At 47.8% G+C, this 538,711-nt stretch overlaps 1 protein-coding gene across 1 annotated transcript; it reads left to right on the top strand.

The window, feature by feature from the left end:
* Positions 1 to 107,603: 107,603 nt before the first annotated feature.
* LOC138452731 (zinc finger protein 208-like) lies at positions 107,604 to 399,638 on the top strand. Its single transcript, XM_069605079.1, has 6 exons — positions 107,604 to 107,702; positions 110,009 to 110,120; positions 234,916 to 237,847; positions 273,001 to 273,741; positions 397,058 to 397,117; positions 397,740 to 399,638. The coding sequence occupies exons 3-6, from the start codon at positions 235,598 to 235,600 to the stop codon at positions 399,627 to 399,629; spliced, it is 4,941 nt and encodes a 1,646-aa protein (XP_069461180.1). The 5' UTR covers positions 107,604 to 107,702; positions 110,009 to 110,120; positions 234,916 to 235,597; the 3' UTR covers positions 399,630 to 399,638.
* The last annotated feature ends 139,073 nt before the right edge of the window (positions 399,639 to 538,711 follow it).

Here is a 538,711-nt window from a genome sequence, read left to right as displayed (position 1 = left end):
TTGCAGAGGCACCATCGCCGGTGAATGAGACTAGGTTGTTTTTAATTAACTGTTGTGGGTAATACTTTAGGAGGCAAGACTGTATTTCTCTTGTGATAGCTTCTGCATTTGTTTTTTCCAATTAAAGCAACTCCCAAAAAATGTATGTGGGCTCACCTCCAAATGCTGTCCTGATACAAACTGATAGCACTGAGAGGTGACTTCGGCACATTTCAGGTCTTCTTCGACAATGTACTTGGTAAGTTTCATTTTCATTTCTTTACCAATAAAGTCACATATATCTGCACACCTTTTCCTGCTATGCAAAACCCTGCCCATTGATAACCCATTTGCAATCTGCAAATCCACAAGAACGGGCAAATCTGTGAATGGCCGATCTTGTTTGCTTACCATATATGCAGTCTGGAAAATGCGATTGGTTACTTCCTCTTGGCATGCATTTTGTTTCTCTATGTTTTTTTCAAAGTCTCCATCTTTTGCTCGCAGAACAATCTTTTCTGCTTCCTGGTGGCTATGGCCATCTTTGTGCTTGTATATCTTTCGAAGGGCAGTTGGCTGGTCCTTTTTTGTTGTGGAGGTCGTGCAAACAAGCAACTGAATCGATTCGATTGAATACTTTTATTACTCCAGTGTGTAATAAACTATGGTGGCTAACTTTAGCACACACAGTGCATCCCAACTTCCCCTTCTTAATTACAAGTCACTGATGCTGTGCCTTAAAATATGCAGCTTGCTCTTCTGTCTAGCCAATTGGTAGCTCAGATTCAAGTTCAGTGTTACAGCTGGAAATGGTACCATCACTGCCTCTGGAGGAATCATCCTCCCCACCATAGGTGAGGACAGTGACAATGTTTTCTTCACTGTCTGCAAATACTTTTGGATCCGTCAGGAGCTTGACGGGCGGCAGCTAGGCCAAGACAGAATTTCATGTTGGATGCCGATTCTGAAGCTGCATTTTCTGATGCACAATTTGACTCTTCGCGTTTCCGTTTAGGGAAAAATGCAAAGAGAGATGGTTGCTTTTGCATCCCTCCAGGGTACTTAGTACGGCTTTCCAGGCTCTAAGGATGCTCCACGCAAATGTATGGTTCAGGCCACCTGACTGCACTGTCTAGACGTCACAGAACTGTTGGACCTGATGAACGGGACAAAGTATAGAAATATTTTACTATATGTACTGTAGTACTTCATGTTTCACTTGTGGAAGACAGGAGAGGGCATTTGCCCAAAATGTATGCTTATCAACAGTGAAGGCCAGGCACCATTTCATGTCTGTCCTGCCATGACTCTGTGGGTCAGCCATGCATGCCAACATAGTCCAAAATTTCAGGGAGGCGGGGGGTGGCCCCGGGCCATTCTGGAAGTTAGGGCCTGAGGACCAACTGATACCTGCCTTTAGGAGGTAAACCCGCAGGACTCACAAGGTCTCCTTTGAACCATGTCTCAAACATGTAACCGTAATGGCCAACTGCTGACAATTTACTCATTTGGCTAACATGAGCCCCAAAATGTTACTTGAAAAGCTATTAAATCGCTTTTTGACATCAAGATGCTAATGCACACAAACGTTGTGAAAAGGTAACAAGGTGATACGAATGTTGCTGGATACAACAAGAGGTCTGAGGGAGGTGATGGCCTGAGGGCGCTAGCAAAGGCAGCCTGTAATCTGCCCTCTGCAAAGCACACATTTTATGTCCTGACTTCAAGTTGCTGTTTCATAAGACGGCCAACATGGCGCAGCTGCTCGGGGGCCCACTGAGCCTCGCAAACCCTTTCAACTAAAAGAATTAAAAGGGCCTGCCATACCTGTGTGAAGGCTAGCCATAGACACCACCTACCTTCACCCACTGATGCCATGTCCCGGGCTATTGGAAAAATTGGCGCCAGGCAAAAAAGTACAAGCAACAGTTAGGGAGTTTACATACCGTGATGGTGTATGGACCAAGTAGACACTGTTGCATGGGGAAAGTCTGCCCTGCATGCGCCTGTGAGGAAGCCCTGTGAGAAAGGGCTGTTCTGTGGCTGTTTCCCTAAAGAAAATTTGGAAGGACTTATTACAGTGTTTTTGTTGGAAATCTTTTCTAAGTCCAGCTACTCTGCCCATATTTCCCACAAACCTACTTTACCATCAGTGCTCGTGCCTCTGCGTGCGCGCCTGTGAGGAAGCCCTGTGAGAAAGGGCTGTTCTGTGGCTGTTTCTCTAAAGAACATTTTGAAGGCCTTACTACAGTGTTTTTGTTGGACATTTTTTCTAAGTCCAGCTACTCCTCCCATATTTCCCACAATCCTACTTTACCATCAGTGCTCGCGCCTCTGCACGCACGCGCCTGTGAGGAAGCCCTGTGAGAAAGGGCTGTTCTGTGGCTGTTCAGTGCTGAGCTGGTGAATAAGATCTTATCCCATTGTGCTGAAGTATTAGCCCTAGGCCAGTATCTGAGTGATTCTATATCCTGTCATAAGATGTCTTCATCTATCCGGACTTACAAGTCACGGAAGTCGTTTCTGTTGCTAACACGCTTCACAAGTCACCCAGTGTCTCGTACGTAATAACAGAGCTCAGTGAAACTCACACCGCCTCTATAAATCATCAAAGTGCTTCCTCCCTCTTACCTGTAATCCCTCCCATAGCCGGCCAAGATTCTTTTGCTACCACAGCTGAATGCTTTGCATTCTGATGTCGGAACGTCTGGTGAGAATGTTGAAGATTTAATTCAACATGTATCGCTCTCCCAATCTCCAATAATGTTTGCAACTGTTCCCTCCGATTCGTCACCACTTTCAATAGTATTTTCGGATCGGTGCTCGCAAGGTGAAGCTGTTACTAATAGATCACACCTGACGCCCCAGCAATCCCTTCTCCAGCCTACATTGACGTCAATGATTCTGGACATTACATCACTGCTTAAACTTTATGGGCCTCATTACACGGTAGGCGGTGAGCCATGGTGCTATTAGCGCCATGGCTCATGCCGGTAAAATACCGGCACCGCCTTGGCGGAAAGGGGATTTACCGCCCCATTCCAAGGTTGGAGGGGCGGTAAATCCCCCTTCCGCCATTGCCCTTCCCCATTCCCATTTCTGCCCCATAGGGCTCTATGGAAATGGGGAAGGCGCTAATTACGCCACCGCAATTTTGCGGTGCCGTAATTAGCTCCGAGGTCCCTTAGCGGGTTGGATTTTAACGCCTGCAAGAAGCAGGCGTTAAATCCTCCAACCCGCAAAGGGACCTCGTAGTACGGCGGTAAGGGTTAACGGTCACCGTTGCCATTAACGGTGACCGTTAACCCTTACCGCCGTCCGTGTAATGAGGCCCAATGAGTCTATTGATCATAGGCAGAACATACACTTTGATCTTTTAAATAAAATGATGTCCCGAGAAACTGAAACCCATCACTTTCTGCTTCATGTGGAGTCTACACAAGCAAATACACAGCTACAGCTGTCGATTCCTCTCCTCGAGACAAGTGCTCACAAGGCTCATTTACCCTCTCCACCAAAGCTCACCACGCCTATTCCACCATCTGCTGTCTTAACTGCTGCTATTTCCGATACAGCTCGTTTTTGCGCAATTGCGCAGCCTAATGTGCAGACTACAAGCTCACATGAGGTAATTGAGATTCTTGATTCCCAACTTGGTACAGCTGATAACATACCACCTGATGGTGGTGCTAAATCCATTGCTAACATCTGCGTGGATTTGCAAGGCACTAAAATACAAAATGCTTATTGCTCTGAGACTCGAGCAAAATGTTATATTTTTACAAAGCCAACTACTACGTTATTAATAAAGGTGAAACTTGCACCCCAAATGAAAAAATCTAAAAATATCAAAGCAGTCCCTACTTCATCAAGTTCTGCCTCTAAGCACTTTATAAAGAATTTGCCTAAATTAAATAAGCAGCCTTTAGCTGCCAGTGAGGCAATTGCTCTTCTTAAGTATCGCAAAATCACCAAACAAAAAAAGGTGAGAGAGGGAACATCACATGAACCGCTTGATGACATAATTGCTGAAATTGAACCTCATGAACCTCATACAGATAAGCCGAATGATGCAGTTGTGCTACAGGAAGATCAAATTAAGCCATTCAATCAAACACGTTCTGCACTTTCAGATGCAGATGTTTCCTTGATACTAAATCAAAGGCTCACAGATATTGAAAAACAAATTCAACGTTTTATACCTACTAAGCCTAGCGGGGACTCTGTTCAGCTGCTACAGTCTATTGACAAGGAGCCTCAGAGCCACCTCCCTCCAATATTGGCACCAGAAATTCAAAGCAATAATGATCTACCATCAAAAACCCCATTGCATCGCAAGGGTTTTAAAACCACACATTTTCGCACAGTCTTAATCCGATGTCGGTCGGATCGACCAGATAAGTATGATTTGAACCGCTCTTCTGTACTTAACATGTTTGGAGAAATGTCTGCCTTAGAAGACATAACATCCCCAGACATAGATTTGGTTGAATTTCTAAGTGATATTGACTTAACATCGTCCTGTGTATGGATTCGGTTGGGTGTTATCTTGAACCTTATATGGCAAGCAAGAACCACAATTTATGATCTGGGTTTCACTCTTAATTATGAATCTCTCGAGCAGCATAAATCTTCTTTGGCTATCATTCCTGCTCCCCAATGGTGCACTCAGTTTGCTAGTGCTCCTGCAATTCTTGGGTCCCAGAAATTACCTTTGACAAAATCTACATCTGTAATAGATTACAGTCGTGCTTGCTTTCAAGCATGACGTACACCCTTCTTAAAACCATTAAAATCCTCTCAAAATTCAACTTTAACTCTTATATCCTGGAACCCCCAAGGCCATTCCCACCTCTTTAATAAGCAATGTACTAATTTATCTGACTTTGATATTGTACTTGTGCAGGAAACAAGGTTATCTTTGACTCCTATTTGGGATGGTCACACCATATCTATGATCCCTGCTATTACACAGGCCCGTGTGAGACCAATGTCGGGCCTTTTGGTAGCCATCAAAAACTCCAGTGGACTAACCTTAACTGATTGGGTAAGCCCAAATAAATACATCCAGCTTGTGAAAATACAAATGTCTCAACATTGCATTGCTTTGGTCAATTTATATTGGAATCACTTAGCAATTTCTGCTAACGATTTTTTGAGTGCCATGGGAGACGTGCTAGATTTGGCAGTTGCCGATCAAGCAGATACTTCTATTATTATAGCAGGTGATTTGTCAGCATAGTCTTTTTGGCAGCAAGCTATCTCACCCATCCAGTGCGGAAAGGTGGAACTCTCTCATGGCTAATCGGCAAATGCTAATGTTGAATGGCGCAGTTGAAGGCGATCTTCCAGCCAAGCCCACTTGGCATCGCGACTCCCAACAAGCTGTTATAGATTATATCTATAGAGACCGCAATTTATTTTCACAGATCTCAACTTTTTTCGATCGTTAAGCACGATCAAAGTGATCATGACCAACTTACTGTCTCTTGGTAATGGCCAGTTCAAGAAACACACACAACCTCGGAATTCCATGAAGTTCAGTTGAATGTGAGTAATGGTCGGGACCGTTTACTATTGACCCCAGAGCGATTAACCAAATTGCATGACTGGATGGGAGCTGGTTGTGCTGCTGTTTACTGTGGATCTGACTACACGTCAATTTTACACCTATTCTTGGAGGTGAGGAACCCATCTAATAAACCTACCTTCAAGCATAAGCACTGTTTTGATTATGAGCTAAAAAAAAAAAAAAATCTCAGGAGGGACATTCGTCAACTATCTGTCGATGATAATCAAAGAGCTACTGCGATTAAAACTCTCAAATCCAAATATAGGAATTGGGTGACATCCAGGGGAGCTATTTTGTATCAGCATGATGGGGAAAAAATGCTCAGAGCATTGGCCTCGTAAAATTCAGGGACTAAATGGCATCTACTGAATCAGAATACTTTAACCTCACAAGCTTCTTTGCAGATTAATGCTGTTACTGAACAAAACTGGATGAGTCCCTTTACAGATCTCCATTCCAGTGTTGATGGTGCTGCTTGTTCCTATGTCATCCCCGAATTCCTTCGTCCGGGCCTTCTGTTTGATCTTGATGACATTGAGATGTACATTAACAAACTGAGTCACACAAGAGCGCCCGGCCCCGACGGGCTATACAACTGTGATTCCAAAGACAATCCTAAAATGTGGGCAGTAATACTGTATAAGATCTTTCAAGCTGTATTGACAGCCAAGCAGATTCCTGCAAGCTGGCGCAAGGCTATAGTTATCCCAATTTTTAAAAAAGGGAATCATCAACTTCCAATGAGCTATCGCCCAATAGCATTGCTTGATGCTCCAGGCAAAGTATTCTGCAGGCTAATTCTACGCGATTTATCCACCTGGATCATTGACAACAAACTTTTTGATCCACACCAGACTGGCTTTGTACCGGGCATGGGTATGTCCATAAATCTCTTGACGATAACTGCCATGCAACAAGAGATTATGAAGCCCAAACAATCACTTTACATGGCATATGTCGATTTTAAATCGGCATTTGACTCGGTTAGCACACCCCTCTTGTTTCAAAAGCTATCAGCAGCAGGTTGTCCTAACACCATCTTAAATTTGATTATCCAGCTACATACGTATACATCCATGCGCGTTAGGCTCTCGACAGATGGAAATCTATCTGCGCCTATCATAACTGCCCGTGGGCTGAAACAAGGCTGTTTCCTTGCAGTAATGATTTTTAATTTCTTCATCGCTGACATGGGTCGCCTTTTCTCATCTATAAAATATGACCCACCACGATTGGGTTCCCATTCGGTGGCCTCGCTTTTCTATGCTGATGATTTGCTGTTGCTGTCCAAAACACCGAACGGCCTGCAAAAACTACTGTCAACTTTGGAGGGGTATGTCAACAGCAATTATTTGACAATCAATATTGGAAAAAACAAAGATCCTGATTAATATTCTCATCAGGCGAGCCCATTTATGTAATTATAAACTGAGACTCGGTGGAAAGGTACTGGACAATGTTCAGCACTACAAATACCTTGGAATCAATGTTAGAAACTGATGTTTCTAATCTTGCCGATTTAGAAGTCAAAATACAAATCGCCATCTCACAAGCTCTGATCCCTAAATACAAATTTGCAAAGTTTTCATACGCTTCACTTATTACCATTTACTCTCAGAAAGTTACGGTCATACTTTTATATGGCTCCGAAACAAAGCCCCTTCAAACTCAGTAGTTTTGGACAAAACTGAAGGGCAAATTTTGGAGGAGAGTTTTAGTAATTCCTTAGAGCACCCCAGTCTGTATGGTGAGATATGTATTGTTGGAAGGTCTTGAGTCTCTACAGGAAGCTAATTATGGCCCCTCGATCTGATCTACTTATTGATGATCTTGCTATGTGTATGCTTAACTCTGAACATACGTTGCCTTTTTTTTTTTTTAAATTATTTATTTTAAATAAACAGGATAAGGTGATACAAACTTAATCAGTCATGACATATGGTACAAAAGCGATACAGTTGATTGCACTTCCCTCCCCTCCCCTTGGTCTTTAATGTTCCTCTACCTGTCCCAGCTGCGAATTCTCATCCCGTAAGGTTCTCCTGGCTAATTGGGGCTTGTATGTCAGGGCTGGATAATTCCGATCAAAGTCCAGGATCGGGCCCCAGATGTTCTCGAAGCGATGTAGACGGCCTGCCCCAGCAGCCGTCACCTTCTCCGCGATTAAGATGTCCCAAATTTTAATCCACCAAAAAGGCATTAGTGGTCCTTCTGTGGTTTTCCAAGTACGAGCTATTACATTTCTGCCTGCCAGTAGACATTGGGACAGTAGTTTGGCCATAGGACCAGATCTAGGGTAGATCCCGGGGACCGGGGCTCCCAGGAGGATGGGCTCGGGCTCCAGGGAAAGTCGTATCTGGGTGATGTCTGCGATTGTTGCTAGGCATTGTTTCCAGAAGGTCTGGGCCCTCGGGCAGGACCACCACATATGAAAGAAAGACCCTACTTGGCCGCATTGCCTCCAGCAGCCCGGGTTAAGCGTGGGGTTCATATGGTGTAGCCTCAGGGGAGGATAATACCAGCGAAGAAGGATTTTGTATGCGCCCTCTCTGTTCGTAATGCAAGATGAGGAAGTGTGCGCCCGCGACCAAATGTCAACTCATAGCTGGTCCTCGATTGGGTGGCCTAGGTCCGCTTCCCATTGGGCCATGTATCGGGTTTTAGAGGTTAGGAAGTCATTTTGGAGGCGTTTGTATAGAGTGGAAATTCTCCCCCTGGTTGGGAGGTCATTTAGTGTCAGTTCAATGGCTGTGGGAGGGCGGGTGGCAGCTTGGCGGGTCTGAGGATGGGAGCACCAGTGGCGCAGCTGAATGTATGTAAATCTATCCTGTTCCTGAAGTTGGAAGAGTTCTTTACAACGCCCAAAGGTGCAGGGTTGTCCCCCTTCGAAAAGTTGCCCCAGGGTCTCCAGGCCTCCCGCAATCCAGGCTCTGAAGTTCCGGGTGGACCAGCCAGGGGAGAAAGCTGGGTTCAGGAACACCGGGGAGAAAGGGCCAAGTCCCACTGGGGTTTTCTTTTGTTTCAGCGCTTTATCCCAGACAGCAATAGTGTGTTTGGTGGTCCTCAGGAGGTTCTGCCACAGTCGGCGCTCGGAGGGATTGATGTGCGGGACAAAACGTAGCGGGAGCGGTAGTTGCGCCTGTTCGAGGTCCACCCATCTCGGGCGGTTGGTAAGTATCTGCCAGGATCGGATGCCGGCGAGTTGGGCCGCCATCTGGTATTTTTGTAGATCTGGGACTCCGAGGCCACCCAGTCTAGCATTGCCCAGCATCGTGGACCTAGGGATTCTGGGCTTCTTCCCTTTCCAGATAAACCGTGACATTTTCTTTTGTAGATTCTGAAGAGCAGGTGCCGGGATTGGTACTGGAAGCGAAGAGCAGGCATATAGGAGCCTTGGTAGCAAGTTCATTTTACAGGCCGTGATGCGGCCCATCAGTGAAATCTCCTGTGCCGCCCACCGCTTTAAGTCTGCCTCGAGGTCCGTGAATAATGGGGGAAAGTTTGCTCGATAGACTTCCCCCGGGTCAGCTGGGATCTGGACACCCAAATAACTGATGCTCTTAGTCGTCCATTGTATCGGACATAGTGGGGCCAGAGCCTCCCGGATCTCTCGGGACAGACCCACCCCCATGGCAGCCGACTTCTGGAAGTTGACAGCAAAGCCTGTGACCTTTCCATAGCTCTCTATCTCAGCTAGGGCCTGAGGGAGGGAAGTACGAGGTTCCGTGATAGTTAGTAGGACGTCATCTGCGTAGAGAGCCAGTTTGTGGTGTGTTGTATTCGATTGGAAGCCCTTAATCGCCGGGTTTCGCCTGATCCGTTGGGCGAATGGTTCCATAATTAGTGTGAAAAGCAGTGGCGATAACGGGCATCCCTGTCTGGTTCCACTGGTCAGGTCGATAGGGGGGGAGAGGATGCCATTGACTCTGAGAAGGGTCTTGGGCGCTGTATAATTAGCCAATGTCATGGCGCAGAACTCTGGACCAAAGCCAAAGGCCTCGAGGGTAAGCCTCATGAAGTTCCAGTCCACCTGTCAAAGGCCTTAACTGCATCCAAGGCCAGAAGCACCAGCTCTCGGGAGTCTCGGGAGGCAAGTTCCACCAGGTTCAGAGCTCTACGGATGTTATCAGCGGTAGAGCGGTGTGTGATGAAGCCACTCTGGTCGGCGTCGATTATCTCTGGCAAAATCCGGGACAGGCGGGTTGCTAAAATCTTGGAGTATATGTTAGCATCTATATTGAGCAAGGCAATCGGTCTGTAGGACGCAGGATTCTTCGGGTCACCGCCAGGTTTGGGCAGCAAAACTGTGATTGATTCTTGCATCGACGGGGTTATGGTACCTGTGTCCCTGAATGAATTAAACAGCTGTACCAGAGGTGGCACTAGTTGGGGTTTGAAGACTTTATAAAACTTCGTCGTATAGCCGTCTGGGCCTGGGGCTCGGGATTTAAGGGATTTTATCGCCTCATCGACTTCCTCATTAGTGATTGGGGCTTCCAACGAGTCCCGAGCTGTGTTTTCCAGTCGGGGGAGCGCCGCCCTTTGCAAGTACTCCCTCTGTTCCATACGTTGCCTTTTAAGTGGCGTCTCCTTGCAATTGATGTAATGGATGAGGCGGGGATATCAGCAGAAGCTCTCAAATGTAACCCTGTGAAAGCCAAAAATTAATTGTGGCGTATTTACTGGATTTGGACTTTGAACAAATGTAAAATGCATAAGAGCTATAAGGAAATTGATTAAATAGGGAAGAAATTCCGTACAACAGAATCATACTTATTAAAATTTCCTTCCCCTCGTCACTGCCAGACATATCTAAGATATCGTTTGGATCTAGTAAAAACAAAGCAAATATTACAACAACATGGTCAAATTAAAAATGAAGAGAACTGCTGTCGTTTCTGCCTTATTCCAACGTGCATTAGGGACCCTACAACATCTGCTCACTGAATGTTCTAGCCTTCTATCTAAACGAATTTTGCTATTTAAGGTTAATTTTGATTATTTGAATAATCTCACTTCAAAAGATCTATGGAATAGGCTCTTTCATTCGCACTCCATGGCAACTCAGAGAGCTATAGCCAAATGTATTATTCAGTTACAAATAGAGCCTTGGTCCTATTGAAATTCGCTTTTTGGGTAGTGCTGATTCCATTTAATATACTATATGAATCAGACCTTGTTATAATATGCATTATCAAATTCATGACATTCTTTTACCTGTTGATTTCTTTTATCCGTCAATTTAGTATTTGCCTTTTTATATTTTGAAATAAGTTGACTGTTGCTAAGAGTCTTGTATTTGAATTTGTACTTTTTGTTGTTTTCATTGCTTTTATTCTTTACTTTTTTTCCTCTTTTTCCCAAATGTTTTAAATGTTCTAATTTATTCTAATTGAAAAGTTGATTGTCAACTAAATCAATAAAAAATAAAAGTCTGCCCTGTCCCTGGACAATCCTAAGGGGCTGAGAGAAGGATCACTGGGGACAAACACAAGGAACCCCACTGTTGGCAATTGCTTCCCTGCACTGGTAAGAAAAGTGGCCTGTTCCCACTAACTCCAGTGGAGCCAGTGCCAAGGAGTGAACAGGAGACAATCATAAGGTGGAATACAACACTCATCCTGCCTGCAATGACAGAAGCTTTTTTTTATTATTTGTGTCCTGTTTGGCTAACATTGGTATTGGCAGAACTTAAAACACCCAGCAATCAGTGGTCAAAGTGTACGAAAATAAGTAGTGGAACAATGTTCACTGCTGGCCTGCACCACTCCCCACAAACCCCACTGCACCCCCCAACCCCTCCCGCGCACAATACAAACCCCAAAACACATGTGCCTGTTGTTTAGGGAAACATTTTCTATTGATGCCCCAAAGTCCCGAAAAACATAATTCTCCACATTTAAATCGGGCTAAAGAAAATCTCCATAGTTAGAATAGCTGCTGGTGTGGCGCAGGTCACTTTTGCCAGCGTTAGTTCTTTTAGACTGCCCTGTGCGAGCACACTGCACATAGAGCAGATTACCTTTGCTTTGTGCACAGTGCTCGCAGAGGGCAGAGACTGTGTAAACTTTGCTTTTAATGTAACATTCAGGTAGTTTAAAGATAGTTAAAGATATTCAACTTTATATTAGTACCATGAGAGTACTGAGGTAAACTTGAATATCTTTAAACTACCCTGAATTTTGCATTGAAAGCAATGTCTACACAGTCTCTGACCTGTGCAAGCAGCCGAGCACTGTGCACAAAGCTAACCTGCTCTATGTGCAGTGTGCTCGCACAGGGCAGATTGGATCTGCCGGGCCCACGAAGGTGGAGGCTGGGCTGCTCGGAGCAGACTGCCCTGAGGAGCCCAGCCCCCACCTTCGCGCGCTCGGCTGTGTACTCTGCAATGCGTGCCTGCGGCCTGGATGAGGCAAGCAAAACTTACCAGTGTGATGGTGACGTGTCGACAAAGTCGGGCTCCAGAATCCGGTGAAGGCAGCTCCAGCAGCAGGATCCGGGACAATGGCAGCTACAGCAACAAGATCCGGGACGATGGCAGCAACAGGCTCTGCAGAATGCTTACAATAGGCGTAGCAAAACAGCACAAAGCTTTCTTTTGGTTGCATGAGTTGTTTGTGCATACAGTTAGCGAGCAATAAGCACCCGGTCATAATGGGTAATGGTTCAAACGAAAAGCATGGCCTTAATCGCTTTGCGGAAGGCTAGGTGCACTGTCCCCTGAGGTGAGGTGGTAACGAGTTGCAGTGGGAGGCTGCAATGAAGGTGAAGCTGGAGCCTCCGGCGCGTGTTCTCAGGACCTTAGGTATTGTGATATGGTTGGTGTAAGGGGTTCTGGTGGGTTTGGTCATGTGTGGTCTTGAGATTCTTTGAGAGCGATATAAAGGGGCTGTGTTGTGTAGGCATTTCTGTGTAATGGCCAATGTTTTGAAGATGACCCTTTCTTTCCTAGGGAGCCAGCAGGCTTGTTTCCTAGCCGCTTTAATGTGGTCTCTTTTGGGGATGCCCATGGTGGCTCTGAGCACGTTGTTTTAGACAACCTGGAGTTTTTCAATGTTTTTGGCAGAAGTGCCGGCAAGGAGGGCGTTGCAATAATCAAGGCGGGATCCAATTATGGCTCTGGCTATGGTTAGGCAGTTTTGCTCATCGAGGAAGGGTCTTGGCTGCAGTTAGTAGTTTGGAGTGGTAGGCCGCTGCGGATGCTATGATGTTGACCTGTCTTGACATGAATAGGTTGGAGTCCAAGTAGACTTCAAGTGTTTTGACGGCTTGGGAGACACAGATTTGGACATTGTCAATGGTGAAGGCGTTGTATTGGTCGAGTTTCTTTAGGATTTCAGGGGAGCCAATTAGAAGAAGTTCAGCTTTGTCCCTATTGTGGTGTAACCAAGCTGGGCACAGTCACATGGGCAAGGCGAGACCCATGCCACGTGACATGGGGGGAAATAAAGATTGCACCGGAATAACGTCATTCTGGCACAAGCAGCAAAGTAAGTGAGTCACGCGTGATTTGTGCTCTGACTGAGAAAAAAAAGATAACGACGAAAACTGCAACGTTATCACACGCGATAACGAGAGAAAAAAAAGAAAGCTGCAAAGGTTTACACATCGCTCTGCTGCCTGCCCATCACTCTGCAACTTGCATGGCAGGAAGGCCCAGAATGGCCCAGGAAACTACGTCAACGGTGCACGCCGTTCTGCTTTGCATGCCCGAAACACTTCTCACACGCTGCTCGGCCGCCCGCCCAGCAGTCCACAATGCACGTGCCAGAAAGGCCTAGAACAGTCCCAGAACGTCTCGCACTGCCCTTCCACCTGCCTAACATTTTTCTGCCCAGTCATAAAGGAACCCAGGGGAGGCTCAGCAACCGCCTCCTCCACAGTTAACAGGCCACCATAAAGGAATCCACCAATAGGCCATGTGGATACACGTGCTGAAACGTGCAAAACAAGTGCAAGACAACACGTGCAGCAGGAAAACAGCAGGCCCACGCCACGCTAACACAGTGAAGTGAACCAACATGACAAGCCCACACACCAGCTCCCCCAGAGCAGGCAGTGGCAGCACTGTGAGAAGAGAAAGCATTTTCAGACAGGAGAGCCAGGAGTCCACGCAGACCACCCTCATGAGACCAATGATCCCTATACCACGGGAGCAGCCCTCAAGTGGGGCATATGACTCCAGCAATTTGAGCTCCACCTGCAGGCCAGAGACATTACTGAGGGAAAAAGAAAACACACGCTCCTGCTGCTAATCATTGGTGCTGCGGCACTACGCCTGTTCAACACACTGCCTAACAGAGGGACAGTTGACGAATACAACCTAGCCAAAGCAGCGCTCACCAACAAATTCAAGCCCAAACTGAACCCAGACTACGAAAGATTCAATTTCTGCATTATTCGCCAGTGGGAGAAAGAGACAATCAACGATTTTCATGCCCGGCTAAGAGAACAAGCGATCGGATGTGAGTTCCCCAACGAGGAGTTTGCAATCCGCCTGCAGATCATCAATGGACTATCCTCCAAGAAACTACGACAGGCAATACTGTCGGAGAAGAGCATCCCGCTGGATCGCATACTGGCAATGGGAAGACTCCCAGAGGGAACAGATGACCAAGTAGCAGTCATGGAGGCCGCAATGCAACGCCTGCCCCTGGACAACCAAGAAAAGGTGGAAGAAGTAGCAACAGTCTGAGGCCGACAAGATGCGGAGGAACAAGATGGAAACCGCCCCAATAACATGAGACCTGGATGCGCACAAGGGCATAACGAGACCTGCAAGTGGTGTGGTGGCCCATGGCACAGATGCAACAGTGCCCAGCATGGGGAGTAACTTCCTGGAAGTGCAAACGACTGAACCATTTTGCAGCCATATGCCTGAACACCACGACCCCAAAGGATGCCAGGCAACAACACACCTCTAACCAGCAACAAAAGCGGAGAGGAAAAGCCAGGGCGATCGACACTACCCAGAGGTCGCCCATCTGCAGCAGGACAGAAGAGTCCTCTGGTGAAAGTGCGTCCCCTGATAGAGAAGGAGTGAAAGGTGGAAGAAAACAAGAGGAAAAGAACACGGAGTACACATGATCGCTGCCATAAAACCAAACAGAACAAAACCCGGTCGAAAGAAGAAACAACACAAGCGGCCATCATGCACCATTCTATCGGACGGGAACCCCACCAAAGTGGTCATTGACACAGGAGCGACGGTGAATGTCATGCCCATCCACACGTACAGCAACCTAGATCCGAAGCCGACGCTCCAGAACAAGCAAGTGAAACTGTTTGCATACAGCTGCAAAAAGCCCCTACCAGTGAGTGGATCATTCCGATCAAACCTAGCCTAAAATGGAGCCTTGTGCAGAACAAGGATATACGTAGTGGATGCAGGCCTAGAAATGCTGCTGAGTTGTCGCACCGCAGAGAATTTGCAAAACACTGCAAAGTATTTCTGGGGATAGGGTGCCTCTGAGGAAGAACGATCAAACTACAAATCGATTCGACGATAGAGGCAAAGGCCGTAGTCCCCTTCCATATGGGGGAAGCAGTCGAAAAGAAAATGGAGAAACTGGAAAACAGGGGATAATTGAGAAAACGTCCAGCCCACCCCATGGGTGTCACCGATGGTCGTCACACAAAAACCGTGACAACCAAATGCAGTGATAATATGAATTGACATGTGGCTACCCAATGTGACCATTGGTCGAGAACGCCATGTCACCTCCACCATCGATGAACTGATCGTAGACCTAAAGGGAGCCAATGACGTCAGCAAGCTAGACCTAAGGTCAGGCTATCACCAGCTACGCCTCACCAAGGAGTCCAGGTACATAACGACATTTTCATCCTACCTGGGCCGCCGAAGATACAAACGGCTGAATTTTGGCATATCCTCAGTGGCGGAGGTGTTCCAGAATGAGATCAGGAGAGTGCTCCATGGCCTTGATGGTACCAACAACTTCAGCAATGACACCCAGGTCTACGGCACCACAACAAGCGAACATCACGAGCGACTAGCGGCAGTCCTCAAAAGGCTGGAGGAAGCGGGCCTCACCCTACATGCAGAAAAATGCGAATTTAACAAAAGTAAACTGAACTTTGTCTATATATTCATCTCTGACGGAGGGTCGCCGGACCCAGCCAAGGTGAATGACATAAAGGGCACCAAAGCCCCCACATCCCCATCGAGGTGAGGAGTTTCATGGGTATGGCTACTTATTGTGCAAGATTCATACCCGACCTGGCCACCCTTGCAGCGCCGTTGAGGGAGCTTATGATAAAAAACATACCATGGGAATGGACAGAGCAGCACCAACAAGCGTTCCAACGCATAAAAGATTTGCTGTCAAGCACCACAAAAATAGCGTTTTTCAATACAGACCGGGATACAGAACTCCTGGTAGACACCAGCCTCGTAGGGCTTGGGGCAGTAATCGCTTAAGTGGACAAAGACGGCAGCATATACCCAGTTGCGTTTGCCAGCAGGGCGCTAACAAAGACGGAACAAAACTACGCACACATTGAGAGAGAAGGAGGCATTGGCGAACCTCTGGGGCTGCTGCCACTTCAGAGTGTATCTACTAGGACAACCGGCAAAAGTATTCACAGATCACAAACCGCTGATACCAATATTCAAGGGGTCTGCACCGCACCACCCAGCGCGGCTAGAGAAGTGGATGCTCCAACTGCAGCCGTTCGACATTGATGTCACATACAGAGCCGGAGCAGACAATCCAGCGGATTACCTGTGCCACCACTTCAGGCCTGCCACAAAACGTGAGGAACAACACGCAGTTGAAACGGAGGAACACGTATGCCATGTAATCGCCTGCTCAGTTCCACAAGCCCTTACACTGCAGGAAATAGCAGACAAAACAAAGAGTGACGCCTGCCTACAACGAACCATCCAATCCATCCAATCAGGCAACTGGAGGAACTACCTAGCCGCTGTAGCACAATATACCACGACAGCCCAAGAAAAACTACAGGCGCTGTTCCACCATGAGCTCACATCTTCGGAAGAGGGCATTGTGCTAAAGGGACACAGAATTGTCCTACCTGAATCATTGGAAGCAAGAGCTCTGCAACTAGCGCACAGAGGTCATCAGGGCATAGTGAAGACCAAAGCGCACCTGAAATCAAGGATGTGGATTCTGCGGATGCAACACCGTGTGACTGAAGTGGTAGAGACCTGGGCAACATGTCAATCAGCTAGGAGACTAATAAGGCCAGAACGATGCCTGAACCCATCATCAGTGCACCCAGGAGCCACACAAGGTGAGCATGGATTTTTGTACTGTCGCCGGAGAGGGGTACCTCCTTGTCCTGGTCGATGAGTTTAGTAGATACCCGCAGGTGGAGCACGTCAAATCCACGAATGCGGAGTCAGTCATCACAGCCCTTGAGAAGGTATTCGCGGTACACGGGATACCCAGGAAACTGAAGAGCAACAATGGCCCACCGTTTACCTGCCAAGAACTCAAGCAATTTCTCACCAACTTGAGTGTCAAACACAGAAAGATCACCCCTTGCTGGCTGCAAGCAATCGGGGACGCAGAACGTTTCATGGGGTCCCTTAATAAGACCATACGAATCACAAAAGACCATAACCAGCCGTGGCTGCCGGCAGTGTACAGATTCCTGCAAGCACATCGACAAACCCAGCACACATCCACCGGTGTGAGCCAGGCAATGCTGATGTTTGGAACCCCTATACAATCCGAACTGCCATTACACCCAAGCTGGGTGAACCCTGACCCGGACATACCCTTCATAGAGGAGAGACGAGCCAGACGGAATAAAAAGGAAAGCCTAAGCCACCATGCGCAGCACAGGGAGCTACAGCAAGGGGACAATGTATTGGTGAAAAACAGAGCACCCCAAAAGAAAAAGACACTAACATACAAATCACACCCCTGGACAGTTCAGGATGCAAACCATAGCATGGTGACGGCTGCCCGGGAGACAGAAGTGGTGATGCGGAACGTATCTCACTTCCGAAACGTTCCAGCGATAATGTGGAGGGAGCAACCAGGAGCAGAAACTGGGTGCGGGATTCCCCCTGCCAGTCCTGAGGCGCCAGCGTGAGCAGACAAATGCACATCCCTGCAAACTGATCCTGATCCTGCGTTAGGCCAGAGACAATACCTTACAGCCGCAAGCCCCCTGAGGCCGAGCCACCTGAGAGGGCACACCCATGATACCAGTTTCGAGAGAGGCCAAGGCCATCATCCTGATTACACGGATATGTGCTTCAAGGGATCTACCACCGAAGAGCCAAGACGGAGGAGAACCCGTAAGAGAAACTGTTATGTTAATTTAGCATTCTAAGTTTGGGAGGAATGTGGTGTAACCAAGCTGGGCCCAGTCACGTGGGCGAGGGGAGACCCACGCCACGTGACATGGTTGGAAATAAAGATCGCACCAGAATAACGTAATTACGGCACGAGCAGCGAAGCAAGTGAGTCATGCGTGATTTGTGCTCTGGATGTGTGAGGCCCAAGTAGGCATATGAATGTACCCTGACCTCCTGCAGAGTACCGGAGGTCAGAATAAGCAACACAACACCTATTTAGACAAAGCCCGTTTTCTGCCATCCATGTTTGGATGGTGGAGTAGATTGAGTAAAGGGTTTTTGTGTTGAGTTCATAGTCGCCTGAGAGTGGGATGAGGACTTGCGTGTCATCAGGGTAATTTGTGCATCAAGGAGGAGGAATAATGGCCTGGTGAATATGTTGTACAGGGTGAGGAGATGCAGGAACCCTGTGGGACACCGCATTTGATGATGTTGGGGTGAGCGCATGCTTGGTCAGAGAAGACCCTTATGGCTCTATTTTTGAGGAATGATGTGATCCATGCTGTGACATTAGGGGAAAAGTTGGCAGCAGATGATAGGTGCTGGCAGAGGGTGTTGTGGTCAACGAGGTCGAACGCTGATGACAAATCTAGGAGGAGGAGAAGGGCTGGTTACCCCGAATCTCTAATGTCGTCCATTTGATTCTTGAGGCTGTTTCGGTCCTGTGGCCTGGGTGGTAGCCAGACTGGCGGAGACTGAGAAGGTTAGTGGCTTCTAGGAACTTTTGTACTTGGAGATAAGCTGCTTTGTCCAAGATCTTTAGTAGAAATGGAACTGTGGTGATGGGCCTGTAGTTCCTTGGGTTAGTTGGGTCTAGCAATGGTTTCTTTAGGAGTGGGCGCACCAGGCTTCCTTAAGACAGGTTGGAACATGCCCTGTGGTGAATGAGGCGTTGATGAATGCGGTGAGGACGGGTGCAAGCGTAGAGGTGCATTCTTTGATGAGATGGGCGGGCCAGATGTCCCCTTTGCAGTTGGATGGTTTGATGGAATTAAGAAGATCAATTACTTCTTTTTCCGTGACGTCCTGAAAGGAGAAGAGGGGAGATTCGCTCCCATTGATGTTTGTGGGGTTCTGTCGCTGGTGGTTCAGAGATTGTTGGTGAGCTAGGATTTTGTTCTGAAGGGTGGGAAGTTTGCCCAGCATGGCTGATTGGATGCTGTTGCACCAGGCTTCATCTTTAGTGAATGATTGAGGGGGGCAGAGGGGGCTTCTAACTCTGTGAATATAGATAACATTTCTTTGGTATCCAACTTGGTGTTGGCTATTCTAGTGTTAAAGGAGGTGGCTTTGGCTTTGATGATGGCCAATTTGTATTCTTTGGCTATTTTATTGAACTCTAGTTCTGTGGAGTCGCTCGGTTTGGCTTTCCAGATAGAGAGAGCTTACCTTTTCCTGGTGCGTAGAGCCAGGAGGTCAGGGGTGTACCAGGCATTGGTGTGTTTAGTACGTTTAGCTTTCCTAGCAGTGAGAGGGGTGATGGAGTCTACTGCTTGGGTGATGATGTTGTTGAATGAGTGGGCTAGTGCTTCAGGGTCATTCGAGAAGGAGGGCTTGAGGGCAGGCACTGATAGGTGGGGAAGGAGGCTTTCTTTGTTAAGCAGGCGGGAGCTCCTTCTGAGTGCCGGGGGGAGGCAAGTCTCTGGCTGGGGGGTAGTCATGGTAGTGATCAGATCAAAGAAAATGATGTGGTGGTCTGTCCAAGGAAGGCGGGAGTTAGAGTTGATTGTGAGGTGGCAGTTGTGGTGTGCTATCCAGTCGAGGGTGCAACCTTTAATTTGGGTGGGACTTGCGATGGCTTGTTTGAACTCTAGAGTTGCTGAAGCCTTATCTAGGGATTTGGCTGAGGAGTCATTCGCGTTATTTAGGCCAAGATTGAGGTCTCCTAAGAGGATGGCTTTAGTGGTTCTTTTTAAGTTGTTAGATAGGAGGTGCAGTAGTGAGGCATGAAAGTCAGTGGTGGGTCCTGGGGGGCGGTAGAAAATGTGGAAGGAGATGGTACAGTTGGGGGATGGGCTTAGCTTGAGGAGCAGGTGGTCACTGTTGTTGCCTACGTCACTGTACACCATCCTGATTGGGATGGATTCTCTAGCTATGAGTGCCACCCCACCTCCTTTAAGGTATGGGCGGTCTTGCATGAATATTGTGTAGCCAGGGGGAATTGCTGATTATGAGGAGGTCTAGATTATGGCTGGTAATGAGATCATGTATGTCCAAGGCTTGGGCTGGTAGCGACCAGCATTAATGAAGGTGCAGCTGAGTGGAGCGGTTTGTGCTGTGCTAGGTTTGGTCAGTTGTGGCGTGGTGGAGGAGGAGGCCTTAGAGGAGTTGTTTCTAGTGGTCTTGTGTTGAGATGGCAGCTTGTTGGAGAGCCTGTGCTTTAGTGTTTGGGGGCCTTAAGGTGACATGGGTCATTCCATTTTGTGTGGGAGACACATCACTGTGTTTCGTGTTTGGACCAGGGGAAAAGGGGGAGCCTTGTCAGTATTAGATGCAGACGGTGTGGCATAGTAGTCGGCAAGAGTAGGGGTGAGGGGATTGGCGACATACATAGTAGTTTCTCCTATGGAGAGTGAAGTGAGTGCCTCAGAGAGGTTCCGTGGCTTACTGGTGGGTACATTGGGATCAGAATGCCTTGAAGTATCATCGGGTACATGGGGACTGGCAGAGTGTATTGATATTCCAGTATCATCATGGTCATTAGGACGAGCTGGTAGTGATGCAGCTGGATCATCAGGCCTGTAAGGCGTTGGCTAGTTGTAGTGACGTTCAGAGGTGGACCTGTCCATGGAGAGCAAAGGCGAAAAGGGAGGCCAGTTAGGTAGGAAGTTAGTTGGGGGAACACTGAGTGGGTTGGGCAGTATAGTAGCCATTTGTAGTTTTTGTTGATAGTGGTAGGCAGGGCTCCCTAACTGGGTTGTGGACATCTTCAACAGATGTGCTTCGTGTTGGGTCAGGGAGATCTATCATGCATGAATCAATAAAAATGTATCTGTGTGTAGAGCGGCAGGGGCACCTTATTAGGTGCACGGTGCAGCAGTCCGTGTTTAGTGCGGGAAATCAGGCAGGGACCTGAAATCAAGATTAGGTGCAGGTAAACAGCAGGGTGCGACAATCACTGTTTGGTGCAAATGAGCAGCAGGGTGCAAAATCAATATTGGTGCAAATGGACATCAAGGTGCAACAATCAGGCAGGGGCCTAAAATCTAAATTGGGTGCAAGTAAACAGCAGGGTGCAGCAATCAGTATTGGTGCAAATGGATATCAGGGTGCAGCAATCATTATTGGTGCAAGTGGACATCAGGGTGCAGTAATCAATATTTGGTTGTACAAATGGACATCAGGGTGCAACAATCAATATTGGTGCAAGTGGACATCAGGGTGCAACAATCAATATTGGTGCAAATGGACATCAGGGTGCAACAATCAGGCAGGGGTCTAAAATCAAAGTTTGGTGCAGGTAAATAGCAGGGTGCAGCAATAAATATTAGAGCATGAGAGCAGCAAAGGTGCAACAATCGGGCATGGGCCTGGGATAATGGTGCATGATAGTGGTGTATACATACGCCCCAGCTGCTTTACATTAGCAGCAGAAGAACGGTTACCCTGAACGGTTTTTAAAAAAAAAGAGAACAACAGCATTTCCGACGGCGATCCCGCTGACGATAAGCAGTTGCTGCTGACAACGTGTGCACCTATTAATAGTATTTTCCCCAAGGCACAATCAATCCCACGGCCCACCGGCAGACACCAGCAGTGAAGTCACAGCCAGAGGCATTTATTTTGTTGTTCCTTCACAGCAGGAACTGTGCACTGCGCCCCACCCTCTAACCTCGGAGGGAAATACCGGCAGAGTGAAACCTGCAACCCGGCATCCTGATTACTGGAGGTACGTCACATATATACAAGGCCCACAACCAACCAAGCACAGAGGCAATCGGGCATAGGCCTCTACTCAGACTACCACTTACCATCCTACCACCATGAGCAGCCCAGGCTCCCCTACCTGCCCAGGGACACTAACGCCCTCACCCACTCCCACCTCCAAGGCGGTACTGCTGTGCAAACCACTCCCTTTCACCCTGATGCCCCAGTGCGACAAAGGCCCGAGATGGATTGAGTGGGTGGAGGACTTCAATCACTTTGTGAAAGCAGCAGGTGAAGAGAAAACCCCCAATTTAAGTGACATGTTCATCAACTTGGTGGGCAGCGAAAAATAAAGACCATTCTCAAAACCATTGCCCCAGAAGACAAAACAGACTTTGCCTCATTGATCACCGTCCTCAACCGAAAACTCATTATTGAACCTCACAGGGACTATACAAGATACATATTTAACCAATGCACACAAAAACCTGAGGAGACCATCGACGAGTTTATCACTCGCTTCCTGCTGAAGAGCGCCCATTGCCAGTTCCATCTGTTCTCCACTGACAAAGCGATCAGACTAATAGAAATAAGGATACATCCAACACTACGCATCCCTCACCGACCCACTGAGAAGATTACTGCAGAAGGACTCTTCCTTCATTCGAGTGGTGAAAGGACTGCCAAACCGCATTCTATGACATCAAGACAGCTTTGGCCAAAGCACGCAGGCTTACATACTTTGACCCCACATGGCACACAGAGATAACAGTCGACGCCAGCCCAGTAGGACTGGGTCCCATCCTTGCACAAACAAGCGGGGCTGACATACACCCCAGACACATTGTCGCCTAGGCTAGCAGGGCCCTGTCAGCCACGGAGTCGGCGCACTCGCAAGCCGAGTAAGAAAGCTTGGCAGCAGTCTGGGCATGCAAACATTTTCACAATTTTGTCATTAGAAAGAAATGCACACTGGTCACGATCACCAGGCCCTACTCTCACTATTTGGGAACCCTTGCACAAAAATGCCACCCAGAATAGAACAAAGGGGCATCAGGTTGCAAGAATACAACTATACCATTGTCCACAGGCCAGGAGGCAATCAGAATCCGGTTGATTATATCTCACGCCACCCGTCAGGGGCACCGACTACGTGAAAAGGAGACGCTGAATACATCAACTATGTGGCTGCCAACCCCCTGCCACCCGCACTGTCCCTGGAGACTATTGTATCCTCATCCGACCCATCCATGGTGCTAGCCAGCAGCCTCAGCCATCCAGAGCCACGTGGGGACGAGCAAGGAAGAACTAGAGAGACTAGCAAGAGTGCATAATGAGTTAGCGGTCAAAGACCACTCTATTCTCAGAGCCGAGGTCATCAAGAAAGCATACAAAGGCCATCGCAGGCTGACAATACAATTCGTGGAGGGACTACTTGGTCCCATACAGAGGTGGGTCAGGCAACACCACCATCTGTCTTTATGAGAAGCAATAGACGTGGCTACAGCCTACCAAAAAGCAGGTGTGCCCAGAACCTTCATGGTACCACCAGTACGTCAGGGTAATGAGGCTACAGCCGTTTGCAACGGGCCATACAGAGCAACCCCTTCGGAACCCAGGGTAAGGCCAGAGAATAGGGTGACCATAGGAAGCGGTCTACCAAAAGCACAGTCCCCACAATGTTTCGAGTGTGGAGAATGGGGACACAATGCAAGGTTCTGCACTCGGAAACCAAGACCGGAAACCATGGATATAGGAACAATTCAGTCCCAAGAATATAGAAGGAAACGCCGACCTTATGTAATTGAAGTTACCATAGACGGACATCCGGCACAGGCCAGGATGGACAGAGGCAGCCGCCAGACAGCGATCCAGCCACACGTGAGTGACCAAGAAAACAGCAAGGTGAGGAATATAGCAGTGAAATGTGTGCATGGGGATATTAAGCAGTAGCCTTCACGGGACATCACATTGGGCTTAAAAGGTGACAAGTTGTTATGCTTGATCTAAAATGGCGCGGGTGCGCAATGCATTCTGGGAGCGCTCGGAGCCATGATGGATATTTACTTCATACCGCAGTGAAACGCTGCACACATTTTGCTGAGTGTTAGATTCACAGTGCTGAGACAAACATGCTTTTTCAAACCTGGTATGCGGTCAAGGCCATTTCTGCTGGGAAAGCTAACATTGTTATGGCTTGCTACTGTTCTCCGTGGAGCGTGTTTTTAGAGAAGGCACTGCGCTTCTTGGGGGGAAGCTCTCGATTGACCCAGCTGGCAACCGACGGCTGTTCCTCAACTGCGCAAGTGCAATTTCCAGAATGTTTGAGAATTAACTCCCCTTTGTGGAGTGTGTATATATGCGGAAGCCCGGAGGTGGTCAGGTGAGACTTCAGCCGGAGAAAGGACGCTTACGTCCGGCCCTCCTGTGAGCTGTGGTGCTCTCTGCCTGGCTGTTCCGGGGTCTTCCAGCCGCTTCTGGACGAGATGAGGAATCCTGTTACGCTCACAGTGATGTATTTATTTTTGACTTCTTTACTTCTTCTGTGATCTATGTCCTTATTATTTTTGTGAGTTATTTCTATGTACTTGTAATCTTTGAATAAATAGCCGTAAAGAGCTGATTATCTTCTAAGAGTGCGTGGCTGTGAGTTATTGTGTCTGTCTGTCTATGGTTCAAAGTATTTGCTCTACAATTGCATTGGTGATTTATGGTTGTTCCGTACACTTTTTGAGGGAGAGCAATACACAAGGTTCCCATAAGGGCGGCAGTTATTCCATCGCTCCCGGCACCAGTGTTAATAAGTACTGATCGCCCAGGGTTTGAAAAATGGTTACAAGAAGTGCCCTATTTAGGAGCAGAACTAGAAAGCACTCATACCAGAGCTCACTTATCACGGGCCCAGAAAAGAAAAACAAATGAAGTTTGGAGGGGCAAATACCAGGACATAGCCTTAGTGGACTGGAGAGTTGAAGACCATATACCTTCTTTCCACAAAGAAACTGGGTTGGATGACACTCTTAAACGGGCCAGAGAACAAGCACAGGAATCAACTAATATGCTCACAACCCCCTATTTTAAGGAAAAACAAGGTCTACTCTACAGGGTAACTAGAAGTACAGACAATACAGAAAAAGAACAATTGTTGGTTCCCCAATCATGCAGAAAGAACTTGGTTCAGTTTGCTCATGACCACAACACAGGGGTTACTTTGGCTGAAAACAATTACAGAGTTTTTACTGAGGTGACTAAATATTGTGAAGAATATGCAACTTGTCAAAAAATGAGTACATATCTTACTCCCAGGGCACCATTGCAGAGAATGCCCATAATTAGAGAACCATTATAAAGAATAGGGATGGACATTGTCAGCCCACTAGAACCTAGCTGCAGAGGATACAAGTACCTCTTGGTAGTAGTTGACTATGCTACAAGATATCCGGAAGTGTTTCCATTAAGGGGGTCATCCACCAGGCAAGTTTGCGACATAATGCTACCATACTTCGCCAGAGTGGGGATACCACAAGAAATCATTTCAGACCAAGGAAGCAACTTCATGTCAGTAGTAATGAAGGAGGTGTGCAAAACCTTATGAATCACACACCTAAAAACATTAGTGTACCACCCCCAGATGGGCTCATGGAGCGATATAATCAAACGATAAAACATATGATATGAGGGACCATGAGTCCCACAGGGTTGGGATGGGACAGAATCCTCCTTTGGGGTTTGATGATACTATGAGACACTCCCCAGTCTTCTACGGGATATTCACCATTTGAATTGTTATTTGTGAGACAACCGAAATCAATATTGAGAGTGTTAAAGAAAACACGGGAGGAGCAAGAAGAGACCACCCTAACTGATTATGTAAGCGACTTACAGGAATACCTCGGACGCCTTTGGGACTATGCCCAAGAAGAGCTCGGGCAAGCCCAAATAAAACAAGAAAAGTATCATGATCAGGGGGCCCGACTTCATGCCCTCAAGGTTGGTGACAAAATATTGGTCTTACTTCCCACAAGTACAAATAAGATGCTAGCCCAATGGAAGGGTCCATATCAGATAACTAAGGTATTAGGACCCGTGAACTATGAAGTGCAACAACCGGATCGACAGGTGAAGCTTCAGAATTACCACATCAACCTGCTCAAACTATGGAAAGAAGATACAACTACAGTGTTATGTGCAACCCTATCGGAGATGTCGGTACCTGAACAATGACACCCAACCTTCCGAGCACATTACAGGATGTAATGTTGGGGGACAAGCTAAGCAAAAACCAAATAACCGAGTTGTTCACTCATCTGGAACCAGTATCTAAGGTCTGTTCAGGGCTGCTCGGTCGAACCAACTTGGTGTCACACTCTATTAAAACAGAGCCAGGCAAAATAGTTTGCTTTAGACCTTATCGAATGCCAGAAGCCAAACGAGAAGACATAGCACGAGAAATAAATGAAATGCTGAGACTCGGTACCATAGTTCCATCTAAGAGAGCATGGTGCTCACCAGTGGTACTAGTGCCCAAACTGGATGGTACCACGTGATTCTGCATGAATTTCAGGTAACTGAATGCAATATCTCACTATGAAGCCTACGCCATGCCTAGGATTGATGAGTTGATTGAAAAATTGGGCTCTGCTACCTACTTAAGCACACTGGATCTAACTAAGGGCTACTGGCAAATACCCCTTAACCCAGAAGATCAAGAGAAGACGGCTTTTGCCACAAGTCAGGGGCTATTCCAATTTACAGTCTTACCCTTCGGACTACACGGGGCACCGCCCACATTTCAAGCCTTAATGGACCAGATACTAAAAACCCACGAAACATGTGCGGCAGCTTATCTGGATGACATAGTTATCTTCAGCACAACGTGGGAGTAGCACCTGACCCATCTATGAAATGTAATCATCTCCCTGCAGAAAGCAGGCCTGCACATTAACCCCAAAAAGACCAGACTGGCAGCAGGAACGACTAAGTATCTGGAGTATTCAGTTGGTGGTGATGTAATCAATCCATTACTAGATAAAGTGCAGACCCTCCAGAAACTACGAATTCCAGAGACCCGGAAGGGAATTTCACGTTTTTTTAGGCTTTGTGGTATACTACAGAAGGTTCCTGCCTCACTTCTCAACAATAGCCACAGCCCTGACTGATGCCCTCAAAACCAACCGACCTCTGGTAATCACGGAGGAAGTCGTACAGGCCTTCTAGTCCTTATTCAACATGATTTTCCAAACAGCCAGTTCTGCACTGCCCTGATTTTTCCAAGCATTTTTATTTACAAGCTGACGCATCACGTTGCGGTTTAGGGGCGGTCTTATCACAAGGAACCGAAAACAACCTGTGCCCCATCACCTTTATTAGCAGAAAACGACTTCCACACCGACTTGTGTATTCCACCTTGGAGAAAGAATGCCTGGCTATCAAGTGGGCGGTGGAATCCCTTCGGTACTACCTGCTGGGTAGCAAATGTACTATTTTCGCTGATCATGCCCCGCTACGTAGGTTGGCAACACAGAAGGACTCGAATCATCGGGTACTGTTGCCCTCTTAGAAGGGCCAGTAAGGAGGACGCGCACACGGAGTGGATGTAACAACTTCTTTATTCATCTACTCTCTAATCGGAACTGGCGCCTTCGCGCCTTACCCAGAACTCCCCGTTCTTCCTTCCCGCTCCCCAATACAATAACTCCGCCTCCCCAACGGCGGGGGCTGCACTCGTTAACTCTCGAGTGCCTGGCAACACCACCCCCGAACAATATGTCCAAACATCAGAGTCAACACTCTTCAACTAGTCTCACCGGCTTCTTGGCGACTCTCCGAGGCCTCTCGTCAAGGGCGCTTGGTCCCGGGGTTTCCGGGGCACCTTCTTCCTGACTCAGCCCATCCGGGTCTCTTCCCGGGGGAATCCACGGATCATCCCGCGGCTCTCGAGGTTCTGGAGAGACAGACCTTTGGGGCACTCCTAATCCCTCTCGCCTGTTGTAGTGTTTGAAATGTTGACAGTTCCTGGTGACAGCTCGATGTTGGTCCTCCGCTGTCACCATAGTGCCATTGACTGCGTTAACCCTCATGGGGCTTGGGGCAAACCGCGGATCTGTCTTCCTGAGGGTTGGTTGTTGTACGAGCACTTCGTCCTCTATGTGGAAATCTGGCAACGTCGCATGGCGGCGTGCGTCAGTGTCCCATCTCGCTTTTTCTTTTGCCTCTGCATCCTTTTGGAGCACCTCCATGTCAAGCGGTTCTTCAGGTGACAAATTGTGGGGTATGCGGGTTCTCACCTTGTATCGAAGCATTAGTTCAGCAGGTGTCTTGTTCGTGGCTTCGTGTGGGGTGTTTCTATAATCCCTTAGGAGTCGGCACAACGCCTGGTGAGGATCGACTGCCTCCAGCATGGCTCTTTGTCGTGTTTTTTTGATGGATGCCATGAAGCGTTCGGCCATGCCATTTGCTTGTGGGTGGCGAGGGGTCACCTTCATGTGTTTAAACCCTAGGTGTTCTGCTAGTGTCCTGAATTCGTGGCCACAGAATGGCGGTCCATTGTCAGATTTGACCATCTTCGGGATCCCCCACTCGCTGAATGCCTCTTCTATCACCGCCGCTACCTGTGGGAATGCAGTGGTGGTGACGCATTTGACTATCGGGAACCTTGAGTGCTCGTCTATGAGAAGCAGGAGGTAATCGCCAACTTCCGTCGGCCCGTAAAAATCCATTGCCACGCGCTCCCACGGGCGTTCTGGAATCTGTGTATATTGTAGCGGGGGAGGGTGTTCTGGAGGGGCAGTGCACTGACATGCATGGCAGTTTCTCACCCATTCTTCTACTGCCGTGTCCAGGAAGGGGAACCAGACATGGCACCTCAGCTGTTTCTTTGTGTTGTCCGCGCCCCTGTGGCCCTCGTGTGCTATGTGCACGACCTCGTTCCGTAGCGTGGCGGGGATGACGATCTTGCACCCTCTGAGGAGGATGTCGTTGTCCTTCACAGCCAGCTCCCTGTGTATCCTGGCCAGCCGCTCAATTTCCTGTTTGCACACCCCCGGGTGCGCCAGCATCGCTCTGCGGTGGTCGTGCCACTTGTTGGCGGAGGTGAGGCTGATGCCGAGGGCCATGGTCGGGTCGGCCGCCGATGCGGCTGCAACTCTCTCGAGGGACATCGCGGGTGGCAGTGAGTTGGTGGAGATGAACTGTACGTAGGCGACATCACCCTCCCGGGTCACTGGCGCCCCGACAGGGTGTCGTGATAAGTAGTCAGCGGGGTTGAGGTCGCCCCCGGGGCGGTGTACTATGTCATAGTTGTATTCTTGCAGGCGGATGGCCCACCTCTCGATCCTGGGGGGCATCTTGGTGTGAGGGTTTCCAAACAGGGACAACAGGGCCTGATGATCAGTGATGAGCGTAAACTTTTTGCCAATGACAAAATTGTGGAAATGTTCGCAGGCCCAGACAGCTGCCAAACTCTCCTTTTCCGCCTGGGAGTAGGCAAGTTCCGGGGCGGACAGCGCCCTGCTCGCATAGGCGATCACGTGTCGTGGGTGAATGTCCTCCCCGCTGGTCTGGGCCAGGATGGCGCCGAGGCCCACCGGGCTAGCATCCACGACAATTTCGGTGTGCCATGACGGGTTGAAGTACGCCAATCGGTGTGCCTCCGCCAGGGCACGCTTGATGTCAGAGAATGCCGCACGACACGCGGGGGTCCACTCGAAGGCTGCTTCCTTTTGCAGGAGTTTGCGTAGTGGGTCCGTGAGGGACGCGTAGTGGGGTATGTATCTGGCACAATACCCCGCCATGCCGAGGAACGACCGGACTTCGGCTACTTGCCGCGGCTCGCTCAGGTTGGTAATGGTGTCGACCTTGTCAGGGTCCGGGAGCATCCCTTCGCGGGAGAAGATGTGACCGAAGAATTTCAGCTTTGATCTACTGAATCTGCATTTGGAGATGTTGAGGGTGAGACCCGTGTCTTGGAGTGCCGTGCACGTGGCAAGGAGGGCTCGGTCATGGGCCTCTTTCGTCGATCCGAACACGAGGATATCGTCGCTGTAGTTTAGGGTTCCTTTGATGGGTCTGATTACCTGCCGGATGGCCTCCTGAAAAATTTCCGCGGCGGACGAGATCCCAAAGTTCAGTCGCCGGTATCTGTAAAGGCCATCGTGGGTGGCGAATGTGGTGATGGGTCTGGACTCCGGATGCAGCTCCAGCTGATGGTAACCTTGATTGAGGTCGAGCTTGGAGAACATCTGGGCGTTGTTTAGTTGGACGATCATGTCCTCAATGCACGGTCCTGGATGTCTCTCCCGTTGGATGGCGGTGTTTGCCACCCTCATGTCAACGCACAGACGTATCTTGCCCCCTTCCTTGGGCACGATCACAAGTGGTGACACCCACGGCGTCGGCCCAGTGGCTGGTTCGATGATGCCGTCGGAGAGCAGTTGGTGAAGTGTCTCCGACACTGCCGTCTGTAGGTGAAATCCAACTCTCCGAGGGTGTTGCGGGACGGGGGTCACCGAAGGGTCGATGTGTAGCCGGATGGGGGGGGCCTTGAGCTTGCCCAGGCCTTTGCACAGCTTCGGGAAACCACTCGCAACGTCGGCCTGTGTGATCACATTTTGCGGTTGATGGCACGTGACAGTGCCGACTGAGTCTCTCGGGTTTAGGCTGTCCGAGGTTGCGGCAATGACGTCTCCCGCTCTCACATGGATTTCGATTAGTCCCAGGCGAGATGCCGTGTGGTAACTGAGGAGGCATCGACTTTTGGTGAGCGACCGGATGACGTGGATAGTCGTGTCGATTCGCCGGCCATTCAGGAGGAAGCGTTGTGTAAAACATCCCACAGCCTGTAGGGGCGTTGCGGCACCCCACTGGAAAATTCTGGAACGGGGGCCTCTAGTGCTGGTGGGTTCAGAATTTTGGCGTAGTCCTGTTCACCCATGATGTTGACGGTGGCGCCTGAGTCGATCATGAAAAGGAACTGTTGATTGCCCATCTTGACAGGGATTTTGGGGGCCTCTCTGGCCTCTTCAGTGTCCTGTATCAGGTTGACGAATTCGTCTTGGTCATACATGTCGTATGGCGGATCGTATGCCGCCTCTTGCACGTCATGGTAGGCAGTCCCATATCTGAAGTCTATCGGGGGGTGGTCATATTCGTCGGTGAGAGCCTGTGGCTGATCCGGTAGTTCAGGCTGCATCGGGTAACCTTGGGTTTGATACTCGTCGATGGCTCTGATGTAACTCCTTTGTCCTCCTCCTGGTTGGCCGAATCTGGGCTGGTGGTATTGTGGGAACGGCGGACGGAAAGGCATCCTGGCCTGTGTGAGGGATCTCACCGGCGGGAATGGTATGCCCTCACGGCATACGGACTGGAAATGGCCCTCCCTCCCGCAATTCGAGCATCGTTGTGACAGCGCTGGACACGCTCCGGCATGGGGGAACGACATCCCACATCGATAGCACTGCCGCTGTAGACGAGGAGGTTGCGTGGGCTGCGTCCTGTATGGGTGTGAGCCTCTATCTCCCGGGCGGGATGGCTGCAACGCCGCAACGGTTTCAGCAGTGTCCAATTTGGGGTGGGCCGGATTGCACATGGACGTGGCCTGGGCATCCACCCTCTCGTGAATGCGGGCTAGTTCACTCACCTCTTGGATGGTGAGAGGTTTCTTCAGGAGCTGTTTCTTGAGGGCCTGAGACAGGCATCCTTCGATGACCCTCAGTCTTATGGCTTCTTCCAGTGAATACGCGTCAAATTGACAGTTCGCTCCTTTTACCCGAAGGCGGGTGATGAACTCATCAACCGTCTCTTGCGGCATTTGGGTGCACTTGTTGAATAGGTAGCGTTCATAGTCACGGTTCACTTCAATTATGAGGAGCTTGTCTAGCGCCTTAATCAAGTTCTTGAAAGTGTTTTGTTCTGCAGCGGGAATCGTTTTCACAACGGTTTTAATCTCTCCCCCCACCAGATTGAGGAAGATGTCCCTGATGTTGGGCGATTCGCCATCGCCGGACCCCCGTACGTAATGTTGAAAATCCTCCATCCAGTCAGTCCATCGCGGCCCCTTCGTGGACTGCGGGGTCATGGTGAAAGGTGGGGGTAGGCGTAGTTGAATCGGTTGCGTCGCATGGGGCAGTTGAGGTGAACTGGGCCCGGACCCCGAGGTGGAGCCCCTTCTGCTCATGGCGATGTGCGATGGTAGCTCGTCGGGAGGAGATTAGTCAGGCCGTGGCGTACTTCAGTTGCCGGAGGGCACGTGGTAAAGTCCCCGATGTAGCGGAAAGAGGAAGGTGGCGGCACGTGTGCGGCCACCGAAGGAGCAGGAGGAGGTGCCTGCGGCGGAGGAGCCGGTAGGCCTGCCGAGCACGAGTGTGGCGGATTGCCAAGGAGGAGGAGGACTCCGCGGTGCGCACTGGAAGACCTCGTCGCCAGTGTTGCCCTCTTAGAAGGGCCAGTAAGGAGGACGCGCACACGGAGTGGATGTAACAACTTCTTTATTCATCTACTCTCTAATCGGAACTGGCGCCTTCGCGCCTTACCCAGAACTCCCCGTTCTTCCTTCCCGCTCCCCAATACAATAACTCCGCCTCCCCAACGGCGGGGGCTGCACTCGTTAACTCTCGAGTGCCTGGCAACAGGTACTTGGGTGGTTCCTCACTCTGCAGCCTTATGACATTGTGACCCTTCATAAGCCGGGGAAATACCAAGTGGTGGCCGACTACCAGTCATACTTGCCAACCCTACCGATTTAGGCGGTAGGATACCGCTTTTCAAGCAGTCCTACCGCCTACCGACTTCTGTGGCTGCACTACGGCCTTTTCAGGCCTCTGTCTGAGGCCCCAGAGCACTGGGGGCGTGACGGCCCCATTTCAGATTTTGATTGATGACAGAGGCGCTGGCGTCCGCCTGGCCAGGTGCACGCCTCTGTCATCAATCAAAATCTGAGATGGGCGGCCGTCACGTGACTCCGGCTCTGCCCTGCTGCGCACCAAGCAAGGCTTGGTTGTGTGTCACTATGTCTGCATTAGTGGCAGTGCCTGCAGCGCCGTCAGTGCCATCCTTCGGGCAGTGCTGGTCTCACTTTGCTGAGAACCAACGCAGCCTCTTGTTCGTCGTATCGTCCACCCTCTATCTTGCGGAGTCTCAGCTGGCTGAAACGAATACGGCCTGGAGAAGGAGGCGTGTGAAAGGTATTTATTTTTCAAAAGAAAAAAGTCATGGCATTAAAGACATAAGGAGCTTAGAAACCCATACTGGAACACTAGCAATGCTCCTGGCAGTTAGTTTGCGGCACGCCTACTATTTCATTGTGTAATGGGGAGACTCAACTATGTAGACTAGTGTAAAGCACGTGACGGGGTTAGATGTTTTCCAAAAAATCTGCTCACGAATAAAAGTAGACATTCCGGTGGGCGATGCCATTTGGGTACAGCAAGAGCCGTGCTAGTCCCTGACAGTGTGGCGCCCCCGAGCAGGTGGGCAAAGACAAGTACAAAGGTGAAACAGTGCTGCGTTTCCACTTTTATTTTCTATGCATCTTGCACAATTAATCAGCCACCTTGAATGGATCGTTAGGCATTGAAAATAAACATACACCTAGAAAGTTCGAAAATAACAGCAGGTAAGCAGGTTACAAATGAACTCTTCCATTAACCAGCACGAGGATTTCAACATCTCATATCAAGGTATTTCCTGCGCACCTCAAGGGCAGTGCAAAGCATCTCTCTCACGTTAGCTGTGATCTCTGACCTGCCAACTAGATTACAGCACGATCCTAGTGCACAGCCTGTAGCCTGCACGCACTGTCTCTACTTCATGCTGAGGAACAACGAGGAGGTGGCAATTAAGGGATTTAGGGCCTCATTACACGGATGGCGGAGAACCATGGTGCTATTAGCGCCATGGTTCATGCCGGTAAAATACCGGCACCGCCTTGGCGGAAAGGGGAATTACCGCCCCATTCCAAGGTTGGCGGGGCGGTAATTCCCCCTTCCCCCATTGCCCTTCCCCATTACCATTTTTGCCCCATAGGGCTTAATGGGAATGGGGAAGGCGCTAATTACGGTACCGCAAATTGCGGTACCGTAATTAGCTCCCTGGGTCCCTTTGCGGGTTCGTTTTTAATGCCTGCAAAAAGCAGGCGTTAAATCCCCCAACCCGCAAAGGGACCTCGTAGTAAGGCGGTAAGGATTTACCGGTACCGGTATTTTACCGGTACCGGTAAACCCTTACCGCCATCCGTGTAATGAGGCCCTTAGTTTCAATTGTGCCTCGCTGTGCCACCAAAGCACTATACAAAAGAAAGGGGGGCGCCCAATACAAGCTGTAATGTGTTTTTAATGGGTCTGCGTTCATTAGCAGGGGCCTAGCATGCCAAGGTGGGATGGGAGGGAGAGGGGCTGCAAGGAGGTTAAGGCCATATCTCTCAACTCTCACGCTTTTGGCGGGTGTCACCCGCCTTGTAAAAGGCTGACTCACCCGCCAAGCCTCCACACTCCCATTAATTTCAATGGGCGTCTCACCCGCCAAAAACAAAATCGGGTGATTTCACCCGCCTTTGCAACACAAATGGTTGAGAGCTATGTAAGGCAGGGGAGTGGGAGGAAGGGGTAGGCCACGGGTCCCAAGGAAATTACTACATGGTATGGTTCCTACCGCAAGCCCACGTGTTTGTGTTGCCTGAGATGAGCTTCTAGAGTTTTTTTTTTGGTTTCCACGCTTCCCCCGGCTTGGTGGGTTTGCCTCAGTGCCCCAAATGTCAGTGTAAAAATGGCCAGCAACCGTGGCCTTGTGGAGGATTCTGCCCGGAATATATTAAGACACCAGCAGGGGTGGACTGGGAACTAAAAGAGACCCTGGAAATAATTACTGGGGACCAAAAGAGGCCCTGGAAATAAAGGTCAAAGGTGCCTCATATGACACATTTTCAGCAAGCCCAATGCTTTTCCTATGAGACAATTTGGAACTACCACACAAAAGATGCCCAGGGTGCAGAGGCCCACCGGGAAATCTCCAGAGTTCCCTATAAGCCAGTCCACCCCTGGACACCAGATGTCTTAATACATCCGGACAGAATCCTCCACACGATTGCTGGCCATTTTTTTAACAGAGCCGTAAGTGGGAGGAGGAGGTTGAAGAAGAATGCGAAAAGGTTTAGAGTGCGGCATCGGAAGGCAACATGAATGTCCCGGCCTTTGAAATGATTTACGCATGGTTGTTGATGTGCTGCAAGTCTTAAACCAGCTTGGAGATTAACTAAGAACAAAATTGAGGGAAACAACAAAATACGAGCAAACGGCACTTGATAAGCAGAATGTTCGAGCTGGTTTAATCATGTGTTGTGTTTCATCTACCTACGTTTTCTGCCAAGTATGCGGCTTTCATCTTCAGAAACCAAATGCAACAGGGGATGTAAATCGTTTTTCAATAAATAATCTACATTAAGTGAGCAGAACGGGTGGCAGCAAATGCCAAAACCTAAACAAATAAATAAATAAGTGGAGCCTGGTTGACAATAATACCATGTTTTCGTAGCCACCGCTTGTTTCAGATGAGAGGGAGACATCATGTATGTGTGTACTTCATTAGAACGTGCCACATGTATATACATTGCTCCATAGCCTCGCAGACACAATCGGTGTGGTCGTGGTAAGGGAGTCTGGAAAATAGCGGCGTAGAAGAGACAGGCTGACAGGCTTACATACACACTCGCCCAAACAACGCATCATCCCAGCACTGAAAGAGCTGAGCTCGTACTGTGGGGTTGTTGCCGAGCCAGTGCTATGTTAGGGTTTTTTCCCTGTTCCCACTGTGCGATGCTCCCTACCGCGTCTCACGTGCAGGGATACCTACCGGCTTCTCCCCTGCTCACGCTCCAGAGTCCACCCGCCGCCGCCCCTCCCAGGGTCAGCGCAGGCATGACGCTCTTGTGCATCGGTCTTCACCCTGGTACACGCCAGACCCAAAATGATATAAATTAGTTGTAAGTGTGTAGAGGTCTGTCAGAGTTTTATGATGTATGCACAAAGCGACAGGCCCAATATTACACTCAGGCAATTGCAAGCAGCGGAAGGCACCAAGTTGGCCCTAAAAACTTGACTTCTGGCCTTAAAGTAAGGTGGGTAGCAAAATGGCATTTTTCTTGGGGCAGCATACATCTTTATGCCAGTCCGACAAAGCAACATTCTCAAAAGAACGGCAAAGCAACATTCTCAAAAGTACAAAAAAACTGATTGCATAAAAAGCTGGTCACACCTTGTATTTCAGATCTTTAAATATAAAAGGCTCAGCTTGTGTCCCTATTTCTTTTAAGGGCGCAAGGCAAACTACACCTCTAAAGGCAGGGGCCCTACTAGGGATTGTGTCGAACAGTTCTGGTTTGGCCCAATCTATTTAATGTGTGTGACCGTGCAGTTAGGGCTGTACTGCCCCTTTTGTGGAGGGATCACGCCTGATTTTAACATGACCTTTCACTTTCTGTAATGGCATGGCAGTCTGAAAAAGGATGGTCTGGAGGGTTGCCCAAAGCAACACCAGAGATTATGCCTCATTGAAAACCATTCAGTCATCTGTTCAGTTTTGCACTGGTCCGAGAGGAAACCGGCCCGATTTCAGGCAATAGCATAGCATTTTTGGGTATGGATGAACAGTGAACACCTGCCTATGCAGACCTAGCCTGTGTTCTTCTCCGAATATATATTTGAGCCGAGAGATATGACTAATTCAAATCTGGACACGTCTTTAATCAGGCGTGAGTAAACTTGTGCCCATTATGGAAGAATGTTGCACTCTGAGCTGAATAAATCTTTGATTGGGTCTGAGCGAAACGACACCCTCGCCCCCAACCTCACCCCTTTCGATCCTTTTTGGTAAGATAGCTCAGCGGGTTGAGCGCTCGCTGATGAGATCTGAGCGTGATCTGCAGGTCGCAGGTGTTCGAATCCCGGCAAGGCCAACTCAGCCTTTCATCCTTCTGAGGTCAATAAATGAGTACATATTTCGGTTGGGCGATATTGTATGTAAATATGTGCTCTGTAAAGCGCTTTGGATTAAGGTGCTATATAAATAACACACCATTATCATTACTCTAAACCTTGCTTGCCTCTCGAGAAAGGCTAATATTGCATCTTTCTGGAAATTGACAGAATGTACTGGGGGACACCACCACCCTCCCTTCCCGGGTGGAGGAAGGTGAATTGCCAGTGGTGGGGGTGCGATTGAGGGGGCTGAGCTAGGCGTCATATAATGTCCATAGCCTGAATATAGGATGCTGGCGGCTTTGCTTAAAAACAGCGTATTTTGACAACTAAAACATGACCAATTCATCAATCAAATTGTGCATTCCTTCTGAGCCTGCTCATTTCATGTCAGAACAGTCACCATGACAGTAAAATGTATGCAAAGCATAAGGAATGGGACTCACACATCTCATTGCTCGTGGTTCAGTCAGCAAGGGCTTGGTCAGTGCTATGTACTCACCTCATTGTCTTTTCACACCGGTTCCCCCACAGCAGGCCCTTGCTGACATAGAAGGATTTATAGCTGTTAAGTGGATATTTCGTGTTTCAGCTCCCTGCTGTGTGGGCATCTCAACATAATCTTTGTCAATTAACCCCCCGCTTTATTTCTTTGTCTCCCTTGTAATGTATGCACCTGACAGATGCCTCTGACTGTTTTCCACTCAAGGGGGGGTACCCGACCATTATGTTGATGTGGATGCCACACATCCTCAGCTGGGCCTGGGCAAGGGCAGTGAGTCTTTGTGGCAAACTGAAAGTTGCCTGTGTGTTTGTTTTTTGTGAGAAATAAAAATTCTGGCCAGTTAATAGCCTGGTGTTAACTCCATACAAGAATATAATTTAAACAGTTAATATCTGGACATCACACGGGCCATTGGTTGCATTTGAATGCTTTAGTGGCACTTAGTTAACCTGAGTGAAAAGAGATACAGAGTTTGTTAGAATACCTAAGGTTGAGGGATAAAGTCAACATATTTTAGACCATGAGACCAGAGAAATCTGAATAAGCCTTGAACGACCTTCAAGGGGCACACAGAGACCCGTGTCCCTACAAAGGCCTGCACTCAATTCATGTCTGCTCTTGTGAGAGTACTCAGTGTATATATAATGTAAAAATATCATTACGTCCATGTCCTTCTTCATCACAGTACTTCTTGAAGGTGGTCTGTCTGACTTCTAACAGAACCCTGTCACAATTTATTTTCACAATTCCCTCTCCCCCTACCTCCTGCGCTGTGAGGGGCTATGACTATGAAAATGTGGGTAAGGGTCCTATTGAAAGGCAGGTCACTTTCAATAAGTACTCTGACAAGGAAGAGTTGGGCTATGAGTAATGAAGATTAACCATTCGTAATCAGAGCATTAGAGCAGGATTTGCAATAAAAGACCCGGTTGCTAGACATTAAAAAGGAATTTTGGGCAAACTCTTGCATATCTTGGCATTTGTACTTTGCTAAATGGTTTCAAGATGTATACTTTTAACCCAGTTTACCCAGGCCTGTCAAAGATCTTTGTGTGACAACAGTCAAGACCTTTCACAGGCCCCCAGTAGTGTATCTTTATCGTGTGATATCTGACTGACTGTCTAAGAAAGTGAGTGATATGTTATGTTAGACTCTAATGGACCTTTCACAGGGCGGGCCCAGTGATAAATTGTCAGTGTGCGATGTCTCTACTTTCCCGCTGTTGCTCACCACATCTCCTTAGCCGGTGGGTTTCTTCCAGTTTAAGGCACAGTAGGTTCTTTCATGGTTTCGCTGTCTCGCTAACTTGTGAGAAGTAAATGTAAAATCTTCTGTCTTGCACTTTATTTTGCACCCTAATAGAAGCTTTCATGATGTTGCACCTCTTGACATCCTTTGTCTTGGTACCCATTATTATAAAGTATTATTGTAGCTTTTATATCCCTCAGAACTGGACTCAGGAGCCCTGCATGAAAGCAGATTGTGACAGAGGAAGAAACCAGGCAAGATAGTTCAGAAATTATTATTGACCATGTCAAAGCCAGCTCGGTGGGACAATGTATACAAGACATCATGGGAAGAGACATATCCATTTCTAAAGCCTTCAAGACTGGGCACAAAGGAGGCTCTCTGCACAATATGTAGGTGTGATTTCTCCATAAGACACAGTGGCATGGCAGATTTGAAGAAACATATTGCCACTTCAAAACACAAGTCACGTGCCTCTGCAGTTAGTGGAACAAGTAGTATAATAGCTTCTATGCAAACATCATCACAACTCTCTCACAAAGTCATAAAAGCAGAAGTTTTTTTTCAAGGGCTAATTGTCAAGCGTAATTTGCCAATTAGTGTAAATGATGAATGTTCCAAGATGGCTGCTGTCATGTTTCCAGACAGCAAAATTGCTCAGTCATACTCATGTGGCCGAACCAAAGGAAGCCGTATCATCAGTGCAATTGCTGCTGATGCCATGCAGGATTTAAAGGGGTTCCTTGCTGTCAATAAAAAGTGGTATTCTCTTGCAACCGATGGAAGTTCAGATGATGAGGATAAGTTTTCTCCAGTGGTTATAAGTCATGAAGACCAAACATCTGGGCTAGTTGTACATTCTTTTCTGGACATGCCAGCTGTTAATGAAGCGACAGGTGAAAATATTTACATTGCTGTAAAGAGATCATTGGAAGAGAAAAATCTTAGGGCCTCATTACAAGCCAGGCGTTAAGGGTTTAATGGCGCCGTCGGCACCTTTAACCCTTAACGCCTGTTTACCATTTTAACGCCTGCTTTTAGCAGACGTTAAAATGCAAGGCGCTAACCCGCCTTGGTGCTAATTACGGCACCGTAATTTACGGTGCCGTAATTAGCGCCTTCCCCACTCCCATTATGCCCTATGGGGCAAACATGGGAATGGGGAAGGGTAAATGGGGAATGGGGATTTACCGCCCCACTCACCTTGGAATGGGGCGGTAAATCCGCCATCCACCATGGTGTAAACAAAGTTTACACCATGGTGGTAAAGTAGGGAACTTACCGCCTGGGTTGTAATGAGGCCCTTAGTCTTGCACAGTGTGCCTCATTGTCTTGTGACAATGCTTCTGTTATGACTGGGAAAGGCAAGGGAGTTCTTGGGCATCTGAAAAAAGATAGGGCAGCTATGTATATGATGGGGTGCCCATGCCACCTTTCTCATCTAGCTGCACAAAAATGGAGCGAAAGCTCTCATTCGCTTCAATCCAGAAGAATTTGCTATTGACTTATTTTACCACTTTGAAAAAAGTGCAAAAAGAAAATCTAAATTGAGGGAATCCCTACTTTTTTGTGATCAGGAAATTCGTAAGGTGCTCAAACATGAAAGTACAGGATGGCTGAGCCTCAGTAAATGTCTTGAAAGAGCTCTAAAATTGTGGGATGGTTTGAAATCTTACTTTCTTACAAACTACGAGGATGATGAGCCAAGTGAGGAGCCAGCAAGAAAACGGCAAAAAAATCTAAAAGGTGGAGACGGAGAACAACGACTCGTGACGGTTTTCAAAGCGCCTATACTGAAGTGCTGTGTTCTGTTTCTCCGTGCTATCATGCCCAAGACAGAGGCTCCTATGATACATGTGCTGCACCAGTCACAGATCAAACTATGTGTCAATTCTGTCATGCCTGGTAAAGCCAGAGATCATTGAGCAGCATAAGGATGACATTTTAGAAGTTGCTTTTAATGACCCGCGCAATCATCAAAGTGATTCTGATATGTTCATTGGCTATGGGGCACGACAGGCGATAAGGCATTCTGATATCGAGGGGACACCTACAGTTGGAGCTGTCATGAACCGTCGGACGCGTCCCTTTTGGACTTCCTGGTCCCTGACACATCAAGGCTTGCACTCTGCAGTACTACCAACATGGCCGGTAAAACACGGAACGTTGTTTACCAGCTTCCGCATCGGATGTAGCATGCTCCATAAAGAAGCCACGCCCCCACGGCCCCGCGTGTCTCAACGCTACCGCTTGCAGTGGCTAGACGTGTGTTGCCGTAGTTCGCTCTCGCTGACTACTTGATTCCCGGTTCTTGGTCCTTTTGTCCCTTCCTCATTCTATCCCTTCCTTTCATTACCTCCTGTATCCTGGACCTCTGTGTACCCATCTATGAGTACACTTCATCATTTCCTGGATTTCCCGGACATACTGAATGTTCCGGGAGTCGAAACGCCGAACGCACGCTGGAACCCGAAGATGTCCACACGGGACTATACAAGACCCGGACTGTGCGCAAGAAGACTCCGTCAAAGAGCTCCAGTAAACAACAGCGACCGGTGAGAAGGGGGAAACCTGTGACAGATTGAGACGCCAACGAACTGAAATAGATACGGACATGGAGGCGGCACTTCAAGATCTTATGCATGGCATGCAGGAGTTAACAACTGAAGTGCAGAATCTTAAAGCTGAGAATGCCGCGTTAAAACAATTAGTCTTGTCCCGGGGTTCCGCGACCAAGGAAAGCGTATTGTTGGGCGGAGTAGTTGATAAATACGACGGTTCTTCAAAAACCCTTCGCAAATTCCTTGACTCGTGTTTAGTCCACTTCACCTTCAAGCCCTACTATTTCTCTACCCCCAGGGCAAAGGTGGGCTTTATGATTTCGCATCTCTCTGTGAATGCATTGACTTGGACCACGCCCTTAGTTGATTCTGGAGATGCCCTCCTGGATGACTACGATGGATTCGTACAGGCTCTAAAGACCATGTTTGACCTCCCAGAACAGGTCTATAGTGCCCAGTAACGCCTACTGAATTTCCAACAAGGTTCCCAAGACATGCTGACATATGTGACACGCTTCAAGCAATTGGCCAAAGAAGCAGATTGGTCCTCAGAAGCCTGCTTTACCCTTTTTCGAAGAGGACGAAATGAAGAAATACACACTCCGTGGACCCATATCCCCGCAAGAAAGAATGCGACGGATTCACACCGGGCTTTGTATGTATTGTGCCTCAGATAAACATTTAGCGAGAAAGTGTCCTTTAGCTCCTCCACGGCGTTCGGGAAACGCCAGCTCCCAATCCTAGATGGAGCGCAGCTTCGGGAGAAAGATGTTTGCTCCACGTCTATTCCATCCTTGAACTCTCCTGGACAAAACAATCTTGTGATTTTAGGGGCCTTTCTATCACCATCCAAGAACGAAACCTACCCCATTTTGGCATTGGTGGATTGTGGAGCCATGGGGATATTTATAGATCAAGATTGGGTCACTACCCACCACATTCCATATGAAACTCGAGGCATCACGCAACCTGTAGAGGCTATTGGTGGAAGACCCCTCTCTTCAGGACCCATAACTCTACAAACCCAGGAGTTGCAGCTCTCGATAAATCACCATCGAGAGGTGATCAAATTTTACATCATAAAGTCTGCTCACTACCCAATGGTGCTGGGTATGCCCTGGTTACAAAAACACAACCCATACATCAACTGGGCAGCAGGTTCTTTGTACCTGGGTTCAGAGCATTGTATGTCTCATTGTCTATTCCTGGATTCCTCGCTGACATCTTCTGGAGGTACACCGTCAGACCAGCAAGGCCCATTCACGGTCTCAAATATCATCCAGGTTCCTAGGGCCTATCAGGATTATAACAATGTGTTTTCAACTGCTATAGTTCAGGCCCTATCACCTCACAGTCCTGAAGACTGTGCTATTGACACTGAACCCTCACTCATGATTCCCTTTGGAAGAATGTTCATTTTGTCTGAACCGGAAAAAAGGGCCCTCCGTGAATACTTGGATACCAACCTTGAAAATGGCACTATACGACCATCCAAATCACCAGCAGGAGCTTTGTTGTTTTTTGTTCCTAAAAAAGACACCAAAGAGCTTAGGCCTTGTCTTGATTATCGTGATTTAAATCAGTGCACCCTGAAGGACCGCTATCCATTGCCCTTAATCTCAGACATCCTGGAAGCAGTGAGAGGAGGTGTAGTCTTCACAAAATTGGATCTCAGAGGTGCCTACCATCTGATCCGTATTAGGGAAGGTGACGAATGGAAAACGGCCTTTAGAACGCATTTTGGTCACTTTGAATACCTGGTCATGCCCTTCGGGCTCGCCAATGCTCCAGCGGTCTTCCAACGTTTCATGGATCGGGTGTTCTCTGATATGCTGTTCCTCTTCATCATAGTATACCTGGACGATATCCTAATATTTTCTAAGGACCATCTTCAGCATGAAGAGCATGTTAAGGCAGTGTTACAGCGGCTACGTGAACACAAGCTCCTGGCTAAACCCGAGAAATGCCTCCACTGTTCACTATCTAGGATTCGTCCTTAGCCCGGAAGGAATCGGAATGGACGTATCAAAAGTAAAGGCAATACTATCCTGGCCCATTCCAACTACTGTGAAACAGATTCAATCCTTCCTGGGGGTTGCCAACTTCTACCGGAAATTCATACCCTCCTTTTCTGAGATAGTTCAGCCGATCATTACATTGTTTCTCTGGACTACATCCCAAGAGGAGGCATTCCAACGGTTAAAGACAGAGTTTACACAAGCCCCCATCCTGGCTCAACCTGACATCAATCGACCATTCCTAGTGGAAACGGATGCCTCTAACTACGCCATTGGAGCAGTTCTAAAGCAGGAACTCGAGGATAAATTAGAACATCCCATTGCTTATCTTTCATGAACTCTAACTCCCAGCGAAACCCATTATTCCGTTTTGGAAAAGGAATTGTTTGCCATCCGTCAAGCCTTCACAGAGTGGTGTCATCTACTTCTGGGAGCAAAACATCCTGTACAAGTCCGCACGGACCATCGGAACCTTCAAGTTTTACAATCCCTGGAATGTAGAAATAGCCGCCAGGCCCGCTGGGCCTTCTTCTTTGCCCAGTACCAGTTCCAGATCCACCATGTCCCTGGAACACAGAACATAATTGCTGACGCCTTATCCCGGTGTCCCGACTATGAAACTCTTGAGGATCGGTCCTTCCCAAAGATGTTTCCCAACACAATTTTTGTAACCCAAGCAATCAGCCTCCTGGAAGATGTTCGGATACAAACCCAGTCCTCTGACCTCGGAAGGAATTTACAGGGAAGAATCGCTGGAGTCTAAGAACAAAGGACGGGTATCTATTCAAGGACAACGGCCTGGTCATTCCCACACAGAAACTACAACAAAGGATCATAAATCTCTGTCACGATACCCTTCACTCAATTTTGGTGGCCAAGAATGAAGACTGATGTTCAGCTGTATATCCAAGCCTGTGCAGTCTGCAATCAAAATAAACATGATAATAAGAAGCCGGCGGGTCTCCTACTTCAACCTACGTTACCAACAAGACCCTGGGAAGTCATTGCTACGGATTTCATTGTAGAATTACCCCCTTCCAGGGGATACACGACCATCATGGTCACCGTTGATTTATTCACTCATATGGCTCATTTTACTCCACTGTATAAACTACCACCTTCATCAGAACTTGCTGGAATCTTCCTGGAACACATATTCCGACTTCATGGACTCCCTTCCAAGATTATATTAGACAGAGGGCCCCAGTACATTTCTCAGTTTTGGAAACACTTATGCCGAATACTAGGGATCCAACGCACCCTCTCCTCAGGTTATCATCCACAGACCAACGGAGCTACGGAACGTGTGAACCAAACCCTAGAGCAGTATCTCCGTTGCTTCACTAATAAGGTACAGGATGATTGGTCACTCCTAATACCCCTGGCTGAATTCGCCTACAACAATTTGGACCACTCGGCTTTCAAGACCAGCCCTTTTTTCTGCAGCCAAGGATTCCACCCTTCAGTCCTACCTTCCATTCTCCCACATCCTACACCAGTACCCACACTCGAAACCTGGATCGAAACTCTCATCAACGTACACAAGGAAGCCAAGGAACACCTAGAAAGGGCCCAAACTCACACCAAGCATTATGCGGATTCCAAAAGAAGACCAGGACCATCCTACGCAGTGGGTGATAAGGTCTGGCTATCCTCAAAACTACTGCCTCGACATCTACGACCGAATAAGCTGGCTCCCCGGTACTATGGCCCTTTTCCCATAAAGGAAATCATTAATCCAGTGGCCTTCTGGCTCAAACTACCAGACTCTTGGAAGAAGATCCTCCCAGTGTTTCAAAAGTCCCTAATGAAGCCATACATCCAGTCCTCCCGGACTGCACCCAGGCCTAACCCTGTAATTATCAATGACCAGCTGGAATACGAAGTGTCCAGAATATGTGTCATGATCACTGCTTCCAAGGAGTCAGGACCAGCCCAACGTCCTTGGAAGCAGGCCCCTAACCCTGATCCTAGGCACCAGCCGGTCCCCACAGGGACCTTTTGGACCTTGTCCTGGCGCCGGTGGCACCAGGCTCATCAGAAGCATAGGTCCCGGCACTGGAAGCGCCGGGCTCATCATTGGTGTGAAGGTGCTTGGGTGGACTTACCTGCGGCAGACCATGCTGCTTACTTACCAGACTCTTAGAAGTCCTCGGTGAACTGGGACTCCTTTCTTACCTGGGTGGGGCAGCTCCACTCCCTGGATACAGCACTGGAACTCTTCTGGAAGCAGGAACGCTTTTCTTACCTAGGCGGGGCCGTGGAAGGAGACGCCTCATCACTCCTAGGCTATTTAAACCACACCCGATTGATGAAACGTGCTTCGCGTTATTCTGCATCTGCAGCAGAACGCTCACCGAGTCTGTTCCAGCCTTTCTTCTTTGGATCCTGAACCTGCAAGAATTATACTTACCATTCCTGTACCCGATCAACATCAGCACCTGCAAAAGACCAGAAACAACAGGTTAGCAGAACGAACTTTAACACGCAGTGCTTACTTACCTGATCCATCGGCAGCGGCCGTGTCTCACGCTGCACCTTCGCCGGCAAAGATAAACAGCATTTCCATACTCACTGGCACGCTGTGCATTCCGGCTTCTTCACGCTGCATCTTCACCTGCAAAGATAAACAGCATTATCATACTTACTGGCACGCTGTGCATTCCGGCTTCTTCACGCTGCATCTTCACCTGCAAAGATAAACAGCATTATTCTACTTACCGGCACGCTGTGCATTCCGGATTCTTCACGCTGCATCTTCATAGACAACAGCAGTGTTACACTTACCGGCACGCGGCGAATTCCGGATTTCTTCATTCTGCATCGTCACCTGCAAAGACAAAGAAAGAGACAGTAAGAGCGCTTGCCATACTTACGCAATTCCAGGCGCTTCACCGCCACGCATAAAAAGACTATAAAGACTAAAGGTGTCCAGAAACTTACCGGTCGTGCAGACAACGACGGTACCCATCCTCTGAAGTCAAGAGGCCAACGTTTCACCAGTGAAGGAACTGGCAACGGCACCCTGCACTAGACGCAGATGGAGAGCCCAGCATTCACCTATCTAAGGTGAGCACGTTGACCTGGGAGAGGGGCTCAACAGTCAGGCTGGGAGGAGAGAGATAGGGACATTCACAACCCAGACCTTTAACCCCCATATTATTTCACCTGCAGAAACCTCACCCTACGAGTCCGACACACAGTGCGGAGAGGTTCGACCCCAGAAGCCAACCGAATCCTGCACATCACGTTTCGTGTTACAGACACCTTCCTGCCAAGACCCGCGACTCCGTGGGAATGAGGTGAGCGTTACAGAACGCGAAGCCACCCACAAAACTCCTACCCAGGCGCAATGGAAACCTCAGATACTGATCAACTAGCCCAGTTGCTTGGGGAATTAAGAGCAGAAGTACATGCAGCTCGCCAGGAAACGGGCTCTCTAAGAAGAGAACTGATAATTTCTAAGGAGCGAACAGAGGACCTTGCTAGGCAGTTGTTACAAACGCAGGCAGGACAGACACCTTTGCCCGTTCCAGGAGGGAGTTATCCTTCTGCATCAGCTTCAAATCCAGTGCAAATCAATCTGCCCGGTAATGTGCCCTTGGCTCCGCCCGAACGCTTTGCTGGTGATCCAAAGAAATTCGCAGTGTTCATCAAGCAGTGCCGCCTGCACTTCTTATGTCGACCAGCTGCATTCCCAACAGACCAGGCCAAGGTGGCTTTCGTGCTTTCTTATCTCAGTGGCAGCGCTGCAGATTGGTCGATCCCTTTAGTCACCCAGGATGATCCGGTTTTACATGATTTTCAAGCCTTCCAGTCCAGCATGGAGAAACTGTTCGCAAGACATGCACAAGGGCAGGCCTTGGACAATGAACTTCTCTCATTACGACAGGGTAACCAAGACCTCTTGACTTATATAGCCTCTTTCAATAGACTCATAGTGGAAACACAATGGCCCGAGGACAAGAGAATAACGCTTTTCTACAGAGGCCTGCATGGAGAGCTCAAGGATGTGCTAGCGCAAGTTGTGAATCCTCCACAAGAATGTTCGGACTATATTGACTTAGTTGTCCAACTGGACCATAGACTACAGAACAGGAAGGCAGATCGTTCCAGATTTGATACCCGAGTGTTTTCTAAACCACAGACCTCGAATAAGGGAGCTGACACTGTGGAACCCATGCAAATAGGGGGCATGAGAGGACCTTTGACCCAGAAAGAGCGGGAAAGAAGAAGGCAGCTGCAATTATGCCTCTATTGCGGTAATTCAGGACACTTTCTTCGGGACTGTCCCGTGAAACCAGCTAAGAAGACTGTAGGAGCCGCGGATACCTGTACCACAAATTCTGAGCAGGGAAACGACCTCGCCCGACAAGAGTAGAGGTCCTCTTGCCAAGCGTTAAGATCTGTCCCGTGACCTCGCATTTCGTGATACCCATGGTCCCCATTAGTCCTGAACGTCCGGATCGTTTGCATGCAATTGAAGCTTACATTGACAGCGGAGCAATCGGTAACTATGTTGACCGTGAAATGGTATCAAGGATGAATCTACCCCTTGTCCCTAAGGCAGTAAAAGACGTCATCACTACTGTGGATGGCACGGAGATAGCCTCCGGACCAGTAACGCATGCCACCCAAGAAGTGACGTTGTTGAGTCACAATGGACACCGGGAGAGAATAGTGTTCGATGTAATCAAGGCCCCTCAGTTCCAGATCATTCTGGGAATCCCTTGGTTAGAGAAGCACAATCCTCAGATTGATTGGCGAGCAAAGACGGTTCAGTTTCCAGAGTGTTCTACCACTTGTTATCCTCGACCTGATGTTTCACTAGCGGCGATCTCTTCTGAGGAGATTCTCAAATTACCTCCCGAATACCAGGAGTTCCAAGACGTCTTCCAGAAGGATCAAGCTAACACCCTACCTCCTCATAGGTCTTACGACTGTCAAATAGATCTGATACCTGGAACAACTCCTCCTTGCAGCAGGATCTATGCCCTCACCGAGCCAGAGAACCTTCACCTCAGACAGTACCTGGACCAATACCTAGCTAACGGGTTTATCCGTCCTTCAAAATCCCCAGCTTCATCGGCTTTGGTCTTCGTTCCGAAAAAGGAAGGAGACCTTAGGACTTGCATAGATTACCGCGCCCTGAATCAGATCACTGTTAAAAACAGATACCCGTCACCTTTGATCCCTGAACTCCTGGACCAAGTCAAAGATGCATGTATATACACAAAGCTGGATCTCAGAGGAGCCTACCACTTGGTACGGATCAAAGAGGGCGATGAATGGAAAACGGCCTTCCGCACCAAGTACGGGCTATTCGAATATCAAGTGATGCCCTTTCGACTGTGTAATGCTCCTGCTGCTTTCCAATATTTTATGAACGATGTCCTTAAAGAGCTCATTGACGTGTGTGTAGTTGTCTACATTGACGACATCCTTGTATATTCATCATCTGAAGAAGAACATCAGAGACACGTTAAAAAGGTTCTCGAGAGATTGCGTCAACATAGTCTTTTTGCTAAGCTTGAGAAATGCGTTTTCAACGCAACGGAAGTCGAGTTCCTGGGATTCATATTGTCACCTAACGGAGTCCATATGGATTCAAAGAAAGTTGATGCAATTATCAAGTGGCCATCACCAACCTCTGTAAAAGGAGTTCAAAGCATGTTAGGATTCGCTAACTTTTACCGCAGATTCATTCCTGAATTTTCCCGGATAGTCCAGCCCATCACCGCTCTGTTGAAAAAGAACAAACGTTTTGAGTGGTCTTCTGAAGCGGAACAAGCTTTTCAAGACTTAAAAGCTAAATTCATTTCTGCACCTGTTTTAAAACATCCTCGCCCAGACTTTCCTTACATCATGGAAACGGATGCTTCTAGTCTTGCTATGGGAGCAGTGTTATCACAAAGAGATTCGGTCACAAACCAACTACATCCGGTTGCCTTTTGGTCCCGCAAGTTTTCGCCTCCTGAGATCAACTATTCAATTACAGACAAGGAACTTTTGGCCATCAGATCGGCCTTTAAAGCCTGGCGGCATTATCTTCTTGGAGCCAGACACACAGTCACCGTAATGACTGACCACCGCAATTTACAATATCTAAAGACAGCCAAAGCTCAGTCTTCCAGACAGCTTCGCTGGGCTCTGTTCCTAGCAGAATTTGACTTTATAATTACTTATCGACCAGGTAGTAAGAACGGAAAGGCGGATGCCCTCTCCCAGATGGGAGTAGATGAACATTTGATCAATCCAGATCCAATACCCATAATCCCAGAACAAAGGATTTTGGGTTTGGTCAGCACTCAATCTTTTGAAGACATCAAGACCACGGTGAAATCGCTCCTAACTCCGACCGATTTGCAGGACTGGCAATTAAAGGGAAAAGAATTCTCAGTAGATCAAGACCTACCATATTTCAGAGGACGATTGCACTTGCCCTGTGAGAAACTACAAAAACAAGTAATCTCCGGTTATCATGATTCTCTAATGGAGGGGCACCCTGGCATTACCAAAACCATGGAAAAGATTAAAAGACATTTCTGGTGGCCATCGAGGAAAAGGGATATTAGAGACTTTGTAATCTCCTGCGGTGTGTGTGCCCAGAATAAAAGTCAAAAGCAAAAACCAGCCGGCCTATTACAGCCACTTGACATTCCTCCCTGTCCATGGCATACCCTGTCCATGGATTTTATCACGGACTTACCTCCATGCTTGGGATATACTACCATCTTAGTAGTCGTGGATCTATTCTCGAAAATGGCTCACTTCATACCCTTGAAGGGTCTGCCTTCAGCCTCAGTATTGGCCCGGGAATTCTTGGCAAACATCGTTCGCTTACACGGTTTTCCTTCGGTTTTAGTCTCCGATAGGGGAAGTCAATTCATCTCCCACTTCTGGCGCAGTTGCTGTCGTCTAGCCCAAGTTGATGTAAGACTTTCGACCAGTCACCATCCCCAAACTGACGGACAAACCGAAAGGACAAACCAGACATTAGAACAATATCTACGCTGCATGCTCCAACAAACAGAAAAACCCTGGAAGGACATTCTTTGGATCGCTGAATACACTTACAACAATTCGACTCATTCTGGAACCGGGAAGACTCCTTTTTTCCTATTATATGAACACCATCCTAGAACCTCCAACCTGGATCCTCCCCAAGAAATTGAAGCACCTGCTGTGCATCACTTGCATTCGGAGATCACCTGTGCCTTTAAGGAAGCCACTGCCCATCTGCAAAGAGCTAAAGCTCAATTCAAAAAGGCAGCCGATCGGCACCGTAAAGAGGCCCCTCACTACGCTGTAGGAGATCAAGTCTGGTTATCCACTAAGCACCTGCCTTTAAAAGGACCCCGCACTTTCATCCCGAGATACCTTGGGCCCTACCTCATATCTGCCATAATTAATCCGGTGGCTGCCAAATTGGAATTACCTACGCATATGAAAATACATCCAGTATTCCATGTCTCCTTATTAACACCAGTACAAACAGAAACCCGATTGACTGAACTCCCAGAACCCGTTTTGGTAGACGGAGAACTCGAATTCGAAGTGAAGAACATCCTAGACTCCAAAATTTCCAGGTCTAAATTATACTATCTGGTTGATTGGAAAGGATACGGTCCCCAGGAAAGGTCTTGGGAACCCTCAGAACATGTCCACGCACCTCGTCTGGTCAAGAGATTCCATCTGAATCACCCCAACAAGCCAAAGCCCCCGGGAAAGACACACTTAGGAGGGGCCTTGAGGGGGGATACTGTCATGATCACTGCTTCCAAGGAGTCAGGACCAGCCCAACGTCCTTGGAAGCAGGCCCCTAACCCTGATTCTAGGCACCAGCCGGTCCCCACAGGGACCTTTTGGACCTTGTCCTGGCGCCGGTGGCACCAGGCTCATCAGAAGCATAGGTCCCGGCACTGGAAGCGCCGGGCTCATCATTGGTGTGAAGGTGCTTGGGTGGACTTACCTGCGGCAGACCATGCTGCTTACTTACCAGACTCTTAGAAGTCCTCGGTGAACTGGGTCTCCTTTCTTACCTGGGTGGGGCAGCTCCACTCCCTGGATACAGCACTGGAACTCTTCTGGAAGCAGGGAACTCTTTTCTTACCTAGGCGGGGCCGTGGAAGGAGACGCCTCATCACTCCTAGGCTATTTAAACCACACCCGATTGATGAAACGTGCTTCGCGTTATTCTGCATCTGCAGCAGAACGCTCACCGAGTCTGTTCCAGCCTTTCTTCTTTGGATCCTGAACCTGCAAGAATTATACTTACCATTCCTGTACCCGATCAACATCAGCACCTGCAAAAGACCAGAAACAACAGGTTAGCAGAACGAACTTTAACACGCAGTGCTTACTTACCTGATCCATCGGCAGCGGCCGTGTCTCATGCTGCACCTTCGCCGGCAAAGATAAACAGCATTTCCATACTCACTGGCACGCTGTGCATTCCGGCTTCTTCACGCTGCATCTTCACCTGCAAAGATAAACAGCATTATTCTACTTACCGGCACGCTGTGCATTCCGGATTCTTCACGCTGCATCTTCATAGACAACAGCAGTGTTACACTTACCGGCACGCGGCGAATTCCGGATTTCTTCATTCTGCATCGTCGCCTGCAAAGACAAAGAAAGAGACAGTAAGAGCGCTTGCCATACTTATGCAATTCCAGGTGCTTCACCGCCACGCATAAAAGACTATAAAGACTAAAGGTGTCCAGAAACTTACCGGTCGTGCAGACAACGACGGTACCCATCCTCTGAAGTCAAGAGGCCAACGTTTCACCAGTGAAGGAACTGGCAACGGCAGCCTGCACTAGACGCAGATGGAGAGCCCAGCATTCACCTATCTAAGGTGAGCACGTTGACCTGGGAGGGGGGCTCAACAGTCAGGCTGGGAGGAGAGAGATAGGGACATTCACAACCCAGACCTTTAACCCCCATATTATTTCACCTGCAGAAACCTCACCCTACGAGTCCGACACACAGTGCGGAGAGGTTCGACCCCAGAAGCCAACCGAATCCTGCACATCACGTTTCGTGTTACAGACACCTTCCTGCCAAGACCCGCGCCTCCGTGGGAATCAGGTGAGCGTTACAATATGTGACTCCAGGTACAAACGTGGTCAGCTACAATACCTGGTTGAGTGGAAAAGGTACTCTCCTAGTGAACGCACCTGGGAACCAATCTCAAATCTAAATGCTCCCAGATTACTCAGTAGGTATCATCTCATACACCTGTGCAAACCCGGAACGACAGGTCTTCGGAGGAGACATGCTGTCAGGAACCGTCAGACGCCCCCCTTTTGGACTTCCTGGTCCCTGACACATCGAGGCTTGCACTCTGCAGTACTACCAACATGGTTGTCAAACACAGAACTTTGTTTACCAGCTTCCGCGTCGGACGTAGCACGCTCTATAAAGAAGCCACGCCTCCGCGGCCCCACACGTCTCAACGCTACCGCTTGCAGTGGCTAGACATGTGTTGCTGTAGTTCGCTCTCGCTGACTACTTGATTCCCGATTCCTGGTCCTTTTGTCCCTTCCTTTCATTACCTCCTGTATCCTGGACCTCTGTGTACCCGTCTCCGAGTACACTTCATCATTTCCTGGATTTCCCAGACATACTGAACGTTCCAGGAGTCGAAACGCCGAACGCACGCTGGAACCCGAAGACGTCCACACGGGACTATACAAGACTGTGCGCAAGAAGACTCCTTCAAAGAGCTCCAGTAAGCAACAGCGACAGGTGAGAAGGGGGGATACCTGTGACAGGAGCATTTAGGAAACAAGTGAGAGAATTTTATATTAAGGTGCTAACATACATCAAAACTAAGTTTCCCCTCTATGATCCAGTGGTAAGGAATGCCACATTTTTGTCTCCAAACATGCAGATGACCTTGTCATATACAAGTATGGAGGAGTTGTGTAACGTTTTCCCTGATGTTGTTCCTGAAGAAGATATGCAGCCACTTTCTCGAGAATTCTTAGACTATCAGTCTACTACACTTCTGCCAACCTGGCAAGATGGAATTACAAAAATTGATCAGTTCTGGGAAGATCTTTCCAAATTGAGGGATCCTGCAGATAATTCTCTTCGCTTCAAGGTGCTGTGTGTTCTGTCAAAGTACATTATGTTAATACCTCACAGCAATGCATTCTGTGAAACTCTGTTCAATATGGTACGGAAAGTGACAACTGATGTGAGGAGTAAGCTGGGACGGAGTCAAGAAGGCCATGCTTCTGACAGTGTGTTTGCAGCCCATACAGGTATTAGGAATACACTCTGCGGCATTTTATCAGCAAAGGTCAATGTGTTTAGCAATACTGACCCTCACAAGTGGAAACCATCTGACAAGTTAATCAAGAAAGCAAAATCGTCTACATACCAAACATTATTGGCTAGGAGCAAGAGCAGTGGCCCTACAGCAAGCACAAGTTCAGGACCATCAGTCTAATTGTTAGAGAGACATTCAAGAAAAGGGTCCCAAAAGGAGAAGAAATATGTCACACGTTATAAGAAAGTAAATAGTGTACTAAATATGCTAGAACAAATGGGTTTCAACATGTTTACAATTCCCACTTTGTACGGTCAGGATGTGCTCTGCTCTAATACACAATAAGTATTATGTGTTGTTTTATCTTATTTTGGGCCTAATTCTCTGATGCTTATTTATTTAACTATAAAGTTAGGTTTTCTAACACCACTTCTACTCATCTTTTGTTAAAAATGTCGGCTTTGTTAGGCCTCTGGAAAAGATAATCTCATGGAACCCATGGTACAGTTTGTTGTTTATAAAGGTATTGAATTTAGCTACTGACTGAGAACATATCACTTTATTTATTTTGCTTGTTTTTACTTAACAGAGATGTTGTTCGTTTTAAGAAAAACTATTAAAATGTTTTATTCCTAAAGAAGTAGTACATGTCCTAATCTAATAAAATGTTAACCAGGTTTCATTAACTTCTAAAAATCCCAAATGAATGGAGAATGTATCCATCATTGTTATGGGTCTGTTTGAAGGGGAAAACCTGTGTTAATGAGGAAGAAGCTGGTCACAGTGTGCACAGCTCACTTATTTGGTACATTTTTTTCTAATGATGGGTCAGAGGATCTGGATAGGCCACACCAGGCAGTCGTTTCCTGTGAGCTCTTCAAAGCCATGTCACTTAAGGTCATTTTCTGTGAGGTCAAAAGGTCAAAGTTCACGTCACATTTCCTGTGATGTCATGTCCTATCATTTCATTGGGTCAAATTGATGTGACATCATTTCCTGTGATGTCATCATTATGCTTATTGCTATTTTTGAACCTTTAAGATTCCTACTGATTTTTGGTCACAGAATGTTGGCATGTATGCCATTTTGGATACCTCTCTTACACCAACGTTTATGACGTCTGATTCTGGGAGCATTTCTCTTGGGGCTGAGCAGCCTTTTCCACTCTATGTGGACAACAAAAACCTGTTCCGCCTTTCATTTGACTGGCGTGCTTGGCACTGCTGCCTCATACAGTCTTGCTCCCTCCTGCTTCCGCACCACTGATCTATGTGGATCCGGCCGGTGGTGGGCCCTCCTGGTAACCATCCTCCTTGCGTTCATGAGGGTCTGCCCCTCACGATCGGCCTCTGCCTGATCCACAGCCAAAACCTTCGGCTGAGAATGAGTTATTTTGGGAAGTTTCAGATGCTCATGCATTCTGACCCAGTGTTAGGGAGAATTCTCTTATAAAGCTAATTTCCCAAACCTAGTGAGTCCCCCCGCAGCTTTTCTGGATTTTTGTTTTTTTTAATTTTCTCCTGCTAAGAGTGAGACTCTTTTACTCCCACTCTTAGGTATGATTTGAGGTATGTCTTTGACGTATGTGCTTATGGGCTATGGGGTTTCTTTTACTCCATAGGGTGTCATCTGTTTTTGGTATATGTGTTACACAGCACCCTCAGTGCAGTAACACAGGGTGTCATAGTGACCCCCATACATAGACTCCATACCCTGGGACTGACTACTGTCTCCCAGGGCATGTTAAGTCACCATTGCCTTTACTAGTCCTAAATTATGAACAGAACCAGTACAAACCATCATATTGTGGAAGTACTGGGAAGGGGTAATTCGATTGCCCCTGGGTCTGTTTTCAAGGGGGCACTGTCCAGTCCCCCCTTGTCGAGTTTCTGGCTGGTGGCAGTGGTTACCACACGAAATATTCCTTTGGAATATTCTCTATGGGATTTTCCCATTGATTTTAAACAAACCACTTTTTGGTGCAATGTTAAAGATACCGCCGGTTTATTTATTTAATATTGAATCACCGGTTGGGTCTTTTTGCCAGAACTCGGTTCTAAAATGGCGTTCGTGTACGTCTCTGTAACTCTGACCAAGGTCGAGCCCTTTGTTCCACTTTTTGGCGGGCTTCTCCACAGAAGCCCTCCAACTGGTGCCACTCTGTCTGGGTTCCACAGGATGGGTGGGGAGGGGACTTGGCACCCTTGACTGCATTGCCTTAGCATCACAAGTCGCACTCTGTCTTGATTGGCTCAGTGGTGAGCCGCCCAACTCACCACTTGGCATGTTTGAGTGACAGCTAGGCTGCTTGAATGGGGGTTTTCTGCATAAAAGCAGGGCCTTTGGGACTGGAACTTCAGAAGTCACCACAGGACCTAAGAATCCGAAGAGGGAAGAAGCTGAGCCAATTGCAATGACGACACCACCGGTGGAGCCCTGCTGCAACGAACTCACCACTTTCCCAACGACAAGAGATCTTCTGCTGGACGAGTCTTCTTCCTCTGAGCTGGTGGGATAAACCAGTTCGCCCCTTTTGCCTTCCAAAGACGTCTCTTGGTCAAATCGCCCGTGCCAAGCACCCCGGCGGCCGGATAGCCAAGCTTCACCACTTTGACCGCGAATAAAAGGAACGCATCTTTTAACCGGAGAACTCCGCGGCTGGTTTCATCCCTGTGCAGTGCATCGACTCCAAGTTTCCTCCTCGACGAGATCATCTCTTTCCCTGGTCGGAACAACGAACTGCAACCACTGCCAGGAACAACTGCCACCGCTGGAGCTTCCTTTCTCTTTAAGGTACTGTGTTCCACCTGGCCTCCCTTTCTTCAGATTGCTAAAGGTGACCCTTAAATCCTTGGCTTTCCAACTGGGTTGGCCCCAGACCTTCTAACTTTATCTTTCTGAACCACCCCAACCTCTTTTGAACATTCTACAAAGACTTTTTAGTGCATTTGAAACTGTGATCTTGGGCACATTTAGCCTTGCTCCATTCAAAGTGGCAATAAATCTAATGGTGGACCAACAGAACAGGGAATAGCTATTCATAACATTTGTTTATTTATCAATACCAATAAATGTTCCATTTGTTAATTTCTAAAAATTTTATTCACATATCAAAATTTCGTAAAGTATAAAATCAAACATTTTCACAAAAACAAATATCTGCATCACGCATTCACACTGATTCACTCCTACCACTCTCAACTTTTTGCTTTGTTATCACAGCATATGAGTCTTATTGTTTCCTGGCCTCCTTTACGGACGGCCTCCAATTGTTTGTTTACACAGTAATCAAAAAAGTCCTCTATCAAATACTGTGATGGTACTGTCTGCGTGTTCCCAATCACACAGACTTATGTCTACACGTGTTTTGGTTGTCTTTTCGGTACATCCACATTTGTAGCCCCTTTAGTCTTGCAACCTTCTTCATGACAGAAAATCGGGAGTTGCCTTATTCCCGTAAGCATCAAGTAGGGTGAGTGTCACCACCTAAAATACAATACAGAATATCAACACACCTCGCTAAAATAATACTTCATCATTCATATATTCTATTTCATTAACAAAAGCTATTCCCTCTTTTTTGTATCACAATAGATGTGTAGAAAAAACGATTCTGATCATTAATCATTATATCAATTTTTATTAGTGATACGCTTGTTGACACCCATTTAATTGATTATCGGATTAATCCTATCTGCACCTCTGCATAATGGCCACTTTACTCTGTCCACATCCAAGATGCAAATAAACCCACATTTTGACATGATTTTGTTCATGGACTTACTCGGATTAGTTATGTTGCTGAATTCAAAAATCAGTTGTATTCAAGAATTAGTATAATTTCTATGGACTCATTCAAGAGGGGTTCTTCATGATTGGATCAGGGAATAGGATTGAAAATGGCTCCTATAGGGAAGAGAAACGGTGGGGAATTGATAATATTCACCATTTCTACATGAAGGAGTGGTGGAGCTATTAGGTACTGGTGAATAATCAGGATACTTACACCTGTTATAGCATATAGTATGCACGGGAATGTTTTTCTCTGTAGCCACAGGATGCCGCTCTAATAATGATCCTACAGCGGGACCAGAAAAACAAAGGATGAAAAAATGGATTGTTTACAAACTTTCATCACCAAATTAGACCTTTCAATTACAGCCTGTCACATCCCTTCCATGTTTTTGTTCACTGCTAACTCTCATTTCTATAAGAGCCCTCGTTTGCACTCATGGTTTCAATTTTAAAATGCCAAAACCTTATCTTTAAAGTTCTCCGATATCGAACACACTCCTTCTATTAACTATCCCACTCCTTTCTTCCCAGACTATCATTCAGCCTCTCCTACTTACCTTTTTCCTTTTACTTCAAGAGCCCGTCTGAATGCTGTGTCGCATCTGTCCACCAGTGCCAGTTCACTGTATCTCTCGCGCGTTTATTTATGCTCGCAAAATCGTCGAGCACGAAAGAGGACTGTCTCTCCTCTTCCGTGTGTAAACACTAGAAAGGGACTCTTTTTCATTTGTAATGGTCAACGACGGTGGGGAAAAACACTCACCTCGGACCCTTTAACATAGAACAGAGACTTCTTGCTTGTTTATGATTTGATTAGCAAGCCTGGCTCTTGCAACATTCAATTTTGGAGGCGTTATAAATATTAAACTATTAGCCTAGCCCCAAAACAAAAGGGACAGCCGGATGGCGCCATTAATTGTATAATGGACCAGTGCTTGCCCTGTAGTAAATACTCATACAAAGGACTCTAATCGATGTCTCCTACATGCAGTGGAACCACCGGACCATCTAGATCCACATTCCTATTAGTCACGGAATTTTTGCTGTGGCTCCATTCATCCATCACATTTTAGCAAAGTGTACACTATAGAACATTTCTTTTTTAGATTTTACCTATGTTAAAAAATGAGCCCAATTATAGCAGGTCACACGTTAGTGTGTGAGTGCTCCCCATTCATTCAACTGAAAATTTGAGGCTATTCCTTACTGTATCTAAACGATATATCCATCGTTGTTCCAATTTATGAAGCTTGCTGGACATATCTCCTCCTCTCTTTTGAATTTTTATGGTTTGTAACACAAACCATCTTAGGTCAGTATCTTTATGTTGTTTGAGGCTGAAGTGGTCAACCAGGGGTTTATCAGCTATCTTATTTCGAATACAGCTGCGGTGTTCTCCTATGCGCTGCCTAATCTCTCTTATAGTTTTACCCACATAGAGGAGATTGCAAGGGCATCTAATAATATAGATTGCATTCTTTGTGCGGCAGTTCGTATGTGTGTTCATTTTCCATTTTATCACCCCATGGTTGAACTCTTCTCTTGTCTCTGATAATGGACAGGACACACAGTTCCCACATTTATGGTGGCCTCTAACTGGGGGGAGACCCCATTGGTTCAATACAGTTTGTTCCACATTCAAGTCCCTGTATGTATGTAGCAAACGCTGTCTCAAGTTTTGGTTCTTTTTGAAAGCGAAGATAGGTTTCTTTGAAAGACTTCCTGGTTGTTTGATTATATCCCAGTTCCGATTCACAATTCTTTTGATCTCATTACTTACTGGATTAAACGTTGTGACACAGACTAATCTCCCCTGTTTCTTTTTCTCTTTAGGTACCAGACATTCATCTCTATTCCTATTCAGTGCTCTTTTCAGATTATCCTTGACTAGTTTTTTTGGATATCCTCTATTCGGTAACCACTCTTTGAGATCTTCTGCATGTTCTTTATAATCGTTCTTTTCAGTACAGTTTCGCCGTATCCTTAGAAACTGCCCGTAGGATAAATTCTGGCGAAGACCAGCCGCGTGAAAACTAGAATAGTGTAACAACGTATTCTTATCAGTAATTTTCCGGAAAAGAGTGGTCACCAACCGTGGGCCTGGCCTATGAACTTTGGCTCTACAATGTATACTGCCTTTATTCCCTTGCTCTGAACTCTTAAAAGTGTTGGGAACTGTTTTATTCTATGCTCTGTCTTTTCTCTCTCCCTTTAAACTTAACTATTGGAGTGCCATCTAGGTTACGCGCTCACATCTGTCTTAACAAATAGTAGTGCTTTAACCCTGACTTGTCTGATAGTTATCAAGGGAGGTGTTTATACTTTACCTGACTGTGTTTTAACTTACTATTCATTGAGAGTGCTAGTGTATTACCTAAAGTGTGTTTTAAATAAATAACTCTATATTTTTGATACAAAGCTCTGGTCAGTGTTTGTTTGCTGTACTGTTTTTTGGCCCTATTGTGTATACTCTGCATACTGCCCTACTCTTCTTGAGAGAAGTCTGACTGCTCAGCCACAGCTACCAGGTAAATCTGGGTGCTACAGACTGCTACCAATTGGGTTTACTGCTTACTCCTGTCGTCTTACTCTTTTTGCATGTTCCTTAAGGGAACTGCACAGGATTCTGCCTAACACCCAATGAAGGCATATTTCAAACGTATTTTCAGGGAAATGTACCCTGAACCTCCTGTGCCACCTTCTGCCCCGGCTGGTTCTACGCAGGTCCCAGTGGTGCCACCTCCTCCACTGCTTCCTATTGGACCTCCTCCACCCCTCCCTCCTCTGCGCCTGCTGTCTCCTATTGAGGAGACACCGGCAGAGCGGGACAACACTTTAAAACCTGAGGCGGTACGCATGGTGCACCAGTCTTCTGTTCCCGCTTTGTTGGATGAGCCTCAAGCGCATCAGGATAGCGATGAGCAGAACCGCTCTGTTAGAGCATTCCATGAACGGGTCCTGGATATGATGACCCTCCTTGATATTCCAGTACCTGAGGCCCCCACTCCACAGGAGAGGGTGCTTTCTGGAGCCTTTACCATGTAACCTTAGGAGCACACCGACCTGTTCCTCCAGGAGGACATCTTGGTTTATTTATTTATTTATTTCCATTTATAAAGCGCACAAACAGCCCTCGGGCAACGTGGCGCTATTACAAGAATATTTGCTTAGGTGCTGTTTACATGGGAGCAAGTTTTGGTATAAGGTTAGGCATAACGTGTATCTATAACATATATGCAATTTACATGTTAAGTACTTGTTGGTTAGCATACATGTTATACAGTAAAGTAGTGAGGTTACAGTCATAACAGCGGAGAGAGTATGGTCTACTTAAAGAGCATGGTTATCAAAGCTTTTCTGAAGGCCATGAGGGAGGTTTCTTTCCTAAAACTGAGCGGGAGTGTGTTCCAAGATTTTGGTGCTAGCACTTCAAAACTTGAGCCTCCTGCTTTGACTCTGTTAAAGGCGGGGATTTTGAGTTGGTGTGAGTATAAGTCACGTTTGGGTCTCATGGTAGGTGCTTGGTGAATTTGTTCGGAGAGATAAGGGGGTGCAGATTGTGATAGGCATTTGTGAGTGATTGTGAGAGCCTTGAAAAGAATGCACTCTTTAATGGGGAGCCAATGGGCGTCTTGTCTGGCCTGAGAGATATGTTCTCTCTTAGGGATGCTGAGAGCGGCTCTGAGAGCGTTGTTTTGGGTTATTTGTAGTCTGTTGATGTTTTTGGATGAGGTACCTAGAAGGAGGGCATTACAGTAATCTAATTTTGCGCCTATGGTGGCTCTTGCAATATTGAGGCAGTTTTTGGATGAGAGATGAGGTTTGATGGCATTAATGATTTTAGTTGTGAATGCTGCTGAAGACGCGATATAGCTGACTTGTTTATCCATGGAAAGGGTAGAGTCCAGGAAGACTCCTAATGTTTTCACCGCGGTTGAAGCCGGGATTATAGTACTTTCAATTTGGAAGTTTCAGTATTTAGTGTCTAGTTTTTTTAATATCTCCTTGGGGCCTACAAGTAGGATTTCAACCAGGCCTGGATGGCAGCTAACGGCCTTTGTCTCAATGGGGACAAAGGCCGTTAGCTGCCATCCAGGCCTGGTTGATAGCGTAGATATGCTGTAGGGTTTTAAGGTCTTCCTCATAGTCACCGGATAGTGGGAGAAGAATTTGTGTGTCATTGGCATAATTGGTGAATGTTATGCCGAATTCTTCTAAGTCCTTGAATAGTGGTAGTGTGAAGAGGTTGTAGAGGGTAGGAGAGGTGCATGAGCCTTGTGGCACTCCACACCCAATAGGGGATGGGTTGGCTGAGGCCTGGTCGGAGAAAACCCTCATGGCCCAGCTCTCCAGAAAGGATGTTATCCAGATGGTGGCTTCTTGGGCGAAGTGAGCAGAGTGTATAAGGTGTCTTGTTAGGATCTCGTGGTCGACTAGGTCAAAGGCTGCAGAGAGGTCGAGGAGTAGGAGAAGTGCAGCCTTGCCTTTGTCCATGTTTTCTAGAAGCCGATTTTGTAGGTTTAGCAGAGCTGAATCTGTACCGTGCCGGGGGCGAAAGCCAGATTGTCTTTTTCCCAGGATGTTATGCATTTCCAGGTAAGACTGGATCTGTAGGTATGCGGCCTTGTCCAGGATCTTCAACAGGAAAGGTACCGTGGTGATCGGCCTATGGTTATTTGGGGAGTCTGGGTCTAGTGTAGGCTTTTTCAGAAGAGGCCGGACCCAGGCTTCCTTAAGGGAGGTGGGTACAATGCCAGAGGTGAAGGAATCATTAATAAAGTCTGTGATGAAGGGGGCTAGTGTTGCTGCACAGTCTTTGATTACGCTTGCTGGGCAGATGTCACCTTTGCATAGCGATGGTTTTATACGTTTCATGGTTAGAAGGAACTCAGGTATGGTTACTTTCCTGAAAGTAAAAGGCGTTGGATGTTTCGAGTCTAGATGGGTAGGTAAGACTGGTTTTGGGTCGTTAAGTATTGGGGGCGTAGCCATGGGCAGGTTGTTGAAGTTAGCTTTGATTTTATCTTGCAATAGGTCAATTTCGTTAAGCAGTGCATGTTGGATGTGTACCATTTCTCATCTTTTACAGTTTGCTGTGTTGATGAGGGAGGGACGCTCCGTTCCTTGTAGATGGCAAATAATTCCTTAGATTGGGATTTTGCATTGTCAATACGGATACTATAGGCGGCAGCTTTGGCAGTGGCAATGGATATTTTGTATTGTTTAGCTATTGTAAGGTAGGCATCGCGTGTGGGGCCAGAGGGGCTAGATTGCCATTTTTTCAGGGCTTGCTTTTTAGTGACTTTCAAATTAAGAAGGTCTTGATTGTACCAGGAGTTGGTATGTTTGATACTTTTAGCTCTTTTCTTTTCTAATGGGGCGATGGCGTCTACAGATTCTCTAAAAGTTGTGTTATAGAGCTAAATTAGTTCAATCGGGTTGTTAGGGAGTGGGAGTGCTAGCGCTGATGCTTCGAGGAGGGGGAGAATTCTGCCCTTAGTGAGCAGTTTTCTAGATCTGGCCATAGCGGCTGGCATGGGAGGAATTTGTTGAGTTTCTACTTTAGATGGTATGTGAAAGTGGAGGAGGTGATGGTCAGTCCAAGGGCGAGGAGTGACGGAACTGATGTCAACGCCAGAGCTGTGATCCACTATCCAGTCAAGTATGCGTCCTTTGATATGAGTTGGTGAATCTACTTTTTGAATGAAACCTAGTTCGAGGAGAGACTTAGCAAAGGTTTTTCCTTGTTTGTCTTTTGAGTCGTTAAATCCCAGGTTAAAATCCCCTAAGAGAATGGCTCTAGTACTGGTTTCAAGGTTATTACCTAAGCGATGTAAGACATTGGGCCTCATTCCGAGTATGGCGGTAAGGGATAGCGGCCACCGGTAACGAGACCGGTGATCCCTTACCGCCATACTCCGAGTTCCCTTTGCGCCCTCGCCCTTAACGCCTGCTTTGAGCAGGTGTTAAAGTCGAGGGCGTAAAGGGGCCTCCAAGCCAATAACGGTGACCGTAATGAACGGTCACCGTTATTTGCATCTTCCCCATTCCCATTGAGCCCTATGGGGACTCATTTGGGAATGGGGAAGAGCCTTGGTGAATGGGGAATTACCGCCCCGCCAACCTTGGAATGGGGCGGTAATTCCGCCATCCACCAAGGCGCTGCCGGTCCGGGTATGGCGTCAACCAAGGCGTTAATAGCGCCATTGGTTAGCGCCGTACTCGGAATGAGGCCCATTAGGTTGGAAGTCTAGTAGAGGGCCTGGTGGACGATAAACTAGGTGAAGTGTCGTTGGGTGAGAAGGATATTTTTACTGAGAGAGCGTCAATGTTGTTTGACGTGGCTGACTGGATTTGTCTGTCCTTGAGAGATTATTTAACTATGAATGCAACCCCTCCACCTTTGTGGGTGGATCTGTCCTGGCGGAGGATAGTGTATCCTGGTGGGAGGGATTGGCATATGGCTGGACCGGAGGCTTCGTGTAGCCAGGTCTCAGTAATGGCTAGTGCATCAAGCTCTAGGTCTGTGATCAAATCATGGATTTCTGTGGCGTGGGCTTGCATAGATCTAGCATTAATGAGTGCAAGTTGGATTAGTGTGGTGTTGTTGTCATTTACTATAGGTGTGGTTGTGATGTTTGAGGGCAAGGTGCTTGGTTTCAAGACTCTAGGCGTAGCTGTGGTAGTAGGAGAGGGCATATATGGTGTTTTTTCTAGGCGCTTTTACACAGTGGAGGAGGTTCTGATGGAGCGAGATCCTGGTTTTTGGTTCCTTAGGTGTAGAGGTATTGGTGCTGTGGGGGTTTGCATTCCTAGTGTCGGTGTGGGTGAACGCTTGTCTGAGTTTTGTGCGGAGGTTAATTTGCTGAGTGCAGGGCAGGGTTCACCAATAGTGAGAGGGGGGGAGGAATGGTGTGGGAGGAATCCATTGTGTGGCAGGAGAGGTGAAATGTGGTATAAGGCCATTATGCCAGTAGGTTTCAGGGTGCAGGAGGGTATGGTGAGCTTGTGTACAGTGTAAGTGAGCGTAGCATAGGCTAGAAAGGATGTAGGCACCAGTTAAGGTGAGCGGAGGGATCAATTTGTTTGCAGGTTAGTGCCGGTAGGCAGTATGGAGTAACAATGGAAACGCAATGCCTGCGCAGATGCGGGCGCTATGGTGGGCAAGCTGATAGCATTTAGTCATAGCACAAGGGATGCATGATAGAAACAGCAGCATATAGAGGCACAATGCGATGGGGGCACAATGGAAGCACAATGCCTGCGCAGATGCGGGCGCTACAGTGGGCAAGCTGATAGCATTTAGTCATAGCACAAGGGATGCATGGTAGAAACAGCAGCATATAGAGGCACAATGCGATGGGGGCACAGTGGAAGCACAATGCCTGCGCAAATGCGGGCGCTACGGTGGGCAAGCTGATAGCATTCAGTCATAGCACAAAGGAGGCATTATAGGGCAGTGATAAGTAGGGGTACAGTGCATGGATGGGGGCAGGCGCGCTGCAGCGGTTGGGCTGGCTTCCTTACGTTGCGGGCCACAAGGAGTGCAATAGGCAAAGTAGCAAAATGCAAACTTATGAAGTCAGAGGCGAGCAGTATAGTGAACCGACAGACAATTGATCACTGGGGATGGTATAATAGTACGGGTAATGCAGGGCGGCAAGCGACATGCACAATGCTATACAGAGAGTGTTAGCTATTATACTAGTCTTACTGTCCAAGCCGAATGGTGGATGGCTGCTCTGACGAGTGTTGAGGCAGAGTGGTCAAGTTGTTGGTAGTGATGTCTGCAGGCCACGCACAGACAGGCCTGTGCCTTTCCCGGGTGCCTTTGCAGGAAGGGCCAGCTAGCGCCTTCTGGCGCTCCTGGGTGCTGGTTGCAGGCGAGACGGCCCAATCACAGGCGATGCTGTGTTGCTGCTAGGCAAACAAAATAAACATCAGGGTGATCCGTCATTTTGGGGAGGCTTCCTCGTGTCGGCTCGGCGGTGTGTTAAGGCGAAATGCCGCTGAAACAACTGAATCCAGGTGGTATGGAGGTGGGGGTGATGTGGATGGGCTGCAGGGGAGGTGGGATGGATATGAGGAGTGCTTGCAATGCACTGCTCGATCGATCACCTGATCAGAGTCCTGCAGTCTGGTCGTGTTTTTCTTTCCTTCCAAGAACGTTGCCGGCTAGGCTCCTGCCCACCTGGAGTAGCTGGGAGGTGTGGAGCACAGACAGGCCTGTGCCTTTCCCGGGTGCCATCGCAGGAAGGGCCGGCTAGCGCCTTCCGGCGCTCCTGGGTGCTGGTTACAGGCAAGACGGACCAATCACAGGCGAGGCTGTGTTGCTGCTAGGCAACCAAAATAAACATCAGGGTGATCCACCATTTTGGGGAGGCCCATAAGGTCTTCGATAAACCCCATTCCGGGCTACACTTCAACAAGAGGATTGACGCTCGATAAAAGGTTCACGCCTCTGAGGAGATAGCCTTATCGGCGTGTCTGCTCCATTCCTCAACGGTGGTGGCAGCAGCCACCCTCCAGTCCAAGCCAGCCTCTGCATCTTCCATGGCAGCGGCCCAAATCCTTTCCAGAGAGGATAAGCTCCTGGAGGCCTTGGGCAAGAATGGCTTTGTCAATTTCGTGCTCTAACTTCGTCAAGCTTACACCAAGCTCATCCTGGTAGCAGCAAATCTGAGGCTGTGGAAAGAGCTTGCAGATTTCCAGGAGTGTATTCCTGCAGATAGGCTAACTACTTTAAAGCCGGTTTGTTTGTACAGGATCTACTGTAAGCTGCAGTACACCATGTAGATAGCTCTGCTCGAGGCCTAATGGCTGGGGTTGACCTCTCCCACCAGGCGTGGCTCCACGCGATGAAGTTCTCAAAGGAAGTGCAAGATTAAGTACTGGACCTTCCTTTTGATGGCAAGGAATTGTTCCATTCTTCTACAGACGAGGAACTTACAAAGACGAAAGCGAGTAACCAAACTGCCAAATATTTATCGGTCCTGGCTTCAGCTTCAGCTAAGGCCCGTTAAAAACAGAGGTCAGGGTCTCAGACTCAGTCCTTCTCTGGATTCAGGGGGTTTCTGGATCGCCCTGCGTGCTGTACTGAAGCTCTGGTTGGCGGGCCCCATCGAAAGCAACGACACAGTGGTCGGTTTTTCTCTTGCCCATCAGCCTCCTCTCCAGGGACAGATAGTCTCCCTGCTGACAAGTCATCTAAATGATATATCTGGTCGGTCGCACAAGCCTCCGGTGGGAGGACGAATCTCGTCTCCTCTGGAGGAGTGGCAGACCATCACCGAAGACCGTGGGTTTTGTCCATCGCTCGGGTGGGCTTTCGCTTGCCCCTACCCCGTACCCCACCTTTCAACCCTCCCTTCCAGTAGATCAGGTCGCCCTCCTTCAGAGCCGAGGTACAGAAACTTCTAGACCTCAGAGCGGTGGAGCTGTTTCCCTTGGGGACCAAGGAGAGGGCTTCTACTCCTGTCTGTTCACAGTGCCCAAATTCAACTGGGCTGGCCTGCGCACTATCCTCGATCTTTCCCAGTTCAACCTTTCTCTTCCCCAAGAGAAATTCAAGGTGATTACACCTTGCCAAATAAAGTCCTCTCTTCGTAAGGGCGACTGGCTCAGTGTAGTGGACTTTCAGGGCGCATACATGCACATCCTGATATGAACGCTGCATCGGAAATATCTGCGGTTCTCCCTCTGAGGGGAACATTTCCAGTTCCGTGTGCCCCCTTTTGGTCTCAGCTCACCATTGCATGTCTTTATGAAGATGCCGGTCATCACAGCTTTCCACAGGCTGTAGGGCGTTCATGTATACCCATATTTGGACTATCAGCTCCTATGCACTCCTTGCCACAGACGCCATTGATCAATCTCCAGTCTCTCCTCCAGCTCCTGTTCCACCTTGGGCTGTCGGTGAACTGACGGAAATCTTCCATCTCTTAAGACCCGATTTTCCTGGGTTTCTGTTGGAATATGGTCAGTACCAAGGTGTTCCTAACGGCGGACAGGATTGCGGACCCATCAGCCACATGTCAGCTCTTCCTCCAGTCTTCGCACAGGACTGCTTGGTGATTCCAGAGACTTCTGGGCCTCATGGCCTCTTGAGTGCTAGCCCTTCCTCTTGCACGTCTGAAGATGAGGTGTACTCAGCTTGCTCTTCAGTGCTCTTGGTCTCAGGCTTCGGACCTGGATTCCAAGATAATCCCAGTTCTATCCTGAATGACGGCGGATCTACAATGGTTGTCTTCTACCAACACCCTTTCAGTGAGGGCCTCCTTCCAGGAGCCCTGCCCACAAGTGACGGTTACCACAGACTCCTCCCTTCTGTGGTGGGGCGAAACGATGTGTCACCTCGAAGTATTCGACCTTTGGACACTTCATGACAGGCAGTTTCATATCAATTATCTGGAACTCCTGGCTGTTTTTCTGGTGCTCAAAGCCTTTCAACCGTCCATCATGAACAAGGTAGTCAGTGTTTGCACAGACAATTCAGTGGTGAGGTTTTACATCAACAAGCAAGGTGGCACCAAGTCACCTCTCCTTGTGGACCTAGCCATACAGATTTGGGAATGGGCCATCCAGCACAAGGTTTGGCACTTGGCTGTACACATTCCGGGTCACATCAATGTAACTGCATGCTCACTCAGCCACCAGTCAGCAGCCAGTTACGAGTGGAAATTGAACACAGATGTTCTCTCTGCCATTTTCCCCCAATGGTGCACTCCAGAAGTGGACCTCTTTGCGACTTCTACAAACAGGAAGCTTCCTCTGTGTGCATCCAGAGACGGTCTCGGGGTGTCCACCCTGGGAGACGCTCTTGAGATTCCATGGCACAACATGAAGGCTTATGCCGCTGCCTCTGATTCATCGGTCACTCTGCAAGCTTAGGAATGCATTGAATTGCACTCTCCTTCTCATAGCTCCTTGATGACCAGCCAGATTCTGGTTTTCGGAACTTCAGCATCTGTCGATTCTTCCTCCGATCAGATTGCTGTGGATTCCCAACCTGCTTAACCAGTGCGATCACCAGATGTGGCACCCCTCCCCAAAATCGTTCAGCCAGAAAACCTTCTATGAGGGCTCAATATAGGAGTGAATGGCTCTGTTTTTGCCACTAGTGCTTAGTTAAGCAACTTGATCCCAGGCACGCTACGGTGGACACTGTTCTATCGTTCGTGTCTCACCTCGCATCTTCGGGCATTCATGTCTTGTCTTGCAGGACTTACTTATCTGCCATTGCAGCCTACCTGTCCACTGACAGCTGTTCCTTTTCTATGATTAATCCGGTAATTAAAAGGCATTTTGCGGGTCTTCTGCATCTTTTCCCGCCGGTGCGCACTCCTCATCACAAATGGGATTTGAATGTGGTCCTCACCACGTTATGCCATAAACCATTTGAACCCATGGCCACTACCGATCTCAAATACCTTTCTTGGAAGGTCGCCTTTTTGATTCCAGTGGCATCGGCGAGGCGAGTAAGCAAGCTCTAAGCTCTTTCTGTAGAACATCCGTTCCTCACCTTCCATAAGGATAAGGTTGTGCTCTGCACTCATCCTTCTTTCCTGCCTAAGGTGGTTACCAATTTTCATTTGACCCAATCGATCTCCTTACCTATCTTTTTTCTAGAGAGTCTTACACAACTTGGACATCAGGCGAGCCCTGAAGTTTTACCTCAACAGAACGAGTGAACTCAGGGGCTCCTCACAACTCTTTCTTACATTTGGAGAGGATTGGAGCCGAGGCAGCAGGAAGCCGGGTGCCGGGCACGAAAGGATGGAGGAGGGAGACATGAAACACAGGATGTACTCTCCAATGGGATGGAATGTTCAAACGGACAGCAACTGGGTTGAGACAATGTAGGATTTTGTAAGGGCCTATATAACAGGGTAACAGTTTTCATTTTCCTGCAATGGCCAAACAACCGTACCACATGATCAAAGAACAGGGTTGCCAACAAGGAAGCTGTCGGTACGCCAGGACATGGTATGAACCGTGCCATTTTAGTGAACACATCAACTACCACAAGTATGGCCGACATGCCCTTGACCAAGGGAAGTTCCACCATGAAGTCAAGGGCGACCGTATGCCAAGGGTGCAGAGGCAAAAGCATGTTCATCAAAAGGCCCACGGGTTTCCCTGGTTGTCTCTTACACTGTGTACAGACAGCACACATAGAGACGTACTAGTCAGTATCTTTCTTCATTCCGGGCCACGAACACCATCGGTGCAACAGATCCTATGTTTTGGCTTGACCCTGATGTGCTGCCAAACGAGAGTCGCGCGACCATTCGAGAGCCTTTCTCCTGGTCACATTGTCTGGAAAGTATAACAGCCCATGGATGTAGGGAAGACCCAAAACAAGGCTGGCACCCAAACTGTCAAGAGACGAGGCATGATCCCTGGCCCATTGTCGCACCTTATCTAAGAGAGAAGAAGAAACAGAACAGACACACACCACCGAGCAAGAGGGTAAAATCAGTGTTGTTGGTTTCTGGGTGTCGTGATCAGTACCAATGTGGGATAAAGCATCAGCCTTTCCATGTAGAGGGCCAGAGTGGTTGTTAGGGAGAATTCTCATTCCATGGCTAATTTCACTTACCTATAGAGTCCCCCAGCAGCTTTGCTGGATTTGAAGGTTTTTTTTTCTCCTGCTAAGAGTGAGACTCATTTTCCCACTCTTAGGCATTTTGCTATGTGTGTTCTAGGCTATTTTTGTGTTTAATGTCTATGGGGTTTTTTTCACCTCCAAATGAACCATCTTTATTCACATGTGTTACACAGTACACTCCGTGCAGTGACACAGGGGTGTCGTAGCGACCCCCAAACCTAGACTCCATATCCTGGGACTGACTACAGTCTCCCAAGGCATGTAAAGTCTAAATTGACTTTACTAGTCAATTTTTATGAACTAAACCAGTACAACCCATCTTACTATGGAGGTACTGGAAAGGGTTAATAGTTTTTCCCTTACGTTCATTTTCGAGAGGGTACCGTACAGTCCCACTCTCAAATGTTTCTGGCTGGTGGCAGTGGTTACTAGCGTAAATATTTGACCGCAAATTTCCCATTGTTCGAGGCTACCACATTTTCTGACAGCCTCTAACATACCACCAGTGTATTTTTATATTAACTTTACTCCGGTAGGTTTTATTTCCCAGAACTTTAATATAACTTCTTTCACATGTCTTTCTCTAAACTCCTAACCCAAGTCGGGGATCCTTTGTTCGTCCTTTTGGCGGGCTTCTGCCAAGAAGCCCTCCTTTCGGCGCCACTGAGTCTGCGGTGGGTCCATTGTGTGGGAGGGGGAGTAGGATCCCTGGACAGAGTTGCTTCAGCAACTCATGTCGAACTCTATCCTGATAGGCTGGAGGGTCTCCCGCCAAGATGACCACTCCACTGTGTGAGTGACAGCTAGGCTGTATGAATGGGGATCTTTTTGCATAAAAGCAGGGTCCTGAGGACTGGAAGGGCAGGACGTCACCACTGAAACTAAGAAGCTGAAGAGGAGCGAAGCCAAAGACATCTGCACGACTGAACCACTGGTGGAGCCCTGATGCAGCGTCTCACCACTTTTCTCCACACGACGAGAGGAGATCTTCATCTGAAAGAGCCTTCTTCCCTTGAGCTGGTGGGGCCAACCAGTTTGCCAATCGCCTTCCCGGACCTGCCTTCGTCGAATCGCCAGTACCCTGTACTCGGAGGCCGGATAGCCAGGTACCAGTCCACCCGGACCGCGATTTAAAGGAGCGTACCTTTTATTCGTTGGGCAGCACCGCGGCTGGTTTCATCCCTGGGTAGTGCAGTAACTCGAACCTTCCTCCACGACGAGAGCCTCTCTGTTACGCTCACCTGGCTCCCACAGAGGCGTCGATCTGGACTAGACTGCTGCGGTCTCCACCAATGTGATGCGTAGGGCCGAGATGACAGACTGGACTGGCCCACCTAGCTTCGTTTGCTTGGCCCGTAGGAATATTCTGCAAGTGGAGAAAAGGAATTAACCACCCGTGGAGTTGAGCATAAATCCCCCCACCCCGCTGTTCTCCCCACTGATCACCTTGGATGTTCCCTCTTATAGTCTCACCTGATGATTTGAAAAGATGAGCTCTCCATCCTGCATTGAGCGCAGGGGTGCGTAGATAACCAGGTGCTTCACTGGCTCGAAGGAATTGGTGAGTTCCAGGACTCCGATATTCCCGGCAAGATGCCGTAAGTACGTAGTTCGTAAGAGTTCAAATGTCTGACTTTCACTCTTGTCCGATTCCTTGCAGGTTGCAGCTTGACCCTACTGAAGAGTTCCTCGTGGCAACCAGTAATGTTCTGGTAAGGATTTGTATTATCCAACACAGTTCGATAAAATAATGTCCATATGTAACTTGTTGCTTTCTCCCTTATTCAGGCACTGAGAGAAAATATGAAGTCTCAGGGAATAATGGCTCCGGCGGTAAAATCAGGTAAGTCTTTTGTGGTGAGGAGGGTTCCCCTTGTTAGTCCCTTGTTTCACCTTGCTGTCCTTTTGTTTCCCCTTAGGGGGCGGGGTTCGGCTAGGATGCAGTGGAAGCTGCGCCGACCCGTGAAGAAGAGTAGTACCCCCGGTGGTAAAATCAGGTAAGTCTATGGGGGGGTATTCCTCTGTGTATTCCCTTGGCTCACCTTGCTGTTTACGTCTTCTCCTTAGGTGCCGGAGTGCGGCGGTAACATGCAGGAGGATGCGGTGAAATGTGAAGATGCTGCGAAGGCCGGTGAGTTCAGCGCGGCGCTGCAGCAGGCGAGGCAAAGCGCATAAAACAACTTCTTTCTTCCAGCTAGAAGGCACGATGGATCGGGAATTCAGGTAAGAATCAAAGGTATTGCTCTTGTTCTAACCTTTTCTTCTTCTTTCTCCCTTTTTCTAGGAGCTCCAAACTCGAGGCGGGCGTGGCAGAAGACTGGATGCAGACTTGCAGGCACGGTGAGCGTTACGCTGCTGGATGCAGAATAACGCGAAGCATGTGCTGCTCTTCGGACGTGGTTTAAATAGCCTCCAAAGTAGTCCCAGGTAAGTATACCTCCCAAGCCCCACCCGAGTAAAAAAATAGTCCCTAGGTAAAATAGTCCCTTCCAAGCCTCGTTTGGCTTGGAGCTCTTGCAGCATGGTCTGCATCAGGTAAGTTTGCAGCATGGTCTGCATCAGGTAGGTTTTAATCTATGAGTCTGGCACCTATGGCACCAGGACTGACTGTCCATATGAGCCTGGCGCCATAGGCGCCAGGACTGCACCCAAATAACCCCTAGCGGGGGCTGTTGGGCTTGTTTGGGGTAACTTGATGCCTGCTTCCGGGGTTGCTGGACTTGGTCTGGGTCCCCGGGGGTAGGCATCATGACAGCACTCCCCCCCAATGCCCCTCCTAAAGTCATTCTTCCCTGTGGTTTCGGTTTGTCTGGGAAATTTCGGTGGAATTTTTTCACCAATCGGAGTGCATGAACCTGGCCACTAGGTTCCCATGACCTTTCCTGTGGTCCGTAACATTTCCAATCGATTAAATAAAAAAGTTTTGACTTTATCAGCTTGGAGTCCAGGATGTTCTTAACTTCAAATTCGGGTTCTCTGTCTACAAGGATGGGGTCTGGTGGCTTGGTTAGTCTTGTCCCTGGTTGTACTGGCTTCAAAAGTGACACATGAAAGACGAGATGAATTCGCATATTAGCAGGTAAGTCCAACTTGATAGCCACCGGGTTGATAATGGCCTTAATAGAGTAAGGTCCCAAATATCTGGGGTTAAAGGTCCGTGTTCCCTTTAGAGCTATATGTTTTGTGGCTAACTATACTTGGTCCCCTATTTGGTATTGTGGAGAATCACTTCTATGCTGATCAGCATCTTTCTTGTATTTTTCTTTCACCTGTTTTAAATGTGCAGTTGCTTCCTTAAAGGATTGTGTAATCGTAGCGCGCAGATGGCCCACTGCGGGCATTTCTAAGTGTTGGGGTGAGTCAAGGTCTGAGGTTCGAGGATGGTGCCCATATAAGGTATAAAAGGGGCTTTGTCCAGTTCCAGAATGTACCGAATTATTGTATGCATATTCGGCGATCCAAAGAATGTCTTTCCAATTACTCTCCGTCTGATGTAACATACAACGCAGGTATTGTTCGAGAGTCTGGTTGGTCCTCTCCGTTTGACCATCGGTCTGGGGGTGGTGACTGGTCGATAACCTCACATCGATTTGCGCCAATTGACAACATTTCTTCCAAAAATGTGAAATGAATTGACTACCCCGGTCAGAGACCAACACGGACGGAAATCCATGTATGCGAACAATGTTTTCGAGGAATTCTTTGGCCAGGATTGAGGCTGAAGGTAGACCTCTTAAAGGAATAAAGTGGGCCATCTTGGAAAAAAGATCCACAATAACAGGAATGGTGTTAAACCCATTACAAGGAAGTAGATCGGTAATAAAGTCTAACGATAAGGTGTGCCATGGTGTAGGCGGAATGTCTAAAGGTTGTAAGAGTCCAGCTGTTTTTTTCTTTTGACTTTTGTTTTGGGCGCAAATGCCACAATACATCACAAATGATTTAATATCCTTTCGCCAAGTGGGCCACCAGAATTGTCTTTTAATTTTAGCTTCATTTTTTGCAATACCTGGGTGCCCCTCCATTAGGGTATCATGATAACGGGAAATGACTAGCTCTTGAAGTTCCTTGTGTGGCAGAAATAGCCGCCCTTGGTAATAAGGAAGATCATTGGTGACAGAGTAGTCTGGGCCTTTCTTTACCCAGTCCTGCAGGGCTGTAGGATCAAAGAGTTGCTGGATCTTTACCTGAATGTCCTCTAGTGTCTCTAGAGTAGTCATGCCAAGAATCCTTTGTTCAGAAATTATAGGCACTGGTTCTGGGTTCACTTCTGCCTCTCCCATCCCTATTCGGGATAAGGCGTCTGCTTTACCATTCTTACAACCTGGTCGATAGGTATCACGAAATCGAACTCGGCAAAGAACAATGCCCATCGGAGTTGACGTGACGATTGGGCCTTGGCTGTTTTTAAATACTGTAAGTTCCGGTGATCGGTGATCACAGTAATGGTATGCCTGGCACCGAGAAGATAGTGCCGCCAAGCCTTGAAGGCGGATTTAATGGCTAATAACTCCTTGTCGGTAACCGCATAGTTTAACTCAGGTACCGAGAACTTTCTGGACCAAAATGCTACTGGGTGTAGCTGGCCAGTTTCAGGGTCCTTTTGAGACAGGAAAGCTCCCATGGCTAGACTGGATGCATCAGTTTCCACTATGTATGGAAGTTCAGGGCGTGGGTGCTTTAACAGGTGCAGATGTGAATTTCGCTTTCAGCTCTTGGAAGGCATTTTCAGCTTCTTCAGTCCACATAAAGCATTTATTTTTTCCCAAGAGTGCTGTGATGGGATGTACGACATGTGAAAAATCTGGGATGAATCTGCGGTAGAAATTGGCAAAGCCGAGCATGCTTTGTACTCCTTTACCTGAACTTGGTGATAGCCACTTAAGGATTGTATCCACCTGCCGTGAGTCCATTCGGACTCCCTTTGGGGTCAGGGTAAACCCAAGGAATTCAACTTCTGTGGCATGAAAAACGCATTTTTCTAGTTTTGCATATAGTTTGTGCTGGCGCAATTTCTCAAGGACTGCTCGGACGTGCTTCACATGGTCAGATATTGAAGAGGAGTATACTAGAATATCATCGATATACAGGACAACACAAACGTCAATGAGTTCACGAAGGACATCGTTCATGAAGTATTGGAAGGCTGCTGGTGCATTGCACAACGCGAAAGGCATCACCTGGTATTCGAATAACCCATACTTAGTGCAGAAAGCAGTCTTCCATTCGTCGCCCTCTTTTACACGTACCAGATGGTATGCCCCCCGGAGATCTAATTTAGTGTATATACAAGCGTCCTTCACTTGGTCTAGTAGTTCAGGGATCAGAGGCAAATGGTAGCGGTTCTTAACAGTTATCTGGTTCAATGCGCGGTAGTCTATGCACGTTCTGAGGTCACCTTTCTTTTTGGGTACGAAGAACAAAGCTGAAGATGCAGGGGGCTTGGATTGGCGAATAAAGCTGTTGGCAAGGTACTGGTCTAAGTATTGTCGTAGGTGAAGGTTCTCAGGTTCCGTGAGGGCATAGATCCTGCTACAAGGGGGTTGTGCACCGGGTATGAGATCGATTTGACAATCGTACGATCTGTGAGGAGGTAAAGTGTTTGCCTGTTCCTTTTGGAAGACATCCTGGAATTCTTGGTATTCTGGAGGTAGTTGCATGACTGCTGTGGTTACTGTGGCTAGGCCTGTGTTCTGATTTTTCTTTGGGTAACAGGTTTGTGCACAATCCGGGAAGGTTATTCACTTCTCTCGCCAATCAATACAAGGATTATGTGTTTCCAACCAAGGTATCCCCAGTATTATTTGGAACTGTGGGGCTTTGATTAGATCAAACACAATAGTCTCTTGATGCCCATCCTGACCCAATAGTGTCATCTCTGCGGTGGAGTGAGTTACAGGCCCAGAGGCAATTTCAGTTCCATTGACTGTGGTGATGATATCTGAGGTGGTTTTTCGGCAGAGAGGTAGATTCATCCTGGAAGCCAATTCATAGTCCACATAGTTTCCTATGGCCCCGCTATCAATGTATGCCCTTACTGCGTGCATACACGATGGCTGCCCTGGATCTACGAGGACCATTGGTATGATGAAATGCAAGGTCTGAGTATCCTTCTTCAAGCTCGGCAAGCGGACCTCTACGCTTGTCGGACGTGGTCGTTTCTCGAGTCTGACTCCATATGGCTTTTATCAGCAGCTCCTACCACCTTCTTGGGTGGTTTTACAGGGCAATCCCGTAGAAAATGTCCAGATGTTCCACAATATAGACACAATTGCATTTGTCGTCTCCTTTCTCTTTCCTTCTGGGCTAAGGGTCCTTTAACCCCTCCGATTTGCATGGGTTCTGAAGCATCTGCTCCTTTGGGGTTAGCGTGGATTTTGACCAACATCCGATTCTCAAACTTGGCTCGATCAGCCTTTCTGTTCTGAAGTCTGTGATCTAACTGGACCACTAAGTCTATATATTCAGCGCAGTCTTGAGGGGGGTTCACGACTTGAGCCAAGACATCCTTGAGTTCTCCTCGAAGCCCTCGATGAAATAACGTGATTCGTTTTACCTCAGGCCATCCAGTTTCCACTATTAACCTATTAAAGGTTGCGATGTAGGATAAAAGGTCCTGTGTACCCTGTCGTAGGGACAAAAGTTTGTTATCCAGGGCCTGTCCTTGGGAGTGCCGGGTAAATAGTCTTTCCATGCTAGTTTGAAAGCCCTGAAAATCCCAAAGAATTGGGTCATCCTGAGTAACTAGTGGAATTGACCAATCAGCTGCACTGCTGCTGAGATATGACAATACAAAGGCTACCTTGGCTTGATCGTTTGGGAAGGCTCCAGGTCTGCATAAAAAGTGCAAGCGGCATTGGTTCATAAACACGGCAAACCTTTTGGGATCTCCGGCAAAACGTTCGGGTGGGGTTAATGCAATATGTCCTGGTAGGTTTATTTGCACAGGGTTACTCGATAACACAGGAGCTGGATTTCCCCCGGAACCAGGTAGGGGTGCTTGTCCAGCCTGGCTTTGCAATAGTTGCCGAGCAAGATCATTAGTTCGCTCCTTTGACAAAATCAGTTCTGTCCTAAGAGCATTGGTTTCTTGACGGGCGGAATGCACTTCAGCCCTCAATTCCCCTAGTAATTGGGCCAATTGGTCAGTCTATGAGGCATCCATAACGCCCGGGTGGGAACTTGTGGGTAGGCTTCGCGTTCTGTTACGCTCACCTGGCTCCCACAGAGGCGTCGATCTGGACTGGACTGCTGCGGTCTCCACCAATGTGATGTGTAGGGCCGAGATGACGGACTGGACTGGCCCACCTAGCTTCGTTTGCTTGGCCCGTAGGAATATTCTTCTGCAAGTGGAGAAAGGGAATTAACCACCCGTGGAGTTGAGCATAAATCCCCCCACCCCGCTGTTCTCCCCACTGATCACCTTGGATGTTCCCTCTTATAGTCTCACCTGATGATTTGAAAAGATGAGCTCTCCATCCTGCATTGAGCGCAGGGGCGTGTAGATAACCAGGTGCTTCACTGGCTCGAAGGAATTGGTGAGTTCCAGGACAATATTGACTCCGATATTCCCGGCAAGACGCCGTAAGTATGTAGTTCATAAGAGTTCAAATGCCTGACTTTCACTCTTGTCCGATTCCTTGCAGGTTGCAGCTTGACCATACTGAAGAGTTCCTCGTGGCAACCGGTAATGTTCTGGTAAGGATTTGTATTATCCAACACAGTTCGATAAAATAATGTCCATATGTAACTTGTTGCTTTATCCCTTATTCAGGCGCTGAGAGAAAGAGTGAAGTCTCAGAGAATAATGCCTCTGGCAGTAAAATCAGGTAAGTCTTTTGTGGTGAGGAGGGATCCCCTTGTTAGTCCCTTGTTTCACCTTGCTGTCCTTTTGTTTCCCCTTAGGGGGCTGGTTTCGGCTAGGATGCAGTGGAAGCTGCGCCGACACGTGAAGAAGAGTAGTACCCCCAGTGGTAAAATCAGGTAAGTCTATGGGGGGTATTCCTCTGTGTATTCCCTTGGCTCACCTTGCTGTTTTTGTCTTCTCCTTAGGTGCCGGAGTGCAGCGGTAACATGGAGGAGGATGCGGTGAAATGTGAAGATGCTGCGAAGGCCGGTGAGTTCAGCGCAGCGCTGCAGCAGGCGAGGCGACGCGCATAAAACAACTTCTTTCTTCCAGCTCGAAGGCACGATGGATCGGGAATTCAGGTAAGAATCAAAGGTATTGCTCTTGTTATAACCTTTTCTCCTTCTTTCTTCCTTTTTCTAGGAGCTCCAAACTCGAGGCGGGCGGGCGGGGCAGAAGACTGGATGCAGACTTGCAGGCACGGTGAGCGTTACGCTGCTGGATGCAGAATAACGCGAAGCGTGTGCTGCTCTTTGGGCGTGGTTTAATTAGCCTAAAAAAATAGTCCCAGGTAAGTATTCCTCCCCAGCCCCACCTGAGTAAAAAAATAGTCCCTAGGTAAAATAGTCCCTGCCAAGCCTCGTTTGGCTTGGAGCTCTTGCAGCATGGTCTGCATCAGGTAAGTTTGCAGCATGGTCTGCATCAGGTAGGTTTTAATCTATGAGCCTGACGCCTATGGCGCCAGGACTGACTCTCCATATGAGCCTGGCACCATAGGCGCCAGGACTGCACCCAAATAGCCCCTAGCGGGGACTGTTGGGCTTGTTTGGGGTAACTTGATGCCTGCTTCCGGGGTTGCTGGACTTGGTCTGGGTCCCCGGGGGTAGGCATCATGACACTCTCTTCCTCTGCTGGATCCCTCGAACTGCAGGAACAACCGCCACCGGAGGAGCCAATTTTTCATTTTAAAGGTACATTGATCTGCCAGGCTGCCCTTTCTGCGCGGTAGAGCTTAGGTGTTTTAAATCCTTTACCTACCTGTTGGGTTGTCCGCCCCTCTCTCTTAACATTGTCTTTCACCTTTTGTATCTACCTTTTCAAAATCTTTAACCAAAGACTTGACTGCAGCTACAAGAACATTTTGCTCTTGGGCCCTTGCCCTGTACCACTGACTCTGGCATAGGCCTACTGACTCTGGCTAAATTTGTTAGAACTGCCTTCTCTAGATTGCTTCTCAACTAGAACTGTGTTGTGCACCTACTTCTTCTAATCACCCTTTCCTCCCCGCTTTAAACCTTGTGAAGTGCCATTTTGCTCAGTTTTCATTTAAGTATTTTCCATACTGATGTACTGCCTTGCTTAAACTGGTTCACAAACTTATGAGAAGTTTTGCTAGGGTGTGTAAGAAGATATTTCTGTATAACTTGTGCTTTCCCTCCCTCGTGAGAAATTGCTAGAGTGCCATTTGTGTTTGGTTTTCACTGTGCCGTTTTGCTCAGTTTTCACTCTTGCTCAAACTTGTCTACAATTTAACTAGGGAGTTGTATATACTTTCTTTGACCGAATTAAACTTGCTTAAAAACTGTGATAGATGTGTTTAACTAGAAGTGTATAAAATAAATATATATATATTCTTTTTACTACAAAGCTTTGGTCAGTGTTTCCTTGTTCCATAGTACTGAGGGCCTATTGTGTAAACCCTGAATACTGCTCATCTCCCTCTTCAGATAAATCTGACTGCTCAGCTACAGCTACCAACTAAATCTTTGTGGTACAGACTGGTAGGGGATTTATTGCTCTCACCTGTAGTCCTAATCTTCTGTAGTGCTCCCTAAGGGAACTGCACCGGATTCTGCCTAACAGCGGTAGATAACCGTGAAGTTAAATAAGGTGAAGAACAGATGCCAACGTATTTGTCGGGCGTTGGTGCATTTTGCATGGGACAGGGCTTGGAGGTTCTAGTGATCAGTGTACACCGTTACTGGGTTTCTCGCCCCCAAAAGATGATGTCTCCAATCTTTACATGCCACTCTGATAGCTAGGAGTTCCCTTTCCGTGATAGTGTAATGGCGCTCGGCAGGCGACAATTTACGTGTCATGATTTGCTGTTTCCGCCCTTTCTGGACTTCATGGTCCATCAAGCACCGCAACATTATACCCGCTATTCTACCAACATGGCTGACACCATTGAGAAGCCGCTGTCTAGTGTTTCCGCAAGACCTGCCACTTCCTAGAAAATAGGCACGCCCCCGCGTCTTTGCGCGTCTCAACGCTACCTTTCTGAGTATCCGGCAAGTGCGTATCTAACTTTCCTCTACTCCCGTGCTACTCCCCTTCTAGTTACTGGTTCCCAAATATCCTTCCTGGTTTCTAATTGTGCTGCTCCTCGCGCTCCCGCCTAAGGGTCTGCTCGTTCCTCTTCCTTCCCGGGCCTTTGTTCCTGTTCCTTACATGCCCGCATTCTGCCTTCTGCACTGTGCGAGTACCTCGACTCCTCCCTGGTTCCTAGACCCATCCCGGACTTTAGACTATTACTCACCTGATCTTCCAGGAATATTGAACGCTTACCCTCTCTCTGAGGCTGGTGTCCGGTCTACACGCTGGAGGCTGAAGATACCCGTCCGTACCTGTACAAGTCCCGAATGTCCAGAAAAAAAGAAAGACCTCCGAGAAAGAAAACTTTAAAGGACAAACAGGTCAGACAAGAGGCAGAGTGTGGCATTACGGGAATAATAGGCCACTGGATGTAGTCGCTGTATAGAAGGACAGATCTGCGAAAGGATAGCCCCTACTGCAATAGCAGAGGCATCGGCTTCCACTATAAAAGGGAGAGATGGGTTGGGATGCTGCAGAACAGGAGCGGTAGTAAAAGCTTCTTTCAGGGCTTGGAAGGCTGACTGCGCTTCGGGATCCCAACGGAATGGAACATTGGGACTGGTAAGACGGATAAGTGGAGCCACAATCTTGGAAAATGAGGCTATGAAACGCCTATAAAAGTTTGAGAAGCCCAAGAAAGACTGCAGTGCTTTTACTGAGGTCGGGACAGGCCAATCCAAAAATGCCTGGACCTTGGAAGCACACATATGCACCCCTTTCCCAGATATTTGGAATCCCAGGAACTCAACCGAAGATGCGTGAAAGACACATTTTTCCAGTTTTGCATTCAAATGTTCACGGAGGCGTTGCAGGACAGAACAGACACGTTGAACGTGCTGTTGGTGTGAATCCGGGAATATCAGGATGTCATCCAGATATATCACCACATAACAATCCAACATGTCTCTGAAAATGTCATTGACAAAATGTTGAAAAGTGGCTGGGGCATTACATAGCCCAAAGGGCATGAGGCAATACTCATAGAGTCCAAATTTTGTCTTGAATGTGGTTTTCCACTGTTAGGGAGAATTCTCATTTCATGGCTAATTTCCCTTACCTATTGAGTCCCTCGGCAGCTTTGCTGGATCTCTGGAGCTATTTCTTTCCACTTGGTAAGAGTGTGAGCTTTTCCCCCACTCTTACCCATGTTTTGCTATGTGTCTTTTATATGTTTGTATGATTGTGGGCTCTGGAGTACCCCACTTCAGTGGCCCCCTTTTGTGTGTTACACAGCACCTTCAGTGCAGTGACACAGGGATGTTGTTCAGACTTCCCACCGACTCCATTTCTGAGGATCACTACTGTCCTCCAGAAAAAGGTAAAGTTGGCATTAACTTTATTTAGTCAAATTAACCACAGATCCAGTACACCCCATCTTACATGGAGTACTGGAAGGGTTAACTCTTAGCCCTTTGTATCTGCACCTCCTAGAGCATTGTTTCGCTCTTTTAACATTTAGAATTGGCTGGTGGCAGTGGTATCTACCCTAAACCTTTCTACCGCGGTTATCTTATATAAACGTGGTAGTATTGTAGGCTATTGTATTAGAACCTGGTTGACCAAATACTTTTTCTTTTGGCTCCGGTGCGGTTTATTCGCCATTTCTTTTTGTTAAACTCCTTGTGTTTTACTTTGCGCGGCAAACCAGGTTTGCCTTCTTTGTTCACTGTCTTTTGGTGGGCTTCTGCCAAGAAGCCTCCTCTAGGCGCCTGGGTGTCTAGGTGGGCTGAATGTGAGTGAGGGGTGTAGTCACCCCCTGCACAGGGTATCCTAGGAAACCCAAGTCGCACTTTTTCATGATTGGCTGAGGTGGTTGTCCGGGCTGGACATCCCCCCTGCTGTGTGATTGACAGCCAGGCTGTGTGAATGGGGTTTTTTCGCATAAAAGGCAGGTCTCTTGGGCTGGAAGTCAGAGAGTCGCCACTGGAACTACAAGGAACCGAAAAGAAGCAGAGGAGAGGTCGACTGCTGCAACTATCCCGTACCGGTGAGGCCCTGCTGCAGTCCTGAGCAATCTACCCTTCAACGACTAAGAGAAGATCCAGTCCGGAGTCTTCTTCCCTTGAGCCTGGTGGGGATAACCAGCTCGTCTTCTTCAGTCAGAGGAATCCCTTCGTGGTCGAAATCGCTGCACACTGCTGTAATGGTCCAGATAGCCACCTGAAGAGCCTCTCCTGTTTTTAAAGGAGCAATCCTTTTATTCATTGTCGCTGCTGCCGGCCTCATCCCTGTGTGGTGCAGACCCCCTCATCGTCCTTCTTCGTACCAAAGCTCCAGGAATCGTGGGTCTGCAGGAAACTACCAGGAACAACTACCGTGGCACCATCTTCGTTCTTTGAAAAAGGTACTGTGTCCTGCTTGAGGAATTTGGGTGAATCCCTATTTCTCTTCTTCAAGGCTAACTTTTCCCTCCTTCTTATAACTTTTGCTTCTGAACATTGACAATATCAAAGTACTCTTGGCTACGTTGAATCGTGAACTGTCCGACTGTGTGATCCTCGACAACAGGCACCCGGTGTCACTTGACTTTGGCTTCGGCCCTTTGACTCTTAAATTCCTGTCTATGAGTGTTCTTCGATTCTGTCTGCCTAACTAATATATTGCCTATGATTTTTGCCCCCAACTCCCTCTGGGTATCTCAGGTGCCAAGTGTGTTTTTGCCCCGGTGTTAAGACGGATTTCTGAACTCTGTCCTGGTGGCGCAGAAGTTCAGAAGGCCAACCTAATTACTTGGAATAGGGTAACCTCTGGACGAGCCAGACCAATCAAGGTAGCGATCGCGGCAGTCAAGACTAGGTCTCAAGAGGGGTGAGGGTGACTGAAAGCCCACAATGAGCACACAAAGCAAGAACACTTACAAACTACTCCAAACAGTTGTTATATTAAAAATATATACACATTTATTTCAAGGCCTTTAAAACAATGACCGTAGCGAGAAAATCACAATATAACGATAGTAAACCAACGCATACCATATCAACACAATATATATACAAATACAACAAGTCTCAAGCGTTATATGCACGAAATGTGTAGTCCACCTAAAAGGGAGGGAAAACAGGCAGTGCGCAATAATGCTTAGACCCAGTTCGCCTTCAGAGGCACCTAACTAGATGGAAGTCCGAGCCCTGCGAAGAGTGGAGCCTTGTGCTCAAAAGTACCTGCACGCGCTGGTGCCAACGGGCAAAAGGAGAAGCTCTTCGAGGGAAATCAGGCAGTTCAGTTTAGTGCACAAAAGAAGAAGAACAAGTTCCGCGACTCAAGTGCCGCCTCCACAGTGGGCAGAAGCAGAGCGCAAGTACGGAAAAGGGTGCTGTTTTGACACAGCGGGGAAAAGCAATGGCCTCCTGCAGGAGGGCGACCAGATCCTAGCTATGCTACTCACCGGTCCCCGATGCAAGCAGACCCAGCCGTCAGTTTCAGCAGCTGGCAGGTTCAGAAGAGCAGGGAACGCCTCGTCGTCGTGTTGAGTAAAAAGACGTCCCAATCGAAGAAACCCGCACAGTTTGTTACCACAGCAGGGCAACGGAGCGGCTGTGTGTATCTGAGCCAAATGTACACTACTCACTTCAGACCTGGGAACGCCAAGTGTACGAAGCGTGTGAGAGTGACAAGGACTCGAAATACTACACAACCTGGCGGCGGTTACAGAGCAAGAGTAAGCTGGACAGTCAGCTGGATGGCCCAGAGACGCTTCCGAAGGCTTACTGGCAGGAGATGGTGAAGATGCCGAGAATAGCTGTTCCCGCTATTCCAAGGGTCGAAGTACCAGTACAGGCCTTCTGGTTCGATCAAAGGTGAAAAGGGTTTCACAAGGCGACAGCAGTGCAGAGGAGAAGTCCTTCAGCGGGTCACCAGCGATTCCTCGGTCCAGCCTCGTGGTTGCAGGATACGTGGCTCCTGTATTCCTTCGTTCGTGAGAACTCAGGAGATCGACATGGTAGTGGTGTTTCCAGCCCCCTCTTATCCACGGTTCCCTTCGCGCCAAAACAGAGGGGACCCAATGGGAGATCCGCTCATCAACACTCACACCATTCGTGGACCAATCACGGACCACGGTGGTCCCAGGCATTCACACCACCCTAGACTCTCTGGCACCCAGGATGTGTATTGGGACCAGACATCCCAGCCCACATCCTGGAGGCACACACAAGACATGTAGAAGCCCGCGAAAGCATCCGTGTTTCGCGGGAAAATACATGCCCAAATAAGGAAGGCCCCGGGTCGGCTCGACCTGGGGAAGGTGAAGGGAGCAAGACGGTCAGCGGACAGGACAAAGAAGCCTCGTGGTCTGGCCATATTGGGAGCCAGGCCACCATTTTGGGTTAAGCGCGAGAAACGCGCTTACAACGCCAAAAGGAGCTCAAAACACAAGAAACGATCGCTGCCACCATTCCCGTCCCTGAATCACTTGCACCGATCAGATACAATCCTAAACGAGTATCTAGGGCCTGCAGAAGGCTAGAGACCCAAGAGAGCTGTAACTTAGCTTACAGTACCCTCTTGTGTCATGTTGCACGAAAGCCGCAACATGATAAAAGAAACTACGGGAAACAGCGTTCCCCGGTACTGACTGTCTTAAGGGCATGTCAGTTTCCCCGTAAGAAAGGAGCGAAAGCCCAGAGGAGTGCGGCAGAAGGCTGCACTTCTCTGGAAAAGTCAAGAACAAGGTGAAAAACAACAGCAAAAAGTTTAGGGGTTGCCACATGGAAGGAAAATTACCTACAATTACGAAATCTTTCCTAACACCCGGTAACATTTCTTGCCGCGGATATGCGTTTATTTAGTAGACCGAACTGTCAAAAAGTGATCGCAATCATATTCACGGTAACGTGTCTTGTTTCATAATACCGGTCCGCTTAAACACAGGGTACTTACCTTGATTTATACCGTAAATTGGTTAGTTGTAGTGTATTTTACGTGTGGTTTTGAATTCAATAGAAGTGTTGTGTTTATAACAAATGGTTTAAAAATAAATGTACTTATATTTTTTTACCTGAAACCTTGAGTCAGTGTTTGCTTGAGTCACAGTAATTGTGGTCCCTTTGTGTAATCTCTGCTACTGCTCATATACTCTTGAGATAAGCCTGGCTGCTCCGTTACAGCTACCACTTTAACATAGTAGTACAGGCTTGTACCAAAGGTCAAACCTGTATTGCCACCTGTAGTCTTAATTGTGTGTAGTGGTCCCTAAGGGCATTGCACAGGATTCTGCCTAACATCCACTCGTCCCCACTTCGCACTCTCACAAGATTATAAGCCCCCTTTAAATCGAGCTTAGTGAAGATGATGGATGAAGTCAACTTGTCAAGCAGTTCCGATATGAGAGGCAGTGGGTACTGGTTTTTAACTGTGATTTTATTACGGGCTCCATAATCCACACAAGGACGTAAGTCCCCCTCTTCCTTTGGCACAAAGAACATCGGAGAGGCTGCCGGGGATCGAGATGGCCGTATGTGTCAGAAACGCAATGCATTATCCACATATTCTCATAAATGGGCCTCCTCCTTTTGTTTCAAGGAGTAGATACGACCATGTGGAATGATTGCCCCGGGCAACAGATCAATGTGGCAATCATAACTCTGATGTGGAGGGAGTTTTTCTGAAAGTCACTGTGAAGCTGGAAATGCATCGGAGGGACAGGGCCTCCGTATCCTTGTCCTTTACTGCTTTTTATCGTGTGTTCTGTCGTGTTTTCCACGCAGGAGTTAATGTGGGACTCCTGGCGGTGCAGCTCTCTCTTTTGGTTTGGAGAACAGACCCATGGGATACCCTTATGGCAACCATGGGTAGGGGTGCAACCCTGTGCCCCTAGTGTATGTTTTTGGGCACCTGTGTGTGACCCACAGAGCAGGGTACGGGCTGGTGGCAGCTCCGTGCTGAAATGACTGGTGCCCTGAGCGTCCTCCATTTTGGGATGCCCAGGCCCTGTCATTGGAATCGGTAGATTCCTGATGGAGACAAAATGGCCCCCATGGCCTCTTGCCTTCAATCACCTGTTACCTTGATCTTCCCGATGTCCTGGGAAGCCCTGCCTCTGTCCCTTCCCCCTGACTGGCTGTTGGGTGGAAGTTCCATAAATGGTAGTGTGGGGGAAGTGCCGACCAGACTGGCTAGAGCCTTCTCAACGACCGTATGTTGTGGGTACGCCTGTGGGTGGGACCTGGGTGAATGGAGTGTGTGACGAATACGCATTCTATGTTGTGGGTGTCTAGTATCTGGTGTTTGGCACAATGACTGGGACAGCCCTGCCCAAAACCGGTATGAATGCAGTATGGTGTGTTGAATGGCTCGGTACTTGTCCCAATACACAACTTGTTGTGAGTTTCTGGAGAGAAGTGAATGGCCTGAATGCACTGTGTGCCCGATTGGCTGTCTGCCTGCATGAATGCCCTTACTCGTAATTGGATGCTTGAGTGTGACCCAGCGGAATGAATGGGAGATCCACAGTATATCTGGGGACCTCTCACTGCTAGGAATCGTGTTCAGAAGCTGAAGTCCACTACGACGAGTAACTGGAGTAACTGAAGCTTGACCTTGAAGCCCTGCTGGACGAGAAGAATTGCTGTGGCTCTCCTTCACAATCTGAAAGCCGCTGTGCCTCCAAGGACTGACCCAGAGAGGACCTGGTAAGGTGCCCTCTTCCCGAGCTACGAGGGACCATCGTGCACCAGCTGATCTTTGCCAAAGCTCCCTGGTAGACAGACCTTCAACAGGCTGCCGACCCGAGATGGGAACTGCTGCGGAACTCCAAGGAGAAGCGCCTGGACTGTTGTTTGCCGCTGTGGATGACCGCCGTCCGAAGCCGCCGTGCTCACGTTTGCCTAAGAACTTCATCTGATCCAAGGACGCTCTCATCTGCATCGTCACTGCTGTATCCTGCTGGAGAAGGCCTGATCGTTGACGCGCCGAGGAGCATCCGCCGGTGGGTTTCCCGCCACCAAAAGACCACAGAGACGCTGACGCCTCGACGCCCTTGCTGAGCCACAGTTCTTCAAACTCTTTACGGTCCAGAACTATTGACCTCGAGGTGCCCCGCACGCCTCTTCCTTGCAGGACGTTTATGCTTCCTCGTCAACGAGCACCGCTAGGAACGACGCGGCCACTTCATCGTCGTAGCTCGACCTGTTCTCCATTGGACGTTCGACGACCTGCAACTCCCACCTGAAAGGGAGGACAATCAAGAAGGGCCGTCGATTCCCCGACGCAGAACACTACAATGCCAGGTACTTTGGGGTTGCAGAACTATTGGAAAGTCTAGTGGGAACAATATATGGACTGGGCTTGTATCTTTCTTCTACGGGTTGCCCAGGTGGGGGGATCGCCACACAGAACTGTGTTTAACGGTAGAGGCCAGTATTATGCCAATTGTTCAACCATCTTGCTTTCCTTCCTCTCTCTAGTGCTGGTTTCCTCTTTATTTGATCTGTGTGTCATTCTGACCGTATGCACTTAAATGAGATCTGATAACGTTAGTGGTACCACTTTAGAACTGTATATATGTACCATTGTTGATTTTCGGAGTACAAAGTGAGTTATTGTGATAGTGTACATGACCTTGAATATTAATTATATAAATACTGTGTTTTAACCGAAACAGTGTGTGGACTTTCCTTTGTGGGTGCTTGGGGACTACACAGTACTTAAGAACTAGCCTGCATCACCTCCTGAGACGCTAGGCCTTGATTGCTGGACCACGACACCAATAATAGAGAATCCTGGCAGGGGTTCTCTGTGCCTCTCCTCTACCATATAGAGAGCAGGAGTACAGACTACCCCCCTCCAGTGCGATCCTTTACACTCTTGTCGAAAACATCAGAATACTCCTTGTATATCGAAAGAAGCTCTGGGGTAGGATTTCACAGTGTTGCGCTAATAAAGGGAAAGCTATGCACCATTGCTAGACAAGGCGACAGAACAGCTACGTCCCGGGTCTGAAGACACTGCTGACTACAATAAGCAGAGGACAACCGCACCGTCTGCTGGACCCAGTCAATGACAGGGTTATGGGCCTGTAACCAAGATAGACCGAGTATAATCCCAAACTGGAGAGCAGAAATAAGGTCAAACACAATTTGTTCAGAATGGCCTTCCAGAATAGACATCCGAAGTGGTCCTGTCTGCTCTGTTACCCATCCCGATATTAGACGAGAGCTATCTAACGCATGTACTTCTTCTGGTTTATCCTTGGGAAACATAAGTAGCCCATGGCCTGTGGTTAATTGTATGTCCATATAATTACCACTGGCGCCGGAATCAATCATGACTGGGCTAAAGAAGGATATAGAACCTGGGGCTGTGAAGCTCATGGAAAGATAGATATGAGAGAAGGAGTGCCCACCCAGGCCGTCCGTTAACTGACTCATCCTACAGGCCCGGGTTAATTAAGAGTCTTGGCATTTCCCGACGCCTTGACTGGTCTCTTGGGGCATACTCGAATGTAATGCCCTGACTGGCCACAATACAGGCACAGATTATTGGACATGCGTCTGTCTCATTCTGCCTTCGTTAACAGACCTCTGGTTGCCCCTATATGCATAGGTTCAACCTCTCCTGACGAGGCAGGAGTACTTGTATCTGACTTGGATGAGATGCGAATATCGAGGACCCGACGTTCGCCAAGTCTTTGCCGAAGCCTGGCATCCACCTGTAACACCAGGTCCAGCAACTCAGGGAAACCAGCTGGTACAGATGGTACCATGGACAGAGCATCTTTTAATTCATCAGCGAGCCCCTTGTAAAAGAAGGCAGCTTTCTTTTGTTCAGGTTACGTGGCCTCGGCCGCTAACTGGTTAAATCGAGCGAGATAGGTTAAAAGGTCTGCCTGGCCCTGAGTTATGCCAAGAAACTCAAGGTCAGAAGCCTGCGCCTTGTGTCGCATATCAAAAACAGCATTCATGGCCTGGATCAGAGCATCAAAGTCATACAGGGCCGGATCATTTGCTTCTAGCAGAGGGTTAGCCCATGCCGCTGCAGTTCCACCCAAATGGGACAGAACGAATGCCGCTTTAGTAGTGGCATCCGGAAATGCTAAAGGGCGACAAAGGAAATGCAGCCGACATTGGTTCACAAAAGTCTGGTAAGCTTTGGGATCTCCTGTAAAGCTTTCCGGGGGAGCCAAAGGAAAAGGCCCAGGCAAAACAACTGGTGTCGGAGCAGGTGATTGAGCTTGGGGTGCTGGAGGGGGGGCGGCGACCGCGGCATCACCAAATTCCTCATCATGAGGCAAAGGCTGCACAAAACTCTGTAGAACGTCCATGCGTTGATGCAAAGTTGCATGGGCAGACGCCATGTTGGTACGCAAAGCAGAGAAAGCCTGCATAAGAGCAGCCATTGGATCAGCCCCTGGATCCATACTGGACAGGCGTTAATAGGCTCCTTAACCTGTCACAAATTTGAGTGGTCAATAGAACAACATACCCTCAAAAGGACACTTCACTCAAAAAGTCTTGGAATCGACGTATATAAGACTTTCTCCACAAGAGCGCGGCCTGCAGGATAGTAAATCACCTGACAGACCGGGGCTTGAGTGAAAAGGCAGGAGCAGCAACAACAGAGCTAAGGAAATAAAGAACAATACAACAGTTCAGAATAATTACTAATCAGCAGAGCGTCCACAAATATTCAGCAGAGCGTCCCAAGGATAATCCGTAAGAAAAAAAAAGAAATCCACAAAAAGTGACCAGTGGTGAAACCAGGAGAGCGTCCAGGAGGTCATCTGCTGTCTAGGGGAAAGGTCCTTGTAGAAGCAACAAGATGTCCGTGAAAGGGAGTAAGCAACAAGAAATAAAAATAAATCCTTATTGAAAAGTGGTAGGGCGTGAAGCACAAGGGTATGTTCAAGGCAGTTTTATTTGTTTATGCACGGGAAAGCAATGCTATCTACATGGATGTCAAGCGCTAAATAAAAGAAGCGTTGACACACGGAATGGAACCAAGAAGCCTAAGAACGTAATAACAATAGGGCTGAGGGGAGCATGGCTACGAGAGCCATGTAAAAGGACGCGTTCTGGATGAGCTCCCGAGATCCTGCAACGATCCGGGCAAATAAGTGCGTTAATACGGACCGCCGACCACTGACAAAACGCATGCCGGTGTGTGAATGATTGGGCTACGCATGGTGAACTTCTGGATGGCGCAGGAGTGACGGCGGCGGAGATCGGTGCGGATGAGATAAAGAACACCGGAGACGGAGGATGACACAAAATGGCGGACCAGGGTCCGGAACAAAGGAAGAAGTTAGCCGCACGGTGACCCAGCGGAGGCGGCGCACTGCACGCACATTTGTCACTTGAGCACACTACAGATTCCCTGGGTCATGTCGAATAGGACGGTGAGGCCGAAGGCGAAACAGCCCACCCTGGACGACTTCACTAAGAGGTCCCCGGGTCAGGACATCACCAAGAGCAGGGACAAGCTGGCTGCGAGCGGCACGATGACTTCGGGCGCCAACCAAGAAATCCTGGCGGCGATTGCGGACCTAAGGGCGGCCTGGGAATCTAAGCTCGAACTAATCGTCACCGAACTAAAAACGGCGCTGGACCTCAAGGTCGGAGAGGTTCAAAAGGACGTTAACCTACTCCGACAGGATGTCAGGGCCTTGGCGGAGCGCACGGAGTCCCTTGAGAAGGAAGTCGGCCCGAACACTGCGGATTGCACCTCCCATAAAGCCGAATTGCACGCTCTGATACAAAGAGTGGGCAACCTGGAGAGCAGAGCGGAGGAGGCGGAAGGACGAGCCCGTCGCAATAACATCCGCATCGTGGGCCTGCCGGAGGGGATGGAGGGCCGTGATCCCACGGAATTCATTGAATCCATGTTATTACAAGAGATACCCGGAGGAGCCCTATCCCAAGGATTTGCAGTAGAAAGGGCACACAGAGCCCTAACGAGGAGGCCGCCGCCGGGGAACCCGCCCAGGCCTATGATCGCCAAAATTCTCAATTACCGCGACTGGGAGAGGATACTGGAACACTTTCGTAAGGGAGGAACGATCACACGAGGAGCGGCAAACATCACGGCTTACCCGGATTATACCCTGACTGTGCAGCGTAGCCGCATGAATTTTGGGTCAGTAAAGCGGAGATTGAGGGAGGCGGGCCACAAATATATGCTACTTTATCCCGCAAAATTGAGTCATTCATGCACATAAAACTCTGTTTTTTGAGACCCCGGAGGATGCCATGGGATGGCTCGATGCACAAGGATGCCCCCAGGAGTCAGAAGTTCGGACGAGAAAGAGCTCGGAAGAGATACGCGAGGCATGAAGATGGCGCCGCGAGATGGCGTGGCACGTGGGACTTGAATATAGTTGTTTGCGCAGCCTTCGGTAGAGAAGGTCGGATGATTGCACTATATGTCATAAGCACTGTGGTTAATGTTTACTTAACGGGAGCCTTACGGAACGATTCTCTTTACCCCACGATAGCTTTAGTTAGGTGGCCATTAGGGCGACCTCACCCTACTGAGCTCTGTGCATCGGGCGGTGCTTGCAGGGCTAGATGTGGGGGTGCCTGAGCTCCGAGGCTGGAGCTGGGCAGCAGTTGGGGTGTGTGATGTTGGGGAAGGGACGGGGTAGGGGAGGGGGGGAAGTTGGGGTTTTGCTGTGTACATAGTTAAATGGGGTTTGAGCTGGCACGAGAAGCTACTAGAACGAGATGCTATCTGCATCACGTGGGCAAAGGGGAGTCGCTACATGGGAAGCAAGAAGATACTCATGAGCCATGGGAGACCTTAAGATGGTAACATGGAATGTCAGGGGACTTAACAGCTATTTAAAAAGGAACAAGGTCATGATGTACCTTAAAAGACAGAGGATTGATATTGCGCTGCTGCAGGAAACACACCTGACCCAACAAAAATTGGAACTGGTGGGGAGAAAGTGGAGAGGCACAGTAGTGGGCTCTCCGTACTCTGCCTATGCTAGGGGAGTGCTGATCTGGGTGGCACCGCATGTTCCGCTCTGACTCATACAGGAGGAGGTGGACACAGAGGGCAGGCTGGTCATGCTAAGGGCTTTGGTAGAGAATAGGAAGGTGTGCATTATAAATACATATGCCCCCAACCAAAATACTGCCACGTATTTCAGAACCCTATATACTCGCCTGGGCGCGTGTGTGGGGGGAGTGGTTATTTGGGGAGGGGACTTTAACTGCGTGCTCGACCCAAAGGCAGACATGTCTGATGAGAAGATTGATCGGCCCACCCCAGCGGCCAGGGTATTACAGGCATTGCTAGAGGACTTTGGGCTGGCGGATGTTTGGAGACTGAAACACCCTAATGACACGCAGTACTCTCACTACTCTGCTCCGCAGCACTTACATACGAGGTTGGATTATTTTTTTGCTACGCCAGATGTGGTGATAGAGACCACCCAAATAGAATATAGAGCAAGGGTCCTGTCGGACCACTCGCCCCTGGTGCTGACCTGGCAGTACTGTCGCCGTAGGGCGCGGATACCGACGTGGCGCCTCCGCGCGGAGGCGCTTAGAGACTCAGTCTTCAGGGAAGACATCAGGGATGCGATCTTGCAGTACTTTGAGGTGAACACGGGCAGTGTGGATTCAGCGAGTACACTCTGGGAGGCTTTTAAGGTTGTGTTGTGGGGTACTGCCATTTCTAAGTCAAAAGGCCTGCAGGGTGGGGTCCTAATGGAACTGGAGGAGGCGGAGAAGCAACTGGAGCGTGAAAGTGACAGGGCAGGAGGGGACGCGGAACTTGTACTCGAGTTGCAGCAGAGGTGTGCGGAGCTTTGGGAAAGGCTCTGCAACCTTAACTACAAAAAATATGTCGAGAGACAACACGCAGGTGGGGACAAAACTGGCCGCTTGTTGGCGTGGTTATATAAGAGCGAAACCCCCAGGCCCCCGATTAGGACAATAACTAGAGAGGACGGAAGTCCCTGACACCCAGGAAGGAGTCAATGGGGCATTTTTTGACTATTATAGAATACTATATGAGGACAGAGGAAGGGAAAATCAGGAGGAGATTAGAGAAACATTGAAGGACATGGAACTGCCCAAGATTAGTGATGAGGAAAGGGAGGAACTAGACGCACCTATTACCCTGGATGAATTAGAGGAGGTGGTGAAACAGCTGCCCACCTGCAAGACCCCGGGCACGGACGGATTCCCTGGCGAGTTTTATAAAGTATATAGGGCAGAGGTACTCCCCCATATGCTAGAGATGTTTAATGAGTCTTTTGAGAAGGGTCGTCTACCGGATACACTTAGAGAAGCACTAATCGTACCGCTCCCCTAGCCCAACAAGCCAGGGCATTGCTGCGGCTCGTATAGGCCGCTGTCAATGTTGAACCAGGATAGCAAGATCCTGACGGCAGTCCTGGCTAATAGGCTACGAAGGGTCATCAGTAAACTGATACACCCGGATCAGACAGGCTATGTCCCCAATAGAAATATAACTCATAACCACAGGCGACTCCACCGGGTGCTTGAGGAGGGGAACAGAAGCGATGAGGAAATGGTGGTGGTGTCCCTAGATGCAGTCAAGGCTTTTGATTCGTTGAGGTGGCCATGGTTGCTGGTGGCCCTGGAAGAATACGGGATGGGGCCGGGTTATGTTAGGTGGGCGGAATTGTTGTACAGCGAACCACTGGTCAGAGTACGCACGGGATCAGTGATATCCAAGAGGTGGCAACTCAGTAGGGGCACTAGACAAGGGTGCCCCTGGTCCCCGATGCTATATATTCTAGCCCTGGAGCCCTTAGCAGTGTACCTCAGACAACAATATGACTTGGTTGGCATTGAAGTGGGGGGAGAGAGAAACACCTAATATCCCTATATGCTGACGATTTGTTACTGTATTTGAAATATCCGGAGGAAAATCTTCAGTATATTTTAGAGGTCATGGAAAAGTATGCAGAACTGTCCGGCATAGCGGTAAACCCCCAAAAATCGAGCATGTTTCCATTGGGGAGCTAAACAGGAGTCCCTCTGGAACGATTGCCAGTGTTGTCCGTGCCTTGGGCAGCTGACTCTTTCCGCTACCTCGGAATAGATGTATATCATACTGTGGAAGGGGAACACTTGCACAATACCGAGGTGGCTGTGAAGAAAATCCGCATGAATATGAAGTTTTGGGAGAAGCTGCCGCTGGTGATGATGGGGCGGGGGGCGATGCTCAAGATGGTGGTCCTGCCTAGGTTGTTGCATTTCTTCAGTAATATACCACACCTGATACCCAAGAAGTTCTTTGCCAAACTAAACAGCATGTGTAGGGAATTCCTGTGGCACGGCACCCGCCATAGAGTGGCGCTATGGAAGCTACAGAACTTCCATGATAGAGGGGGCATCAAGCTGCCAAACTTTGAGGCCTATTATGTAGCCAGTCAGTTGCAATATGTAACCAAATGGCTTTCTGATGAAGAAACTCCTGAATCTAGGCTGTTTGGGCAGGATTGCGCCCCGTTTTACCTAAAAGAGATCATCTGCGTTCCTAGACTTGAAATGAAAGAACGCCCGAGTATGCTGTTGCTTGGGTGGAAGATGTGGCATAGAGCATGCCAATTGATGGAGAGCCCGTGCCCATGTTCCCCACAGATGCCACTAGTCGCCTTAACTAAGGGAGACAGCCAGTTTAGGATGATAATCAGGACCTATTGGGAATCTGTTGGGCTGGCCACATTGGGAGACATATGGCAAGAGGGGGCTATTAAAGAATTCGAAGACCTGGGAGAAGAGACAGGGTTGCATGGGGGCCAATATGTTACGTATCTTAGGCTAGTGCAGACCATCCGTAAAACCTGGCCGGAGACTGTGCTGGCGGAAGAACCAGACGCTCTAATTGGAACGATATATGACATATCGGAGGGAGGGCACGAGATCTCTAGGTTATACGAGGTGGTGATGACCCAGGTGGGGAAGGATTTGATGGAATTGAGGCTTGACTGGGTAGGGGAGGTGGGGGCGCAGTTGACCGATGGGATGTGGGAACGGGCCATGGGATACCATAAGAAAGTGTCAAGAAATGCTAGATTGCAGCAAATACAGCTATATATAACGCATAGAGCCTATATGACCCCGAAAAGAAGATCTAAGTTTGCGAACGCAGGAAGACAAGCATGTCCGAAATGCGATGAGGAAGATGCGGATATGGCACACATGTTCTGGTCTTGCCCAGTGATTGAAGCTTTTTGGGGGGAAGTGGCAAGGAAACTAGCAGACAAAGGGGTCCCGCTACACATAGATACGGCCTGGGCCTGCCTGCTGGGAGGGTTCCCCAGACCACGGAACACTAAACACCTTGGGAAACTGAGGGACTTGGCATATGTGCTTGCTAAAAGAAGGATAGCCATGAGCTGGAAGCAATGCCACAAGCCACGGATAGAGGTATGATGGCGGTACTTGCAAAAATGGGCGGAGGCTGAAACGGTGGTATGGCAGGAGGCATGTAGCAATTGTAGGTAACCTGACGGCTTGGAGGATGTTAATTACAGGACTGTTTGGCACAGTAGTGGACCCTGCAGCTTCGGAAGGAAGCGATACCCAGCCACACGCAGTGGATACAGAACCGAAATGTTGATAAGCTCTTGAGCGGGGGGGGGGGGAATTGGGGCGCAGTAACGAGTGTTAATTGATGTTTACGAGTCTATTGTAACTAATGCTGCAAGTTTGGTTTGTGTTGTTTATTTTTAAAATACATTTAAAAAAAAAAAAAAAAAACAATAGGGCTGAGCAGGATGAATGCCGTGGATATAATAGCTAGCATCCGGTAACCAGGGGAACCAGCGTAGGGGACCAAGCATCGGAGATCACAGGGAAATAACAGAATGCAGAATCTGTATGAGCGAACAGGGTCAGAAGCCAGAATCACAACGAGGAAACAGAATTACGAGCACTCGGGAACTAAGCAGGAAACTCAGTTAAGGAGCACCCGAGCCGCAGCTTGAAAAGCATTATATGGTAAAACCACATAGGGACGTGGAAACACATTACGTGCGCGTCACATGACCACTATGGTCGAAGGTTGCTGGGAATTGTGGTCTGATTAGAACCGCAGATCGTGTGACGCATAGCGAGACACCAGGGCAGCCTCCAGTAGCTGTGAGGGGTGCTCAGATGCCGCCACACAGGTACCCGAGGCGTGACACTCATTCAACCTATTTCGTTCACACTGGCCTTATCCTCAGGCCCATCCCCATTTGCACCACTCACACACACTGGCCCCCTCCACAAGCCTGTCTTGTTAATTTTTGTTGATACACAAATGGCCCTATCCACAGGTCCACCACCTTAACAATGATGCCCTATGTTAGTGGGCCTAGAGCTTGATTGCTCCTTCCTCCGTTCAACCAAGCCCCGTGCACGTGCTACGCAGCTCCTCCAATATTTACATATTAATTTAGCTCTGTCCCTTCCGTGTTTACTGCAGCCACAACGAACATGAAAGACGTATTACTTCACTTTATCACAACAGACTTCTGCCTCTACATTAAACACTAATAAATATATATTTTCTCTTTCTCTACACTATTTCAGTACTTCTCAACCCATTAATAAAAAAATGACGCAACTACTTTTCACACGCATCGATAGGTCTACCTGACGGCTATTGAGGCAGAGTGTCAGCCCTTACTGGTCGAAAAGGTACTTCACCCTGAAGATTTTCCTTGTTTTCTACGTACGTGTAGTTGAACCACAGTAAATCACTTATACTTACAGTCACTTTTTGACTATTCCTGATAGGTACATTTTAGAATATCGTTATGTGACTTTAAGGGATTAGAATCTCCATACTACAATGGCCATTGTAGTTTGAAGGACAAACTCTGCTGCACAGACATCCAGAATGCCCTATTGAATAAAATGTCTCTCCTCCAAAGCAAGATTGCTAGCAAAAAAGCTAACCTACCTAACGCAGGCAAGCATAGCACAGCCACAGCTCAGTCCAACAAACCACAACATTATTTCAGCTTCTCTCAAGCATCCACCTATGAGGTAGAAAAAATCCTCTCCTCCCTCAAACCATCAAGGTGTCAAGGAGACAGCTGCCCGGCACAGATGACTAAGGATGCCGCTAGCGAGCTGGCCCCATTTATAACTAAATTATTTAACTCCTCATTCACTTCAGGCTCTGTCCCTAGTAACTTAAAGGAGTCCTGGGTCTTACCCCTCTTGAAAAAACAATCACTGTCCCTTCAATTCCTACTATCTATAGGCCAATTACTACCGTACCTTTTTTACTCAAGATCCTTGACAATGTGGCTCACATCCAAATACAGAAGTACCTAGAGAATAACCACCTCCTTGGTGCCCGCCAGTCTGGCTTTAGACCACGTCACGGTACAGAGACAGTTTTAATAGACCTAAAAATGCAAATCGATATACTCCAGGATCAAGGCAAAACAGCACTGCTGCTACTCCTCAATCTCTCGGCCGCCTTCGATCTGGTGGATCACCAAGTTCTCTGTAAACACCTTGCCTCAGCGGCGTATTTCTCACATGATGCTATCACCTGGATTAAATCTTTTCTGAACAACAGGACTATGAGAGTCTTCTCTCCACTAGCAGCTGCTGACCCTATCCCGATAACTTGTGGTGTGCCACAAGGTTCTTGTGTATCTCCTACAATGTATAATATATTCACAAAGCCATAGTTCGATGACCTAGACCATCTGGGTGTCACCTGCACTAACTATGCAGATGACACCCAGATCCTCATACCTCTCACAGGAGAGTATGACAAGGACCTGTCCTTGGTGAATAAACTGGTTCCATGTCATTTAATCGGGATGTTTTTTTGCTGGGTTTTTTACTGCGATTTTTTTTGGGGGTTTTTTAATGAAAAAATCCATCGAATTTCTTTTATATTATTTTTGTGGGGTGTTCCTCCCAATCCCCCCAGTACATTTAATTGGTTATTTATTCACAAACACCCACACCCCATATATATAATTGTCTAAACCCCCTAAAAAATTGGCTTTTTTCGTTAAAAAATTCCGGTTAAAAAAACCTGCGAAAAAACATCCCGCGATTAAAGGACGTCGTGCCGAAAAAAATATACATTATCATTCAGGCCTGGATGGTCACACACGACTATGCTTGAATGATAAGACCGAGCTCTTAATACTCAGAACCACAGCCAACCTCAACACATTGAGCGCAAACTCTACCGCCTTCAATATCGACACTTACACCTGCAAGTTGATTAGGGCCTGCAAACCATTCTTACCCAAAGAAAGCTGTACAATCCTAGCTAGAGCACTTATCCTCTCCAAGCTGGATTACTGTAACTCTTTGTACTGGAGGAGAGTAAATACATCACCAATAAAATCCAAATTCTGAAAAACAATGCTCTTAGAGCAGCTCATGGCATACCAAGGAGAGAACATATCTCGCATCTGAGGAGACTGATCAAATGGCTCTCTACTAAGGACAAAATTATGCTTAAAACGTTATCATTAACGCATAAATGCCTCAATCAAGCAGCCCCTACCTACCTCACAGAGAGAAACATTAAAAATCCACTTCACGACCAACAAGGACAGCTAATTCATCCTGTCTGGTCGTGCCCAGATTTAAACTAAAAAAAAGCAGGAGGAGGTAGCTTCCCTGTTATGGCAGCATTAGCCTGGAACACCTTACCTCCCTCATTGAGAGCCAACCAACCCTTCTTCATGTTTAGGCGCAATACCATAAAGAGGCTGGTTACCAATGACACAAATGGATAGTTCTAGTCTTGTACAGATGATAATATCCGCGTTCTTGACTCTGCTAAGTAACCTCTCCCTGACTACCCATTTATTCTCTTCTGCACCGGTACTTTATGAATATATTCCTTCACCTATCCTGTATAATTCACTGCACCTGTTGTATATTTGCTGATTTGTTGTATAGTTGCTTAATGTGTATAATTTACTTTATCTGGTGTATATAAGCTGTCTTTTTGCATCCACTGTAACTAAGTTGAAAGTATATCTGCAACCTCTGTGTGAAAGGCACCCAGATACCGTTGGGTTGGTTGCGCCAAACAAATAAAGAAACAAATACACAAAACTATTCCTGCTAACCAGGTGATTAAAAAGGGAAATAATCTTTAATGAGTGCGATAAACAGATATTGTGCAAACACAACAAATAAATTGCTTCTTGTAAGTTATTACACATTGGGTCTGATCACGATTTGGGCCGAAGCCCTTAAATGCGGCGGTAACTGTGTTACCCCTGGAATTTAAGGGTCCTCCCAATCTTGAGTCTGGCATGTTAACCCCAGCTCTGATCTGTGGGTAAACACGCTGGAAAATGCACCAAAAATTCCCCATTGGGTCCAGTGGACCCAATGGAGAATGGCGGGTGACAGTTAACACCCAAACCGTGATCCGGCAGTAATACTGCCAGATGGGTAGGCGCTAATGCTAATAAAGTTGGGCAGTATGCCAGACAAGATACCGCCCAACTCGTGATCAGACCCATAGAGTGAAGAAATACATTTCGCAAGATATAATTTCTCCTGAGTAAGGGCCTAGCCCGAAACGTGTCGAGCTCCTAATTTTAACTACTTGTTTGTTGATTAAATAATCTACAAATGAAATATGGAAGATGATGTTTTCTTCATAATTGAATATTGTTGAGAACTAGCCAATTGCAGGATCTCTTGGAATATGTAAAATTACATACTTATAATGACCTTACTAAACATGTGACTGTTTTCAGTTAGGAAGGTGCGCAGGGAACGGGAGTGTCCATTACCTTAGGACACTGGGATTGTTCATGTTATTGTAACGGCTTTCAGCGCCAGAGCTGTGTTTTTCTCCCCTGCATCCGAACATCAATGATATTTATTGTTTTTAATTTTTGGACTTACTCATTAATTTGGTGTGCAGATCACTATTGACCTTGGATGTAACTATACCAATTGCCTGCACCACGCGCAACTCTCGTCTAACGAAGTCTGCCACTTGCTGCGCAACCCTCTGTGCTAACGCAGACGTGCTGCCGCCCACTCACTCCCTTTTGGGTAAATGGACCTAAAATCTATGACTACTGTGGCAAATCGCCCTCCACTGCTTGAGGGTGTGTTCTATGAACCATAAAAATAATCCCTCCCCCCAGCGCATTCATGCACAGGTACACTCATGTATCCAGGCAGACCCTCGCGATCTCTGCGTCTGCACGTCCTCCTCAGTGTTGAGCTCTTAGGACTGGTCTATAAACGCCACATCATAGTGCCCAAACATTGAGACATCTGCTGCCGGTCATCTTCATCCATTTCTCATGCGATAAACTGGTCTATAAACGCCACATCATAGTGCCCAAACATTGAGACATCTGCTGCCGGTCATCTTCATCCATATCTCATGCGATAAACTGGTCTATAAACGCCACATCATAGTGCCCAAATATTGAGACATCTGCTGCCGGTCCTCTTCATCCATTTCTTATGCGATAAACTGATCATGGCACTGAAGAAGCCTTGAACCATTGACAAGTTACCGTTTTAATGTTGCATCTTAAGAACTTGAGTCCTAGAGATTAAGACCAAGTCGTCGGCATACATGAGTGATTGTATTTGATGGTTATTCAGTTTGGGGGAATCTGAGATGACCTTTGACAGAGGCTATTTAACATCATGTATATAATAGTTGAAGACTGCAGAGGTCAACGAGCACCCTTGCTTTAGTCCCCGAAATGTGGGAATTTTTTCTGACAGAAGTCCATCCAGGGTAATTTGGATTCTGACAGATGTTGCATAGTGTAATGAATGAATAATGTCTTGCAGAGCAGTCGGACAATTGTCTCTTTTTAACTTATTGATTAGTAGAAGGCAGCTGACTGAATGGAAAGCTGCGTTTAGAACAATAAACGCGAAGAAGACCTGTTGCTTAATCTCCTGACATTGGGCTTTAATGGCATTGAGGGCCTTTTTTAAATATAGGAATGATTATGGAGGACTTCCATGAGAAAGGGATGATGCGTGTATGTAATATGTCTTTAAATATTGTTGGCAATATATGGGCCCATATCTTTGGAAATGTTTTGAACATTTGATTAGATAACCCATCTGGACCTTCTGCCCTCGACGAACTGATCTTTTGTATGATGTTGTAAATTGTTTCGTAGGAAGCTTCCACCTGCCAGGTTGATGTGGATACTGGTTCATAGATGCATTCAGCATACTTTGGGTCAGCATATAGAGTTGAAAAATGTTTAACCCACGCTTGCTCCGACATTCCATTAAGTTGAGCATCTGCCTGCTGATGGCAAGTGTGATTATTTAACAAATACCACATTCCAGAGGAGTTTTTGTTATGCAGTGCGTGAGCCATGGCTTCGCTGACTTGCTGAAATAGAATTGACTTTCGGCCACGCAACCAATTTTTATATTTGCATTTAGCAGATTTTAATTCCACCCATTTGAATGCTGACGTTGACGTTAGAATTTGCTTTTTGATCATCCTAAATTCAGCTCTTTTTTTGAGATATTAGTCAAAGGCATGCGGATGTCTGATGATGTTACACTGGGGAATTGTGACTGTTTGAGCAAAGGAGTGTAACAAGTCTGTATACTCATCATCAGTAACCAGATGCTCAAACTGGTTCAATGTACTCAGGTTCCATCTGAGTCGTGGGCGTGAACTATTGACTCCCAGATTACCATTATAATATGCATCGCTTCGTTTTGGCATCGAAACCAAATTAAGCTGAAGGTTCAACAAGCTATGATCACTCTTTGGGTGATCTTCGATGGTTAATAATTCAATCCTTTCAAATAGTTTAAAGTCGACATAAATGTAGTCGATTATACTGGTAGATGAACTGCGATGCCATGTGTAATGGGCTGGGACATCACCCTGAACTGAACCGTTCACCATGTAATAATTTCGCTCATGCATGAGTGCCATCCACTTAGACACTGCTTGGCTTTGTGGCCTATGCTTCCAACAATCTAGATTTAGATCTCCCAGTAAAATCGTATGTATAATCGAGTTGTCTAATACAATAAGCTGGAACATGTCGCGAAGGCCAGCAAAAAAAAATTGTCAGGCATGCTAACAACATTTCTGTTTATATTAATTACGGCAAAGACTTTCTCACCATGGATAATCTTAACTAGCTGCATATGTATTCCCACGCAATTGACTTTGGGTTTAGGTTTGCACTGGTATTAGAGGTTGGTAGTGAGGACTGGTTGGTTACTCCCGCTGTCTTGGATTGCTCTGGTTCACCAGGGGCCGTAGCAGTAGATTGATGTGCTACAGGCAGAGTTGTTGACTTGCCAAGTGCTTTAAAAAAGGTGTTGAGAGTACTTTTGGAGTTTTTCGTTCCAATCATCTTTTTTGCTTTTTGATCGGGATGGCGGATTTTTTTTTCTTATTGTTGAGTTTGGGATTTCTGGTTTTCAGTTCTTGTAGATGACTTTGCCCATCGGTCACAATGGGTTGCAAATTTGGTGTCTCCACAAGTCGAGGGGGAGCTTCGTCACACAAGATTGGAATTGATAACAGAGAAGTAGTTTTCTCCACATGAGATGCCACAGGCATATTATGCCCGAGATTGGCAGAAGATGGCAGGGAGCCAAAACAACGGGAGTCGCCACCAGTGGAATTTGGGTCGGTATTTGTGCATTGGACAGGTTTTTATTACAGGCATCCGAGTGTCTGGAGATAAAGATAACAGACTCATCGGGGGAATCATTGCTTTGGAAGGCTTTAGACAACTGTTGTGAAGACAGCCATTTCATCAATTCTTCAAATTGGAGAGCTTGACGAGTGACTTTAGAGTCTAAAGATTCAAAATGTTTACACAAACTATACACAGCGGTATTAATTGCTGTGAGAGCTGGTGGAATCAATAATATGATTTGCGCCGAATTGTCAGTTGGATAAGGGTTGTTAGGACGTGGAGTTGGCAGTGCAAAAGACTTCAGCATAGGCAATTCATTCACATGAGGAGAGTCACAAGTTGCAGAGGTAACACTAGATATGCATTCAACCCCTCTAGGGGAGAGGTCAGACTCACGTGTGCTGGCATGGATTGAAAGTGCAACTGAATCTGATAATAGTTGGAGAAATACAATTGGAGAAATAGACAACTTCGAAGTATGCACAATATGACAATTTTTAGTAGATTCCATCATGGTCATATCTGAAATCGGTTGAGTGTTAACTCGCCTCATGGGCGTGCATTGGGATGCATTAACTTTCCCGATTGTCAGAGGGGAAGGCATGTGTACCTCGCATGATGAAATAGTAACAGGAGACAGAGGCAACGTGCCAGATCTGCTACTTTGAAGATTGAATGGAAATCTTGTTTGCTTATTAGCAGACCGTGGGGTGACAGACGTGGCAGAAAAGAAAGTTTAAGGTAACAAGGCAGAGTCTAGTGATGATGAGTGTGTTAATAGGTTGGATTGAGTTGCTAGCGACAACGGCACAATGTGAGGCATGTTAGTTGTTAGCTATAAGCGGTCATTAGTGAAAGATAAAGTTACAAAAACAGGATAATGCTCAACCAGAAACAAACAATAACAAAAGCTTGTACAAGAGACCAAAGCAAATATATATTTTGCGGCCTGTCTCACCTGAAAAGAAAATGTAATTTTAGTGCATATTCACAGTAATCCAAATGTTAAATGAGTTAAGCTCTACCGTGGCTCTGTGGCTGCGCGGCTAAGCGGCAAGCGGTACTTAACTCGGTACTTGCCCGAGATGCACGCGCGCGATGCGCATGCGTTGGATTCAAATACACAAGTCTAATGGGGGAAAGCAAGAAAACCGGCCAATCCTTGTGCGACAAAGGCGGGCCAATTGTCTCTGTCAATCAGCGTGGTGTTACTGCATTAGCTTCACTGCTGACAGGAAAAGACAAATCCTCAGCAATGGTAAGTAGCAGCAGCAGAATCGAACGGAATCGAGCAGCAACAAACACCCCGGCCAAGCGGTACTTAACTCGGTACTTGCCCGAGATGAGATGCGCAAAAAGAGTTTCTTCATCATCATCCAAAATGCTTTATTTCTGGAACAAGACCAATTAAGTGAAAATAACAATCACATCCTCAACAAGATTCAAATCGCATTTCATTAAACATTTTTGGGTAAATGGAGGATTATATCTCATTTAAATACATTAAACAGTTATATAATTAAAAAATAAAAACCTCATAAAATGATGGCTAAAATGTACAACTAAAGAAGATGTGATATTCAGTGAATCACACGCATGCTGCTGCGGGCGAGAGATTCCCCGGGTGGGAATTTAAAGGGAAAAGGGCATTTGAATGGCAGGCCAAGGTCAGTTCACTCTTTGTTTGGCCATTTCAAGTCATTTTGAAATCTTAGCGCCATCCAGAGTTGTATTTGGCTCAATCTTATGTTTTTATCTTTGCTTTCTGCGACTTTAAGTCATGGATTTATCACATGCATGCCAAACCTTCCGATTTAGGCAGGAGACTCCAGAGATTTCTACAAATTTGCAATTTTTTACTTTCTCCCTCCTAAAATAATCCTATGGAAAATAGTTATTTCCCCGCGTTCTGAGACAAATGTTCCCTCGCAGGTGATGAAAAATGTGTGCATTTATGTTTTACTGAGACAAGGAAAACTGCAAGTCACAGAATGGAAAGAAAAAAGGACTGGATGAGCACTCGCCTTTGACGAGACATGATGCACGTCAATTCTGCACCCATAATATTCATGGAGCAGCATTCACTTTAAATAGGGTCAGAACTTCTAATATGGCATGGCACGACCACCGAGGGTGAGATAGTTACAAATGGCCAGAGAAATTCATATATGTGCTTTGTCAAAAGTAGAAACACTGGTTATTTATGGGCAGAGGCAGGGTCGGGCTGGGACAAGAAATAGGCCTGGTCACCCAAAAAAAAGTGTCCCACCCCTTGCCTCACGACCCTTGACCTCTGATGACATCACCAGAAGTGATGTCATTTGACCCCACTCCAAAGTGACATCCCGTGAATCGATGAAACACGACCTTTCAACCCTTGACAAAACAGGAAGTGGCATCAAATAGCATTGTTCCTGAGTACACTAAGGCCCTGATTCATGGAATTATGTGCGTGTAAAACAGGGGTTTGCGTGCCATTCTGCCTGCGAATCCCCATTCCTTAAACAGGGATTTGCATGCAGAATAGCACGCAGATCCCAGTTTTACACGCAACTAATTCCATGAATCAGGGCCTAAATTACTGTGAACCCAAGCAGACGTCAAAGGCCAAATGATATGTTATTGTATAGCACTTACGCTTAAGCTCTTTTTTATAGAACAAATATGCATACAATATCACCCAACCTCTGTTGGTACTCATTTATCAACCTAAGAAGGATAAATGGCTTTTGGAAAAAAAAAAAAAAAAAATGTGAAAAAAAACTTTTTTTTCTAATTTTTTTTCCCCAAACCGGCCCAGGCATGGTCAGAAAGCGGCCCCACTCCCCAGGGACGATTTCGGCCGGCCACGGGCCTGGAAGGCTGAGGGTCCAATCCGACCCTGGGCAGAGGTCAAAGTGGGTGGGAACTACTGGTACTACGTTCCCTTATTTTTTGAGGTAAAACCGACATCGTGCGCTGACTTTATTTGACCCAGAGCACTATTTCACTGCTGCAGACAGTGTCTATACAGGTAAAGTTGAGGTGGCTATAGTCCTGGGCATGTCCCTTAAGAGGTGTGAATGCTGTGTGATTGGAAGGGGAGGCTGGAGACAGTGTCTATACAGGTAAAGTTGAGGTGGCTATAGTCCTGGGCATGTCCCTTAAAAGGTGTGAATGCTGTGTGATTGGAAGGGGAGGCTGCAGACAGTGTCTATACAGGTAAAGGTGAGGTGGCTATAGTCCTGGGCATGTCCCTTAAGAGGTGTGAATGCTGTGTGATTGGAAGGTGGGTGCTGCTTAAAACTGCATGATGTGCAATGACAGACTCATGGTAGTCACTTAGATGCATTTTCTTTCATTGTGTTTTTATCAGTCTTGATTGAACTGTTGTAAAACACAGAGGTGTGAGGTGGAGTGGAGGAAAAGGAGGACCCAGTGATGGGGGTTTGAATTGGGGAGGGTGGTGAGTACGGGTGGTGGGGGCACAGGGAGGACCTGGTGATGGGGGTTTGAACTGGGGAGGGTGGTGAGTAAGGGTCGGGAGGGGCACAGGGAGGACCGAGGTATGGGGGTTTGAATTGGGGAGGGTGGTGCGCATGGGTCGGTGGGGCACAGGGAGGACCCAGTAATGGGAGTTGAATTGGGGAGGGTGGTGAGTACGGGTCGGTGGGGCACATGGAGGACCCAGTGATGGGGATTTGAATTGGGGAGGGTGGTGAGTACGGGTCAGGGGGGCACAGGGAGGACCCAGTGACAGGGGGTTTGTATTGGGCAGGGTGGTGAGTAGGGGTGGGGGGTGCACATGGTTGTAGGGTGGCCAACTCTTTGATAGACTTTCGCGGCACACTTGCCCACAAGGCTGTGATGACGTCACAATGTCATTCACATTTGGCCCGCCCCTTTTTTTCATTTACATTTTTTTAATGGCTCTTAATTCCTGGCTTAATTGAAATGCAAATGGTTTGTCCTTGGGAGGTGATGGTCATGTTTTTTAACTGCAAACATGGCCATCACGACACTAGTTCCGGGAGGATAGCTCAGCGGCAGCGTGCGCGAAGACGACACAAAGCAACAACAGGTTCGATCCCCGGGTCCGCGCTTAGAAACCTCTGGGTGTTTAAGCGCATTATAAATACGTAACTAAGACAAAAAAACAAAAAAAAACACAATTATGCAACTAAGAAAAACAAATAATTCCTGTAACAGCGCCTCGATGCTTGCGGGCTGTGTGAGCGCTTTATAAATGTTAAATAAATTAAAAAAAATAGGAACAAAGCATTAGCATTTGAATGAAGCCAGGTGTCAGAGCGTTACAGCTTGAACTGCAGGCTCAAAGGGAGCCAGAGCTGCAAAGCTGCCCAGAGAAAGAAAGCAGCAGGCGGCAGCGCCGTGCTGTGTGCATGGCCACTTCAGTTTGCAGAGTGGCTGTGCTGTAGCGTCAGGACAACCTGCGTCCCGCACAGCCACCCTGCAAACTGTGGACAGAGTCTCTAATCGCAGGACAATCCCGTGAAATCCGGGACTGAGGAGAAGAGGGGAAAACAGGTCCCTTTTTATTTATTTTTTAACACTTCGTTTTTTTACACATGGTTATAAAAAGAGTGACACGTGGCAAATAACCTTTTTGGAAAATGGGTAAAAAAAATCTTTTAGAGACACTATGAAAGTGCGTGGTAATGGCGGGTCTGCACATGCGCCAAGGATGCGTGGAATATTCAGAACTAAACCGGAAAAAGAGATGTGCGCATGCTTAGTAGCAAAGCCACTTGATAGATAAGATGCCGGAAGCGGCTATCTGCGCATGTTCTATAGTTTATCCTCTTTACAGAAATGATTCCGGAAGTCAAGATCTGAGCATGCTCGAAAGCATGGTCACTTGATAGATAAGATGCGAGATGCGACTATCTGCGCAAGCTCCATAGTAAAGGCACTTTACGGATACGATCAGAAGCGACGTTCTGCGCATGCTTGATAGTAAAACCACTTGACAGATATGGTGCCGGAAGCGAAGATCTGCGCATGCTCGATAGTAAAGCCACGTGACGGGTATGGTACGGGAAGCGAAGATCTGCGCATGCTCAGAAGTAAAGGCCCCCTTCGTAGCAGGACTTACTCTCGAGTTGGCCGCTCTTGTGCGCTTTGCTCTCCAGGCTGGTAAACGTTAGTTGCAGATGGCATTTTAAAGAACAAAAAAATAAAACCAGCAGCATTCCACATGCAGGGAAGTGACGTAGTTCTGCTCTGTCCAGGGCCTATGAGGCAAGGTGCATGCAAGCCTCCTACCTTGCATGTGCATTGACACCCACAGGGGTGACTGCACAACTAGCACCATTCCACATGCAGGGAAGTGACCTAGCCGAGCTCTGTCCAGTGCCTATGGGGCAAAGTGCATGCAAGCCTCCTAACTTGCATGTGCATTGACACCAACAGGGGTGACTCTGCAGAACTAGCCCCATTACATATGCAGGGAAGTGACCTAGCCGAGCTCTGTCCAGGGCCTATGTGGCAAAGTGCATGCAAGCCTCCTAACTTGCATGTGCATTGACACCCACATGGGTGACTCTGCCAACTAGCCCCATTACACATGTAGGGAGGTGACCTAGTCCTGCTCTGTCCAGGGCCTATGGGGCAAAGTGCATGCAAGCCTCCTAACTTGCATGTGCATTGACACCCACAGGGGTGACTCTGCACAACTAGCCCCATTCCACATGCAGGGAAGTCACCTACCCGAGCTCTGTCCAGGGCCTATGGGGCAAAGTGCATGTAAGCCTCCTAACTTGCATGTGCATTGACACCCACAGGGGTGACTCTGCACAACTAGCACCATTCCACATGCAGGGAAGTGACCTAGCCGAGCTCTGTCCAGGGCCTATGGGGCAAAGTGCATGCAAGCCTTCTACCTTGCATGTGCATTGACACCCACAGGGGTGACTCTGCAGAACTAGCCCCATTCCACATGCAGAGAAGTGACCTAGCCGAGCTCTGTCCAGGGCCTATGGGGCAAAGTGCATGCAAGCCTCCTAACTTGCATGTGCATTGACACCCACAGGGGTGACTCCGCACAACTAGCCCCATTCCACATGCAGGGAAGTCACCTAGTCGAGCTCTGTCCAGGCCCTATGGGGCAAAGTACATGCAAGCCTCCTAACTTGCATGTGCATTGACACCCACAGGGGTGACTCTGCATAACTAGCCCTATTCCACATGCAGGGAAGTGACCTAGCCGAGCTCTGTCCAGGGCCTATGGGGCAAAGTGCATGCAAGCCTCCTAACTTGCATGTGCATTGACACCCACAGGGGTGACTCTGCACAACTAGCACCATTACACATGCAGGGAAGTCACCTAGCCGAGCTCTGTCCAAGGAAAAGAGAATGAATGGTAAGAATGGGGAAGGGGGGCTTTTAGTGGTGTCAGAGGGGGATTTAAAGGTGAATGGATTCTTTGAGGGAGATTATCGTCCTGAACAGGCTCCTGGGATTTATCTGAAAAAAGGTGGATGGTGGCTCTGAAAACTGACGAGAAGGGTTTGGTGGCCTGTGGCCTAAGGGGAGTTTCATGAGGGTCCCTAGCATTCAGTCCTGACACTTTTTAAAAAAGCCCTTAGTATGCTTGGATTTTTCAAAATGTTTTGCAAGGAACCTGGGGTTGGTCACCCTAAGTTACCTGGGGGAACTCAGACCTGGAACCCCTGCTCACTGTGCTTAGCGAGGCACAGCTCCACCTCACTGATGAGGACCAACAAGGCTGAAACACGTGTATGCGGTTGCTGTTGGTACTCTTGTTCAGAAGGGATTTGCCTGAGCATTTCTGTGCTGGACTGCCCATGTGGGCGGGACAAAGACTAATATGCAAATGAATATTTCCCATCTGTGGAAGGTACAGTGAGCAAAAAGCGATGGCTGCGGACTCTCAAAGTGGGGGAAAAAACCACAGAACAGGTTATCATGCCATGTTCTTTCTGGAGAAGGGCGTCTGCTACCTTTTTTGGAAAATCTTAGAAACTACTCACGGAAACCGTTCCAAGGTTACAGGAAGGGGCTGTGAGGTGGGGCATTTCAGGAATGAGGATTGGCTATTGAAAGCAGGTGGTCAGGAGATTATGCTGAGGAAAGCAGGATGGGTCTCTGGGGCGTGGAGGTGACTGAGTAGTGGAATAACAATTCACTAGATATTACAGGCTGAGTGGGAGTGTTTCGTTCCTAGACTGAGTACAGTGAAGACCGGTTCAGCTGAGTGGAGTGGCCATGTTAGGATTGGTAATGCTGAGGAGAGTGGTAGTGGGTTCGGAGTTTGGTGCAGTATAGTCTGCATTGCGGGCTACATCACTGTGTGCTGAAGCTTGCTGTATGTACAATACCTGTCTTTTCACCAAACGTGAGAGCAATTGTGCTTCAAATGGTTCTTCAGTAAGGCCTCACTAGGTGGCTGTTTCATTAAACTTATTGAACATTGTCATTTCTAACAGAATCAATGCACCTGTGAAACATCACTGATGGCCGAGGTAATCCTTGAATAGGTGCTGTGACAGGCCCAGTTCAGCTGTACAAAGAAAATACAAATAAGGGAAATGCATCCAGGTATGTCAACGTAACTTCTCTGCTAATATGTTCCCTATTGGTTATTGTTTGTGTTTCATAAGAAAGCTGTTCGGTGGGCAGCTGCTGCACTATAAAACATGTTCGGGGGGAAATGCGTCTTGCTAAACTGTGTGTGACTTTTAAAACTATTGGGTGCTGAAAAAAAAGGCAGTTAACAAAGGTACTCTTTAAAATGTGTATTGTCTTGAATTGTCCTTTTGATTCTCAGCACGGTGGATTGTTGCAGCACACACACAACACGTTCTGTGCAGTGCTGCTGGGTTGTCCTTTGGGGTCCCTTTTCTATTTTCTCTGTATTACCTTGTGTGAACAACTGTTCCCAAGGGTAGGAAGGATATTTATATCCTCTACATTATATTTTGTGAGACCAGCATGACTCACCTTATGTGGAGTGCTCAGGGAGATGGTGTATCCCATTTCTCACTACTCCTGTGACACTTCTGTTACAGTGACAAGCTTAACCTAAATGGCTGGTGGCAGAGAACCTTTACTACCGATTCTGTTCAACTTATTCGCAGGCTGTTTTCACAGCTACGGTAAGGCACCCTTGGGTGACCATTTTCCCAAAATGACCCCTATCTTCTTTTTTTGCCATTTTTCGTTTGCTTGTCCTTTCCAGGTCCTTCCCCTACCCTTCAGGGTGGGAAATGCCTTTGTGTGATTTTTGTCTTCGGCGGGAGACCTTGGGCAAGCCCGCCCAGGCTCCAGAGTGTCTGAGAAGTCAAGAAGCGGGGGAGGAGTCCAAAACTCTGCAGCCCTTTGTCTTCCAGCCTGCCTGCTTTGAACCAGTTCCAACTGGGAGGTTGGCTGTTCTGAAAGGACTGCCACACACTCAGGTTTGAATGTTGCACACCTGTTGATTGGCTAGGTTCCTGTATAAAGTTCAGATCCCAGAAGCTGAGGAAGTAGTCGACCACTGAACCAAATCCAAAGATCAAGAAAAACAGGCCGAGACAATTTCCAGCGAGGAACACATCCTAGTGTTATAAAAGAGATGTTAGTTACAATTAATGAGAGTCTGTAAGAAATCTCTTCTCCAATTGGAGCCACTCGCGACGATTCGCAGCACAATTTTACATCCCACCTTATTTATTTACAAAAATAGCATCTTGATGTCACGCTGCACGTGACATCATTACGTTACAGAGTTATCGCTTCTAACGCTAATCAAGCCCAAAACTCACCGGACGCAAAAATAATTCAATGTTATAATTGGAAATTTCACAATAATAGTGAATCTTTGTCTATAGATAAGTCACCAATGTCTGGGAAAATATATGAACTAGGGGCCCCAGAAATATATTATACTCTAAGTATTCTCGACACATACAAGAGAGAAAGAGTGCACTTGCCAAAGTAAATATTCCAAAATGTTATGAAACGCGCAAACTTATCTTTCCCTTCATAACCACACCTTACATGAGTGGTGAGGGAACAGGAAGGCTACATTGAGAAAAGATTATAGTTAATACGAGCCCTTAGAACCGCTCATATTTCACATCATCAAGCCACTAACCGTGGTCTAACTGGCAACTCTGTTAACTCGCCAAGTCCTGCTCAGCTACACCCCATAAGATGCGAGTTATGTTTTCATGCCCAATTCACTATTATTAAGGGTACTGGAGAACTAATACATTTCTTAAGTAGATATTCAACAAAGGTTTTAAACTTCCTATGACTATTGATTCCCAAAACTGCGCAGAACAGCCATTGTCAAAATCCTGTGCCTATATGTTCAAATCCAAAGGCACAGTCTTGTTGGTGGACCCATGGGCATCCAAACCAATACTTTCAACTCTGTGCATCCAATTAGTATTTCTATCATTCTGCCACCATTGTTACACTATGCTCCCCTTTAGCATGATGGCCCTCGCACCTCACATTCATCTCCCAGTAGTACATCATCTGGTTATTACAACATCTACAACTAAGCAAATCTGCTATCATTAGCATTCAAATGTTGGCATGAACAATGTAACCATACAAACACAGTATCCTCATCCAAAACAAGTCATCAGACCCTATCTTATACAGGAGACCCAATTTAAAGAAATGAGCTCATCTCATGTTCCGTGGTCAGACCCATGAACAGTTTTATATCTGAAGATTGCCCTGGATTCCGCCCTCCTTAGAGCCATTTCTGTCACCCCCTTTGAGCTTCTTTGGTATTGTTAAAAATCAGTAAATGTAATATCTGCCTTGCAGTCCATTTGATGGCACTCTTGCTAATGAACAGACAAAGGGAGTTTCGGATCATCTTTGTTCCATGTATTTAAGTGCTTGCCAATCTGAATCTTTAACTCTCGGATCGTGCTGACAATATAATGAAGTCCGAACCGACGCATAATAGAATAGACAACGAATTTGGTCCTACAGTTAATGAAACTTGTGATGTTCAAACTTATAACGTTCATTTCTTCTTGGATGTTAATCTTAATGGATTTATGTTTTTTGGTGTACTCACACATTTTACTCATTCTACCAGTTATACCATGGCTTAGCTAGGTTTTGGGTCCCTGCAATGGTTTAAAAAAAGAAGGGCTCAATTCCCTTTTAAGCGTCGGGGTTGTGTAAATACAAAAGTGGGTCAATCCATCAGATATGGCTGCAAGTCAGAATCAAGCAACCGAATATTCCCGTGTTTCAGTAGTATCTTGTGCAGTTTGGTGTTCTCAACTGAATATTGTGTCACCATTCTTACAGTCTGCATGTCCTTTGTTTTGGACTGTTTGGGTTTAAGAAAATCACATTTATACAAAGTAAGACTTTTCTTTTTTGAATTCATCACAATATCTTTGTTTCCTCTAGCACCAAACCTTTGTCAAGAATATTAAATTTGTTCTCAAATACTGGCAGCTCTCTACAGTTTCGGCGTGCTCTTATATATTCTCCCATTGGAATGTTCCGATTCGCACTAAGTTTGTGACAACTACTCGCTATTAGTATCGAATTTACCTCTGTAGTTTTCCTAAAGGTTTGAGACATAATGACATTGCCTGAGACATATAAATGAACATCCAAGAAATCAAACTCAGTCGGATGTGAATTGTATACCAAAGGTGTTGTTATTCAAAAACCGAACAAATTCAAATAAATGTCTTTCTATACCCTGCCAAATCATAAATATGTCCTCTATATATCTGACCCACAACTTTATTCTTGGTGTATAATCAGTCTCAGAATATATTATTTAATTTAATGTATTAATGTGTTAGAGCTTAACATAAGCTTTTCACATAACATAAGTCATTACAAATTACAAAAGTACATATTATTATAATTTCAACAGAAAAGAAAAGGTGAAAATAACAAATCATATTCTTTAAATTATGTCAAAAATGTCAAGTACAAAATCAAATTAGAATAAAATTCCATCGTAAATATGTTTGTGCAATACGTACACGTTGGCTTTGTGCTTTGTTTGTCTGTGTACAGTATTTTTTGTGACACATTCAGATTCTAAAAATAAGGGATTCTCAAGGTCTGATTTGTACAGAAATACTTGATAGATCCAAAATGAAGTCTTTGGTATGAGCAACAGGATAGAAGGAAAAGCTAGCATCTATATAGTTATATTCAGCTGTTTCTCTACTGTCAGCCACACATTATACATTGCAATGTGGAGTTTCATCCTAGTTGCGTTAAGCGCCCTTAACCAAAAGTCGTTGCTGCTGATATGATCCATTCTATGAACAAAGTCCCCATAATATGTAGTATAGGTTTTTGTCATGGTAGGACACCTAGTAAGAACATGTTTACCAGTTTCAGTGATGGATCTATTCATGCAGAGTCGACAAAAGCGTTCTGATTTTGCGAGATTGTTCATAATACCGCTGATAGCCAATACCGGTAGTTGGTCAATCCTCAGCAGAAGGATAAACCGTCTCAATCGAGGCGAAGGGCATAGAGATAGATTTGATGATGGCTTCTTAAAGGTGTATCCCATATGCTGTACAAATTTATACCGTTTCAGGTCTTCCAAGTGTGCAAAGTTGTCGATCCAGTCGTCTAACTCAGATTATTTTCACAGAGCACGCAATACACTGGCTTCATCCCCGTAAGGCTTAGTAATCCAGCTGATCTTTCCCAGGTAATCAGTCAGTTGTTTTTTCATGAAAAGGAGTGAAGAAGATTTGTTGATTTCACTATACATAATATTCAGCAAAGGGTTCTCTGATTGAGGTGACATTTTTTTACGTAAAGTTCAGCCCTTCTTCTAAGTACTCGAGCTTTCCATGAAATGAGACCCAGTTTGAATCTAAGAATGGACATGGGTATACAATTCGGAAGTCCAAGTATTTTCTTCCAAAATTTCCCCACAAGTATTTGGAGCCATCCCAGATCGATCACCTGTAGAGCTTCTAGTCCATAGATAATCATGGGAGTTAGTACCTGCTGATATAATTGTCGTGCAGCCCAGACAGTATAACCGCCATGAGAAGAAGAAAAGCGATGAATCAGGGCAGTAATTTGGGCTGCTCGTGTAATTCGGGCTTGCTTACACATAGTGTATTGCCCTTTAGGCTCAATACCCAGGTATCTGTAATGGGGTGTATATAGTATTGCAGTCCCATGTATATTAACATTCACACGTGCGATCTTCTTGCTGCTAAAGATCATCATCTGGGTTTTATCCAGGTTGATTATTAAGCCGTTTCTTTGGGCATAGGTCCATAGTGTCTCTGCAGTATTTCGAAGACCACTAACTGTATGGTCCATAATAACCAAGTCATCTGCATAGGCAAGCACCGAGCAGTGAGCTGGGCCTATCTTGGGGGGACAATTGTGTTCTGCTGACAATACTTGCGGGATATCGTGGACAAACAGGTTGTATAGGATCGGAGCTGTAACACAACCTTGCTTTATGCCACGAGTTTGATTAATCTTGTTGGTCATATTCCCCTTTGAATCTAATTTCAAGAAGCTGTAGTGTTGCAGTGTAGTAGCTTAAGATAGTAAAGTATTCCTTTCGGGCAGCCCAAGGTCTCAAGTTTAGCCCACAGCAGATCTCTAGGGACTAGATCGAAGGCCGCCCTGAAATCAATGTATAATACATACAATGGAGGATTGCCGGAGGTTCTGGCTCTGTTACGTAGCATATCCATTACAATTAGATTATTCGTTGTAGAGTATCCACTCCTGAAGCCGCATTGGAATCTATCCAGGATCTTCTCCTTATCTACCCATATTTGAAGTTCATGGAGTAAGCACGTCGCAAATAATTTGCCCGTACAATCAAGCATAGAGAGAAGACGATACTTAGAAGGATCTGTCCGGTCTCCCCTCTTATAAATCGGGACCAGGATCACTGTCTGCCAGGATTCCGGGATGAGCCCATCTTGTAAAATCTTTTCAAATAATATTTTCAGGACCTCTGCCCAGTACTCCGGATTACTTTTTAGTATGGCATTCGCCAGACCATTAGGCCCAGGTGCTCTTGATGCTTTGAGGGTTTTTATCATGATAATCAATGATTCCGCCGTCACCCTGAAAGGGGGAGAAGGTCGGTCCCAAGTTATCATTTCCTGGGAGAGATCCATAGTGTTATGATTGCGATTTCTCAGGAATTCCTCCCATTGGCTCATCCCAATCGGGTTATTAAGGGAGCTACCTCTTGCCTGTCTCAATAGGTCCCATATAGAGCAGGTATTCACGGCACAGAGTATCTGGACTGTTTTTTGCCATTTAGCTAATTTAGCTGCATAGCGTTTCTGTCTGAGCCATGATCTAAAGGCATTTTTACGCTTCTTGCTTGAGATCTGGTAGCTCTCCCATGTGATGGAGGTTTTCCATAGCTTCCTGAGCTCTGCTCTTAAAGATCTTTTAGCGTCTCTGATTTCAATGTCGAAAGAATTAATTGGTTTAGCATCTGGGGCTAACATGTTAATATTGGCTGTCGCATAATTGCATGAGAAAGTGGTAATCCATTCTTCGATGTCATTACAGGACATAGGTATGAGGACTTCATATCCCCTGTTTGTCATATCTATTATAGCTTCAGCTGCTTTCAAGATGTTTTTGTCAGACAAACGGATGTTTGAGGAGGTATGATTCGTTCTCAGATCACCAATAGGTCTTGGATAAGCCTGCTGTAGCAAAAAATCAAATGATAATGTTAGTGAGGCATGATCACTCCAGTCGTTTTTATTGGCTCTCGTATCGTTGACCCTTTTAGCCATTGTGGGACTTACACAGATAAAATAAGAGTACTTCTGGATTTACCATTGCTCCATGTAGGTTGCCCTGGATAGTCACTGCTAGTTCGACCATTTAAAATTTCAAGGTCCCATATATTAAGAAAGTTTAGCCATAGTAGTCCCTCGGGGTTCGCCTCCTGGTGCCACAGCATACCTATCCTCTTTATAGAAGGATTATCGCTTCTGCTCACAGATCCCACAATATGGCAGTTAAAATCACCTGCAATTATTACAAGATTCTTTTCTGGGTCAATCATCCAGTCGATCAGCAGGTCGTGGCAAGCTTCCTGTATGAGGTCTCTATTAGAGGACTCTGGTGGATTGTAGAGGTTGATCAATAACATTTTATCCACTTTATCCTTGCTGGGGAGTTCTAATTCGACCGCTAGCACAAATTCATCCATGTTAGAATGGATCCGAGTTGACTTTAATGGATGTGAAATTCCAATAAGGAGACCCCTAGATGGTCTTCCCCGGGGTCCCTTTTTGGCTAATTCCTGATGGATAGTGTAGCCATTAAAAACGGCCCGAGTGGTAAGCCACGTCTCCTGAAGACAAATGCAGGTGTGACCAGCTAACATAGGAGTTGAGCCGTCCGCTGAAAATAAATGGCTGATTCCCCGGCAGTTCCATGAAACTAAACTTTGATCTCATTGGGATAGTGACAGTGCCGGAAGAGACTCTGCTAGCCATTTAAGAACGTTCTGGACATCTGCTAGCTGTACTGAGTTGCCTTTTGGTAACTGCAGCACCTTGCTTTCTTTGGTTTTGGTGCTTGGCACTTGCATTGGCCATTGTGGATTGATTATATTAGGGTCAGCGTCAACTTCAATATCCACTTCCCATAGACTGGCCTTAGAGTTGCGCAGCAGATTAGCTGTTGCAAATAATTTACAGTGAATTGCTGATATATTGGAGTTCCTTGCTTTCAGTGGTTCAACAAATTCAAAGTCCTCCGATCTCAACACTCTCAGTTGCGGAATAGAGTGTAATCTGGTCATCAGCGCTGATCTGGAAATCCAGTCATGGTCACTGTTCTGATACAAGTTCTTAATAATGCAAGTCCTTCCGCCTTTGCCCAATATCGCATTAGCTTTGTCCTCCTCTGGCAGTGCGGTTATTATTGTGGATGAGATGTCAATCTGAGTAAGATTGATTGGGTCAGTATTTGTAGCATTCGGCGCTGGATGCGCCCCCTGCTCATTTGCACAGAATGAGGGCTCAATATCCATCTCATCAGCTGGATTTGAGACGTTATTCTTATTTAAGTCCTCCTCTTCCATTGGATATGCGGTGGTACTCTTATCAAGGTCAATTTACCCTCCTTGCCCATAGTACCTTCGCACACCCTGGTCACTTTCCGTTTTACTTTTCTCCGTATCTTTTTGGGGGTACTACCTTCCGTGGGTATAGATATTTCTTCTTCCGGCTCTGCTGAATCAGGTAGTATTATGGTGGCCAATTGGCGCTTTTTCCTCGTGATCGCTCTTCTAGCCAATCGTCGCTGTTTGCGTGAAAAAAATACATCAACATTAGTGGTAGTATTTAGATCATGATCAGCTGTTTCCGGGCATGCTGGCAAAGAGATGTTCCCTTCCTTCTGTGCAGACTCTGGGTTACTGTTATCAGCTATGTTTCCTGCTGGAAGGGTAAGGGTAACTTCTAATATCCTCCCACACATCTTCAGCAGGATATTTAAAGCAAATTGCAGAGATGCGACCGAGGATTGCAGGTCCCCCAAGGTCATTTGGCTTTCCCCATGTTCTCTGCTGCTATCTGCTTCAGATAATTCTAATTGTACATCCAGATTGGGAGAGGCGGATAGTCTGTTAGATGTTTCTCTTTGTGAATCCGTAGACAAATGTTGATAGCTGTTGTTCTGATTGCTAGGTATGCTTCCTAGTAAAGGGGTCATAGATCTCTGCATAGATAAGCAGAGTTCTAGTAATGAGTTGTTATCAATATCGCTTTCTCCTAGTACATCTACTGCATCTGTAGTGTTATTCAAGCTTTGGCTGCCAGGCACTATTTCTGTGTGTGGTGGAGAGCTTATTGTATTTGGGGTACCAGGAGGTGGAAAGAAGTCGGTGATTGCACCTCATTCCACAGGTGTAGCTTTAGATCCTTTACATCCATTCATATTAGATGTGGGAGTCTTGCTCCTCTGGTTGCGTAAATTATATCTCGTAGCTGAGCACTTCTTGACTGTAAGCATTGTTCAGCTTGCAACTCTGCTTATATTGATGGTCACTCACAGATGTGTAGTGTAGTTACTAAAAAGGACCTAAGTAGCCACACCACCTTGAAAGCCGTATATTTGTGTGCCTCTTGCTCAATAGGCTAAACAGCGCCAGGCGGTATTGGTAATGTGGATCTGTACCCTATTGACAGAGAGTATATTGCTGTAAGGTGATTTAGTGCTCCTAGGACCCCCATCAGGGGTTCAGGGTAATTTCTGCAGTCTGTCAAATAGGAGATTCAAATGCTTGTTGATGTAATTATTGGTACCTTGGATATAGCTCCAAGGTCAAGCAGTGTTGCCCACTGTCTCCTAGGACAGGCAATCAGATGGCGCCAATCTCTATCACAAATATTGGGCCAGGAGAAAACAAATGTGCAGAAAGAGGAGGAAAATGTGTCTGGGGAGTTCCCTCCAAGTCTTCATCAATAGGAGGTCTCCACTTGGAATACTGTGGAACTGCTATAGCCCCTGGGGGAAGGGAATGCTAGTCACACAAATGAGCGTTAAAGGCATGCAGTGACTATGGCCGCTTCTGACAATCTCTCCTCTAAGAGGCTTTCAAAGCTGGCCCAGTGAACAGCAATACAATATTGGTCCAAGGGAAGGAGGACGGGTGAAGGAAGGAGCTGGTGGGGGGGGGGGCTCAGCTAGGAAAATGACACAGCCTGCTGGGCGATATAGCCAGTAATAAACAGTACAGCTCGCCCCTGCATTACACAACTCTTACCGCTCATGTCCTTCTTTCACTGCACTTCGTAATAGCAGCTCTATCAGTGATGGTGGAAACGGCCCCCCCACGGCTCACCGCGGCTTCCGCGGCTCACCCTCCAGCAATGACCGCACTTCGCAAGTCCGTGGGTCCGTGGGTGCTGGTACTGGTGTTGGCAGGCGAACGCCGGTGGGAGCAGTGGGTGCTGCGGTTGCAAATGCTGGTACGGGCGCAGGCTCGTTTCCGGAGTGCACAGCCTCGAGTATTCGAGGAAGGGACCTCAACTACGTGAGATTGCGAGAGATCGCACACACTAACTGACTCAAGCCGCACCTCTCAGAGTCAGCAAGACAAACAGAGGCCGCTTCCGAGTCAAACAGAGGCCTCAGAATATATAAAGATGTTTAAAAAAATAAAACATGAAGCGGTTGGCCAGAGATGCAATATAATTGGCCCCCATGGCCACCCCCCTCGTTTGCTTGTACAAGGTATTATCAAATAGAAAAATATTGTTCTGTCAGGTAAATTCCAATAGTTCCTTTAACATGGTAATATGTACGAAACAGATCTACTAGCATAGATATGATCGAGGGTCTTGAGTGCCAAAACATGTTCAATAGAAGTATATAAAGCTTTCACATCTAAGGTGACAAGGCAATAATATTCCGTCCATGAAAAACTTTACAACAGTTGTAATAAATGCATCGTATATTTGTATTTTATTAAGTGCCTTAAACCAAAGTGCTGTACATAGGATACAGAACAGTACAATATAAATGTATAAACAATACAACCCAGAAAGGAATCACTCAAGAATGTTGAAGTAGGCAAGATTTCAGGGGACCACGGAACAGAGAATAGACACAGATAAAGCAAAGAGAAAGTGGAAGAGCGTTCCAGTGAAGAGGAGCAAGGAGTTCAAAGGAACAAAAACGAGACTGTGAACAGGGGGGACGAGGAACCAAAAGTAGGGATTGAGAGGAAGAGCAAAGAGAACGTTATGGGATATAGAAAGATATTAGAGCAGTAAGATAGTTAGAAGCAAGACCATACAGAAATTTAAAAACAAAACCGAAAAAATTAAATTTAATTTGAGAATGAAAGGCTAGCCAACCAAAGTAGCCAATGAAGTGTTACAAGAGAAGAGGATATAGAGTCCTGCGACGAGAGAAGACACAGAAGACGAATAGAAGAATTGAACACTGATTTAAGAGGTGCAAGAGGAGAGTTGGGGAGCCCAAGCAGGGCTGATGAACAGTAGAAAAATCGAGAGAAAATTAAAGAAGAAATTAGAAGTTTAGATGCTTGAAAGGTAAGAATGGATGAGCCTTGCAAATATTATAGAGATGAACGACAGGAACAGGAAGTTAATGAGATGTGATAGAGAAAAGAAATATTTGTGTCAAAGTAAAGACCTAGATTATGAGTGAATGGTGAGATAGAGAGTGGAGACGGAGGAAAGGATATAAAAGAGGATGCAAGATGAGGAGAAAGAGTGTTGGCGGGAAAGAACAATACCTCAGTATTCCCGGCATTGAGGGTGAGATAATGGGAGGGCATCCAAGATTTAATTGCAACCAAGCAAGCAGAAAGATTGTGATGAATTTCAGCAGAGAAAGAGGAGAAGGAAATAAATAATTGGGTGTCTTCCGCATAGAAATGGCGAGATAGCCCAAAGGAAGAAATAACAGCTGCAAGATAGGATGTATAGAGCGAAAATAAAGGACTCAAACCCGACCCTTGAAGCACTCCATGGGCAAGCGAGAATGACTCGGAGGACTTGCCTGCCCAAGTGACCAAAAATGTTCTATTAGAGAGATGAGAGAAACCAAGAAAGGAGCGAACCTGAAAGACCAAGTGAAGCCAAAAGTAAGGAGTGATCAACAGTGTCGAAAGCAGCCGATGGATCAAGAAGAATGAGAACGGATGAGTGCTTAGATTATCGTACAGAAAGAAGAGAGTTCAGCTCCGAGAGAAGAGCAGTTTCTGTAGTTTGAAAGGGGCAGAAACCAGATTGAAATTGGGGAAGAATAGTAGAATTAGAAACAAACGTGGAAATCTGAGCATAAACAAGCCATTTCAGAAGTTTAGAAAGATAAGGAAGCGGTGGAAATTGGACGAAAGTGGATCAGCAGTGGGTTTCTTTAAAATAGGAATAATGGTTGCGTGCTTAAATGATAAAAGGAAAAGTGGAGGTGGAAAGACAGATATTGAAAAAGGAGACTAGGTAGGGTACAAGAAAAGGATAAACCTTCATAATTAACGCAGAGGGAATAAAGTCAGTAGTGGAAGCAGTAGGCTGGGCTTTAGCTAGAAAAACAGAAACAGGAGCAAAGTGAGTAATAGAGGCAGAAGGAATAGGAACTGGAGAGGGAGAGGCCCCTTGGGTGACTTAGATGCTTCGATGTCCTGACGAAGAGACAGAACTTTTGAGGAAAAGAAGTGAGCAAAATCAGAGGTAGAAAGAAAAGAATTAGCAGAATGATCAATAGTAGGAGAGAGAAGACGTGCAAGAGTTTGATTAAGAAAAATAAAGACGCTTAGCAGTAAGTAAACAGTCATAAAGAGAAATAAGAGGAGCAATCAGGTGTGGATTTAGTCTTGAGCCAACGCCTTTCAAAGCAGCGAAGACGACGACGCATGGAACGCAAGTGGGGAGAGAGCCAAGGTTGAGAAGGTTCATGAGTAGGACCGAAAGGTAATAGGTATCATAGAAAGGTATCTCTTAAGTATGCAGGCAACTTGCCAACTTCCTTAGATATGATGTATCTCGAGTACTTTTCTGTTAGCCAACCTATCCCTCTTACAATGGGCCGACCCCCTGGTATAGTATCAAATGCTTTGTGAATTTTGAGGAAAAAGTAAATCCTAAGTATTCTAGGATTTGCTGTTGATACATATCTCTTATCATGGTATGGTATTGTTTATTTATATAGCGCCTATACACAGGCAAGTGTTTTCAAAGCGCTCAAGGCGGGTGGGAACATGGGGAAAAAACAGTCGCTCAGAGCCCTTGAAATTCGGAGATGATAATAGTCTGCACAGACAGAGTAAGTACGTACAAAATACATTTAACAATTTGGGATTCAGCAAATAGGCCTGACAGCGATTCTGCAGTTTTTAAAGTGCAATTACGGGGTGAAGACAAGGGAGAACAGACATGTGATCTTCAGGCGAGGTGCGTAAGGAACGAGCAAGTGCACAGAGGGTCAAAGGGCGTGGGAGCATCAAGTGCACCCGGTCATTTGAGACTGGGGTAAGTGCAGAAAGAGCCACGCTCTAGGGTTAATGTCTCAAGTGCATTGAGTGTGGGTGGGGTGTAAGGTCCTGGGGCAAGTACGAGGGATGACTGGCGGGCTGCCAGGGATCAATGAGACACGGCAGCCAGTCAGCATGCTGTAAGGAAGAGGAGGGAGAGAGGGAAAAACAGAGAACTAGGTTAGCAGGATAGAGTGAGAGAGAGAAGGAAGAGGAGAAGAGGAAAGTCTTGAGGAGTTTCCGGAATTTAAGGAGATCCGGCTCAAGACGTAGGGCGGCAGGGAAGTTGTTCCAGAGGGAGGCACCAGCTGAGGATAAGTTTCTCCCTCCAAATCTCTAGTTGGAGAACCGGCTCACTCGCAGAAGGTTGGAGATAGATGAGCGGAGGGCTTGTGAGGGACAGTATTTAGGTAGGTGGCGTTGCAGGTAGGTAGGTCCCAGGCCCCAGAAAGCCTTGTGAACATTGCAAAGGGTCTTGAATTTGATCCTTGCAGCCATGGGAGCCAGTGAAGGGATTTCCAGGCTGGAGAGATGCGGTTCCTTGCTTGATGCCAAGGATAAGTCTCGCGATTCTGTTCTGGATGAGTTGCCGAGGGCACAGGGCAGAAGAAGGGAGGTTGAGGAAGAGGCTGTTAAAATAGTCCAGCCTCGAGAGAACCAGGGCTCCGGAGAAAATGAGCCTCTGGGGAAAGTAAGAAAAGGTAGAATACCTCTGAGGAGGTGTAGATGATAGTTAGATTTTTTAGAGATGTCTGAAATGTGAGAGGAGAAGGAGAGAGTGGAGTCAAAGATGGCCCCAAAGTCTCTTGCTTCGCAGGTGGGTGCGGGCGCAGGGCCAAGGGAAGCTGGCCAGAGTGAGAGTGGGAAAGAGGGAGCCAGGGTCCCAGTGCGAACGATCACAGTCTTAGTGGCGTTGAGGTAGAGGTCGTTTGCAGCACACCATGACTGAATAGCGGACAGACAATCGTATATAAGCGAGGAGGAGGAGGCGGCTGAGGGTAGCCTGAAAGATAGTTGCGTGTCAGCTGCGTAGCACTGGAAGTTAGAGGTGAAAGTGGCAATCGCACGTGCCAGGGCAGCCATATAGACGTTGAAGAACCAAGGGATAGGTTAGATCCCTGGGGAACGCCAAAGGTTGAGAGAGTGATAGTCGAGTGAAAGTCTCTGAGTTCCACCTGGGATGGGCGGTCGGAGAGGATGGAGGTTCACCACGCCAGAGCCTGATCTGTGATTCCCAGGGTGTCACAGACGTGAAATCAGGATGTTGTGGTTAACTGTGTCGAAGGCAGAGGAGAGGTCGAGGAGAATGAGGATAGAGGGGGTGTTATTGTCAAGATTTGAGAGCAGTTCTTCACAGGTGTTCAGAAGAGCAGTGCCTCTGGATGCTCTAAAGCCAGATTGATGGTTGTGGAAGGAACCAATGGATTCAGTGTGGAGGGTCAGCTGAGAGATAGCCAGTTTCTCCAGGAGTTTGCCCAGGAAAGGAGTGATGTAGATCGGGGGATAGTTAGCCGGGCATGAGTGGTAGCGAGCGTTCCTCCCTGACTTTGTTATCAGTGTAGGAGGGATCTGTGCACCATTAACACCTGGTAGACCACACGCTGGCTGTTGTTCCCGGCCTTGTAATTCCTTTCTTGGAGGCTTCGTGGGTCTGAGTCGATAAGGACAAGGGCACTTCCCTCCTGGACATCCTTTCGTTTCTTGCTGCCTTTCTCCTCCTCTTGAATTGCTGTGCCCGAACAGCTGCCTCGTCGTCAGGTGTGTATAATTTTTGGCAATTGCCTTACTCTACCTGACCCTTGTTTTGGGACATGTCAGGTAAACAGCTTTGTTATTAGTCTGTTGTCTGTCACGGTGTAAGAAAGTGTTCATGTCGGAAAATGGGGAGGTCGATTTTCTAAGTATCCTATGGGGTAGGATGGGGGAAAGGTGTCATAAGGAATGGGGTGGTTGGTTAACTTAGAAAGGTGAGCTTTGTAGGGTTTGTGAATTGAATAGGGGAGATCATGTGAAGGGTAGTGTTTTGTGACAACAGATTGAGAGTTCGAGAAATAGAGGGACGTGGGGGAGAATGATTGGGAGTTTTCGGGTACACAACTGTAGAACAGGGATTCTGGGAGATGTAGTGTCCTAGTGCAGAGGGTTTTGAGTTTCTATTGGATTTACCAGATATGGAGGGGTCGTTCGATTTGGGTAAGGGAGATTCTTTGGGTGGAAGGGAGATAGATGTGGAATAACCTAAAAAGGCTTCAGGGACTTTGTCCTCCTTGCCTTCGTCCCTGGTATAATACTGGGCCTCATTACGACCCAGGCGGTAAGGGGTTAACGGCAGCGTTAACAGCGCCGACCCTTACCGCCTGATTACGAGGTCCCTTAGCGCCATGGAGGTTTTAACACCCGCTTTTAGCGGGTGTTAAAATCCATGGCGCTAAGGGACCATGGAGTTAATTACGCCACCGTAATTTACGGTGGCGTAATTAACGCCTTCCTCACTCCCATTATGCCCTATGGGGCAAAAATGGGAATGGGGAAGGGTAAATGGGGATTGGGGACTTACCGCCCCGCCAAGGTCGGAATGGGGCGGTAAGTCCGCCAACCACCATGGCGTAAACGTAGTTTACGCCATGGTGGTAAAGTCACGGCCCAGGCGGTAACTTACCGCCTGGGTCGTAATGAGGCCCACTGTGTCAGATTGTCCGGTGTGGCCGCATTGATTGTGAGAAGAGAATTGGATTTTGCCCAAAGTCACGGGAAACCGCTACTGCAAACAACGAACTACGTGGAGTCTGCGCTCAGCCAGCAGACAAAGGAGTCTGCTTTCACTTTCTGCCAGCACTGACGCTCCACCTCCCTACGCCCGCTTGCTTTAAAAAAGCGGAAGCTAAGCGGAGCGTAGTGGAGTGTGTCAGAGTGTCCGGTGTCAGGTGGCGGGCGGTGAGCGGAGTGCCAGACACCATTGTTACCAAAGTACTTCAGAAGAGAAAAGAAGGTAATACTTATCGGCAAGGGTCATCCTGACCAACAAAAGTGGTACAAAGAAAAGATGCTCCTAGGGAGAGATCACGAACAGAATAGAGGGGAGGAGGGAACTGAAGGGGACACGGATTTAACCTGCTCTACGCCCTCCTGGGCAGCGGAGGCAGAGTTACAGACGGTGGCCCAGGACCCACAAGTCAACCAAAGTCTGTGCCCTTTTAATATACAAGTAAAAATTGTAGCAAGCACAGCTCAATATATAGACAACCGGCTGGAGGCACAGAACACAGGGGAAATACCCAGAGACATGGAACCAGCCATGGATGAAATAGAAATTGTAGCAGGCAGTCTACAGACAGATGTACAGCACCTGCCAAAACAGGCACAGCAAACAATTGCACACAAGAAAACGGAAGACCGAACACAAAACCTGGTTAGCTCACCGAACCCAATAGCGATGGACGCTCCAACTATTGAGCATTGGGAAAGCCCAAAGGAGGTGAGGACAGGTAACAATGAAAGTCAAGTGACGGAACCTAGTAGGGCAGACAAACTGACGCCGTTAACAAACGGGGAGCTCTACAAATCGAACGTCCTGAAAAGAAAAAATTCTAATTCCATGGCAGAGGATGAAGGGCTGTGGAAGGAGCCGGTAAAGACTCAAGGTCGCGAAGGGGCAAAACTAAGGACTCAGACTAGCCCCCCAGCTAGATACACAGTCAAAAGGACCAAATATCCGAACAACCAAAAGGAGGGAGCTGTCAGTACCGTCACATGGAGACCTTTTACGGCAGGACCAGTGCCAGTAAATCCAATCACTGGGGGCCCTAAAACTCCAAACCCATATATGGAGGAAAACCATTATCTTCAACAAATGCTTGGCCGACATCAAGCTTCAGTTTTGGCTGTGGAAGCCCGGGCAGTTCCTATCAAACAAAGAGAACGACGGGAGTCGAAATATCAGACGCAGTATTGCTGGAGACGTCAATGGACAGAGGGAACGCCATTAGAGGAAAGACCATAGGAACTATACATCCCAATAAGGAGAGAGGAGCGACTGGCAAAGTCGCTAACCAAGATCAAACGACGCAGACCTCGCCGTCAAACCAAGTGAAAAGCGACTACCCGGCGAAACCAGGTAGAACAGCGGAAGAAAACTTCCTAATGGTCTCGACATTGTCAGGAATCCTAGCCCCTTTTATGAAACTGTATGAGGACATTGCGGACAGCTTAAGAGATCACTCTACAATACTTGCAATGGTTCACAGCAAAACAATATTTGTGGAAGGTTTCATCTCAGCAATCCAAAATAATTTGGACAACAGTACAGCAAACGTTACCCAACTACTGCATGATATAATTGAACCCATATTAAAAGAGAGAAAACTAGGGAGGTCAAACCAAAGAGGAAAAGATTCCACAAGCAAAGAACCTGGTACGGTGACTGCACAAGGTGTAACTGCAGTAGTAGAAAAGCAAAATAATGCTGGAATAAGTGAGCAAGAAAATAAAGGAGAGAAGCCACCGGAAACATTGGCAAGACCAGAAGAAAATAGAGAAACCCAAATTGAGACCGTAATGAAATCCTGAGCAGCTCACAGTGAAGAACTGGTGGAGGTAAAACAAAATGAAGACAGAACCCTACCAATTGAGGAAACTACCAGCAAGGGTTTTCTGGGAGAAGAACTAAATAGCCAATCTACCGTCTTAGGACCAGCAAAAGAGCCAGTGAAACCATCAGTGATTGGGGTAGGAGAAACACCCCGAAACGGAACCGCCAGCGAAGGGCAAAACAACACAAGACAGACGCAGGAGACAACAACCAGACAAAGAACTACAACAGGTTTAGAGGACCCCAACAACACGGATAAGTGTCTGGAGAAAGAAAAGAAAAAAGGGAAGGTCGTGAGATTTTCAAAATAAGAGACACAAACACAGGAGACAAAAAAACAAGAAAGCCAAACAAAAATGAAGAAAAACGGGACAGCAGAAAACAAACCAGGTGGGCATCAAAAGAACAGTGTCACTACCAAAAAACAAAAAAACAACTTCCATCAAAAACTCCAAGCAGCAGCAAATGCCGGGCATTTATCAAAAACTTGACAATACCAAAAGAACAACCGAGTATAACAGATCAGTTAATAAATAACAAGAAAAAGGTTAGATTAGAACAGAAAATCGAAGAACAAAAGATTCCAGAAACCGGAGATGATGAATGTTCCGAAGACGATCTTCTGGACCTCTCGACATACACGGTATCAGATGATGAAGAGAAACAGGGAACAAAAGCCCATGACGAAGCAAATATAGAGGCTGACGAGTCCACGAGTGAGCAGAACACAGGCTACAGCGAGAGTGATAGCTCAACAATAATGACAACACAGACCGGAAAGGATAAACGCAGAGAAAATGGAAGAGCAACAAACACTCACATACAAAAAGAACAAATGAGGAAAACTACGGACAAAAGAGAAAAGGTTCAGAAAAGTGAACGTCAAGTTTAAGAAAGGAACGTGGGGTTGTCTGAGAATCTAAAGTCTGGAAACTGCTGGGACAGAGAAATGAGAAACAGTATTAACCGATCAGAGATGGAGGAAAGAAGAGAACAACTGAATACAAAAGAGGTGGAAAGAGAACCTCATTACCGATCAGCACGTAAAACAAGTGCCGTTGACATCTACAAGCCACCAGGGCTCGTCCTGGAACGTATTCTCCATTACGAGGACGGATTAACCCTCAACAGAACCAATGTAATAAGACTTCTACACCATATTCCGGCACTAAGATTAATCACCACGGACGATCTGGCGATTGTGGAATTTGTTGACGAAGATCGTACCGACAAGGTAATTTTGCACACAAGATCAAACCTGGTGAGACAACTACTCCTGGAAGAAGCTCCGCAGCTGAGACCAATGGGTTTTGACCTGCAAGAAAGTGACGAAGTTCTAAAAACACAAGAGAGAGTAAAGAAACACTCAGTGAGACAGACCAACAGAAAAGACAAAGACGCCAGCAGCCCCAAGACAAACAGAATAACATCAGAGAGAAGTGGCAACCAGAATACTCAAAGCTCAAATAATAGAACTCAACAACAAGGAGAAGAAAATGAAGCAGCAAGGTGGAAATGGTTGAAAAACATGATCGATGACAAAACCAGACGAACCCAGCCAACACCCTACACGAAAACGTACCAGATGAAATAGCAGAACTAATTGACGAACAGAGAGAGAAGTGGATTGATCCAATGTACATATTAGTTGGTGATTTAAACTGTACCTGCCTGAACAAGGACAATCAACCAGAGCATGACACAATAACAGCAACAGTGAAGGAAAAAAGAGGAACAATGTGGAACTGTATGTTTCAATCAAGAGATTGTGTCATACTACATGGAAAGGTGAAGGGGGATCTCCCAGCGAAACTAACTTGGAAGGGAACACAATCAGCAGAGATCCTGGATTATATTTGTATCTCAAGCAATCTGTCAGATAACATCCAGACTTTGGAAGTAATAACAACAACAGAAAGTGACCATAACTTGATGAAACTGACATGCAAAAAAATCAGCAACAATAAGATCAGTACTTACAACCAGGATTTAGTCTCAGACCAAAGAGGAATTAAACTAAGGATCAGACCAGAGAAAATCAAAGAACTAAATCATAAATGAAAACAAATGATCTCGACGCTTGAAAACGAACAAGACCAACAAAGGATTGATTATACACCACTCTTCAGAGCATTTGTTACGGAAGGGAAGCCTGGAAGTAACCATCTAACTACGAATCACCAACATCAGTATGATAGTCAAATACGAGAAAAGAAAAAAGTATTAAGGAGAGACATCAGACGACTAAAAAAGATCAAATTCGACAATCCTATTAAAGAGATAAACAAGCTAAAACAGAGGTACCGAAACTGGCTCCACTTACATAAGAAGACCTTGCTAAATCGTGACGCAGAAAGAATGTTAGAAAAAATAAGAACTAAAAACACTGCAGAAATTTGGACAATCATTAACGACGTGGAGAAGCCTCAAGACATAAGCCAAATGAACCCAATAAGTGCCTCAACATGGGTTGAACCCTACACACAGTTGCAAGGGGAAACTTACATCGAACCCAAGCGGAAAACATTGGCAAACAAAAAAGATGCAATAATAGACATTAGTACTGAGGCAATTGAAAACATCCTAAAAAAACTGAAAGACACGAGAGCCCCGGGGCCTGATGGGCTGACGAACGTAACATTAAAAAGCAATATATGTGAGTGGGCAAAGTTTCTACATCATCTGTTTAAATACATATTACAAACAGAAAAAATTTCGGACTCCTGGAGAAAAGCAGTAGTGGTGCCAATCTTTAAAAAGGGTCTCAGAACATCAGCAGACAACTACAGACCGATTGCACTACTGGATGTGGTGGGGAAGGTCTTTGCATCTACACTACTGAAAGAGTTGGACCTCTGGGCACAGTAAAGTGGATGGCGTGATCCCTGGCAGTCGGGTTTTGTGAGAGGGAGAGGCACGGCACTTAACATCTTTCTGATTAACCTAATGAAAGCAAGAACACAAAGGAACAAAAACCAAGAAATCTACATAGCCTTTGTCGATTTCTCAAAAGCTTTTGACACAATAAAAAGAGCTAAGCTATGGGAGAAATTGGAGAACTGGGAATGTCCGCAGTCACTGGTGGAGAACATCAAAGACTTGTACACAGACACAAGCATCAGAGTCAGACTGGACACAGCGGGAACGCTGACAGACAAAATTCAGATAAGAATGGGCCTAAAACAGGGATGCCCGCTGGCGCCGGAACTCTACAACCTGTTTACATCAGACATCGATGAATCCTTTGAGTTCACTCCCTGCTTCCCACCAAAAATAGCAGGAATGCCGATAGGGAGACTGCTATATGCAGACGATATTGTCCTGATGGACCAAACCCAAATCGTTTGCAAAGACAGCTCACAACATTACAATTGTATGTGGATGCAAACGACCTGGTAATAAACCCAGAAAAATCAAGAATTCTGAAGCTATGCCCAGGAGGTATAAAAAACAGACCTAAAAAACCAGGATGGTCACAGAAAAACAAAAAAATCTTGGAAGTGGAGGCGTTCACATACTTGGGAGCCTGCATAGACAACACGAAAAACAACGTGCCAAGAATAGCGGGGCTAAAAAGAAAAGTAAATAACCTAGCCGTCCAAGGGAAAATACAGCTTAAAAGATACTGCAGATTTACCTTATTACCTCTGGTAACCTTTTACAGGATGAAAGTTGTGCCCATATTAACATACAGTGTTGAATCACCAACGCCCTTATCGCCTCAAACATGGTCAACTCTGGAAGGCCTGTTTTGGCGGAAAGTATTACAGTTGCCCAAATCGGTTCCAACACAGCAAATAAGGAGAGAGCTGGCACTAACTTCACTCAAAACCATAGCGGTATGGAAAATGCTAAGCTTCTACCGAAAATGTCTCGAGGAAAACACAACCGGAGGATTTAGTGTGCTGAACAAAGCCTTAAAAGAACAATCCGACACAATCTTAACAGAGTGGCAAAAGACGTGCTGAGCGATCCTAGTGAACCTTAACGAGTGAGAGGACGACTTATGGACTAATCCAGACAAAACCAAAAAAAAACTATATATGGCAGACTGGATAGAAACCCAAGAAAACAACTGCAAATATAAAGGCTATGAAGATTTTTTGGCACAACCACGAAAACTGAACCGGATCCCGATGTCATGACTGCAGCCTCCAAGGAGTCAGGTTTAGCCCAACTGCCTCGGAAGCTGGGTCACAACTTCATTTCCAGGCACCCATCGGCTCCCATAGGGGCCTTATGGACCTTGTCCTGGCGCCAGTGGCGCCAGGCTCATAAGGGGACCCAGTCCCGGCACAGGACGTGCCGGGCTCATGATGTAAGGAATGGTGCTTGGGTGGACCTACCTGCTGCAGACCATGCTGCTCACTCACCTGCAGGATGAAATCCTCATCCATCCGTGGCTGGAACTACTTTACCTTCTGGGTGTGGCCAGCACCACTCCCTGGGACTGGATACTGGAACTATTCTGGAAGCTGGGACTTCTTACCTGGGCGAGGCTGCTGTGGAAGGAGACACCTAAGCACTCCAGAAAGCTATTTAAACCACGCCCGATCAGAGCAACGTGCTTCGCGTTATTCTGCAATAGCAGCAGGACGCTCACCGTGTCAGCTCCAGAGAATCTTCAACTTCTGCATCTGGGGAAGAGAAATCCGCAATCTTACCTTCTGAAATACCATCTTCGTCTTCAGCAGCATCTGAAAAAGGAAAAGAACACCAGGTTAGCACGAGATAAAAACCAGCGCAGCACTTACCCAGTCCATCGGTGCATCTCGAGCCACGGGCTGCAGCTTTCCATTTTCCGGCAACCTGTGGAAGCAAAGACATTGGTTAGTAAACCTCCGTGAAACTTTCCTTACCTGCGCTGCATTTTTCTCGCCTCCGCCGACGCTGCTACTCGCATCTGCAAAACAAAAGGACATCATTAAGAAATACAAAACTCCATCTATACGCACGTGTTTTGGGGCAGCTCTCATCTTTCTCACTCATCGGCGCATTCCTCGACATCTATTTTTCTACCCAGCTGCTTCTGCGACCTGAAAAAGGAAAAGAGACATTAAGAAGTGCTTTTAACTTCGAATTGACATTTTCTACTTACTTGCCTGCAATACCTTCGCCATTCCATCGCTCTCCGGACCTCCATATTCAAGCAACCGCCGTTCGTGCTGCTAACAACGGCCTTGCTCCAAATCTTCGTCCTCTGAAATCAAGAGGCTGGACAATTAACCAGTGAAGTAACTGGCTTCGGCGCCCCTGCACAGACGCAGGATGGAGAGCTCCGCTTTCACCTACATAAGGTGAGCACATTTAGCCTACGAACTACTTGGGGAGTACCAGGAAGGGGAGGCAGCTTGCCCAGTCAGGCTTATATATCCATATTAACCCCTTGCTCTCATAATTGCAGACACCTCACCCTTCAGATCAAGATCTCAGTGAGGAAAGGGCCTTTCCAGGGTGGCATTCGAGGCCTGCGCGTGACTCTAGAAGACTCCGAGAACCCCCAGCCCAGACCTGCGCCTCCGAGGGATTCAGGTGAGCGTTACAGAACGCGAAGCCTACCGCAATTTTCCCACCCAGGCGCAATGGAATCCTCGGACACAGATCAACTGGCTCAATTGCTTGGGGAACTAAGGGCAGAAGTACACGCATCTCGCCAAGAAACAAACGCTTTACGAAGGGAGTTGATCATTGCCAAGGAACGGACGGATGATCTGGCCAGACAGTTGCTACAGGCTCAAGCGGGACAGACGCCACTGCCTCCCTATGGAGGGGGCTGCACTCCTACAACCTCAAGTAATCCGGTGAAAATTAATCTGCCTGGGAATGTGCCTTTGGCCCCGCCCGAACGTTTTTCCGGTGATCCAAAGCGATATGCAGTATTCATCAATCAATGCCGCTTGCACTTTCTGTGTAGACCCGCCGCTTTCCCAACGGACCAAGCCAAGGTAGCGTTTGTACTTTCCTATCTTAGCGGTAGTGTTGCAGATTGGTCCATTCCTCTCGTGACACAGGATGACCCGCTCCTCTATAACTTTCAAGACTTTCAGACCAGTATGGAAAAATTGTTCGCAAGACATTCACAGGGGCAGGCCTTGGACAATGAACTCCTGTCACTCAGACAAGGTAATCAGGATCTCCTGGCTTACATGGCGTCCTTTAATAGACTGGTGGTTGAGACCAGGTGGCCTGAAGATAAGAGAATCTCGCTCTTCTACAGAGGTCTACGTGGGGAACTTAAAGACGTTTTAGCACAGGTGGTTAATCCGCCGCAAGACTGTTCAGATTATATCGACCTAGTAGTCCAATTAGATCATCGGCTACAGAACAGGAAGACCGATCGATCCAGATTTGAAACCCGGGTACTTTCAAGACCTCAGAGCTCCGCTAAAGGGAATGACTCCGTGGAACCAATGCAAATAGGAGTAGTAAAAGGACCATTAACTCAGAAAGAACGGGAAAGAAGAAGGCAATTACAGCTGTGCCTATACTGTGGGAATTCTGGACATTTCCTTCGTGATTGCTCAGTGAAACCGGTCAAGAAGACCGTAGGGGCTTCTGATAAAAATGCTGAGAAACTGGAATCGGGAAACGACCTCGCCCGACAAGCGTAGAGGTCCGCTTGCCGAGCGTTAAAACCAGTTCCTTGACCTCGCATTTGGTAATGCCTATGGTCCTCATAAGTCCCAATAGACCAGATCGCATGCATGCTATCAAAGCATACATTGATAGCGGAGCAATCGGTAATTATGTGGACCAAGACTTGGCTACCAGGATGGATCTTCCCCTACGTTCCAAGATGGTAAAGGATGTAATCACTACAGTGGATGGTACTGAAATAGCTTCCGGACCAGTTTCTCATACCACCATGGAGGTAACGTTGTTATGTCAAGACGGACATCGGGAGAAGATCGTGTTTGATGTAATCAAGGCCCCGCAGTTTCAGGTGATTCTGGGAATGCCTTGGTTGGAAAAGCACAATCCTCAGATAGACTGGCGAGCCAAGGTAATTCGGTTACCAGAATGCGCTTCAACCTGTTATACTCAGCCCGAAATCAAACTAGCAGCCATCACTTCCGAGGACCCCCGATTACCTCCGGAATACCAAGAGTTCAGCAACGTCTTTCAGAAAGATCAAGCCAACACCCTGCCTCCGCATCGGTCATACGACAGCCAGATAGACCTAATACCTGGGTCCACCCCTCCATGCAGTAGAATATATGCCCTCACTGAACCAGAAAACCTCCATCTCAGGCAATACTTGGACCAGTACTTGGCTAACGGATTCATCCGCCCCTCGAAATCCCCGGCTTCCTCAGCTTTGTTCTTCGTCCCGAAAAAGGAAGGTGACCTAAGAACTTGTATCGATTATCGCGCCCTGAACCAGATTACAGTCAAAAACCGATACCCGTTGCCCTTGATTTCTGAATTATTGGACCAGGTAAAAGGCGCCTGCATATACACAAAGTTAGACCTCAGAGGAGCTTACCATTTGGTACGCATTAAGGAGGGCGACGAATGGAAGACGGCCTTTCGCACTAAATATGGATTATTTGAGTATCAAGTAATGCCCTTCGGACTATGTAACGCACCGGCCGCTTTCCAGTTTTTCATGAATGATGTCCTCAGAGAACTTATTGATGTGTGCGTAGTCGTTTATATTGACGACATCCTGGTATACTCAGCCTCAGAAACTGATCATGGTAGACACGTCACATCGGTTTTACAGAGACTTCGCCAACACCGCTTGTTTGCTAAACTGGAGAAGTGCACCTTTCACGCAAAGGAAGTGGAATTTTTAGGGTTCATCTTATCACCCAACGGAGTTCACATGGACTTGAGAAAAGTGGATGCTATCACCAAATGGCCTTCCCCAACTTCCGTGAAAGGTGTACAGAGCATGCTGGGCTTCGCTAATTTTTACCGAAGGTTCATTCCTGAATTCTCTCGGGTAGTCCAACCTATCACGGCTCTTCTGAAAAAGAATAAAAAATTCGAGTGGACTCCAGAAGCCGAACAAGCCTTCCAAGAATTAAAAGCCAAATTTATCTCTGCTCCAGTCTTAAGGCATCCCCGTCCAGAACTTCCCTACATCGTCGAGACAGACGCTTCCAGTCTTGCAATGGGGGCGGTGCTGTCACAAAGAGACCCCGAAACGCACCAGTTACACCCTGTAGCCTTTTGGTCTCGCAAATTTTCGGCCCCTGAGATCAACTACACAATTACGGACAAAGAACTCTTGGCAATTAAGTCCGCCTTTAAGGCCTGGCGGCATTATCTCTTGGGAGCCCGGCACACAGTAACTGTAATCACGGATCACCGTAACCTCCAGTACCTGAAGTCAGCTAAGGCTCAATCTTCGAGGCAACTACGCTGGGCTTTATTCTTCGCAGAATTCGATTTTGTAATCACATATCGACCAGGCGTTAGGAACGGAAAAGCAGACGCCCTTTCCCGGATAGGGGTAGATGAACTTACAGCTAATCCAGAGCCGGTGCCAATAATTCCTGAACAAAAGATACTAAGAGCAATCAACACACTATCCCTCGAAGAGATTAAAGCAAGGGTCAATCAACTAATAACTCCCGAAGACTCATCGAATTGGCAATTGAAAGGAAAGGATTTTACAATAGATCAGAACCTATTGTATTTCCAAGGAAGACTATTCTTACCCTGCGCTGACTTACAAAAACAGGTTATCACCTGCTACCATGATTCTCTAATGGAAGGACATCCTGGAGTTGCCAAAACCTCAGAGAAAATTAAAAGGCATTTTTGGTGGTCATCTTGGAGGAAAGATGTTAAAGAGTTTGTGGCTTCTTGTGGTATCTGCGCACAAAACAAGAGTCAGAAGGAAAAACCAGCAGGATTACTACGTCCAATAGACATTCCACCAGGCCCTTGGCACACGCTCTCGATGGATTTTATCACGTATTTACCCCTTGCTCCGGATACAACACAATTCTAGTGATCGTGGACCTTTTTTCAAAAATGGCTAATTTTATCCCACTGAAGGGTTTACCTACAGCTTCCATTCTAGCCCGAGAATTTCTTGAAAACATTGTCCGGTTGCACGGTTTCCCTTCAGTACTAATCTCTGACCGAGGGAGCCAATTTATTTCCCATTTTTGGCGGAGTTGTTGTCGTTTAGCACAAATTGATGTACGACTTTCCACCAGCCATCACCCTCAAACCAACGGGCAGACTGAGAGAACTAACCAAACTTTAGAACAATATCTGCGCTGCATGTTGCATCAATCCGAGGGTACTTGGAAGGATGTCCTTTGGATTGCTGAATACGCTTACAATAATTCAATCCATTCTGGGACGGGAAAAACCCCTTTTTTCCTGCTGTATGGAAGTCATCCTCGAACCTCAAACCTGGACCCACCTCAAGCTCTCGGAACACCCGCTGTTGACCATCTGCATGCGACGATAACTCAAGCATTTAAAGAAGCCACAGCTCATCTTCAACGAGCTAAAGAATCATACAAAAAGGAGCAGACCAACATCGAAAAGAGGCTCCTCAATATCAAAAAGGAGATCAAGTCTGGCTGTCCACTAAACATCTTTAAAAGGGCCACGCACCTTCAACCCAAGATATTTAGGACCCTACTCGATCACGGCCGTGATTAACCCAGTGGCTGTCAAACTAGAATTACCTACTCGAATGAAGATACATCCTGTCTTCCATGTTTCTCTCCTGAAACCTGTGCAACCCGGAACCCGTTTGACTAAACCTCCTGAGCCAATCCAAGTTGACGGAGAATCCGAATTTGAAATTCGAGACATCTTGGACTCCAAAATTTCCAAATCAAAACTATACTACCTGATTGATTGGAAGGGATATGGACCCCAGGAGAGATCTTGGGAACCCTCAGAATATGTACATGCACCTCGTCTAGTCCGAAAATTTCATCGGGCTTTTCCCAACAAGCCAAAACCTCCGGAAAAGACAAGCTTGGGAGGGGCCTTGAGGGGGGGTGCTGTCATGACCGCAGCCTCCAAGGAGTCAGGTTTAGCCCAACTGCCTCGGAAGCTGGGTCACAACTTCATTTCCAGGCACCCATCGGCTCCCATAGGGGCCTTATGGACCTTGTCCTGGCGCCAGTGGCGCCAGGCTCATAAGGGGACCCAGTCCCGGCACAGGATGTGCCGGGCTCATGATGTAAGGAATGGTGCTTGGGTGGACCTACCTGCTGCAGACCATGCTGCTCACTCACCTGCAGGATGAAATCCTCATCCATCCGTGGCTGGAACTACTTTACCTTCTGGGTGTGGCCAGCACCACTCCCTGGGACTGGATACTGGAACTATTCTGGAAGCTGGGACTTCTTACCTGGGCGAGGCTGCTGTGGAAGGAGACACCTAAGCACTCCAGAAAGCTATTTAAACCACGCCCGATCAGAGCAACGTGCTTCGCGTTATTCTGCAATAGCAGCAGGACGCTCACCGTGTCAGCTCCAGAGAATCTTCAACTTCTGCATCTGGGGAAGAGAAATCCGCAATCTTACCTTCTGAAATACCATCTTCGTCTTCAGCAGCATCTGAAAAAGGAAAAGAACACCAGGTTAGCACGAGATAAAAACCAGCGCAGCACTTACCCAGTCCATCGGTGCATCTCGAGCCACGGGCTGCAGCTTTCCATTTTCCGGCAACCTGTGGAAGCAAAGACATTGGTTAGTAAACCTCCGTGAAACTTTCCTTACCTGCGCTGCATTTTTCTCGCCTCCGCCGACGCTGCTACTCGCATCTGCAAAACAAAAGGACATCATTAAGAAATACAAAACTCCATCTATACGCACGTGTTTTGGGGCAGCTCTCATCTTTCTCACTCATCGGCGCATTCCTCGACATCTATTTTTCTACCCAGCTGCTTCTGCGACCTGAAAAAGGAAAAGAGACATTAAGAAGTGCTTTTAACTTCGAATTGACATTTTCTACTTACTTGCCTGCAATACCTTCGCCATTCCATCGCTCTCCGGACCTCCATATTCAAGCAACCGCCGTTCGTGCTGCTAACAACGGCCTTGCTCCAAATCTTCGTCCTCTGAAATCAAGAGGCTGGACAATTAACCAGTGAAGTAACTGGCTTCGGCGCCCCTGCACAGACGCAGGATGGAGAGCTCCGCTTTCACCTACATAAGGTGAGCACATTTAGCCTACGAACTACTTGGGGAGTACCAGGAAGGGGAGGCAGCTTGCCCAGTCAGGCTTATATATCCATATTAACCCCTTGCTCTCATAATTGCAGACACCTCACCCTTCAGATCAAGATCTCAGTGAGGAAAGGGCCTTTCCAGGGTGGCATTCGAGGCCTGCGCGTGACTCTAGAAGACTCCGAGAACCCCCAGCCCAGACCTGCACCTCCGAGGGATTCAGGTGAGCGTTACACCCGAGTTATCTGACCTTATTCCCGAACTGGTACTTCCGAGACCTTTTTCTGAGATTCAGATTGAACATTTTACCGACGGGTGAAATACTGCAAAGGAGAAAAAGGTTGGACATTCATGAAAGCTGTAGAATGTGTAAGATAAAAGGAGAGAAAGAATCTCTGAAACATCTTACACTACAGTGCATCGGACTAAGGGAAGAGTGTGAGCAGTGCTTGGGGGATTTCCTTAGAAGCTTCATGACAAGGAACGTTGAAGAGTGGTGGAGGACTCTAGTTGAAGGAGAAAAAACGAAAATGACCTTAGCGCTCATAAGACTAGTGATTTTAATACTTAAGAAACTAGAGGGGTCCAAAAGCGCGATACATGCCTAGTAAGGCTACACCAAGCACGGCAAATCGGACAGCGCACACTAATCTGGAGACAAACTACAGAAAACAGGACATGATCAAGTTAAAGGTATCAAATATGGAAACCATACAATCTGTATAAATAAAAAAAATAATACTGTGTCTCACCTGGGGGATTTCCCCAAGCATAACCCCGGACTCATCTACCCAGGTGATCCTCCCTCCCTTGCTCGTCTGCTCCGAGGGCTGGGATCTGAGAGCACCAGCCCTTCCCTGACCACCTGAATAAGGGATTCTCAAGGTCTACTTGCGAAAATACCCTCAGGTTTCTTACAGATGGTACAGGACATATGGATTTCTTTTTCTAATATGGTGGTAATGTATAATATGCAACAATTCTTGGTGTAATAACTTATGCGTTTGGTGAATTATATAATTTGAATCAGATGCACATGATTTTAGTCCTGAAGAAGACCTGATGGTAAAGGTCGAAACATGTGTTGGCAGCAGTCCATTAAAGAGAAACGACTTGGCAATAACTTTGGAACATTGCTTCTGTTTTGTATTTAATTGATTTATAATTGTAGAATATAGTGCATATGGTCACTTTTTTCTATTTTACATATACATTCATGATTTAGGGCTAGTGTCAGGTTGGTTGAACAGTGCACTGTTCTCCTATCCCTTGAACTGTATGAACCGTTTTTTGATTTGTATGAAAAGTCTATTTTCTATAATTAGGTATTAGCTCGTTGAGGTAGTAGCCCATTCACACTCATTATTATTCTAAAAGTAGTTGTAGGTTCATACTGTTCCATGAATTTGTGCTCCACTATTAAGAAAAGTATACTTGTAGCTTGGTTTACTATGTGATTTCTACAACTGAGTGTCACTGAATAACTGAAAATGTCTACTACCCTTGCATTACAAAAAGTAATCTAACAGTAACATGGTTTGACTCCCCTTGAATAGATGTGTTCTATTCTAAATGTGGTTAATTGGGTTGAATTTACCTCGAATTTCGGTTAGTATTCTGAATAAGGTCTCTGCTTTGGTCTGTGTACCGTAAGCATTGTGTTGTGTTTTTATAGTGTGTTTATGATTCTATGACAAAGTGCTTACTCCCCCTGGCCCCCCAAGATTTAGCTTGGCCTACTTGTATTTAAAATAAACCTTCATTTTTATATAATACTTCTGGGTCGAAGTGTTTCTTTTGAACCATTTGTATGCTACAGGTTCTTTGTACTTTCCTACAGCCCTCTCTCCCTTCTAAGATAAGCCTGGCTGCTTTGTCTACGATACCAAATACTCAGGGGGTACAGCCTTATACTAAGAGCAGAGTTGTCTACTGCCTGAGTGAACAGTTTTGTGAAGCCCTTAATGGACTTTAGGAAACAGCCCCTAACATGTTCTATCCAAGCAGTTATCAAAGAAGTGTTAGACCAAGCTGAATTGAACAAACTAATTTCAACTAAAATGTAACATTTTTTGACAGCAAACTATCCTCTTACTCCCAGATTCAATAGTCTTTAATCAATCCCTGCTGGGTGTCCGATTGTGGCAGCGACAGGCAGCATACTTGAACCAGTAAGTGGAGCAATGCAGGGCGCAGGTGCCTGGGACGTGCATCATTGCTACTGTTCAGAGGGCGCCCTGTCCCCGGGAAGTGCAGGGCTGCTCCCCTCCTGTTGCTGTGCTTAGTTTTCCCTTGCCTCTTGTCTCCGTTTTGACTAGGACCAGCCTCATCGGGCAAGTGTTGGGCATTTTATACTGACATCTTGGCTCCAAATTGGTCATCTTAACTGCAAGATGGGTAATAGTAGTTGTATGCGAATGATGCACCTTTTTGGAGTGAATTTGCCCCCGCTAAACATCCAAAGGATGAACCATGCGTGCACTGGCCCACCCTTGCTTATTGCTGGTGCTTCCACATCACTGTCGGGGTAAAAAACATGTGGTTCAAACCATCATGGCCACACTGCAAATGATATACTGAGCTAAATGTAACTGAAGCATACTTGGTGCCTGACACTATTCAAAATCCAGATGTTAAAACCCAAATGTAGTAAAAATAAGAATTTGGTTTCTGGTTTGCATGCTACAAAGGTCCTTTATAACCTACTTTGAAGCAAGGGGGCCTTGCACCCGCATAGAGTCCACTTTGAACAAATGCTTGACTTCACAGTCGGAGAGAATACGCACGAAAAGGGGGCACGTTTAATTGCCCTAGACGCACCACTTTTTCAATGTCCGATTTGTATAACCTACTCCTCCTAACAAATGTCTCTCGTGTGTAAACCCAGCGTCATGGAAGGTGCGTATGAATCTAGCAAATTGTGCGGAGCTGCAGGACACTGCTCCGTCATCTGAAGGCAGTTTAGTAAATACTGCAGTACCAGTGTCCCACCTAAATTCACAATCATAGCAAATGACTCCCACAGCTCCTCTTCCATTGGACATCTGTTGTTTATGTGGTATTTGAAAAGCATAAGGTCTGCCATGTGACTGGGCTTTTGAGGTCTGCAGGCTGTCTGGGTGAACTAGACCATGGTTCATACAACTTGTGTTTGCTTAGTTGAGCCTTGCCCACCCCCCCTCGATTCGTATCTTAACTTTTGCTAGTGTGTCTCCCATCCCCCAAAGCAATAAGTGCGTTCCAATTCCTCCAGGGTTCGGCGGGATTTTTCATCTTTCCGATGGCACCTTATCGGGAATTTGCTGTTGTTGACCTGTCACACATCCATGACACTGGAGAATTATCCGTCCGTTGTCCTTGGAGTGGGGGGGGGTAACGTGTAAGGCAGCTGGAGGAAGTCCCTGATGATGGGGCAGGGGTAAAGTGGCTGTCTGCAGTATTGTGCACTGTGTGAATGATGTACAGAGGTAAGTTGTGTATTTTGCATGGTGTACCTTACTCCCACCCCCAGTGATTGCAAAAGACGGTGTATGCTCCTTTGTCATTGACCCATGTTCTGCAGTGAAAAGAATAATGTAGGCCTGTTGAGAAGGATAAGTGGGTAAGCAGAATATGCCAGCTTACAATTCAGGGCGTCATAGGGTATGGGTGGACCCAGTGATAAAGGTACATTGTAGATCACTTACTGCTCCGTTGCAATGTGTTCCTCAGTCGTGGTGACTGCGTACAGTCCCTTTTGATTTCATTAGGTGAGGTTTTGGTAGTAGTGTGTGGTGGGTTCAATGATGTATTGTTAATGGGCTGATTCAAACCTGAATGCTAGAAAGTGGGCTGCTACTAAATAATGATCAAACTGAATTTATGGTAATCAGCGCACTTCACTCTGACTATGACTCGCACCATGATACCTGTCTTGAAACAAGTAAAAACTTTAGGAGTTTACTTGGATGCTAATTTGTCCATGAATAAACACATTAGTAGCCTTTCATCAACCACATCCTACACAGCAAAACAAATCGCTTTAAGTAGACAATTTCTCACCCCTGCTAATTGCGTCACTCTGGCCAGAGCCCTAATACTGTCACGACTTGACTATTGTAATGTTTTACTATTAGGCACCTCTAAAGCCAATCTAAAAAAACGACAGCTCATACAAAATAAAGCCCTCAGAGCAGCTCTCGTCAAAAGGAAATCAGACCATGGGCCTCATTACGAGTTCGGCCGGTAGCCATGCCGCTATTGGCGGCATGGCTGCCGCCGAAATCGCATCCGTGTCCTCGGAATGAGGACTTACCGGGCCATTCCGAGTTCGGATGGCCCGGTAATTCCTCCCTTAAGGACCCGGACACGGTCCTTCCCCATTCCCATTTCAGCCCCCATAGGGCTGAATGGGAATGGGAGAGGGAGTAAACAACGGGCCATTACGAGATGGCCCGTTGTTTGCTCCCCCTTCCCCTCGTGGGACCCGGTAAGCATGCCTGGTTTTCCCAGGCATGCTGACCGTGTCCCACGAGGCGACCTCGTAATGTGGCGGAACGGATTGAACGGCGCCGTCACCTTTTACGGCGCCGTTTAATCTGTTCCGCTAGGGTCGTAATGAGGCCCCATATCTCTAAGATTAGAAGAGATCACCACTGGCTTCCAGTTGCAGACAGGATCATCTTCAAAACCCTGTGCATATCCTCCAAATGCCAACAGGGCTCAGCTCCCAAATGCCTTAACAAAGTACTGCAAAAAAAAAAATCCTAAGAGCACTGAGATCCTACAACCAGCAGCTACTTGAGATTCCTCGCTACAAGAATAGCAAAGTGGGTGGCAGTAGCTTCAAATACTTAGCCCCCAAACATTGGAATTCCCTTCCCAATAGCATCAAAGAAGAGGGATCCTTTGCAGGTTTAAAAAAATCACTCAAAACATTGCTTTTCAAATAATATGAAGGGCAATAACCCTGAGAGTCTGTAAATATAACTATATCATTTTTCTCCTCATGCATAAAGTTGTAACTATCCTTTGATTGCCATATTGCTTGATTGACTGCCAACTGAAGCAATTCGATCCCACTGTGTAACTATGTTAACATTGCTCTTGCAACCTCGCCGTGATACCTGAGGGTCTCGGCCTTTGCTCTTGCAACCTCGCCGTGATACCTGAGGGTCTCGGCCTTTGCTCTTGCAACCTCGCCGTGATACCTGAGGGTCTCGGCCTTTGCTCTTGCAACCTCGCCGTGATACCTGAGGGTCTCGGCCTTTGCTCTTGCAACCTCGCTGTGATACCTGAGGGTCTCGGCCTTTGCTCTTGCAACCTCGCCGTGATACCTGAGGGTCTCGGCCTGTGACAAATGTAATAAATAAATAAAATAAACAAGTGCAAAATTGGGACTTCCGTAACTCGCACTTTCTAATAGCAGACTGCAAAATTGCCACCAAACACAATGTCAAAACGTTGGGTGTATATTTGGACCAACATCTTAACATGGGCCTCATTACAAATCGCCCGGTATGGAAACAACGGTGGCGGTAAACCCGCCGCCACCGTTGTTTCCATGCCGGGCGATCACAACTCCTGCAGGTGGGAGGTGATGTTCCCGCCAGGTCTGACCTGGCGGGTTTAACACCGCCCGCCTGTAGGCGGACGAGGAAACACCGGCAGCATTAGGAGATGCTGCTGGTGTTTCCATGATCCCCATTCCCATCGAGTCCAGATTGACTATTGCAGTAGTCTCCTGGTGGGTCTTGGAAATGGTGACTGTGCTAGACTTCAAGTCATCCAGAACAGTGCTGTCAGGGCAATAGCAGGATGGAACACACATAAACCCATATCAGAGGCAAGAAAACAATGACATTGGCTTCCTATCGATGCCAGGATAGAATTTCGTCTGCTGACCACCCATGAATGTCTGAATGGATTCAATCCACAATATCTTGCCGTAACTATAAAGAGGAAACCTGTGCTTAAAACTCTCAGATAAAACAACCCCAATCTCTTGGCGGTGCTGAGGGCTAAGCTTATCCAGGTCAGCAATGAGCTTATTTCATAGCCGCACCAAGAACCTGTAACTGCATCCCTCCTGATTTGAGAGAAACAAAATCACTTGATTCTTAAAATGTTCTTATTTAGATAACTGCAGGCATTGTGGAAAGGGTGGTCAATAAGTGTCTCCCTGAGCATTTAGGTGTTTTCTTTGTAACATCAGACAGTGCCCGTATGGCTCCGGCCCATTGGTGCAGAGTAGACATTTAAAAATGTAAATGGGTTGACTGGCCATTGGGCTGTTGCGCTTCCTTGGAGGGTGGTCTTGGCCCTAGGGAGTGGGCTTATTGACTTGTTTTGCAGACTGAGAACCCTGCGATGTTTAAAGAGGACGTGTGTCAACCCCTAGGCAAGTGAACTGCGCTTAGCCAACGGTGGCCTTGGGCATGAGGATCAAAGCAGAGGCAAATGGGGGTTGAAGTGCTCGGGAGCAAACCCTTCTGTCCAGAGAGGGTCAGTGGGGGATGACTCATGGTCTGCTTTTCCAGTCAAGTGGGAAAAACATATATTCACTATTTAGATGTTGCTTTTTTGGGTTGCAGTAATTTGATGAGCACTTATGCAATAATCTGGTGAGGGGGGTGTTGGCTGTCACACGTGGGGTTTGGGGGATGAAGCGAGGATGGCTAGGAGGGGTTGCGGTTGCAAGGGAGCTAGTGCTTACATATTGGGCCTTGAGGGTTAGACAGGGGGGCCTAGTTCCAATTCCCTGCACTGCAGGAGTATTAGCAGGAGAAGTATACACTTATGGTTTGCATCCAACATCGTTAATATGAGAGCGCTTTACATGCTACGTTTATCATTTTCCGTTGTGGGAGCTTAAGAGTACTTATGTAGGTCCTTGCTCTACGATGCTATACCCGTTTAGCGGGACTTAAGAACTGCTCTTACACTGTTATTTGGGGTTTTAGATATGACTTTTACATGTGCCTTAGTACTCTATGTTAGACTCTCTGCATTTGTTAGGGCTCGTGGTTGCGGTGTTTTCTAGACTGACCTTCATGTCTGCTGTGTTTCTAGATAGACATGTTGTCTGGGTTTCGACTGTTTTGACTGGGGGCTATAACAGATACCTGTGGTAACCCCACATTATATTTCCAACTAGGATCATTGGGAGACTTAACCTAAAACAAAAAGAAGATCCTCCGAATTAATTCACATGTGCTTTGTATGCATAGCTTAGTTCATCGATCGGGACATGCAATTACAGTGCATCATTTTCTTTTGGCATCTAATCGTTATTGTATCCAAGCTGATTGTTTCCTCTCGTGACTGCATAAACATACAAAAAATAGAAAAGTATATAACAAATCTCCACGTGAGGAGACTTGTATGCGTGTCTCCATTGACATATTGCAGAGACACAAGTGGTGCAGACATACGAAGCGCCTAAAAACATACGTTCACCAACTGTCGTGTACAAATACACACAAGGATGGTTTATGTGTCGGTGTAAACCAGACGCTCCTACAACGTTCTAAAAATGTGTCACTATAAATGTAACACAACAGGGAGTATTCGTGAGCATATCGAAGACTCCGAATTATTTAATCAACTGCCAGTTTGTAAAGTTGTCTGCCAACTAAGTTTCGGCTGTAAGGGCGTCCCAATTTTTATGCCAAGCATTCCTCTGAGAGATTCTTATTTTGTCGGAGGAGAACGTTCATGACCTATCTGCTCGGCGGTGCTTTTGGTGGTGGCCGTTTTGGAGTAATGGAAAGGTTGTGAACCCTGGGAGACACCATGGACTTGTTGGGGCCGTCAATTGTTTGGTGTAGGTGGTTCCCACCTGCTTTCAAATCTATGGCTTGTATTCAAGCGGAGCCCAAGCGCTCCCTGTGCTTAGTGTTCATACTAGACCCGAACACTCCATCTCTTGGGTGGGAACCTTCTTCTTCATTAGCCCCTGATATTGTACAAGAATCTGTTTGGCTTGACATTAACAGCTAGCAGGAGCTACGCTTAGCACATTGGGCCAACTAGCGCCATGCAAACACATCTACGTGACACTAACTGTGTGTATGTGTATAAGGTATTCTTACAATACATACAGAAAACACTTAAAAACCTAATAGATCATACGTCCCATCCCCTCCTGAAAAACCCTCTGCAGACCTATCTTGTCCAGCCAATTACTGCCTCATATCTATCACCCAGTATCTGGCACTCCTCGCCCACTGCATCGCCGCTCTCTGCCCATGCTATGCGGACGATACCCAGCTCATTTTCAGGCTACCCTTGGTCTCCTCCTCTCCTTCCCTCATCTCTGACTGTCTGTCTGCTATCCAGGAATGGTGTGCCGGCAATGACCTCTGCCGTAATGCCAGTAAGACTGAGATCCTACTCATCAGCACACCCACTCCCTCCTTCCCTGAAGCTCTCTGGCCACCCTCCCTTGGCCCCCTTCCTGCTCCTACCTGCAAGGCAAAAAACCTCGGGGTCATCTTCTCCACACTCTCCTTCTCTCCTCATATATCTGATGTCTCTAAGAAGTCACACTACCAGCTGCACCTCCTCAGAGGTATCCTTCCCTTCCTCTCCTTCCCCCAGAAGCTCACTGTCTCCAGAGCCCTGGTTCTCTCGAAGCTGGACTACTGTAACAGCCTCTATCTTAATCTGCCTGCCTCCACTCTCTGCCCTCTGCAACTCATCCAGAACAGAACTGCGAGACTTGTCCTTGGCCTTAAGCACAGGGACCGTATCTCTCCAGGACTGAAGTCTCTACACTGGCTCCCAGTGGCTGCGAGGATAAAGTTCAAAACCCTCTGCATTGTCCACAAGGCCTTCTAGGCCTGGGGCCTAAATACCTTCAACTCTCTCTTCCTAAATATCTTCCTTCCCGAGACCTTCGCTCATCCGTCTCCAACTCCCTCAGGGTCAGCCACTTCTCGAAGCAACGAGCTAGGGGTAGATCTCTCTCCGCGGCAGGGGCCTCCCTCTGGAACAGCCTTCCTGCCTCCCTGAAACTTGAGGAGAACCATCTCCGGTTCCGGAAGCACCTCAAAACCTTCCTCTTTGCTTCTGCTTTCTCTCTCCCTCTCCCCTGCTAAATTCTTCACTGAAACTGCCCTGAATCTGCAACTGGCCCACTCTCAGCGACCTCGGTACTGGGCCCAGCCACTCTCCACTTGCACTGCCTCCCTGGCAACCCCTGCACTGCGGGACTGTCTCTGTATCCCTACAGCCCCCCCCTTCCCAGCACTTGTCTGCACTTACCTTGCACTTGCCACCAGCTGGCCCTATTTATTTATTTTTATTCTACTTACTTTGTACTGCACTTCCCCCCTCCCCTTCCCCTTGCACTTCTTCCCTTCCCCCTACCCCTGCACTTGCGCGATCTGAATGACACCTGGCCTAGTAGGATTGTTGTCTGTCTTCCCCTTGTTCCCCCCTCCCTGCCTCGTCGCGCCTTGAAACACTTGTGTATAGGCACGTTACAAATGCCATATCATATCATACCCCCTTCATATGGGGAAACACTTGGAAAAATTGGTCCTCTCTCCACCCCCAACTGACCCAGCACACTGAACTTGTTAGTTGTCTACACGACCATCCATCTGAATTCCGAGCATCCAGAGGCACAGAAACTGCTCTTCTGAAGACACGTGAGGAACTGCTCGCTTCTCTTGAATCCAACTCTGCTTGATCTCTCCTCTGCATTCTGTATGGTCAACCACTCCATCCTCTTAAAACGGCTGCAGGATATGCTAGGTATCTCAGAGCAGGCACTGGACTGGCTGACCTCCTTCCTCAACGGCCATCCATCCCAGGTTATCCTGGATTCTTCCTCCTCCCCCACCTCTATCTCCACCTGTGTTGTCCCCCATGGCTCCAACCTTTCTCCCTGGCTCTTTAACACATATCTTGCCCCACTTGCACACCTCATTTCCACCATCTCCCCCAACTTCCAGTTTGCTGCAGATGACACAACTTTTCTTCAAACATCCGTCTGATCCGCTCCTTACTTCCTCCTTTATCCCCGGCTGCCTATCTTCCATGCAGTCCTGGTGTACTTCCAATGATCTCTGCCTCAACGCCAGCAAGACTGAGATCCTTCCTAATGGGACTCCTGCTTCCGCTTTCTTCTTTTCGATCTGTCCATCGTCTATGGGCTGTCTCCCTTATCCTTCATCTGACGCCAAAAACCTTGGAGTCATCTTTGACTCCTCCCTCACATTTAGGACCTTGCCAAGAAGGCCCACTTTCAACTCCACCTCCTCCAAGGAATTACCTTCCTCACTTCCCCCAGAAGCTTGATGTTTCTAGAGGTCTTGTTTTCTCTAGGCTTGACTACTGCAATAGCCTCTTCCTCAATGTGACAAATCAACTTCCCGGGCACCAGTGGTCCAGATATCAATATCTGTTTCTAAACCGTCAATCAACCCCACACCTCTAGTACACCAGAAGGGATCTGAACAGATTGGAATACAAGTAAATAATAAGACCTCCTTGTCCAATTTTGGTAGCATGGACGGAACAGCAGGCTTATCTCTGCAAGGTTGTGGATCGTTGGTTAGTTGCAACACAGCGAAAATACAATTACCCAATGATAAAAGGGACTGTCCATTCAAGATTGTATACAAATATCTACTTTATTATTACTACCACAGACAGTTCTAGCACACTACAATTACAACCCACACTGTAAAGAGGCACAGAGGACAGCCGGTTTCACAAAGGAAAGGGATGCACTCTGCATATTGACAGGGGGCTAGTAGGTAAAGGAATCAGTCTTATAGTTCAAGATTATTTGGTTTCAACACAAAGGGCAAAGGGTAGTAACTGTCCCTAGGGGCCTTCGGAGTAGGACCCGGAGGGCAGGGCCACAATGTACCTGGTGCTGAAGAAGTTCTTGGTGCTGGACAGCGGCAAGGTGGTTCCAGGGTGCTTTGCAGGCAGTTCGGCAAGCGAGGCTGGATGGCCGTCTGCAGGCTGTCCAGCTTGGGGCAAAGAATCGTTGTCTCTGTGCTGGTTAGCAGATTTGGAATGCTGGTCAAGGCGTCTTGGACAGCTCTGGGGACTGTGGCGTGACAACAGTCAGCGGGTGCAGCCGGATGTGGTTCGAGAACTCGACTGTCTCGAAATTGGCCTTAAAAAGATGGATGCTGGATGATGCTTGTATGGCACTCCTCCTAGCCTCTTCGCAGAGCCTGTGTGTTTTCAAGGTGGACGGCCCAAAGCTCAGGAGCTTCATTGCAGGCAACAGTCTTGTCCTTTGTCCACAGACGCTCTGGCACTTCCCACCTAGGAAGCTTGCTGTCGTAACCTAGCATGGCATGTTGTGTGCTGGCTGGGTACCGGTTCTGGAGCTGCTGGACGGGTCCTCTTTAGTCTGGTATCTCCCTCTGTTCCCTGGGAGATGTTCACGGGAGGGATCTTGCTTCCCTCTTGGAACTCCTGGCCTGCATTCACTGGCGGAAGATGTAAGGTAGACTGTACCTTCAGCTCTGGTCCAAATGCGTCCTCCTTCTCACTCATTGTGAATTCTTTAGATGATCTGATCAGTGAGAGTCTCAGCCCTCTTTTAAAGCCAAACAGGCCCCAGTAATTGGTGCAGGCTAAACCCACCTTAATGAACCAATCCTGTGTCCCCCACCAACAATCTTCTGTGATGCGTCCGGTCAGAATCGGAGCGCTTGGCAACAGACAGGGGAAGGATGACCAAATATACTTTTAAGTCCCACACATTTCCTGTCTGCTGTACATCAGTGTCTCCCTAATTAACTGAGCCCTATGCGGTGCTTGGTCACAGCATGGTCCTCCTTTGAAGTAGGGGGTTGCAGGCAGACTTTCGTCTCCTGCAATTTGTATACTTCCCTGCTCTAAAAGGAGTGGTTCCTGACAGAATATTTACTGCTCTTTCATACCAAGGAGGGGTGTAAGTACCAAGTTGACACATTGCATTACAAAGAGGTGTTGGTCTCAGGTCTCCATTGTCACCTCTTGCACCAAGGCCTCCCAGAGGCCTGCTAATTAACTTTCTTCAGTATTGGCCACCACCAGAAGGTGTAACAATGGAGATGTAAATCCATGGGGCCTTGGGATGCTGATCAGGCTGCCCACGGCCAGACGCTTTTGATGTACCCACAGCTGTCAGGTGTCAGGTACACATTACAGGGGAGGGCGGCGCTGGTAAACTGTGTCCTCCCAGAGTACATGACTATTTTTCTGCTCTGCTGTGCGGTGGGCGTGGAAAATATGTGCATGAATAGCCCTTCATATTTTCGGAGGATAATCTCCCATCATTATTTCTTTTAAAAAATCCAAAAAGCCCAGGCTAGCGCACTCTCCCTGTGCAGATGGTCTAATTCCTCACACTCCATCTACCCTCCTCTTCTCTACGACCCTGCCAGCTAATCCAGAATAGGGCTGCAAGACTTCTCCTTGGTCTTAAGCCCAGGGACTGCATCTCTCCAGCCCTAACATCTCTCCACTGGCTCCCTGTTGCTGTAAGGATCAAATTCAAATCCCTCTGCATCATCTATAAGGCTGTCTCTGGCTGGGGACCACGCTTTCTACAACTGGCTCTCTCCCTCCAGATCTTTGTGGTCCTGCGGCACCAACTCTGTGTGTCAAGCGCTTTGCTAAACAGCGAGCTCGTGGACGATCTCTTTCCTCGGCTGGCTCCCTCCTTTTGAACAGCCTCCCCCTCCTCTTAGTCTTCAGCCGGATCTCCTCAAATTACAGAAGCTCCTCAAGACCTTCTTTTCACCTCCTCTGCTAAACCACAAAGTTGCTGAGATTGGTGACCAGGGCCCTTATGTGTCGTCCTGGGTCCTGGCCTCACACACCCAATCACCTTCACCCTCTGCCCGTTTCCAGCACTTGTCGCTCCCAGCACCTGCCTTGGCACCACTGGCCTATGCCACCATTGGAGAAATCGTTAAACGAGCACAAAAATATCAAATGGCCTCTTCTTTGTTAGGGGCTCGTTGGGGGAGGACTGTGTAACATGTCAAAAAGGAAGGAGTGTCCACAGCGAGCTACCTACTTATGTCGCACTGGGTTGAAGATTAGGCTTCACATGAGGTGAAAAATAATTATCATCTTTACAAGCAAATATCAAAGAAGATAGGGTCGGAATTTACAAAAATATATTAGATTTTATTATAATAAAATGGACAGCGCGGGTCCCATTCATAAAAAACACAAAAACAAATGTTACAACAAGACAGAAGCTGGTTCTCTGCCACAATGTTAAGTCAGGAGAATTTCCTAGACCAAGTAACCAGAATCCTGACTTCAAGATTTTGAACTCGTCGTGTAGAAGACGAATTCTTTTTGTCAATGTACCAAAAAGAGAGGAATAAAAAACTCTCTGACCAGTCAATTAACCAAAAGATGGTTTTGAGATGGGAGGACGTCACAGGAACCAGTCAACCTGCAAAGGAACAATGCATTAGTGACACAAGACAAATACAATAGCTAGGCTCAACCAACCAACCAGACTGCAAGTACCTGAGAATAGATTTAGTTGACTGACTGGCAATTCATAATGGGAATATGACGTCAGAATTCTGAGGAGAACAAAGAAATAATCCGTAACTAACCAGGAACTTCACAAGGAGCAAAAACAGGATAGAAGAATTAAAGGAACAGTCTTACCGGATGATAGTTTCCAAGGAAGTCATGAATGGAAGATCCACCTACTCACCGACGGCACGCGGACGCCTAGTTACTTTTCCAGTTCCCAGTGAAAACAAGGAGGTCCGTAGAAAAGTTCCAGTAGCAGTAGAACGAAGGACGTAGATGAGAAGAAAAATCCAAGAGCAGTTCCAATAGTCAAAAACCAAGCGGGTCAAATCCGAGCAGACGTCCGTAATCCGTAACAGTTCCAATAAGCAGTTCTGAGGGTCGAGGCACTGACAAGAGGGACAAAACAACAGGAATCCAGTAGGCAGTCCGGGTCATAATACACTAAACTCAGCAGAAGCAAGGTTAGAAACTTAGCAGCAAGAGAAATGACAATTTCAGAAGCAGCGAGTATCGGGGTAGGCGGGACATAAGACGAAAACCAAAAGTCACGTGATATTCTAACCATGCGTGAAGACACGTGACTTCAAGTACGCAGAGTGAGAGCGTTTCCATGGCAAAGACCAATGCTTCCTAAAGCACACGGAACGAAGTGGCTGAGCAAACTTCCGTGTTCTGAAATAACGTCTTCGTGACAAAAGTGAAGGAACCACACGTGAAGAAACCAAGCGAGTCGGGAAAGAAAGATCGCGCATTTGCCTCCTTGACTTACGGATCCTGACACACAACAATGCTCATTTTAGACCAAATAATGTGATGTTATTAATTTATGGGTGACTGAATACAAATATCTTTTCTGAAGGAGTCCCCATTCAGATTGTGTCGACAGAAATTAGTCTGTTTCCAGCCTTAGAGTATTGGCCCATGTATGGATGATGTCAAACAATAGATGGTCAGGTGTATCTTTTTCCAACTAAGGCTTTCACCAGGACACATATAATCCAGATTGAAGGATTTTTAATGTCATATTGGCGGTTTTATAGCATTCGCTACCAGCGTTTCTACAATAAACCATACAGGAGTTTTTTTACCGACCAGATTACATAGATTGTCATTTTCATTTATCGCATAATGTGAAGATACAAATTCTATCAACCAAAGAGCATATTTTAGTGCACATCAAGAAATTTCATTGTACATATAAAAAACAGCATTAGGGCTCCATTTATACCCTAGTGACGGCAATAATTTGTCACATTAATTTATTCCATTGTTAACAGTTTTTTGGGACACCAATGTCCAGTGATTGAAACAGTGCCTAAAGAAGGGGAGGGAAAGGCACGAGGGAGGGAGGGAAGGGGTAGCGAAGAAAAGAATGGGTTTAGTGACTTGATATTTGTATCACTAGCTCCAGACAGCATATCTATTCAAATAGAGCAAAGGAACACGACAGATATGTACCTCCAAATGTTTTCACAGTGATTAATACTGGATCTTCTAATTCAAAAGCCTCGTCCAGTGGCAACAAGAAAACTTCTACGCGTTTAACTGCAGGATTAAATCAAGAAACGCGACTGTCAATTGTAGGAACCATATGTTGCTGGTCAGATGCCGCTCTGCATCATAATGGTTCTTTGCTTGCCTACCTGAGTGCGCACGTTGTATGCGTAGGCCTCATTCAGGTGCGCGGTCCGAGACTTTTTTTCGGAAACTGAATTACTTAAGCGGAATGGGACTTCTTACGGGAGAAAGCATCAAACCCTGTTCAAGCGAAAACAGCGTCTCGATTGTCGCGAGTTGTCTATATAAAAAAGTATAAAGACGGAGCTGTGTTAGCACAAGTACATGTGTGACCACAATCTTGATGTAAAAGAAAGGATGGCTTGCCGTCTATCAATCCGGGCAAAGGAAACTTACTTTAGTAATCGAGAACACGGCGTGGACATCTCTTCTGTCCGCTCTTTGGAAAACAGCTTTCACTTGCCCTGATCACGTGATCTGGCTATGAAGGGCCGGATTGCGTGACCACGTTTTGGAAGACTAGAACGTCCAAGTGTTTGAGTACTGCCGTCATGTTATGACGGCCGTTTTACATTTCTATTGTCAAGTCCGTCTCCTGGCTTCTATTTAAAATATGGTTAAGTGTGAATCGGAAAGACTTGTGTGTCTTAGTGCTAATACAGACACTTGAAAAATGGAAAGTAAACGACTGGGCGGCAGGTGCCAGGTGTCTTTGCACAGTGCTGAACAAAGTGCCTTTCTCATGGCAACACTGTCTAAGATGACAGAGGCACGTGCTTGTCCAAAGGGTATGATCCCTGTTCTAGCAGAGCCGTCATGGTAAGTGTGTTACTATCCGGAGGCAAAGCGGAAATAGATAATTCTAACCCCGACTAAAAAGCTGTCGGGGCTTGGAATCACTAGATTATCTCAAAACCATTTCTAGTGGATGTAAGATGGGGAATTGGGCGCATTTCGGTGGTTTGGGTCCAAAATCCATAGACACTGGTGTCCACGAAAAGGCCAGTAGGATGCACCAATTTAGGCATTTGTGCGTGAATAGGGTCCACAGAGCAATGCTGTTCATCTATAGTGCTGACAAAATATTCAATTATTTGTGAAGAAATAGGTTCCATTTTATGTAGAGATTCAGTCCCTGTTTGACAGAGTCAAGATTATAAATCCACTTCTCCTCCAATCTACCGAGCTTTAAATCTCTGTCGCCTCCACGGGGGTGTGGGCTCAGGGTTTGCAGGACACACCAGAACAATTCATCATGAGTGTGTTTCATTTTTTTATAGTGTTCCACCAGTGGTTTATCTGCTATACCATTTTTTATACAGGAGCGATGTTCTCCAATTCTTATTCGAATGGCTCTTTTAGTTTTTCCAATGTACCAAAGGCCACAAGGGCAAATGATACAGTAAATCACCCATTTTGTGGCACAATTGGTGAAAGATTTTAACTGCCAGATCTTTCCCTTTAGGTCAATGGATTTTAGATTTTTGGTAAAATTGCACATTAGGCACTTCCCGCATTTAAAATGCCCTATGACCGGTGGAAGGTGCCAAAGTGTGGATTGTGTGGCGGTGTTACCATGTTTTTGAGGATATGTATGGACCAACTTGTCCCCAAGATTTTGTAATCTCTTGAAAGCAAAACGCGGGGGAGGGATGTTGAAAGACTCAGTTTTAATCATCTTCCAATTCTTCAGTATTGACTTTCTAAGGTCATTACTGTTAGGAGTGAATGACGAAACACATGTGATTTTGTCTAATACAGTTTTCGTTTGTTTTTCAAGACATTCTATTCTCTGCACATTTGTTGCCTTTTTATAGGATCTGCCTCTATCTTCATTGGTGCATTTGCTTCTTTCCCATGTTGTCTCCCTGTTGTCCTGCGGGAGCTTTGTATAAGTGCCTTACAAATGCACAATAAATGAAAAATTTGATTTATTGTTTTGAAAAGCATATGGAAGTTGGAACACAGGGTGCCTTAACTTTGTCTCCTCCCACCCAAACAGAAGTAGGTGCTTAGTGGGTGACACTTGATACCAAGGAGCTGCTTTTGGTTCCTGTTCTCCTTTGTTTTTCTTCTTTCCCTGTAGAGTTTGCCATATGCATTTGATGCACTGAAACAATGGAACAAATCCCTGTTCTTTCCAAATCCAGGGTAGATGGCTGCAAGACCCCAGCTTTAAATCCCCCGTGCCAAGCCCAATCATCCCAACACACGCATCCATCCACTCCCACCCGAAACCCACCAACTTTTCTGCCCGCCCATTCTTCCCATCGACCACCAACCAACCTACCCCTCTCGCTCTCCAGTTTCCACCCTCTCCCGCCCCACCCCCCATCTCTGCAACTCCGACATCAACCTCATCTACCGAAGTGAACTGCATCCTATTTAATGCCCGTTCCGTAGCGAAAAACAGACACAGCATTTTTGACGTCCTCGCCTCTGACAAACCAGACCTGGTCTTCATCACCGAAACCTGGTTCTCTGACGACTTCGACCCTATCGCCAATGAAGCCTTCCCCCCCGACTACTCCCTCATCCCATTGAACCGTCCCTCTAGACGAGGAACAATAGCATTTGCCTTCAAGTCTCACTTCCACGCCTCAATCATCGACAACCAACCTTCCATCCCGTCCTGCGAATCACCCCTCGTTAAACTATCCCTTCCCCCTTCACTCTCCCACAGCTTCCTAATAATCTACAGACCCCCTGGCTACAACCGTTTTGAATGCGTCGGGAAAAATTCCTGAGGAAAGGGAGTCATTTATGATGGTTCTTGCGTGTTCTCCTGCTCAGGTAGAAGCGGAAATTTCTTTGAGGGTTGTGGCCGGGCAAGGGTCTAGCGGAGAGCCGGATGGTTTGCGGGCAGAGAGAAGTTTGAGAAATTGGTCGGCTGATATTGGACTAAAGGAGTCGAACGTTGGTTAGGTAGTGGTCGCAGGCGGACTCTAGCGCCAAGTCAACAAGCTCAAAATCCTGCCACTACCACCTTAAAACTCTTAGGCGCATTTTTCCATACCTCTCCTTTCCCAACAGACTCTCCGCGGTCCAATCAATTGTTATATCGAGACTGGACTACGCTAACCCCCTCTACCTCGGAGTCCACGCTTAACAACTGACTAAACTACAAAGCGCTCAAAACGCAGCAGCCAAATTGCTACTAGCGCTTGGCCCGAGAGATCACATCTCCCCAGCCCTCAAAACTCTGCACTGGCTACCGGTCAACCCGAAGGGTGACCTTCAAAACCTTATGCATTTCTCACCGAGCACTGCATAAAACCTGACCTCAATATCTTCAAGACAAACTGAAACCCTATCACCCTGCGCATACTCTAAGATCAAGCTAAGCCGGCCTCCTAGTCATACCAAAAACATACTCAGTCAGATTAGGCGGATCATCATTCTCAGCCTTGGCCCCCCCCTGTGGAACGCACTCCCACCCCGCATCCGACTCACTGAAGACCTCATGTCCTTCCGCAAATTACTGAAAACTTGGCTCTTCCCCTAAAAGAACCCGAACTCAATCTAACTCAAACTGGATAACAGCATCTCAATGACTTTGCCAAATGCTAGATCATAAATAGCAATGCAGCATCATGATCCGAGCAAGAAATCAAAAACTAATAGCCTCTATTGATTAGCTAAAAATGACAAACTAAATAGAATGAGTAAAAAGGATCAATCCTGCGAAGTAGATAAAAAGAATAAGCTGTACGAGGGCCGTAAAGTGGCTGAAACTAATGAAATGGACAAAATAAATGTAATGGATATCATGGATAACAAATAACAATACAACATCAAGATCCAAGTGAGAAATCGAAAACGAATAACCTCCTAATGTAAACTAAAAAGGACAGACAGAATAGAATGTGTATAGTAGATCAAAGCAGTGAAGCGGATAAAAAGAATAAATTGTATGAAAGCAGTAAAGCGGTTGAAATTAATGAATTGATTGCAATGGACGAAAGGAACAAAATGGACGAAAGGAATAAAGTGAAGAGGATGGAAAGATGAATACAGGAGACGGATGAGCGCACAGACAGGCGGCATGGATTGTATGAGTGCATGGCATAAATGGAAAGTATAGAATAGATAATTTGAGTACCTGAGACGGGTGTAGTGCATGGGACAGATGGAGAGCATGGAACGGATTGAGTGCGTGCGACAAGTGACATGGGCTGAACCGATAATGTAGGATTAATGAACAAAGTGAGTGGAGCAGAAGAAGTGGGTGGAATGGATGAAGCCCGTAGAGCGGATGAGTGCGTTGAACGGATGAGTGCATTGAGCGGATGAGTGTGTAGAGCGGATGAGTGTGTAGAGCGGATGAGTATGTAGAGCGGATGAGTGCGTAGAACAGATGAGTGCATAGAGCGGAAGAGTGCATAGAGCGGATGAGTGCGTAGAGCGGATGAGTGCGTAGTGCGGATGAGTGTATAGAGCAGATGAGAGCGCAGAATGAATGAGAGCATGGAGCGGATGAGAGTGCGGAGCAGATAAGAGCGTGGTGCGGATGTAGGTCGTGGTGCGGATGTAGGGTGTGAGTGGATAATAGAGTGGAGCGGATGTAGGGTGTTGAGCAGATTTAGGGTGTTGAGTAGATGTAGGGTGCGGTGGTGTTGAGCCAATGTAGGGTGTTGAGTGGATGCAGGATAAGGTGCGGGTGCGGAGCGGGTGTAGAGTGCGGAGCGGGTGTAGAGTGCGGAGCAAACGGCTGATGTATGTGGATGGAACGGGTGAAGTGGTTGGAAGGAACGGGTGAAGTGGTTGGAAGAAACGGGTGAAGTGGTTGGAATAAACGGATGTAGTAAGGGGAAGAAACGGGTGAAGTGGTTGGAAGAAACGGTGTAGTAAGGGGAAGAAACGGGTGAAGTTGGGTGGTAGGAACGGAGAATGGATCTGGAAGAACGGGTTATGCATATGGACGAGTTGGGTAAAGTATGAGGAAGGAACAGATGAAGTATGCGGACAAAATGGATCAAATTTATTGAATAGAATGATTGAAGTATGTGAATGGAACGGGTGAAGTGGATGGATCAATTGAAAATGTGGTTGGAACGGAGGAAGTATGGGGTTGGAACGGGTGAAGCATATGAGTGGAACGGATGAACTGGGTGGAATGGATGAACTGGGTGGAATGGATGAACTGGGTAGAACAGATGATCAGGGTGGAATGGGTGAACAGGGTGGAACAGGTGATATATGTGGATGGTACGGGTGAAGTATGTGTAGGGTACGGGTGAAGTATGTGGATGGTACGGGTGAAGTATGTGGATGGAATGGGTGAAGTATGTGGATGGAACTGATGAACGAGTGTAGAATGGGTGAAGTGGGTGGAACGGGTGAAATGGTAGAATGGATGAAGTAGGTGGATGAACAAGTGTTGTGTTTTGGAACCGGTGAATTGGGTGGAACCGATGAAGTGGGTGGAACGGGTGAAGTGGATGGAACGTGTGAAATGGGTGGACCCAGTGAAGTGGATGGAACGTGTGAAGATGTCGTATGTGGATGGATGATGCATGGAGAAAGGAAAGCGTGGGTAGAACGAATGAAAAGAGCAGTGCATAAAATGGTTGGAGTGCATAAAATGGCTTGGAATACATGGAACGGATTGGAGTGCATGGAACGGATTGGAGTGCATGGAACAGATTGGAGTGCATGGAACGGATTGAGTGCGTGAAATGGATTGGAGTGCGTGGAACGGACTGAAGTGCGTGGATCGGATTGGAGTGCGTGAATCGGATTGGATTGCATAGAATGGCGTGACCTACATGGAATGGTTTGGAGTGCATGGTCCGTTTGGAAAGAGCATTGAAACGAACGGTCTTCAGTGCTTGAAACGGTCGTAATGCGTAGAACAGTCGGAGTACATGGAACAGATGGAGTACATGGAACTATTGGAGTGGGCTTGATCTCAAGCACCTAAGGTAAACCACCATATCACATCTCCACGCGTATTCTCCTCTTTACACCACCACTCAACTAGAACACAGCAATACTATGACACCATTCGGTATAGCTGTTCCCATACCATAATTTGCCTCATACTCCCCATCACCCTAACTAAACACTGCTGGTTTCACACCCTCCAGCCTAGGCGTTCTCCTCAGGCCTAACGCAACCAGAATCGGTCTGGATAACAACCTGCCAGAACGAACCCATACTCTTGATCTCTCAACCACCACACCTTCCGCTAAGAAGCAGCTATCACATGAATTCCACACCAGCTGCACACATATCCGGTGCTCACACGCACCTTTTTAACTCTCTCTATTTCTCTCTACTGACTTGAACTTCGGTTCCCGAGGGCGTTCAACTTACCAGTGCCTTGAGACCATACCAATGGTACATAAGGCACTATATAAATGCAAAGTAACATAACACAACACAACATAACTTTCCAAATATATAGACCAGATCATACAACCACTGATTACATCTACCCCCACTTTCCTGAAGAACACAGGAGATTTCTTGAGGCAATTGTATTCTCTGGCACCAACGTACACTAACATATTGTTGTTTGCGAGTGATGTGACCAGCCAATACTCGCCAATACCACACGAAGTGGGGTTGAGCGCCATGGAGAGGTTCATCCTCCAACGCGACAATATAGGAGCTGACAAAACTTTGTACTTGCACTACTCGAATTGGTCTTCGATAGTTTTTTTCTGCTTTTAGAATAGTCTTATCTGAAAACTGGTACTTCCATGGGGGCGAGTGTGGCCCAGGTTATGCCAGTGTATTTGTGCATTACTTCTAGCAGCATCTGATATTAACAGAGAGGGCACAATCTCACATGCTCTTCTTTAGACGTTATATTAATGATCTCATTGGCGTCTGGCAGGGTACCAAGACGGAGTACATTTTCTAGATGACTGCATTAAATTCACTTTTGCACAGACCAGACAGCAATAGACTTCCTAAACACATATGTGCAATTCAGTGAGGGAAAATGTACTTCACTATATACCAAGCCAACTGATAGGGTATGTCCTACATGAAAAAAGTGTTGATCCTCTGAATACTATGAAAGGGTTACTCTTTAGGAAACTTTGGATAATTTCTGACCCAATGAAAAATGAGAAACAATGTAAACCAGATGCTGGAGCGCTTTAGAGCAAGGTGCTGTGATGACTTATCAGTTGCTAAAACCAAAGCCGATCCCTTGCCACGAGATACTCTACTACAAGAAAGACTTTGACTTGATTTGGCTAATGTGGTTTACTACACCTACTTACGTCAAAGTAATCGAGTAAAGCAAATCATCTCTAAACATTGGAATATTTTGCAGCATGATGATATCGCTGCTAATCTCTTCCCTGGTGAACCATTTTTAGGGTGTAGTGGACACTGAGCTAGGATATAGGGTAGGTGCAGTGAATAATAGGGGTGGTTTGGTTCGGCTGGGTTCATGGTCTAGCCTTAAGCCGTAGGCAATTGAACAATGATTTGCATCCCCAGTATGCACTGCTGATAACGACAGACATAAGGATGTGTTGCAAAAATTATTTTTTTAAAGGAGGGTTATAGTTCGTTTGGTGAAGGATTCGTCCAGGGGGGGAAAAGTTATAGGGGGGGGTCCCAAAACTTTTTTTTCCCCATAGACTGAATGGGAAAAACTTTGTGCACGGCTACAGCCCGAACCGCTGGACGGATTTACACCAAATTTGCGGCAGGAGCGGCGGCCTGGTCCCGAAAGCGTGCTTTTGTAAATTTGGTGTAAATCCGTCCAGTAGTTTTTTAAAAAATGACCAAAATGTAAGGCAAAGAAATTAGTGATATCTGTGTTCGCTTCGCGGACAGACTTCCCTGTTCGCTCCGCGGACAGCACCTCGATTGGCCCAGCGGCTTGCGTCATGTCCGCGGACATGCGACGTGTTCGCTGATTGGGCGGCGTGGTGCGTGAGGCGCGTCAGATTTTCTGTCGCGCCCGCCATCTTGCATTTGAGGACGTCCGCAGACAGCGCGGTGAAAGTTTGTTCAAAATGTGTATTTAGTAGCGTGTGTTGGTGTGTAGAAGTCTTTGGGGAGGATGGGGGAGTATGAGATAGGTTCAAAGTTGTATTTTATTTATGTGCTAGACGCTTTTGTTGTGTTCGATTTGTCTGCGGACAACACGGCTGTTCTGGAATGTTCGTAAATAAACAGAATGGATTCGGTGTCAACTTGAAAGTGTTCTAAGAACACTCGTGGGGTCTTGGAATGTTTGCAGGGGGTGTCCTGGAGACGTTGTCTGTATTGTTCGTTGGCAAGGTGAAAATGTTTTAAGAACAATCACGGTGTCCTGAAATGTTCGTACATAAAGAAAATGGGGGTGTCCTGAGGACGCTGTTTGTATTGTCCTCTGGCAGGTTGAATGTGTCCTAGGACCTTCCCCCTGTCCGCGGACATAAAAATGGTTGCAATGCTTGAATCTATGGGTGTGATATGCTGCGGTGGTTGTGGCCAGGGTATAGAATGTTGGGGGCATGGCCATTTGGCCATGCACCCAAGAGTGTATGCCCTGGCCACAACCACCGCAGCATATCACACCCATAGTGGCTTTTAACTTTGGGTCAAAAACTAATTTATAAGGAACAATGTTATAAGCTTGTATGGGTGTGATATGCTGCGATGGTTGTATTTATCTTGTTATACGTACTATTTGGTTTAGTAACGGGAGTCCATGTTTTTCTTGTTCATTTCTGTAATAAAAGAAAATAGCATGTTAGTATTAGTATTTTATAATGACTTATTACATTGTACAATCAACATTTTCTTCTTTTTATTGACCCTCATATTTAGTAGATTACAAACCAGAGTACTGTGCAATTTGCAAAGTTTCTGTTTTTGTTGCTAAAATGATTGGGTCTGTGGGAGAAAAGAAATCCAGGTTGGATTAAAAAAAAAAAGCCCTTTTTCTGTTATGCTACAGTTTATTTATTTGTTTGTTTTCTGCGTTTACTTGTTTTTTCTGCCTAATGCTTTATGCATTGGATTGTTTCAGTTTTTGTGAGCAGAAAGATATTAGGTATTTGTTTGGATATTGTAAAATTTTGGCCCAGTTAGATACCAGTAGGCGTATTCTAACTGTTTATGTTTTGATATAATTTCGTGGTATTGATTTATCTGTTTGCATATTTGTAAATTTTGGGACAGTTAGATACCAATTGGCGTATTCTGTCTATTTTTCGCGCTATTTGAGTGGTATTAATTTATCTGATTAGTTGTTGTAGAATCTTTGGGCAGTTAGATAGGTTTTGAAATATTGTGACAGTTTATATTTTTTTACTACAAGTGTACTTAAGGTTTAAGTACAGTTCAGTTATCAAATTTTGGTTTTAAGAACATTAAATACGCGTTTGTAAGACTAGCTGGTAATCTCTGCTTTAGAGTAACGGTACTATCATTACATTCAAACCATCCACATTTTTTTTTATATATGCAGTGTAGTGCCCTGAGTTGGTTGTGGCTCCTGCGTGGTAGATTATACCTATTGTTGTGAAGGTTTTCCTACCAAGTGATATGTGACCAAGTGTGAATCCACTCAGCTTGCAGTTGTTTTTCGTACCATCTGCATTGTAACGTAGAAGCATTAGTATTACGTGTTTACTATGTGTTTGTATTAGTAATGTGGAGCGATTATCCGAATTGCAGGTAGAACATAATCTACCGTGGTTTGCATTTTGTACAAGTTGCTGAAATGGAACGGATTCACAATTAGGTATTGATATATACACAAAGCGCTCATTGGGGATTTGTTCTTGTGTCACATTGTTGCAGAGAGTTCATGTATGTTTCCACATGTATGAAATCTGGAAGATTTCATTTATAGGTATATTTTTGTTTTCCAGTACTAAAAGTAAGTACATTAGAAATTCTTGTGGATCTTCCTGTGAGTTTATAGTGAGTTTCACCATTCCAGCACAGTAGTCCAATTCTTGTCTTATTCCATGAACAGTATACGGGGTGTCAGGATTGTTTTTTGCGTTTCTATGAAGTACTGACATTTGCATACACAATGGGTCTCTAAAGTGTAAGTAAATGTTGTCAACAATTGCTGGTATTTGAAATAGAATATTGATTGCTACATTTGCGTAGCAACTTACACCTATTTCATTTATAAGTTTAAATGGACCAGGTAGTTCTGTATCTGAGTGATTTTTTTTTAGTTTGTCTTCCTTCTTTGACGAAGTACTTGGTTTACTTTCCCTAATTGGTTCTTTTTTGATTGTGGTACTTGATGAAGTTTTAGTTTCTTTTAGTCGCTTTGGAGGATTTGCAGTGACATCCTGTTGCATTTCTGTTTGATTTAGTTTTCTTTTAGAACATTTTCCTTTTTATGGGACAGGATATGTTTGTAGATGGGGGGTGTATAGTGAACGAAGTCTATTGTATTCTAAAATGCAAGGAATATCAGCGTTTACTTTACTTGCATCAAAGTTTATTAGAAATAGACCGTCAATTGTACATAGGCGTGACAGTGCTACGTAGCTCATGTCTTCTTTAAAGACTGTGTTACCAATGTCTATCATTGCTTTGTCTAGAGTAAGACCTTGTGATTTATGAATGGTGACTGCGTATGCAAAAGTTAGAGAAAATTGTTCTCTGCATACATACATGTCTTTGAAGAGAAGGAATCGAGCTGTTGAGCGTCCTATTCTTTTTACTTCTGAAAGTTTGTCAAAGAGAATATTGACAAACTGAATTTTGTTGTCACGTGGTTGTTTGAAAGCCAACAACTGTACCCAGTGCTCCATTAACTAGTCCTTGGTCCACGTCAAGGTTACGTTTAAGCATTACTCTGCAATTTAAGGATAATTATAATATCTTTTCCAAGCCTGCTGTGTTTGAGATTGATTTTTCTAAACTATTTAGTCTTGTTGTGGCTTGGTCACACATGGGTAGTGTCATTCCATGTACATCTAGTTTGTCTGTGGCGCTAATTTCCATTTTTGGTTGTATTTCTTTACTTAACATGATTTCATTGAATTTGAAACAGCTTGCAAGAGTTGGCATTAAGGCCATACAATTGACTTTGTTGTGGGCTAATTGTTCCATAACATCTGTAGCACATGCATTATCACCATAAAGTGCATGAATGTGCCGGGTTTTCAATTTTGCTTCTGCTTCTCTCGAAAATATACCAACTCTGATATTTTTTAAGATGTTGGCATAAGTGAGATCTGCAGATTGGCGCATGTTTTCTGTTAATTCTCTATATTGGAAATGTTGCCAAAGGTTGACATTTCCAATGCTGCCAACAGTTTTACGGCAGAGTTTGTGTCCTAATGTTTTAAAAATAGGCTCACCTTTTACAGGTGTCAATTGAAGAAGATCTCTGAAAACAATTATGTGTTTTCCTGCAAAGAGCTCTTCATAGTTTGTTTTGAGTACTTCTTGTAATCTGAGGTGAATCAAAGCCAACATTAGGTTGGAGACCATGCTCACTTCATCTATTAGTAGCATTTTCATTTGTTTCAATACTCTGCGTACTTCCATTGCAGCTTCTGCAGAAAGTTTGTAATAATCTAACTTGTTTTGGTGTTCTACTGGCAGGAGTAGTAATCGGTGTAAAGTGACACCACCTATGTTGTAGGCAGCTAAACCTGTGGGGGCAGTGACAACAGCTGACAGTTTGTTGTTTGTCAATTGTTGAAGGAACTTACTGATGATTTTGATTAGGAATGTTTTGCCAGAACCAGCTTCACCACTGACATACAATAGTATAGGTTTGTAATTTTGGCAGGTGCATTCTTTGTTTTCATGTTGCACACCATGGCCCTCATTACGACCCTGGCGGAAATTGCGGTGCAAAATGCACCATGGAGCACGGCGGAAAGCTGCCGATAGCGCCATGGGGGTTGGCGGATTCACCGCCCCATTCCGACCTTGGCGGAGCGGTGAATCCCCATTCCCCATTTTACCCTTCCCCATTCCCATTTTTGCCCCATAGGGTATAATGGGAGTGGGGAAGGCGTTAATTACGCCACCGTTAAATATGGTGGCGTAATTAACAACAAGGTCCCGTAGCGCCATGGATTTCTCCGCCCGGAAAAACCAGGCGGAAAACGCTCCATGGCGCTACGGAATCTCGTAGTAGGGCGGACGGGTCCGCCGCGAATAACGCTGGCGTAAACCCACTCCGCCAGGGTCGTAATGAGGGCCCATGTGCAATTTCTTTTGTTATTTCTTGAAAAATGCTACGTTGCTCTTTGTTTAGTTTTGATTGTAGTGTAGTTAAGTCTTCTTTATCTTCATAGTGACACATGGTGTCTTCTACTTCTATCATAGCTAATTCTGCCTCATTTGTTATTAGTGGTTCTCCCAGTGGTTCTTGGCTTCCTGTGACAGAAGGTTGACTACTGTCAGGAGTGTCCTTATCTAGTTGGGCCTGGAGTTCCTCTTCGTGTTGCTGTTCATTGTGCAACATTGTGTTGTACTGTGCAAAGTTTACATCAGTTATACTGCTTTCATTGGCTTTGAAAGCGTCTTCATATGAGTCATAGGTATCTAGTATTTCTTCTTATTTTCTCCATGGTTTGAAGAGTTGTAGCAGGGACATGTAATATATTTCTTTATGTTGAGGAGTCTTTAATGACAATTTGATATGATTAATTAAATTTGGTTTGGTGAGTTTTACTAAGCTGCCATCACAATTTGTCACTTTGTATTTACGGTTTTGCTCATCAGGTTTTATATTATTTCTGTATGTGTAGTTTTGGGCTATGTGGTATAGACACATAGTTTCCAAAGTGGTACTCCTGTTTGGGTAGTATGTGTCCAATAAATTGTTTTTTAAAATGTCTTGGCTGTTGGGATCATGTTTGGCTATTGTTTCTATATCTTCGTATGATTTTAGAACTCTTTTTCTAGATTTAGCTGGACCAAGACTTAGCCATACTATATTTGAAGATTTACCATACAATGCAGTACCAGTTAATCGATCAGCTGCTTCATAGGATCCACATTCTCTACGGGACAGCATTTTTATGCCCAAGCTGTATAATTTCTGAGACACTGTTTTATCTGATGACAGGTCATTCCAGAGGTCTTGGAGCTCTGTCTTTTCTGATTTGGTTAAGTATGCTGTGACATATCGTGCAACTGCAGTAGAATTGTCTGCAATATACTGCACATCTATGTTTGCATTTCACAAGTGGGCAATGATTGCATTGTAATCATTGATATATTTTTCTTTTTTTCTTTTTATGCAATATGTATTTTTAGGTGACTTACCTATAACACTATGTCTAACTGAAGACATGAGGTTGTTCACTTGACCTGTATTTGTAACTGGTCTAGGGAAACCATATCGGTATTTGGTGTAGTATTTCCCTTTGTTTTTGTATTTGCGACGACAATATTTGCCACATTTGTGTCTTTGGAATTGTAAGATTTTTGCATGAAGATCACTATTTGTGGATTCTGACGGAATTTCACAAGTGACATATTTTTCAATAAAATGTAAAACAGTGGCATCACTGTCTTGACCAAATTTAGGAGCATCTTTAATCCATAAACGCATGTGGACATGTGGCGCTCCTCTGGCTTGGTATTCTTTTCTCCAAAAGAAGTGTTGCACTTCTCCAAGGGGAGAACAGTTTTATTACAAATAAAATGTAGCATAGCAATGAAGCGATGGTGAAAATATCTAGAAACATTAACAAGATCCTGAGAACAAAGTTCTCCAGGTGTTAGTATATCTATGTTTGTGTTGTTTTCGTTTGATATGCGTAGGAAAGCATGTAAATCTTCCCAACTGCGCAACTTAATGTAACAAACCAAGTGGGTGGGCCAAGGTTTCTGATCATACAACGTACATCTCCATGGCGTCGAAACCAGTACTCTTTAGTACCTCCCATATTTGCTAGTAGATTTGTAAGATTTGCCTGTAAAACCTCATCTTTTTGTTGAACTTTTTGTAATAATTGTGTGGCTGTCATATTTTGAAAGTGTGATCCTGATTTTAATATGTGTGCAACTCCGTAACATAAAGTTGCTAGTTCACGTTCCACGAGTAGGTGGAATATGTATTCCACATTTTGTCGAAATCTGGGATCTTCAGAATACATTCGTAATGAGCGATATTCTGATGCTGATATTTGAACAGGTCTATCATCGTATCTTCCTCCTTTGCCAGTAGGAAAGAGTAGAGGAAAAGCACGTGCTTCTATACTTTTTTCCCATATGCTGATTGGTGATCCTTTTGTTTGACGCATTTGGTACGGTTCCAGTGCATCTTCTATGGTGTCATTAGAGTGCAATGGGTGAATTGTATAATGGTCTAAAGTGTTTGCTATTGTAGCAGGATCTAGGAGCTCAAATTGACCAGTTTCTTGTGTCTCTTGAATTATTTCAGTTGTATCTTTCAAGTTTTCATCGATTTTAATTTCTTTGTAATAATCATTATTCTCTTTGAGATATTGCAGGGCTTCTCTAACTTTATGTAAATCTACCAGTTGTTGCCAAATTTTTTTGTCTTTTGTAGGTACTCCATTTACCAAGATAATTAAAGATTGTTGCATTGGACGTTGCACTCCTAGAGTGTGCACATTTTCTTTTAAATCTAATGGTAAATACACTACTTTTCCACGAATACCTTTCACTAATTCAGAGGGAGGTAATTTTGCAGTTTTTGGTTGAAGGCGTATTATTGCTTGAAATGGATGAACTGTTTGAATTATGATGCTCTCATATAAATTAAGTTGTTGAAGGAGTTTTGGTAGTGGATGTAATTCCAAGTTATTTGAGATAGCACGTGAAGGAGTTTGGTTGTTGTCAAGTTTGGTAGTGCAGTAACTGCAAAGTATTATGGGGTCAGTTATTTCGTATTTGTTTTCTGCTATAAGGTAGAGAGCTAATTCAAACCATTTAGGGGCCGATTCATGGAACAAACGTGCGCGTGTCTTCCTCGGGATGTGCGCCAAACCCGTGCATGGCGCACACGTCACTGCAACATCCCGAAAGACGTGCGCGACGCGCACAGTGAAAGCGCACAACCTCTGCGCATACACTAGAAAGTGGGCCGAACACGGGGCGTAACGCGCGGAATGGGGAACAACTTGCGAAAACAAGGGGGTAACTGGGGATGTACTGCAGGGAAGCAGAGGGAACGCCCACACGCACCCGAACCACACGTATTCATGGAACCGAATAGGGCAAAGCCACGCACAGCGAAAGACACGCACAAGCCGATACACGTCCGCCACACGAAGGCAGGCGGTAGCGTCCCTGCGCATTACAAAAGTGGCAACATACAGCAATTGTGCGAGCGGGGCACGTGTATTTCGGGGGTCCGCGTGAACTAACTCACGCGATCGGGCCTGGGGGAGCGGGCTACGTGTATTTCAGGGGTTCACGTGAACTTTCTCACGCGATCGGGCCTGGGGGAGCGGGCTACGTGTATTTCAGGGGTTCGCGTGAACTTTTTCACGCGATCGGGCCTGGGGGAGCGGGCTACGTGTATTTCAGGGGTTCGCGTGAACTTTTTCACGCCATCGGGCCTGGGGGAGCGGGCTACGTGTATTTCGGGGGTCCGCGTGAACTTTCTCACGCGATCGGGCCTGGGGGAGCGGGCTACGTGTATTTCGGGGGTTCGCGTGAACTTTCTCACGCGATCGGGCCTGGGGGAGCGGGCTACGCGTATTTCGGGGGCGCGCGTGAACTTTTTCACGCGATCGGGCCTGGGGGAGCGGGCTACGTGTATTTCAGGGGTTCGCGTGAACTTTTTCACGCGATCGGGCCTGGGGGAGCGGGCTACGTGTATTTCAGGGGTCCGCGTGAACTTTCTCACGCGATCGGGCCTGGGGGAGCGGGCTACGTGTATTTCAGGGGTTCGCGTGAACTTTCTCACGCGATCGGGCCTGGGGGAGCGGGCTACGCGTATTTCGGGGGCGCGTGGGAAGTGACACACAATTGAGCGGGGTACGTGTATTTCGGGGGTGCGTGGGAAGTTACACACGCAATTCCATCAGGGTACGTGAATTACAGGTGTGCGCGATATCAACAGGGTACGTGTATTACAGGGGTGCGCGGGGAGCAGCACACTTGAATTGCACGTGTGGGTCCTCCCAGGTGTTCCCTCTACACCCTCCACGGCCCCTGCAGGTGGCTCACACCACAGGGGCCTACCCAGCACATGTCATGCAGGCACCCCACCCACCATGCCCATGCCCACCAGCCAACCCACATGTCAACTTGCACTACTCCCCCCCAACGCATGTCCCCCTGGACCCCCAGCCACCAGGGCAGCCTCCACCAGGCCCCCACCCATGTCTCACACCACCCCCACCCCCCAGTCACCAGGGGCACCTGCCAGCAGGCCCCCACCCATGTCCAACTCATGTTCCCCCCCCAGCACTGTGGGGCACCTGCCAGCAGGCCCCCACCCATGTCCAACTCATGTTCCCCACCACCCCCAACCCCCAGCACTGTGGGGCACCTGCCAGCAGGCCCCACCCATGTCCAACCCATGTCTCCCACCACCCCCACCCCCCAGCACTGTGGGGCACCTGCCAGCAGGCCCCCATCCATGTCCAACTCATGTCTCCCACCACCCCCACCTCCCAGCCACCAGGGGCAGCATCCACCAGGCCCACACCCATGTCTCCCACCACCCCCACCCCCCAGCCACCATGGCCAGCCCCCACCAGGCCCCCACTCATGTCCCCTATCACCCCCACGCCCCAGCCACCATGGGCAGCCTCCACCAGGTCCTCACAATCCCCAACACACATGTCATTACAACTCGCACACATGAGCCATACCACAGCCATATCGCAACTGCCACCACCATCCATACACATACAACAGCATGAGCAGCCAAAGGGGAGCCAGACATCACATGCAACACAGGAAGTGCACCACACATGTACACACACCACCACACTTGCATGCATGTGTACACCCCTGCCAAGTGTCGCACTGTTCAGACGGCCATCCATGTCACATCTGCCAATCAGGCTTCCACATACCGCTGTCACATGCATCCATGTGGCATCACTGTTGCACCCTTGTCAAATACACACACATGCACATGTACACAGTGCTGATATATGCAGCCGAAAACAACATACATGCGTTACATCACGGACATGTCTACTCACATACACATTCATCCAAACATGTGTGCCCACACAACTGCATTTGGCATGCAAGCCTACACACACAAGCACCATCCATGTCTCACACATCACAGCCCTCGCATGTGTCAGCCCCACGGCCCTGTACACCCCCACCCATACTCGACCCCATACAAACAGATGTGCAACCTGCACACTACCGAATAATCACCACACGCACTGCTCACAATCAGGATGCATGTACACTCACCGCTCGACTCCAGATGGGTCTGCTTCTATAGGACCTGGACGTGGAGCGCTGGGGATATGCGTTCCAGGACCCTCATCTGTTCTTCCGACAAGTGGCCCCGGCGCCCCTTGGCATCCGCTGCCTTCAAGAGGCGCCGGCCCTTGTTCAGAGTCCTGGACCTGAAGTCCTCCCAGCGCTTCCTGACATGTTGGAAGTCGCTGACTGCCACCCCCTCCGCGTTGATGGCAGTCACGATGTCAGTCCAGATCCAAGTCTGTCCTTCCTTGTCGGCGTGGGAAGGAGCGTGGTCTTCCGTGTGCATACGCGTAGCCAGCTTGATACGGAGTGATTTGGCACGTGAAAAATCTGCACGTCAGCGTGTAATACGAGGAAAGGGCCATGCGCGTAAGCGCGCGTGGAAACTGCACATCCGCGTGTAATACGAGGAAAGGGCCATGCGCGTAAGCGCACGCGTGGAAACTGCACGTCCGCGTGTAATACGAGGAAAGGGCCTATGCGCGTAAGTGACGCGCGCGTGCGTTTCCCTCAGCACGGGTTAAAGGTGAGCGGGCCCAGCAGTTCGCTGTACGTGCCTTTCGTGGAGACCGACGTGTGTTGCTGCTTCCTGTTGTTTCGCGCGCCATCACAACTTCACAGCTCTCAAGGACGTATCTCTTCTTTTGGCGGGGGTATTGGCTACGCGTGTTTTTCTGCATCGCGCTAGTCAGACGGTGAGTCACACATGCTCTTTTTCCCACTGCGGGTGCCCCTGTGTATCGCACCCATTTTTGATAGTCATAGTAGCCTGCGTGTCCCACGCGTACCCGTTATTCGTGTTACTGGGTGCCACCGCGTACTGCGGGAGGTTCAATCCACGCACGTAGGCTGCAGGGTTGCGTGCACGGTTTTACTGCAGTTTTGGGGTGCCTGAGCGTTGCGTGACCCGTCACCACATCACCGGGGTCACATACAGCCTTGCAGGTGCAGGGGGGCTGTTAACATCTTGCTTCCCACCCCCTTCACCCCAATTGCCCAGGTCAATTGTGGTGTACACCTCCCATTGGCACCACTCCATCTGTGCCAGCACTACTACATCTGTGCCATGGTTGGGAGGCCACCAAAGGTGAGGGGCGCCTCAGCTGGGCGTACTCCTCGTGGCGGGCGTGGTCGGGGACGTGGCCGTGGTGACCAGGGAGTAGGGGGACTCCAGGGTGTCCAGGGCAGCCACAGAGGGGGAAGAGGCAGGGGTGCGCCACTTGAGCACAATGTTGTGCCATGTGTCGGTGCAGCCATGCCACCACTCCCTGTGGTTCCGGTGGATGCAGCTCCTGCATCTGGCACTGGCACCCATATGACCCGGCAGTCCGTTCCATCGACTGCCACGGACCCAAGGGTGGTGGTAGCTGCAGGTGCAGCTGCGGACACCGCCACCCAGGCTCAGGGTCTGCCAGCGCAGGCTGCGTTGGCACTTGAAGAGCCCTTGGTAGATCTCCAACAGGCCAGGGGGGAAACCATAGGGGCACGCCGGGCTGCTCAGACCAAGACACGTGTCCCTGGGGCAGTCATGTCATCTGCTGCCCCGAACAGCCGGGTGTTGGCAAGTGCAGGGGCAGATGCACCCAACAGCACCCCGGTTGTGAGTCTGCCAACCAGGACCGTTGCGGCCAACCACCCTGCCACAGCTGATGCTGCTGCGCAGGGTCCATTAGTGGGCACCCAGCTGCCACTGACACAAGTCAGGCCTCTGGTCATCCCTCCACCTGCCACTCCCTTGGCTCAATCCACCGAACCCACTGGCCATGCTGGTCAGGGCGGCATTAGCCAGCCAGGGTCTGCGCCACAGTCCAAGAGGAGGAAGGTTGCACCTGCAGCACAGGCTGGGACCCCACACACAGCCACGACCTCCTGCACGTCGAGGAAGAAGCCTTTCTGTAAGCAGGAACTGGACTTCCTCGTGGACTACGTGCGGGGCCACAGCCGTGACATGCTAGTGGGTGCCAATAGTCAGACCACGGCTGCCCAACGTGACACCCACTGGAAGCATGTTGCGGAACATGTCAGTTCATTCGGCCATGAGGTGCGCACGGCGCAGGAGTGCAAAAAGCGTTGGAATGACATCAAGCGCAGCACTAAGGCCAAGCGTGCCTCAAATTACAACTTGACTCTGGTGACTGGCGGTGGGCCTGCACCAGAGGAGGAAGAACTCACTCCGCATGAGGCTCTTGTTGCAGAGTTCATACCACCTGAATTGGTCGAAGGAGTGGGAGAGAAGCTGGACTTTGATGCCCAGTCCAGTGAGTGTTGATGCGTGTTTGTTGAGGACGTGTGTGTTTCACTTGTGGGATGTGTTGTGCATGATTGCTGCTACATGTGACGTGTACATGGTTCTGATGTGCAAGTAATGCAATGCTACCGTCATGCATGTCTCCTCTGCCTGCATGCGGGACTCCATGTAGGCATGCTCCCTTGCCCCTCCTCCGCCACTCTGCACCCCAGTTCCACCTTTGCACTGGTCTGCTCCAATCTTGCCAATGTGTAGTTTCTTGTCCATGTGTCCTGTGTAGATGCTAACTTCCAGCGTAGAATCTGCCAGACATATGCCATGTCGTACAGCCTTAGTACTCAATGCAGGGTATCTCACTTGTACTGTGCATGGGTCAGATGTCCCACAGGGACATGAGTGCCCATTCATGCTCCATGTGCATTGCACGCATGCCCCTATGTGTCCTTGACTGGATGATCACCCGATTGTCCCGGGAGGATAGCTCAGCGGCAGCGTGCGCGTCTTGGAAGCAAGACAACACGTAGCAACAACAGGTTCGATCCCCGGGTCCGCGCTTAGAAACCTTTGGGTGTTTAAGCGCGTTATAAATACGTAACTAAGAAAAAAAAAAAACACACACAATTACGCAACTAAGAAAAACAAAAAAGACAATTCCTGTAACAGCGCCTCGATGCCTGCGGGCTGTGTGAGCGCTTTATAAATGTGAAATAAATAAATAAATAAATAAAAATCACTGTAATATCAGTCCTTGGTTACATACATTGCCTGCCATCTCATCAGCCTTCCCATGTCAACTGTGGCTCAGTCCTGCGTTGCACACATGTTTAGGCTCTGGCAATCTGTGTGGCTCACAGGCCTCAGCCTGTTCAATGGCCAATGACTCTGTCCAACTCTTGTTGTGTCTTCTTCACACGTGGGCGGCCTCCGGAGTTTCCATCATGTGTCCTGCCCACTGTCCCAGCATCATTTGCAGTGTTGTCATTTGAATCACATGAAGCTGTTGATGCCAGTCAACACTGCCTGTCAATACACAGGTGTATGGTCAGCCTTTTGATACCATGATAGGCATCCCTGCTTTGGTACTGGGGTGGAGGGGTGCTTGGCTTCTGGACATGGTACACATTGAATGCACAATGCACGTGATGTCTGATTTTGACATTGCACTGCCTTCACATTTCCTGGCACACACCATGTATTGCTTGTACATGTAGGTAGTGAGTGGCGTACACATTTTCTGCACTGCATAGACCCACTTCCATGGAAACTGCCACCTTTCAACAGGTCTGATCACAGAAGCTATTCAAAGTAGACCCAGCATGCATGCCAGGTCATATGTTGTGTGTCACATGTCTGCCTGATGCCTTTGCTGTCAGTGTGTGTGTGTGTCGTGTGCTTCTGACATGTGTATTGACCTTTTCCTCTCTATTTTTCAGGTGATGACGCAATGGAGGCAGAGGATGGTGTTGTCATGCCAGACACAGGGTTGGTAATGCCACATCAACCCGGCACTAGTGGGGGTCGTGGGGTGGTAGGCCACGAAACCCCCCAAGTGCTGCAGTCCATCTTGTCTCTGGCTGCCTATGAGTCCAGCCTTGATGACGACTCTGACGTCCATGTTGAGTTGGATGACCATCAAGTCCATGTGTCAGGGGTGAGTGATTCTGATGTGGACACTCCTCTCTCTGTGACACCTGCACTGAGGGATCAGACAGTCTTGGTTCCTCCGCCCGTGGTGGATCGGGACGCAGGGTCACCCTCCACACCAGTCACTGATGTGCCTGGGACATCACGTCGACGGGGGCATGTAGTCGTGCAGCCGCAGGCGGTGCCAACACAGCGAGGACCCCCGGTCCTTGGGTCCCGCAGGGGTCAAGCCCGGCAACGCGGTCGCCGCGCGCAACCGCTGTATACTGAGTGGGAGCAAGACATGACTGCCAATTCCGAACGGCAGGGGGCAGCAATGGAGAACATCGCTGAGAGCATGGAGCGTGTGGCCCGATCTATGCTCCCCCCTGCTAGGCAGGTGCTTCTCCAGCAGCAGGCGGCACGGTCCACGGCCCGCTTGCTCAGGCTGGGCATGGCGGCTTCAGACAGGGCACGCCAGGCTGAAATGTCGTCTCTGTGTCAAGCAATTGCTGCTCACGCAGAGGCGCACATGGATGCCTTGAGGGAGGAGTATGCTTCCCTCAGATCCACTCTGGGTGTCCTTATGATGTCCCAGAGGCAGCGGGCAGAGGAGAGGTTTGCACAGCTTGAGTGTAACATCTCGGCTGAGCTACAGGCTTGCCGGGAGGTGCAGTGGTTGTCCAGCCAGGCCTTGCAGGAGGAACTCCGTGTTACACGTGCTACCTTGCAAGAGAAAGCACGTGTATCACGGGAGGTTCTGCATCCAGACCTACGTCACATCGCCACACAGAACCAGGCTCACCCATCCGGCAGACTTGCTGCCGACGAGGGGCAAGCTGCGGCTAGGCGTGGCCAGGCTACTGTGCCACGTCCTCCTTTCCAGGATGAGCCAGACTCGGACGACCATCTATCTCCCACATAGGTCGTGCTGTGCAGGCGTTGAGCCCATGGAGGTTTTTTTTTGGCTCAGCATCATCGCATGTGGATGTTGAGCAGCACCCTGTACCTCCCCCCTCCTGGGTGCCTCCCCTCCCCCCCGGGTCGTATGTGGCCATTTTTGATTTTTCCTCTAGTTTAGTTAGTTAAGTTTCTGTTTGATAGTTAGTTTAAATAGGTAATGTAGGTTTTCCATAGTTAGTGTAATTAGTTAATAGTTGATTTAGTTTAAAATTGCTAGTCTATTGTGCTTTCATGTGACGGTGCGGTGCTTTGTGGCTTTTGAAGGCATCCACTGTCTGTTCCAGCTGGGCCCTTCATGGTTGTCTTGTGTATGTGTTTGCTGCTTGGGTTCCTTGACTCACATATGCCACTCCTGCCTCCCTTATCCATGGGCTCGCAAGGATGGTTCGGTGTTACAGCATTTTACACAAGGGCATTGGACTGTCATATCTGTGGCATGTCTGGTGCTGTGTGACTTGTGTTGACACCCCTAGTGGGGATGATTTAGGTGTCATTGTCCACTGTTCAGCTTTTGCTAGATGGGGTGTATCATGATTAATGTGGACATTGATTGCTATGCATTGTGTAGTATGTTTCATTTCTTTCCTGTACATGTGCTTGTTGCAATTCATGCTGTAGATAGTGTTCCACACTTTGTAGGTGAAAGACGGACTGATGGTGTGATTTGTGATGTGACTCTCTGACATGGTCAAGTAATGAGATGCCTGATGAGACACACACAGATGACTTTGAAGCATTAATCATGTGTTACATGCCCTTTCTGCAGGTGGATGAGCCTCCAGAGCACCATTGCCAGCAGACATGTCCCATTGGACGACGGAATTCTGGACCCGTTTGTTGGTGCCCACATGCACATGTGTGCAGAAGCAGAGGCACAGTGATTGCAGACCCACATCCTAGTACTGCTGACATGTTCCAAGGAACTCCAGGCAAGGTGAGCATCACAGGGGGGCCACGACACAGCAAAGCTTGCACCAGGCGAGTTGCACATGCAGGCTTAGTCACAGCACTGAGGGTGAGCTTAGACGAATATTGGTGTTGAAGCACACAATGCAGCTCAGATGTGTTTGTTGACTGATGGCTGCTGATAGTAGGGTTGTCTGGGACACATGCAGGGCCAGTGGCACATACCCTCCGGTACACCAAGGTCCATTGAGCCACTTGTATCAACCATGTAGCCTTCCGAGACATGGAAAGGGGCAGCTCACAGGGACATGCAGCAAGGGACATACTCGGGTGCAGTGCATGTCTTTTCCACGTACTTCATGATAAATGCACTGCCAACTTTGTTTCGGTCATGGTGGTACACAACTTGCTCTGTAGTCATGGCTTGCAATATGGGTCTGTCTGCTTACCCAGGGAACATTGCATGTTGTGTGAATTGTGACACATTGGTGTTCCATTTGCCACGCACCCAGCAGCGGCTGCCTTACTGCATTGACTGTGTATGACCCGTCACAGGGGTGATGTTATATATGGGTACGAAGCATCAACCACAGATTGTCTGTTTGTAGAGTAGTCTGTTGCTATGGGGCATGTTTGGTGTTGTGTTTTTGTGCAATTGGCACGTACAGGTTGTTGACTGTGTCTCTCTCTGCAGCATTGCAGTGCTCCTGTAACCGGACCTGAGAGTGCGCAGGCAGGAGGCCAGCACTCAAAACCAAAGCTAAGTGTCTTGTTGTTTTTCTTACAAACTGCTCTGCATAGGCTTGCTGGGGAGTGTACTGATGCATGGATGTATGTGTGCTTCAATTTGGTATGTTATTTTCTCCCTAATCACCCGTGATCCTATGCAATTTTGAAACCTGTACCCTCTACCCGGTGTTCCTGCTTCCCGTGCCTATCCAAGCAACGTTCCCTGACCCTCTTTCCCCAGTGGGGTTGCGGATGCCTGTGTAAGCCCCGAACTTGCAGGCGCCAAAACCCTAGAGGGGGTGGTTGGTTCGTACCACTCCTGAGCCTGGACTACAGAAGGCCATGACAATGATGTCCAAGTCTGTTTGGATTGTGTATGTGTTCATGCAGGTTGTACCTTTTCGTGCATTCCCTAGTTTCATGTGTCATTCCACCTCCCCTCTCCTGCCGCTCATTCCAGTCATCCAGTGTGTCAACACCTGTCCCGACTGCATATCCCTGAACCTCCTTCCCCACCAGGGTCTCAGGGGCCTGTGTGAGTTTGACCTTGCAGGCACCTGGGACATGGTGGGGGTGGTTGTTTCGTGGCACTCCCGCGCCTGTACAGGGGACCTCTGACAGTACACATCCATTCATGGTGCATCATCCTATGTCATGTACCACACATGTCTCACATCCTGTCGTGACATTGTTTTGCTGTGCTACCTTGGTTGTTGCATCATTGTGGTAGTACTTGGCCTTTGTGAGGTACTGCTACGTCAAGTCATCTACTGGAGGGTGTTTGGGTTCGTTTTTATGCCTTGGATTTTGTGTTTCGGAAATGAGTGTGTATTCTGAGGGTTCAGGCATCTTTTTACACACAAGGTGGGAGATGGTGACGAAGGGTTAAGGTGATCCTGTGGCCAGGTGGAATTGAGGTTTGGGGGCTCCGTGACCCAGGTGCAGTTGTTCAGTGGGTCATGGTCATTTGTGAGGGAGGGGGGGTTGTTGTTGATTGTTGCCTTGCCCTGCAGTGTGATGGGAACTCTGACATAGTAATGGTGGTATCCCATGTACATGTTGTGTTCTGCTGATCAGTGCCTGTTCATGTGTTGTGTTTTCCTTTCAGGTGCGAGGGGATAGTTGTGGTTTGACATGCTGGGGTGTACACATGGTGGATGTTCACATGTGATGTGCAGGGAACACTGATGGTCACTTGAGTGCACATGCATATGTGTAGTGCATGTCCTTGCAGAACCACACACTTGCACTCTGATGCACTACATGTACTCCCACCCTTGCATATACACGTGTACACTGTTTGCCTTCTGGTGCCCACTGTGTCCCGGCAGCACATGTTCTGTGACCGATCATGGATCCAGTACATGCCTGATTTGATGTTTGACGTGGTCTGTCACTTAGATGTGATGCTCAGGGTGTGCATCACACACAATGGCTGTTCACTGTGCTGTGCGCTGAGCAGTGTGATGCAGGAGTAGGACACTGCACACATGAGCTGCAGTGTTGATTTTACAATGCATGATGTGCATGTAGACAGGCATTCATTGTGATGTTACGTCCACGACTGTTGTAATGCATTTGGAAATGACTTATTTTGGGTGGGAGGTTGTTGGTCTGTCATTTCATCTGATTCCGGGTCAGGCAGCAGTGTCCGATGCCACTGTGCATTTAGGACATGGCAATGTGTACCTTATCGTTACTGCATTGGTGTATGGGTATTGCGTGCCATGACATGTTGATGTTTGGGAGGGTTTGTGTGACATGACAGTGATGGCCATGGCCTGGTTTGCAGGTGTGTGTGATGCACACCTTGCATGTCCGTGTCATCCGCTTCTCAGAGCAACTAGCTGGGGGTAGATTTCTCTCCGCAGCAGGGCCCTCCCCCTGAAACAGACTTCCGGCCTGACTTGAACTTGAGGGGAATCATCTCCAGTTCTGGAAGCACCTCAAGTCCTTCCTCTTTGCTTCTGCTTACTGTCTGCCTCTCCCTTGCAGAATTCTCCACTGGAACTGCACAGGAGCTGCAACTGGGCCACTCTCACCGATCTTGGTCCCTGGCCCAGCCACTCTCCACTTGCACTGCCTCCCTGGCAACCCCTGCACTGCAGTACTGTCTCTCTATCCCTACAGCCCTCCCTTCCCAGCACTTGTCTGCACGCACCTTTGTAGTTGCCACCAGGTGACCTATGTATTATTTTTTCGGGCTATTTCCCCTGTACTGGACTCCCCCCACCCTTCCCCTTGCACTTTTCCCATTCCCCCTACCCCTGCACTTGCACGATCCCAATGACACCTGGCCTAGTAGTACCGTTCTCTGTGTTCCCTTGTTCCCCCCTCCCTGCCTCATTGCGCCTTGGAATACTTGTGTATGGCCCATATCATGTCATATGTCATATGTGTGCCTTTTGGTCACACAGGATAGCTTGTGTTTAAGTAGCTAGGGATGCAGACGATGTGGCACTTCCATGGCAACTATCTCAGGGTGGTAAGGTTGTGACAGTTGACTGTCTCTTTGTCATCATCGATTGTCACCTGGTATGTGCCAGGCCTGTGTGCACTCCGCAGGGGTGGGAGTTTAGGTGAAAAATGTGGCCACAAGCTGGGTCCGGGCTTCCTCGCCACGTGCCCTGTCCCCTCCCATGGGCAGCGCCTGTGGTTGGGGATGTGGGGGCACCACCATGTCCACCGGGACGCCCTGCCGTGTTGCAACATTGTGCAGGACACATGCTGCCACAATGATCCTGCACACTACTGGTGGTGCATAGAGTAGTTGCCCACCAGAGCGGTCAAGGGAGCGGAAACGTGACTTGAGCACTCCGAATGTGCGCTCCACTATGCCCCTGGTTGCAATATGGGCGGCGTTGTATCTTACCTGGGGTGGTGTGGTGGGGTTCCGGATTGGCGTCGTCATGTGGTTGCTCAGAGGGTAGGCACTGTCCCCTGGGGAGATGATAATAGTTGAGATAATTAGGGTTTGGATATTTGTCTGTGTGTGACTTGCATGCATGTGCAAGGGCATTTGTACTGACCTAGGAGCCATATGTCGCCATGCTGCCCAGCTTCCAGGGCCTGGCTCAGGGCGGACATTCTGTATATGAAACTGTCATGGGTGGAGCCAGGGTAGTTTGCATAGACAGAGGTGATGATTCCCTTTGCATCACATACCACCTGTACATTGATGGAATGCCAGGGCTTGCGGTTTTGGTAGATGTGCTCAATGGCCCTAGGTGGACGTAGGGCCACATGGGTGCAATCTATGGCACCGAGCACTTTGGGGAAGTGTGCCACCCTGAAAAAATCCAGGACAACGGCCTGCCTTTCTGCGGGTGTTCTGGGCATGTATATGTGCCTGCGGACTGAGGGGCCCGCTGTCATGATTGCCAGTACCTGGTGTAGGCAGCGTGACTGCGTGGCCTGTGAGACCCCCCCCCACTATGGCAGTGGTCCGCTGAAATGACCCAGTGGCCAAAAAATGCAGGACATTGAGCACCTTCTCCAAGGGGCTCAATGCTTGGGAGCAAAGGGTGGGGGATGTGAGGTCATCTTCCACTCCCTGACCAGGTCTAGGATGATATGGGGTGGAAACCTATACCTGCCATAGACCTGGTCGTCAGGCATCCCAAAAAGGCTTGTCCGTGTTGCGAAAATGCGTGCCCTGGCTATTCTCCTCCTCCTGCGGTGTCCCACGATCAGTGCAGCGACAAATGGGGCATTCATCGTAGCTGTATATACGCGTTTGTTGTTTGCGCGCACTTTTATGCTGTGCATGGGGACGCTTCCGCCTGCCTTCGTGTGGCAGACGCGTTGACGCCTGTGCACGTCTTTTGCCGTGCGCGTGTTTCCCGTGTTCGGATACGGTCCGAGTGTCATCGCGTGTGATCGGAGGGGAGTGTGCGTACACGCAAGTGGCCTGGGTACGTGTGTTTCGGGGTGCCCGGGAAGTTCCACACGCGATTAGCCTGGGTACGTGTGTTCCGGGGTGCCGGGAACTTTCACACGCGATTTGTGGAAATCCACGTGTGTTCTGGCATCACGTGCAATGAGGGAAACACCTGCGCGCGTCACGTCACTTACGCGCATAGGCCCTTTCCTCGTATTACACGCGGACGTGCAGTTTTTCACGCGCGCTGAAATGCGCATGCACGTCTGTACGCGTCACGTCACAGGGGCGCTTGCGCTTGAGGGGCCTTCTGTCCAATGAAAATGCGTATGTGTGCAGACGCGCTTACGCGCTAAGGGCCTTTCCTCGAATTACACGCTGACGTGCAGATTTTTCACGTGCCAAATCACTCCGTATCAAGCTGGCCACGCGAAAACACACGGAAGACCACGCTCCTGCCCAGAAGGCCGAATCACTGCCCCCCAGTGCCCAGAGCAGCCTCCCACGTGCCATCTGCTGCTGCCTGCCTGCCTGCCTGTCTGCCTGCCTGCCTGCTGCCACCGTGCCCTGCCATTTGGTGCCTGCACATCAGCCATCTGCAGGGGTCCAGTTGCTGTGTCCACCCCTGCTGGTACAGAAGACTCCCGACTCGATTAACATCGCTCCACAGCCCAGCCCCAGGACCCAGTTGCCCACCCACTCCTGCCCCTGGGGTTGCCATGTCGGGCACATCCACATCTGACCCCAGTGGCAACCCCCGGCCAGAGGGGCAGAGGGGCACCAGCTTCACTGCCACCGAAGTTGGTGTCCTGGTGGAGCAAGTCCTGGGGCAGTATGGTGCCCTCTTCGGATCGTCCCGCGCCAACAGGGAAGGACGGGATAGGATCTGGGCCGACTGTGTGGTTGCCATCAACGCGGAGGGGGTGGCAACCCGCACCATCCAGAAGGTCAAGAAGCGCTGGGAGGACTTGAGGTCCAGGACCCTCATGAAGGCCCGGCGCCTCGTGGAGGGGGGCCGGGGCCGCATGAGTTCCATCCAGTTGAGGGTCCTGGAACGCGCACACCCAGCGCTCCACGCCCAGGTCCTTGAGAGGGAGACCCGTCTGGAGTTGAGCGGTAAGTGGCCAAGCATTGCTGTGTGAGACAGGGCATGTTGCAGTGTGCTGGTTGTCTGATACTTGCCTGCATGTGTGACATAGGCCATGTACGCACGTATGTGTGCAGGGACATCATGGGAATGCATGTGCGACCTGTAATGTGTGAACCGCACGGTTGTTGCATGTGTTTGAATGTGACATGGGGAGCCCTGTGCAGATTGCACACATGAGAGCATGGCAGTCTCTGTTGCTGGACATGGGTGGGGGCGAGGGATGGGTGCTGATGCCAGATACATATGTGGTATCCATGTCTGTGTGCCTGACCTGCGTGTCTGTGACTTGTGAGTGCCATGGATGCATGACACATGTCTGTGACAATGTACAGATTCACTGATGCAGCCTAGTCATCCTTGTATGCACTGTGATTGGGGTGTACGGGGCCAGATGGATGTGACTGAGGTGAAGTGTGTGCATGTGATAGGCATGACCCATGATGCATGTGAGTCCCATTACATTGTATGATTCGAGAGTCCATTGGACATGTATTGAAATGTCCATGGCACGCACCATGACTGTCACTGTGTGTGTTTTGCCTGGACTGACACATGTGTTGTGGTGTGACATGATGGAAGTGTACTTTGACAGTGGCACTCATCTGCTATTGCTTCCTGTCTAGGGGACCATTGTACAGTACCCTGATGCTTGTGTTCTATGTCTCCCTCTACGCAGCGGCTAGTGAAGGAGAGGGCGGAGACGGCGCTGTGGAGCAAGGCGGCGGGGATGCACCCACGGCTGCAGCGGAAGGGGTGGGTGAGCCCCCACAGGGGCCTGCTACGGCGGTAGACGGCGAGGAGCCATCCAGGTTGGTGGTTTCCACAGAGGAGGAGGAGGCCGCCACTGAGGCGCACATGGGGCCTGGTGGGGGCATCCCTGCTGGTGCAAGTGGTGCAGTCCAGGGGCAGGGGCAGGAGACAGCACAGGTCACCGTGGAGGGGCCTGTGCATGTCGCTGTCCCTGAACCTGTGGGTGCACCACCTTGCACCAGCAGGGATGCCCCGTCCCAGGCCCGTCCGCAGGTAGAGGGGATGTCCATGTCATCTGACTCCCCTCCACCTGCGGACGAGGGGACCCCTGGCCGTGTGGAGAAGGTCCTGATTGGGGTCGCGATGCGCACGGCTGTGATTCGTGATGCCGTGCGTGCTTTCCAGGAGGAGCACGCACGTCATCACGAAGAGCACCGTGCCGACGTGGCCCAATTGGGATCGGCCATGTTCGGGGGTTTCCTGCATGTGTCGGCCAATCTGGCGGCCCTCTCCTCCTCTGTGGAGACTATACGCCAGTCGTTCTCCTTGCCGTCTTCCGGCCCAGATGCCACCAGGGCCCCCTGTGGACCTGCCCTGACCAATGCAGCCAGCTCGGTGGGGATCCCATCCCTGCCACAGTCGGGAGTCAGAGGTCCAGCAGGGGTGGACAACACAGCAACTGGACCCCAGCAGATGGAGGATGTGACGGCATCATCGGGCAGGGCACGTGCACGACGGCGTCGGTGGTTTTCATCATCCTGGATGCCGTCGTGCTGGCAGAGGCAGTGGCGTCGGAGGCAGCAGCAGGCTCGACGTGGGAGGCATCATGGCTCGGGGCCATCAAGATCAGAGGGGCAGGCATCGGCCGGAGGGCAGGAGAACCCTGGGATGGTAGTGTCTTCCGTGTGGGAGCTGTTGGTCCAGCGGATAGGTGCAGAGCGGCAGCGGGCGGAAGAGGAGCGGCTCACCATGGTCAGGGCGGAGTTCTCCATGCGTCGGGCGTTGAGGCGGGCTGAGTGCCTCGAGGAAGCTCGCAGGGAGCTTGAGGTGAACATGGGGTTATCCCTGCGAGACCTCGGGGCCAGGACAGAGTCCCGCCTCCAGGACATCGACATGGAGTTCGATGATGCCCTGGCCGGCAACATCACAGAGTGAGCCGCAGGACTTGCCCGCTGCCATTGTATATAGTTATATAGTTAGTGGTAGGTTTCCTTTGAATTATTTTTTTTTTTATTTGGTTGCGATTGGACAATGCGCCACTTTTTTGTATATAGTTCAGTTTTTAGTTAGTTGACATAGTTAGGTTTCATTTGGTTGGGCTCATGGACCCGGGATTGTCTTGTATATAGTTCTTCTATGGATTTTTGGATTTTTTGGATTTTTTTCATGGACATTCAACTTCTTTTTGTTGTTTTGCTTTGTGGTTTTTCTTATTTCATTTCCATTCTTGTTGATTTTCAATACATTTTTATTTTCATCCTTCAATGTGTCGTATCATCTCATTACTTTCATGCATGTCATGTTGGGTGTTTTAACATTCACTTGCAGCCATTGTGTGTGACAGACATGTGTTCATTTGCATTATTTACATTGGGTGTGTAACATGTAATTGCCTTTGATATGTGGGTGGATGTGATAGTTGGTTGGGCCTTTTGGCAGGGGAGGATGGCCATTACGGACATGATTGGGGATTGTTGGGACCCAGGCGCAGGGGGGCATGGATGGGACATGGGTGGGGGCCTGCTGGCAGGTGCCCCACAGTGCTGGGGGGTGGGCGTGGTGGGGGCATGGATGGGACATGGGCGAGGGCCTGGTGGAGGGTGCCCCGCAATGCTGGGGGGTGGGGGTGGTGGGGGACATGAGTTGGACATGGGTGGGGGTCTGCTGGCAGGTGCCCCACAGTGCTGGGGGGTGGGGGTGGTGGGGGACATGAGTTGGACATGGGTGGGGGCCTGCTGGCAGGTGCCCCACAGTGCTGGGGGTGGGGGTGGTAGGGGACATGGGTGGGGGCCTGGTGGAGGCTGCCCCTGGTGACTGGGGGGGTGGGGGTGCTGGGAGACATGGGTGGGGGCCTGGTGGAGGCTGCCCCTGGTGACTGGGGGGTGGGGGTGCTGGGAGACATGGGTGGGGGCCTGGTGGTGGGTGCCCCTGTACTGCTGGGGGGTGGGGGTGGTGGGGGACATGGGTGGGGGCCTGGTGGAGGCTGCCCCTGGTGACTGGGGGGGTGGGGGTGCTGGGAGACATGGGTGGGGGCCTGGTGGAGGCTGCCCCTGGTGACTGGGGAGGTGGGGGTGCTGGGAGACATGGGTGGGGGCCTGCTGGCAGGTGCCCCGCAATGCTGGGGGTGGGGGTTCAAGGGGACATGAGTTGGTGATCATTGGTGCAAGGAGACATGTGCCTTTGCTGGGGGGCATGCCCATGTTGGGTGGGCTGCCTGCGGGACATGACCAGGAATGCAGGGTAGTCCCCTGTGGTGTGGGCTGCCTGCAGGGGCCGTGGAGGGTGTACAGGGAACACCTGGGAGGACCCACACTGGCAAATCACATGTAGGACTCCCCGGCACCCCTGAAATACACGTACCCTGCTGAAATTGCGTGTAAAACTTTGTGCGCACCCCTGTAATACCCGCACGCAGCCCAATCGCGTGTGAAACTTTGCGCGCACCCCTAATACCCGCACGCAGCCCAATCGCGTGTGGAACTTCCCGCGCACCCCTGAAATACACGCACCCAAGCAAATCGCGTGTGGAACTTCCCACGCACCCCTGAAATACACGCGGCCAGGACAATCGCGTGTGGAACTTCCCACGCACCCCTGAAATACACGCGCCCAGGACAATCGCGTGAGAAACTTCACGCGAACCCCTGAAATACACGTAGCCCGCTCCCCCAGGCCCGATCGCGTGAGAAAGTTCATGCGAACCCCTGAAATACACGTAGCACGCTCCCCCAGGCCCGATCGCGTGAGAAACTTCACGCGAACCCCTGAAATACACGTAGCACGCTCCCCCAGGCCCGATCGCGTGAAAAAGTTCACGCGAACCCCTGGAATACACGTAGCCCACTCCCCCAGGCCCAATCGCGTGAGATACTTCACGTGAACCCCTGAAATACATGTAGCCCGCTTGCCGTGCTGGTACAGGGTTAGCGCAGCCCTTTGCGCTGGATTGGGGATTTTGATGGCTTTTCCCTGCGCGGAAGGCGTTCGTGGGGGCGTAACTGGAGCTGCTGCAAGGTCGCTGCGCCACTGTGCGCCACGGCTGGTTTTGGTGGCTGGAATCCATGAATACGCTGTGCGCGGAAATGGGTTTTGGCGCACGCGGCTGGCGCAGGGATTCGCACGCGCACACTGTGCGCCAGCCGCGTGCGCCACTTGTGCGCTTAATTCTATGAATTACCCCCTTAGAATCTTCATTGTCTTCTATTTTGTATGAAAGGTCTATAGTTTTTGTGTTACTTTTATAACACGTTCTGTAGCAACATACACACACGTGGTTTGGTACTTCAGCTGAAGTGCTTTTAAATTTTAGTATTTCTTTTTTGTATGTGTGTAGTGAAAGGTTGCCATGTGCAGATTTGTTACAAAGTGGGTTGACAGCTAATTCATCTTGTAAGTGGGTTTCATTTCCAAAATATTTTTTCTGTATATACTCGATTTCTTCTAGTAGGTCTTTTGGTGTACCATGTAGATGAATGTTATTTAAATTGGCTAGTGCTAAAGCAGGACTTTTTGCATAATACAGTTTATAAACTAGATTTCTTATACTTGCATGATGTGTTGATATCCTTTTGATATCATGGAAGGTTGTTTTGCAAGTAGCTCCTGATATGCAGGCCAACGAATGTCCTTGCAGTCCTGTGTGCTTGCGTACTGGACAAGCATCCATACTTTGCAGTATTTTAATTTTGATGTTGTCTTTGCTTTTCACATATTGATTGAGGAATAGGCGTAAAGATTTGAACATTTTTTTGGGAATGTTACACATTGACGTGCATGGCCATGTGTAAATTAGATGTTCTGATTCAGTCGAATGGAGGGGTAAATCTAAGTTTTCAGGGCATATTTTTGTAAGGAGTACTTCTTGTTCCATTATGGTATTATTAACTTTTTCATAACCTCGACCACTGCTATGTATGGCAACTGTATTTGTTTGCTTTTGTTTGTACGCTTCTTCATTAAAGTATGGTTCTGTGCTTGTAGTGTGACTCCATTCACCTCCACAGATATTTAAGAAGTTATTTCTGTTCACATTTCGTTTATTGAGAAGTCTTTTTTGAAATTTAGTTATTAGTTTTGTTAGTGGTTTAATTCTGTTTAACACAACAATAAATAAGTTTCTTTTGAGAAGAATTGCACTGTCTATCAACGCTTCTAAGATTACTTTCCTACGATAGGTTTGAAGTGTTGAACCTGGTTTCTCTCCTGTTATTATCAGATTTTGAAGGACTTTGTGACGGAACATTTTGGCTAATATACTTTTCTTGGTATGCTTACTTTGTACTATATCAAGATTTATAGAAGACGTTTTATTTGTAGTGATAGTTTATTTTCTGTTAATAGTTTTTTGGGTCGTTTTACTTTGTGATAGAGGAGGCAAAGTTTTTGCACTAGAAACTTCTTCTGTTTCACAACATGACTGTATTAGCTGTTGTGTTTCAACGTTTTTTTACAAATTCTGCTATGGATGGGTGTTTATGTTGGAGACTTTTCTTTTCATTTGCTCTACTTCTGCGTCCCTTTCTACGGAGTTGCTTTTTGGTGGGCATTCTTTAGCGTCTGTTGAAAAAAATACAGAAGGTATGGGTTGGGGTTTTCTGCAATGCATGTGCGTTGTGTGCATGATTGTTTGAGTAAGATGATAAAGATGTATGTAATGGTGTGTGATTGTGAATTGGGAAGTTGAACTACTAGGGATGGGTATTCTTCAATTAATGTGTTACTAAACTGGGGTTCAGATGACAGAAAAAAGTAAGCCGGTGGTGTAGAGAAGAATAAATAATATAGGTAAAGCTATACAATTAAAACAGTTGTTTGTTCTACAACATCTACATTCTAGCGGCTGAGTTGGCTAATTTGTGTGCCGAAAAATAGGAATTTGAGGGCCATTCTGACAGGTGATCACTGTTTAAGACGGGGGGGTTTTTGGTCAGAATGGTGCAGAATCTCTATTTTTAGGCACAGAAATACCATGAATGCACCGTACAGTGCGTGTGAGTTATAAATCAAATATTATGGTAACAATCTACTTTTATTCAAAAAGGAGTAGTTTGGTTCTTAGTTGTTCTTTGTAAATCAAAATCGGCTGCTTCAATTCAGGAGAATGGGCTTCACTGCAATTGTAAAAGAAAGAAATTAGTAATTTGGTTGCTATATAGCACTGTTTTCATTTTAGACATAGATTTTTTTAAATTGAAATGCTCAGCGCCTTCCTGAAAACCATTAAAACTATATTATGACTAAGAGTAGGAAAGAAAATATCTTTACTATGGTTTGTGGAATTCATAATCTACCAACGTATACCACTATTCTTGTAACTAAGCTTTTCCACGTAATAGTGAGTCATTGGGCCTCATTACGACCCTGGCGGTAAGTTACCGCCAGGGCCGTGACTTTACCGCCATGGTGCTAACTACGTTAACGCCATGGCGGTAAGGGGATTTACCGCCCCATTCCGACCTTGGCGGGGCGGTAAATCCCCAATCCCCATTTACCCTTCCCCATTCCCATTTTTGCCCCATAGGGCATAATGGGAGTGGGGAAGGCGTTAATTACGCCACCGTAAATTACGGTGGCGTAATTAACACCAAGTTCCCTTACCGCCATGGTTTTTTACACCCGCTAAAAGCAGGTGTAAAAACCGCCATGGCGGAAAGGGAACTCGTAATTGGCGGTAAGGGGTCGGCGCAGCTAACGCTGGCGCTAACCCCTTACCGCCAGGGTCGTAATGAGGCCCATTGTCATCATAGCTCTCAACCATGTGTGTCGCAAAGGCGGGTGAAATCACCTGATTTTGTTTTTGGCGGGTGAGACGCCCATTGGAATGAATGGGCGTGCAGGAGGCTTGGCGGGTGAGTCAGTCCTTTACAAGGCGGGTGACACCCGCCAAAAGCGTGTGAGTTGAGAGCTATGTGTCATAGCCTGCTTTTGCACGTAACAGTGAGTGAATGTCATAGTCTGCTTGTCCTATATAAATGTATGTAAGTACTTATATAAACGAAAAAAATTAAAACCAATGATGTGTTTGTACAAATATTATTGTTTGAGATTTGATCATAGAGTGTGTATGTTATTTTGTGTGAGTATATGTCGTGTATATATTTTATTTCAAAAATGTTAGTTTAATAGTATTTGCATGTGTGTGTGTGTATGAAGATATAAAGGTTTGTAAGTGACAGGTCATTTTAGGACAATGAAACAATGATCGTCCATTCATTTTTCAGATTATAGAAGGTAAAAGTCGGTTAGAAAATGTGTTCATGTACTGTGTAGAAAATATGCATACCTGTACTTTCTGTTCATGTATATGGATATGACCAAGCTGCAAGTAGAAATATTGGAGATTTGTATAGTATTTCTCGTAGATCGTAGTTGTCAATGGTATGAGACTTGTACTGCGAGAGATACACCGTACATTTGTAGTGGTGCTCTATGATGATGCAGTTACATGTAGAGTTATTGGATTTGATTGGTGGATGGTCATGTGATTGCTTAGCTACATCCAATGAGGGAATGGCACAGAGAGTGAAATCGAAATGGTAGAAGGGCTGTACATGTTACGATACGTTCGCGGACATGGCGGTAGTTCTAGGACACCGCGTATTACATCTGGGGAATTTGGGGAGGGGAGGTATGGAAATGAGATTGGATGAAGCAAGGGATTGGTCAGTAAAGGTTAGTGAGTGTATTGTGCTAGGAGAGGTTTTCTCAGATATTGTTTTGCAGAGAGAAGAACAGATAGCTATGGCTGAGTGTTTCAAAACACAGATTGTATGGATTTTGGGAGATTCGTGGATTCATTGGTTGAAGGTGCATGCAGAAAGCTGTGGAGTATCTATAGATCTTGGATTCCCACATGTGGAAGTGCATTGGCATGGAGTGCGTGGAATGAAGTGGTTGGACTTGCTACCTCTCTGTGCAACTTTGAAGATAGAGGGACATCCAGACATAATTGTAATTCATTGTGGAGGGAACAGTTTAGGACATGTGTCTGGAATTTCTTTGCAATTTGCAATGAAAGAAGGACTTCAGAAGATAATGGACATGTTTCCAAACTCTAAAATAATGTTTTCACGGAGTGTGGCTTCGTTCTTTCTCATGTGGTCCACAAATGGAGAAAGCAAGGCGTAATGTTAATAAGGCTGTTTGTGCCTTCCTAAGAGATTTTAGCATGTCCTCTTTTAACAATGAAAATATTTTGTTTCGTAGTACATACATTTTTCGCAAAGATGGAGTCCATCTTACTTATGCTGGCAATCAGATTTTTCTGAGAAATGTACAAAATGCCTTGCAACCTTTTTTAGAAATACAGCATTCGTTTTGAAGTACGTCTCACGTAGTTAAAATGTTTTACATTCAAACACCTCCCAAAGGCTCTTTTCAGAGCCAACACTTCCTGTTAGAGAAAAATGCATTGGTTTCAATAGGGTAGCAATCCAATTGTTTTTCTCTTTGCGGACCGTCCGCGTACTTTCACGAAATGGAAATGGCTATGCTTTATGTATCTTCACTTCTATTTTTTAACTGTGAAAGGCGGCTCTGAAAAGAGCCTTATTTTTTTTTTGATTTTTGTTATTTTGTATTTTTTTTGTTCTTTTTTATACACGACACACTAGGAGAGGAGGGAAAGGAGGGTAAAGGGACGGGGACACCAACCAAAGGGATAAGAAAGGGCGAGCTGAGAGAGGAAGATGTAGAGTGGGTTTTATTTGGGTAGTGAGCAGGTCTTCTCGTGCTCTGAGACGATAGTCTCAAAAGCACTCCGAAGTCGCTCCCCCCTGCAGAGTACTGTGTCACAGTACACACATACAACTGTGACCCTCGAAAGGTAAGGGTCATCAGAATTCTGTATGGCCTGTGAGGCAGCTTGAGGAAGACGCTGTCCCACAGAGGTGTTCCTTGTGGTGACAGGATCAGGAACGGAGGATGAAGGTAGAGGCAATCAACCTACTAAGCTTCTCGCAAGGTACAACCTTGCGAATGGCCCCAGTGTGGAATGAGCGCAGGTGTCCCTTCATGGTAGTGGTCCCAAAGCTATACGAACCATGCTTCCCGCGACTGAGTACCATTTTGCACTCATTATAGGTTACACTGTTCGCATGAGACTTAGGAACGTTTCCATGAATGGTAAACAACCGCCACACCCAAGATTCACGCCGACGGCGGGTAGTAGGGATTTCCTCTACCTCATTCTCGTCATCCTCTTCTTCCTCCTCTGTATCCTCACTCCTGTTCCCCTCTTCAGGCCCTTGGGGAAATGGTGGTGGTGGAGGGGGTGGGGGTGGTGCTGAGGCAGATGTAGTACCATGTGGTAATAGTCGAGCCATGGATGTCATAAGCTTGGAGATGGAAATCTCAAAATCTGCAAAGTATGCAGCAAAATGCAGTGTGCTCTGTGGAATAGTCAGAAACACAATGAGAATGCGCTCTAGGGCGTGGTCTTATATCGGGGTGCTTGTGCGCGGGTCGCGGACATGCGCGCCGTCCGCAAGACAGATCGAACATCAAAAAAGGTTAAAAAAGTCACAAAAACTATGTGGAAAGTTAGGATTAGTATGTGGGACTTGTGTTATGGTGATTTTTTAATGAGAAATATTGTGGATTTCTTCGAAATGTACTTTTAAACTGGTCGGGGACACGAACAGTGTCCGCATTTAGAGCACGAGATGAGCGTGGGCGCGGTCACATGATTGTTTTCTGAGCATGTTCGCTAAGGTAGCGGTCGTCCGCAGGACACCCAATGTACGGACATTGTTTTGCGCATGCGTGTTGATGTTCTACGGACAGTGTTCGGGTCCTGAACAAATTAAAAGTGCGTCACATGTAAAACGAACAGTTACGGACAGCTGTTTGTTCTTAGCACAGTTTAATTTATTTGCTAACAATACAGACAGACATAGCGTTTCAAGCACACCTCCATTTTCGTTTATTTACGAACAATTCAGGACACCACGAGTGTTCTTAGAACAGTTTCTGCTTGCTATCGAACACTACGAATAGGCATAGTGTTCTTAAGGACACCTCCATTTCCATTTATTTACGAACATTTCAGGACACTACGAGTGTTCTTAGAACATTTTCAACTTGCATGAGAACATTACGGACAGATGTAATGTCCTCAGGACAGTTACATTTTCGTTTCTTTACGAACATTTCTGAACAACCGGTGGTGTCCGTGGACACCTAAATTGGTTTTATCACAAGGAACTGAAAGTAATTACAACACAATATAAGAAAAGTAACTTTATTTCATATATATATATATATATATACAATTATGACTGGGAAGGTGGGGCAGAAACGGAAACAAAAACAGGACAATTAGGGATTTCTAGATAACTGGGATCAGGTGAAGAAGGGAAAGAAATCTCATTGAAACGCTTTGGTCCATAGACAGGGTTTGGGGTTAACTGCGTGGGATAGGGTGAGGGGGGACAAGTGCAGGTTGGACAATGGTGTGCTGTTGGGGGTTTCACATAATTTTACAATCCATAAAATTTTGCATAAGGTCGTCCATTTTTTGATTAATCTGCTGTAGAGTGATATCCTCTGATTGTTGTTGTGAGATGCTTGGAATTTTTGTATGGTCTGTAATAAAAAAAATGTATATGTTAAATGTATACAAAATAATATTTATTAATTGGTTTATATAGTAAAGTGTGTACCATTAGGTAGACTATTTTCTAACATTTCCTCTCGTGGGAAATGCTCCTCTAGCCAGTCGAGAGTACTACACATTTCTGTGAGAAAACAAAAAAGGAATATGTTTTTTTTTCTAATATAGAAAGTTTATAAATATATGAGTAAAAAGAAGTGCACTTACTATGTCTGGTGAGATATGTAATCAGTAGTGTATACGTCTGGTCTTGCTGTTGGTTGTGGAGCGTCTGTGAGGTAATTATGGTAGGAGCCACTTTATCTTCTTTTGGTATATTCCATTTTAAAACATATTGTATTTACATGAATGGTTAGTGTGTTACATATATGGGTAACATTTTGTAAGTATTACTACATATACTTTGTATGTGTGCTGCTTTGTGAATTTGTTAAATGTTTCTATGTTATGATATAACTATTACACATACCTCCCCAGAGTTTTTAGGTGGTGGTACTGTTGTCCAAACATGTCTGCGGACCGTCAAATTCAGTAGAAAGGGTTCAGTATGTTCCATATTATATGTACATAAAGTCAAAGTTATTATTGTTAAGTTGTGCTACTAAAAAACTATGAAATTCAGTAATAAAACGTTGTTAAAGGGACGTTATGGTTAAGTTGCGCTACTAAAAACCTATGAAATTCAGTAAAAAAACTTTGTTAAAGGGACGTTATGGTTAAGTTGCGCTACTAAAAACCTATGAAATTCAGTGAAAAAACATTGTTAACGGGACGTTATGGTTCAAAGTAAAACCGAAAAACCCCTGAAATTCGGCAGTTATGGTAAGATAAGCAACCATAACTCGCGCCGCCACAGTGCACTGCTAACACTAACACCCAGAACATCAAAGATGACATCACAAATGTCATTGATGACATCACTGATGACATCACATGTCTGATTCCCCCTTTTTTCCTTTCCTGACATATCTAGGCCACATGATTTTCTTTAGTAACAGTCAGGAACTAAAAATTGTAAATTACTATATTCGTAGACTTTATCCTTCAAGTATGTTCTTAGAATAATTCCTTTATGGTCCAGTCATATCATATGAAACATATACATAGGAGAAGTCACAACCTTGAAAGACAGCAATCCTTTTTGTGCATTCAAATTATCAGTAGATTTATCAGCACTTTCTGATACTTTTGATGTTTTTTTATTACTGTACTTTCCCTGTATATGCTCATATTTTTATATGTTGTAATCACACTATTTTCCATAGGGTCCAGACACTTCATGTGAATATATATAGATAGGGTAAGTAACAGCTTTGAAACCGAGCAATCATTTCTCTCCATAAAGGTAATCAGTTAGGTTATGAACACTTTCTGCTACTATTGCTGTTTCTTTTTCCTACTTCAATTCCCTTGTATATATTCATATTTGTATGTGGTGTTGTCTCTTTGTGATTTGTGTATAATAATGCAATTATGTAGTAAGTGGGTTTTATTACCTACTTATCACAAGTTTCACTGTACGCAAAACTCTAATATGAAAACAGTTATCATTTCAATATTCAACATGGCAGGCTTATGAATATTGCACCTCCATCATGTATGATGCACACAATGCCTATGTTTCTACATGAGTACCTTGGTATACTGGATTGAAGTTAATAATAGAATGCTATTTATATCATTGCATAGCTTAATGCACTGATTAGCACTTGATATTTATTCCAATAATCTTTGACACTTTTTTTATTAACAATACACTAAGAATCCCTTGTACAAACTTTTCATGAAAGGTAAATGCACATGTGATGTCATCAGTGATGTCATCAATGACATTTGTGATGTCATCTTTGATGTCCTGAGTGTTAGTGTTAGCAGTGCCCGGTGGCGGCACGAGTTATGGTTGCTTATCTTACCATAACTGCCGAATTTCAGGGGTTTTTCGGTTTTACTTTGACCCATAACGTCCCTTTAACAACGTTTTTTCACTGAATTTCATAGGTTTTTAGTAGCGCAACTTAACCATAACGTCCCTTTAACAAAGTTTTTTTACTGAATATATATATATATATATATATATATATATATATATATATATATATATATAGGAATTATGAATAACTTATACAGTGATGTAACACCAGGGTGGAAAACTCCTCATCTAAACCCAAATCTAAGATGGGAGCAAGCTTCGACAATCAAATGAAAAATAAGGCAGTCCTTGTGGCGTTGTGTCAAAGTAAAAGGCCTATACTAATAAAAGCCTATTGCCAAATCCTTACAACTAATTACAGAAAGAGTGTGGGATAGGGTTTTCAATAAAGAAAGAAGTGTTCACAAATAGTAAGTCAGGATGTGATTTCCAGGTGTCTCCCTTCCCCACGATTTGAGCATGGGAGCCAGTGGATTTCCTGAGCACAGCACACGCTCGAGCTTTCCCAGCACGAGTCGACAGTTCCGTACCGGCTATCAGGTTCTTCGATGGTTGTCTCTTTTTTTCAATAAGAAGTCTCTTGCCTTCGCGACCTGGTGTATCTAACAAACAAACACAAAGATCAGTTCTACGTATACTTTCGGTGATGGCTTCACCTCTGGGTCCCCCTCTTCTGGGTGGCGACTCTTCACCAATCGTACTCAACAAATCAACTAAACAGTTCCTTTTCCAATGAACTTTGGGTGATAACTTCTCACCCCTGGATCTCCCTCTGCCGGGCTCGGACTCAAATGACAAGGGGGCAATTCACTTCCCCTGGTATTCTAACACTTCTTGCATTTAAAAATCTTTGTCTTTTTAAACAGTTTTTTGGGCTTTGCCCCTTTTTGGCGGCTTCTGTCTGCCGGGTTCACTCTTGCGAACTTTTATAGACAGTTCACTGTGGAAACCCCAGTCGGGTTCAATTCGATCAACACACTATTCATAGGGACTTCAGGTCTCGCCCCTTTTTGTTAGCATCCCTCTGCCGGGTTCACTCTTGCCAACCACGCCTTGTTCTTCGGGACTTCAGGCCTCTCCCCTTTTCGTTAGCATCCCTCTGCCGGATTCACTCTTGTCAACTTTTATCAAACAGTTCATGCGCTCATTTCTCCAAACAGGATTCACTTCCCTTAGCTTTGCAATCATCTGTCGGTCAAAGATTTTTGACGGTACAGAGGATTTGACAAGACCCCTGTATGACCACTTTTACCTCTTCTCGCTTCTTCCCCAGGGCTTCTGATTACGGTAGTTTCTACCATCGGGTAATCGCCCAGAGTTTCCTGCCTGAGCACCCACGTGGTGCCGGACTCCTCTGTTGCTGGGTTTCCCACTCTTTCATCAATCGTATCTTTCAGCTTCTCAAAAGTTCAAACTAGCCATTGGCTATATATCGTTCAACACAGTTTGGTTTCTTATCGACACTCCCTTCGACTCACCGGCTGGGATGAACCACTTGCTTTTTTTTTTCTTCGGAGTCAAGGTTGGTACCACAGAGACAAGCGTCCATCCCCAGCTTGGTAATCAGCGAAGGATTGTCTTGTGTACTATTGCCATCTGTTGCAACACATGCTGGCTATTGTTCGCAGACTTCTGTTTCCTTCTGCAGAGGTTTCACAGGCCTTACTACTCCTCTTGAACTGCCGTGCTGAGTTAGCTCTCACGACGTGCGATCTGCCTTGCTCGTCTTGTGCTTTTTAAATTTTTTTTTATTTTTTATTGTGTTTATTAGTTCATATTAAAACTTCTTAACACATTACATAAAATCTCAAAATAGTTAAAATATAAAACAAACCACACTATACGAAACAGAAGCAACAATATAAAAGCATCAACTTAATCATTCGTACAATGAAAGTAAAATTCCTGAGGAGAACAGGGGAAACAAAAAGGAAAAGAGAGATAGGAACATTGGGTCAACCTAGGAGTAACATTGGACTTAACATTACTTTAGCACGAGTTCTGTGAGTCCCTGTATCATTCTTACTACCTATTAGGACATACATGGGGTATTGTCCAGAGGAAGGGTGGATCAGTTAGACATATCCGTAGAGATAACTACTCATTCTACATTCACAGCCTAGAGATTTTCCAATAGTCTCACTTTGGTTTCAGATTAATGGCAATTTCTCTACAGCTTTCCATGCTTGCGTGAATGCAATCATGAGACCCCGACTTGTACCAGAGAGGCTTCTCAACCAAAAACCTTCATTGCTTCGATCTTCCAAGGTACTCACAAATTTTAGCAGGTAACATTCATATGTGGATTTTAGGTTAGCGCAATAAGTAAGTACATGTCTTGCGGTCTCAATGCAACCCTTATCCATGCAAATCCTGCATGTTCTTTTTTCCACAGGAATGCCTAAGCAGGCTCCAGTGATTTCAAAAACCTTCAAACGATTAAGCCGGATGTTCATGAATGTTTTCCTTGTATCTGGAGATGGTATTCGTCTAAAGTAAGGTTGCGGTTTTCTGATTGTAAAGTATAGCTTAGAGAAGGTCAGCAGTGATTTCTTAGTAGCTCCCTTATCGTGGTTGGCCACCCAGTTCCACTAGATTGCACATCTCTTTAGTGATAAACAGAGCACTCCTTCTCCATCTTCCCAACGTGGAGACCAGCATATTTTATCAAAGACATTTTCGCTCATTTTCTTACACTTTTGCATACTATCATTGTTGCCTTCGTGGAGTGCATTTCTCATTATTGACGGCAGGGAATGATCTTTTGCATACATAATCTTTAAATACAGAAACCCTCTCTTTATGTTAATATGGGTGGCCAAGAGGTGAGTTCAAGCTCTAACCTTATTGCCTCAATCGGAGTGTAGTTAGTGAGGCCCAAAATTCTTCGCCATACCACCCCCTCTAATTTGTCGGCCCAGTTTTCCCAATCAACATAGCAAGCTTCCAAGCCATATCGAAATGATGCCGCCAGTTTCTGTTTATAAATGTTCAGTACACCCATCAAAGAATAGCCCGCAGTTTTGTTTGCAAACGCAGTTATCGCCATCATTGTAGACAATGCTTTTACTTTCTTGTTTTCTTGCAGACAAACATTTGTTCTCTTTTCCGATGATAGATCCTGACCCAAATACTTATAATGCTCTGTTCTGTCAATAGTACCTAGCGGGGTGTTAATGCATTGTTTACGTGTGCGCTTCTGGCCAATTGCATGAATTGGGCTTTCAGCATATTTATTTGTAGCCCATTACTTTTTGCATAGCAGCACAGGGCCAGAGCACTATTGGAAATGCAGACGAAAGTGTTATCAAATATCACTATATCGTCGGCAAATCCCAACCACCCCAATTTTCTTTTCCCTATTTTAGGGAAAGCATTTTGTTTCTTCAAGAAGGTCCCATGAAAATCTGCAAAAAAGAGTTTGAAAAGAGTAGGTGCTAGCGCACAACCCTGCCTTGCTCCTTTATATATTGGGATTTGCTTGGAGAGGTGACCCTGATTACTCAACCTTACTCTGGCAAAGTTATTTTTGTATAGAATCATATATGAGTACAATAGGTGTTTTGGCATACCCATCCTATGTAATGTTTCCCATAGTAGCCTTCTGTCAATAGTGCCAAACTGAGGCGAAATCCACAAATAGGCTATACAGTGGCAACTCTTTTCTCCCGCTGGCTTCTTCTAGCGGGTATTTTATTATAAAGATATTCATACTAGTGGCGCACCCCTTCCTGAAACCCGTCTGACAGAAGTGTTAGATGTTCTCTTTAGCTATCCAATTGTTAATGCCCTTTAGTATAAATATTTTGCTAGGAACATCTGTCATAGCTGCAGAGGGTAATTATCAGGGGAGGTTCCAATACCCTTTTTGAACACAGGTATAATGTGTGTAAAGAGCTAGGAACAATACCCGTGGTTATTGTATTGTAAAGGGTCCACAATATGTCAGCCCATACCAGAGGATTATCTGTCATAATCATATTGCATACCCCATTAGGGCCAGGCGCCCTAGAGGATTTAAGTTTTTTTCAATGAAATCCGTGATGTCTTCTCAGCTAATAGTAAGATCAGGTATAGGGCTAGTCACAAACACAAAATCGGGGCCAGCACATTTCTTTACTCGGATAACTCACCCAGGTCCGCTCATCAATATTACAGAGTAGCTCATCCTTACTTCCACCTGTTACCATCTTATAGTTTGCCCACATTTTGTGATCGTCGGCCATAGTTAGTATTTTTACCATATTCTGCCAGACAACATACCTTTCAGAGCTGAAGTACCCTTTCCTCCAGTTTCTATAACCATTCCTGATAGAGCGTTTTCTCCTAAGATTTTCTTCTAGCCCTACGTTGAGCTGATCAACAGTTTTTATATCTTGCCCCATTTTCTTCTTAGTTGCCGCTATCACTTTGTCATAGGGTCTTTACCGGCCTATGCCCCCCTGCCTGCAAGTATTCTTCTCCTGGCTGCACATTTTTGCATACAGCCAGTTAACCAATCCACAATCTCTTCTGCAGACTTCATATGACTGTAACAAGTATTCCAACTGCACCACTTATTGCGCCACAAGCAAATTGGGTTAAAGGAATTTTCTGAAATAAATGGGTCTGAAGTACCAATTTGGTGGTTAACTGAAATATTTTATTAGTTGACCCTCTGTGATAACATGTGTTTCGGCACTTGACCGTGCCTTTTTCAAATCAGGGCTAGTCTATTCATGAAATAAAAAAGATTAAAGCATGGTATAACATATGCCGCTTTTTACAGGTTGATAATTTGACCTTCCAGGCTGTATTATCCAATTTGTGCATTGTCCAGGCCGCCTCGTCGACCAGCATCACTGATTCAGCTAGTTGATTGTGTATTTCAATGGGTATTGTGGCGACAGCTGGCCCCACAAAGAAATCAGTGATTTTTTATGATGAGGAGGAGTCCATATTCAAATCAGCCTCTTCCTGCAGCGGCACTAATTTATTGTGCCCCTTGTTTTAGCGTTTAATTTCTGTTTGTTTCATGATTGCCAAACAGAAAAACACCAGTAGCTCTTTCCAATTAACCAATAATACCAATAATTGCTACTTTGACTCATTCCACCAGGGGACCCACAGGATCAGGGGTGGCTCAAAGACTTAAAAGTCCACAGTCACCGCCCCTGATTACATGTATTCAAAATAGACGCATGTAGAACAAGTCTTGCCAAACCCGGACGGCAGTTATAGCAGCGATCAGCACTTACAGAGGATGGCTCAAAGACTATCTAACTGCACAGTCGCCATACTAGAATGAGAGCGGAGGTTGCTTTTAACCAGTTTAATAGGAGGAAAATACCAGGTTCAACTTTCAACATTCCAGAATGATCACCAAGTAACAATGTTACTTGTAACGTAGTTCAGAAGTACGTAGTATCAAGACATCAACCAACCTTCAGAAAACGTTTAGGCGATTGACATATATTATCAATCTTACCAATTGCCAGCAGCGCGTTGCCCACCGCCTACAGCCTGCAGACTGTCCACTTCAGGCTCCACTTCACGGCGAGGTTTTGTTGAAAATGTGGGCAGAGTTTCTCCTAGGTACGGCAGCAAATAACACATTGGAACAGCCACTAGACAGCCTTTCCTCCTCACGACCAGGTAGCCGAATCTTGTGCTATTATGCTCCACCTTTTATCCCTGTAGGGAAAGGAAAGGGTCATCAGGTGTGTGTGATTTGGGTAATTGCCTGACTATGGGCCTGATCACGACTTGGGCGTTACCGCCGGCGGTATTACCGCCAGCGGTAATAGCCCTACTGCCGAACTCCCTGGCGCTAATAGCGCCGGATCACGAGTTCGGCGGTAAAGTAATTCCCCATTCCCCATTGAGCCCATTCGGGAATGCCCCATTCCCCATTGGGTTCAATGGGGAAAATTCACGCTCTTACCGCCGGCGGATTTCCGCCAGCGGTAATAGCGCGAAGTTTCAGCGGATTTCCCCCCAGCTAAGAGCTGGGGCAAAATCCGCCGAAGTCCTGATTTGGCGGACCCTTAAATCCGGCGGTATTAGCGCTACCGCCGGATTTAAGGGTTACCGCCAAAGTCGTGATCAGGCCCTATGCCTGGCCCTTGGGTTGGACATGTCAGGTAAACAGCTTTATAATTAGTCTGTTGTCTTTTACTTTATGGGAAGGTGTTTGTATTGGAAAAGGACGGTGGTAGAGTTTCCAAATATCCTACAGGGTCGGAAGGGAAAAAGGTGTTATATGGAATTGTAGTTCTTGTCCTAGGGGTTTGAGTAATCTCGGAAGGGTGGTTTTGTAGGGCTTGTGAAATGAGTAAGAGGGTTTATGGGCACGGTAGTTGTTGGTCCGATTCGACTGGGAATTCGGAAAATTATTATCCGAAAGACGGGGTTGATAGGGTTTAGGAAGCAAACGGGATCGTAAACTGAACAGAGGGGATTGTGAGAACTGTAGTATTTTGTCTGGATAGGTTGGGTGTTCTCGAATGAATTATCAGAGGGACATGGAGAAAAATGACCGGGAGTATTCTGCGGGCAACAGAAAAACAGGATTCAGAGAGAGGTTGTTTCTTATTGTGACGAGTTTGGGCTTTTAATTGGTTTACCAGAGGTGTATGGGTGGTGGGATTCTAATAGGGGAGCGACATTGGGAGGAGGGGAGATAGCTGTGGTACAACCTACAAAGGTTTCAAAGATCTTGTTCTCCTCTCCTCCTTCCTCTGCATAACACTGCATCTCATCTGGAGCTTTTCCCTGAGCATGACCCCAGGCTCCCCTACCCAGGTGAGCCTCCCTTGCTCGTCCACACCCGGGGTTGGGATCTGAGATTGTCCGCCCTCCCCAGGCCACCTCAATAAGGGATTGCCGAGGTCTACTTGAGCGAATACCCTCAGGTTTCTCACAGATGTTACGGTGAAGATGCATCCCACCCTTGGGACTCCTCTGCTCCAGTAGTTGGCCAGTGGCGTCCCACCTTGGCATCCCTGGGTTCTCATGAGCACTTGCCCATCCATACTGCTCCATGGATTTATGGACGTCTCTCACTGCACAATGCATATTTGCATTTATAGGAGCACTGTGCAAAACCATTTTGTCTAAGTAAGGAAAATGCAGATGCACAAGATTTGTAAAAGATTAAATGTCGGTTATTGTGTGGAAGCTTCATAGGTGATAGGGTTATATGTAAATGTTTTAGAAGTGATTGGTGGGTAGATGTGTGACTGTTTGTAAGCAGACATTGAGGGAGCGTTACAAATGTAAAATATAAAAAGGTAGAAGGGCTGCCCTGTGCGATGGTGTGCACGTGCCATCCGACTCTTTTTAATGATCCATGGCCTGGAAAGGGGACTGTGGATAGTTATAAAGGTCTATCAATTATGGTTCTTATTGTATGCTAGAATAAAAGTATTGCTTTTGTCCTTTTAATATTTTTCTCTAGTATACAATTGTCCATTAGCACCCTGGGTGGGGGAGCCAGCCAATTAGGTGGCTAGGAACACGGGCTTGAACGGCCGGTACAAGCGTGTGTTCCAAGCCGCCTGACGGCCGGCTCTCCCCGCTGCCATCCTCCCCACCATCCTCCGTCCCATTTTTTTTAATCCCCCCTACTTACCTTATTTCGGCGCTGTATGATGGAAAATCCTTTTTTTATTTTATTTTATTTTTAGCACCCCAGGTTACCGCTTTGGCAACCCGGGGTGCTAATGGCCTTATTGGGGCTGGAACGGGGGTGGGGGGGTCAATGCCTAATTATTACCATTAGCATAACACAAAGTGGTAATGGAAATGTTGGAGAATCTTATTCAGTCTGGAGAATCTTATTCAGTCGGTCTACTTTACTGAGAAATCTAAAGTAGATGGAACCTTATTTTTTTTAGTTCTATTTTGTGAAAGGTGGCCTCAAATATTGTCTGCCCAATATCCAATGTAAAGTAATCAAATTAAGGAGCAGCGTTGCTGGGCTATCCATTCAACAGGGAGGATTCCCCTTTTTCCCACCACTGTTTACATCAAGAGCAACACAGGATACGATCATGTTCTTTGCACTATGAAAATGCATGCACAAGTCTCTATAACAGATAATCATTGACACATATTAGTTGCTTTCAATCCCTCCTGACGAGCCACTTGATTACAGTGGTGAAACACATGTAGAGGAATTGAGGAAAACATATTTTTTCTTTGTATCCAGTTCCAAAGAGGGAACTTTTATTTGTTTTGGTACCAAGTTTGGACACTAAAAATGCTTTGATATTAAAATTACTTTGACATTGGACAAAACGCATCAGTTAGTGGGCCTCATCACGAGTCTGGCGGTAACCCTTAAATGCGGCGGTAGCGCTATTACCGCCGCATTTAAGGGCCCGCCAGATCATGGCCTTGGTGGATTTCCCCCCAGCTCTGAGCTAATAGCGGTAATAGTGCACATTTTGGGCCTTATGGGGAATGAGGAATTTCTGAATGGGCCCAATGGGGAATGGGCACTAACCATTCAGCCAAACTAATAGCGCCGGGGGGTTTGGCAGTAGGGCTAATAGCGCCAGCGGTAATAGCGCTGGCGTTAATTCCCAACTACTGATGAGGCCCAGTGCATTTGACTTATGGAACCGTTATGGATAAAAAACAGAATCCACTAATGAATATGTGATCTATGGCAAAATAGCCAATTATTTTGATTCTAAAAACTAGCCTCGAAGGAGCATCAATCAATAAACAACTAATCTAACAAACTACCTACTTCTGAGTCTATTCAAGGAATTTGCCACAAACCAGATTGTTGCAGGTCTAAAAGGTTATTTGTCTCCAGATACGCTTGGATCTGTAGGTACGCTGCTTTGTCTAATATCTTGATTAAAAAATGTACCATTGTGATAGGCCTATAATTAGTCTGGATGGTTGGGTCCCGTGAAGCTTTTTTTTAAAGTGATAGAACTACTCCTGCTGCAAATTTGGTGAAATCCGTGCTGCCGTGCGCAAAGTTTTTGCCCTTTCATGGAAAAAAAAAATATTTGGGACCCCCCACCCCTTATAACTTTGTCCCCCATGCACAAATCCTCACCAAACTTGCAGAAATTCAGAGCGGGCCATATACTTTTTTAGCAAAAGTTTGGTGAGGATTCCTCCAGGGGGAGCGAAGTTATAAGCTGCCCAAAAAGTGGTCTTCCTATGAGTTTAGCAACTTAACCATAACTACACGCCGCTACCACGGGCTGTGTAATCTATATATGTATATTATTTTATATAGAAAAATAGTTGTTTAGCCTCTTAATTGCCATTGAAACGCTGTGTTCGCTCTTCTTATAGCAGCTTTAGTGCCTGCAGAGTGGTGGAATTGTGTTCAGAGTTCGATTTGGAACATTGTGTTATAACCCAATGCGCATGCGACGCCCGACGCTTGGCGTGTCATAAATATCACCGCTGTGTGAACGGGCCGGCTGAAATCTGTCAAGTAAGGCGCTGTAATAATACTACAGAAGGTGAAAGTGGAATGTGAAAGCAGACCGGAGCCCTGTGCAAGCAAGATCGCTCGAAGGCCGGGTCTGCTTTTGGAATAGTATGTACGCGACGCGCTCAATCGCACTGAATGAGGGATGCCGGTGAGAAACGTAAGCGTATCATCTACCTACGCATCGTACTACATGAATAATATATTCTACATTATTAGCGCGTGCAATGCTAAGCACATATTAGAAGATACTTCAAATTCTACACACTGTATTGTGAGGTCGTATAGAGTCACTTAGCTGTCGGATGCAGCAAGAAAGAAGAGGAAAGAACCTAGAACAGCAGGGTTTTGTACCTAAGGAAGAGCCCTGATGGGACAGCAGGACAGAGGTTCAGGACTACCATGCTGCAGGGACTCATGGGGATTGTAGTTTTTTAGCTATCTTTTCTCTCTGTGTTTTGTTTGTTTTTTATCATGATTGCAGTTTTCAAACTGAAAAAAAAATAAGTTGAAGGTTTTAAAAGCTGTTGGAAGCAATAATAAAGAAGTTATAGCATAATGCTCGCCTCCGGTCTTGCCGTAGAATCCAGATTAAAATGGAGAGATGTTTCCAGCCATCAAGAAATTTAGTGCTAAGAAAATGATATTTAAAAAAATTCACAGCAACTACACCACCTCTGCCCTTTTTACGATCTGATCTGATCATTTTATATCCCACAGGTGTTGCCAACAGTGCAGCATGATTAGTTTATGCATTTAGCCAAGTTTCTGTGAGACAGATCATGTCAAGATTGTGAATAGTCAATAGGTCTGTGTTATGTTTGACATAGAGCAAGCGGAGACTCAGGTGTAGTTCCAAATACCTTTATTTAAATAGGTTCTATATCAAAGGAGGAACGACCCCCAGCCAGGGGCAGCACAACCGTCCTCCTCCCTTCCACTCTCTCTCTCCATAGCCTTCAGAATCTGGAACACTGAGCCGTGACCAGCGCTCCAGGTTCCATAGTAACCTAGGATTATGAGATGCACAGTTGTTCAGGTACATACTAAAGGAAGATATACAATGTGAATAAAATATAAATAAAGTGCTTATCCTAACAACTACACATCCTAACACATCCTCTCCTTAATCATAAAAAATACAAATGATGTAGGAAGTGCAGTCCTTCACTTATATACTAAAGAAAGAATACGATATACAAAGATATACAATGTGAATACAATATAATGTGCCTATCCTAAAACATATGAATACATTCAGAACAATACTGTCTTTCACTCATTCTCTCCCACTTACACTCACACACTTCTCCTTGACTGACCTGCAAAGAGCCACCCTCTCCTTGTTCCAAATGCCACCTCCTTTAACCAACACTGAAGAACCTAGGTCCTTAACAACCTGTTTGGGCTCGGAGTATGACGAGGCCCCTTTACGCACCTTAGTGGGAAGCTTGACTTTGATCCAGTCACCCTCGTCAACCCTGAATTCTCTACAGCAATTCTTTTGATCATATTGCTCTTTAGCTTTGACCCCAGAATCAAGTATTTTCCCTCTCATATTCTCCAGGTCTACGCTGACTAGCTTGGATCTACCCATCCAGCCAGGACATATGTGAGAGTTGGGTTTTCTTCCTCTTAGCACCTCAAACGGGGATATACCTGTGACACTGTGGGGCGCTAGTCTGTACTGGGACGTTCTTTCCATCACTGTCCTTATCCAATCGCCACCAGTGGCAACAGCAATCCTAATGGCCTCCATAAGAGTTGAAGCGTTCTACACAACCATTGCTCTGGCGGTGATATAAGGACGTGTTAACCTGTTCTATCCCATGTTTGCTTAGAAAATCTCTAAATTCCTTAGACACTAGTTGGGAACCATTGTCCGATAGACATCTACTAGGAAATCCCTCTCTCCAGAATAACTGTTCCATAAATTTTACAATGCTGCTGCTGGAAATTTCTTTTAATACACAAACTTCAGGCCACTTCGACAATAAGTCCATAACCACCAACAAGTAGCTGTCTCTTCCACCTCCAATGTTAAATGGACCTAAGAGATCTAAAGCAATTTCATCCCACGGTACTCGAGGACATTCTCTCACTATCATAGGCACCTTCTGCACTCTGACTCCTTTATTCCCTTCAACACATTCCATGCAATCTTTGACCTGTTCCTCTGTATCTTTGTCAACTCCGGACCACCAAAACTCTGACCTCACCAAACCCTTTGTTCTTGCAAGACTTAAGTGTCCAACATGGGCCAAATCTATTATCAATTTTCTCCCATAGTTCTTCCTTCACTTTGGCAAAACCACACATCTCACCCCTGTAATTTATTATTTTCCCATCCATCACCAATGCCAACAGCTTTTGGTAAATCGCATCTTCACTACAAGCAGTGTCCCAATCATTCTTTTTCAGCCGGTCAAGTGGCACAGCGAGTAGAGCGCTCGCTTTGGCATCCGTGCAGAGCCTGCTAACGCAGGTTTGAATCCCGGCAGGGCCAAACTCAGCCTTTTATCCTTCCGAGGTCGATAAATGAGCACCACACACCGTGGGTAATAATAAGCAGCGCTCAGATACCTGAGGGTTCGTAGCGCTATATAAATGCCAAAGTATTATTATTATTAATGTCTCATGTACTTGAAATATCTCTACACTCTCCTCAGAACACAGATAATTCTCATTAGTTTGAACTTCTTTGTGCACCGATCTAGATAAAGCATCTGCCACCACATTGGTCTCACCACTAACATGTAGCATGGTAAATTCCAAACCTTGCAACACCGTTACCCACTTCATGATGCGCCTTGATACTCCTTCCAAACCACCTTTAGTAAAAATCCCAACCAAGGTTTTATGGTCTGTGCAAATCGTGAACTTTCTGGCTCACAGAAATCTTTTACATTTTTCAACTCCCCAGAGACATGCCAGGGCTTCCTTTCCCTTCAGTGATCTGGATGCAAATGCTACCGTATGTAAACCAACATGATCCTCCTGCATGAGTACAGCACCAATGCCATAGTCACTGGCATCCACAAAAAGCAATGTATGTTTCCCTTCTTCAAAAATTCTCAATATAGGTGCATTAACAATGGACATTTTTATCCTCTCAAATTCTCCCTTGCAGTGATCATTCCATTTAAAAGCAACTCCTTTGCGAGTGAGCATTCTCATGTTCCTTGACATTTCCGATAAACCTCTGATAAACTTTCCATAGAATTCTACTAGACCAAGAAAAGACAACAAATCCCCCTTTGACTTGGGCGCTTCCATCCTCCTTATTGCTTCTATGGCTTCCTCCTTGGGTTTAACACCCTCCCCTGTAATCTCATGGCATAAATAAACCACTTTGTTGGCTTTGAATGTACATTTCTCCAAAGCCACTGTGAGACCTGCTTCTTTCAATATATCCAAAACTGTCTTCAACCGCTCATCATGTTCAACTTCATTATATCCACACACAAGAACATCGTCTTGATAACACATCACGCCTTTCTCTCCCCCAAGCAATCTGTGCATTACACTCTGAAAAACACTTGCCGCTGAAACCAACCCAAATGGCATACAAACACATCTGAATAGCCCAATTGGTCTGATAAAAGCTCTGAGATCTCTAGAATCAGCATGTAATTCTACTTGATGGTAAGCTGATTTTAAATCTAGAATGGAAAACACTTTAGAGCCACGCACTCCCACCAAAAGATCATCTATCCTAGGTAAGGGAAATCTGTCCGCTACCACCATACTATTCAAGTGCCTGAGGTCAATGCATAATCTCAAGGATCCGTTGGTTTTCTTGACCACCACTATGGGACTAAACCACTCTGACGCTTCTATCTTTTCAATTACTCCATCTCTTTCCATCCTCTTCAATTCTTTTTCTACATCTTCTCTGAGAGCCAGAGGAATGGTACGCAATTTTGCAATCTTGGGAATGGGACCCCTTTTTAATCAAATCTTATGCACGAACCCCTTCAGACACCCCAACTTGTTAGTGGCAGTATCCAATTGTACATCAGTGGTCCCTTCACTCTTCACAGATAATACTTGCTCTGGATGGCTTGCCTCAAGCCTTATTTTCAATTCAGCTTGGTCACTCCATGAAAGTAACTCTCCCCCTCTATTGGTAACATATATAGTCCCTGTAGATTTCCTGTCTTTAAATTGTAGTTCAGCTTCAAAGCTCCCTATGATCTCTATAGGAACATCTCCATATGCATTCGCTATTGACAGAATTCTCCCACAGCGTGCAACAATCAAACTTTTCCTTCCACACTTGTACACTTATCCATGTGTAATCTGCTCCACTATCTATAAGCATCGATACTGGCACTCCTCGAACTAACACAATGGCATAAGGTTTTTTCTTTTTTATCTTGCCATCAATAGCGTTTACTGAACACATTACTTCTCTACCATTTTCACTGTAAGTTTCATCCTCAAAATCGGCACTGACCTCATGTACATGACTTGGACTAGTATCAACATTTTTACAACACCGGGCAATATGCCCTCTCATACCGCAGTCATTGCATATAATATGTATTGCAAAACGCTCTTTATCATGAGCTAAGTGTGATAAGCTTCGCATCTATAACACCTCCTTCCTGGAGGACCTCTGGAGGGTCCAGTCTCCCTAAAATGTCCCACTCAGCCCTCACACTTCTAAACCAAAACCCTGCACAATCATAAAGGTAAAACAGGGACAGTTAAGAGATATACCACCTTTGCCTTTTTTGGTAACGTGGGCCGAGGGAAGGCTGTGCTCTTAAGAGGGGTGTGAAAGTGAACCAGTAGTGATCCAAGCAACACAGTGCAATATAAAGGGAACGTCCGATCAAGGTTCTATACAAATATTTATACTTTAATTGGACACACCATCTGCAATAGAACAAATGGAAAATACTGTACAAAAACCCACCTCATAGGAAGGACAGAGAAGATGCCACAGACTGAGGAAAGTAGCACCCCGCGGGTGGTTCCCAGGAGTGGTAGGTAAGTTACTAGCCACAAAAAAGATATATTAACAGATGCGATCGTGTCCTAACCAGTTTCGAGGCCCCAAGTGGACAGAGTGACGGCAGTTTGTGGTCAGCAGTACCGGGATTTGGTTCTTGGTGGGTTAGCGAACGTTTTTGCGAGCGGATGAAGTTCATTTTGGTCATGTTCAATGATATGGACCGAAACAGCAAGCCAGCGTTGAGTAGCGGGCGAATGTGGTTGTTCTGTGGTAGGTGGCTTTCAAAGATGCAGGTCGGGTGGTCCCAGTATCTCTTTGCAGTTGGGCCAGGCTGAACCTGGCTTTAGCCGCTGGGAGCGAGTGACACTCCACTGGTTTGAGTCAGCGGGCGACAGTCGTCGATGTGGTGGTCTTATGTGCTGGTCGGTGAAGCAACCATTCAAGGGCTAGCCAGGTCGAGCCTTGGTTGTAACCCCTGGTCAGAGTATGTATGTGATTCACCAGTGATTCGGATCGGGGTCTCAGCATTGCAGTTGATCCGGCCTGAGCAGGGGACTGGCTCAGTTGGGGCACGATGCATCGCTGAGCTGGTTTTGAAGTGCATGAAAGATTTCTGGAGTGCAAAAACCAGCACCAGTGTCTTCCCTCTCGTTCAAGGTGCAGCAGAACCGTGTGCTTTGGCTGGTCTGGCCCTCCGCCTGCTGTGAGTCCCACTCCGGAGGATTAAAGGACATGATGGCTCTGTACAGGGTCTGCTATTCCATCTTAGGCGATTCCGGGGTAGAGTGACAGGTCCTGCTCTACAGCAATGTTTAGTCCCAATGTGCCCTGTGAGTGGGTAAGGAGCTGATCCTCTGCCTTGGACCGCTTCTCCTACACCTCAGGTGAGGGCTTTGGAAAGTTCAACTTTCCCAAAGTACTGAGACTTCTTCCAGAGCAAATGTTTGTGTCTTGAGAGTATCTGAACAAAAGGTGGGAGTACCCTTCTTATAAAGACGCATGTCCCCAGGTGATGGGACTAAAACTAGCCTGCCTTAGTGGTCCAATCCCTATTCGGCACACCCACTCCCTCCTTCCCTGCAGCTCTCTGGCCGGCTCTTCTTGGCCCTCTTCCTGCTCCTACCTGCAAGGCAAAAAACCTCGGGGTTATCTTCGACTCCACACTCTCCTTCTCTCCTCATATATCTGACGTCTCTAAGAAGTCACACTACCAGCTGCACCTCCTCAGAGGTATTCTTCCCTTCCTCTCCTTCCCCCAGAAGCTCACTGTCTCACAAGCCCTGGTTCTCTCAAAGCTGGACTACTGTAACAGCCTCTATCTTAATCTGCCTGCCTCCACTCTCCGCCCTCTGCAACTCATCCAGAACAGAACTGCAGGACTTGTCCTTGGCCTTAAGCCCAGGGACCGTATCTCTCCAGGACTGAAGTCTCTACACTGGCTCCCAGTGGCTGCGAGGATAAAGTTCAAAACCCTCTGCATTGTCCACAAGGCCTTCTGGGGTCTGGGGCCTAAATACCTTCAACTCTCTCTTCCTAAATATCTTCCTTCCCGAGCCCTTCGCTCATCTGTCTCCAACTCCCTCAGGGTCAGCCGCTTCTCGAAGTAACGAGCTGGGGGTAGATCTCTCTCCGCGGCAGGGGCCTCCCCCTGGAACAGCCTTCCTGCCTCCCTGAAACTTGAGGAGAACCATCCGGAAGCACCTCAAAGCCTTCCTCTTTGCCTCTGCTTTCTCTCTCCCTCTCCCCTGCTAATTCTTCGCTGAATCGGCACCGAATCTGCAACTGGGCCACTCTCACCGACCTCGGTCCTGGGCCCAGCCACTCTCCACTTGCACTGCCTCCCTGGCAACCCCTGCACTGCGGGACTGTCTCTGTATCCCTACAGCCCCCGTTCCCAGCACTTGTCAGCACTTACCTTGCACTTGCCACTAGCTGGCCCTTTATTTATTTTATTCTACTTACCTTGTACTGCACTTCCCCCCTCCCCTTCCCCATGCACTTTCTCTCTTCCCCCTACCCCTGCACTTGCGCGATCTGAATGACACCTGGCCTAGTAGGATCGTTGTCTGTCTTGCCCTTGTTCCCCCCTCCCTGCCTCGTCGCGCCTTGAAACACTTGTGTATAGGCGCGTTACAAATGCCATATCATATCATATTCTTGAACCGAGCAGACTTTGCCCTTCTGATGTCTAACCCAAAGTGCTTTGCTCCAGAGGAAGTGGAGGGGACAGGAAAGAGAGCGGCAGAGAGAAACAATATGGTGGAAGTCTCCTTCCATTGACCAGACCACCCCTGTCTACTCTAATCACGCCCCTTCCCTTCTCACTAAGAGCAAAGGCCTTTAGAGATGCAGCACCATGGAGTGAGACTACTCTGTCCACTTGCGTGTGCTCCCTTGCTGCCTGGGCCAGGACAGCTACCAGCTGTGTGGCTGTCTCTGGTGGAGGGTGTTAACTGCCCTCACAAAAGAGATGAAAGAGGCCCAGTCCTCCAGGTTCCCGTACCGCTATTTTGCAGTCTCCACCCGGCTGCCCAGAATACACATCCCCTTCCTCAGCAGAGGTGACACATGGGTCATATCAATTGGGATGTGGCGGCCATGATCATAAGTAGTGCCATAGCTTTATTTGTGAGTTTGCCCTGCCACCTGCATGGTTTACTTCTGATCATTGCAGTTTTGTTACCAGGCGGGGTGGGGATATCTTATATGCTGTTCCTGTGCTGCAGAGACTTTTCTGTTATTCCAGTTGTCCAGTGGGCATCTTGAGACCTTGGCTCTTCCTTTGCACTGTGGTTAGAGCAGCCGCTGCGGATCAGGCTACTGAGGCAGGAGGGCACAAGCACACTATGCTTTTGGCATTGAATTGAAGACCAGTGGAGTCAGGTTTGCAATTCCCCTTTTGGGGATGGAATGACCTGCAACATTTTTGTGTTAATAACCATTTTTTTTTTTTATCCAGGGCATTGCACCCTTGCCAGAGGGCAATTCCTCACAATAGCAGTTACAGTGCAACATGGGCACTTGCCACTGGCTAGCGGTAATTCCCTTTTAGCAAAATGTTGTTCATCTGTAAAGAATTGAGGTGGCGGCTGACTTTCTATGGCTGGCTAGGAGCTTGCAACATTTAGGGTGGTTTATGTGGAGTGGCCACACAATCAGGTCATGGGATGGTCAGTGTGTGATGGTTCAAGGAATAGATTGTGGACTATTGCCACCACTCCTCTCCTGCAATGAGTACTCTTGTAGGACCGGGTGGGGGAGCCAGGGTGCAGGTGTCTCAGTGCCAGGACTCAGTGTTCATAAAGCAATGTGATGCTAATTAAGACAAGTCCTGAAAGCTGGTGCACTGAGGAGTCTAAAACATAATGAGGTACACGTCCTGAATCTCAGGGGTTGAAGAGGGTGGGGTGATGATTCAAAGCATTCTTTGCCTAACAGTGATTTTGCAGTAATTGCACCTGGCTGGAGCCATTGATTGGGGTGTGGTACCTGCCTATTGATGGTTTGATTTGATTTGAGTATTTACAAGGCGCAAGTAGAGCCACTAGGAGCCATTAATGGGCTGATTGGGGCTTTCAGTGTAGAGTATGTGGGATCTCTTTCTACTTTCTCCTGGGTGCAGGATGGACACAGCGTACATATTCCTGCACTAAAATGACCCATCTTGGGCAAGAACACTGCAGCTGAAGTAATTGTTACCTCGGACCCCTCAGTGTATGGCGAGCTTTGAATCGCACACGAAAGATAGAACTTGACGTTGCACATCAGCTGTCGGAAGCTATAGACAATTGTTAAGAAACCAAAAATTACTCGCCATGCAGTTTCCTGTTATTAGTAAGGGGTCCGTTCAGGCTGCATTCACTGCTTTGTGATGCTGTACTCGTAGAATGGAAATCACAGTAGCTAGAATATGTTTATGGGTGAGAGGATATAACCCAGCATTTCTTTCCTCTGGTTCATGTAGAGAATGAGGCAAGGCATCCACTTTTCTGTTTTCAGTTCCTGGAAGAAAGGTGATCGTACTGCAGAGAACAGACACACCCACAAGGCTTGTCTACTGTTTCTGCATTGTTGAGTATGAAATATTGAAGATTGCAGTGATCTGTGCAGACTTCAACACTAAGGATTCCTACTTGAAGTTTTGTTTAGTTTTGCAACAAAATGGCACTGATGCCTTGGCCTAAGGTAGCTGTTTCCAGAACAAAGGGTAGGGCATTGTCCGGGGTGCTACGCCAAAGCCGTAATAAAGGCCTATTTGAGAGATTGGAAGGCCGCCCTTTCCATTTCAGCCCACTGGAATCTTCGTCTGGTGCTCAGAAGATGGGTCAGATCTTGTGATAGGTTTGCAGTGTCTGCTGTAAAGCCACAGTAAGAAATTGCAAAGCCGAGAAACGCTGAACAGATTTGAGATCATGGAGGGCCTTTCCAGTTTATGATGGCCTGTACCTGTAAGTCCATTTCAATGCCCTTAGGACTGAGTATGTACCCCAGGAAGTCAATAAAAGTGACATCAAACATGCATTTCTCCAGTTTGGCCTATAAATTGTTTCCTGAGGTGCTCCGGGACTTCTTGAACATGACACACGTATGACTCATAGGGACGAAAACCCAGGGATATTATCAAAGTAAACCCACATAAAGCATTGCAACTCTGCCAGAGCAGTACCAAGATCAAAGGGCATTGCCTTGTGTTCGTAATGCCCAAAAGGCATTTAGAAGACAGTTTTCCAATCGTGTCCCGGTCTAATTCAGACTAAATGATGGGCACTGCAGAGTTCAGGTGGGAATACATCTTGGCTTTCCTTGAGGACTCCAGCATGTCTTTTATCAAGGGACATGGGTATATCCCTGAGTGTCGTTGCATTGAATAACCTGGAATCAATGCAAGGCTGAAGGGTTCCCTCTTTCTTGTGCACGAAAAATAGGAGATCCCAAATGAGACTCTAAAGGAGTTATATACGCATGGTTAATATTTGTATTTTATTCTTTATAAAGCGGAGACCTACCTCGAGAGCAGTGGAGCGCTGTACAGACTGAGGGTAGCCAGTGTTTGGGCTGGTATCTTTTAACAGTAGTGTAGTACTGTGAGGTGTGGTCTGTGTGTTGGTTTGTGGAGAGCCTGCAGTTCATCCCATAGTTCTTGTTACGCTTCGTTTTGGGCTCCGTAGGATTAGTTGCGCGTCAAAATCTGTAAAGCGGCCCCTCCCCTTTGTCCCCTTTGTAAGGAAGGCATGGTATCAAAGCAAGACAGACACAAATGATCACAGTTCAAGGGTGTTTATTATACTGGAAAATGGGTGAGATAAGCAACTAATCTAAACCTAAGATGGGAGCAGGCTACGACCATCAAATAATAATAATATGGTTCTAATGGAGTCTAGTCAATAAAGAGGGCCTATACTAAAAATAAACTATTGCCAATCCTTGCCGCTACGTTGCAAAAGAGTGTGGGATAATGTTCACAAGAAAAGAAAGAAGTGTTGGCCGGGCTCTCCCTTCCCAACGTTTTTAGCACAGGACAAGGTGGGATTCTCGAGCACGGCACACTCCTGGGCTTCTCCAGCATGAGGTTACAGTTCCTTTTCCAGTATCGGGGCCTTCTGTGCGTAAGTCTCTTCTCATGCAAAGTCTCTTGCTTCAGAGGGCCTAATACGCCAAAATAACAAAAATAAAAGTTCCTTCTGGTAATCTTTACATAGGGTGAATACCGGTCACCCTTGGACCCCCCTCAGCCTGGCTCCGATCCTACTCTCAATCGTCAGCCTCCCTCAATCAGGTTCAGACCAACCACTCACTGTGGACATCCCTCAGTCGAGTTCACACTTGTCATCACAGTGTTCATAGGTGTTTTAACACTATGCAGGATTCAGTTCCCCTGTCAGGCTTTCTTTTTAGCCCCCAGTCAGACTTCACATAGTTCTATCATCGCTGTGATTTCGCAGGCATTGCTTGGTCGGGTTCACATTTGCCCCGGTATCACAGTTCCTTTGTTTAGTTTTTCTTTTCCCCTACAATAATCAAAAGACTTAATGTCTTTTTAAACAGTAGCACAATGTTCAGATTAGGCCCCCCATGTCCGGGCCCAGACCTTTCCAAAGGGCGATCACGTCTCGCCGGGTCACTGTTAGCCTAGGGCACGCACTGGTTTCCTATCCTCACAGTTTGCATGGCGTTCCCCTCAGTCGGGTGCCAACGCTAGTTCACAACAACAAATCCCCTTCTTTAGTCTGTCAAGGACTTCGATTGTACAAAGGATTTGACTTAACCCTTGTTTGACCACCTTAACACCTTATACCGGCCTTCCTTAAGTCCTATTGCCACTTGTAGTTTCCTTTACTCGCAATGTTCAACGCAGTCTGTTAGGCAGAAACCTGTGCAGCTCCCTCTGGGACCACTGCAAAAGATTTAAGACTACAGGTGTTGGCAGTAAACCCACTTGGTAGCAGTCTGCACCGCACAGATTCACTGTGGTAGCTGTGGCTGAGCAGCCAAACTTCCCTCAAGAAGAGTTAGGCAGTATACAGAGGATACACAATAGATACAGAGGCACAGTAGCACAAGCAAACACTGACCAGAGCTAGGTGTAAAAGTATGAACTTATTTATTAAAGGCACACTCATAAATTACACTAGCACATTAGAAAAGGTAAGAAAGTCAAACACAGTTACTATTACTCATATGTACATCCCTAATTATTTGTTGGACAATTCTAAGTTAACCCCACTTATTTCCAACCAGAGGTGAGCGCTTAACGTTAGATGGTACTCCAACAAGTATTACCAAAAGGGAGGGAAAAGGCAGAAATAAAGAGAGCAGTAAGGAAAAAAACACTTTTCACATAAGGTTAGCAAAGACAGTCAATGGTGGCACAAGGAGAATTGGTTCGGGCCCGCTTTAAAGGGAGCCAGGCGAAAAAATGTGCCCAAGATCACACAATGTCGCCAGTCTTTTTTTTTTTTTTTTTTTTTATTGTAAAACTTCAACCTGATATAGTATATCATGTTTATGTTACATTTCGTTAAAACAGACGAAAGAATAAAATGCTCATTTCTTTCGCACGTTTCATTTTATCATTAGACTTTGCCAATGCTATGGTTAATAATTCCACTTTATAATCAAACGATTATCCGGTTGCCTAGGTCATCTGACATGTGGGCGCTGAATTTAAAATTTCATCGAAAAAATTTATTAAATTACAGGACAACTTGATGTTGTGTCCTGCCACAGCATAGTCCCACCAGTCTTCTTCATCGTTAGTTAGTGATTTGAAATCCTTTAGATGTATTTCGCGTAGGTTGGTTAGCGAGGGACATACGACTGCTAAATGTTTTAAGGACTCGATTGCTGATGTATTACAGAAGCGGCATTTATTATCGAGTGAGTCTTTGTTCCTACGCATCCAGAGCATCTCGTTGGTATGTAGAGCATTTAGACGGAGCTTCAGAAATTGTGCCCTATGATGACGCGAAGGGCCGTGCGTAAGAAATTTTGGTTGACAATGAAGCTTGACTATGCTTCTCGAAGGGGGTAGCGTGGATTTAAGAGCAGAACGGTTATTGCAGGTTATAATCCAATCCCAAATTGCTAGTTTCTTTTTGGCATGTTGGGGACGTTGGATTAGCTCTTCCTCAGATGTGCCTACTTCAATTATGATTCGATTTAACTTGCTCCTCCATGCATTAATCAGCACATTTTCTGTCGCATCTTTGCTTGATTGAAGTATGTTATAGGCAGAAGTAGAAGTAGAGGCGCCAAGGTGTATCTTACGCAAAAGTGTTAGGGATTTCCAAACTATTGACATATAGATAGAGTTTAAAGCTAGTTCATATCTTAATGCTGATATTGAAATATAGTTTGGAAGATTCAATGCCTGTCTCCAAAACTTTCCTTCCAGTCGACTCCAAACATCATAGTTAATGTTCAGCGCAGCTTCACTCCCAAAGGTGATTGTTGGGACGACTTTTTGTAAATAAAACATTATGACCGGGATGATGGAGAATTTCCCGTAGTCGGCATTGATTTTGGCCGCTTGAAGGCTTAAGATCTTTGTTTTGGCTGTCAGGTCTTCAATCCAAGCAGTCTCTGAAAGTGAGTCATTGACCATGACGCCTAAGTAACGGATCGACTGAACGACCTCAAGTACTTTTTCATCTATGTGCCATCGGAATGCTTTGTCTTTTTTCGTCATGGATCGACCAATACACAAGATTTTTGTTTTCTCAGTATTTATAGTCAGCTCATTTGCAGATAGATACTCTTTCAGGCGAGAAAGAAGATGTTGAAGGCCAATTTGTGTCTGGTCTACCAGCACTATATCATCAGCGTACACCAGATGGTTTATGATCTGACCATTGAGTTTCGGGGGAAAGCAGTGGGCAGATTTTAACCAATCAGGAAGATCAGCAATAAAGAGTTTAAAGAGGTCTGCTGCAAGTGGGCATCCTTGCTTGACGCCTCTAAACGTTCTTATTGAGTCTGTGAGGTCCCCTTGGGAGTTGATTCTGATTTGAATTGAAGTGTTCGAGTGCAGGGCGATGATGGGTTCTAGCAGATGGTTCGGGCACTCCCACAGATGTAATTTTTCCCACAATTTAGCCCGATTGATAACGTCAAAGGCTTGACGGAGATCGATAAATGCGAAAAAGATTTTTTTTTTTGCCTCCATTGCTGACAGTTTCAGGAGCGACAGAAGTGTGGGATTTACGTCAGTTCCCACGTTTTTGGTGAAACCTGTTTGACGAAGGTCAAATTTGCCAGATGAGATAGCCCAATTTACCAGGTGTTGGCGCAGAAAGGATCCGAAGATCTTGCCAATTGTGTCCAGAAGGTCGATCGGGCGATAGTTCACCGGATCAGCCCGACAGCCCTTCTTGTAAATTGGGACCACTATGGCCTTGGTCCATGAAGAAGGGATCTTCTTACAGAGTGCAATCTGAGAAAAGAGTTCATGAATGAATATGGCCCAGTGTTTTCTGTGCTTTTTAAGCGTCAAGTTTGAGATTTGATCTGTGCCAGCAGCTCTGGAGTTATTGAGCTTAGAAATTGCGAGCTCAATCTCATCGCATGAAGGTATAATACTCCAACTGGAGATAGATGTAGTAGAAGGTATAGAGAATTCTGATACAGAGTCTACATATATTGTAGTAAAATGGTCTTGCCATTTTTTGCTTGATATTTCATTGAAAATTGATGAGTTAGATTTCGAGGGACCTTCATTTAAGATAGCCCAGATGTCACGGATATGTCTCTGAGCCAGTAGTTTTAACATGGTTTCCGCTCGTCCTTGATCGATTATTATAAGGTGTGATCTTAGCCAATTGCGGTAGACTTGCCGTCGCCTCTTTACCTCTATAACCTTGGAGGTTTGATCACATTGTGTTTTTTTAATCAACTTGACGTCTCTTCTCAGTAATTTTTTTGCCTCTGCTATTTCTGGACTATATAGATGTTTCGGGGTTGTTCCAACAACTCTTGAGTTAAGATTTATCTGGATAAAGTCTGTCATGAGTGGAGTATATTCTACTGTCTGAAGTGTATGCAAATTCAGGCTTAAGTGGCTGATCTTTGGACCACTTACTCTCAATCTATTTCCTGCAGCATTTGATTGAAGTGGAACAGGATGTTTTTCTAGAGAGTTGCCCAGGTCCTCCCACCAGGCTAGTCGCAACAAGTCGTGATCACTTAATGTCGTTGGCAGCACATTTAAGTAGTTTACTTTTTCGAGTACATCAAACGAGGCCCAGATGTAATCCAACGTGTTTTTCCGATTCATACTGTGCCATGTGGGGTTTGCAGGAGAGTCGCCCCGAATTGATCCATTTAACATGTAACAGTTACGATCTAGAAGATCTTTCGCCCATTGTTGTCCCCTCGAAATGACATCAGAATCTGGCAGCCGAACATTTAATTTGGAAGATGGATCAAATTTAAACCAGCTACAGTTTAGATCCCCACATATTATAACTGAAACATTTTCATACTTTAAAAAAGTATGATCAATTTCGTTCAGAACAGACTGAATGAAGGCTGTCGATGAAATCATAGCGGGATTCCAATATCCATTTATGATCAAAAGATTAGAGATCGTGGTTTTTAATGAGAATTTGATTAAGGTGCTTTGCACAAACGGGTTAGGGTTCGTGGATTTGACCAGCGTCCACTGATTCCCGATTTTCAGAAGAGTTATTAAACCTGCAAATGGTCTTCCTTTAGAATTCTTTTTAGCTGTGTTTATTAGAGTCACAAAGCCGTCGCAGGTAGGTGGATCACGTAGCCACGTTTCTTGTAAGCATATAATAAAGACTTTTTCCAGGGATTCCTGGAATGTGTTAAATAGATGTTTAAATCCTCTGGTATTCCATGACAGTAAGATTAGCTCCTGCTTGGTAGTTTGTTGTCGTTGTTACTTACGTGGGCCTTGTGGATATCTTTTGGAGTTGGTAGCTCTTCTTTCAAAAGACTGATGCATGGCAGCGTCTAAGATGTCAGGAGAGGAGACTAAAGACTGACGTAGGGCTGCACACGTTTTACCTCATGGGCCAACTTAGTAGCAGATGACGAAGTTGTATCCAGGGCAGATGGTTCAAGAGTGAGGTCAAAGCCGTACACCAAAAGGTCTTCATTTGCTTGAAGTAACATATTTTTTACTGCTGCAGAAGCAATGTGCAGTAGAACTTGATCAGAAGCTGTTTCAGATACATATTCCACAATTTTGATGCCATCAGATGAAATGGCACGCAATGGTGGAATACATGCAAGCAGTTTTAAAATGTTTCTTCGGTTTAAATTGACTTCGTTTCCATCTGAGTGAACATTTTGGAGACGGAGTTTCCACTTATATTTTCCGGATTCAGAGTTTCCAGGGCCTGAGCTTCGTTTAGTTGGAAGTAAGTGCAGTTTTAATTGATTTGATGTTTGTTTGGGATTTAGCCTTGCACTTAACGATTGTTGCTGGGCCTTTTTTGGAGCAGAGGTAAGATGATTAACAACTGAATTTGCTTGTAGTGACTTTGAGCATTTGTCTACCTCTTTAACTTTCCTTAAGAGGTCTTCAGATGATTTGGCAATTTGGTCTTCTTCAGAAGTGAAGATAGAATTTCCAAGATCTTCCGAGTAAGTTGATAAGTTACATAGGTCAGTTAAGGAGGCTGAGGAGCCAGTTTCAGAGGACGAAAGACTCAAGTCAATCCGCCTACGTTTTACCGCGAACTTTGGCTGGCTCAGTTTAGTACCTGATGAAGTTTGTTGATTGTTGTCACCAGTGCTTTTGGCAGGTACAGTAGAAGATGGTCTTGAAAACAGGCTTAACTTCTTTGGAGTAGTAAGATTTCTTACAAACTTATTCGTCTTTTGTTGTGATTGTTTTGATAGAGTACTTTTGATTTTATTTGGTGGCTGTACTTGTTTTCTGATTGGCTTTTTCAGTTTACTTTCTGTCGTAGTGGTAATAGTTTTTGTTGAACCCTTAAAGATGTTAAATGAGTTTACTGCGATAGCAGTCTGAGCGGAGTCTATTTTGCCTGTTGAAATTACTGGTGGTGCGATGTTATTCACATGCAGACCTGGGTCCTGAATAGTCGAAGTTGACTTTAGAGCATCATGAGTGGAAGATGGCAAGCTCGATACAGGGCCCGATTGGATAGGTTCAATTGAAGCTGTCACTGAAGCTCTGGTTGGAATAGAATAAACAGTTTCAGGTGACATGTGTCGAGTCACTGAAGGATCAGGAACTTGGGTGGGTGCAATCTTCCGCATCCACTTCACTGAATCTAAAAGGCCCTCCATTAGAGCGTCATTTTGGCAATGATGCCTAGCAGCAAGATCACTCAGCCTATCCTGCCATCTCGTGGCAGTTTCGGCATTAATTGTCATTTGGTCTTGAAGAAAACTCGAAAAGTGTTCTAGCTTGTCAATTTTAGACATGAGGTTGGATATAGCAGTACCTTGGTCGCAAATTGTTCCGATGAGGGATTCGAAGATTTTTGTGAATGGAGCTAGAGCAATGGCTGAAGCAGCCAGTACATTGTTGTGAATCTGGGTAAGGGCTTCAGATGATATCCCAGATGCTTGTGGTTCGAATTCATGAAAAGACGAAGAACAGTTTGAGTTATCAAGGTTGTATTGTGGTTTGGTTGATCCACATTTTTTCACAGGGTTCAAAGAGTGGGCTTCCTCGCAAGGGTGGATATTCGTTGAATGCGGAGTACTTACATTCTGAGTGGAATGTCCCGGTAGAGGAAGTTTGATGTAAGTGCTTTTCTTCTTTAGTTCAGCTACTCTTTGTAAGCGACTGGCACGCGCCACTGCACTCCGCTCTAAATGTGTAGATAGTGGGTTGAGAGGCGGTTCTGAAGGATGAAAGGTATTTTCAATGGTTTTTCCATGTTGTTGATCGTTAATAATTAGCGTGGAAGAAAGGCTTGCCTCCGGTGCTTGGCAGGCTAAACCACTGATGTTCTCAAAATCTGGACAATCAAGAGTGATTCCTGAAGACTGAGGATGAATTGACTTGACTTTCAGACCGCTAAGGATATTTTCCTGATGTGGAGGAGTTGTGACAGATAAATTTAAAGTTTGTGCATTTATGGGTGTTTGTGATGATTTATTGCCCACAGCATGATTTGAAAGCAAGATTTTTGTCAATGGATGTTCCAAGTCATCGGACACCAGATTTGAAAGGGATTCTTTATCATTCCAAGGGTCAGCGTCGTTCATTGATTTGCCAGACTTGAGTGATGAGAGGGTCGCCGAAACCCTTGTCGTCGGTTGAGAAGAAGGTGTAGAACTTGTGTCTGACAGAGAGGCCGGAATGGTAGATGCAGTATGAGCTGTTTGTGATTGATTAGCTTTTGTTATTTTGAATACAAAAGCGGCAGGGGTGCTAGCATGCTCACAGTCACATGAGACATCAATAGGAAGTGGATTGCCAGTGGGTTTAGAAGCATAGGAGCAGGTTAACACTTGATTAACTTGTGAGGATTGAAGGGCATCTAATTGAATATCAGACTGCCCTAACAAATTTGGCGCATCTTCAGATGTGAATGGCTCGTCAGAGCACGAAAATGTAGAAGCTAATGATGATTTACTGGCCCCAGTCATTATTGGACTTGCTAGTGTTTGTGATTTGTTTATAGCCAGTAGCACACGTCCTGTTGATTTGCTTACCTTGGTCCCAGCAGCACTTTTCATCATCGACCAGGGATTTGTCGAACGGCGTTGTAGTGTAGTTTTCTTTCGAGTTAGCGGACCTTCTGCTCGTAGAGTCATTGTTTGTGTCACTCCAACAGAAGCAGCAGTAAAGCAGCAAACAGCAGAGTTTTAGCAGTCGCTCTTTACGCAGCCGGGCTTCACGCCGCAAGGGTCGCTGGGATTCCTTTTTCAATCCTCACTTCCTGGAGTGGGCGGTACCGAAAAGTGGGCGGGGCTTCAGCCCGCGTCACAGCGTTGCAGCGGTTCTCTCACACGCTCGTAACCAGCCTCTCACCTCTCACAAGGCGGGGGGTGCGAGGGGGGAACTCACTGAGGTGGATTCAGGTCTGATGAGGTAGAAATGAAGAGTAAAGTTGCTTGACGCAGCACAGCCAAACAGCAGAGTTTTAGCAGTCGCCCTTTACGCAGCCGGGCTTCACGCCGCAAGGGTCGCTGGGATTCCTTTTTCAATCCTCACTTCCTGGAGTGGGCGGTACCGAAAAGTGGGCGGGGCTTCAGCCCGCGTCACAGCGTTGCAGCGGTTCTCTCACACGCTCGTAACCAGCCTCTCACCTCTCACAAGGCGGGGGGTGCGAGGGGGGAACTCACTGAGGTGGATTCAGGTCTGATGAGGTAGAAATGAAGAGTAAAGTTGCTTGACACAGCACAGCCAAACAGCAGGGTTTTAGCAGTCGCCCTTTACGCAGCCGGGCTTCGCCAGTCTTTGCAGGTGAGAGAAAAGGTTTTTCTACGGTTCTGAAAAGTTTAGTTAGGGTGTCCCAGACCTACACAGGTTCGAGAGCCGAGGGCTAAATCTACCCCGTACAATCGGTGGCAAGGGAGGCCGGGCGGAACACAGTACCTTTAAAAGTGGAAAGATTCCTCCAGCGGTGGTAGTCGTTCCTGGTAGTGGGTGCAAGTTGCGGCGTCGTCCCGAGGAAGAGGTGATCTCGACGTAGAGGAAAGCTGCAGGTCGTTGCACTACCAGGGATGAGGCCAGCCGTGGAGTTTTCCGGTCACAAAGGATTTTTACCCCTCTTTCGCGGTTGAGGTAAAAAGTGGTATCCCGGTTGCCGGGGTGCTTGGCACAGGCAAGGCGGCCACAAGATGCTTCGGAACGGCGAAAAGAAGGCAGCAACTGGTTGTCCCCACCAGTTAAGGGAAGAAGACTCTCCGGCGGGAGATCTCCTCTGTCGTCGGGAAAAGTGGTGAGACGGTTCTGCAGGGCTTCACCGGTGGTGTCGTCTTGGCAGATCGGCTCGGCTTCTCCCTCTTCGGCTTCTTAGGTCCTGTGGCGACTTCTGAAGAACCAGTCCCAAAAACCCTGCTTTTATGCAGCAAACCCCCATTCATACAGCCTAGCTGTCACTCAAACATGCTAAGTGATGAGCGGGGTGGCTCACCACTTGGGCCAATCACACTAGAGTGCGACATGAGTTGGCAAGGCAACTCAGTCCAGGGTGCCTAAACCCCCTCCCACACCCCCTGTGGTACCCAGACAGAATGGCACCACTTTGGAGGGCTTCTGTGCAGAAGCCCGCCAAAAGTGGAACAAAGGCTCGACTCGGGTTCAGGGTTACTGAAGTGAACCTAGACGCCATTTTGGCGGCGAGTTCCGGCAAAAAATCCCAACCGGTGAATTTATATTAAATAAATAACCCGGCGGTATCTTCAACATTGCACCAAAAAGTGGTGCATCAAAAACAATGGGAAATCCCATTGGGAAATATTCCGGTGGAATATTTCCGTGGTATCCACTGCCACCAGCCAGAACTCGGCGAGGGGGGACGGGACAGTACCCCCTCGACAACAGACCCAGGGGTAATCTAATTGCCCCTACCAGTACTCCCACAGTAAGATGGTTTGTACTGGTTAAGTTCCTAAGTTAAGACTAGTAAAGTCAATGGTAACTTTACAGACCCAGGGAGACAGTAGTCAGTCCCGGGGTGTGGAGTCTATGTTTGGGGGTCTCTATGACACCCCTGTGCTACTGCACTGAGGGTGCTGTGTAACACACATTCAAAAACCAATGATGGCCTATGGGGAAAATTACCCGCTAGCCCATAAGCACATAGCAAGTCACAGAAATCACTCTCAAGTCATGTCCAAGAGTGAGGGTAAAAGAGTCTCACTCTTGGCAGGAGAAAAAAATAAACCCCAAAAAATCCAGCAAAGCTGCTGGGGGACTCACTAGGTTAGGAAATTCAGCCTAAACAGAGAATTCTTCCTAACACTCGCCCCCCCCAGACTAAGGGACAGGAGGATTTAATCCACTCCTGGATGAACCTCATACCTCTAGTCGATGACATACATCCTAGAGAGTCCATCAGCATTTTGATGGTGACACCCTGACCTGTGCTCAATGGTGAAATCAAACCCTTGGAGGCAGATTGACCATCTCAGTAGTTTTGGATTCTCCCCTTTCATTTGCATTAACCATCTCAAGGGTTGGTGGTCAGTCTGAATGACAAAAGTAGAACCATACAAGTATGGCCTAAACTTCTTCAGTGCCCACACAATAGCAAAGCATTCTCTTTCGATTGTTGCCCACCTTGTTTCAGGATCCTTCAGTTTTCTACTGATGAAGCAAATGGGGTGTTCCCTACCCTTCTCATCCAGTTGGCTAAGAACTGCACCTATACCTACATTGGAAGCATCAGTTTGTACAATGAAAGTTTGGTGCTCTAAGTTTAGTCAGGAGCTCTAAGTACTGGAGCTTGGCAAAGAGCTTTCTTCAGGTTTTCAAAGGCCTGATTGCATTCCTCAGTCCATTTGACCTTCTTAGGGAATTTTGGAGAGGAGATCACATTCAGAGGAGAAGCTATGGTCCCATAGTTCTCAATGAAATTCCTGTAGTACCCAGTGAGGCCTAAGAAGGCTCTCACCTGGGTCTGAGTAGTAGGTGTTGTCCAATTTTGCACAGCTTCAATCTTGCTGAGCAAAGGCCTTATTTCTCCACCTCCTACCTCATGTCCAAGGTAGACCACTTTACTCTGACCAATTTGGCACTTGCTTGCCTTTATGGTCAGATTGGCTTGCTCAAAAGCCTGCAAAACATGTCCTAAGTGGGTCACATGTTCTTCCCAGGAGTGGCTGAAGACTGCAATGTCATCCAAGTATGCCATGCAGAAGTCCTCCATCCCAGCCAGAACTTGGTTCACCATCCTTTGGAATGTGGCAGGTGCATTTTTCAGTCCAAAAGGCATAACCTTGAATTGGTATAGGCCAACTGGGGTAGAAAATGCAGTTTTCTCCTTGGCATGGTCTGTCAGGGCTATTTGCCAATAGCCTGACGTAAGGTCCAGTGTGCTGAGGTACTTGGCTGCACCAAGTTTATCCACCAACTCATCTGTCCTTGGCAAAGGGTGGGCATCAGTCTTGGTGACTGCATTAAGAGCTCTATAGTCCACACAGAATCTCAACTCTTTGGATCCTGCCTTTGGTACTAACACCACTGGGCTAGACCATGGACTAGTAGAGGGCTCTATTACCCCGAGATCAAGCATCTTCTTGACCTCACCTTTGATGTGGGTTCTGACATGTTCTGACATTCTATATCCTCTGCTTTTGACTGGCAGACAGTCACCAGTGAGTATCTCATGTTGTCCCCAAGGGGTCAAGCCTGGTGAAAGTGAGAACAGGGGGGCAAACTGATTTAACATAGCTTTGCACTCCTCCTGTTGCTCAGGGGTCAGATCTGAAGAGAGATTAACTCCTTCAACCTTTTCGTCCAAAGGTAAGCCTCTCAGGAGGTCAGGTAGAGCGTCACTCTCCTCCTCCTCTTCCGATGAAGCTAGAAGCAATGCTCCTACTTCTGGTCTAGAGACATAGGCTTTGAGGCGGTTGGTGTGGAAGACTCTGGGAGCTTCCCTGGGTTTGCCCAGATCCACCAGATAGTTGACCTCTCCAGGTTTTCCCACAACCTTGAAGGGTCCCATCCATTTGTCTTGCAAGGCCCTCTGCCTTGTTGGGAGCATAACGAGAACTAGCTGGTCTTGAGTAAACTCAACCATGTTAGCCTTCTGATCATGCCAATGTTTGATCAGAGCTTGGCCAGCTTTCAAGTTGTCACTTGCTTCTGCCATCATGTGTGACATTCTCCTTCGGAGACCTATCACATAGTCAGTCACTCTGACTGGCTTGGGGGAAGGAGCACTCTCCAACCCCTCCTTAATCAGGGCCAAGGGGCCTCTGACGGGATGGCCATAGAGAAGTTCAAAGGGAGAATAACCCACTCCCTCCTGAGGGACTTCCCTATAAGCAAATAGAAGGCATGGCAGTAGAAGGTCCCACTTCTTCTTAAGGGGTTCTTCTAAGGCACCTATCATGCTCTTCATGGTTCTGTTAAATCTTTCTACCAACCCGTTTGTCTGAGGGTGGTAGGCGGTCGAGAACTTGTAGGTGACTCCGCAGGTTTTCCACATGGCTTTCATGTAGTTGGACATAAAATTTGTCCCCCTGTCAGAGATCACCTCCTTAGGAAACCCAACCCTGGTAAAGATACCAAGGAGGGCCTTAGCCACAGCCTGAGCTGTAACAGTCCTCATAGGAATTGCCTCAGGGTACCTAGTAGCATGGTCTACTACAACAAGGATAAACCTGTTGCCTGAGGAGGTTGGGGGATCAAGGGGACCAACAATGTCAATCCCTACCCTCTCAAATGGGACTCCCACGACTGGGAGAGGCACTAAAGGCGCCACATTCTTGGAACCAACCTTACCAGAAGTCTGGCAGGTATGGCAGCTCCTGCAATACCTATCTACTTCAGCCCCCATTTTTGGCCAATAGAAGTAGAGAGAGAGCCTTTCCTTGGTCTTCTTGAAACTCAAGTGACCGGCCAAAGGAATCTCGTGGGCTAGTTGCAAGAACTGTTGTCTGTTCTCTTGGGGCACTACCAGGCGTTGGTATGCTCCAGGTTCAGATTCGGTTGGTTCACTGTAGAAGAGGCCATCTTCCCAGTGTAACCTATACTTCCCAGGCTCTTGCCCATCAGCCTGAGAAGCTGCCTGCTGGCGGAGACCCTCCAGAGTTGGACATTCTCTTTGTCCCTTACGGAAAGCTGTCCTGCTGGGTCCACCTTCTGCCAGTAAAGACTGCAGCTCAGGATGGTCAGCCGGGTCCAGGTCTCCAATAAGTTCTGGGCCTCCTACTAGCTCTTCTTCAGAGTCTAGTTCAACCACACAGGGTTGTACCTCCCTCTCAGCCTCAGCTGGAGGTGGAGTTACAGGTGTAACTTTGGACAACCTCTGGGAAGTCCTTGTTGGAAGCACCGGAGTGCTTGCTGTAGTCTTTTTCCTAGGAGTCTTGGGTTGCCCCTTTGCTCCTGATCTGGTAGTTACTGCAGTAAGTTGTTCCAGTGGGAGAGGAGTGATTTCTGTCATCATCTCCTGAGATAAACCTCGCAGGGTTTTCTCTCTTGCAGATTTGGTGAGCTCCTGTAACCTTTTACTAGGAGGTCTGGGGGTATGTGACACAACTCCAAGAGCTTTCAGGTCATTTCCCAACAAGACTCTTCCTGGCACTTCACATTGTATACTGACAGGTATCTTCACAGCCATGTCATTACACTGGATGAGAACTGGTAACTGGGGACACATCTGCACAGGCCCTCCAGCTAACTTGGTGAGGCATTTGGGTGCCTTAGCAACATCCTCTGCCTTGAAAAATGATTCATCCACCACAGTTATGCTGGCCCCAGTGTCCCTGATGGCAGGAGTCTCCTGACCATTTACGTGGACACTGTCCTTATAATACTCTTTAGTATTATCTGGGATAGAATTATATACATCTAAATTCTGCTGTTCCCACAACCCCAGAGAGACTAAAGAAACACTGGCTGATACTCCAGTGGGTTCATCAGCCAGTAGTAGAAAGTTTCCACTTGCCATAGTGACTTCCTCCTCTGGAGCGAAGGCTAAGGAGACAAGTTGGACCCCTGAAGGTTTACCCTTACATCTGGGATCTCCTTTCACATGGTCAGTAGCCTTACAAACATAACAGGCCCCAAAGGCCCTTTGCAATGGAGGCTTGTTCTGACCTCCTTCTGGTTTAGCACCAGAAGGTATACTACTCTGCTGTGGTTTCCCAGGTGGCTTACCCTTATGGTTTTGTTTGGGGCCCTCTTTGGAATTAGGATTATTAGAATTCTCTTTGGAGTCTTTCTTAGGCTGTCTTCCCTCATCCTTCTTCTGAGTTACCCCAGAATCCTTGTGAGTAGCCCTGTTGACAACCCACAAGTCAGCAGCCTTAGCTAGTTTCCTAGGATCTAATTCCTGTGAATCAGCCAAGTGCTGTCTGAGCTCAGGAGAGCAGGCATCATAAATTGACTCCATCATTACAAAATTTCTCATTCCTTCATAAGTGTTCACCTTGTAACCCTTAATCCATCCCTCTAAGTTTTTCAACCCTTCACACACCCAGGTAGCCCAAGGGGTACCATCTTGCTTTTTGAGGCTCCTAAACCTCTTAAGATACTGGGAAGGGGTCTTCCCAAACCTAGCTATCAAAGCTAGTTTCACACATTCATACTCTTTCCTATCCTCCTCCCCCAACTCCATTACCACATCAGTTGCAACAGGGGGAAGCCTATAGAACAACCAGGTGAGTAACTCATTACCTGTGATGTTCTGGAGCCCATGATTATACTCAAACATAGACAACCAATCCAACACATCCAACTTAGGCTCATACATACCAATCAATTTCTTAGGCATCCGGGGTCTTTTAGGACTGGAACTTCTAGAGGAGCCAGAGAGAGAAGCATTCTCAACAGACAATTTTTTCATTTCTAGCTCATACTTGAGCTCCATTTCCCTTAGCCTTAGTTCTTTGTCAGTTTGAGCATTAAGTTTCTTGTACTCTAATTCAAGTTTCATTTTCTCTAGTTCAAAGTATTGAGGGCTAAATGTGGGACCTGGCAAAGGTCCAGTAGGCACAGCTGGTAGAGCAGACAGAGGCCTAGAAGGGACTATCTACAACAGTTTCATCCTCCTCTTCTGGTTCTGACCCAAGATCATCAATACTTTGTTCCATATCAAGATCATTGCTGCTTTCTACATTTGCTGGAGTGATAGGTTCCTCTGGACCATCCTCCAGACTTTGGTTTTCTAACAACCTTTCTGTTAGCTCTATTTTCTTTCCTTTAGTCATGAGATTCTTATGCTTACAGAGAAGTCTTAGACAATCAGCAGTTTTTGTAGCAAGGGACTCTTGACTATAACTTTCCATAGTAGACAGGTTAAAAAATGACTTTTTCTTTCTTGTGCTTAAGCTTTGTGGTTAGTTGCACTAAGGTATCTCAAAAGTACTCTAAAGTGTATACTCAATACAGATCCCACCGCTGTACACCAGTGTTAGGCAGAAACCTGTGCAGTTCCCTCTGGGACCACTGCAAAAGATTTAAGACTATAGGTGTTGGCAGTAAACCCACTTGGTAGCAGTCTGCACCGCACAGATTCACTGTGGTAGCTGTGGCTGAGCAGCCAGACTTCCCTCAAGAAGAGTTAGGCAGTATACAGAGGATACACAATAGATACAGAGGCACAGTAGCACAAGCAAACACTGACCAGAGCTAGGTGTAAAAGTATGAACTTATTTATTAAAGGCACACTCATAAATTACACTAGCACATTAGAAAAGGTAAGAAAGTCAAACACAGTTACTATTACTCATATGTACATCCCTAATTATTTGTTGGACAATTCTAAGTTAACCCCACTTATTTCCAACCAGAGGTGAGCGCTTAACGTTAGATGGTACTCCAACAAGTATTACCAAAAGGGAGGGAAAAGGCAGAAATAAAGAGAGCAGTAAGGAAAAAAACACTTTTCACATAAGGTTAGCAAAGACAGTCAATGGTGGCACAAGGAGAATTAGTTCGGGGCCCGCTTTAAAGGGAGCCAGGTGAAAAAATGTGCCCAAGATCACACAATGTCGCCAGTCTTTGCAGGTGAGAGAAAAGGTTTTTCTACGGTTCTGAAAAGTTTAGTTAGGGTGTCCCAGACCTACCCAGGTTCGAGAGCCGAGGGCTAAATCTACCCCGTACAATCGGTGGCAAGGGAGGCCGGGCGGAACACAGTACCTTTAAAAGTGGAAAGATTCCTCCAGCGGTGGTAGTCGTTCCTGGTAGTGGGTGCAAGTTGCGGCGTCGTCCCGAGGAAGAGGTGATCTCGACGTAGAGGAAAGCTGCAGGTCGTTGCACTACCAGGGATGAGGCCAGCCGTGGAGTTTTCCGGTCACAAAGGATTTTTACCCCTCTTTCGCGGTTGAGGTAAAAAGTGGTATCCCGGTTGCCGGGGTGCTTGGCACAGGCAAGACGGCCACGAGATGCTTCGGAACGGCGAAAAGAAGGCAGCAACTGGTTGTCCCCACCAGTTAAGGGAAGAAGACTCTCCGGCGGGAGATCTCCTCTGTCGTCGGGAAAAGTGGTGAGACGGTTCTGCAGGGCTTCACCGGTGGTGTCGTCTTGGCAGATCGGCTCGGCTTCTCCCTCTTCGGCTTCTTAGGTCCTGTGGCGACTTCTGAAGAACCAGTCCCAAAAACCCTGCTTTTATGCAGCAAACCCCCATTCATACAGCCTAGCTGTCACTCAAACATGCTAAGTGGTGAGCGGGGTGGCTCACCACTTGGGCCAATCAAACTAGAGTGCGACATGAGTTGGCAAGGCAACTCAGTCCAGGGTGCCTTAACCCCCTCCCACACCCCCTGTGGTACCCAGACAGAATGGCACCACTTTGGAGGGCTTCTGTGCAGAAGCCCGCCAAAAGTGGAACAAAGGCTCGACTCGGGTTCAGGGTTACTGAAGTGAACCTAGACGCCATTTTGGCGGCGAGTTCCGGCAAAAAATCCCAACCGGTGAATTTATATTAAATAAATAACCCGGCGGTATCTTCAACATTGCACCAAAAAGTGGTGCATCAAAAACAATGGGAAATCCCATTGGGAAATATTCCGGTGGAATATTTCCGTGGTATCCACTGCCACCAGCCAGAACTCGGCGAGGGGGGACGGGACAGTACCCCCTCGACAACAGACCCAGGGGCAATCTAATTGCCCCTACCAGTACTCCCACAGTAAGATGGTTTGTACTGGTTAAGTTCCTAAATTAAGACTAGTAAAGTCAATGGTAACTTTACAGACCCAGGGAGACAGTCAGTCAGTCCCGGGGTGTGGAGTCTATGTTTGGGGGTCTCTATGACACCCCTGTGCTACTGCACTGAGGGTGCTGTGTAACACACATTCAAAAACCAATGATGGCCTATGGGGAAAATTACCCCCTAGCCCATAAGCACATAGCAAGTCACAGAAAACACTCTCAAGTCATGTCCAAGAGTGAGGGTAAAAGAGTCTCACTCTTGGCAGGAGAAAAAAATAAACCCCAAAAAATCCAGCAAAGCTGCTGGGGGACTCACTAGGTTAGGAAATTCAGCCTAAACAGAGAATTCTTCCTAACACAGTCTCTTTGTTCAGGAGAGGGACACCAGCTAGAGACCTTCGACTGAGTGCCCACGTGACGCTGGACCACTCTGACTCTGGTACCCAGTTTATTCATCAACAACCTTTTGTTTAACTTATCTTCTTACTGTTGCTACTGCAACCCCAAGCCTAACACAAGCCGGTCGACTATCAGTTGCTTCCGACTCACCAGCTGTGTTGGACTCGCTCTGTTCCTTTCTGCCGCTGGAGTCAAGGATGGTATGTTGATGGCCACCCCGCCTCCACGCCCTGGCAATCAGTGCAGGAGCGTGCCATGTACCGCTGACATCCGTCTCTCCACCTGCCAGTTGCAATTCCCAGTCTTACGTATCTTTCATCTGAGGCTTTGCAGGTCTGGATTGAAAAGGGCAACAGCAACTCCCTCCTTGACATCCTTTCTGGTCTCACCACCTTTCTCCTCCATTTGAACTGCCTCCCTGGAATGGCTGCTTCGTCGTGCGTTCAGCCTTGCTCGGATTGTGCTTGTGAGCTCCGCCTTTTATCCCTATGTGTAAGGGAAAGGGTAGTCGGGTGTGTCTAGTTTTCAGTAATTGCCTGACCCTTCTGTTGGGACATGTCAGTTAAATGGCTCGGGTATTAGTACGTTGTCGTTCACTTTGTGAGAACGTGTTTGTGTTGGAAACGGGGAGGGTAGAGTTTCTAAGTATCCTACCGGTCAGGATGGGGAAAAGGTGTCAAAAGGAAGGGGGTACCGCATCTCACCCTTAGGTGGCCCAATTCCACTTCCCGAGGATCCCTCAGGTGATCCTCCCTTACTAGTCCACCCCCGGGAACTGGATCCAATAGCGATGGCCGTGTCCTGGCCACCTGGATGACAGATCCCTGGGCACTAGTAAGTGAGACACTTTCAGGTTTCTCACACCTTGTACCAGATACATGGGTCTTTTGATGGTCCAGAGTAGCCTTCTAGGCCCAGAGTCTAGTCTGCTGTTGTGGAAGGACCGTGTGTGGGGGGGGGATCCCTCTGTCCCTTCGACCCAGCACTGATTGACTCACTCCTGTTAGTTGGAAGATCCTTCTCCCAATACCACAAAAGAAAGATCTTTTACGTATTAGCATGATATTGGAACAGTGATAGACACTGATCAAGGGTAGCTAGAAAGAAGGGAGACAGAATTGAAGGACAGAGACTACCAGAAGCTAGCATACAGATATTTGATCATTCGACCCCGGAGCCCGGCATTAAATTGTTGCAGTGAGTTTGTTATTAGCATGCATGTTAGTCTTGATAGCGACGGCATCAGTTAGGTGCATCTATCTACAGTGTTCACTGTGCCCACATAGTTCAATATCTGGTAACTTCAGCTTTTTTGACCGTGCTTTGCACCCCTTTGTAAGTCTGTCTATAGTTTTCATGACAGTGCATTTAGTGACTGCACCGTCCTGGTGCGTCCGTTTACTATGTGTAAACCTGAAAACAAAGATATATATTAGTTAGTCTTTTTATCAAGTTTTTTTCTTTTTCCTCTTGATTGTTAAATGTGTGTCCTTGTGTTTTGTTTTTGTGCATTTTATATTGAAGAGGCCCTATTTTTTTTTTTGTATGATAATTCTGATGTTATACATGTATTTTTTTAAATGTATCGCTTATGAACCGTACTGCTGATTATGCCCCCACGTCTGTGCAGTTTGGAAACCATGGAGACCCCCAAGCTTAAGAATGCTGCTTATGTGGCAACAAGACTGAGCCCGCACCCAGCCCCCAGTCGACTGAAAACTGGTCGAATGACATTTGGTCGATGCAATTTGTTTGAAAACCAAATGGTCGTTTTTTTTTTGTAATTATATATTTATCTTTCGGGTTTTCGTTTTTAAAAAAAAAGGGCTTTTTAGAAAAAAAAGAGGGTTGGGGGGACCCCCCCAAAAAAAAAAAAAAGGGTGAAAATAAAAAAAAAAAACATTCGACCATTTGGTTTTTGACCAAATTGGTTCAACCATTTGTCCAGTCGACCAATTTTTTTCGACCAAATGACTGGTAACCCTGCGTATGTGGCAACAAGACTGAACCCGCACCCAACCCCCAAGCACCAGTGGGGAGAATGCTGCAAGAGCGAGTTGGACCTCGGGTAAGGCAGCATTCTGACACCCAGTATTTCCTCCATCTACAGATTTCTCAGAATCATTTTATCATGAATATCGGGTAAAATACTGGCCTTAATTACTGCACCAGTTCAGGGGCGTCTAGATACTAAAGGGGGCGTGGCGGGGCAGAACTTGTGGACAATAGTCACATGACCCGTGACCTAAAGCAGGGTTGCACTCCTGGCCACTTCCATTCCTTCCACCCAAAAATGGAGGCAAATAAAATATTTCGTGGTTGCAATGCACCAATGTTTTTTTACACTACCAATAAGCTTGCAAAGAAAGCTTATTTCTCATCAGAAATGTGTTCCCAATTAATTACCCAAGGCCAATATCAATATAACCCTTTTATATTGAGTTTTACACATAAGTACAATAGACTGTTTAATTGGTATTGGAATGATGAAAAAGTAGTAATAACCAAGCTCGTGAATAATGTGGGTAAATCATGAGTCTGAAACAATAAACACCTCCCTGATTATGAATGGTCTGTGGGTGTTTGATAAAATGTACTGCAGCCACTTGACTGAAATGCATAGAGGACGCACTTTAGAGATGATCCCTTGGCTTGGGGAACGTCTCCTGCATGGAATATCTTTATTCAGAGTTTGGTATTAATATATGGGTTGGCAGGTAGAACAAGAGCACTCTTATTTGGATATAAGACATTGGGGAAACCCCAGTATATTTCTGAAATGGCTAAAAGAGCAGCTGTGGGCGAACGAGTCAAGACGGGTATTGGGAGATCACCTTAAAATTCCAAACATTGAAAGTATTTCTAGAGTATGTAATGAAAAGGGAAGGGTGGGGTCACTAAGGCAACTGCACCATTTAGGGGTCTGCACAAAGACTGAATAAAATGCAGAGGAGATTTGTAGAGAAATATGATCGGAAAAATGCAATATTCTGGCTTGGAGCTTTAAGGGGAAAGGAGGTTGCCTTAATGTTGGCTATGTTACGACTTTGGTTTAGAATTTGAAGCCTTAAAGAGATGTGAAATATTTGTAAACCAATGAAACACTACTGTGCATGTCTAATATTTCCTTTTTCTTTGTTTAGAAAGATAATGTGTGAATTTTCTTTTACAGTTTTCTAAAGCCTGCACAGAAAACGCAAAGGGTAAAGATGTAAAATACCCGAAGAATGGGTTTACCTGTAACAAAAGGGAGGATGTTGGATATCTCATGGAATGGACGTTTCTAGAAGGCCAGTCTGGTCAAGAACTGGGAGTGGAGGAAGCTACGCATTATTAAAAGGATTTCTATTAACACGCGCATTGCATATTCAGAGTGTCAAGGTAACCGGGAGAAGGAAATGCTTCTGAAAAGTAAAAGAAAATGCATGGATGAGCAGGAGACCCGAAAGCAAGTCTGAATTGGAATTACTATTTAATTCTAAATTCATAGCATGTTTATTCACAAAAGAATGCAAATAGTAGAAAACAATATCAGTGCATTGAATTTGAAAACACTACATACCAAGGTTGGATCCAATAACCCTAACAGACATTTTCTTTTAACAGTCAGCATACTAACAGCATAAGACATTAAATCATTCATATTCTCTGAAAACACCCAAATGGGGAATTCAACCTACATGGACACACAGAGATGAAGAATCGAAGCTCCTAAAAAGCTTCCTTTGTACAATGCAATTATAACCAGCAGCGCACTGAGAGATGAATATAGAGCATTCTCTACAAAGGGCTGACCCTGTAATAAGGTTAACTTTGCTGTGGCATTCTTGCTAAACACAATCCAAGCTGGAGAAATGAAACCCCCAGAGAAACCTTGCCAGGACAATGAATGCCATAAAAGCTTCAGTCTGAAAACCCATCTCGCTCAAAATGAGAAAACCCACGCAGGAGAAAATCCTCATCCGTACACAGAATGTCATAACAGTTTCAGCCAAAAAACATATCCAACTCAACATGAGAAGACCCGTACAGGAGCCAAACCTTATCAGTGCTCTGAATGTCAGAAATGCTTCAATAGGAAAAGCAGCCTCACCATCCATGAGAGAAGCCACACAGGAGCCAAACCTTATCGGTGCTCTGAATGTCAGAAATGCTTCAGTCAGAAAAGCAACCTAACTATCCATGAGAGAAGCCACACAGGAGCCAAACCGTATCAGTGCTCTGAATGTCAGAAATGCTTCAATGAAAAAAGCAGCCTAACTAAACATGAGAGAAGCCACACAGGAGCCAAACCTTATTGGTGCTCTGAATGTCAGAATTGTTTCAGTGATAAAAGCAACCTAACTACCCATGAGAGAAGCCACACAGGAGTCAAACCGTATCAATGCTCTGAATGTCAGAAATGTTTCAGTCAGAAAAGCAGCCTAACTACCCATGAGAGAATCCACACTGGAGCCAAACCTTATCAGTGCTCTGAATGTCAGAAATGCTTCAGTGTGAAAAGCAACCTTTCTACCCATGAGAGAAGTCACACAGGAGCCAAGCCGTATCGGTGCACTGAATGTCAGAAATGCTTCAATGAGAAAAGCAGCCTAAATGCCCATGAGAGAAGCCACACAGGAGCCAAACCTTATCAATGCTCTGAATGTCAGAAATGCTTCAGTGAGAAAAGCAAGCTAACTACCCATGAGAGAATTCACACAGGAGCCAAACCGTATGAGTGCTCTGAATGTGAGAAATGCTTTAGTCACAAATGCAACCTAAATACCCATGAGAGAAGCCACACAGGCGCCAAACCTTATCAATGCTCTGAATGTCAGAAATGCTTCAGTGAGAAAAGCAAGCTAACTATACATGAGAGAAGCCACACAGGAGCCAAACCTTATCAGTGCTCTGAATGTCAGAAATGCTTCAGTCAGAAAAGCAGCCTAACTGCCCATGAGAGAAGCCACACAGGAGCCAAACCGTATCGGTGCTCTGAATGTCAGAAATGCTTCAGTGTGAAAAGCAGCCTAATTAAACATGAGAGAAGCCACACAGGAGCCAAACCTTATCGGTGCTCTGAATGTCAGAAATGCTTCAGTCAGAAAAGCAACCTAACTATCCATGAGAGAAGCCACACAGGAGCCAAACCTTATGAGTGCTCTGAATGTCAGAAATGCTTCAGTGATAAAAGCAACCTAACTACCCATGAGAGAAGCCACACAGGAGCCAAACCTTATCAGTGCTCTGAATGTCAGAAATGCTTCAGTCAGAAAAGCAGCCTAACTTCCCATGAGAGATGCCACACAGGAGCCAAACCTTATCGGTGCTCTGAATGTCAGAAATGCTTCAGCGAGAAAAGCAAGCTAACTACCCATGAGAGAAGCCACAAAGGAGCCAAACCTTATCAGTGCTCTGAATGTCAGAAATGCTTCAGTGTGAAAAGCAGCCTAACTAAACATGAGAGCAGCCACACAGGAGCCAAACCTTATCAGTGCTCTGAATGTCAGAAATGCTTCAGTCACAAATGCAACCTAACCACCCATGAGAGAAGCCACACAGGAGCCAAACCATATCGGTGCTCTGAATGTCAGAAATGTTTCAGTGTGAAAAGCAGCCTAACTACCCATGAGAGAAGCCACACAGGAGCCAAACCTTATCAGTGCTCTAAATGTCAGAAATGCTTCAGTCAGAAAAGCTCCATAACTGCCCATGAGAGAAGCCACACAGGAGCTAAACCTTATCGGTGCTCTGAATGTCAGAAATGCTTCAGTGTGAAAAGCAGCCTAACTAAACATGAGAGAAGCCACACAGGAACCAAACCTTATCGGTGCTCTGAATGTCAGAAATGCTTCAGTGAGAAAAGCAAGCTAACTATACATGAGGGAAGCCACACAGGAGCCAAACCTTATCAGTGCTCTGAATGTCAGAAATGCTTCAGTGTGAAAAGCAGCCTAACTAAACATGAGAGAAGCCACACAGAAGCCAAACCTTATCAGTGCTCTGAATGTCAGAAATGCTTCAGTCAGAAAAGCAGCCTAACTACCCATAAGAGAAGCCACACAGGAGAAACCTCCCCTGCAGTGAATGACAGAAAAGCTTCAGCCAAGAATTCTAAACTAACTTAATACAAAAAAAAACCATGCATCAAAAGAACCATACTACAGCGCTGAATGTCAGAAATAAAACGGCCCTTAATGATCTTTAATTCTCTGTGTGACAAACTACTGAGGACAATACCCTGCAGAGAAGCCCCCTGCATGTCTGGGAAGCCCCCGGCATGAAGTCAGAAAGGCAACCAAAATCGAGATGGGAGAAAACACACAAAGGACACAAAGCTGGTCAGTTCAATGCATGTCTGAAATGCTTTAGTTACAAAATCAGTTTAAGGCCACATGAGAAATCCCTTTCTGTGTAATGGACGTCAGAAAATATGATACAAGTCTAATTCAGAGGCCTGCAACCTTTGGATTTTATTTATTGTGCACCAAAAACCATACAGGTAATAGGGGGTGCTAAAAAGATTCAAGACCGCACATAACGCACAAGACAACCTATGATAACAGACCAGCAATTTAGTTAATTCAAACAAGTGTTTTGGATCTCCAGATGTTTTGGAGTACAACATCCATCAGCTGTATTGAGCATAGTCGGTGGTAAGAGTTTATGGGAGTTGCTGTTCAAAACACCTATAACGCTGCAGGTTGCAGGTCGTTGGTCTAATTCATCATGAAAGAGCCCACATGGGAGAAAACGGTTTGACTTCCAGGCCAGACAAGTGCCTGTCATGAATTCACTTTTACACAACATCACAGAAACCGCACACAAACAATCCTGAATTTCAGAAATGATATATTGAGAAAAGTTTATTCGCTTTGCATGAGAGACTACGTGTGATATTCAAGACAGAAGAGTGCACGAGGAGAGAGGAGATGATGAAATATCAGGAAGGGCTCACAAACTGCAATCAGAATGCAGACGTTGGTTTAGGGCAGAAGGAAGATGGACATCCGGTTCCTCTCTGATAGCGCAGCATTTGAATGGTAATTAATCATTAACATCAAAATGATGATCCTGCTCTCCCTTAAGTAAGCAGAATACGAAGCAACCCCCATCCATACAGCCCATCCTGCGGAACCTTCAAACACTGATTCCTTTGAGCAGTAACCATGACTATGAAGCAGACACCCCCATGCAGTCCATCCTGTGGAACGTTCAAACACTAATGCTTTTGAGCGGTAACTGTGACTAGGAAGCGAACCCCACATGCAGTCCATCCTGCAGAACCTTCAAACACTAATGCCTTTGAGCAGTAACCAGGACTATGAAGCAGGGTTCATAGTGATATTCTCAAAAGTCAAAATGTCGAAAGTCAAAATGTCGAAAAATTTTTGTTTGAAAATGGGGGGTTCCCCTCCAACCCCCCCTTTTTTTTTTTACCTATTTTTTATATATATATACTAGAGCCAAAAAAAAATATAGGAAAAAATAATAATTCAACATTTTTTTTTCGACATTTTTGGCTTTCGACATTTTATTTTCGAGATTATGACTGACCACCACGAAGCAGACCCAACATGCAGTCCGTCCTGCAGAACCTTCAGACACTGATGCCTTTGAGAAGTAACCATGACTATGAAGCAGACCGCCCCATGCTGTCCATCCTGTGGAACCTTCAAACACTGATTCCTCTGAGCAGTAACGGTGACTATGAAGCAGACCCCATGCATCCATCCTGTGGAACCTTCAAACACTGATGCCTTTGAGCAGTAATCGTGTATCTTCGATGCTATCCAAGATGAAAGTGCCTCAAGGAAAGCTTATGAATAAAGGGTGCATATAATTAAATCAAACTTAGTGTAGAGCAGCACAGTGCAACCCAAGGCTCTCCTGATTTGGCCTCATGATCACAGCCATTGATTAGGCTAGCTAGGGCTGATGGCGTTTTAGTCCAAAATATCTGTACTGCCAAAGGTTCCAGAACCCCTGGTCTAGAGTTTAAAACCAGCAGCTGTGAAAATGTTGTAAAAGAAATCTATGAAGTGGTTTTATGAAGTGAATGTGGCCACATCAAAGCTCTAGGAAGAAACTTGCAGCTGGAGTGTAAAAATAGATGAAGCATCCTCGCGCTCAGACCAATGCTGGAAAATGAGACATTTCAGCTATAACACTCTTAAAATGACCTCCCAGGTGTTGATTGATTTATTGACATTTGCTCAAAAAGTAGGTGAGTTACATGACTTTTTCGGTGAGCAATCAAAAAACAGACTTTGACTAGTCAAGATTTTAAGTGAACTGTTTAAGATGAGCAGTGAATGATATCATATTTGAATCTATAAGGTGTAAGGTTTTCAGATGGCCTAACTCTCAAGTTACTGTTTCTTAGGATTTTCCATCTGAGGTGATATCTATGAGAAACAGTTTGTGACACAAGAAAACTTTCAAAGTACATGCAACTAAGTGTTACTTCTCTAAGGAAGGCATGGTATCAAACAGACACAAGTGATCACAGTTCAAGGGTGTTTATTGGACTTCAATGGATTGATTGCCTATCCAATCCTAAATCTAAGATGGAAGCAAGCTACGACCATCAAATAACACAGTCCTAGTAGAGTCTTGTCAAATAAAATCCTTACTTCTAAATACAAATGATGTGGGAAACGATGTTTTACAAAAGAAAAGTGTTCAAGAAATGATATGTCAGGATATTTGAGCCGTTGGCTTCACTTTCCCACGTTTTCAGCACGGGAAAAGCGGCACACTCGAGCTTAGCACATTCTCTGGCTTCTTCAACACGAGGATGCATTTCAAAACCTCAAGATCAGGGCCTTCTGTGCCAAAGTCTCTTTGCCATTCAAAATCTCTTATTACAGAGGGCCTGATGCGACAAGCAAACATTCAAAGTACCTTTCTTCTCAGGATTTCCTTAAGCCCAATTTCTCAGGTGATTCTTTGTTCAACCAGGGTCCCTCTCCGCCGGTCTCAGACCCACCTTAATACAGTGTTCTCAATTGGTCTCCCTCTACTGGGCTCGAACCATTTTATCTCATTTTCCAAACCTTCCTTTCTGTATCAAAAATCGAAGACTTTCGACTGTGCTTAGGATTTTGCGCGACCTTTCGCAGGACCACTTTGATTCACAATTCTTTTCTCATTAAAACACTTTGGCCCTCATTACAAGTCAGGCGTTAAGGGTTTAATGGCGCCGTCGGCACCGTTAACCCTTAACGCCTGATTCACACTTTAACGCCTGCTTTTTGCAGGCGTTAAAGTCCAAGGCGCTAAGCGACCTTGGTGCTAATTACGACACCGTAATTTACGGTGCAGTAATTAGCGCCTTCCCCATTATGCCCTATGGGGCGAAAATGGGAATGGGGAAGGGTAAATGGTGAATGGGGAATTACCGCCAATCCGGCATGGACCATGGTGCTAACAGCACCATGGTCCACCGCCTGACTTGTAATGAGGGCCTTTAACTTTCACTTCTGTCACTCCTCAGCTGGGTACCGTACAGAGGCCTTCGATTGAGCACCCACGTAGTGCCGTACCACTCTGCCAATGATTTTGTATCTTTCCTTTCAAAGTTCAAGCATTCATCAGAAGTTGAACTTTACTCGCGTCTTTCATCACACACGCTTTAACAATGTTTGTTCAAGCGCTCGTTATACCATGTTGCTGCTTGCAACCTTGGCTTCAACATAGACCGTCTTGTATCAGTCTCTCCAACTCACCGACTGTGTTGATCTCTTTGGCGCTTCTTTGATTGAGGAGCCAAGGACGGTACCACAGTGGCTGCAGATTCTCCCCAACTCGATTAGTCATGCGGGAGTGCCCCGGATATCTCTGACACACAATGCAGGGTTCTTCAGCCTGTTTTCCTGGCCTTCTGCTTTTTAATCTGATGATTTCTTGAAAGCAATGTTTTTTTGCCGAAAAGGTCAAGGATATTTCCCTCCTCGCGAACCCTTCTCGATCTGACGTCTTTCTTCCCTTTTTCAGCTGCCATCTCGGAACTGCTGTCCCTTTGTGTGCTTTGCCTCGCTCAGAGTGTGCTTTTGTGCTCCGCCTTTTATCCGTGTGGGGAAGTTCAATGGAAGTCGGGTGTGAGTAATGGTCAGTAATTGCCAGACCACACCTGACCATTGCATTGGGACATGTCAGGTATACCGCTAGGGTGTTAATCTGTTTTCTCCCAGAGCGGGCTGTTCGTGTGATTGTTTGTGTAGGAAAGGGGAAGGCAGAGTTCCTACGTATCCTACCTGGTAGGATGGGGTAAAGGTATTACAGGGAAGGGGATGCCGCATCTCGCCATCTGGTGTCCCGCTCCCCGAAGAACCCTCACCCAGGTGATCCTCCTGCACTGGTCCACCCCCAGGAACTGGATCCAAAAGCGATGGCCGTGTCCTGGCCAGCTAGATGACAGATCCCCAGGGAGTAGCAGGTGGGACACCTGTTTTCTTACACTTCCCAGCTGTTTTAAAACTGCATCTCCAGATGGGCATATGGCAATCTAACTTGGGCAAGCAATCTATTTGAATACTCCCAGGGTTTAACTGTTTGTACAGTTTCCTGTTTGTGTGCATTTATCACTTGTATAATCTCCTGTGATGCAGAAATCATGTTTTGGTCAGCTAGAGTACTGGGGTGGACGTTACTGGTGTTGTAAGGGTGGCACTCATTAAATCTGGGTTGCTTCATAGCTTCAAGCCACTCTTGTTATGGGTGACATTGCATGGAGAAGCCTATCTTACTTTTGGCATTCCATTTAACATGGTTTCTGAGTGAGCTCTGGCAATCCCTGCTTAATGCAATGTTGCAAGCTCAGTTTTCCAAACACAGAATTCTCCACATGTGATAGAAAGTTATCAAATCATTTTCTCATGGTGCAGCATTCCTGCGGTGAGGATATATTGGGCCTCATTCCGAGTTTGGAGGTAATCTGGTGGTAAATCTACAGAATTCCCACCAAATGTCATTACTGTTACCCCCACTTTGTGAAATAGGTTTACCACAGAATTACAAGTGGTGGTAAATTGTCATTTTTGGAGTCCATAGGGATTTTTGGCAGATTTACTGCCTGGTAAATTCACTTTTTTGTGGGGATGGAGGTGGTGCAAAGTGGCAGATTTACCTCTAGCTTGTTGTATGAGGTAACTCATCCACTTTACCTCCAAATGCATGATTCCACTGTTTGTGAAAAACAGCAGTAATTCCGTTGCCACCCCAAACATCTGAGTTACTGCCACTTTTTTCCCCGGCCTTCCAAACTTGTAATGAAGCCCATTTTCATCTACACATTTAGGGTATTTTAAAAATTTACCAAGAGTTTTTCCAATATTCAGGTCACATGCTGAGAGTAAACGGAGAATATAAGTCCTGTAAGACAAGACTAGAGAGTAGCAGGGAGGGAGAAGTGGTATCCAATATGGCGGGCAGATCAGATACAAGCCTCGGCCATCCCCCTACTGCCAAAGTGATTATAGGAGCACTAGGAGCAGCAACAAATCCCAACCCTGCCGCAATTACAGAACACAGTTCAATACCATCACTTAAAGCCCAACCCAGGGGAAAAGGAAGAGAACTTTAAAACTGAAAGACGTCATTCAGACCGTGTTGGTTTTTGGAGCAGCTTGAGTCATGTAGTTGAAGAACAATACACGTAACGTTCGGGAGGCATTGGGGACAAGGAGAGATGGGACAGGTGGATGTAGTAAGGAGGAGTCAATAACATGCACTGAGATCAAGCTTGAGAAGAGGCAGTGTCCCCCTAACAAGACTTAGCAGAAAGACAGGAGCAGGCCAGGATGTCCCAAGGCAGGCTCAGGAGACGGTACAAGATTCGGGCAAGGAGTCCAGAGGAGGAATCGTCAGGATGGCAAAGGGGAAAAAGCTACAAACTTTGTAGAAGGATGGTGTCTGTCCCTGGGTATGCGTGTGGTGTTAGGATGGGTAGATGGCTGCGTCTGGTCACCTCAACCTGACAGGATCTACACCTATATTTAGTTGGATGTGCTACCAACAGGAATTATTTGGTAAATCGTGTGGAACTAGGGCTGGTAATAGGTTTCCTGAACAACCACGCGACTGTCAAGGGTTCAGGAACTCTTGGAAAAACCAGCCATGCGTCTGAGAAGTGAGACTGCATCACATCCTGTTCAGCCTACTTGACTTGCATGTAAATGAATCCAGGGTTATATAATTCATGAGTCCTGTCTTTTGTGTAGCCCTTGTGGGCCTCCTGACTGTATTGATGATGCTGTACCTCCCTCCATTGTCTTCTGTTAATGGTTTACTCTGCTGTGTAGCCCTTGTGGGCCTCCTGACAGTATTGTTGATGATGTACCTCCTGCCATTCTCCTTTGTTAATGGTTTACTGTGCTCTGTAGCCCTTGTGGGCCTCCTGACAGTATTATTGATGCTGTACCTCCGTCCATTCTCTTCTGTTAATGGTTTACTGTGCTGTTTAGCCCTTGTGGGCCTCCTGAGAGTATTGATGATGCTGTACCTCCCTCCATTCTCTTCTGTTAATGGTTTACTGTGCTGTTTAGCCCTTGTGGGCCTCCTGACAGTAGTGATGATGCTGTACCTCCCTCCATGCTCTTCTGTTAATGGTTTACTGTGCTGTTTAGTCCTCGTGAGCCTCCTGAGAGTATTGATGATGCTGTACCTCCCTCCATTCTCTTCTGTTAATGGTGTACTGTGCTGTGAAGCCCTTGTGGGCCTCCTGAGAGTATTGATGATGCTGTGCCTCCCTCCATTCTCTTCTGTTAATGGTTTACTCTGCTGTTTAGCCCTTGTGGGCCTCCTGACAGTAGTGATGATGCTGTACCTCCCTCCATTCTCTTCTGTTAATGGTTTACTCTGCTGTCTAGCGCTTGTGGTCCTCCTGACAGTATTGATAATGCTGTACTTCCCTCCATTCTCTTATGTTAATGGTTTACTGTGCGATTTAGCCCTTGAGGGCCTCCTGAGAGTATTGATGATGGTGTACCTCCCTCCATTCTCTTCTGTTAATGGTTTACTGTGCTGTTTAGCCCCTGTGGGCCTCCTGACAGTATTGATGATACTGTACTTCCCTCCATTCGAAGGGATTGTGTCTTCCGACGTATTCCACATCAATGACTTCTATGACAGTAATCACCACAGCTGTGCTGCTTCTGAAATTTTTTTGCCTCCTGCTTCGATGACGTCGATACGCTGTCCCTCGAGGGCCTCCGTCAAGAGCCGACGTAACAACGCCTCCAGCCTCAGTTCCGTTTTTTCCGCGTACATGTTCGCTTCGGAATCTCGCCGCGCCTCGGTTTTTCTCCTGTTGAATCGGTTCTTCGTACTTGGTTAATTGGGAAATATGTCTTCGTCTTCTTCTACCCCGAGGTCGGGCTTCAAGAAGTGCCAGGACTGCGGTTCCAAGATGTCGCTTACGGACCCGCATGACCTCTGCTTGTGGTGCCTCGGCAAGAGACACGCCCCCGATAACTGCGATGAATGCCAGTCCTTGACGTCGAAGGCCTTGCGGGAGCGGAAGAAGAAGTTGTCTGTAGGTAGGGTTTCCAAACCCTGTAAGTCAAAATCCGCGGGGCTTTCGACCGACGATTCGAGGGGCGACTCTCCGCGTCGGCGTAAATCCAGGGGGTCTCGGTCCCGGAGTGGTTCCCCCCATTCCTCTGCCTCTTCTAGGCATTTGCGGAAGCACCGTCACCGGTCGCCTTGCCCGTCCTCGTCCGAGGACTCCGTCAGACGGCAGGTAGCTTTTCCCAACAAGCATTCATCTCCGGTGGAATGGGACGCATTTCGCAAGGAGATGATAGCGATTTTCGAATCGCAGCACACTGTTCCGTCCGGGCCTTCGACAGAAGCCGGCAAGGAACACGCTAGGGCCACCGCTCGCACGCCTTCGGGCTCGGGCGGTCAGCGCGATCATCGGGAGCCGTCGAGGTCCCGATCGGAAACGGTTGATCGCACTAACCGTGCCAGGTACAGGTCCCGTTCCTCGACGCCCTCGAGACCGTTGGAGCCTTTGAGGCCTTCTAAGAAGGCATCGGCGCCATGTCGGTCGAGGGACTCTCTTGAGGCTCTGCTTCTGAGGAAGTCATCGACCCATCGGCGCCAAGGCCGTCGAAGGACACGCTCGGGGCTCCGGCCTCGAAGCCGCTGTCGAAGTCGTTGGCTCCTCGCTCGACGTCGACGTCGATTCCGTCGATGCCCTACACGCCTTTTCAGGAGGCTTTGTCGGAGGTGTCCCGGAGGCCAATGAATACTCTGAGGAAGGCCCTGAGTAAATCAGTGAGGCCTGTGTTTGAGCCTTTTTCTGTACCCTCATCCAGGGATTTATTCCAGCCTTTGGATTACATCTCAGAGGTGGATGAAGGGTCAGATGTGGGGGGGTTTGTTCCTCCTCAGGTTCCTGATGACCTGTTATCGGGTCATAGCCAGATGGAAGACCTGCGTCAATCCTTACATGACGCCAGTGGTCTGGACACCTCTCCGGAGGTTGAGTTTGGCAGGCCTGAGCCTGGTACACATGCCGAGTCGTCGTACAGGCGTCTCATGTCGAGGGTGACGGAGTACTTGGGGTGGTTTGCTCCACCTGTGTGTTTTCTGCAAGATGGCCTGACAGATATTTTGGACCAAGATCCACCCACTGACCCAGTGCTGCCATTTCATATGGCCTTACAAAGAAGGGTGGCAGCGGCTTGGACTGCTCCAGAGAGAGTCTCCCGGCAGTGAATAAGTCGCTACCGAATAAATACCGTCCAGCCAGTGGTGACCCCTGCTACTTGTCTACGCACCCCAATCTGGAGAGTTTGGTGGGGCAGGCGGCTACGGCCCCAGCAAAGCAGGCTGCGTACCCTACCATCCCTCCAGATAGGGACGACAAATGCTTTGACGGTTGGGCGAAGAAAGTGTTTTCATCTGGGGGTATGGCTTTAAAGGCAGCCAACTCCGTTTGTGCCTTGGCAAGATTCACTCACACTCTGTGGAACTGTGTATCTTTGGCGGCTGAACATATTCCCGAAGGGGAGGAACGGGATGGTTTTCTTGCCCTCGTCCAGGATGGCAAGGATGCCATGTGTGAATCCCTTCAGTCGGGTCTGGACGTGGCAGACTGTGTCAGCCGGTCCATGGCGGCGAGCACCGTGATGCGCAGGTTTGCGTGGTTGCGGAGGTCGGGATGTGCTCCTGATGTACAGTCCCGGTTCTCAACATGCCCTTTGATGGTGTCCATCTTTTTGGCAGCAAGGCTGACGAGAGCCTTAAGAGTTTGCAGACCTCCAAAGCTGCAGCAAAGTCGTTGAGCGCTGCAGTACGTCAACCTCTGCCTTTTCTTCCTAGGGGACAGCAATGGAGGGGAGGTTACTTTCGATACTACTCTTCCTTTGGTAGATAGAGGGGGGCTGCCAGTGAAAGGGGCCAATGTAGGAGTACCAGAGGTGGAAGCAAGGTACTCGAGGTGTCAAAGCCGCACGGGCAGTTGCCTCTTTGTCTTCAGGCACTCCCGCAGCCGCTTCCGCTCAGTCATGAGGCCATGTCCCATGGTTCGCCGGTTGGTGGAAGGCTGGCGCAGCATCTTGTAGAATGGCGTGCCATTACTTCAGATGTGTGGGTTCTGGAGATCATAGCCCACGGCTACTGTCTTCCTTTCCGGCAGAGGCCTCACGACAATCCAATGGGGAAGCTCTCTTTGATGAGTCCGGATCCGCTCCTTGCGCAGGAAATCAAATCCCTGCTGGAGAAAGGCACCATAGAACTGGTGCCTGTAGCGGAGAGGAACAAGGGATGGTATTCCCCATATTTTTTGATCCCGAAGAAAGACGGGGGATTGAGACCCATCATGGACTTGCGTGGTTTGAACAAGCTCCTCAGGAAGGACAAGTTCAAGATGGTTACTCTCTCTCAAGTCCTCCAGGCCCTTCAACTTCAGGACTGGTTGGTGTCTCTCGACCAGTCAAGGATGCTTACTTTCATGTGCCGATTCATCCCAAGCACAGGAAGTACCTGAGGTTCGCGGTTGGCGACTCGCATTTTCAATTTCGGGTCCTGCCGTTCGGATTGACCTCCGCCCCGAGGGTCTTCATCAAGCTAATGGTGGTGGTGGCAGCGTATCTCAGGAAAGAGGGGATTCACGTCTACCCCTACCTGGACGATTGGTTGATCAGGGCTCTCCCAAGCAGGTCCTGTATCATCTGTCTGTCACCTGCCACTCCCTTCACAGGCTGGGCTTCTCCCTCAACTTAAAGAAGTCTCATTTGACACCTACCTAGCGGCTCCTGTACATCGGAGCAGTGCTCGACACATCCCTGGGGCAGTGTTCGCCTCCCCAGATGAGGGCTCATGACATTCTGCAGATGGTGGACAAGTTTCAACATGCCCTGAGTCTCCCGGCGTTCAAGTTCTTGAGGTTGCTCTGCCTCATGGCATCCTGCATTCTACTGGTGCCAGAGGCCAGGCTGCGGAAGAGATCTCTGCAGTGGGCTCTCAAGATGCAGTGGTCGCAGTCCTCCGGCAGGATGTCGGATCCCGTTTAGGTGCCGCCCTCGGTCGCCCCGGGTCTTCTATGGTGGGCCGTCGAAGTAAATCTGATGAAGGGTCTCCATTTTGGCTACCCTGGCCAGAGGTGACGATCGTGACGGACGCATCCCTCACGGGATGGGGAGCTCATGCCAACGAGTTGACAGTCAGCGGTCGTTGGTCTCCGTCGGAGTCCAGACTCCATATCAATCTGTGGAGCTGAGGGCCGTCAGTCTAGCCCTGAAGGCTTTTCTGCCGTCTGTGCGGGGGAAGAGTGTCCTGATTCTGACGGACAATACAGTGGCCATGCAGTACCTCAACAAAAAGGGGGGGGCAGGGTCTCTCCCACTGTGCAGAGAGGTGATGCAGCTCTGGTTCTGGGCCAACCAGCAGGAAATTTTGATCTCGGCAGTTCATCTGGCCAAAGACGAAAACGAGGCGGCGGATGCTCTGAGCAGGCAGAACACGGTCTCTCACGAGTGAGAGCTGGCTCAGGAAGTTCTTTTGGAGATCTTCGACCTTTGGGTGACCCCACAAGTGGATCTCTTTGCCACCAGTATCAACCAGAAGTGCGAAAGATTCTGCTCGCAGGAATTTCCCCCAAGAGGAGCCTTAGGGGACGCATTCGTAGTGGAGTGGTCCTTCCCACTGCTGTACGCGTTTCCTCCAGTCCCCGTCATTCCGCAAGTGCTGCGGAGGTTACGGAGGTTCGGTTCCTGAATGATCCTCATTGCTCCGGCATGGGCCAGGAGAGCGTGGTACCCGGACCTTCTCGACATGTCCATCTGCCCTTCACACGGTCTTCCCTACCGAGACGATCTGCTCTCACGGGAGGGGGGTCAGGTTATCCATCCAGAGGTCAAGTCTCTCAACCTTCATACTTGGTTTCTGAAAGGTTGAGGTACAAGGATTGGGACCTCCCTGAAGACGTGATGGAGATGTTGCTCTCAGCCAGAAGACCAGCAACAAAATCCCTGTACCGTTGCTGTTGGAGAAAGTTCTGCGACTGGTGCAGGGTAAAGAATGTGGATCCTTTTTCATGTGCCATTCCTGTGGTTTCGTCTTTTTTTCTTTCCTTAGCCCACAAGGGCCTGCAAGTTGGTACCATTAAGGGTTACTTGGCAGTGCTGTCCATATTTAAGCACTCTTCTGAGGAGTGTTCTTATTTTAAGATTCCTTTGATTTCTCAGTTTCTGAAAGGGCTAACTAATGTGTTTCCTCGTCACCTTTCCAGGTGCCCGGTTGGTATTTGAACTTAGTTTTAAAGTTCCTGATGGGAGCTTCGTTTGAGCCCTTAAATCTGTGTCCATTGAGACTGTTGTCCTTTAAGACTGTATTTTTAGTTGCGGTTACTTCCGCTCGCAGAGTGAGTGAGTTGCAGGCACTATCCGCCAAGCCACCTTTCATGGTGTTCCATAAGGACAGGGTTGTCCTTTAGGTTTGTGCTTCTTTTCTTCCGAAGGTTGTGTCGGAATTTCATTTGAGCCAGAAGGTAATTCTTCTGGCGTTCTATCCTCCTTCGTATCCTGGTAAGGAAGAGCAGAGGCTCCATAGGTTGGATCCTATGAGAGCTTTAAGTTTCTACATCTCACGCATGTCCCGGGTCAGAGTGGACGATCAGCTATTTGTAAGATACGCTGGAAGGCGTTTAGGTCAAGCTGTTTCTAAGCAGACCTTGTCCCATTGGATCTTCTTGACAATCTCTGAATGCTACTGTCTGGTGGGTAAGGACCCTCCGGTGGGGGTACGGGCTCATTCTACTAGGGGTGTGGCTGCCTCCACTGCTCTGCAGAGGGGTGTTCCCATTCATTTTATTTGTGAAGCAGCCACATGGGCCTCTGTCCATACTTTTGTCAGACACTATTCCCTGGATTCCATCCATGGGCAAGATTTAGCCTTTGGTAAGGCTGTCTTCTATTCTGCAATTTGATTAGGCAATCTAAAATTCTAAATTCTTTTCCCTCCTCCATACGTTGGTACTGCTTTGGGAGTCTGTCATAGATGTGGAATACGTCGGAGGCACAATCCCTTCAAAGAACAAGTTACTTTCTTACCTGTTAACGTTCTTTCAATGGAAGTTCCTCCAACGTATTCCACATCGCACCCTCCCAGCCTGGCCATCTACAGAATTTCTTATGCGATTGCAGCTTACGTTTCCGCTGTTAGGCAGAATACCGTGCAGTTCCCTCTGGGACCACTACACAAGATTAAGACTACAGGTGAGAGCAATAAATCCCCTTTGGTATCAGTCTGTACCACAAAGATTTAGTTGGTAGCTGTGGCTAAGCAGTCAGACTTATCTCAAGAGGGAGATGAGCAGTATTCAGGGTTTACACATTAGGCAGACTAGGCTATGGAGCAAGGAAACACTGACCAAAGTTTGTACTTTAAAAGTAAATATATATTTATTTATACACCTCTAATCAAACACATGTATCACAATTATCAAGTAGGTTAAATTAAGTCACGAAAAAGATATACACAACTCCCTGTTCAATTGTAGACAAGTTTGCGGTTAAGTGAAAACTGAGCAAAACGGCACAGTGAAAACCCACTACAAATGGCACTCTAGCAATTTAACGAAAGGGAGGGAAAGCACAAGTTACACAGAAATATCTTCAAAGACCCCCTAGCAACACTTCCCTGAAGTTTTGTGGACAAGTAATGCACAGTAACACTTTAGCAAAGAAATAAGTAAATGAAAACTGAGCAAAATGGCACTCCACAAGTTAAAACAGTAGGAAGGAAGAGGTGTTTAGAAGATTTAGGTGCATCAACACATTTCTCATTGAAGACAATCTAGTGAGAGCAGATCTAACAAATCAGCCAGAGTCAATAGGCCTGAGCCAGAGTCAGTGGTACAGGACCAAGAGGTTAGGAGCAAAAATGTTCTTGTAGCTGCAGTCAAGACTTTGGTGAGCAAATGTTGAAAAGGTAGATGCGAGGTAAAAGACAATGTTAGGAGAAAAGGCAGCCAACCCAACGAGTAGCTAAAGGATTTCAAACACCTTTATGGCTACCACGGGGACAGGGAGGCCTGGCGGAACAATGTACGTTAAACGTGAAGAAGTGGCTCCTGCGGTGGCGGTTGTTCCTGGTAGTTCCTGCAGTTCGAGGGGTCCAGCAGAGGAAGAGAGGCTCTCGTCGTGTAGGAAGGTTCGAGTCACTGCACTACCCAGGGATGAAACCAGCCGCGGTGCTGCCAAACAAAGTTTAAAAGGTACGCTCCTTTTAATCGCGGTCCGGGTCGATAGCTGCCTGGCTATTCGGTCTCCAAGTGCTGAGCACTGTCGATTCGACCAAGGCAGGTCTGAGGATGCGATGGGTGAACTGGTTGTGCCCACCAGCTCAAGGGAAGAAGGCTCTTCGCTGAAGATTTCCTCTCGTCGTGTGGAAAAAAAGTGGTGAGACGATCCGGCAGGGCTTCACCGGTGGTGTAGATGCTGAAGATGTCTGTGGCTTCTCTCCCCTTCGGTTCCGTAGTGCCAGTGGCGACGTCTTGCTCTTCCAGTCCTCAGTAGGGGTGTCACGGTATTAGTTTTATGACGGTACAATAACCTTCTTGCCAAATGACGGTATATCATGGTTATCGCGGTATAGCAGGTGGAGTTAACTAATCTTAACAAATATTTTCTAAAAGGTCATAAATTGTCAGGTTTATCATCACAAACAAAACCAGGCACCCAGGGCCAGAATTGGGCTTTTCAACATACTTTCCACTGAAATGCCACCCCTTGCTTCCACCAACCACAAACACGTGTGGAGAGGAGGGGGAGGTGGGGCCCTGCTGCGACTTGCAAAGCAAACTGAATAGCTTTTCTTAAGTAGTCATTTAGGCTTTTAGCTCCCCCACTGGCGACTGGTGAAGATGGACATGTTGCCATATTGATAATCTGCATGCCACAGATCAATGGAGTCTGATGGTAGTATACGCTTGTGCGCATACATACACACACACACACGCACACACACTCTCTCTTTATGTTACAGCCTTTGGTTTACTTCCGGGCCAAAAGGTGTTCAGTAATCGCGGACATGTTACCCTTTGGTATGGCAGCAGAGAATACCCACAGAGATGATTACATTTCGCAGTGTGACTTATTATATGTAAATTCAATGAAAGAACCAGGCAAATCCCCCATTGTCATATGTTTAGAAAACATTATCCATTATAAATATATAAACCCCAAAGCCACCAACCCAAAGTCCTGGGAGGATAGCTCAGCGGCAACATGCGTGCCTTGGAAGCAAGACGACACGAAGCAACACAGGTTCGATCCATGGATCCGCGCTTAGAAACCTCTGGGTGCTTAAGTGCGTTATAAATACGCAACGAAGACAAAAACAATTACGCAACTAAATAAACAAAACCAATTTCTTTAATAGCGCCTCGATGCCCGCAGGCTGTATGAGCGCTTTAAAAAAAATGTACATAAAAAAAACCCTCTTCCTTCTTGGCACTGTATTTATTCTTCCTATTGCTAACATATTGCTTTTGTGTCAGGCACGTGTGGTTTATGGAATGGCATTAGAAACTGCTCAAACTGAAACTACTTAGCAGACGGCACATCCAACAGTGCAAGACCAAGAGTGTGCAGCACTTGCTTACTGCAGCCTTTCCAAATCAGATTGAAAAGGCCACTTAACGGTATGAACGGTATACCGGTTTAAACAATGTGACGGTTATTATTGTTCAATTAAGTGGTTCACGGTATCTTTAACGGTATACCTTAATACCGTTACATCCCTAGTCCTCAGGACCCTGCTTTTATGCAAAAAGAGACCCATTCATGCAGCCTAGCTGCCACTCAAACAGTGGAGTGGTCTTCTTGGCGGGAGACCCTCCAGCCTATCAGGTTAGAGTGCGACCTGAGTTGCTGCGGCAACTCTGTCCAGGGGTTCTACTCCCCTTCCCAAACAACATACCCACCCCAGACTCAGAGGCGCCGAAAGGAGGGCTTCTTGGTAGAAGCCCGCCAAAATAGCGAACAAAGGATCCCCAACCTGGGTTCGGAGTTTAGAGTAAGACACAAGAAATAATTTATATTAAAGTTCTGGCGAATAAACCGAACCGGAGTAAAGTTAATAAAAAAATAACCCGGCAGTATGTTAGAGGCTGTCAGTAAAAGTGGTAGCCTCGAACAATGGGAAAATCCCATGGGAAAATATTTGCGGTCGAATATTTACGGTAGTAACCACTGCCACCAGCCAGAAACTTTAAAGAGGGGAACTTTAAGGTACCCCCTCGAAAATGAACCCAAGGGAAAGACTATTAACCCTTTCCAGTACTTCCACAGTAAGATGGTTTGTACTGGTTAAGTTCATAAGATTTGACTAGTAAAGTCAATGGGGACTTTACATGCCCTGGGAGACAGTAGTCAGTCTGGTATGGAGTCTTTGTTTGGGGGTCGCTACGACACCCCTGTGTCACTGCACTGAGGGTGCTGTGTAACAAATGTGCATAAAGATGGTTCCTATGGGTGAGAGAAAATCCCATAGGAATTAAACCCAAAAATAGCCTAGAACACACATAGCAGAAATGCCTAAGAGTGGGAAAAAGAGTCTCACTCTTAGCAGGTAAAAAGAAATAAACCCTTCAAATCCAGCAAAGCTGCTGGGGGACTCTATAGGTAAGGGAAATCAGCCATAGAATGAGAATTCTCCCTAACATCCGCAAGGCTTTCTGTAGTCATACTGGCAGAAGATTGGTGCCAGACGTTCTGGGGAAAAAACTGCAACTGAGGCTAGAGGCATCGTACGTCCGGTGATGTCGGCTCTCGGCGGAGGCCCTCGAGGGACAGCCGATCGACGTCATCGACGCAGGACGCAGACGCCGGAAAATTTCCAAAGCAGCTCAGCTGTGGTGATAAGTGTCATAGATGTCATAGATGTGGAATACGTCGGAGGAACATCTCATCGAAAGAACGTTACCAGGTAAGAAAGTAACTTGTTCTTCTCTTCTGTTAATGGTTTACTGTGCTGTCTAGCCCTTGTGACCTCCTGACAGTATTGACGATGCTGTACTTCCCTCCATTCTCTTCTGTTAATGGTTTACTGTGCTGTTTAGCCCATGTGGGCCTCGTGATAGTATTGATGATGCTGTACCTCCCTCCATTCTCCTCTGTTGATGGTTTACACATCGCCCAGGGGACAGGATTTCAAACCCTGTCAAACCAGGAGACGGTCACCACAGACTCTTCCCTGGAAGGTTGGGGAGCTCACACCAGATGTCTGCATGCCAGGGGGCTGTGGCTTCTGGTGGAGGAGGATCTGCACATTTACATCCTGGAGTTATGGGCTGTTTTCTGGGCGTCAAGAACACCATCACCAACTCCCTCAGCAAGGACCTGTGCTCCTGCCACAATGGGAACTTCGTCAGGATCAGGTGGACCGTTCATCAAATGGGGCAGACATCTGATAGATCTTTTTGCCATGGCGGCGAACTCGGAATGCCAGAGGTTTACCAGCAGATTCCACCAACCGAGGAGCATGGTGGGACGCATTCTCCTTCCAATGGGGAGGTCTGTTTCTGTACGCTTTTCCTCTCCTGCTACGTGTGATCAACACACTCAGACAGTGTCAGTGCAAGATGATACTCATCGCCCCGGCGTGGCCGAGGCAGATTTGGTATCCGGACCTACTCAGCCTGTCAGTGTCGCCTCCACTCAAGTTGCTGGTACTTCCGGATCTGCTCAGCAGAGAGGCGCAATCCTTCTTCACAACCTAGGATCTCTGAACCAGAAGGCATGGCTCCTGAAGCCTTAGAGTTTGGAGGTTATGAGCTGCCAGCTGACTGCAGGGAGGTCCTCGCCAAAGCTAGGGTGGCTTTGACACTAAAATGATCCCCGGGAAGATCCTCATTGTGGACCTGCACACTCGTCAAGGAGTTTCTCAAGGGGCTTTTTCGATCTTTCCCGCCAGTGAAGGCACCTGCCCCTGCATGGGTGCTGAACGTAGTCCTGCCAAGACTCATGGGGGCACCTTTCAAGCCTATGCATCAGGTCCCACTCAAATTTCTCTTGTGGAAGACAGTGTTCCTTGTGGCCATCGCCTCAGCCAGACATGTGGATGAGATCCAGGCCCTCTCCTGTAGGCAGCCGTATCTGACTTTCCACGATTTACACACCCCACTTTCATGCCGAAGGTCCTGTCAGAAATTCCACCTCAATGAGCCTTTGGTGTTGCCTGTCTTCTTGCCGAACCCTCTGTCGCTGGCGGAGAGGACCTTGCATTCGCTGGACGTTGCTCGGGCCTTGAAGTACTATGTGGCACGCACAAAGAGTTTTCGGAAGACTTCTCAATTGTTTCTGAACTTTGGACCTGCGAATCATGGGAATGCCTTGTCCAAGGCTTCATCTCAAGATGGCTCTCCAGCTGCATCATGCACTGTCATGGGCTAGCTAACCGGCCTATGGTGGGCCATCTAAATTTTTGATACTCCCAAAAAAAAGGCCTATAAACTACTTGTTTTGAGGGTTTGTATTTGGTATATTCAACTGATTTGTACGGTTGTCTTTCTCTTTTTCTCTTCCTCTCCCTTCCCGTTTTGGCTGACACCACACAGGGTTTAGAGCCTTTCATCAAAGAGCTGCCCCCGCTTGCTTGCATCAGGTCGCACTGTTAATACTGTTAATTGTTCCGATTGTTGTCTACAGTACATCCCCCCTGAAGAATTTCCAGCTAATAATTATCTCGAAGAACTATGGGAATGAAACATGTCGGATTTCTCTGGCTGTGAGATAACTGTCACAGTTTTAACAAGGCATTTGTTTTTGGACCTAAGATGCTAATGTTTCATATTGTGTATTTTTTATGTGTTGTTTAGTATACAATTGGATGTGTGTGTTTGTAATATTAATAACAACCACTAATGAGTACCATTTGCTACATTAATTGTGTTGCTGTTTTTCTGCTTATTAAAGGTGCAGGTGTTTCTTTTCACGTTAAACACAGAACTCCTTTAGTTCTATCTTTGGTTTTCTGTTTTCTTTCTTTACTTGTTTTTTACTTTTTCATTTAAGTGTTGTTTTGTTGCTCCACACAAATGAATTATTGTGGTTGAAATGCTGTTTTTATAAAAAAAAAACTCTTTAATATGGAATGAATTTTGTAATAAAGCATAGCAATATAAATATATTTTTTCAATGGTGGTTGTAAGTGCAATTTGTTGCAACTAAGGAGGGCAGGTCATTAGGTATCCGAACAATTTATTTTGGATGGAAGGGCGAGGACTTGAGAGGAGCTAGGACCTTTTTTCTGTAATAATACAAGTTCCATTGGGCACCGTCCTAGGCCTCTCTATATATATAAAAATAAAACAGTCCTTTGTTAGTTCTTTGGGCCATCCAAGAGCTCACTCCACCAGAGCGATTGCTGTGACAACGGCTTTCCTTTCTGGTGTGCCTCTGCTCGACATCTGCAAGTCTGCAACATGGAGGTCCTCGCATACCTTCACGAAGTTCTACTGTGTCAACAGAGATTCCAGCGAGGAGTCAAGAGTCGGCCAGGCAGTGCTACGCAACCTGTTTGCTTGAGGTGAGTCTGTTCCAGGGGTAAGTGTTGATTGCTTCTGTTGAGCCTTGCCACCTCCCATGGTTGTGTAATGTGTACTGCTGTGTATTCATCATTCATGAGCATGTGAAACCCTCCCTACGACCCTTCTCCGGCTCTTCTTAGTCATACTGTGTTAGGGAGAATTCCCTGTTTAGGCTGAATTTCCTAACCTAGTGAGTCCCCCAGCAGCTTTGCTGGATTTCTGGAGTTTGTTTTTTTCTCCTGCCAAGAGTGAGACTCTTTTTCTCCCACTCTTGGACATGATTTTTGGTGTTCCTTTGAATGTTAATGTGTTTTATGGGCTATGAGATCTTTTACTCCATTGGGTCGCATGTGTTTGTCCTATGTGTGTTACACAGCACCCTCAGTGGCGTAACACAGGGGTGTCCTAGAGGACCCCCACCATAGACTCCATACCCTGGGACTGACTACTGTCTCCCAGGGCATGTAAAGTCACCATTGGCTTTACTAGTCCCAAATTACTAACAGAACCAGTACAAACCATCATATTGTGGACGTACTGGTAGGGGCAATTCGATTGCCCCTGGGTCTGTTGTTCGAGGGGGCACTGTCCCGTCCCCCCTCGTTGAGTTTTGGCTACTGTCAGCGGATACTACTTGTTATATTCGACCGCGAATATATCCCAATAGGATTTTCCCATTGTTCGCGGCTAATACCTTTTAACATAGCCTCGAACATACCGCCAGTTTATTTATTTAATATTAATTCTCCAGTTGGTAGTTTTTGCCAGAACTCGGTTTTAAAATGGCGTTTGTGTTCGCCTCTGTAACTCCAAACCAAAGGTCGAGCCCTTTGTTCCACTTTTGGCGGGCTTCTACACAGAAGCCCTCCAAAGTGGTGCCACTCTGTCTGGGTACCACAGGGGGTGTGGGAGGGGTTTTGGCACCTTGGACCAGGTTGCTTTGCCAACTCAGGTCGCACTCTTGTGTGATTGGCCCAAGTGGTGAGCCACCCCGCTCACCACTTAGCATGTTTGATTGACAGCTAGGCTGAATGAATGGGGGTTTCTTGCATGAAAGTAGGGCTTTTGGGACTGGAACTTCAGAAGTCGCCACAGGACCTGAAAATCCGAAGAGGGAGAAGCTGAGCCGACCTGCCACGACGACACCACCGGTGGAGCCCTGCTGAATCGACTCACCACTTCCCAACGACAGAGGAGATCTCCCTGCCGGAGAGTCTCCTTCCCTTGACTAGTGGGAACAACCAGTTTACCTTCTTTCTTCACTCCCAGGACGTCCAAGTGGTCGAATTGCCCGTGCCAAGCACCCCGGCAACCGGATAGCCACTTACCCCTGCAACGCGAATAAAAGGACCGCTCCTTTTAAGTGAGAACTCTGCGGCTGGTTTCTTCCCTGGCAGTGCAACGGACTTCTGCTCTCCTACACGACGAGATCTTCTATTCCCCCGGACGAAGCACCCTCTTGCACCCGCTGCCAGGAACAACTGCCTCCGCTGGAGCGTTCTCTCCATTAAGGTACCGTGTCCACCAGGCCTCCCTTTCTAAAGATTGCTACAAGGTAATAATAATCCCTTAACCTTCTGGACTGGGCTGGCCGCCTTGACCATCTAACTGGTCCCTTTCTTTTGGTCCAACTCTTTCTGAACCTTTTGCAAGACTTTTTGTGCGTTTCGACCGTGTGACCTTGGACACATTTTCGACCGGAGCCTCTTAAAGTGGTCCGGTCGTCTGAACATTGACTTTACGGTTTTAACCCGCCTTTTCCTCCTACTGTGTTCTTTTGAAAGTGTTGGGATCTGTTTCTATCTTTGCTCTGCCTTTCTCTCCCTTTGTAACCAAGTTATTAGAGTGCCATCTTCGTTAAGTGCTCATCGCTGTCTGGAAATAAGTGTTGCCTTACTTAAGACTTGTCTAATAACCGTTTAAGGGAGTGTATATACGTTAGTGACTGTGTTGTTGATCTGCTTGAAAATAGTGCCAGTGTGTTTAAATAGATGTGTTTTTAAATAAATAATTATATCTCTATACACCAAGCTCTGGTCAGTGTTTGCTTGTACTACTGTGTTCTTTTGACCTATTGTGTATGCCCTGTATACTGCCTAACTCTTCTTGAGAGAAGTCTGACTGCCCAGCCACAGCTACCAGGTAAATCTGGGTGGTACAGACTGCTACCAATTGGGTTTACTGCCAACCACCTGTAGTCTTAAATCTTTTGCAGTGGTCCCAGAGGGAACTGCACAGGTTTCTGCCTAACACTGGTGGCAGCGGTGGGATTTGTATTGAGTATACACGTTAGTGTGCTTTTGAATACTTTAGGACAACTAACCACAAAGCTTAGCACTAAAAAGCTGTTTTCTAACCATGTCTACTATGGAAAGTTATACCCTATAATCATTGTCTGCCAAAACTGCTGATTGCTTAAAAATATTGTGTAGACAAAAGAATCTCTCTGAGAAGGGCAAGAAAATGGAACTTATAGAAAGATTGTTAGAAAACCAAAGTCTGGGTGGTACAGAGGAATCTACCCCCCCCCCCAGCAAATGTAGTTAACAGTGATGGTATTGATCTGAATCAAAGTATTGATAATGAATCAGTAGAGGAAAATGAACCTAATGCAGTTAGCCACTCTGAACCTCTGTCTGCTTTACCAAATGTACCTACTGGGCCTACGCCAGGTCCCACATGTAATCCTGCATACTTTGAACTAGAAAAAATGAAGCTTGAATTAGAATACAAACGTTTTATTCCTCAATCTGAACGAAACCAAGAGCTAGAGTTCAGAAGAATCAATGCCCAAGCTGAGCAGAAGCAAGCTGAGTTGAAGCGCAGAGAAATAGAGCTTAATCATGAACTTGAAATGAAAATGTTGTCTGTGGAAACTGCTTCTCTCTCCTCTGGTCCCTCTAGGAGCTCCAGTCCCAAAAGACCCTGGATGCCTAAGGAATTAGTGGGTATGTGTGAACCTAAGTTAGATGTGTTGGATTGGTTGAAAATGTTTGAGTATAACCATGGGCTCCAGAACATCCCAGGAAATGAGTTACTCACCTGGTTGTTCTCTAGGCTTCCCTCTGTTGCAACTGATGTGGTAATGGAGATGGGGGAGGAGGATAAGAAGGATTATGAATGTTTGAAACTAGCATTGATAGCTAGATTTGGGAAGACCCCTTCCCAGTATCTTAAGAGGTTTAGATCCCTCAAAAAGCATGATGGTACCCCTTGGGCTACCTGGGTGAGTGAAGGGTTGAAAAACTTAGAGGGATGGATTAAGGGTTACAAGGTGAACACTTATGAAGGAATGAGAAATCTGTTTATGTTGGAGTCAATTTATGATGCCTGCTCTCCCGTGCTCACGCAGCACTTGGCTGATTCAAAGGAATTAGATTCCAGGAAGATAGCTAAGGCTGTTGACCTGTGGGTTGCCAACAGGGCTACTCACAAGGATTCTGGGGTAACTCAGAAAAAGGATGAGGGGAAACAGCCTAAAAAGGACTCCAAAGAGAATTCAAATAATTCCACCTCCAAAGAGGGCCCCAAACAAAACCATAAGGGTAAGCCACAAGGGAAACCAAATCAGGCTAGTGTACCTTCTGGTGCCAAACCAGAAGGAGGTCAGAACAAGCCTCCATTCCAGAGAGCATTCGGATCATGCTATGTTTGTAAGGCTACTGACCATGTGAAAGGAGATCCCAGATGTAAGGGTAAACCTTCAGGGGTCCAACTTGTCTCCTTAGCCTTCGCTCCAGAGGAGGAAGTACAAATGGGAAGTGTAAACTTTCTACTACTGGCTGATGAACCCATTGGAGTCTCAGCCAGTGTTTCTTTAGTGTCTCTGGGTCTGTGGGAACAACAGAATTTAGATGTCTATAACTCTATCCCAGATAATACTAAAGAGTATTATAAGGACAGTGTCCAGGTGAATGATCAGGAGACTCCTGCCATTAGGGACACTGTGGCCAGCATAACTCTGGTGGACAACTCGTTTTTTCAGGCTGAGGATGTTGCTAAGGCACCCAAACGCCTCACCAAGTTAGCTGGAGGGCCTGTGCAGATGCGTCCCCAATTACCTGTTCTCATCCAGTGTAATGACATAACTGTGAAGATACCTGTCAGCATACAAAGTGAGGTGCCAGGAAGGGTTCTGCTGGGTAATGACTTGAAAACTCTTGGAGTTGTGTCACATACCCCCAGACCTCCTAGTAAAAGGTTACAGGAGCTCACCAGACCTGCAAGAGAGAGGACCATGAGAGGTACTCTCAAGGAGATGATGAAGAAAGAGATCACTCCTACTCCACTGGAGATGTCAGCTGCTGTATCCAAGCAACAGGAAGCAAAGGGGAAACCCAAGACTTCTAAAAAGACACCAGCAGTCAGCACTCCAGTGCAGCCAACAAGGACTTCCCCGAGGTTGTCCAAAGTTACACCAGTAACTCCCCCTCCAGCTGAGGCTGAGAGGGGGTGGTACAACCCTGTGTGGTTGAACTATACTCTGAAGAAGAGCTAGTGGAAGGCCAGGAACTCATTGGAGATCTGGATCCTGTTGACCATACTGAGCTGCAGTCTTTACTGGCAGAAGGGGGACCCAACAGGGCAGGCTTCAGTAAGGGACAGAGAGAATGTCCAACTCTGGAAGGTCTTCGCCACCAGGCAGATGCTCAGGCTGAAGGGCAAGAGCCTGGGAAATATAGGTTGCACTGGGAAGATGGCCTCTTCTACGGTGAATCAACAGGATCTGAACCTGGGGACTACAAACGACTTGTCGTACCTCAAGAGAACAGACAACAGTTCTTGCAGTTAGCCCATGAGATTCCTTTGGCCGGTCACTTGAGTTTCAAGAAGACTAAGGAAAGGCTCTCACTCTACTTTTATTGGCCAAAGATGGGGGCTGAAGTAGACAAATACTGCATGAGCTGCCACACCTGCCAGACTTCTGGTAAGGTTGGCTCCAAGAATGTGGCACCTTTAGTGCCTCTCCCAGTTGTGGGAGTCCCATTTGAGAGAGTAGGGATTGACATTGTTGGTCCCCTTGATCCTCCAACCTCCTCAGGCAACAGGTTTATACTTGTTGTAGTAGACCATGCTACTAGGTATCCTGAGGCAATTCCTATGAGGACTGTTACAGCTCCGGCTGTGGCTAAGGCCCTCCTTGGTATTTTTACCAGGGTTGGGTTTCCTAAGGAGGTAATCTCTGACAGGGGGTCACATTTTATTTCCCACTACATGAAGGCCATGTGGAAAACCTGCAGAGTTACTTACAAGTTCTCAACAGCATACCACCCTCAGACAAATGGATTGGTTGAAAGATTCAACAGAACCATGAACAGCATGATAGGTGCTTTAGAGGAACCCCTTAAAGGAAAGTGGGACCTTCTACTGCCATGCCTTCTCTTTGCTTATAGAGAAGTCCCTCAGGAGGGAGTAGGTTATTCTCCCTTTGAACTTCTTTATGGTCATCCGGTCAGAGGCCCATTAGCCCTGATCAAGGAGGGGTTGGAGAGTGGTCCTTCCCCCAAGCCAGTCAGAGTGACTGACTATGTGCTAAGTCTCCGGAGGAGAATGTCACTCATGATGACAGAAGCTAGTAATAACTTGAAAGCTGGACAAGCTTTGGTCAAGCACTGGCATGATCAAAAGGCTAACATGGTTGAGTTCACTCAAGACCAGCTAGTTCTCGTTATGATTCCAACAAGGCAGAGGGCCTTGCAAGACAAATGGATGGGACCCTTCAGAGTTGTGGGTAAACTTGGAGAGGTCAACTATCTGGTGGACTTGGGCAATCCCAAGGAGGCTCCAACAGTCTTCCACACCAACAGACTAAAAGCGTATGTCTCTAGACCTGATGTAGGAGCCTTGCTTCTAGCATCATCAGAGGAAGAAGAGAGTGAAGCTCTTCCTGATCTCCTCAGAGGCTTACCTTTAGACAAAAAGATTGAAGGAGTAAATCTCTCTTCAAATCTGACACCTGAGCAACAAGCAGAGTGCAAATCTATGTTGAAACAGTTTGCCTCTCTGTTCTCACTTTCACCAGGCTTGACCCCTTGGGGACAGCATGACATACTCACTGGGGACTGTCTGCCAGTAAAAAGCAGAGGATACAGAATGTCAGAAAATGTAAGAACCCACATCAAAGGTGAGGTCAGCAAGATGCTTGATCTCGGGGTAATAGAGCCCTCTACTAGTCCATGGTCTAGCCCAGTTGTGTTAGTACCAAAGGCAGGATCTAAAGAACTTAGATTCTGTGTGGATTATAGAGCTCTTAATGCAGTCACCAAGACTGATGCCCACCCTTTGCCAAGGACAGATGAGTTGGTGGATTGACTTGGTTCAGCCAAGTTCCTCAGCACATTTGACTTGACGTCAGGCTATTGGCAAATAGCCCTGACAGACCATGCCAAGGAGAAAACTGCATTTTCTACCCCAGTTGGCTTATACCAGTTTAAGGTTATGCCTTTTGGATTGAAAAATGCACCTGCTACATTTCAAATGATGGTAAATCATGTTCTGACAGGGATGGAGGACTTCTGCATGGCATACTTGGATGACATTGCAGTCTTCAGCTAGACCTGGGAAGAACATGTGAACCACCTGAGTTATGTTTTGCAGGCTCTTGAGAAGGCCAATCTGACCATAAAGGCAAGTAAATGCCAGATTGGACAGAGTAAAGTGGTCTACCTTGGACATGAGGTAGGAGGTGGAGAAATAAGGCCTTTGCTCAGTAAGATTGAAGCTGTGCAAAATTGGACAACACCTACTACTCAGACCCAGGTGAGAGCCTTCTTAGGTCTCACTGGGTATTACAGGAATTTCATTGAGAACTATGGGACCATAGCTTCTCCACTGAATGTCATCTCCTCTCCAAAATTCCCTAAAAAGATTAGATGGAATGAGGAGTGCAATCAGGCCTTTGAAAACCTGAAAAAGGCTCTTTGCCAAGCCCCAGTACTCAGAGCTCCTGACTACCATCAAACTTTCATTGTGCAGACAGATGCTTCAAATGTAGGAATAGGTGCAGTCCTCAGTCAACTGGATGGGAAAGGTAGGGAGCACCCCATTTGCTTCATCAGTAGGAAACTGAAGGATCCGGAGACAAGGTGGGCAACCATTGAACGAGAGTGTTTTGCTATTGTGTGGGCTCTGAAGAAGTTTAGGCCGTACTTGTATGGTTCTACTTTTGTTATTCAGACTGACCACCAACCCTTGAGATGGTTAATGCAAATGAAGGGGGAAAACCCAAAACTATTGAGATGGTCAATCTGCCTGCAAGGGTTTGATTTCACCATTGAGCACAGGTCAGGGTGTCACCACCAAAATGCTGATGTCTCTCTAGAATGTATGTCATCGACTAGAGGTATGCGATTAATCCAGGAGTGGATTAAATCCTCCTGTCCCTTAGTCTGGGGGGGGGGGGGTGAGTGTCAGGGAGAATTCTCTGTTTAGGCTGAATTTCCTAACCTAGTGAGTCCCCCAGCAGCTTTGCTGGATTTCTGGAGTTTGTTTTTTTCTCCTGCCAAGAGTGAGACTCTTTTTCTTCCACTCTTGGACATGATTTGTGGTGTTCCTTTGAATGTTAATGTGTTTTATGGGCTATGGGGTCTTTTACTCCATATGGTCTCATGTGTTTTTCCTATGTGTGTTACACAGCACCCTCAGTGCCGTAACACAGGGGTGTCCTAGAGGACCCCCACCATAGACTCCATACCCTGGGACTGACTACTGTCTCCCAGTGCATGTAAAGTCACCATTGGCTTTACTAGTCCCAAATTACTAACAGAACCAGTACAAACCATCATATTGTGGACGTACTGGTAGGGGCAATTCGATTGCCCCTGGGTCTGTTGTTCGAGGGGGCACTGTCCCGTCCCCCCTCGTCGAGTTTTGGCTGGTGGCAGTGGATACTACTTGTTATATTCGACCGCGAATATATCCCTATGGGATTTCCCCATTGTTCGAGGCTAATACCTTTTAACATAGCCTCGAACATACCGCCGGTTTATTTATTTAATATTAATTCTCCGGTTGGTAGTTTTTGCCAGAACTCGGTTTTAGAATGGCGTTTGTGTTCGCCTCTGTAACTCCAAACCAAAGGTCGAGCCCTTTGTTCCACTTTTGGCAGGCTTCTACACAGAAGCCCTCCAAAGTGGTGCCACTCTGTCTGAGTACCACAGGGGTTAAGGGAGGGGTTTAGGCACCTTGGACCAGTTTGCCTTGCCAACTCAGGTTGCACTCTTGTGTGATTGGCCCAAGTGGTGAGCCACCCCGCTCACCACTTAGCATGTGTGATTGACAGCAAGGCTGAATGAATGGGGGTTTCTTGCATAAAAGCAGGGCTTTTGGGACTGTAACCTCAGAAGTCGCCACAGGACCTGAAAATCCGAAGAGGGAGAAGCTGAGCCGACCTGCCACGACGACACCACCGGTGGAGCCCTGCTGAATCGACTCACCACTTCCCAACGACAGAGGAGATCTCCCTGCCGGAGAGTCTCCTTCCCTTGACTGGTGGGAACAACCAGTTTACCTTCTTTCTTCGCTCCCGGGACGTCCAAGTGGTGGAATTGCCCGTGCCAAGCACTCCGGCAACCAGATAGCCACTTACCCCTGCAACGCGAATAAAAGGACTGCTCCTTTTAAGTGAGAACTCCGTGGCTGGTTTCTTCCCTGGCAGTGCAACAGACTTCTGCTCTCCTCCACGACAAGATCTTCTCTTCCCCTGGACGAAGCACCCTCTTGCACCCGCTGCCAGGAACAACTGCCTCCGCTGGAGTGTTCTCTCCATTAAGGTACCGTGTCCACCAGGCCTCCCTTTCTAAAGATTGCTACAAGGTAATAATAATCCCTTAACCTTCTGGACTGGGCTGGCCACCTTGAACACCTAACTGGTCCCTTTCTTTTGGTCCAACTCTTTCTGAACCTTTTGCAAGACTTTTTGTGCGTTTCAACCGTGTGACCTTGGACACATTTTCGACCGGAGCCTCTTAAAGTGGTCCGGCCGTCTGAACATTGACTTTACGGTTTTAACCCGCCTTTTCCTCCTACTGTGTTCTTTTGGAAGTGTTGGGATCTGTTTCTATCTTTGCTCTGCCTTTCTCTCCCTTTGTAACCAAGTTATTAGAGTGCCATCTTCGTTAAGCGCTCACCGCTGTCTGGAAATAAGTGTTGCCTTACTTAAGACTTGTCTAATAACCGTTTAAGGGAGTGTATAGACGTTAGTGACTGTGTTGTTGATCTGCTTGAAAATAGTGCCAGTGTGTTTAAATAGATGTGTTTTTAAATAAATAATTATATCTCTATACACCAAGCTCTGGTCAGTCTTTGCTTGTAATACTGTGTTCTTTTGACCTATTGTGTATGCCCTGTATACTGCCTAACTCTTCTTGAGAGAAGTCTGACTGCTCAGCCACAGGTACCAGGTAAATCTGGGTGGTACAGACTGTTACCAATTGGGTTTACTGCCAACCACCTGTAGTCTTAAATCTTTTGCAGTGGTCCCAGAGGGAACTGCACAGGTTTCTGCCTAACAATCACAACAGACTTCTGCCTCTACATTAAACACCAATTCATATATCTTTTCTCTTTTTCTACACCATTTCAATACTTCTGAACCCGTTAATAAAAAAAGACACAACTATTTTTCACACGCATAGATAGGTCCACCTGACGGCAATTGAGACAGACAGGGTAATTCATAGAATTTCGCAGAAAAGTGTCGCAAGCGGCTGGCGCAGAGTGTCCGCGTGCGATTGTCTGCGCCAGGCACGTGCGCTAAAACCAATTTCCGCGCACAGCGTATTCATGGATTTTAGGCTCCCAAACCAGCCGTGGCGCAGAGTATCGCAGCGACCCTGCAGCAGCGCCAGTAACGCCCCCAAGAACGCCCTCGCGCAAGGAAAAGCCATCAAAATCGCTAAATCATCGCAAAGGGCTGCGCTAACCCTGGACCAGTTTACAGGGCTGCCAAACAAGGAACGCAAAGCGGGTAACGTTCATATCAGGGGTACGCGGGAAGTTTTACACGCGATTAGCCAGGGTACGTGTATTACAGGGGTACGCGGGAAGTTTAACACGCGATTGGCCAGGGTACGTGTATTAGAGGGGTACGCATGAAGTTTTACACGCGATTAGCCAGGGCACGTGTATTACAGGGGTACGCGGGAATTATCACACACGATTTGGCTGGGTAGGTGTATTACAGGGGTACACGGGAAGTTTTACACGCGATTTGGCTGGGTACGTGTATTACAGGGGTGCGCTGGAATTATCACACGCGATTTGGCCAGGTACGTGTATTACAGGGGTGCGCGGGAATTATCACACGCGATTTGGCTGGGTACGTGTATTACAGGGGTGCGCGGGAATTATCACACGCGATTTGGCTGGGTACGTGTATTACAGGGGTGCGTGGGAAGTTACACACGCGATTAGGCTGGGTGGGTCCTCACAGGTGTTCCCTGTACACCCTCCACGGCCCCTGCAGGCAGCCCACAAAACAGGGGACTACCCTGCACACCTGCTCATGTCCCCCTGCACCCCCACCCCCCAGCCACCAGAGGCAGCCTCCACCAGGCCCCCACTCATGTCTCCCACCACCCCCAGCCACCAGGGGCAGCCTCCACCAGGCCCCCACTCATGTCTCCCACCACCCCCACCCCCCAGCAGTGCAGGGGCAGCCTCCACCAGGCCCCCACCCATGTCTCCCACCACCCCCACCCCGCAGCAGCGCAGGGGCAGCCCCCACCAGGCCCCCACTCATGTCCCCTATCACCCCCACCCCCCCAGTCACCAGGGGCAGCCCCCACCAGGCCCCCACTCATGTCTCCCACCACCCCCAAACCCCAGCAGTGCAGGGTCACCCTCCACCAGGCCCCCACTCATGTCACCCCCCAGCCACCAGGGGCACCCTCCACCAGGCCCCCACTCATGTCTCCCACCACCCCACCCCCCAGCCACCAGGGGCAGCCTCCACCAGGCCCCCACTCAAGTCTCCCTACACCCCCATACCCCAGCCACCAGGGGCAGCCTCCACCAGGCCCCCACTCATGTCTCCCACCACCCCCACCCCCCAGCCACCAGGGGCAGCCTCCACCAGGCCCCCACTCATGTCTCCCACCACCCCCACCCCCCAGCCACCAGGGGCAGCCTCCACCAGGCCCCCACTCATGTCTCCCACCACCCCCACCCCCCAGCAGTGCAGGGACAGCCTCCACCAGGCCCCCACCCATGTCTCCCACCACCCCCACCCCCCAGGGGCAGCCTCCACCAGGCCCCCACTCATGTCTCCCACCACCCCCACCCCCCAGCCACCAGGGGCAGCCTCCACCAGGCCCCCACCCATGTCTCCCACCACCCCCACCCCCCAGCAGTGCAGGGGCAGCCCCCACCAGGCCCCCGCTCATGTCCCCTATCACCCCCAGTCACCAGGGGCAGCCCCCACCAGGCCCCCACTCATGTCCCCTATCACCCCCACCCCCCCAGTCACCAGGGGCAGCCCCCACCAGGCCCCCACTCATGTCTCCCACCACCCCCAAACCCCAGCAGTGCAGGGTCACCCTCCACCAGGCCCCCACTCATGTCACCCACCACCCCCAGCCACCAGGGGCACCCTCCACCAGGCCCCCACTCATGTCTCCCACCCCCCAGCTACCAGGGTCACCCTCCACCAGGCCCCCACTCATGTCTCCCACCCCCCCCACACCCCAGCAGTGCAGGGTCACCCTCCACCAGGCTCCCACTCATGTCACCCACCACCCCCACACCCCAGCAGTGCAGGGTCACCCTCCACCAGGCCCCCACTCATGTCACCCACCACCCCCACCCCCCAGCCACCAGGGGCACCCTCCACCAGGCCCCCACTCATGTCTCCCACCCCCCAGCCACCAGGGGCAGCCTCCACCAGGCCCCCACTCATGTCTCCCTGCACCCCCATACCCCAGCCACCAGGGGCAGCCTCCACCAGGCCCCCACTCATGTCTCCCACCACCCCCACCCCCCAGCCACCAGGGGCAGCCTCCACCAGGCCCCCACTCATGTCTCCCACCACCCCCACCCCCCAGCAGTGCAGGGGCAGCCTCCACCAGGCCCCCACCCATGTCTCCCACCACCCCCACCCCCCAGCCACCAGGGGCAGCCTCCACCAGGCCCCCACTCATGTCTCCCACCCCCCAGCCACCAGGGGCAGCCTCCACCAGGCCCCCACTCATGTCTCCCACCACCCCCACCCCCCAGCAGTGCAGGGTCACCCTCCACCAGGCCCCCACTCATGTTACCCACCACCCCCACACCCCAGCAGTGCAGGGTCACCCTCCACCAGGCCCCCACTCATGTCACCCACCACCCCCACACCCCAGCAGTGCAGGGTCACCCTCCACCAGGCCCCCACTCATGTCACCCACCACCCCCACACCCCAGCAGTGCAGGGTCACCCTCCAGCAGGCCCCCACTCATGTCACCCACCACCCCCACACCCCAGCAGTGCAGGGTCACCCTCCACCAGGCCCCCACTCATGTCACCCACCACCCCCACACCCCAGCAGTGCAGGGTCACCCTCCACCAGGCCCCCACTCATGTCACCCACCACCCCCACACCCCAGCAGTGCAGGGTCACCCTCCACCAGGCCCCCACTCATGTCACCCACCACCCCCACACCCCAGCAGTGCAGGGTCACCCTCCACCAGGCCCCCACTCATGTCACCCACCACCCCCACACCCCAGCAGTGCAGGGTCACCCTCCACCAGGCCTCCACTCATGTCTCCCACCACCCCCACACCCCAGCAGTGCAGGGTCACCCTCCACCAGGCCCCCACTCATGTCACCCACCACCCCCACACCCCAGCAGTGCAGGGTCACCCTCCACCAGGCCCCCACTCATGTCACCCACCACCCCCACCCCCCAGCCACCAGGGGCACCCTCCACCAGGCCCCCACTCATGTCTCCCACCACCCCCAAACCCCAGCAGTGCAGGGTCACCCTCCACCAGGCCCCCACTCATGTCACCCACCACCCCCAGCCACCAGGGGCAGCCTCCACCAGGCCCCCACTCATGTCTCCCACCACCCCCACCCCCCAGCCACCAGGGGCAGCCTCCACCAGGCCCCCACTCATGTCTCCCACCACCCCCAGCCACCAGGGGCAGCCTCCACCAGGCCCCCACTCATGTCTCCCACCACCCCCACCCCCCAGCAGTGCAGGGGCAGCCTCCACCAGGCCCCCACCCATGTCTCCCACCACCCCCACCCCCCAGCCACCAGGGGCAGCCTCCACCAGGCCCCCACGCATGTCTCCCACCACCCCCCAGCCACCAGGGGCAGCCTCCACCAGGCCCCCACCCATGTCTCCCACCACCCCCACCCCGCAGCAGTGCAGGGGCAGCCCCCACCAGGCCCCCACTCATGTCCCCTATCACCCCCACCCCCCCAGTCACCAGGGGCAGCCCCCACCAGGCCCCCATTCATGTCTCCCACCACCCCCAAACCCCAGCAGTGCAGGGTCACCCTCCACCAGGCCCCCACTCATGTCACCCACCACCCCCAGCCACCAGGGGCACCCTCCACCAGGCCCCCACTCATGTCTCCCACCACCCCCACCCCCCAGCCACCAGGGTCACCCTCCACCAGGCCCCCACCCATGTCTCCCACCACCCCCACCCCCCAGCAGTGCAGGGGCAGCCCCCAACAGGCCCCCACTCATGTCCCCTATCACCCCCACCCCCCCCAGTCACCAGGGGCAGCCCCCACCAGGCCACCACTCATGTCCCCTATCACCCCCACCCCCCCAGTCACCAGGGGCAGCCCCCACCAGGCCCCCACTCATGTCTCCCACCACCCCCAAACCCCAGCAGTGCAGGGTCACCCTCCACCAGGCCCCCACTCATGTCACCCACCACCCCCCAGCCACCAGGGGCACCCTCCACCAGGCCCCCACTCATGTCTCCCACCACCCCCAGCCACCAGGGTCACCCTCCACCAGGCCCCCACTCATGTCTCCCACCACCCCCACACCCCAGCAGTGCAGGGTCACCCTCCACCAGGCCCCCACTCATGTCACCCACCACCCCCACACCCCAGCAGTGCAGGGTCACCCTCCACCAGGCCCCCACTCATGTCACCCACCACCCCCACCCCCCAGCAGTGCAGGGGCAGCAGGCAGTCAGGCAGCAGCAGGTGGGAGTGCTCGGGCTCTGGGGGGCAGTAGTTCGGCCTTACGGGCAGGAGCGTGGTATTCCGTGTGCGTACGCGTGGCCAGCTTGGTAGGGAGTGATTTTGCACGTGAAAATCCTGCACGTCAGCGTGAAAACTGAGGAAAGGCCCTCAGCGCGTAAGCGCGTCTGTGACGTGACCCGCACAGGTGTTTCCCACACAGCACGTGATGACAGAGCACACGTGGAAAGACTGCACGTCAGAGTGTAATTGCGTGTGATTGGTGGAAATGGCCCTACACGCAGAAGTGACAAAGCGTGTGATTGGTGGAAATGGCCCTACACGCAGAAGTGACAAAGCGTGTGATTGGTGGAAATGGCCCTACACGCAGAAGTGACAAAGCGTGTAATTGGTGGAAATGGCCCTACACGCAGAAGTGACAAAGCATGGAATAGGTGGAAATGGCCCTAGCGCGTACACGCCGCGTAAGTGACGCTGGACGTGTGGGCCTGTATAAAAGGTACGTGTAGAACACGTTTTCCTTGTACGTGCTTTTCGTGGAGAGCGAGTGGGTGAATTCTGTACTTCTTGTCGTTTCACACGCGATTTACTTCACGGCGTTTCAAGTTCGTATTCCCTGTTACCTCTGACAGCTTTTTCTCTTTTTTCTCTTTTACTGGTTTACCTGGGCCTGTTCCCTCAAACAGTGTTCCCTTCTACTGTTGTCCTGTCTCCTCAGACAGCGGACAAATCTTCTTTTGGCGGGGGTGTTGCCAACCAAACGTGCTCCTTTTACACGCTCGTTTACCAGGCAGACGGTGAGTCACGCACGTATCTAACATCTGTGCTTGCCCCGTGTGTAGCCTACCCCTTCAGAGGTCATTCTAGGCTGCGTGTGACACGCATACGTTCATTCTTGTGTTACTGGGTGTGTGAGAAGGGGCCCGGAGTGGAGGGGGTGCCGGGAGGGGTAGCGGGACTCCGTGGGATCGCGGCACCGAGCCGCGACACGAAAGGAGCGGCCCCCTCCCGTCCAGCCTTACCTGAACCCGCCAAGGGTAACGCAGCCGCGGCCTGCAGCCCGGGAGACGGGTTGGTGACGGCGAACCCGCGGGAGGTGCGGGCGGTCGCGGGGAGCCGGCCCACACGGCCCGCCGAGCGTCTCTCCCCACCAGGAAGGGAGAGAAGGGAGAGACGGCTTGCTCGGCGGGGCGGGCCGCTCTGGGGCGGCCACGGAGACAGACACACATGGCGAGAGGGAGAGACTTCAAAGGGGGGGGAGGGACTCGCAGGATAGAGTGGCCTGGGAGCGGGACTCTTCGGGCAGGCAGCAGAAGCAGCCACTCTGGGAAACCACGGCAGCCTTTAAAGGAGGCGGGACATGGCAATACCAGCCAATGAGAAGTCTGATTGACAGGGAAGCTTTCCATTGGGGGGGAAGCAAGTCACTCACATCCTATAAAAGCCCGGGAACTAATCCAGCGTTTGTTGTTGATTTTCCTAGTCATACGAAGAGGACGAGGAGAGAAGGAACAACTGGTGGGCCTATCCGGACAACAAGGAGACTTAGGAGGGCTTAATCCTAGACCTGGAAGACTGCCTAAGAGTGGAGTACTCTCAAGGAGTTCATGGACTATATTTTCATTAGTTTAAAATCGCCTGAATAAAGTATTATTTCAGCAACCCAACCCTGGTCCGGGTCTTGATTGCTACATTGGCGACGAAGGTGGGATAAGCGACAACGCGATGGATACCCTAATTAAAACCCTGACGGATGGCCAACAGCAGCTGCAGCAATTAATACAGCTACAAACACAACAGGCAGAGGCTGATCGCCAGGCGTTCCAGCAAGCCATCCAGTTACAGGGCGCCCTACAGACCACGGCCCAGGACAAACAGCATGAGAACATTATCAGGCTCACAGATGCAGTAACCAGCACGAGGAACCAACCCATGGTACCGTCCACCCTGCTCCAGAAGTATAAGGAGGGAGAGGATCCAGCCTTTTTCTTCACAAGTTTTGAGAGGATTGCAAGAAATGCGCAATGGCCGCCTGAACGCTGGGGACAGTATGTGGCTCCCTTGTTATCTGGGGTAATGCAGGGTGCTTATCAGGCTGTGAACCCCAATGGTATCACTCCGTATGGGGAAATTAAAGCAGCTGTACTGGACCGTCTAGGCCTGGATGAAGAGGCCTATCGCCTTCAGCTAAGGGACACCAAGTTGAAAAACGGGGAGAGTCCCAGGCAGTTATATTACCGCATTAAAGACCTGACGGAGAAGTGGATGCAATCCCCTACCCCAGCCAACCAACCCCTCCTAGATAAAATAATCCTGGAACAGTTCGTAGAAGCCTTGCCGAGCCCAATGCAAAGATGGGTTAGGCAACACCACAGGCCTACATTGGCGGAAGCCGTGGACATTGCATCAGCTTATCAAAAGGCCGGGTACAGTCGCTTCCCCTCAACAAGTATGCCAGGAAGGATGACGTCGCCGAACTTTGAACATCAGATACAAAAGGGCCCAAAAGTGGCACATAACAGATGGAGGCAACCGGAGGAGGTCTTCAGGAAACTAGAAGAAAGGAAGACTGGATATGAGGAGAGACAGCCACCCATAATCCCGGGAGTTCGACAACCCCAGTGCTTTGAGTGTGGTGAATGGGGTCACATTGCCCGGTTTTGCCCCAGAAGGAAGACCACAGAACCTATGGAAATCGGCTACATGAAGCCACACCCGGAAGTACGTAACCCTGGTCCATACATCGTGGATATAAGAGTGGATGGACGACCGACCCGGGCGCTGCTGGATAGCGGAAGTCGACAAACAGCCATATCTCCCACCGTGAGTAATAACCCTAATTTACCTAACCTTTGTGTACCGATAAAGTGTATACATGGGGACATTAAAACATACCCGATGAGAGAGGTACAGATAGAGGTGAACCATGAAACCACTCAATTAAAGGCTGCCGTCCTTCCTACTCTACCCACCCCAGTGGTCCTGGGAACTGACCTACCCCACTTTAGTAAAGCACTGGATGAAGAAAGAGCAAAGACCAACAGACCCTCGAACATAGGTGACTCCAGAAACCCCCCCGGACATAAAAGACGGAACAGGCTAGAGTGGTGCCAAGCCAGTTACATGACCCGACCCATTAACTGGCAACCCGAGGATCATGAGGACTCCCTGAGGGGGGAAACCCTAACTGATCCCACCCTTCGGGTAGCCCGTGAGAGAGCGGCCAATGAGAAAGATCCAGACGTAACAAAAGGACCTGGCTTCCTGTTCCGTCATGGACTATTGTACAGAAAATATAAGGCGGACGATGGGACTGTAAAGGAACAATTGATATTACCAAAATCCCATAGAATGGTCATAATGCAACTGGCACACAACCACCCCTGCGGCGGACATATGGCCTCCCTGAAAACGCAGCAGAACATACTGAGACGGTTCTACTGGCCAGGCATATACGGTGAAGTATCCCAGTTCTGTAAGGCGTGTCCCACTTGCCAGCTAACAAGTGGCGTCTTACCAGCAAAAGCCCCTTTGCAGAAAATGCCCCTTATTAACGTTCCTTTCCAGCGGATAGGCATGGACATCGTTGGACCTATAGAACCCGCATCCCGTGGATACAAGTATCTACTAGTCATTGTTGACTATGCTACGCGGTATCCAGAGGCTTTTCCCTTGAAGGGAACATCAGCCCGACAACTATGTGACCAGCTCATTCCCTTCTTCGCAAGAGTGGGCTTACCCTCGGAAGTTATCACAGATCAAGGGACCAATTTTATGTCCACCTTGCTTCGGCAGGTATGCGAAAGACTGCAGATACATCAGTTACGCACCTCGGTATACCATCCCCAGACCGATGGCCTTGTCGAAAGGTATAACAAAACGATCAAGAAAATGATACGGAGAGTGACCGGGTCTGATGGGAAGAACTGGGACCGTATATTACCCTTGGTCTTGATGGTATTACGCGACACCCCACAGTCGTCTACCGGTTTTTCTCCATTCGAGCTCCTTTTCGGAAGACAACCCCGAACCATCTTGGACCTTGTAAAAGAAGAATGGGAGACTTCGGATGAGATTTCTTTAACAGAGTACACTGAAGAGTTGAAGGAACATTTGACAGCACTCCGCTCGATGGCCGAGACAAATCTGGGACACGCACAGACAAACCAGGAGAAAAACTATAACAAAGGAAGTCGGATGAGAACTTTCCGAATAGAAGACCAAGTACTAATCCTACTACCCACCAGTACTAACAAGCTATTGGCCAGATGGAGAGGTCCTTATGAGGTTAAGGAGGTACTTAGCCCTGTGACGTATCGGATCCACCAACCCGATCGTGCCACACCAGACAAGGTATACCATGTGAACCTGCTAAAAGCATGGAACGCGCCTGTATTGGTAGCCACAATGGATGCTGGTGAGGATACCTCAGAACAAAACGTGAATCATGAACAGGGCAAGCTAGAAGACGTGCAATGGGGAACCATCTTGACTCCTTCCATGAGGTCAGAACTTTTGAACAGGCTGTCTCCCTTTGGAGAAGCATTCTCGGCCTTACCAGGGAGGACCTATTTAATCGAACACGAGATCAAAACCGATCCCGGACGGATTGTTAGACTAAGACCCTATCGTATTCCAGAAGCACGAAGGATGGTTATCCGAAACGAAGTAGAAGAGATGCTCCGTATGGACATAATTGAACCCTCAACCAGCCCGTGGTCATCCCCGATAGTGTTGGTACCAAAGCCCGATGGTACTGTTAGATTTTGTATGGACTACCGACAGTTAAATACGATCTCCAATTATGAAGCCTATCCTATGCCACGAATGGACGAGCTGTTGGAAAGGCTAGGATCCGCCAACTTCCTAAGCACGCTTGACCTAACTAAGGGTTATTGGCAGATTCCCTTGAAATCCACGGACCGGGAAAAGACTGCCTTTACCACTCCCCAAGGTCTATACCAATTCAAGGTTTTGCCGTTCGGGCTACACAGAGCACCAGCCACCTTCCAGAGACTGATGGATGTCATACTACGTCCCCATGAGTGTTATGCTGCGGCTTACTTAGACGACATTGTCGTGTATAGCACGACCTGGACAGAACATGTACGCCACTTGGAACAGGTGGTGTCTGAGTTGTTTAAGGCAGGCCTACACATTAATCCGAAGAAAACAGTGATAGGGGCACACGAGACGAAATATCTGGGACACTTGGTAGGCGGAGGCACGATACGACCGCAATTCTCGAAAATCCAGGCCATCCACGAGATACCTACTCCATCCACGAAGAAACAGATCCGTGCCTTTTTGGGTTTCATAGGCTACTACCGTAGATTTATCCCAGATTTCTCCTCGGTGGCAGCTCCACTAACTGACGCTTTAAGGAACAAAGGGTCTCCCGATTTGACCAAAAACACCGCTGCTTTGGAAGCCATCGATGTCCTGAAGCAGAGGATCACCTCAAATCCAATACTTCGGTGCCCCGACTTCCATAGACAATTTTTCCTTCAGACGGACGCGTCAAATCAGGGGCTGGGAGCAGTTCTTTCACAGGAACAAGGGGGCGAACTACAGCCCATCTGTTTCGTGAGCAGGAAGCTCGTACCTCACGAGGAGGCCTATTCCACTATTGAGAAGGAGTGTTTGGCCATCAAATGGGCGGTAGAGACCCTCAGGTATTATCTCTTGGGTCGCTGCTTTACGTTGTATACTGACCATGCCCCCTTACAGTGGCTCGCAAGGCATAAAGATACCAACCAGCGGGTGCTCAGATGGTTCCTCTCTCTCCAACCGTTCGATTTCGTTACCTTGCACAGACCTGCGGGTTTCCAGCTGGTGGCCGACTATCTGTCCCGGAATCCTCCCTTGCCCGATCGGCCAGGGTTTGTGATGGGGAGATGTGAGAAGGGGCCCGGAGTGGAGGGGGTGCCGGGAGGGGTAGCGGGACTCCGCGGGATCGCGGCATGGGGCCGCGATCCAGAGAACGCAGCCCCGTCCCGCCCGCTATCCCCGGGACTCTACGGGATCGCGGCAACGAGCCGCGACACGAAAGGAGCGGCCCCCTCCCGTCCAGCCTTACCTGAACCCGCCAAGGGTAACGCAGCCGCGGCCTGCAGCCCGGGAGACGGGTTGGTGACGGCGAACCCGCGGGAGGTGCGGGCGGTCACGGGGAGCCGGCCCACACGGCCCGCCGAGCGTCTCTCCCCACCAGGAAGGGAGAGAAGGGAGAGACGGCTTGCTCGGCGGGGCGGGCCGCTCTGGGGCGGCCACGGAGACAGACACACATGGTGAGAGGGAGAGACTTCAAAGGGGGGGAGGGACTCGCAGGATAGAGTGGCCTGGGAGCGGGACTCTTCGGGCAGGCAGCAGAAGCAGCCACTCTGGGAAACCACGGCAGCCTTTAAAGGAGGCGGGACATGGCAATACCAGCCAATGAGAAGTCTGATTGACAGGGAAGCTTTCCATTGGGGGGGAAGCAAGTCACTCACATCCTATAAAAGCCCGGGAACTAATCCAGCGTTTGTTGTTGATTTTCCTAGTCATACGAAGAGGACGAGGAGAGAAGGAACAACTGGTGGGCCTATCCGGACAACAAGGAGACTTAGGAGGGCTTAATCCTAGACCTGGAAGACTGCCTAAGAGTGGAGTAACTCTCAAGGAGTTCATGGACTATATTTTCATTAGTTTAAAATCGCCTGAATAAAGTATTATTTCAGCAACCCAACCCTGGTCCGGGTCTTGATTGCTACAGGGTGCCACAGCGTAGTGCAGGTTTTTCTTTCTGCACACATGGTCTAGGAGGGGTTGCGTGCACGTCATCTCCCTTTTTTGGGCCTCCTGTGCGTTACGTGACCCGTCATCTTTCCCCAGGGGTTACATTCAGCCTTGCTAGAGCACTAGGGTACAATTACCATCTGGTACCCAACCCCTTTGACCCCCAATTACCCAGGACAATAGTCTACATCCACTCCCATACGCACATTAACATCAGTGCCATGGCTGGGAGGCGAGGATTCCGTAAGGGTGGCAAAGGTGGAAGAGCCACAAGTGGTGGCCGTGGTGGATCTGGTAGGGGACGTGGTCGTAACTTGCAGGGTGAGCCTGTCCCCCCATGTGTGGAGGACCAGTCACGGCACCCACAATCCCCCCCCCTTCCCCCCCTCCCATTGAGGCTGATGTGGCTGACACCATCCATGCTCAGCCCTTGTTGGACCAGCCCATTGTGGCACCAGACCTGGCTGACTCCATGGCTGACTTCCAGGTCAGCAGGGCTACGACACGTGCGCTGGTGCACGTTGATGCCATCATGCCACGTGGATCTGGGGCAGCAAGGTCATCTGCTGCACCAAGGAGGCAGGGCGGAGAGGCTGCAGGGGCAGCTGCGGCTCCATCCACCCCAGCCCTCACACACCCAGCCAGGACAGTGTCGGTCCTAGTCCATGCTGCTGACATTCCCCCTGACACCATCACACTAGAGCCAATGCCTGCACCAACTCCCATGCTGAGTGTGCAATCCCACACTCCTGATACAGAGTCCACCAGGGCTCCTGCCCCTAGTGTCCAGAGCGGCGCAGGACACTCAGGATCACCACCACCTTCCAAGCGGAAGAGGAAGAGTGCTCGTCCGGCACAGGCTGATGCCCCAGACACGGCTACACAGTCCGGCCCGTCCAGGAAGCCCAGCTTCACGGATGACGAACTGAATGCACTTGTTGAGTATGTGTCCGGACATGACAACGAGATGGTCATTGTTGCAGGATCCAAGACCACACCTGCACAACGCCAGGCACACTGGCAGACCGTTGCGGACATCGTAAGTGCCCTTGGAATCGTGAGGCGCACAGCCAATGATTGCTATAAGCGCTGGAATGACCTAAAGCGCAGGGCAAAGAGTAAGCTGGCCTCAAGTCATGCCGCAACTCTAGTGACTGGCGGTGGGTCTCCAGTAGTAGACATGGAACTCACTCCACATGAGTCAGTCGCTGGGACCTACGTCACGGAGGAACAGATCCAAGGCGTGGGAGATCTGGCTGATTACGAGGCATTGTCCGGTGAGTGCACATGCATGTGTGTGTCATCCATGTGCATGGTGTGTGTGTGAGGGCTTCTGTTCGGGTGCCAGGTGAGAGTGTGTGCGCCTGAGTCGTATGGGTCAGCCATGTGCTTCATGCAATCCTTCCTGCGCAGCTGCATTTGGCCATAGCAGTATCCCTTCTGCCAACAGTAGACATCTAGCACAACTGCACGCCAGTTGCCCTTGAAGTGTCACCTTGACACAACATATTTGCTTCTTTTTCACTGTTCATTCAGTCAGTTTGTTTGCATTCCACCACTTTCACTAGGCATGTCGCTGTCCACTAGTCACATGTCTGACATGGGTATGGTAAAGTGGAGTGACTTTGTTACCTGGATATCATTTGTACACACATGTCCCTGTGCAATTTGACCATTTCAGACTGGCAGCTCCAGGTGAAAAATCTGACCTGTTAGAATTAGAAAAGCAATTACATGCGGGAACTGGACTGAATGAATAGGTGCTGCCCTCCTCTCCATCTTCACTCAATAGCAATGGTACATGCCATCTGTGTGATGGCATGTGTGTTTCACCTGCCAATCACAGGCCAATGTGTGATGCCACTGCCAGGCAGCATGCAGAAAATGTGTTCATCTTCCATCTTGGTGTCATCAGTGTGTGCCATTTGCCTGCACTTCATACGCAGTGAGGGTGCATGTATGGGAGGGTTTTAGTCATGTGGGACATGTGTCAATCAAGTACTGGTTCTCTTGCTTCTCAGCCCTCAATGTGTGCCATGGTGCTAATGCCTGTTTCCATTTCTTTGTTTTCATGTCTTTGCAGGGGAAGACGCACCTGATACTGCTGGGGTTGTGGAGATGGTGCAGACCCAGGAGGTGTCCCAGGGCCGACCAACCACCAGTGAGGGACGTGGTGTGGTGGTGGGGGAGAACCCACAAGTGCTGCAGGTCGTGCTCTCAAGGGGTGTCTCTGGCTGCACCTCCCCCGAGCTGTACTCAGGTGTTGATTCGGATGAGACCTACGTGCCGTCGCAGGTGAGTGTTCCAGGGAGGGATTCTGTTCTGTCTCACCCACCTGCACCAGGGTCAGTACCCTCCATGGGGATGTCAGTGTTGGCAGCTACGCCTTCGGTGGTTACGGATGCAGGGTCACACTCCGCGACATCTGATCCTGTTCCTGGGCCAGCAGATCAGAGGGGGAATGCAGTCCTGCAGCCTCAGGCAGTGCCGGCACAGCAAGGCGCAGTTCGCCTTGCCCCAGACAGGTGTGGTGCCCGCCGACGTGGTGGCCGTACGCCACCCGGCAATACCGCATGGGAGCAATCCATTTACGGTATGGCTACCCAACAGGCTGCATCATCCGAGATGATGGCTCAGGCCATGGATAGGGTGGCCACTTCCATTGTCCCCCCAGAAAGGCTGATGGAGCGACTAGAGCAGGCAACCGACTCCATCTGCCAGTCACACAGGGAGGACATGTTGGGGTCCAACAGGGACAGGCGGGCGGCACTGGCGACTCTGCAGGAGGCCATCTCCATTGAGTCCCAGGGCCACAGGGAAGCCCTGAGGCAGGAGCTCCTTCACCTCAGGACGACTCTTGTTGAGCTTGAGGCTTCAACACACCAAAGGACAGAACAGCAGCTGGAGCGTCTCACCCGTACGCTCTCAGCTGAGATGCAGGCAACGAGGGCGGAGGTCCGGGCATCCCGTGAGTTGTTGCATGGGCACCTCCGCACACTCATCCTCCAGAACCAGACCTACCACACCCGCATGCTTGCAGCCATGGAGGAGCAGACTAGGGCCTTGCGTGGGCTGCCTCCCATAGTGCAACCACCTCCGGATGCAGCTGCACAGGGTGATAATAGCGACAGCAGTGATACTCCCACAATAGGGTAGCCGTGTGGGCCATGAGCCCATGGAGGTGTTTTATCTTCCCAGGATCCACGCAGGTGGGTTCTGGTGTGCATCCTGTCCTCGGACCTCCTGGGTGGCCTCCCCAACCCCCCCGGGCCCATCAATGGCCATTTTTGATTGTTTCTTATTTTTATTTTTATTTTGATTTCTTTTATTCCCAATTTTTTTGGGACGATCTGTTGGCTTCCGTGGTTCCTGTGGGCATACGCTGCATTGTGGCTGGGCACATGCAGGCTTGTAATGTATTTGGTTCAGATGCTTGGGTTTGAGTCACACACACCCCTCCTGCTTCCCGTTTCCATGGGCTTGCAAAGGGTGTGCCCAAGTGACAGTGAATTACACAGTGACGTTGGACTCCCATGAGCTGTGTGGGCAGTCTGTAGTCAATACTGTGTATACATTCCTAGTGCATATTGCTGTTGTGTTTTACACTGCATGTTGCATTGATGTGTAACTCTTCTTCTGTGTCTACCTCCCAATTTGCAGGTCCCTTCCTCATGTCCACACAAGGACCTCTAGTCTGGAGATGGGGTCCATGTTGGCAGCAGTGCACCTACAACTCTACATGGCGACAACACTGCACAGTTGGTAGTGGTGGGAGTGCAGGCATTTCCAGGTGGTGAGACTACTAATATGTAACATTTGTGATGTCATGTTAATGGTACTACGTGCTCAAGTATGTTGTTGGTCCGGCATTGCTGTGAGCATTTCAGGTGTTGCAGGTTTCTAATAGTGCCACTGTACATAGTGAGACTGATGTCATGTTGTGGGGATTACTTTGTTTACCTGCAATTAGCATGACATGGCACGGTGTGTCGTGTGGCGGTGCTGGGGTTGGGTTGGCTGACATGGCACTGTCCTCTTGTTGCATTTTGCAAGTGGGTATTCATTTTAGCTGCTTCAATGTGTAACTTCACAAAACTGCATTGGTGGTGTCTGTGTGGGTAGGGATGCACACATTGTGACACTTCCAGGTGAACAATCTCAGGCTGACATGGTATTCCCGGTCCATTCTCCAGACATTCAGGATCAGTGTCAGGTTGAGTCATCATTGATTGTCAGATGGAATGTGCCAGGGCAGTGTGCACTCCACAGGGGTGTGATTTCTATGTGAAGTAATTAGCCACTAGCTGTGTACGGGCTGCCTCCCCCCGTGCCCTTTCCCCTCCCATGCGCAGCGGCTGTGCATGTGGTTGGGGATGTGGGGCCACCACCATGTCCACGGCCAGGCCCCGGCGTGTTGCAACGTTGTGCAGGACACATGCTGCCACTATGATCCTGCACACTACTGGGGGAGCGTATAACAGCTGCCCGCCAGAACGGTCAAGGGAGCGAAAGCGTGACTTTAGCACTCCGAATGTGCGCTCCACTATGCCCCTGGTTGTAATGTGGGCTGTGTTATATCTTACCTGGGGTGGCGTGGTGGGGTTCCAAATTGGCGTCATCATGTGGGGGCTGAGAGGGTAGGCACTGTCCCCTGTGGAGGTGGTGATTGGTATCATTGGTAGGGTTGTGACCTTGCTCAGTATCCAACATGCATGCATGTGCAGTGGCATACATACTCACCAAGCAGCCATGTATCGCCATGCCGCCCAGCTTCTAGGTCCCGGCTTAGGGTGGACATTCGGTAAATGAAGCTGTCGTGGGTGGAGCCGGGATAGTTGGCATATACTGAGGTGATGATTCCCTTGGCATTACATGCTACCTGCACGTTGATGGAATGCCAGTGCTTGCGGTTCCTATAGATGTGCTCAGATGCCCTGGGGGGACGTAGAGCCACATGGGTGCAGTCGATGGCACCTAGCACTTTGGGGAATCGTGCCACAGCGTAAAAATCCAGGGCGGCAGCATGCCTTTCTGCAGGTGTTCTGGGCAGGTATATGTGCCTGCGGACTGATGGGCGTGCAGTGATGATGTTCAAGACCTGGTGTAGGCAGCGTGACTGGGTGGCCTGTGACACCCCACCCACTATGGCACTTGTCCGCTGAAATGATCCAGTGGCTAAGAAGTGCAGTACATTGAGGACCTTCTCCAGGGGGCTGAGTGCTTGGGAGCACAGGGTGGGTGATGTGAGGTCATCCTCCCACTCACTCACCAGGTCCAGTATGATGTGTGGTGGAAACCTGTACCTCCCATACACCTGGTCATCAGGCATCCCGAAAAGGCTGGTTCTGGGTGTGAATATTCTGGCCCTGACTATCCTCCTCCTCCTCCTTTGGTAGCCCACTGCCACTGCTGCTAGGAACGGTATGTTCATCCTGGCGTCTGAGCTTGTTATTGTTAAAGTCCGCAAATTTATGCTTTGCGCGTGTTCTAGGCGAGCGTGTGACCCGCGCACCCCTGGAATCCAGTTCCCAGTCCAATAGCGTGTGGAAATTCACACGCACCACGGGATACAGCGTGTGAGCCGCGCACCCCTGGAATCCAGTTCCCAGTCCAATAGCGTGTGGAAATTCACACGCACCACGGGATACAGCGTGTGACCCCCGCACCCCTGGAATCCAGTTCCCAGTCCAATAGCGTGTGGAAATTCACACGCACCACGGGATACAGGTTCGCTGACGTACTTGCGTGTGTAAGTGCCCGCGCACCCATTAAATACACGTACATAGGCCAATCGTTTTGTCCAATTACACGCGATGACACTCTGACGTGCAGTATCTCCACGTGGGCCCCGTCATCGCGTGCTGAGTGGGGAACACCCGTGCGGGTCACGTCACAGACGCGCTTACGCGCGGAGGGACTCTGGTCCAATAGAATCGCGTATGCGTGCTGACGCGCTTACGCGCTAAGGGCCTTTCCTCGGATTTCACGCTGACGTGCAGGATTTTCACGTGCCAAATCACTCCGTATCAAGCTGGCCACGCGAAAACACACGGAAGACCACGCTCCTGCCCAGAAGGCCGAGTTACTGCCCCCCAGTGCCCAGAGCAGCCTCCCACGTGCCATCTGCTGCTGCCTGCCTGCCTGCCTGCCTGCTGCCACCGTGCCCTGCCATTTGGTGCCTGCACATCAGCCATCTGCAGGGGTCCAGTTGCTGTGTACACCCCTGCTGGAACTGAAGACTCCCGACTGGGATTACATCGCTCCACAGCCCAGCCCCAGGACCCAGTTGCCCACCCACACCTGCCTCTGGGGTTGCCATGTCGGGCACTTCCACATCTGGCACCAGTGGCAACCCCAGGCCAGAGGGGCAGAGGGGCACCAGCTTCACTGTCACCGAAGTTGGTGTCCTGGTGGAGCATGTCCTGGGGCAGTATGATGCCCTCTTTGGATCGTCCCGCGCCAGCAAGGAAGGACGGCAGAGGATCTGGGCCGACTGTGTGGTTGCCATCAACGCGGAGGGGGTGGCAACCCGCGACGTCCTGAAGATCAAGAAGCGCTGGGAGGACTTGAGGTCCAGGACCCTTGTGAAGGCCCGGCGCCTCGTGAAGGGGGGCCGGGGCCGCATGAGTTCCATCCAGATGAGGGTCCTGGAACGCGTACGCCCAGAGCTCCACGCCCAGATCCTTGAGAGGGAGGCCCGTCTGGAGTTGAGCGGTAAGTGTCCATGCATTACTGTGTGAGACAGGGCATGTTGCGGTGTGCTGGTTCTATGATACTTGCCTGTATGTGTGCCATAGGCCATGTATGCATGTATGTGTGCAGGGACATCATGGTAATGCATGTGCGACCAGTGATGTGTGATGCACATGGTTTTTGCATGTGTTGAAATGCCGCATGGAGAGCCCTATGCAGATTTTGAACATGAGAGCATGCCAGTCTCTGTACCTGGACATGGGTGGGGGTGAGGGATGGGTGCTGATGCCAGGTACATATATGGTAGCCATGTCTGTGTGCCTGACCTGCGTGTCTGTGACTTGTGCATGCCATGGATGCATGACACATGTGTGTGACAATGCACAGATTCAGTAAAGCAGCCAAATTACCCTTGTATCCGCTGTGTTTGGTGTGTTTGGGGCCAGATGGATGTGACTGAGGTGAAGTGTGTGCATGTGATAGGCATGAGCCATGATGCATGTGAGTTACATATCATTGAATGTTTCAAGAGTCCATTGGACATGCATGGAAATGTCCATGGCATGCACCATGCCTGTTACTGTGTGTGTTTTGCCTGGACTGACCCATGTGTTGTGGAGGGACATGATGGAAGTGTACTTTGACAGTGGTGCTCATCTGCTATTGCTTCCTGTCTAGGGGACCATTGTACAGTGCCCTGATGCTTGTGTTCTTTGTCTCCCTCTACGCAGCGGCTAGTGAAGAAGAGGGCGGAGACGGCGCTGTGGAGCAAGGCGGCGGGGATGCCCCCACGGCTGCAGCGGAAGGGGTGGGTGAGCCCCCACAGGGGCCTGCTACGGTGGGAGACGGTGAGGAGCCATCCAGGTTGGTGGTTTGCACAGAGGAGGAGGAGGCCGCCACTGGGGCACACATGGGGCCTGGTGGGGGCATCCCTGCTGGTGCAAGTGGTGCAGTCCAGGGCCAGGGGCAGGAGGCAGCACAGGTCACTGTGGAGGGGCCTGTGCATGTCGCTGTTCCTGACCCTGTGAGTGCACCACCATGCACCAGCAGGGATGCCCCGTCCCAGGCCTGTCCGCAGGTAGAGGGGATGTCCATGTCACCTGACTCCCCTCCACCTGCGGACGTGGGAACCCCTGGCCGTGCGGAGAAGGTCCTGATTGGGGTCGCGATGCGCACGGCTGTGATTCGTGATGCCGTGCGTGCTTCCCGGGAGGAGCACGCACGTCATCACGAAGTGCACCGTGCCGACGTGGCCCAATTGGGATCGGCCATGTTCGGGGGTTTCCTGCATGTGTTGGCCAATGTGGCGGCCCTCTCCTCCTCTGTGCAGGCTATCCACCAGTCGTTCTCCTTGCCGTCTTCCAGCCCAGATGCCACCAGGGCCCCCTGTGGACCTGCCCCGACCAATGCAGCCAGCTCGGTGGGGATCCCATCCCTGCCACAGTCGGGAGTCCGAGATCCAGCAGGGGTGGACACCAGAGCAACTGGACCCCAGCAGATGGAGGATGTGACGGCATCATCGGGCAGGGCACGTACACGACGGCGTTGGTGGTTTCCATCAGCCTGGATGCCGTCGTGCTGGCACAGGCAGTTGCGTCGGAGGCAGCAGCAGGCTCAACGTGGGAGGCATCATGGCTCGGGGCCATCAACATCAGGGGTGCAGGCATCGGCCGGAGGGCAGGAGAACCCTGGAATGGGAGTGGCTTCCGTGTGGGAGCGGTTGTGCCAGCGGATAGGTGCGGAGCGGCAGCGGGCAGAGGAGGAACGGCTCACGATGGTCAGGGCGGAGGACTCCATGCGGAGGGCGCTGAGGCGGGCTGAGTGCCTCGAGGGTCTTCGCAGGGAGTTTGAGCTTGACACTGCGTTATCCCTGCGGGACCTCGGGTCATTGACCAGGAGTTCGATGATGCCCTGGCCCATGACAACAACCAGTGAGCCGTCCGAATAGCCCGCTGCCTTTGTATATAGTTGTATAGTTAGGGTTAGATTCCCTTTGTTTTTTTGAAATTTTTTTGGTTGCGATTGGACAATGCACCACTTTTTTGTATATAGTTCAGTTTTTAGTTAGTAGTCATAGTTAGGTTTAATTTGGTTGGGCTCATGGACCCAGGATGATCTTCTTCATGGTTCTTCATTGGCTTATTTTATTTTTTCAGATTATTTTCTTGGACATTCATCTTGTTTTGTTTGATTTGCTTTGTGTTTTTTCTTATTTCATTTCCATTCTACTTGCTCTTCAATACATATTATTTTTTTAATCTTCAATGTGTCGTATCATCTCATTGCTTTCAGGCATGTCATGTTGGGTGTTTTGTCATTCACTTGCAGCCATTGTGTGTGACAGACATGTGTTCAATTGCATTATTTAAATTGGGGGTGTAACATGTAATTGCCTTTGATATGTGGGTGGGTGTGATAGTTGGTTGGGCCTTTTGGCAGGGGAGGATGGGCATTACGGACATGATTGGGGAATGTTGGGACCCAGGTGCAGGGGGGCATGGATTGGACATGGGTGGGGGCCTGCTGGCAGGTGCCCCACAGTGCTGGGAGGGTGGGGGTGGTGGGAGACATGAGTGGGGGCCTGGTGGAGGCTGCCCCTGCACTGCTGGGGTGTGGGGGTGGTGGGAGACATGAGTGGGGGCCTGGTGGAGGGTGACCCTGCACTGCTGGGGGGTGGGGGTGGTGGGAGACTTGAGTGGGGGCCTGGTGGAGGGTGACCCTGCACTGCTGGGGGGTGGGGGTGGTGGGAGACATGAGTGGGGGCCTGGTGGAGGCTGCCCCTGCACTGCTGGGGTGTGGGGCTGGTGGGAGACATGAGTGGGGGCCTGGTGGAGGGTGACCCTGCACTGCTGGGGGGTGGGGGTGGTGGGAGACATGAGTGGGGGCCTTGTGGAGGGTGCCCCTGGTGGCTGGGGGGTGGGGGTGGTGGGTGACATGAGTGGGGGCCTGGTGGAGGGTGACCCTGCACTGCTGGGGTTTGGGGGTGGTGGGAGACATGAGTGGGGGCCTGGTGGAGGGTGCCCCTGGTGGCTGGGGGGTGGGGGTGGTGGGAGACATGAGTGGGGGCCTGGTGGAGGGTGACCCTGCACTGCTGGGGTTTGGGGGTGGTGGGAGACATGAGTGGGGGCCTGGTGGAGGGTGCCCCTGGTGGCTGGGGGGTGGGGGTGGTGGGTGACATGAGTGGGGGCCTGGTGGAGGGTGACCCTGCACTGCTGGGGTGTGGGGGTGGTGGGTGACATGAGTGGGGGCCTGGTGGAGGGTGACCCTGCACTGCTGGGGTGTGGGGGTGGTGGGAGACATGAGTGGGGGCCTGGTGGAGGGTGCCCCTGGTGGCTGGGGGGTGGGGGTGGTGGGTGACATGAGTGGGGGCCTGGTGGAGGGTGACCCTGCACTGCTGGGGTGTGGGGGTGGTGGGTGACATGAGTGGGGGCCTGGTGGAGGGTGACCCTGCACTGCTGGGGTGTGGGGGTGGTGGGTGACATGAGTGGGGGCCTGGTGAAGGGTGCCCCTGGTGGCTGGGGGGTGGGGGTGGTGGGAGACATGAGTGGGGGCCTGGTGGAGGGTGACCCTGCACTGCTGGGGTGTGGGGGTGGTGGGTGACATGAGTGGGGGCCTGGTGGAGGGTGACCCTGCACTGCTGGGGTGTGGGGGTGGTGGGAGACATGAGTGGGGGCCTGGTGGAGGGTGACCCTGGTGGCTGGGGTGTGGGGGTGATGGGAGACATGAGTGGGGGCCTGGTGGAGGCTGCCCCTGCACTGCTGGGGTGTGGGGGTGGTGGGAGACATGAGTGGGGGCCTGGTGGAGGGTGACCCTGCACTGCTGGGGGGTGGGGGTGGTGGGAGACATGAGTGGGGGCCTGGTGGAGGGTGACCCTGCACTGCTGGGGGGTGGGGGTGGTGGGAGACATGAGTGGGGGCCTGGTGGAGGCTGCCCCTGCACTGCTGGGGTGTGGGGGTGGTGGGAGACATGAGTGGGGGCCTGGTGGAGGGTGACCCTGCACTGCTGGGGGGTGGGGGTGGTGGGAGACATGAGTGGGGGCCTGGTGGAGGGTGCCCCTGGTGGCTGGGGGGTGGGGGTGGTGGGTGACATGAGTGGGGGCCTGGTGGAGGGTGACCCTGCACTGCTGGGGTTTGGGGGTGGTGGGAGACATGAGTGGGGGCCTGGTGGAGGGTGCCCCTGGTGGCTGGGGGGTGGGGGTGGTGGGAGACATGAGTGGGGGCCTGGTGGAGGGTGACCCTGCACGGCTGGGGTTTGGGGGTGGTGGGAGACATGAGTGGGGGCCTGGTGGAGGGTGCCCCTGGTGGCTGGGGGGTGGGGGTGGTGGGTGACATGAGTGGGGGCCTGGTGGAGGGTGACCCTGCACTGCTGGGGTGTGGGGGTGGTGGGTGACATGAGTGGGGGCCTGGTGGAGGGTGACCCTGCACTGCTGGGGTGTGGGGGTGGTGGGAGACATGAGTGGGGGCCTGGTGGAGGGTGCCCCTGGTGGCTGGGGGGTGGGGGTGGTGGGTGACATGAGTGGGGGCCTGGTGGAGGGTGACCCTGCACTGCTGGGGTGTGGGGGTGGTGGGTGACATGAGTGGGGGCCTGGTGGAGGCTTCCCCTGGTGGCTGGGGGGTGGGGGTGGTGGGAGACATGAGTTGGACATGGGTGGGGGCCTGCTGGCAGGTGCCCCACAGTGCTGGGGGGTGGGGGTGGTGGGGGACATGAGTTGGACATGGGTGGGGGCCTGCTGGCAGGTGCCCCACAGTGCTGGGGGGTGGGGGTGCAAGGGGACATGAGTTGGTGTTCATTAGTTCAAGGAGACATGTGCCTTTGCTGGGGGGCATGCCCATGGTGGGTGGGCTGCCTGCGGGACATGACCAGGGATGCAGGGTAGTCCCCTGTGGTGTGGGCTGCCTGCAGGTGCCGTGGAGGGTGTACAGGGTACACCTGGGAGGACCCACACTGTCAAATCACATGTGGAACTTCCCGCGCACCCCTGATATACACGCGCCCAGGCTATTCGCATGTGGAACTTCCCGCGCACCCCTGAAATACACGCGCCCAGGCTATTCGCGTGTGGAACTTCCCGCGCACTCCTGAAATACACGCGCCCCCAGGCTATTCGCGTGTGGAACTTCCCACGCACCCCTGAAATACACGCGCCCAGGCTATTCGCGTGTGGAACTTCCCGCGCACCCCTGAAATACACGCGCCCCAGGCTATTCGCGTGTGGAACTTCCCGCGCACCCCTGAAATACACGCGCCCAGGCTATTCGCGTGTGGAACTTCCCGCGCACCCCTGAAATACACGCGCTCAGGCTATTCGCGTGTGGAACTTCCCGCGCACCCCTGAAATACACGCGCCCAGGCTATTCGCGTGTGGAACTTCCCGCGCACCCCTGAAATACACGCGCCCCCAGGCTATTCGCGTGTGGAACTTCCCACGCACCCCTGAAATACACGCGCCCAGGCTATTCGCGTGTGGAACTTCCCGCGCACCCCTGAAATACACGCGCCCAGGCTATTTGCGTGTGGAACTTCCCGCGCACCCCTGAAATACACGCGCCCAGGCTATTCGCGTGTGGAACTTCCCGCGCACCCCTGGAATACACGTAGCCCACTCCCCCAGGCCCGATCGCGTGAGGAACTTCACGCGAACCCCTGTAATACACGTAGCCCGCTACCCCAGGCCCGATCGCGTGAGGAACTTCACGCGAACCCCTGTAATACACGTAGCCCGCTCCCCCAGGCCCGATCGCGTGTGAAACTTCACGCGAACCCCTGATATACACGTAGCACGCTCCCCCAGGCCCGATTGCGTGAGGAACTTCACGCGAACCCCTGTAATACACGTAGCCCGCTCCCCCAGGCCCGATCGCGTGAATAACTTCACGCGAACCCCTGTGATGCACGTACCCTGCTGAAATCGCGTGTTAGACTTCCCGCGCACCCCGGTATACACGCACACGTATTTTTTGTCAGCGGGTGTCCGTGTTTGTGGGTACCCCTTTGCACGTCATTTTTCTTGGAGGGCCACAGTATGGGACATTCATCATGGCAGTATATAGGTGCTATTTGTTGGCGCACCTTTTGGCGCACATTTCTTACAGCCGCAGAGACGCTACCGCCTGCTTTCTTGTGGCGGTCGTGTTTGTGCCTGTGCGCTGGTTTGAGCGTGCGCTTTTTTGCCCTATTCTATTCCATGAATACGTGTTTTAGGCGAGCGTGTGGGCGTTCCGCGCACTTGTGCCCTATACTTCCCCCGTGACGCCCACGTTTTGGCAAGTTGTTCCCCATTCCGAGTGTTACGCCCGTGTTCCGCCTACTTTTGTTGCGTGCTCCGCGCTATGTGCGAATTTCGCTGTGGCCTATGCGATTTTCGCTGTGACCTGGCGCACGCTGTTAGATGGCCTGTGCGCCAACGTGCGCCGCGCACTTTTTTATCGCACATCCGCTGGTTTTCTCGCGCACGGCCTTCCATGAATCGACGTGCGCTGCTTTTCGTGCGATTTTCGCAATTGCACTGCGATTTTCGCTATTCCACTGCGATTCGCACGTTTTTGCCCACTTGCGCCGCGCTAATTATTCCATGAATCGGCCCGAGAGTGTCAGCTCTTACTGGTTGAAAAGGTACTTCACCCTGAAGATTTTCCTTGTTGTTTTCTAGGTACGTGAAGGTGAACCACAGTAAATCACTTATACTTAGTCACTTTTTGGCTATTCCTGATAGGTACATTTTAGAATATCGTTACGTGACTTTAACAGATTAGAATTTCCATACTACAATGAACATTGTAGTCTGAAGGACAAACTGTGGTGCACAAACATCCAGAATGCCCTATTGAATAAAATGTCTCTCCTCCAAAGCAAGATTGCTAACAAAAAAGCTAACCGTCCTAACACAGGCAAGCATAGCACAGCCACAGCTCAGTCCAACAAACCACAACATTATTTCAGCTTCTCTCAAGTATCCACCTATGAGGTAGAAAAAATCATCTCCTCCCTCAAACCATCAAGGTGTCAAGGAGCACAGCAACCCGGCACAGATAACTAAAGATGCCGCTAGAGAGCTGGCGCCATTTATAACTAAATTAATGAACGCCTCATTCACTTCAGGCTAAGTTCCTAGTAACTTAGAGGAGTCCTGCGTCTTACCCCTCTTGAAAAAAACGATCACTGTCCCTTCAATTCCTACTAACTATAGGCCAATTACTACCATACCTTTTTTACTCAAGATCCTTGACAAAGTGGCCTACATCCAAATACAGAAGTACCTACAGAAAAACCACCTCCTTGGTGCCCGCCAGTCTGGCTTTAGGCCACATCACGGAGACAGCTCTAATAGACCTAAAAACGCAGATCGATGTACTCAAGGATCAAGACAAAACAGCACTGCTGCTACTCCTCGATCTCTCGGCCGCCTTCATTCTGGTGGATCACCAAGTTCTCTATAAACACCTTGCCTCAGTGGCGTATTTCCCACAAGACGCTATCACCTGGATTAAATCTTTTCTGAACAACAGGACTATGAGAGTCTTCTCTCCACTAGCAGCTGCTGATCCGATCCCGATAACTTGTGGTGTGCCACAAGGTTCTTGTGTATCTTTTACAATGTATAATATATTCAGAAAGCCATTGTTCGATGACCTAGACCATCTGGGTGTCACCTACACTAACTATGCAGATGACACCCAGATCCTCATACCTCTCACAGGAGAGTATGACAAGGACCTGGCCTTGGAGAATAAAATATACCTTATAATTCAGGCCTGAATGGCTGCACAAGGCCTATGATTGAATGATGAGAAGACCAAGCTCCTAATACTCGAAACCACAGCCAACCTCAACAAATTGAGCGCAAACTATACCGCCTTCAATATCGACAGTAATACCATTAAAGTGGTAAAAGAAGTTAAAACTCTAGGTTTTTACCTCGACTCTGCCTTCACATTGAACAAACAAGTTAACAAGTTAATGCCCTGGTGTCCTCTACCTGCAAGTTGATTAGGGCCTGCAAACCATTCTTATCAAAAGAAAGCTGTACCATACTTGCCAACCCGACCAATTTAGGCAGTAGGATACCGCTTTTTAAGCAGTCCTACCGCCTACCAATTTAGAGGCAACAAATACCGACTTCTAAAATAAAATATATATATATATATATATATATATATATATATTATTTTTTTTGGCCTGGCTGCCTGAGGACCAGCACAGCATGATCAGCATCCTCTGGTGTAGGGGGGGGCGAGCCGGGCAACCGCCTGGGGCGCCATGCCCCCCAGGGTGCCATTAGCCCCCGCCATGCCAGCTCAGGGGAGTCTTTCAAGGGCTCCCCGAGCTGGCGGAGCGGGAGAAGGTGCGGCATGCAGACTTTTGATGTAAAAGGCGCCCACGGCGGCAGGCTAAATGCGCCCTTCCGCCACAGGTGCCTTTGACAAAAAGCGCCATTAGCCCCCCACCACGCCAGCTTGGGCAGGTCTTTCAAGGGCTCCCCCGAGCTGGCGTGGTGGTAGGTGTCAGGTTTCATGGGGTTTGATTGAATGTTGTGGAATGAGTGTATGATTAACACTAATTATGGTTTGGGCCTTAACTTTAAGTGCAGAGTGTGGAGAGCTTCCCAAGCCAAAATGGAGACTTCAAAAAGGATCAGTGATTGGTCAGAAGTAAAAGAAAGGCATTGTTAAAACATTCTAAACTGCCTTTCATTGTCAGCAGCCCAGCAGGAAGGTCTTATGTTTGAAGCTCGGAAGATTTAGAAACTTTAGCTGGGCCCTTGTGCCTAGGATTTTGTGATTAGGATCAGGAAAGTGTTGGAGAATTCAAGAAGAAAGTCAGTAACGTTCCGGTAAAAGAAAGAAGCAAGTTAAGTGACTTTAATATTTTGACTGAACTCTGTTTAAACTCAGGGAGGAGATTATATTTCTATATAATTAATTCACCAGTTCCTGTTTTCTTTACTATTTAAAGAATAAGGTTAGTTTTGTTCTTTAAAGACATTATTTTTGGATTGCTTGAACTGAACTCTTTATTAATGAACTGCGCAATGTATTTAGCGCGTGGCCAGTAGGTGTGTGGTAGCATGTTCATTGTTTCTGCGTCACGTGTTTTTTCGGCCGTATAAAAAGTATTGAGCACCGTTCCTTCTTACGATAACTGTGCTTTCTATTAACGTCGGGTTAGTGTTAGAAATCTTACACTGTCTGCGCAAGTGACAGTGTTATAGATACGCGTATCTGGGACGTTATGTTTTTGTTTTTACTAACATTCTAACCTGGCACGCGTTCCTCATTAAGCAGCATCTTCAAGGATCTGTGTCCGGAGCTCTGTTATTTGCTTTTTTCCTACATGAACAAATTAAATAAAGGAGAGAGAAATACTGAACTACTACACATGCGCATATGCCTTTTTGAAACTCTATTCTCTTTTCCCATGCGCGCAACATTTCAGAAGGAAAAGGAGAATCTTCACGCATGCGCATTAATCCAGTCAGGTGAACTCTTCCCTGAAGAGCCATATGTATACGCAAGCAAATAGATGCAATTTAAGTGAACACTGCTTTCTTTCCACATGCACTAACAATTCTATAAGGAAGAAGCAAGAGTGTCATTCTTTTAAGGCATGCGCATGAAAGCTTCCATTTGAATGAAAGCTGTTTTTTCCTACATGCGCATTCTTATTTAAAATGTGAAGAAAAGTAATTTTCACGTGCCTATGCACAAGTTCAGTTTTAAGATTTGGAGTGAAGTCCTTTTCACATTTAGTTTTGAAATTTGACATTTATTTAATTCCTGCAGACACGTTATTCATATTTGGAACTTTTAAAGTTTGGTGCTTAAACTAGAGATTCACACTAAACTGACCAAGCATTTCAGATGGGCGTGTGTGTTTTGGAATTTGAACTGCTAGTAAACTAATTCATGGAACTTTGATAGTGAATTCAAGGCAGCAGCTTTCCAATTCTGAATTGAAGGATATAGTAATTGCATCAGAGAAACTGTACTATTTCTTCAGTAAGAAAACACTTCCTCTAAGTTATCAATAGAGGATATTCAGGTATGGTGGTGTGTTTTATTATTCAATTCGATAAAGAAAAGTCAGAACCTAGGAAAAGAAAGGTTAGTGACTAAAGTTTATTTGTTTTTATTTTATCTGCAGGTTAAGAGATATAAAGAAGCTGAGCCAAACCTGAAGTTTATTATTTTGTCCCATTTTTCCCCTTTCCCTTGGGGAAGCTCTCAGCTAAACTCTTTGTTACCAGTTGAGAGGTTAGCATCCAAAGGAGACTGTGGGGGTTCAGCTGCTTCCGCGGACAACATCCTGATTGAAGATAAAGCCTGACAGTATGAAAGGCCAGAAAAAATAGTCCCCCAAGCTGTCATGAACCCCGAGTCCTCAATGGAGGCGTTAGGTTCTTTAGTGAGGGAATTACAGGAGGAATTAAAGGTGGCTTATCAAGAGAGTAAGAATTTAGGAAAACGGGTAGACGAGCTATGTGAAAAGATGGCACAGACTCAGGGAATTGGGAGAGATGTTTCAGAAGAATTCCCCCCGGAATTGGTAAGGGCTGGTGAGGAGAGAAGTGCAAGTAGAGGTGAAGGGGCAGAAGGAGGTTTTTTAGGGCATTAGTTATGCCAGTACCTTTGGCATCTCCAGAGCGTTACTGTGGCGATTCAAGTAAATTTCAGATATTTTTACCTCAATGCGCATTGCCCCTTCTTAGTCAGCCAGAATTATTTCCTTCTGATGCTTCTAGGGTTACTTTTATGATGTTTTATTTATCTGGAGAGGCTTCTACTTGGGCGGGGTTACTAGTCAGACAGAAGAGTTCGTCTTTAAAACATTTTTCTCTTTTTATGGAAGAATTTAAGAAAATGTTTGATAAAAGACAAATCTCCTTGGAAGTAGATGGAGAATTGTTAGACTTGCTTCAAGGAAACAGAGACTTGGTCACATATATCACACAGTTCAGGTCTTTGGTTTTAGAATCTAAGTGGCCAGAAGAGAAGAGGTCCTCTCTTTTTTATCGAGGTCTCAATGAGGAGTTGAAGGATGCCTTGTCCAGTTTCGTTCAGCGCCCTTCCTCTTGTGATAATTTGATTGATTTAGTGGTTCAGTTGGATTATCGTATAAGCGAAAGGAGAACAGAAAGGCGTCGCTGTACTCAGGGGGAGGTAAGGTCAGTCCTTAGAGGAAATCGTCCAAAGTTTGAGGTGGGTAGTAAAGAAGTGAAACCAAAGGTAAATGATCAACAGAGTAGAATAAAAGGTCCTTTATCTAAAGAGGAGAGGGCTAGAAGGTGTGAGAATCATTTGTGTTTATATTGCAGTAGGGGAGGACACTTTTTAGGAAATTGTCCCTTTACACCTAAAAGATTTTCATCAGCCGGTGGAAAAGGACAGCAGATCGCAAAGGGCAGCAGCGGTTCCACACATAACTGTAAATGTATCCTTGTATCTGAAGGAGGAAAAGAAAGGGTATGGACCGGTAGTGATTGATTCAGGGGCCACCGGGAACTTTATGGATTGGGGAGTAGCTAAGGCTTTGGGAATACCATTAGTGAGGAAGGAAGTGGTGGAACAGGTTCGGTCTGTAGATGGACTTCTCTTTCTTCAGGTCCTATAACTCATGAAACTGGTGTCCTGGTCATGGATTTAGTTGAAGGTCATAGAGAAGAAATCTCATTTGATTTGATAGATACACCACTGTTGAAAATAATTTTAGGCATGCCATGGCTTACCCTACATAATCCAAAGATTGATTGGAGTAGGCGAGTGGTAGAGTTACAGTCTAGTTTCTGCTTAGAAAACAGTTTTTTGAAAGATAATCCAGGGAGGGAAGAAACACAAGGTTTGGTTTCTTCGTTTCTGACAGAGGCAGGAATTACAGGCCATAATATAGGAGCGGTGTTAGGACATCTTCCGGAGTGTTATCAAGGGTACAAGGAGGTTTTTGATGAAAAGGAGGCAGGAGAATTACCTCCACATAGGAGTTTTGACTGTAAAATTGATTTGGAGCCCGGGGCAGTTTTACCAAGTAGTCGAGTGTATGCATTAACGGAAAAGGAAAATGATTATCTTAAAGAGTACCTAGCAGAAAATTTGGCTAAAGGTTTTATTCGTCATTCCCAATCTCCAGCCGCATCTCAATTATTTTTTTGTACCAAAACCTGATGGGTCTCTTAGAACATGCATCAATTATAGAGCTGTGAATAGGATTACAATCAAAAACCGGTATCCTCTCTCTCTCATTTCAGAAATCTTGAATCAGGTCCAGAGAGCCACAATTTTTTCCAAACTTGATTTACGTGGAGCCTATCATCTGGTGCGAGTCCAGGAAGGTGATGAGTGGAAAACGGCATTCAAAACCCGATTTGGTCTTTATGAGTACCTGGTTATGCCTTTCGGCTTATGCAATGCACCAGCTGCCTTCCAATTTTTTATGGATGAAGTTTTAAGAGCTTTTTTAGATATATTTGTGGTAGTATATATCAATGATATTTTGATTTATTCTCAAGATTTAGTCTCACAAAATTCATTTTAGTCAGGTTCTACAAAGACTCCGAGAAAATCGTTTGTTTGCTAAATTAGAGAAATCTCAGTTTCATACTAATTCTGTGGAATTTTTGGGATACATTATTTCACCCAAGGGGTTGGAGATGAACCCGAACAAAGTTCAAGCCATCACGGATTGGCCAACACCAACAAAAGTAAAGAAAATTCAAAGCTTTTTAGGTTTTGCAAATTTCTACAGAAGATTTATTGAAGGATTTTCTCGGGTGGTTATCCCCATAACAAAACTTTTAAAGAAAGGTGCCAAATATGTGTGGTCTACAGAGGCAGAGGAGGCATTTCAAGAATTAAATAAAAGGTTCAGTTTGGCCCCTATTTTGGTTCATCCAGATCCATCTCAGCCTTTTTATGTAGAAGCTGATGCATCGAATCTTGCCAGGGGGCTGTTCTCTCTCAGAGACATCGGGATACGGGACAACTTCATCCAGTTGCTTACTATTCTAAAAAAAATTCTTTGGCAGAACAAGATTATACAATTTCAGATCGTGAATTATTGGCAATTAAGTTTGCTTTTGAGGAGTGGAGGCATTTTTTTAAAAGGACCAAGACATACAGTGACAGTGTTAACAGACCATAGAAATTTGCTTTTTTGGAAATCAGCCAAGACTCTCACACCAAGGCAGTTAAGATGGTCATTGTTTTTTGCTGATTACGATTTTGTGGTGACATTTAAGCTAGGCAGGCTTAATGGAAAGGCTGACGCCTTATCACGTCAATTTCCTGGAAGTGAGATGGAATCAGGTAAGTGTCACAGGTTTCCCCTTTTCTCACCTGCTTTCTTTGTTTTGCGGAATCCTTCTCTGGGGTTTCTTCCGTGCAGTTCAGCTCTTGTAAAAGCCCGCTCCACCGTCTTCGGATTCCAGGATTCGTTCAGCTTCTTCGTCCGGGATCAAAAGGAAACTCCAGGAAACACGGAAAGAATGCAGCACGCGGAGGAAGTCAGCGTGGTAAGGCAGAAGGGACAGGACCAAGGAAGTAGAGGAAATAAGAATGGGAGGAAGGTCCGGGAATCAGGGAGCAACACAGTTCAAAGAGACGAACTATGGCACACGTCAAGCCACAGCTATCGGTAGCGTTGAGACGCGCGGAGCCACAGGGGAGTGGCTAATTTATAGAACGTGCTGCATAGGACATAAAGGTCGATAGACCGCGTTCCGTGCATACGGCCATGTTGGGAGTACTAAAGCATGTAACCCCCGACGTGCCAGGGACCAGGAAGACCAGAAGGAGCGTGATCGTGGATCATGATAGCATACCCCCTTCTAAAACCAGTTCCTCCGAGTTTACCTGGATGTATTCGGTGGAACCTTCTGAGCAAGTTGGGAGAATTTAAATTCGAGACTGGTTCCCAGGTACGTTCACTGGGTGGATAGCCTTTCCATTCCACCAGGTATTGAAGTCGACCTCGTCTATATCGGGAATCACAAATACGAGAGACTTCATATTCCAACTGGTTATCAACAATCACAGGACTAGGTCTAAGAGTAGTCCGGGTGGTTTGGATGAATGGCTTCAACAGAGATTTGTGAAAGACTGGATGTATCTTTTTCCAGGAGTCCGGGAGTTGGAGTCGAAAAGCCACAGGGTTAATGATTTCTTTTATAAAGAAGGGCCCATAATACCGGGGAGCCAATTTATTCGGTCTGAGATGTCGGGGCAAAAGCTTCGATGATAGCCATACTTTATCCCCAATAGAGTAAGAAGGCCCTGGTCTTCTCCTGGAATCTGAATAGTGCTTGGTTTGGATTTGTGCTGTTTCAAGGTGTTCCTTGGCTTCTCTCTGTACATTGATGAGTGTTTCAATCCAGGAATCGACAGTTGGAACAGGTGTTGGGTGTGGAAGAACAGACAGTAAGACGGAAGGATGGAATCCTTGGCTGCAGAAAAAGGGGCTGGTCCTAATAGCCGAATGGTCTGAATTATTGTAGGCAAATTCGGCCACTGGAATTAAAAGTGACCAATCATCCTGGACTTTGGTAGAGAAACAGCGAAGATATTGTTCGAGGGTTTGGTTCACTCGTTCTGTGACTCGATTGGTTTGGGGATGATACCCCGAGGAAAGAGCTTGTTGGATTCCTAGTATCCTGCAGAGGTGTTTCCAAAACTGAGAGATATACTGTGGTCCTCTGTTTGAAATGATCTTGGAAGAAAGTCCATGCAGTCGGAAGACGTGTTCCAGGAAAATACCAGCAAGTTCTGATGAGGATGGTCATTTATACAAAGGAGTAAAGTGAGCCATGTGAGTGAATAGATCGATGGTAACCATGATAGTGGTATAACCTCTGGAAGGCGGCAATTCCACAATGAAGTCTGTGGCAATGAATTCCCAAGGTCTTGTTGGTGGTATTGCTTGTAATAAGAGGCCTAAGGTTTCTGGTTATCATGTTTGTTCTGATTACAGATGGAACAAGAGTGAATGTATATTTGTACGTCAGTCTTCATCTTGGGCCACCAAAATTGTCTTTGAATTAGATGGAGGGTGTTGGAAATACCACGATGACCGGAGTGAAGAGTATCATGGCAGAGATGTATTATCCTTTGTTGTAGTTTCTGTGTGGGGATGACCAGGTTAGTATCTTTGAACAAGTATCCATCCTTGATTCTTAGGTCCCATTGATTTTTCTCTGAAAGTCCTTTCCAAAGTTCCGAAGTCTGAGTTTGCATGCGTATATCTTCCAGGAGGTTGTTTGCTTGAGCTACAAATATGGTATGAGGGAACATCTTGGGATATGTCCAATCTTCCGGGGGTTCGTAGTCAGGTCGTCGAGAAAGGGCGTCAGCTATTATGTTTTGGGTTCCAGGGATGTGGTGAATCTGAAACTGATATTGGGCAAAAAAGAAGGCCCAACGAGCTTGACGGCTATTCCTACATTCCAGGGCTTGCAAAACTTGTAGGTTTCGGTGATCTGTGTGGACCTGGACCGGGAATTTGGCTCCTAAAAGTAGATGACGCCATTCTGTGAAGGCTTGACGAATGGCTAGCAGTTCCTTTTCTAAGGCGGAGTAATGGGTTTCACTAGGAGTTAATGTCCGAGAAAGGTAGGCGATGGGATGTTCCAAGCGGTCCTCGAATTGCTGTTTTAGAACATCTCCAATGGCATAGTTGGAGGCGTCTGTCTCCACTATGAATGGTCGATTGACGTCAGGCTGAGCCAGGATGGGAGCTTGTGTAAATTCAGATTTTAACTGTTGAAAGGCTTCCTCTTGTGCCTTGGTCCAATGAAAAGGAACATCTTTCTTTAACAAGGCAATGATTGGTTGGACTATCTCGGAAAAGGAAGGTATACATTTCCTATAGAAATTTGCCAAGCCCAGGAAGGATTGTATCTGTTTCACAGAGGCTGGGCTAGGCCAGCATAATATAGCCTTAACCTTGGATTGATCCATAACGATGCCCTCTGGAGTAAGTACAAAACCTAGGTAGTGAACAGTAGAAGCATGAAAGATGCATTTCTCAGGTTTTGCCAGGAGTTTATTTTCGCGTAAGCGTTGTAACACAGCCTTTACATGTTCTTCGTGTTTGAGAGGGACCCTTAGAGAAGATTAGAATATTGTCCTGATATACAATTACAAAGAGAAACAGCATGTCCGAGAACACCCGATCCATGAAATGTTGGAAAACCGCTGGGGCATTAGCAAGTCCAAAGGGCATGACTAGATATTCAAAATCCCCAAAGGGTGTTCTAAAGGCTGTTTTCCACTTATCTCCTGCCCTGATACGGATCAAATGATAGGCGCCCCTGAGATCCAGCTTGGTAAAAATAACTGCGCCTCTTACTGCCTCCAGGATGTCTGAGATCAAGGGCAACGGATGGCGGTCCTTTAGGGTACACTGATTTAGACCTCGATAGTCCAGGCATGGTCTAAGTTCTTTGGTGTCTTTCTTAGGAACGAAGAACCAGGAGGCCCCTGATGGAGATTTAGATGGTCGTATGGTGCCATTTGCAAGATTTGTGCCCAGGTACTCTCGCAGGGCTTTCTTTTCAGGTTCTGATAGGATAAACATCCTCCCAAAGGGAATTACCGCGGAAGGTTCGATTTCAATCGCACAATCTTCAGGTCTATGGGGAGGTAATGCCTGAACAATGGCAGAGGAGAACACATCAGAAAATTCTTGGTAAGTCTCCGGGAACCCGAATGATGTTGGAGACTGAGATTGTTCCGTGATGAGTTGTAGGAAGTCCTTCCGATGGTGTAGGATCGAGGTTTGGATGTAGGCAGTGGGCCATCCAGAACCCAGGAACAAGGATCCCGCTGCCCAATTGATATATGGGTTGTGTCTTTGAAGCCAGGCCATTCCCAAAACCATGGGGTAATGGGCCGACTTGATGATGTCAAAGTTTATCTTCTCTCGATGTTGGTTTATAGCAAGCTCGATCTCCTGGTTCTGAAGGGTTATGGGTCCAGAAGAAAGAGGTCTTCCATCAATATCTTCTACAGGTTGCATGATCGTCCGGGATTCGTAAGGAATATGGTGTTTTAGGACCCATTCATGATCTATGAATACCCCCACAGCCCCACAATCGACCATTTCAAGGATGGGATATATTTCTTTCTTGGATGTTGACAAGAAGGCCTGTAATATTACCAAGGAATTTTGTCCAGGAGAGTTCAAGGATGGAATAGGAGTGGAGCAGACATCTCTCTCCCGAACCTGGGCTCCTTTTAGGATCAGGAGGTGGCGTTTCCCGAGCGTTGTGGAGGGGCAATTGGACACTCTCTTACTAAATGTTTGTCGGACGCAAAATACATGCATAATCCGGTATGGATCCTTTGCATCCCTTCTTGGGGGCTAATGGGCCCACGGAAAGGCCCCTAATTGCATAGGTTCAGGATCGTTGCTTGGAATAGGAATGCCTTCGAAGCTCGAAGGTATCCCCAAGGAGCTCTTCTGAATTGGTAACTTAGTCTTTTTTTTTCTGCCCTCCTTTCCTGAATGCGAAAGTGAATTTGTAGAGCGAGATCCATTAGGGCTTGATAGGAACTTGGGCGAGCCACTCTGGCTAGTTCATCCTTGATCTCTTCGTTTAGTCCTCTTCAAAATAAGGTAAAACAAGCTTCAGGGGACCAATCTGCTTCCTTTGCCAGCTGTTTGAAACGACTGACATACGATAACATATCCTGGGTACCCTGATGGAAGTCGGGTAGACGTTCGTGGGCACTGAAAAGCTGTTCTGGGCGGTTGAACATGGTCTTGAGGGCCTCTATGAAGCCATCATAGTCATCCAGGAGAGCATCCCCTGAGTTAACCAATGGGGTAGCCCAGGTCAAGGCCTTCCCGGAAAGATGCGAGATAATAAAGCCCACTTTAGCCCTGGGCGTAGAAAAATAATAAGGCTTAAATGCAAAGTGGACCAAACAAGAATCTAGGAATCCACGAAGGCTCTTAGCTGAACTGTCGTACTTGTCAACAACACCGCCTAGAATCACACTCTCCTTTGTAGCTGAATCACGGGATAACACCAATTGCTTTAAGGCAGCGTTTTCAGCCTTTAAGTTTTGCACTTCGGTCGTCAGTTCTTGCATGCCACGCATAAGATCCTGTACGGCCGCTTCCATGTCTGTATCGAAATTGGTCAGATGGCGTCTCAATCTGTCACAGGTTTCCCCTTTTCTCACCTGTTTTCTTTGTTTTGCGGAATCCTTCTCCGGGGTTTTCTTCTGTGCAGTTCCGCTCTTGTACAAGCCCGCTCGGCCGTCTTCGGATTCCAGGATTCGTTCAGCTTCTTTGTCCGGGATCAAAAGGAAACTCCAGGAAACACGGAAAGAATGTAGCACGCGGAGGAAGTCAGCGTGGTAAGGCAGAAGGGACAGGACCAAGGAAGTAGAGGAAATAAGAATGGGAGGAAGGTCCGGGAATCAGGGAGCAACACAGTTCAAAGAGACGAACTACGGCACACGTCAAGCCACAGCTATCGGTAGCGTTGAGATGCGCGGAGACGCAGGGGAGTGGCTAATTTATAGAACGTGCTGCATAGGACGTAAAGGTCGATAGACTGCTTTTCGTGCATACGGCCATGTTGGGAGTACTGTAGCATGTAACCCCCGACGTGCCAGGGACAAGGAAGACCAGAAGGGGCGTGATCGATGGATCATGACACAAAGGAGATGTTATCAATAATCGATCCATGTCGTTTTATTTCAGCTGGAATACAGAAAATTGAAGATGTTGAGGAAGGAGTTCGAAAGTCCATGTCAATAGCACAGATTGAGGAGTGGGTCAGAAAGGATCCGATTTGAAGAATTAAGAAAGGATTGCCGTATTTTGAAAATAAACTTTACTTACCTATTGCGGAGTTGAGAGAGAGAGTAATAAGAGACTGTCATGAATCTATGCTGTCCGGACACCCAGGTTTCAGAAAGACACTAGAATTGGTTAGGAGAAGTTTCTGGTGGAAGAAGATGCGTCAGGATATCTTGAATTGTGTAAAGACCTGTGCTGTCTGTGCTCAAATGAAGAATCAAACCGGAAAACCATGTGGGTTGTTGGAGCCGTTGCCCATTCCACCTCGTCCTTGGCATACGATTTCCATGGACTTCATTACAGATCTTCCTTGTGACAAGGGTTGTACATCTATCTTAGTTGTAGTAGATCTCTTGTCAAAAGAGGCTCATTTCGTTCCAATGGAGGGAGAGGTTACTGCAGGCAGTTTGGCCAAAGTCTTTTTGCGGGATATAGTTAGACTTCATGGTCTTCCTAATCAAATTATCTCTGATAGAGGTCCTCAATTTATTTCAAGATTTTGGAGTTTTATTTTTGTAAAAGTTTGGGAGTGGAAGTAAGTTTATCATCAGGTTATCATCCCGAGACCAATGGACAAGTAGAAAGGGTGAGTCAAGAACTGGAGAAGTATTTGAGGTGCTATCTACAGGCAGATGATGAATGGGTGGATTTGATTTGGCTTGCAGAATTTGCTTATAATAATTGTGCTAAAGATTCAACTAACATGTCTCTGTTTTATCTTGGAAGAGGTTTTCACCTGCGGTTTTTGAGCTTTGAAATTACAGAAGAGTCAGAGAATCCTGGGTTAGAGATTCCATTACAAATTATGAGGAAGAATTTGGAAAGAGCTAAAAAGGTACTTTTTGATAATAAGCAGAAGTACAAAAGGTTTGCGGATCAAAAAAGAAGATTGGGAACTTTCCACATTAGTCTATTGAAACCTGTGATTCGTGGGACTAGAGTTGTACCACCACCTTCACCAGTTCAGTTAGAAAATTCATCTGAGGAGTTTGTGGTTAAGAGAATTGTAGATTCCAGGAGGTTAAGAGGGAAACTACAATATTTGATAGACTGGGAAGGATTTGGACCTGAGGATGATTTGAATATGCATGCGCCACAATTAGTGGCAAAATTTCATAGAAAGTATCCTTCTAAAGTTGGCCCTGGGACAGGGCGTTAAGGGGGGGGTACTGTCAGGTTTCATGGGGTTTGGTTGAATGTGGTGGAATGAGTGTATGATTAACACTAATTATGGTTTGGGCCTTAACTTTAAGTGCAGAGTGTGGAGAGCTTCCCAAGCCAAAATGGAGACTTCAAAAAGGATCAGTGATTGGTCAGAAGTAAAAGAAAGGCATTGTTAGAACATTCTAAACTGCCTTTCATTGTCAGCAGCCCAGCAGGAAGGTCTTATGTTTGAAGCTCGGAAGATTTAGAAACTTTAGCTGGGCCCTTGTGCCTAGGATTTTGTGATTAGGATCAGGAAAGTGTTGGAGAATTCAAGAAGAAAGTCAGTAACTTTCCGGTAAAAGAAAGAAGCAAGTTAAGTGACTTTAATATTTTGACTGAACTCTGTTTAAACTCAGGGAAGAGATTATATTTCTATATAATTAATTGACCAGTTCCTGTTTTCTTTACTATTTAAAGAATAAGGTTGGTTTTGTTCTTTAAAGACATTATTTTTGGATTTCTTGAACTGAACTCTTTATTAATGAGCTGCGCAACGTATTTAGCGCGTGGCCAGTAGGTGTGTGGTAGCCTGTTCATTGTTTCTGCGTCGGGTGTTTTTTCGGCCGTATATGAAGTATTGAGCACCGTTCCTTCTTACGATAACTGTGCTTTCTATTAACGTCGGGTTAGTGTTAGAAATCTTACACTGTCTGCGCAAGTGACAGTGTTATAGATACGCGTATCTGTGACGTTATGTTTTTGTTTTTACTAACATTCTAACCTGGCACCCGTTCCTCATTAAGAAGCATCTTCAACGATCTGTATCCGGAGCTCTGTTATTTGCTTTTTTCCTACAAGAACAAATGAAATAAAGGAGAGAGAAATACTGAACTACTACACATGCGCATATGCCTTTTTGAAACTCTATTCTCTTTTCCCATGCGCGCAACATTTCAGAAGGAAAAGGAGAATCTTCACGCATGCGCATTAATCCAGTCAGGTGAACGCTTCCCTGAAGAGCCATATGTATACGCAAGCAAATAGATCCAATTTAAGTGAACACTGCTTTCTTTCCACATGCACTAACAATTCTATAAGGAAGAAGCAAGAGTGTCATTCTTTTAAGGCATGCGCATGAAAGCTTCCATTTGAATGAACGCTGTTTTTTCCTACATGCACATTCTTATTTAAAATGTGAAGAAAAGTAATTTTCACGTGCCTATGCACAAGTTCAGTTTTAAGATTTGGAGTGAAGTCCTTTTCACATTTAGTTTTGAAATTTGACATTTATTTAATTCCTGCAGACACGTTATTCATATTTGGAACTTTATAAGTTTGGTGCTTAAACTAGAGATTCACACTAAACTGACCAAGCATTTCAGATGGGCGTGTGTGTTTTGGAATTTGAACTGCTAGTAAACTAATTCATGGAACTTTGATAGTGAATTCAAGGCAGCAGCTTTCCAATTCTGAATTGAAGGATATAGTAATTGCATCAGAGAAACTGTACTATTTCTTCAGTAAGAAAACACTTCCTCTAAGTTATCAATAGAGGATAGTCAGGTATGGTGGTTTCTTTTATTATTCAATTCGATAAAGAAAACACTTCCTCTAAGTTATCAATAGAGGACATTCGGGTATGGTGGTGTGTTTTATTATTCAATTCGATAAAGAAAACACTTCCTCTAAGTTATCAATAGAGGATATTCAGGTATGGTGGTGTGTTTTATTATTCAATTTGATAAAGAAAAGTCAGAACCTAGGAAAAGAAAGGTTAGTGACTAAAGTTTATTTGTTGTTATATTATCTACAGGTTAAGAGATATAAAGAAGCTGAGCCAAACCTGAAGTTTATTATTTTGTTCCATTTTCCCCCTTTCCCTTGGGGATGCTCTCAGCTAAACTGTTTGTTACCAGTTGAGAGGTTAGCATCCAAAGGGGACTGTGGGGGTTCAGCAGCTTCCGCGGACAACATCCTGATTGAAGATAAAGCCTGACAGTAGGCCCCTCATTGTCATTGAATGCACCCGCGGCGGCGGGCTCATTCAATGACAATGGGCTGCTGACGCGCCCTATTCCTATCATTACCTCCTCGCCGGACTCTTTTTGAAACTTTAAGATTCCTACAGATTTTTGGTCACAGAATGTTGGCATGTATGCTGTACAATCCTAGCTAGAGCACTTATCCTCTCCAAGCTGGATTAGTGTTAGTCTTGGGGCCGAGTAAATACATCACCAATAAAATCCAAATTCTGCAAAGCAATGCTCTTAGGACAGCTCATGGCATTCCAAGGAGAGAACATACCTTGCATCTGAGGAGACTGATCAAATGGATCTCTACGAAGGACAAAATTATGCTTAAAACGTTATCATTAACACATAAATGCCTCAATCAAGCAGCCCCTATCTACCTCACCGAGAGAAACATTAAAAAATCCACTGCACGACCCACAAGGACAGTTAATTCATCCTGTTTGGTTGTGCCCAGATTTAAACTAAAAAAAGAAGGAGGAGGTAGCTTCCCTGTTATGGCAGCATTAGCCTGGAACACCTTACCTCACTCATTGAGAGCCAACCAACCCTTCTTCGTGTTTAGGCGCAATACCATAAAGTGGCTGGTTACCAATGATACAAATGGATAGTTCTAGTCTTGTACAGATGATAATATCCGCGTTCTTGACTCTGCTAAGTAACCTCTCCCTGACTTCCCATTTATTCTCTTCTGCACCAGTACTTTATGTATCTGGTGTATATATGCTGTATTTTTGCATCCACTGTAACTAAGTTGAAAGTATACTTGTAACCTCTGTGTGAAAGGCGCACAGATACCGTTGGGTTGGGTGCACCAAACAAATAAAGAAACAAAACCATTCCTGCTAACCAGGTGATTAAAAAGGGCAATCCTCTAGAATGAGTGTGCTTAACAGATATTGTGCAAACACAACAAATGTGAATTATATAAGAATGATTGACAATTTCTCTCTGTAAATTATTACACATTGGGTCTGATCACAAGTTGGGCGGAAGCCCTTAAATGCGGTGGTAACTGTGTTACCACCGGAATTTAAGGGTCCACCCAATCTCGAGTCTGGCAGGAAAAAATGCACATTTTTGGCGCAATTACCACACAGTAATTGCGCCAAGAATTCCCAATTGGGCCCAAACCGTGATCCGGCAGTCATACCGCCGGATGGGTGGGCTCTAATGCTAATAAAGTTGGGCAGTATCCCAGACGGGATACCGTCCAACTCGTGATCAGACCCATAGAGTGAAGAAATACATTTCGCAAGATATAATTGCTCCTGAGGAAGGGCCTAGCCCGAAACGTGTCGAGCTCCTAATTTTAACTACTTGTGTGTTCATTAAATAATCTACAAATGAAATATCAAAGTTGTTTTCTTCATAATTTAATGTTGTTGAGAACTAACCAATTGCAGGTTCTCTTGGAATATGTAAAATTACATAGCTACAATAAGCTTACTAAACATTTGACTGTTTTCAGTTAGGAAGGTGTGCAGGGAACGGGACTTTCCATTACCTTAGGACACTGTGATTGTTCATGTTATTGTAACGGCTTCCAGTGCCAGAGCCGTGTTTTTTGCCCTGCACCCAAACATCAATGATATTTATTGTTTTTCATTTTTGACTTACTCATAAATTTGGTGTGCAGATCACAATTGAGCTTAGATGCAACTATACCAATTGCCTGCACCATGCGCAACTCTCGTCTAACGAAGTCCTTCACTTACTGTGCAACCCTCTGCACTAACGCAGATGTGCCACTGCCCACTCACTCCCTATTGGGAAAGTGGACCTAAAAGCTATGACTACTACGGCCAATCGCTCTCCACTTCTTGAGGGTGCATCCTATAAACCATAAGATAATCCCTCCCCCAGTGCATTAATGCACAGGTACACTCATGTATCCTTCTTTGGAGATTCTCGAGTCCTCTCTGCACCGGAGTCTTCCTTTTAAGGCCAGCTCCCCCTTGTGAGTAACAGGGAGTGTTTCAGGCAGACCTTCACAAGCTCTGCGTCTGCACGCCCTCCTCAGGGTCGAGCTCTTAGGACTGGTCTATAAACTGGTCTATAAACGCCACATCATAGTGCCAAAACATTGAGACATCTGCTGCCGGTCATCTTCATCCATTTCTCATACGATAAACTGGTCTATAGACGCCACATCATAGTGCCCAAACATTGAGACATCTGCTGCCGGTCATCTTCATCCATTTCTCATGCGATAAACTGGCCTTTAAACGCCACATCATGGTGCCCAAACATTGAGACATCTGCTGCCGGCCATCTTCATCCATTTCTCATGCGATAAACTGGTCTATAAACGCCACATCATGGTGCCCAAACATTGAGACATCTGCTGCCGGCCATCTTCATCCATTTCTCATGCGATAAACTGGTCTATAAACGCCACATCATAGTGCCCAAACATTGAGACATCTGCTGCCGGCCATCTTCATCCATTTCTCATACGATAAACTGGTCTATAAACGCCACATCATAGTGCCCAAACATTGAGACATCTGCTGCCGGTCATCTTCATCCATTTCTCATACGATAAACTGGTCTATAAACGCCACATCATAGTGCCCAAACATTGAGACATCTGCTGCCGGTCATCTTCATCCATTTCTCATACGATAAACTGGTCTATAAACGCCACATCATAGTGCCAAAACATTGAGACATCTGCTGCTGGTCATCTTCATCCATTTCTCATACGATAAACTGGTCTATAAACGCCACATCATAGTGCCCAAACATTGAGACATCTGCTGCCGGTCATCTTCATCCATTTCTCATGCGATAAACTGGTCTTTAAACGCCACATCATGGTGCCCAAACATTGAGACATCTGCTGCCGGCCATCTTCATCCATTTCTCATGCGATAAACTGGTCTATAAACGCCACATCATAGTGCCCAAACATTGAGACATTAGCTGCCGGTCCTCTTCATCCGCTTCTCATGGGACTACAACTGATCATGACACTGAAGAAGCCTTGAACCATTGACAAGTCACCGTTTTAATGTTGCATCTTAAGAACTCTTCAAACCTCTTCCCAGGCTTGCGTGTGCAAGGGGGAAATTTGAACCGCAGTGGGACTTTTTGAAACCGTCAGTAGACCGGTTTCATGAACTAATATGGTGAATTATAAAATGATGGTGCATTCACTGCCTTTCTCCAGCACCCAGGAGCTTTACTTCCTGACCTCGAAAGTATCAAGGCTGTTCATTTCTTACTGTATGATCCTGGGAACATGTAATTTGCAATGTGCTTCCAGCCTCTGCAGCTACTAAGCAAGTTAATAAAATGTGAATTTGGTTCTAATGAAAAGCATGCTCTGAGGCCTGTTTTTACAGTGCTGCGGTCTAATATTAAGCCCTGTAACCCATCTTTAGTGCATAGAACTGTGTGGCTATCAATGAAGTTCCCTCCCTTCTTAATGGGCTAGTCCCGTAGCTTATAAGTTTGTGCCTTTTTTTTTAGGGGTGTGGCTAACTGCCATGTAGAGTAGACGTGTCCTCAGGCAGCTCCTTCGATGTGCCCTTGATATTGCCGTAAACAACCTGCTTCACCTTTTTGGAAACTATCAAAAATCTTTGAGCACGCAGTGGATTGCCTGGGGCACCTGCGGCCGAATTTTGGGGCGCCTGCGAGTCCCCTCTGCGACAGCACACCGAGCGAGGAGAAACGACTGGACCAGGAAAATGGCACCCGCCACATAACCTCCCTCACCATCGCGCCTCGCACCAGTGAGATCGCCCTCCAGGCAGCTGAGCCGGCGGCACGGACACAGCAGCGCGCTCTGCGCGGCGTCCTGAAGAAAGCTGCAGGCCGAAGGGCGAAGACTCCGACCTGCGACCGAGGGCTGCCCACGAGCGCTGCGGAGAGGCGGGGCAGCGGACCGGGCTCAGCGGCCTGCGGTGCGGCCAGACCAGCATCCGAGGCGAGCCGGCGGGGCAGTGGAGAGCAGGCGCAACAACACCGCAGGCGGGTGGTAAGGAGTCGGGGGGCGGGGGCTAGGACGACACCACTGCCCCGGCGCCCCACCTTGGAGGTGCCCCCCTCCCTGCTCCCCCTGCTCAGGATCACCCATACTCCATTGCTGCGGTGCCCGTGGAGCCGGGGCCTGAGCTAAGGGCAGTGAAGCCACATTGGCGGCCGTGCCCTGAGCGAGTTCCGGGCCCGCCCGTGGCTCTTGGCGCGCCGTGCACCCTACAGACCCAAGCACGCCAGAGCCTCGCTACAGTTGGCCCACCTGGCCCCTCTTGAACGCTGCAACCTCACTTCGGGGATGCCTGGACTTCCCAACCTAGGAGATCCACCCCTGTGCTCCCCACTCACTGGACACCTGATTTGGGGCGAGAATCTCCATTAAAAAAATTGAGAAAAACAACACAGGGGCTCTTTTCTGGAAAAAGCCTTTGTAACCCAAGGGTCACCCCCCACGCACATCACAGAGGGGGCAAGAAGCACTATTGAGCGGCGAGACCGAGTGCAACGATCCTCATTGTTGCTTTGCTCCACTACGACCACCTCAAGCGGACCCCAGGACCACCTACAGCGCCTGACCCAAGCTCAACTGAGCCCCATAACAGTAGGCCCCCCAGCCCCCCCTTGAACTCTGCAGCCCTTGCGGGGCGGTAACCTGGACTTGCCTGCCTGAAAGTTTCACCCCTGCACTCCCCACACATCTGACACCTGTTTGGGGGCTGGAAGCTTGGAGAAACTATTGCAACCCTAGGGCCCTACCCTAAGTATAACACAGAAGAAGAGTAAAGCACACTCGAGCTGAAAGACAAGGTGCAGCGTGCCGCGCTGGAGCCGCACTTGGCCCGCACCCCCGCGGCTCCCCCTGAGCCAACTTGAAAGTAAATCCATGGGCCCACCTGTCCTCTGGGGAATGACCACCAAGGGAGCAAGAAGCAAAAATAAACAAACCACCATGGAGACCTACGCAGTCGCTGGCGCTGCTAGGCCCAATACCTCCACCATCACCACCGAGGCACAGGGAACCGATCCCCCTGAACCAGCAAACTCGCAGCTCTTGGAGGCCATAATGACGTTACAGAAGACAATGGAGAGCAAAATAGACGCTGTTTCAATAGATCTGAACCTACTACGACAGGACGTACGCTCCATAGCCAGTAGAACTGACGCACTGGAAATCCAAGTGCGTGAGAACACCGAAACTAAGACTCAGCTCCTAAAGGAGGCTAGCATCCTAGCGCAAAAGGTCAAAAACCTGGAGGACAGGGCAGATGAGGCAGAAAGGGCGCGCGCGCCGAAATAATATCAGAATTGTAGGCTTGCCTGAGGGCATCGAAGGGAATGACCCCACGAATTACGTCGAAGACCTCCTACTCCAAGAAATCGGAGCCGGGAAACTATCGCAGGGATTCACCATTGAAAGAGCCCATCGATCCCTCACCAAACGACCGCCCCCAGGCAACCCACCCAGGCCAATAATAGCTAAGGTCCTCAATTATAGGGACAGAGAGACAATTCTGGCTTTCTCAAGATCGGGTGGCTGCATACAAAGGAACTCAGCAAAAATTACCATCTACCCGGACTATACCGTCCAGGTCCAAATGAGCAGAGCCCAGTTCATTCACACTAAAGCTAGACTGAAGAATGCCGGCCTGCGGTACATGCTCCTGTACCCAGCGAGGTTGCAAATCCTGCATAACAATAAAGCCCTCTTATTCGAGACACCTGGAGAAGCCAGTGAATGGATGGATAGAGAACAGGTCCCCGACATCGAAGTTAAGCAGCGCAGACCATGGCAGACTGTAGCCTGATGAGCTACCCATACGACCCCCAGGCAATCTTACAGTAAAACATTGCACCACGATCAGAATGCGGCAACACAGAATTAACCGGAGCCACACTGAGTACGAACTGCTTGTCCAGTGACACCATCTGAAGCAGACTCACTTCTACCCCCCGAATTAGTTTGGGTATTTAACCCGCCCGTAGAGCACCAAAAGACCTGAAGGTCGGATGGAGTGGAAACGGGGTAGTCAGAACGGGGGCAACCCCGCTAGACCGGTTTTGTTATTGGGAAGTTTTAAGTTAATTGTTTACTTAGTTATTAAGATTTGGGGAGTTCTAGTTAGCCGGGAAACACCAAGACCACGGAGAAACCTTGCATACAACAAGACACTAGTAAGTCCTCGAACGAACACTAAACGTTTTCACTCCCATGGCTGACAAGATACAAATTATGACGTGGAACGTCAGAGGCATGAACAGCTTCCTTAAACAGCACCGTATCCACGCATACCTGAGAAGGTGCAAGATTGGGATTGCTATGCTTCAAGAGACACACCTAACCCCGAAAAAACTGGACGCATTGGCCAAGGTATGGCAGGGATTCCTGATAGGATCCTCTTACTCCTCCTATGCCAGGGGGTTTTGATCTGGATTGACCCGACCATCCCCTTCAGGCTGATAGGCACTAAATCAGACGATGAGGGCAGGATGGCCCTTGTGCAAGGCACCATCGAGGGCAGGGAGTTATGTCTGATCGGCACCTATGCACCCAATCATGACGCAACAGCTTTTTTCCACTCCCTATGTCCACGACTCAGCCCTTATAGAGACAGCATTATGATTTGGGGGGGCGACCACAACTGCACCCTTAACCCACTATTGGATAGGTCAGATTCCAAGCATACTCGCCCATCCCCTCCTGCCAAAATACTATCTAAGCTAGCACACCAGTTCCTTCTCCGAGACTTGTGGAGGGAGCTCCACCCTGTACAACGGGAATATTCCTTTTACTCCCCACCTCATTCCATCCACACCAGGCTAGATTAGTTTTTTGTTAGTCAAGAACAGCAAGCCATGTTTAGCGATGAACCCTACCTTCCTAGAGTGCTGTCTGACCACTCCCCAGTGGTCGCAACTTGGGTGGTGTCCCCACCTAGGCCCCCTTTGCCAACTTGGAGACTTAGGGCAGAAGCCCTGCTAGATGTGGCCTTCCACGAGCGCATAAAAGATAGCACTGAGGATTACTGGCAGAGAAACTTGAATAGCGTGGAACGCGTGAGCACAGCGTGGGAAGCGTAGAAGGTGGTTATGAGGGGCGAGATGATAGCGTCCATAGGGGGGGCTCAAAGATCCATCATAACTTCACTAGAACGCTCTGAGAGAAAGCTGGGGGAACTGGAGAACAGGGCTGATTCATCCCCAGAACACCTGCGTAAGATAACCGAGTTGCGGCAAACCTGTTTAACACACTGGGAATCCCTGGGGAAACTGAGTTATGCCAAATACACCGAAAGAACTCATGCCCTAGGAGATAAACCTGGGAAGCTCTTAGCTTGGCTTTATAAGAGGGAGACCCCCCGGACACCTATCTGTCACATACTCAAACCAGCCGGCACTACTGCACACACCCAAAATGAAATTAATTCAGTCTTCTCTGAGTTTTACCGTACCTTTACTCCAAGACCTCGCCCCCCACTGACACTGAAATTGAGGATGTCCTGGACATCATCGAGCTGTCCAAATTAGACGCACAGTCGGCAGACGCCCTAGACGAACCCATCACTCCCGATGAAGTAATTAGATCCCTACCATCCGGAAAAACCCCAGGCACAGACGGCCTTCCCGGAGAATTCTACAAGGCATACGAAGAGACCCTGGCCCCACTGCTGGCCCTGGTGTTTAATGAAGCCTACGAACGCGGTACCCTCCCTGATTCCATGAGAGAGGCTGTTATCATCCCCCTACTCAAGCCCGGGAAGGACGGGACCGACTGTGGCTCATATAGACCTCTCTCTATGTTGAATGTAGACAGCAAGATTTTAACTACCCTGCTAGCGAACAGATTGCACAGAACATAGGCCCCAGAAATATGCAGTTGCATATCTTGATGCTACCAAAGCATTTGATTCGGTGCAGTGGTAATGGCTATACGCCACCATGGTAAAAATGGGAATTGGACCAGTCTTTTTGAAATTGACCCAATTGGTTTACACTAACCCAACCGCTAGGGTGCGCACAAACAAGACTTACTCTGACATATGGTCCCTCCATAGAGGTACCCGTCAGGGATGCCCCCTGTCCCCCGTGTTATACATTATTGCCACCGAACCCGTGGCCACCAACCTCAGACAGGAATACGGAGATGGGGGCATCGAGATAGACGGTGTGACCCACCTCGTCTCCATGTATGCAGACAACACACTGTTGTACCTACACAGCCCTGAACATCTCCTGCCCTACATCCTAGAAACCCTAGATGGATTTCACAAATATACGGGGATACAGATCAACAGGGACAAATCTTGCCTCTACCCCCTCGCAGCTCTATATAACGAGGAGTCCGGATCCCTGCCCCCCTTAGACCTCCATTGGCAAGTGACTTCCTTCCGATACCTAGGTATCACTATACACCGGAATCCACACACACAACACATCCTCAATACGGTCAGGGCTAAAGACGCCTTGGAAAGATCTATGGATTTTTGGGGTAGACTCTCACTTTTGGTGGCCGGACGGGCTGGCCTCCTCAAGATGGTGGCACTCCCCCGCCTCTTACACAACTTCACCAATGTCCCTTTCAATATCCCCTCCTCCTTTTTTAGAGACATACACAAACTCTGTAGGAGATTCCTCTGGCAGGGAGGCGGCATAGAGTGGCGCTAGAAACACTTCAAAGACCCTATGAGAAGGGAGGATTGAAGGTGCCCAACTTCGAATGGTACTACCTTGCGAGCCAGCTAAGGCATGTGATCCAGTGGATGGCTGATGAGGCTATGACAGACACCAGACTCATCCATCCCGCCCTACCCCGATTATTACTAAGGGACTTACTTTGGGTCGAGGAGGGCGCAATACGACACTGCCTTTTCTTGGCCAAGCTGGGGATCCAGCTCTGGAAACGGGCCTGCAGAACAGTGGGAGCAACAGACCCATACTCTCCGCAAAATCCCCATAGCAGCAATCATGGCCAAGCGTACATGGGGACAAGCGGAAGTGCGCGCCCAGTGGGAACCCCACAGCGTAGCTACATTAGGGGACATGGTTCAAGAACAAGAGATCTTAACGTTCATCGAACTCGGCGAGGCAACAGGGATACCCACCGGACAGTTCTTGCTCTACAGAGTAGTAGTACAGGCCATGATGAACAGATGGCCAGAGACCATCAATCCTACAACAGAACAGGAGACTATCGAAACAATGTTAGATGCGGCTGAGGGAGGCCACGAAACTTCAAGACTCTACGAAGCCCTAATGCAAGGCGCGACCAGAGGCGAACTCAAGAGCAGAGCTAAGTGAGAAGGCGAATTAGGCCTCGAATTCGAAGATAAAGAATGGGAGAAGATATCCCATTATCCCAAAAAAATCTCCAGAAATGCCAGTTTACAACTTATACAGCTGTATATCATCAATAGAGCCTACCTTACACCGGAAGCCATATCGAAATTCAGGGGTGCGGGAACACAGGTATGCCCCAAATGCAATGAACCCGAGGTTGGAATGACCCACATGTTCTGGGGTTGTCCGGTGATACAAGACTTCTGGGCACAAATAAAGGAAAAAGTGGCTGGCGCGGACATCGAATTGGAAATACATAGGCCAACACCCTGCATTTTGGGCAGTTACAAGCGCAGCACAAAAAACAAGCCCCTAAACAAACTCAAAGACCTGATATATATAACAGCGAAAAGACGTATAGCCATGGGATGGAAGAGCCCCAAAAGCCTGAGCGAGGCACAGTGGTGGGGGGATCTTAAGAGGTGGATAACTGCCGAGGCTGGAGCATGGGAAACTGCAATCCATGAACGGAGGCTGGACTCTAGCGGTGAACTACAGCGCTGGATAGCGCTAACAGTACCGTTGCTTCATCCCAAGATGCCAGATAACGCCTCAGACAGAACCGACAGTCCTGACCCAACAGCCGGCACTACGAGGACTGATGAAACGCCCGTGGTCTTGGGGGGGGGGATGTGAGGGGGGGAGGGTAGGGACAGAGACTTGATGCATAATTGAGAACGCTTAATTGATTATGACTATGGTTTGCTTAAACTGTTAAAACCCAATACATATGTTTAAAAAAAAAAATGTTTGTGCCTTTTTACTGCGCTGTACTTGCATTTTTACCACTTTACCAGCCCCAGGGTCAGGATCAGGTAGCGGCTACGGTTCCCTATCCACGTGGGAGGAGGTCACCACCAGGGATCCGTGATTGCTTAATTGGACTCATTACAGCTGGCTCAAACAGCAGGCATCATGGCATCACAACTGAAGTATAACTGATTACAGAGCAGTAGTGATGTCATTTTATTATTACAGGCCAGTAGTGAGGTCCCAACTAGCCTGTAATAAGAACATTATTTACAGGTGTCGTATGCTACTGCATACGATTACATCAGAATGCACATTGGATGTAATTGTGGTATGAGAAGACTCAGGCAGTTCGACAACATCGGGAAACTGAGTACGAGGAGAGATGGGGGTCATTCAGGGATTTATTTGGATGAGGTGTAGGCTTTGGTTTATTTTGTGGATATTGAGGTTGGGGATTGGTAGGGTGTATGTTTTGTCCTTTTTTGTGTTTTGTGTTGTCACGTCTTGCCATGAGATAGGAGGGTGGGGATGTTTTCGGATTTTGTGTTGAATAGCTGTTACTTTAGTAGTAATTTGCATTTTGTTGCACTGATGTATATGGAGTAATCTTTTGCTTGTTCCCATTCTGTTGTTACTCAGTTGTATTATGTTTTGTATAATTATTAAATAAAGTTGATAAAAAAAAGAAAAAAAAGGAATGCACATTGGAATGTAGAATTTGGGTTGCCCTCGATTCCAGAGGAATCTGTTACTCAGGACTCAGACCCTATTCCTCTGTACGTTTTTGTTGTGGAAGATAGGGAGGTGTGTTGTATCCTACCCCCATCCCTGTACCCTATCCCTCTGTAGGTTTTTGTTGTGGAAGCAAGGGAGGTGTGTGGTATCCTGCCCCCATACCCGTACCCTATCCCTCTGTAGGTTTTTGTTGTGGAAGATAGGGAGGTGTGTGGTATCCTGCCCCCATCCCTGTACCCTATCCCTCTGTAGGTTTTTGTTGTGGAAGCAAGGGAGGTGTGTGGTATCCTGCCCCCATACCCGTACCCTATCCCTCTGTAGGTTTTTGTTGTGGAAGATAGGGAGGTGTGTGGTCTCCTGCCCCATCCCTGTACCCTATCCCTCTGTAGGTTTTTGTTGTGGAAGATAGGGAGGTGTGTGGTATCCTGCCCCCATCCCTCTACCCTATCCCTCTGTAGGTTTTTGTGTGGAACAAAGGGAGGTGTGTGGTATCCTGCCCCCATCCCTGTACCCTATCCCTCTAGGTTTTTGTTGTGGAAGCAAGGGAGGTGTGTGGTATCCTGCCCCCACCCCTGTACCCTATCCCTCTGTATGTTTTTGTTGTGGAAGCAAGGGAGGTGTGTGGTATCCTGCCCCCATCCCTGTACCCTATCCCTCTGTAGGTTTTTGTTGTGGAAGATAGGGAGGTGTGTTGTATCCTGCCCCCATACCCATACCCTATCCCTCTGTAGGTTTTTGTTGTGGAAGCAAGGGAGGTGTGTATTGTCTTGCATTCCTTTCTTTTCCTCTGTGCTGGTGAGCCTGCAGCGGTGATATCATGAGTGAGTTCTGGAATGCATGGGGAGGTGTTTATTGTCTTGCATTCCCATAGCTCTCAACTCACCCGCTTTTGGCGGGTGTCACCCGCCAAAGCATCTACACACCCGCCCACCCGCCAGCTCATCTGTTTCACCCGCCTTGGCAAAGGTGGGAGCTACGATTCATATTTTTGCCGGGACCCGATTTCGAGATCCCGAAATCGGGTCCCGGCGCGACTCTTCCTGCGCGAATGGAGGCGTGAAAAGCAAGTGTCATGCTTTTCACGCCCCCATTTCCTCCCCCTTCCCCTCCCTGGCGCTCTCCTCCAATGAGAGGATTGTGCCTGGGAGCATACCCCCCCACCCCCCTCCCGTAAAGGGTCAGCGACATAGAAGTAGGACTGCCGGTTCATGTTTTTACGGCAGTCCTACTTTTATGTTTATGGCCTTTCTGGGTTTTCACCCGCCTTGGTATCAAAAAAGGTTGAGAGGTATGCATTCCCGTCCTCTCCTCTGTGCTGGTGAGCCTGCAGCAGTGATGTCATGAGTGAGTTCTGGAATGCATGCATATTGTGGAAGCAAGGGAGGTGTGTTTTGTCTTGCATTCCTTTCCTTTCCCTCTGTGTTGGTGAGCCTGCAGCGGTGATGTCATGAGTGAGTTCTGGAATGCATGCATATTGTGGAAGCAAGGGAGGTGTGTATTGTTTTGCATTCCCTTCCTCTCCTCTGTGTTGGTGAGCCTGCAGTGGTGATGTCATGAGTGAGTTCTGGAATGCATGCATATTGTGGAAGCAAGGGAGGTGTGTATTGTTTTGCATTCCCTTCCTCTCCTCTGTGTTGGTGAGCCTGCAGCAGTGATGTCATGAGTGAGTTCTGGAATGCATGCATATTGTGGAAGCAAGGGAGGTGTGTATTGTCTTGCATTCCCTTCCTCTCCTCTGTGTTGGTGAGCCTGCAGTGGTGATGTCATGAGTGAGTTCTGGAATGCATGCATATTGTGGAAGATTCCTTCCAAGAGGTTCCAGGAGCTACAGTTGGAAGAGCTGCCTTGGTGGTGGGGACCAATGGGTCCTGAGTGTTCCTGATCCACGTGATTCACTTACCTGAAGTCCCAGGATGTTGACTTTGCATATTACAAGAGGCTTTTATACCAGTATGGCAGGCTGACATGTATTCTAGGATTGATTAATAAGATCTGAACATAGTTATTGACAACAGCCAGGGCAGACAGCAATAAATCTTTTAGGACATGCATCTTCCTCGATAATAAATGTCTGGAAGAAGCACTGATAGCAGTGAGGCCATTGATCATATCCTTCTAACCAGTGTAAATGTAAAAAAATAATAGTCTCAATTTCTTTCAATGAGATGCGCAAAAAGAGTTTCATCATCATCATCCAAAATGCTTTATTTCAGGAACAAGACCAATAAAGTGAAAATAACAATCACATCCTCAACAAGATTCAAATCGCATTTCATTGAACATGTTTGAGTAAATGGAGGATTACATCTCATTTAAATAATTAAACAGTTATATAATAAAACAATAAAAACCTCATAAAATGATGGCTAAAATATACAACTAAAGAAGATTTAATATTCAGTAAATCATACGCATGCTGCTGCGGGCGAGAGATTCCCCGGGTGGGAATTTAAAGGGAAAAGGGTATTTGAATGGCGGGCCAAGGTCAGTTCACTCTTTGTTTGGCCATTTCAAGTCATTTTGAAATCTTAGCCCCATCCAGAGTTATATTTGGCTCGATCTTATGTTTTTATCTTTGCTTTCTGCGACTTTAAGTCATGGATTTTTCACATGCATGCCGAACCTTCCCATTTAGGCAGGAGGCTCCAGAGATTTCTACAAAACAAATGTGCTATTTTTTACTTTCTCCCTCCTAAAATAATCCTATGGAAAATAGTTATTTCCCTGCGGAGAAGAGGGGAACATAGATCCCTTTTTTTAACACTTCGTTTTCTTTACACATGGTCATAAAAAGATTGACACGTGGCAAAGGCCGTGATTGGAAAGAGTAGCAAATGGGTGTGAAAAAATTCTTTCAGAGACACTATGAAAGTGCGTAGTAATGGCGAGTCTGCACATGCGCCAAGGATGCGTATTATCAGAGGAAACCGGAAAAAGAGATCTGCGCATGCTCGTTAGTAAAGTCACGTGACGGGCATGGTGCCAGAAGCGAAGATCTGCGCATGCTCGATAGTAAAGCCACGTGGCGGATATGGTACGTGAAGCGAAGATCTGCGCATGCTCAGAAGTAAAGGGCGTGTCGGAGCAGGACTTCCTCTCGAGTTGGCCGCTCTTGTGCGCTCTGCTCTCGAGGCTGGTAAATATTAGGCGCAGATGGCATTTTAACACAGAGAACAAAAAAATAAAACTAGCCCCATTCCACATGCAGGGAAGTGACCTAGCCGAGCTCTGTCCAGGGCCTATGGGGCAAAGTGCATGCAAGCCTCCTACCTTGCATGTGCATTGACACCAACAGTGGTGACTCTGCACAACTAGCACCATTCCACATGCAGGGAAGTGACCTAGCCGAGCTCTGTCCAGGGCCTATGGGGCAAAGTGCTTGCAAGCCTCCTACCTTGCATGTGCATTGACACCCACAGGGGTGACTCTGCATAACTAGCCACATTCCACATGCAGGGAAGTCTCCTAGCCCTGCTCTGTCCAGGGCCTATGGGGCAAGGTGCATGCAAGCCTCCTAACTTGCATGTGCATTGACACCCACAGGGGTGACTCTGCATAACTAGCCACATTCCACATGCAGGGAAGTCTCCTAGCCCTGCTCTGTCCAGGGCCTATGGGGCAAAGTGCATGCAAGCCTCCTAACTTGTATGTGCATTGACACCCACAGGGGTGACTCTGCATAACTAGCCCCATTACACATGCAGGGAAGTGACCTAGCCGAGCTCTGTCCAGGGCCTATGGGGCAAAGTGCATGCAAGCCTCCTAACTTGCATGTGCATTGACACCCACAGTGGTGACTCTGCATAACTAGCCCCATTCCACATGCAGGGAAGTGACCTAGCCGAGCTCTGTCCAGGGCCTATGGGGCAAAGTGCATGCAAGCCTCCTACCTTGCATGTGTATTGACACCCACAGGGGTGACTCTGCACAACTAGCCCCATTACACATGCAGGGAAGTCACCTAGCCGAGCTCTGTCCAGGGCCTATGGGGCACAGTGCTTGCAAGCCTCCTGACTTGCATGTGCATTGACACTCCCAGGTGTGACTCTGCACAACTAGCCCCATTACACATGCAGGGAAGTCACCTAGGCCTGCTCTGTCCAGGGCCTATGGGGCAAAGTGCATGCAAGCCTCCTACCATGCATGTGCATTGACACCCACAGGGGTGACTGCACAACTAGCCCCATTCCACATGCAGGGAAGTGACCTAGCCGAGCTCTGTCCAGGGCCTATGGGGCAAAGTGCATGCAAGCCTCCTACCTTGCATGTGCATTGACACCCACAGGGGTGACTACACAACTAGCAACATTACACATGCAGGGAAGTGACCTAGCCGAGCTCTGTCCAGGGCCTATGGGGCAAAGTGCATGCAAGCCTCCTAACTTGCATGTGCATTGACACCCACAGGGGTGACTCTGCATAACTAGCCCCATTCCACATGCAGGGAAGTGACCTATCCGAGCTCTGTCCAGGGCCTATGGGGCAAAGTGCATGCAAGCCTCCTAACTTGCATGTGCATTGACACCCACAGGGGTGACTCTGCAGAACTAGCCCCATTCCACATGCAGGGAAGTCTCCTAGCCGAGCTCTGTCCAGGGCCTATGGGGCAAAGTTCATGCAAGCCTCCTACCTTGCATGTGCATTGACACCAACAGTGGTGACTCTGCACAACTAGCACCATTCCACATGCAGGGAAGTGACCTAGCCGAGCTCTGTCCAGGGCCTATGGGGCAAAGTGCTTGCAAGCCTCCTACCTTGCATGTGCATTGACACCCACAGGGGTGACTCTGCATAACTAGCCACATTCCACATGCAGGGAAGTCTCCTAGCCGAGCTCTGTCCAGGGCCTATGGGGCAAAGTTCATGCAAGCCTCCTACCTTGCATGTGCATTGACACCAACAGTGGTGACTCTGCACAACTAGCACCATTCCACATGCAGGGAAGTTACCTAGCCGAGCTCTGTCCAGGGCCTATGGGGCAAAGTGCTTGCAAGCCTCCTACCTTGCATGTGCATTGACACCAACAGGGGTGACTCTGCATAACTAGCCACATTCCACATGCAGGGAAGTCTCCTAGCCCTGCTCTGTCCAGGGCCTATGGGGCAAAGTGCATGCAAGCCTCCTAACTTGCATGTGCATTGACACCCACAGGGGTGACTCTGCATAACTAGCCACATTCCACATGCAGGGAAGTCTCCTAGCCCTGCTCTGTCCAGGGCCTATGGGGCAAAGTGCATGCAAGCCTCCTAACTTGCATGTGCATTGACACCCACAGGGGTGACTCTGCATAACTAGCCCCATTCCACATGCATGGAAGTGACCTAGCCGAGCTCTGTCCAGGGCCTATGGGGCAAAGTGCATGCAAGCCTCCTACCTTGCATGTGTATTGACACCCACAGGGGTGACTCTGCACAACTAGCCCCATTACACATGCAGGGAAGTCACCTAGCCGAGCTCTGTCCAGGGCCTATGGGGCACAGTGCTTGCAAGACTCCTGACTTGCATGTGCATTGACACCCCAGGTGTGACTCTGCACAACTAGCCCCATTACACATGCAGGGAAGTCACCTAGGCCTGCTCTGTCCAGGGCCTATGGGGCAAAGTGCTTGCAAGCCTCCTGACTTGCATGTGCATTGACACCCCCAGGTGTGACTCTGCACAACTAGCCCCATTACACATGCAGGGAAGTCACCTAGGCCTGCTCTGTCCAGGGCCTATGGGGCAAAGTGCATGCAAGCCTCTTACCATGCATGTGCATTGACACCCACAGGGGTGACTGCACAACTAGCCCCATTCCACATGCAGGGAAGTGACCTAGCCGAGCTCTGTCCAGGGCCTATGGGGCAAAGTGCATGCAAGCCCCCTACCTTGCATGTGCATTGACACCCACAGGGGTGACTACACAACTAGCAACATTACACATGCAGGGAAGTGACCTAGCCGAGCTCTGTCCAGGGCCTATGGGGCAAAGTGCATGCAAGCCTCCTAACTTGCATGTGCATTGACACCCACAGGGGTGACTCTGCATAACTAGCCCCATTCCACATGCAGGGAAGTGACCTATCCGAGCTCTGTCCAGGGCCTATGGGGCAAAGTGCATGCAAGCCTCCTAACTTACATGTGCATTGACACCAACGGGTGACTCTGCACAACTAGCCCCATTCCACATGCAGGGAAGTGACCTAGCCGAGCTCTGTCCAGGGCCTATGGGGCAAAGTGCATGCAAGCCTCCTACCTTGCATGTGCATTGACACCCACAGGGGTGACCATAGCTCTCAACTCGCACGCTTTTGGCGGGTGTCACCCGCCTTGTAAAGCGTTGACTCACCCGCCAAGCCTCCTGCATGCCCATTCATTTCAATGGGCCTCTCACCCGCCAAAAATAAAATCGGGTGTTTTCACCCGCCTTTGTGACACAAATGGTTGAGAGCTATGGGTGACTGCAGAACTAGCACCATTTGTGGCAAAATGCTTTGTATCATTTAGGATGTGTTCCTCCATTCCTGCATTTCTTCTTTGCTTTCTGCCACTTGCATTCCTGGATCTATGTTTGGAAAAGCAAAGCTACATGTCTGTGTTTTGTCATTTTATTTTTGTATAATGCCTTATGCATTTTTGTGATTTCAAATTAATGAATGAAAAAGGAAATAGCGCGCCTTAATCTGCCCAAAGGAATGTGGCATGCAGAAATGTATTTGTCTTATACTTGGGAGTTTTCAAACCTCTCAATCTATTGACTTTCCAGTGCTTGTGAAATCAGCTGTGCTTGGTGGCGTGTGACGCGTGAAGACATTGACCTCATTGGGAACTATTACATTTTTTAATGTTGGTGAAAGTGTCCCATGTGTGGGTGAGCCTAGTGAAAGGAAGGTGACGCGCACCAAATGTGGGTAAGTTGAGAGGTGTCTGTAGATCATGGCTACTCTAAAGGGAAAGAGAATGAATGGTAAGAATGGGGAAGGGGGGCTTTCAGTGGTGTCAGAGGGGGCTTTAAAGGTGAATGGATTCTTTGAGAGAGATTATCGTCCTGAACAGGCTCCTGGGATTTATCTGAAAAAAGGTGGATGGTGGCTCTGAAAACTGACGAGAAGGGTTCGGAGGCCTGTGGCCCAAGGGGAGTGTCATGAGGGTCCCCAGCATTCAGTCCTGACACTTAAAAAAAAGCCCTTAGTATGCCTGGATTTTTCAAAATGTTTTGCAAGGAACTTTGGGTTCGTCACCCTGAGTTACCTGGGGGAACCCAGATCTGGACCCCCTGCTCACTGTGCTCAAAGAGGCACACCTCCACCTCCCTGAGGAGGACCAACAAGGCTGAAACACGTGTATGGGGTACTGTTGGTATTCTTGTTCAGAAGGGAATTGTCATAGCATTTCCGTGCTGGACTGCCCATGTGGGCGGGACAAAGACTGATATGCAAATTGATATTTCCCATCTGTGAAAGGTACAGTGAGCAAAAAGCGATGGCTGCACACTCTCAGAGTGGTAAAAAAACCAGAGAACAGGTTATCATGCCATGTTCTTTCTGGAGAGGGGCGTCTACCTTTTTTGGAAAATCTTAGTATGCTTGGGCTTACTGGCACATGTCATAATGGGGAAATTAAAATGTGCACTTAGATAACCAGGACTGGGTAAAACTGAGTCTGTATGAAGAGGCTTTCTGCAGCCACAGGAGGGTGATTGGAGTTCGGATGGGGGAAAACACATTTTATAAGAAGGGGGATGGGTGCTATAAGAGGAGATCAATGAAGCCTCTCTGTAGGGTCCAGGAGGGGATCTAGGCAGGGAGGATTGATCTTGTGGATCGGGGGCTCTAAGGTTTAGGAGCTCTAAGATGCAAAGGTACAGACTCTGCAGAGAGTCAAGAAAGTACTCACAGAAACCTTTCTGAGGGTACAGGAAGGGGCTCTGAGGTGGGGCATTTCAGGAATGAGGATTGGCTATTGAAGGCAGGTGGTCAGGAGATTATGGGAGGAAACCAGGATGGGTCTCTGGGGCGTGGAGGTGACTGAGTGGTGGAATAATAATTCACTGGATATTACAGGCTGAGTGGGAGGGTTTCCTTCCTAGACTGAGTACAGTGAAGACTGGTTCAGCTGAGTGGAGTGGCCGTGTTAGGATTGGTAATGCTGAGGAGAGTGGTAGTGGGCTGGGAGTTTGCTGCAGTATAGTCTGCAGTGCGGGCTACATCACTGTATGCTGGAGCTTGCAGTATGTACAATACGTGTCATTTCACCAAACGTGAGAACAATTGTGCTTCAAATGGTTCTACAGTAAGGCCTCACTAGGTTGCTGTTTTATTAAACTTATTGAACATTGTCATTTCTAACAGAAACAATGTACCTGTGAAACATCAGTGATGGCCGAGGTAATCCTTGACTAGGTGCTGTGACAGGCCCAGTTCAGCTGTATAAAGAAAATACAACTAAGGGAAATGCATCCAGGTATGTCGACGAGACTTCTCTGCTAATATGTTCCCTATTGGTTATTGTTTGTGTTTCATAAAGCAAGCTGTTCGGTGGGCAGCTGCTGCACTATGAAACTTGTTCGGGGAGGAAATGTGGCTTGCTAAACTGTGTGTGACTTTTGAAACTATTGTGTGCTAAAAAAAAGGCAATTAACAAAGGTACTCTTTAAAATTAGTATTGTTTTGAATTGTCCTTGTGATTCTCAACACGGTATGTATTTAATTTTTGCAGCACACAACACTTCCTGTGCAATGCTGCTGGGTTGTCCTTTGGGGTCCCTTTTCTATTTTCTCTGTATTACCTTGTGTGAAAAACTGTTCCCAAGGGTAAAAAGGATATTTATATCCTCTACATTATATTTAGTGAGACCAGCCTACCTCACCAATGTGGAGTGCTGGGAGAGATACAGTGTATCCCCTTTCTCACTACTCCTGTGACATTTCGGTTAGTGACAAGCTTAACCTAAATGGCTGGTGGCAGAGAACCTTTACTACAGATTCTGTGCAACTTATTTGTAGACTGTTTTCACAGCTACGGTAAGGCACACTTGGGTGACCATTTTTCCAAAACGGCCCCTGTCTTCTTTTTTCACCATTTTTCGTTTGCTTGTCCTTTCCAGGTCCTTCCCCTACCCTTCAGGGCGGGAAATGCCTTCGTGTGATTTTTGTCTTCGGCAGGAGACCTTGGGCAAGCCCGCCCAGGCTACAGAGTGTCTGAGATGTCAGGAAGCGAGGGAGGAGTCCAAAACTCTGCAGCCCTCCAGCCTGCCTGCTTTGAACCAGTTCCAACTGGGAGGTTGGCTGTTCTGAAAAGACTGCCACCCCCTCAGGTTTGAATGTTGCGCGCCTGTTGATTGGCTAGGTTCCTGTATAAAGCGGTTGGCCAGAGACGGAGCACAATTGGCCCCCATGGCCACCCCCCTCGTTTGCTTGTACAAGATATTATCAAATAGAAAAATATTGCTCTGTCAGGGAAATTCCAATAGTTCCTTTAACATGGTAATATGTAAAAGGTACGAAGCAGATCTACTAGCATAAATGTGATCTAGGGTCTTGAGTGCCAAGACATGTTCAATAGAAGTATATAAAGCTTTCACATCTAAGGTAACAAGGCAATAATCTTCCGTCCATTCAAAACTTGCCAACAGTTGTTATAAATGGATCGTTTATTAAGCACCTTAAACCAAAGTGCTGTACATAGGATACGGAACAGTACAATATAAATATATAAACAATAAAATCCAGAATGGAATCACTCAAGAATGTTGAAGTAGGTAAGATTTCAGGGAACCACGGAACAGAGAATAGACACAGATAATGCGAAGAGAAAGTGGAAGAGCGTTCCAGTGAAGAGGAGCAAGGAGTTCAAAGGAACGAAAACGAGACTGTGAACAGGGGGTACGAGGAGCCAAAAGTAGGGATTGAGGAGAAGAAGAGCGAAGAGAATGTGATGGTATATTGAAAGATATTAGAGCAGTAAGATAGCTAGGAGCAAGACCATACAGAGATTTAAAAACAAGACCGAAAAATAAAATTTAATTTGAGAATGAAAGGGTAGCCAACCAAAGTTGCCAACCAAGTGTTACAAGATAAGAGGTCAAAGAGTCCTGCGACGAGAGAAGACACAGAAGACGAATAGAAGAATTGAACACTGATTTAAGAGGTGCAAGAGGAGAGTTGGGGAGGTCAAGCAGGGCAGATGAACAGTAGAAAAGTCGAAAGAAAATTAAAGAAGAAATTAGAAGTTTAGATGCTTGAAAGGTAAGAAATGGATGAGCCATGCGAATATTATAGAGATGAACGACAGGAACGGGAAGTTAATGAGATGTGATAGGAAAAAGAAAGATTTGTCTCAAAGTAAAGACCAAGATTACGAGTGAATGGTGAGATAGAGAGCGGAGATGGAGGAAAGGATATAAAAGAGGATGCAAGATGAGGAGGAAGAGTGTTGGCGGGAAAGAACAATACCTCGGTATTCCCGGCATTGAGGGGGAGATAATGGGAGGACATCCAAGATTTAATTGCAACCAAGCAAGCAGAAAGATTGTGATGAATTTCAAGAGAGAAAGAGGAGTAGAAAATAAATAATTGGGTGTCTTCTGCATACAAATGGCGAGATAGCCCAAAGGAAGAAATAACAGCCGCAAGATAGGATGCATAGAGCGAAAATAAAAAAGGACTCAAACCCGACCCTTGGGGCACTCCACGGGCAAGCGATAATGACTCGGAGGGCTTACCTGCCCAAGTGACCAAAAATGTTCTATTAGAGAGATGAGAGAAACCAAGACAGGACCGAACCTGAAAGACCAAAAGATGAAAGTGAAGCCAAAAGTAAGGAGTGATCAACAGTGTCGAAAGCAGCCGATGAATCAAGAAGAATGATTGCTTAGAGTATCGTACAGAAAGAAGAGAGTTCAGCACCGAGAGAAGAGCAGTTTCTGTAGATTGAAAGGGGCGGAAACCAGATTGAAATTGGGGAAGAATAGAAGAATTAGAAACAAACGTGGAAATCTGAGAATAAACAAGCCGTTTCATAAGTTTAGAAAGATAAGGTAGTAGGGAAATAGGACGAAAGCGGATCAGCAGTGGGTTTCTTCAAAATAGGAATAATAGTTGCGTGCTTAAATGATAAAAGGAAAAGTGGAGGTGGAAAGACAGACATTGAAAAAGGAGACAATATAGGGTACAAGAAAAGGATAAACCTTCGGAATTAACAGGTCAGTAGGGGAAGCAGTAGGGTGAGCTTTAGCTAGCAAAACAAAAACATCAGAGTTAGAAACAGGAACAAAGTGAGTAATAGAGGCAGAAGGAATAGAAACTGGAGAGGGTCCTTGGGGTGACTTAGATGCCTCAGTGTCCTGACGAAGAGACAGAACTTTTGAGGAAAAGAAGTGAGCAAAATCGGAGGCAGAAAGAGTAGAATTAGCAGAATGATCAATAGTAGGAGAGAGAAGACGTGCAAGAGTTTGAAAAAGACGCCTAGGGTGAGTAGAATGAGTTTGTAAAAGATCAAAAGAATAAAGACGCTTAGCAGTAAGTAAACAGTCATCATAAAGAGAATAAGAGAAATATGAGCAGCAATCAGGCGTGGATTTATTCTTGAGCCAACGCCTTTCGAAGCAACAAAGAAGACGACGCATGGAATGTAGGTGGGGGAGAGCCAAGGTTCAGAAGGTTTACAAGTAGGACAGAGAAAGGTATCTCTTAAGTATGCAGGCAACTTGCTAACTTCCTTAGATATGCTGTATCTCAAGTACGTTTCTGTTAGCCAACCTATCCCTCTCACAATGGGCCGACCCCCTGGTATAGTATCAAATGCTTTGTGAATCTTGAGTAAAAAGTAAATCCTTCTAGGATTTGCTCTCGATAAATACCTCTTATCATGGTATGGTGTTGTTTATTTATATAGCGCCTATTCACAGGCAAGTGTTTTCAAAGCGCTCAAGGAGGGTGGCAACATGGGGAAAAAACAAACAGTTGCTCAGAGCCCTTGAAATTCGGAGACGACAATAGTCTGCACAGACAGATTAAGTGCGTACAAAATACATCCAACTGTTTGGGATATAGCAAATAGGCCGGACGGCGATTCTGCAGTTTTTAAAGTGTAATTAAGGGGTGAAGACAAGGGAGGCCAGACAGGTGATCTTCAGGCGAGGTACGTAAGGAATGAGCAAGTGCACAGAGGGTCACAGGGCTTGGGAGGATCACATGCACCCGGTCAGTTGAGATTGGGTTAAGTGCAGAAAGAGCCACTCTCTTGGGTTAATGTCTCAAGTGCATTGAGTGTGGGTGGGGTGTAGGGTCCTGGGGCAAGTGCGAGGGATGACTGGCGGGGGTGCCAGGGACCAGTGAGACTTCCAGCAGCCAGTCAGCATGCTGTAAGGAAGAGGAGGGAAAGAGGGAAATAACAGAGAACTAGGTTAGCAGGGTAGAGTGAGAGAGAGAAGGAAGAGGAGAAGAGGAAAGTCTTGAGGAGTTTCCGGAATTGAAGGAGATCCGGCTCAAGACGTAGGGCGGCAGAGAAGTTGTTCCAGAGGGAGGCACCTACTGAGGAAAAGGTTCTCCCTCCAAATCTCTGCTTGGAGAACCGGCTCACTCGCAGAAAGTTGGGGTTATATGAGCGCAGGGCTCGTGAGGGACAGTTTTAGGCAGGCAGCATTGCAGGTAGGTAGATCCGAGGCCCCAGAAAGCCGTGTGAACAATGCAAAAGTTCTTGAATTTTTTTCCTTGCAGCCACAGGGAGCCAGTGAAGGGATTTCAGCGCTGGAGAGATGCGGTCCCTGGCTTGATGCCAATGATACGTCTTGCGATTCTGTTCTGGATGAGCTGCCGAGGGCATAGTGCAGAAGAAGGGAGGTTGAGGAAGGGGCTGTTGCACAATTTCAGCCTCGAGAGAACCAGGGCTCTGGAGACAGTGAGCCTCTGGGGGAAAATTTAGAAAAGGTAGAGTACCTCTGAGGAGGTGTAGATGTAAATGCCTCTTTCAAATCGGGATCTGTACCGGATAACCTTAAGGATGCTTGGGTCATCCCTCTTATCAAAAAACCGAACTTAGATCCCAGCAACCCGGCTAACTACAGGCCCATCACCACGGTGCCTTACCTACTTAAAATTCTGGACCGAGCAGCTTATATCCAAATCCAGGACTATCCTGATACTAACAACTTATTAGGGCTCAGACAATCCGGTTTCCGTCCCAGACACGGCACAGAGACTGCCCTGATTGATCTGAAAACCCAAATCGAGGACTTGAAAGACAAAGGCAAACAAGCACTTTTGCTCCTCCTAGATCTCTTAGCTGCCTTTGATTTGGTTGATCATCAAATCCTCTGTCATCATCTCAAGATTGCTGCTCACTTCTCTGACGCAGCGATATCCTGGATCAGCTCTTTCCTTGCAAACAGATCCATGAGGGTCTTCTCCCCCCTAGCTGCAGCTGACCCGGCACATGTCCCATGTGGAGTCCCTCAAGGCTCTTGTGTATCTCCCACGCTTTATAACGTGTTTACTAAACCGCTCTTTGATATATTGGACTATCTGGGTGTCTCCTACACCAGTTATGCGGATGGCACCCAGATACTCATCCCTATCACTGGCGATTATGTAACCGATGTCAAAGCACTAAATGCAGTCTATACCGTCATCCAGGCTTAGATGGCTCATCACGGGCTTTGCCATAATGATGAAAAAACGAAGTTTCTCATCCTAGGCTCTCAGTCCAAACTTGCTAAACTAGACTCCAAATACAAATCTATCATTATCAAAGTCACTAATGTCACCAAAACACTTGGTATTTACCTAGACTCCACTCTTTCTCTTAACAGACAAACTAATTCAGTTACTTCAGTGTCTGCCTATACCTGTAAACTGATCACAGCGTGCCGCCCCTTCTTGACAACAGGCAACTGTTTAATCCTTGCTAGAACCCTCATCATGTCCAAAATCGATTATTGCAATGACCTATATCTAGGGACGAGCCAAAGAAATCTCGATAAACTTCAAGTCACGCAGAACAATGCCATAAGGACAGCTCTCAATGGTTACCCATTACCCACCGCATCTCCCTCAAAGCACTCACCCTAACTCACAAAGCCCACAAAGCCCAGAATAACGCAGCACCTGCCTACTTGTCCACGCGCTTTACACAACACACTGCAACCAGACCCTTGCGTTCGGCCCAGGTTCACACTCTTAACTATTCCCAGTTTGAAGATGCAGACAGCCAAAGGCTCGAGCTTCCCAGTCCTTGCGGCCAAGCTGTGGAACTCTCTACCGAATGCTCTCAGAAATGTTCCTGCCTTCCAATACTTCAAAAATAAAACCAAACTGTGGCTTTATGAACAGGATGCCCTGGCCACCCCACTGTAAGCTAGGCAACTGTTAGCAGTAAACTGTCTGCACACTGTATATACTGTATACGCTGGTTTGTTCTGTTCGCCTTGCAAATGCCATACCCTCGCTGTAGATATGCATAAATGTAATGTGCCTATTACTGTAACCTGTAACTGCCTTCTAAACATGCGCCCAGATGCCCCTGGGAAGGGTGCGCATTATAAATAAACAAAATACAAATACAAATAGTTAGATTTTTTAGAGATGTCTGAAATGTGAGAGGAGGAGAGAGTGGAGTCCAAGATGACCCCAAAGTTTATTGCTTTGCAGGTGGGTGCGGGCACAGGGCCAAGGGAGGCCGGCCAGAGTGAGTGGGAAAGAGGGAGCCGGGGTCCCCGTGCAACCGATCTCAGTCTTAGTGGCGTTGAGGCAGAGGTTGTTTGCAGCACACCATGACTGAATAGCGGACAGACAATCGGATATAAGCGAGGAGGAGGAGGCGGCTGAGTGTAGCCTGAAAGATAGTTGCGTGTCATCCGTGTAGCACTGGAAGTTAGAGGTGAAAGTGGCAATCACACGTGCCAGGGCAGCCATATAGACATTGAAGAACCAGGGAATAGGTTAGATCCCTGGGGAACGCCAAAGTTTGAGATTTGAGAGAGTGATAGTCGAGTGAAAGTCTGAGTTCTACCTGGGATGGGCGGTCGGAGAGGACGGAGGTTGACCACACCAGAGCCTGACCTGTGATTTCCAGGGTGTCACAGACGTGCGATCAGGATGTTGTGGTTAACCGTGTCGAAGGCAGAGGAGAGGTTGAGGAGAATGAGGATAGAGGGGGTGTTAGTGTCAAGATTTGAGAGCAGCTCTTCACAGGTGTTCGAAGAGCAGTTTGCGTGCCTCTGGATGCTCTAAATCCAGATTGATGGTTGTGGAAGGAACCAATGGGTTTAGTGTGGAGGGTCAGCTGAGAGCCAGTTACTTTAGGAGTTTGCCGAGGAAAGGAGTGATGGAGATAGGCCGGTAGTTAGCTGGAATGGAGGGGTCGGCAGAGGGTTTTTGGAGCAGAGGGTGCACAAGGGACTGCTTAAGGGAAGCTTCAGTGGATAAGAAGGGATTGCAGAGATCAGCCAAGGCTGGGGCGAGGGAGTCGATATTGTCTTTAATGGTTTTGGAGGGGCAGGGGTTAATCTGTTTTGAGGAAGCCTTCATAGATTGGACTTGTCTGGTGACCTCTCCCGGTGTGACGGGTGAGAGAGAATAGAGGGTAAGTGGAGCGGGGGCCAAGGGAGGCTCCGTGTTGGTGTATGTTGTGGTGTGGAAGAGAGGGTGAAAAGGCTGTCTTGGGTTTTTGTGGTGAAGTGTGCAGCCAGGGCCGCTGCAGGTTTGGCCAGTTCCTTGCAGACTTTGAAAAGTGTGGCCATGTTGTTTGATGCTGCAGAGATGCAAGCTTGAATAAAGACTATTTTCTTGGTGCGGATTCAGAGTCGATAATGCCTTTGAAGGAGGCGGCAGGCCAGTTTGTCATATGGTTTGCCCGATGCATTCCATTTCCGCTCAGCTGCCCTACACTTGCGTTTAAGGGCAGCCAGGTTGGAGTCGTACCAAGAGTTGCACTTTTTTGGAAGACTTCAGTCGGACCCTCATGACAGGGGCAAAAGTGTCAAGAGTGTTGGAGATAGAGAGATTGAGCTTAGCGAGGGCTTTGTCATGGAGGGAGTCAGCTGAGGGAATGGGTGGAGGAGAGTAGGAGGAGACAAAAGCAGCCACTGTCACTTTTTTCATGGGTCTGGTGACTTTGAAGCTTAACGGCTGTGCCGGATATATTCCTGTAAGAGCAGAGCAGAGCTTCAGGTGTGTTGAAAGAAGAGAGTGGTCAGTCCAAGAGAGGGAGGTAGTGAGAGGGATAGAGAGCGGATGTCAGTAGAGATGAGAGCATCCAAGGTGTGGCCCGCGGTGTGTGTGGGGCCAGAGGGTTGGATAGCGAGGGTGAGAGAGTCACAAAGGTTGCGAAAAGGACCTGAGGAGTCAGGAGAGTCCAGATGGATGTTAAGATCACCCATCTGGAGGAGTTGAGTAGAGGAGGAGAGTAGGGAGGAGGCCAGGTCAGCCCTTTCAGAGAGGAAGAGAGTGGACTGACCTGGAGGCCGATAGAATGTGGCCATAATGAGAGAAGATTTTGGGGATAGTGAGAGTCTGCAAACTAGGCACTCGAAGGAGGAGTAGGCCTGAGTAGTATTGATGGACCCATGTATCCACTCTGGGAAGATAAGCGCCACTCTTCTTAGGCCTGGGTGCAGGGAGAATTTTGTAGCCTTCAGGGAGCAGTGTGTCAAAGCTTGTGACATAGCTATCCTTGAACTAGGTTTCAGTGATGGCGAGCACATCAAGATCCGTGAGTTTGAGGAGGTTGCAGATTTAGAAAAAAAAAATATTTTTATTGTATATGGTTCAAAGCATACATAGTTAGAACCTTTACAATTCTTACTCTTACAAAGCAATACTTACATAAAAAGGAGACACCAAAGAGAAAATAAACTTAATTTGGTAGTGTCATTCCCCCTAAAATCTTCCATAAAATAATGTCTCTGATTCCTAATATCACTATGAGGAGGACACCACCATTCCACCCATCTGGGGTGCCTCACACACTCTGTTACCTGAGGGGATGGTTTAACTTCTTGTTCCCTACACGGGCTTACACGCCGGTAACTACTCCCCTTTCACCCTAATTGAGCAGATTCAGATTCTTCAGGATTTCCTCCACTATTGTGGTCAATTGTATTTCTTGCCCTGAGATCACGCTCTCCCAGAAGTGTTCTGATAGGATTCCCTCCTCCCTATCCGTAAACCTTCTTAGCTCGGCCAACCTCAAAGTCCAAGTTCCTTCACACTCCAAGATGTGGCGGAACGATTGTAATCTTGGGTTGGCACAGACTTTACAGTTTGACTGCACTCTCCTCCTGTATTCGTATGGTCAGGATTTCTCCAGTAGGGAGACGATTCAGTCTTGAACGCAAAAAGTTGGACCTTACTCTTGGATCCGGGTATTTTTCTAAGTAGCGTGGGAGAAAGCCTACATTTTTTTCGGCCTTCAAGAACGCATTGCATGGGGTTGAGTTTGTCACCATGGCTATAGTGTCCATCCAATCCATGCGTTCTAAATCTCGTTTAACCATTAGCGGGTTGGTGATCAGGGTCTCTGGATCCAACGCTATCCTCACCAAGATAGTGCTTACCCTGCCTTCCAAGCACGTCAGGATGTGTGATTATTAGCTTTTTAAATGTGCTCTGATGTCTTCATATAATGAGCCTGAGCTAGGGTTTATTTTCTCTCTATAGAGTGCAATTAGTTTCCATTCTGCTCCGCACTTTAATGAGATGAGACCTAGTTCAAAACGCAAGTTCCAACCCGGGGTACTTGGGGGAAGGCTAAGAGAGTTTTTCCAAATTCTGCCTCCTATTTTGGCCCAGTTTAGGTTCCAGAGTGGTACTTTGGCTTCTAAACCGTACAAGATGACGGCACTATTTTAGCTATGTAATATTTTATCATCAGCAATATGGTGAATTTGCAATACTTCCCATTGATCTTTTTGATATGGGGTATCAGGTCCTGCGCCTTGGAGAGTATATTCGACTCTTGATTTGTTGGGCTGGCATATATCTTATTGCCCAAGTATAGAAGTTCATCTACTCATGGTATTAGTTGCCCATTCAGAGACCATCTATCGAAGCTAACTTTCTTCCTTGGGTATTTAAAAACTAAGATTTTCAATTTTAGTGGGTTTATAACCAGGCCATTTTTCTCTGTGTACTCTCCCAATTTGGTCAGAAGTCTTTGGAGGCCCATGGGTGTTCTGTCCAGCAGGACAATGTCATCCGCATAGGCCAACCAAAAGATCTTCTTTCCGTTAATGGTTGGACTGGCCAATTCTGCTGGTTCCAGTTTGTTGCCCATATCTGACAAGAAGAGGTTAAAAAATAAGGGCGCACCCAGACACCCCTGTCTTACTCCTCTCTCTACAGCCACTGAATCTGATAGATTTCCCTTCTCATCTAGGCGAACCCTCACCGTTGTACCTCTATGTAGCTCCATCAGTATGGCTAACAGGACCTCTGGAAAACCCTTTTGCCTAAATTCTGCCCACAACTTGCCTCTACTGATATGATCAAAGGCTTTGGAGAGGTCTATCCAAGCCCCATATAATGGCAGGCCCCCTTTCCCTGCGATGGTATCACTAACCAGACTCATGGTCACCCCATTTAATGCTGTAGACATCCCCCTTCTGAACCCTGTTTGAAATTGCCACAGTGCCCCCGCGTTTTCCACCCAGCGTGTGAGTTCCTTGACTACCAGTTTCATAAAAATCTTACTCTCTATATCTAAGAGGGTGATTGGGCGATAGTTCGCCGGATCAGTCCGCCCTCCCCCCCTTAAAGAATGGAATAACCAAAGCTGTTTTCCATGACGGGGGAAACTGTTTAGTGATCAGAATCTCCTTAAAGATGCTTCAAGAACCCAGCCCAGAGTTCTGGTTCATTCTTGAGGACCTGGTATGTCAGGCCGCTAGGACCGGCTGCTTTGGACGTTGAGGATCCTCTGATTATCACAAGGATTTCCTCAACATCCAAGTTCAAAGACCACTCTGTAACGCTCACCTGATTCCCGCAGAGGCGCCGGTCTTGACTGGGTGAATGCCGTATCTTCAAAGGTGATGTGTAACACACGGTTGGCTCTTTGGGCTGGACCTCTGTGCGCTGTATGTCTGACTCGAAGAGTAAGATGCCTGCAGATAGAAAATATGGGATTAATGAACTGGGGTGATTGGGTGCCTCTCTCCTCTTCCCTTTCTCTTCTCCTGTAGAACCCCAAAGGTTAACGCCCTCACCTTAGGTAAGTGAACGCCGAACTCTCCATCTGCCTCGGGGCAGGGTGCCGTAACCAGTTTCTTCACTGGTTAAGGGTGCAGGCCTCTTGACCTCAGAGGACTGCTGTCCGTCGTTAACTGCATGAACGGTAAGTTCTGGGCACTTCAAATGTCTTAAAAGTCTTTTGTAATGATATCCCTTGTTTTGCAGGGTTCCGGCGATGGCGGATGGCGGGCTGATGAGAGTTGAGGATCGAACCCGCGTGAGGAATAGAAGCGCCTGGAAGCACGTAAGTAAGCGCTTGTAGCCTGCTTCACGATGCGCACTAACTGTCCCTTTTATCTTGCAGGTACAAGTTCGCAGCTTTAGAGAAGCTGAAGGGTGCTGGAATACCCACTGGATTCGGCGTGGGAAGGAGTAATGGCACGTGAGTAATAAAGTTGCCCAATGTCTTTAAACGCACCTTCTTTTGTCTTTCAGATGCGGGATGCAGCGCCGAAGGCCTCCGGAGCGTGCGAAGAGCTGGTAAGCTTTTGTCTTTCAGATGCCGGAATGCAGTGCGAAGACCTCCGGAGCCTGCGAAGAGTAGGAAAGCCTTTGTCTTTCAGATGCCGGAATGCAGCGCGAGGCGTTGGTGACAGCCCATGGACCAGGTAAGAGATGCGCTGCCACTGAAGACCGTAGTGCTAACCTGTTCTTTCTTTGTCTTTACAGGTGCTGCTGAAGACTGGATTCCAGGATGGTAAGCCTTTGTTCCCTTAGGCCCAGGATCAGAAGCAGAAGACACGATGAGCATTCTGCTGCAGAGAATGCAGAATAACGCAAAGCAAGATTCATCCATCGGGTGTGGTTTAAATAGCCTCCTGTAGTGCTTAAGTGTCTCCTTCCACAGCCACGCCTAGGTAAGAAAAGAGTTCCTGCTTTCCAGAAGAGTTCCAGTGTTCTGAACCTAGGGAGTGGCTCCTGCGCCACCCAACAGAAAAAGTAGTCCCAAACAGAAGAGGATCAGGGGTTCAACTGGCAGGTAAGTAAGCAGCATGGTCTGCTGCAGGTAAGTCCACCCAAGCATTATGAGCCCGGCGCTTCCAGCGCTGGGACTGGGCATCTTTATGAGCCTGGTGCCACTGGCGCCAGGACAGGGTCCAAAAGGTCCCAATTGGGACTGGCTGGCACTCGGAACCGGGGTTATGGGTCTGCTTCCAAGGGAGTCGGGCAAGTCCTGATCTTTTGGAAGCAGAGATCATGACAACTCGATGTCCTGCGGCTCTATCTTCTCTTACTCTCTTGGCTCCTTAAAAATTCTTGAGATGTTCAATCCATTTACTTTCCGTGACCAGATTACACAGAGAACTGTTTGAGTGGCAATCCAATTGGCCCATCACCAACCAAAATCCTCTGGTGTTTGTTTCCGCAAAGAGCTTCAACATCTGTTCCCTGTCGTTTTGTAGCCGAGCCATTCTATGGTTTTTGGACCAGTGCCTATAATTGCTCCTGATGCCATTTGCTTCTTTTTTATAAGCCTCTAAACACAGATTCCTCTTTTTCAGGCTATGTAGTTCTTTTCTTGTTTCTCTTTTTTTGGCTCTTGACTCTTCGTCAAACCCATGTAAGTGGTGCTGTTTGACTCCTATGGCTGGCTTTTTGGGGGTACAATTGACCAGATATAGTTGATGTAATTATCTGTCCGACAGCGCTCTATTAAAATGGAGTTTGGTATTCTTATTAATTCTCTATTTAGGTTTTCCCCCCATGTCCATATTTAACTAGCCTCACTCTTCCTTTGCTCCCCTCCAGTTCTTGTTTGTGTACCATCGGAGGATGTGCTAATAAATCTGGAAAGGACAATTCTAATCATGAGTGATCACTGCCTCCCTCATGCTTTATTTCCAGTGTGGACGTTAAGGAAAACAGGCTTGAGCTAACAAAGATGTAATCAAGTGTGGCCGAGGAGTCGCCCTTCCTACATGTCGTAGAAATGCCTTTATCCCCCTCCGAGCTCCTGTTTAGCATTTTAAGATCCCAAGAGCTCATGAAAGCCAAACATTGTAGCCCTCTCCTAGAGATTCTTTTCGATTCAGCTCTCTCTTCCCCACTTAACTGCTGTACACATATGGAGTTGAAGTCCCCTGCCACTATTATATTGGCCCTGCCCATCTCTGCCTTGATTGTTGTCATTAGGGCGTCTAGGGCGGCCACAAATGCTTCAAGTGAGGAAGAGGCGGGGTTCCAATACACGTCTATCACCACTACCATTGGGTTTGATATATCTAAGTTAAGATGGATCACGCTGGCCAAAATGCCCACTTCATTCTTAAATATCAGGGTCGTAGCCTTCACTGAGCTATGTTTAAATGCCAGTAGGAGTCCTCCCGCTGGTCTGCCCAGTGGTTTTTGGCTGGCTGGCAACCAGTGTGTGGTAAAGCCCTCCATCTCTATTGCGTTTACCAGCCAGGTTTCCTGGAAAATCAAAATATCCATCTTCCCCAAAAGATAGTCTTTAACTTTTTTCGATCTAAAGGTGTTGGAACCCTGCGTGTTCCAGCTCACCACGTGGAGGCCTGTTTGACTAAAGTTGTCTCGAACCCAGGCCTATACTTGTTAGGACTTGGGTAAGGATTTCGGCAAGGGCAACTAAAAAAATGTCTTCTTTTAGAGTCTCACACAAGACTATCGATCCTTCAGATCTACTTCCCGAGGGAACTCTTTCTTGGCTCTGTGTTCTTGCCCTTCTAGTCTCTTGCTGTTTAATGGATCTATCTGGGGTTGTTTCATTGGGTTCTCTGTCCACTTTTATACCTTGATCTTCTAGAGCCCTGGCCGCTTTTAGAATTGCTTCGTATGCCTTTATCGAGGTCAGTCCTAGCTCCACCCTGAATGAGTTTTTACATTCTGGGAACCTGACATACTCTATGTCCACTGAAGCGAATAAATACAGGCTCTTGATTTTCTTGAACACTGATAAGATCGTGCCTCTGCTAAGAGACTAATATTGGTTATTCTTTCGTGTAGACTGTAGCCACAGTCTTGGCACTTCAAAGCCTGTTATGGTTTCCTCACTTTCTCCACCCTGCATAGTCTTATTGTCCTGCAGCTGGGCATTTGCCCTTTGTGGTTGCACGATCTCCTTCGACTTCCCAGAACCATTCCATATTCCCTGGATTATCTGGGATTTACCTTCTCCCTTTTCGGATGTCACCAGATTAGGGTTACTTAGTTCCCCATCGACCGATAATCCTACTGCTTTCCTGGGTACTAGGGAGAAGATCGGTGCTAATTTCAGTTTTACTCCTTTTGAATCAATGTCTACACTTTTAGCCACCATACTTTTCCTTGGTTGTTTATTTTGCAGAAAGATTGGGGCTAGTTTCACCTTCTTCCCTTCTTGGACCCCCTCTTCTAGCCGGGCCGCTTGAGCTAACCCCCCCTGATGCAGAGAAGGAATGCTCATCCCCCCTGTTTTTGAATTACAGATCCGGTTAGTGGCATTTTGGCCTGGATTTGGTTGCTCATCCGTCTGCAGGCTTATGCTCACACGCAGAATCTCGGGGGAATCTTTAGGTAAGGACTGGTGCTGTTGTATCTCACAGGCCTGGGCTTGTCTCATCCTTGGGGGCTTGCTGGACTGTAGGCCGGATTCCATCGCAGACTTCGATACTCCACTGTTGTTGGTTTCTGTGTGCCTATCGGCGGCTGGTAGTGTGATGTTACTCACAAAGTTAAGTATCCCTGCATTTTTAATTTTTTTATTTATTTATTTTTTGTTTTTTTTTCCCCTGATTTTCTTTAGATTGTCTGAGGCAACCTTCTGCCCCTTTTTGCCGCCTCCTTTTCTTTTCAATCTTCTTCGTCTATTGTAATTTTGATTGCTTGCAGCAGTCCAGTCTTGATCTCCGGTAACCCCGTTTTCCTCGCCGCCTTCATGAATTTCCCTAATAGCTCTTATTTTTGCTTGGCCGTTCCTCTTGGTCTTCAGCCACCTTGGCCAATCTCATGAATTCTTCCAGAGTGGATTCCGATAATGGAGTGTCGTCATAGGTTCTTGAGCTTTCGGTTTCCTCGGCCATCCCTTTCTCTTGTGGCCCGAGCCGGGAGTGCATAGCTTGCAGTAGTTCTCTAACTTGGGATCTTGATGTTGCTTCTTCCTTTCTGTTCACTAGAGAAAGTGTCTGGATGGAAGAGATATCGAGACTCTGCTTGCCTACTTCCATTCTGATGTCATTTACTGTGGGGATTATAGAGGTGATTACATTCTTGAGGCCCACCTTGGAGGAGTCGCATTTGGCTACTTTTTCTGTTAGTTCGAGGCGAATTCCTGCTTGACTCTGGACCTCCCCCTTCAGTAGTTTGAATACTGATACCAAGGAGTTCAATACAAAGTTTAATGCCTTTAGTGTAGAATCTTCTGAATGATGGTCTTTCTGTGTCTCATTTTCCCTTTCTGATGATGGACTCTCTTTCTCTGATTCCCTTCTTGGACTGGAGGTCCCTCCTTGGGCCGCTGTCTCCTCTATTTCTGGGACCCTTCTTTCTTTACCCGGGATCTCTTGCTCTTGGCCTGAGGTTGCAGCCCAAAGGCACTCCGCCTCTGATCTCGGTATTGGGGTGCACCAGCAGCCCTGTCTTGACTCTGTGGCGTCATTCAGACTCTTGTGTCTCTTTTTACCAAAATGCTCTTTAATCATTTTTTGTATGTTGTTGTAGCTGTGTATTCCAGTCCATGTCTCCATTGATTAACAATTTCTGTGTGGCCGGATTGGACTTCAATTCCTTCGGTCTCCTGAGTCAAGGTGCCATGCACCTCGGCTGTCGTTACCCTTTTCGAGGCAGCTTGTATGGGTCTTAAGTCTTCCATTACTGGGGTCTCTAATGCTGTTGAGCTTATCATTGGTGCTATGTATGAACCGTTCCATTCGGGCCCATTTGTATGTTCCAATGTCGCTGTGTTTTCGTGCTTCATTTTGTTGAAGGCGTGGGATCTGTTCTCCACCTGATTTTGTGCTTCCTGCAGGGTACTCGGAGATACACCCCCCGGTACTGCCCTCCCGCAAGCCTCTAGCAGTTGGTATCGTGTATGAGGGACTGCGACATCGGCTGCCTTACGCCGGGGCCGTTCTCTTTTTAGAGATGGTGGCACTATGCTCTTATGCCATTAGCTGGTCCCCCCAACCGCGACCACCATGTAGTTCCCTTGGCTCCCTCGGGTCGATGACAAACTGTGGAGTCCCTGTTCCCCTTCTCCCGCCGCCCCTCTGTCTTGTAGCCCAGGGCTATGGAGAGTGTTGCGCACATCCCCTAATCCAGCGAGAAGGACCAAGGGGCGACCCCTGCAGTCTCCCGCTCACGGTATTAACACTTCCCTTTGGGTCCTTGTCCCAGAGCTCTTACTTGTTTATCCAGAGCTGTGCGTCTGCTCGATACTTTCTGTCAGCACGGCACAGACACACGCAAAGTTCTGGCAGCTTCCTCTCTCGTTTCTCATTGCCGGCTTCCTTCACTCTGAGGCTCCTTCTTGCCTCCACAACGGGGATAGGGGATGGGAGGAGTGTCTGCCCTTCTCACAATGCCGGTTCCCGATCTCGGATCCAAGTCCCGGGTCCAAAAGAAAAAAAGGGTTCCGTAACAGGCTGCTGTGGGATGGGTTCCTCGATTGATGTAGATATTTTTACGCATATGCTCCTTATATCAGATCCCAGAACCACATCCAGGCGTGCCGTGATATGGTGGTTCTCTTATGCTCCTGCACATATTTTCACAGAGTATGCATTTGTTGTGCGCCTCCAGTGCCAAACAGCAACAAACAGCCCAAAAATGAGCACCGCCCTTAACTCCGCGGCCGGGCAGATGTCAGACGAGTGTTTGAAGGCAGAGCAAGTGTTGAGAGTGGCAAGGTGGAGCAGCTTGCCATCTTTGAGGGTCTTCCTCGGGCGGGGGGGCACAGCGGACAGTGGTCCCCCAGAGGGTGGCAAGAGGGCCAGAGGGATAGTGGAGGATGGCGAAGGAGCCAAGGACAACAAGGGAGTCGGGACAGTACGGCAGGGTAGGGGCGCCTGTACCGAGGAGGAGGAAGGCACAGAGGGCCAGGGAGCCTGTGCAGATGAGGAGGAAGGCACAGAGGGCAAGGTGAGGTTTGAGAGGCGAGGGAGGAGCCTGTCGAAGAGAAGAAGGTTGGGTTGAGGACCCTGAACCATGATGGTTCCATCGAGATAAACATTAATGATGACTCTGGAAATGGTGAAGAGGTCAAGGAGAACCTCCCAGCGAGTGCCACCATTAATGGGAGAAGGGGTGATGGGAGAGAGGAGAGCGAAAGCCGACCATGTAGTGAGTCCATAGATCAGGTGTGTTAACGAAGAAGAGGATGTCAGTGATAGTCTCTCTGGCGGAAACCGTGCCATAGGAAGGCCTGGGTTAAAGCCCAATATGTCCTTAAGTTTCTTCCAGGCAGATTTAGTGATAGGAGAAGGATAGGAGATAGTGAAACAGTTGGGAGAGGATAGGAGAGATAGATGGTGACATGGTTGGCTGAAATGGAGGGGGGAGACATTTACCAGGCTGAAGCACTGATGCACTTGTAGGTAGGTGGGTAGGCAGCGGTGGGGGCCACAAGGGAGGGGGGGAGACAGAAGGAAGCGCACCAGCCAGCGCACCAGCCTTGTTGACAATGCAAAGGGACTTTACTTTAATCCTTGCAGCCACTGGGAGCCAAAGAAGAGATTTCAGGGCTGGAGAGATACAATCCCAGGGCTTGAGGCCAAGGACAAGTCAAGCAGTCCTGTCCTGTTCTGGATGAGTTGCAGAGGGCAGAGAGTAGAAGCATGCACATTTAGAAAGACGCTGTTGCAGTAGTCCAGTCTAGAGAGAACCAGAGCTCTAGAGATAGTGAGCATCTGGGGGAAGGAGAGGAAAGGAAGAATACCTCTGAGGAGGTACAGTTGGTAGTTTGACTTGGAGACGTCAGATGTGAGGAGAAAAGGAGAGTGTGGAGTTGAAGAAGACCCTGAGGTTCTTAGCCTCACAGGTCGGAGCAGGGAGAGGGCCAAGAGAGGCCGGCTAGAGAGTGACAGGAAAGGAGCGTGCATGTGTGCCGATGAGGAGAATCTCTGTCTTACTGGCATTAAGGCAGAGATCATTGGCGGCACACCACGCCTGGATAGCAGACAGACAGTCGGAGATGAGAGAAGGAAAAGAGGTAACAGAGGAAAGCCTGAAAACGAGCTGAGTGTCATCCACATAGCACTGAAAGTTGGAGCAGAGAGTGGCAATACGGTGGGTGATGGGTGCCAGGTATTGGTTAAAAAGCCTGCCAGAAAAGTTAGACCCCTGGGAAACACCAGAGGTAGAGAGTGAGATAGAGGAAAGGAAGGACCCAAGTTGGACCAGGGAGGGTCAATCGGAGAGGAAAGAGGTCAGCCCTGGCTTTTGTTCTCGGCCTTGTAATTCCTTTCTTGGAGACGTCATGGGTCTGAATCGATAAGGGCAAGGGCACTTCCCTCCTGGAAGTCCTTTCGGTTCTTGCTGCCTTTCTCTTCCTCTTGAATTGCAGTGCCGGAACAGCTGCCTCGTCGTCAGGAGTGTGTAATTATTGGCAATTGCCTGACTCTGCCTGACCCTTGTGTTGGGACATGTCAGGTAAACGGCTTTGTTATTAGTCTGTTGTCTGTCACGGTGTAAGAAAGTTTTTGTGTCGGAAAGGGGGAGGTCGATTTTCTAAGTATCCTACAGGGATGGATGGGGAAAAGGTGTCATAAGGAAGGGGGTGGTTGGTTAACTTAGAAAGGTGAGCTTTGTAGGGTTTGTGAATGAATAGGAGAGATCATGGGAAGGGTAGTGGTTTGTCACAACAGATTGAGAGTTCGGAAAATAATCAGAGGGACATGGGGGAGAATGATTGGGAGTATTCGGGTACACAACTGTAGAACAGGGACTCTGGGAGATGGAGTGTCCTAGTGCAGAGGGTTTTGAGTTTCTATTGGATTTACCAGATATGGAGGGGTCGTTGGATTTGGGTATGGGAGATTCTTTGGGTGGAAGGGAGATAGATGTGGAATAACCTAAAAAGGCCTCAGGGGCTTAGTCCTCCTCGCCTTCGTCCCTGGTATAATACAGCGTCTCACCTGGGGGATTTCCCCAAGCATAGCCCCGGCCTCATCTACCCAGGTGATCCTCCCTACATCGCTCGTCCGCTCCGAGGGCTGGGATCTGAGAGCGCCAGCCCTTCCCTGACCACCTGAATAAGAGATTCTCAAGGTCTACTTGGGAAAATACCCTCAGGTTTCTTACAGATGCAACGGGACAAATGGATTTCTTTTTCTAATATGGTGGTAATGTATAATATGCAACAATTTTTTGGTGTAATAACTTATGCGTTTGGTGAATGATATCATTTGAATCAGATGCACATGATTTTAGTCCTGAAGAAGACGTGATGGTAAAGGTCGAAACATGTGTTGGCAGCAGTCCATTAAAGAGAAACGACTTGGCAATAACTTTGGAACATTGCTTCTGTTTTGTATATAATTGATTTATAATTGTAGGATATAGTGCATATGGTCACTTTTTTTCTATTTTACTTATACATTCATGATTTAGGGCTAGTGTGAGGTTGGTTGACCAGTGCATTGCTCTCCAATCCCTTGAACTGTATGACCGTTTTTTGATTTGTATGAAAAGGCTATTTTCTATAATTAGGTATTAGCTTGATGAGGTAGTTGCCCATTCACACTCATTCTTATCCTAAAAGTAGTTGTAGGTTCCTACCTTTCCATGAATTTGTGTTCCACTATTAAGAAAAGTATACTTGTAGGTTGGTTTACTATGTGATTTCTACAACTGAGTGTCACGGTATAACTGAAAATGTCTACTACCCTTGCATTACAAAAAGTAATCTAACAGTAAAATGGCTTGACTCCCCTTGAATAGATGTGTTCTATTCTAAATGTGGTTAATTTGGTTGGATTTACCTAGAATTTCGGTTAGTATTCTGAATAAGGTCTCTGCTTTGGTCTGTGTACTGTAAGCATTGTGTTGTGTTTTTATAGCGTGTTTATGATTCTATGACAAAGTGCTTACTCAGCCTGGCCCCAAAGATTTATCTTGGCCTACTTGTATTTAAAATAAACCTTCATTTTCATATAATATCTCTGGGTCGAAGTGTTTCTTTTGAACCATTTGTATGCTACAGGTACTTTCCTATAGCCCTCTCTCCCTCCTAAAATAAGCCTGGCTGCTTTGTCTACGCTACCAAATACTCACGGGGTACAGCCTTATACTAAGAGCAGAGTTGTGTACTGCCTGAGTGGACAGTTTTGTGAAGCCCTTAATTGGACTTTAGGAAACAGCCCCTAATATGTTCCATACAAGCAGTTATCAAAGAAGTGTTAGACCAAGCTGAATTGAACAAACTCATTTCAAATAAAACGCAACCGTTTCTGACAGGAAACCATCCTCTTACTCCCATTTCCTCCATATGTCCAAAGATTCAATAGTCTTTAATCAATCCCTCCTGGGTGTCCGATTGTGGCAGCGACAGTCGGCATATTTGAACCACTTTCCAAATATATAGACCAGATCATACAACCACTGATTACATCTACCCCCACCTTCCTGAAGGACACAGGAGATTTCTTGAGGCAATTGTATTCTCTTGCACCAACGTACACTAACATATTGTTGTTCGCGAGTGATGTGACCAGCCAATACTCGCCAATACCTCACGAAGTGGGGTTGAGCTCCATGGAGTGGTTCATCCTCCATCACGACAATATAGGAGCAGACACAACCTTTGTATTTGTACTACTCGAATTGGTCTTGAATAGATTTTTCTGCTTTTAGAATAGTCTTATCTCCGAACTGGTACTTCCATGGGGGTGAGTGTGGCCCAGTTTATGCCAGTGTATTTGTGCATTACTTCTAGCAGCATCTGATATTAACAGAGAGGGCACAATCTCACATACTCTTTTATAGACGTTATATTGATGATCTCATTGACGTCTGGCAGGGTACCAAGACTGAGTTAATTTTCTACATGACTGCATTCAATTCCCTTTTGCACAGACTAGACAGCAATGCGCTTCCTAAACACCCATCTGCAATTCAGTGAGGGGAAATGTACTTCACTATATACCAAGCCAACTGATAGGAACAGCTTCCTACATGCAAAATGTTTTGATCCTCCGAATTCTATGAAAGGGTTAGCCTTTAGTCATCTGGTAAAACTTTGGATAATATCGACCCAATGGAATATGAGAAACAATGTAACCAGATGCTGGAGCGCTTTAGAGCAAGGTACTATGATGAAGGAGACTTATCAGTTGCTAAAGCCAAAGCTGATACATTGCCATGAGATACACTACTACAAGAATGACTTTGGCGTGAATTGGCTAATTTGTTTTACACTTACACCTACTTACATCAAAGTAATCGAGTAAAGCAAATCATCTCTAAACATTGGAATATTTTGCAGCATGATGATATCACTGCTAATCTCTTCCCTGACAAACCCATTTTGCTTATAAAAATAAAGCTTCATTGTGGAAATCACTGGTACATGCAGAATGTGAAGCTATTAGACAGTCGAATTGATGTAAACTGGGTGCCTTTCCATGTTAAAGGCAGACACAAGTGATCACAGTTTAAGGGTGTTTATTAAACTGTATACATGGGTGCGAAAAACATCTAATCTAAACCTAAAGCTAAGATGGGAGCAAGCTACAACCATCAAATAATAAGGCAGTCCTAGTAGCGTCTTGTCAAATAAAAAGGGCCTATACCTAAAAAAAAACTATTGCCAATCCTCACCACTAAGTTACAAAAAGAGTGTGGGAAAATGTTCACCAGAAAAGAAAGTGTTCTCAAAATGATAAGTCAAAATGGTAGGGCAGGGTCTCCCTTCCATACGTGTCAAGAACGGGACAAGTCGAGCACAGAACACTCCTGGGCCTCTCCAGCATGAGGCTCATGATTCCAGTTCAATGATACCAGAACCTTCAAGGGCCAAGTCTCTTTCCTTCGAAGGCTTGCTGGACCAAAACTATAAACAAACACAGATTCTTTCGGCAGTCTTGCACTTTGGGTGATTGCTCTTCGCCCATAGGATCTCCCTCCGCCGGGCTCAGATCCTCCTTGCAACTGGACCTCCCTCCGTCGGGTTCACTACAGCCTTTCTTTAACACAGTTCATGTATTTCTAACACAGTTCACGTATTTCTCATTTTCTTCAGGAAGCAGGGGTTTCCTTCTCCTAGCTTTCTTGCAGCATCCCTCTGTTGGGTTCACACTTGTCTTATTTCACAGTTAACAATCCTCTCTGAAAGCGGGGTTCGCTTCCCCTAGCCTTCTCTCTCAATCACCATTCAGAGACTTCTGATTGTACAAAGGATTTGACGTGACCTTTGTAGGACCAGGGTCTTCTGGTACTTGTAGTTCTCAACACAAAAGGGGCCAGCAAAAGTCCTTCGACTGAGCACTCCTACGGCGCCTGACCACTCTGCAGCTAGCCCTTCTCTGGGCTTTCACAAACGTTCTAATATACACAAGTTCTCAGTTTTTGGTTCCTACATTCATCAAATGTTGCGACTTACAACCTTGGACTCAACACATGTCAGTTTTGTTATCAGCTTCTTCCAACTCACTGGCTGTGTTGAACCCTCTGGTGTCAAGGATGGTACCGCGGTAGCTAGCATGCCTCCCCGCCTGTGCTATCAACGCGGGAGGCACCTGTGCACCGTTGACATCTGCTCCTCCACACGCCAGCTGTAACTCCCGGTCTTCTGATTTCCCTCCCTGAAGGTTTGCGGGTCTGAGTTGAAAAGGGAAAGGGTAGTTCCCCCTTTGTCGTCCTTCCAGGTCTCGCCACCTTTCTCCTCCGTTTGAACTGCCAGTTCGGTGAAGCTGTTTCCTCGTGCGTACGGCGTTGCTCGAAGTGTGCTTTCATGGTCCGCCTTTTATCCCTGTGGGGAAGGTAAAGGGCCGTCAGGTGTGCGTGGTTATTGTCAATTGCCTGACCCATGTGTTGGGACATGTCAGGTAAACAGCTATGGTGTTAGTTTGGTGTCTGTTATGGTGTAAGAAAGTGTTTGTGTCTGAAAAGGGGGGCGAGGGGTAGAGCTTCTAAATATCCTTCAGGGTAGGATGGGGAAAAGGTGTTACAGGGAATGGGGCACTGCATCTCGCCCGTTGGTGTACCACTTCCACTCCCCGAAGACCCCTCACCCATGTGTTCCTCCCCCACTGGTCCACCCCAGGGAACTGGATCCAATAGCGATGGCAGTGTCCTGGCCACCTGGATGACAGTTCTCCGGGGACTAGCAGGTGAGACACCTTCAGGTTTCTCACAGGACCTTGTGATGGGCCACTTGGCATTGCCATTGGCGGTGGGGATGCCGGTCTGCCCGGCTTAGGTCTCCTTCATACATCCTCTTATACGGTTTTTATGCAGTTGGGTTACTTATTGCTGCTATTTGTTTCTTATTTTTTCTTCATACTGTTTCTCACAAGTCTTGCTGTCTAATTGTTTTGTAGTCCTTCTTTACTTTGTCTATGTTTTGTTTACTGTAGTTTTGACATTATTTTTGCTTATTTAGTTAATTTATACCGTTTAACTTTTGGGTTTGTTTTGGTCACAAACACTTCTTTTTAGTACATGTAGCTCCACATGCCTGCATACAGGCATCTGTGGTTTAACGTAGACTGATTTTTAAAAAGAGTCTTTACACCATTTCAATATGGCGACCATTTTGCCTCAGGGCCTGCTGGCATTTTGTACGGGATGTCAACATCACTTCCTGTTATAAACTACTTGCAGGTGTACCCGTGCTTGGCACATTAATTCCTACTTCAGTCCTAGTTTGAAGTTTATTTACTAACTAAACCAATGCATCTTTGTAGACAATATTTCTAGTCTTACCTGTAGGAGGTACTTTTAACAAATTGTCTTTGTTTCTAACTCTGGAGCAAGCCACATAAAACTGACCATGAGAAAAGCATGAATCCCGTAAATCGATGCCAATTACTTGGAGCATTGAGATTGCGCAGCAACATTATTGATGTCCCGATCTAGAGCCGAGGCAGCAGCGACCTCAAAATACGTGCCGTACGTGTAGGGCTGAAATGTGCAAGCTTCAAGTGCTTTACCCAAACGTGTATGGCTGAATGAAGCATGTAAGCTTCGTACTGTTGAGATGGCATACGTTCATCAACTATGGAGGAAAATTAAGTTTCTGTAATAATCATGAGAGGTTTGCCACGATGTGACGGACAGCGTCATTACAGACACTAGTGGAGAGACATGCACCATTTCCTGTCACCCGCATTACTACAGAAGCCCCATTTTAAGTCACCCGCATGACTTCAAAAGTGAGTGCCGCTAATGTCAGCTAGAATGCTGATAGTGTGGAAAGTTTAGGAACAATGAATTGCTGAAGTTTGTCGGACTACGGCAAAAATCTGAATAATTATACATTTTACATTGTCTACACTATGGAACCTACTCGCATTCCAAATTTCAGGTTTGTAGCATGTTGGGAAGTATGCTGAACATTTCATTTTGGTGTAAATCTGTCCAGTAGTTCTTTTCTAAAAGTATGTATAAAAAATTAAGTGACATCTGGGTTCGGTCCGCAGACTCGCTTCCCTGGTCGGTCCGTGTACTAGCCTCTGATAGGCCCAGAGGGCGGCATGAGGTTCGCAGACATCGGACGCACCAGCTGATTGGATGGTGAAAGTGTGAGGTGTGTCCGATTTTGGAAACGCTGCCATGTTGGATTCGCAAACAGTGGCTGATGTCTGCGAACATCGCAGTGAAAGCAAATTAAACACAACATTGCACTTGTCAAACTAATCTTGGGAGAGGTGTGAGGGCTGATGAGGATAGAATGGGTTATGGCCTTAAAAAGCCCAAAGAACTGGCGTTTCATTGCGATTGTCACTATTCATCTGTACCCCTGAATACCCTGTCTTCCTGGCGTTTCTTTTCTCCGATGTCCGCGAACAGTCTGGAATCTCAACATTTTTAGATGGCTTATAACTTTGTTGCCGTTTGACGAATGTGAACAAGGTTTTCAGAAAGATTATAGACCCAACCTTGAATGTTCGTCCAAAGTCTGAATGGATTTTGTCAAGTGGGGGCTGAGTTATGACTATTTTATGTATGTACATTTTGACACTTTTCAAAAAATAAAACATGCATGGATTTGCAGGAAACTCGTGTAAGGAGCATTGGCAAGGACCTGAAAGCATGGTTTTGCAAATGTGTCTGTGTTTTATTTTTTTTCAGAAGTGCGAAAATGTAAGTACACAACACAGTGGTAAAACATTGGTGTCTGGGCAATTGGCCTGGCCGTCAGCAAGGAGAATTGTGTACTGTAATTTGATTATTGGGGCATTTCGGCTTGGCTGAAGCGGTAGGTTTGAATGCAAAACTATATTCTTCTTGCGGTTACAGCCTTATGGGTGGCAAGCTCACACTCCATATCAACCATGCCGGTGCACACTTTACGGTACTGGGAGTGGCTTAAGTGTTTGTTATATAAGTGTCTAATACTCGCTGGACCGCTACAATACCGCTCGGTTAGCTGCACTCAGTGGAAACTTGCATTACCAGCGTGTCTGTAGAATGAAATATCGAGGATCAATCACCAGCAAAACCGTAGTCACACTACTCTCCAGCTACCTCTAAGCATAGCCACAACATAGACATAGCATAACAACTCTAGTAACACAGTGCTAGTAGAATGCTAGTCGGAGTTCACAATGCCATGCAAGTGATAGCCAAGATGTACCTTAGTCAGAATCATGGGCGGGTCACAACGCAGCAACACGTGGCTTGATACTGATGGGATAACAGGATGGAGATTAACCTCAATTGAACACGTTAAATGTACGCGTGTGAAATCAAACCTGTAAAACGGTCAACTATCAGGTTAACGGCTGATGTGCTGCGCTGCGAGCAGCGAACAGCTGAACAGCCACTTACAGAGCCACTAGATCTGAGCGCGCGCACCGCACAGTTTGTGGGATTCTGGGAAGGGGCGGAGCCAAATCCTAAAAATCAAATAAAATAGATATTAAGGGTCTATAATTCTTGTTAAAGCCTCTAAATTATATACCAATCTTCTAAGATTCCAACAAAAATTGCGTTTCCACTCCTTAAAGGCCTACAAAATCAGCGATGTGTTATTGTATCAGCAATCTTCTTGATTGTGATCCAAGGGTCCCAGCCGAACAGCCACTTACAGAGCCACTTGCAGTTACATTTTTAGGGTATAGTGGACACTGAGCTAGGATATAGGGCAGGTGCAGTGAATAATAGGGATGGTTTGGTTCGGCTGGGTTCATGGTGGAGCCTTAAGCCGTAGGCAATTGAACCATGATTTGCATCCCCTGTATGCACTGCTGATAACGACAGACATAAGTATGTATTGCAAAAAATATGTTTTGGTCTGTTACTGCCAAGGTGGTTGCCAGAGCTCTCCTGTGCATTTTCACCCATGTTGGATTCCCCAAGGAGGTTGTCTCTGACAGAGGATCCAATTTCATGTCTAGTTACATAAAAACCATGTGGAAAGAGTAACACCATGAAACATTTTCACTTATAAAAACCTATTAAACTGACAGAAAAAACTTTGTTAAAGGGATGTGTAAGGAACTCATAGTGGCAACAGTAAAGACAGACACAAGTGATCACAGTTCCAGGGTGTTTATTGAACTGTAAATGCAGGGTGGAAAAACGCCTAATCTAAATCTAAATCTAAAATGAGAGCAAGCTTCGACCATCAAATGAAAAATAAGTCAGTCCTTGTGGCATTGTGTCAAAGTAAAAGGCCTATACTAAAAAAAGCCTATTGCCAAATCCTTACAACTAATTACAGAAAGAGTGTGGGATAGGGTTTTCAATAAAGAAAGGAGTGTTCACAAATAGTAAGTCAGGATGTGCTTTCCAGGGGTCTCCCTTCCCTATGATTTGAGCATGGGAGACAGTGGATCTCCTGAGCACAGCACACGCTCAAGCTTTCCCAGCACGAGTCGACAGTTCCGTACCAGCTATCAGGTTCTTCGATGGTTGTCTCTTTTTTCAATAAGCCGTCTCTTGCCTTCGAGGCCTGATGTACACAAAGTTCAGTTCTACGTATACTTTGGGTGATGCCTTCACCTCTGGGTCCCTCGCTTCTGGGTGCGACCCTTCACCAATCGTACTCAACAAATCAATGAAACAGTTCCTTTTCCAATGAACTTTGGGTGATAACTTCTCACCCCTGGATCACCCTCGGCCGGGCTCGGACTCAAATGACAAGGGGGACAATTCACTTCCCCTGGTCTTCCAATACTTCTTGCATTTACAAATCTTTGCCTTTTTAAACAGTTTTTTGGGCTTTGCCCCTTTTTGTCGGCTTCCCTCTGCCGGATGCACTCTCGCCAACTTTTACAAACAGTTCACTGTGGACACCCCACAGTCAGGTTCACTTCGATCAACACACTATTCATAGGGACTTCAGGCCTCTCCCCTTTTCTTTAGCATCCCTCTGCCGGGTTCACTCTTGCCAACTTTTATCAAACAGTTAATGCGCTCATTTCACCAAACAGGATTCACTTCCCTTAGCTTCGCAATCATCTGTGACGGTACAGAGGATTTTACAAGACCCCTGTATGACCACTTTGACCTCTTCTCGCCTCTTCCCCAGGGCTTCTGATTACGGTAGTTTCTACCATCGGGTAATCGCCCAGAGTTTCCTCACTGAGCACCCATGTGGTGCCGGACTCTGTTGCTGGTTTTCCCTCTGTTTCTTCAATCGTATCTTTCAGCTTCTCAAAAGTTCAAATTAGCTGTTGGCTATTTATCGTTCAACACAGTTTCTTATCGACACTCCCCTCGACTCACTGGCTGGGATGAACCACTTGGTTTTCTTTCTCCTTGGAGTCTCGGTTGGTACCACAGAGATATTTTGTTTAACAACCAAATTGGTACTTCAGACCCATTTTATTTCAGAAAATTACTTTAACCCAATTTGCTTGTGGCGCAATAAGTGGTGATGTTGGAATACTTGTTCCTGTTTAAACCAACGGAGTGGAGGAACTCAATGTCTTTGCTGTTTCATGAACCAATGCGACACGTTCTAAATTGAATCTGATCCTGTTCGCGGGGGTATTCCCAATTGATATCACCCAAAAAGTTCCTCATGTGAGATAACGATATTCACATGACTGTAATTGTCTATCTTACCTCTACTACAGATTTTGGTCTTTTCCAAGTTCCTATCAGACGATCCCAATTGAGAGCTGTTTATTTCTAGTTCACCCCCCGTCCTATCACTAGTAATAGTCCTCATACACACGTTACTAAAGCTAAAACAGAGGATTGCATGATCGCTGAACTCATTAAAGTGAACCTGCAGTTCTAAGGCTTTATCTAGAGTTGCAGTGTTAACAAACATGTAGTCCAGGGTAGAGGTACAGTGATTGTTGTGCCATGTCGCCCCCATGGGTATATCTGTTGTGACTGTACCAGTCACCATTTGTAGCTCAATTTCTTCAAAAAACATTTTCCACCTATGGTTTTTGTTCCCATTCCTTACCTTGCTCACAATGGCAACATTACCATTGTCATATATGATTTTTGAGTTTAGGTCCCCGGCAATTATAATATCCATGTCATCACCATGAAGGTGACTGCTAGTGATCAACTCAAAGATTGTGCCCTGAATGCCCAGAGGGAATACATCCCCCGAAGGATCATAGACCTTAATTACCAGCACCTTTGCTTGCCCTCCAATCAGGATGTCAACACCCAGAACATTATCATTGCTGGTGCTAGCTTGGGTCTCTTTAGAGGGAATATCATTGGCCACCAGAGTGACCAAACCCCCATACGGTCTCCCTTTCCTCCCCCTACTGGCACCACGACCACAAGATGAAAAAGCATCAAAATATGATACTGCTGTCATGAGCCAGGTCTCCTGAAGGAGTGTAATATCCGCCATAGATATTAGGCTAAGGTATCCATCCTTCTTAAAGAGATGCTTATGGCCTCTCATGTTCCATGTAATGATTTTGGTGTCCACTCAGTTATTAGCAATCATTGCGGGGAGAAAGGAACAGAGCCATTTCCAGTGTGATCTTGCATTATGGTGCCCCATGTTACCGCTGGAGAAAGGAACCGAGCCATTCCCAGTGTGATCTTGCATTAGGGTCACCCGTGTTACTGTTGGAGAAAGGAACAGAGCCATTCCCAGTGTGATCTTACATTAGGGTCGCCCGTGTTACCGCTGGAGAAAGGAACCGAGCCATTCCCAGTGTGATCTTGCATTAGGGTCGCCCGTGTTACAGTTGGAGAAAGGAACAGAGCATTCCCAGTGTGATCTTGCATTAGGGTCGCCCGTGTTACTGCTGGAGAAAGGAACTGAGCCATTCCCAGTGTGATCTTGCATTAGGGTCGCCAGTGTTACCGCTGGAGAAAGCAACAGAGCCATTCCCAGTGTGATCTTGCATTAGGGTTGCCCATGTTACCGCTGGAGAAAGGAACAGAGCCATTCCCAGTGTGATCTTACATTAGGGTCGCCCATGTTACCGCTGGAGAAAGGAACAGAGCCATTCCCAGTGTGATCTTGCATTAGGGTCGCCCATGTTACCGCTGGAGAAAGGAACAGAGCATTCCCAGTGTGATCTTGCATTAGGGTCGCCCATGTTACCGCTGGAGAAAGGAACAGAGCATTCCAAGTGTGATCTTGCATTAGGGTTGCCCATGTTACCGCTGGAGAAAGGAACAGAGCCATTCCCAGTGTGATCTTGCATTAGGGTCGCCCATGTTACCGCTGGAGAAAGGAACCAAGCCGTTCCCAGTGTGATCTTGCATTAGGGTCGCCCATGTTACCGCTGGAGAAAGGAACAGAGCCATTCCCAGTGTGATCTTACATTAGGTTCGCCCATGTTACCGCTGGAGAAAGGAACAGAGCATTCCAAGTGTGATCTTGCATTAGGGTTGCCCATGTTACCGCTGGAGAAAGGAACAGAGCCATTCCCAGTGTGATCTTACATTAGGGTCACCCGTGTTACCGCTGGAGAAAGGAAAAGAGCCATTCCCAGTGTGATCTTGCATTAGGGTTGCCCATGGTACCGCTGGAGAAAGGAACAGAGCCATTCCCAGTGTGATCTTACATTAGGGTCGCCCATGTTGCCGCTGGAGAAAGGAACAGAGCCTTTCCCAGTGTGATCTTGCATTAGGGTCGCCCATGTTGCCGCTGGAGAAAGGAACAGAGCATTCCCAGTGTGATCTTGCATTAGGGTCGCCCATGTTACCGCTGGAGAAAGGAACAGAGCCATTCCCAGTGTGATCTTGCATTAGGGTCGCCCGTGTTACCGCTGGAGAAAGGAACAGAGCATTCCCAGTGTTATCTTGCATTAGGGTCGCCTGTGTTACCGTTGGAGAAAGGAACAGAGCCATTCCCAGTGTGATCTTGCATTAGGGTCGCCCATGTTACTGCTGGAGAAAGGAACAGAGCCATTCCCAGTGTGATCTTACATTAGGGTCGCCCATATTACCGCTGGAGAAAGGAACCGAGCCGTTCCCAGTGTGATCTTGCATTAGGGTCGCCCGTGTTACCGCTGGAGAAAGGAACCAAGCCGTTCCCAGTGTGATCTTGCATTAGGGTCGCCCATGTTACCGCTGGAGAAAGGAACAGGGCCATTCCCAGTGTGATCTTACATTAGGTTCGCCCATGTTACCGCTGGAGAAAGGAACAGAGCATTCCAAGTGTGATCTTGCATTAGGGTTGCCCATGTTACCGCTGGAGAAAGGAACCGAGCCGTTCCCAGTGTGATCTTGCATTAGGGTCGCCCATGTTACCGCTGGAGAAAGGAACCGAGCCGTTCCCAGTGTGATCGTGCATTAGGGTCGCCCATGTTACCGCTGGAGAAAGGAATGGAGCTATTCCCAGTGTGATCTTGCATTAGGGTCGCCCGTGTTACTGCTGGAGAAAGGAACTAAGCTATTCCCAGTGTGATCTTGCATTAGGGTCGCCCCTGTTACCGCTGTTAGTCTTTTCATACTGCACACCTTTTCTGGTCACTTTATGGTTATACTTGTTGCAATTCGGTTTACCTTTCTTAGCCTGTTTGCTCACATATTCAAAGTCCAACTCATAACTCCTCTTTGTGAGTTCCCCAGAGTGGACTCTGATTAAGCCCACCCCCTCTGCTGCATAGCAGTGGACCTTGGTTATCATGTCCTCACATAGTTCAACACATTTGAGGTCCTCACTTTTGATCAACCTTAGTGGTAATAGCTGGTTAGAAATGTCCAGCAGTCTACTTGGGCTAATAGGTTTCCTCCTTCCTTTAGTAATGCCCCTGATGTTAAATGATTTGAGTGGAAGAACGCTCTTTTTCTCCTACACCAAAATCCTCTTTATTTTGTTTCATGGGCTTGGAAGTAGTCACCACTTCTCTTAGCACCTCTTCAGGTGCATAATTGGATTCACACACAGAGGTTTCGATGGATATTGCGCTACCATTCAGAGAAGATTTAGAGCTATCAAAGGCGCTTTCCAGGATTTCTTCTTCTATTTTGGGTATTTCCTCCTCCTAAAAGCCAGTTAGTGAGGTTTCCTGATTTAGAGGCCGCCCTCTTGGCTCGTCTGGCTGCTTTCTTCCTAGTGCGCTTCCATGAGCGTTTACTATTCAGGGATTTCCCTACACCGTCATCCTCCCCACTGTCCCCTACTGCCTCATTAATGACCATCTTTTTCTTCCTCCTCCTTTCTCTGTTTGTTAAATGGTACCTTCATTACCCCCATCATTATCACTACCCAGTAAGATCTCAACTTTCGTTGATTGCACATTGTCAGGTATGCTGGGGCCATTATCTTTGGAACGTACCTTCACATTTGCGACCAGCGTTGAAGGGCCAATTTGTATTTGTATTTTATTGAATTTATATAGCCCTTTAATCCAAAGTGCTTTATATAAGAACAAGAAGAAATACAACCAGCATAAGATGGTAATTGAATCACAACTCGAAAACAGTATAAGGAACAATTTACATTATTGATGAGGAGGGAGTGAGGAGGGACAAAGGAATAGGAAGGAGTGGGAGATCCAACAGATAACGGATGGCAATTGAGTCACAGCATAAACAGTTTAAGGAATAGTTTACATTATTGCTGAGGTGAGGAGGGAGTGTAGAGGGACAAAGGATTAAGAGGGAATGGGAGGGTTGAGCGGAGATGTTAGCGGAAGTCAGAAGGGAGGCAAGAGGATGTGAGGATAAAAGGTGTCATGATCTCTGCTTCCAAAAGGTCAGGGTTTTCCCAACTCCCTTGGAAGCAGATCCATAACCCTGGTTCCGAGTGCCAACCAGTCCCAATTGGGACCTTTTGGACCCAGTCCTGGTGCCAGTGGCACCAGGCTCATAAATGTGCCCAGTCCCAGCGCTGGAAGCGCCGGGCTCATAATGCTTGGGTGGACTTACCTGCAGCAGACCATGCTGCTTACTTGCCTGCCAGTTGAGCCTCTGATCCTCTTCTGTTTGGAACTACTTTTCCTGTTGGGTAGGGCAGGAGCCACTCCCTAGATTCAGAACACTGGAACTCTTCTGGAAAGCAGGAACTCTTTTCTTACCTAGGCGTGGCTGTGGAAGGAGACATCTAAGCACTACAGGAGGCTATTTAAACCACACCCGATGGATGAATCTTGCTTTGCGTTATTCTGCATTCTCTGCAGCAGAACGCTCATCGTGTCTTCTGCATCTGATCCTGGGCCTAAGGAAAAAGGCTTACCATCCTGAATCCAGTCTTCAGTAACACCTATGAAGACAAGAAAGAACAGGTTAGCATTACGGTCTTCGGTGTCAGCTCTTCACTTACCTGGTCCATCGGCTGTCACCAACGCCTCGCGCTGCATTCCGGCATCTGAAAGACAAAGGCTTACCTACTCTTCGTGCGCTCCGGAGGTCTTCACACTGCATTCCGGCATCTGAAAGACAAAAGCTTACCAGCTCTTTGCATGCTCCGGAGGCCTTCGGCGCTGCATCCCGCATCTGAAAGACAAAACAAGGTGCGTTTAAAGACATTGGGGAACTTAAATACTCACGTGCCATTACTCCTTTCCTCATCTAACCCAGTGGGTATTCCGGCACCCTGCAGCCGCTCCGAACTTGTACCTGCAAAATAAAAAGACAGTTAGAGCGCATCGTGAAGCAGGCAACAAGCGCTTACTTACGTGCTTCCAGGCGCTTCTATTCATCACACGGGCTCCATTTTCAACTCACTTCAGCCCGTCACCCGCCATCGCCGGAACCCTGCAAAAAAAAGAGACATCATTACTAAAGACTTTAAAGACATTAGAATTACTCGAAACTTACCGTTTGTGCAGTAAACGACGGACAGCAGTCCTCTGAAGTCAAGAGGCCTGCTCCCCTTATCCAGTGAAGAAACTGGTTACAGCACCCTGCCCCGAGGCAGATGGAGAGCACGGCGTTCACTTACCTAAGGTGAGAGCGTTAACCTTTGGGGTTCTACAGGAGAAGAGAAAGGGAAGAAGAGAGAGACATTCAATAACCCAGTTCCTTAATCCCATATTTTCTATCTGCAGACATCTTACCCTTCGAGTCAGACATACAGTGCACAGAGGTCCAGCCCAAAGAGCCAGCCGTGTGTTACACATCACCTTTGAAGATACGGTATACGCCCAGTCAAGACCGGCGCCTCTACGGGAATCAGGTGAGCGTTACAGAACGCAAAGCCTACCACAAAACTCCCGTCCAGGCGCTATGGAAACCTCGGATACCGACCAGCTAGCCCAGTTGCTTGGGGAACTAAGGGCAGAAGTGCATGCAGTCCGTCAGGAAACGAACGCTCTAAGAAGGGAACTGATTATTTCCAAGGAGCGAACAGATGATCTCGCTAGACAATTGCTACAGTCACAAGCCGGACAGACCCCGTTACCCGCATCTGGGGGAAATCTTCCTTCTACATCCTCTATGAACCCAGTGCAGATCAACCTACCTGGGAATGTACCTCTGGCTCCGCCCGAACGATTTTCTGGTGACCCAAAGAGGTTTGCAGTATTTATCAATCAGTGCCGGTTGCATTTCTTATGCCGGCCAGCAGCCTTTCCAACTGATCAAGCTAAAGTAGCTTTCGTGCTTTCGTACCTTAGTGGCAATGCGGCAGACTGGTCGATCCCTCTAGTAAATCAAGATGATCCGGTCCTCCATGATTTTCAAGCTTTTCAGCTCAGTATGGAAAAACTGTTCGCAAGACATTCACAAGGGCAGGCCTTGGACAATGAGCTTCTTTCGTTGCGACAAGGTAATCAAGACCTTTTGGCTTATATTGCGTCTTTCAACAGACTGATAGTGGAAACTCAATGGCCTGAGGACAAAAGGATTACGCTGTTTTATAGAGGTCTACGTGGAGAGCTCAAAGATGTGTTAGCCCAAGTAGTGAATCCCCCACAAGATTGTTCGGACTATATAGACTTAGTCGTTCAAATAGATCACAGACTGCAGAACAGGAAGGCCGATCGTTCCAAGTTTGATGCTCGAGTATTTTCCAAATTGCCAACTCCTTCCAAAGGAGTAGACTCCGGAGAACCCATGCAAATAGGGGGTCTGAAAGGTCCTCTAACACAAAAAGAGCGGGAAAGGAGAAAACAGTTGCAATTATGCCTCTATTGCGGAAACTCAGGGCACTTTCTTCGAGACTGTCTGGTGAAACCTGCCAAGAAGGCAGTAGGAGCTGCAGTTACTAAAGTTACAAACTCTGAGCAGGGAAACGACCTCGCCCGACAAGAATAGAGCTCCTCTTGCCGAGCGTGAAAACCAGCTACGTAACCTCGCATTTCGTGATACCTATGGTCCTCATTAGCCCTGATAATCCGGATCGATTACATGCAATTGAAGCTTACGTCGACAGCGGTGCCATCGGCAATTATGTGGATCATGAAATGGTTTTGAGGATGAATCTAACTCTTTGTCCCAAGGCTGTAAAGGACGTCATTACTACGGTGGATGGTACGGAGATAGCCTCCGGGCCAGTAACGCATACCACTCAAGAAGTGACGCTAGTAAGTCAAGATGGACACCATTAGAAGATCGTGTTCGATGTGATCAAGGCCCCTCAGTTTCAGATTATTCTAGGAATACCTTGGTTAGAGAAACACAATCCTCTGATCGATTGGCGAGCAAGAACGGTCCAGTTTCCAGAATGTGTCTCTACTTGTCACCCTCCACCTGGTGTTGCACTGGCAGCAATTTCTTCAGAGACTCCCCAGTTACCTCCCGAATACCTAGAATACCAAGATGTTTTCTGGAAGGATCAGGCTAACTCTCTACCTCCTCATAGGTCTTATGACTGCCAGATAGACCTGATAGCTGGATCTACTCCTCCTTGTAGTAGAATTTATGCCCTCACCGAGCCTGAGAACCTTCACCTTCGACAATACCTGGATCAATACCTGGCAAATGGGTTTATTCGTCCTTCCAAGTCCCCTGCTTCTTCAGCTTTGTTCTTCGTTCCAAAAAAGGAAGGAGACCTTAGAACTTGTATAGATTATCGCTCCCTGAACCAGATCACCGTTAAGAATAGATATCCGTTACCTTTGATCCCTGAACTCCTGGACCAAGTCAGAAAAGCATGCATATATACAAAGCTGGATCTTAGAGGAGCTTACCACTTGGTACGAGTAAAAGAGGGCGATGAATGGAAGACGGCCTTCCGCACCAAGTATGGGCTATTTGAATATCAGGTCATGCCTTTCGGACTTTGCAATGCCCCGGCCGCCTTTCAATATTTCATGAACGATGTCCTCAGAGAGCTCATAGATGTGTGTGTTGTTGTTTACATTGACGACATCCTCGTTTATTCTTCATCGGAATCTGAACATCGGAAACACGTGAAAATGGTCCTCGAAAGATTGCGTCAACACAAACTTTTCGCTAAGTTGGAAAAATGTGTTTTCAACTTGACTGAAGTTGAATTCTTGGGATTCATATTATCACCTGGCGGAGTGCGTATGGATTCAAAGAAGGTCGATGCAGTTCTCAAATGGCCATCACCATCCTCCGTAAAAGGTGTGCAAAGCATGTTAGGCTTCGCTAACTTTTACCGCAGGTTTATCCCCGAATTCTCTCGAATAGTCCAGCCCATCACTGCCTTGTTAAAGAAAAACAAACGTTTTGAATGGACTACCGAGGCGGAACAAGCTTTCCAGGATTTGAAGACTAAATTTATCTCTGCACCAATCTTAAAACACCCTCGCCCCGAACTCCCCTACATCGTGGAAACTGATGCTTCAAGCCTTGCCATGGGGGCAGTTCTATCACAAAAGGACCCGGTAACCAATCAGTTGCATCCCGTGGCATTTTGGTCCCGCAAATTCTCGCCTCCTGAAATCAATTACACGATTACTGACAAGGAACTTCTGGCTATCAAGTCTGCCTTTAAGGCTTGGCGGCATTATCTGCTGGGGGCCCAACACACCGTTACTGTGATTACGGATCACCGAAACCTGCAATATTTGAAAACCGCAAAAGCCCAATCCTCTAGACAACTCCGTTGGGCATTATTCTTTGCCGAGTTTGACTTCATAATTACCTATCGACCTGGTACAAAGAACGGTAAAGCTGATGCCCTTTCTCGGATGGGAGTGGAAGAACACTTGATCAACCCTAAACCTGTACCAATCATTCCCGAACAAAGAATTCTGGGTGTAATCGCCACAGAATCCATAGAGGAAGTTAAGGATAAAGCCAGGCAACTTGTAACTCCAGCAGACATACAGAATTGGCATCTGCAGGGAAAGGACTTTGCAGTAAAGGACAACTTATTGTATTTCCAAGAACGATTATACCTACCCAGCACAGATTTACAGAAAAAAGTAATCTCTTGTTATCACGATTCTTTAATGGAAGGACATCCCGGTATGGCCAAGACCTCAGAAAAGATCAAGCGCTACTTCTGGTGGCCATCTTGGAAAAAAGATATCAGAGACTTTATAATGTCCTGTGGAGTATGCGCCCAAAACAAGAGTCAAAAGGAAAGACCAGCAGGCCTCTTACGCCCTATTGACATCCCACCTCGCCCTTGGCATACGCTTTCTATGGACTTCATCACCGATCTACCTCCATGCTCCGGATACAATACGATTCTAGTAATCGTGGACTTATTCTCCAAGATGGCGCATTTCATTCCGCTCAAAGGCTTGCCAACAGCAGCAACTCTGGCCCGAGAATTTCTCGAAAACATCGTCCGACTGCACGGTTTTCCTTCGGTTCTAATTTCGGATCGAGGTAGTCAATTTATTTCTCATTTTTGGCGAAGTTGCTGTTGGTCGGCTCAAATTGATGTGAGACTATCGACCAGTCACCACCCTCAGACCGACGGACAAACCGAGAGGACCAATCAAACTCTGGAACAGTATTTACGCTGCATGCTGCAACAAACTGAAAAAACTTGGAAAGACATCCTTTGGATAGCCGAATATGCCTACAATAACTCTGTCCATTCAGGAACGGGGAAAACCCCGTTTTTTCTTTTGTACGGCAGTCACCCTCGAACCTCGGAGTTGGATCCCCTCCAAGATCTTGAAACACCAGCAGTAGACTACCTGCATTCTACAATCACCCAAGCCTTTAAGGAAGCTGTTTCTCACCTTCAAAGGGCTAAAGAACAATACAAGAAAGGAGCAGATCAACATCGGAAGGAAGCCCCTCAATATCTAGTAGGGGATCAAGTCTGGTTATCCACCAAGTATCTACCTCTGAAAGGGCCACGCACATTCAACCCAAGATACCTTGGTCCCTATTCCATCACTACCATAGTAAACCCAGTAGCGGTCAAGTTGGACTTGCCCCCGCACATGAAGATACATCCGGTCTTCCACGTCTCTCTATTAAAACCCGTGCAACCTCAAACCCGACTAACTAAATCTCCAAAACCTATCCTAGTTGATGGAGAACTCGAGTTTGAAGTCAAAAGCATTCTGGACTCCAAGATCTCCAAATCTAAACTATTTTACCTAATTGACTGGAAAGGCTACGGCCCCCAAGAGAGATCCTGGGAACCTGCGGAATATGTCCACGCTCCTCGCCTAATCAAAAGATTTCACCGAACATTTCCTGACAAGCCAAAACCCCCGGAGAAGCCCGGTTTAGGAGGGGCCTTGAGGGGGGGTACTGTCATGATCTCTGCTTCCAAAAGGTCAGGGTTTTCCCAACTCCCTTGGAAGCAGATCCATAACCATGGTTCCAAGTGCCAACCAGTCCCAATTGGGACCTTTTGGACCCAGTCCTGGCGCCAGTGGCACCAGGCTCATAAATGTGCCCAGTCCCAGCGCTGGAAGCGCCGGGCTCATAATGCTTGGGTGGATTTACCTGCAGCAGACCATGCTGCTTACTTGCCTGCCAGTTGAGCCTCTGATCCTCTTCTGTTTGGAACTACTTTTCCTGTTGGGTGGGGCAGGAGCCACTCCCTAGATTCAGAACACTGGAACTCTTCTGGAAAGCAGGAACTCTTTTCTTACCTAGGCGTGGCTGTGGAAGGAGACACCTAAGCACTACAGGAGGCTATTTAAACCACACCCGATGGATGAATCTTGCTTTGCGTTATTCTGCATTCTCTGCAGCAGAACGCTCATCGTGTCTTCTGCATCTGATCCTGGGCCTAAGGGAAAAGGCTTACCATCCTGAATCCAGTCTTCAGCAACACCTATAAAGACAAGAAAGAACAGGTTAGCATTACGGTCTTCGGTGTCAGCTCTTCACTTACCTGGTCCATCGGCTGTCACCAACGCCTCGCGCTGCATTCCGGCATCTGAAAGACAAAGGCTTACCTACTCTTCGTGCGCTCCGGAGGTCTTCACACTGCATTCCGGCATCTGAAAGACAAAAGCTTACCAGCTCTTCGCACGCTCCGGAGGCCTTCGGCGCTGCATCCCGCATCTGAAAGACAAAACAAGGTGCGTTTAAAGACATTGGGGAACTTAAATACTCACGTGCCATTACTCCTTTCCTCATCTAACCCAGTGGGTATTCCGGCACCCTGCAGCCGCTCCGAACTTGTACCTGCAAAATAAAAAGACAGTTAGAGCGCATCGTGAAGCAGGCAACAAGGGCTTACTTACGTGCTTCCAGGCGCTTCTATTCATCACACGGGCTCCATTTTCAACTCACTTCAGCCCGTCATCCGCCATCGCCGGAACCCTGCAAAAAAAAGAGACATCATTACTAAAGACTTTAAAGACATTAGAATTACTCGAAACTTACCGTTTGTGCAGTAAACGACGGACAGCAGTCCTCTGAAGTCAAGAGGCCTGCTCCCCTTATCCAGTGAAGAAACTGGTTACAGCACCCTGCCCCGAGGCAGATGGAGAGCACGGCGTTCACTTACCTAAGGTGAGAGCGTTAACCTTTGGGGTTCTACAGGAGAAGAGAAAGGGAAGAAGAGAGAGACATTCAATAACCCAGTTCCTTAATCCCATATTTTCTATCTGCAGACATCTTACCCTTCGAGTCAGACATACAGTGCACAGAGGTCCAGCCCAAAGAGCCAGCCGTGTGTTACACATCACCTTTGAAGATACGGTATACGCCCAGTCAAGACCGGCGCCTCTACGGGAATCAGGTGAGCGTTACAAAAGGGGAGTAGAGGGGAGGAGAGGGTGTAGAGGTGGAGGAGTAGGAGGTGAGGCATGGGTGGGCAGAAGTAGAAGAGGAAGTGGAAGGTGTTGGGGAGGTATGGAAAAGATAAGATTTTAGAGAAGAGCGAAAGGAAGGGTAGAAGGGAGAAGAGCGGATGGGTAGGGGAAGGCGGTTCCAGTGGAACAGAGCAAGGAGTTGGAAAGAGCAGAAGCGGGAGGGGGCGTAGGGAGGTGGAGGAGGAGAGAGTAGGAAAAGATCAGCAGAGCAGAGAGAACGAGAGGGGGAGTAGAGAGTAAGAAGGGAGGAAAGGTAGGGGGGGCAAGACCATGGAGGGATTTGAAGACAAGACAGAGGAACTTGAATTTAAGCTGGGAGTGCAAAGAAAGCCAATGTGACCAAACCACTGGCTGTTGGGATTACCCTTTTCCAGACCAGCCAGAAGCGCTGCGTTGATTTGTACCTGACATGCGATATTGTGATAGTTTTGACAGAATTTTGAGGACAAAGCGCGTTGCTTCATAATGTGCCTCTTTCTCTTCAGGTTTTTCCCCCCAAAAAGTTTCCCATGTTTCCCGCTCATTCCTAGAATTGTTACGGTCTTGATCTTTGATAGAATTAGATGTTACATCATTTAGTCCAGTAAGCAAAGGTGAGCAGGATAGACGTGTAGAGTCAGAGAGAGTCAGAGATTCTCAAGCACAGATTCATCTCCAACACTACTTAGGGCATTAGTTGTAGATTTTACAGCTTTCTCAGCTGATGCTTTTTCCAGGTTGATAATTTGACCTTCCAGGCTGTAGCAGAGGTTAAGGAGTGAGTTATTATCCAATTCGGCCGTTGTACAGGCCGCCTCGTCGACCAGCATCACTGATTCACCTGCTTCATTGTGTATTTAGCAAGCCCCGGCCACCTGGTGCCTTCCTGCCTGCCTCTCTTTTTCACCACTTAGCAAGCCCTGCCCACCTGGTGCCTTCCTGTTTGCCGCTCTTTTTCACCACTTAGCAAGCCCCGCCCACCTGGTGCCTTCCTGCTTGCCGCTCTTTTTCACCACTTAGCAAGCCCCGTCCACCTGGTGCCTTCCTGCCTGCTGCTCTTTTTCACCGCTTAGCAAGCCCCGCCCACCTTGTGCCTTCCTGCCTGCCGCTCTTTTTCACCACTTAGCAAGCCCCGGCCACCTGTTTCCTTCCTGCTTGTCGCTCTTTTTCACCACTTAGCAAGCCCCGACCACCTGGTGCCTTCCTGCTTGCCGCTCTTTTTCACCACTTAGCAGCCCCGACCACCTGGTGCCTTCCTGCTTGCCGCTCTTTTTCCTACTGAAGGAGCCCTCCAGACTCTTTTCCTTTGCAGATGGGGAGCAGGTGCAAGTGGATCTAGGTCACCTGGCCTAAGCCCCACCACCTGGTGCCTTCCTGCTTGCCGCTCTTTTTCACCACTTAGCAATCCCCACCCACCTGGTGCCTTTCTGCTTGCCGCTTTTTTTCACCACTTAGCAAGCCCCGCCCACCTGGTGCCTTCCTGCTTGCCGCTCTTTTTCCCTACTTAAGGAGCCCTCCAGCCTCTTTTCCTTTGCAGATGGGGAGCAGGTGCAAGTGGATCTAGGTCACATGGCCTAAGCCCCACCCACCTGGCACCTTCCTGCCTGTCGCTCTTTTTCACCACTTAGCAAGCCCAGCCAACCTGGTGCCTTCCTACTCGGTATCCAGTTAATATGTCGAAAAAATAATTTCGAATGACAAAAATGTCGAAAAAATTATACCAACATTTTTTTTTTCAATGTCTTATTTTTGAATGTACATTTTTTTATTTGCTTTGCGAGTAAAATAAAAGGGTTAAAAAAAAGGGGGGTGTTTGGGGGGAAACCCCCCATTTAAAAAAAAAAAAGACATTCGAAATTTTTTTTTAGGTATCATTTTTTCGACATTTTGTCATTCGAAATTATGTCATTCGAAATCGTCACTATAAACCTTCCTGCTCGACGCTCTTTTTCCCCACTTAGCAAGCCCCGCCCATCTGGTGCCTTCCTGCCTGTCTCTCTTTTTCACCACTTAGCAAGCCCTGCCCACCTGGTGCCTTCCTGCTTGCCACTCTTTTTCACCGCTTAGCAAGCCCCGGCCACCTGGTGCCTTCCTGCCTGCCGCTCTTTTTCACCACTTAGCAAGACCCGCCCACCTGGTGCCGACCTGCTTGCCGCTCATTTTCACCACTTAGCAAGCCCCGCCCACCTGGTGCCTTCCTGCTTGCCGCTCTTTTTCACCACCTGGCGCCTTCCTGCTTGCTGCTCTTTTTCCCTACTTAAGGAGCCCTCCAGCCTCTTTTCCTTTGCAGATGTGGAGCAGGTGCAAGTGGATCTAGGTCACCTGGCCTAAGCCCCGCCCACCTGGTGCCTTCCTGCCTGCCGCTCTTTTTCCCTACTTAAGGAGCCCTCCAGCCTCTTTTCCTTTGCAGATGGGGAGCAGGTGCAAGTGGCTCTAGGTCACCTGGCCTAAGCCCTGCCCATCTGGTGCCTTCCTGCCTGCCGCTCTTTTTCACCAATTAGCAAGCCCTTCCCACCTGGTGCCTTCCTGCCTGCCCCTCTTTTTCACCACTTAGCAAGCCCTGCCCATCTGGTGCCTTCCTCCTTGCCACTCTTTTTCACCACTTAGCAAGCCCCGCCCACCTGGCGCCTTCCTGGCTGCCGCTCTTTTTCCCTACTTAAGGAGCCCTCCAGCCTCTTTTCCTTTGCAGATGGGGAGCAGGTGCAAGTGGATCTAGGTCACCTGGCCTAAGCACCACCCACCTTCTTAACCCTGCTTCTTCCTTCCTGCTCTTAACTATTAGATGAAGGGCTTCTCTCGCGAAGGGCAGACGAAGAAAAGGGCAATTCCTGTTTGGACCAGGAGGACCAAGGGCCCGACCCCCTGCTCAGACAGCAGGTAAGCATGCACCAACATGTGTTACTCCCTCTGTCCCCACAGGCCATCCCCAGCCCCGCTCGTCCCCCCCCCTGATGTTCCCTTGTGCCCCCACTATTCTCGCACACAGGTGTTGCCTGTTTTGCTTGATTTTTCTACCCTGCTCCCCCCTCACCGCCCCTCAAGCCTACTTCTGCATGAGTCTGTCCTGATAAATTCTGGTTTCACCAACACCATCTTGTGGCCAATGCTGGATTTGACTTTTATGGACTTCATTCATTCATTCACGGTGCGTCACCCTTTCCCAACTCTCATGCTGGACTTCAATTGCATCTTGTACTCATGGTGGCCCTGAATCATGCTGTTCCCATCTTCATCTTGTATCCTGGCTTGCAACATTATGTGTTACTACTGACTTCTGCAATTGTATTCACTCTCCCCTTTTGCTTCTCCACTCTTTTGACTGCTAACTCTGTTCTCTCCTCCTTTCCCTTCTCCCTTTTCCTATCTCCTCCCCTTACTTTCTTCTATGCACTTACTCTATCAGAATTGTCCCTGGACCTAGTATGATAGCAACCTCGTCTGCCTCTTCCGCCCTCCCTATGCTGTTTTTTTCCTCCCCAACCCCACCTCCAGCACTATCTGAAATGTCGTTAGGCCGAGTACCATAGTTAATTTCACATCCTTACTGTTCATGGCCTGTAAGAACGTCATTGTATTTAACCTTGTTCCCTCCCTTGCCTTGAAGCGCTTTGAAACACATTGTGTACAGGCGCTATATAAATAAACTATCATATCATATTTCAATTGGTACTGTGGCGACAGCTGGCCCCACAAAGAAATCAGTGATTTTTTGACGAGGAGGAGGCCATATTCAAATCAACCTCTTCCTGCACCAACACCAACCTATTGTGCCCCTTTGTTTTAGCGTTTAATTTCTGTTTGTTTCATGATTGCCAAACAGAAACACACCAGCAGCTCTTTCCAATTAACCAATAACACCAATTATTGGTTTTCCTACTTTGACTCAGCCCACTGGGGGAGCCACAGGATGAGGGGCGGCTCAAAGACTTAAAAGGCCACAGTCACCGCCCCTGATTACATGTATTCAAAATAGATGCAGGTAGAACGAGTCTTGCCAAACCCAGACGGCAGTTACAGCAGCGATCCGCACTTACTGAGGACGGCTCAAAGACTATCTAACTGCAGAGTCGCCATACTAAAATGAGAGCGCAGGTTGCTTTTAACCAGTATAATAGGAGGAAAATACCAGGTTCAACTTTCAACGTTCCAGAATTATCACCAAGTAACAATAAGTTCCTTGTAACGTAGTTCAGAAGTATGTAGTATCAAGACAGCAACCAAACTTCAGAGAACGTTTAGGGGATTGACATATATTATCAATCTTATAATTGCCAGCAGCACGTTGCCCACCGCCTGCCGCCTGCAGACTGGCCACTTCAGGCTCCACTTCACTGTGAGGTTTTGTTGAAAATGTGGGCAGAGTTTCTCCTTGGTACGTCAGCAAATAACACGTTGGAACAGCCACTAGACAGCCTTTCCTCCTCACGACCAGGTAGCAGAATCTTTTGCTATTATGCTCCACCTTTTATCCCTGTGGGGAAAGGAAAGGGCCGTCACGTGTGTGTGATTCGGTTAATTGCCTGACTCTGCCTGGCCCTTGGGTTGGACATATCAGATAAACAGCTTTATAATTAGTCTGTTGTCTTTTACTGTATGGGAAGGTGTTTGCATTGAAAAAGGACGGTGGTAGAGTTTCCAAATATCCTACAGGGACGGAAGGGAAAAAGGTGTTATATGGAATTATAGTTCTTGTCCTAGGGGTTTGAGTAATCTCAGAAGGGTGGTTTTTGTAGGGCTTGTGAAATGAGTAAGAGGGTTTATGGGCACGGTAGTTGTTGTTCCGATTCGACTGGGAATTCGGAAAATGATTATCCGAAAGACGTGGTTGATAGGGTTTAGGAAGCAAACGGGATCGTAAACTGAACAGAGGGGATTGTGAGAACTGTAGTATTTTGTCTGGATAGGTTGGGTGTTCTCGAATTAATTATCAGAGGGACATGGAGAAAAATGACCGCGTGTATATGTAAATGTTTTGGAAGTGATTGGTGGAAGGATGTGTGACTGTTTGTAAGCAGGCATTGAGGGAGTGTTACAAATATAAAATGTAAAAGGTAGAAGGGCTGCCCTGTGCGATGGTGTGCAGTTGCCATCTGGGTCTTTTTAATGATCCATTGCCTGGAAAGGGCACTGTGGAGACCGTGGATAGTTATAAAGGTCCATCGATTATGGTCCTTATTTTATGCTAGAATAAAAGTATTGCTTTTGTCCTTTTAATATTTTTCTCTAGTATGCAATTGTCCATTAGCACCCTGGGTGGGGGAGCCAGCCAATTAGGTGGCTAGGAACACGGGCTTGAACGGCCGGTACAAGCTTGTGTTCCAAGCCGCCTGACGGCCGGCTCTCCCCGCTGCCATCCTCCCCACCATCCTCCGTCCCATTATTTTTTTATCCCTGCTACTTACCTTATTTCGGCGGTGGCGGGTGCCACTGCCGCAACCGCTGTAGGAAGGAAAATCCTTATTTTAAAACCTTATTTTATTTTTAGCACCCATAGGTTACCGCTTTGGCAACCCGGGGTGCTAATGGCCTTCATGGGGCTGGAACGGGGGGGATGAATACCTCATTATTACCATTAGCATAACACAAAATGGTAATGGAAATGTTGGAGAATTCAGTCTGGAGAATCTTATTCAGTCGGTCTACTTTACTGAGAAATCTAAAGTAGATGGAACCTTTAAGATAATTTTTTTTAGTTCTATTTTCTAACTGTGAAAGGTGTCCTCAAATATTGTCTCCCCAATATCTAATGTAAAGTAATCAAATTATAGAGCAGTGTTGCTGGGCTATCCATTCAACAGGGAGGATTCCCCTTTTTCCCACCACTGTTTACATCAAGAGCAACACAGGATACAATCATGTTTTTTGCACTATGAAAATGCATCTCTATAACAGATAATCATTGACACATATTAGTTGCTTTCAATCCCTCCTGACGAGCCACTTGATTACAGTGGTGAAACACATGTAGAGGATTTGAGGAAAACATATTTTTTATTTGTATCCGGTTCCAAAGAGGGAACTTTTTTTGTTTTGGTACCAAGTTTGGACGCTAAAAATGCTTTGATATTAAAATTGCTTTGACATTGGACAAAACGAACCAGTTAGTGTATTTGACTTAAAGAACCGTTATGGATAAAAACAGAATCCACTAATGTATATGTGATCTATAGCAAAATAGCCAATTATTTTGATTCTAAAAACTAGCCTCGAAGGAGCGTCAATCAATAAACAACTAATCTAACAAACTACCTACTTCCGAGTTGTCTATTCAAGGAATTTGCCACAAACCTGATTGTTGCAGGTCTAAAAGGTTATTTGTCTCCAGATACGCTTGGATCTTTAGGTACGCTGCTTTGTCTAATATATTGAGTAAAAACTGTACCATTGTAATAGGCCTATAATTAGTTGGGATGGTTGGGTCCAGTGAAGCTTTGTTTTAAAGTGTTAGAACTACTCCTGCTGCAAATTTGTTTGGTGAAATCCGTCCAGCCGTTTGGGCTTTAGCCGTGTGCAAAGTTTTTGCCCATTCATGGATAAAAATAATGTTTGGGACCACCCCCTATAACTTTGTCCCCCTGCACGAATCCTCACCAAACTTGGTCTTCGTATGGGTTTAGCAACTTAACCATAACTACACGGCTGCTACCACGGGCTGTGTAATCTATATATGTATATTTTTTTATATTGAAAAATAGTCGTTTAGCCTCTTAATTGCCGTTAAAACACTGTGTTTGCTCTTCTTATAGCCGCTTTAGTGCCTGCGGAGCAGTGGAATTGTGTTCCGAGTTCGATTTGGAACATTGTGTTATAACCCAATGCGCATGCGCCGCCCGACGCTTGGCGCGTCATAAATATCACCGCTGTGTGAACGGGCCGGCTGCAATCTGTCAAGTAAGGCACCGTAATAATACTACAGAAGGTGAAAGTGGAATGTGAAAGCAGACCGGAACCCTGTGCAAGCGATCGCTCGCAGGCCGGGTCCGCTTTTGGAATAGTATGCACGCGACGGGCTCGATCGCACTGAATGAGGGATGCCGGTGCCGGTGAGAAACGTAAGCGTATCATCTACCTATGCAACATTCTACATGAATAATATATTGTACATTATTAGCGCGGGCGATGCTAAGCACATATTAGAAAATACTTCAAATTCTACACACTGTATTGTGAGGTAGTATAGAGTCACTTAGCTGTTGGATGCAGCAAATAAGAAGAGGAAAGGACCTAGCGCAGCAGGGATTTGTACCCAAGGAAGACCCCTGATTGGACAGCAGGGCAGAGCCTCAGGACTACTATGCTGCAGGGACTCATGGGGATTGTAGTTTTTTAGCTATCTTTTATCTTTGTGTTTTGTTTGTTTTTTCTCGTGATTGCAGTTTTCAAACTGAAAAAAAATAAGAGAGAAAAAGTTGAAGGTTTTAAAAGCTGTTGGAAGCAATAATAAAGAAGTTATATCATAATGCTCGCCTCCGGTCTTGCCGTAGAATCCAGATTCTAATGGAGAGATGTTTACAGCCATCAAGAATGTTAGTGCTAAGAACATATTTTAAAAAATCACAGCAACTCCACCACCTCTGCCCTTTTTACGATCTGATCTGATAATTTTATATCCCACAGGTGTTACAAATAGTGCAGCATGATTAGTTTATGCATTTAGGCAAGTTTCTGTGAGACAGATCATGTCAAGATTCTGAATAGTCAATCGGTTTGCCACCTCAGTGGCATGTTTAATGATGGCGCGAGTGTTCCAGACTGCTAACTTCATCTCCGATTAGAATCCAGAATGACATTAGCAGAGGGAGTGGGGGGAATATCACTGGATACTGGAGCCCCATCCCTTTGAGTAATCACGGGCTCTGAAAAGAGACTATGGATAGCCATATCATAGGCTCCCTGAACAGCTGGATCCAGTATGACATTAGCAGAGGGAGTGGGGGGGAATATCACTGGATACTGGAGCCCCATCCCTTTGAGTAATCACAGGCTCTGAAAAGAGACTATGGATAGCCATATCATAGGCTCCCTGAACAGCTGGATCCAGTATGACATTAGCAGAGGGAGTGGGGGGGAATATCACTGGATACTGGAGCCCCATCCCTTTGAGTAATCACAGGCTCTGAAAAGAGACTATGGACAGCCATATCATAGGCTCCCTGAACAGCTGGATCCAGTATGACATTAGCAGAGGGAGTGGGGGGAATATCACTGGATACTGAACAGCTGGGTTTTGCAGGTCTTTGCATTTGCCATGTCCTTGTGTAGCGAGAGGAGAGGGTTGCATGTTATTAGACACTGGATTCAAGAGTGTAATAACCCTTTCCTTGTACGCGTTCTCCACGACTGTTTGTTTTATTCCAAACAGAGTGGGGGAAGGACCCACTTTGTGTATGCTGAATCAGCACATTGGTGAAATGCGTGGTGGCGCAGCGATGCAAAGGCGAAGGAGAATGTAGTCCAGATTTTGCTCTGGCCATCTCAATCAGTTGCAAAGGATGCATAACCAGTAGCAGGCAGCAAGTATTGTGTAGAAAACAAAGTGCTTACTCACTCAGTAGCCCCTCAGCCCTGACAGCACGGACCGGCACAGACTGACTTATCATGTGCCAGTGGGCAATTAAAAAGAACACGCAAACTACAATACTCCTGGATATTGTAGTTCAAGGTTTAAGATGTGAGATTGTGGCAACAGTTGCTTCTAATGAAGTGTAAACCAATACAATCTGTATTTTAAAACACACTCACACTGTGATTTCCTTCTTTCGAGTTCATGCACAAGGCTATTCTTAAGCCTCTCACCTATAAGACTGCTTTTCCGGTGGCTGTTACTTTCATTAGGAGGGTTAGTGAACTGCAGGCTTTCTCAATTCAAGACCCGTTTGTTACTATTCATAAAGACAAAGTGGTTTTCTGCGCACACCCACGGTTTGCACCTTGATTGATTTCCAAGTTTCATGTAAACCAGTCCATTGAACTCCCAACTTTCTCACCATCCCACTAACTGAGCTGAAAGAAGCCTCCATACACTAGATGTTAGGGGAGCAGTTGTGTACTACCTTTATAAGACATAACCACTATGAAGGACAGATCGGTTCTTTGTCTCTGTTGCCGCTGATAGAGAAGGGGGACACTGTGTTACTCTGTGGCTAAGAGAAATTTACCCTTTACTTTACGCCTAGAGCACGTTCTGCTTGAGGCACAGAAGCTACTATAGCTTTCATTGCAAATGTTCCTCTTGATTCTATTTGCAAGGCTGCTAACTGGAGTTCTGTTCACACTTTCACTCAACATTACTGCTTAGATACACATTCTAGGACTGATTCTCAGGTGGGTCAAGCAGTGTTAACACATCTTTTCATTGTCGTTCCTTCTCACTTCCTACCACCATCTCCTGGCACTGCTTGATAGTCTATGCACAGCATGTGCTTCTAAGCCGATTCACAAGCATCGGAAGACATATATTACTCACCCTAATTGTATTTCTGATGCTTGTATCTGCTTAAATTCACATGCATCCAACCTTCCTCCCCTCTAGGAGTTGAAGCAACATGGACATATTTCATCTTCCTTGCTTCTGTACTCGCTCATGCAGTCTCTTCAGGCTCCCTCATGGCAGAACAAAAACAACTGGTGGTGAAAGGGGCCCCTAGGGGTCCCTCGTGTTATGGAAACAAGGCAAATCACCACACACGAAAGATACGCCAAACACGAGGTTTGTATTCCCAAAGCTAGGGTTTGTTGCAAAGCAAATGGTCTCATCTGGCCAGCTCGGTCTCACGCCCCGCGACGTGTATCTCTAGACCTCGAGGGACACAAGAGAGCGAAAAACATACATCAGTTACATATGTACAAAATGCACATCATGCAATCAGTTGTGACATGTTTAACACCGCCCTATATTGGATTTCTTTGAATTTAGTGTGATGATGGACAGTTTCGACGAATATGACACCTTCAAATATCTATTCTAGTAACAATGTGCAACAATATGCAACAATATGCAACTCTGCAAGTGTAGAGACATACTTCTGTTGTTGAACAGAACATTGTGCTTCTGTTCTTGTAAGCGGCTACCTACGGGAGAAGAGTCACATTCCAGCCCTTGCTATCTGTGAGTTGCTATTCGTGTCCTGGGAGCCGACACGCTCTACAGGGCTGGCAAAAGGGGGCCGTAAGAAGAGCATAATTCAGGCCTCAGACTGCCTTATTCTAGCATTTTCTGCCATATAATGAGATTGGCTGGCAGCTGCGAAATGATTAAATGTACTGCGGCTCGTCTTCAAGGCTACATCTGGGAGGGAGCTGGGCATTCCTCTCTGGGCTGCCCACAAGGAGTTTCAACGAACTCCTTAGCCTCGCGGCCTTGCCCTTTCACGTTCAGACAACAATGTTAACAGTCGAGCAGAATAAGCAGAATTTGCGAGAAATGAAAGCTGCGAAGCAGTTTAAACAGAAAGCAATGGTTAGAGAACAAAATGGCGATCCCTGCTACAACAAAATGGCCGCTCATTAGTTAAGCATAGAAATCTGTATTTCTATCGTTCTGTACATGAGACGGTTGGTCTTCGGCCACCAGAATACATTTGCCGTTCCAAATGAAAGGTGTTCATTTTTCCAGACCGACAAACCCTCCTTTTGGCCGTATGCCAAGCGTCTTATTCATTCATTGTATCCTCCTCTGATGATGATAAGTCTGGAGTACCTATGTCTGAATTTTGCATGCTATTATAAGCATCATCTTCATCATTAATATCTATAGCCATTAATTCTGTTACTGTTTTCATTTCATTAGTGTCTCTGTCATTCCGGCCATAAGTTTGTTTTCTTCTTGTCACCATATGCATACATCCCTTAGTACATCCCTCAGTTATCTCAGTGCAAACTATCGGTAGGCATTGTGTGCAACAACAGCACGTTATGAATATTCCAAACACTACTTCTAATATTGCAATCAGCTTCCATCCCTAGGAACGCAATAGTCCCCAAAACCAGGACCCTATTCCCCAACCCCCTTCTCCAGCAGAGAGTGTGGAATTTAGGACATGCAATTTCTTTATTGCTTTAAAAATTTTAGGGGTATAGTCATCTACGAATACACACACGCTGATCTCACGATTTTGCAAACTCCCCCATGATCAACTAAGATTATATCAAGAGCCATTCTGTTTTGCAGCGTCATTAGCCTACTCCTTTTTCTTCCAACGTCATGTTGAATAGAATATCTGTGGTTGTGTCTATTGTATTTTAGTATTCTGGACAGTTGCCTTATGTTATAGGAATTTACTATCTGGGCCAAGAATTGTACAAAAGATTTTGCTACACCCATTGCTATCAATCCGTCTTCGCTGCTCCTTTGGGTCCTAGATGTGGATCCCCTGGGTATGTCTGCAGTTTCTAAGAGGAACACTCCCGGAAACAGTAGAACTTGGTAACATGTACCCCCCCAGTTTTTAGGTAACCAAGGATATGCATTTTCTCCACATATGAAATAAACAGGGTCACCTACATATACTGGTTTTATTTCATATTTTAGGACCGCTGTATTCATGCATCCGGTAAATGTTCCTACTGAATAGGAACCTTTTTTCATTAGACAGAAGGGGACAGTTCTTGGGTTGTAATCCACCGTATAAGAAGGGGTCACGGTATCTTTGTTCCCTTCTTCTCTCATGCGTAACACCATCACTGATGTTTTAACTGGCGGGGACAATCTGTCCTGCCTATTTTGTCTTGTTATTTTTCGTGTACTTTTTGGCGTGGGATCTGGGACTATTACTCATGCTTTATGGAACATGGAACAACCCACATAAGGCAACTGTCCTTGAATTCAATCATGTTTGTCCTATCTAATTGACCCGTACTGTTCCTGTTCCACTTCCCAAAAAACAATGCACTCAAGGATGCACTACATGCAGAACTCAATGGCAACGGTTGTACATACCAGCCTATTCCTTTCCCAGCATGCTGCGGTAAATGGGCGCATACCCAGCAATTTTTTTTCTTTAGAATTGCATGGGTCATATTCATTATCAACAATAATGTATTGTTTCCATACCCTTCTCTATGTCTCTCTTCCATTGGGGACAAGGTGCCAGTGATCACATGAACCAGGCTTTCAGTAGTGGATATATTGACTTTTGGTAGGAGTGTTTCTAATGGGTGTGTTGACTCCACATATCACAACACACCGGCTATCGTTATTGGTACCACCATACTCATGAAGCACATGACTATTGTCCAGATCAGCATACAATTTTTTTCCAATGCGTTTTCCCTGAGTTTACAGTCTCTATAGCTATCTCTTTCTCAGCAGCGGTGCAGGAGGAGACTGGAACCGGTCCCGACATGTTTCTCATCGTCCTTCTTCTTTCTGACAAAAGTTCGTCGTGGATATCTCTCTTCGTTGCACTTGTCCGAATGTCAAAAAGTTCAACGGAATTGTCACAGTTCAGTCTGCCAGCCCTTTATAGCCTGGATTACTTATTCGTTTCAGGCAAGATCACTTGTCCTTTCTCATGCTGCTCAGAGGACTTCTGATCAGCTCTCCATTGCCTTAGTACTATGTGCGCCCAACTTGTCCGCTCTGGTTCTTGACACATGTACTTTTTATGATCGCACCGAGGAGCCGCGAGTCTTGAATTGTCCGATTTGCACAACTCTCACGCTTCTCTCCTCTACACCTCTGATTCCTTCTCCGTCCGTGAGTGGAACCAGAGGCAAAAACACCAAAGATCTGTGGATCACTTTGTCTTTCGAGGCCGCAAATTATACCGCCTCACTCCTGGTATCGTGTGATCCGTAAACAGTGCCGATGCACTTCCAGTATCAGGCTCAGTGTCAGCCTGCAGCGCAATGACAGATGGCGTTGGCCGCCGCGGCAATGATGCAGATTCTGTCTTTGGCTCTGGTGCGATAGCAAGAGCTGGTGGGCGCCAAAGGGGTACACGTTTCTCGTCTACCAGACTTGGTGCTGCAGATTTTGTGTCGGCCAGCAGTGATGTAGGTTCTGCTGGGCAAAGTTGGGGCCCACTTTGCCCTTTCCCCTTTTTGGCAATCTTTTCAGGCTCTGTTTCGAGTTTCACTTCTTGCTCGGGCTGGTTTGGCGGTAGTTTACTGGCGGTAGTTTCTTTAGTTTCTGGGACCGTTGTCTCTTTCCGGTCGTCTGGATCAGGCACGTCTTTCAGTGAAGATGGGATCTTTTTGGCATGGGTGGCATGTATCCACGCCTTCCTCCCATCCACCCTTATCGCCGTCTGTGTTGCCAGTAGAACTTGATAGGGGCCGCGCCACCTGGGTGCTAACAATGTTTTCCTCTCAAAGTTCTTGAGTAGCACCCAGTCTCCTGGCTCCAGCGCGTGCCCCGGACCGGTGTATCTTATCGGTAGAGCCTCCTGCACCTGCTGATGAATCAAATGCAATTTATGCATTAAAAGGCCACATTAAGTACTAAGCACAGGGTGTTCTACCTCGCTAAGCCGTCTTGGCTGAGGTGCGCACTATACATTTGCCGGCCTCCCCATTGCAATCTCGTACGGGAAGAGCCCAGTTCTAGCCTGTACAGACGTGTGCATGCACAATAGCGCTATGGGTAATGCATCTACCCAACTCAACTTGCTTCCTGCACATATTTTACTTATTTTTGACTTAAGGATCCCATTATGTCTCTCAACAAGCCCGGCCGAACTCGGATGCCTTGAAATGTGAAATCGCGTATCAATCTGTAGACCTGCACAGATCTGTAATATCACTGCGCCTACAAAGTGTGTACCGTTTTCTGACCATAGGACACGGGGCAAGCCGAATCGGGAAAAATATTCCTTAAGCATTACTTTTGCCGTGCTCATTGCTGTGCAGTATTTTAAGGGATATGCCTCCACCAACTTGCTGAATGCACAGATCACCACTAATACATACTTCAAGTTTTGGCACCTCTCCATCTCTATGAAATCAAAATGGATTACCTCAAAAGGCATAGAGGGTGGGCCAAAACTGCCTGTCGGAGTCACTGTTCCCTTCCCTACATTGTGTTGTAAACACGTAATGCAGTTCTGCACCAACCTCTCTGCATTTTTTTTATGTTTACATTCTTCCATACCGTGGATAAGTGCTGTATCATTTTTTTTGCACAAATGTGGGTAGGGACATGCGCCATGGTGACCATTGCAGTTACATAAGAATTTGGCAACATCCAGTTTTTTGTTTCTTTGTCCACCCAACAACCCTCCAAATCTAACTCAGCAGAGCCCTCTGCCCACCCTTGGATCTCATCGGCCGTGGCGTCAGCCTGCATTTCTTTGACAGTGGCAATTCCATCTTCTATCATACAGGGTACTTCCTCAGTCTGTACTGTCATCATTTTATTGTTCAAATCAGTGGCAGTTTGTTTCGCAATCCTGTCTGCAAATGCGTCTCCCTCTCCTACTTTACATGTTACTTTTTTATGTGCCTCGCATTTCACTATTGCTAGGCGTTTTGGAAACGTGAGTGCAGACAATTGTACAATCAAAGGGCCATGTTGAATCCTGGCCCCATGTGATGTCAAGAAACCCCTCTCAGCCCAGAGTCGACCAAAGTTATGAACCACCCCAAATGCATACTGACTATCAGTATATATGTTGACATTTAAGTTTTCAGAAAGCTTGCAGGCTCTGGTCAATGCTATTATTTCTATGGCTTGTGCCGAGTAGTAGGGGATTCTTTTGCTTTCTACAGCGCTCTTTAGGGTAGTGATAGCGTACACGGCAGTTGACGTGCCATCAGGTAATTTGAAACAAGAGCCGTCACAAAATAACTCCCCATCTGGCTCCTTTTGTGGGATGTCACTTAAATCAACTCTCCCCTTCGTTTCTTCCTCAGTGACCATTAAGCAATCATGGGGTGGTGATTCGTTGTCACCAATTTCTTCTATGGGCAGTGGCATTAATTCTGCAGGATTCAAAGCGCTACACCTCATGATCTGGATGTCGGGTGCAAACAAGATAATCTCATATCTAGTTAGTCTAGCAGAGGTGAGGTGTTGCGTCTGTGTTCTATTTAATAGAACGTCTATGGCATGTGGCACCATCAGAATTAAAGTGTGCCCCAATACTATCCCTTACGTTTGTTTCACTGACGCAGCCGCCGCTGCAACAGTTCGCAAACATCGTGGTAGTGCGCACGCTACAGGGTCCAGCGCAGAAGAATAATAGCCGCACGGCCTATTTCTTCCACCTTGTTCCTGTGTCAAAACCGTCAATGCACATCCTTCACTTTCGCTCACAAACAATCTAAACATTTTCTCGTAATTTGGTGTGCCCAAAACTGGCGCAGAACACAATGCAGTTTTCAATTGATCAAACGCTCTCTGACATTCCTCATCCCACTGCAAAGGCATAACCGCATCCTTTTTTGTCAATTTCACCATTGCTATTACAGCTCTGACTCCTTTTTGTGTCTTTGGAATAGGCATACAAGAAATACTTCTCTGGCGTAAGCCTTTTCCCTTCTTTCGAAAGTAGGTAGCCCAAATAGGCCACCTCCTTTCGATTATACTGGAATTTCTTCAAACTAGCTTTATGGCCATGTTCCGCTAGGTGTGACAATAGTAATACAGTGCTCTTTTTACAAATCTCCTCTGTGTCAGCAGCTATCAATAGATCGTCTATGTACTGTAAGAGTACGCAACCCACTGGTAATTCTAGCATGTCTAGCTGCTCTTTTAGTGCTCTACTGTAAATACTCAGACTTTCCGTGTATCCTTGTGGAATGCGCGTGAATGTAAATGATCATCCTCCTAATGTGAACGGGAACAAATATCTACTGTCCTTGTTCACCGGAATGCTAAAGAAGGCATTCTTTAGATCAATTACACTAAAGTATTCTGCAGAAGCAGGTATCATTGTCAATGTTGGGACCAGAGGAAATTGGGGGTCTACTACTTTGTTCAGAGCGCGCAAATCAATTATGAAACGGTATGGTACTTCATTCCCTCCCTTCTTATAAACTGGAAGAATCGGGCTGTTGCATGTACTGCCTGTAATTTCTTCAATCACCCCTAATTTCACCAAATCGGTAACAATACTTTTCAATCCTTTCTCACCATCAGCCGAAATTTTGTACTGAGGAATTTGCGGCAGTGTAACACCTTCTTTCAAAATTATATTTACTGGCTCTATTTTCAAGCATCCTACATCGTTATCATGCATCGCCCACATACAGGTTGGTACTTAACTTAACTCTCGGTAACGCTTCAGACATAAATTCTGACACCGGGGTATCTTGTGGCCAAATCGTCAGAAACACCCTGTCTGCCGTGCAATGTATAACTGCACCTAATTTTTTCAACAAATTCAATCCCAACAGGTTCTCACCACAATTTTCGGTCAGGAGAAATGGACAATGCTCAGTGAATGGTCCTATGGTAACTGGGACTGGTTGGGACACAGGGTTAATGACTGGTGTACCTGCGAACCCTACGGAAACATTCTTTTGCCCTGACAATGGTATTTCCGGAACCAAGTGAGGGTCTATTGAACACTTTTGCGCTCCTGTATCTACAAGAAAGCGGTGCTCCTTATTCCCGATTCTCATTTCTACGTAGGGTCCTCTCTGATTTACGGGAATAGACACTGGTTCCGACCCCTGTCGTGGGCTGTCCTATTGGGGAAACAACACATCATCCGTTGTGTAGTCACTGCTATTACTGTAATACGTGTTTGGCTGTGTTTCCTCCATCCTGATCACTGTTCTGTTGGTTGTGCTGCCCCTGATTTTGGTTAGGAGCACTTTGGTGTTGCGCTTGGTTTTGATTACCTTCATTATTTTGATGCTGCTGCTGCATATTATTTCTATTCGGGCCATTCGATCCTTGGTGCCCTCTATGCTGTCTTCTCTGGCCAGATCCATTTCTATTCTGCAGATGTGGACATTGCGCTCGCCAGTGTCCTTCCTCCTTACAGTACGCACACTGATTTGGTCCCAATGACCCCCCATGCATATTAGAATTACTCCTCCCCTGTGTGTTCCCTCTCCCTCTATAGTGTCCGGCCACTTGCTGTAGTAGCACCCTTGCTATCGTCCGCATCGCTTCTATTCTAATCTGCAAGGGGTACTCATTACATATCCCATTTATTTCCCCCACCAAAGTCTTTGGGTCCGACATCCATCTCATCGTTTCCCGCACCCATGCCTGCAATCTTCGTTTATCCCCTATTTGTCCGGGTGGGGCAAGGATTTTTGCATATCTAGCCTTGACGTCTTCTTCCTATCTCTCCTGATATCCCTACCCCCATACCCAGGTTCAGTAAACATTTCAGCATAATCATTATCCAATTCATCTTTAAGCTCAAAAAGTCCATACACATGTTCCCTTGCTTCTTCATCTTTTTCTCTGCAGCGTGCTAATGCATTCAGATCTAATAATCGCTGTGGTGGTAATTTCCCAATCAATTGTTTCCATCTCTCCACCAAATATTCACCCATACATTCCAACACTACCTGTCTTTCGTTACTTCTTCGGAAACCATACATCGAGGCCAATGCTGCCGTCCCATCATTCCCGTCTATATACATCTCCGACTGTTGCTGCAACTCCACCTTTCTTTCTTTGCTGATCGCACTGCGAGTCACCCTTGTGCATCCATCTTGTTCAGTCCCGCCTCTCGCCCCCGTGGTTTCAACTTCAACCCCGGGACGGACGGACGGTAACGAGTCTGTATCTAGGGCGGGAGGTGCGGATGGGACAACAGGAGTGGGAAGTGTCTGTTGTGGGCCTGGCTGACTAATAGGAAGTGCTACGTGCGCGGTCTGTGGCTGTGGGAGGGCTTGAGCTACGGGAGGGGCCTGGGCAATAGTTTCTGGCGTGTTTGTACTTGCTTCTGATCTTGGGCCTCGTTTTGTATGGGTCAATAGGTTTTCCATCAATTCATCTGTTATATGCAATTCTCGTTGTGGGTATATTTTTTCTATGTGCAACTAGTCACGTCTACTTGACCTCCTTAGACTCTCCGTCCATTCCTCCTCCTCCTTTTCTTCCGCTACTTCATCTTTTGATTTATGCCTGCGCGCATGCTTCGCTCTACTTCTAAATCGGAGCATTGCTTCCCTTCTCCAGTCCTTAAGGATATCAAATGCTGCGGGACGCACTTTCTTTCTTATCAACACCCTTTCCAGGTTCTCTATTCTCGCTATCTCAAAACTACCATTAATCGGCCACTGATGGTCTTCTTGCTTTCTGGTTTGCCTATGCCAAGTCTCACAGAATATTAACGCTCCCACACCATACTTCACATACATCTCATACGCCGGCGTTCCCCCAGGTGGTGCAATCTGGCCATCTTCCAAAGATTGTCTACCGCAGCGGAAAAAACCCGCTAGAGTGGATAATACCCCAGGCATGTTTCAACCTTCCCCTTGGCTGATCAACCTTACTCTGGGCGTTTGATTTTGCAAAATCAACTCTCAACCAATATCAGGGTTATTTCGAATCGGGGTATGACTCACCTGATAAATCAAATTGTCCTCCAGGACACAATTCGTCCGTATAGAGACGCAACAAACAGTCGTCGTGTCTGCGTTTCTTGGCTCTGCCTCGTTTCGGGACCCTCGCCTCCTTGTTCTCTGGCCAGATACGTCGATCAGGGATCAGATGTGTGCAGATCTGCAAAGAAGTCTCTCATCACTTCTACAGGGCACCCCGAACACCTCTTGTTCCCGGCTTGATCGTCCCGTCCTCGCCATTCTCCGCCTTTACTGTTTTACAACGTACACAATGGAACAAGTGGGGGAGGGTCCCTATTCGGGCGCCATCTTGAAAGGGGCCATTAGGGGTCCCTCGCGTTATGGAAACAAGGCAAATCACCACATACGATAGATACGCCAGACACAAGGTTGTATTCCCAAAATCTAGGGTTTATTGCAAAGCAAATAGTCTCAGTTGGCCAACTCGGTCTCACGCCCCGCGGCGTGTATCTCTAGACCTCGAGGGACGCAAGAGAGCGAACTACGTACATCAGTTAACTATATACAAAATTCACATCATACAATCAGCTGTGACATGTTTAACAACACCCTTTATGAGGTTTCTTTGAACTGGGTTTGATGATGGACAATTTCGACGAATATGACACCGTCAAATATCTATTTTAGCAACAATATGCAACATTGCGAATGTAGCGACATCTTTTCTTTGTTGAACAGAACACAGTGCTTCTGTTCTTGTAAGCGAGCTACATACGGGGGAAGCGTCACATTCCAGACCTTGCTATCTTTGAGTTGCTATTCGTGTCCTGGGAGCCGACACGCTCTACAGGGCCCGGGAAAGGGGGGCTGTAAGAAGAGCATAATTCAAGCCTTTAGCTGCTTTATTCTAACATTTTCTACCATATAACGAGACTAGCTGGCATCTGTGAAATGTTTAAATGCTCTGTTGCTCTCCTCCAAGGCTACGTGCGGGAGGGGACTGGGCATTCCTCTCCGCGGCTGCCTACGTTGTGTTTCAACGAATATCTCTTAGCCTTGTGGCCTTGCTCTTTCACGTTTGGACAATAATGTAACAGTCGAGCAGAATAAGCAAAATAAGCAGAAAAAGCTTTCGGCAAAGCAGGTTGAACAGAAGGCAATGAGCAATTGTTAGAGAACACTTGTAACAAGCGATACTTGTTACATTAAAATGGCCGCACATTGGTCAAGCTTGTAAATCTGTATTTCTGTCGTTATGTACATGAGACGGTTGGCCTTCGGCCACCAAAATACATTTTCCATTAATCGTGAGAGGTGTTCATTTTTTCTGGACCGACAACCCTGTACGGGGACCCTTAGCCATAGTCAAGGAGGGATGGGAGATGCCCACTCCCCCCATTACTAATAATGTAGTAGACTATGTGCTAGGGCTCAGAAAAAGGATGGTACTCCTGATGGGTCTGACTAGTAACAAGTTGAAGGCAGGACAAGCTCTGGTGAAACATTGGTATGACCAGAAGGCTTCCCTTATCAACTTCACACCTGGTCAGAAATTCCTGAACATGAATCCCATACTGCCTAGAGCTTTACAGGACAAATGGTCAGGCCCTTACACAGTGGTAGAGTCACTGGGAGAGGTCAACTATTTAGTGGAACTTGGAAGGCCTGGACAGGCTCCAAAAGTGTTCCATGTAAATAGGTTGAAGGCTTTCATCCCAAGACTTGAAATCGCAGCACTGTTATTGGCTTCAGATGTTGAGGAAGGTAGCTCCATTGAGGGTGTCCGAGTGGCCCCTCACCTGACTTCTGATCAACAGGCTGAGGTGAAAAGTTTGCTTAGGCAATTTTCCCCCTGTTTTCACAGTCCCCTGGATTGACACCTTGGTGCAGACATAACATAGACACAGGAGGCAGTGTACCTACCAAAAGTAGGGGATACAGAATGTCAGACAAAGTAAGGTCTTACATTAAGACAGAGGTCAACAAAATTTTGGATCGTGGGGTGATTGAACCCTCCAGTGGTCCTTGGTCCAGCCCTGTGGTTTTGGTTTCAAAAGCAGGAACTTCGGAATTGAGATTCTGTGTGGATTACAGGGCTCTGAATGCTGTCACCAAGACAGATGCACACCCCTTGCCTAGAACAGATGAGCTGGTGGATACCGTGGGTGCCTCCAAGTACCTCAGCACGTTTGACCTCACTGCAGGCTATTGGCAAATAGCCCTAGCAGAACATGCCAAGGAGAAGACAGCTTTCTCAACTCCAGAGGGCCTTTACCAGTTCAGGGTAATGCCTTTTGGGTTGAAGAATGCACCTGCCACTTTCCAGAGGCCTGTGAATCATGTATTGAATGGGTTGGAAGAATTCTGTCTTGCATATCTGGATGATATAGCAGTTTTCAGTGCCACCTGGGAAGACCATGTGAAACACCTCGGGATTGTGCTCCAGGCTCTTCAGAAAGCCCACTTGACCATAAAGGCTAGTAAATGCCAGATTGGACAAGGCTCAGTGGTTTACCTTGGACATGAAGTAGGTGGAGGGAGGATACAGCCTCTTCCCAGTAAAGTACAAGCAGTACAAGACTGGCCTACCCCCACTACGCAAACCCAAGTGAGAGCCTTCTTAGGACTCACGGGGTATTACAGAAATTTCACGGCAGACTATGGTTCCATAGCTGCCCTCTGACTGCTTTCACCACTCCCAAGAAACCCAAGAAGGTAACTTGGACTGAAGAGTGTGAGAAGGCCTTCAATGGCTTAAAAGACTCCTTGTGCCAGGCCCCTGTTCTCAGGGCCCGTGATTACCAAAGACCTTTTATTGTGCAGACAGATGCCTCTGACACTGGGATAGGAGCTGTACTATCACAAGTAGATGAGAAGGGTAAGGAACACCCTATTGGATTCATTAGTCGCCAGCTTAAGGACTGAGAGCTCAGATGGTCCACAGTAGAGAAAGAATGTTTCTCTATTGTGTGGGCCCTTAGGAAGTTGAGACCCTACCTCTATGAGACCCACTTCACTGTGCAAACTGACCATAAGCCCTTAAAGTGGCTAATGAACATGAAGGGAGAGAATCCAAAGTTGCTTAGGTGGTCCATAAGTCTACAAGGCTTCGACTTCACTATTGAGCATAGGCCAGGTGTCCAACATAGCAATGCTGATGGGTTGTCCAGAATGTTTAACCGACCTGAACAAGAAACTCATCCAGGGGTGGATTAGTTCCCCCTGTCCTTAGTCTGGGGAGGGCAAGTGTTAGGAAAGATTTCATATTTGAATGTAATTTTCCCTCCATGTGTCAACCCCCAAACTTTTTGCTGCTGTTTAAACACCTAGTGTTAGGAAATATTTCATATTTGAATGTAATTTTCCCTCCATGTGTCAACCCCCAAACTTTTTGCTGCTGTTTAAACACCTGTAACTAAACTTTGCCAGAGAAGCACAGCCCTCAGATGCACTCCTCTGGGCTTTCGCTCACTTTTTATGGGGAAACTGAAATGCCCTTAAAACAGTCAGTACTGGTAGACTTCGTTTCCCTTAGTCCTTTCCTCATGTTGCAACTTTTGTGCAACATGTAACAAGTGTACAATGTAACTTACCTTACAGTACACTTGGGTCTCTAGCCTTTCCAAAGACCCTAGAAACTCTCGCTGGGCTTTTTATGAACTGTGCAGATGTGTCACGGACAGGACTGGTGGCAGCTTTCGTTTACATATATTTTTAACCCTTTCTTGCCATGTTAACCGCGTTAATCGCGCTTAGCACGAATAGGTGGCCTGGCTCCAAAATGGCCATGCCACGAGGTTCTTTGCCCTGTCCTTTGGCCATCTTTCCCCTTCCCCAAGTCGAGTCGACCTGGGTCAGTCCTTATTTGGACATGCACTTTCCCGCAAAACCCAATGCTTTCGCGGGCTTCTGCATGCCTTGTGTGTGTGCCTCCAGGATGTGGGCTGGGATGTCTATTCCCAATACACATCCTGGGTGCCAGAGAGTCTAGAGTGTCCTGAATGCCTGGGACCACCGTGGTCCATAACTGGTCCACGTATGGAGTGAGTGTTTGTGAGCAGATCTCCCATTGGGTCCTCTCCGTTTTGGCGCGAAGGGAACTTTGGATAAGAGGAGGCTGAAAACACCACTACCATGTCGATCTCCTGAGTTCACACCGAACAAGGGATAAGTAGCCAAGTATCCTGCAACAGAAGCCGAGTCAAGGAATCGCTGGGGACCCGCTGGAAGGTTTGGCACCATGAGCCCGCTGTCGTCCCGTGAGACCCCTCTGCAACTGGTCGTCCTAGAAGGTCTGCGAAGGCGCTTCGACCCATTTGAATAGTGGGATCAACTATTCTCGGCACCTTCACTAAACCCTGCAAGTAAGCCTCTTCGGAAGTGTCCCTGGGCCAACCAGTGGGCTGACCAGCTTACGTGGGATGTTTGCTCTGTCACCGCCGCCGTTTCGAGGAGACCCCCGAAACTTGGCTTACTGCTAGCTCTGTGTCCACGGCACCCTCACACCGAATTTCGTACACTTGGCATTCCCAGGGCTGAAGTGAGACGAGTGTACACAGACCGGAGTAAAAGCGGTTGCCATGTTGCCCTGCTGTGGCAACGACCTGTGCAAGTTCGCTGCATTTGTGACCCCCTTGCCCCTGAAGCCTGCTGCAGTGGAACTGGGCCAATTCTTCCACCCTGAGCGGAGAAATCGCCACTGTCCCGTTAGGGAATCCTTGCTGCATCTCGGGAACTACACGGTGTCGAGACGTCCTGATTGTCGCATTCGAACCTGCCAGTGAAGTGCACTGTACTGGCGAAGTTTGGGTCTGCCTGCGTCGGGGACCGGTGAGTAATCCCTACCCCAACCGGTGGCCCCTAGCCCAGCAGCCCATTTTTACGCACAAAGTGGCCCCCGAGGGCCCCTTTCCTTTCCACAGCTATTGTAAAATAGCGACTCCATCCCAAGCTTTCCAACTGCCTCTGCCCTCAAGTGGAGGTCCTGTTTGAATAGTGGGAACTTGTTCTTCATCGCCTTATCTACCTTCCTGAGCTGCTAGAGGCCCTTGAAGAGACCCTATCATGTCCATTGGCACAAGCGCGTGCATGTACTATTGAGCATAAGGCTCCTCTCTTCGTAGGGCTTGGACTGCCTCTTAAGTTAGGTGTATCCTCAATGTGGAACTAGTTCTAAAGATTATTTGCACTGCCTGTTTTCCTCCCCATCTAGGTGGTCTACATATTTCGTGCTTTTAACCCCTTAGACCCTAATGGTCTTGTATATATATTGTGTTGATATTGATGTATTGATTTACTCTCGTGATACTGTGATTCTTTGCTACGGTCTATTTTACAAAGGCCTTGTAATACATGTGTGTATATTTTTAATATAACACCTGTCTGGAGTGATTTGTAAGTGTCCTTGCTTTGTATGCTCATTGAGGTCTTTCAGTCACCCTCACCCCTCTTGAGACTTAGTCTTGACCGCCTGCCATAGCTACCCTGACTGGTCTGGCTTGTCCAAAGGTTACCCTGTTCCAAGAAACTAGGCTGGCCTTCTGAACCTCTGCCCCTCCAGGTCAGAGTTCAGAAATCCTTCTTAACACCTGTTTGTTGGCTCCTACGTAGAGGGCGTTACAATAGTTCAGTTTTGATAATACAAGGCCTCTGGCTAAGGTAATGCAGTTCTGAGTGGATAGGAAAGGTTTGGCTGCTCTTATAAGCTTACATGTGTAGGCTGTGGAGGTGGTCATTGAGCTAACCTGTTTATGGAAGGAGAGGGCAGAGTCTAGGTAGATTCCTAGGGTTTTCACTTCTTTAGATACCTTGATGGGATTGACGTCTATAATGAAGCTGGTGTAGTTATGGTCCAGTTTATTTAGATTAGGGGTGGATCTGAGGATGATGAGTTCAGTCTTGTCATCATTCAGGCATTGACTGTGGGAGGCCATCCATGCCTGGATGATGAGGTATACCCTGTTCACCAAGGCCAAATCCTTGTTGTAATCTCCCGTCAACGGGATGAGGATCTGGGTATCATCGGCGTAATTAGTGTAGGTGATACCCAGACCGTCAAGATCATCAAAAAGGGGCTTCGTGAACACGTTCTACAGTGTGGGGGAGACACATGAACCCTGAGGGACCCCACATGTGATGGGGATGGGGTCGGCGGAGGCTGAGGTGGAAAAGACATGCATAGATCTGTTGCTGAGGAATGACTCAATCCAACCGATGGCTTCTTGGGAGAAGTGGGCAGCCGAGTCCAAGTGGTTGCATAACATTTTGTGATCTACTAGATCAAATGCTGCTGTGAGGTCTAGGAGGAGTAGTAGAGCAGTTTTCCCATTATCTCTCAGAGTGTTGATTTGGGCCTTAAGATCAATGAGAGCAGTTTCTGTCCCATGTTGTGGTCTAAAGCCTGATTGCCGGATTCCCAGGAGGTGGTTTTGTTCAAGATATTTTTGTATTTGTTGATAGGCAGTCTTATCTAATATTTTCAGCAGGAAGGGGACGGTGGTGATGGGTCTGTAGTTGGTGGGTATGGAAGGGTCTAGGAGGGTTTTTTGAGTAGAGGGAGGACCCACGATTCTTTGAGATTGTTGGGGATGATGCCTGAAGAGAAGGAGGCATTAATGAGTTTGGTAATGAATGGTGAGAGGTCTCTTGCGGCGTCTTTAATGATTTGTGCGGGGCAAGGGTCGCCCTGGCAATAAGACGGTTTAAGGCTGAGGATGATTTTTTCCACTTCTAATGTAGAGACTTTGGAGAAGCTGAAGCGGGTGGTGGGTTGGGTATGTGGTTCTGAGGTGTGGGGCGTGGGGGAGTGTTGGTGGAGTTAGTATAGTTAGTTAGGGATTCTTTCTTGTTGATTTTGATTTGAAGGCCTGTGACTTTATTAGACAGGGCGTTTTGGACACTAGTGCACCATTGTTTATCTTTCACACATGTGTCTGGGACTAGGACAGGAGTTTCCAACTCTTTGATAATAGAAAACAATTCCTTTGTGCTGGATTTGGCTTGTGAGATTCTCTGGTTATATGATTCTTGTTTAACGAGGATGATTTCTTTTTTGTATGAGGAGGCTATTTTGTTGAGGATCAGCTTGTTAGTATCTGTAGGAGATTTTCTCCAAGCTTGTTCCTTTATGCGCTTCTCTAGTCTGAGAGCTTTTAGGTGGGTAGAGAACCAAGTGTTCAGGTGTTTTTTTGGCTTACATTTTCTCAGTTTGAGGGGTGCAATAGAGTCTAAGGCTGAGCGCATGCTGTTATTGTAACTTTCTACAAGGTGGTGGGGGTTGGAGGTAGCTGAGAGTTGGTTCAAGGTCGGTAGAATGAGGGGGATGAGTTTTTCAGCTGTGATATTTTTCTTTCTTCTCGTAGGAATAGCTGTGGAAAGTACATTATTTGTGATGGGGCTTGAGGCTTCAAGGTTGAAAGTGAGGAGGTGGTGGTCAGACCATGGTTGAGGGGCATTAGCAGTGATGGAGGCCGCACAGTTGTAGTCTGCTACCTAGTCAAGGGTTCTCCGTTTGTTGTGGGTAGGGGTGGATACTCTTTGGGTAAAGCCTAATTCTGACAGGGTATTGTTAATGATGGTAGCCTGGAGGTCTTTGGGATCTTTGAGGCCTAGGTTGAAATCTCCTAGAAGGAGACTCTGGGAGGTATTTATTAGGTTGCTGGTGAGGATGGTGGTGAGGTCTTCCTCGGAGGAACCTAAAGGACCAGGAGGTCTGTAGAATAAGTGGATGTTGATGGTTTAGGAGTTGGGAGTTGGCAGTTGGAAGCTGAGAGATTCACACGAAGGGAGGAGGTTTGTGGTGTCAAGTCTAATGTTTAGGTGCGTTTTGGCAATTATGGCGAGGCCTCCGCCTCTGGATTCTGCTCTGTCCGCACGGAGGATAGTGTAGTCATCAGGGATGGCTTGTGAGAGAGCTGGGCTAGCAGCTGCATGGAGCCAGGACTCAGTGATGGCTAGGAAATCTAGTTCATCTGCAAGAATAAGGTCTGCTATATATGTGGCATGGGCTACTACAGATTGCGCATTAATTAAGGTGCCTCTTATGGGCGTAGAGATAGTTTTGGTGCAGGTGGTTAAGTTGTGAGCCTTATGCTTGGTCATAGTATTAGTTAGGCTATGCTTGGGTGTGTCCATGGGGCGGTTGGTAGGAGTGACTGTGTACATAGGTGGGGTCCGGTTAGTCAATTTAGACTGGATGGAATCCCTGGCTCGAGATTCATATAGTTTGGGTAATCTGGCCCGTAGTTTGGCATTTCTAGCAGTGAGGTTGCATGGTGTAGTGGGATACATAATGAGTGGGGGAATGTTGCCTATGGAGGCAGAGCTAAAGGTAGGGCTAGGCTGGCCAGATAAATGGATGAGGTGGAAAATTGGTTTCAGCAATGCTGAGTAGATGCCTGGGAGGTACATTCTGTTGGGTGTAGGTATGGTGTGGCGGTCAGATGGCAGGGCAGGTAGCTACTAGGTGCATCTTAGATGCCCGGGCGGTATTCAAAGACGGGGCAGCTAGGTACCAGAATGCAATTATCTAATGCAGCAGTCAGATAGAGGGTCAGGTGACTACTAGGCTACTTGGCAGCGTTGGTGGTGTTCACAGGGCAGGACAGCAAGGTGCAGAATGCAGTAATCAATGCAGCCGTCGAATAGAGAGGCAGGTGGTTGCTAAGTGCATCATATAAATGACGGGCCCATTGTTAGCATGCTGGCCCCCTCGCGGGACCCGCAAGGGGACCTCGTAATAGGGCGGAATGGGTTTAACGATGCCGGCACCTTTACCGGTGCCGTTAAACCCATTCCGCCAGGGTCGTAATGAAGCCCTAAGGGTAGCTAGCATTTGGGCTGGTATCTTTTACCAGTAGTGCAGTACTGTGAGGTGCGCTCTGTGTGTTGATTTGTGGAGAGCCTGCAGTTCATCTGATAGTTCTTGTAATGCTTCATTTTGGGCTCCGTAGGATTAGTTGCGCGTCAAAATCTGTAAAGCGGCCCACTCCCCTTTCTCCCCTTTGTAAGGAAGGCATGGTATCAAAGCAAGACAGACACAAGTGATCACAGTTCAAGGGTATTTATTATTCTGTACAATGGGTGAGATAAACACCTAAGCTTAACCTAACTCTAAGATGGGAGCAAGCTACGACCATCAAATAATAATAATATGGTCCTAGTGGAGTCTAATCAAATTAAGAGGGCATATACTAAAAATAAACTATTGCCAATCCTTACCGCTACGTTACAAAAGAGTGTGGGATCATGTTCACAAGAAAAGAAGGAAGTGTTGGCCGGGGTCTCCCTTCCCAGTGTTTTTAGCATGGGACAAGGTGGGATTCTCGAGCACGGCACACTCCTGGGCTTCTCCAGCACAAGGTTACAGTTCCTTTTTCAGTATCAGCGCCGTCTGTGGTTAAGTCTCCTCTCATGCAAAGTCTCTTGCTTCAGAGGGCCTGATATGCCAAAACAACAAAAATAAAAGTACCTTCTGGTAATCTTTACATGGGGTGAATACCTGTCACCTTTGGATCCCCCTCAGCCGGGCTCTGATCTTCTCGCAATCGTCAGCCTCCCTCAATCAGGTTCAGACCAACCACTCGCTGTGGACATCCCTCAGTCGAGTTCACACTTGTCATCACAGTGTTCATAGGTGTTTTAACACTATGCAGGATTCACTTCCCCCAGTCAGGCTTTCTTTTAACCCCCAGTCAGACTTCTATCATCGGTATGATTTAGCAGGCATCACTCGGTCGGGTTCACATTTGCCCCAGTATCACAGTTCCTTTGTTTTAGTTTTTCTTTTCCCCTACAATAATCGAAAGTCTTAATGTCTTTTTAAACAGTAGCACAATGTTCAGATTAGGTCTACCTCGTCCGCGCTCAGACCTTCTAAAGGGCGATCACGTCTTGCCGGGTCACTCTGTTAGCCTACGGCATGCACTGGCTTCCTATCCTCACAGTTTGTACGGCGTTCTCCACGATCGGGCGCCAACGCTAGTTCACAACAACAAAACCTCTTCTTTAGTGTGGCAAGGACTTCGATTGTACAAAGGATTTGACTTGGCCCTTGTATGACCACCTTAACACCTTATACCGGCCTTCCTTAAGGCCTCTTGGCACTTGTAGTTTCCTTTACTCGCAATGTTCAACAGTCTCTTTGTTCAGGAGAGGGGCCCAAGCTAGCGACTTTCGACTGAACGCCCACGTCGCACTGGACCACTCTGACTCTGGTACCCAGTTTGTTCATCAACAACCTTTTGTTTAACTTATCTTCTTACTGTTGCTACTGCAACCTTCGAGCCTAACACAAGCCGGTCGACTATCAGTTGCCTCCGACTCACCGGCTATGTTAGACTTGCTTTGTCCCTTTTTGCCGCTGGAGTCAAGGATGGTACGTTGATGGCCACCCACCTCCACTCCCTGGCAATCAGTGTGGGAGCGTGCCATGTACCACTGACATCCGTCGCACCACCTGCCAGCTGCGATTCCTGGTCTTGCGTATCTTTGATCGGAGGCTTTGCGGGTCTGGGTTGAAAAGGACAACGGCAACTCACTCCTTGACGTCCTTTCTGGTCTCACCACCTTTCTCCTCTGTTTGAACTGCCGTCCTGGAATGGCTGCTTCGTCGTGCGTTCGGCCTTGCACAGAGTGTGCTTGTGTGCTCCGCCTCTTATCCCTATGGGTAAGGGAAAGGGTAGTCAGGTGTGTGTGTCGGTAATTGTCTGACCCTTCTGTTGGGTCATGTCGGGAAAACGGCTCGGGTAATAGTCTGTTGTCTTTCACATTGTAAGAAAGTGATTTTGTCGGAAAGGGGGCAGGGTAGAGTTTCTGAGTATCCTACTGGTCAGGATGGCAAAAAGGTGTCAAAAGGAAGGGGGTACCGCGTCTCACCCTTCGGTGGCCCACTTCCACTTCCCGAGGACCCCTCAGGTGATCCTCCCTCACTAGTCCAACACCATGAACTGGATCCAATAGCGATGGCCGTGTCCTGGCCACCTGGATGACAGATCCCTGGGGACTAGTAAGTGATACACTGTCAGGTTTCTCACACCTTCTACCAGATACATGGGTCTTCTGATGGTCCAGAGTAGTGTTCTAGGCCCAGAGTCTAGTCTGCTCTTGTGGAAGGACTGTGTGTGGGGGGATCCCTCTGTCCCTTCCACCCAGCACTGATTGGCTCACTCCTGTTGGTTGGAAGATCCTTCTCCCAGTACCACAAAAGAAAGATCTCTTGCGTATTAGCATGATATTGGAACAGCGATAGACACTGATCAAGGGTAGCCAGAAAGAAGGGAGATAGAATTGAAGGACAGAGACTACCAGAAGATAGCATGCAGATATTTGATCATTTGGCCCCCAGAGCCCGGCATTAGATTATTGCAGTGAGTATATTATTAGCATGCATGTAAGATTTGATAGCGACGGCATTGGTTAGGTGCGTCTATCTACAGTGTTCACTGTGCCCACATAGTTCAATATCTGGTAACTTCAGCCTTGTTGACCGTCCTTTGCACCCCTCTGTAAGTCTGTCTATAGTTTTCATGACAGTGCATTTAGTGACAGCACTGTCCTGGTGCGTCTGTTTACTAAGTATATACCTGAAAACAAAGGTATATATTAGTTTATCAATGTTTTTTCTTTTTCCTCTTGATTGTTAAATGTGTGTGCTTGTGTTTTGTTTTTTGCGTTTTATATTGAAGCGGTCCTATTTTCTTTTTCTATGATGATTCTGATGTTCTACATGTTTTGTTTTTAATGTATCGCTTATGTTTAGAATAAGGAATATGTTCTGGGGATGTCCCTGAGGAAAGACTAGTACAAATCTGAAATGCATTTGGCACAGAATTATTATCTGATCGCCTCCTTTTCATTGTACAAACAACTCGTTTGGAATTCGACCAATAGAGAACATGATGGGGAAAGGTGTACTGCGATATATATTTTCTGATCAGTAGCTTGATTTTTCAGGTGAAAGTTAAACTACCAGTTGCATGTTTGCAAGGGATAAGGTGGCACCACAGGGTTATGTTTCCTGGTCCTGGTTTTAACATTATATAGGCCACCTGATTGCAAAGGTGGATTATGCTGCCTTGCCCTAATACCTATTTGTAATTGTTAGTAGTTCTTGAGTTTGAGTAAATCAAGGTTGTGCCCACCCCTCCTTGTGTTTTCACTACCAAAAACTAGTCCCAAGGAGGGAAATGGAAGATGGTGGAGGAATTATTAGGAAGAGAAGAAATCGGGTCGAGCAGAGGAAAGGAGGCCCCTGGGCAAAACTGGCACAAGGCAGCAGGAAGCTAATAACACCAACCGTAAGTGTCACCTTGCAGACTGAAAGCAATGGTCACACAAAGGCCTGTGAAACTCCTCTGGGTTTTATGGTGAATCACATGAGAGTAAGCCTCCCAGCCAGACTGACTCTTGCCCTGAGCAAAGCACATGCATGGAACCGTGCTGCTGATTATGCCCCAGCGTCTGTGCAGTTTGGAAGCCATGGAGCGCCCCAAGCTTAAGAATGCTGCGTATGTGGCAATAAGACTGAACCCGCACCCAACCCCCCAGCACCATTGGGGCGAATGCTGCAAGAGCGAGTTGGACCTCGGGTAAGGCAGCATTCTGACACCCAGTATTTCCTCCATCTACAGATTTCTCAGAATCATTTTATCATGTGTATCGGGTAAAATACTGGCCTTAGTTACTGCACCACTAGAGGGACGTCTAGATACTAAAGGGGACGGAGCTTGTGGACAATAGTCACATGACCAGTGACCTAAAGCAGGGTTGCATCCTGGCCACTTCCATTACTTCCACCCAAAAATGGAGGAAAATAAAATATTTTGTGGTTGCAATGCACAAATGTTTATTTACACTACCAATAAGCTTGCAAAGAAAGCTTATTTCTCATCAGAAATGTGTTCCCAATTAATGACCCAAGGCCAATATCAATATAACCCTTTTATATTGAGTTTTACACATAAGTACAATAGACTGTGTAATTGGTATTGGAATGAGGAAAAAGTAGTAATAACCAAGCTTGAGAATAATGAGTCTGAAACAAAAAACACCTCCCTGATTATGAATGGTCTGTGGACGTTTGATAAAATGTACTGCAGCCCCTTGACTGAAATGCATAGAGGACGCACTTTAGAGAAGATCCCTTGGCTTGGGGAACGTCTCCTGCATGGAATATCTTTATTCAGAGTTTGGTATTAATACATGGGTTGCCAGGTAGAACAAAAGCACTCTTATTTGGATATAAGACGTTGGGAAAACCTCATTATATTTCTGAAATGGCTGAAAGACGAGCTCTGGAGATCGCCTTAAAATTCCAAACATTGAAAGTATTTCTAGAGTATGTAATGAAAAGGGAAGGGTGGGGTCACTAGGGCACCCGCACCCATATAGGGCTCTGCACAAAGACTGAATAAAATTCAGAGGAGATTTGTAGAGAAATAGGATTGCAAAGATGCAATATTCTGGCTTGGAGCTTTAAGGGAAAAGGAGGTTGCTTTAATTTTGGCTATGTTACGACTTTGGTTTAGAATTTGAAGCCTTAAAGACATGTGAAATATTTCTAAACCAATGAAACACTATTTCAAAAATAAATAAACTGTGCATGTCTAATATTTCTTTTTTCTTTGTTTAGAAAGATAATGTGTCAATTTTCTTTTACAGTTTTCTAAAGCCTGCACAGAAAACGCAAAGGGTAAAGATGTAAAAAGCCCGAAGAATGGGTTTACCTGTAACAAAAGGGAGGATGTTGGATATCTCATGGAATGGACGTTTCTAGAAGGCCAGTCTGGTCAAGAACTGGGAGTGAAGGAAACTACGCATTATTAAAAGGATTTCTATTATCACGCGCATTGCATATTCAGAGTGTCAAGGTAACCGGGAGAAGGAAATGCTTCTGAAAAGTAAAAGAAAATGCATGGATGAGCAGGAGACCCAAGCAGGAAAGCAAGTCTGAATTGGAATTACTATTTAATTCTAAATTCATAGCATGTTTATTTACAAAGGAATGCAAATAGTTGAAAACCATATCAGTGCATTGAATTCGAAAACACTACATACCAAGGCTGGATCCAATAACCCTAACAAACATGTTCTTTTCACAATCAGCATACTAACAATTTAAGACATTAAATCATTAAGATTCTCTCAGAACACCCAAATAGGGAGAAGTTGTCAAAAATTCAAATTGCATGGACACACGGAGGTGAAGAATCGAAGCTCCTAATAAGAGCTTTCCTTTGTACAATGCAATTATAACCATGAGCGCAGCACTGAGAGATGAATATAGAACATTCTATGAAAATGGCTGACCCTGTAATGAGGTTCACTTTGCTGTGGCATTCTTGCTAAACACAATCCAAGCTGGAGAAATGAAACCCCCAGAGAAACCTTGCCAGGACAATGAATGCCATGAAAGCTTCAGTCTGAAAACCCATCCTGCTCAAAATGAGAAAACCCACGCAGGAGAAAATCCTCATCAGTGCACAGAATGTCATAACCGTTTCAGCCAAAAAACATATCCAACTCTACATGAGAAGACCCGTACAGGAGTAAAACCTTATCAGTGCATTCATTGTCAGAAAAGCTTCAGTTGGAAAAGCAACCTAACCACCCATGAGAGAAGCCACACAGGAGCCAAACCTTATCGGTGCTCTGAATGTCAGAAATGTTTCAGTGATAAAAGCAACCTAACTACCCATGAGAGAAGCCACACAGGAGCCAAACCTTATCAATGCTCTGAATGTCAGAAATGTTTCAGTCAGAAAAGCAGCCTAACTATCCATGAGAGAAGGCACACAGGAGCCAAACCTTATCAGTGCTCTGAATGTCAAAAATGTTTCAGTCAGAAAAGCAGCCTAACTACCCATGAGAGAAGCCATACAGGAGCCAAACCGTATCGGTGCTCTGAATGTCAGAAATGCTTCAGTGAGAGAAGCAGCCTAAATACCCATGAGAGAAGCCACACAGGAGCCAAACCTTATCAGTGCTCTGAATGTCAAAAATGTTTCAGTCAGAAAAGCAGCCACACTACCCATGAGAGAAGCCACACAGGAGCCAAACCGTATCGGTGCACTGAATGTCAGAAATGCTTCAATGAGAAAAGCAGCCTAAATACCCATGAGAGAAGCCACACAGGAGCCAAACCTTATCAGTGCTCTGAATGTCAAAAATGTTTCAGTCAGAAAAGCACCCTAACTACCCATGAGAGAAGCCACACAGGAGCCAAACCGTATAGGTGCTCTGAATGTCAGAAATGCTTCAGTGTGAAAAGCAGCCTAAATAAACATGAGAGAAGCCACACATGTGCCAAACCTTATCAGTGCTCTGAATGTCAGAAATGCTTCAGTGAGAAAAGCAGCCTAACTAAACATGAGAGAAACCACACAGGAGACAAACCTTATCAGTGCTCTGAATGTCAGAAATGCTTCAGTCACAAATGCAACCTAACCACCCATGAGCGAATCCACACAGGATCCAAACCTTATCGGTGCTCTGAATGTCAGAAATGCTTCAGTCAGAAATTCAACCTAACTACCCATGAGAGAAGCCATACAGGAGTAAAACCTTATCAATGCTCTGAATGTCAGAAATGCTTCAGTGTGAAAAGCAGCCTAACTACCCATGAGAGAAGCCACACAGGAGCCAAACCGTATCAATGCTCTGAATGTCAGAAATGCTTCAGTGAGAAAAGCAAGCTAACTATACATGAGAGAAGCCACACAGGAGCCAAACCTTATCAGTGCTCTGAATGTCAGAAATGCTTCAGTGAGAAAAGCAGCCTAACTAGACATGAGAGAAGCCATACAGGAGCCAAACCTTATCGGTGCTCTGAATGTCAGAAATGCTTCAGTCAGAAAAGCAAGCTAACTATACATGAGAGAAGCCACACAGGAGCCAAACCTTATCAGTGCTCTGAATGTCAGAAATGCTTCAGTGTGAAAAGCAGCCTAACTAAACATGAGAGAAGCCACACAGGAGCCAAACCTTATTGGTGCACTGAATGTCAGAAATGCTTCAGTATGAAAAGCAGCCTCACAACCCATGAGAGAAGCCACACAGGAGCCAAACCTTATCAGTGTTCTGAATGTCAAAAATGCTTCAGTCAGAAAAGCAGCCTAACTGCCCATGAGAGAAGCCACACAGGAGAAACCTCCCCTGCAGTGAATGACAGAAAAGCTTCAGCCAAGAAATCTATACTAACTTAATACAAAAAACCCATGCATCAAAAGAACCATACTACAGCGCTGAATGTCAGAAAAAAAATCGGCCCTTAATGATCTTTAATTCTCCCTGTGACAAGCTACAGAGGACAATACCCTGCAGAGAAGCCCCTTGCATGTCTGGAAAGCCCCCTGCATGACTGGGAAGCCCCCTGCAAGTCTGGGAAGCCCCCTGCATGTCTGAGAAGTATCTTCCAGAAATGAAGCAGCTAATCATGTGCATCCAAACAGGAGTAAAACCTTCAGTGCTTTGAATATCAGGAAAGCCTGAGTCAGAAAGGCAACCAAAATCGAGATGGGAGAAAACACACAAAGGACACAAAGCTTGTCAGTTCACTGCATGTCTGAAATGCTTTAGTTACAAAATCAGTTTAAGGCCACATGAGAAATCCCTTTCTGTGTAATGGACGTCAGAAAATATGATACAAATCTAATTCAGAGGCCTGCAACCTTTGGATTTGATTTATTATGCACCAAAAACCATACAGGTAATAGGGAGTGCTAAAAAGATTCAAGACCGCACATAACGCAGACAACTGTAGGGGAGGACTGGCCGCGAGGCCCTCCTCACCTACAGCTTTCTCCCCAGGTGAGGACCATGACTCGGTGGACGCCCCCTCATGCCACCCGGGCCCAGGTGGAGGAGGATTCGCCCGCCGACGACATTGCCCACACGCACCTCGTCTTTGCATTTACCAAAAATCGAGTCAGGCCTAGATGCCATCTTGTCTAGCAAACACGGCGTGAGTTTAGCACACTGTAACGAGGCCCCCACCTTTGGAGGGCCTTTCATGCATCTCTGTCGCCTCAGCAGCACTGGCAGATCCGCTGCGAGCGCGTTCCCATGAGAAAGTCGGAGATGAGCTAAACCCGAGATGCCAACACGGCAACATTATATTAGTAACAATGTGATATTGCACCCCGTATGACCCGGACCGCAAGGCCGGGGTAGCGAGGAAAAAAGCTGAAGCATCACTATCTGAAGAAGGTAGAAAACAATTCAAGTATTGGTACTAATGAACTACCTCTGTTTTAAAATGTGAATAAGCCATAAAAATGTAACGTTATATGATATCCCTCCAGGTCTGGACTAATGCTGCTATAACCACGGAGAAAGATGTTGACCAAACGTATAACCTCTATCTGTAAAAGTGTTTTTTCCATAGTATGTAGAAACTGGAACTCATATATGTTTACTGAACCACCCAAAGTGGCAAGCATCAATCTCTGTAGGCCATAACCTAGATATCCCTCGTATAACGTCTAAATGTACATACAATACGCACACAATGTAATGAATGTAATGTTAGGCAATGAAAAGGTACTGGAATCGACTGTCTTAAAGAAATGTGTAATGAAATTGAAATATATATGTGTGTCTAAATAACGTCAAAATAAGGCAGAACAGTATAAAACTTCTGCATTTACTGATCAGCAACGCACGAGGAAAATACCTTTGTGGATATGCAAGGCCATTCCCTCTCCCACCCTACCAAGCCTGCAAGATAAAAAAGCTAAGACTTGTGCCGCGCTCCCTCACCTCCCCCAACCAAGCTGGCGTTACTTCAGAGGCCCCGGCGCCGCAACCAAGGCCATAGCCTGCCACCTGTGTTATTTACAGCACGGTAATAAACCCACAGATGAACCCACTGATCTACCAGCACCCTTTCATAAATCCCACGAACCCCCCAAGAATCCTGACCCCGTGTAAGGACGACCCCCATCATTGAGACAAGACACAGAGACCCATCTATATAATAACTTCTAACGCAGCAGACAGACATGTATCATTCGGCCCAGGCCCCAGAGCCCCGTCCTACGACCTAAAGTACCGGTCAATAGGACACAGGTAAATCTCACCCCAACCGATAACCACCAGACCTCTCACGAGGTGCATTCCTCATGTGTTGCGTTTATTTTATAAGATAAGCTACGGAACAATTTATTAGTGAACATAAATGTCATTTTCTGAATAACTGCAGTGTGCATGGCCTAGGGCAACTAAGACAGGAAAGGTATTCATCATTGTCACAGGCTGCCCCAGCGCACCAACACCGCACGGATGACCTCAAGCCGGCCTGCCAGGCCCAACCCAACCCACGAGGCTGACCAGTGACGTCGTCTTGCCAAGACCAACCATGCTGCAGCAACACCTATAGTTAGTCGACGATACCCAATCCCAATTAACTTGTGCCCCCTATAGTGTTTAGGTGTTGATGACGTTTTCTGTATTAGAAATACGCCTGTCTTTGCTATTGTCAGACAGAGCGCTCTCGTAGGTTGCAGAGTTCTTTGCATGCCTTATCCTTGGATAAACTCCCACTTACGCTCACCCGCACTCTGTCTTGGTCTTATTCCCACTACGGGAGAGTCCCTTATTGTCTCTCATTGCGGGGAGGATCGTGCTGAATTGGGGGCGCTTCCCTTCAGTGGTGACCCCGATAGCGTGATATCTCCAAATTATTTTTCCTAACTCCTTCTTTAACGACCCCCTTGTGGCACGAGAATCTCCGGTTGAGAAGGGATACGCACGGTGAACCGCCTCCGGGAGGCCGCCCGCCAACGGCGACCGGCACAATAAGAAGTGCGCACTCAATGAGAAAGGGTACGGGATCCCGATTGGAAAAAAATCCCCTTTGAGTGCCGCTCGCCGGAGCCAGGGGCTGACCGTTGAGTTACCGGTAACGCCGCCTGGACGGACCCAGTTTCGGAGAGTATCGGTTCAAGACGGGCACGTGAGTACCGAGTGCGAGTGATCGACAAGGGGAGAAGAAGGGGAAGTGGGAATAGAGGAACGGGGAAAGGTAGAGAAGGAGAATTGCGGGGGTCTACTAAAGACGGGTCTTGAAACTTTCTTTATTCTTTCTTTCGCATATGGCCATTAGGAGTAAGAAATAAGTGACGTGGTAGAAGTGACGGAAACCTAGCTCCGAAAGGGGGTGGAAGGCGGCGCCGCATAGTACTATCTAAATTAGTACTGGGAATATATGAAGAAGTGAGAAATAAGTTATTGGTGTCTAGCAAAAGGAGACACCGGGAATATTTTTTAGTGATTGTGCTCTCTCTCTCTCTATTTCTTTTTTTCCATTTCCACGGGGTAGGGGGTGAAAATGAGAAGGGTATGAAGTAGTTAGAACATCTTAAAAAGTGGGGACTCAGTAGTGGCACGTACAGACGTGAACACAGTAACCTTAGTAGGGAAACAGGGACAGCTGGCTAGGGAGGAAAGGGAGGAAAAAGACAAAAGTGTGAGTGGGAAGTATTGTGAAGGGTGCGCGCACCGTACGAGTGTTAGAGACGAACAGGTGGCCGTGAGGTGGTGCCAAAGAGTGTGGACATAACCAGTACTAGATCGATTGCCAGTGAGATCACATAAGTGTGCCTGAGAATGAGAAAGAGATGAGATATGGTGAGTGAGAAGAGATTTGTGCACTGAATTACAGTGGGTGACAATTTTGAGAGGTCCGCTCTTGTCTGTGCCATAAAGGTATACGTACGCATATTTACACCTATTTAAAAGTTACGAAGGCGAACGCGGTAGCGCTGACGATTTAGAGGATGGGGGCTGAAACTCCCTTGTCACACATTTGTAAGAGCTTGCCGGGATATGCTGAACGCATAAATAAATATCATGATCAATGGTTAACAGAATTGAAAGGGGAGGGGTTGCCCCAGATTTGGCCAGAAGGAGGGTCTTTTGACAAAAGCGTTCTCGATATGGTATGTACCTGTATTCGCCTCAAGTATAAGGGGAAAAAATGGCAGACTAGGAAGGAGATATTAGATCTCTGGAGATTGTTTGAGGAAGTACCCCCACCCAAAGCCCCAGCACCAAATATTGATTTACCCTCCACCACAGACAATCCACTAATGACTCCACGAGAGGAAAAGGAACAGGTAAGCATAGAACAACCTGCGGAGGTGGTTATGTTGTACCCAATGCTACCCAAACCAGCCCCTGCAACAGGATATAGCGACCCTATTTATGTGCCTCCCCCGTCGACCAGCACACCACAGAGGCCAACTGCACCCCCACCATACGAAAACACCAGAGAGCGCGCCCAGGGAGGCCCACAGAGAGTGGATATAGAGAAGTTAACGAGTGACTTAGAGTCGAGGCTTACAGTGGCAAGAGATGAACTCTCAAGAATAAAAGACATATGTGAACGCACAGCATGCGCCCCTACACAATCTGGACACACGTCTAGAGCGTCAAGCGAAACTAGACAAATTGAGGAGGGATGGAAAAAGGGGGAAATACTGTTCAGAATTGAGGAAGAACCGACAAGAATAATAGAAGTGGGGACAGCAGAAGGAAGCATTGGAGATGTATCACGAGAAAGAGGGATCAGAGAGGAGTTGTTATGTGATGTCAGAGGAGGGGTGGATGAGAGCGATAGATTAAGCATGGCAATAGGAGGAGAAGGCGAGGAGCTAGATGGTGCCTGTTCACTGGAAACTATAGAAGATGAATGGATGGGACGACTAAGAAATAGAGTGGGGAAGATGGCGTCATTAGAGTCAGCAGTGACTAAGGAAAAGGAAGCTGCAACGGCAAAAGGGAAATTACAACTCCCATTACTGCACAGAGGAGGTGGGAGGCCAAACTATATACCGTGGGCTCAGATGGACAAGGCTAATTTAATGAAATTACTACCACAGCTGTCGGGAGGGGCAAGCAAGTGGATATATGCATTTGAGAAACATACCGCTGGTATACCGCTGGCAGTAGGTGATGTGAAAAGCCTACTAGTGTCCGCAGTAGGGGATCAGGCAGACAGAGTATGGGCTAAGGCGGGTTTTCCAGCTGTAACTTTAGAGTGTGATCGCCATGATGGGGCTTCTTTTAACACTGTGCGAGCAAGGGTGTGGGACGCACTACGGGAAACCTTCCCGGATACCCCTGATTTGCAGTCAGTAATGCAATGTACCATGAATGACGGGGAGGACGCTATGGATTACATTCTCCGGGTGCAGGAGATGTGGAGAGCGGAAACGGGTACGCCCTGGCACCAATCCACATCTCTATTCTATTTCATCATTAAGAGAGGGCTCCCAAAGGAAGTGCAAAAGGCACTAGATAAAATAGCAGGCGTTGAGGCAAAAGGCTGGCCAGAGATCCAAAGCATAATAGTACACCATTGTAAACGGATCAAAGAAAGAGAGAGGGAAGTAGCACAGAAAAGGTTGGCGGACGAGGCGAAGTTGGTGCAATCAAAATTGGTGAAGGTCGCAGCCGCGGTAGCGGGACTCCCACTCACACGGGAGGGAGAGGAAGGAGAGGAGGGGCAAATAGCAATACAAGGAAGAATAGCAGCGAATTGGGCAGGACAAGGGCAACGACAGTGGACAGAGCAGGAGCAGAACGGAGGTCCAACGTGGCAAGAGTGGGCCCCAAGAGGAGGAAGAGGTGGGTACAGGGGTCGAAGAGGAGGACAAGGGTATGGAGGTATGGGAGGAAATGGGTGGCAGGGTCCCAGAGGTCCACAGGGGAGCTGTTGGAATTGTGGGAGATGGGGGCATTACTCAAGAGAATGTAGGAGTAGACAAAACAACGGGTTCCAAGAGATAGAACAATACGGACACCCCCACCCGGGAAGCCCCTACGGCCTCCCCATGGGACAATACCAGCAACCAGAAAATGTAGCACAAAGGAGTAACGCACAACTGCATGGACATCAGTACCGAACACAAACCAGCCCACAGAATAATGACAATGTGCACTACACGCCTGGTAACACTTTCGCAACAGTAGCTAATGGAGCACCCGCCCCCGCACCTTACAGTGGAGTGTCAGTGGTTTCGGGGAACATTTTCGATCAAGGGGGGGCAATGAGACACCCCGCATAGGACAGCCCACAGAGAGCACTTGCGTGTCCAGTACTGTCTACGACCCACAATGCATCAGAGGAACCATTGATAGGAGCGCAGATAGGAGACAAGCAATTCATTTTCATGGTGGATTCGGGAGCGGAGAAATCATGCATTAGAGAGGGCCGGTTCCCGTTATCTAATAGAACGTTAGAGACGCAGGGGTTCTCTGGGGCTGTAATTGAAGTTCCTTACACAGAGGTATTGGATGTGACAGTGGGGGGTAAAACAGTGAAAGCACCCTTACTGTACTATGAAAACTCTCCCATCAACTTACTGGGGAGAGATCTCTTGAGCAAACTAAACATGACAATATCATTCACAGGGAGCGGTATCGTATGCTCAACGCCAGGCATATGCCCCCTCCGCATATTAGCAGTAATACACGGCCACACAATCATGAAAGAGATCAGAGGGGTACCAAGAAATGAGGAGATGTTTGTCGAAGGCATGAGAACATTGGCTCTCATAGTACCAGAACTAAAAAGGGTGGAGTGGAGGATCCCAGCAGAATTCCTTTTTCGCCCCATAGCAAGCCCCGACACTGCTCTCGGGTCAGTGATATCGTTGGATTTGCATGCAATACATGTATCAACAAACAGAATATGTGTGATTGGTATGGACATGGAAGGGTGTGAGTGGCGGACAGTATTGTGTACAAATGCAAATATCCCGCTGAGAGAGCTCTCTGACGAGGAGCTATTTTCTGACACTGAGGGAGATGGTGAAATAGTGATGGAACTGGCAATGCCCTGCGACATTGTAGTTACAGCCAGACAAACTAAGGTTGAACTAATGGCGGTAATAGGAGCACCGCACACATTTTTTGATGAGGACATGAGTTCAGTACCCACTGACTTATGGACTAATGGCCCCCACGATGTAGGGTTGCTGCATGAAGTTCAGCCTGTGGTGATAAAAGTAAAACAGGGAGCAATACTACCCCGGGTGAAACAATATCCACTGTCGCGAGAAGCAGAAGAAGGGATCAGAGAGACAATAGAAGCACTGCTAGCACAGGGTATAATCGTGCCCTCAAACTCCCCATGCAACACATGCATTTACCCAATCAAAAAAGCAAAGGGGGGTTCATGGAGGATGATACAAGATTTACGCCCACTGAACGATGTGGTAATGAAGGAGTTCCCTCTAGTCCCGAACCCGGCGACAATACTGTGCAACATTCCAAAAGTAGCATCACACTTCACAGTAATTGACTTAAAAAATGCATTTTTCTCGATTCCCTTAGCAGAAGAGAGCAGGTACTTGACAGCATTCACATTGGGAGGAAGGAGGTTCGAACATTGCAGATTACCACAAGGATATTGCGAGAGCCCAAGCATATTTAACAGGGTACTACATGAAGATCTGGGGAATTTGTCTGTAGAAAGCACAGTGATTCAGTACGTTGATGATTTATTGGTTTGTGCACAGGCTGAGGAAGAGTGCAGAAAGGACTCAATAACACTCCTGACATTATTGGCCAACAAGGGGTACAAGGTGGACAAAGGGAAGTTACAGTACTGTCTGACAGAGGTCCTATACTTGGGTCAGTTGATATCAAAGGATGGCAAGCGAATTATACCAGACAGGGCACAGGCGATTAGAACAATTGGAGAGCCCAAAACAGTAAAAGAGATGCAGAAATTTCTGGGTATGTGTAACTATTGCCGAGCATGGATCTTGGACTATGCGGCGTACACAAGGCCCTTGTTACAGGCACTGAAAGAAGCACAACAAGAACACAAACACATAGAATGGACAGAGGAGATGAACACAGCATTTAACTCACTAAAAGAGCTGATATCAAGCGCTCCAGTACTAGCAAATCCAGATTATGGGCGCGAATTTTTCTTATTTTCACATTGCAAAGGAACACTGATGACAGCAGTATTGACGCAGAAAACATCTTTAGGGCACAAACCACTCGCTTACTATAGCGGCACCCTAGATGCAGTAATGCAAGGTCACTTCGTGTGCGAGCAATCCCTAGCTGCAGCCGCGTTCGCAATTGAAAAAAGTGCCACGATAGTGATGGGCTGCCCGGTGACACTGTTTGTGGAACACTCACTTTTTGCAATATTAGAGCGAACAAAGAGCACATTGACAACACAACGCGCCACAGCATATGAGATAATACTGTCCAGCGCTAACATCCATATAGTGAGATGTAAAACAGTGAACCCAGCCACATTCATCACAGAGGCATGCACTGTAGAGGACATGCAAAACCATAACTGCGCCACGTACACAGGTGACGAAGGTAAGGATGCAGTGATTTTTGAAAATGCCCTGACCGAGGGTGAGGTGTATTTTGTGGACGGGTCAGCATCAATAGACATGGAGACAGGAGAAAAGCATGTGGGTATGGCAGTGGTACGATTAGAGGAAGATGAATATGAGATACTAGTACAACACCGCCTCCCATCACACTATTCAGCGCAAGCAGCAGAACTAATAGCGCTAATAGAAGCATTGCATGCCGCCAAGGGATGCGCAGTGACCATATACACAGACTCAGCATACATGACAACAACAGTTCACGGTGGGTTGGCCCGGTGGGGGCGGAGAGGGTTCCGACGAGCAGACGGAACACCAGTCCAGCATGCAGAACTATTGAAAGAACTGATTGAGGCCCTGCAAGACCCCACGGCAGTGGCCATCGTAAAATGTCAAGCTCATACCACCAATACAGATCTTGTATCTTTGGGGAACGCGGCAGCAGACGCCGCTGCCAAAGCAGCTTCATATCTACAAAAAGGTGAAATAGGAGAGTACATGTTGCACCACACAGCAAGCCAAGAGGTCCCCACAGGATACAACATGATGTCCACACAGGAGATAATAGAGCTGCAAGAGGGAGCTAGTGCAGAGGAAAAATTGCGGTGGACCAAGAGAGGTTGCAGCAAATCATCGACTGATTTATTGTGGCGACAAGAGAGTTCAGGAAAAGTGGTAATGCCAATTACGCTGTTAGAAATAGCATTTCAACAACTACACTTTCCCGCACACAACACGAAGAAACACATAATGGCAGAGATACAAGAAGATTGGTTTGCACCTTGCCTCCAGGAACACGTCACAAGGTTAGCCCTAGAATGCACGACCTGTCAAATTTACAACTCAGGTATGACCTTGCGTACACTAAGGGGTACGATACCAAAACCAAATGGCCCATTCAGAGAGCTCCACATTGATTATGTAGACATGGGGGAAAGGTGTAATGGGGCTCGGTACATGATTGTGGTTGTATGTCCATTTTCGAGGTGGGTGGAGGCAGGCCCATGTGCCCGCCCTGACGCGAAGGGCGCCGCGAAGTTCCTAGTGCGAGAAGTGTTTCCGCGCTGGGGAATTTGCGACATTATTCGCTCAGATAACGGGACGCATTTTGTTAATGAATTATTTAAAGAAGTGACTACATTATTGGGAATAAAGCACAAATTATGTTCGATTTATCATCCTCAAAGTAATGGCGTAGTGGAAAAGATAAATGGCCTGTTAAAAAGCAGATTATCAAAACTTTGTTTTTCCCTCAAAAAGACTTGGATGTACTGCCTGCCTTTGGCCTTGTTTGAACTGCGAAACCAGCCAAGTAAGGATCACCATTTGTCCCCGCACGAGATCGTCACGGGAAGAAGAATGCATACAGCGCATTCGCCTCTCCGTGAGCGTTCTGATGCACACAGAAGCGCAGCTATATTGGGGGAGGAGTTCACAGAATATCTGCGAAAATTGACACGGGCAGCGCGCGTAATTGCAAAACAACTAGCCCCCCCCTCGACAAGAGAGGAGGGGAACGCAACTGAACCAGACAAATTGCCTGAAAAACCGCTACAACTCATGCCTGGTGACCTTATATATGTCAGAAGCTTTGTGCGGAGGTGGAATGCACCACGTTTCCATGGCCCTTATGAGGTAGTGTTTTGCACACCTACAGCAGTAAAGGTGAAGGGCCTGCGATATTGGGTGCATTTGACAGACGTACGTAAAGCTTACAGCGCTGCGGAAAGTGAGGTGCAAGACGAGGCACAGGCAACAGCGGACGATAAAGTTGTGCGGAACGAATGATTGGAATTTTTGTGCTTTATGAGATGAACGGTGAGCACAATTAGCGCGCGACAAATGTCCTGGACTAAAACATGTACATATGTATGTGTAAAATTTCTTTTTATTACAGTTTTTGAAAATTTTGCGTGGGGTTCTTTTTTTTTTTTCCCCCACGGTGCTCTCTAAGATGTTTTTATTATTTTTGTTCTTATAATGACATGTTTCTTATTATTTATATATATATATATAAAGGTACGAATAATGATGATTGAAAAGCTACCTTGTCTGTCAACACACCCCCTCCCTCACCCAACCCTATATTTTATCATCGAAACGTTACAACGTGGAAATGCTTACATGTTTGTATTTAATGAACCTTTGTGTCTCAAACAGGATTTATCATGGCATCGAATGGGCAGCCTGCAACTAATAGATATGTTAGATTTAGAGAAATGTTAGTGGCTAAATTAACGTATTCATTTGAATGTGGTTTGTCAATGTGTGCTATCGTGTTCTTCATCTCAATGTTTTGTCTGGTATTACACTGGATTATAGCGTTCATCTCTACCGAGATGAACGAGGGGGGAGGGGGGAGCAACACCACCCTTGCCCCTGGAACGAAAACAAGTCCGACTGTAGGTATCAAAGAAGGTGATTTCTTGATCTGGGATGGATCACACTTTGTGTGGGGATACTATACTACACCACCCACTGCTGTCCTCTCACAATTGAGAACCAAAAATGTAAATAATGACACAATGTCCCAACCTGGAACATACAACAACCACACAATCCCTCCCGCCCCAATTTCAAACAACGATCTCTTGTTTATCAAGGAGGATGGAAAAGTGATTATGATGACAGAACACAAGTCCCTATATGAAGAATTAGAAAAGGGGGGTGGGGGGGAGGAAGAGGGGCCTGGTTCTTCACCTACTATAACGAGAAGGTACAGAAGAAGGGAGAAAAGTAGGCGGAAAAGAGAGACTGGTGGAAAAGGGTATGATGAGTATTATGGACTAGGGCTAGACAAAATGGAAGACCCACGACACCCACACCAAGCAAATAAATGGTATGCAGATATGAGCACAACAGCCAAACAAACAACCAATGAGAGCTGTTATGTCTGCTCACTTATCCCCCATGCATCAGGCACACCTAAAGTATTGTTGCCACGAGAATTGCCCATTGTGGATGCCCAATGTCTCCTTCATCTCACGCTGTGTAGAATAAAGAACACTTTCCAAGCACACGATGTCTCTTTCAGAATGCTACAGAACAACAAAACGTGCTATTCGCAGGCGTCTGGAGTGATCTGTCTTAAAGAACCTTTCTTTGCAATACAAGGGACACTGTTTTCCGAAAACAAATGGAAAGACGAAGAAGTGCTGTGCAAGGCAGAAGCACTGAAAGGTGTCCAACCGGACAAGTTGCGGTGGATGGAAAGAACGTGCTTGCCAATATGGAAAGAACACATCCCTAAACTAACATGGGTAACAGCGATGGAGAAACCCTTCAAGCTACAAAGTGAAATACAAAACGAACTATGTTTCAAGGGAGAAGGAAAAATGGCAATGGGAACGAACACGAACTGTAACAAAACTCTCACCATCCCAGATATGAAAAAAGGGACAGCAGCATTAATGGACACCTACTGGGTATGCGGAAACCAGGCGTACCTGCACCTTCCCCAATCATGGAGTGGTAGCTGCTCAATGGCCACCTTGCACTCGACACTAATGGTGATTCCAGAAAGCCATATTGACAGAAGTAACATGATGAAAGGAGGCTTGAACCAGAATGCAGCTTCTCCAACTACACAAGCGCACCTTTATGTCCTGTCCTCCGGGGGGAAGGAAGAAGAGCTCTCAAGAAACAAGCGAGTCTCGAACTACATATCACAAGCATCATCTGACTTATTGGCACAGATTCCAGACAAGTATCGCCTGTTCAGCTCCGTGGAAACATTCTTTGCTTCGCTAGTGTCCAGTGTCCAAGCAAGAGCAAATGCAAAATGGCTCCAGATCACACGGTGGGAACTGATCCAGTTGGCCAATGACACTGAAGAAGGGTTCAACATAATAAAGGTGGAACTACGAGCTCTGCGACTAATGACCATGCAGAACAGGTATGTTCTAGACCTGTTAACAGCTATCGATGGAGGTGTTTGCCGAAAAATAGGAAGTGCGTGCTGCACGTTCGTACCTTCTGAAGACGCAGAAAATGGGTCCCTGTCCCACGTTATTGAAGCAGTACATAACCTGGGCGAGAAGATGAAAATGGAAGGTGGAGCTGAAGATAGCTCGTGGTTCGACAATATCTTCTCGTGGGTTCCCTCATGGCTTGGAGTGACAATAAAGTTCCTGATACCAATAGTGGTGATCATCCTTGTGATATTTTGCCTGTGCCAGGTGGGCCTCCGATGTTGTGCTAATGCAGTTCCTAACGGTGCAATGATGATGGTGACAATGGGCAACTCTGGTGGTACAATTAAAACAACACAAGAAGTACATGTGCAGACAGGAGCAGACAACACCCCCAAGTACCAGTTAGTGCCTATGTGCCGTGATAAGTACATAGTAGATAAACTATGGCACACCACTATCAAAGAACCACGAGACGTAGAACTGGAATGGTATGAGGAGGTCTGGGTAGATCTGGAAGAAACTGGCGACTGTATATATTTAACATGTACACCAGATGAGTATGCTAGGAGAGGTGAGAGTTTAAGGGGGGTGTGCAGAGCATGGATGCCTATAAAAGGAACCCCTGCATGGGATGGTGCAGTGTTAGAGGAACAAGAATGTAGGAGATTGGAAGAGCTAAAGAAATTCGTTACTTTAAGTAACGAAAGGGGGGAAATGTAGGGGAGGACTGGCCGCGAGGCCCTCCTCACCTACAGCTTTCTCCCCAGGTGAGGACCATGACTCGGTGGACGCCCCCTCATGCCACCCGGGCCCAGGTGGAGGAGGATTCGCCCGCCGACGACATTGCCCACACGCACCTCGTCTTTGCATTTACCAAAAATCGAGTCAGGCCTAGATGCCATCTTGTCTAGCAAACACGGCGTGAGTTTAGCACACTGTAACGAGGCCCCCACCTTTGGAGGGCCTTTCATGCATCTCTGTCGCCTCAGCAGCACTGGCAGATCCGCTGCGAGCGCGTTCCCATGAGAAAGTCGGAGATGAGCTAAACCCGAGATGCCAACACGGCAACATTATATTAGTAACAATGTGATATTGCACCCCGTATGACCCGGACCGCAAGGCCGGGGTAGCGAGGAAAAAAGCTGAAGCATCACTATCTGAAGAAGGTAGAAAACAATTCAAGTATTGGTACTAATGAACTACCTCTGTTTTAAAATGTGAATAAGCCATAAAAATGTAACGTTATATGATATCCCTCCAGGTCTGGACTAATGCTGCTATAACCACGGAGAAAGATGTTGACCAAACGTATAACCTCTATCTGTAAAAGTGTTTTTTCCATAGTATGTAGAAACTGGAACTCATATATGTTTACTGAACCACCCAAAGTGGCAAGCATCAATCTCTGTAGGCCATAACCTAGATATCCCTCGTATAACGTCTAAATGTACATACAATACGCACACAATGTAATGAATGTAATGTTAGGCAATGAAAAGGTACTGGAATCGACTGTCTTAAAGAAATGTGTAATGAAATTGAAATATATATGTGTGTCTAAATAACGTCAAAATAAGGCAGAACAGTATAAAACTTCTGCATTTACTGATCAGCAACGCACGAGGAAAATACCTTTGTGGATATGCAAGGCCATTCCCTCTCCCACCCTACCAAGCCTGCAAGATAAAAAAGCTAAGACTTGTGCCGCGCTCCCTCACCTCCCCCAACCAAGCTGGCGTTACTTCAGAGGCCCCGGCGCCGCAACCAAGGCCATAGCCTGCCACCTGTGTTATTTACAGCACGGTAATAAACCCACAGATGAACCCACTGATCTACCAGCACCCTTTCATAAATCCCACGAACCCCCCAAGAATCCTGACCCCGTGTAAGGACGACCCCCATCATTGAGACAAGACACAGAGACCCATCTATATAATAACTTCTAACGCAGCAGACAGACATGTATCATTCGGCCCAGGCCCCAGAGCCCCGTCCTACGACCTAAAGTACCGGTCAATAGGACACAGGTAAATCTCACCCCAACCGATAACCACCAGACCTCTCACGAGGTGCATTCCTCATGTGTTGCGTTTATTTTATAAGATAAGCTACGGAACAATTTATTAGTGAACATAAATGTCATTTTCTGAATAACTGCAGTGTGCATGGCCTAGGGCAACTAAGACAGGAAAGGTATTCATCATTGTCACAGGCTGCCCCAGCGCACCAACACCGCACGGATGACCTCAAGCCGGCCTGCCAGGCCCAACCCAACCCACGAGGCTGACCAGTGACGTCGTCTTGCCAAGACCAACCATGCTGCAGCAACACCTATAGTTAGTCGACGATACCCAATCCCAATTAACTTGTGCCCCCTATAGTGTTTAGGTGTTGATGACGTTTTCTGTATTAGAAATACGCCTGTCTTTGCTATTGTCAGACAGAGCGCTCTCGTAGGTTGCAGAGTTCTTTGCATGCCTTATCCTTGGATAAACTCCCACTTACGCTCACCCGCACTCTGTCTTGGTCTTATTCCCACTACGGGAGAGTCCCTTATTGTCTCTCATTGCGGGGAGGATCGTGCTGAATTGGGGGCGCTTCCCTTCACAACCTATGATAACAGTCCAGCAATTTAGTTAATTCAAACAAGTGTTTTGGATCTCCAGATGTTTTGGAGTACAACATCCATCAGCTCTATTGAGCATAGTCGGTGGTAACAGTTTATGGGAGTTGCTGTTCAAAACACCTAGAACGCTGCAGGTTGCAGGTCGCTGGTCTAATTCAATCTGAAAGAGCCCACATGGGAGAAAACGGTTTGACTTCCAGGCCAGACAAGTGTCTGTCATGAATTCACTTTTACACAACATCACAGAAATAAGCCTGCATTTCAGAAATGCCATATTGAGAAACGTCCATTCGCTTTGCATGAGACCCTACATGTGATATTCAAGAAGAAGAGTGCACGAGGAGAGAGGAGAGGATGAAATATCAAGAAAGGCTCACAAACTGCAATCAGAATGCAGACGTTGGTTTAGGGCAGAAAGAATATGGACATCCGGTTCCTCTCTGATAGCGCAGCAGTTGAATGGTAATTAATCATTAACATCAAAATGATGATCCTGCTCTTCCCCAAGTAAGCAGAATGGTTTATAGTCAAAGTTTCGACAGTCATAGTGTCGAAATACAACAGTTTCGACACAAAAGCATAGACATTTTTTTTTCGAATGCACTTTTTTTTTGTTTTTCAGTTTTTTTAGGGGGGGGGCCCAAACCCCTGTTTTTTGGGGAAAACATAATTTTTACTATACGAAACCCCCCCCAAATAAATTACATAAAAAATCCTTTTGTTTCGAAAGTATTGTATTTCGAAACTATGGGCCTCATTACACGTTGTGCGGTAAAATCCGCAAATTACCCGCATGGCGCCCTTAACGTGTCTGCCCTCGTAGGAGTGCGCTAATAGCATACCATTACGAGTACGCGGACACAAGCTTTGCGCCATGCCGGTAATGCCCCTCCAGCCGTGCCGCTAATCTCCCCCAAAAGTCACTTACCGCCTTCCACAACAGTGCAGATAGCAACTCCGCCTTGACGCAACGTGTAAATAGCGGCCACCGCTAATAGCAGTGACCGTTAAATACCGGAACCGGAAATAGCATCATCGCACAGGAACGGGAAAGAGCACGGCGGCCATCTTTAAAAACACAATCCATTGCCATCCTCTGCCCCCTGGACCTGTTCGTGTTACCTTGCTGCCTGAGACCCATTGCTACACTGTTACCATGCCCAAGGCACTAAAAAAAACAACAGACCACCAGCGAAAGGAGAAGTTCTCCAATGAGGAGTTAGTGATGCTGACTCAAACCTTAGTGGACAATGTAGAAGTGGTCTTTGCAAATGACATGCGGCGGGAGACCCTCCTAAAGAAGAAAGCAATCTGGGCCGAAGTGGCAACAAAAGTGAGTGCTGTAGGCACCAGCACGCTCACTGTACGCCTGTGCAGACACTTCTGATGGAGGTAAGTGCACTGATGCAAGCATGCAATGTGAATGTACAAGTCCCCACAAATGGCAGCCCTGGATCACTGCATGGATGGCCCGGCATTCACACATGCATCCCACCCTGCGCATGTCAGCGCCAGACCCCAACACACACACATGCATACATCAACAGAGCCAAGTGCCACACACAACACTGCATGGATGAGGCACTGAAATGACACCTCACCTGCTTCCTCCACAATGAAGTTCAAACGGCCCCAAATGAATTCAAGATGTAGCCTGCATTGAGTACATGCGACCATAACCAATGACATCCCCCTTCTTGTCCCCGACAGGGTCGCATACAGACAGCAAGGGAGCATCCCAGGCACCCCCTGTGCAAAAGAAGAAAAGGCCACAGCCCAGCGAGGACGCACCAACATCAGGTGGAAAAAGACCAAGGCCCCTATTGCAGCATCCAAAACAACTCCTGCGCGCCACTGCCAGTGCCACGCAAAACCCTACTGCCCCGCCTCTGGAGGGCCACTCCCCCCCCCAAATCACCGCCACTGAGGGTCCACCCTCAGCTGCTGCCAGTTCGGCTGGGGAGGCAGCAGCCATTGCTCCATTGTCCGATGTGAATGAGCCCACAGAACTCGATCTGCCTATGCACACCCCAAGCCCTGCTGTAACCCCCGAGCAATCACCCCTACACACACCTTGCTCGCACGTCACCGTTCACAAGTCCATGGAGGCCTTCAGTAGCCCTCCAGAGTCGGCATCTGCACACCAGCCAGCATCAGGATGCGCAGCAGACACACCACCACAGGCCGCCACTTCCCCTGACCTGGCCAGCGTCATCCAGCGCCAGCAGGCTCTCACAGACCTCATAGGTCAACATGTGGAGGAGGTTGCCCGTCTCAGAGCTGACCTCGGGGAGACATCCAGGCACTCCAGTGAGGGAATGGAGTCGTGCACAGACAGGCTGTGTGGGGAGCTGATACGCGTCCGGGAGGTGCTAACACGCATCGCAGATGCTATGGAGCGCCAATTTCCACCAGGACAGTCTGCCACCTCTTCGACCACCAGTTCGTGGCAGACAAGCCCAATCAGACGCACTACACGCACCACCAGGCGCACCCCCAGCCAGCCCCCAAATGCTGGCCCTGGCAATGAACAATAGTGCGTGAATGTCCATTGACCTCTGTGCATGCCTGGACACATACATTGTTGGAGACTCATGAGGGACAGTTGTGGGGGGTGGGGAGAAGGGTGTGATGGGACAGTTGTGGGGGGTGGGGGGAAGGGTGTGATGGGACAGGTGTGGGGGGAGGGCATTGATGGGACAGTTGTGGGGGGGAAGGGTGGTGGGATGGTTGGGGACTTGCACATTTTTCTGTTTCTGTTCATTAATACACTGTTGTTTGAGCAAAACACAGGCCTTGACTCCTTCATTGTGTATGATCAATTTATTGACGCCAAGGTCCATTGTGAGCTAACAAACAGACATCACCAGCCATATACAGGTGACAGTATGACTACATGTTACTCAGAATATTTGGTTGATCATATGCTGTCTCACAGCGCGTCCCTCCTGGCCATCCCCTCTTGCATGACCTGCATCCCCTTCACCTCCATCCTCATCCCCATCATTATCCTCATCAGGTGCCTCCATTTCAACGTCAGGGGGCAGTGGCACATTCCGTCTGATACACATATTGTGCAGCATGACACATGCCGTGGTGATCTTTGCCACCTTCTCATGGCCATACAGGAGGGCGCCACCAGACCAGTCTAAAAGTCTGCTCGATGACGAGGCGGGTACGGGTATTTGCATGATTGTATTCTTCTTCGTGCCTGTTCTGTGGGTGCCGTACAGGTGTGAGGAGCCACCACTTCAGGGGAAAGCCGGCATCACCTACATGGGGGGAGGAATGGGTTCCTGTTACTTTTTGATACATGTGTGGCCTGTTCATGTCACATACTTTGGCCTATCATTTTGATTCATGTACACATTCAAATGCATCCATGAATATGGTCTGTGTGACTGCTTTGTGCAAAGGTAAGCACAAGCATGCAAGTAGACATGCCCCATTGATGCCTCCAACAGTGACTGCCATGTCCTGGGTGAGGCCAGGAAATTGGTGTCCCTCTGGGCAGGCGCATTTGGTACCACACTGGTGGTGTACTGTCCTTCCGACATTGCCATGCTGAGAGGCAACGCTTCAGTGGTGCCATGGGTTTGTGGTGCATTGCCATAGCTAGGGGGTATACCTTTGCATGCATCCAAGGGCACAATGCATTGTTGATGTTGTGCTGTAGGAATGCTGCGTGACTATGTTGGCGGCATGGATGACATTTGTGTATTTCGTGGCGTGGAGTGTCGTGCAATGTGGATGAGGATTGATGTTTGATGTCACCAGATTTGGGTTGTCAGCTGTGTCGTGTGGCATATACTTGCATGTCCGTTCATCCCAAGTACGTTGCTGCCCTCACAGATGCCCATTAGCATACATCTGTATGTGCATTTGGGGCGACGGACTACAGGCTACACCCAGTTGGAGTATCTATCTACCCCCCCAATGCACACCCAGTTGGAGTATATATCTACCCCCTTCCCCAATGCACACCCAGTTGGAGTATCTATCTACCCCCCAATGCACACCCAGTTGGAGTATCTATCTATCCCCCCCAATCACACTGCCATGTGCTTAGCATGGAACTCACCAAGTAGCCACGAACGTTGTCCCATTTGTCGCTCCATGTAGCGGGGGATAGTTGAGTTCCGCAGGACCATGGAATCATGGGTAGATCCTGGAAATCGGGCACAGCAATGTGTGATTATCTTGTTTGCGTCACATACCATTTGGACATTGATGGAGTGGAATTGCTTCCTGTTTCGGTAGACTACTTCATTGTGATGTGGGACGACCAATTCCACATGTGTACAGTCGATGGCCCCAATGCAACTTGGGATGCCTGCCAGTGAATAGAAGCCAACTTTGTTGTTTGCAATCTCCTGGGCAGTCCGTGGCATGGATATGTGTTCGGGTGCATGCTTCAGGAGGGCATCGAGTACCTGGTTCAGTATGCGTGAGAATACTGGTTGGGAGATGCCATGCATCTGCCCCACTGTATGCTGGTAGGTTCCTGTGGCCAGGAAGTGGAGCACTGTCACCACCTTGAGTAGAGGGGGGATGGCAGTTCGGATATCTATGAGGCTCACAATGTCGTTGTGTATCATGTCCACGATGCTGGTGATGGTGGCCCGGTCCAGATGGTACAGGGTGTGTATCTGCTCAGGTGTTAGGTTAAATGGACTGGCTCTGATCCGGGGAATTGGTGGGTGCCTCTGTGGTATGATTAGGTGGCGTGGTGGTGCTTGCTGTACCTGTCTGGCCCTCCTCCTCCTTCTGCCTCTCCTCTGTGCAGCCTGTTGTTGTATCAGCAGCGCTGCAATCAGGTCCTCCAGGCCATGTAATGCTGCCAGTATTGGAACCATCTTGGTGTGGGAAGGGGTGTGGTGTGCTTCTTTTGAGCAGCCACAGTCTCCATTGCCTCCACCTGTGCTGATTTTGGCCACCTGTGGCAGGTGTTGACACTGCTTAGTTCTTTTAACGGGTGGTTCGCGATGGCGGTATTGGCGCCATGCCGGTAAGGGGTTTTGGGGTATTTACCATGGCGCTATTGCCGTGTGCACTAGCCTTGTGATGGTGTGCTATTAGCGGCATGTCGTTATTTACGGGTTGGCGGGTCGCGCGCACGCGGACTGACCGCTATTAGTGGCACCGTAATTAGCGGTGCCGCTAATGGCGGTGAGCCGGGTCGTAATCCGCATGGGCATTTAACGTTACCGGCATTCGATTACCAGTAACGTTAAATACCTACCGCCATCCGTGTAATGAGGCCCTATGTATTCGAAACTTTCACTGGACACCAGCAGAATACGGAGCAACCCCCATGCAGTCCATCCTGTGGAACGTTCAAACACTAATGCTTTTGAGCAGTAACCGTGACTATGATGCAAACCCCACATGCAGTCCATCCTGCGGAACCTTCAAACACTGATGCCTTTGAGCAGTAACCGTGACTATGAAGCGAACCCCACATGCATTCCATCCTGTAGAACCTTCAAACACTGATGCCTTTTAGCAGTAACCATGACTGCAAGGCAGACCCCTCCCCATGCAGTCCATCTTGCGGAACATTCAGACACTGATTCCTTTGAGCAGTAACCATGACTGCAAAGCAGACACCCTCATGCAATCCATCCGGCGGAAACTTCAGACACTGATGCCTTTGAGCAGTAACCATGACTGCAAAGCAGACCCCCCCATGCATCCATCCTGTGGAACCTTCAAACACTGATGCCTTTGAGCAGTAATCGTGTATCTTCGATGCCAGCTAAGATGAAAGTGCCTCAAGGAAAGCTTATGAATAAAGGGTTCATATAATTAAATCAAATTTAGTGTAGAGCAGCACTGTGCAACCCAAGGCTCTCCCGATTTGGCCTCATGATCACAGCCATTGATTAGGCTAGCTAGGGCTGATGGAGTTTTAGTCCAAAATATCTGTACTGCCAAAGGTTCCAGAACCCCTGGTCTAGAGTTTAAAACCAGCAGCTGTGTAAATGTCGTAAAAGAAATCTATGAAGTGGTTTTATGAAGTGAATGTGGCCACATCAAAGTTCTAGAAAGAAACTTGCAGCTGGAGTGTAAAAATAGATGAAGCATCCTCGCGCTCAGACCAATGCTGGAAAATGAGACATTTCAGTGATAACACTCTTAAAATGACCTCCCAGGTGTTGATTTATTTATTGACATTTGCTCAAAAAGTAGGTGAGTTACATGACTTTTTCAGTGAGCAATCAAAAAACAGACTTTGAATAGTCACGATTTTAAGTGAACTGTTTGAGATGAGCAGTGAATGATATCATATTTGAATCTATAAGGTGTAAGGTTTTCAGATGGCCTAACTCTCAAGTTACTGTTTCTTAGGATTTTCCATCTGAGGTGATATCTATGAGAAACACTTTGTGACACAAGAAAACTTTCAAAGTACATGAAACTAAGTGTTACTTCTGTAAGGAAGGCATAGTATCAAACAGACACAAGTGATCACAGTTCAAGGAGGTTTATTGGACTTCAATGGATTGATTAAACGCCTATCCAGTCCTAAGTCTAAGATGGAAGCAAGCTACAACCATCAAATAACGCAGTCCTAGTAGAGTCTTGTCAAAATAAAAGGGCCTATACTAATACACCTATTGCCAATCCTTACTTCTAAATACAAATGATGTGGGAAACGATATTATACAAAAGAAGTGTTCAAGAAATTATATGTCAAGATATTTGAGCCGTTGGCTTCACTTTGCCACGTTTTCAGCACGGGACAAGGTGGCACACTCGAGCTTAGCACATTCTCTGGCTTTTTCAGCACGAGGATGCATTTCAAAACCTCAATATCACGGCCTTCTGTGCCAAAGTCTCTTTGCCATCCAAAATCTCTTATTACAGAGGGCCTGATGCGACAAGCAAACATTCAAAGTTTCTTTCTTCTCAGGATTTCCTTAAGCCCAATTTGTCAGTCGATTCTTTGTTCAACCAGGGTCCCCCTCCGCCGGTCTCAGACCCACCTTAATACAGTGTTCTCAATTGGTCTCCCTCTGCCGGGTTCGAACCATTTTATCTCATTTTCCAAACCTTCCTTTCTGTATCAAAAATCAAAGACTTTCGACTGTGCGTAGGATTTTGCTCGACCTTTCGCAGGACCACTTTGATTCACAATTCTTTTCTCATTACAACACTTTAACTTTCACTTCTGTTACTCCTCAGCTGGGTACCGTACACAGACCTTCGATTGAGCACCCACATAGTGCCGGACCACTCTGCCAATGATTTTGTATCTTTCCTTTCAAAGTTCAAGCATTCATCAGCAGTTGAACTTTACTCGCGTCTTTCATCACACACGTTTTAACAATGTTTGTTCCAGCGCTCGTTATACATGTTGCTGCTTGCAACCTTGGCTTCAACACAGACCGGTCTTGTATCAGTCTCCCCAACTCACCGGCTGTGTTGATCTCTTTGATGCTTCTTTGATTGTGGAGCCAAGGACGGTACCACGGTGGCTGCAGATTCTCCCCAACTCGATTAGTCACACGGGAGTGCCCCGGATATCTCTGACATACAATGCAGGGTTTTTTCAGCCTGGTTTTCTGGCCTTCCTCTTTTTAATCTGACGATTTCTTGAAAGCAATTTTTTTTTGCCGAAAAGGTCAAGGGTATCTCCCTCCTCGCGAACCCTTCTTGATCTGACGTCTTTCTCCCCTTTTTCAGCTGCCATCTCGGAACTGCTGTCCCTTTGTGTGCTTTGCCTTGCTCAGTGTGCTTTCGTGCTCTGCCTTTTATCCATGTGGGGAAGTTCAATGGAAGTCGGGTGTCAGTAATGGTCAGTAATTGCCTCACCATTGCATTGGGACATGTCGGGTATACTGCTAGAGTGGTAGTCTGTTTATCTTCCAGAGCGGGCTGTTCGTGTGAGTGTTCGTGTAGGAAAGGGGGGGGCACAGTTCCTATGTATCCTACCTGGTAGGATCGGGTAAAGGTATTACAAGGAAGGGGATACCGCATCTCGCCATCCGGTGTCCCACTCCCCGCTGACCCCTCACCCAGGTGATCCTCCTGCACTGGTCCACCCCCAGGAACTGGATCCAAAAGCGATGGCCGTGTCCTGGCCAGCTAGATGACAGATCCCCAGGGAGTAGCAGGTGGGACACCTTCTGTTTTCTCACACTTCCCAGCTGTTTTAAAACTGAATCTCCAGATGGGCATATGGCAATCTAACTTGGGCAAGCAATCTATTTGTACATTCCCAGGGTTTAACTGTTTGTACAGTTTCCTGTTTGTGTGCATTTATCACTTGTATTATCTCCTGTGATGCAGAAATCGTGTTTTGGTCACCTAGAGCACTGGGGTGGACGTTGCTGGTGTTGTAAGGGTGGCAGTCATTCAATCTGGGTTGCTTCATAGCTTCAAGCCACTCTTGTTATGGCTGACATTGCATGGAGAAGCCTATCTTACTTTTGGCATTCCATTTAACATGGTTTCTGAGTGAGCTCTTGCAATCCCTGCTTAATGCAATGTTGCAAGCTCAGTTTTCCAAACACAGAATTCTCCCCATGTGATAGAAAGTTATCAAATCATTTTCTCAGGGTGCAGCGTTCCTGCGCCGAGGATATATTGGGCCTCATTCCGAGTTTGGAGGTAATTTGGTGGTAAATCTACTGAATTCCCACCAAATGTGATTACTGTTACCGCCACTTTGTCAAATAGCTTTACCACAGGATTACAAGTGGTGCTAAATCGTCATTTTTGGAGTCCATAGGGATTTTTGGCAGGTTTATTGCCTGGTAAATTCACTTTTTTGTGGGGGTGGAGGCGGTGCAAAGTGGCAGATTTACCTCCAGCTTGTTGTATGAGGTAAATCCTCCACTTTACCTCCAAATGCATGATTCCACTGTTTGTGAAAAACAGCAGCAATTCCGTTGCCACCCCAAAAATCTGAGTTACTGCCACTTTTTTCCCCGGCCTACCAAACTTGTAATGATGCCCATTTTCATCTACACATTTAGGGTATTTTAAAAACTTACCAAGAGTTTTTCCAATATTCAGGTCACATGCTGAGAGAAAACGGAGCATATAGGTCCTGTAAGGCAGGACTAGAGAGTAGCAGGGAGGGGGAAGTGGCATCCACTATGGCGGGCAGATCAGATACAAGCCTCGGCCATCCCCCTACTGCCGAAGTGATTATAGGAGCACTAGGAGCAGCAACAAATCCCAACCCTGCCACAATTACAGAACACAGTTCAATACCATCACTTAAATCCCAACCGAGGGGAAAAGTAAGAGAACTTTAAAACTGAAAAACGTCATTCAGACCGTGTTGGTTTTTGGAGAAGCTTGAGTCATGTTTTTGAAGAACAATATACGTAACGTTCGGGAGGCATTGGGGACAAGCGAGATGGGACAGGTGGATGTAGTAAGGAGGAGTCAATAACATGCACTGAGATCGGGCTTGAGAAGAGGCAGTGTCCCCCTAACAAGACTTAGCAGAAAGGCAGGAGGAGGCCAGGATGTCCCAAGGCAGGCTCAGGGGACAGTACAAGATGCAGGCAAGGAGTCCAGAGGAGGAATCGTCAGGATGGCAAAGGGGAAAAAGCTACAAACTTTGTAGAAGGATGGTGTCTGTCCCTGGGTATGCGTGGGGTGTTAGGATGGGGAGATGCCTGCGTCTGGTCACCTCAACCTGACAGGAACTACACTTATGTTTAGTTGGATGTGGTACCAACAGGAATTGTTTGGTAAATCGTGTGGAACTAAGGCTGGTAATAGGTTTCATGAACAACCACGCGACTGTCAAGGGTTCAGGAACTCTTGGAAAAAACAGCCATGCATCTGAGAAGTGAGACCGCATCGCATCCTGTTCAGCCTACTGGACTTGCATGTAAATGAATCCTGGGTTCTATAATTCATGAGTCCTGATTTTTGTGTAGCCCTTGTGGGCCTCCTGAGAGTATTGATGATACTGCACCTCCCTCCATTCTCTTCTGTTAATGATTTACTATTCTGTTTAGCCCTTGTGGGCCTCCTGACTGTATTGATCATGCTGTACCTCCCTCCATTCTCTTCTGTTAATGGTTTTACTCTGCTGTTTAGCCCTTGTGGGCCTCCTGACAGTATTGATGATGCTGTACCCCCCCCCTCCATTATCTTCTGTTAATGGGTTACTGTGCTGTTTAGCCCTTGTGGGCCTCCTGACAGTATTGGTACCTCCCTCCATTCTCTTTTGTTAATGGTTTACTGTGCTGTTTAGCCCTTGTGGGCCTCCTGGCAGTATTGATGATGCTGTACCTCCCTCCATTCTCTTCTGTTAATGGTTTACTCTGCTGTTTAGCCCTTGTGGGCCTCCTGGCAGTATTGATGATGCTTGTAAGGAACTGGCCGCGTTCCAGTTTCACGAGCTACGTGACTCGTTTGCGTGGCTCGTGGAACTGGAATGTGGTTTTTATTATGAAACCGTTGCGGAGCCGTGAGGGGGATTAAAACTAAATTATACAATATTCCGTAGTCCGTACCTCTTTTCATTGGCGACGAGGTTTACAGCGGGCCCGCCACATGCTCCATGTCACCAAAGGTCCTGGTCGAGCAGTACGAGCGAGCAGCAGACGGCTGTGCGGTGAGGCGCTTCTAAACAAATAGCCTGAGGCTCGCCAGAGATCCAGAGAGGGAACAGCTGTGACCGCTGTTCCCACGCAAGCCGCTCCACCCCTCCCCATGGGCGTCTAAGCAGCCAACGGGGCTCATCACAGGTCCAGGCTGGGGACAGCTTTGTTGCTGTTCCCGTGCAAGCCGCTCCGCTCTTCCCCTGAGCGTTGACGCGGCCAACGTTAGACGGCAACGTTTCCCCGTCTTGCCCCGCCCACTTGTTTGGCCTCAAGTGATGCAGAGTGCCGTAGTGAAGAGCAGGAACTTGGTTCCTCAGCTGCAGTATTGACTGTGATAGAGCGACAAGCCCAATTGTGAACCATATACCGTAATGACTGTAGTAGAGCGACAAGCATAAGTTGGCTCTTCAATTACCGTATATTATGGAATAGAGTGGCAAGCACATTTGTTTGATCAGCTTACCAGTACTAGGAGGCAGTGAGCTTTCCCAGGGCGGGCTTGGCATACCCTAGTTGTTTAAATTACCTCTTCATACTTGGAGCACCTAACTGCAGTGTGTATATCGTCTAGGCCAGCGGACTGCATGTACACAGCTTCAACCCAAATTGGCACAGTAGAATAGAGACTTGAAACTTATAATGTGGTTAAAAAAACAAAAACATGGCAGCTGCCAGTATGTGACCCCCCCCACCTTTCTTGTCTGAACCAGGCACTCCACCCATCAGATGGGACAGATGGAAGAAGTTGTTCGATACTTACGTGATTGCCATTGGGGGAGATAAGTTTGCTCCGGCCAGGAAGGAGGCTGTATTACTACACGATTTGGGAACTGAAGGACGCAGTGTCTTTGATGGTCTGTCGGAGCCCACGGAGAGAGGTCAAGGAGAGAAGGACCAGTTCTCTGTGGCAATCAGAAAACTACAACTACATTTTGAGACAAGGAAGAATGTTACCTTCGAGAAACACAAGTTCTTCTCAAGGAGCTAAGAACTCCATGAACCCGTAAAAACTTTTATTGCTGCACTTCGAACCCTCAGCCATTCATGTGAATTTGGATCCTTGGCGGAATCACTCATTCGTGACCAGTTAGTGCGCTGCACTAACAATAGCAGGGTGCAAGAAAAGCTGCTGTCAAAGGACCTACCCCTCGAACAAGCAGTGGAAGCTGCAAGGGGCATGGAGGAGACGTCCAAATACATGGCTAGCATGAGGACAGATAAACAGATCAATGAGGTGGCAGCGATCAGAAATAGCAAGAAGCCCAACAATACAAGAAATTTGAAGTGTTGAAGTGTGGCAGTAATAGGCATGCCTCGTCAAATCCATTCTGTCCAGCACGGAGTGCAAATTGCCTCAAGTGTAAAAAGAAAGGGCATTTTGCCAGAGTCTGCAGGGAGAATGCTTCAGTGGAGAAGATAGAGGCCAATGCCAATTTTAGATGTCTGGAACAGGAAGAAAATGTCGGAGAGTACCAACAAGGTAAGCATGTTTTGGAAATTGGAGATGTGTCCAATGGTGATAAGGGGCCAATTGATGTCTTCAAGGTCAATGGCAGGGTAGTCGCTATGAAAGTGGATAGTTGTTCCCCATGGACAATAATGTCTAGACAAACCTTCGAGAAGTGCGCAAATGGTTACATTGAACAATTAAAGCATCCGGGCATAGAACCCTATGCGTATGGCAACGTCAAAATAGAGTTGCTAGGAAAGTTTCCAACTATCATCAAATTTAAGGGAAGGAGTTGTGAAGCTGATGTATTTGTCACCAAAGAAGGATCCTCATTGTTAGGCTGGAGCGAGCAGAAGAGGCTCGGGATAAGGATCCAAGCCAATGCTGAGAGTCCAGTCACGATTGCAGAAGTGAGAGACCAGTGGGAAAAGGAGTTTCCGAATGTATTCACTGAGGATCTAGGGAGATTAGAAGGTTATGAACATCGAATTAGACTAAAGAAGGGAGCTGTTCCGAAAAATACAAAGTAAGGCTGGTTCCACAGAATCTCAAACACAAAGTGAAGGAGGAGATTGAAGCATTACTTCGAAGAGGCATTATAGAGAGAGTAGAAGGATTGGAGTGTTTGTCGCCAGTTGTTGTAGCTACAAAGTCCAGTGGAGACATAAGACTTTGTGTTGGCCTGAGGGACCTTAATAAGAATGTTTTGGTGGATCGTCACCCTCTGCCGATCATCAGTGAGGAGTTGGCCACGTTGAACAAGGCAAATAACTTTTCAGTAAATGACTTATCACAAGCATATCATCAGATTCCACTCTCAGAGGACTGTCAACAACTAATTTCTTTCATCGCCACTGAGGGAACATTCAAATACTGCAGGATGCAGTTCGGATTGGCTTCAGCAGCCGCTGTCTTTGAGAGGATGATGGAGATGGTGATGGAGGGTATTCAGAATGTGATAATTTTTCAGGATGACATATTAGTATATGCAGAGGCTAGTGAAGAGCATGACAAGCTGTTGTGAGTTGTATTGCCAAAGTTGGGTGAAGCTGGCCTCACAGTGAAAAGGAGTAAATGTAGAATATCTGTAGATAGTGTTGAATACTTAGGTCATGTGGCGTCTTAGGTCATGTGGCGTATTAAACCCAAGTTAGGTCTAGTGGATGCCATTCAGAAAGCTCCATGTCCCAGTGATAAAGATCAAGTCAGGTCCTTCTTGGGGTTAGCACAATATTACCCCAAGTTTGTTAGAGACTTTGCCTGTATTTCCACACCATTAAGGGCCTTATTAAAAAAGGGGGTAAGGTTTCAGTGATCCACACAATGTGAGGAAGCTTTCAGATTGATCAAACAAGGAATTGTACAGGCTTCTTCCATAGGCAAATTTGATGCCAATGACAGTACGGTGCTTGTGGTTGATGCCAGTACATTGGGTTTGGGGGCTACGCTGTTACAGTATGATGTTAACAAGGTGGAAAGGGTGATAGCGTTGGCCTCCAGACCGCTCAGAGGGGCTGAGGAGAGGTATTCTGTGATAGAGTGTGAGGCGTTGGCTATGTTCTGGGCAGTCAACCATTTCAAATATTTCCTTTGGGGAAGGAGGTTTACAGTACGGTCAGATCACACACCTTTAGTGCAGTTGTTTAATAGTGGCAGGTGGGCTACTGCATCACCAAGAATAAGCAGATGGGGTCTCGGTCTTCAGCTATACAATTTTGAAGTTTGTTATTTGCCAGGAAAAAAAAAATCTGGTAGAGGATTGTCTATCGAGATTGGCAGTGGATCAAGCTCAAACAGTTCATGTTCAGCACGGTGAAGAAGAGTATGTTGTTGCTGAATTAGTGAGTGTGGACCGAGAGGAGTGGAAACAAGTGGAGCTGGCAGATCAAGATTTCAGACTTATAAAGCAGTGGACGGTTGAAGGGTGGCCTGATAAGGAATTGCTTGAAAAAAAGTTTGAGAGATGGTGGGAAATAAGAGACGAGTTGAGTCTAGTGGGTGACAGGTTATGGAGGGGGTGTTGCATAGTGCCTCCAGTAAGAGTGGGAAGAAGCTTGTTGGAGTTGGCACACCAAGGTCATCTAGGTGAGGAAGCTACCAAGACATAACTACTGGTGGCCCAGGATAGACAGAATGGCGGAGGATTTGGTGAAACGATGCAATGCGTGTCAACTGGGTGATAAAAAACAAGGTAGTGCGGGAAGTACCTTTGTTACCCAAATCAGTACTAAGTCAAACATGGCAGAAGCTAGCAGTGGATATCCTGGGACCTGTGGCAGGGTTAGGAGATGAGTTTAAATACATTTTTGTCTTAGTGGATTTCCATTCTAAATGGGTGGAATGGGAAGCGGTCAGAGAAGGGACGGCAACAGAATTGGTTTCTTTTTTGGAAAGAGTTTTCCTCAGGGAAGGTTGCCCTGCTGAATTAGTTTCGGTCAATGGTGTACAATTTGTCTCTCATTTCATGAGGACATTTTTGGAGGACGACAGAATCAAACCTATCAGAACAGCTCTTTATTACCCAAGAGCGAATGGTTTGGTCGAGAGGGTAAATAGATATATCAAAGGGGGGATTCAACTTGCTATGTGCAATGGACAACCATGGAGGGAGGTATTGAATCACATGATGTGGAGTTATCTAACGACCCCGCACTCCACGTAAGGGAAGGGAGCCTGGAACCAAGTTGTGCCCTGGGTGGTTAGGTTTGGCAGGGACAGTTGAGGTGGATAGAGGCCCCATTATGAGGTTGATTGCAAAAAGTCAAACAAGGAACAAAGAGTCATTTGACAGGAGGGAGTGTGTCAAGAGTAGAGAGTGGAAGGGCGGAGATTGGGTATGGGTAAAAAATCCCAGGTCTACACAAAAGTGTGTGGAAAGTGAATTTTTGGGGCCTAAAATAATTGCCTCAGTGCGTGGCAGTGTTGTCATCATGGACGGAGGAGAAGTCTGGTCGCAGGGCAGGTTGGCAAGAGCTGAAAATATCGGAGGTGGAGAGGGTGAGAAATTGCAGAATGAGAGTGAGGAGCGATTGTCAGGAGAGCAAAGGGAAAGGGAAAATCCTGCAACCATGCGTGTCCAAATAGGCAATAATGGTGACGGTAATAAGAGACTCACACGCAAGACCAATTGGATGAAGGACTTTGTTAAGTGAAAGTTTTTTCTTTCTCTTCAATGCAGTTTTCATTTTTACTTCATGTTGTATTTGTATAGTTTTACTAGTATACATTTCAGTTGTCTTTCTTTCCCCTTTGCTACTTAGCAACTATTAAGTTCTTTTGCTTTGTTTTGTTTTACATTGAGTGTTTTACTTTGTTATATAGGTGGAAGATATGTAAGGAACTGGCCGCGTTCCAGTTTCACGAGCTACGTGACTCGTTCCGCGTGGAACTGGAATGCGGGTTTTAATATGAAACTGTTGGGGAGCCGTGATGCGGTGGGCCCGCTTGATTAAAAATAAATTATTCATTAGTCCATATCTCTTTTCAATGCTGTACCTCCCTCCATTCTCTTCTGTTAATGGTATACTGTGCTGTTTAGCCGTTGTGGGCTTCCTGGCAGTTTTGATGATGCTGTGCCTCCCTCCATTCTCTTCTGTTAATGGTTTACTGTGCTGGGTCGCCCTTGTGGGCCTCCTGAGAGTATTGATGATGCAGTGCCTCCCTCCATTCTCTTCTGTTAATGGTTTACCGTGCTGTTTATCCCTTGTGGGCCTCCTGAGAGTATTGATGATGCTGTACCTCCCTCCATTCTCTTCTGTTAATGGGCTACTGTGCCGTTTAGCCCTTGTGGGCCTCCTGAGTGTATTGATGATGCTGTACCTCCCTCCATTCTCTTCTGTTAATGGTTTACTGTGCTGTTTAGCCCTTGTGGCCTCCTGAGAGTATTGTTGATGCTGTGCCTCCCTCCATTCTCTTCTGTTAATGGTGGACTGTGCTGCTTAGCCCTTGTGGGCCTCCTGACAGTTTTGATGATGCTGCACCTCTCTCTATTCTCTTCTGTTAATGGTTTACTGTGCTGCTTAGCCCTTGTGGTCCTCCTGACAGTATTGTTGATGCTGTACCTCCGTCCATTCTCTTCTGTTAATGGTTTACTGTGCCGTTTAGCCCTTGTGGGCCTCCTGACAGTATTGATGATGCTGTACCTCCCTCCATTCTCTTCTGTTAATGGTGTACTGTGCCGTTTAGCCCCTGTGGGCCTCCTGAGAGTATTGATGATGCTGTGCCTCCCTCCATTCTATTCTGTTAATGGTTTACTCTGCTGTTTAGCCCTTGTGGGCCTCATGACAGTATAGATGATGCTGTACCTCCCTTCATTCTCTTCTGTTAATGGTTTACTGTGCTGTTTAGCCTCATGACAGTATTGATGATGCTGTACCTCCCTTCATTCTCTTCTGTTAATGGTTTACTGTGCTGTTTTGCTGTGGCTCTTTTGTCTTGCATTTCTGTTGTGGCCTTTCATTGAAATGTGTGGGTTCCTACATGTACCTTCCTTGCTCTTTCTCTCTACCCCTCTCCCTCGACACTTATCTGACCTCCGTGTACCAATGCTGTGAATGACCAAAGCCCCCACCCCCTCCCAACATGTGACGCCAAGACGGGACTGCGTTTCACTGATGGCACTTTATAAATCAATCATGAATACATTAATAATGATCTCCTTATGTGAAATATAAATGTACATTTAATACTTCAGTAGACATGAAAATATTTTTTTTCAACTGTAATTTGTAGCCCCATTTAAAATAGAACATTTGATAACTCTTAAGCAGCTGGCAATGCTTGTGCTGTGTTGTGATGTCTGCTCTATTTTTATATTTTAATCTGGGTATTTGAGCATAAATCTGGCTTCAGGTAGCCAGAGTCTGTACATCGGTAGGTGTGACAGCCATACATTGAATCGGGGGTCTGCAACCTTCGGCTCTCCAAATGTTCTGGACTACAGCTACCATCAGCCCTAGCCAGCATAGTCAATGGTGAGGGGATTATGGGAGTCCTAGACTAAAACCTCTGGAGAGCTGCATGTGGCAGAGACCTGCACTAGATGGCTACATGTGGCATAGTCAATGGTGAGTGATCATGGGCGTCCTAGACTGAAACCCCTGGAGGGCCGCAGTTGGCAGAGCCCTGCAGTGGATGGAAGCCTGTGGTGCAAGGGCGCAGTGTTTGCAACCGTATGAGAAGGAGGAAGCAGTCAGCTGGGAGCTGATCCCAGGCTACGCCCCATGGTTTTCTACTGCTGCTGCACAGGCATGCCAGGATGAAGCCCGTGGGGCAAGGGTGCAGTGTTTGTTATCGTAGGTGATCAGCACCCTGAGGTGGTGACACCTTTTCTTAGTACCTGAACCAGCGCGGGGCTGTCGTTGGGCTAAAACGCTCCCATTCGTAAACGTGCTCTTGTAAGTGGGCAGTGCATCATAACCGGAAGCACAGTGATTTATAGTTACTGGAGCTAAGCCTAAGCATTCAGATTCTTTTTTTGATCCTTCTTTCCTCAAGATGGTGAACAGAAAAGCTGAAGAAGGTAGAAGGAAGCTTTTTAAGCTGTTTAAGCCTATTAAGGAGGTCAATGACCGTAATGCGAGATTTATTGGAAGACATTGATGGTATTGACTCTGCTGGCCCAGTACATGCCAAGAAGGTGCAGGAGCCCCTAGAGATTGTAGATTTGTGGGGGGTGAGCCCCTAGAGATTGTAGATTTGTGGGGGGTAAACCCAATCGTGCAGTGAGCTCACGTTCCTCTGACTCAATAGAAGTACTCATCATGTTGGAAGATGGATCAGTTGGGACTAAAGTGATGCTGGTTGGTATTTACAGTATTAAAGGCAAACCCATACCGAATGTCCTCGAGGCCTTTGTGGTGGGTAAAAAAGGTGACCAAGTGGGGGGAGAACTATGTGTTCCCCGGTATCCAACCCAGAGGCGTGCCCAGGCAGAGGGGCGGTCAAATGTCATCCACATCCACGGCATAGTATTCTGCCGGTCCGGTAGTGGGGGTATAATAAAGCCGAGCTTGAGAAGGAGGTGGACACAACCTTAGGTACGAGTCTGTGCACAGGCAATAACCAGGCTCCTTTGAATCAACCAGTATGCTGATCGGCCATCACCCATGACTCAGAGCTTTCAGACAAGCAGGTAGTCATTGTACCGGATGTCCTCTTATGTAACAGATTGATTTGGGCCACTAGGGGAAATGGCAAGCGAGGAACCTGTAGCGATGGTGATGAACGCAACGCACAGGAGTGAGTATAGGGAAGGGCCAGGGCAAGAAGGCCGGGGCCGCACCTGTAACAGCTGATCCACCCACCAGGGCCCTTGGAGACTGTACACGAGCTGTTCCCTGTTGTGATTGTGGATGTGGTGGGAATTATATTTTAAAAGACGTTCTAGAGGAATTAGGCAAATTGAATGAAGCTGTATCCTGTATGGCAGGGGAAATAGCCAATCTGTCTCGCCTCTGCTACCGGCCTAAGCATGATGCTCTGAACTTCAATCCCAAGTCCCTCTGAGTAAATTGAACAGTGCTAACCTCTTATTGCTGCCGTCTAGCGTGGGTGGGAGTCAATCCACCCCGCTGAGCTTCTCAGACATTTTGAAGAGACATATAGCTATAGGCAACTTGAAGGTGGAGTAGCAAGGATCATGTAAGATAAAACCAGCGAGCTCAACATCTGACTCTGTGTTCAGGGAGATTCACTGTGAATTGAGGTCAATATCTGAGACTGTAGATAACTATTCTCGGTTGAATCCGCCCAAAGGGTATTTTAATAATGGTACTTCCTTGGCTGTTCGTTCGAGGCAAGTACTATACCCCTGTTAGGGAGAATTCTCTGTTTAGGCTGAATTTCCCTACCTAGTGAGTCCCCCAGCAGCTTTGCTGGATTTCTGGGGTTTCTTTTTTTCTCCTGCCAAGAGTGAGACTCTTTTACCCTCACTCTTGGACATGTTGAAGTGTGTTTTCTTGGTTAAACCTTGTGTTGAATGGGCTATGGGGTCTTTTACTCCATAGGGCCTCATGTATTTTTGTGATATGGGTTACACAGCACCCTCTGTGCCGTGACCCAGGGGTGTCCTAGGGACTCCCCAACATAGACTCCATACCCTGGGACTGACTACTGTCTCCCAGGGCATGTAAAGTCACCAAAGACTTTGCTAGTCTTGAATCCTGAACAGAACCAGTACAAACCATCATATTGTGGACGTACTGGCTGGGGCAATTCGATTGCCCCAGGGTCTGTTAGTCGAGGGGGCACGTCTCCGTCCCCCCTGATCGAGTTTTGGCTGGTGGCAGTGGAAACTACTTTTTATATTCGACCGCGAATATTTCCCTATGGGATTTCCCATTGGTTTAGGCTAACACATTTAATTATTTATTTACGGTAGCCTTAAACATACCGCCGGTTTATATATTTATTATTATAACTCCGGTTGGTACTTTTTGCCAAAACTTGATTCTAAAATGGCGTTGGCGTTCGCCTCTGTAACTCTGACCCAAAGTGGAGCCCATTGTTCCACTTTTGGCGGGCTTCTCCACAGAAGCCCTCCAAAGTGGTGCCACTCTGTCTGGGGTACTTAGGAGGGGTGGAGGGGGATTTAGGCACCCTGGACTGAGTTACCTTGGTAACTCAAGTCGCACTCCGTCCTGATTGGCCCAAGTGGTGAGCCGGCCGGCTCACCACTTAGCATGTTTGAGTGACAGCTAGGCTGGGTGAATGGGGGTTTGCTGCATAAAAGCAGGGCTTTGGGGACTGGAACTTCAGAAGTCGCCACAGGACCACGAATCCGACGAGGGAAGAGCTGAGCCGACCTGCTTCGACGACACCACCCGGTGGAGCCCTGCTGAACCGTCTCACCACTTTTCCCGACGACCGAGGAGAACTCTTAACGGAGTGGCTCCTTCCCTTGACTGGTGGGGACAACCAGTTTTTACCTTCTTTTCGCTTCTCGAGGTATCTCGTGGCCGCCTTGTTCGTGCCAAGCACCCCGGCAACCGGAATACCACACTTTTACCCCTAACCGCGAAAGTCAGTACAACCCTTTAACCGGAGGACTCCGCGGCTGGTTTCTTCCCGGGCAGTGCAACGACCTTCTTCTTCTGCTCTTCAGCGAGAACTTCTTCTCCCCTGACCGACGTCGAGCCTTGCTGCCACTGCCTGGAACAACTGCCACCGCTGGAGGATCCTTTCCGCTTAAGGTACCGTGTTCCGCCTGGCTTCCCTTGCCACCGACTGTACGGGGTAGATTTAGCCCCCGGCTTTCGACCCTGGGAGTGCCTGGGACACCCTGGCTAAACTTTCTAAGCCACTCTAAACTCTTTCTAACTCTTTGCAAGACTTTGAATCCCTAATACCAGTGTGATCTTGGGCACATTTTCGCTCCGGCTACTCTAAGAGTGGGCCCTGCCTAGTGACTCTTGCTCACCTGTGACATTGTGCTTCTTTGAGCCTATTGCAAGTGTTCTGGACCTTAGAGTGGTGTGTCTAACCCATTTCTGTTTCTTTTTACCCCTTTCTTGAACCTACTAGAGTGTCATCTAACGTTAAGCGCTCACCTCTGTTTTAATTATGTGGTGTTAACTTAGAGTTGTCTAGATAGGAGTAAGGGTTGGAACTGCTTTCATTATAACTGTGTTTGAAGTGTTTTTTTTACTATATTTTGCTAGAGTGATTTCAACTTATGTGTGTTTAATAAATAGATAACTATATACTTTTGAAACCAAGCTCTGGTCAGTGTTTGCTTGTGCTATTGTATTTGAGTACCTATTGTGTATACTTTACATACTGCCTAACTCTTCTTGAGGGAAGTCTGACTGCTCAGCCACAGCTACCAGGTAAATCTGGGTGGTGCGGACTGCTACCAAGTGGGTTTACTGCTATACCTGTAGTCTTAAATCTTTTGCAGTGTTCCCCAAGGGAACTGCACAGGTTTCTGCCTAACACTGGTGTACAGCGGTGGGATTTGTATTGAGTATACATTTTATTGTGCTTTAAGTACCTTAGTGCAACTAACCACAAAGCTTAGCACTGTAAAAGTAAACCTCTAACATGTCAGTTATAGAAAGCTATAGTCAAGAGTCCCTTGCAGCCAAAACTGCTGATTGTTTAAGAGTGCTCTGTAAACATAAGGATCTCCTGACTAAGGGCAAGAAAATGGAGCTGATTGAAAGATTGTTAGCTAACCAAAGTCTGGGTGATGGTTCAGAGGAACCTATCACTCCAGCAACTGTAGATGACAGTATTGAAGTTAACATGGAACAAAATGTTGATGATTCTGAGGAAGAGTCAGAAGAGGAGGGTGAGGCTGTTGTGACTGTCCCCCCTAGGCCTCTGCCTGCTCTACCTGCTGTACCTACTGGACCTTTACCAGGTCCCACATTTAGTCCTCAGTACTTTGAACTGGAGAAAATGAAACTAGAATTGGAGTATAAGAAACTTAATGCTCAAACTGACAAAGAACTAAGGCTAAGGGAAATGGAGCTCAAGTATGACTTAGAAATGAAGAAATTATCTGTTGAGAATGTTTCTCTCTCTGGCTCCTCTAGAAGTTCCAGTCCTAAAAGACCCCGGATGCCTAAAGAATTGATTGGTATGTATGAGCCTAAGTTGGATGTGTTGGATTGGTTGTCTCTGTTTGAATATAATCATGGGCTCCAGAACATCACAGGAAATGACTTACTCACCTGGTTGTTCTCTAGGCTTCCCCCTGTTGCAACTGATGTGGTAATGGAGATGGGGGAGGAGGATAGGAAGGACTATGAATGTGTGAAACTAGCTTTGATAGCTAGGTTTGGGAAGACCCCTTCCCAGTATCTTAAGAGGTTTAGGAGCCTCAAAAAGCATGATGGTACCCCTTGGGCTACCTGGGTGAGTGAATGTTTGAAAAACTTAGAGGGATGGATTAAGGGTTACAAGGTGAACACTTATGAAGGTATGAAGAATTTGTTTATGTTGGAGACTATTTATGATGCCTGCTCTCCTGAGCTCAGACAACACTTGGCTGATTCCAGGGAATTAGATTCCCGGAAACTAGCTAAGGCTGCTGACTTGTGGGTTGCCAACAGGGCCACTCACAAGGATTCTGGGGTCACTCAGAAGAAGGATGGGGAGAAACAGCCCAAAAAGGACTCCAAAGAGAATTCTAATACTACCAATTCCAAAGAGGGCCCCAAACAAAACTATAAGGGTAAGTCACAAGGGAAACCAAATCAGGCTAGTGTACCTCCTGGTCCCAGACCAGAAGGAGGTCAGAACAAGCCTCCATTCCAGCGAGCCTTTGGCTCATGCTTTGTTTGTAAGGCTACTGACCATGTGAAAGGAGATCCCAGATGTAAGGGTAAACCTTCAGGGGTCCAGCTTGCCTCCTTAGCCTTCGCTCCAGAAGAGGAAGTACATATGGCAAGTGGAAACTTTCTATTACTAGCTGATGAACCCACTGGAGTCTCAGCTAGTGTTTCTTTAGTCTCTCTGGGGTTGTGGGAACAACAGAATTTAGATGTCTATAACTCTATCCCAGATAATACTAAAGAGTATTATAAGGACAGTGTCCAGGTGAATGGTCAGGAGACTCCTGCCATTAGGGACACTGGAGCCAGCATAACTGTGGTGGATGAATCATTTTTCAAGGCAGAGGATGTTGCTAAGGCCCCCAAATGCCTCACCAAGTTAGCTGGTGGGCCTGTGCAGATGTGTCCCCAGTTACCAGTTCTCATCCAATGTAATGATATGGCTGTAAAAATACCTGTCAGTGTACAATGTGAAGTGCCAGGTAGGGTTCTGTTGGGTAATGACCTCAAAGCTCTTGGAGTTGTGTCACATACCCCCAGACCCCCTAGCAAAAGGTTACAGGAGCTCACAAAACCTGCAAGAGAGAAAACCCTGAGAGGGTTATCTCAGGAGATGATGACAGAAATCACTCCTCTCCCACTGGAGCAACTTACTGCAGTATCAACCAGATCAGGAGCAAAGGGGCAACCCAAGACTCCTAGGAAAAAGCCAGCAGCAAGCACTCCAGTGCTTCCAACAAGGACTTCCCCTAGGTTGTCCAAAGTTACACCTGTAACTCCACCTCCAGCTGAGGCTGAGAGGGAGGTACAACCCTGTGTGGTTGAGCTAGACTCTGAGGAAGAGCTAGAAGGAGGCCCCAACCTTATTGGAGATTTGGACCCTGAGGACCATCCTGAGCTGCAGTCTTTACTGGCAGAAGGTGGGCCTAGCAGGGCAGCTTTTCGTAAGGGGCAAAGAGAATGTCCAACTCTGGAAGGTCTCCGCCACCAGGCAGCTTCTCAAGCTGATGGGCAAGAGCCTGGGAAGTATAGGTTACACTGGGAAGATGGCCTCTTCTACAGTGAACCGACTGAGTCTGAACCTGGAGACTACAAACGCCTTGTAGTCCCACAAGAGAACAGACAACAGTTCTTACAACTAGCCCATGAGATACCTTTGGCTGGTCACTTGAGTTTCAAGAAGACCAAGGAAAGGCTCTCACTCTACTTTTATTGGCCAAAGATGGGGGCTGAAGTAGATAGATATTGTAAGAGCTGCCATACCTGCCAGACTTCTGGTAAGGTTGGTTCCAAGAATGTGGCACCTTTAGTGCCTCTCCCAGTTGTGGGAGTCCCATTTGAGAGGGTAGGGATTGACATTGTTGGTCCCCTTGATCCTCCAACCTCCTCAGGCAACAGGTTTATACTTGTTGTAGTAGACCATGCTACTAGGTACCCTGAGGCAATTCCTATGAGGACTGTTACAGCTCCGGCTGTGGCTAAGGCCCTCCTTGGTATTTTCACCAGGGTTGGGTTTCCTAAGGAAGTAATCTCTGACAGGGGATCAAACTTTATGTCCCACTACATGAAAGCCATGTGGAAAACCTGTGGAGTTACTTACAAGTTCTCAACAGCATACCACCCTCAGACAAACGGGTTGGTTGAAAGGTTTAACAGAACCATGAAGAGCATGATAGGTGCTTTAGAGGAACCCCTTAAGAAAAAGTGGGACCTTCTACTGCCATGCCTTCTCTTTGCTTATAGAGAAGTCCCTCAGGAGGGAGTAGGCTATTCTCCCTTTGAGCTTCTCTATGGCCATCCAGTCAGAGGTCCATTGGCCCTGATTAAGGAGGGATTGGAAGGTGCTCCTCCCCCCAAGCCAGTCAGAGTGACTGACTATGTGATAGGTCTCCGGAGGAGAATGTCGCACATGATGGCAGAAGCAAGTGACAACTTGAAAGCTGGTCAAGCTCTGGTCAAACATTGACATGACCAGAAGGCTAACATGGTTGAGTTTACTCAAGACCAGCTAGTTCTAGTTATGCTTCCAACAAGGCAGAGGGCCTTGCAAGACAAATGGATGGGACCCTTCAAGATTGTGGGAAAACTTGGAGAGGTCAACTATCTGGTGGATCTGGGCAGACCCAGGGAAGCTCCTAGAGTCTTCCACACCAACCGACTAAAAGCATACATCTCCAGGCCTGATGTAGGAGCCTTGCTTCTAGCTTCAGCTGCAGAGGAAGAAGAGAGTGAATCTCTCCCTGATCTCCTCAGAGGTGTGCCTTTAGATGAAAAAGTTGAAGGAGTCAATCTCTCTTCAGACCTGACACCTGAGCAACAAGAGGAGTGCAAATCTATGTTAAATCAGTTTGCCTCCCTGTTCTCACTGTCACCAGGCTTGACCCCTTGGGGCCAGCATGAGATACTCACTGGTGACTGGCTGCCAGTCAAAAGCAGAGGGTACAGAATGTCAGAACATATCAGAACCCACATCAAAGGAGAGGTCAAGAAGATGCTTGATCTCGGGGTAATAGAGCCCTCTACCAGTCCATGGTCTAGCCCAGTTGTGTTAGTACCAAAGGCAGGATCCAAAGACTTGAGATTCTGTGTGGACTATAGAGCTCTAAATGCAGTCACCAAGACTGATGCCCACCCTTTGCCCAGGACAGATGAGTTGGTGGATAAACTTGGTGCAGCCAAGTACCTCAGCACATTTGACCTAACGTCAGGCTATTGGCAAATAGCCCTGACAGACCATGCCAAGGAGAAAACTGCATTTTCAACCCCAGTTGGCTTGTACCAGTTTAAGGTCATGCCTTTTGGACTAAAAAATGCACCTGCCACATTCCAAAGGATGGTGAACCAAGTTCTGGCTGGGATGGAAGAATTCTGCATGGCATACTTGGATGACATTGCAGTCTTCAGCCACTCCTGGGAAGAACATGTGAACCACCTAGGACATGTGTTGCAGGCTCTGGAACAGGCCCATTTGACAATCAAAGCCAGTAAGTGCCAGATTGGTCAAAGTAAAGTGGTCTACCTTGGACATGAGGTAGGAGGTGGAGAAATAAGGCCTTTGCCCAGCAAGATTGAAGCTGTGCAAAATTGGACAACACCAACTACTCAAACCCAAGTGAGAGCTTTTCTAGGCCTCACTGGATATTACAGGAATTTCATTGAGAACTATGGGACCATAGCTTCTCCACTGAATGTAATCTCCTCTCCCAAATTCCCTAAAAAGGTAAAATGGAATGAGGAGTGCAATCAGGCCTTTGAAAAACTGAAGAGAGCTCTTTGCCAAGCTCCAGTATTGAGAGCTCCTGACTACCACCAACCTTTCATTGTACAAACTGATGCTTCCAATGTAGGTATAGGTGCAGTTCTAAGCCAACTGGATGAGAAGGGTAGGGAGCTCCCCATTTGCTTCATCAGTAGGAAACTGAAGGATCCTGAGACAAGGTGGGCAACTATCGAAAGAGAATGCTTTGCTATTGTGTGGGCACTGAAGAAGTTTAGGCCATACTTATATGGTTCTACTTTTGTTATTCAGACTGACCACCAACCCTTGAGATGGTTGATGCAAATGAAAGGGGAAAACCCAAAACTATTGAGATGGTCAATCTGCCTGCAAGGGTTTGATTTCACCATTGAGCACAGGTCAGGGTGTCACCATCAAAATGCTGATGGACTCTCTAGGATGTATATCATCGACTAGAGGTATGAGGTTCATCCAGGAGTGGATTAAATCCTCCTGTCCCTTAGTCTGGGGGGGGCGAGTGTTAGGGAGAATTCTCTGTTTAGGCTGAATTTCCCTACCTAGTGAGTCCCCCAGCAGCTTTGCTGGATTTCTGGGGTTTCTTTTTTTCTCCTGCCAAGAGTGAGACTCTTTTACCCTCACTCTTGGACATGTTGAAGTGTGTTTTCTTGGTTAAACCTTGTGTTGAATGGGCTATGGGGTCTTTTACTCCATAGGGCCTCATGTATTTTTGTGATATGGGTTACACAGCACCCTCTGTGCCGTGACCCAGGGGTGTCCTAGGGACTCCCCAACATAGACTCCATACCCTGGGACTGACTACTGTCTCCCAGGGCATGTAAAGTCACCAAAGACTTTGCTAGTCTTGAATCCTGAACAGAACCAGTACAAACCATCATATTGTGGACGTACTGGCTGGGGCAATTCGATTGCCCCAGGGTCTGTTAGTCGAGGGGGCACGTCTCCGTCCCCCCTGATCGAGTTTTGGCTGGTGGCAGTGGAAACTACTTTTTATATTCGACCGCGAATATTTCCCTATGGGATTTCCCATTGTTTTGGGCTAACACATTTAATTATTTATTTACGGTAGCCTTAAACATACCGCCGGTTTATATATTTATTATTATAACTCCGGTTGGTACTTTTTGCCAAAACTTGATTCTAAAATGGCGTTGGCGTTCGCCTCTGTAACTCTGACCCAAAGTGGAGCCCTTTGTTCCACTTTTGGCGGGCTTCTCCACAGAAGCCCTCCAAAGTGGTGCCACTCTGTCTGGGGTACTTAGGAGGGGTGGAGGGGGATTTAGGCACCCTGGACTGAGTTACCTTGGTAACTCAAGTCGCACTCCGTCCTGATTGGCCCAAGTGGTGAGCCGGCCGGCTCACCACTTAGCATGTTTGAGTGACAGCTAGGCTGGGTGAATGGGGGTTTGCTGCATAAAAGCAGGGCTTTGGGGACTGGAACTTCAGAAGTCGCCACAGGACCACGAATCCGACGAGGGAAGAGCTGAGCCGACCTGCTTCGACGACACCACCCGGTGGAGCCCTGCTGAACCGTCTCACCACTTTTCCCGACGACCGAGGAGAACTCTTAACGGAGTGGCTCCTTCCCTTGACTGGTGGGGACAACCAGTTTTTACCTTCTTTTCGCTTCTCGAGGTATCTCGTGGCCGCCTTGCCCGTGCCAAGCACCCCGGCAACCGGAATACCACACTTTTACCCCTAACCGCGAAAGTCAGTACAACCCTTTAACCGGAGGACTCCGCGGCTGGTTTCTTCCCGGGCAGTGCAACGACCTTCTTCTTCTGCTCTTCAGCAAGAACTTCTTCTCCCCTGACCGACGTCGAGCCTTGCTGCCACTGCCTGGAACAACTGCCACCGCTGGAGGATCCTTTCCGCTTAAGGTACCGTGTTCCGCCTGGCTTCCCTTGCCACCGACTGTACGGGGTAGATTTAGCCCCCGGCTTTCGACCCTGGGAGTGCCTGGGACACCCTGGCTAAACTTTCTAAGCCACTCTAAACTCTTTCTAACTCTTTGCAAGACTTTGAATCCCTAATACCAGTGTGATCTTGGGCACATTTCCGCTCCGGCTACTCTAAGAGTGGGCCCTGCCTAGTGACTCTTGCTCACCTGTGACTTTGTGCTTCTTTGAGCCTATTGCAAGTGTTCTGGACCTTAGAGTGGTGTGTCTAACCCATTTCTGTTTCTTTTTACCCCTTTCTTGAACCTACTAGAGTGTCATCTAACGTTAAGCGCTCACCTCTGTTTTAATTATGTGGTGTTAACTTAGAGTTGTCTAGATAGGAGTAAGGGTTGGAACTGCTTTCATTATAACTGTGTTTGAAGTGTTTTTTTTACTATATTTTGCTAGAGTGATTTCAACTTATGTGTGTTTAATAAATAGATAACTATATACTTTTGAAACCAAGCTCTGGTCAGTGTTTGCTTGTGCTATTGTATTTGAGTACCTATTGTGTATACTTTACATACTGCCTAACTCTTCTTGAGGGAAGTCTGACTGCTCAGCCACAGCTACCAGGTAAATCTGGGTGGTGCGGACTGCTACCAAGTGGGTTTACTGCTATACCTGTAGTCTTAAATCTTTTGCAGTGTTCCCCAAGGGAACTGCACAGGTTTCTGCCTAACAACCCCCTATGCCATCAAGGTTGGTTGGCCCAGAAGGACTTTGTTTGCAAGTATATGTACAATGTGCCTAGGCTGTCAGAAGAGCAATATGAAAACCAACAAGCCCTTGTCAACAAAATATACATTGGTTGCACCACGTCAGGGGCTGTAGATCTGTTGTTAGAGCTGACCTATTTGAAAGTGTAAGGGGCAATATGACATCTGGCCAGGATGATTTTATCATCTAGTTAACAGATTGTTGGTCGAGGGTCTTTTGTCAATAGAACTACGTACTTGTCCTCCTGTGGGTTTGAAGATCGCTGTGCAATCATTTGATCCAATCCTCTGTCTCTCGCAGGCATGCTGGGGTGAAGTTGTTTGTCAGCCGTCCTGTTATTCTCGGCCGGGGAAAGGAGGGAGAGGATTGAATGGAGGTTGTTGACTTACCATCACTGCTGACTGTTCACTGTTTAGCCCCTGTCCCCTTTCCAGCTAATTTATCATTGCCTTTTGTTTCTTCAACTAGGCTTGCCTTGATGCAATATTTTATCTTGGAACATAGTTGTCATTCAGACACATATGACCGATCCTACCTGTATTCATTTTATCCATGATTTTGATATTTCTTTCTTACAGGAAATTTGGTACCTGGAGGTTGAGGATATCCAGGGTTTTGTTCCCACATGATTTCTGCTCCAAATGGCCGCAGGGGGAGACCTAAGGGTAGGCTGCTGACTTGGATTGGTCCTCATCTAAATGTATCCTTCAAAAGCCGCTCAACAGGGTGCTGTGATATGCAATGTCTAGAAGCTAAAACCAAAGAAGGTAGCCCTATAGTCCTGTTTAACATCTACAACCAGCCATATGGCGTAGCATCTTTGGAGAGCTTACATAGGATGCTTGACATTATCCGGGACTACGAACGTCAGGTTATGGAACCCCCGCTTGTGCTGCCAATGTGTGATATGAACCTCCAGCTCAAGCCAATGTGGGACGATCAGGACAGTGTATGGTGTATACCAGCTTTAGAGTGTGTTCGTCCATCTATAATCTACCAATTTGCAATAGAGGCAGCACGCATCCTTAATGATGCTGCCCTAAGAGCTTGTAATGGCAGGATTAAACCAGACCAACCAGCTGAATTTACTTATGTTTGGCATAATGGGCATTCTAGGATTGGCTATGCCTTCATCAGTGCTAACGATGGGGAAAATGTAGCCCGTCTTGAGGTTTTAAAGCGATGTGACAGTGACCACTACCCGATCCACAGTGTTATCCGTTGTGAGGCTAATGGTACAAGTGTATCTCGCGCCAACACAGTCGCTGTAACAGGCCATGCTCAGCAATGAGGCCCTCCATTGATCTTTCCTATTTTAAACATAGCATCTATAGAACTATTAAACCATATATAGTAGTGATTTGCCAAGAAAATATTGATGACGTGAGCATTATGACTAACTACAACATGTTGGTACATAGCCTCCTTTCCTTCTTCATCAAACCGGCAAGAAGGGCTCAACAGACTGCCATGAAGAAAAAGGGGTTGTTTGATGAGGAATGTAAAGAAGCCAAAGATAGACTATCATTAGACCTGAAACATGGACCGTGTATCGATAAACAGCAGTGAGAGTTCTGAGGTCCTTGTATAAAGACGCCATTCGAAGGAATGATGTTTACGCTAATTATAGGTGGGATGACTTGCCGTCTGCATGTAGCCTGGGAGGTTCCACTTCCTTTTGGAAGCTGGTTGAGGGAAGGAGCTGAACAAGCTGGAGACTCCGAAATGTCAAATTCTACCGGACATATGGCACCGTCACTTTGTCGATTTACATTGGGATCCCCAGGAGGGGCCCAAGGTAGTAGACCCTTGTTGTAGCTATCCACCCATGGGGGTGGAATATGTTACAATATCAGTGAAGGAAGTAGAGGAAGCCCTTGCTACAATAAGAACCGGGAAGGCCATAGGCCGTGATAAAATCACCATTGACCTCTACAAAGATGTGAAGTCCATTTGGGCGCCTGTTTTGTCGTGTGTTTAACTCTACTGCTGTTATAGTTAAGGTTCCACAGTCTTGGTGTGAGGCGAAGGTTCTGCCCATTCATAAGAAGGGGGTCGGAAGTATCCCAAGGAACTATTTCTTTGTTGGATGCAGCTAGTAGAACCTTTGCCAAGTGTTACTCGGTCGTTTGCAAATGTGGGAAAATGTGATGCATTGATCCGCCCAAATTGGGCTCTGACCGGCTTCTCGTATTTTTTCCACAGACAACGCTGTTATCCGGTCTACTACCCCAGTGGGTTTACGACATAACCTGGCTATCTTTAACAGAAAATGTAAGGAATTGAGCCTTGTGCTTAATGTTAAAAAGACCAAATCAATGGTCTTCAGGCATAGGGTATCCAAGCGGACCAAACTAAACATTGAAGCTAATGGTACCATCTTGGAACAAGTGCCCACATATGATTACTTGGGCATACGATCCTCAGAGAATTGTCTGTGGCCTCATCTCTTGAAAGCCACTGTGACCTTGGACAAATAACACCTGCTCTACAACTGTATCGGTCCCAGGCCCGTACTTCAGCTGCTTATGTAATAGAGCTATGGGGTCATGCAAAGGATTCCTCACTGTTTCGGAGAACAACTTCATTAGTGCACTTCTTATGCGACCCTCTAGAGCCCCCCTAGAAAGCCTTCGTTTGGAGTGTAATCTTTACCCAATCGCTCTTGTTGGGATCAAGCCATTGTTTTATTGGGTGCGGATTTGCTCTAATCCAAATGCTGCTATATACCAAGCTGCACTAAAAAGCCTGAGTCTAAATGGATTTGGTTCACTTCCCTGGCTTGGGTATGTGGCTCAGAGCTTTTTAGGCTGCATCTCACCAATCTTAGGGAATGCCCTGAAGGGAGCTATGAACTCAACTCAGGATGCTAGGCCTTGCTCAAGTGGGCAAGGCCGGGTCAAGATTTATGATAGCTTTGTTGACCTTTGGATGGCCTTTGACTTTATTCCTCGTAAGTATCTTTTACAAGTACTGTTAAAGCAAGCTATTCATGGGAATATAATATTAAAACTTTATACTGACAATAAGGCTACAGTCGGGTGGAGATTGGGAGGGGAACTAACGCAAGCTATTGAGGTAGACAGCCGGGTCCGCCAGAGTTGTGTGTTGGCCCCCCCCTTCTCTTCTGTATATACATCAATGAGCTAGTTGAGGAGTTACTGGACCAATGGCTTGATCCGCCCAAATTGGGCTCTGACCGACTTCTCGTATTTTTTCCACAGACAACGCTGTTATCCGGTCTACTACCCCAGTGGGTTTACGACATAACCTGGCTATCTTTAACAAAAAATGTAAGGAATTGAGCCTTGTGCTTAATGTTAAAAAGACCAATGTAAAAAGGGAGCTATGAACTCAGGATGCTAGGCCTTGCTCAAGTGGGCAAGGCCGGGTCAAGATTTATGATAGCTTTGTTGACCTTTGGATGGCCTTTGACTTTATTCCTCGTAAGTATCTTTTACAAGTACTGTTAAAGCAAGCTATTCCTGGGAATACAATATTAAAACTCTATACTGACAATAAGGCTACAGTCGGGTGGGGATTGGGAGGGGAACTAACGCAACCTATTGAGGTAGACAGCCGGGTCCGCCAGAGTTGTGTGTTGGCCCCCCCTTCTCTTCTGTATATACATCAATGAGCTAGTTGAGGAGTTACTGGACCAATGCCTTGATCCGCCCAAATTGGGCTCTGACCGGCTTCTCGTATTTTTTCCACAGACAACGCTGTTATCCGGTCTACTACCCCAGTGGGTTTACGACATAACCTGGCTATCTTTAACAAAAAATGTAAGGAATTGAGCCTTGTGCTTAATGTTAAAAAGACCAAATCAATGGTCTTCAGGCATAGGGTATCCAAGTGGACCAACCTAAACATTGAAGCTAATGGTACCATCTTGGAACAAGTGTCCACATATGATTACTTGGGCATACGATCCTCAGAGAATTGTCTGTGGTCTCATCTCTTGAAAGCCACTGTGACCTTGGACAAATAACACCTGCTCTACATCTGTATCGGTCCCAGGCCCGTACTTCAGCTGCTTATGTAGTAGAGCTATGGGGTCATGCAAAGGATTCCTCACTGTTTCGGAGAACAATTTCATTAGTGCACTTCTTATGCAACCCTCTGGAGCCGCCCCCCTAGATAGCCTTCGTTTGGAGTGTAATCTTTACCAAATGGCTGTTGTTGGGATCAAGCCATTGTTTTATTGGGTGCGGATTTGCTCTAATCCAAATGCTGCTATATACCAAGCTGCACTAAAAAGCCTGAGTCTAAATGGATTTGGTTCACTTCCCTGGCTTGGGTATGTGGCTCACAGCTTTTTAGGCTGCATCTCACCAATCTTAGGGAATGCCCTAAAGGGAGCTATGAACTCAGGATGCTAGGCCTTGCTCAAGTGGGCAAGTACCAAGGTAATTTTGCATCAAATGAAAGCGGGATGTATTCTGCGGAGTACTGGTTGTTTGTATTGAAATTCCAAAACAAGAACCTGGCTTTGACGTCGGAGTATTCAGGAATTAGACAGACACAAAGAGGTCATGTTTTGGCTAAAATCTTTTATTAAAAGAAAAAGACAAGGTCGGGGGAGAAAGGCCTATCCTATCGGTATGCTATGAGGATTTCCCTGCCTCAACAAAACAGGCTAGTGAAGCAATCAATGTCAGGATGTCCCAAACCAAAATATGTCCTGTGTCCGAAACCTATCCTATCCCTTGCAAAACTGTCTAAAGTGTGTAGGGCCAACGTGTTAAAAAATGAGGTTCCTTTCAATGTGAAAGTGGCCAAAAGCAAGCAAAGTTCCAAAATAGTAGCACACAGTTCCAAGGGGAATGACTCCCTTTCCCTGGTCTTGATCCAAGAACACGTTGTACCTCCCTCCTCTCATTAGCACATAGTTTCTCTGCCAGAATCTGTCAAATCCTAGTAAGTCAAGAGAATGCCTCTCACCTCTTGACAGCACACTGTTTTACAAAGTTCACAGGCCTGGCGGGAATTACTCCCTTCTCCTGGTTCTTTAATTTAATTCTTGGGAACAGACGTGAATAAAATTCTTAGTGTGATCGCAAATTATCTTTTAACATCTAATCATACCTTTCCTCACCTTTGGCGTACTCGCACATTAAACGCCCTAGCTGATGCCTCAATCACACTCGATCTGTTAATAGAGAATCCAGGGCGTGCCAAGCTAAAATTGTTTCAATTTGATTGGATTTGCAACCAAGCCAATTGTACTAGATACAAAGACTTTAATATACACCTCTTTGGCAGCAAAACATATCGAGTAATGGCTGATAACCTTGAAAAATTTCCATCTCCATATATTAGAAGCCAATATTTGCGCTTCAGATTTAATCTGTGGCATACCAAAGAGGTGCAGGCAAGAGGACAACTAATACCTAACGATCAAAACATCTTTCGATTCTGCTTGAACCAACATCAAAAAGAAACATTGCCGCACATAATTGTTGATTGTCCTGGATTATCCACGCTGCGAGAACTTTTCTTTAAAGATCTTATGATATCATATTGTCCGATGGATTCTGATCAGAGATGGCAAGCCATATTTACGTCCACCAAACTCGCTATAAGAGTTGCTATAGTTCAATTCTTAGATATGGCTTTGCCCAGATCTAGAGAAGAAAATGACAAGTAATTGCTTACAAACACCACCTTAAATTAAAGAATGAAAGCAAAGCAGGATCCATTTATAATTCCATATCCATTTTGTTCAAAAATGTTAATTATGAAATAATAATTCCTTTTGGAGCACTAACATTTTTGGTTTTGTAGTGGATGGTAAAATGTTTGCTTATGTGTATATATTATGTTAATTCATTTTGGAACTATTATGAATTTTGAAATATGATGGTTTGATGTAATGAAATGCATTTGAAAGGTTAATTTGATCAACTAACCAAATAAAAAAATTTTTTAAAAAATTCTTTATCAAAAAAGAATATGTCTTGTCGTTTCAATATTCCCCTTGCACAGCCTTCATAACCTTTTAGCCAGAGAAGTCCCTCTCCATCTACCCATATGCTCATTAGTGGGTAGGATATCAAATCGTAAATAGGTAATAAATTGCCTAAGCTGTATATTGATGGGCTTGAGCAGGGTGGTTATTAGTAAAACTCTGTCCAGCGTATATCTTATATATCTTCTTTGAGAGTAAGCTGCATAAACTCTTGTCAACATCCCAAGTTGCTGTTTTGAGCAAGGGTGGTTATTAGTAAAACTCTGTCCAGCGTATATCTTGTACATCTTCTTTGAGAGTAAGCTGGATAAACTCTTGTCAACATCCCAAGTTGCTGTTTTCCTTCCAAGGTCAGGCAAGGTTTGAGGGTCATGCAACAGATTATCATCACTAGACATATCAATCACTGCCAGGTGCTCCTCAACATCTAGGGCCTGTCTAGTGAAGGGTTATGCTCTCTAGTGCCCATCTAGTGAGGTGTCTCACTCTAGTCTAGGAAGGATTGTACTGGGTCTAGGGCCCATATAGTGTGGTTTCTCTCTCTAGTCTAGGGCCCATCTAGTGTGGTATCTCACTCTAGTCTAGGGCCTGTCTAGTGAAGTGTCTCCCTATAGTCTAGGGCAAAACTGTGCTCAGTCTTGGGCCTGTCCAGGAAAGATTGTGCTCGATCTAGGGCCTGTCTAGTGAAGGGTTATGCTCTTTCTAGGGCCCATCTAGTGAGGTGTCTCACTCTAGTCTAGGAAGGAGTGTGCTGGATCTAGGTCCTATCTAGTGTGGTGTCTCACTCTAGTCTAGGGCCCATCTAGTGTGGTGTCTCACTCTAGTCTAGGCCCCATCTAGTGTGGTGTCTCACTCTAGGGCCTGTCTAGTGAGGTGTGTCTCTCTAGTCTAGGGGTGGTCTAGGAAGGATTTTGCTCTGTCTAGGACCCATCTAGTGAGGTGTTTGGCTCTAGTCTAGAGGCGGTCTAGGAAGGATTGTGCTCTGTCTAGGGCCCATATAATGAGGTGTCTCACTCTAGTCTAGGAAGGATTGTGCTGGGTCTAGGTCCCATCTAGTGTGGTGTCTCACTCTAGTCTAGGGCCCATCTAGTGTGGTTTCTCACTCTAGTCTAGGGCCCATCTAGTGTGGTGTCTCACTCTAGGGCCTGTCGAGTGAGGTGTGTCTCTCTAGTCTAGGGGCGGTCTAGGAAGGATTTTGCTCTGTATAGGGGCCATCTAGTGAGGTGTTTGTCTCTAGTCTAGGGGCGGTGTAGGAAGGATTGTGCTCTGTGTAAGGCCAATCTAGTGAGGACTCTCGCTCTAGTGTAGGGGCCATCTAGGCAGGATTCTGCTATGTCTAGGACCTGTCTAGTGGAGGGTTATGCTCTGTCTAGTACCTACCTAACAGACCATTCCAGGCAGACTTCTTCTCCTCTGATGCAGTGACTGTGTGTGTCTGCATCCAGAAAGGAGGGAGCGGGGAAGGACGGCCTTGACCTTTGGTTTGCAAGCTTCATTGGCTTGACGAGGCAGAGCCTGGAATCCTAAAACATGGCACTAGATTTATCCCCAACAGATACATCTAAGCATTACAGTACTAAATGGAAATCGTTGACCGAAACCATGCTTGCAAAGTAATTGGCATGCTATTTGTCAAACATTTAGAATACGTTTTTAGTGTTATCTGTGAGTCTTCATTTACACTTAAACACATTGTTATTGGCATGAAATTAGAACAGGGCTAGTAGGTGAAAATGACATGTCCCTACATGCATAGTACAGGAAGTCAATACAGCAATGACGGGCGATGCTTTCATGTTCATTTTATACCATTACTGCATTCTCTCTCTTAATACATGATTTTCGATATACATAGCAGTAATTGAGCAAAACAGAAATTCGATAGTTTGGGCAACCCAATAGTCATACTCTAAACTCCATATACTTGGTATTAATAAAAGTAATCATCTGGCAGCAGTCACTTCCATTGAATGAAATGTACATGTGAAAATCTAAGGTAAAAGCAAAGCCCATGAATGCACTCAGGTGACCCCCATCACATGGAGTCACCTGGCAACACCTAATCCCTTGTGAGATGCTCCTCTGGTCAGTCGCCCCTTTGGTCCATGACTCCATGGTGAGTCACTCTGCTCTGGTCAGTTGCTCTTCTGGTCCTTGACTGCTCTGATGAGTTACTCTCCTCTGGTCCTTGGCTGCTTTGCTCTGTTGCTGACTGCTCTGATGAATTACTCTCCTCTGGTCCTTGGCTGCTCTGCTCTGTCGCCCCTCTGGTCTTTGGCTGCTTTGATCACTTGCCCCTCTGTTCTTTGACTGGTCTGGTCTGGCCCTTTGGCTGCTGTGGTCTGTCGCCCCTCTGATTCTTGACTGCACTGGTGAGTTACTCTCCTCTGGTCCTTGACTGCTCTGGTTTATTGCCCCTATGGTCCTTGGCTGCTCTGGTGAGTTGCTTTCCTCTGATCCTTGGCTGCTCTGGGCTATTGCCCCTCTGGTCCTTGGCCCCTCTGGTCTGTGGCCCCTCTGATCCTTAGCTGCACTGGTGAGTTACTGTCTTCTGGTCCTTGGCTGCTCTGGTTTATTGCCCCTATGGTCCTTGGCTGCTCTGGTGAGTTGCTTTCCTTTGATCCTTTGCTACTTTGGCTGTTGCCCCTCGGGTCCTTGGCTACTCTGGTGGGGTACTTTCCTCTGCTCCTTGGCTGCTCTGGGCTATTGCCCCTCTGGTCCTTGGCCCCTCTGGTCTGTCGCACCTCTGATCCTTAGCTGCACTGGTGAGTTACTCTCTTCTGGTCCTTGGCTGCTCTGGTTTATTGCCCCTTTGGTCCTTGGCTGCTCTGGTGAGTTGCTTTCCTCTGATCCGTTGCTGTTTTGGCTGTTGCCCCTCAGGTCCTTGGCTGCTCTGGTGAGTTGCTTTCCTCTGATCCTTTGCTGCTCTGGGCTATTGCCCCTCTGGTCCTTGGCCCCTCTGGTCTGGCACCCCTCTGATCCTTAGCTGCACTGGTGAGTTACTCTCTTCTGGTCCTTGGCTGCTCTGGTTTATTGCCCCTTTAGTCCTTGGCTGGTCTGGTGAGTTGCTTTCCTCTGATCCTTTGCTGCTCTGGGCTATGGCCCCTCTGGTCCTTGGCCCCTCTGGTCTGGCGCCCCTCTGATCCTTAGCTGCACTGGTGAGTTACTCTCCTCTGGTCCTTGACTGCACTGGTGAGTTACTTTCCTCTGGTCCTTTGCTTCTCTGGTTCATTACCCCTATGGTCCTTGGCTGCTCTGGTGAGTTGCTCTCCTCTGGTCCTTGATTGCACTGATGAGCTACTCTCCTCTGGTCCTTGACTGCTCTGATGAGTTACTTTCCTCTGGTCCTTGGCTGCTCTGGTTCATTGCCCCTATGGTCCTTGGCTGCTCTGGTGAGTTGCTATCCTCTAGTCCTTTGCTGCTTTGGCTGTTGCCCATCGGGTCCTTGGCTGCTCTCGTGAGGTACTGTCCTCTGGCCCTTGGCTGCCCTGCTTCGTTGCCCCTCTGGTCTTTGGCTGCTCTGATCACTTGCCCCTCTGGTCTTTGACTGATCTGGTCTGGCCCTTGGCTGCTGTGGTCTGTCGCCCCGCTGATCCTTGACTGCATTGGTGTGTTAATCTCCTCTGGTCCTAGACTACACTGGTGAGTTAATCTCCTCTGGTCCTTGACTGCACTGGTGAGCTACTCTCTTCTGGTCCTTGGCTGCTTTGGTGTATGGTCCTTGGCTGCTCTGGTGAGTTGCTTTCCTCTGATCCTTTGCTGCTTTGGCTGTTGCCCCTCGGGTCCTTGGCAGCTATGGTGAGGTACTTTCCTTTGCTCCTTGTCAGCTCTGCTCCGTTGTCACTGTGGTCTTTGGCTGCTTTGATCACTTGCCCCTATGGTCTTCGGCTGCTTTGATCACTTGCCCCCCTGGTCCTTGGCTACTCTTTGCTCCGTCACCCCTCTGATCCTTGGCTGCTTTGATCACTTGCCCCTCTGGTCTTCAGCTGCTTTGATCACTTGCCCCCCTGGTCCATGGCTGCTCTCTGCTCCGTCGCCCCTCTGATCTGCCAATGTTCAAAATGTAATTTGATTCAATTCAAAAGTGATAGAGGGCACTGCAGTGAAAAATGCCCCTGGCACCAGGGTATTGGTCCCTCTGGGTATTAAGCACGTTATAAATACGCAACTAAGCCATATTCCTGTAACAGCGCCTCGATGCCCCCGGGCTGTGTGAGTGCTTTAAAAATGCAAAGAAAAAGAAAAAAGTACACTGAAGTCTAGCCATAAAATAGTTTTTCCCTGGAGAGGGTATATTGGCAATCGGGGATAGAAGCGTGTCCGCCCCGGCTAGAATAATGGTGCGCCATAGTTTACACCTGGCGATGAGCCATAGAGATCTGAGTGATAAGACCCCCAGTTCTACTCTAAGTGCTTCAACCGAGACACCATGGGGTACTCGTGAAATAGATCTCAGACTGTTTCCTTTTTTTTCATTTACATCTAGGAATTATTCCCCTCGTCCAGATAGACAGCCCTGTATAGAATACCAGGGATAATCGATGTGCTATACACCTTGACTTAAGTGCAGTGATGGAGCGCTGTAAACCAATGGGGGTCTGATCCAAAAGGATGGTATCATCCGCATAGCAGAGCCATGAGATTCTTAGTCCTCCCATAACTGGCGGGAAGTTTCTCACCCGAGAACATTTCTTATACTTTATATATAGTCTGCATTTTACTTCATATGGTTTGCTACGGAACAACAGGGTTCTTTAGTTCCTTTCCAGGGTCTTTTCAGACACACTTCTCCTGGTATCCCAACCCTTTTATCATGGGCTCACTGGTTGAGCATCAAGGTAGGGGGTAGAGCACTAGGAAAACTAGATCACTGTGCTGGTCATGCTAGTTTAAGTAGTGAATCCTGCTGCTGGTGGATGGATTCTTGGGGTACAGTGCTCTTCTGTCCCAGTTAATGGTAGGAAAAGGTTTGTAAGAACCATGTGCACTCGGGCGCTGGATATTAAATATTTTGTCCAATTGGGTTTGAGTATATTAAGCACCAAATGAGAAGCCTTTTCACTTTGGTTGGGTTCAAATGATAGAATATTAACATACAAGATGCCGACATGTGTTTCGACCCAACAAGGGTCTTTATCAAGGCTGTGGTGGTTCAGAAATAGTGCAGTTCGCATTGTACGTGAGACAACGTTAGGAGTTGAGGCGAGTAATGACCTATTTGTCATTGTGATGGAGAAACATGTGTAACGTGACATAGGCGTAGTGGTATTCCATTGGACATGATATTGTTATGTGGTACGCAAGGTGATACTAGCGTTATTGCATAATAAGCATGGTGTTCAAGGTAGCAGTAGTAATTGGTTACGTATACATGGATTGTATTTTTATCGGGGTGTGTGTTTAAAACATCATGGTTAGAACAATTGCATTGGTTATAGTTTTTACACACAGTCGTTGCAAATTAAACAGTTGTTACGTCAAACATGGCGGAACAGAAAAAGCACCAAGGGGGGAGATAAAACAGAGTGGGTGGTTAATATTATCTTGCACCCAGATGGGATGTGGAGCTGCTGTATGGCACATCAGGAAAGGGGCTCTGTGTTATATCTTACCGGGATGTATCAGCTTCTAAGCATTAAGCTGGGCTAGTGGCTCCAATGTTGTTGGTTCTGCTGATTAGCAAGCTGTGGGAGATGAGGGAGAGGACCTGCATATATTTCAGAGGTCCCTGGATAGTAATCAGGTTTTTTGGAGAGAGTGGTTGAGGGTACAGCCCAGGAGAGTTGCATGGGGGTCCGATAGGCGAGGTGCCCTGGCTTCTTGGGTTAAGTGAGGGCCTGTGCTGTGCTTGGCATGTGGCTGTGTAGGTGGGCAGCAGTCTTAAACTCATGTTGGAGGTTGTACTGTCCGGGGTTTGGGGGGTGAAAAAGACCATTTAAAATTGAGATTAAGGGATACCACTAGGGGGCGCAAGGGTGACATGAGATGAGAAATAGCGATTCCCGAACCCCGAACGCGGCTGCAGCGGGAGCCGAGACTCCGGAGGGTCTCAAGAGCGCACGGAGCTCCCCAAAGTGATAGGGGACCCCAAAAAGGACACCTAACAACGCAGCTTAGAGGAGCTGGCTCTGAGGCCAGGCCAAGAACAACGGACGGCCGCAGGTGGGAACCGAGGAAGAGGTGGGGGAAGCACGCCACCCCGGAGGACGGTCCGGAGCTCCCCCGAAATAGAAGGATCCACAAACGCCAAAGCCTGCAGTGTGGGCTGTGGCGAAGAGCGTTTTCAGAAGGACCTGGGGTGACCCGGAGCGAAGCGAGGAGTCAAGGAGAAATACTGTGAGCTAAACAGAAAAGCTCTGACGCCACCACTGAACCGTCACCAGCGGCCCACCACAAGAGGGAAGCGAAGGAGAGGTGGGGGAAGTGTGGAAGCCCAGAGGTCGGTGCTGCTAATCCAAGGCACGCAACCCCAGCCGTTGAGAAGAGTAAACAGAAGAAACTAAGCGAGCCACAAGAGAACCCGGACCCGGCAACAAGCATTGGGGAATAGAGGCAAAGAGGAGATAGCCGCTGAGGGAGCCCAGAGGAGCAGTGAATAACACGGACCGACCAGTGCATGAAGGTAAGAGTAAGCCCGGAGCCCCGGCCCGCATAGAGCGCTGCAGGGTGGGGCGGCATCACCCTCCATACAGAGCCCCCCACTGAATTAGGATGAAAGGGACGATGTGACCTGAGGACCGGGCGGTGAGCCCCGGCAAAATCTCCCCCCCCCCACAAAACATACAAAAACTCTGCCGGTTGCAAAGGGGGCGAGGAAAAAGTGGATGAGAGTCAGGGTGGGTCCCACACAACCCCTCAAAGCCAATCTCTTTGACCCAGCAGCTAAAAAAAGGGACATATTCCCGCAAAGCTTGACCAAACCCACGGAGCTCACGCCAAGGGGGCTCACTACGAGGCATACAAAGCAAGAGGACAGGTGAGGGCGCCAGGAGCGAACAACCCCCCCATTTCAGGAAGCAGGAAACCCAGAGGAGAGACCCACCTGGGTAGCCCACCAGCAGAAACAAAGCATAAGGGGCAGTGGAGGGGAGGAGTGAGACAAACTGTCAAGGAGGACGGAGGAGCCCCACCACTGAGCAATCCCCCCACCCCCCACTTAGCAGTCAGCAATAAAGGTACGGGGGATTCCCCCCACACTGGACTCACTCACAGCAGCAAAAGAGGCGCTAAGAGGGGTGAGGCAAAACTCAGGCCCCCGGAAAAAGCCCCACCAAAACGCAGGCCCAAACAGAGGTACACTGCACGGGGAACAGCAAAGAGAGAGTGCCAGACCCCCTTCCACCCAAAGAACAAAACACAGCACCCATTGAAACAAGGCCGTAGGAGGCAGGCACCGGCCCACAGTAGAGTTCATGGGATAGGACAAACAGAGCACCAACATAGGGTCACAAAAAGGAGAGCGGTGACCGATGCAAGGCCCACCCCCGGTTTATAGTCATAAAGTCGTATTAAATAAAGTCGAAAGTCCTAAAGTCAAAAAAAAAAAATTCGAATGACTTTTTTACTACGTTTTTTATTCGAAATGGGGGGGTTCCCCCTAACCCCCCTTTTTTTGTTTTTTTTGTTTTACCCCTTTTTTTTACTCGCGGAACCCAAAAAAACATAAATAAAAAAATAAAACATTCAAAAATTATTTTTCGACATTTTTGTAATTCGACTTTATTAATTCGACTTTATGACTGCCCACCCCCACCCACCCCCTCAAAAGGACTGGAAGCACTCCAACAGTACAGAAGGGAAGAGGTCCACCAAACAAGTGACACTCCCAACTCGATCCCAAAAATTAGCGACGCATCCATAAAGGAGGACATAGCGGGGGTAATGGCGGAGATAAGAGCCCTGCGCACAGACATCAAACATCCATTACAGAGCTGCGAGGGAAAGTGGAGAAAATGGAAGGAAAGGTGGAGTACCTTGAGCACAACCCGATCAACGTCGACCTGGTGGAGATGAAATTGAACACCAGAATGACAGACATTGGACCTCATTATAACTCAGGCGGTCCGGAAATAACGATGGCGGTAAACCCGCCGCCACCGTTGTTTCCGGACCGCCTGATCTCGACTCCTACAGGCGGGAGGTGATGTTCCCGCCAGGTCTGACCTGGCGGGTTTAACACCGCCCGCCTGCAGGCGGCCGCGGAAACAGCGGCAGCATTACGAGATGCTGCCGGTGTTTCCATGATCCCCATTCCCATCCAGTCCCATAGGACTCAATGGGAATGGGGATTAACACCATTCCGCCTCCGTGATTCCCGGAAAACTGGGGTTGTAATGCCCCGGTAATTCCGGGAATCACGGAGGCGGAATGGTAATACGAGTCCGGCGGTAACTAGGCGGTTTTACCGCCGGACTCGTAATGAGGCCCATTGAGTTGAGGGAGGAAGAATTCATGCCGAAACTAGACGACCTGGAAAACAGAGAACGTAGAACGAACCTACGGATAACCGGCCTGGAAGAAACAAAAGGAGAATCGCTGGCCCAGGTTAAGAAGAAAGTACAGGACATAGTGAACCTCCCCTATCAAGTGGAAGGATGGAAAAAGGTACAGATTGAAAGAGTCCACAGAGGAGGATGAGCGTTCAGCAGTGGCCCATCCTCCGTAGTAGGGACATTTCTGCAATACAGAGAAAAGACAGAAGTTCTACTCAGGGCGAAGCAGGCACAAGAAATTGACTATCAGGGATCCAAGGTCAAAATCTACCAGGGCCTGTCGGGCCTCACCTTTGGGCATAGAAGAGAATGCAGGCTGCTCACCACATGGCTCACGGACTAAGGAATACGGTACAGGTGGGGGTATCCCTTTTCCCTGCTGTTTGAGGCCAAAGGAGAGGAATACAGTCACCACCGCAGAGCAAGTAAAGCAAGTCCTGCAACACGTAACAGAGAGCACGGATACAAGTGCGCTAACAGGCCCACAGGGGGCTCGCTCTCCCAGGACAATACAAGTGGAAGTGAGACGCCAGGGGTGTAAAAGAAGTAAAATGGGGAGGAAGTGCGTGAAACTGAGCTCCCCCTCGCCGTCGAAGCCACCCTGACCCAGATGGGGGCACTGAGCCAGCTCTAAAAAGACAGCTCCAGGTGGTAAACGGGAAAGGGGAAGGAAATAACTAAAAAGACCCCAGGCAGTGGGGAATTCCTAACCTAGCGGCCCTCAGTTCAAAGAGGACGTCTCAACACAGGGTACCATGGTTGGGGTACACAATTGTTGGTATACTCTTAGTTTTGTTATCAATTTGAAGGGAGTAGAGGGGGAAACAGATGGGGTCGAGACTATCAAAAAGTGAGGGGTTTGGAAGAATCGGATGGTGAAACAGAAGGTCCACGGCGCAGGGATATAAGTGAGAGGAGGTAGCCCAGGAATGGAGGGAAAATTAGGGGAAGCGAAAGGGAGCAGCCTCCTGAGGGTGGGAACGCTAAATGTCAAGGGTATGAACTCTCCCACCCAGAGATCCCTGGTGGTGCGGGAATTTGAAAGGGCGTCACTTGATATACACCCCTAACCAGGACCAGAGCGCTTTCAACGACGAGGCTCCCTCCACCATACTGACTAGGAGTAGAGGGGTACTCATAATGGGAGGAGACTTTAACACATGGGCTGAACCACAAATGGACAGTCAAGTGACGAGAGAGATGCACAGGGGGACGCAATTGGGAGGAGGAAACAAATTTTAAAAGAAGCAGAGGCCTACTAGATGTCTGGAGGTCCCGGCACCCAGTCCAGAGGAGGTACACATTCCTATCAAGTCCTGTATAGTCCTGTATAATAAATAGCGAAATCCGCTCGGTGGGCTGGTCAGACCACGATATGGTCACCATAACCTTGAGATGGAGGGCATAAACAGAGGTGACTCCAAGTGGCGCAGCAACGAGTACTCATGGCGAGATAAAATCTTCGCCATGGATCTCACCGCTGTAATAAAGGAATATTTCCAGATTAACGATAACGGGGAGGTAGGGGAAACAACACTGTGGGAAGCAGGAAATGCAACTTGGAGAGCGGGCTCTAATAAGGGAGGGAGCCAAGAAGAAACAAGAGCGAAGGTTGAAGGAGGAGAAACTGGGCAAGGAAATTAAGAAACTAGAGGGCAGACTGCACTCCCAGGGGACCCACCGAGATGAAGACCTGAGAGCACTCAAACAAAAAGGGGATGAATTGAGTGTGCTGGGAGGAGGGGCACAGTATGGAAATTAAAATTCTTAAAGCAAAAATGTTATGAAAAGGGAGACAAGGTGGATAAGATGTTTGCCGCCAGGCTGAGGGATCGGAGAACAGAGAGATGGGTGGAACAAGTTCAGGGGGAAGACGGACAGTGGGCCACCGTCCCGGGAGAGGTATCAAACCAGTTTGCCAATTACTACGAAGGTCTTTATAAAAGTGAAGGCTCCAGGGAGAGATCAGAGATGCATGAATATATCACTGGGGCAGGGGTGACGCAACTGACCCCAGCTGAGAGAGACCTCTGTTAGGCAGAAACCTGTGCAGTTCCCTTAGGGACCACTGCAAAAGATTTAAGACTACAGGTGGTTGGCAGTAAACCCAATTGGTAGCAGTCTGTACCACCCAGATTTACCTGGTAGCTGTGGCTGAGCAATCAGACTTCTCTCAAGAAGAGTTAGGCAGTATACAGAGCATACACAATAGGTCAAAAGAACACAATAGAACAAGCAAACACTGACCAGAGCTTGGTGTAAAAGAGATATCATTATTTATTTAAATCCACATCTAGTTAAACACATTGGCACTAATATCAAGCAGTTCAAAAACACAGTCACTAAAGTATACACACTCCCTTAAACGGTTATCAGACAAGTCTTAAGTAAAGCAACACTTATTTTCAGACTGCGGTGAGCGCTTAACGAAGATGGCACTCTAATAACTTAGTTTAAAAGGGAGATAAAGGCAAAGCATAGATTGAAACAGGTCCCAACGCTTTTGGGAGAACACAGCAAGAGATAAAACCGTGAATTTAGAGTTCAGGAAGCCGGATCCACTTTAAGAGGATCAGAACGAAATGTGTCCAAGGTCACACGGTTAAAAAGTGCACATACGTCTTGTAAAGGTTCAGAAAGTAGTTGGACCAAATGAAAAGGACCAGTTAGAGGGTCAGGCGGCCAGCCCAGTCAAGAAGGTTAAGGATTTACTGTCACCTTGTAGCAATCTATAGAAAGGGAGGCCTGGCGGACACAGTACCTTAAAATGGTGAGAACGCTCCAGCGGAGGCAGTTGTTCCTGGCAGCGGGTGCAAGAGGGTGCTTCTTCTGGGGGAAGAGAAGGTCTCGTCGTGGAGGAGAGCAGATAGTCGTTGCACTGCCAGGGAAGAAACCAGCCGTGAAGTTCTCAATTAAAAGGAGCGGTCCTTTTATTCACGGTTCAGTGGTAAGTGGCTATCCGGTTGCCGGGGTGCTTGGCACAGGCAATTCGACCACTTGGACGTCCTGGAAGCGAAAAGAAGGTAAACTGGTTGTTCCCACCAGTCAAGGGAAGAAGACTCTCCAGCAGGGAGATCTCCTCTGTCGTTGGGAAGTGGTGAGTCGGTTCAGCAGGGCTCCACCGGTGGTGTCGTTGTAGCAGGTCGGCTCAGCTTCTCCCTCTTCGGATTTTCAGGTCCTATGGCTACTTCTGAAGTTCCAGTCCCAAAAGCCCTGCTTTTATGCAAGAAACCCCCCATTCATTCAGCCTAGCTGTCAATCAAACATGCTAAGTGGTGAGCGGGGTGGCTCACCACTTGGGCCAATCACGCAAGAGTGCGACCTGAGATGGCAAGGCAACTTAGTCCCAGGTGCCTAAAGCCCTCCCACACCCCCTGTGGTACCCAGACAGAGTGGCACCACTTTGGAGGGCTTCTGTGTAGAAGCCCACCAAAAGTGGAACAAAGGGCTCGACCTTTGGTTTGGAGTTACAGAGACGAACACAAATGCCATTTTAAAACCTAGTTCTGGCAAAAAATACCAACCGGTGAATTAATATTAAATAAATAAACCGGCGGTATGTTAGAGGCTATGTTAAAAAGTATTAGCCTCGAACAATGGGAAAATCCCATAGGAATATATTTGCGGTCGAATATAAAGAGTAGTATCCACTGCCACCAGCCAAAACTCGATCAGAGGGGACGGAACCGTGCCCCCTCGACTAACAGACCCCGGGGCAATCGAATTGCCCCGACCAGTACGTCCACAATATGATGGTTTGTACTGGTTCTGTTAGTAATTTGGGACTAGTAAAGCCAATGGTGACTTTACATGCCCTGGGAGACAGTAGTCAGTCCCAGGGTATGGAGTCTATGGTGGGGGTCCTCTGGGACACCCCTGTGTTACTGCACGGAGGGTGCTGTGTAACACACATAGGAAAAACACATGAGACCCTATGGAGTAAAAGACCCCATAGCCCATAAAACACATTAACATTCAAAGGAACACCACAAATCATGTCCAAGAGTGGAAGAAAAAGAGTCTCTCTCTTGGCAGGAGAAAAAAACAAACTCCAGAAATCCAGCAAAGCTGCTGGGGGACTCACTAGGTTAGGAAATTCAGCCTAAACAGAGAATTCTCCCTGACACACACCCCCCAGCCCCCAGACTAAGGGACAGGAGGATTTAATCCACTCCTGGATTAATCGCATACCTCTAGTCGATGACATACATTCTAGAGAGACCATCAGCATTTTGGTGGTGACACCCTGACCTGTGCTCAATGGTGAAATCAAACCCTTGCAGGCAGATTGACCATCTCAATAGTTTTGGGTTTTCCCCCTTCATTTGCATTAACCATCTCAAGGGTTGGTGGTCAGTCTGAATAACAAAAGTAGAACCATACAAGTATGGCCTAAACTTCTTCAGAGCCCACACAATAGCAAAACACTCTCGTTCAATGGTTGCCCACCTTGTCTCCGGATCCTTCAGTTTCCTACTGATGAAGCAAATGGAGTGCTCCCTACCTTTCCCATCCAGTTGACTGAGGACTGCACCTATTCCTACATTTGAAGCATCTGTCTGCACAATGAAAGTTTGGTGGTAGTCAGGAGCTCTGAGTACTGGGGCTTGGCAAAGGGCCTTTTCAGGTTTTCAAAGGCCTGATTGCACTCCTCATTCCATCTAATCTTTTTAGGGAATTTTGGAGAGGAGATGACATTCAGTGGAGAAGCTATGGTCCCATAGTTCTCAATGAAATTCCTGTAATACCCAGTGAGACCTAAGAAGGTGGCACTTTTTCTGACAATGTATGCCCAGAGGCACACCCCATTTGCCAGCTGTTGCTACTCTATGCCCAGGTACGCCATATGCCAGGTGTTGCTACTCTATGCCCAGGTACGCCATATGCCAGGTATTGCTACTCTATGCCCAGGTATGCCATATGCCAGCTGCTGCTACTCTATGCCCAGGTACACCATATGCCATGTGTTGCTACTCTATGCCCAGGTACACCATATGCCAGGTATTGCTACTCTATGCCCAGGTACACCATATGCCAGGTATTGCTACTCTATGCCCAGGTACACCATATGCCAGGTGTTGCTACTCTATGCCCAGGTACACCATATGCCAGCTGTTGCTACTCTATGCCCAGGTACACCATATGCCAGCTGTTGCTACACTATGCCCAGGTACACCATATGCAAGCTGTTGCTACTCTATGCCCAGGTACACCATATGCCAGGTATTGCTACTCTATGCCCAGGTACACCATATGCCAGCTGTTGCTACTCTATGCCCAGGTACACCATATGCCAGCTGTTGCTACTCTATGCCCAGGTACACCATATGCCAGGTATTGCTACTCTATGCCCAGGTACACCATATACCAGGTATTGCTACTCTATGCCCAGGTACACCATATGCCAGCTGTTGCTACTCTATGCCCAGGTACACCATATGCCAGCTGTTGCTACTCTATGCCCAGGTACACCATATGCCAGGTATTGCTACTCTATGCCCAGGTACACCATATGCCAGGTATTGCTACTCTATGCCCAGGTACACCATATGCCAGCTGTTGCTACTCTATGCCCAGGTACACCATATGCCAGCTGTTGCTACTCTATGCCCAGGTACACCATATGCCAGGTATTGCTACTCTATGCCCAGGTACACCATATGCCAGCTGTTGCTACTCTATGCCCAGGTACACCATATGCCAGCTGTTGCTACTCTATGCCCAGGTACACCATATGCCAGGTATTGCTACTCTATGCCCAGGTACACCATATGCCAGGTATTGCTACTCTATGCCCAGGTACACCATATGCCAGCTGTTGCTACTCTATGCCCAGGTACACCATATGCCAGCTGTTGCTACTCTATGCCCAGGTACACCATATGCCAGGTATTGCTACTCTATGCCCAGGTACACCATATGCCAGCTGTTGCTACTCTATGCCCAGGTACACCATATGCCAGCTGTTGCTACTCTATGCCCAGGTACACCATATGCCAGGTATTGCTACTCTATGCCCAGGTACACCATATGCCAGGCATTGCTCTTATTCTTTATAAATAAAGAATAATTCTTCCAAAAGAACATGAGTAATTTGTTCAATCCGGTTCCCCCAGAGCCTAACCCGTTTGCCCACTTAAAACAGTTAAATGGGCTTAGCAATGTCTAGCCAGGTCCCTGCATCATTTACAAGTTATTGCTTGCTATCTTGTTCCCACATATTCAGCCCATTTTCCAGTGCATGGCAAGACACACTCGCTGTTTGCCGCTTATTGGCATCACATGCCCAACACTCACATTATGTGGCATGTTTAGCCACTGTGTGCCTTCTAATGCACCCAATAATGAGCTATTGCCTTATTTGGGATGCTATGTAGGTGGAAGCATGGGCAACATGTTCTGCAAGCATATTTGTACTCCCTATTTTCATATTCAGAGTATTTGCCTCTTAGGGAGTAAAATTGGCTGGTACACAGCTCACCATTGGGTTATTTTCAAGTCCCTGGTTACAGAGGTGAACTCTCTAATAGGCACATTTAAAGGTGGTTGCCCCTGAAAGACAAATATGGATGGAGCAGAGCGGGTTTTCGGCAGTATTCCAGACAGGATCGTGAAGTAGGAGTAGTTTATGCCCTAGTTAAATTTGGGAGGACACTTATTTATCAGGGAGTAAAAAAGTAATTGCCATTGTCAATGGGCATACTTGATAAGCGAGCACAAATGTTTTAACTGTAAAACATATTTCTTTGCACCTAGTTATTCATGCATGTTAAAGGATACTTTTGTTTTACCTCCTCAGATCGGATAATAATAATAGTTTCTTGCTTCAACAAAGAACAGCAAAGAACAGACCCTCCCTCCCCATGCCTTCACTCACAACTGGGTTTCCTGCCAACTTCCTCTGTCCCTCTCACCTTTTAATTGCCTCCAGAAATATCATAGTAGGTGACATGGGATTAGGAACCAGAATATCAATCATAGCTTCCCCTCAACCTCCATTCCAAAAAAGGGGTTAGTGTGGCCTAGCCAGTCTCCAGGGCCTGAAATGGAACCCCGCCCCAAAACAGGGATGGGAATGCTGTTTTTTTCAGTTTCTTCACTGAGAAATGCCCTTTAGCAGCCTGTCTCAGTGAAATGCGCTCCCAGCAACCACGTGGTTGCTGGAAGCCCATCATACAATGAGGTTGCGACCATGCTGCATAGCCTGATGAACCCCACCCCCCTTTGTCTTGGGCTATCTATCCATATTCTCCCTAATCTATTTCTGTATACTGGGCAACCATTGCTCCCCTCCGGCATGTGACCCTTCCTGTCTGGCTAACTACTGCCTTATATCCGTTACCCCCTTCCTGGGCAAACTCTTGGAGAAGCTAGCCATCTCCCAGCTTGTCCACCACACTGAATTGGTTGGTTGTCTCCATTACCACCAGTCTGGCTTCAGAGCGACCAGAGGCACGGAAACCTCACTCCTGAACACTCGCAAAGACTTGCTCACAAATCTCGATTCCAACTCTCCTTCCATTCTCATCCTTCTTGACCTTTCCTCTGCCTTTGATGCGGTCAATCATGCCACCCTTATAAATTGGCTCAGTGATACCTTTGGCATCACGGACCTGGCTCTGTGCTGGTTGACTTCCTTCCTCTCGGACCGACCTTCCCAGGTTCAACTTGGCCCTTTTCTCTCCTGCATCTCACTTGCCACCTGTGGTGTCTAACAGGGCTCTATTCTGTTCTCGCCTAGGATTTTCAACATCTACATTGTCCCCTAGCCCATTTGATCTCTGCCTTCTCTCCTAACTTCCAGTGTTTTTCTCCTGAAGGATTTGCCTACTTTGTCTATTATTGCCAATTGTCCTTATGAAAGAAGGAAATTATAAAAATTGAAAATGTTTAGTACAAAATTGAAGTTTGAAACACAAATAAAGACTGATACACCTAGAAAAACGTATTCAAGGTGTTAAATAAAAATTGGGGTTTGAAAAAGCCCACCACCCCACCCACACTTACATTTCGGCCCACTATAGGCAGTACGTAAGGTTCATTTGGCCCTTTGGCAAAATCAGTTGTGCAACCCTGAACTAGAGTCACCATTCACCCCCGAAGAAATAAAGGTACCGATAAACAGACTGCCAACGGGAGGGGCCCCAGGGGAAGACGATACACAAAGGTCAAGCCCCATCATCCTTTACAAAAGCACACATAGTAATCATTCCCAAGAACGGTAAAGACCCCACCAGCTGTAAGTCATACCACCCGCTATCCCTCTTAAACATAGACGTGAGGCCACCAGGGGGAGCAGGTAAGATGGCCGCCTGAGCACTTCCCGGTGCCTACCCACAGCCAGAGACAGAGGGGCGGCCTGGCGGGGAGCCGGGTGAAAAGGCAAGGAGGCGATTGGGCGAGAGCCCCTAACGGACACCAGCGGCCCACACGGGGGGGCCCCGCAGCACCGCTGAGAGGCAGCCACGAGAAAGGCCCATGCCCAGAGAAACTCAAGATCCTATAAGCGCATGAAACCAGACCCGGGAGGCATACATTATACCCCTATCAGGACTTCCCCAGCCTGGGCCGACGCAGGAGCGCGCCTACACTTCGGCTGGTGAGGGACCCGGCACCGCTGGGACACAGGAGATAAGGTGAGGAGGCAGTTTGGAGGGGGCCCCGAGCAGACACCAAGGACCCTCACAACCCACATGTGGGGCACTAATCAACCTGCTGAGCTGCGGCTATCATCAGAGGGACAGAAACCGCAAACCCACGCACCCCGATCTCCAGCCACGGGGGCCCACAACACCAACCCCGACCTACAGGGGGGCATCCACACGTGCCCAGCGACACCAGCAAAGGGCTCATTATCCCTAACAGGACTCCCCTCCAGCTTGGGCCATCGTGGGAGCGCGCCCTCTCACACCGCTGGTGAGGAAAACACCGGAGGGGTCCCGACTGTCGACCACCAACTAAGTTGCCCCCTCCAAAGCTGGGCCACGAAGAGACGCACCACCTGATCAGCAGAAGGCCCCGGCCCCACGCTCACTCTACACGAAGCCCATCCTCATCCCGGATAAGGCCCACACGCCTGGACCCAGTGTTCCTCAGACCTTAGACTGCCCTGCACCCCTTGCTAGCCGCCGCATCAGGCCCAGAAGGATCCAGAGACCTCTGGAAGGAGATCCAGAAACAGGCGACAGGCGAGCAACCAGCGGCCCATCCATGATCCAACCACTCCCCGCACCCACTGGCCACGGGCAGGACAACCCAACCACCAGAGTCACTGAAACACCAGCTGGGGGAGAAACAGGAGTAGGTTGGTGGTACAGCTACCACCACATGCATGACATAGGGCTACCCACACGCCCGTCTGTGGCACAACCTCTATGAGTTGGAAGGAAGCCCTCTCCAAAATCCAATTCCGAGCCGGCGAGAATGAGATGGCGTCTGGAGGCCTATCCACCCCAGCCCCGTACCTGGTCGCGATCCAGAACAATATCCAGATGATCCTAGAGGAAATCCGGGGGATAAGAACAGACATGGGAGCCAAGCTGGCAGACCTCACAACGAAAGTAACAACTCTGGAGGACTGCATGGAAGGGGTCAAAAACAACCAACTCTCCACAGCATTCCTAGAGACTCAAATGTAAGCAAGGTTCATGGAGGTCCAACGATTCGAAGAGGAACTACGATTCAAGGTCGATGATATGGAAAACAGGGAAAGGAGAAACAACTTACGCATTTTTCGGACTGGCGAAATCAGAGGGAGAGAGCCCGCTTAGCCTAGAGGGCAAGGTACATGACATCATACGGATTATTCTGGGCACAGAAGCCACTGAAGAGATCTAAATGGACAGAGTTCACCGCGCTGGAGGTGGAGGCAAGGGCCCTCGCTCGGTGTTAGCAAGATTACACTATTACAGAGACAATGCTAAGATCTTGGAGAAGGCGAGGATCCTTGGGAACATACAATACAGAGACTCTAAGGTGGCTGTTTTCCAAGACTTCTCGGCCCTCACCTTGCTGATGAGGAAGAAATGTGGTAACCTCACCAAATGGCTCCAGGAGAGGGGGTTTGGGTACCGCTGGGGCCACCCCTCCTACTTAGCATTCGAATGGAAGGGAGAGAAATATCAGCTCGTATCTGAGGAAGACATTCAGAGGGTCACGGAAGACTTACTGAGAGACCGGGCCGGCACCTCAGTCAGCCGTGACGGAGACGCACGGGACCCGGTTTGCGGCCCTAGTGGTCCAGACACTTTCAGAGGCAAGGCAAAGGTGAAAGGGGCCCGCAAGTTCCAAAAAACTAGACACCCCCCCTCGGCTGCCAAAGGGCACTCAAAATGACTCTGATGCTGTGATATAGCTCCTGGTCTAAATTGCTTCTGGCTGGGTGGCCACGCACAAAGGCACTGGAGATGCCGAGGGCAGAGGCCCCTAAAAACTACATTCAAACGCCACGTTGGCGCCAGGTTAGCTCCTGAGTCAGAGGAGCCAGTTGATGTTCACTGCCGAAAGCCGAGGCATGGTTGGGCCCACGGTCTTGTTAAAGAAATACTAGTAAGGTGGGCGGAGGAAAGGGGGTAGAATTTAGAAGACTTGAGTGGGATATCCACTGACAAACCTAAATGGGCAATGACTCCGGCATGAAATCGAAGCTGGGGAATCCCGACACACTGTGACACCCGGGGCAAGGGAAGAAGCCCTGGTGGTTTGTTGATCAGTCCCGATGACCGTCGAGGGAAGAAGACGAACGCCTCGAAAAAAAGTGGGAATGGGGGGAGGGAACCGGGGAGGGGGTGGGTGCAGGGGTGGGATAAGACAAAAGAACGGGGGGGAGGGAAAACGCCTGCAAGGGTCAAGGGGAAGGGGGTCAGCCAGATCGAGCCAGGGCTCTTTGCTTCACAATGGGCCCTACATCGGAAACAAAGGAGCACAAAGAAAACAAGACCAAGGATGATAATGGTTGAAGGCAGGATAGGCACACTCAATGTCAAGGGCTTAAACTCTCAAAATAAAAGATCATTGACTAGCAACATGTTCTGCAAACAAAAGCTGATGGTACTCTTTCTACAGGAAACCCACTACAAATGGGAAAGAGTCGCCGATTAATGGAAAGGAAATTGGGAGAAACTTCTGGGCCTCCCACAGAAGTTCAAAGAAGGAAGGGGTAGGCATTCCTTTGAATAAGATACTCCACCTCACGAGCATAGAAACCAAGAGGGTGAACGCATCACATTGGCCACCCTATATGCGCCCAAATCAGGCCAGATACAGTTCCCTGAGGTGCAAAGGGCTGAGGATATCGCTGTTTGCTGTGGCGAGCGTTACTTCCAAGTGAAGAGGAGTGAAGAGGAGAGTGAAGACCAGAAGAGAGGAGGAGAGGAAAAGAGGTGCGTGTGCCTGTACCTGTGCCTTTAACTGCCTGACTAACCTAGTCACCTGACCAGGCAAAACTGGTACTTAAGACCGCCTCTTCCGCCCTTGTGGCGCTAAGCCCTGAGGTGAAAAGGGCTGAGCATATCGCTGTTTGCTGTTTGGCGAGTGGCGCAAGGTGTAATACACAGATCGTAGCACCAGGGAGCAATGGATCCATCTAATCCAAGCCAATACTTCTCTTGTGGATCGGCAACTGATAAAACAGATTTATCTGAAGATCCATCTGTGGTTCTGACAGAGGATGTGTTTGAACCCTCAAACCCGGAGGAGGAGAATCTGCCTCCAAATTATGCTGCTTCGACGCCTTCGCCCGTGCAGCCAAATCTAACCCATCCCGCCACAGTGCCTCCCCCTGGCTTCTCATTAGCCGACCTGGTGGAAGAGGGTTTGTTGATAACATCAAAAAGGAAGAACAGAAAGGTTGCCAATGTTTTCGTCGGCAATAGCAATAGTGAACTTGACTCACCGAGTGGTGGGGCTGCAGTGTCACGATCACCATGTGGGTCTGGAGAGGCCGTGTCGGTTGATGCAGCGCCGGCGGAGCGGTCGATGGAGGACGCGACACGAGCCCCGGCCGCGGCATCCACGGATGACGTTGGTAAGCAAGATTGCGGGGTGTGGCCTGTGGCAGTGGGAGAGCCCGGCGTGGCTGCAGAGATCTCAGGCGGAGCAGATTTCACGCAGCGCCGGGTCGCTCCGCTGGATGTGAATGCGAGCGATGTTGCAACTACTCGACCTGAGTCCGCTCCTGGTCGGACCATGTCGCCATGTGATTCAGGGAGTGCCAGAGCGGTCCCTGCATCCCATGCTTCACTTATGTTACCGATTCATGCTATAAACGATTCTCAGCGTGAGACTTTTTCCCCCATTCCTCATGCTATGATCCACATTCCCAAGCTGTCCCTTATGGACACTCTTCATAAAGACTCTTCTGTAAATACAACAGGGCAGAAGGAAAACGTCCAGAATGGGGTAGAAAAGGCTTCTTCTGCTGTGGTTAATGACAAAAGAAATTTGTTAGAGGCGGTCTCAGCAGTTTTGCAAAACTTGATAAGCCTGAACAAATCCAGAACCTCTGATCGGTTGGCTGTATCTACTCCAACCCATGATATACCACATAAAGCCACCCAGAAAAGACACTGTATGAACGTCACCGATATTACTCGAGATATCTGGGGATCTGATAATGACAAAAAACACAAACCACGAGAGATTGTGTCTCCTGCCGGTTCAGTACAGTCACAGGAGGGAAATGTGGCTGATTCCCAGAAAAGAGTGCGCATCCCTTACAATGCTGGGCTGCCTAATAGGAAGAGGAACTAACTTAATAGAAGTATAAATTCATTTTGTGAAGACTCATCAGACGATTCTGAAACAACGGACTCCTCGATTGGTGAACGTCCATTTCCAAAGATCAGGAGAGAAGGGGCATGCTCTAGACGAATCACACGTGATTCACAGGAGAGAACTGAAAGCATGCACCCAGTGTCGTGTGTCCACGTGCCCTCTAATGACTTATTAATAGCTCTAACATCTGCAATGGCAATTTCCCTCACTCCATTCACCAAGTTGTATGAAACATTAAATGAAAATGTGAAGGACTTCACGACGCTATTAGCAATGATGAATTCAAAATTGGTTCACCTAGAGGCAAATCAGGGGACGGACGGATACAAACAAAACGAAGTGAACCATCAAATTTTGTCAGGCATACAAGCTTTAAATGAAGCCAAACAGAATGATATGCTCGACAAAAAGCTGTTCGCAGAAGCGGCGAAGGAAGCCTTGTCTTTATTTCATAAGTCACATATAGTGCAAAAAAAGAGAAGAGTTGAAGATTGACGGAAATCAGAAAGACTTGGGAAGTAAAGCTTCAGTTTCCAACTCATTTGCTGTAGTTAACTTTCCCAAGCTGGCCACGAAGTCTGTTTGCCAAACACAGCCGGCCCAACCGCATAACCTTACTCTCCAAGCTAACAGGTTACCTGAAAGCTCGCCGACTGAAGTGGTTGACTTGGTTAATGAAGGACCTAAAGTGGGTGCCTCATTGACGGATTCTGAGGTGGGAAATCAGACGACGGTCAATAAGTTACACGATAAACGGGACAGCCAAATGAACTCGCGTGAAACTTCGTTTAATACAGCTTTTCTACGAGCAAAAAATGCATCGAATCCAGCCTTGGTGGACTTTTAAACGGCTTCTGGCTCAGCCCCTTGTCAGAAAATATCGGACTTGGTCTCCGTCCTGCAAGATGTGCCGCTAGGTCAACCAAAGCCGGCAGGTCTATTTCCCATTTTTGGAAACTCAGATGCAGAAGCGCAACCTACTCTGACGGTGGGTGTAAAGAAAAATCTCCCCCAAACAAAAAAGCAAAAAAACATGCCTGCCCGAAAAAAATCGCAACAAAAAGGAGCCCGAAAATTTCTGCGTAATCTAAATATGTTTCAATTAGTTGGCAAGGCTATTTCTACAAGCTTAAAATTAGCAGACACAATTAAAGAGATTAAAATCACTCACCTCGATCAAGGGGATGCAAAGTCGAATGTTATGGAGAGTCCGCTCAACGAAGAGGAATTGGCTATACAGGCGGACTTAATGGAACTATCAGTCTATGAAGACAAGGTTGAGGATGACGTCGAAGTTGTGAAAGCTCCTGTGGAAATAAGTGACACTCAAAGAGTTGCCGGATCTTCATCAGAATCAAATTCTAAGAACCAAAATCAGTTACCGAGTGTACCATAGAAGTGGCAGGATTTCTCACCCAATCCTAAACGGGAGGTTAGAGACAGAGTGTGTGATATAATTCCTCCTGCTGCAGAGACAACGGATGAAGGCAGTGAACCAAGGAGTCCGGAGTTCATCACATTACAAGAAAAAAGAGATAGACAAAGGACCCAAGAACAATCTAAAACCCTGAATGCTGATGGCTTAAGTCAGCGTCTTCCGAATGGGATGATTTTGAAGAGAGGAATCGAATTAGTGGTGAGTGCCAACTCAAACGCCAAAGCAAGCACTTAAGTTTCAGAAATTGGACTTCCACCATTCAGAAATGCTGGCGCAAAATCAGAAAAACAGAAACCGGCTGCCTCCGGCACGATTGGCGGAGCCGTCGTCTCTGATTAAACTAATGTTAGAGCGACTGGAGGGCACCGATAAACTAATTTTGAACCGAACAAATGTGTTAAGGTTGTTGCATCATGTTCCTCGACTCCGTTCTCTCGAGTCAAAAGACTTGAAAATCGTTGAATTTCCAGATGACTCGTGTACTGACAAGGTGATTCTACATCTAAACTCCAATTTAATTGCAAACGTAATCTTGGATGCAGATGAAGAGCTGCTATCGCTAGGTTTTGATACCTACAAAGTGCTGGACCCGGAACGATGTGAAAAAGAAGAGATGAAAATTAGTCAAGGGGAGCCATTGCTTTCTAGCAAGTGTGATTTCGCGCCATTGGAGGACTTGAGAATGAGGGATCAAATGGCCCAAAACTGGCAGCTTCAATCTGGTAAGAGTGGACTAGTTTGTAATGTCCAACTAAACGCCTTCCTGCTTCAAAGTTCGGCGACGATAGAATTGGATTCGAAGATCAGAACAAGTCCTATGGAGAAAATCAAAATTACCATAGATAATGAGAGACTATCCGATAAACCCTCTTCTCTACAATCTTGCAACCAAAGAGCACATACCCCAGGGGAAGATTGGAACTGGATGGCCTCTGCGTTAAATACCAATTCGAACAGCTAATGCCTAAAGTCTAACGTAACTCAGGAATGTTCCTTTGCTTCATGGAACACACGTGGCTTCTTACATCTCTTAAACAACAACTGGGCACATGAGTTACAACTGATCTGTCTCCAGGAAACCTGGATGTGTGAATTACCAACTATCACAGACTTTGAATGTGCGCTGAACCCAGCTATTAAGGCCGAGAAGGGCCCCCCTTTAGCTGGTCTCTTGACAATGATCAAACGGTCGTCAGGATACCGGTTGCTGCAATCAGTGAATTACACGCCTTACATTCAAGTCTGCGAGATAAGAAAATCCATTGTTACTCAAAAGGCTTGCGATGCGATCCATATTATTAATTTATGTTGGAACCACCAACGAACTGGGATACAACCTTTTATTGATCAGGTTACCGCTATTCTTGATAATTTGTTAGAGTCCAGTACTGGAAGTGGCTTGATTGTCTGTGGTGATTTAAATATTGACTTCTTTAATCCACAGAGTTCCCTCAAAGGTCATTTAGCAAAATCATGGTTAGACGAAATGGAAGTAAGAGGTCTCTCAATGCTAAACTGCTGCACGCAAGGTGATATACCGGCAAAGCGGACGTGGCAGCGAGAAGGCCAAAGTTTCATCCTTGACTATATCTTCGTTTCTGACACCATGCATGGGAAAATGAACTCAATGAAAATTCGGACAATGAACAACAGTGACCACGAAATGCTGGAACTAAAATTTCAAGATTTAAGAGGCCCGCAGAGTAAAAAATGGACCACTAAAATTTCAGTAGAACCAAATTGCTTTCGTTTAAAGCTGGAAGAAAAGGAGGTAATCACAATCTGCAACCAATTCAAGTCAACGTCGAAGGAGATTGATTATATGCCAATCTTGACGCAATTCAAAACAAAAAATATTGGTCTGAAAAACTGGTCTTTTCAGAAAAGACATAGTTTTGATCTTATGATAAAACTACGAAAAAGAACGATGAGAGTGGAAATTCGAAAAAATAATCAAGGCCCAAAGGGAGAAATAGCAGCGAAAAACAAAGCAGTTAGACAATCCTACAAAAATTGGATTAAAAGCCATCGAGCAATATTACACCAGAATGATGCCGAAGCAATGATGAAGATTCTAATGAATAAAAACAGTGGTGAGTTCAGGCGAACAATCAATTGCATGGAAACCGCGCAAGTGGCCCTGCAAGCTTGCCCGGTTCCAGAAATAGAGTGGGTGAACCACTTCACAGTCTTATATCATAAAGATCTCGTTCCAAATAAGTCAACTTCCAACATAATATCATGGAATCTACAGTTCTCAAAAGACGACATCCGTGAGATAATCGTGAGAGCAAAAATCTCTTGGGCACCTGGCCCGGATGGGTTGTCGAACTGTATGATTAAACAGTTTCCCGACTTATGGGCTGACCTGTGTTGTGATTTATTTGCAAGAATCAACTCTCAAAATCAAATACCAGCCTCATGGAAGACAGGGATAATAGTACCTATATTCAAGAAAGGTAATAGATCATCACCGAAAAAACTACCGACCGGTGGCCTTGCTTGATGTTCTGGGCAAGATTTTCGCATCTCTGTTGCAAATACAACTGACTGCTTGGGCGAAAACAGCGAATAGAGTGGACGAAAGACAGGCAGGTTTTGTGAAATCTGTTGTGTGCTCTCTGAACCTGTTTGTATTAAATCTGCTGAAAATGGACGCCCTAAGAACAAACACAAGAGTGTATCTTGCCTTTGTTGACTTTTCTATGGCATTTGACATGATCGACCGTGAAGTGTTGTGGCAAAAATTGGAATTGTGGGGCTGTCCAGTCGGATTACTTGCAGCAATTAAAGAACTTCACACTGACACCTCAATTGCAATTCGGCTCGATCAATCTGGGACCTTATCTGCTCAAATCAAGACGCATAAAGGTGTCAAGCAGGGTTGCCCGTTAGCAGCAGCAATTTTCAGCCTTTTTATCTCTGATCTGTGAGATCCTTTCCACCAAAACTCAATTCATCAAAGGTAAGCTGGCTGTTGTATGCTGACAACTTGGTAATCCTAGACTTGACACCAATTGGGCTTCAACGCAAACTGGAAGCAGTTCAAAAATATGTGTGCCAAAACAACTTAAAGATCAATACTATCAAGACTGAAATACTGGTTTTTGAGAACTTAAAAACAAGCCGGAAATCAAGGGGCTTAAGACATGTGTGGTCTTTAAATCAAGAGAAATTGCAACTCTCAAAAAGTGTAAAATATCTCGGCATGATTCTAAACTCCAGTATCTGCGACGAGCCTTGGGTGGCAGACTCAAAGTGAAAGTGCGGCCAGCTGGCTTGTCAGGGCCTAGTGATACACAGAAAATACGGGCGCTTCTCAATGCAACCGCTGCGCAATTTTTATGAACAAAAAGTTGTCCCGATCTTAACCTACGGTGCGGAAAATGCTTTTGGATGCCCGTCGACTCACTGGGCCTCACTGGAACATATGTTCTGGACTAAGTCCTTAAGCTTACCGCCTGGAATTGCATCAGCTTGTATAAGATATGAATTAGCTCTAATCTCACTGCACGCCAGGATATGCTGGAACCAGCTAGCACTGTTTCGAAAAACCAGAGCAGAGGAAGGAATATTCCAATTTCAGATATTCCATCATGCTCCATCTGAAGGTCCAAATATCCTCTCGCAATGGGTTAAACGATGTGAAGATCTTTTAGTAATGAATAACATCAACTTGAAAACTCTTCACACAAATCCAACGGCAGCTAAAGTGACATTATGGCGCGCTGACTGGATAAATACATGTTCTGAGCGTCTAGCTGCAAACGTGATGAAAGATTCGCCTGCCGAAGCAAGAGGGTACAACATCCTTCAAAAATATCTGACTTGCTTTCTGAATCCGAAAGCTAGAAGATCATTTATGCTATTTTGGCTAAATGCAATGAAAACCAGGGATCGAATTTGTCACTGGGCGTGCAATGTGGGTCTAAATCCCATCTGTCAGTTGTGTAAAAAGGAGCCAGAGTCCCTTAGACATTTAGTCCTTTCTTGTTCAGCGTTGAAAGATGTAAGATCAATTCATCTGGGCCGGTGGCACGACGATCATCAGTCGGCGTGCGCTGATGTGTGGTGGCAGAGCATGTGGAATGGTTTGGACATGAAACTAATCATACCCTTGACCTCCTTCCTGGCCAACATAGAAGAGAGCTTAAAGGACAACAATGAGTAATTAGGAGACTGCTAGACCAAGCGTTATATGTACTTTAAGAGCGATCGAGCATTGTCAAGATTTGGGGATAAAAGGGAGGAGGTTAATTGGGGAGAAATGATAAAGGTTAATGTGTTATTTTTGATTTTTAATTCTTAATTTTGCATTGTGAAATATTTTAAAGGTTTGAATTTAAACCAATAAAATTAATTTTTTAAAAAAAGATACGGTTCTCCAGCATGGTGTCTGGCATGGATTCACATGCTCATGAATATTCCCCGTTGTCAGCCTGGGAATCCTCGGTAAACAAAAAATCAGTTTGCTTAGTTTCCGAACTGTCTTTCTAGTAGTAACCAATCACTGGTCTCTGGGTCATACTGCCCTCAGCCAATGACTGCCCTCTACCTAAGGCCCTACTCTGGCAGCCATCCTCAGATTTTTACTGCACGTTCAAGTGTTGGGAGTCCTCGTGCTATAGCTCTCGAGCTTTTACTGCATTTTGCGATTTTTCAAAGAGTTTAAGCTAATTTTTTTGGTCAGTCAAGCCTCAAGCTCCACCATTTCTACTTCCGATCAACGGGGACCCGTTTTGGAATTTTCTATGCCCCTCAAGGGCAAAGTTCTCGTCAAGTTTCACTTCTTGGAGGATTCCTGAAGATCTTTGAGGCCTACCCCGCGTGGACATGGCCCAGGACAAAGGAAACACGACGCCCGGATCCAAACTGTTCAGGAGCTGCCCTGGATGCGGATTGCAGAATGTCTTCAAGGAGGATGAGCATTTCAGATGCCTCTACTGCCTTCACGAAGACAAAACGCACGTGAAGATGGACTGTGCGTTTTGCAAGAATATGTCGGAACGGACTATGAAGGATCGGCGTTTTCGCCTCACCAACTGGCTGGAAGGGAAGAGCCCAGCAGTAAGTGAGAAGAAGAAGAAGTCCGAGCGGTCTTCTAAGACCTTTGAGGGCGCTCTGGCGACGGGGGCCCAACAAAAGGCAAAGCACTGCGAGTCCGCGGGCACCGGGAGTGCTGATCGGTCGGGCTCCTCGGCTGCCAGGCAGGGCACACTTTCACCGACGCCATCAACAACAAGCCAATGCTCTGGCTCAGAGAAGAGGAAATCGGAGAACCCGGGTAAGCTTCGGGAGAAGCCCGGTCGATCCCGACGACAGCTGAGGGGGAGCGAGGCAGTGACCCTCCCCCCAAGGTGAAGGCCTTAGGCGCACCTAGAGTCGTGAGGGCTCTGATTGACCCGGCCAAGGCCTCTATCGAGGGAGTCATGGCGACCCTGGCGAAGCCTGTGGAGGCTACCCCAGTGGAGACGACCTCAGGGCCTAGAGTTTCCCTGCCACCGCAGAGGGAATCCTCCTTTCAGCCCATCGATAAGACCCCATGAAACCCCGGGTGGAAAAAGAGGGGGGGCCCGGTGGCCATCAGGGACACAGATACAGCCTCTGAGGAGAAGCTGGCTGGAGTCGCGAAGATCCTGAACAAGAAGTTAGAGGAGGTCCACTCCCATGGGAGTGAAGAAAGCGACGGTGGTGCCGACGAGGAGCCCGTGGAGGCGGAGGATTCCACTCCCCAACTGTTGTGCCCGTCGCAGCCGCTACCTGAGCCACAAGACAACTCGGGGGCCATCTTGATGGCGATCCAGGCCTTGTGTACGGAGATAAGGACAAGGTTGCCCTTACCACCAACGGACGATCCAGCGGAGCCTGGACCGTCGGGATGCCCTCCAAGTAAGCGGAGGAGAATTCATCCACCCCCCTTCCAGCCCTCGCAGCCTTTGCAGCCTTCTTCTCCTTCCCCGGATCCGAGGGATGACACAGGAACGGAGACGGCCACAACAGGGACGGATGACGACGGTGGTGACGACAGGATGGGCCTTCCATCACCACCTCCTCGGGCCTCCCCGCCCGAAGAAATTGGCTCTTTCCACACCATGATTGCCAGGGCACCCGAGCTCTTCCAGCTCTGCCCTGAGGAACAGAAGAAGGAAGGTTTCCTCTACCAACGGCGTGAGGCCAAGAGGAAGATGGTCCTCTCAGTCCCGTTACTTGATGACATCTGGGACGAGGGGCTGTCGCTCCTGAAGAACCCGTCCACGACCCCGGCCAAGAGAGACCGGTACGAGAAGAAGTACCTTGTCCTGGATTCTGCCCCCATGTGCCTTAGGGCGCAGCTGACCTCGGACTCGGTCGTCTCCGCGGCGGCCAAGAAGAAAGCAGCGGGGGCAACAGCTTCAACTTCCCCGCCGGACGGCGAGGGGAAGAAACTGGACGCCGGGTTATCTCGTCGGCGGCAACGACGATTAAAGCGGCCAACGCACTCGCGATTGTGGCCCGCTACGACAGGGTGCTGTGGTTTAAGATCGCTCCCCTGCTGGACGACAAGAGGGCTGAAGCCCTGGAGATCCTACAGGAAGGCGAGGTGGCATCGGGCCACGCCATAACGGTGGCCACGGACATTGCTGACACCGGTTTTCGCCAGATGGGCAACAGCGTTTGCCTTCACCGGCGTGGTTGGCTCAAGGCAACCGATTTCCGTCAAGACGTGCAGACCAGAGTTCTGGACATGCCTTTCAACAGGAACAACCTATTTGACAAGACAGTGGACGGGTCACTGCAGGCCATCAAGGCCGACACGGAGACGGCTCGGGCCTTGGGTGTTCTGCAACAACGACGGCCGCCCTTTCGGAACTCCGGAGGCAAGCAAGGTGCCTCCAAATGATTCGGCGGCGGCTCCTCGACTTACCGCGAGGCGGCCCGCTCCTCATCGTAGGAGGCCTACAGAGGACGCGGCAAGTCAGGAGGTTCTCGTCGTCGTCGCCAAGGAGCCCACGGCGGCAAGGCCGCTGCCAAGCAGGACTGAACCGGCCATAGCGTCGGGCCCCCACCTGAGTACCCCGGTGGGAGGCCGGCTTGCGAAGTTCATCAGCGTGTGGGAGTCCATGTCCACTGACCGATGGGTGCTGGATGCCCTGGCCCGCGGGCACACTCTCGAGTTTCTAAAGAAGTGCCCCGGCATTCCATCCGTGGCCAGGAATGAAAACCACGCCCCTCAACTGCTGCTGGAAGTAAGGGCGATGCTGAAGAAAGGAGCCATCAAGCTCGTCCCAAAGAGGCTCCGAAGCTCCGGAGTGTACTCACGATACTTCCTCGTAAGAAAGAAGACCGGCGGCTGGAGACTCATCCTGGACCTTCATCATCTAAACAAGTACATCAAGTCCCAGAAGTTCCGGATGGTCACACTCCAGCACGTGCTGGGACAGCTGGAGGAAGGCGACTTCCTATTGTCGCTGGACCTGGAGGATGCCTACTTTCACATCCCCATTCTAAAAGGACATTGAAAGTTCCTGAGATTCGTAGTCCAAGGGCGACACTATCAGTTCAAGGCTCTTCCCTTCGGATTGAAGTCGGCGCCCAGGGTATTCACCAAGTGCTTAGCACCAGTGGCGGTGTGGCTGCGCCTGCAGGGGATCCACGTCTACCCCTACCTGGACGATTGGCTCATCCAAGCAAAGACAAGAGAACTCGCCATCGTGCATACAGCAAAGACCGTCCAACTGCTCACGGATCGGAGATTCTCGATCAACTTCACAAAATCCCACTTGGTACCGTAGCAAGTTGCCCTGTTCCTGGGAGCCAGGCTCGACACAGTGGCACGATTTGCTTCTCCGTCGGAGGAAAGGACAAAGGCCATCCTGGGCAAGGTGCAACGGCTGTCGACCATGGACGTGGCCAGGGTGAGGTCCATCAAGTCCCTGCTCGGCATGATGTCCTCATGCATCTACCTCGTGCGCCTGTGCAGGCTGCGGATGCGTCCACTGCAAGAGTTCCTCGACGCACGTTGGATGCAGGCAGCGGGCAACTTCGAAGACAGGATCTCGCTCAACAAGACCTTCTGCCAAGCAATCCGGTGGTGGGGCACCTGCGCACTTCTGGCGGCTGGTATGGACTTCCAGACCCCGATGCATCAAGAGACGGTGAGGACGGACGCCTCCCTGGAGCGATGGGGTGCGCACACCGGAGATCTTCACGAAAGAGGCCAATGGGGTCCCGGAGGCGAGGTCACTACACATCAATGTCCTGGAGCTCCGAGCTGTGTTCTGGGCCCAACACCACCACGATGTTCTACATCTGGAAGCAGGGAGGCACCAAATCCCCAGCCCTATCCAAGGAGGCCAAGGATCTGTGGCACTGGGCCGTCACCCAAAGGGATGTTTCTGGTACCCTTCCATCTGGTAGGAATAAAGAACACCATTGCCGACTCACTCAGCAGGGAGCTGTGCTCGTGCCACGAGTGGGAACTGCGTCAGGATCAAGTGGATCTACTCTTCCAATGATGGGGCAATCCCCAGATCGACCTATTCGCGACGGCGACGAACACCAAGTGGCGGAGGTTTGTCAGCAGGTTTCCCCAGCTGGGGAGCATGGGTGATGCCTTCTCATTCCCTTGGGACGGCCTGTTCATGTATGCGTTCCCACCGTTGCCGTTGCTGCTGCGACTCATCAACCATCTCAGACGGACCCGGTGCAGGATGATCCTCGTCGCACCGGCGTGGCCGAGACAGATCTGGTTCCCGGACCTTCTGGACATGTCAGCGTCCTCCCCAGTCAAACTGTCGATGGACGCGGATCTCCTCGCCAGAGAAGGAGGTGCCATCCTCCACCACGACCCGGGGTCGCTGAACTTGCAGGCCTGGCTCCTGCAGCACTAGAGTTTGGAGGGTACGATATCCCGGCGGACTAAAAGGAGGTGCTTGCGAAGGCCAGGGCGTCCTCAACTCTCAAGTGCTATGGACAAAAATGGAAGAGGTTCTCTGTCTGGTGCCGTGCACAGAAGATGAACCCTCTGCGAATTACGGCCCCTCAAGTGCTGCCGTACCTGCTGTCGCTGGCCAAGGCGGGGCTAGCTCATGCCTCCATTAAGATACATCTAGCGGTGGTCTCCTGCTACACCAGAACCCCGGGGCGATAATCTCTGTGGTCTCATCGCCTGGTGAAGGAGTTTATGAGAGGACTGTTCCGTTCATTCCCGCCGGTGAAGGCTCCGTCCCCGGCGTGGGAGCTCAACGTAGTGCTGAGCAGGCTCATGGGGCCGCCATTCGAGCCTCTGCATTCGGCACCGTTGAAGTTCTTATCGTGGAAGACAACGTTTCTTGAGGCCATCACCTCCGCATGACGAGTGGGAGAGATCCAGGTCCTCTCCTGTAAACCACCCTACCTGACATTCCACGAGACGAGGGTGGTGCTGAGGACGCACCCCTCCTTCATGCCCAAGGTGCCGTCGGACCTCCATCTCAACGAGCCCTTGGTGTTACCTGTTTTCTTCCCGTCGCCTTTGTCGCCGGCCGAGAGGACTTTGCACTCGCTGGATGTGGCTAGAGCGCTGAAGTTCTACGTGGAACGCACAAAGAGTTTCCGGAAGACATCACAGCTGTTTGTGAACTTTGGACCTGTGAACCAAGGGAAGGCCCTCTCGAAGGCTTCCATTTCCAGATGGCTGTCTGGCTGCATCATGCACTGTCACCGGTTGGCAAACCGACCGTTGCCCAGCCATCCGAGAGCCCATTCAACCAGAGCGATCGCTGCTACCACGGCGTTCCTGTCTGGTGTGCCCTTGCTGGACATCTGCAGGGCTGCTGCGTGGAGGTCGACGCACACCTTCACAAGATTCTACTGCGTCGACCGGGATTCCAGGGAGGAGTCCAGAGTCGGTCAGGCAGTGCTGCGCAACCTGTTCGCCTGAAGGTGGGCCTGGTGAAAGGGTATGAGATGCTTAATGTGCTTAATGTTGAGCCTTGCCACCTCCCGTGGTGGAGAAGGAACAAGTTACTTACCTGTAACTGTTGTTCTCCAGCATGGGTCTGGCATGGATTCACATGCAAACCCTCCCTCCCAACCCTCTGCGGCTCCTCTCTTGGTCCTACTGCCACTTTACGTGCTACCAAATCTGAGGATGGCTGCCAGAGTAGTGGCTTAGGTAGAGGGCAGTCATTGGCTGGGGGCAGTATGACCCAGAGACCAGTGATTGGTTACTACTAGAAAGACAGTTCAGAAACAAAACTGAAACTGATTTTTTCTTTACCGAGGATTCCCAGCCTGACGACGGGGAATATTCATGAGCATGTGAATCCATGCCAGACCCATGCTGGAGAACAACAGTTACAGGTAAGTAACTTGTTCCTTCTTGACCCAGATCTTCAGGGTAATGGACGAATGGGCAGAGGGGGCCATGATACTAGGAGGTGACTTCAACCTCATAATGGACCCCAAACTGGACTGGTGGACGGCAAGAGGAACGGGGTCAAGGGGAGTCACCAAAAATAATCTAGCCCTACAGACTCTCCTAAGAGAACACTATTGGGCAGACGTATGGCGCAAGGCATGGCCAGGCCTGGGGGGATACACCTTTTTCTCTCCCCGACACTACACCTATACGAGAATCGATCTGCTCCTAACCTCAGAGGAAGGGGCAGGGGTGGCCACGCTCCCTAGGCTGGAAGCAATAACATGGTCCGACCACGAGTTATTGGTGGCAAACTGGTCGCTCCCCTTGTCCCCGAGATCCTCTCGATGGCGCTGCAACGACACACTCCTGAGAGACCCGGTCTTCAGAGATGTCCTAAGGGAGGAGATGGTAGCCTACTTTGAGACAAACGACAATGGGGAATCCGACATGTTGATGGTGTGGGAAGCCGCAAAGGCCACCTTCTGGGGTCTCCTGATAGCCGAGGGCTCCAGGAGCAAGCGGGAGAGAGGGCTTATTGAAAACAAGATCCGAGAAAAATTAAAGGCCCTGCGCGCAAGGCTCGGCCTCAACGGGGAAGATAGGGAAACCCTCCTGGTAGAGATGCAAGAGAAGAGACAAGCATTGCACATGGTCCTCATAGGGGAAGTGGTTAAGAAATTGAGATATACTCGACAAAGATACTATGAAAGGGGGGACAGTGTGGGGACTCTCCTGGCGCGCAGAGCCAGGGGATGTAGAATGGAAAGGAGGGTGAGACACATCAAAGACAGAGGGGGAAACGAGTGCAACAGGAAGGAGCAAATAGTAGAATGCTTTGCTGACTTCTACAGGGAACTCTACACAAAACAAGGGGGGTATCTGTGGAGGAAATCCAGGCATATTTAGCGGAACACCCATTACCCCAACTGACCGAGCCAGAGCTACAGGGGCTGGAGTGGGATATATCAGTGGAGGATGTGAAAGGCGCCATTAAGAGGCTAATGGTGGGAAAAGCCCCGAGGGGAGACGGGTTTACGGCGGATTTCTACAAACAGTGCCAAACCATCCTAGCAGAGCCCATAGCCAAACTGTTCAATCAAATTAGAAATCAAGACACAATCCCACCCACCTTCCTACAGGCCCTCATTACTGTAATACCCAAACCGGGCAGAGACCTGGCAGACTGTGGATCATGCAGGCCTATCTCCCTCCTGAACCTAGACGCTAAGATCTTTGCCAGAATTCTAGCAACGCGACTAGAGAGATGCCTTCCCCGTCTGGTCCACCCAGATCAGGCGGGATTCATCCTAAACAGACAGGGCTCTGACAGCATGCGCGAAACCCTCCATGTACGGACGGTCCGGACATGGACGGTCCGGAAACAAAGGGGCCCTACTGCTGGCACTCGACACAGAGAAGGCCTTCCACAGGGTTAGCTGGGGATTCATAGGGGAGGTTTACTCAGCAGTGGGGATGGGACCGAGATGGTTGGGCTGGATGTCGGCATTATATTCCGCTCCCTCAGCTAAGGTGGTCACAAATGGGACAGAATCAAGGGCTTTTCCCCTGGGGAGAGGCACGAGACAGGGTTGCCCACTATCCCCCCTAATATATGTGCTGGTTATGGAGCCCTGGGCGATCTCGGTCTGAAAGGATGAGGCAATCAACGGAGTACTGATAGGAGACTCCCACTGTAAAATTTGCCTATTTGCTGACGATGCGCTCCTCTACATCACTAAACCATCCCAGACGGTCCCCCATGTGCTGCAGGGCCTAGCGCGCTACGGAGAACTCTCGGGATTCAAGGTTAACCTGGGGAAGTCGGTGACATTCATAGGGGGAAATCTATCAGACACAGAGACAGAGTACGTGGGAGAGCTCCCCTTCCGACTCCAGAGGGACGGGTGCCGATATTTGGGAGTCCAAGTCACAAGCGACCCAACAGACCTCTTCCCCAATAACTTTACCCCACTCTGGACAGAAGTCAAGAGAGATGTAGAGAGGTGGGCAAGCTCTGGGCTCTCATGGATGGCACGCCTTAACCTGATTAAAATGGTGGTGCTCATCGGCCACCAGGGGGCGCACGGATGAGCAACACATCCGTGTGAGCTCCGAGCCCACGGGCCCCAAAAGCGATCTGAGCCCCCGTTTTTGACCCTCCCCCCCAGACATCATAGTGACACCCCCAGCAGTGTGAACCGTTCCTCCACCGGATTATCGAAACTCCGGAGCAAAACGGCAGATGCAGCCAGGAGAAAAGACCGATGATGTGAGCATCCCCTAGTTAGGGAGAATTCTCTAGTTAGGCTGAATTTCCTAACCTAGTGAGTTCCCCAGCAGCTTTGCTGGATTTCTGGAGTTTGTTTTTTCCTCCTGCCAAGAGTGAGACTCTTTTTTCCCACTCTTGGACATGATTTATGGTGTTCCTTTGACTGTTAACTGTGTTTTATGGGCTATGGGTTCCTTTACTCCATAGGGTCTCATGTGTTTTTACGATGTGTGTTACACAGAACCCTCCGTGCAGTAACACAGGGGGGTCATAGTGACACCCCACCATATACTCCATACCCTGGGACTGACTACTGTCTCCCAGGGCATGTAAAGTCACCATTGACTTTACTAGTCCCAAATTATTAACAGAAACCAGTACAAACCATCCTATTGTGGACGTACTGGTCGGGGCAATTCAATTGCCCCGGGGTCTGCTAGTCGGGGGGGCACGTCTCTGTCCCCCCTGATCGAGTTTTGGCTGGTGGCAGTGGAAACTACTTTTTATATTCAACCGCAAATATTTTCCTTTGGGATTTTCCCATTGTTCAAGGCTACCAACTTTAATTATTTAATTCTCATAACCTCGAACATACCGCCGGTTTATTTAATTAATATTAATTCGCCGGTTGGTATTTTTTGCCAGGACTCGATTCTAAAATGGCGTTTGTGTTCTCTTCTGTGACTCCAACCGAAGTCGAGCCCTTTGTTACACTTTTTGGCGGGCTTCTCCACAGAAGCCTCCAAAAGTGGTGCCACTCTGTCTGGGTACCACAGAGGGTGTGGGAGGGGGTTTAGGCACCCTGGACTGAGTTACCTTGGTAACTCAAGTCGCACTCTTGTGTGATTGGCCCAAGTGGTGAGCAGGCCAGCTCACCACTTAGCATGTTTGATTGACAGCTAAGCTGAGTGAATGGGGGTTTCTTGCATAAAAGCAGGGCTTTTGGGACTGGAACTTCAGAAGTCGCCACACGACCTGAGAATCCGACGAGGGAGAAGCTGAGCCGACCTACCACGATGACACCACCGGTGGAGCCCTTCGGAACCGACTCACCATTTCCCGACGACAGAGAAGATCTCCCGGCTGGAGAGGCTTCTTCCCCTGACTGGTGGGCACAACCAGTTTTACCTTCTTTCTTCGCACCCCAGACCGGTTTGTGGTCGAACTGCCCGTGCCAAGCACCCCGGCGGTCGGATAGCCACTCACCACTGAACCGCGAATCAACGGACCGCTCCTTGTACCCGAGAAACTCCGCAGCTGGTTTCTTCCCTGGCAGTGCAACGGACTCCTGTCTTCCTCCACGACGAGATCCTCTCTTCCCCCGGACGAAGCATCGACTTGCATCCGCTGCCAGGAACAACTGCCCCCGCTGGAGTATTCTCACCACTTTTAGGTACCGTGTCCGCCAGGCCTCCCTTTCTAAAGATTGCTACAAGGTAATAATAACTCCTTAACCTTCTGGACTGGGCTGTCCGCCTTGACCCTCTGACTGGTCCCTTTCTTTGGTCCAACTCCTTTTTGAACCGTTACAAGACTTTTGTGCACTGCAACCGTGTGACCTTGGACACATTTCGTTTGATCCACTTAAAGTGGATCCGGCCTATTGAACTCTAACTTCACGGTTTTACTTTGCCTTCCTCTCTTGTTATGTTCTTGTGAAAGTGTTGGGATCTGTTTCAACTTATTCCCTGCTTTTCTCTCCCTTTTAAAAAACAAACTATTAGAGTGCCATCTACGTTAAGCGCTCAACGCTGTCTGAAAATAAGTGGGGCTTTACTTAAGACTTGTCTAATATTCTTTTAAGGGAGTGTATATCTTTTAGTGACCGTGTTTTTGAATTGCTTACTATTAGTGCCTGTGTGTTTTTCTAGATGTGGTTTTAAATAAATAATTATATCTCTTTTACACCAAGCCCTGGTCAGTGTTTACTTGTTCTACTGTGTTCTCTTGACCTATTGTGAATACTCTGTATACTGCCTAACTCTTCTTGAGGGAAGTCTGACTGCTCAGCCACAGCTACCAAGTGAATCTGTGTGGTATAGACTGCTACCAAGTGGGTTTACTGCCAAACACCTGTAGTCTTAAATCTTTTGCAGTGGTCCCAGAGGGAACTGCACAGGTTTCTGCCTAACACCCCTCTCCGAGCATACACGCAGTAAACAGGCCGATGGCGGCGCCAGCATGAACCTTGAGGCAGCGGTACCTCCCACCAGTTACTCGCGAAGAGCGAGGACCTCACTACGGCCTTCCCACTCCATTGCTCGTATCGCAGACTTGGCCAGAACTCGTCGCCTGGCACCCCATTGAGAGGAGCTGCATAATGCATGCGGTGAGTGCCCCCCCTATTTCCACCCCGGAATACCTAGCGGACCCAGGCTAACAACGCGGCCACGGCCACGCCGCCCCCAAGGTGCCTTCCAAAGCCCTCTCTGCAGGAGGGGGGCCTCCCCTGTTCTCCGCTCCTGACCGGGACACCACCACAGACTCTGGGAGAGACAAGACCTCCCGCCACCCATTCGCAGAAAGCGAGGACCTCGTTACGGCCTGCCCGGGCGCTCTCCGCTCCATTTCCCGTATTACAGACTCGGGCGGAGCTGGTCGAGGAGCTCGGCACATACTCCCTGTTGAGCCGCCCGGTGCCCCATTGAGAGGAACTGCGCAGTACACCGGTGGGAGCCTCCTGCTCCCCCCCAACCTGCGCCTCCCTATGGGGTGCCTTCCTAGACCCTCTCTGCAGAGGAGAGGGCCTCTTCTGCTCTCCGCACCTGACCGTGTCTCTCACCCGCCGATGACGGAGGCGGCACCCGCCTCTCCCCTGCACAGGAGAGGCGCCACCACGGGGTAAACTCCCTACGCCACCTTTTCCAAGAACCCCAGAGGACCTGCAAGACAAGTGATTAGCAGGCCTAAGAGCGGAGGTCCCGAACCTCGTCCAGTGCCCCAAGCACCTTTCCTGTCCCCCAAGCACAGCCACGACAACCCGCTGCGTGCCACATCTAGTACTGCACTGGATAAAAGATCTCCCCCTTCCCCACCATCCCAAAAAGGAGGCCCACGGCTGCACCACCTGCCCAGGGGGTAAGGACAAGAGCATAGCCACTGAAACCTCCTGGCTTCCACATAAGGTGCTCTTTGGGCAGGAGTACCATGAATCAGATTCGGCCCGCCCTCACCGGACCGTATCACCACAAGCCACGGTCTGTGTCCTTGTGCTGGAGCCCGAGGAAACGAACCCTGTGTGGACACATTACGAGTACTACGCCACGACCTGCGAGAAGCAGGCTCCTGGATAGAGGACCACGCGGAGGGTTGGGCCCCCACGTGTGGGGCGTGTGCCCTCCTCCGTGTGACAATCAGTTAATAACACCCCTAAGAGCCACGCAGGCGGATCACCACAAGCATGGACTGAATACCTGGGGGGGTGTCCCTCTGAGCCTCTCCAAAGCTTGAGCTCCCCGTCGCGGGACCCGTCTACCGCAACTGCCTCTGAGCCTGCCACCGAGCCCGGTCCACGCATCAGACCCCCCCTGAAGGTACAGCGATCTCAGCGTAAGAAGCCGACGCAAGTGGAGGGTACTGACCCTGGTTCCAGGGCGTGTGCCTCCTCCCACCACCACGCTCCCAACACCCCGGACTCCTAGGGCGGTGCTCCATTACGCAGTCTGAGAACTCTACATTCACCACCCCTGGAAGTGTGCCTCCTCGCACTCAAGCACCATATGAACACCCATAGCAAGTTGGCCAGGTACGCATACAACCCACAGCACGTTGAACCGGACACGAACACCACAATGTCAGTGGACTCAGTGGAGACGGGAACGCCAGCCACAAAGGGAGACATCGCTGCCCTCCTGAGTGAAATCCGTAACATGGGTGCGAACCTCGGCAGCAAAATGGATAAGATGACCCAGAGAGTAGACAAAATTGAGGGAAGACTGGAGGGGGTTGAAAACAATCAAGCCTCAATAGATATACTAGAAACCCAGAGAAGAGGGAAGACGAAATTCGTCTGAAAATCGATGATTTAGAAAACAGAGAAAGGAGAAATAACTTACGGTTCTTCGGCATTCCGGAACGTGAAGGGGAGACAGAGGAAGATCTCAAACAAACTGTGCATGACATCATTAGAATCCTAGCTGCAGACGAGAACATAGATGAACCGACAATAGAGAGAATACATAGAGCTGGAGGTCCTCCGGGTGGCCCGAGATCCGTTCTTGCCAGATTTAATAAATACCAAGACAGAGCCAAGATACTCGCGAAGGCCAGGTCCTGCGATGCTCTCACCCTGGGTGGAGCACATATAACTATCTTTCAAGACCTATCCTCGCTCACCCTGGCCTTGCGGCGCCTCTGTCGCCCCCTAACGAAATGGCCAAAAGAACAAGGGACCAGATATAGATGAGGATACCATTTCTCCCTCACGTTCGAGCACGGAAGTAGGAAGGTAATCCTCCGCTCGGAAGAGGACATCCGTGAGTGTATCGCAGACCTGCTTGAGACCGACCCAAGTGATGAAATGCAGGAGGAATCACTACAGAACAGAGCGAGAAGCGGACCCCAGGGCCCGAGAAGAAAAAGGGTCAAGGGATCTAGGAAGTACAGACGACCTAACGCCACACCAGACAGTAGCAAATGAAATGGCATATACAGGCCCCTGATCACAGCGTCATATGCCTCCACGCCATCTCTTGGTGGCTACTTGCACTTCGAAGACCGGTACAGTGGTCGGGTCTGCTCTGGCATATGATGAGAACACCATCTGAAAAGCAGAGACGAGCAACCGGTGGAGATGAACTCTAAAAATTTCACGTATCAATTCACTTACTAGTTCACAGTTGCATCTATTTTTGTTTGTTAATGTGTTGTTAAGATCGGGACACAAAACAAAATGGAAAAGGGGGGGCTCAGAATGTTACACAGATGTTAGTAGTGGTCGGGGTCGTGTGGTTACCACCCTCACTAGTGGTCCGACAGTAGACCGGCTGTATACACCTGGTCCAACTCGGACGCCATCTAACTAGGACACAAATCCCCATGAAGGAAATGAGGGGCGGACAGCTGAAACTGGGGACTATGGGTATGATGTTTAATACCCGGAGGGGGGTGGGGAGGGAAAGAGCACACCTAATCTTAAGGACTCCGTTAACTGAAAGCAGCTACCACACTGCTTTCGCCGTGGCAATTTCATGCAATGGGCAGCATGACGTGACAAATGATTTCTACGACCATAGCACTGATCCGCAACCATAACGAACCAAGTGACTGGCATGGCACACTCAAAACTGGCACGCTGAATGTCAAAGGACTTAATTCCCCCACCAAAAGGTCGCTGGTATCCAGAGAGTTTAAGAGGGCGAAACTAGATATACTCTTTTTACAGGAAACCTGATATAGTAAAGGAGAAGAGAGGAAGGTCCTACACGCCAAACTAGGCACGGAATTCTGGGGCTCCGGCCCACTAAAGAAAGCAGGAGTCGGCATTCTAGTCAATAAAACGATCCAATTTGAACTCCTAAAGTCGTGGAGGGATGTGAGTGGCAGAGCATTAGTATTAGTGGGCAAGATACAGGGCACCGTCATTCCCCTTGCATCAGTGTACGCGCCCAACACAGGACAATCTAGATTTCTACGGCAAATGATCCCGAAAGTAATGAGCGAAGCGGAGGGAGAAGTAATATTAGGGGGTGATCTGAACACATGGATGGATCTGAATCAGGACAGGCAAGCAGGCCATTCTTCTTTGGCACCTCCATTAGGCTCTGGACACCCGCCTGCTGCGGACATGATGGGTGCCTACAATCTCACCGATGCATGGAGATATATGAATCCCAACCGAACTGGCTTTACCTTTTTCTCAGCACCGCATGTGACATTCTCCAGAATAGATTATGCATACTTAACCTCAGACCTCAATGCAGTAATGTCCGAAGCTGCCATAATTCCCGTCACGTGGTCGGACCACGACATGGTCACGGTCACCATTGATCGGATGGCTCTCCCTCAGAGGAGCTCTAAATGGCGCTGCAACGAGACACTCTTTAAGGATCCAATCTTTCGGGAGCAGCTCGAGCAAGATATCACCCATTACTTTGAGCACAATAACACGGGCGAAGTTTCTACGAACACAGTATGGGAAGCTGGTAAGGCTACCTGGACAGGACAACTCATTAGAGAGGGAGCAGCGAAGAAAAGAGAGCGCCAACTCATAGAAACCAGGCTCCGAAACGAAATTACCCAACTCGACCTAATGGCACAATCTGCAGACCAAGACAGACCACAAAAGATTAAGCAAGCCAACGACAAAAGGGAAGAATTATGACAGATGGAGACGAGTAGCATCGCCCGCAAACTCCAATGCCTGAAGCAAAAGCATTATGACCATGGGGACAAAGCAGGTGCCTTACTTGCCGCAAGGCTCCTTGGTCAACGCCAGGAGCGGTGGGTGCCCACGATCCACAACGAAGGAGATCCCTGCGACCCACGCCCCCCCAATATCCCCGAAGCCTTTGCTGACTTCTACGAAAAACTATACACGTCGCAGGCTGCCCCGCATCCAGAAGCGATAACAGACTACATGGACAAAATATCCTTGCCCGCCCTCCCACCGGATACAGTACGAACCCTCGAAGCTCCCATCACAGGAGAAGAAATTGAAGAAGCGATCAAAAGACTCCCAACGGGGAAAGCCCCCGGGAACGATGGCTACACAGCGGGATTCTATAAACCTTCAAAGATGCCCTCCTCCCATTCATGGTTGACCTCTTTAACAACATCCTTCAATCCGGCGTCGCGCCCGAATCCTTCTCAGAGGCTCTAATAACAGTCATCCCCAAGGAGGGTAAGGACACAAAGTTGTGCGCTTCCTACTGTCCAATATCCCTTTTAAACATCGATGCTAAAATCTACACTAGAATCCTCACTGCAAGGCTGGAGTCACACATTCCCGCAATAATTCACAACGACCAAGTGGGTTTCATCTTAGGCACACAAGGCGCAGATTCCACCCGTAAGACCCTCCACTTGATTCACGAGGCCCAAAATTCGTTGAACACACCAGCGTTATTTTCGATCGATGCCGAGAAGGCGTTCAACAGAGTCGAATGGCACTATCCTAGAAGCCACATTAAAGAAGATAGGCCTAGGCCCCACGCTCCGTCGAGGAATCAAGGCTGTCTATACGGCCCCAAGAGCATCGGTGGCAGTGAACTCCCAATTTTCCCGTTGGTTTCCCCTCAGTAGGGGTATGAGACAAGGCTGTCCCCTCTCGGCAATACTCTTCGCGCTATCCCTGGAGCCTCTCGCCCTAACGCTCTGGGCAGATCCTGCCGTGGAGGGAATTCAGGTAAACGGCAGAGAATACAAGCTGGCCTTGTACGCAGATGACATCCTGCTCCACGTATTAAACCCAACGTCTTCAATCCCACGGGCGATCCATTTGATAGAAGAATATGGTACACTCTCAGGTTTCAAAATTAACAAAACCAAATCCACTCTTTTCCCACTCCACGAGCCATCTCCTGAACATCAAGAAGCTCGTGAACGCCTTGGGCTGATTATCGGAGGCCCAACACTGAGGTACTTGGGGATCAACCTAACGCGACACCTCGATAGCCTTTATGAGGCAAACTTTCCTCCACTTCTTGAAGCCCTCAAGGCTGATCTCAGGAAATGGAAACATCTCACAATCTCCTGGATGGGCCGCCTAAACTCAATAAAAATGGTGAGCCTCCCACGGTTCTTGTACCCTTTTCAGGTCCTGCCGATCACGAAGGCCATATTGGAATTTCTATGGAACGGAAAGAAACCCAGGATTCCCTACGACACCTTAATATTACCAAAGAAGCTAGGTGGAGTGGGCCTTCCCAACATAGAACGCTACTATCAGGCTACACAACTCAGAATCCTGATTCCACACCTGCGAGACAGAAAGGACCTGCAGTGGATCCAGTTGGATAATAACATTCTATTCAATGTAACCCTAGCAGAATGGCTATGGGTCCCCAGATCGAAGCTTGCAAGAAGACTATGCAATCATCCAATATTGGGAACGATGTGGAGCATATGGAAAAAAGGGAAAGCAATGTCAGGAATTACGACGTGGCCTTCACACCTGAGCCATCTCTGGTCCCCTGGAATCAGAAAAGAAATCCCAGAACACGACAGATACCAAACCTGGTTTAATGCCGGCCTTGAGAGAGTCGGCCAGCTGTGGAGAAAAAGGAAATTCATTTCGATTACCAAACTAGAGGAAGCCCTCCAAATTCACCCGATTCCGATCTTCTTGTACTTACCGTTGAAAGGCGTACTATCCAGAAGGGATTGGAAGGCCATCACACAAAGGGAACTCACGCCCTTTGAGACGATCCTGGACACGTCCAACACCTCCAAAGGTCTAATAGCGTGAATGTACAGGACCCTAATCACCAAAGATGACACCCCAAGTCTCCGTCTCAAGGGAAGATGGGAAAGAGACTTTGTCAGAGAATTCGACCAGAAGGCGTGGGACAAAATTTGCAAAACCCCATCCAAAATATCAATTGCAGCCCAATACAAACTCCACGCTATAAAATTACTCCACAGGTGGCAGCACGACCCACACAGGTTATCCAAAAGGTTCCAAACCTCCAGCCCGAGATGCTGGAGACAATACGGTATGGATGCCGACTACTGGCACATGTGGTGGGACTGCCCTAAAGTTCACATCTACTGGCAAGAGGTCCTAGGATGGATTAAGCAGGTTGACGGCATAGAGAGGGAATCATCTCCCCTCCTGATTCTTTTTGGCCTTGAAGAAGAAGATGACGAGCTGATTAGGATAAAAGGACTTGTGTCTCCCCTGCTAATCGCGGCGAGGGCAGGTCTAGTTATAAAATGGAAATCTCCACGCCTTCCGGATAAAAAGGACTGGATACAGATCGCCACGAACATTTACACAATGGAGAAAATAACGGCAATACTCCACGACAAGGCCGCACGACATGAAGAAGCCTGGTGCGACTTTGTCGAGCAATATATCACGCGCCCGGATACAAATGATTCGACGCATCAAAGAACTTAGGACCCACTCTGCGCCATCAGTACCTGAACACTTTATATCTCATTGCCAATTACCCATGCCAGTCACTAACGCCAATAGAGCTGCACGATCCAAGGATCACTAAAAATGAACGTCATGTAGCCCAATACGGTCTACCATAGCATTGTCACGGAGGGGGTGTGGGCGGAAGGAGGGTAGGGTTTCAAATTCACTTCCGTTGGAACGAAACATGTCAATGGGCCTCATTATGAGTCCGGCGGTAACTGAGGCGGTAAAACCGCCTGGTTACCACCGGACTCGTATTACCATTCCGCCTCCGTGATTCCCGGAATTACCGGGGCATTACAACCCCAGTTTCCCGGGAATCACGGAGGCGGAATGGTGTTAATCCCCATTCCCATCGAGTCCAATGGGACTCAATGGGAATGGGGATCATGGAAACGCTGCAGCATCTCGTGATGCTGCCGGTGTTTCCTCGTCCGCCTGCAGGCGGGCGGTGTTAAACCCGCCAGGTCAGACCTGACGGGAACATCACCTCCCGCCTGCAGGAGTCGGGATCAGGCGGTCCGGAAACAACGGTGACGGTGGGTTTACCGCCACCGTTATTTCCGGACCGCCTGATTTGTAATGAGGCCCAATGTTGTTATGCACTGTTAAGGTGGCACAAAGTAGTCCTCTGACGTAAATGTTATTGCATAGTATACAACCACCTGTATGTTCATTTCCAATGTCAAAATCAATAAAACTTAAGTTGAAAAAAAATAAATGGTGGTGCTCCCTAAGTTCCTATTCCTGTTACAGATGCTCCCTGTCCAGGTACCCAAGACCTTCCTAATAGAATTAAAACGAACCCTGAGATTCCTCTGGGCGGGCAAGAAGCACAGGATTTCATACGAGGTCCTAACGAAGCCCAAGGAAGACGGAGGGGTGGGGTTCCCGCACCTCGAACATACTATAAGGCTGCCCAGTTGAGGGTCCTGACAGATCATTTCAACCCCGGGATGGAAAAGCAGTGGGTGGCAATGGACAACAAGGTACTTGCCCCGGTCACGCTAGATGAATGGTTATGGGTCCCCAGATCACACATTCCAAGAAGGGTCCTACACCACCCTGTGCTGGGGGTCTTGTGGTCAATCTGGAGGGAAGGAGGCTACTACAGATGGCTCACTACCTGGCCCTCTCCGCTGAGTTGCATTTGGGCCCCCCGTTCATAGACAAAGTAGCCGAACCAGCCGCATTCCAACAATGGTACGAGGCAGGTCATACCAGGGCAGGTCAGCTATGGGTGGAGGGATCCTTCATGCCCCTAATAGACCTGGAGGAGGCCTTGGGGCTGGGCAAACTATCACCGTTCCGCTACCTCCAGCTCAAGGGAGTCCTCACTGAACCTTCATGGGGAGACACTCTTAGGAGAGACCTGACAGATTTCGAGAAACTTCTAATATCCACCCAGGCTCCAGGGGGGTCATATCTCATCTTTACAAGCTCCTCCTGCTCTCGGCTCCTGGGGAACCCCTGCCATCCCGGACACAACGGGAAAGGGACCTGGGGGGGCAATTGATGACAAACGATGGTCCAAAATGTGCATCCGAGCCAACCGATCAACGACTTTGCTTCAATACCGACACCAGGCCCTGAAGATACTGCATAGGTGGCATTACCCCCACCAGAGGATCGCCAAGATGAGGGCGGGATACGACCTGCACTGTTGGAAATGTCGGAAAGTAAAAGGTGACTACATACACATGTGGTGGAAATGCCCCATGGTCCAGACATACTGGGGAGAGGTTCTATCCTGGATTAAAGGGGTCGACGGAGTGGGTACGTCCATGTGCCCATGGCTTCTCCTCTTCGGGATCGATGTGGGGGACGACCATGAGGATACCCAGGGCCACATGCTACAGGTCATGCTGGTGGCGGCCAGGTGTTGTCTGGCCCAGAAGTGGAAAAGCCCACACATGCCAGGAGAAAAAGATTGGGTCACCAAAGTCCGGGCCATTTACGACATGGAGTTTCTGACGCACCTCATTGATGAATCCAGATCTAACATTGAAGAACTTTGGCTCCCCTTTTTTGAGAAGTATGAGCGTCTGGCCTGAAGTGACAATACCACGCCCGGGGACCAACCCAGACATCAATGGCCACCAGGGATGATACCCCACATATACGAGGCACCACATAAATAATCACCCACCAGGGGCCGCAAAAAGCTGAACCCAAGACACCAGTGTGCAAGGAACTAATAGCTTGTGCCTCAAAACGTTTCCCGTGAGCTTGTCGGACGAACTAGATACCAGTGCTCGATCCATGGCTGAGGGTGGGGGTGTGGGGAGGGCTGTGGGTAAGGGTTATTGTTGTAATGTTTTCAAGGTGAATATTGTTGAACCATAATGCATGATGTGAGGACCAAAAAATGTCAATAAAATATGATTTAAAAAAAAAAAACTAGACGCAAAGTTCTATACCCGAGTCCTGGCCACCCGTATGGAAGGAATCTTGGCCCGCCTAATTCACCCAGGCCAAGAGGGCTTTATAAAAGGCAGACAGGGAGCGGACGCCATGCGAAAACCCTAGACATTATGGAGTAGTCGAGAGGGGAGGGGGGCAACCATGCACTGCTCAGTTTAGACTTGGAGAAAGCTTTTGATCGGGTGAAGTGGGAGTTCCTCTGGGTCACATTGGAGAGCTTTGGATTCGGGGATCGGTTCATGACAGGGATTAGAGCGATATATAATGCCCCCACAGCAAGGGTGGTAGTCAACGGGAAAGCCTCCAGAGAATTTAATCTCACAAGAGGAACCGGGCAGGGCTGCCTGCTACAACCCCTCGTGTACACCCTCTCCATAGAACCCCTTGGGAACATGATTAGGAAAGACCCCACCATAGAGGAAATCAGGGTGGGGGACTGTGAATATAAGCTGGGTATGTTTGCTGATGACATCCTCCTGTATATGAACAACCTGACCACCTCCACACCGAGAGCCCTCCAGGCCATAAGGAACTACGGCTGATGGGCGGGACTGAAGGTCAATATAGAGAAATCCACACTCTTTCCGTACAGCAACCCAAGGAACGCAGCAGAGGATTAGGAATCCCATTTGCCCCGGAATCGATTAAATACCTGGGAATTAACATCACAAAAGGCACAAGCGACCTCTACGAAGCAAACCTTCCCCCGTTTATGACAGAGCTAAGTGCCGAGCTTGACAGGTGGTCGAAACTGAAGAATTTTTGTCCGGGGTGCCTCAATGCGATCAAAATGGCAATCCTTCCCAGAGTCATCTATCACTACCAGATGCTCCCAGTAGAGATCCGAGGGACCCACTTCACCGAACTGAAAAGCAAAATCAACAAATCCTATGGCAAGGGAAGAATCAAAGGATAGCATACAATACCCTGATCCGGGGCAAAGAAGAGGGGGGAGTAGGCCTTCCTGACTGTTATTCATACTATCGTGCAGCCCAGCTCTGGGTCCTGCTGCCACATCTCAGAGGAGACAAAGACAAGCAGCGGGTGATGTAGAGAAGGAGCCAAGTACCCCTACCTCAACCACTTCACCCATATTGCATATATGTTGGGAACCAGAGTATGAGACATGTGCGGTACCAGTGAAAATACTGATACCAAGGAGAATCCTGGAAGCAAGGTTCCCATTGAGAAAACCATACATGCATTTGAGACAGTATGATGGCCATTTGAATGAAATCCCAGAAAAGCAGAACAAATGAATGGCAGAGAAGAATGGTGACGTCACACAGAACCGAGCTGACGTACATAGAAGAGATGCAGAGACTAGAGAATGAAGATATTCTATAAGGCATCAAGAAAGTATCAAAGATAAGGGACATCTTGGGATCAAGATGAAGGAAACGTATGCTACAGAACTGATGAAGATATCAAGTCATTTTACACGTGTACAGATGCAAAGAAACGCAAGCAGATGAAGTATTCGTGAGGCTAGCTTTATAGTGAATAGATTGTGGCATGCGCCAACATGTAAATATATTGGAGTGAGTAAAGAATGGATGTTTCCACTACGTACTTTAGCAGAGCTGGACTAAAAAAAGGAAAGTCTCTTTTCCAGCATGTCACAGTTAAAAACAATTGAATTAAAAAGTGAATCTCAGAAAGGCAAGGTTGGATGAGCCCCAGGAAGCTAAGGTTTTTTCAGGCTGGGGTGAGCAGACATTGGATACAAATCGTGTGAAAGAACGAAAATCCTGTTAAGAAGATATGGACAAAAGCAAGGAAGACGTCAGAGGTCCATTAGAAAATAGTATTTTAAATGCACCAGAAGCTCAATTGTTGTGGTCTTCAGTCACGTGGAAGGATGAAGTTGGACGAACATGATGACAACACCTACGCATCAAGGCAGAGCATGCCTTCCCTCCCCTGAATTCTCCAGAACAAAGAACACTCCTAAGGACAAGTTTAAAGGCCTAATTGACAGCAGACCATTGAGGTGATGATAGACGATTATGCTAATTGGTGGGAAGCTATGGTTAAGACGAGCTCACCAGCACCTGGAAACCCAGCCTGCGTGCTGCTAACGTAGGTGGGAAAGTACTGACGGAGGTTAGAGTGCCAACCAATTGCAGGAGGCCGCATGATTAAGGGTCTTATAGTTTGTGTAACCAATGGGACGTTGTGTATTTAGTGACGTTCATAGTGACCTGTTTAAGGGGAGGGCTTAGTTGCCCCACCTGATGTTAAGAAACCTATCACTTTCTCTCACTCTCTTAGACTAGTATGGAACATATACTTAGATGTTCTCGTAGACCCTATCACAATTGCCAATAGGTTTTTGTAGTTTGCCACGTAGGATGACGTTAGTAAATACGTAGGTTGACGTCACCTATGACAAATTCTTGTTCTAAAAGAATGCTTTTTTAAGATGTAGTGAGAGAAACTTGCGCTGAGACGTCCTATGACGAATTCTTGTTCTAAAAGAATGCTTTTTTAAGATGTAGTGAGAGAAACTTGCGCTGAGACGTCCGTTGATGTCTGTTGTACTCCCTGTTTTAGATAATTAATATTAAAACAGTTATCTTTTGATGTTTGAATAATTTCTGCATCCCCATCCATCTCAAGGGTATTGCTCCCTTGTCTTAAAGAGCTGGAGTCTCCCAGTTCAGTGTAAATAGAAAATTATTAAGGCCAGTGTCAATGGGGGAATGGCTCTGGGCACCCAAATCAGCATACCCAAAAAAGGCAATAAATCACAGGGTACTAGGCTCGCGCCTTAAACTTTGGTGGAACAAAAGCGAAATGAAGGGACACACAACATAGCCTTCCCCCATGAGCCACATCTGAGCCCGCCGATAAGAAATGAGATTCAAGACCCACAGCGCTTACAAGAATGGTACGAAGCAGGCCCGGAAAGAGTTGGTCAAATGATAAAATACAAATTATGCATCTCCCTCCAAGAATTAGAAGAGGGGCTACAAATCAAACCCATACCGTCCTTCTACTTCCTCCAACCGAAAGGGGTCCTGATGTCCCCAAAATGGAAGGACAAACTGCAAAGAGACTTAACTCCGCTGGAAAAGGTATTGAGCGTAGCCACATCATTGAAGGGCCTCATTTCTCAAATGTACAAAGTCCTTTTGAGCAAAGAGAGGAGCACAAACGAAACCCTCAGGAAAAGATGGGTAAAGGATTTGGGTGACCCAATTCACAAAGACTTTTGGGAGCGCCTCTGCAAGAGCGCTCATAAAACCTCCACCTCGTGCCAATTCAAACTACACAGATTGAAGCTTCTTCATCGGTGGCAATATGACCCCAAGCGCCTCTCAGGATGTTCCGAGGGTCGAGCCCACTATGCTGGTGTGGCGAGCAAGCCGGTTACTGGCATGTATGGTGGTCGTGCCCAAAGGCACAGGCATTCTGGAAGGAAGTTCTGGCGTGGATTAAAAACATAGATGGGGTGGAACGCTGCTGCAACCCCAGGTTGGTTTTATTTGGGCTGGAGGAATCAGAGGGCCGATGGTCATAACTCCCACACATGCCGCACTTCCTAGTACTGGTGGCAAGAGCATGCCTCACGATAAGATGGAAATCCCAGACACTCCCATCTGAAAGAATGTGGGCCCAGGAGGCCAAAGAGATTTACGAGATGGAGAACATTACAGGGGACCTCCACGACCTCACCCGAGGAACAAAATGGAATGTCTACACTTCCTCAATGTATACAAATAAGCCACCCCCAGGTCTAGACACGAGCCCCGCGCCGTCCCATCCAAACCCCATGATCGCCATCTGAAACTCTTGACCCATCTCGACCCCGGGGTGGGAGAGGGGGATAAGGGGTTACTTTGTATAGACAGACACGTGTAGAATCAATGTTATGCGTTTCGATGTGTATCCAAGTTCACTCACTTCTTGAGGGGATGCGGGTTACTTGAGGGATGATATTTTTCTTATGTGATTTGTTAACCTCAAAAATGCATCATAAAGAAAGAATTTAAAAAAGAAAATTGAGGTTAAGGGTGCCCTGGGCGCAAGGCCTGGTTTGAATGAGCAGGGCTTGTTGTGCAGGGTCAGTGTTGGTGTGCTGGCAGTGTGGGGTGACAACACAACCGCAAATATGTGGATTCAGGAAATACAGTACCCTAAAGAACACTTACATTTTGGACTGAACTCTGTTATAAAGGCAATAAAGAACATGAAAGCTTAATGTTGGAGTGGGTGTAGCAAAGCATGGAGGAAGGGAGGTGCTGGTGAGGGTTGCACGTTTCTGTTTGTATTGTCTCCGCCCTCTGGCGTGATCTGTCGGCCATTTTGGGAAATTGTCTGTCCAATGTATAGTACTTATTTCTGACAGTACTGTAGTTTAGCCTTGTCCACCTTGTACCCTTTGTCAGCATGTGTTCTGAGTCATTCCTACACTTGTCTTCTGTCATGCTGCAAATGAAAATGTCATCTACGTACTGCAGGACTGTGCTCTACATCTGTAAATTCGCTAGGTCCATCTGGTGGTCCCTTTGAAATATAGAGGGTGACTCGCAGTACCCTTGAGGAGGTTTCTATACGTAAAGGACGTCAAGTCTAGTGAGTCTGGGTGTAGTGGCACTGAGAAAAAATGCACTTTTCAAGTCTAACCGTGAAGCAGCCGGCTTCCGCCGGAATGCTGCACATAATTGTCGCTGGATTTGGAACCAAAGGATACTCCTTCTACAATGTGGTGTAGGGGGGCGTAAGTCCTGGATGAAATGCCACAAACCCCATCCCCCTTTGATTTCTTGACGGGGTACACAGCCGTGTTGCATGGGGACACTAATGGTACTAGGATGCCTCGCTCCACTAGTGCTGCAATCGTCTCATAAATGCCCTCATCTGCCTCCTTTGAAAGTGGATATTGTTTGACTCTGAGTAAAATTGCTCCTGGTTTAAACTTTAGCTTCACTCCCCCTATCACTTTCAGAAGCCCCACATCATAGGGACTTGCGGACCATTGGATGCTGGGCACCTTGGCCAGATCCTTCTCACAGAAGGATGGTGGTGCCTTCAGCGCCATTGCCATCCTCTGTGGCAACTCCCTGTAGTGTGTTCTCAGCCACTATGTCACACTCATCTCGAACACCATCTCGTGCTCTGACCGGTCGTCTTTGACAAGTCGTCTGTCACTGTGGTTAGCCTGCACCCTTCTGCCACTGCTTGCCATGCTGGTCCTGTGTCATCCATCCAATGTACTACTATCCACTCGTCCCTCAGAATTATTGCCTCGATCTCTATTGGCACTAATGTCCCTTCTTTCAAGTCCATATGGAAATCTGGTCTGAACAAGTACTCGGTTGGCATTCGCCACATCTTCCCTGCATACACTTATGTCCCGTCCTCTTTCCTCCATACTTGTCGGGACATTTCGCCCTTCCAGGTCAGGGAGGGGCTCAAGTTGCTCTGTCACCAAGGGTTCCCTTGAGATGCCTCAAGGGAGAAATAGGCGCACCGGTGTGGTCTCCGAGGTTTCCCACATCGGTCCTGCCAAAACAGGACTCTGTTCTGAGGTCCACCGTTTGGGTGGTAAAGTTCAGCTCAGTTCTTCTGTGGCTCTGCATACCGGGGTTCCCCCTGAGGTCTCTACTTCTAGAGATTTCCACACGGACACCGGGGTATGCCCTGAGGTCTCCATTTCTGGAGCTTTCACCCACAGACTCACGGCTCGAGGCCCCTCTTGAGGGAGTTATTCGTCCCAAGTTGAAACCCGAGCGTCCTCTTCTTGGGGCTAAAGTCAGCAGAGACGGATTCGAGAGATCTTCTTTGAAGATCTTGTCGGTGAGGTAAATTCCTCAGCTGTCCCACACTCAGGATTGTGGTGGTACCGGTTCTGTCAAGGGGGCAAAGAGGGTGGTCACAGACCATAGGCCTTCCAGTACCGGCTCTGCTGAGGTTCCTCCACTGGAGGCTAATTCTAGGGCAGTTTCTAAGATGTCCAGTAAACATCCAAGACCTGCCAGCACCGGCTCGGCCGAGGATCCTTGTGTCAAGGCTAAGTGTTACTTAAGTCCCCTGTCTCCCCTGAGTAGACAATTGCTTCATCTTTGCATGTGACGCAGTTCTCCTCAGGTGTTGACAAAATGGCGGCCCACCTCCATGATCCATGGTGGCCATTTTGGATACCTCTCTTACACCAACGTTCACGATGTCTGATGCTGGGAGCATTTCTTTTGGGGGTGATCAGCCTTTTCCACTCTATGTGGACAACAAAAACCTGTTCTGCCTTTCATTCGACTGGCGTGCTCAGCACTGCTGCCTCATACAGTCTCGCTCACTCCAGCTTCCGCACCACTGATCTATGTGGTTCCGGATGGTGGTGGGCCCTCCTGGTAACCATCCTCCTTGCATTCACGAGGATATGCCCCTCATGATCGGCCTTTGACTGTTCCAGAGCCAAAACCTTCGGCTGAGGATGAGTTTTTTTGGGAAGTTTCAGATGCTCATGCATTCTGACCCCATGAAGGCGTATTTCAAACGTATTTTCAGGAAAATGTACCCTGAATCTCGTGTGCCACCTTCTGCCCCGGCTGGGTATACGCAGGTCCCGGGGGTGCCACCTCCTCCAATGTTTCCTATTGGACCTCCTCCACCACTCCCTCCTCTGCGCCCGCTGTCTCCTATAGAGAAGACACCGGCAGAGCGGGACAACACTTTAAAACCTGAGGCGGTACGCTTGGTGGACCAGTCTTCTGTTCCTGCTTCGTTGGATGAGCCTCAAGGGCATCAGGATAGCTGGGGTTCAGAAGTCATCATGGCACAGAGAGTGCCCTTCTGGACCTACAGATATATATGCTCTCTAGGCTGGAAGATAGCAAGTCAGGGCTGCTGATGTTATTGGATTTATCAGAAGCCTTCGACTTGCTAGATCACAAAATCTTACTTGAAAGAATGCAGACTGTTGGGGGCCTCTCCGACAATGCCATAGCCTGGTTGAGAGCATTTCTGGAGGGCCGTCGGTCCCAGGTGCATTGGGGGGACAGTGCCTCTGGGTCACAAATTATAACGTGTGGAGTGCCCCAGGGGGCATGTCTTTCCCCACTGTTATTTAATATCTATATTTTTCCCCTCTGCTACGAATTAGATCTTTACCAGACCTTCTTTTGTAACTATGCTGATGACTTCCAGCTGGTCCTCAACATCACCGGCGATTACGATACGGATCAACTTACAGTAAATGCAGTCTATCAACTGATAAAACAGTGGATGTCCACTAACTGTCTGTGCCTGAATGCCACAAAGACGGAGCTCATGATTTTTGGCCCACGTCAGGCACAAATCAAGTTGGGCCAGGAGTATACTGGTTTCAGGATAGATGGTAGTCTTATCAACGTCGTGCAAAAAGTTAAAACCTTGGGCACATTCATGGAACACAGTTTAGACTGTGAAGCCCATGTTGCAGCCATTATTACTAGCACTAACTATCATCTTAAAGTGCTTAGGCAGGTTGCACCACTAGTCTCGGTTGAAAACCGTATTAAACTCGTGAGAGCTGTCATCTTGCCACGAGTAGACTATTGCAATGCACTCTTAGGCGGTGAAGGTAAAGCCGAAATCCAGGATTTACAAAAAATACAAAAGAAAGCCATCCGCATCATTTTTCAAATGAAGCACTCAGAACCTACTACTGCAGCCAGAAACAAATTGCACTGGCTTCCTGCGGAAAGCAGAACTCAATTTAAATTGATAACAATATGCCATAAATGCATCTTTGGTAGTGCTCCTGCTTACCTAAAGTATGTCATTAGCATCTACCAGCCTAAAAGAAATCTTAGGTCGGCTGAAGGCTATCTATTGGTACAGCACCGGGTGAAATGCTCCCGAGGTTCTGGAAGGGCTTTCCACACCCAGGGAGCCAAGGCATGGAATGCATTGCCTGCATCCCTGCGTAAGACAAAAGACCTTCTTGCCTTCCGAAAACAACTTAAAACGTATCTTTTCAATTAGTGTAAACTTCTGCGGTAGTCTTTTGCTCACTGTATTATGACTCTCGGAGCCTGGATGCCTATGGGCTTTGGTGCAGTACAAGCACAATAACAATAACAATAGCGATGAGCAGCACCGCTCTGTTAGAGAATTCCATGACCGGGTCCTGGATATGATGGCCCTCCTTGATATTCCAGTGCCTGAGGCCCCCACTCGACAGGAGAGGGTACTTTCTGGAGCCTTTACCATGTATTCTTAGGAGCACACCGGCCTGTTCCTCCAGAAGGACATCTTAGCTGAGGCCCATAAGGTCTGGGATAAACCCCATTCCGGGCTACACCTCAACAAGAGGATTTTCATGCTCGATAAAAGGTTCACACCTCTGAGGAGATAGCCTTATCGGCTTGTCCGCTCCATTCCTCAACGGTGGTGGCAGCAGCCACCCTCCAGTCGAAGCCAGCCTCTGCATCTTCCACGGCAGCAGCCCAAATCCTTTCCAGAGAGGATTGCCTTGGGCAAGAAAGGCTTTGTCAATTCGGTGCTTCAACTTCGTCAAGCTAACACCAAGCTCACCCTGGTAGCAGCCAATCGGAGACTGTGGAAAGAGCGCGCAGATTTCCAGGAGTGTATTCCTGCAGATAGGCTAACTACTTTAAAGCCGGTTTGTTGGACGCCAAAGTGTTGGCAAAGGATCTACTGAAAGCTGCAGTACACCACGTAGATAGCTCTGCTTGAGGCCTAATGGCCGGGGTTGACCTCTCCCACCAGGCGTGGCTCCACGCATTGAAGTTCTCAAAGGAAGTGCAAGATAAAGTACTGGACCTTCCTTTTGATGGCAAGGAATTGTTCCATTCTTCTACAGACGAGGAACTCACAAAGACAAAAGCGACTACCCAAACTGCCAAATCTTTATCGGTCCTGGCTTCAGCTACAGCTAAGGCCCCTTATACACAGAGGTCAGGGTCCCAGACTCGGTCCTTCTCTGGATTCAGGGGGTTTCTGGATCGCCCTGCGCGCGGTACTGAAGCTCGGGTTGGCGGGCCCCATCGAAAGCAACAACGGCAAGGTGGTCGGTTTTTCTCTTGCCCATCAGCCTCCTCTCCAGGGACAGATATTCTCCCTGCTGACAAGTCATCCAAATGATATATCTCGTCGGTCACAGAAGACTCCGGTGGGAGGACGAATCTCGTCTCATCTGGAGGCGTGGCAGACCATCACAGAAGACCGTGGGTTTTGTCCATCGCTCATGCGGGCTTTCGCTTGCCCCTCCCCCGTACTCCACCCTTCAACCCTCCCTTCCAGCAGATCGGGTCGCCCTCCTTCAGAGCCGAGGTACAGAAACCGCTAGACCTCAGAGCGGCGGAGCCTGTTCCCCTCGGGGAGCAAGGGGAGGGCTTCTACTCCTGTCTGCTCACAGTGCCCAAACCCAACCTGGCTGGCCTGCGCACTATCCTCGATCTTTCCCAGTTCAACCTTTCTCTTCCCCAAGAGAAATTCAAGATGATTACGCCTTGCCAAATGAAGTCCTCTCTTCGGAAGGGCGACTGGCTCAGTGTAGTGGACCTTCAGGGCGCATACATGCACATCCTGATATGAATGCTGCATCGGAAATATCTGTGGTTCTCCCTCGGAGGGGAACATTTCCAGTTCTGTGTGCTCCCTTTTGGTCTCAGCTCACCGCTGCATGTCTTTACGAAGATGTCGGTCATCGCAGCTTTCCTCATGCTGTAGGGCGTTCATGTATACCCATATTTGGACTATCAGCTCCTATGTGGTCCTTGCCACAGACGGCATTGATCAATCTCCAGTCTCTCCTCCAGCTCCTGTTCCACCTTGGGCTGTCGGTGAACTGGCGGAAATCTTCCATGACGGTCTCTCAAGACCTGATTTTCCTGGGTTTCCGTTGGAATACGGTCAGTACCAAGGTGTTCCTAACGGCGGACAGGATTGCGGACCCATCAGCCACGTGTCAGCTCTTCCTCCAGTCTTCTCTCAGGACTGCTTGGTGGTTCCAGAGACTTCTGGGCCTCATGGCCTCTTGCATGCTAGCCCTTCCTCTTGCACGTCTGAAGATGAAGTGTACTCAGCTGGCTCTTCGGTGATCTTGGTCCCAGGCTTCGGACCTGGATTTCAAGATAGTCCCAGTTCCATCCTGCATGACGGCAGATCTACAATGGTTGTCTTCTACCAACAACCTTTCAATGAGGCCTCCTTCCAGGAGCCCTGCCCACAAGTGCGGTTACCACAGACTCCTCCCTTCTGTGGTGGGGCGCAACGATGTGTCACCTTGAAGTATTCGACTTTTGGACACTTCAGGACAGGCAGTTTCATATCAATTATCTGGAACTCCTGGCTGTTTTTCTGGTGCTCAAAGCCTTTCAACCGTCCATCATGAACAAGGTAGTCCGTGTTTGCACAGACAATTCTGTGGTGATGTTTTACATCAACAAGCAAGGTGGCACCAAGTCACCTCTCCTTGTGGACCTAGCCATACAGATTTGGGAATGGGCCATCCAGCACAAGGTTTGGCACTTGGCTGTACACATTCCGGGTCACATCAATGTAACTGCATGCTCACTCTCCACCAGTCAGCAGCAAGTTACAAGTGGGAATTGAACACAGATGTTCTCTCTACCCTTTTCCCCAATGGTGCACTCCAGAAGTGGACCTCTTTGTGACTTCTACAAACAGGAAGCTTCCTCAGTGCATCCAGAGATGGTCTCGGGGTGTCCAACCTGGGAGACGCTCTTGAGATTCCATGGCACAACATGAAGGCTTATGCCACTGCCTCTGATTCATCGGTCACTCTACAAGCTCAGGAATGCATTGAATTGCACTCTCCTTCTCATAGCTCCTTGATGACCAGCCAGATTCTGGTTTTCGGAAATTCAGCATCTGTCGATTCTTCTTCCGATCAGTTTGCCGTTGATTCCCAACCTGCTTCACCAGTGCGATCACCAGATGTGGCACCCCTCCCCACAATCGTTCAGCCAGAAAACCTTCTATGAGGGCTCAATATAGGAGCAAATGGCTCTGTTTTTGCCACTGGTGCTTAGCTAAGCAACTTGATCCCAGGCACGCTGCGGTGGACACTGTTCTATCATTTGTGTCTCACCTTGCAGCTTCGGGCATTCATGTCTTGTCTTGCAGGACTTACTTATCTGCCATTGCAGCCTACCTGTCCACTAACAGCTGTTCCTTTTCTTTGATTAATCCGGTAATTAAAAAGCATTTTGCGGGTCTTCTGCATCTTTTCCTGCCGGTGCGCACTCCTCATCACAAATGGGATTTGAATGTGTTCCTCACCGCATTATGCCATAAACCGTTTGACCCCATGGCCATTACCGATCTCAAATACCTTTCTTGGAAGGTCGCTTCTCTGATTGCAGTGACATCAGCGAGGCGAGTAAGCAAGCTCTAAGCTCTTTCTTTGGAACACCCGTTCCTCACCTTCCATAAGGATAAGGTTGTGCTCCGCACTCATCCTTCTTTCCTGCCTAAGGTGGTTACCAATTTTCATTTGAACCAATCAATCTCCTTACCTATCTTTTTTCCTAACCCGGCATCGGATGCCGGGAGAGTCTTAGACAACTTGGACATCAGGCGAGCCCTGAGGTTTTACCTCAACAGAACGAGTAAACTCAGGGGCTCCCCACAACTCTTTCTCACATTTGGAGAGGATTGGAGCCGAGGCAGCAGGAAGCCGGGTGCCGGGCACGAAAGGATGGAGGAGGGAGACATGAAACACAGGATGTACTCTCCAATGGGATGGAATGTTCAAACGGACAGCAACTGGGTTGAGACAATGTAAGATTTTGTATGGGCCTATAAAACAGGGTAACAGTTTTCGTTTTCCTGGAATGGCAAGGTGTTTCGTAGAGAGCCATACACGATCGCCGCGAGCATGGGAAGGAGCAGGCGAACGGTGCCTATCGGCTTGCCGTTTCATTCGAGACTGTGCAGCCCGTAGATGACAAACGACTGCGTTATGAATGTCAACAAGCGAGTTCCTAGCGGTTTTGGCTGCAGGGACTTGGTCTAATAAAGGTAGAACAAGAGGAAGAACCCTTGGATGAAGACCGTACAGAGCATAAAACAGAGAATAACCCACCGATGAGTGTCTGGAGTTGTTGTATGCAAATTCAGCAGCTCCCAAAACTGATAACCAATCTGATTGATGTTGTAAGCACAGGCAACAAAGGTATTGTTCCATAGTGGCATTAATACGCTCGGTTTCCCCGTCGGTCTGCATGAAGGCTTATGCCACTGCCTCTGATTCATCGGTCACTCTACAAGCTCAGGAATGCATTGAATTGCACTCTCCTTCTCATAGCTCCTTGATGACCAGCCAGATTCTGGTTTTCGGAAATTCAGCATCTGTCGATTCTTCCTCTGATCAGTTTGCCGTTGATTCCCAACCTGCTTCACCAGTGCGATCACCAGATGTGGCACCCCTCCCCACAATCGTTCAGCCAGAAAACCTTCTATGAGGGCTCAATATAGGAGCAAATGGCTCTGTTTTTGCCACTGGTGCTTAGCTAAGCAACTTGATCCCAGGCACGCTGCGGTGGACACTGTTCTATCATTTGTGTCTCACCTTGCAGCTTCGGGCATTCATGTCTTGTCTTGCAGGACTTACTTATCTGCCATTGCAGCCTACCTGTCCACTAACAGCTGTTCCTTTTCTTTGATTAATCCGGTAATTAAAAAGCATTTTGCGGGTCTTCTGCATCTTTTCCTGCCGGTGCGCACTCCTCATCACAAATGGGATTTGAATGTGTTCCTCACCGCATTATGCCATAAACCGTTTGACCCCATGGCCATTACCGATCTCAAATACCTTTCTTGGAAGGTCGCTTCTCTGATTGCAGTGACATCAGCGAGGCGAGTAAGCAAGCTCTAAGCTCTTTCTTTGGAACACCCGTTCCTCACCTTCCATAAGGATAAGGTTGTGCTCCGCACTCATCCTTCTTTCCTGCCTAAGGTGGTTACCAATTTTCATTTGAACCAATCAATCTCCTTACCTATCTTTTTTCCTAACCCGGCATCGGATGCCGGGAGAGTCTTAGACAACTTGGACATCAGGTGAGCCCTGAGGTTTTACCTCAACAGAACGAGTAAACTCAGGGGCTCCCCACAACTCTTTCTCACATTTGGAGAGGATTGGAGCCAAGGCAGCAGGAAGCCGGGTGCCGGGCACGAAAGGATGGAGGAGGGAGACATGAAACACAGGATGTACTCTCCAATGGGATGGAATGTTCAAACGGACAGCAACTGGGTTGAGACAATGTAGGATTTTGTATGGGCCTATAAAACAGGGTAACAGTTTTCGTTTTCCTGGAATGGCAAGGTGTTTCGTAGAGAGCCATACACGATCGCCGCGAGCATAGGAAGGAGCAGGCGAACGGTGCCTATCGGCTTGCCGTTTCATTCGAGACTGTGCAGCCCGTAGATGACAAACGACTGCGTTATGAATGTCAACAAGCGAGTTCCTAGCGGTTTTGGCTGCAGGGACTTGGTCTAATAAAGGTAGAACAAGAGGAAGAACCCTTGGATGAAGACCGTACAGAGCATAAAACAGAGAATAACCCACTGATGAGTGTCTGGAGTTGTTGTATGCAAATTCAGCAGCTCCCAAAACTGATAACCAATCTGATTGATGTTGTAAGCACAGGCAACAAAGGTATTGTTCCATAGTGGCATTAATACGCTCGGTTTCCCCGTCGGTCTGCGGGTGATAAGCCGAGGACAGCCGTGCATCAATACCCAGTGCACTTGTTAGGGTGTTGTAACGCTCACCTGGTTCCCACGGAGGCGCGGCGTCGAAGGCGCAGAACTCTGAAGATGGACAGGAAGGGCCCCTCTATTCTGGCTTCCCTGGCTCGTTGGATACCCTCCTGTGCGTGAAAAGGGAGTATTACCAACTGTGGAACAATGCTCAAGCCTCCCACTCCCTTCCAACCCTCCACGATACCTCTTCCACGATTCCCCGTAAAGCCTCACCTTAGGGTTTGGAAGGATGAGCTCTCCATCCTGCTTCTGATGCAGGGGCGCGTTGAAACCCAGTTACTTCACTGGATTGAGGATTGATGGGAGTTCAGGTAAGCTTGACTGTTCAGGTAAGGCGCTGTAAAAGTTCTGTTCAAAAGTTCAAGCTTAATAATAATGTTCGTTGTCTAATTGCAGCAAGCGCTAATGCTTATGTCTTTTTCCCCTTAGGGGCCGGGGTTCGGAGTGCCGGAGATATGGCGCCGACCCGAAGTGAAACAGTTCTGGATGAGCGCTCAGGTAATGTCTTTGCATTCGCTCATTCAATGTCTTTGTCTTTTTTCCCCATAGGGGCCGGGGTCCGGAGATGCCAGGAAGCGGCAGGACCCGAAATGCAGTGGGAATAATCCAACAGGTAAGACTTAAAAGGAAACTGAGCTTTCCTTATTCCTTTTCTCCCTCTCACCTTTGTTCTTGTCTTTTTTCCTCTAGGCGCCGGGACGTAGCTGAATCCGGAAGATCGCTGCTGAAGATGGAAGCGCCTTGCAAAGGTGAGTAAAATGCAGCGCTGCAGCGATCGAAACGAAATGCCTTTAAAATGATGTCTCCCTTTTCAGGGCCGTTGGAGAAATGACTCTGGGATGCAGATTTAGCAGGTAAGGGCTTTTCTTCTCCTATTCTCTTCCTTTCTCCCCTTGCAGGTGTCCCAGGGTGCTGGCAGGCGTGGCTGAAGTCAGGATGCAGGAGCTGACACGGTGAGCGTCCAGCTGCTAGGTGCAGAACAACGCGAAGCACGTGTGGCTGTTCGGGTGGGGTTTAAATAGCCTTGGAAGAAGTTCCTGGTATGTATCCTTCCACCAATCAGGTATGTATCCTTCCCCGACCACACCCGGGTGGTGAAGTAGTCCTACAGGTAAAGTAGTCCCATTCAGGCCTCAAGAGGGCCTGGATGAAGCAGCAAGGTCTGCATCAGGTAAGTGTGCACCCAAGCACTTAAACACATATCCTCTTCTATGAGCCTGGCGCCTAAGGCGCCAGGACTGGGGTCCGCTATGAGCCTGGGGCCTAAGGCGCCAGGACTGAGTCCAAAGGGCCCCGACTTGGGCCCGCTGAGACTTCCCTGGGGAAAATGATGTCTGCCTCTGGGGTTGCTGGGCCCGGCCTGGCTCCTTAGAGGTAGGCATCATGACAGTACCCCCCCTCAAGGCCCCTCCCAAGGTCTTTTCCTCCGGGGGTTTTGGTTTGTGCGGGAATCTTCGATGGAATCTTTGAATTAATCGTGGTGCGTGAACATAGTTACTGGGTTCCCAAGATCTTTCCTGAGCTCCATATCCTTTCCAATCAACAAGATAGAAGAGTTTCGACTTAACTATCTTGGAATCTAAAATGTCTTTCACTTCGAATTCTAATTCTCCATCAATTTGGACAGGGCCTGGGGGCTCAGACAGTCTGGTTCCAGGTTGTACTGGTTTTAGAAGAGATGCGTGAAAAACAGGATGAATCCGCATGTTGGATCGTAAATCGAGTTTAAAGGCCACTGGGTTGATAATAGCTTTGATGGGGTAAGGCCCAATGAATCTGGGATTAAAAGTTCGCTGACCCTTGAGGGGTAAATGTTTAGTTGCTAGCCATACCTGATCTCCTACTTGGTAAGGAGGAGTTTTACTTCGGTGCAAATCAGCATTTTCTTTATACTTTTTCTTGGCTTGCTGTAAGTGGGTTGTAGCTTCTTTGAAGGCTTGGGTTATTGTGGAATGTAGGTGATTTACTGCAGGCATCTCCAGGGTCAGAGGTGGATCTAGGTCAGAGGTCCGAGGATGGTGACCATACAGGGTATAAAAAGGAGTCTGTCCGGTTCCAGAATGCACTGAATTGTTGTATGCATATTCTGCAATCCAAAGGATGTCTTTCCAATTTAACTCGGATTGGTGTAACATGCACCGCAGATATTGCTCGAGAGTCTGATTGGTTCTCTCGGTTTGTCCGTCGGTCTGGGGTGGTGGCTGGTGGATAACCGCACGTCTATTTGTGCTAGTTGGCAACATTTCTTCCAAAAGTGGGAGATAAATTGACTTCCACGGTCTGAGACTAATATGGAAGGGAAACCATGTAACCGCACTATATTTTCCATAAATTCCTTGGCCAAGGTGGAAGCTGACGGCAATCCTTTTAAAGGGATAAAATGGGCCATTTTGGAGAATAGATCCACTATTACGAGAATCGTGTTGTAACCACCACAAGGAGGCAGGTCAGTTATAAAGTCCATTGACAAGGTGTGCCAAGGTGCTGGTGGAATGTCGAAGGTTGAAGTAGGCCGGCTGTCCTTTTCTTTTGACTCTTATTTTGGGCACAGATTCCGCAAGACAACACAAATGACTTTATGTCTTTTCTCCAAGAAGGCCACCAGAAGTGGCGTTTGATCTTTTCTTCTGTTTTCGCGATACCGGGGTGTCCTTCCATTAATGATTCATGATGACGGGTAATGACAAGTTCCTGCAATTCTTTACTTGGCAGAAATAACCGCTCTTGGAAGTAGGGTAAATCATCCTTAACGGTGTAGTGAGGACCCTTTTGACTCCATTCCAGTAAGGCAGAAGAGTCAAAAAGTTGTTTTACTTGAGCTTGGATGTCCTCAATGGTTTGCAATGAAGTCAAGCCCAGAATTCTTTGTTCCGGTATGATTGGCACAGGTTCTAAACTCGAATTGGGTTCTTCCATGCCTATCCGGGATAAGGCATCTGCCTTACCATTCTTGCAGCCAGGGCGATAGGTAATTACAAAGTCAAATTCCGCAAAGAATAAAGCCCATCGGAGTTGTCGCGAAGATTGAGCTTTGGCCGTCTTTAAATACTGCAAATTTCTGTGGTCCGTAATTACGGTGATGGTGTGTCTTGCACCGAGAAGATAGTGAGGCCAAGCCTTGAAAGCTGATTTAATAGCCAGTAGTTCTTTGTCGGTAATTGCGTAATTGAGTTCAGGTGGAGAGAATTTTCTGGACCAAAAGGCTACATGGTGTAGTTGGTTAGTTTCTGGGTCTCTTTGCGACAGCTCCCATGGCCGAACTGGATGCATCGGTTTCCACGATGTAAGGGAGATCTGGGCGCGGGTGCTTCAATACAGGTGCAGAGGTGAATTTGGTTTTCAGGTCCTGAAAGGCTTGTTCAGCCTCAAGAGTCCATTCAAAGCGTTTATTTTTCTTTAGGAGAGCTGTGATGGGTTGAACAGTTCGAGAAAATTCCGGGATGAACCTTCGATAGAAATTGGCAAAGCCAAGCATGCTTTGCACTCCCTTCACAGAGCTAGGAGATGGCCATTTGAGAATGGCGTCCACTTTCCGCGAGTCCATTCGGATTCCTTGAGGTGTCAGGATGAATCCGAGAAACTCCACTTCTGTGGTATGAAAAAAGCATTTTTCGAGCTTGGCAAATAATTTGTGCTGGCGCAATTTCTCAAGAACTGCCCTAACATGGTTTCTGTGATCAGATTCTGAGGAGGAATACACCAGGATGTCGTCAATATAAACGATGACACAAACATCGATAAGTTCCCGAAGAACATCATTCATGAAGTACTGAAAGGCGGCAGGTGCGTTGCACAAACCGAAGGGCATTACTTGATATTCGAAGAGCCCAAATTTGGTGCGGAATGCAGTCTTCCACTCGTCGCCCTCTTTTATACGTACCAGGTGGTAAGCTCCTCGGAGATCTAGCTTGGTGTACACACGAGCATCTTTTACTTGGTCGATAAGCTCAGGTATCAGGGGCAAAGGGTAACGATTCTTAATCGTTATCTGATTTAGGGCACGGTAGTCAATACAGGCCCTAAGGTCTCCTTCCTTTTTAGGTACGAAGAACAAAGCGGAAGAGACTGGTGACTTTGATGGGCGAATGAAGCCATTGGCCAGGTATTGATTCAAATACTGGCGCAAATGCAGGTTCTCAGGTTCAGTAAGAGCATAAATCCTACTACAAGGTAGTTGTGCATTGGGTACCAAGTCGATTTGGCAATCGTAAGATCGATGGGGAGGTAAGGTGTTAGCCTGCTCTTTCTGAAAAACGTCTTGGAATTCTTGGTATTCAGATGGTAGCTGTACAGGGGTGGAAGTTACAGAGGCTAGACCCATAGCTGGATTCCTTGGGTAACAGGTTGGTTCACAATCAGGAAAACTTATCTTCTTTGCTCGCCAGTCAATTCTGGGATTATGTGTTTCTAACCAAGGGATTCCAAGAAGTACTTGAAATTGTGGGGCCTTGATCACATCAAACACGATTGCTTCCCGATGTCCGTCTTGACCCACCAGAGTGATTTCAACTGTGGAATGCGTTACAGGCCCTGAGGCTATTTTGGTTCCATCAACTGTAGTAATTACATCTTGGGTTACTTTCGGGCGGAGAGGAAGCTTAATCCTGGAAGCCAATTCACGGTCTATGTAATTTCCAATAGCTCCACTGTCAATGTATGCTTTTATAGCATGCAACTGCTGAGGCTGTTTTGGGTTCACAAGCACCATTGGCATGACAAAATGCGAGGTCAAAGAGTTTGTTTTCAAGCTCGGCAAGCGGACCCCTACGCTTGTCGGGCTAGGTCGTTTCCCGAACCAGGTGTCAATAACTCGTTATCAGTGGCTCCAACCACCTTCTTGGGTGGTTTAACTGGACAACTTTGAAGAAAGTGACCGGAAGTTCCGCAATACAGACAAAGTTGCATTTGTCGCCTTCTCTCTCATTCCTTCTGCGTTAATGGTCCTTTAACACTGCCAATTTGCATAGGTTCGGAAACGTCAGTACTCTTGGAGTTAACGTGGGTCTTGATAGGTAATCTGGTTTCATACTTGAGCCGATCTGCTTTTCTATTTTGAAGTCTGTGATCAAGTTGAACCACTAAGTCTATGTAGTCTGCGCAGGCCTGGGGTGGATCTACTATCTGAGCTATAACATCTTTAAGCTCTCCGCGCAGGCCTCGATGAAACAATGTGATCCTTTTATTTTCAGGCCATCCGGTTTCCACAACTAGTCTATTAAAGGTGGCGATATAGGACAAAAGATCCTGATTACCTTGTCGTAAGGATAGCAGTTCGTTGTCAAGGGCCTGTCCCTGCGAGTGTCGAGCGAACAATCTTTCCATGCTGGCCTGGAAGCCCTGGAAATCCCAGAGAATGGGATCATCCTGATTTACCAATGGAATAGACCAATCGACAGCACAGCCACTGAGGTAAGATAGTACAAAGGCTACTTTGGTCTGGTCGTTGGGGAAGGCCCCGGGCCTGCATAAAAAGTGTAAACGGCATTGGTTCATAAAAACGGCATATTTCTTGGGATCCCCCGCAAAACGTTCTGGCGGGGCCAAAGGCATGTGTCCAGGTAGATTGATTTGTACCGGGTTATTCGAACCCATTGTTGTAGAAATATCTCCGGAAACAGGTAAAGGAGTGTGCTCTGCCTGGCCCTGCAATAACCTTTTGGCCAGATCATCAGTTCTTTCCTTGGATAGGATTAGTTCCCTTCTGAGAGCATTAGTCTCCTGGCGGGCTGAGTACACTTCTGCCCGTAATTCCCCTAAATGATGGGCCAGCTGATCTGTCTCCATAGCGCCCAGGTGGGAAATTGTGGTAAGGCTTCGCGTTCTGTAACACTCACCTGGTTCCCACGGAGGCGCGGCGTCGAAGGCGCAGAACTCTGAAGATGGACAGGAAGGGCCCCTCTATTCTGGCTTCCCTGGCTCGTTGGATACCCTCCTGTGCGTGAAAAGGGAGTATTACCAACTGTGGAACAATGCTCAAGCCTCCCACTCCCTTCCAACCCTCCACGATACCTCCTCCACGATTCCCCGTGAAGCCTCACCTTAGGGTTTGGAAGGATGAGCTCTCCATCCTGCTTCTGATGCAGGGGCGCGTTGAAACCCAGTTACTTCACTGGATTGAGGATTGATGGGAGTTCAGGTAAGCTTGACTGTTCAGGTAAGGCGCTGTAAAAGTTCTGTTCAAAAGTTCAAGCTTAATAATAATGTTCGTTGTCTAATTGCAGCAAGCGCTAATGCTTATATCTTTTTCCCCTTAGGGGCCGGGGTTCGGAGTGCCAGAGATATGGCGCCGACCCGAAGTGAAACAGTTCTGGATGAGCGCTCAGGTAATGTCTTTGCATTCGCTCATTCAATGTCTTTGTCTTTTTTCCCCATATGGGCCGGGGTCCGGAGATGCCAGGAAGCGGCAGGACCCGAAATGCAGTGGGAATAATCCAACAGGTAAGACTTAAAAGGAAACTGAGCTTTCCTTATTCCTTTTCTCCCTTTCACCTTTGTTCTTGTCTTTTTTCCTCTAGGCGCCGGGACGTAGCTGAATCCGGAAGATCGCTGCTGAAGATGGAAGCGCCTTGCAAAGGTGAGTAAAATGCAGCGCTGCAGCGATCGAAACGAAATGCCTTTAAAATGATGTCTTCCTTTTCAGGGCCGTTGGAGAAATGACTCCGGGATGCAGATTTAGCAGGTAAGGGCTTTTCTTCTCCTATTCTCTTCCTTTCTCCCCTTGCAGGTGTCCCAGGGTGCTGGCAGGCGTGGCTGAAGTCAGGATGCAGGAGCTGACACAGTGAGCGTCCAGCTGCTAGGTGCAGAACAACGCGAAGCACGTGTGGCTGTTCGGGTGGGGTTTAAATAGCCTTGGAAGAAGTTCCTGGTATGTATCCTTCCACCAATCAGGTATGTATCCTTCCCCGACCACACCCGGGTGGTGAAGTAGTCCTACAGGTAAAGTAGTCCCATTCAGGCCTCAAGAGGGCCTGGATGAAGCAGCAAGGTCTGCATCAGGTAAGTGTGCACCCAAGCACTTAAACACATATCCTCTTCTATGAGCCTGGCGCCTAAGGCGCCAGGACTGGGGTCTGCTATGAGGTAGGCATCATGACAGGTGTGCCAAAAGCGCGACGTAAATTGAGAGCAATGATCAGATACCATTACTGTAGGCCAAAGAACCGTACCACATGATCACAGAACAGGGTTGCCAACAAGGAAGCTGTCGGTACGCCAAGACATAGTATGAACCGTGCCATTTTAGTGAACACATCAACTACCACAAGTATGGCCGACATGCCCTTGACCAAGGGAAGTTCCACCACGAAGTCAAGGGTGACCGTATGCCAAGGGTGCGGAGGCAAAGGCATGTTCATCAAAAGGCCCATGAGTTTCCCTGGTTGTCTCTTACACTGTGTACAGACAGCACACATAGAGACGTACTGGTCAGTATCTTTCTTCATTCCGGGCCACCAACACCATCGGTGCAACAGATCCTATGTTTTGGCTCGACCCGGATGTGCTGCCAAACGAGAGTCGTGCGACCATTCGAGAGCCTTTCTCCTGGTCCCATTGTCCGGAAGGTATAACAGCCCATGGATGTAGGGAACACCCGAAACAAGGGTGGCGCCCAAACTGTCAAGAGACGAGGCATGATCCCTGGCCCATTGTCGCACCTTATCTAAGAGAGATGGAGAAATGGAACAGACACACACCACCGAGCCAGAGGGTAAAATCGGTGTTGTTGGTTTCTGGGTGTCGTGATCTGTACCAATGTGGGATAAAGCATCAGCCTTTCCATGTAGAGGGCCAGGGCGGTAGGTAACCGTGAAGTCAAATAAGGTGAAGAACAGATGCCAACGTATTTGTCGGGCGTTGGTGCATTTTGCATGGGACAGGGCTTGGAGGTTCTGGTGATCAGTGTACACCGTTACTGGGTTTCTCGCCCCCAAAAGATGATGTCTCCAATCTTTAAATGCCACTCTGATAGTTAGGAGTTCCCTTTCCATGATAGTGTAATGGCGCTCAGCAGGTGACAATTTACGTGTCATGATTCGCCGTTTCCGCCCTTTCTGGACTTCATGGTCCATCAAGCACCACAACGTTATACCCGCTATTCTACCAACATGGCTGACACCATTGAGAAGCCGCTGTCTAGTGTTTCTGCAAGACCCGCCACTTCCTAGAAAACAGGTACGCCCCCGCGGCTCTGCACGTCTCAACGCTACCTTTCCGAGTATCCAGCAAGTGCGTACCTAACTTTCCTCTACTCCCGTGCTACTACCCTTCTAGTTAGCGGTTTCCAAATATCCTTCCTGGTTTCTAATTGTGCTGCTCCTCGCGCTCCCGCCTGAGGGTCCGCTCGTTCCTCTGCCTTCCCGGGCCTTCGGTCCTGTTGCTTCCGTGCCCGCATTCTGCCTTCTGCACTGTGCGAGTACCCCAACTCCTCCCTGGTTCCTAGGCCCATCCCGGACTTTAGACTATTACTGACCTGATCTTCCTGGAATATTGAACGCTTACCATCTCTCTGAGGCTGGTGACCGGTCTACACACTGGAGGCTGAGGATACCCGTCCGTACCTGTACAAGTCCCGAACGTCCCGAACGTCCAGAAACAAAGAAAGACCTCCGGAAAATAAGACTTTAAAGGACAAACAGGTGAGACAAGAGGCAGAGTGTGACATTACGGGAATAATAGGCCACTGGATGTAGTCGCTGTGTAGAAGGACAGATCTGCGAAAGGATAGCCCCTACTGCAATAACAGAGGCATTGGCTTCCACTATAAAAGGGAGAGATGGGTTGGGATGCTGCAGAACAGGAGCGGTAGTAAATGCTTCTTTCAGGGCTTGGAAGGCTGACTGCGCTTCGGGATCCCAACGGAATGGAACATTGGGACTGGTAAGACGGATAAGTGGAGCCACAATCTTGGAAAATTAGGCTATGAAACGCCTATAAATGTTTGAGAAGCCCAAGAAAGACTGCAGTGCTTTTACTGAGGTCGGGACAGGCCAATCAAAAAATGCCTGGACCTTGGAAGCACACATATGCACCCCTTTCCCAGATATTTAGAATCCCAGGAACTCCACTGAAGATGCGTGAAAGACACATTTTTCCAGTTTTGCATACAAAGAATGTTCACGGAGGCGTTGCAGGACAGAACAGACATGTTGAACGTGCTGGTGGTGTGAATCCGGGAATATCAGGATGTCATCCAGATATATCACCACATAACAATCCAACATGTCTCTGAAAATGTCATTGACAAAATGTTGAAAAGTGGCTGGGGCATTACATAGCCCCATATACACAGGCAGGGGTTTTCAAAGCGCTCAAGGAGGGTGGGAACATGGGAAAAAAACAGTCGCTCAGAGCCCTTGAAATTCGGAGACGATAATAGTCTGCACAGACAGAGTAAGTGCATACAAAATACATTTAACAGTTTGGGATACAGCAAAAAGGCCTGACGGCGATTCTGCAGTTTTTACAGTGCAATTAAGGAGTGAAGACAAGGGAGAACAGACAGGTGATCTTCAGGCGAGGTGCGTAAGGAACAAGCAAGTGCACAGAGGGTCATAGGGCGGGGGAGGATTAAGTGCACCCGGTCATTTGAGACTGGGGTAAGTGCAGAAAGAGCCACTCTCTTGGGTTAATATCTCAAGTGCATTGAGTGTGGGTGGGGTGCAGGGTCCTGGGGCAAGTGCGAGGGAGGGACCAGTGAGACTCACGGTAGCCAGTCAGCATGCTGTAAGGAAGAGGAGGGAGAGAGGGAAAAAACAGAGTACTAGGTTAGCAAGATAGAGTGAGAGAGAGAAGGAAAAGGAGAAGAGGAAAGTCTTGAGGAGTTTCTGGAATTTAAGGAGATCTGACTCAAGACGTAGGGCGGCAGGGAAGTTGTTCCAGAGGGAGGCACCAGCTGAGGATAAGGTGCTCCCTCCAAATCTCTGGTTGGAGAACCGGCCCACTCGCAGAAGGTTGGAGGTAGTTGAGCAGAGGGCTCGTGAGGGACCGAATTTAAGGTAGACAGCGTTGCAGGTAGGTAGGTCCGAGGCCCCAGAAAACCGTGTGAACAATGCAAAGGGTCTTTTAATTTGACCCTTGCCGCCACGGGGAGCCAGTGAAGGGATTTCCGCGCTGGAGAGATGCGGTCCCTAGCTTGATGCCAAGGATAAGTCTTGCGATTCTGTTCTGGATGAGTTGCCGGGGCACAGGGCAGAAGAAAGGAGGTTGAGGAAGATGCTGTTGCAATAGTCCAGCCTCGAGATAACCAGGGCTCTGGAGACAATGAGCCTCTGGGGGAAAGTGAGTAAAGGTAGAGTACCTCTGAGGAGGTATAGATGATAGTTACATTTTTTAACGATGTCTGAAATGTGAGAGGAGAAGGAGAGAGTGGAGTCAAAGATGGCCCCAAAGTCTCTTGCTTCGCAGGTGGGTGCGGGCGCAGGGCCAAGTGAGGACGGCCAGAGTGAGAGTGGGAAAGAGGGAGCCAGGGTCCCAGTGTGAACAATCTCAGTCTTAGTGGCGTTGAGGTAGAGGTTGTTTGGAGCACACCATGACTGAATAGCAGACAGACAATCAGATATAAGCGAGGAGGAGGAGGCGGCTGAGGGTAGCCTGAAAGATAGTTTTTTTTTAAACAATTTTTATTGATTTTATTTTTTTAACAACCAACACAAACCCAACATACAGTGCATATAATAAAATTTAAATATACATCGCTTTATTCGTGTCCACTGTTTCACCCATTCCCTCCCACCTTCCCGAGCCTACTCTCCCTCATGTTCTGTTTCCCCGTCTTGCAGTAGGGATTCCTTTTCAGTGTTTTCTGTTGGATCCTTGCTTCATCATGCGTGGTTGCAAATAATTCAGCTATTAGTTGTCTCCAAGCTATCAAGGTACCAGCCTCTTCATCCCCCCCAGCATTGCTTGCTTCCTGCCATACTGCAGTCTCTGCCTCTGCCCATTTCTGTAGATCGTTCCACCATACTTCTATTCTTGGTCTATGACATGCCTTCCACCTCATAGCGATTCTTCTCTTTGCGAGTACGTACGCAAGGTCTTTCAGTTTACTCACATGCTTGAGTTTACGTGGTCTAGGAAACCCTCCTATCAGGCAGGCCCATACTGTATCCACCTCCATTATAATCCCTTTGTCTTCCATCCTATATGCTATTTCTCCCCAGAATCTCTCTATTATTGGGCATGACCAGAACATGTATACCATTCCGGCATTTTCCTCGTCACATTTGGGGCATGACTGTCTTCCTGCATTTTTGAATTTGGCTATCCTTTGGGATGTCATATACGCCCTGTGGGTTATATATAATTGTATCTGTTGTAATCTAGCATTTTTTTACACTTTTTTGTGATATCCTTGAGCACGCTCTCACATCCCATCACTCATTGGGGCACCCACCTCCTCTTCCCAGTCCTGTCTAAGCTGTACCACTTCCTTCCCCGCTCTGGTCATCATCAGCTCATATATTCTAGATATTTCATGTCCCCCCTCTGCTATGTCATATATTGTGTCTATAGTGGTGTCCGGTTCATCTGTTAGTACCACTTCAGACCAATATTGCTTTAATTCGCTGCACCACCCTATGGTATGTGATATACTGCCCCGCCTGTAACCCCATTTCCTCCACCAGCCCCTCAAAGTCCTTTATACTCCCCTCTTGCCACATGTCGCCCATTGTTGCTATCCCCACCAGTTCCCAGTGCTTCCTAATCATTAGTCTTAGTTGCTTTTCTTTTCCCGCCAGAGCGACTAGTGGAACCTGCGGGGAGCACGTGGATGGATTCTCCATTATCTGACAGGTTCTCCGCCATATCTCCCACCCAAGTATCATCATCCGTGGGTGTCCTTCTATATCCGATTTGGGCAACCACATAATTTCTTTTAGGAAGAATGGGGCGGAACAGCCTGGATTCCGAGGTTGGCTCCTCAGAGAGCCATTTAGCTACATATTGTAGTTGACTTGCTATATAATAAATCTCATAGTTTGGTAATTTTATACCCCCTTTCTCATGTGGGTTTTGTAGCTTCCAAAGGGCCATTCTGTTCCTTGTCCAATGCCACAGGAATTCCCTGCATATGCTGTTTAGCCTGACAAAGAATCGCCTAGGTATCAAATATGGGATGTTCCCAAAATAGTGCAACAGTCTTGGCAGGACCACCATTTAAAGCATTGCCCCTCGTCCCATCATCGTCAAGGGGAGCTTCACCCGGAACTTCATACTATTTTCAATATTTTTAATAGCTTTCTCAGTGTTGTGTTGATGCTCTGCTTCCACCGTATGATATATGTCTATCCCAAGATATCGGAACGTGCTGACCTCCCATGGTATCTGCGGGATCGGTAGCTGCTCTAACAGGATCCCTTTGTATCTGCCCAGTGGAAATACGAAAGATGTTTTGGGGTTCACAGCTATGCCTGGAAGCCTTGCAAATCACTCCATCACTTCCAGGACATACTGAAGGTTCTCCTCAGGGTAGCGTAAATACAGCAACATGTCATCAGCATACAAGGAAATTAAATACGGTTCCCCCTTTATGGTGATGCCTTTTATGTCATATTGCTGCCTCCGGTATATCGCCAGGGGCTTCAAAGCCAAAATGTACAGCATAGGGGACCACGGGAATCCCTGCCTAGTGCCTCTGCCAAGTTGCCACCTCTCTGATATTACCGCTCCTGTCTTAACCCTGGCCAGCGGCTCGCTATATAATAGTTTGGCCCATCTGAGATACCCCGGTCCTATTCCATAATTGGCCAGGGCCGCAATCAGCCATGGCCATTTGACTGAGTCAAAGGCTTTTATTGCGTCCAACAAAACTATTGCCACCTCACCTGCATCCCTGTTTGCATGTTCTATGACTCGGTGGAGTCGTCTAAGATTGTTGGATATTTTCCTGTTGGGGACGTAGCCTGTCTGGTCGGGGTGTATTAATTTATTAATAACTTTCCTCATTCTGTTTGCCAGGACCGCGTCAATATTTTACTGTCCTGATTCAACATCGACAGGGGTCTATAGGAGCCGCACTCGCAGCCAGGCTTATTGGGTTTGGGGAGTGTTATGATAATCGCCTCTCTTAGGGACTCTGGTAGTCTTCCGACCTCATATGCCTCATTTAGCATCTCTAAGAGCGGGGGGAGTACCTCATTTTTATACATCTTATAAAATTCGCTGGGGAGTCCATCAGACCCCGGTGTCTTGCTTGTGGGTAATTGCCTCACTACTTCTTCCAGTTCCTCTAGAGTGATCAGTGCGTCTAGCTCCTCCCTCTCTTCTACGCCAATCTGCGGCAATCCAATATCCTCCAGTGTTTCCCTTATTTCCTTGCTGTTACTATCCCCCGCATCTCCATACAGGAAACAGTAATAATCTACAAATTCCTGATTAACTCCCTCCTGAGTGTCTACTATACATCCATCATCTTTCACAATCGTTCTGATTGTAGGCCTGGGAGTCTCGCTTTTGTATAGCCATGCCAGGACTTTCGCTGTTTTGCCCCCCTTGCATGCTGCCTCTCTATGTATCTTTTATAGTTGAGGTTGCACAACCTTTCCCAGTATCCCGCGCATTTCTGCAGTATTGCTTCATTATCTTCCGTAGTATTACCTCCCCTCTTCAGCGCTATTTCTAGCTCCGTTTCAGCTTCTTGTAGTTCCACCAAAATCCCTCCTTGCAGCCCCTTGGACTTGGCTATGGCAATCCCTCTCACTACTACTTTAAAGGCTTCCCAGAGCATACCTTCTTTCTCCACGCTGCCAGTATTGATCTCTGAATAGCTTATTATTTCCTCTCTCATGTCCTCCCTAAAGATATTATCTTTCAACGCTTTTGCTCGGAGGCGCCATGTCGGTATATTCGCTCTAGGGGGTCGGTATTGCCATACTAGCATCAACGGCGAATGGTCTGAGAGGACCCTTGCTTTGTATTCTGCCTGTGCTATTTCTGTCATTAGTTCATGTGTGACGAACACATAGTCCAATCTAGTGTGTAGGTTCTGGGGGGCTGGATAGTGTGAATATTGTTTATCCTGTGGATGGTGTGACCTCCATGCATCCTCTAACCTGAAATCCGCTAACAGGGACTGCAACGTCCTGGCAGCTGGGGTGGGTCTATCTATTTTAGTGTCAGATCTATCTATTTTTGGGTTTAGTACACAATCAAAGTCCCCTCCCCAGATCGCCACCCCCCCAAGGCTCACGCTGAGTTTTCTATATAGAGTTCTAAAGTATGCCGCCGTATCCTGATTTGGGGCATATGTATTTATGATGCATATTTCCTTGCTTTCCACCAACCCCTTTATTATTACCATCCTCCAATCCGGCTCGACCATAGAGTGCAGTAACTGAAACGGGAGATGCGGTGCAACCCAGGTAATCCCCCCTCTAGCATAGGCTGAATATGCTACACCCACGACAGTCCCCCTCCACTTCTTTCGGTCCCCCTCCACTTCTTTCGGACCACCTCCAGCTTTTCTTGCGTTAGGTGAGTCTCTTGCAGCAAGGCTATATCAATTTTCTGCCTGCGCAGGTACATCATAACCTTATTTCTTTTCAAATAGCTATTGAGCCCCCTCACATCCCAGGTAACTACTTTAAGGTCTCCCATGACATATTAGGTTCCCGCTCTTCCCTCCGCAAGTACAGTCTTAGGGCCTCATCACGAGTTTGGCGGTAACCCTTAAATCCGGCGGTAACAGCGCTACCGCCGGATTTAAGGGTCAGCTAAATCAGGGCTTTGGCAGATTTCTCCCCAGCTCTGAGCTGGGGGGAAATCTGCCGAAAATTCGTGCTCATACCGCCGGCGGGAAATCCGGGGCATTCCCGAATGGGCTCAATGGGGATTTCCAAACCCGCCAAACCCGTGATCCGGCGCTAATAGCGCCGGTGGGTTTGGCGGTAGGGCAGATAGCGCCAGCGCTATTAGCGCCGCCGTTACCACCCAACTCATGATGAGGCCCTAAGTCTCTTCCTTCCGTGTAGGCTCGTTCCCCAACATAAACTTTCCAAAACCATAAACACCTCAAACTCCCCAACCGCCCTCCCTCCCACCTCCTTTCCCAGCCCAACCCCCTTCCTCCCATTCCCCCACCCCAACTCCCTCCCCAACTGCTGCCCAGCTCCATCCCTGGATCTTAGGCACCACCGCATCTAGCCCTTTTTCCGGTAATAGCCCGTACTCATGGCTCAGCAGGGACATATCGCCCTAATGGCGATCCTACTACTCTAAGTCCTGGGGGCAGGTTGTCTCCATCTTCTGCTCCTATTTTGTGCTTCAAACTAAGCGCGCTTAATGCTCCCCAATTTACTTTACATTTTATATTTTAGTCCAACCAGTTTAAGTGTCCCACATTACAATTTTCATTATTATCTTTTCTAGCCACATCCCTGCTATCTATGGTCCAGTCTTTTCCCCGGGGCTCCCCCTCCCCGTCTCTTCACCATACTTGTTGTATCTCCTTCACTTATCGTGTTCTTCGCGGTCTTGCTCCTCGTTCTGCTCCAGGCAGCCCTGTGTATCCAACCATGTCGCTGCGTCCTCTGAGGCGTCGAAAACATATGCCTTGCCTTTGTGTAAGACTTTAAGCTTCGCAGGGTACAAAGCATGTATTTGATCCCAGCCGTGCGCAGTCTCCTTTTGATCGCTATGTAGCTATAACGCTGTCTCTTCACTAGCATTGTGTAGTCAGGATATCCGGTGACGGTTGCAGTCGCCCTTTTTATCGTCCCTCCTTTGCGAAAGAACTCCAAGATCTTCTCTCTGTCCTTATAATTAAGGATCTTTGCTATGATTGCCTGAGGGGGGGCCTCCAGGTTGTGATTTCCTCATCAGGGACCTATGCGCCCGTTCTACCGCAAAGCCTTGTGAGAGCTTGCTGGCTCCTATTTCCTGTAAAAGCATATTTTCTACATAGTCTGTCGGGTCTTGGCCTTCCTCCCCCTCCGGCAGGCCGACCACACGTATGTTGTTACGTCTCGCTCTCCCCTCGGCCTCCTCCGCGCGGTTCTCCAAATTGGCCACTTGTTGCTTCAGTATGTGGACTTCCTTGGCATTGTTTGTGCTGGTATTCGTGTTGGTTTTCACCACACTCTCTAGGCCGCTCGTTCTTTCCGCCAGCGCTCTCACGTCTTGTCGCAGCAGGTTGACCTCTATCCCCACCGCATCTATTCTGGTTTCCAGAGCAGTTCTTAGGTCAGCCATCGCTGTCCCCCATGAAGTTCTCTAATCTGTGATAGCTGTTAGTATCAGGTGATCCTCTCTTGGCGAAGTTGCCTCTGCAGGCGCGGCTGTTGCACCCTGTGCTAGGGTGGTGGGGGTCTGTTGCGACTTGGCAAAGATGTCCATAGTGGGCTGCTTGCCCTTGGTCTTTCCTCCTCTTACCGACATTGTGCCGCCTCGCCTTTATATCAGGGTCCAGCTTTTCTATGACATGAGAGCCCTGCCCCCCTGCTGCTCCTACTGTGTAGTTGCGGCCTGCTACAGCTCCATCGGGCCTGTGTTTGACTTGCCCACTTTCCCAATCCGCTTTGTAAGGGGCCGAAACTCCTGGATTCTGAGGGTCTTCCTTATGGGGTCAATATGCGCTGCGGTGCAGGCCTGTTACCATGGGGCCATTCTTCCAACACTCCCCTGGCTGCTTGCTTCCCCAAGCAGTGTGGTCTCATACCGCAACAACTTGATTAGGGCTGTGCACCTTTGGGTCATTCCGTCTTGGCCCAATCACCAATGTCCTTTTTATGCTCAGCGCCGGTCGCGGGCCGATCTTGCCCGCCCTGACTTGCAGCGTGTGTTAATTGGGTACACTGCAGGCTGCTTCTGTAGAATGATTGGGAGTTTTCGGGTACACACTGTAGAACAGGGATTCTGGGAGATGTGTCCTAGTGCAGAGGGTTTTGAGTTTCTATTCGATTTACCAGATATGGAGGGGTCGTTGGATTTGGGTAAGAGAGATTCTTTGGGTGGAGGGGAGATAGATGTGGAATAACCTAAAAAGGCCCCAGGGACTTCGTCCTCCTCGCCTTCGTCCCTGGTGTAATACTACATCTCACCTAGGGGATTTCCCCAAGCATAACCCCGGACTCATCTACCCAGGTGATCCTCCCTCCCTCGCTCGTCTGCTCCGAGGGCTGGGATCTGAGCACACCAGCCCTTCCCTGACCACCTGAATAAGGGATTATCAAGGTCTACTTGAGAAAATACCCTCAGGTTTCTTACAGATGTTACGGGACATATGGATTTATTTTTCTAATATGGTGGTAATGTATAATATGCAACAATTCTTGGTATAATAAATTATACGTTTGGTGAATGATATCATTTGAATCAGATGCACATGATTTTAGTCCTGAAGAAGACCTGATGGTAAAGGTCGAAACATGTGTTGGCAGCAGTCCATTAAAGAGAAACAACTTGGCAATAACTTTGGAACAGTGCTTCTGTTTTGTATATGATTGATTTATAATTGTAGGATATAGCGCATATGGTCACTTTTTTCTATTTTACTGATACATTCATGATTTAGGGCTAGTGTCAGGTAGATTGACCAGTGCATTGCTCTCCAATCCCTTGACCTGTATGAAACCTTTTTGATTTGTATGAAAAGGCTGTTTTCTATAATTAGGTATTAGCTCGATGATGTAGTAGCCCATTCACACTCATTCTTATCCTAAAAGTAGTAGGTTCATACTGTCCCATGAATTTGTGTTTTACTATTAAGAAAAGTATACTTGTAGCTTGGTTTACTATGTGATTTCTACAACTGAGTGTCACGGTATAACTGAAAATGTCTACTACCCTTGCATTACAAAAAGTAATCTAACAGTAACATGGTTTGACTCCCTTGAATAGATGTGTTCTATTCTAAATGTGGTTAATTGGGTTGGATTTACCTAGAATTTCGGTTAGTATTCTGAATAAGGTCTCTACTTTGGTCTGTGTACCGTAAGCATTGTGTTGTGTTTTTATAGTGTGTTTATGATTCTATGACAAAGTGCTTACTCTCCCTGGCTCCCCAAGATTTATCTTGTCCTACTTGTATTTAAAATAAACCTTCATTTCTATATACTACTTCTGGGTTGACATGTTTCTTTTGAACCATTTGTATGCTACAGGTTCTTTGTACTTCCCTACAGCCCTCTCTCCCTCCTAAAATAAGCCTGGCTACTTTGTCTACGCTACCAAATACTCAGGGGGTATAGCCTAATACTAAGAGCAAAGTTGTGTACTGCCTGAGTGGACAGTTTTGTGAAGCCCTTAATTGGACTTTAGGAAACAGCCCCTAACATGTTCCATACAAGCAGTTATCAAAGAAGTGCTAGACCAAGCTGAATTGAACAAATTAATTTCAACTAAAATGCAATTTTATTTTACAGCAAACCATCCTCTTACTCCCAGATTCAATAGTCTTTAATCAATCCCTGCTGGTTGTCCGATTGTGGCAGCGACAGGCGGCATACTTGAACCTCTTTCCAAACAAATAGACCAGATCATACAACCACTGATTACATCTACATCCACCTTCCTGAAGGACACAGGAGATTTCTTGAGGCAATTGTATTCTCTGGCACCAACGTACACTAACATATTGTTGTTCGCGAGTGATGTGACCAGCCAATACCATGCAAAGTGGGGTTGAGCGCCATGGAGTGGTTCATCCTCCAACACGACAATATAGGAGCAGACAAAACCTTTGTACTTGCACTACTCTAATTGGTCTTGAATATATTTTTCTGCTTTTAGAATAGTCCCATCTCTGAACTGGTACTTCCATGGGGGCAAGTGTGGCCCCAGGTTATCCCAGTGTATTTGTGCATTACTTCTAGCAGCATCTGATATTGACAACAGAGAGGGCACAATCTAACATAATCTTCTTTAGACGTTATATTGATGATATCATTGGCGTCTGGCATGGTACCAAGGCTGAGTTAATTTTCTACATGACTGCATTCAATTCACCTTTGCACAGACTCGACAGCAATGCGCGTCCTAAACACCCATCTGCAATTCAGTGAGGGGAAATATACTTCACTATATACCAAGCCAACTGATTGGAACAGCTTCCTACATGCAAAATGTTTTGATCCTCCGAATACTATGAAAGGGTTAGCCTTTAGTGAGCTGGTAAAACTTTGGATAATTTCTAACCCAATAGAATATGAGAAACAATGTAACCAGATGCTGGAGCGCTTTAGAGCAAGGTACTATGATGACCGAGACTTATCAGTTGCTAAAGCCAAAGCTGATGCATTGCCACGAGATACACTACTTCAAGAATGACTTTGGTGTGAATTAGCTAATTTGGTTTACACTTACACATACTTACGTCAAAGTAATCGAGTAAAGCAAATCATCTCTAAACATTGGAATATTTTGCAGCATGATGATATCACTGCTAATCTGTTCCCTGACAAACCCATTTTGCTTATAAAAATAAAGCTTAATTGTGGTACATGCAGAATGTGAAGCTATTAGACAGTCGAATTGATGTAAACTGGGTGCCTTTCCATGTTAAAGGCAGACACTAGTGATCACAGTTCAAGTTTGTTTATTAAACTGTATGCAGGGGTGAGAAAAACATCTAATCTAAACCTAAAGCTAAGATGGGAGCAAGCTACAACCATCAAATAGTAAGGCAGTCCTAGTAGCGTCTTGTCAAAACAAAAGGGCCTATACCTAAATAAACGATTGCCAATCCTCACCAATAAGTTACAAAAAGAGTGTGAGAAAGTGTTCTCAAAATGATAAGTCAAAATGGTAGGGCAGGGTCTCCCTTTAGTTACTGAACTAAACCAATGCTTCTTTGTAGACAATATTTCTAGTCTTACCTGTTGGAGGTACTTTGAACAAATTGTCTTTGTTTCTGAATCTGGAGCAAGCCACATAAAGCTGACCATGAGAAAAGCATGAATTCCGTAATTCGAGGGGATTGGGTCCTCCGACGTATTCCATATCTATGACATGTAATCACCACAGCTGTGCTGCTTCGGAAACTTTTTCGGCGTCTGCGTCCTGCGTCGATGACGTCGATGCGCCGCCGTCGAGGACCTCCTCCGACGTCCGACGTCATCCGATGTGATAAGTAGGACGCACGACGCCAGTAGCCTCAGTTCCGTTTTTTCCGCGAACGTGTTGCTTCGTGTTTCTCGGTTCTAGCCTCGACTCATTGGAGTTCTGTTCTTTCTGGTTCTTCGAACCTGTTCGTTTGTGAATATTCCTTCGACGATGTCTTCCACTTCGTCTTCAACCCCGCGTCCGGGCTTCAAGAAGTGCGGGGAGTGTGGGTCCAAGATGTCGGTGACTGACTCGCACGATGCCTGCCTCTGGTGCCTCGGGGAGGCCCACGACACGGATGACTGTGTCGACTGCCTGTCGCTCACGTCCAAGGCCTTACGCGAACGTAAGAAGAAATTGTCGGTAGGTCGGGTGTCCAAGCCCCGGAAGTCGAAGTCGGCAGGGCTTTCGACGGATGATTCGAGGGGTGACTCTCTGCGTCATCGTCGGAAGTCTCGTCGGTCTTCTTCTAGGAGTCGGTCTCGCCACTCCTCAGCCTCTTCGAGGCATTCTCGGAAGCGCCGACACCGGTCGCCTTCCAGGTCCTCTTCAGAGGACTCTGCCCGGCACGTCGGTTACCCCACCAGCCGTGCGACGCCGGAGGAATGGGCTTCCTTCGGGAAGAAGATGTTGGCGATTCTTGAGTCGCAGGGTACTCAACCGTCCGCGCCCCCGAGTGGGGTCGGCCGTGAGAGGTCGAGAGCCACCGCTCGCAAGAGTGGTCGGCGCGAGTCACGGGAGAGGTCCCGTTCGGACAAGGGGGCTCGTTCTCGCCGTACCCGTTCCAGGTCCCGGTCCTCGACGCGATCGAGACCGTGTGCACCTGTGATGTCTTCGAGGAAGACATCGACGTCTGAGGCGTCGAGGGCGTCGACAGGCTTTCTCGGTGCTCCGGCTCCGAGGAAGTCGTCGAAGCCGTCGACGGTCAGGTCGTCGAGGGACACGCTCGGGGCTCCGGCTTCGAGGGCTGTGTCGACGCCGCCGATACTGGAGGCGCTGCATCTGACGTCGACGCCGATTTCCTCGACGTCGACGCCGATCCTCTCGGCGCCGTTGCCGGTTTTCTCGACGTCGGCGCCGATTCGCTCGACGCCATCGACGCCTTTCGTGTCGGAGGTGCCCCGTGTCTCGGGTGTTCCCCCTAGGAAGGCTCTGGTTAAGAGCAGGCACTCTCGGGTGCCTTTCCACCACTTGGATTATATTTCAGAGGCGGATGAGGATTCGGATGGCCTGGTTCCTAGTCAGGTGCCGGATGACATTGTCTCGGGCCATAGTCAATTTGACGATTTGAGGCAGTCGCTGCATGATGCCAGTGGACTGGACACCTCTCCGGAGGTGGAATTTGGTCGGCCTGAGCCTGGCTCCCATGCCGATTCCTCATACCGGCGCCTTATGGCTAGGGTGTCTGAGTATCTGGGATGGTCTGCTCCCCCAGGGGAGTTTGTGCAGGATGATCTGACGGACATCCTTGATGTTGGTCCCCCAACTGACCCGGTACTGCCGTTCCATATGGCTTTACAGCGTAGGGTGGCGGCGGCTTGGACTGCTCCGGAGAGTCTCCCGGCAGTGGGCAGATCCTTGTCGCGAAAATACCGTCCAGCCAGTGGCGACCCCTGCTACTTGACCAGGCACCCCACTCCGGAAAGTTTGGTGGTGCAGGCGGCCACGGCCCCGGCAAAGCAGGCGTCGTACCCTACCATCCCTCCTGATAGGGACGACAAACGTTTTGATGGCTGGGCGAAGAAGGTGTTTTCTTCTGGTGGTATGGCGCTTCAGGCAGCCAACTCCATTTGTGCCTTGTCGCGTTTCACGCACACTCTGTGGAACTGTGTTGCGTTAGCGGCTGAACATATTCCCGAAGGGGACGAACGGGTTGGTTTCCTTGCTATGGTCCAGGATGGTAAGGATGCCATGTGTGAGTCCGTTCAGTCGGGTTTGGACTTAGCTGAATGCGTCAGTAGGTCCATGGCGGCGAGCACCGTGATACGCAGGTTTGCGTGGTTGCGGAAGTCGGAGTTTGCTCCTGATGTGCAGTCCCGGCTCCTCAACATGCCCTTTGATGGTGAACATCTTTTTGGCAGCAAGGCTGACGAGAGCCTTGAGAGGTTGCAGACCTCAAAAGCTGCAGCGAAGTCGTTGGGCGCTGCAGTTCGCCAACCTCCGCCTTTTCGTCCTAGGGGACAGCAGTGGAGGGGTGGCTCCTTTCGCTATTACTCGTCCTTTGGTAAAGCGAGAGGAGCTGGCAGTCAAAGGGGCCAACGCAGGGGTACCAGAGGTGGACGACAAGGTACCCGTGGTGCCAAGGCCGCTCGGGCAGTTGCCTCTTTGCCCTCAGGTAACGCCGCAGCCGCTCCTACTCAGTCATGAGGCCATGTACCATGGTTCGCCGGTTGGGGGAAGGCTGGCGCAGCATCTTGTAGAGTGGCGTGCCATTACTTCAGATGTGTGGGTTCTGGAGATCATAACCCACTGCTACTGTCTTCCCTTTCGGCACAGGCCTCGCGACAATCCACCGGGGAACCTCTCTTTGAAGTGTCCGGATCCGCTCCTTGCGCAGGAAATTCAAGCCCTGCTGGAGAAAGGCGCCATAGAACTGGTGCCTGTAGCGGAGAGGAACAAGGGATGGTATTCCCCTTATTTTTTGATTTCGAAGAAAGACGGGGGATTGAGACCCATCATGGACTTGCGCGGTTTGAACAAACTCCTCAGGAAGGACAAGTTCAAGATGGTTACTCTCTCTCAAGTCCTCCAGGCCCTTCAGCTTCAGGACTGGTTGGTGTCACTCGACCTCAAGGATGCTTACTTCCATGTGCCGATCCATCCCAAGCACAAGAAGTACCTGAGGTTCGCGGTTGGCGACTCGCACTTTCAGTTTCGGGTCCTGCCGTTCGGTTTGACCTCCGCCCCGAGGGTTTTCACCAAGCTCATGGTGGTGGTGGCAGCGCATCTCAGGCAAGGGGGGATTCACGTCTACCCCTACCTGGACGATTGGTTGATCAGGGGGAGCTCTCCCGAGCAAGTCCTGGATCATCTGTCCGTCGCCTGCCACTCCCTTCACAGGCTGGGCTTCTCCCTCAATTTAAAGAAGTCCCATTTGACGCCAACACAGAGGCTCCAGTACATCGGAGCAGTGCTCGACACTTCCCTGGGGCAGTGTTTTCCTCCCCAGGTGAGGGCTCTTCACATTCAGCAGATGGTGCACAAGTTTCAGCATGCCCAGACGCTCCCGGCGTTCGAGTTCTTGAGGTTGCTCGGCCTCATGGCATCCTGCATTCTTCTGGTGCCAGAGGCTCGCCTGCGGATGAGATCTTTGCAGTGGGCACTCAAGACGCAATGGTCGCAGTCCTCCGGCAGGATGTCGGACCCGGTTCAGGTGCCGCCCTCGGTCGCCCGGGACCTTCTGTGGTGGGCCGTCGAAGGCAACTTGATGAAGGGGGCTCCATTTTGGCTACCCTGGCCGGAGGTGACGATCGTGACGGATGCATCCCTCACGGGATGGGGAGCTCATGCCAACGGGCTGACAGTCAGCGGTCGTTGGTCTCCGTCGGAGTCCAGACTCCATATCAATCTGTTGGAGCTGAGGGCCGTCAGGCTAGCCCTGAAGGCTTTTCTGCCGACTGTGCGAGGAAAGGCTGTCCTGATCATGACGGACAACACTGTGGCCATGCACTACCTCAACAAAAAGGGGGGGGCAGGGTCACTACCTCTGTGCAGGGAGGCGATGCAGCTCGAGTTCTGGGCCATCCGGCAGGAAGTTTCGATCTCGGCAGTTCATCTGGCCGGAGACGAAAACGTGACGGCGGACGCTCTGAGCAGGCAGAGCGCGATCTCTCACGAGTGGGAGTTGGCTCAGGAGATTCTCCTGGAGATCTTCGCCCTTTGGGGGACCCCTCAAGTGGATCTCTTCGCCTCCAGTGTCAACCGGAAGTGCGAGAGGTTTTGCTCGCGGGAATTTCCTCCGAAAGGAGCCTTAGGCGACGCGTTTGTGGTGGAGTGGTCATTCCCGCTGCTGTACGCGTTTCCTCCAGTCCCCGTCATCCCGCAAGTGCTGCGGAGGTTACGGAAGTTCGGTTCCCGGATGATCCTCATGGCTCCGGCGTGGGCTCGGAGGACGTGGTACCCGGACCTTCTCGACTTGTCCATCTGCCCTCCACGTCGTCTTCCCTACCGAGACGATCTGCTCTCACGGGAGGGGGGTCAGGTTCTCCATCCAGAGGTCGGATCCCTCAACCTTCACGCTTGGCTTCTGAAAGGTTGAGGTATAAGGATTGGGACCTCCCTGAAGACGTGATGGAGGTGTTGCTTTCGGCCCGAAGGCCCGCAACTAAGTCTCTGTACCGTTGCCGTTGGCGTAAGTTCTGCGACTGGTGCAGAGTTCAGAATGTGGATCCTTTTGCATGTGACATCCCCATGGTTCTGTCCTTTTTGCTTTCTTTGGCCCACAGGGGCTTGCAAGTGGGTACCATTAAAGGTTACCTGGCGGCGCTGTCCATCTTTAAGCGCTCATCTGAAGAATGTTCTTACTTTAAAATCCCTTTAATTTCACAGTTTCTGAAAGGGCTCACTAATGTGTTCCCTCCGTCGCCTTTCCTGGTGCCCGGTTGGGATTTAAACCTTGTTCTTAGGTTTCTTATGGGTGCTCCGTTTGAGCCTTTACATTCTTGCCCTTTGAGGCTGTTGACTTTGAAAACTGTGTTTTTAGTTGCGGTTACTTCCGCTCGCAGAGTGAGTGAGTTACAGGCACTTTCTGTTAAGCCACCCTTCACTGTATTTCACAAGGACAGGGTTGTCCTTCGAGTTCGTCCTTCTTTTCTTCCAAAGGTAGTGACGGAATTTCATTTGGCCCAGAAGATTGTTCTTCCGGCATTCTATCCTCCTCCGCATCCTGGTAAGGAAGAGGAGAGGCTCCATAGGCTTGATCCTAGGAGAGCTTTGAGCTTTTATGTTTCTCGCATGTCCCGGGTCAGAGTGGACGATCAACTCTTTATTGGTTACGCTGGTAAGCGCTTGGGGCAAGCTGTGACGAAACAGACTTTGTCACGCTGGATTATTTTGGCCATCTCGGAGTGTTACCGCTTGGCGGGTAAGGACCCACCGGCTGGCTTGCGGGCCCATTCTACCAGGGGCGTGGCTGCATCTACTGCCCTGCAGAGGGGTGTTCCTATTCGCAACATCTGTGATGCTGCCACCTGGGCTTCAGTACATACATTTGTACGGCATTATTCCCTCGATTCCATCAGAGGGCAGGATCTGGCCTTTGGCAAGGCGGTCCTTTGCTCTGCTATTTGATTGGCTATTCTAAATTTTGTTTCTAAATTCTTTCCCTCCTCCTTGATTTGGTACTGCTTTGGGAGTCTGTCATAGATATGGAATACGTCGGAGGACCCAATCCCCTCGAAGAACAAGTTACTTTCTTACCTGGTAACGTTCTTTCGATGGGATGGTCCGACGACGTATTCCATATCGCTCCCACCCTGCCTTCCCCGCTGCAGAATTTCTGTTGCGATTGCAGCTTACGTTCCGCAAGGCTTTGTGTCGGACTGTCAGTTGACTAATGTCACACGTTCTGGGGGAAAAAACTACAACTGAGGCTACTGGCGTCGTGCGTCCTACTTATCACATCGGATGACGTCGGACGTCGGAGGAGGTCCTCGACGGCGGCGCATCGACGTCATCGACGCAGGACGCAGACGCCGAAAAAGTTTCCGAAGCAGCACAGCTGTGGTGATTACATGTCATAGATATGGAATACGTCGTCGGACCATCCCATCGAAAGAACGTTACCTGGTAAGAAAGTAACTTGTTCATCAATGCCAACTACTTTGAGTTGGAGCTTTGAGATTGCGCAGCAACATTATTGATGTCCCGATCTACAGCCAAAGCAGCAGCAACCTCAAAATATGTGCCGTACGTGTAGGGCTAACTTGTGTAAGCTTGAAGTGCCTTACCCATACGTGTTTGGCTGAATGAAGCATGTACGCTTCATACTGTTGAGATGTCATACGTTCATCAACTACGGAGGAAAATTAAGTTTCTGTAATAATCATGAGAGATTTGCCACGATGTGACGGACAGCATGATTGCAGACACTAGTGGAGAGACATGCACCAATTTCTGTCACCCACATTACCACAAAAGCCCCATTTTACGTCACCCGCATGACTTCAAAAGTGAGTGCCGCTAATGTCAGCTAGAATGCTGATAGTGTGGAAAGTTTAGGAGCAATGAATTGCTGAAGTTTGTCGGACTACTGCAGAAATCTGAAAAATGTATATTTTATACGTTTTACATTGTCTACACTATGGAATCTACTCGCATTCCAAATTTCAGGTTTGTAGCATGTTGGGAAGTATGCTGAACATTTCATTTTGGTGTAAATCCGTCCAGTAGTTTTTTTGTAAAAGTATATACAAAAAATTAAGTGAAATCTGGGTTCGGTCCGCGGACTCACTTCCCTGTACGGTCTGTGGACAGGCCTCTGATAGGCCCAGAGGGCGGCATGAGGTCCGCAGACATCGGACGCGCCCGATGATTGGATGGTGAAAAGTGTGAGGTGTGTCAGATTTTGGAAACACCCGCCATGTTGGATTCGCAGACTGTGGTCGATGTCCGCGAACATCGCAGTGAAAACATATTAAACACAACATTGCACTTGTCAAACTAATCTTGGGAGAGGTGTGAGGGGGTGATGAGGATGGAAAGGGATATGGCCATAAAAAGCCCAAAGAACTGGCGTTTCATTGTGATTGTCACTATTCATCTGTACCCCTGAATACCCTGTCTTCCTGGCGTTTCTTTTTTCCGATGTCCACGAACAGTACGGTATCTCAACATTTTTAGATGGCTTATAAGTCAAAATGGTAGGGCGGGGTCTCCCTTCCCTACGTGTTAAGAACGGGACAAGTCGAGCACAGTACACTACTGGGCCTCTGCAGCATGAGGCACATTACAGTAAACGAACACAGATTCTTTCGGCAGTTTTGCACTTTGGGCGATTGCTCTTCGCCCATAGGATCTCCCTCCGCCGGGCTCAGATCCTCCTTGCAACTGGACCTCCCTCCGTCGGGTTCACTACGGACTTTCTTTAACACAGTTCATGTATTTCTAACACAGTTCACATATTTCTCATTTTCTTCAGGAAGCAGGGGTTTCCTTCTCCTAGCTTTCTTGCGGCATCCCTCTGTCGGGTTCACACTTGCCTTATTTCACAGTTAACAATCTTCTCTGAAAGCGGGGTTCCCTTCCCCTAGCCTTCTCGCTCAACCACCAGTCAGAGACTTCTGATTGTACAAAGGATTTGACGTGACATTAGTAGGACCAGGGCCTTCTGGTACTTTTAGTTCTCAACACAAAAGGGGCCATCAAAAGTCCTTCGACAGAGAACACCTACGGCGCCTGGCCACTCTGTAGCTGGCCCTTCTCTGGGCTTTCACAAACGTTCGAATATACACAAGTTCTCAGTTTCTCGTTCCTACATTCATCAAATGTTGCCACTTGCAACCTTGGACTCAACACATGTCAGTTTTGTTAGCTTCTTCCGACTCACCGGCTGTGTTGAACCCGTTGGCTGGTCTTGCCTCTGGTGTCAAGGATGGTACTGCGGTAGCTAGCATGCCGCCCCACCTGTGCTATCAATGCTGGAGGCCCCCGTGCACCATTGACATCTGCTCCTCCACACGCCAGCTGTAACTCCCGGTCTTGTGATTTCCCTCCCTGAGGTTTTGCAGGTCTGAGGTGAAAAGGGAAAGGGTAGTTCCCCCTTTGTCGTCCTTCTAGGTCTCGCCACCTTTCTCCTCCGTTTGAACTACCGGTTCGGTGTAGCTGTTTCCTCATGCGTTCGGCCTTGCTCAAAGTGTGCTTTCATGCTCCGCCTTTTATCCCTGTGGGGAAGGTAAAGGGCCGTCAGGTGTGCGTGGTTATTGTCAGTTGCCTGACTCGTGTGTTGGGACATGTCAGGTAAACAGCTCTGATGTTAGTTCGGTGTCGGTTACGGTGTAAGAAAGTGTTTGTGTCTGAAAAGGGGGCGAGGGGGTAGAGCTTCTAAATATCCTTCAGGGCAGGATGGGGAAAAGGTGTTACAGGGAATGGGGCACTGCATCTCGCCCGTCGGTGTACCACTTCCACTCCTCGAAGACCCCTCACCCAGGTGATCCTCCCCCACTGGTCTACCCCAGTGAAATGGATCCAATAGCGATGGCCGTGTCCTGGCCACCTGGATGACAGTTCTCCGGGGACTAGCGGGTGAGACACCTTCAGGTTTCTCACAGGACCTTGTGATGGGCCACTTGGCTTTGCCATTGGCGGTGGGGATGCCGGACTGCCCGGCTTAGAACTCCTGCATACACCCTCTTTTACAGTTTTTATGCAGGTGGGTTACGTATTGCTGCTATTTGTTTCTTGTTTTTTCTTCATACTGTTTCTCACACGTTTTGCTGTCTAATTGTTTTGTAGTCCTTCTTTACTTTGTTTACGTTTTGTTTACTGTAGTTTTGACATTATTTTAGCTTATTTAGTTTGTTTATACTGTTTTACTTTTGGGTTGGTTTTGGTCACAAACGCTTCTTTTTAGTAAATGTAGCTCCACATGCCTGCATACAGGCATCTGTAGTTTTACCTAGACTGATTTTTAAAAAGAGTCTTTACACCATTTCAATATGGCGACCATTTTGCCACAGGGCCTGCTGGCATTTTGTACCGGATGTCAACATCACTTCCTGTTATAAACTACTTGCTGGTGTACCCGTGCTTGGCACATTCATTCCTACTTCAGTCCTAGTTTGAAGTTTATTTACTGAACTACACCAATGCTTCTTTGTTGACAATATTTCTAGTCTTACCTGTAGGAGGTACTTTGAATAAATTGTCTTTGTTTCTAAATCTGGAGCAAGCCACATAAAGCTGACCATGAGAAAAGCATGAATCCCGTAAATCAATGCCAACTACTTTGAGTTGGAGCATTGAGATTGCGCAGCAACATTATTGATGTCCCGATCTAGAGCCAAAGCAGCAGCAACCTCAAAATACGTGCTGTACGTGTAGGGCTGAATTGTGTAAGCTTGAAGTGCCTTACCCATACGTGCTTGGCTGAATGAAGCATGTACGCTTCATACTGTTGAGATGGCATACGTTCACCAACTACGGAGGAAAATTAAGTTTCTGTAATAATCATGAGAGATTTGCCACAATGTGACGGACAGCATCATTGCAGACACTAGTGGAGAGACATGCACCATTTCCTGTCACCCGCATTACCACAAAAGTTTACATTCACCCGCATGACTTCAAAAGTGAGTGCCGCTAATGTCAGCTAGAATGCTGATAGTGTGGAAAGTTTAGGAACAATGAATTGCTGAAGTTTGTCGGACTACGGCAAAAATCTGAATAATGTATATTTTATACATTTTACATTGTCTACACTATGGAACCTACTCGCATTCCAAATTTCAGGTTTGTAGCATGTTGGGAAGTATGCTGAACATTTCATTTTGGTGTAAATCCGTCCAGTCGTTTTTTTTCTAAAGGTATGTACAAAAAATTAA

Source organism: Ambystoma mexicanum, chromosome 4p (assembly GCF_040938575.1).
Source record: "Ambystoma mexicanum isolate Mex_15411 chromosome 4p, UKY_AmexF1_1, whole genome shotgun sequence".
Lineage (NCBI taxonomy): Eukaryota > Metazoa > Chordata > Amphibia > Caudata > Ambystomatidae > Ambystoma > Ambystoma mexicanum.
The sequence above is the reverse complement of the archived record's forward strand: the minus strand, read 5'-3'. Positions and strand labels throughout refer to the sequence as shown.

Excerpts from the sequence above, each read along its gene's own strand:
- LOC138452731 (XM_069605079.1), top strand. The coding sequence starts at position 235,598 with ATGAAACCCCCAGAGAAACCTTGCCAGGACAATGAATGCCATAAAAGC. Across the intron at positions 237,848-273,000 it reads CAGCCAAGAATTCTAAACTA|GGTGCTTATCAGGCTGTGAA; the intron begins ACTTAATACAAA and ends GGGGTAATGCAG. Across the intron at positions 273,742-397,057 it reads AAACAGCCATATCTCCCACC|AAAGATAATGTGTCAATTTT; the intron begins GTGAGTAATAAC and ends TTCTTTGTTTAG.